Source organism: Odocoileus virginianus, chromosome 7, assembly GCF_023699985.2.
Source record: "Odocoileus virginianus isolate 20LAN1187 ecotype Illinois chromosome 7, Ovbor_1.2, whole genome shotgun sequence".
In the NCBI taxonomy this organism is placed as follows: Eukaryota; Metazoa; Chordata; class Mammalia; order Artiodactyla; family Cervidae; genus Odocoileus; species Odocoileus virginianus.
In genome coordinates, this window is record NC_069680.1 from 1,486,615 (window position 1) to 1,983,255 (window position 496,641).

Here is a 496,641-nt window from a genome sequence, read left to right on the forward strand (position 1 = left end):
TGAATACACCAACTTTAGAATTTTGCCCGTGATCGGCCTTTCTGATAGTTTTCAAAATTTAAGACGTTTGATTCCAAGTTTTTACTGGGTTTACGAATGCCGGCTGCTTTTCAATAACCTAATAAAATGCATGCTTCTCACCTTTGGAAACTTTAGGGCTCAGTGCCTTCACGGGCATCCGGGCATTTATTCTTAATACAGCTTCTTAAACAGGCTCCTCGGAGGAGCAGTTTCGACCTAGAAGTTCAGAGAAGCAGTTACACAGAACTTGCAACAGTTGGTGTCGGGCGATAGGCAGGTTGAAAATGATAAACAGGGTTGACTTAAGAAACAAAAAGCACCGGGAAGGGAAAAGCAGGGACAGCCGTGGCCTTGGGGGACGGCGCGAGGCTCGTGGGGCCGAGCTCCGGACGTGGGAAGCTACAGACGGCAGAGAAGCAAGCACCGCAAAGACGGTCGCGCGGCGCCGTGTGCGGGAAGGGCGCGCGCCCAAGCCGCCCCCGGGTCCACGTCGGGGCCACAGCGAGGTGAGGCCGGCCCTGCCCCCGCACCGCCCCCGGCGGGAGGCGCGACGCCCGGGCCGCGGGTGCGTGCGCGGCCCCGGGCGACGCGGCTGGGCGTGCGCGGGGCCGCGGCGGAGGCAGGGCCGGGCGGGCGGCAGAAGATGGCGAGGGTGTGTAGGCGGCAGCAATGCTCCGTTGAGAGACGCGGCTTTCGGCAAGAACTGGACTCGTGGCGCCACAAGCTCATTCACTGTGTAGGTGAGACCCTCTCCCGGCAGCCTTCGGCCTTTGGGCCGCCCCGCTGCCGGCCGCCCCGGAGGAGGGAGGGAGGGAGGGAGCCGGGACAGAGCAATTGCTGCTCCGGCCCGCCCGCCCTCTTTGGCTTGGGCGTCCCCCTCCCCCACCCCCCGGAGTGCGGGCGCGCGCGACCTCCGGGCGGGCTCTCCCGGCTCGGGCTCGAGCGCGCGCTCCGGCCCATCCCCTTCGCGCGCCCTTCGCGGGGCGGGCTCTCCGGCGGGAGCGCGTGCCCCTCCTGTCCTCTCTCTCCCTTCCTTCCTCCCTCCCAGCCCGGCGGCCCGGCGCCGCCGCCGGCTTATTGTGGAGACTCGCCCCGCGCCGCTGCCACTGGAGTGGGAGCGGCGCAGCCGCTGGTCCCGCAAAGCCGAGCGCGGGAGCCGTGGGCGTGCTGGGCCGCGGCTCGGCCTCCTGCTCCGCTCTGGCCGGCGCCTTCCGCGTCCCACGCAGCCCCTCCCCCACGCGCGGCAGCGGCGCGCGCCCCTGTCCCCGCGTGCACGGGCGGCGGGCGGGCGGGCGCCCGGCGCTCGGGCGTGTGCGAGGCGTGAGGTGGAGATGGGGGCGGAGGGAACCGGAGCTGTCACAGGCCCCGGGTCCGCCTGACCGAGCCAAGTGGGGTGTCATGGCCGCGGGGGGCAGCGGCTGCACTTCCTCTGCGGGCGGCGGCGGCGGCAGCGGCCGGGGAGTTAATCCTCGACGCTCGGGTCGGTGTGTGTGTGTATTTCTGTTCGGTGTGTGCGCGGCGGGTGGAAGGGGGGTGGGACCGGGTGCGACCGGGAAGCCGGAGCAGTGGTCTTGTCCGCTCCTGGGAGATTTTCCACAGCCGCCGCCTGGCCGAGCGCCTTGTCCGCCGCCCGCCTCCCGGACCTCGGGCCGCCCCGGGTGGCTTTTCCCCGCGGGCAGAGGGAGCGTGGACGGGGCCGCCCCGGGAGGGGCCGGGCGCGGAGCAGCGCCTCTCACACTGTGTGTTTTGTCTGTTTTTCTCTCCCAAGGTCCCGTTTCCCTCTGTGCGGCGGCCGGCGGGACCATAAGGGCTTAACTCATATATTTAACCCCCCTCCAAAAAGTAAGTGGCCCGTGTGGTGTCTCCGCTCCGCCCGCCGCCCCCTAGCCCCGGTGCGTCCAGTGTCTGACTCTCCTGTCCCCCAGCATTGTTATTTCCCCATCTTTGCTTCGGTGCTGCTGATGTGTGGGGAAATGCTGCCTCGTCGTTCTCCGTCCCCCACGCCCAGTCCTCGGGGAGACCCAGAATTCGAACCCCCACCCCTCCGTGGGGAATAATCTTGGTCTTCCCAACAGAATCTAGGAGATTCTATCCGTTCGCTTGGGCCCCTCATCCCCTCCTTCCCGACAGGGTTTCGTTGGAAGGAATTATGCAAATCCTGCTTTCTGGTGTCCATTCAGCGGCAATTTCATGCGGTGAGAAGTTCTCTTTGTTGTGCGAGGGGGAGAACAGACACTGATTTAATAGACATATCTGTTGGGGGGAAGGGTGGAGGGGGGTGTGGAGAAGCTCAGTTTGGAAGAATTACAGCACTTGGTTAGCTCAATGTCTTTGTGTTTGAGCTTTCTGGCTTGACAGGAGGGTATGCCCTTTACAACGTCCCACAAGGGGTATTTTCTGTAACAGATTGAAAAACAAAACTGAAACTTCAAACAAGTGAAAAATGAGCTAACTTTTAGTTAGAGAATATAAACCTTTCCATTTCTACGGCGTTTCATTATGAAAATGTATGTGAATTTTGTTTAGGATTTAGACTGTAATCAAAATTAATATAGGCAACAATGCTCTAAGGTATCTGGTATCACTTTGGTTGTCCACAGGTTAAAAGTGACATTTTAAAACATATACTTGTGTGAGTAGTAAAGGTATAAATCCATTTTTTGGCGTAATTTGTGTTGTGGCTATATTTAAAATTTTCGCTACTACTAATCCAAGCTCTGTTCTTCAGGAATCAGCCTTTTGGTTATCAGTTATCATTTACTCTGCTCTGTCTCTGCTGGTTTTATTCTTTGAAGTCTATCTTACATTTCCTAAAATGTAACATCAGCTTTAGCACTTTGAAAATTATGTATTATTTGTAACTGTCATATGAGAGACCTTATAAGGCATGTAGAGGTTTTGAGAAACATGAAATTAATGAGTTTTCAGAATTGTGAGTTAATACAGAATCCTGTTATTATTTTGAAGAATTTTTAGTTCTTTTATTTCTTTCACTTTAAAAATTTTTTTTTCAGAAGGACTTTTTAGTTTTTAAAAGATTATGAAATTGACAATTATAACACTAAGATTTCTTAAATTACCGTTGCTTTGGTTTAGATGGTTGTTTATCTTATTGTTTGCTTAGAGTTCTTCCTTCTTGCTTCAGCCCCCCCCCCTTTAAATCAGTCATTGCTTAGTGTTAACGGTGAGTTACTGCTGCTTGACAAAGTGTTTTTATTTTTTATTTTTCTCCCTAATAAAATCCTGTAAATACCTGAGTTGAATGTCAAATTTTAGATTCATTTTTTGAGGGAGGATTTTAATCTGGTTATCAGTTTTCCTTAAAAGCATTTTTTTAACTCTAAATCTCCACTTTCAAGGTAGTAAAGTTCAGGAGATTATAGAGTCCAGAGTGCAGATCAGTATTTTAATCTGAGGAGTAATACATAGTTGATAGTATCCCAATTAAAATCAGTTGGGTCTCATATTTTCTTTTTTATTGTATGTAATTTTGTTCTTTAAGAAAACAGTTCTATGTAAATTGTAGTGTTAACTTTCTATGAGTAAGAGAGGTGGCAGTGATCCTTATTTATATACAATCCCAAAGGCAACTCTGTCACTAGCAAATGTAATAATTCCTCTTTTATTTTAATGGGATTGGTTCTGAACAGTTAATCCTCTATTTGATTCTCTTGACTGGTTATCTTAATACTTTAGGGTCATTGGTTTCTAGATGATATTTAATTTATAGCAGTCTTTGGATTACAAGTGAATTCTCACTCATTTCCAAAGTTTAATACTCACCCTCCCCCCACTTTTTTTGGAAAGAGGTGAGGGTCATGACTGTGGAGGTGGAAGTGGAGGTGTTGGTGTTTCTGTTATTAAGTTTTAGTTGAATTGGAGTTAGCAGGTTCAGACAGTGATGATGATCAAGATGGATATTTGGTAGCCAGTTGATTATTGAGTCCTCAGGGACTAGAATGAGCTTCCATTCTGGGGAGATCGAGGTTCTCTCTGCTGCGTGATGTGATGTAACTTATTGTTTGGCTGCTCCTCATCCTTGGTATATTCTCAAAAAACTCTTCCCAATCTAGGCAAAGTTGTGATAATTTCAGCTTAGCTCTGGCTTGCTGGAAAAAGGATAGCTGGATGAGTCTCTGACTTAACAGAGTTATTTTAAATTGCTCTGATTCCCTCAAATATGCTTATAGCTGGAGCAGTTATAGGAAGCATCTGAATAATGCCATTTTTTTTAGCCTTATGGAGTTACACAGAATGGCATGGAATCTCTTCTAGAGTGAAAATTAGGTATTTAATGTCTGTGGGAACTTGCCTCTTTTGAGTATTTGCCTAATTGCTTCGCTGCTTGTACTAGTACTGTTTTTAGGAGCAGAAGGCAGTTAAGTTGAGTACAAACTTTATTTAAAAATTTATTAAGCGTATGTGTTGTATATCAGGCACTGTGAGAAAACAAAGATGTTGGGGAAGTTGCCTTAACCTTGAAGAACTATTTAGTCATTAGACAAAATATAGTGTATTCAGGGCAAGGCAAAATGTGCCATAGGATAGATGCAAGCAAGTTCTGGGGGCATTTAGAAGTGAAAAAAATTGCCTGGGATGATGAAGGAAGGCTTCATGAGGAAGGTGGTGGATTTTTGCTTCATTTTGATGAAAATGGAAAAGGTGTTCCTGTCATGTGAAACAAGCAGAAATATAAAAGGACTGGAATGAGTTATCTGTTTAAACTTCAGTCTGTGTTTCATGTAGGGGGTGTATAGGTTATAGGTTTGCAGATATAAATTGTTGGATTTTCTAGTGCAGGTTAAAAAGTGGTCTCTTTGTTAGGCTAGTTGGGGTGTGCAACTCACTTCTCTCCTTAGCTCAGGGGAAGATTGTTTCCTTTATTTAAGGATTCCATTGTAAAACTCTACAATAATATTAGTTGTTTTTTAACTCAGCTTGGCAGAGACAATATTGTCATTCACAGCAATGTGTCTTCTAAGTAAGCTCACTCATTTGGAAGCTGTACTTTTGCACAAAATTCATTTTTGGCTTTCCCTAAAATCAGTGGCATATTCATTCTTAAAGTACACTTAGTATTGGCAAATTTTCATCCTTTATAGGTTGTATTTGGTATTTGGAAACAGTAAAAGAATATTTTCTGTAGGAAATAAAGGTATATATAAAATAATGAGATTTTTTTTCCCCTCTGCTTTGCAGACTGGCTCAGAAAGCTCAGCAGAGAGGCTTTGGTGTGCTTCTGAACTTCTCTTTTGATTCTTATTTCCTTTGTGTCCACCCTTCTACTGAATGGAATCTGGATATTGGGTAGATGTGAATAAAGAAAGCTGTTACTTTTTGTAGTTTCAAGTTAAAGACTTATTAGTCACTACCCTCCAAATTATCTTTACTTCATTTGCAAATACTTTTAAAAATCTTTTTCATGTTTCTTACACTTGCACATTGCTTTTGGGATAATCCCAGTGTGAACCATTTGCTAACTTTATTGACTGTCTCTTGTTTGCAAGAAGTATCCCAAGTCCAGTGGTCCATACCCTGAATTTAATTTTTTTCTTTTTAAAATTGAGATATAGCTTATGTACTATGAAAATTCACTCAATGTATACAGTTCAGTGGTTTTTAGTTTTTTGAGAAGGTTGTGCACATATCACTAATTGTCTTAATACTTTCATATCCAAAAAAAGAAACTGAAACTCTAAACTAGTTAGAAGTCATTTCGCATTTCTACTATGACCCAGTCCTTGGCAATCTATTTACCTATTCTAGGCAATTCACATAAATGTAATATTATAATATGTGGCCTTTTTGTGTCTGGCTTCTTGTTTTCAGAATGCATCCGTGTTGTAGCATATATCAGCACTTCTTTTTTTTTTTATATCAGCACTTCTTTGCTTTTTACAGTTAAATATTATTGCATTGTATGGACATACTATATTTTGTATATCCATCAGTTGTGAAACAGTTGTTTCTACTTTTTGCCTCTTAAGAATAAGCTGCTGTGAACGTTAGCAACATTATTTGTGTGGACATTCGTTTTCACTTTTTTTTCAGTATGTACTTCAGAGTGAACTTGTTGGGTCATACATGTAACTGTTGTAACTTTGAGGAAGTGCCAGACTTTTCTTAAGCAACTGAAGTATTTTACATTCCCATCAGCAGTATAGGATGATTTCAGTTTCTCCATAATCTTGCCAACATTTGTTACTGTCTGTCTTTTTGGTTATAATCATCCTAGTGGGTAGGTATGCAGTGGTATCCATTTGTGGTTTTGATTTGCGTTTCTCTAATGACAGTTGATGTTGAATGTCTTTTCATGTGCTTGTTAGCCATTTGTTATTTTTTTTGGACAAATATCTGTTCAGATCCTTGTTTAGTTGCTCAGTTGTGTCTGGCTCTTTGCTATCACAGGGACTATAGCCCGCCAGGCTTCTCTGTCCATGGAGTTTTCCAGGCAAGAATACTGAAGTGGCTTGCCATTCCTCTCTCTTCAGGATCTTCCCAGCTCAGGGTTCAAACCCAGGTCTCTTGCATTGCAGGAGATTCTTTACCATTTTAGCCATCAGGGAAGCTTGCTACTATCTAATTTCATATAATTAAGTAGATTCAGTAATTAAGTAAACAGAAAATAAGCAAAAATTTAGCAGACTTCAGCAACACCATGAAACTGTTTGACTCCATCCACCCCAACTTCAGAATATACCTTCTTCTTAGGAGCACACGGAACATTTACTGAGACTAATCATACTCTGGGCCATAAAACAAGTCTCAGGAAATTTAAAGGGCTGAAATCATACAACATGTTCTCTGACTACTGTAGAATTAAGTTGGAAATCAACAACAGAAAGGTCTATAGAAAAGCTAATTTTTGAAAACAAAATAACATACTTCTAAATAACCCATGGTCAAAGAAATCAAAAGAGAATTTAGAAAACACTTTGAACTTAATCAAAGTGAAAATACAGTGTAATAATCTTTGTGGGAAAACCGCCACAACTATAAGATAATAAATTTCTGTTGTTTAAGCCACCTAGTCTTGTGGTATTTTATTATGGCAAACCTGGCAAACTAATAACAAGCCCCAAATTGGAAATAGCCTGAATGTCCATGCTGCGCCATGCTGCTCTCCAGGCAAGAATACTGGAGTGGGTTGTCAATTTCTGCTCCAGGGGATCTTCCCAGCCCAGGCATCAAACATGAGTCTCCTGCATTGGCAGGCGGATTCTTTTTACCACTGAGCCACCAAGTTGAGTTGTTTGTCTTTATATTGTTGAGTTGTAAGGGTGTATTCTGGATATGAGACGAACATCAGTATTGCAAACTTTTTTTTCTCATCGTACCCTCAGTTTGATAATAATTAGAAGATAATCTGTAGCATACCTTGTGAAGGAAATAATGGATATAGTAGCAGTGATCTGAGCGAACCAGAGTTTCTCAGGAAAGTCTTCCTTAAACATCCTCTCCTAGGAACTATTAAAATTGTTCTTTGATGTTTTATATAACGTAGATATAGTTTGCTATCGAGATCATCTATGTTTTTGCCTTTTTTAGTGAGTGTTCATATTTAAAGTTCAGATAATGTGGTAAACCATGTTATTTGAATCTCTCGTGTGCCTGAGTTTTGGATAGTACATAACCAAGCTTTGGGTGGAGAAGGATGTCTTTTCTCTATATAGACATTTTGTCTGACTCTGTTCTATGTCTAGTGTTCATAGTGTTACTGTCTTATAAAAATCTGCCTCTTATATTTTATTTTATTTTTTTTGGAAACCTACTTTATATTATTGTCTTAATTTAGAAACTTAAAGTGCTAAAGATGGGCATTAAAAACTTGGTCAGTTGGGAAACACTGAGTAATAACTTTGAAGTAATAACGGGGATTTCCCTAGGATAAATGCTTCCTTTTTATCCACAGAAATAATTTTATGATATTTTAATTTTTGAAGTAGTTACTAACTTCTCAGGTAAAAGTAAAACACAGAACTGAACTTTTTCATAGGCAGATTTTTTAACTTAATTTGCTTCAATTGCTGTATGAAATTATATAGTAGTTTTCTACCTCTGTTAATGGTGATACACATCATGACTGACTTTTTGGGTTAGAAGATGTGAACATCAGTATTACTTCCCATGAGAATTATTACTGGAAAGACTGCTGTATGATGAGCATTTTCAGTCTGAATATTAGATAGTCTGGACTATTGTTTGGTTTTATGATTAGTTTATTTTATCATTATTATTAAATGATTATTATTTATTTTTATTAGTTGACTTTTTAGAGATTTCCAGAGGGTACAGTCATGTTTTCCCTCTCCTAAACTCCCAATATAAAGGGGAAGAACAACTAATTTTAAAAGGGTCCACAGGTTGTGTTTTGCTTGGTAAAAGAAAATCCCACATCTGAAAATGTTAATTTACTGTAAAAAATGTTATTTTGTGTTACAATGTAATTCATCTAGGCTTAGAAGAGGACAGACAACAAAGGATATCCAGGTGATCCCCAGTCTTAAGGTCGGTGAACCTTCTGCATGGACCAGCTTAGTTTACAGGACAATTTGAAGTTTGTAACAAATACCTTATATTAACAGGATGTGGGTACCTGGTCTTGTCTTCTGTTAATATCCTTCCCACAGACCTCAGATGGGGACAGAGCGGTGAACAGGGTAAAGACAATTGAGGTCAAGATTCAGGGGTTTTAGATTTTGGTCAAATGCTTCTTCAGTTCTAACTTTTTGACTGTGGCTTAGACTTGGTACTTGGCAGTAAGTGTTTCAGAATGTGTGATGGCAGGGAAAGTTGCTGAGTAGCAGATAATTGCTGAGATGAGGAAGGAGCAGTTTGACAGGTTTTTAAATGTACACGATTTTTTTTTTTTTTAATTTATTTTTTTTTTTAATTTATTTTTATTAGTTGGAGGCTAATTACATCATTACAGTAGTTTTTGTTATACATTGAAATGAATTAGCCATGGATTTACATGTATTCCCCATCCCGATCCCCCCTCCTACCTCCCTCTCTACCCGCTCCCTCTGGGTCTTCCCAGTGCACCAGGCCCGAGCACTTGTCTCATGCACCCAACCTGGGCTGGTGATCTGTTTCACCCTAGATAATACACATATTTTGATGCTGTTCTTTCGAAACATCCCACCCTCGCCTTCTCCCACAGAGTCCAAAAGTCCGTTCTATACATCTGAGTCTCTTTTTCTGTTTTGCATGTAGGGTTATCATTACCATCTTTCTAAAGTCCATATATATGTGTTAGTATACTGTAATGGTCTTTATCTTTCTGGCTTACTTCGCTCTGTATAATGGGCTCCAGTTTCACCCATCTCATTAGAACTGATTCAAATGAATTCTTTTTAATGGCTGAGTAATATTCCATGGTGTATATGTACCACAGCTTCCTCATCCATTCATCTGCTGATGGGCATCTGGGTTGCTTCCATGTCCTGGCTATTATAAACAGTGCTGCGATGAACATTGGGGTGCACGTGTCTCTTTCAGATCTGATAAATGTACACGATTTTGGTAATTCATGTGTCACCTGTCTTAGACTAATACTATATCAATAGATATGACAAAGGTAAATGAGAGAAATTCCCATCAAACTAAACTGGGAAGTTCCTTGCCTTCACTAAGAATAAAAAGCAAGAGGAACGTAAATGTTTGTGAACATGTGCCCATGTTGAAATGTGGCTTTTTAATTGCATGATTAATGATACAAATACTAATCTCATCATTTGTGTTAAGTGAATTTTCATTCAGCTAGTAAGGAAGCTGACAAAGTTTATCTTGTATAAATAGGCATTGATTTAACTTATTTGATCACAGTAAAATGATACTTTGATTAGGGTGAGCTAAGAAGTCCATAAATCTTTGGGAATAGTTATTGAAAAAAACCTTTAAGCTGCTGATTTTTCCATGAGTGTTTAATGTAATTAATATATTTTTAAAAATGGTTTGGTTAATACATGCCCTGTGTTCAGTGATCAGTGTGTTAAAATTTTCCTTGTTGTTTACCTATTGGAAACCTTACATTTTTAGTGGTATTTTTATAATACCTAATATGTTAGATACCCTATCTAGATCATGTTTTTATTCTGGAAAGAGGATACATCAGGGTGAAAACAATGAGATAGTATGGATTAGTTTTCTAACAATTTTTTTAGAGGTACTGAAATTTTGCTGTATACCTTTTTCAAAAGAAAAGCAGGTATGATTAAAGTGGTAGGGCTGTGTTCCATGTCAGACTTGTACAATCAATATTTATGTGTATATACATATATTTTTTATGGATAGCTTTTTACTGTGCAGTATTTACTGAAATAGATTTTGGCATGTTAAAATAGAGATATATAGAAAGTCAGATCCATATAGCCTCTTGTTAGCCCTTTTAAGACCCATGGCTTATGGCTACCAGTGTACATACATTCTTATCTAAAAGATAACAGTTCCCTTTGACCCCTTTCTCCTTAGACAAAGAACTTCCGTTTAATTTTTATATAACATATACACATCAAAGATTGTTATATTTTATTGGTGATAGACAAGGGTGAATTCATAAATAAAGATAAGAGCACTAGAATTTTCCACATTAAATGAGAATAAGTAGGAATTATCAGAAGCTGTAAACTTGTGTGGGATTTAATTTTTCTAAAAATACTTAGCCCACGTAGATGACAGATCAGCTTGAACAAGTTGTTTTGGTCAAGATTGTTAAACTATTAAGAAGATTGAATTATCCGTAGATTTTGATCTTTTAAAAGCAAGAGAATGTAAATTAATGGAGAATTCTGATATAATAACACTGATATTGTGATATTGTGGCAGAGAAAAAGAACCAGAGATGTTCACGACCCAGACAATTTTTGCTTTTTTTTTCCTCCTCTTCTTGAGAACTTAAACTTTTATTTTGGAAAAAGTGAGAGGTTCATTTTTGTTAACTGATTAATAAATATGTATGTATTTATGAAAATACTTGATAGGACTTATTTCTTAAAACTATATGAAAATGTCTGGGGCTTCCCAGATGACTCAGTGGGTAAAGAATCTGCCTGCAGTGTAGGAGAGGCAGGAGATGTGGGTTCGATCCCTGAATCAGGAAGATCCCCTGGAGGAGGGCATGGCAACCCACTCCAGTATTCTTGCCTGAGAATCCCATGGACAGAGAGGCCTGGCGGGCTACAGTTAATAACATTGCAAAGAGTTGGACATGACTGGAGTGACAGAGCATGCATGCGTGCAAATAATATCTAACATTGTGTTAGATATTCTTTAGATATGAGAAATCTGTATACAGGTCAAGAAGCAACAGTGAGAACTGGACATGGAACAACAGACTGGTTCCAAATAGGTAAAGGAGTATGTCAAGACTGTATATTGTCACCCTGATTATTTAACTTACATGCAGAGTACATCATGTGAAATGCCAGGCTCGATGAAGCACAAGCTGGAATCAAGATTGCCGGGAGAAATATCAGTAACGTCAGATACACAGATGACACCACCACCCTTATGGTAGAAAGTGAAGAACTAAAGAGCCTCTTGATGAAAGTGAAAGAGGAGAGTGAGAAAGTTGGCTTAAAACTCAGCATTCAGAAAACTAGGATCATGGCATCCAGCCCCATCACTTCATGGCAAATAGATGGGGAAACAATGGAAACAGTGAGAGACTATTTTTTGGGGCTCCAAAATCACTACAGATGGTGACTGCAGCCATGAAATTAAAAGACTGTTGCTTCTTGGAAGAAAAGCTATGACCAACCTATACAGCATATTAAAAAACAGAGATATTACTTTACCAACAAAGGTCCGTCTAGTCCAAGTTATGGTTTTTCCAGTAGTCATGTATGGATGTGAGAGTTGGACTCTAAAGAAAGCTGAGCACCGAAGAATTGATGCTTTTGAACTGTGGTATTGGAGAAGACTCTGAGAGTCTCTTGGAATGCACGGAGTTCAACCAGTCCATCCTAAAGGAAATCAGTCCTGAATATTCATTGGAAGGACTGATGCTGAAGCTGAAACTCCAATACTTTGGCCACCTGATGCAAAGAATTGACTCTTCCAATATTGATTGGAAAAGACCCTGATGCTGGGAAAGACTGAAGGCGGGAGGAGAAGGGGACAACAGATTAGATGGTTGGATGGCATCACTGACTCGATGGACGTTTGAGTAGGCTTTGGGAGTTGGTGATGGACAGGGAAGCCTGGCATGCTGCAGTCCGTGGGGTCACGAAGAATCGGACACCGACTGAGCAACTGAAATGAACTGAGATACTTTTTACCTAGAGAAAATCAGCTGATTTGAAGAATATGAGTGTATATCCAGTTAGAAGCAGAAAAAGTAAAAAGTAAAGGCTATATGAAGAAACAGGAAGGATCTGTTGTTAAATCATGCTGCCACTAATGTCTGGTTTCTGTGACTTGAGAAATATAAGCAGTGATAGTAATGATATTGTTGCTGTTATATATAGTTGGATTATGAAATAAGCCGCACACTTTAAAACTTGATGTTAAATGGATATTTGCTCTCAGATGTCGGAATACTCAGGAATTTCGTGTGTTTGGTACAATAATGTAGCCTAGGATTCTGCCAAGAATGTTCTTTCAGTAGTAACTTGCTTTTGCATGATGTAGCTTTTCATTCATTTTTCTTCCCGACTCTATATATCTTCATTTTCTTATACACATTTTTTTCTTCTTGTGCACATAACATAAATCGATTTATGTTTGGAATACATCAAATTAGAAGTAAACTGAAATAATTTAAAAAATAAATATGTGTGTGTATTTTAGTCTCAGGAAACAGACGTCTTCAGAAGCCCATGGAGCTAAGAAGGACTTTAGAAGTAGAAAAATGTTGGTCATAGTTAAGGGAATGAAATTAACTAGACAGGTTAGTGATAAAATACATTCATTAAGCTTTTTTTTTCAGTGAATATCTTTGGTTCTGTTTGCATCATTGTTAAGTTCATAAAACAACTTTATTTAGAGGTACCTGCAGGGAAATAGTTTTGTGTCTTCTCTGGCTTTTATCTGTTTATGAATTTAAAAAAAACTTAAGGGTACAGCCTTTCTTGAAGTTAAGCAATCCTTCTCTTTTTTTGAAGGTAATTTTTTAGTTTTTTTTTAAGTCAAATGATTCTTTAAATTCTTCAGTGCTTTACAATTTTTAGAAGTTTCATGTACCTGATTTCATATAATCCCATAGTAGCCTTTTTTAATTCCCCTAGTCCTATATTATCTCTTGGCTCTCTCCACTGATAACTGCTAGTTTGTTCTCTTTATCTGTGAATCTGCTTCTTCCTTGTTTTATTCACTAGTTTGCTGTATTTTTAGAGTCCACATATAAGTGGTATCATATGGTATTTGTATTTCTCTGTCTGACTTAGTTCATTTAGCATAATGCACAAGTCCATCCATGTTACTGCAAATGACAACATTTCATTCTTTTTTATGGCTGAGTAATATTCTTTTGTAGATGAATACTATATCTTCTTTATCCATTTATCTTTTGATGGACTTTTTTTAATTTTTACACCAGGTTATATGAAGACTATTTGAACTTTTTAATAGATAAGACACATGATGTTAAAAAATAACTTTTGGCGTGAATTAAATGCATTTCAAATATTACCCATATCTAGCTAACCCTTTAAAGATTGTATCTTGATAGATGGAAGAGATAATTAAATGTGCTCTGCATTCAGAAGTTTAATTCCTCTCAGTTCTCCAACTGTTAACCACATTCACAGGCCCATTTCTAAATACATTTTGAAAATACTTGAAAATATAATAAGAATAACAGACCCATTTTGGAAACATATATTAAAGCCATACTAAAACATGGCTTTGAGTCAGAGTCAGGCAGACTTGGGTACAAATTTATCTTCACACTTTACCAGCTATGAGATGTAGAGAGAAATTTTAGTTTATTCCTATAGTAAATACTGTGTAGGAAGGTTGTGACGATTGAGAAGGACGCAGAGCTTTGTCTTTGCTTAATAAATAATAGATGGCCTTAAACTTTCTGATCCATAAAATTTGCTCTTTGGATATATTCTGAAAATAATACAATTAAATTTCTTCTAAATATTTTTTTTGTAATAGAAGTGATCTCTCTGGATTTTAAGTTGCACTGTGTTTGGTCTCTCCAAAACGTTTGCATATTCTCAATTTCTCTGTAATGGTAGTAACGTGTGTCATTAACATTATTACATCTGTTGGTATATCCTACAGGATAGAATAGCAAAAACATTCTCAATTTTTGGTTTTTGCCAACTAACAGAGCTTCTCCATGTTTTTTCTAAGTTAAAAAAAAAAAAATATTATATTAGGTTAAACAGTAGTTGCATCTTGGTCAGTGGAATGGAGTGGGTAAAACCTCATGGCAGGAGTACTGGGTTCTGGCATAAGTATGACTACTACTGTATGATTTTTAAGCAAAAACATCACTTAATCTGTCTGTATCTTGGTTTCCTTATTTGTAAAATGAGAAGGTCTTGAAGAGCCTAATTATAGTGTTTTAAGAAAAATTACTGTGTTGAATTTTACTGTTGAATAGTTTGGAAACAGTTGACATGAAATCCATTCTGCTGCTGCTGCTAAGTCGCTTCAGTTGGAGTGAGTTGCCATTTCCTTCTCCAATGCATGGAAGTGAAAAGTGAAAGTGAAGTCGCTCAGTCATGTCCGACACTTAAGTGACCCCCCTGGACTGCAGCCTACCAGGCTCCTCTGTCCCTGGGATTTTCCAGGCAAGAGTACTGGAGTAGGTTGCCATTGCCTTCTCCGCATGAAATGAATTAGGAAATAGAATATTCATATTGTGTATAGCAGGGTAAGAGAGCTAAGCTAAATTATGTACTTAAAGCTGTTTGTCTTATAAAATGCTCAATAACGTACTTAAGGATGTTTGTCTTTGTATCGTTTAAGTACAAAGCAAGGTGTGTAAGGAATGGGCAGTAGCTCCTCAAACTCATGCAAAATAACATTGCTAACTTTTCTCACTAAGAATATTAGCTAAACACAAGATGAGAGAAACTTGGCTTCATTTAGCTAATAATAGCTATAATCTGCATTTCATATATAATAGTGTAAATGAATTTTCTTTTGTTTATTCTGTTTATTTTTTTAAGACTTTGCCCATTTGTACCACCCACCACCCTACCCCCTACTCCACCCCTACTCTTCACAATCACCAGTCTTCTCTCTGTGAGCTTGGTCAGTTGTCTGTTTGCTTGTTTGTTTAATTATTTCAGATCTAACAGAGCTTGTAGGGTATTTTTCTTTCTCTAACTTACTTCATGTAGCATGATGCCATGAATCCATCCATGTTTTCACAAATGGCAAGATTTCATTTTTTAAAAAATTATTATAATTGACTTTTGGTTCCACTGAGTCTTCATTGCACATGGGCTTTCTCTAGCTGTGGAGAGCAGGGTCTCCTCTCTAGTTGAGGGGCATGGGCTTCTCATTGTGGTGGCTTCCCTTACTGCGGAGCACAGGCTCTAGGGCATGCAGGCTTCAGTAGTTGTGGCTCAAGGGTTCAATAGTTGCAGCTCATGGGCTCTAGAGCACAGGTCCAGTAGTTGTACACGGGTCTAGTTGCTCCACAGCACGTGGAATCTTCCTGAACCAGGGCTCAAACCTGTGTCGCCTGCATTGGCAGGTGAATTCTTATCTACTGTAGCCCAGGAAGTCCAAGATTTCATTCCTTTTTGTGACTGAACAATATTTGTGTATGCCTCTATGTGTGTATGTATACACACACAGTTTTTTTTTTTTAATTCATTCATATATCAGTGGACGCTTAGGCTCTTTTCCATATCTTGAGAATTGTAAATAATGCTGCAGTGAACTGGCGGTGCATATTATTTTTTTGCTTTTTTGTGTGGCTTGTGGGATCTTAGTTCCCTGACCAGGAATCAAACCTGGGTCCTCAGCAGTGAAAGCACAGAGTCCTACTCATTGGACTGCCAGGGAATTCCTGACATACATCTTTTTGAATTAGCATTTTTCTTTGGAAAATACCCAGAAGTGGAATTGCTGGATCATATGGTAATTTTTTTTAAATTTTTTGAGGAACATTCATACTGGTTTCCACAGTGGCTGCACCAGTTTACTTTCTTACCAGTGGTACAGAATGGTTCCTTTTTTTTTATACATCCTTACTGACGTCTGTTATTTCTTGTCTTTTTGCTAATAGCCCTTCTGACAGATGTGAGGTGCTATCTTATTGTGATTTTGATTTGCATTTCCCTGATGCTTAATGGTGTAGAACATCTTTTGATGTCCAGCTGGCCATCTGTAATGTCTCGTTTGGAAAGATGTCTAATTCATATCTTCTGCCCATTCTTTAATCAAATTGTGGTGATTTGTTGTTGGTTTTTTGCTCTTGAGTTGTATGAGTTCCTTATAAATTTTGCATATTAATATGCTCTTATCATACATATCATTTGCAAATATTTTCTCCCATGTGTTGATCTGTTTCTACTTTTATGCCAATACTGTACTGTTTTAATTGCTCTAGCTTTGTACTCTAATTAGAAATCAGGAAATGTGATGCCTCCGGCTTTGTTCTTCCTCAAGATTACTTTGGCTCTTCGGGGTCTTTTTTGATTCAAATTTAGGATTGTTTGTTTATGCCTATGAAAAATGCTATTGGAACTTTTAAAACGGATTGCATTGAATCTGTATATTGCTAATTTCTCTACCTTAGAGTTTATTATTAATGTATAGAAACAGCTGATTTTTGTGTATTGATTTTGTATTCTGCAACTTTACTGAATATTTTTATTCTAACAGTTGTTTGATAGGAGTCTTTAGGGTTTTCAGTATCATGTCATCTGCAAATGGTGACAGTTTTACTTCTTCCTCTGCCATTTAGATGCCTTTTATTGCTTTTTCTTGCTTAATTCCTCTAACTGGGATTTTCTGTGTTGAATAAAAGTGATGAGAATGGGCATCCTTGTCTTGTTCCCAATCTTAGAAGCTTTCACCTTTCCCGTGTTGAGTATGATGTTACTTTTGGGCTTGTTGTATGTGGCCTCTTTTATGTTGAAGTACATTTCATCTACACTTGGTTTTTTGGTTTTTTTTTGTTTTGTTTTTATCATAAATGGATGTTAGATTTTGTCAGATGATTTTTTCTGCATTTGTTGAGATGAGCAGTTCAGTCAGTTCAGTTCAGTTGCTCAGTCGTGTCCAAACTCTTTGCAACCCCATGGACTGCAGCATGTTGGACTTCCCTGTCCAACACCAACTCCCAGAGCTGGTGTTGGACAGTTGAGATGATCATATGATTTTTATCCTTCATTTTGTTGATACTGGTATATCACATTAACTGATTGGTAGATGATGAACCATCTTTGTATCTCTGGAATAAACCCCCACTTGATCATGGTGTGCATTCTTATATAGTTGTATTTTAGTGTATTGTTGAATTCATGCTGACATTTCATTGAGGATTTTTGCATCTTTGTTCATCAGAAATATTGGCCTATAATTTCTTTCCTTGTGGAGTTCTTGTTTGCTTTTGGTATCAGAATATACTAGTTTTACAAGAAGAGTTTGGCAGAGTTCCCTCCTCTTCTGTTTTTGACATTTCAGAAGGATTGTTACTTATTCTTTGAATATTTGGTAGAATTCAGTTGTGAAGGTGTCTGGGCCTGAACTTTTGTTTGTTGAAAGGTTGTTGTTTTTTTTTTTTAATTACTGATTCAGTTTCCCTGTAGTATCCAGTCTGTGCAGATTTTATTTTCCATCATGGTTTCAGTGTTGGTAAGTTACACTTTTCTTGGGATTTGTCTGTCTTTTATAGGTTGTCCAATTTGTTGGTATGTAGTTGTTCATAGCAGTCTCTTAGAATCCTTGTATTTCTGTAGTATTGGTTGTAATATCTCCTCTTTGATTTCTGGTTTTATTTATTTGAGTCTTCTCTTTTTCTTTTGGTGTGTCTAGCTAGAGGTTTGTCAATTTTGAAAGATTACCTTTTGATCCACCTGTTGGTTTCATTGATCTTTTTTGTTGTCTTTTTAGTCTGTATTTAACTTATTTCTGCTGTAATCTTTGTTATTTCCTTTCTTCTGCTTGCTTTGAGCTTTGATTGTTCTTTTTCTAGTTCCTTGCATGTCAAGTTGGATGTTGTGAGACTTTTGTTTTTTGATGTTGGCATTTATTGCTATGAACTTCCCTCTTGAAACTGCTTTTGTAGCCAATTATTGTAATCTTAGTTTTTTGTTTTTTTGTTTTTCAGCCTTCCTGATAGCTTTCTAAGTAATTAATCCACTACTATTTCTAATGTATATTAGGTTTATTCTTTCATGTGTGTTCTTATTACTAATTAGCAGTCTTTCTTTTCAGCTTAAAGAAGTCCCTTTAACATTTCTTGTAGGGCCAGCTTAGTGGTGATAAACAATTTAACTTTTGCTTGTCTGGAAAATTCTTTCTCTCGCCTTCACTCTGAATAATAACTTTTCTGGGTAGAGTATTATTAATTGGAAGTTTTTTTCTTTTAGCACTTTGAATATATTGTTCCACTCCCTTCTGGCCTGCAAAGTTTTTGCTGAAACATCTGCTGATAGGCTTATCAAGGTTTCCTTTATATGTAACAAGTTGTTCTTGTCTTGCTGCTTTTAATAGTCTGTCTCTTGGCATTTTAGTAATGTGTCTTGGTGTGGGTCTTTTTGGACTCCTTGCTCGGAAGTCTCTGGCCTTTCTAGATCTGGATATTTGTTTCCTTCCCTGTTAAGGATGTTTTCAGCCTTTATTTTTTCAGATAAGGCTTTTACCTATCTTTATTCTTTTCCTGGGAGCTGTATGATGTAAATATTAGTCGGTTTGATGCTGTCCCATAAATTCTTTAAGCTATTTTCACTTTTTCATTCTTTTCCCTTTTTGCTGCTCTGATTGGGTGAATTCTACTATCTTGTCTTTGAGTTAACTGATCTTTTATTCTTCTTAATTTAGTGTGCTTTTGAACTCTTTTAGTATATTTTTCACTTCTGATATTATGTTTTTCAGCTCCATGACTTCTGTTTGCTATGCTTATATTTTTCATTTCTTTGTTGAAGTTCTCCCTGTGTTCATATGTTCTTCTTCCCAGTTCAGTGAACATCTTTATGACCATTGCTTTTAACTTTTCGCCAGGTAAATTATTTATCTCTGATTCATTCAAGTTTTTTTTTTTTTTAAATACATATTTTAGCTTGTTTTTTCATATAATCAACTCTGGATTGTCTAGGCAGCTTGACTGAATTTGCTTCATGTCTGGGGATGAGCTGACTGATGTAAGTTGACATAAGTTAGAATGACAACAGTAACTAGACTGTTCACCTTTTTCAGTAGTCTTTAGCAGACCACTTTGGGTCTGTTGTGGCATGGCAGAAGTACACAAAGCAGGCAGAAATAATGAAGTAATTTTTAAAGCCTCTGGTTGTGTACTTTCTCCTGGAATATTCATGGACTAAAACAGGTCACATGATTGAGCCTAGGAAGATAGTGGGAGGAGAGAATTATAAACTTATATAGCATAAGGCCTAGATATATGAAGGGATGAATAATTGGGTCCATTTGGAATCTACCTTAGGAAACATCAGTTTCACTTCTTTATGTAAGTGTTCATGACAGTAGATATTCATCTAGCACACAGTATATACTTAACATGTTTCATGTTTCATTTAATCTGTACTGTCAACCTGCAAATAGTGATAGTTTTTTTTTTAACCATGAAGAACAGAGAATTAGAATGATTAAATAATAAATGTGATGGAACTGGTAATTTGAATCTGGGAGTGTCTGACTTCAGAGCCTATAGGATTTTAGATAATTGTAATCATGTAAATTAGATTTTTAGTCTTTTCCCCTAAGTTTTTTCTCCCTTATTTTGGTGAATAAGGGTGTATTTGTTTTATCAAGTATTCTGTATTGCATATCTTGTTTTTGTCCTGTCAGAATCTTTTCCTTTCTTTTTTGGCAACAGTAACTTGGCTTACCTTTAGGGAGCCACTTCTCCTAACATGTTTTTGAGTTCAGTGAGGTTTGGATGAATCTGATTCACTCAATTCTGTGACTTATGCCTGGCTGTTGGTCACAGTGGAGACCACCAGCCTTGAGTCTGGCTGGTGGCATACTTTGGAAAGATCTCTTTTTCTCTGGGGTAGCTAAGCTACTAGCCTGTGAGCAGGAAGGAGCTCCCATGAGGGGATATCCTGCCAACAAGTGAAGGTGGTGTGCTTCTGTGTGAGATAGACACAATGATGGGTGGGGAGAGAAATATATCTTTGCATTTGGATCCAACTGTTCATGAAGGGAGTTCTAAAAACCCTACTTGAGAGTCAATAACTATCCTTTTTTGCTCAGACCTATTTAATTTGGGTTTTTATCACTTACAGCCAGAAGTCCTTACTAAAGTAACACGTTTTTTTTTTTTTAAGTTCTAGAAACACTATATTTTTCTAAGAGGAACAGAACATTAGTAGCTTGCTATGGGTAAGCAGTGTAAAAGATTCTCTGGCCTTATGGAAATGGAAAAGGATGATTTGACTGGGAAGATACTGTACAGAAAGAAACATAACAAAATCTAGCATGGGGAGGATTTAGTAAGTTGAGAAAATAGACTCACCTACTATAAGGCATTCACTTCTTTCATTCTTTCTTCATGAGTTCTTCAGTAACCTTCTTGAGTACCAAGTACAGTGTTAATATAGAGTGCCCATCTGGGTGTAAAGAGTTCATTTTATTTTGCATTTTTGGCTATTTCTATTTTACATTTTTCACTAAGAAACAGCATTATAATTATTGGTTCATGATACCAGGTCAGCCCACAAACATGATTGAAGTAGACTGAAGGACTTAAGTAATATTTTCTTGAAATAAAAAGAACAGACATCTGTTTCCAACACCATCTCCTATACCTTATTATCTGAAAATTTTGAGATCTTGAATTCCAATATACCATAGTCCCTGCATGTTTTTGCATCTGTTATCACATGTAATTTAATCTTCATAATAAATTCAATAGGTGGGTATTATTTTAATTTTACAAGTGGAAAAACAACTGTGCAGATGGATGCTACTGCAGATTTATGCTGTCCAGCCTCAGCTGGACTCTTAGCACTGGGAAATCTTTTGTGTATATGGTCAGTTTCTGTAGTTTAATCACCATGGTTCTCTTTTAGCCCCTGTGCACTCTGATTTCTCACTCAGCTAATGATAATGTCACCTACAGAGCAATGAAGTTTGAGGCTATGAATGTGAATATTTCCCCAACATTCTCCTCACCCCTAGGACTACTTGGGAAACTTGAGACAGATACCTATCTAAAGCTTTGTTTCAAAATATTAACTTTGAATGAAATATCTATAAAATTTGAAAATTTGGGGTTCTGCCTCAGATTTGCTGAATCATAGTCGTCTTAGATGGGGCATAGGACTCTATTTTTAACAGGTGTCTCAAGTGAGTCTTCTTGTACTCCCTGGAGTTGAAAAACCACAGGCATTTAGAATAAAGTTACTGCAAGGAGCATGTAAGACCTTATTAATTATCCCAGTCTACTTAACCTTTCTCTGTATATACTGCCCAGTCCCTTCTCTCTGATTTCTCAAGTCCCCTGAACACAAAAATACAGGTCACTCTTTTTCTAGTGTGCAAACATTGTACTACTTTATTTACTTTCTTATCTTTCTTTCTCCAATTCTGTTTCTTCTAGCTTGCAAAACTCTTGAACTTAGCAACCATGTCACATTTTTCTTTGTATTTTAAGTACTTGGCAAGTGACTGGCACATAGTGGATGCCCAGTAAATATTTGTGGAAAGGTAGAAAACTGTACTTTGAATTAATACAATGAAATTGAGTAGGAGATAGTGTTCTATTTAAGTGACTCAAGTTATTTAAGGAAAAACAAAATTAGTGTGAGAAAGAAGGCGTGCAGACATTTTGAACACAATTTATGGTACCTTCAGTAGCTTTAACACAGTGATTTTTTTTTTTTTTTTTTTCTTTTTGGTCTTGCTTAATCTCACAAGACCTCCAAAAATTGTCTGGTGGTGTAAGGTTTCCTTTCTTGCTTCTACATGAGTTAGTCTGCACGGCAATGCCGGAGACTAAGCTCAAGTAGAAGCAAGAAGGGCGGCACAGATAACACAGTGATTTTTAAGGGTAGTTTTGTGGGTCAAGAACCACTTTGTTACTAGCTACTAGAGACTAATTTTCTGTGCATGTGAATTTTGTGGCAACACAAGTAAGACCCAACAGGTGAAACATCATTTCTGTATTTTGTCTTGTTTCACTTCAAAATGTAATCTTTTCCTTTGTATTCAGAATGTATGTATTACTTTGAGTTTTCTGAAGTATCAGCAAAAGGAATAGGAAAGGGCTGGGCGTTTTCCAGAGACAAATGGGTAAAAGTTGGAGGTGTGCAACAGGTAGAAAAGAGTATTTAGAGTAAAAAATACTTGTTTTTTCAAAAAGTCCAGAAACTTTTTTTTTTAAATAATATACTGTGTGTGTGACACATTTTGTTTGAGATCGAAACAAATGAATCATGAACAGTGATAGCCATATTAAAAGGCAGGACTATCATGAATGTTCTCGAAGTGGTGATATGGCAAGAAAAAAATATTTCAGTATGACTTTGTTCCACTCTAGCCACCATATAGTGATGGTGGACATGTGGAGTGTCTTTGGATAGGAAAAGATTTTGTGAATGCTTTAAATATTGATACTTAGGTTTTTATAACTGAGAGTTCCTTAATATTGTTTATATTTTGCTGTGAGGAGTTCACAGTCACACTTTAACAAACATGAATGAATTTGTTTATGACATTTAGATTTTAAAACCCTCATGGCAGATGGCGTGATGGACAGAGAATGGGCATGAATATAAGCTATTCTTTGTCTACTGGCTCTTCCAGTCTGTTTGACAAGTTTGAGAAAATGACTGAAAAAATGAGGCCTTGTTTTCAATTGTATGGCAGTATTTTGCCAGTATCTATCAGAGCTTGTTTCTGTTGCAAGTTCAGAAACCCAGCTAAAATTAATCAGTCAAAAAGGTCATTAAAAAAAAAAGTCATTTTGTAGGTTTGTAAACAGGACGTTAACAGAGTAGAGCTAAAGCTAGGTTCTGATCTGACTGGATCCAGAAGCCTTTCTTATTTAATCAGAAATATCTCCTTATCTCCATCTCTAAGCATTCCTTTCTTCTTTGGCTTCCTTTTGGGCAGGTATGATGGTAAAGATAATCAATGGCAAGTTTAGTGTTAAATAATTTTTAAAATCCACATTGTCTCTTTCTGTATAGCACTAGCCAAATTGGGAGGATGGAAGGATTCATGGCCAGGCTTGGGTTATGTGGCCTATCCCTGAACCAGTCACTGAGGCCCGTGGAGTATGATTCTCTGACCCAACCAGTGACAGATCCCTGACTTTGGAAAGAGGCTTTAATTTAGCCCTACCTTATGGCTTGAAGAAGGAGCAGATTGACTGTTCATAAGAAACTTGGATGCTATTACCTATGAAAGGGAAATGGATACTGGTTAAGCAAAATCTGTAAGTATTCCACACATGATTCTGAGTGGTGTACTTTTGAAGAAATTGACTTATTTGGACCGTGTTATGAGTTGAATTGTGTCTCCCAGAAAGATATATTGATAAGTCCTAACTCCTAATATCTGTGAATGTGCCTTTATTTGGAAATACAGTGTTTGCAGTTGTAATCAAGCTAAAATGAGATCATTCTAGGTTAGGGTGAGCCCTAATCCAGTAACTGGTATTCTTGTAAGTGAAGTGAAGTCGCTCAGTCACGTCCGACTCTTTGTGACCCCATGGACTGTAACCTACCAGGATCCTCAGTCCACGGGATTTTCTAGGCAAGAATACTGGAGTGGGTTGCCATTTCCTTCTCCAAGGGATCTTCCCAAACCAGGGATCGAACACGGGTCTCCCGCATTGTAGGCAGACGCTTTACCATCTAACCTACCAGGGAAGCCCTATTCTTGTAGGAAGAGGGAAATTTGGATACAGACAGGAAAGTTGGCCGTGTGAAGACAGAGGCACAGGTTGGAGTTATACTTTGACAAGCCAAGGAACACCATGGGATTGCTGGCAACCACTGGACTCTGCAGAGGCAAGGAAGGATTTGTCCTTAGAGCTTTTGGAGGGAACTTAGACCTGCCAACACCTTCTAGTCTCCAGAACTATGAGGGAGTACATTTCAGCTATTTTAAGCCACCTAGTTTGTGGTAATGTTACAGCAGCTCTTGGAAACTAATACAGACTGTATTTGCTACATATAAAATTTTTTATTTAGCTCATCCTCTTAAAATGCTGATCATAGTTTTCCAGTAAATGTCTTTTACATTAAAATGGACTTTATGGTGATTTGGGACATCCCTGGAATTTGTGGGCTTGGCATTTTAAAGTATATGTTAATATTATTATTGTGACATAATAGTTTGTGATTGATTGTATTTATTGAACTCTCCATTTTTCAGAGTCTAGTTATAATATGCTTGAAGCCATGATCCTTGTTGATGAAGAACTAAACGGTTATTTTGGTGCACTTGACTCCCAAATAACACAATGCCATGTGACAACCAGTAGCAAAAATAATTAAAGTGAAAAACCATGTTCTGTGTCCATATGTTCCAGTAGCCTAAATAAGAGAATATGTCTAGGGCAACTGGCTATTGAAGTGGTAACCTTAAGCAAACTTTTAAGGGTTATCTTTTGCAGTATTTCTGGGCTCTTGTTCATTTTTTGCAAACAGTACCTTCAGGGTTTGGTTAAACTTTGAAGAAAATATGGTCTTATGAATATTCTTCTATCTTCTAATATAAGAAAGTTGGATATTCTCTTTGGGTACTGTAGTTCTTACTCAATACCTTTGTGGTATGAAAATTCATTTTTAAGGAACTTAAAAGAATTGATTGGAAAAGTAGTTGGAGGAACCTGGGTAAGCACTTCTAAATATATATTCCTCCCTATATTCACTAAAATAAAATAGAAGTAATAAGTAAAGAAATTGTCATATCTTACATTATATATGATAAGCACAGTACAATTTTCATTATGACTGTTTTTGAAGTGTTATGTAAATTTTTCCCCCCGCCCCCCTGAAGTGTTATGTAAATTTTTAAGTTTAATAATTTCTCAATTTAAAACTCAAAAGTTTATTTTTAGAGTGTAACAATGAGAAGTCTTGCCTCCACTAATTTCCCATATATTCTAGTTTTACTTTTTTCCTGTACTCATTTTTATTATGATTCTTTAAGTGTTTTTGTGTAAAAATGAAAACAGATGTTAGTATTTTTCTTTTTTCCCCCTTTCTTACATGTAATGATACATACAGAATACCTTCTTTTGTACCTTGCTTTTTTCACTTAATGTGTCCTAGCTATCTTTCCATATCAGTATTTAAAGAGCACCCTCATTCTTTTTCACAGCTTGATTGTATTCCATTGTGTGGATGTGTACTGTAATATATTAAACTAAGGTGAAAGTGAAGTCACTCAGTCGTGTCTGACTGTTTGTGACCCCGTGGACTGTAGCCTACTAGACTCCTCCGTCTATGGGATTCTCTAGGCAAGAATACTGGAGTGAGTTGCCATTTTCTTCTCCAGGGGATCTTCCCAGCCCAGGGATCGAACCCGGGTCTCCTGCATTGCAGGCAGACGCTTTAACCTCTGAGCCACCAGGGAAGCCCATATTAAACTAGGCAGTTGTTAAATATTTGAATTTTCACTTTTCACTTATCACTAACTATGCTGCAGTGAATAATGTTGTATATGTACTGTCACTGTGGAACTATTCACGATGGTGAAGACATGGCTGGTGAATGGATAAAGAATATGTGGTACATATATACAACGGAATATTACTCAGCCATTAAAAAAAAAACTAGCATGTACCTAACAGAAGCAGAAGACATTAAGAAGAGGTGGCAAGAATACACAGAAGAAGTGTGTAGGATACACTCCAAGAAATGATATTAATTGAGTTAAAGGTAAAATGTATTTGTAATTTTGCTAGATATTGCCAACTTGCCCTCTACACAGGTGATATAATTTTGTATTCTGTCCATGATTGTAGGAGAGTGCTGTTAAGAGAATGTCTGTATCCCCACAGCCTTACCAATATGGTATTGTATTTGACTTGTGGATTTTTGCAAATCTGATAGATAAGAAATACTCTCAGTGTAGTTTTCATTAGCCTTCTCTTTGTCAGTGAAGTTGATCCTCTTATTTTTAAGGACATTTGCATTTACATTTCATCTTGAATCACCTTCATGCAGTGATGGTTGTGATACATTGCCATGGTGAAAGTAGCAATAATATTTTAGTAGGAGAGGAAAAGGAAGTGATGGTTGTGAAAAAAGACTTCTGGACCCTCTCCCTTCAAGTCGTGAATTTTTATATAATTCAGGATTGGTTCTGAAAGTTCAGATGCTTTGCTATTACCGCTTTAGGAGGCCTGCAGTGTGTGATTGGCACAGCAGAGCCATTCAGGTTTTTCTGAGCATTCCTCTTGTATGCTTTCAAGAAAACATAGATTGTTGTCATGCAGTCTCTTTAACCTGCTTCACAGGATTGTAGAAAATTGTTCAAATCTTGCCAGAGGTCTGGTCTTGTATTCACTCTAGGTGTTTGCAAAGTAGACTCTCACCTAGTTGGTATAAGTTGGTTTCTGTAAATGTTTTTGCTTTCATTTAGTGAGTTCTACAAAATGCTAGATGCCTTCTTTTATGGTGTTTGTCTCCAGCTTGCCTATTTTATCTGTTGCTTTTGGCACTTTCATTCTTTCAGAGTCAGTTAGCATTCTGTTTACTGAATGTTGGGAGAACAGCTTTGAGCGTTTTGGTGCTAATGTCACTGCTGCACTTTGAACTGAAACCCTTTCTCCTAAGCAGTTATGTTTCTGCAGCTATTAATGCCATTAAATACTGTTTTGGCATTAGTTTATGAATATGATATTTAATTTCTTAAAATCTGATATCTTACAAATTATAGGAGAAGTATATAATACAGCATACAACAGATTAAAGGTAATATGAATAAATTGCCCAGTTATGAAGGGAACAACAGGCAGAATAAGGGTAGAAACCAATGACTCACAGAACAATCCTGTATTCTGAGAACCAAGTTGATAAGAAAGTAGATATTCAGTGACTCATAGATACCGATTCAAAATGTTCTCTGTCAAATAAAGGTATATTGACTTATAATGGACTTCTCAAGTAAGGACAACCTCTTTGCTTTGGGAGCAGTCTTTGCTTAGATAGTTTGGTTGAATTGCATTTTTAATTTATTCATTGAGCTAAATGTTCTGTGAACATTTATGCTAACTACTAAGCACAATGCTAGATGGAGGGATACAGTGGTGTACATAGGAGACCGTTCTTATTCACATGTAACTTAGAGTCTATTGGGAGAAAGGGGGCTGTTAATCAATAAGAAACCTGTAACTAACTGCCCAGTAAGAGAAGAGCTCTGCAAGGAGATTGTTCTCACTGGATGTGTAATTGTGTTCATGGAGGGGGACAGATTGAAGAAATAGAAATTCAGAAGAATTTCCAAGAAATTTTATTTAAGAAGTGAAAAATGAATGAGTTAACTTATCTGGGGAAGGAAGAGGAGAAGATTAGTAGGTTGAGAGAATTCTTTCAGACAGGGTATCAGAGGTTGCTTTCTGAAGACAAAAAGAAAACAGACCATGGTTTCCGTGTTAGGATTCTGATTTATATAAACATATTTCCTTTCACCTCTTGGTGACACTGAAACATGCCTTGTGTGTATGTGTGCTTAGTCACTCAGTCATGTCTAACTCTGCAACTCTGTGGACTATAGCCCACCAGATCCCTTTGTTCATGGGATTCTCTAGGCAAGAATACTGGAGTGGGTTAGACATTCCCTTCTCCAGGACATCTTCCTGACTCAGGAATTGAACCCCAGCACCATGCATTAGCTAGACTCAGTTTTGGTTGTGGAGTATTCTTTGACTGTTGTTTTTTTTTTTTTAATCAGAGAAACTGGGGCTTTCCTTGGTGGTGCAGTGGTTAAGAATCCACTTGGAATGCAGGGGACACAGGTTCCGTGCCTTTTGGAGAACTAAGATTCCACATGCTGCAGGGTAACTAAGCCTGCACGCTGCTACTGCTGAGTCTGAACCGCAGCTCGAGAGCCTGTATGCTGCAATAATATCCCATAGGACGCAGTGAAGATCCTGTGTGTTGACCCACCCCCGTCAAATAAATAATAAATAAATAAAATTAGGGAAACTGATACATGTGAAAAGGAAGGGAGCCCTGGATGCGAGGAAGAAAATTTATTGTGTACTTAGGCACTGGTTATTTCTGTAAATGGACAGCTGTACAGTCACTTCCTTTAGAGAAGCTTGAAGGCATTACTTACTTGGCAAGTGTTCCTGTCTTACCATCTTCTCTTTCCAAGTTCAAGTAGGAGTGATTTTTTTAAACCACCATTTTAAATTGAGAGATAATTAAAATGCACAGTTCTTAAGTTTTGACAGTTGTCTATACCCTCTGTGACCTCCATCCAAAACAAGATAAAGAACTTCCTGAAAAGTTTGCTCCTGTTCTTTTCCGGCCAGTTGTTCACCACCATAATAACTGATTTCTATCACATTTATTAGTTTTGCCTACATCCTAGATTTCGTATAAAAGAATCATACAGTATGTGTTCTTTTGTGTCTGGCTTCTTTTGCTTAAGCAGATATTTGTGTGTGTTGTTATATTCATTCCTTTTTAAAGTGAATTTATTGAGCTATAACACATGTAGCAAATAATTCACCTGTTTGCTGTGTACAAGTCAATGATTTTTAGTATATTCATAGAGTTGTGTGATGATTACCACATTCAGTTTTTAGAACATTTTTGTCGCCACAATGGGTATCATTATATTCAGTTTACAGCATAGAACCCATACCCATTTAGCAGTCACTCCTTGTCTTATCCCCTATCTTTTTAATCCTCCAGCCATAGACAGTGTTACTTATTCACTGTGTGTCTGTAGATTTGTGTATTCTGGACATTATTAGTTCATTTTTTTATTGCTAAGTGGTATTCCATTATATAGACTTAGCAAAATTTATCTGTTTCATTACTGAGGGACATTTGGGTTTTGTTTCCAGTTTGCGGTTACTGTAAATAAAGCTACTCCATAAACACCTTTGTATAGGTCTTTTTGTTTCTGTTGAGTGAATCTCTAAGGGGATTGCCATGATAGTAGGTTCCTTGTTGAACTATGAAATCACTCACTGCAGGCATAGGCAGGGAAGAATAACTGCTTTTAGGAGATATAACCTTCAAAAACAACAGTAGCAGCAACCAAATTCAGTAACTTTCAAAAGTCACAATACCTGCCATTTCGTAGAGTTCAAGATAGAATCATGGCTCTCTCAAGTCACTTCCTCCCCAAGAAGTTTTGTCGCTTTTGGTAGTCTTTAAAGTGTCCAAGTAGTCTATGCCACACAGAATCAGACCTTCTCACCAGTAAGACACATGAAATAAGCACTGCCCCTAAACTTGCCCTGTCATTTGCCCTCCAAAAGTGGTCTCACAGTCTGTAGCTAACTCACATTCTGAGTCTGATAGTCCAGATAGCAGGAATTCAGTGTGAACTCTGTTGTTCGGACACATGTGGCTTACGTTGTAACTTCAGTGTCAGTAACAAGTTTTGCTGAGCCTGCAGAAATTTCAAAGAGAGTGGGACAGTGTACCATCAGCATCAGCAGCCATAATGTAGGTTTTGTTACGTCATGGAGTCTTTAGAAAACCAGCCTTTTGGTTGACTGGGAGACGTTTATGAGCTTTCATGAACCTCTCTTGCTTGTGGGAAAGACAACATGGGGCATTTCATGACCCTGAAGGAATTGTGTTGAAAATTTACTGAGTGTGAGTCTTTACTAAAACAGAAAACTTTACAGATAGTCTAGGAATATTTGTTGCTAAGCATATCTGTATCTCTCATGTGATAAAACTGTTAGGCATTTGGTCCCTTTTAGTAGAGATTAGTATGCTGACATCTCAAATCTTGCAAGAGGCTTGCAAATTTTCCTCACTTTATAAAAGTTTTTATCACTTCTGTATACTCCATCGTTGAAGATTCTTTAAGATTCTTGTGTCTCTGTATTGCATCCCATCTTTGACTCACACTGCCAATGTAATTTTTCTGAAACATGCCATTATCCTGTCAGAAATCCTTCAGTGGTTCCCCATCTTCTTCAAGATAAAATCCAGACTTTTATAGCATGGCTTTCCAGGGGCATTTTAGCCTACTGCTTACAATTTTACCTAATTTATCTCCATATCCCAATAATCAACATGGTAATAGCTAACATTTATATGGTACTTACTTTATATGCCAAGCACTGGCCTAGGCCATCATAATAAACTGTAATTCTACAAATAGATCATGTACTCCCACTTCATACCTTTTGCTCACTCTGTACCCTGGAGTACTATTTTCCAGTCTCTTCATCTGTTTAATAATGCCTGCTTGTTCTTTCAGATTCCATTCAGACATCACTTCTTAGAAGCTCAATTCCAAAATTCATTTTCTGCATCCCACCTCCTCTCCTCACCTCTTAGAATTGTTCTGAGATGTCAGGGCAGTGCATGTATAATATCTAGAATTGAGCAGAACACAGTTTTTCCTCCCCGTGCTACATCTTCTTTTTAGTGAATATGGTTCGGTAGGAGTGACTTGCCCTAGTTTAAGGGCAGAGAGAACAAGATTTATGGCTATTCATAATCAGCATCACCTTCTCAAACTCTGTGTTTGAAAACACTTGGGTCTGGAGACAAAATTCTTAGTCTGGTAATATAGTAAGATAGTCCTTGCCTTTGAAGATCCCAGATTCTAGTGGGATTAGACAGACTTACAAGCAGCTAATTATATCTAGCTAGATCAGAGATTTAAACATTAAAAGGAAAAAAGCCATAAAAGAATTGGAAGAAGCCTAGGCAACTTTTTTCTGTCATTGGATTTGAAAAGGCTGAAGGATCTAAGCTCTGAGCTATAAAGGAAATGATTGCTTTATTTTAAAATGAAGTATTTTACATGATAAAAAATTCCTTAAAATAAAGCATAGAAGAATAAGACTGTAGCTTTTATTAATACATAACCTCTCACCTCTGCCATATATTAAAATGAACTTGTAACATTCTGAAAGCAAAAAGAATTAACAACCCACTGGAAAAATGGATGAGAAAATGAATAGAGAAGAAAATGAAAATGATTTCACAGAGAAGTCAGAGACATCAGTAAACATGAAAGTTGTTCAAGACTCTGATTGAGGAATTGCAGATATATTTATTTTTGAAACAGTTTTATTTATTTATTTGCTTTTGGCTGTGCTGGGTCTCTGTTGCTGCACAGACTCTTCTCCAGTTGTGGCAAGCGGGAACCACTCTCGAGTTGGGGGCTTCTCATTGCTGTGGCCTCTCGTTGTGGAACACAGCAGTAGTTGCAACTCGGGGGCTCTTGATACAAGCTCTATACTTTGTGATGCATAAAATTTTAATTTCTCTGTGACATGTAGAATCTTTCTGGAACAGGGTTTGAACTGTGTCTCCTGCATTGGCAGGTGGATTCTTTACAACTGAGCCACCAGGGAAGCCCATGAACTGCAAATTAAAATCTTTTGACTATCATGTTGAAGTAAGTTGTGTCAAAAGTTCACAAAGCCATCTTAAAGGTGCTCATACTGGCCAAAGATGAAAAACTTGAATATAAGGAAAAGGTAAGGACTGCAATAGATTGAACTGTATTAAATAAGTAAGATTTCAGGAGTTCATAATGATATTCTTAAAATAAAAAAGGAAAAATAGCTATTGATCACGTTTGGATATTTCAAAGGTGTCAACTCATTATTATGAAAATTTATACATAGAAAGAAGCATGTATTTTGTTGCAAAGTGTATTTCAGAGTAACCAGAGTTAATAGCGCAAAGCTCTTGATCAAAGAAGTTCAGTTAATAAATGAGAAAGGTATGAAAATATTAGAAAAGTCACCATCTTGTGCCCATAATACAATAATAGGTCTAGACAGATTATTGATGTATGCTAAAAGTATTAGGTGAAAGTTGTTAGGTAACTAATGGTGGGTTCAAGTTAATGTTCTAAATTCACTGATCGATCTTAGCATGATTAAAAGTAGAAAAGACAGACGTTATGTCTCTTGATTGGATAATACTGGAAGGGCACAGGACTTCTTGTGAAGTATTCTACCCTAAAAAAGTTAACCTGAGTCTAATCATATAAAGTAACAGAGGACAGATCATGTAAGGTTTATTCAGTTGTTGTGAGGACTTTGGCTTTCTGGTGTGGGTGTGAGAGATGTTGCTAATAGCCGGTTTCCCCCATAGCTCACTTAGTACTTCGAGTAAAGTTCTGCTGCATTTTATGCAGTCAAACCTGATTTTATTTCCTTTATTTTTTACAGCAGTTTAAGGTTCACAGCGAAATAGAGGGGAAGATAGAACTTTGGCTTTTACTATTAATAGTAAAGTCAGGTGCATTCTAGGCTTTTGAGCAGAATGATCTGGCTTAGTTTTAACAAACTACTTGACTGTATGTCGAGAACAGGTCGGGAGAAGGGGGAGTAAGAGTATCAGCACAGATGCCAAGTTGGGAGATTTTGTTAGTCCAGATGAGATGTGAAGGTTGCTTCTACTGCATACTAGTAGAGGAAGGGAGAAGTGCTTAGAACTGTAAATATATTAAGTTGGCAGAAGATTGGTTAGGATTAGTAGGGACAATATGAGTTCTGATTTAATGAGGGGCATGAGAGAAAGGACATAAGGAGGACCATAAAGGTTTTGGTTCAAGCAGTTCAAAGTGCATTATTACCTTTAGAAGGGGATGACAGAGGATGAGATGGTTGGATGGCATCACTGACTCGATGGACATGAGGTTGAGCAAGCTCTGGGAGTTCGTGATAGACAGGGAAACCTGGTGTGCTGCAGTCCATGGGGTCGCAAAGAGTCAGACATGACTGAGTGACTGAACTGAACTGGACCTTTAACCAGGGTGGGAATGACTGTGAGTGAGCAGATTTGGAAGAGAAGGTAAAGAATTCAATTTTGAGTATCTTCCACTTAATAACTGTTCATTGTGAATATAGTACTGCTGAATATTAAGAACCAAGGATATGAGACAGTTGCCATGAGAAGGCCTTTCATTGTCAGTTTCACATTACTCCTTAACTGTGAGTTCTCACTCATGAGCGTGGCATTGTTTCTGTATCGTTTTGTTTTGTTTTTCCATGTAAGATTTATGCATGTAATACCTACTTTGTGCCAGGTACTATTCTTTCAAATTCCTCAAGTACTAATTTTGTTCTTTTTAATCCTCATAAAAACCTTGGGAGGTAACTGTATTGCCTGTTTTACAGATGAGGCACTGAGAAATTAAGGAACTTGCCAAAGGTCACACAGCTAGAAAAGGTAGAGTTATATCTCATACTCTGAAGTCCTAGGTTTGGTTCCAGAGTAAATGTGAGTCAAATAAAGTGAGCCTGTGAGGCTGCAAAACAAGCTTGTGTACTCAGTGGTGTCTGACTCTTCATGACCCCATGGACGTACCTGCCAGGGTCCTCTGTCCAGGCAAGAATGCTGCAGTGTGTTGCCATTTCCTTCTCCGGGGATTTTCCAGACTCAGGGATCAAACCTGCATTTCCTGCAGTGGCAGGCAGATTCTTTACCACAGTGCCACCTGGGAAGCCACTTGAGGCTGCAAATGCTGATACAAAAAGCCCTAGAAATTACGTCTTAAGGTGCTTTTAACTGAGGCAGGTTTTTACGTGAATCCTTTTAACGTGTAAAAGAAATTTATTTGGCTGCATCAGGTCTTAGTTGTGGCACTCAGGATTTTTGTTGTATTATGCAGGCTCTTTCATTGTGGCACATGGACTCTAGTTATGGCATGCAGGCTCAGTAGTTGTAGCATGAGAGCTTAGTTGCTTCATGACCTGTGGGGTCTCAATTCTTCAACCAGAGCTCAGATCTATGTCCCCTGCCCTGCAAGGTGGATTGTTCACCACTGGACCACCAGGGAAATTCCTATGTGAGACCTTCTTGAATGTAATAGTTATCTAAGTAGGAAGATATCAATACTGCATTCTTATCCATTCCTTAACATAATAAAGGCCGTATATGAAATTTCACAGCCAACATCATGTGAAGGAAAAGCTTGGAAGTGTTTCTTTTAGGATAAGAAACAAGACAGGGATGCTCACTCTTACCACTTTTATTACGTATGTATTGGAAGTCCTTGCCACAGCAATTAGATGAGAAAAGGAAAAGAATTTCAAATTGGAAAGAAGTAAACTGTCACTGTTTGCAGATGGTATGATACTATACATAGAAAATACTAAAGATGCCACCAAAGAGGCACTAGAGCTCATCTATGAATTTGGTGAAGTTGCAAGATACAAAATTAGCATACAGAAATGTGTGCATTCCTATGCAATAACTATGAAATACCAAAAAGAGAAATTAATGAAACAATCCTATTTACCAGTCACATCAAAAAGAATAAAATACCTAGGAATAAACCTCTACCTAAAGAGGTTAAAGACATGTGCTTGGAAAAAGTGACAGTGTTGAAAGAAATTGAAGATGAGACAAACAGATGAAAGGATATACCATATTAATGAATTGGAAGAATTAGAATTGTTAAAATGGCCATCCTAGCCAAGGCAATCTACAGTTTCAATGCAATCTCCGTCAAAATACCGAGGATATTTTTCACAGAACTAGAACAAATAATTTAAAAATTTGTATGGAAACAGAAAAGATTGCAAATAAAACAATCTTGAGAAAGAAGAGCAACACTGAAGGAATCATGCTGCCTGACTTCAGACTGTATTGCAAAGCTGCAGTAGTCATACAGTATGATACTGACGCAAAAACAGACACACAGACCTATGGAACAAAATAGAGAGCCCAGAAATAAATCCACGTACTTATGATCAGTTAATCTATTGACAATGGAGGCAAGAATATGCAAGGTAAAAAGTCTCTTCAATAAGTGGTGCTGGGAAAACTGGACAGCTCCATGTAAAAAGAATGAAATTAGAATATTCTCTAAACCATACGTAGACCCCAAATGGATTAAAGACCTAAATGTAAGGCTGGAAACCATGGAATTCCTAGAAGAAAACATAGGCAGAACATTCTTTGACATAATTCATAGCAGTGTGTGTGTAATTTTGATCTGTCTAAGTCAAGGAAACAAAAGCAAAAATAAAAAATTTCCCTGGTGGCTCAGATGGTAAAGAATCTGTCTGCACTGTTGGAGACCCAGTTTTGATTCCTGGGTTGAGAAGATCCTGCGTAGAAGGGCTTGGTAACCCATACCAGTATTCTTACCTGGAGAATTCCATGGGCAGAGAAGCGTGGCAGACTATACAGCCTATGGGGTCGCAGAGTTGGACACAACTAACACTTTCAAATGAGACCTAGTTAAACTTAAAAGCTTTTTTGCACAGCAAAGAAGACTGTTGACAAAACAAAAAGACAGCCTATTGAATGGGAGAAAATATTTGCAGATGATGAACCAATAAGGTTTATATCCAAAATAATATAAAAAGCTCATACAACTCAACATCAAAAAAATTTTGATTTAAAAATGGGGAGAAGACCAGAATAGACATTTTTCCCAAGAAGACATGCAGATATCCAAAAGACAATGAAAAGATGTTCAACATTGTTAATCATTAGAGAAATGTAAATTAAAGCCATGGTGAAATATTACCTCACAACTGTCAGAATGGCTGTCATCAAAAAGACCACAGATAAAAAATGTTGCTAAAGATTTGAAAAAAGAGAACCTTTGAACACTATTGGTGGGAAGACAAATTGGCGTAGCCACTATGGAAAACAACATGGAGGTTTCTCAAAAAACTAAGACTAGAACTACTTGTGACCAGGCAATTCCACTCCTGGGTGTATTAATCTGGAAAAGAAGAAAATGTTAATTCAAAAAGACACTCACTCTGATGTTCACAGTAGCATTATTTACAGTTGCCAAGATATGGAACCAACCTAAGTTGTGTTCATCAACAAATGAATGAATAAAAAAGATGTGTATGTGTGTGTATACACACAATGGAATACTAATCAGCCATTAAAAAACTGAAGTTTTACCATTTGCAACAATAAGGATGGACTCAAAGTATGCTAAGTGAAATGAGAGAAACACAAATACCATATGATGTCACTTATATGGGAACCTAATGAATTTCACAGAAAAGAAACACTCAAAGATAAAAAGAACTAACTAGTAGTTACAAGTGGGAAGAGAGAGGGGGGCAGGGGCAAGATAGGGGTAGGGAATTAAGAACCAACTACTATGTATAAAATAACGCTACAAGGAGGTATAGTACAGCACAAGGAATATAGCCAGAATTTTATAATAAATACAAATAGAATGTAACCTTTAAAAATTATGAATTACTGTTTTGTACACCTGAAACTTATATAATAGTATACATCAACTAACTATACCTCAGTTTTTAAAAAAGAAAAATTCACTGCATCTTTGTCGTTCCATTTACATGACATGTCTGGCATGTTGGAAGTATCGTTTTGGGATTTGTGTACTGATGTTATTCTGTGTGCTCCATATAGTCTCCTGTTTAATATTGCGTCAGTTGCTTGATTGATAAATGGTGAAAATCCTTAAGGAGTTGGCTGGCCTGTTTGCATTCAGTTATTGGTTTTACCCCTGTTTTCTTTTTTGGCTGCACCATGAGGCTTGCAGGATCTAAGTTCCCTGACCAGGGATTGAGCCTGGGCCCCTGAAGTGAAAGGACCAAGTCCTTACCACTGGACCACCGGGGAATTCCTTTGTTTACTCCTTTTGGCTCAAACCTTCATTGCCCCAAAAGGCAATGTAGCTTTTTAATTCAGATTTCTTTTTTAATAGTCACAGTGACCTTTACAGCTGTCAGTTTGAAATGATATAATTTTGCAAAGTGGTTTATATTATTTGTTTTTCCTTGAGGGTTAATCAGTTTCTACAAGGTGGTGATGATGGTTACTGGCCTTTTTAGGTTAATGTTCCTACAAGGATCACACAATAAATATAAAATAGTAATAATACCTGTTGCAGAATTGTTGGGTAGATTACATAAAATAATGAATGTCAGGTTTTAGGATACAGCCTTAATGTTAGCTGGCATTATAATTTTGTAATATGTGATATAAAATGATAAGGATGTTTATATATTGCATTTATGAGCATGGTATATAGCAAATATCAAGCCTGCTCCTCTTTTGGGAAGTGAAGCAATAGTAAATTAAGAATATTAGCCAGCATTTTTGGTATTTTGATATTTTATAGATTTTTATAGTGGGACTATCCTCTTAAAAACCATTAAGTCTGTTGCCTACTAAACTTTACCACATTTTGGTGTTTATAATTCAATATTTCTCAAGATATTTCTCTCTTTCGAGAGCACTAATTTAGTTATTTTTTATTTGATAATAGCTTCCTTTTAAGGGAGTTTTGATACCCTAGAAACTGTTCTCAAACCTTTTTGGTCTTGAGCCCCTTTAAAAATTATTGAGCTATTTGAAGAGCTATTGTGTTAATAATTTATTTGAAAATAACAATCATCAACCTATTATATGTTAACACTTAAGTGAAAATTGTAGTTTTCCAAAACAAAATAGTTAAATGGGAAGAGGGGCATTGTTTTTACATACTGCAAAATTCTTTGAAGTCTGTGTTAATAGAAGATAACTGGATCCTTATCTACCTTTTTCATTCAGTTACTGTGTTTGTTATTTTGATTGAAGTATTTGAAGAAAGTCTAGCCTCACACAGGAATATTATCAGAAAAGGGAGAAATATTTTAATAGTCTTTCAGATAGCTGGGTATTTTTCTTGGATACAGCACCAAAACTTCTTGAGTAATGTTTCTTTTTTTTTTCCTTTTAATTAATAAACTATTTTTTAGAGCAGTTTTAGGTTCACAGCAAACTGTTGATATATGCATAAACTCCCCACTGTCAACATATGGAATCACAGTGGTACATTTATCACAGTTGATGAGCCTGCATTGACCCATCGTTACTACCCAAAGTCCATAGTTTACATTAGTGTTCACTCTTGGTGTTGTACATTGTGTGAGTTTTGACGCATATATCCACCACTGCAGTATCATACAGAATAGTTTCACTGCCCTAAAAATTTCTTGTGTTCTGCATATTAATCCTCCCACTTCATCCCAGTCTTTGCAACCACTGAGTACTCACTTCCTGGCTTGTAGTGGCCTGCCTTCTCACTGTGGTCTTATATGGCCCTTTCTCTGTATTCAAGTGAAAGTGGGGAGCTCTCTCTGTTATCTGTTCTTTTTTTATTTTTATTTTCTTTTGATTGAAGTATAATTAACTTACAGTGTTTCAGGTATACAGCAAAGTGATTGATTATGTGTGTGTGTATATGTATATATATATTTTCAGATTCTTTTCCATTTGGGTATTACAAGATCTGTAATTTCCTGTGTTATATAATAGATGCTGGTTTATTTCTTTGGTTTATTTTTTTAGTTATCAAAGATTATAATTGCATAATATTGAGAAGTATAGAACAAAATACAATTATTGGAAGATAATTGCTCTACAATATTGTGTTGGCCTCTGCCACACATCAGCACAAATCAGCCACAGATATACATAGGTCCCCTCCCTCCTGAACTCCCCTCCCATCTCCCACCCCATCTCACCCCTCTAGGTTGTCACAGAACACTGGATTCAGCTCCCTGTATAGTAGTGTGTATCTGTTTTATTTGATTCATAGAAAACTTTTTAACTTTTAATGAAGTTTAGTATTTGAAAATTTTGTTGCTTGTGCTGCCAGTGTTTAAGAATCCATTGCTATGTCTAAAATCACATTTTACCCCCCCTTTTTTTTAACAGTTTGATTTTCTCCCTTATATTTAGATCTTTGATACATTTTGGGTTAATTTTTTATATGGTGTGAGGTCAGAAATCCACCTTAACCTTTTGTGTGTGGCTATTCAGTTGCCCCAGCATCATTTTTTTAAATTTATTTTTTAATTGAAGGATAATTGCTTTACAGAGTTTTGTTGCTTTCTGTCAAACAGCATCATTTGTTGAAAAGGCAGTTCTTCCCCACTGAGTAGTGTTGACATTCCTGATAAAAATCAGTTGACCATTGATGTATGGGTTGACTTCTGGATTCTCAGTTCTGTTGGTCTGTATGCCTATCCTTGTGTCAGTGCCACACTCTTTTTTAAAATTTATTTATATATCCATTTATTTTTACCTGCACTGGGTCTTTGTTGCTTTATGTAGGCTTCCTCTAGTTGCGCCCAGTGAAGGCTACTCTTTGTTGCGGTGCACGGGCTTCTCATTGTGGTGGCTTCTCCTGTTGTGGAGCACAAACTCTAGGGTGTGCAGACCTCAGTAGTTGCAGCACACAAGCTTCGTAATTTTCTGACCGTATGAAATTTTTCCAGACAGGGATTGTACCCATGTCCTCTGCATGAGCAGGCAGAGTCTTACCCCCTGTATCACCAGGGAAGTCTAGTACTACACTTTGATTATTGTAGCTTGTAATAATTTTTGAAATCAGGATATGGAACTCCTCCAGCTTTGTTCAACGGTCTTCAAAACATGATTGTTCTGGCTGTTTGGGCTCCCTTGCAATTCCATATGAATTTTAGGGTTAGTCTTTCTGCCAAAAAGAAATTTTGGTAGGGATTGCATTGAGTATGTACATCAATTTGGGTAGTGTTGACATCTTAACAATATTAAGTATTCTGATCTAGGAACATAAAATGTTTTTCCATTTATTTAGTTCTTTAATTTCTTTTGACATTGTTTTGCACTTTTTACTATGCAGGCCTGCCACCTTCTTAGTTAAATTTATTACTAAGTATTTTACTCACTCTGTTAACTATTGTAAATGGAATCGTTTCCTTCACTTCAGATTGTCCATTGCTAGTGTATAGATGTGCATTGCTAATGTACAGAAATAGAAACAGTTTTTGCATGGTTCTTGTATCTGGCAACCTTGATGAATTTATTAGGTCTAATAGTTTTTCTTCAGGATTTCCTATGTATAAGATCATGATATCTCTGAGGAGAGGTAATTATTCTTCTCCCTTTTCAATCTGGATGCCTTTTATTTCTTTTTCTCTTACCAGTTGCCTTGGCTAGAACTTCCAGACAGTGTCGAACAGAGTGAATATCCTTATCTTGTTCCTCTTCTTAGTGGGAAGCTTTAAATGTTTCACCACTGAGTATGTTAGTCCTGAATTTTTCATAGATGCTCGCAGTCAGGTTGTAGAAGCTTCTTTCTGTTCCTAGATTCTTGAGTGTTTTTACCATGAAAGGGTGTTGGAAGGGGTCAAATGCCTTTTTTGTGTCAGTTGAGATGATTGTATTACTTTTTCCCATTTCACTCTGTTAATATGTGTTTGATTTTTTTTCAATTGATTTGATGTTACATGTTGAACCACGCTTGTGTTTCTGGGGTAAATCCATGGTGCATAGTCCTCTTAATACACTGCTGAATTTGGTTTGCTAGTATTTTTTTTGGAGGATTCTTGCATCTATATTTGTAAGAATATTGGTCTGTAGTTCTCTTGATGTTTTTGTCTTTGGCAGGGTAGAACCAACCTCATGTAATGAGTCAGGGAAGTATTCATTCCTTTATTTTTTAGAAGAATTTAAGAAGAAGTGATGGTATTTTTATTTTTTCTTTAAACATCTGGCAGAACTCATCAGTGAAACCATGTGACCCTTGACTTTTCTTTGAAGTCAGAAGTTTTAAAAATTACTGTTTTTATATCTTTACTTTTGTTGTCTTTTTTTTTTTTTTGAGTACGTTTTAGTGGTTTAATTCTAAGAATTTGTCCGTTTCGTCTGTGTTACCTACTACTTGCATACTCTTGTTCGTTATATTTTTTGTAATACTTTCTATTTTTGTAAAGTCAGTAGTGATGCTTTCATTTCTGATTTTGGTAAATTGAGTCTTCTTTCTTTGGCTTCTTGGTCATTCTATCTAAAGGTTTGTCATTATCGTTAATCTTTTCAAAGAGGTTTTGGTTTCTCTGATTTTTCTCTATTTTTCTATTCTCTTGCTTCAAAAACTCTTTACCTACATCTTTATTATTTCCTTTCTTCTGCTTCATTATCATTTTGGTTCTTCTTTTTCTAGTTCCTTAAGAGTGGTAGGTTAGGTTATTGAGTACTGATAATTCTTTTTTTTAATGTAGGTGTTTACAGCTATAAAATTTCCTCTGAACACTGCTTTTGCTGCATCTTATATATTTTGGTATGTTGGGTTTTTTTTTTTAATTATTATTCTCAAAGTATTTTCTTTCTTTATTTTTATTTTGGCCACACTGCGTGACTTGCAGGATCTTAGTTCTTTGACCAGGGATCAAACCTATGCCCCCTGCAATGGAAGTGTGGAGTCCTAACCACTGGACCACCAGGGAATTCCTTATTGTTGTCTAACTTCTATCTCTTAGTTGTTTCATCTATTACTGAAAGTAGAGTGTTGAAGTCTACAACTATTACTGTTACTTTTCCTCCCTTCCATTGTCAGTTTTACTTCATATTTTTGGGGGCTCTATTGTTAGGTGCTTATACGTTTTTAATTGTTAAGTCTTTTTTTTTTTTTTTTGGTAAATAGTGGTATAGTTGATGTAGGAGCTTCCTAGGTAATGCAGTGGTAAAGAAACGCCCTCCCAATGTAGGAGACCATCCCGGAGTGGGAAATACAGGTTCAATCCCTGAGTCAGGAAGATCCCTGGGAGGAGGAAACGGCAGCCCACTCCAGTATTCTTGTTATGGAGTGATGTGTCCGATTCTTTGCAACCCCACGAACTGCAGCATGCCAGGCTTGCCTGTCCTTCACGATCTCCCGGAGTTTGCTCAGACTCACGTCCATTGTGTTGATGATGCCATCCGACCATATCATTGTCACCCCCTTCTCTTCCTGTCTTCAGTCTTTCCCAGCATCAGGGTCTTTCCCCATGAGTCAGCTCTTTGCACCTAGTGGCCAGAGTATTGGAACTTTGCACAGTATTCTTACCTGGAAAATTCCATGGACAGAGGAGCCTGGTGCGCTGTAGTCCATAGCATCACAAAAGAGTTGGACAGCTGAGTGACTAAGCATCCATGTAGTTGATATGTTTTATTATATAATAGAAGTTAAGGTGTACAACAGAGTAATTCATAATTTTTAAAAGTTATGTTTCATTTATAGTTACTGTTAAATCTTGGTAGATTGACTTACAATGTCCTTTGTCTATTGTAACAAGTTTTATCTTAACATCTATTTTGTCTAATGTTAGTATATTCAGCCCATTTTTCTTTCATTTGATGTTTTCATGGGCTTTTTCTTTCATTTTTAACCTATTCATGTCTTTGAATCATGTTGAGTTTCTTATACATAGCATGTAGTTGGATCATGGGTGTTTTTTTTTAATCTGTTCTATCTGCTTTTTATTGGAGTGTATAATCCATTTACATATAATGTAATTACTGATAAGGAAGGCTCTTTGCCATTTTGCTATTTGTTTTCTGCATATCCCATGTTACTGAACTGTTAAGTCTCTTTACTGCCTTTTATATAATAAATATTTTCTAGTGTACCATTTTGATTCCTTTTCCACTTTTACTATGCAATTTTTAGTTATTTTCTTAGTGTCTGTCTTGGGGGTATATAATTAACATCTTAATAATGACTTAGTTTCAATAGTATTACAAAATACGTGACTCATATGTAGCTGTGTCCCTCAACTTTAGATTGTCATTGTATTGTCACAAATTTCATCTTTACACATTGTATTGCTCATCAACATAAACTTATGATTATTTTTGTATGTAGCTGTCTTTTAATCACATAAGGGAAAAAAGGAATTACAAACCAAAATGCAACCCTTCTCCCTTCCTTCCTTTATCAAACATTTTGTATGTGCTAAGTTGCTTCCATCATGTCTGACTCTTTGCACCCCTGTGAACTGTAGCCCACCAGGCTCCTCTGTCCATGGTATTGTATTCTCCAGCCCACTGGAGTGGGTTGCTGTGTCCTTCTCCAGGGTGTTCCCGACCGAGGAATTGAACCCACATCTCTTACATCTGCTGCATTGGCAGGCGGGTTCTTTACCACTGGTGCCACCTGGGAAGTTCATTTAATGCTACAGTGCTTCTGTTATGCTTTCAGATACTATTCTAAATAGTTTACAGATATTATCTTAGTTTTTTGAGGTCAAAATAATTTTATAGCCCAGGAAGATGAGACATAAAGAAGACAACTTGCCCAAGGCCATAGAAACCTTATAACACGGTCAGAAATCTAAACCCAGGTAATCTGACTCCAGAATCCATGTTCTTAACTACCAGTCTCTTACTTCCTAGAGTACTAGTATTCCTTCTGTTACATTACAGCATGGAGTGTAAAATTCAGTTGTATACGTAAAACAAATGCATTCATGTTGAAAATTCAGGATAGATAAAGCAAAGGGTACTGGCAGTCAGTTGGGAGGAAAGATAACTTTTGACCTGTGTCATTGAGGACCAAGCAGGATCACGACTTGAAATTTGAGAGGACACTTTAGGCAAAGGAACAGGATGAGGCAAGGGACCAGACAAGCAAAAGCAAGGTGATTTTGGAAAACAGAATAATTTGAGTTGATTGTGCTTGAAGAACATTGGGAGAGTATATTGAAAAGGTCCACTTTAAGAAGAATTTAAAAGCTAGACTTCAGAGTTTGAAATTTACTCTACATGTGTTAGATAATCACTGAACACTCTTGAGCAGAGAGAAACTATTAAGAATTTACATGTAAGTATATACGCGAATCTGAAGGCTAGCTCAAAATTTAGTGTCATTTTAAAATTTCTAGAATATGGTGACGTTTATTTCCGTGGGGTCCAGATTAAAGTTTGATCTATTGTACTGCTGTATATTAAAGTGTGTTGGAGATGTGTTATAAAGTGATGATTTTTTAAATTTGCAAATTAGATATGTTTTAGTAAACGCGTTTCATTATGTCAAAAGGAAGATGCTTCCTTTCAAAATCATCTCTTGTATGAGAGGTGGGGTGGTGTAATGTGCATTTAATTACATGCTATATACAATAGTTCAAATCAGCAGTGTTTTTTGAGTCCTTCTGAAACCAGTGTGTTTGTCAAATACTGGAAGTATAACCATAAATAAGACTTAATCATATTTTTTCAGTCTCTTTTTCTTCCTAACTGGTAAACATTGGAATGCTCTAGTATTCAGTATTCTTCCTTCCTTTCCTTTTTCTTTTGTTCATATTCTTTACCATTATAGTTTATTATAAGATATTGAATATAGTTCCCTGTGCTGTACAGTGAGACCTTGTTTATTTTATATATAGTAGTTTGTATCTGCTGATCCCAGACTCCTGATTTATCTCTCCCTCACGCCCTTCCCCCTTTGGTAATCAAGAGTTTGTTTTCAATGTCTATGAGCCTATTTCTGTTCTGCAAATAAGTTCATTTGTTTTTTTTCTTTTAGATTTCACTTATAAGCAGTGTCATATGATACTTGTCTTTGTCTTACTTAATATGATAATCTCTAGGTCCAACCATGTTGCTGCAAGTTTCTCTTTTTTTCTTTAAAAGCAAATAGAAATCGGTATTATTTATTGTCTGCAGCATACAGGATTTTAGTTTGCTGACCAGGGATTGAACTATGCCCTCTGAAGTGGAAGTGTGAAGTCTTAACCACTTGACTACAAGAGAATTCCCCAAATTTCTTTTTTTTTATGGCTGAGTAGATCCGTCTAGTCAAAGCTATGGTTTTTCTAGTAGTGATGTATGGTTATGAGAGTTGGATTCTAAAGAAAGCTAACCGACAAAGAATTGATGTTTTTGAACTGTGGTGTTGGAAAAGACTCTTGAAAAAGTCCCTTGGACTGCAAGGAGATCCAACCAGTCCATCCTAAGGGAAATCAGTCCTAAATATTCATTGGAAGGACTGATGCTGAAGCTGAAACTCCAATATTTCGGCCACCTGATGCAAAGAGCTGCCTCATTGGAAAAGACCCTGATGCTGGGAAAGATTGAAGGCAGGAGGAGAAAAGGACGACAGAGGATGAGATGGTTGGATGGCATCACTGACTCAATGGAACTGAGTTTGAGTAAACTCCGGGAGTTGGTGATGGACAGGGAGGCCTGGCGTGCTGCAGTCCATGGGGTCGCAAAGAGTTGGACACGACTTGAGCAAATGAACTGAACTGATAGATAGATGTATATATATCTGATATGCGTATCTTCTTTGTTCATTCATCTTTTGATGAACATTTAGGTTGCTCCCATGTCTTGGCTGTTGTACATAGTGCTGCTATGAACATTGGGGTGTACATGTATCTTCTTGAATTAGAGTTTTATCCAAATGGATGTTTAGGAGTCAGATTGCTTGATCATGTGGCAACTCTAATTTTTTAAGAGTTTTTACAGTAATCTCCATACTGTTTTCCTATCATAGTGGCTGCATCAATATACCCTCCCATCAACTAATGTAGGAGGACACTCTTCTCCACACCCTCATCAGCGTTTATTACTTGTGAACTTTTTGATGATGGCCATTCTGATCAGGGTGAGGTGATGCTTCATTGTAGTTTTTATTTACATTTCTCTAATAAATAGTGCTGGTAAGCATCATTTCATGTGCTTATTGGCCATCTGTATGTCTTTTCTGGAGAAATGTCTGTTTATGTTTTCTGCCCAGTTTTGGTTGGGTTTCTTTTCCTTTTTAAATCCCCTCATTGAGTGGGTAAGCCCTCATTCATGTGTGCCAAGTTGTTTCTCTCATGTCTGACTCTTCACAACCCCATGGACTGCAGCCCACCAGGCTCCTCTGTCCATGGGATTCTTCAGGCAAGAATACTGGAGTGGGTTGCCATGCCCTCCTCCAGATCATTCCAATCCAGGGATCAAACCCATATCTCTTACATCTCCTTAACTGGCAGGTGGGTTCTTTACCACTTGCACCACCTGGGAAGCCCAGATAAGATCTCATGTATTTCTGAGGCTTTAAGTTCTGTCTATACTTAGATGATTTCCAGTTTTATATCCCTGACTCCAGTGTCTCCTATTTCAAACTCACCCATCCAGTTGGTTACTGCACGCACCCACTTTCATTTCCAAGAGAGAAGTCAGATTTAACGTGTCCAAAACTGAACTAAATTTCTGTTCCACTTGTTTCTCTTCCAGTCTTCTCTTAGAAAGTTACATTACCATTTACCTAGTTCTCAGACCAAATAAAGCCTAAGTGTTCTCTCCTTCATTCTGCTAGTGTATCATCAAAGCAAGTTGGTTTAATCCTCAGGTTTTACTCTGTATGCTTTCACCGATTTCTGCCTCCACCACTGCCACTCTGGTTTGTCACCATTATTTCTTGTGAAGGCTGTTTTAATTGTCTCATTATAATACTTTACTTATTATCAGTTATCTCTGCAGCCACCTGGTAAACTTAAGCAATATAAATCTGATTATGTTACTTCTGCCACTACCCAAATATAAAATTAGTGGATTTCTGTTAAATTCAGATCCCAATCATCTCACGTAGCCTCTTGTGATCTTGCCTCTAGATATCTGTCTCATCTCCTACTTTCTTACTTTGCTCAGACCACACCAGCTTTCTTGCTGTTTCTCAGATATACCATACTTCACACCCTTTACTGCTCCAGTACTGTTCCCTCTGTCTAGAACGTTCCTTTGTCTTGAATATCTACATGACTTGCCCACTCAATTCATTCAGTGCTCAAAAATTCAGCCTCTTAGAGTCTTTTGCTGACTTAAGAATTCTCCGCCCTACTCAGTTATTCTTCAGCATTTCTCAGTGTTACCAGTAATAGTTTTTCAGGGTTTAGTTATTGCCCACCCCCCACCACAGCCAGTCTGCTATTTTCTTTGACCAATTCTTCTTTTACTTATCGTTACCACATGTTATTCATTATCATTGTCATCATTATTTATATATTTTATTTCCTCTACCAGAGTTAGAGTTCCAGATATGAACTTTTGTCTGTGTTGTTCATAGCTGCATCAGTAATGACTGACTTATAATAGGTGCTCAATAAATATAAGTAAATAAATATCTATAGTCCACCAAGGACACGGGGCTCAAAAACAACAGAAGTTTAAAAAAAAAGAAATTACTGAACTTTCAAACAATATTTTTAGTGTCTTTGAGAAAATATGTAATACCAAGGCCATTATGAATTCAGTAGTGCTTTTTAAAGAAATAATGCATTTTGTTCACAGCAAAAAATGCATTTAGAAAAGTAGTGGCTGTATGTGCGAGCACATTTTTATTTAATTTGCAAACAGTGCTCATGTGGATGTACTGACCTTCTAATGACTGAGTTCCTCTAAGGAATTGTGGCCTACAGATTGTGAACTCCTGATGTAATTGACTCATTCCTAATCAACTTCAGATTTGCATTTAAATGGCTTCTTTTTAGCATAATTACTGTACCCAAGACAGTTTGATATAACAGAAAAAATGAACCAAAACTGCCCTTGAATTTCCAAAGAACTAAATCCAACTGACCTAGTTACTTTCTACCTTTGCAGTTTCGGCTACTTAACATCATGGAATCTCATTTATGGCATAATGTATGTAAATATAATTATATGAAATTATTTCGGTAATGTTCCAGCTACTCAGGATGTATTTTCCCTCCTTAATGTATTAATACCACTGTTTTTCAGGACTTCATCTCTCTCAATTTATTTCTGTCTTTGCTGTGATTACAGCTTTTCACACAAAAGTGTGTCCTGTCATCTCTGTTCATGGGCCGGCAAAGCCATTAATTATGTTCTGGTTTTAATTCATAGATACAGGAACCTTTTTCCATTAGATATCGGTTGCTCTTCTGTTTCATTTATTTCTATTTCTTTGGGTCTTCAACATGCTAGACTCACAAAATGAGTCATTTTAAAATCTTAAACCTGTGAGGTAAATAGAAGGGTATATTTTTATTTATCCAACTAACACTGCAGTTTGGGGACAGGCAGGCTGATGATAAGAAAAAGAAGAATGGGTTCCTGTTCTTTGCTCAAAAATCTAGTAGGTAAAATTCCCCCCTCCCGCCCCGTTTTTTTTTTTGTTTGTTTGTTTGTTTAAACTGAAGTATAGTTTTCTAGTAGTACAACTTCAGCACTGATGGGGATGTTCCTAACTTTGCCTGAGGTTTTGGACTGAGATAAAGGATGTCTTAGAATTAACTAGATTACGGGTTGCAGGGAAACATTCTGGGCAGAAGGCTTGCTGTGCTTAAAAGGCATGGAAGCATTGATATGTGTGTAATGACTGATAAATCATTCTGGCCAGAGCATAGAAAGAAAATGGCAGGACAGACAGAAAAGGTAGTTTGGAACTAGACAGACCGTCAGTGATCTTGCATACCGCCAGGAATTTGAAGTCTTCAGTATTGTCAGTGGAAAGCCATCAGAGATTTTTAAAACTGAGAAAAGATGGAAATTGATGGCCATGTGAAGGATGGTTTTTGGTAGGTTTGGTGATGTAGGGAATGTTTTAAGTAGTCAGATGAACTAAAAATTAAGAGATGTTGTTAGTAGATTGTGTGAAGGTTGTGTGAAGAACCTGGACTTCATAGAGTCACTGGCTTGGTTTTAAACTGAGGGTCTGTGTCTTTGTAGTTATATGAAAAAAAAAAATAGCTGCTTTGATTTTCTTTTTTCTTACATATATTAGGTAATAGCAATAATATCTGTTTTACAGTGTTCCCCTGAAGATATTATCATAATGGGAATGAAGTACCTGATACAGTACTTAGCTTGTTTGATACCTGCTAAGGGCTCAATTAATATCTATTATTATCAACATGAGTGACATGTGCTGTAATTACTAAGGTACAAAATGGTGAAGGCCTGAATTTAGGAGTGGAAAAGAGAATAGATTTGAATGGACCTTTTCTAATTCAAGTGAATAGGATCGACTGATCTAGGGAGAGAATGGAATCATGAACCGACTGAGATTTGTAACCCGAATTACTTGGGAAGGGATTAGTGATGCCGTTTTCCTGGTAAAGAGTACAAGAGTCATCTCTGGTTGAGGTGAGGGAAAAGGCATAGGATGATTCTGATTTGGATTTTTGGAGGTATTTGTATCTTGGTGATGATATGAAGCAGGCAATTAGAAATAAGGTCTGGAGCAAGAGATAAGAGATTGGAGTTGTCAGTATATGCATAGTACCAGGATTGTGTGTAAGTCTTAATGGCAGGGCATGTATTTTAAACATTTGCTCTGTATCCCCACACTGCTGAGTTCTATATAAAACACTTGATTGGTTCTTGTTATTAAGTGTGAGATTTAGGGTGACTTTGTATGTAGAAAAGATAATAACATATAGTTACTTTCAGTTCTAATTTAAGTGTTTATTTAAATTTATAAACTTAAAACCTTATTCTCTTAAAATACAGATCTTATTCCAAATATTTTAGTTAACTTAAAACATTTTTATCTATAAACTTAAAATTTTATATTTTCTTTTTAAATACTGATTTAACAAAACCTTCTTAGATACTTTCAGTGTTGTTATTCTTAAATTGTATATGTATTGTAACAAAGTATGTAAACTTAGTAAGATTTCAGCCTGCAATCAGACCTCAATCAGCTATTCGATTCTACATTTCAAATTAAAATTCTCAACACAGGCTAACAGGCCAAATTTTCTTAAAATATTGTAAATATTTACTAAATATGCATACTTATTTTAAAAGCTTCATTGACATATAGTTTATGTACCTTACAAGTCACTTGTTTTAAGCACTGATTTTTATTATATTTAGAGTTATGTAGCCATCACCAAATCTAATGTATTAAAATAAGTCCATCATCTCAAAAAGAAACATGTCTGTTTGCAGTTATTCCCGTTTTCACTCCCAGCCCTAGGAAAATCACTACTTTTAATCCCTACAAATTTATCTTTTTTGGACATTTCATAAAAATAGAACCATACAGTATGCGATCTGTTATTTTTGGCCTTTGTCACTTAGCATAATGTTTTGAAGTTTATTCATCCTTATTGTAAAATATTCCATGATATTAATGTATTGGCTTCCCAGGTGGCTCAGTGGTAAAGAATCCGCCTGCCAGTGCATAGACACAGGAGATGCAGGCTTGATCCCTGGGTTGGGAAGACCCCCTGGAGGAGGACATGACAATCCTCCATGTTCTTGCCTGGAGAATCCCGTGGACAGCAGAACCTGGTGGGCGGGCTACAGCCTATGGGCTTGCAAAAGAGTCAGACACGACTTAGCGACTAAGCAACAATAACAAAATGGATATACTGCATTTTATTTATCCTGGATTACTTCTTAATGTAAAATAGATAAGGTTTAATTCTCTTAAATCACTCCTATACTTTTTAAAGGGAAAATAAATGAACTAAGCTACTGTCCTAAGTTAGAAACTTAATAACAGCAGAATAAACCCACAGAAAAGAGAAAGATAATGAAACTTAGAGTAAAAATCAATGAACCAGAGAACAAAGAGAAGATCAAGAGAAGTCAAAAGTGAGTTTGGAGGGGGGACTAAGAAAACAAACCTGTTAAGATTGATCGAGGAAAGAAAAATAATATTGTGAAAATGAAGATTACAGATAAAGAAGACAGTTATAAGATAAGGGGTTTACAGCAACATTATTTTACAATAGCCGAAACATAGAAGTAACTGCAGTGTTCATTTATGTATGAATGGAGAAATGTGATCTGTGTATTAATGGAATATCATTCAGCCTTAAAAGGGACAAAAATCCTGTCACATGCTGCAGGATGGATGAACCATGAGGGTATTATGCCAGTAACTAAATGAAGTAAGCTAATTAACTGACAAATATGTACTCTATTATTCCACTTAAGAAGTGCTTGCAGTAGTTGCAGTTGTACAGACAAAGTAGAATGATAGTTGGCAAGACTGGGAGTAGAAGCAAATAGACATTTACTCTTCCACTATATAGTATATAGTTCCAGTTTTCTTCTTCAGCAAAATGAAAGAAGTACTGGAGATGGGCGATGGTGCCAACAATGTAAATTTTATGCAGTAGTAAATGTAAAAATGATTAAAATTATAAATTTTATATTATGTATATTTTGCTGCAGCTTTCAGAAAGATAAGGGAAAATACTATCAATCGTATTCCAGTAATTTTTAAATTAAAGAAAAATATAACTTCCCCAAAACTGACTCAAGAAATTAAAAGCTTGACTAGTTCTATAACTATTAAATAAACTTAATAGTTAAAACAAAGAGAATAACCTCAGAATGCTTTACATGTGAGGTTCTACGCAACTTTTTTTTTTTTACGCAACTTTTTTTAAGGAAGAAAGCTTCCCACTTTTCTGTCACCTCTTCCAGAAAGTAGGAAAAGAGGAAATATATCTCAGTTCTTTCTAGAAGGATATTTGTCAAACCAGACATATAAGAAAACCATAGATCAGCTTCACTCATGAAATAGATAAGCCCTTTAGTAATAGAAAAATTCTTCACTTGTTTGTTTTATGCTTTTTTTCTTTTTTAAATTCTTATTGAACTGTAGTTGATTTACAGTGTTGTTAGTTTCACGTGTACAGCAAAGTGAATCAGTTATACATATCCACATCCTCACTCTTTTTTTTTTTAATTATTTTTCCACATAGGCCATTACCGAGTATTGAGTAGAGTTCCCTGTTGTACAATAGGTTCTTACTAGTTATCTATGTTTTATACTTTTATCCTTGAATAATTCTTTTTCTGATTGTGATTGCCATCTTTATTGCTTTCTTTTCTTCTTATCTTTTTACATTTTTCTCATAGCTGTGCCTCTCTCTTTGGTTTAACATAGCTGTGTCACTTTGAGTCTGTTACGAATTGCATGTTACCGCGCCGTTTTTAGTCACCCAGTCGTGTCCCGCTCTTTAGCAGCCCCTTGGTTCACCCGGCTCCTCTGTCTATGGGATTTCCCAGGTAGGGATACCGGAGTGGCCTGCCATTCCCTTCTCCAGATCTTCCCAACCCAGGGATCGAACTTGTGTCTGCTGCATTGGAAGCCGAATTCTTTACCAGAGACAGGGAAGCTCATGCTGTGCCCTGTCACTTTTTTCTCTTTTGCTTAGTTAATTTAATTGATTAATATTTATTGTAACATTTACATGTTTGATATTTTTCCTGAAAAAAATTTTTTTTTCTTGTTTAGCGTGCGTACTTTTTGTTTAGTTTTAAATTTTACTTCCTTTTGTAGTTGTTCTTTGTTCTTTATTTCCTCTGGTGATTGGAAATGCTTCAGCTTTATCCATACATTCTAAAGCAAATTTATTTTAAACCTACATTTTCTTATCAACATCAAAGAGTAAGGACTATTATAAATTGTTCCCTCATCCTGCATGCACACTTGATCTAAGCATACTTTATTTATTCTTCTTCACCTAAGATTTTTTGTAATAGTTTGGGATGTTATTCCTAAATCATTAATTTAAAAAATTATATTGTGTTTATTTAAAGAATTCTTTATCTCTTGTATTAAACTGAATCTCCTCATATTAGTAAAAAGTGTATACTTAACTATTAGTTTTACTGGTTCATTGCTTGCCATTATTTTTTTTTTAACTTTTTATTTTGTATTGGGGTATAGCTGATTAACAATGTTGTGAGTTTCAGGTGATTTAACAATGTTGTGAGTTTCAGGTGACCAGCGAAGGAACTCAGCCATACACTGTTATTTTTTAAAGTGTTTGTCATTTTTAGGAGGTCTTTGTTCTGGATTTTTTATTTTAGCTCAACTGCTTTTAACTAACTTTTACTGGTACCCAGAGTAAATGGATGTCTTAACTCTTTAAATCAGAGCATATCTAGTATTTTTATTTTATCCATATCTGTGAATAATGGATTGGCTTTAAAAGTTTTTTTTTTAACCTTCAGAATTTTGTAAACATAGCTCCCTTGACTTTTAGCATTTACTTTTACTGATGAAATGACTGTCATTCTGAATCTCTTTCCTCTTATTTTGTGTAAATTAAGTAAAAATTTCCCCTTATTTTGGAGCTTTTGAACTTTTATTTTTGAAATTCAGATATTCTGCCAGGAGAGTTACATGTATCAATATGCTTTTTTTCCCCCTCAGTATTCTGCCCAGTACTTCTCAAAACTAACGAAGATGCAAAACAGTATTCAACATCAGGAAGTTTTCTTCTTGTTCTCTTTGTTCCCTTCACCCCACCCCCATTTCTTAAATTTAATTTTTGAAAATTTTTATTCTTTGCTCTTTCTTGTTCTGGAAATCCTCTTTCAGAGATACTGAATATCCTGGCCTCCTCCTCATCTCTAATCTTTTTCACATGATTTCTTTGTCTTCAGATTTACTATGCATTATGAGGACATTTCTTGAATTTAAAATCGCTGATTTGATGTATCTTTTTCTATTTAATACTTTTATTTGGTTATTTTGGCAGTTTGGGGTTTCTTTTTTTCTCCTCCCCAAACACATATTTTCCACTTCTTTTCTGGAGCAGCTTGTTTTTTGTTTTAAATGCTGTTCTTCCCTGGCTTCAATAGAAACACTATTTCTAATTTTTTTTCAACCTCTAGTATTCTTCATTAATTCTGTTTCACTTTGGGCTATTAGTTTTGAGTAGGTTATTGTTTGTCTTCAGTATGTCTGATCAGATTTTTTCATCAGTTTTTGTGCTGGGTGATTCTCAGCATGGTAAGTGAGCCAGCAAATGTGCTCCTCACAGAGTGTGGGTTGGGAGCAGATGCTCAGGGAGAGAGGAAGAAGTTTTAATGAGTGTAGTTGTCCAGCAGGGGCAGATTGCCTAGAGTAATTGCCTAGAGAAGACAAGCCTGGTTTTTGCTCATTACCTGTAGAAGTTCATCCAGACTGCTTTGGTTGTATGACAGACACCTTAAAGTAGCTGAAACATTGATTAAAAAGGGTTTAATTACCTCTATTCCTTTGGATTGAGTATAAAAATTGTGTAATCTGGTGCTTTTTAATTATTCATTTTGGTGCTTACTTTTAATGAAGGTAAGTGTGGTATTCCCAAGTTAAAACCCTGAGTTTTAAGCAAAAAACTCCAGATACTATCAGTCTGTCTTTTTGTATATTAAGATACTAGTTGCTGATTATTACCAGCAAGCACCTTTGAACTGATACTTTATAAAATAATGATACTATATTGAAGATTGAGCTTTTTTTTTTATACCAGGCACCAAGCTTTGTAAGATATCCAAGGGACCCTGATGTGAAAATTGTCTCTCGGACTGATAATCACTGTCCTGTTTTCTCAGGAAAGATTCCCAGGACGCGTGAACCATTTTTTCATTCCATCTATGATATTTTTCTTATTTCAGAAGTACAGGCTGTTGCTTACTTCAGTTGGCTGTGTATTTGATATTCCTCTCATTACTTTTCATAATCTGCTTTTCCCATTTTGGTTAGAAATAGAGACGAGACTGATTTAAATTGAAGAGGGTAATATGTGAGAAATTTTAATCTTTGTCTTTTGTTTTTGAGAGGTAGGTTATTAAAATCAAACTAAAAACCAGAGAGCCCTAGTATAAGAGGAACATTGTGGGAAACAGGAAGGTCTTCCTAGCCTTCTTGGCGTGTTTAAATCTCCTTGAGGACGTAAACATTTGGAAAGAAAAACAGAAGCTGGGTTTAGATAGCCTATGACAAATCTTATATTACATGATAGTTACATAGACAGTGCTTTGCATGTGATATTAATAGGAGAGAGGAAACATAGGGCAATTAACATTTACTTAAAAGAGAGGGAGTGGTAATGTGAATTCTGAGAATGAGGAAACTGGAAACCCAGTCTCCATGAGGGCGGGTACCATGTCTGTTCATCATTGCCTACCTATTCAGTACCTGTCACTGTCCCTGATAGGTGGCAGGCTTTTGGTTAATGTATGTTAGATAAGCAAATATCTATTTGTTGAATAAACAAGAATGCCTTGATGGAGATAATATATTTGGGCAGAAGTGAAATGAAAAGGCTTCAGAAAATATGAGGACATAGAGGTGATAGATGATTGATCACATTAGAATGCCAGTCTGATTGGAGCTGTGATAATGAGCGGGAAAGTTTTGAGAATAAGGCTGTCAGTGGTAGGTTAGGGTCAAATTATTCATTATAAATAGTTTTGATTGCTAGACTTAGGAATTCGGGATTTGTTTTTTAAACAAAGTGTGGTTTTGCTGAACAGATGGTCACATTGTTAAAGTAGTGTTTTAGGAAGACAGTCTGAAGACACAATGATTGTCTTCAGGTTGCAGTGAGAAGAGATTGGAGACCAGCTTTCATTCCAGTTGCAGTGTTGGATACGGATTCTTTGGCCAGTAGTCATGCTCAATAAAATTATTAATATTTCTTTACATGTAATATGTTACATACAGGTGAGTTTTAAGCCCTGGTGATTGAACATAATGACATAGCTGTCTTTTTCATTATGTATTTAATTTTCCTTGGCATTTTGTTGTTGATCTTCATGGCTTTTATATGAGATCATGGTATAAATTTTGAATACATTTATTCTTTTCTTATTTGCCTTTTGTTAATGTCAAGCATAGCACATGAGACATTCCTTGTTGCTATGCAACTGCTAAATTCAATATTTAATATTAATAAAATTGAGTGGCATTAAATTCAGTTAAGCACAGTAGGCAAAATATGACTTAACGGTGTCTGATCAATGTTTGTGTGGTTTAATGTATTGTTGCAGACATGAGCAAAAGAGTAGTGACTTGTTTACAGTTGCTGTTTTGATCAAAATTAGTTGTGGTTAAATCTTTGCTTTTATAACCAGATTTTTTTTCTTGCTTGATTATTTTTGGTCTTTCCCTTTTCCTGCTCTTTGATAATGTGATTCAATTTTTGTTAGTGTTTTTGTGTTATTGATGTTCTTACTATTCTTTCTAATTCTGTTATCTTTTGTAATTTTAAAAATTTTACCTCCCAAGGCTTTTATTTGATTTTTTTTCTTCCTTAGTATTATTTTTTGCTATATTTATGTTTTTCCCTTTCAAGCATTTATACTAAGCATACACATTTGGAATTTGTTATTATTTCGTATAAATCCAGGTGAAGGGATATTAGATTTGCTCTTCAGAGTGAGAGCCACCCATAATCCCCTTTAGTTATTTGCAGTGTGTACTTGGTACTTGCCAGATATTGAAACACTTTCATTAATATTTGTGAAGTTAGATACCCATTTTGGGAGTAAGAGGGCTCTAGAGGCAGGCTGCAGGATTTTTTTTTTTTTTTGCTTTGTAAGCTAGTGTTGGAAATACCTAGTTTGCAGACCCAAGATAGGCAGTACCTAGCAGTTCCTTCTCATTCCCTCACCACCACCTCCCCACGCTCAAAAACCTTAGCCCAACACTTTATCCTCCCTAGTGTAGAGAAAAGAGGACCTAGTAATTAAGTGAACAGTGTTTTAATTATAGTAGGCAAATAATAAACAGGGTAGATATTTCCCATTTGCTTGAATGGGTAGTTTGGTTTTGCTAATGTCCTTGGAATAATTTTGATGGGAAGAACAAAAGAGAGTTGAAAAACAATTGATTGTTAATAAATGAAAAACCTAGAATCTAGCATGAAAATAGTACAGGAAAGTCAAGTAACTACAGTGTAGACGTACAAACTCTAGGGTTTACCGTATTGAATATGATGACTTAATATTAAGGACAAAGGAATCCTTTACATTACAATGTTACTCTTATAAGGAGATAAGATACTGTTTCTCGGGACCATCTTTCCTACCCCCTTACTTTCCATACTTTTCCTGGTGATTGTATTTGTGGCTGGGAAACGTCCCTGTTTGTGGGCCTCGTGTGTCCACCAGGCTATAGGATTTTAAATTGATGTTTCCCTCACTTTTGAACATGGGGGTACTTTTTAACAATAAAAAAAAAATTGTAAACCCTTAGGTGGTAATCAGATTATGTGACAAAATGCATAGTGACCCAAACTACCAGTCATTCTGTAAAACTTACATATTTTCTTACAATAATATTTCTGTACATTTGAAAAGTTGTGTGTACATTGAATGCACAAGACCATTTCTTTCTTTCTTAAAGGACATGGATTTATAGACCTCTTGTTTTACTTAGTTGAGCTCCAAATGAAGTCATGATACATATAGTTTGGGAACTGCTGCACTAACCCATTGTTTGTTGTGTTGTATGAAGGTACAGTTTGCTTTTCTTTTGCATTTTCCTCCTTAACTCTTAATACCCATAGAAGACATTAAGGTGACAAAGATATTTTTTAACTTGTTTTTCATTGAGTTAATCAGTGGTATTTGAGGTAGTAAATTAGAAAAGTTTATTTTATTTTTTGTTATCATTTTCTACTTTATACTGATAGAAAGTGATAATAGTTTAAACATCTATGTATAGGTATCTTTGAATTCTCTTTTTCTCTCTTTTTGTATGTATAATCAATGGTTCATAAAGGAACCCAGTAGTTACTGTGACAGTGTGAACTAATGACAAAGGTCTTCTTCTTTTGTGATACAAATGTTGTTTTCAGTGAGGCTTTTCCTTCTTAAAAAACTGTTAGATTGAAGAATCTATTAACTCTCAATTCATATTCAGAAATATGCTGTTTAGATTAACCTAGAATACTGAAAATTTTGAAGCAGTTTGACTCTTTTTGGGAAAGGTACCTCTTAAAATGAAGTTTGAAAGTTTATGTAAAGAGGTATTTGAAATTTTGTAAGATGGTAAGAGACCTCATTAATTTGCATGCCTTCATTGGTTATTTCTACTGTTGTTTTGTATTGTCCTTGAATGGGTTGTGAATTTGTATTGAGTGTTAATCACTGACAAAAATGCAAATGCTCCTTTTAGATTGGTCATTGACACTCTCCTCAGCATCCTTTCAGTAATAATCTGGAGGTCCTTGAGAATGGAAAGAAAGCACCATCATTTTTTTCATGGAACTAGGTTAAAATAACTGTAGGGAATATTATTGTAATAATGAATTTTTTTCATCCTTTCAGGGTTTGAAAGTATTCTTGAAGGGCTGTTTGGACCTGCATTATTAAAAGATCTCAGTTTATTTAAAGGTATTCAAAATCTTTCTTTGGTATTTCAAATCCTTCCTGGTGACATAAATGATATCTTGGTGACTTAAGCCCCAGTCTCCTTCTCCTTTTTTTTCACACTTTTATGTGGGATGACGCTATGCCCATGGAAGCATCTTTTTGTATGTAGTTATCTGTGATAATGCAAATATATTTATGAATAAGGTATGTTAACTAGTGAGCAATTATTGCAGATAAGGAGCCTATAGTTAAACCAGATAAAATTTTTGAAATTAGTTCTCATTTGTTTCCTAAAAAACGCTCTTTTGTGACTATTAATTTGTTATTCCTACTATTTTTGCAGACTGTGAACCTGAAAGCATTTCTGATTGGACTTTTGATGAAAATTGTCTGTTCTGTTGCTTGAGAAGAGATAAAGTAAAGGTAACCAAGAAACTTGTGAAACTGGTCTAGCATGGTATTTTATAGATTTTATATTCCCAAAAACTTGGTTACTTTGTTGGAGGATTTGTACGAGTACAGATTCCATGTTCATTTATAAAGGATTTATAAATGCGATTTATAAATCGCATTTAGCGATTTAGATTGTTTCTAGTCTGTTGAGAAATCTGTATCCCAACATGCAATGCTGTATTTATGTAGTTCACTAGACAGAATAATTAACTAGGTCTCAAACTGTTGTGTTATTTTAAATATGCAATGTATGGTAATTTGTGTAATGGGAGTCATTTATACAGTAACAAGGACCTAGATCAAGTAGTTATTAATTCATGTAGACTTACGATGGACTATGGTTTATGCTGTTTTATGTTTCTTAATATTTGTGCATGGATGCTGTTTTTATTCAGGTGTAGAAACTGGCTGTACTTTAGGGTTTCTCTTGTTTTATTGCTTTGTGTTAAATGTAAAAAGAATTTTGGTTTAGACATTTCAGTTGTTGGAAATTATTTATAATGATTTACAGTCTTATGTTTCTTTTCATGGTATTTCTATTCCATGGAAATGTCTAAAACATTGGAAGCATTTTTAATTCCTTACTTTTCCTTGTACACTTCTGACTTCAAATCACTGACCAGGTTGTATCAGTTCTTATTGAATATCATTCTTTCTCTTTTCACAGTCATCACCGTAGTTCAGACCATTAGCATTTTTCTGGGCTACTGAAATAATGATTTCTCTCTCAGTTTTTGTCAGTGTGTGAAACACTAGTACATGGTTAGACCCTTCTCCCGACCTCCCCCTAACCCTCACCCTTCAAGTAGTATGGGAATGTTAACCTGCACTCAGCCTCTTGTGACTTTACAACTGTCTTTTGGAATTCATTAGCCTAATGCTCAGAGTCTCAGTACCCTCCCAGTTCGGTACACTTCTCTTACCAATACTACTAGTCTTCTACACAAAATTGGTCTGATCATTTACATTAAACAACATGCTTTTACCATTTGGACTAGGCCATTGCACTTGTTCTTTAAAGTTTGAAATTCTGCTTGCTCTTACTCTTACCTTAACTCCCCTTTCTTATAAATGGTATACCTCTGCTCTTACTGCTGGTTCAACACTTCACACTGTTGTAGTGAATATTACACCAATTATTTGTCAATTAATACTCTGCTTTCTGTTATTAATCCTTTTCTGTGTTTGAATCTTGTGTTCCTGACTACATTGTCAACTTCTGAAGACTATGGACCATGACTTACGGTTTTTTGTACCCTTGCGTATAGCCACTCTACCATTATTTACCATTGTTGGCAAGCTGCTTTAAAATAAAAGCTAATTTAAGAGCATTTTAATGTTCTTTTATGGCATCTTTTTCTTGCTTAAGTACATGAAAAAATTATTGCTGTGACTATCCATGATGGTCTGTTTTTATTCAGTTAATGAGTAAAGTGTTTTGCAATTTATTCTGGTTTGGAAAAGACCGGAAAATTAAGCAGCTACCAATGAAGTTTAAGTTCATCATTTTAACCTGTGTGTCTTTGTGTGTACATGCATATATGTTGTGACCAATTATTGAGCAAGTTATTTAATAGGCATTTTGGTAATACAGAAGGAGCCAATGATTGATTACCTTTTTTTTTCAGAAGAGGATTAGGAGGAAGGCTCCTCTGTGGTCAATAATAGAGTACAGTATATTCTTGTAATTTGATTGAGTTTCCCATTGCTATATGAGGATAAAATATTTCATGAATATTTTTAGAAGAAAATACAGAAATAGCAAGGCATGGAACCATGTAGCATTTAACCATGTAGCAGCTGTTCTTACTGTTTGTAGTTCTATAATTTTTAGTTAGTATTCCAGTTAGAAAGAATATTTGAAAGGCCAGCTAGATCTGGGAAAGCAGTTTTCTCCATTAGACATTTTACTACCTGTCTTTGGCATTTGTTTTTATCGAAGACAGCCATAATGTCTATGTATTTGAAAATAGAGCCTAGAAAACATAACTTGTCAAATACATAGCTTTATGTTGTGTTAGATTTAAAGTGATTGTGTTGAAACTCTTTCCAGACATTTGTGCATCTTATCTGAGAAGGAGTAGATCTGGAAGTTAATTGTACCTACGTTGGGTTGAGACTTGGCTGACTTTGGTGGTGGTGGTTTAGTTGCTGTCATGTCCAACTCTTGTGACCCTATGGACTGTAGCCTGCCAGGCTTCTCTGTCCCTGGAATTTTCCAGGCAAGAATACTGGAATGGATTGCCATTTCCTTCTCCAGGGGATTTTCCCAACCCAGGAATCGAACCCTGGTCTCTTGCATTGCAGGCAGATCCTTTACTGACTGAGCTATGAGGGAAGCCTGTAAGATTCCAAAAATAAAAGAAGTATGTGGAGAGAGTGGTTAACAGCCAAGAGGTGGCAGCATAGAGCACAATATTAGAATTTTGATTTGAGGTTGGCATGGTGAGATGTCAGGTAATGTTTGAAAAAGCTGTTAGAAATACTAGTCTGATATTTAAGAATGAGATGCAAATTATTCCTAATTGTTTTTAATTGGATTTTCATTGGATACTGACTATTAGAATGGATAAAATAAATACATTATTTACATTTACTCTCAAAAATACATGTACTTTCCTGGTGACTCAGTTGGTCAAAGAATCTGCCTGCAGTGCAGATTTGCAAACCTAGGGTTTGATCCCTAGGTCAGTCACGGAAATCCCCTGGTGAAGGGAAAGGCAACCCACTGTAGTGTTCTTGCCTGGAGAATTCCATGGACAGAGGAGCATGGTGGGCTACTGTCCATGAGGTTGCAAAGAGTTGGACACAACTGAGCAACTAACACTTTAAAAATATCTAGTGAAAAATATGAAGTTGCCTTTTTGGAAAATATAACAGGGACTTACCTAGAAAATAGTGAAATGATTGTTCATCTACTCTTCAGCAGTTAGAAAATATATTTTGTATGGGAAAGACAAGTAACTTTTTTTTGAGCACCTGCTATGTGCCAGTTACTTTTATTTGTTCCCATTTAATTCTCACAACAACATCTCTATAAAGTTAGTTATAAAGTTCGTTAAAATCATCCCAGTTTTACAAAGAAAGAAATGGCAAGGATCAGAGTCTAAGTTATGGGCAAAGTCACATAGCTGGGATTTGATCCATGTTTTTAGAGTACATGGATTTTAATTACAAAGCTAGAAACATGAATATGGAAAGTGGTAGAGTAAGAATTAAGTAGTATTTGAAATTACTTAGTTTGGAAGAGGAAGAGAATAAGAGTGTAAATGGGCATGAGTATATTTGAAATAGCCAGTCTCAGTTGTGCTAGGAGTCTGTTAATGAGTGACTGTCTACCTGACTTCCTTACTTGGTTTCTCCCTTCTTCCCTTCCTTTCTTGTTTGTTGGGCATGTAGTAGATACTCTAAAATATGTACTAAATGGGTAACTAAGAAGTCAGTAGACATAATAAAGTTGGAGAATTATAATATTATAGCTAACTGTTTTGAGTGCTTATATACGCCAAGTATATACACAAAAAGCTTTCTGTGTACTACACACTTATGAGGATTTTATACTTTTTCCTAGCTTCTTTTTGAAATAATTTTAGACATATAAAACACTTGCAAAAATAATAAATTCCTCTATACCTAGGTTTCCCAAATGATAATGTCTTATGTAACCACAATACAATGATAAAAATCAGGAGATAAACATTGATTAAGTACTATAATTTGAAAACCTTTCAGAATTCACCAGTTGCCCCAATAAAGTCATCTTTCTGGTCCAGGAGTCAATCTAGGCCCACACTTTGTTACATGGTTGTCATGTCTGCTTTGTCTCCTTTAGTCTAATAGTTCTGTTCTTCTTTGCCTTTCATGACGTTGACACTTTTGAAGAATGCTAGCAACTTGATTTGTCAGATGGTTCCTCAGTTTGTCTCGTGGTTCCTTGTGATTGAATTCAGATTATGCATGTTTGGCAAGAATTGCACAGAATTGACGTTGTGTCATCCTTAGTGCACCATATCAGGAAGCACATGGTGATGTTTACTGTGATCACTTGGTTAAGATGATTGTGTCTGCCAAGTTTTCTCTACTGTAGGGTTTCTGTTTTTTTCCCTTTTGTGCTTGATAGGTATCTTGTGGAGACATACTTTGAGATTTTGTAAATGTTTTTTTCCCAATCATAATTTTAGTGTCAATTGATTGATCTTTAGTGTGAAAAAAAATCCTATCATGGTGTTTACCAAATGATGCTTTCCTAGTTCTGTTACTTCTTCAAACTCTGTTTGTTGAAATCTTACTATAAGGAAGATGTGTCCCTTCTCTATTTATGTTTTTGTTGTTTTCCTGTCATTATTGACTCATGAATTCCTATTTTGTTTTTTGGATTATAATTTATTACAATCATTATTTATTTTGTAGTTTGAGTTGTTTTAGATTTGTCCGTTGAAAGCCCATTCTGGTTGGCTTTTCATCTTTTTTTTTTTTTTTTTAAGAATGTTTCTATCAGTTCTTTACTTTTAGGCCCCCAAAACTGTTCCACATTTGTCTTTGCTTTCTCTATCCCAGCCTTGGATTTCTCCAGGGAATCCTCATTTCTTTTTTATTCTTTTAAACACCAAAAGTATTTTGCACTGGGGTATAGCCAATTCACAGTGTTTTGACAGTTTCAGGTGAACAGTGAAGAGACTCAGCCGTAAATATACATGTATCCTGATGCTGGGAAAGATTAGGGGCAGGAGGAGAAGGGGCCGGCAGAGGATGAGATGGCTGGATGGCATCACCAACTCAATGGACATGAGTTTGGGTAGACTTTGGGAGTTGGTGATGGACAGGGAGGCCTGGCGTGATGTGGTCCATGGGGTCGCAAAGAGTTGGACACGACTGAGCAACTGAGCTGACCCATTCTTCCTTGATTCTTTTATTTGGAAAATAGTACTAGGTATACTCATTGGTACTAGAACATCATTGCTTCTAGACCTCCTTAGTTGTCTGAGCTAGAAAATATCTGTGTTAATACTTAAATATATGTAAACATACACCTGTATTTCTATATCAGAAGCTATCTTGTGATGCTTTTATTAGTTGTAGGATTGTGTTGATAGCATGAAGAACTGATCCAATAGTAGTGAGGGAATACTGGAGAGAGGGAAAGAATTAAAAATGACTTTCAGTATTTCATATCCCTAAAAATGGACTAATTTTAAGCAATGAATCAGTGTATGATAATGGCTGTTGTTGTACTTGGCTGAGATGGAGATAGCTATTGTAAAGAGTATGGATGTTTTAATAACTAAGGATAATGTGAGATGGGATGTCATATAAAAATATGAGTTGTTTATGCTCTTTAAGTTTATTATAAGGCTATTATTAGTAAGTTCAGTATTTGACAATCATGTTAGGAGAATGTTTTAAGAAGTTATGACCTGCGGTACATTTTTTAAGAATATATAGGTCTGGATAGGCATACACAGGAGGGGCAGAGAATTTATTTTTGTAAGTAACCAGCAAATGAGATTGGAGTAAGTCAGGAAGATCCCCTGGAGAAGGAAATGGCACCCACTCCAGTATTCTTCCCTGGAAAATCCTATTGATGGAGGAACTTGGCAGGCTACAGTCCATGGGGTCACAAAGAGGCGGACTAGACTGAGCGACTTCACTTTCACCTTTTTCTTTCAAGATTATATATCTCTTTCAGTGCCCATCTATTCTCAAGAATCATATAACTGGATACTTTTCATGTCTATTATTGGTCTGTCATGTTGTGTTTACTTTGAACATTTCATAATCTCTCTTTTGTGAGTATGCACTAATTAGAAGTTTTAGAGATATCCTTCTTACGAAATTTTAATTTTTGTTTCAATTTTAGCACATTGAAATTTATAATAAGAGCAGATGCTAACTCTAAGTTATTATTTTCTCATTGTATTCTACAGCATGTATTTATGTTGAATGTATCAGTTTGGGCATATTCAATGCTGCTGATAATGACTTGTCTGTCATCTTGTCCTAGAGAACCACAACTCAATAAGTATTCATAGTACCTATTATGTAAATGGAACTGTGGAAGAAAAATGTGTGAATATAGTGCCTGTCTGTTAGGACTGAGAAAGAAAAAACAAATCTGAGAAGTTTAAGAGTTATTTACTTAGGAGACAAATAAATACAGGATGAGTTGAATGAATACCACACATTAGTATGTGATTAATTACTTATGAAGTTAAGTGTACAAATCTAAATTGCAAGACCTAACCTTGTTCTATTTCCAGAGGCTTTTATATAGATTATTTTAAAAGATTAAGGAAAACCACTTGACACTGTGAATCAGTGCTCATCCAAGATTCAGTAACAAAGAGTTTTTTTCTGGCGGGGAGGAGGGTGATTTGTGTGTGTGTTGTGTTTTTTTAATATAAACTCCCAGTCCGTGGACTTTTTCCCCCTAAGACAAACATACAGATTCAGAGAAACCATTAATTAGAGATCAATTCTATCCAATATTATGTGGTTAGAATTAAGCAGATATACTATTTATTTGGCAAATTTGTTAAATATCTGATTCTGTGGTAAACCAGAGAGTATACCAGAGAAGTAAAAAATGGATCCCTCCTTGCATATGCAGTATTGGTGGCTAATGAAATTAAAGGAATTTAAATCCTCCAACCTGCTTTGTTGCTGTTGCTTAGTCACTTCAGTCGTGTCCGACTCTGTGCGACCCTATGGATTGTATCCCACCAGGCTCCTCTGTCCATAGGATTTTCCAGGCAAGAATACTGGAGTGGGTTGCCATTTCCTCCTCCAGGGGATGTTCCCAACCCAGGGATCAAACCCTGGTCTCCTGCATTGCAGGTGGATTCTTTACCACTGAGACACCAGGGAATACTGACAACCTGCTTGCCCAGAACCAAAGCTCTGTCATTGAGAGTAAAGTTCCCTGCTTCATTCTCATGTAATGTTTAAAAGGTAGTAGTTAGCAAAAGAAAATAGTTTTAAAAACTATACATGTCTAACAGAAGAAAAACTAATAGCAAGTGCTGATTATAGATACTGGTGAATTAAATAAAATAGTAGTAATAGTCATTTGCTACTACTTGCACTTTAGGCTTAATTTCCATGTACAGTAATAACAATTAGATATACCGATAAGAGTCATTTGTGGTATGTTTATTGAACATTCTTAATACTGTATTTAACTCTCTATATGTAGGCAGGCTTCAGACTTCGTCGTTTTCCTATTCTTTAACCTGTTGGTCTCTTAACAAAATTGAAAATAACTTTGAAAGTGAAAATCACTCAGTTGTGTCCAACTCTTTGTGGCTCCATGTTCTGTACAGTCCATGAAATTCTCCTGGCTAGAATACTGGAGTGGGTAGCCGCTCCCTTCTCCAGGGGGTCTTCCCAACCCAGGTTTTGAACCCAGGTCTCCCACATTGCAGGTGGACTCTTGAGCAGCTGAGCCACCAGAGAAGCCTGAAGATAACATTGACATACAGTTAACATTGTATTAAGTCCAGCAATTCATATTTAATTAATGTAAAAAGCAGTAATTTACACAAAATAAGGTTTCTTTTTAGATAACTGACCTTAAAAAATACAGGTATGTAAAATGGTGGAGTCATTTTCCCTAAGACTTGATGGCATTTAAAGTAACAGGACATAGAGTGGCATTTAAATCAATGAGTTGCATCTTGTCAGCTCTTTTAGCTTATTGCTTGAAATGTCAGTAAGCCATTGGTAGCGGACATGGCTATAGCTATAGACTCATGTTCTACTTGCATAGGTCTTTTTAAAATAATTATTACAAAACCTGCATGCATGCATATGCTTCTAATTCCTAGATTTACTATGTGGTAGGAATTTTTTTTTAATTACTATTTAAATTTGGAGAACCGCATTACAGCGTGGGAATGATCTTGAATTTTGACAGGAACAGCTCTAAAATGTCATCCCATCGGTTTTGTATCACACTTCTTAAGTCTAGGCCTTCTTAACCTTTCCCAAGTGAAACTTGTTATTTTTTCTTTCATTACTTTTCCTGAGATGTTATCTCTTGAAAATAAGCATCTATGTAAGCGACCTGCCCCATTCTTATTCCCCCCCCAGGCAAACTCAAAGGCGACAAACTTTAGGGTTACGAAAGAAACTTTAAGAAATGTTAAATCTTTATTTTTTGTTTAAAGTTTAACTTTATTAACTATTTATTGCCCTGACAACTACCATGCTGATACAATTTGTTGCTTCATTTATTCAGTAATAATGATAATTATTTCATTTTATATATATATATACATATATATATATATAAAATTCAATAATCTTGCTATTTCAGGGATCAGTAGAGCTACTTTTGTATAGTTCTTGGAGAACTTTAATAATTCTATCAAGGGTCAGAAAATCTAGCCCACAGTCTGTTTTTGTAATGCCTACAAGCTTAAAGAAGTAGTTTTGGAGGGGGAAGAACAAGATGTTACAGAGACTGTATGTGACTTGCAAAGCTTCAAGTGTTTACTGTCTGGCCCTTGACAGAACGTTTCATTCTGTTTTGAGTATCTTCCATCAGGTTGTTGGAATGCTGAAATTTATTAATTTCCATATCCTATTTACTGCTCTCTGTGTTTTTCTTCCTCTGTGTATCAGAGCAACAACACAAGCAAATATAATATAATGGCAAGAGAGCTAGGATTATAAAGAAGAGGGTAGGAGAGAAACAAGGAGGACTTGGCTTGTGAAAGGAAAGTAGGGTTCAACATTTGTCCACCTGACTTTTTAAAATTTTTAACTTTCAATAATTGCACATTTATAAAAAAGTTGAAAGAATGGCACAAAAATTTTCATGTACCCTTTACCTAGATTTGCCACTTGGTTTGCCATATTTGCCTTGTTAATTCATTATTCTTCTTTCTCTTTCACAAATATTGTATCACACACATTTGCATCTTCCTGAACCATATGAAAAAAAGTTATAGACATCATATCCCTCATACCTCTTTCCTCCTAAGTATTTTCATGTTTATTTCCTAAGACTAAGGATATCCACTTACTTAACTGCACAGTACAGTTACCAAAAGTCAGGAAAGTTAGCTTAGATATATTGTCTAATCTATGAATCTCATTTAATTTTTCCCAGTTGTCCCAGTGACTTAATAGTGTTTTACCCACTCCTTTAATCCAAAATCCAATTTAAGATTACTCATTGAATTTGAGATTCATAACTCTTTAGTCTCCTTTGATCTAGAATGGTTCCTCAGCATTTTATTTCTGTATTTTTAATGACATTTACATTTTTGAAGAGTGTAGGTCATTCGTTTTGTAGAACGTCTCTTAATTTAGGTTTTTGATAGTTTCTTCATTATTAAATTCGGGTCATGATCTTTTAGCAGGAATATCCAATGATAACCTTATCAGTCCATCACATCATGAAATGCACACAGTGTCAGTTTAGTAAGTGATTTTAACTTTGACAGTTTATGCCCATTGGGTTTCTCCACTGAAATGTTAACTGTTTTTCCCCTTATAATTAATAAGTAATTTGTACATAGATACTTTAAGTGACTGTAAATAGTTTTTCCTCACCAAACTTTCATCAGAAAGTTTTAGTATTGATGGTAGTTTCTTGCTGGATTAAGTTATTTTTTCAGTGGTTTGAAAACAGTGATCTTTCTGACTCCATTATTTCTTCTATTAATAAATTGTTTAATTGGCTTTAAAAGCTGGCTTAAAACTCAACATTCAAAAAACTAAGAGCATGGCATCAAGTCCCATAACCTCATGGCAAATAGATGGAAAAAAGTGGAAACAGTAACAAATATTATTTTCTTGGGCTCCAAAATCACTGCAGCCACGAAATTAAGATGCTTACTCTTTGGAAGAGAAGCTATGACAAACGTAGACAGTGTATTATAAAAGCAGAAATGTCGCTTTGCCAACAAAAGTTTATATAGACAAAACTATGGTTTTTCCAGTAGTCATGTACCAATGTGAGCGCCAAAAAATTGATGCTTGCAAACTGTGGTGCTGGAGAAGACTCTTGAGAGTCCCTTTGACTGCAAGATCAAACCAGTCAATCCTAAAGAAAATCAACCTTGAATATATTCATTGGAGGGATTGATGCTGAAGCAGAAACTCCAATACTTTGGCCACCTGATGCGAAGAGCTAACTCATTGGTAAAAACACTGATGCTGGAAAAGATTGAGGACAGAAGGAGAAGGGGGCAACAGAAGATAAATGGTTGGATGGCATCACCAACTCAACGAACGAGTTTGAGCAAACTCCAGCAGGAGACAGTGCAGGACAGGGAAGCCTGGTGTGCTGCATTTCAAGGTGTTGCAAAGAGTTGGACACTGCTTGGTGACTGAGCAACAACACTGTGAGAAAGAGTTTTCTCTTTCCCTCTGTCAGTTTGGAGTCAAGATTCTTTATCTCTTCAGTAGGTTATCATGTAATGTTCTAGATCTGGTTAGTCAGGGCCTCTTCAAGCTAACCTCCCGTGTCTTTTTGACACGTCCCTGTCATTTTTTGATCCCTTTTTTGTCTACTTTCTAGTACAGGATATTTGGTCTTTTCTGTGTTCCAAGACTGGTTTCTGTTTTTGTAGGGGGAATCTGGTTTCTTTGGTGAGGAATTGTTAATGCATATACCTCCTTTTTAGTCCAAATAATACAGCCTTATTGGCAAAGACCAAATGTTGTGCAGCAATCAGCCTAATCTTCATTTATATCTAAGGATATAGAAAAAAGTATCAAAATGCCACCAGTTCATGGTCACTGACACATCTAGTCAGAATACTATGCAAAGAAGTGAGTGGCAAGTAAAAGATACTGTTTTTTTTTTAACCTCCAAGTATGCTTGCTTGAAGAGAAAGATACATGAGTTTGTGGAAATGTGTCACATTTCTTTGTGACTCTGAAAATGTAAGTAAAGGTCATTTCTTTGATTTCAAGTGGTAGTTCAGAAGTCACAATTGAGTGATACATTCAGTATCTAGCATCTTTATTTTTTTTTTTTTCATTTTTATTAGTTGGAGGCTAATTACTTTACATCATTACAGTAGTTTTTGTCATACATTGAAATGAATTAGCCATGGATTTACATGTATTCCCCATCCCGGTCCCCCCTCCCACCTCCCTCTCCACCCGATCCCTCTGGGTCTTCCCAGTGCACCAGGCCCGAGCACTTGTCTCATGCACTCAACCTGGGCTGGTGATCTGTTTCACCCTAGATAATATACATGTTTCAATGCTGTTCTCTTGAAACATCCCACCCTCGGCTTCTCCCAGAGTCCACAAGTCTGTTCTATACATCTGAGTCTCTTTTTCTGTTTTGCATATAGGGTTATCGTTACCATCTTTCTAAATTCCGTATATATGTGTTAGTATACTGTAATGGTCTTTATCTTTCTGGCTTACTTCGCTCTGTATAATGGGCTCCAGTTTCATCCATCTCATTAGAACTGATTCAAATGAAATACCCTGAATCTATTTTGAATGATTTTTATTGAGGTAGTATTTATACATAATGAAATAAATTCATTTTAAAGTACAGATTAATGGATTTCGATATGTGTCTACAGTTGATAACTGCCATCACAGTCAAGGAACAAGACAGTTCACCTTAAAAATGTTTCCTCCTGCCCTTTTGTAATCAATCACTTTATTGGACCCCAGACCCAGGCAATCTTTATAATTTTATCTTTTCTAGAATTTTATGTTTTAGGAATTATAGGTATATAGTCTTTTATTTTTTACTTCTTTCACTTAGAATAACTTTTAAATATTTATTCCTGATTTTGTATATGACATTTCTTTTTATTGCTAAACAAGTCTCTGTGGGTGTGGATATGCTACTATTTATCCATTTTTTCTTTTTAAGTAGAATTTGAATTGTTTTCAGATGTTGGCCATTAGGCTTATTCACATGTAAGTCTTTGGGCATATATTTTCATTTCTCAGGGATATAATACCTAGAATTGGAATTGCTGGGTAATATTGTAATTGCACATTTAACCTTATAAAATACTGTTATATATTTCACCAGAGTGACTGAAACATTTAGTGTTTCTATCAGCAGTGTATGGGAATTCCACTGTTGCACATTTTGCCAACATATTTATATAATTGGCCTTTTAAACTTTACCTCTTCTGGTAGGTCTGTAGTAGTACCTCATTGTGATTTCCATTCTCATTTCCCTGGTGACTAGTGTGTTGAGCATCTTTCTTTGTACATATCTCTGTGAAACATAGTATAAATCTCTTGCTTTTTAAAAATACTTATTAAGCTGTAATAGTTCTTCATATATCCTATATAAAACCTCTCATCAGTTTTTTCCTCTTAAAACTCAGGATTTTATGTCCTTTTCAAGAAATGTTTGCCTAATCCAGTGTCAAGCACAAGAAAATTTCATATTTTCTTCTGAAAGTTTAGTGATGTTAACTCTTACATTTTGATATATTATCCATTTCTAGTTAATTTTTGTATATGTTGTATGAGGAAATATTGAGGTTTATTGTATTCTGTAAGATAATCCAGTTCCAGCATCATTTGTTGAAAAGACTTCCTCTCCTGCTCCAGATTGAACTATTTTGGCATCTTTAAGTCAGTTGATAATATACCATGTAGGTGTATTTCTGAACTTAGTCCTGTACCATTGAACTGTATATGTCTATCCTTACATTAATACTACAGTGTCTTTATTGCTATATCTTTATATCTTGAAATCAAGTAGTACAAATCCTGTTTGTTTTCTTTTTCAAACTTGCTCTAGATCCTATATGTTTTTTAATTAACTTATCAGTTCTTAAAAAAGACCTATTAAGATTTTATTAGGGTTGCATCACATCTGTGAATCAGTTCGGAGAGAATTGTCACAATAGCATTATTGAGCCTTCCAATTTATGGTTATGGTTTATCTCGTTTTTATGCACATCATGTCTTATTTCCCTTAGCAGTGTTTTGTAGTGTCAGTTTAGTCTGAAGAATTTTATTTAGCATTTCTAGTAGTACAGAAAGATAGTACTTTTTAGTTGTAGAGAAATGTTATAGAATAAACCTCTTTGGAAACATCTTTTAGATTTTTATTTCTTTGTCATTCCCCCAAACGTAATAAAGATAAAAATAAATCATATGGATTACATATTTTTAGATAACCAGAAGCTTAATACAGAATCTGCGGGCTTTTCTGTTGAGATCTCAACCCGTTCAGTGTATCTTTTTTTTCTGCTTTGGATGATGAGTCATTAGACCACAAAGTGTTGACAGCTTGCTGCAGCTCCCTTTCCCGATACCTCTCCCTACCACTCTCTCAGCTCCCTTAAAAGGAATTTCCTTAAAAGGATGTTGGAAAAGTGATATAAGCTGGTGAGGCTACCAGAGAACACAGCAACTGAAATTGATGCCATAGTTTTCCCTGAAAGCTGTATAGGGAAAGTTTTAAGTTTTACATGCACATACACACACATTGTTCATTTTGCCAACACTAGCACTTAGAAAATAAACATTTCATAATACTAAAATGTAAAATAATATATGGGAACTACGTGAGTAAACAACAGAATTTTCAGTTCAGTTCAGTTGCTCAGTTGTGTCTGTGACCCCATGGACTGCAGCACACCAGGCCTCCCTTTCCCTCGCCAGCTCCCAGAGCTTGCTCAAACTCATGTCCATCGAGTTGGTGATGCCATCCAACCATTTCATCCTCTGTCGTCCCCTTCTTCCACCTTCAGTCTTTCCCAGCGTCAGGGTCTTTTCCAAGGAGTCAGTTCTTTGCATCAGGTGACCAAAGGATTGGAGCTTCAGCTTCAACATAAGTCCTTCCAATGAATATTCAGGACTGATTTCCTTTAGGATTGACTGGTTTGATCTCCTTGTAGAATTTTGAGATCTGTTAAATTTTGAGATAAGTGTAAAGCAGTTCCTGAAAAAGATGACTGGACATCTTTAAGAATATTGCTTCTTCCTGAATTACTTTCTAAATATAGTGCTAATTAGACCAAAACCTGTCTTCTTTGGAGAACTGGTGGTGGTGGGAACAGAATTGACTGAGTGATTTTAAATGCAGTCTGAAGGAATAAAGGTTGAATAGCCAGGACACTTAGGAAAATATAAGTGACAAATGGAATTTGCCTTTCCAAATACAAAGACTTACTATAAATATGTAATAGTTTTTAAAGTATGAACTGATGATGCCTTTTTACAGTTCCTCATTAAGGAGAGCTTTTAAAAAACATAATGACTACTCCCTACCACCCAGAGTTAACAGAATCGAAAGCTCTGGGAGTGTGTTCTAGGCATGTATGCTTTTAAGAAGCTCATAGTAGATTCTGGTAGGACAGAATTACCTCTGACTGTGAACCAACCAGTCTGGGTAGACTAATTCTTGAATTCTGAAGGAAGCAACTCATAGGTGATATAAATTCCAGTTCTGATCTCAAGTTTTATTCCTGTTTAGTTCTGGTCCTAGAATTTGTTTGGTAAGGAATGATAATAAATGCAAAGAACAGTGGTTTTTTGTTTATAGAAGAGTGTGTCATATCATTTTGTTGTTTTTTGCCACACAATACATAATGTTTCCTTTTAGAATTCATGTATGAGGGAGGGGACATCACATGAATTAACTTCCTATCTTCTGACTATTGTATTAGCTTTTTCAGCTCTATGTCATAGAAACATTTTTGTTCTCGTTGGTTCATTTAACTTTGGTATACTTAGCTACAGTGAGGGAGGATCAGCTACATTTTGTTTATACATCATTGCTATAAATTTTTAACTTCATGGCCAGATGCACTTGAAGAAAATACATGATTTTGTGCTGTATTTTTCATCTTTGGTTGTAATATGGTTAGGATTGTTTTAATTAAAACAACTATTTGGTGAAAATTATTTTAAAAGAACATATAAACTTGGAAAATAGTTATCTTAAGGGCATAAAGCAAATGGAGAATCATTTGTTCAAAAAAAAAACTCTAATCTCTGTAAGAACAAGAGTCTGTGACATTTGAGCTATGACCCACTCCTCCTCACTTCCCTGAGCTCAATTTGAGAGGCGCTCTACTCTGAATAGAAGGGGAAGACTGTGGGCATCTTTTATACATTCGAGATTCTTGTTGCAGAAACTTTCATCCAGACAGATCAAGTAGAAGGGCCCAGGGCCCCCTTTCCTCACTCAGCCTTTATTGTGAGTGGAAGTCTACTGTAGACATAGCCGGCTAAGAATACTAGGCCCCAGTTGCTGGGCCAGGCCTCATCCACGAAGGGCAAGTCATCTGGCACCCCCACTCACAGAGCACAGATGTCACTCTGAGAGAAGTGAATCTATATCCCAGACCCCCGTTCCTCTGCAGAGTGTCAGAAAGGTTATTCCTAAGGGAGAGGCGGGCCTTAAGAATAGAGAACTCAGTAGCTGTCCTAAGGAGACTAACTTTATTTGAAATAGAGCTTGCGACAAGATGTTGAAAAATTATGATCTTTGTGGTGAACAGTTAAAAGGAGGCTGGTAGCTGCTTGTGCTAATAGCAACAAGTGAAATGGCAGACAAGTTAGAAGTTTAAAGAGAGAACCAGAAAAACAACAAAAAAGTGCCCTCCTGGGGTTGGAACAAGCCTCAAAGACTGGCAACACCCTGCCCCTGCAACGAGGCTCCACTTTTATTGGATCAGACTGAGGTGCAGTTATTCTCCAGGGTGTGGCAAAAAGAGTAGAACAATTAGTAGAGACTGTTATCTGGGTTTGGGATACCACACGGGCAGATCAACCAGAAGCTTATAAAGGAGAGATTCAAGAAAAAAACTGCCAAAGGGAACCAAGCTAAACCCATAGTTATTCCTGATGGACAGAGACTCTGCATGCTCAAGACAGCATTCTCTAAGAAGTGGTATCAGAGGCTACACACTGCTGGAGAATGAGAGATAAAGATGGACATTTTCAGAAAATGAGAAAAGGGTCAATCTATAACTATATTCTCTTCTAACAGTAGACCCCCAGAACGCATGAAACAAAATGCTACAGAATTGAAGGGAGAAATAGACAATTCAACAATAATAGATGGACATATCAGTAGCCCACTTTCAATAATGGATAGAGTATCTAGGCAGAAGATCAACAAACATGGAAGACTTGAACAACACTATGAATTAACTAAATTTAGTAAACATCTACAGAACACTCCACCAAACAAAAGCAAAATACTCATTCTTCTCAAGTGCCCATGAAACATTCTCTAGGAGAGACTATATGCTGGGTCATAAAATAAATTTTAAAGAATTGCAGTTACACAAAGTATGTTTTCCAGTCACAGTGGAATGAAATTGGAAATCAGTTACAGAGTAATGTGAGGAATTCACAAATCTGTGGAAATTAAAGCACTTCTAAGTAACCAGTGGATCACAGAAGAAATCACAAAGGAGTAGAAAATAGTTTGAGATAAATAAAAGCAAAACCAAAACATACCAAAACTTACGAGATATAGCTGTCAGTACTTAGAAGGTAATTTATACCTACAAATGCCTACGTTAAATGAAAAAGCTTTCAAATCATTATACTAACTGTCCACTTTGGGACTAGAAAAAGAAGAGCAAATTAAACCATAAGTAAGCAGAAATAAGGGCATGAGTAGAGCAGAAATAAATAGTAAAATAGAGAATATCGTCATAACTAAAAGTTGGTTCTGTGAAAATGTCAGTAGTTGAGAGAAACCCTTATTTAATGCCGATCAGAGTAAAAAAAAGAGTCAAATTACTAAATCACAAGCGATACAGGGGAAATCACCACTGACCTTATGGCAATAAAAAGGATTATAAGGGGAGTACAATTGATAATATGTATGCCAAAGATTAGATAATTTAGATAAAATAGGTACATGCTTACAAAGACACAGACTACTGAAACTGGCATGTGAAGAAATAGAAAATCTGATCAGACATATGTTGCAGATTGAATTGTGTCCCCCTTCCCCCCAAAAAGAAAATGTTGAAGTTCTAATCCCTGGTACCTGTGAGTGTTAGTCGCTCAGTCGTGTCCAACTCTTTGTGACCTCATGGACTGTATAGCCCGCCAGGCTCCTCTATCCATGAAATTCTTCAAGCAGGAATACTGGAGTGGGTAGCTATTCCCTTCTCCGAGGCATCTTCCTGACCCAGGGATTGAACCCAGGTTTCCTGCATTGCAGGCGGATTCTTTACTATCTGAGCAACCAGGGAAGCCTTAAGACATTTGGAAATGTGGTCTTTGCAGATGTAATGAAGTCAAGATGAAGTTTTACTGGATTCAGTTGGGCCATAAATCCAATGATTGATATCCTTATAAAGAGAGTTGGAAAGACAGACACACATAACACAGGGAAGAAGGCGATGTAAAGATGGAGGAATAAATTGTGGAGTTATGCTGTCACAAGCCAGGAAACACCAAGGATTGCTGGAAACTAACAGAAGCTAGAAAGAGGCAAGAAAGGGCTCTTTTCTTGAGCCTTCAGAAGGAGCAGGCCCTGGAGGCACCTTGATTTTAGACTTCTAGACTCCAGAGCTCTGAGACAAGTACCTTTCTGCTGTTTTTAAGCCACCCAGTTTGTGATAGTAGTTACATTAATAATGTGTATGCGTGTGTTAGTCGCTTGGTCGTGTTTGAATCTTGGCAACCCTGTGGACTATAGCTCTCTAGGCTCCTTTGTCCATGGGATTCTTCAGGCAAGAATACTGGAGTGGGTTGCCATTCCCTTCTCCAGGAGGTCTTCCCAACCCAAGGATTGAACACGGGATTCCCGCATTGCAGGCAGATTCTTTACCATCTGAGCTACCAGGGAAGCCTGTATTAATAGTAGCCCTAGGAAATTAATATGACTCAGAACAAGTAAAGATTGAATTAGTAATTTTAAAATATTCAGGGGAAAAAAAAGCATATGGCTAGTTCACTGATGATTTCTACCAGATATTTTTTTAAAAGAATTAATACTAATTCTTCACAAACTTGTCTGAGATGTAAAGAAGGAACATTTCTTTATTCTGTGAGGCCAGTATTATTTGAAAACCAAAACCAGGCAAAGACATCATACAAAAAGAAAACTGCAGACCAGTATCACTAGTGTATAAAACTACACACTAGTATAATCGCAAAAAATCCTTAACAAAATATTAGCAAACCAAATCTAACAATGTATAAAAACTGTTATATACCACCATTAAGTGAGATTTGTCTTAGGAATGCAAGGTTGGTGTAACACCGCAAAATCAATTAACTTGTAATACAGTGTATAAATCCAATACCTATTCATCTTAAAAATGCCCTGTAAACTGGAATAGCAGGGAAGTTCATCAGCCTGACCTCAGAAATGTACAGCTAATATATCTGTTGTTGTTTAGTCACCAGGTCATATCTGATTCTTTTGCAACCCTATGAACTGTAGCCTGCCAGGGTCCTCTATCCATGATTTCCCAGGCAAGAATACTGGAGTGGGTTGCCATTTCCTTTCTAAGGGAATCTTCCTGATCCAGGGATTGAACCCACATCTCCTTCATTGGCAGAAATATTCTTTACAACCGAGCCCCCAGGGAAGCACAGCTCACATCACACCTAATAGTAAAAGACTGAACAGCTTCCCCCTAAAATCAGGTAACCACCTCTCTGTTTGGTGTTTTACACCAGGTTCTAACTTTGGAAGTTAAGTGATAAAAAGAAATGAAAATTATCCAGATTATTAAAGAAGAAATAAAAGTGTGTTTGCAAATGACATGGTATTATATATATAGAAAATCCTAAGGAATCTATAAAACACTATTAGATTTAATGAGGATCAGCAGAGTTGCAGAGTACAGCATTAAAAAAAAATAGTTGAATTTCTATACATTATCAGTGAGCTATCTAAACGTGAAATTAGAAAATTCCATTTATAATAGCATTAAAAATATTAGAAATAAATTTAACAAAAAGTGTAAGACTCATATACTGTAAATGACAAAATATTGTTGAAAGAAATTAAAGAAGATGTAGATTAATGAAAAGATATATCATGTTCATGGTTAGGAAGTCTCAATATTGTGAAGATGGCATTTTGTCCCAGATGATCCACATGTTCCCTGTCAAGACCCTAGCTGGTTTCTTTGCAGGAATTGGCCAAGTTTATGATAAATTCATATGAAGATCCAAGGGACTCTTGAGTAGCCAAAACAATCTTAGGACAAATGGACAGGTCTTGCACTTCCCAGTTTCAAAGCTTACTACAAAACTGTAATGATCAACATAGTGTGTACTGGGATAATGACAGATTATATAGAGATTGATGGTATAGAATTGAGATGCAGAAGTAAACTTCATTGCTGGTGATTTTTCACAAAGGAAGTTGGACCTCTTCCTTACACCATGTAGAACAGTTTAGTCGAAATGGATTGTAGACCCAAAAGTAAGTCCTAAAATGGTAAAGTGACCCCATGGAGTAGCCCACCAGACCCCTCCATTCCATGGAGAACGTCCATGGAATTCTCCAGGCAAGAGTACTAGAGTGGGTAGCCATTCCCTTCTCCAGGGGATCTTCCCAGCCCAGGGAATGAACCATGTCTCCCGCGTTGCAGGCAGTTTATTTACTGTCTGAGCCACCAGGGAACCCCTTTTAGAAGAAAACAGGAGTAAATCTTCACAGCCTTGGGTTAACCGCTATTTTTTTTAGATAAAACAGCAAAAGCACAAGTGGCCAAAAAGAAAAAAGACAAATTGGGATTCATTAAAATTAAAAACCTTTTGTACTGCTAAAATAGTACCAGTGAAGTGTCAAGAAAGTTCATGAATGGGAGAAAATATTTGCAAATTATATATCTGATCGTGAACTTGTATCCAGAATATCAAGAATTCTTACAGCTCAGCAATAAAAAAAATGTGGTGGTGGTTTAGTTGCTAAGTTGTGTCCAACTCTTTGCAATCCCATGGACTGTAACCCTCCAGACTCCTCTGTCCATGGCATTTCCCAGGCAAGAATACTGGAGTAGGTTGCCATTTCCTTCTCCAGGAGATCTTCCTGACCCAAGGGTCAAACCCACAGAACTGTGTCTCCTACATTGCAGGCAGATTCTTTACCCCTGAGCCACCAGAGAAACCCCAAAAGATAAATAGCTCAGTTAAAAACCAAGCAAACTATATGAGTATGTATTTCTCTGAAGGAGACATTTGAATGGCCAATGGGCTTCCCTGGTGCCTCAGATAGTAAAGAGTCCACCTGCAGTTTAGGAGACCCAGGTTCAGTCCCCAGGTGGGCAACATCCCTCAGAGAGGGCGTGGCAATGCAGACAGAAACCTGGTGGGCTCCAGTCCAGGGAGTCACATAGAGTCGGACATGAGTGAGTGACTATCACTTTAATTTTCAAGCAAACAAAAAGATGCTTAGCACCAGTAGTCATTAGGAAAATGCAAGTCTAAATCATGAGATACCACTTGTTACATATTAGGATGGGTGTAATAAAAAAAATTACAAATATCCACGAATATGTGAAGTGGAAACCCTCATTACTGTTGGAAATGTCATGTGGTGCACAACTTCAGAACATGGCTTGACACTTCTTAAAATGGTAAGATAGTTAACCATGTGATCCAGAAATTCCACTCCTACCAAGAGAAATTAAAATATATATCCACACAAAATTTGTACACATATTAAAAGCAGCGTTATTCATAACACAGTAGGCAAAAAGTAGAAACAACATAAAAGTTCATCAGCTGATGAATGGTTAAAATGTTTATCCTTAGAATGGAATGTTATTTGGCAGTAAAAAGGAAATAGATATTGATACCTGCTACAACTTGAACGAACCTTGAAAACATTATTTTAGGAAAAAAAAGTCATCAGTCACCAAAAACCCAAATATTGTTTAATTGTGTGAAATTTCCAGAACAGATAAGTCTTATAGAGATAGAAAATAATAGAGTGGTTGACTAAGGTTGGGAAAATGGGGAGTGACTGTTACTGGATATAGGGTTTCCTTTTGGGGGTACAAAAATGTTCTATAGTTAGATTATGGTGAATTTCTATGGATATACTGAAACATTGAATTTTACATTAAATGAATGAATTGTATGGTGTGTGAATTATAAAATGAAACTATTTACAAAACAAAATGAATAGATATGGCTACAATTGTTATGAACTAAAAGTAAGCTATATATTTCAGAGCACAAATTGATAAAATTTGTAAATGTTTGATTCAAGAAGGACATGTAGCAGTTGCCTTACTGAATGCTGGATTAGTTGCTCTGTGTTGATTTAGGTTAGAAAATAGACTGAATGCTACATTAAAGATAAAGTGTAGATAATTCTGTTCAACTTCAACTATACTGACTAAATATAGGGCTCAGGACACTTAAATAGTTATGCCATGTAATGTCTGATTTTTAAAAATCAATAAGCAATGAATGGCATTGAAGTGTAACAATGCAAATAAGGATTTTATCAAACTCTCTAATATCTGTTCCTGATACGTTTTAAATGTTAAATTTGTATCAAAATTAGATTGTGATTCATTTTTAAAAGTTACTTTCTTAATAATTTCCTTCATCCATAGAAGAGAATGTTGGCAAAGAGAACTGTAATAAAGGTTTTTATAATGATTTGTAACACTTAAAATATTTTAAGAAATTTTAAACTAATGTGGCAAACATACAGTGTCTTACAGAAAATGTTAAGGAATCATTGTTTTAGTTTGAGTGTGCAAGAGAGTTCTTCATAGTGACCTATTTGTTTACGATGTATAATGTCCTTCCAAAAAACATTTTTGATTGCACTGTTGACACAGCTGAGTCATGGGGAAATCATGGAAAGTAGATGGCATATATCACTGAGTATATTTAAAATTTATGAGGAAATCACTTGTGAATTGTAATGTGCCTTGAACGTTTACTTCCTTTTCATTGTGCCAAGGTATGTCCCATTTTCTTTTAGTATTTAGAGCACTTTAAAGTTTTTCATGATACAAGTAAATGCGTGTGTTAATGCATTGCAGTGAAGTAAATTATAGACATTTGAACTCAAAATATGTACTTTGTTTTTCTTTATACTCTCTGTCATCATAATTTACTCTTTATTTATAAACTGCAAAGGTGGAAGTAAGTGCAGAGCATTGTCAGCCTAGACCAGTTCTTTGCCATCTGAGAGCATATTCTGAGAGTCATCTAGAATGGCATTTTGAAACTTTGATCAGGACCCACATTTTTATATTACAAACCTGTTCAATCATATATATACATATATATATATATATATATAATGTTGAAATGTTTACCCTTAAGATAGCGAAGTGTTTAACTCTTATAATACAATGCATTCTATTTTTCAATTTTTTTCTCCTAGTGCTAGTTTTGACCCATTAATTTCACAGCCCACTAAAGATTTGAAAGCTACCACTTGTAAAATAGTACTCTAGGGACAGAATTATGAAGTCAAGTACCTTATTTTTGAGTTTCTCTCCTAATGGCCCTTAAAAAAAATGTTTGTGTGTGGAGAAGACACATTATGCTGGTAGGGCAAACATGATTCTCAAATGAGATTTGGTGTTTAAGATGCCTTTTCATGTGAGTTGGGTTATCTGTAAACTGTTGCTATAATGTAACAAGAATCGATGTATTTGAATGCTCAAAAGAAATTTTCCCTTTGGTAATTATAGTTCAATTAGAGTTAACCTATAAATTTAAGCAAAATTCATAATCAAAAAACACCCCAAATAATTTTTTATATTCATTTTGCTTTATACTTTTGTGGCGATAAATACTGTCCTGACTTGAAGTTCTAAAATATTTTAATTGTATTAAACTGATTTATCTGTTATTAACATTTATATTTGATTTTGGATCTCTGCTTTTGATATTGAATGGGGAAGGATTTTTGTGCAAACATTTCATCAAATATTTTTGCAGGGACACTTAGTCGGTCTGGATGAGCCAGCTTCGGGAGCTGGGCAAGAAGCTCTGCTTAAACAAGAGCAAGCAAAAATCATTCGATTCGAGAGACAAGCAGAAGAGTTCCTCAATGCAGTCTTTTGTAGAAAAGGTTGGTTCCAGTGAAGAATGACAGTATCTGCTTGTCTTATCAATGTCAGTTTTTAAAAGAGTTAATTTTAAACACATTTTTTATTTATTGATAGTATACTTTATAATTTTCTATATTCCTTTGGTCAAGGTAAATTGGAATGGGTGATGCAACCCTCTCCCTCCTTTTTGCTATGCAGTGATGGTGCCATGTAAGATTTAGTTAAATAATTCTTAAAATTATTATGAATGTGTGAAAATTGTAAGGTCTCCGTAGTTCTGTATTTTGTTAGACAAATTTTCTTACCTAAATAGTCACTGTTGGGACTTCTTTGATAGTCTAGTGGTTAGGATTCCAGGCTTCCATTGCCATGGCCCAAGTTCATTCCCTCGTCAGAGAACTAAGAATCCCACAAGCTCATGATATGGTAAAAAAAAAAAAAAAAAAAAATGAGATCACTATTTTAGTCACTGATAACCATAAAACTGTATAGAATTTTAATAATTCCTCATTGAAATTTCATTTGGAGGAAAAAGTTTTGTCTTAAAATTAGATCTGCAAACCTTTTTTTCTCCTTGATACAGCCTTGTTTTACTAAAAATTTTAAGTATTAAAATTAAAGAAAGAAATTCTTTCTAAATGAATTTGTTTTCCTTATTTATGCCATCCCTGTAGTTCCACAATGGTGGTTACTATGATAGGCTCTAAAGAAGTTTTTTTAATTTAATCTTCAGCAGACTCAGTGATTCCACTTTCTTTAATATTTGTCCATATGTTGTAGTTTACACCTCTCATTCCTTTGAAAGTGGCCTTCTCTCTTCCAAAGTTTGAAGGGTAATGTTTGTCGATATACTAGTTACAAGTCTGATAAGTGCAGATTCCAACGGGTTGGTTACATACACTTGGAGACTAGCTGAGCTTCTGTTTAATGTGATCGATATTTTCAAAAGGGAATGTTAAGTAAAGTGACATGTGAAATTAAGGAGTACAGAAGGGTTTTGTGTTCAGAGGCACTTTTTTCCCTTCTTTTTCCATCAGATCTCCAGATAAGATTAAATCTTTTACTACATCCTCACTTCCTTTAATATCCTCTAGTACCCTCTGACAGAGAAGGCAATGGCACCCCACTCCAGTACTCTTGCCTGGAGAATCCCATGGATGGAGGGGCCTGGTGGGCTGCAGTCCATGGGGTCGCTAAGAGTTGGGACACGACTGAGTGACTTCACTTTCACTTTTCACTTTCATGCACTGGAGGAGGAAATGGCAACCCACTTCAGTGTTCTTGCCTGGAGAATCCCAGGGACAGGGAGCTTGGTGGGCTGCTGTCTATGGGGTCGCACAGAGTAAGACACAACTGAAGTGACTTAGCAGCAGCAGTACCCTCTGACCTCGAGCTCCCAACCAAGGCCTCCATGCTCACCATTTCATTTCCATAATACCCTGATTCCAAAGCTATGTTCAAAACGTCAGTTTTATGAACATTTGAGTGTTTTATTAAAGTAACTCACACTTAAAGTATAAATGACTGATAGGTCAGTCTTGAGTTTATTAACTAAATAAAATATCTTTCCAGCTTCTCTACTGTTCACTCCTTTAGGAAGTGTACTGGGTCATGGGTCTAATGCTGCAGGAAACATCATTAACTGAAAAGAGGAACTCTTCTTCCTAATTTACATGGAAGAACCACTTTTAATCCACTCTGCTTAGGGGGAGTTAGTGAGGTTAATCACAAGCAGATTCTTCAGGAGATTCTAGCTTGCTTCTCTACTAGTCCCATCCCTTTGTTGTATAGGAATAATGTAGTTTAAAGTTCTTGTAAGTGTTTTTACCTAGAAATTAAATTTAGGGGTACATACCCGTTAGGGGAGGAATTCTTACCTTAGAATAGGTCTTGAGAGATGAGAATCCTCTGAAATTGTAGAATTGTTTGTATATTTGTCTGTATACTGGCATATATGATTAGAAAAAGAAATACTGCTTTGCAGTTGGAAGTTTCCCCTTTATGTATTAATGTTGTTACTTTTAGATTTTTTATTAATTCTCTTGGGAATGTCTCAAAAATGGGCATTAGTAGGCTTCAAATTGATACCAAAAAATGTTCCAGAGATGTAACAGGCAATTTAATCTAAGGAGAATATTTTGTTTTTAATAAATAATTAAGATACTTGGATTTAATCGTTTGTTTCCAGAGTATTACAAATTGTTTAAATAATTGAGTATGAACAGGTTATCTGTAGCTAGGTAGAAACATTAGTTTCAAATAAAAGTAGGTTTTTGTGGTATGGACTCTATATAATAAATTCCAATTTAAGGACAGTACAGCTGTCAATCATTTCTTTTCATCTTGCTTTGTCACTTGTCTCAGAAAATTTGACACTTTCCTAAAAGTTAGATTTGTATTTTAAAAACATAACCGGTGGCTGTGATGTAGCATTCACGTGTTTTTCTGTAGTTTTAACTTTGACCTGATATGTTGTTTTTATTTGCTTCAGTTGTGCATGTTCCCTTGAGGATGGCTAGGTTTATAGATGTTGTGTTTTAAGTAAATTAAAGAATGAAATGCTTCAAGAAATTTTCAAGAGACATAGCAGGAAATGATCTTTGATCATAAACATGAACTGTTTCATGATTATAGTAGTTATTCAACAGAGAAGCAAAATATGCTGCAGACATTTAAAGATCAAAAGTAGCAACTTATGGTTTTTATCCTAAAATCTTTGACTCTTTGCAAGTCTATTTAATATTTATTAATCTAGTTAAACACAGAGATATCTCATAAATTCATTTTGCTTCCTGTTTGGAAGCTTTCTTCTTTATGTATTATTTTCCAGCTTTTCAGAGGATAAAAAGATATAGTGACATATTAAAATTTTAAATTATATACATTCAGAGGATTTTATGATACGGAAGGAAAAAAAGTTAAATGACTTTCTACTTAATAAGAAATCCTAATAAGAAAGCCCAGAGTAGAGAGATTGTAAAAAGCAATACATGGCTAAAATGGTCACTAAAACTTTTAAGGAACCACTCAGTGATTGTCGTAACTTCTGAACCTTCATTACCTAGTTGAATACATTTATTCTTTAACCATGTAGCATACCCATAGTCTCTTTTATAGAGAGGAAACTTAAGATTGAAAATACTTTATAGTAGAACAGAAATGTTATTATTGATAGAACAAACCTTATTAAACTCCAAAGAATTAAATATTCTGACTTTAGGATATGACTATCTTCCGATATTGAATATTGTCCTTCAGGAAAAAAACTTGTTCTTGGGAGTCCTGTTTGGTTTAATGATCTGTTTGGTTTTTAGATTTTAGTGATAAATTAATAACAATTAGTCAGTTTTTCTCAAGGTTCCTTATAGCTCCAAAATACTACGGGTAAAGTAACTGACCTTCTGTGGTTAATTTTTAAAAGAGTAAGGAAACTCAGGTTTTCTGAGACCCATCTTCTAAAGCCTAGGAAAGCTTTAGGCTTCCAGCCTAAAATATGGCTGGAACGTTTTAATCAAGGGTCTATCACTACCCATCTGCACAAAATTGAACAGACCATTTACCTTTAGATCACATTTATCGCATTTGTTGCTTTTGTTTTTTTAAGAACTGTTTGTTGACTGATTTGATATTGATCCATTTATTAGTCAACTAAATACAAATGCATACTTTACACCAAGATTAGGTATTGAGAGTACAAGAGTAAACAAACGTTATCTCTGCTTTTCTCAAACATTTAATCTCCCTGATAGTGTGTTAATGACAGAGATGTGATGATAATATATTTATGCAAAATGTTTTCCCTTTTATTTTACTTTCAGGGTCTCTTCCAGTCCTGAAGGTTTTATAAGTTAGTGAATTCATATGGTCTTTATTTTAAAATTAACATTGATTAGAAATTGATAGCTTAGATATTTATTACTTCCCTTTCTATTGTGTTCAGTGGTTGGTAGAGCATAAAGTAACTTGGTCTTAAAGTTTTGAGGTTTGACATTTAAACTCCTAGCCTAGAGATTCTAGAGGTATAGTCCCCAGACCAGCAGCATCTAGAAACTTGTTAGAAACACCAGTTCCTGAGCTTACTGTAGAACTGCTAAATCAGTAACTCTGGAGAAAGGACCCAGCAATCTCTTTTTACAAACCCTCAAAGTGGTTGTAATGGGTATTAAAATGTGACATCTGTTGCCCTGGCCTATCGTGAATCTTAAGTACTTCCTTTTATAATGTTGATATGCCTGCAGTCTTTTAGCAGAAAGTGTTCATTCTTCAGTAATATAGGAAGATAATGGTTGTAGGATCTAGGGGAAACCAGATGTGATCTATATAGGTGGTAAACAGGGGAGTAATCATTTCATTAAAAAGGGGTTTTGGGATTTCTGTATCAGGTAAGTGATTCTTACCCATATGATATACTATTTGTTATCCCTTCATATGACTTCATATTCGGGGGTGGGGGCGGTATGTAGAAATAATTTTATTAAATTTTTATTTTAAAAATCATTTCTATAAGCCTGCAGATTAAAAATATAACTCTTAAGAGGGAATACTATTTTTAGGATATTGCATTTTAAGAAAGAAAAATAAAATGAAATTTTGTTTGCTTGAAAGCTGTCTCTTTTTAGTACATTGTCCCACTTTAAAAGTAAATAAATCTTTGTTTACAGACAGTCCCTGGGTCTCCGACCCCAATATTCCCCTAGTGGCCCGTGAGATCATGCAGCGAATGATCCAACAATTTGCTGCTGAATATACCTCAAAAAATAGCTCTACTCAGGACCCCAGCCAGCCCAATAGCACAAAGAACCAAAGCCTGCCGAAAGCATCTCCAGTCACCACCTCTCCCACGGCTGCAACTGCTCAGAACCCTGTGCTCAGCAAACTTCTCATGGCTGACCAAGACTCACCTCTGGACCTTACTGTCAGAAAGTCTCAGTCAGAACCTAGCGAACAAGGTATGGTTTGATGTCAAAATCTCCTCTGTCCAATAGAATACTTTTAATTTGGGGAGAAAAAAAGGTATTGGCATGTAGGGCATCACTAATGTGATTTTTAAATTATTCTGGACTCTGATAGAGAAGAAGTATAAATTGGCTACCTTACCCATCAGTAGTTCACAGTCATGATTGATGTACCACCTGGGAAAGTCAGGTGGTTATATTGTTACTTGATATTTTTATAAGTATTGCATACGTTCCAAAGCATTGTCATACCCATTGTTTTTAAAATCCTATTGAAAAATTAACTTTCCCCCCTTTCCATCGATGTTTAGGATTAGCACCTACCTGAGGAATAAATACATCTTGTTAGGTAGGAGTTACACTCTGCACGTGAGATCATGAGGCAAAATATGTATTGCTTGCATTTTTAAACAAGAAACTCAGGGGATTAAAAATATTGAGAAGACAGTAGAAACACTTTGGATTGTTAAAATATATTCAGTATTTTATAAATACACATACATACACTGTATTATGAACTAGTTAGAATATTTTCAAAAGGTAGTCTGTTGGTGAGAGTGCTAATTAAGTGAAGAGACTGAGGGGTATCAGTTTTGCAGAGCAGCTATTTCTTGAGTCTTTGAAAAGGTACTCTTAAGTATATTATATCTTTGTTGCTTTGTGATCTCATTTTACCTTTAATTTCACAAAGATGAAGTAAGCATTTCAACTTGGCCACTGTTTGAACCACTACAAATTATAGATTAGTGATATCTGTATTCCTGAGATTTTATTGCCATAGAATAGAAGTCTCATAAAAGTGTGAATTTATTGGTGAGAAATACATTTATTTTGCAGAGTAAGTTTAATTCATGTAGGAATCTCTTTGAAAGAACTTTATTTTGCTCATTTTAAGCAGTTTATGAAGTAATGACATTTAATGGGCTGGCTTTAGTTGCTTCTTAAAGAATATTTTTTTGAATAGCTTTCCTTTGCCTTCTTTCTCTTTCTGTGAGTGAACAGCAGTCAAAATCTCTTAAGATTTCCTAGCAGGAGACCTTCTAGACCTCTTTTGGTTACCATGTTGTTTATAAAGTTCTTCTTTTCTGTTTTATAGAGAATTGTTTTCTTTATCACAGATTGGTAGTTCTCATTAACAGTCCATTTGCTCTAAATGTTGCATTTCAAACTTCAGGTTTACAATAGGAGAATGATGGCATAGAGGTTGTGTCTAAAGTATTAATAATGGAGATTAACATGCAAAGATACACATTAGTCTAATTTAACTTCTTATAGCAAGTGTTATACTTGAAAAGTATGTTGTATTGACAGCAAGAGAAATTTGAACTAGATAATAGGATTATAGTATATCAACTTCAAATGAAACATTTCTAAAATTATTTTTCCTAACGAATTTTAATGTGTTTTCAACTTAAATCACAAATTTTCAGTGGTAGATTTGAAGTATGTTGCCTATAATATGATTATACTATGAAAATACTACTGTGGTTGGAAATATTTTAAGCAGTGCGTTGTCTTGTTAGGAATCTAATTGGATTGAATCTCTAATGGAATACTTGGTTCTATAAGATTTCTAAAAGACAACCTGGTGTCCGTCCTTTGAATGAGTTGTGGGCTTTTTTTGGTTTATAAACTGAGTTGCATATTTATTTCTAACTGCCTGAAATAGGGAGTTACAATGTCCTCAGACACAAGTCTTTAATATAACCAGATAGCAGGCCTCTGCCTACCAACTGAAAATCAGAGGCATTGAGTATTCCAGTTTTGAACAGAACAGCGGCTTTAAAAGTTATCCAGACTATGAGTTTTCTTTTCTAGACATGTCTACAGGGGAAAAAAAAGGCTTTGGGTAGAGTTAAAGTCTTCTATTTTATGCTCTAATAACATGAATTTGTGATTTTATAGTAAAAGAAAGAAATGATTATTCCCCCAAGGCTCCCATCAGTATTAAGGCCATGTCATTCTTTCTTTTCTTAAACTTTGCCATCAATTTATAGTAGCTTATTAATTGAAAAATCTTGCCTTTGTAAATATAAGCAAGTAAAATTTGGATCTCTGCTGATTTTCCCCAAAAGCTTGAATCCAAATATACAGACTTTTGCAGATGTGTCCCAAATAGTAATTTGGATGTGAGCAAATTATAAACAGTTAATAACTGATTCATCTTGCATATTATCTTATACAGTATATATGTTTAATATAACCATATAAATTTGTTTTTAAAATGAGTTTTGCATTTCAATTTTTCTAAATCTAACTTTTATGTACCCCTGATATTTCAGGTGGCCTTAGCTCTTGAGAAATTTGGTTTTATAATTTGTATGACATTATCTCATTAATCTCATATACTTAAATCAAGGTAGTTTAAAAAATGACATCTCAAAAAGAAAAAAAATAACATCTCATAGTTCCGTCACAGAGCCTCATATGATGTAAACTGCTCTTTCTAATATCTCACTGTATCTTAACATCTTTAGTGTTACGCTTTAACTTTTATTTTGTCCTATTAATAAAATATTTAACCCTTGGAGATAGCAGATACAACAGACTTTGATAAACTTATGTCTCTTCAGGAGAAAAAATATCCTGATTCTATTAATGAATTGGTTTTGTAACTGAAAACATATGGCTAGTTTTATCTGTTTAGTTGACTAAGCCTACTGCTTTGACACTTTTAGCCTATTCGGTTCACATTGCTCCCAGTTTTTAATATCCTCAGGTGTTTCTTTGTGTCTCTGCAGACGGTGTACTTGATCTATCCACTAAGAAAAGTCCGTGTGCTGGCAGCACTTCCCTGAGCCATTCTCCAGGCTGCTCCAGTACTCAAGGGAACGGGTAAGGGACAATATTTGTGGCCTTCCACAGTTTTATAGGGGACAGTTTATCAAAGATTGATGCCAGTCTCCCTTGTATGTCTTAAAACAGGCCATTAGAGTAACACTTACGGTGGGTTACAGTCCATGGGGTCACAAAGAGTCGGACATGACTAAGCAACTAACACTTACAAGTGGACCTTTAGTAAAATTACTTTTAGTCTGTCAATCAAGTAAAGGCACAATCTGTGAAATCTAGAATTGACAAGTATAGTCAATTTTGCCCATTTAGTACAAATAGTAAATAATTAGGAATATGGCAAGAATGTCTTTGGATTTTTTGTTGTTGAGTGTTGAGGAATATGAACCCAACCTAAGTAATTCCAGAGTTCACATGTAAAGGTAGTGTTTTGTGTGCTGAAGTTGTTGAATGAAAATTGGGCTCCAGTCTTTAGCTTGGTATTGCTAACGGAGTATAGGGGCTGTTTGTTTTTTCCTTGCTTGTTTTGGTTTGGTTTGGTTTATTGATTTGAACTGCAATTTTAACTCTTGTGTGGCAGTTCAGAAAATAATTGTGTGTATTTTTTGTTTTTGATTAGATAAGACTGGTTGTCGGTGTTGATAGATAACCATCTTATGCTTCCAAGACATTATTACATGATCAGTTTTGAGAACTATTACCAGACTAAAGAGGATTTTCTAACCACCCAATTTTATAGTGTAAGAATTATCTAATTCTCTCTGTATGTGTACATAGTAGCCATTTTTAAAAGTCATATATTAATGAAGATGCTTAGATGCCGTATTGGGAAGGCATTTCATAAAACTGTGTTGTGACCAAAAATAAGCTTCATCTAGATATGAAACATAGTTAATTACTTAGGTTTATTTAACTCTTAGAATGTCAACATGGGGAAGATATTTAGATATCAAAGGAGTAAGTAGGCACTAAATGAACTAACCTTTTCCAACTTACTCTTAATTACCTTCAAATCAAAGGATTCCTTTACTGACTTTAAAATGAATGCTCCCTTTATTTTCTCTAAAATTCCATGATCTTCCTTTTTCTCTTCTCCTTTATTCATTCTAAAAGTAACATCCTAATTTAATTCATTTTGCATAGTTTACTAATCATTTTTTTCTTAAGCCCTCTTTTTCACTGTAGTTCATACTAGATATATATCTAAGTCATCATGGTCCCAAATCATTTGGTTCCATTTATATATCAAAAAACTTGAGTTGTGTAAAGAAGGACACGTGTAGAAGCCTAAGTGCTGTTTGCATAAATACATCCCTTGTATAAGATTTTCTTTAAACTTGGCCACCAGATCTGTGTACTGTATGGTTGAAATTGCTGTGTTTGTCCCTCTGAATGGAAAGTAAATGTACTCATTGTGGTAGAGTTTTCTGGAAGACGAAAGCACCAACAGTACTGCCCACCTTTTAGTTGAATTGTCATCCATATTATATTATTTACTGGTAACAGCAGAGTCCCTGTAGACTTTCGGAAAACATAGCTGATTTACCATTATTTCTGCAAAGTTCTGCTTTTGTGCCTAATTAATATAATTATTCCCCTTGGGCATGCTTTAGCAGTTACCAGTTTAATCATTGATAAATCCTTCTCTACTGTAAAAATGAAAACCGTATGAATTAACTTTGTGTCAGCAGTTGATTTTTTTAAAGCATTATTTGAAAGTTACCCACTTAAAATTTCAAGATTGATGTTTGGTATTTTAAGAAGGTTTCCTTCAACTAAAGAAAATGCTAAAAAATTGTTTCTATAATTCTGACAATAATTACTTTGACTAGAACGTAAGGAACAAAGTTTTTGGGAAAATAAAGGGCAGTTTCTTTAAAGCTTGGATTATTTCAAATGGAAAAATGAGTGGTACTCGTGTATCTGCAACAAAATAGTGTTTTAAATGAAGAAATGTGGTAAGTTATAATTCGATGGGTAAAAATTTCATTGTTTTGGTTTGGGGTTCCCCCCCCATGTGGCTGCTAGCCATATTTTTTTTCCCCAAGCAAAATAAGAAATGTCATTTGGAGTTGCCTGATTTTTTATAAGAACATCAACTTGTTTGTGGGAATAAATGAGCAGTTATCGTGGGTTCCACCAATGTAAATTGTTCAAGTTTTATAGCTGGTTGTCATGAATGTTGAATATGTTGCATTAAAATAAATAATTTGGCTTACTCTTTTATTACTGTACTTGTTTAGTGGTAACGTCACGTTGGTAACACAATTCTTTGTAGTATGGAGACTTGATGATTACTTTGTTATTAGTAATTAAGGTGCTATTTTCAGACAGTTGCGCGAAACTTTTTCTCCGAATATTTGTGAACCCAACCAGAGACTAGCTGACAGGTTTAATTTTTCTTTGCCCAAAAGCTCCTGGTTTTTTTTCTTTTTCTTTTTTTGTTTTTTGCTTTTGTTTTTGTTTTTTGTGAACAAGTTTAAAACTAACTGCTGAGACCATTTTTTTTTAAATTTTAGAGAAAATAAATAAATAACACAAAGTGATGTTACCCAAGCAAGGCGTTCTAATAAAGGAGTGGTCCCCTCACCCATCCCTCCCTACCTGTGCAAGTCCTGCTCACATCAGTTTCCTTCCATCCAATTAGGCGACCTGGGAGACCCAGCCAGTACCGCCCAGACGGACTTCGGAGTGGTGATGGGGTACCTCCAAGAAGCTTACAGGATGGAACCAGGGAAGGTTTTGGACACTCCACATCACTCAAAGTTCCACTGGCTCGATCCCTGCAGATTAGTGAAGAACTACTGAGCAGAAACCAATTGTCCACAGCTGCCAGCCTTGGGCCGTCTGGATTACAGAATCATGGACAGCACTTAATATTATCCAGGGAAGCCTCTTGGGCAAAACCACATTATGAGTTCAACCTCAGCCGAATGAAGTTCAGGGGAAATGGTGCACTCAACAACATCAGTGACCTTCCTTTTCTTGCAGAAAACTCTGCCTTTCCAAAAATGGCACTTCAAGCAAAACAAGATGGGAAAAAGGATGTGAGCCATTCATCTCCTGTAGATTTAAAGATACCACAAGTTCGAGGAATGGATCTTTCTTGGGAATCTCGCACTGGTGATCAGTACAGCTATAGCTCTTTGGTAATGGGTTCACAAACGGAGAGCGCGCTTAGTAAAAAATTAAGGGCTATTCTTCCAAAACAAAATAGAAAAAGCATGTTAGATGCTGGACCCGATTCTTGGGGCTCAGATGCTGAGCAGTCTACCTCTGGACAGCCATATCCCACATCGGATCAAGAAGGCGATCCTGGCTCCAAGCAGCCTCGGAAGAAAAGAGGGCGTTACAGACAGTACAACAGTGAGATACTGGAGGAAGCAATCTCAGTGGTTATGAGTGGAAAAATGAGTGTTTCCAAAGCTCAGAGTATTTATGGGATTCCCCACAGTACACTGGAGTACAAAGTAAAGGAGAGGCTGGGCACTTTGAAAAACCCTCCAAAGAAAAAGATGAAGTTAATGAGGTCGGAGGGGCCAGATGTTTCTGTAAAGATTGAATTAGATCCCCAGGGAGAGGCAGCACAAAGTGCAAATGAATCAAAAAATGAGTAGGAATACTGTAGAGTGCCAATTACTGTACAAACTGGGTGAGCACTACTGCATTGTTCAGCGGTCATTGCTGCACCTAACTTCATTTACTGTGACACTTGTTTCTTTGCAGACTTTGCATTGACCTGTGTGTACAGAGATGAAAGGTGCATTCTGAATGTTGCATATTTTAAATTTTTCATGTGCAGTATGGCTCGAGATATTGTTTGGCCTTTTTGCATGTTTCTCTACAAAAGAGAATTGAGTTACCTCACAGAGAACAGATACATGGAAGTGGACTCCTTGCCTGTAGAGCCTGCATGCTTTTCTTTCTTTTTTTTCCTTAAGTTATAATTGCCTTTATTTAAAAAGAAAAGAAAAAAGCCCCCTTTTAGAAACCACCTCTGTCGTTTGGGGAGCTTTATCACTGCAAATTGGAAAGCCATCTTATAAAATTATTCACATTTTTTTCTTCAGAGATTCAACTAATTTAAGGGTTAAACTAAAGAAACTAAGAAAAATGAACCTTTGAATTTAAGAAATTTGACTATTCAATGATTAAGAATTCTTTGGATCAATTAACATTTTTATGGTTTCCTTCTCACAGTTAAGTTTACTTAACAAATCAGCAATCTGTTTAGTGCTCACCCAGAGGGGAAGGAGGTGGAAAATGTGCACACACTACCTTCAGAAATGCTTCGGTTAATTATGTTGTAACACTACCTTTGCTGTAATTTCATTTGGGATTTTCTAAGGGTAGAATTTGGTCTCACCCAACAAGTGAGGATATAGCCTTATCTCATGGAGGACGAGCTCCGTTCTTACTCAGGAGCAGTCAGGGTACATTACATAAAACAATAGAGGATGCCTCATTTTAGCAAACTAAGTTTCTTTGTATTCTTAAATCTTTTTACAGATTTGATCATGTGCTAACTAACGACTGAATGTCAGTTGCAGCAACTATTTTAAAATTTTTAAGATCTGTTTGTTGGGGGGAATGGGAGAAATGGGGGGAAATGTGTGTGAGTAATTATAATAATGCGAAAGTGGTATCTAGGTTTTACAGCCTCAGTAATCTGCTCAAATATCCACACAAGTGAAGAATATGTGTTTATGGTGAGAGAAAAAAACACAACCCCAAGGTAACCTAATGTGATTTAGGTTGCATTTCAGTTCTAACAATAATTCAATCAGAAATCAAGCTCCTTAGCAATTCTTTTTTAACTAATTCAAATACTAGTACAAGGGGGGCAGGGATTTTTAGTTTTTAATTTAATTTGTTGTTTTGAACTTTTTTTTGGCATCCTACATACTATCCCTTTCTCAACTTTTCTGCTATTTAGCTGATTTTTATGGTTGTTTAGCACACCGTTAGCACAGGACCTTTCAGATTATGTTCTGTATAAGCACTCCTTAAAGAACATCTTTTTTTTTGAGATGGGCTTTTAAAATCACACTGATAAGGCTTGTAACATTTATTTTCTACAATTTCTTTTGCAAGAATAACAGGTAAAAAAAAGCCCATGAAATTTAATTTTGCATTGTGACCAAATTAAAATTACTCTTTCTTCAAAACAAAATCTACCATACATGACCCAATATTCTTACCTACTGAAAAAGGTGATCAGGCCCTTCTAAATGCTTAACCAAAAACAAACCTCCAAAAATCATTGGATTTTTTTGGGTGAAATAAAATCAAACTGGGAGCGTTAAGTTGAGGTTGATGATTTCTGGTGGATACTAACAGTTTGAGGAGTAGGTCCAGATATTCCCAAGGCATAAATTCTTGCCTGGAAACTTTGGAGCAGTTAATTAGGTTGACGATAGTTTTTCCTTGGCACCCTGTGTGTTCAAAGGTTAGGCACACCATTGCTGTTATTAAAATACACACATTCTTGGCATAGCCTGGACTTGGGTTCCTCTTTTGGTTTGGTTATTATGTGTAGCAGTTTGATCTGTGGATGACTGAGCTTGTTTCCTCTTAGTTTGCTAGTCGTCTCAGCAGAAAAAGCATTTGGGTTCAGAGCAGTGTATGACTCTGCAGTATTTTCTAGCCTAGCTGGAAGTTGCAATAAAAATACTTAATAAAATGTATGGTTTTCATCTGCAGTTGAAGGAAGTAGTAAAAATTTTGCTAAAAGCAAAAGACTAAGCTTATGAAGGAACACCTCCTTTGTTCCACACTCGATTTGTCACACACAATTAATTGTAACCATGGTGCCTTTTTGCATGATGTTTGGGGGCATTCTATAGCCCAGCATTGCTGCAAAAAGGTCCTTTGAGCAATTAATTTGTGCTTCTTTTTAATCCCCTCAGAAAGGCATCAATAAGGCCCATTAAAAAATCTGGCCCTAAAAGTTCAACTTTTGTAGAGTTTTACTGTTCAGAGAGGTTTTAATCCCATGTGGTAGTCTCTAAAGTGACGTATGAGTTGAGTTATGTAAATTTTGTCATTGTAGTGTAATGGAGTGATCATTTTACTAACATAAATATTTTCTATGTGTGTTTCAGTGGATGACAATCGAGCAGCAGAAGAATGGTGTGCCTACCCTTTAATGCTGCAGTTTAAATAAGAGAACTTGTATTGTGTCATTTCAGATTGTAGGCTGAGAGTTGTAAATAGTGAAAATTTGAGTACTTCTATTATTTGTTTTGGTTAGAAAGTGAATTTAAAAAACAAACCAAACTCTAAACTTTCTCAGATTAAAAGTCCTGAGACCTGAAGATTGTAATATTCATGTCTGTGAAGCTTTTAAACATTACACTTGAGATCAGTCATGACTTGATATTCAGGTAAATTTTCTTTTCCAAGAAGCTTTTGAATAAGCATATTTCCTCCAAAGGTCGGTTGGTCTCTCTCTCTTTTTCTTTTTGAGTGTAGATTATTTTAAAGCACTAATTGCATTACATTGGTAACTGCAATATAAAATAGCCATTATTGTTTTGTGAAGCATGGTTGAAATTAGATAGTGGTCCCTTTTAAATTTCATGAGCCTCTCAAAAAAAAAAAAAACTTTAAAAAAAATACAGAAAGCTGCTGAATATTTCAAAAGATATATATTTTACCTTATTGTAGGTTTTGTAAAGTTAGTTTGTAATATTCAGGTGCACTTTTAATGTTAAATTTTGTGTTCAGAGTTCCATTATACCATGTGTTCCTTGGATGTGGCTCATCACATGGCTGGCTATCAGTCTTGGTGCCGCAGTGATCCTGTAATATTTGATTTCCCTCTTGATTTGCCACTATTCTGTATTGGCACTTTCAGTGTAGATATTCTAGTTTGGGGACATCCTCATAAATGTGTAATAGCGATTGGTCCATTCGCATGCTTAATTTCTGCTAATCAGAGTTTTGCATGGCCCAAACAACAGTTGACCATTTTTATGGTATGGGAAAGTATAGTTCACAACTATCTTTGTCACAAAAGCCTTTTCTTCTTTCATTTTCCAGTAGGCAGATGATGACCTTACTTCAACTATTTATTACTCAAACTAATGTTAGAAAGAGAGAGTGTATTTAAAATCAATTCCTACATTTTTTATGAGAAAACATAGATATAGAGTAGATAAGCTATGGCACTATAAAGTCAAAAAACACTAATTCTGTGGAAGGATTTCTAGGTGGTATTTTTATCATTAGCATTCTCACTTCTGAAACAGTCATCAAGCTTGACAGTAATGTATTTATCACTTGTTCAGAAGGCTTACAAGTGACTGAACTGTGTTTGTGATGAGCTATACACTTTTTTCTGTTCCCCAAATACCATGAAGGACAAGGTCTCTCTTTCAGGAAAAATAATTTATATTTGTGTATAATACTTTTTAATGTTAAGTTTGTTGTTATTCTGAAGTTTAGATGTTGCTTGACAAACCTTTGCTGCAGCAGATCATGGATATGAGTAAGGCTTTGTGTGATAATAGGGGTCCTTATGTGAAGTTAATTACTGTTCAGTTCTGGTGAGCAAGCTCAACAAGTGTAAAGTGTATATTAGCTTTATTTGGTACACTTTTACTTTACAATATTGAAGTGCTTTTAGAACTCTGGTTATCTTATATAAACCATTACCTCAATCAATTGGCATTTCCATTCCCCAGCATTTTACCTGAGCTATTTATAAGATGAGCTATATGGGATCAGATAGTAAAATAGTAAGGCACAATGAGAAGTTTAGTTCCCAATTTTCTGGAGAGAACTCTAAATTAAACTAAAAATGACTACCTGCAAAGGCTCATACCATAACTACCTTTTGTCATTAGGCAGTACGTAGCAACCTTGGAGCTGCTAGTGAGCTGTGTGTTCTCCCCCTGCCCCAAGTAAGCACATGGTGCGAGGCTTGGCTAAGCCTTTGTGACTCTATATTTCATTGACCCATAATAGTGACGCTTGGATTCAGTCAGTTATTTTTATAAAACAAATTATTGAGTCAGCCCGGTGTCAGAACCTGAAATTATTTTGAGTAGTTACAGCCAATATGACAGCTCAGTATCATTTTCTAAAAGCTGTTATCCCTGTAGATTTAGTTTTGAAACTACACATCTTTCTTTTGTAATTATTCTTTCTTTAACTAAATGCCAGAGTTTGTTTTTATGTGAACCACCCTTTTCTATGTATTCAGGTTGCTGTCATTGGTGATGGAATATGGCAATAGACTGAATTGTTCTACTTAGTCTTTTATAGGAGACATTAAAAGTTATAGGTTAAATTTTGACCTTCATGAAGATAACAAAGATTGTTTTCCTTGTTACTTTCCATTATAATTAGGTCTTCATTAATACTATGGTCAGGCCAGTGTTATTAAACTTAATGGCTTTAACCAAACAGCCCATTTGGAAACTTGATTAAGCTATGTAAAGATTTTTTTAAAAATCTAATTGCTTTCAAGCACTACTGAAAAGGAAAAAAGTATAATCGTGGTACAAGGAATGCAGACCTCCAAAGTCTTGGTTTTTTTCTGATACATTCTGTCCTTGAGACTTGAGTAGGATTTGTGAACACGGTGACTGAAGGGAAAATAGAGGAAATTCTTTTCATATTCTCTATCTCTCATTCCCAAATAAACTCACAGTTGCTTTTTAAAGAAGCAGACATTGGCCCTGTAGCTGTGTGCCCTAAGTCTGTGAAGGAGATTGAAAGAGGGAGTTGGGAAGTAGGGTGGGGGAAAGTAAGTAAAATTGAGGGAAGGATTCCTACAACTAACTCCTCAGTCGCAGGATAGAGAACATAGTACAGTTTGGGCCACCTTCATATGATAGTCAGAAAAATCTTTTAGATTTTTTGAAAAGTGAGAATCAAGACAAATTATGTTGGCTTGACAGATAATAAAATATAAGTTAATTCTGCAACTATTGGGGGGGTAATTTTAAGGTTTCCAGTTCATGTAGAGCTATATCAAAAGCTGAAAAGCAAGCACTTTTAGTTAATTGTAGATTTATTGGATGTAGCAAATATAATCATAATATTTAATCTTTATTGTTTGAATATGAAAATAAACTCTTTACCCCATCCTGAACTGTCACTGAGCAGGTTCAAGATGGTGTTTTCAACACTGGAAATGACCCTACACACATACCAAAAAAATCTAAAGCAGTAAGACATATTTTAAGATCCATACCTCTTAGACTTTTTAGATTTGTCTTGGGAAAGAATTTATGAACCTGTAACCAGTATTAGTGCAGTCTTGGGTTCCTTGTTCTGCATAATTGCACCCTTTCTCAGGTATGTCCTGAAAACATAAATTTTAAAATAATCTCTTTAGAGATTAGATTCTCAGTGGATAGTGTGTAAGGGGACTGGGGGCGGGAGGAGGGTGGGTGGGACACCGGACACTGACACAGTAGAGCAGGGACTTTTAACATACAATAGCCAAATAGAATTTCAGTCTAGAATATTTTACCCCCTCAGAAGGAGTTGAATAACATCTGTTATTTGGTAACTACTCGGTGCTACACTCCTAAAAGTCTTTTCTTTCAATCCAGGTGACTTTTTTTCCCGCTTGGTGGAAGGGTATATAGTGAACTTTACTGTCACTTAGGAAAGCACTTCTCTGAAATGTTTAAAGTACTAGAAAAGGGATAATTCAGCACTTTTTCTGTTACAACACTAAAGTCTTAATTTATCTTCAGAGTCTTAGGTACTGTAAGTTTTAGGGTGATTATTTAAAAATATAAAACATATTACATACTATGGGATCAGATCACATTTATATAAATCTTGTCTTAATTTTTAAAAAGACAATAACATTTTGTACCTTTCAAGCAATTCCAAGTGATTGCCTCATTTTCCCCATTTCATTAAGCATTTCAGGCTGAGAATTTGGAATTTGAGAGGAGGTGAGGGGGAAATTCCCCAAAATGAAAAATTGTGTCAGACAGTTTTAGGAAAATAAATCACTAGGAAAATGGGTAGGGATTCTCTCTCCCTTTAAGTCTTCAGGGAATGAGCAGTATTTAGAATCTTTGGCTGAAATTCAAGCCTTTTTACTGTGTAAATTTTTAATATTAATTCACTGACATGCTTTTTACATCAGAGGACTGAAAATGGATCTTAATGTTTTTAAGTTGTGGAAGGGTATATTTCTAAAATGAGGGGGGGGGGGATAATTAACTAGGTTAGTATACCAGCATTAGTAAGTTTAAGGAATTTTAGTATGTAATAGCAAAGTGTTTGATTAAAAGTCTAATCCTATATTGCTAGTCGAAATTAGTTACATTCTGATCTAGGAAAGATATAGTCATTGGATATTGATATGCTGTGCTGTCAGAAAACCAGACTAAGATAGAAACCTTTATCTGACTCCCACATGTTGCTTGTTCTGATGGGATGTATACTTTACAGCAGCTTATTGCTGCTTTGAGAAGAAATGTATAAACTATACATTTGGAGTGTTTGCATATAATTCTTTGTAACCTCCACTTTAAACTGTCAGACATTGGTATTTTATCAGTCCACACTGTTAAATAAAGCTAATGTTCTTAGGAATCCAACCTGTACACACTGTTTAAAAACCCTCAGGGACAGTTTACACACTATTCTCACTCAATTCAGGTACTTTGATGCTATTCTTAAACCTAACAGTGACTTGTTTCTGTTTTGCTTTTATTTTGACGTGCTGGTAGCACATCCTTGATGAATGTCAACTTAAAAAACTCAGTTCAGGTATCCAGGTATAACTCAGCCAAACAGATTTTAAAGCTGCATATAACTCTCCAGCACACGGTGCCTCACACTCTTATAGTGGCATTCTATATATTCAGTTATTACTACTGAGCAGATAATATGGGGGTTCCTGTTAACAGTGTATTTAAAAAAACACAATGTGCATAAATGTATAGCCAGCACATGCAACACACATATACACAGTTAAACTATATATTTTTAAATGCCACTAATAGCCAGCACAATTAAATGACATTCCTTGCTGCTTCTGTAAAATATGACAGATGCAGTTCTTCCTCAATGTGGCTCTTGCTTCTTCACCATACTACTACTAAATTCAAGCACTGGTCCTTGGGTGTCTGACCTCTACATTCTAGTTTATGCAATGTCTTTAGAGAATTCTGTGCACTGGCCACTGTGATGGAACCATTGGGCCAGGAGTGCTCTGAGTTTATTAGTAGTGATTCTGCCAAAGTTGGTGTTGTAACATGAGTATGTAAATGTCAAAAAATTAGCAGAGGTCTAGGACTACATATCAGCAGACAGTTTTTGTCAGTATATTTTGTAGCCTAGAAGCCCTCAGTGACAAGTTTCTGATGTGAAGTTCTAATTCCAGTTTTAGCCCTTTGCATCTTTTAATGTTAAGACTTGTCTACTAGAGATCTTTATTCTTTAAAACTACTTTTGTTTTCTGCAGTACTATCTGTGGTTAACAAAACAGATTATTCCTCTGCTTTAATATTTGATATCTTACATCTAAAAGGCATTCTCCACATAGAAAACCTATAACCTTTGAAGATACAGAAAACGGCATCTTTCAGATTTCTAAAAGTTCAAGTGTCATGCAACAAAACAGGAACCCCCTTTACTCTTATGGACCTCATTTCAATATACTGTTTACAGTTTGACGGAATTGTATAATTTAATATTTCTCTTGTACTGTAGTTTATATTTATTTACAGATTTTTTGTACGGTGTGATTTGAACTTTTTGTTCCTTGCTATGATCAATGTTTATGTAGTAGAGCACTTACGATCACAAATTAAGTTCTTTGGTTTGATTGCACTACATTAAATTTTTTTAATGCAGTTCTGATTTTTGACTGGACTAAAATAAGCTGTGTCTTAATGTATGTGATGAGTACTTAAAATTTTAATCCATGTGGTTCCCCCCCCCCCTTTTTTTTTGCATTGTATGTCAGACGCGCTAGTTCTTTCATGCATGTGTAAGAGTTAATGGTTCCATTGTATTATTTGACCATGACATTTTGGAGAAACATTCCCAGCTGTAATGTTGTGTATGGTAGTTCTCACTGGATGCTAGACTTTTCAAAACCACTATTCTTCTAATAAATTTTGTTGTGAAAACTGTTTTAAAAGCTTGGTTTCTACTTCTTAAGGGCATAATACTTAAAAAATCCACAAAGGGGGTAAGATTTCGAGGTGCACTATAAATGCACATGGTAATCAAAGTTTGGTGTTTTTTTTTTTTTTTTTGGTGATAATTTATTTCCATGAAATCTCTTAGATAACCGGAAATTGCTGCTTCGGTATTTGGATTTGGTACTGCCTTGTAACTGTCTTTACTAATTTGATACTCCCCTACATCAGTTCTCGTCATTGGATTATTCACTTTATTTTCAGCTCAACAAGGTATATTGATCATTTTCATAATACGTGCTTGCTGAACTTAATTTTTCATAATTATCTTACAGTAAAACTCTAATCTGGGATTACTTGCCAAGAATAATGATTTACTTATTTTTATTTGCTCTTTTCTAGAGGCATAAGTATGAAAGCACTGTCTGTCAATTAAGGTTATTTTAGCAGTTCTGATTCTTGGGAGAATGCTGGTAATATTTCCTTTTATCAGCATGTATGTTGCTTACGTTGTGGTTTTAGAAACCAGGGATATAAAAAAGTTTTTTATAGCAGAATGATTTTCGTTGTCAGATGGTTAAAGAACAGCTGAATTATAGTGATAGAGATGATACACCAAGTGTTTTAGAAAGCTGCTTTTTCAAGCTTGTGGTATTCATGTAGTATAAGATGGTTGAAGTGATTTCCAGTCACTTCTAATGGCATTTTATATTTTTTAATAATGTTATTGTTGGTCTAGGTTATCTTTTAGTTAATATTTTTTGGTCTCATTTCTTTGGCGGCCTCACTAGCACTTTTCTGCCTTTTGGCTTGATGTTTATAAAATTGGAAATTTTGCTGGCACTACAGGCTTGTTCACTGGCTTCACTTCATCCTCTTACTCAGTTATGCCATGTGTCTATAGAATGTTTTTCTGGAAACCTAATTATTATTTCTTTGTACAAAACTGTAACTACATATTTCTTGTCATTATCCATTTTTAACTGGTGACCAGGTCAGTTGTGGTAGGATTTTAATTTGGCATCTCATCAATGAACTTATCCTAGTGATCCTATCTTCATGTTGATAGCCCTTCAATTATGACTTGATTTTTAAAAAGGACTTATTTCTTCTAACCCAAAATTTTCTCCTCTGATTTTGCTGATACTTTGGAATTAATTCAAGAACTCTTAGGAATCAGAAATCACATAAGGGAAATGGAGTGCAAAATGGTCTCTGCTTTCTGAGTTGTGGAGTTATTTTTTCCTCCAGGACTGTGAATTTCTCTCACCAGACACTTGTATTCAAATGTAAAAACATAACCCAAGTCATAAGATGTTAAATTTTGTAGCTGAAATGAGTGAAAATCCTTTTAGCAACGTATAAAGTCACATAAGAGATAGCTGTTCTTACACTCAATTATCACTTTGTCATTGTTTGTTTCTAAATGGTCAGCATTTAACACAGAATTTTATTCATCATATTCACCTTATGAGCTGGGTGTGTTGCTGATTAGGGAGCAGTGGTAATGTTGGTATCAAGCTGTACTTGTAACTAGAGTAGACAGACTTGTTTTCAGAGGTTAGTGGAAAAGCAGTGTTCTCAAAACAGTTTTTATTTTGTTTATTTTTTCCAAAAAATACTTTATTTATTTATTTACTGGGCACATGGCATGTGGAATCTTAGTTCCACAACCAGGGATCGAACCCTTTCCCCCTGCATTGGGAGCTCTGAGTTTTAACCACTGGACCACGAGGGAAGTCTCCTGGAAACATTTTAAAAGATAGATGAATATGTAATGAGTGGTTTAAGTCATAATTTGGTTAGAGTTCAGCCTGGAAAGGAAGCAAAAGTATATCAAAATCTATAGGTATGATATCTTTATAGGCATGTTGTTGACTGGTAGTTTTAAAATGTTAATTGTGCTGTTCTTGCCAGTTTCATTTGATCAGCAGTATGGAGTGATATGGAATTATTTGGTAATATAAATTCTTGCAACTTGGTATACTAGAAAGATCACTTGCTTTTTCATCTGTAAAGTGAGAATGCTGTCCTGAATGCCTTTTAGGCCCTATTTAAAACTCTGTGCCTATTAAAACTGCAATTTTCTATTGAATGTGAGGCAGATACACCAGTTGTATTTGTTCAAATACTGAGTAATACAGTAGCAACCCTTTATTGAATACTAGGGTCTTGTAAACCTTAGGTCTTATCTTTGCATTTGCAGCATTTTCAAAAAGAAAGAATAGGTCCGAATATCGTTTTAGATGCCTTTTATTTAAAGTAAGTCTGTTTTGTTAAATTTTCGTTATGAGCTGTGTGAATGTGATGATCTTTTTGCAAAAATTAACTTAAACAGTTACTTTTTATTCTGATTAATTTTAAAGTATTGATAGGGTTCATAATTTTTGTTTCTATTGTGTGCAAGCTAGTTCGGCTTTGAATGTTAGAGTTCAAAGAGTGCTAGGGCTCATTGGATATAATCTGTCTCAATCAAAATCAGTCTTTTAACAGTACAGATGCCTGCATCAGTTTATAAGAGTGAGACGAACATGTTATATATTTTCAAATTGTAACACAGAAGGTTTTTTGAGGGGAGGTGTTGCATTTTTTAAGTTCATTTGTTCAGCAAATCTTTTTTTTTTTCTAATTCTGTCCAAAGACATAAAATTAGTTTTAACCATTTTGAAGTGTATAATTTAGTAGTGTTGTGTATATTCACATTGCTGTGACCACAGGAGGTATTTTATTAACCCACTGATTAAACACTGTTGGTTCCACCCTAATCTTTTATTTTTAAAATGAAAAACATGGAACTTGGGGTCTTCTGGGGACTTGCCTGCTCTCCTAACATATAATGAGTTGCCCTTAATATGATTGCAAACCATTATACTTACCTTTATACCACTTTGGCACCCTTAACCTAGAATTAAAGTGAAGGATTTTACAATTTCCTTTTAGATTCACTTTTAACTAATTAAATCAGCTATTAATTTAGTTTCATTGTTGAATAAACTTACATTGCTTTTTAGGAAGAGAATTTAATCTGTATTATGAAATTGCCAGTAAAGAAATATGAGGTATTTAAAACTTCTTCGTTAAATAGAAATTAGCATTATTGACACTGTGATGGAAGAGGTGAATCTTGAAGAGTAGGTAGAGCATAGAAGAGTGGAGAATACCTCAAGTTTAAGAGAGAGAATTTGATGAGCCTGGCCCAAAATCTTTCTTAGTACATGGTCTTGAACAGTTATTAAATCTTTCTGAACCTGTTTTCACTTGAGTAATAGGGGTTTATACCACCCACCTCAGAGATTTGCTTTGAGGCTTAAATAAAATTCTGTATGTATACTTAGCACTATGCCAGGCTCTTTGCAAGTGCTCAATAAATGAGAGTTAGTAAAATCACCTGCTAGGAGTTAATTTAGTGTGAGGGGTAAAAAGAGTGAGAAAATCAGTTTGAAAATTCTGGAGAAAGTTGTTTATATTGATTAAAACTTTGAAAGTGAGGCAGGTAAGTTTGTATTAGACCAGGACATTGTTCAGCCAATCTTGTTTTAACTCTAACTTGTTTTAACTTTAGTCAGAGACATAGAAATGGTAGAACTATAGTTGAAACATGAAATACTGCTTTTCTGATTACTTCATCCTGTTTCAGAGGAATGTTATCAAACTACTAATAATTTTTTGTTTCTTTTCAAAGATTAAGTAGAATAAAAGTTGTTTGGAAAGTAGATGTTTAAAAAGTATAAAGTTATGTAGAATTTATCTTCCTTTCCATTATATATAGTTTTTTTATTTTCAAGGTTGAAATTTTACATGCTTTGAATTTGTAGATTTTTCTTTCTACGTGGTGGTAGTTTGAAAAACACAATGTAAGAGCTAGGTGGGATGGTGGAGATGTGTGTGTGCTAGTGTGTTTAATCATCAGACCTTTAGTTTTCCTGTAAAAGAATTTGAGGACTACACTGCCTTTTTGATGAGATTTTAATTACACGCTTACTGAATGGGAGTTCTGTGCGTTTCAAACAGATCATAGCTACCACAGTTTAGAAGTGTTCATTTCAGTGTCTATTAAAATGACTTGAGACGTTTTCCCCAGAAAAATCTAGTAGTGTAATTTTAGCTAGATAGAAATGGACTAAGAAGAAAATAATCAGGATAGCAGACTCTTGTTAGGTGCTAGGAATTGGTGAGTCTGTGTAGACCAACTTTTCAAACTTTAATCAACTGGTTATAGCTTACTAGTAAATTATAAGATCAGGGAGTTCTAAACATTTTAAAAAGAAATTAAAAAGAAAAAAAAAGCCAATCAGAGAACATAGCATAATACAGATAAATACTGTTCTGTTGAATTTTAGGTGTTACCAAACACATCCAAACTAGAACGTGTGTATTGAGTCATTTATTTCTTGTTCTTGGCTTCAGTCAGAAAGTCTTAATTCTTCTGAAAGCCATTATGTAAACCATACCTTTGCATCCTTTTTTTTTTTTTTTTTTTTCTTTTGGTACTAGCAATCTCCTATGTGCTTACAGGTAGGAGCCTATCCTCTTACTGTCTGGCATTCAAAATTCCCTTCCATTCCCTGCCTCGTCAATTAGATTTGAACTTATTTTCTTTGAAAACTTTTTCTTTTCCTTTCTGATTATGTGTCAGAATGTTTCCACTTCCCTTTTTAGTTCCCTTGAAAAGGTCTTAGGAAAACTATTTCATTACATAGTAATTTATTCAGTTAGTTTATTCATCACTTACGCCTGAGATGAGCTAAGCCCCTGTTTGTAGTCTGTGAAACCACCATGTTAAAAAGGCCAAAGTCCTGGATCTGTAGAAAGATCTACAGGCTACTGGAGGATGTAGCCATGTCAGCTGTTACCATGCTACATAAATGCTGTTTATGAAAGAGACAGACTCTGAGAGAAGAGTCAGAAATAACACAGCCCACAGGGAGAAGGTGCTAAAGGAGAATGGACCGTGAGCAGTGGGAAGGTGACGGAAATTTTATGCAGAAAAAGTGACAGGATCAGATTTGGGCTTTAAGAAGATAGCAGTTCTGGGTGATGTACAGCAAACTCTAAAATGAGGAGAATTAGTTGCAGGGAACTTACAATGTAGATCTTTCCAAAGGCAGTCGAATCAGTATAGGTGAAAGAGAAGTGACAGAACTAGGGATAAACATTGAGGTAGTGTTAAGTACCTAAGTTGAGTATACATGTGTGCATATGTATATATGTTTGCTTATATTTTGTCTCCCAACCTTCCTAAATAAAACCTTGAATATACAGATGATTCTGCATAGCTCCCCTCACTCCAGTGTATCTCCGACAGTAGCCTTGAGTGTTTCGGAGAAACATGGGGTAAGGGATGGTTATAAAGCACTATTTATTCCAAGAGCATACCCCAGAGAATGGTAGCTGAAAATAGTTTTCTTATTATACTTTAAATTCTAAAATATATATACCTCCTCTAACAGTCATGAAGTGAACAAGTAAGAAATAACAGTAAAGTTTGTATATGGTACCTTAGGAATCCTTTTAAATCCTTTTACATTTTGCAGAGCTGTCTAGGTCCTTTACATAATGGGTTAATACTTAGGAGTGTCATCATTGTGTCAGTTTTAAGCAGTTTATTATATGATACCACTTTTAAGGATTATACCACAGATTTATATGGTTTCAGGAGTGGAGACTTAAGAACTGCAAGAGAACATGAGACAAGATACAGAAGACTCCATAAAAATCACAAAAATACTAGATAACTGCTTATTTGGACATTTATGTAATCTGCTACTTCCTCTCTTCCTTTCACCCCCCAAAAAACTAGGAACATATGTTAAAAACCTGCCACTTCATTTCTTGAGAGGGAAGAACCTTTGTGTTGCAGGACTCTGTCATCACTGTGCTTTTCGTGCATCAGCTCCCCATGCCTCCTCTAGTTCTCCCTCTGCACACACGCTGCCCTGCAGAGCGATCATTTGGGGATTTGTTAGAGGTTATTGGTATTAAAAAGAAATACCTTCCAATAGTACTGGAAATCTTGTCCAGGCGGACTCCTCTCAGTTCCACTGCAGGGAAACTACACGGTTCTCGGTCATTGTTGGATCTTGACAGATGTTTCTTTCCCCTCACCCTCCTTGAACAGAGCATCGTGACGGTGCCTTTGCTCTCACTTGGGGACTGAGCATCTCTGTATTCTGCCGAAACAATGGTATTTTTTTAGTCTGTTATCCTAGTCATTTTAAGGGAGTTGAGCAATTTCCCCCAAAGAACAACAGATTTTAATCCCCTACCTGACAGAAACAAAGACCAAACAGAAGAAATAGGCCAGACTTGCTGACTTGTCATAAGGTCTTACGTATCCTGACCTAAAATGTCAGGCATGCCTTTCAGATCAGATCTCTCTTTAATCTGGTTTCAGTAATTCCGTGAGTCTAGGGACAGACACTTTTTCAGTTCAAATCAGCCCTGGGCAGAGATCTGTCTTCTTTGTAATTGCTGTATTATTTTCTGAAGTCTGTTTTAAAGTGTCTTCTAAGAATTTGTAGTTATAATACTCATTAATAAGTTAGGTTTGTGTTCTCATGAGTATTTAGGTATATCATTTAGGGATATTTCTTCCCCTATGGGGTCGCACAGAGTCTGACACGACTGAAGTGACTTAGCAGCAGCTTCCCCTGTGTCCAGAAGCTATCATTTTTAAAATATATGCCATCTAGTCCAAAGTCCCCTGTCTTTCACTGCCACTGAACCCTCCCTTCTTTTGTTTATATTAACAGAAGTAATGAATTTAGTAATACATTTAGTTTTGCATGCAGAGCCTTACCTAGGATTACAGAAACAAAAATCAGTATGGTGGAGTGGGGGTGGCAGATAAAAATTTTTCAGAAGTAAAAAGTTTGGCAGAAGTGTTTATTTTGTGAGCCCTTACATTCCTAGAGAGGAGATGGAGGCACTGGACTATTGCGGCTAATGACAACTTGTTCTGACTTCTAACTCACCAATGTAACTTTCTGATTATATTTTGGCTTCCCAGGTATGTTTGCGTCTAGGGTGAAATACGTTAAAGAGTGAACATGAGAATCTCCTTGATAATTGTATTTTTTATTGTAATTTAATAAAGTTGACAATCTAGCTGAATTTACAGGACATAAAAGATACAATATATAAGCCTTAAACTGCTCCTATTAATATCATATATGTACTCCAAATAATAGCCTTTTATTAACCCTGAGATACAGAAAAACTAGCAAACTATCCAGTAACCACTCTCTGAATCACTTTTCCCCAGTTTACAGTATTCATAATGTTTTGAGCCTTTGTTCTGCCTTGTTTTTAGCAAACTTGGTTAAGAACACAGTAAACTTAGCTATTAGAAAGGGATTGCATGTCGTTTGTTTTAAATCAGTAGTTCTTAACTATTCGTCCACTCCACACCTGAGCAAGATGCCACATGCCATCAAGAGTGGCTCTCTGAGTACTTCTGCAGGGTGAAGAGACACAGATACATCTTGGATTTGACCCTCACCCAACACACACACCATCTCCCACCATTCTGATCTCTCCTTAACGCCAGTTCTGAAATCATTTTCTGTCTAAATCCATCTAAATTCTAAGTCCAAGTTTAGATAATTAGGATTTCAGTTCAGTTCAGTCGCTCAGTCGTGTCTGACTCTGCAGCACACGAGGCCTTCCTGTCTATCACCAACTCCCGGAGTCCACTCAAACTCATGTCCATTAAGTCAGTGATGCCATTCAACCATCTCATCCTCTGTCGTCCCCTTCTCTTCCCGCCTTCAATCTTTCCCAGCATCAGGGTCTTTTCAAGTGAGTCAGCTCTTCGCATCAGGTGGCTAAAGTTTTGAAATTTCAGCATCAACATGAGTCCTTCCAATGAATATTCAGGACTGATTTCCTTTAGGATGGACTGGTTGGATCTCCTTGCAGTCCAAGGGACTCTCAAGAGTCTTCTCCAACACCACAGTTCAAAACCATCAATTCTTCGGTGCTCAGCTTTCTTTGTAGTCCAACTCTCACATCCATACATGATTACTGGAAAAACCATAGCCTTGACTAGACGGACCTTTGCTGGCTAAGTAATGTCTCTGCTTTTTAATATGCTGTCTAGGCTGGTCATAACTTTCCTTCCAAGGAGTAAGTGTCTTTTAATTTCATAGGATTTCACCCACCTGGAAATCAGGTATTAAGCTGCCTGATTTTAAGAGGCCACTTTCTGTGATCTTAAGAACTTTATTTCTCATGTACCACTTTTACTGTTTCTTGCTTCAGTTCGGTCGCTCAGTCATGTCCGACTGTTTGCAACCCCAAGGACTGCAGCACACCAGGCTTATTACACTTTTACTTTTTCTCCTAGTTCAGTTCTGGGAAAGAAAACTTGATTGTTCAGTGGTTTACACATAAAACTGTACATAGCCTTTTAAATAGTGAAGATCTCTATACCCCATGCTTATCTTCGCTACACACAGAAGCCCACACAATTTTGTCATAAACCTTAGTGTACTCCTGTATCCAGGTATGGAAGATACACAAGTGTGAAATAGCCAGAGGTAGATGCACTTCCCAGTGAAGGATGAGTACTTGTCAGCAGACTTATCCAGGCCCTTGAACATACTTACATTTTCAGTGCTTAAAGGACTAGAAGTAAGGAATTAGGAAACATAATCTCAGACTATGGTCTGGCAAAAACTACAACTCTTTAAGCAGGGCTAACAGTGCATTTTGGTGTTTTCTTATATTTAAAGAGAAAAATCAAGCCAGCTTAATTTACAGCTCTTTACTATTTGGTCACTCTGTCTAAACTGTTGTCTCAAGCTTTCTTTCCCCTTCTGGTTTCCTGGGATTATCTTTTTCTCCTTCTAAGATTAGTTCTCATCCAGACATCATTCACTCTCCTTCTTGGTCTTTTTTCAGTCAAAAAGAACATATTTTGGTCATCAATGATGTTGCGTTTGCCATCGGTAGTTCTAGAGCAGATACTGAGAGACTACTTGCATCCCTCAGTTCCACATTCTAGACTCTTTAAAATTGTCATTTCAGCTCTCTGCCACGTCTTGTCTTTATTTGACCTTTTACCCTAAGAGAACCTAGGCCTGGACCATCCACCATTTATATTAACCGCTGGAATGCTATCCTTTGTAAATATAAGTGTGGTGGTATTGACAAAGTAGGCAAATTCAGCTCTGTCTAATCTCTGATCTAGAAAAATATCATTGAGTAAATCATTAAAGTTAGGATTGTGAAACAACACATCATTCTTAAACTGTGCCTTTCAAAGTTTTTATGAATATTATCTTATCCTGCCACACCCTTAAGAATTAGGCATTGAATTGGGCGTAGAAAGACAAAGTGTTCAAGGTCACACAGGCCATTTCTCAGCAAGTAGAGAAACTCAGCACTAATCTCAGTAGTTGTCCTCTTCTCCTATAGCCCTTCTTTCCATTTACCAGTCCCTAGGATCTCAATGCTCTTTCGTGGTAGTAGTGAAGTATTTCTGACTGATGAAAAATTAACTATTAGAGAGTGTCCTGTTGTTGAACAGAAGAAACGTGAAGTCAAGCAAGTGATTTCAAAATCTATGATGACTTATTGTTATTTTAAAACTCTAATATAGTCAGATATGATGAGCATACTATGATGCCAACTATAATCACTGAACTAATAAAACATAGTGCTTCTGCTTAGGTTGGGTTTGCATGAGTAGTCTGTAGGACAGAAACTCAGCCCTCTCTGGTTTCCTTATTTACTCTTTAAAAAGTAAATGGAAATGCTGTATTTAGGCTCTATTGAAGGCCTGAGACCTTGGGAAGAACTGAATAGAAGCAAAGGTAGAAACCAGCTGTTTAAAACTCAGGCAAAGCTGGCCAGCATCCATTTCTTTAAAACATGAAAAAAGAATAATAGAATTAAACTTCAGAAAGTTGATGTTAATTTTTAAAATGAAGTAGTTGAATGGTATAAAAAGAAAATTCATCTAAACATAGGTTTGACTGAAGCAGTTTCCAGAGAAAGTCAAATAAGGTAGGAAGCTGGGTAATTTTGAAGCACAGTCAAAAGTAATTTTATTACTATAGTTGTAAAGTTAGGTATTATAACAGGGCCCATTTAATGACACTTGGACAAAGGTTGGTATTAATGTGAAGGTTCTCAGATTCAGGTGAAGCTCCTGGTGTGTCCCTGGTTGCCTACCAGACAGATTCAGAATCTTAGAAACATTTCAACTCAGTGCGTACAGAACAGAACTCTTCAGACACATAAACCCCTACGGTCAGCAGTTGCCAGCTTTATTGTTTGTGTTCCTGTCTCAGTAAACAGTGCTGCCCACGATGAAAACCCAGGAAGCATCTTTGATGCTCCCTTTACCTCCCCTTCTTTTTTTGCTAAGAGGAAACAGAAAAACATGAAATGTGACCCCTGCCTACCCTCAAGTAGTTTACATCTTCTTGGAAAGCTAAGACAAAGACAAGACAAATTAAGTCAGTAACAGATACAAATTGCAGGGTAAATGTACAAGACCCCTATCATTGCCAAAGAATTTTACAAACCACTGTAGCTTTGAATTTCAGGAAAGGATACAGTTACTCTAGGATGATAGTTTCGAGGTGGCCAAGGATCCCTCCTGCTTACTCTGGTGACCTGTGGTTTACCAGTACATCGTCCCTGATCCTTTTTACCAGGAATGTACACACAGAACGACCCTTTGTTGATGTCTCTTTATCATAACCTAGGTTTCCATTTACAATTTTAATATTTGCATCATCTTCTGAGCGTCCCCAAACCACTGTTGTAAATGCCTTTTAAGATTGAGATGGTCTCTGTCCACCTCGCTGATGCTGTTTTTCAGCCTCCACATGCTGTGCTGCATTGTTCCAGGTTAGAGTTAAGTGGGTACTAACCATGTGTCTCCAGTATGCCTTAGTTGTGAAGACACAATGTCCACCAGCCATAATGCTGAGAAACAGCTAACACCTACAGGCGGCTGGTTGTCTGCTTTGTCCTTGGGAGCTCGCCACATTGCCATGGTCATTGCTTCAGAGCTGATTGTATGACCCTTTGGAAGATCTTACATTAGTCAGGGGTAAATAAAATATTAAATCACTATTAAATTATTGAGAGATGTGGGATAGCAGGAGACCCAAGTTTCACAACCATAAAGGAAGTTTAGTATCATCTGTAGATAAATCATTATTCAGTTTTTTATTCTCTCTGAGCATCGCTTTAGAAGAAAGTGGCTCCTCTTTTTCTCGAGAGCACTCTGTAGTTTTACTGGGCACACACTCCTTGATTTCAAGAATCTCAAGGCATGTTGTTAACTCCGAACACCAAATCCTGCTTCCAGAGCACTGCCGCAGGCATGAAGCAGTTCCAGAAGATTTTCACAGACTTTACCATTTATCTCTTCATTCTTTTCTACAATAAGATGCCAAGATATTTCTTAATCCTTCTCATAGATCTTTGTCAACCTTTTCCCCCCTTTCTTGTGTTGCTAAAATGTACTTAGGATATCTTCTTTGATGCATTGAAAAGGCAGTTAATAGCCCACTTATTTGTACCTATCTCAGAAACATCAGGAACACAGCCAAGAGCCAAAAACAGAAATAAAGGGCTCTGAGCAGTTGAAGTTGTCAAGAAATCTATGTGGTTTACTTACAAAACTCTTCCTCTAGCCTTCATTCAGAGTGTGTTTGTTTTCACTTAAGGTACCAGTCTAGCACTTAAGATTTGGATTCTCAGCTAATGAGCAGAAGTACTCAACTGAAGGTGAAAATGAGACTCTCAAACACAGGTGCTCTTTGGAAGCCAGTCGGAAGAAAGATTTTTAATAAAATACAGACTGCCACTGTGACTTTTTTGTATTTAGGCAGTAGATTTACCTACTTGAGTGGCTCCCAAAGCTATCAATATATTTCAGTTCAGCATAATAAAAATAATAGCCAAACTTCAGTATTAGTGTACATGGTAATGACCCTTGAGTCATGAAGAAAGAATAAATTATGTTCAGAGGAAGAGACCATTTTTTAAAGACTTCCACCAAAAATACTTAAAATTTTTAATGTTTGTTGCTTGAAGGATAAACTTTTATTATCTCGAAAATCCACTTTGTGAGGTTATAAGAAAGTATTAATATACATTTCTGTTCTGAGTTATTTTCACTGAAGCATGTTTAATGTGACTGACTGACAATAATGGTAACTGGTATTTGTGTAAACTTTGTAGGTTTTCTTTGGCAACTATCTTAAGTGGTCGATGGGGGAGGTGCTCTGCTAAGATCTAAAATGGTTCAGTGTTTTGGCCAAAGTCACACAACTAGCAAAGCGTAGACTACTCTCCAGTGTCTCCCAGTACTATATCCTATAACACATAGTAACAGCAGTTAGTAACACCAGGTGCCTCCTAGGGAGAGTCCTTCAGCTGGGACCTCCTGACTTCCCCCTGAGCTGCAAAGTCTGCAGCTTGCAGGAGGAGTTTGTTAAGTCCCCATATATATCTCATTGAGTTCGAGAGTTGAAAATGATTTTGCAGTCACTTGCCCAAGGGTGACACAGGTGTCTCCCCTGCTCTAAAGGAAGGGAGGAGCTTCTTCCTGCTGACCTTCAAGATGGTTCCTCTCTTAAACCTTTTACTGAAGGACAGTATACAGAGAGAAAAATACACATATCATAAGTATCCTGTTCAGTAAGGTTATTTTCCAGTTGCTCTTGGTCTTTCCTTCTCTTTTGTTAGATTTTGGCCCTATGGCCAGCATGTACATATTCACCAACCCTATGCATCTGTTGTAATACTTCTATAATCTTTTTTCCCTGTTTATCCACAATTCAGTAATGAGTTTCACATTGAGGTAGGCATTTTCTAAGACATTTCTGGTTTTTCTAATTTGTAGTCTAATGCAGGCCTTTTCAGATACCCATGGTACCTCTGAAGAGAGCTTCTCTCTTACTAGTTATGACAATAAAAACACAGTATAACCCTTTTTTCTTGCAAAACAGTTTAAACCACAGATTTGATTAGTAGTTTCTTGGTGCTGTTTTGTTTTGTACTTGGGTGTGTTTCAGCTTTATTCACCACTTGGCCTTAAAAATCTCCATGAGTCGGAACAGAGAAAGTAAAATTGAGCACCTGCTTTTTTGTGCTTTGTGCTTTATATATGTTATCTAATATCTCACAACAATCCTTTGAAATACCGATACTTCAGTTCCAGCTTACAGATGAGGAAACCAGGGTACAGAGAGGTTAAGTAATTTGCCTAAGATCCTATAGCTAGTAAATGTCAGAGCCCGAAGTAGAATATCGGTTTTTCACATTCCACAATCTTTGCTCTTTCCACTAAAACAACACGGCTTCAGAGGCCACAAGAAGGTGAGGAAGTAGGAGACTGATGCAGACTGTCCAGGGCACACCTTTGTTTAAAGGCACCTCATGACAGCGAGATAAATTCAAAGATGGAAGAAAAAATAGCTGGAAGATACTATCAAACCCACTCCAGTATTCTTGTCTGGAGAATCCCACGAACAGAGGAGCCTGGTGGGCTACAGTCCACAGGGTCACAAAAAGTCAGACACGACTGAAGCGACTTAGTACACAAGATACTATCAAACAACATCTGCTCAGCACACATTTATTAAGCTGCCCTTCATACTTTGCTATGTTACGTAAAGAGTCAGATAATAGTCCCCTAAGGAATTAGGAGAGGAAAGAGAGAGGTTGGAAAGTTGTATAAAGCTCCAGAAAACTGCAACACATCAACTGCATGGGCCTAGTAAAAATTCCAACATCCAGAAACAGAAAGCAGCTCTTGAAAACCCTTGGCTATCTAAGTGGAAATTGCCTTTAACCTGTCCTCAACCTAGTATCATCCTTTCCTGCCCACAATGTCCTGTTTAAACCCTAAGAGTTATCCTAGATGATTTACAGAAATGGTTCAAAAGGGTTCTTGAATGTAGGATTGGCTTCCTGTGGATTATTCTAAAATGTTTATTAAAGGTCTAGGTAAATGTAACAGGTTATACTTGATGCACCATAATACTACTACGTTGCATTGACAGCTTTATGGTTTACAATGTGAGTTCGTATCTGTGTCCTCATTTAGAGGCTAGGAGTAAGAAATTGCTTGTCATTCATCTTTCAGTATATCTGAAGTGTAAAATTATTGATCTCTATTCCTCCATGACCTATAGGGTCAGAAGGATTCCTGCATCACTGTTTGCAGAATTCTAAAGTCCAGCCAATTGGTCAAGCTGAGAAACCCATGTTAAAACTATTATTTCTCTAAGTATTTCTAAACCAAGACTTGAAATACAGTGTATCTGAATTTTTGTCTATGATATGGACTTATGAACCAGTGATTATTTAACAGGAATGCCCAGGCCTAAAACAAAAATATATGTTGGCCAATTGGAGTTAATAATGTGGCCAAAATTTTAATTTTTGAAGAAAAACTTCTTTTCAATGATATTTCTTTTTTATAAGATAGAAATTATTTGTGAATAATCACTTTAAAAATTGTCACTAAAAATTGAAAATATTATAGGGTTGGCCTTATGTTTTCATTGAGTAGATGCTCCTAATCTATTGAATAAATAGCATATGGGCCCTGAGAAGCAGTTTTGGACAGAGAATAAAACATAAGTAACACTGATGAATTTCATAATGTAAAAATGGTTCTTTGGAGAATGACCATACTGATTTCTTCTTTCTCTTTGTCTGTCTAGTGAGAACTCAGCAGAGGCAATAGCAGTACATTCTAACCATCAGTCGAAGTCCCCACTGGAGAAGTTTATGGTCAAACTGTGCACACATCATCAGAAGCAGTTCATTCGTGTTCTGAACGATCTGTACACTGAGTCTCAGCCCGGCTCCGAGGACCTGCAGTCTTCTGATTCTGGAGCCATGGACGCCTCTACCTGCGATGCTGGCTGTGCCCAGCTCAGCTCCAGACATACAGAAAAGGATGCTCTGTCTCTCAACATGAAGTCTTCTACTTCTGTAGACTTGCCCATAGACTCTGCAGGCTCCCACAGCCCTCCACATTTGACAGAGCAGGCCCTAAAGGAGCCTCCGCCTGAGACAAACTCTGTAGATGGAACAGAGAAGACTCTGACTGTTGTCCAAAAAGATTCCTCTGAACTTCCAACCACTAAACCTAATTCAATGGATAATTCCACTCTGGGATACCTCACTGCACCGAATTCTTCCTCATTAAACTTCCACCGCATCTCTAAGAACCTGGAGGGGCAGACCACTGAACAGGAGCAAGACACAGATGTGAAAATATGTGAAGATGGTAAAGACCATGTGCAGAGCGCAGCTTTAGTAGAAAATCTAATTGCAGTAAAAGCGGCAGCTGAAAATAATGAGGAGAGCAACAGCTGTATTGTTTCTCAAAGAAATTCATTCAAAGCTTTATCAGAAGAGGCTTGGGACTCAGGGTTTATGGGGAATTCACCTAGAACTGCTGACAAAGAGAATGCTTTACAATGTAGCTCAAAAACACCTTTACGCCAGGACTTAGAGGCATGTGAACAAGATTCAAGGCCAAAGCAAGAGAACCATCTTCACTCCCTAGGAAGAAATAAAATGGGTTACCATTTACAGCCCAGTGATAAGGGCCAGTTTGATCATTCCAAAGATGGTTGGTTAGCCCCCAGCCCCATGCCACCTGTACACAAAACATCAAATGGACACTCACGAACCAAGATGATATCCACCTCCATTAAGACAGCTCGGAAAAGTAAAAGGGCATCAGGGTTGAGGATAAACGATTATGATAACCAGTGTGATGTCGTTTATATCAGCCAGCCAATAACAGAATGCCACTTTGAGAATCAAAGATCGATATTATCTTCTCGGAAAACAGCCAGGAAGAGTACTCGAGGATACTTTTTCAATGGCGATTGCTGTGAGCTGCCAACCGTTCGCACGCTGGCCAAGAATTTACACTCCCAAGAAAAAGCGAGCTGCTCAACCGTGGCATCAGAGGCAGTGGTCACTCCCAAGCAGACCCTTGTCACGTCAGCACCTCAACCTACAGTAGAAGTAGAGCATCCCGGAGAAGACAAGCCTGAAGAACCTAGTGAAGAAACAGCCCCTCTGACGGAAGGAGACAGAGATGCATCACCTGGAAAGGCATCTCAAGAGCCAGAGGTTTGCCCCGTGACGAATAATGCAAACCCGAGTGGCTCCCCCACATCAAAGGAAACAGCAGCCTCCAGCCCAGAGCGGCCCCTCCCTGCTCATCTTCCTGAAGAGGACCCACCAGAAGGCAGCTCCATGGTCTCAGCTCCCACAGGAAGTGAGATGTCTTCCCCTGGACAAGAGCAGCAGCCAGTTGAACTGCTGAGTACAGAGGAGATGAGTGTACCCCGAGACTGTCCCCTGCTTCCCGCCACAGAGAGCATTTCTGAGGGAGGCAGTGACGATGTTGCTCCCAGGCCTGGTTCCCCTCCTGAAACAGCAGAGAGAGAAGAAAGCCCTCTGTGTTCAGAAAATCAAAGTCCCTCTGCGGGCTTGGATCCTCCCACGAGCCCAGGAAAGGCCGAGGAAGAGCCAAGTGTCGCTACTGAGGCCGAGACCGAAGCCACTCAGAAGCTGGACACTGACCCACTCTCGAAGGAAAGCAGCACTTTGACAAGTGAAAACCCCAGTGAGATTGAGGAAAGTGAGGCAGCAGGCGGTACAGGAAAATTAGAGGCAGAGGATGGTGATGTCAAACATCCTTCAGAAAAAGATGCATGCCGTCAAAACTCTGAGTCACCTGAAGAGAATCTGGACAAGAAGAAAAAAGGTAGAAAATTACCTGAGGCCTCTGATAGGTGTCTCAGAAGTCAACTTGCAGACTCTTCCTCTGCCGAGAGGTGCCTAAAAAATCAAAGTTCAGATTCTTCCTCTCCTAGTGCTGACGTCAAGGTTTCTAAAAGTTCTGGTGCAAAACGCTCTAAAAAAGAAGGGCACCCTGTTGGGACAACACCCGAGAGCCTCCTTACTGAAGGCTTCCATACAAAAGCTCCGGAAGACACTGAAAACCCAATTGTCAACGAAAACACCCCTGAGAAAGAAAACACCCCTGAGAAAGACACCGAGCAGGAGGTTGAAGGGGGTGGGGTGATCACCAGGCAGACTTTTAAAAACATGCTGGTGAAAGAAGTCAAGGGGGAAGAAGGAAGTATTCTCCCCAGCAGTGATCCCTTAGCCACAGTTGGCCAGCCCCTGCCTGGAGAGAAACTGGAAATCTATGTTCAGTCTAAATTAGGTGAGAACAGCACTCAAGAGCCCTCTGAAAGCATACCTTGTACTTTCCCAGAACAATCACAGGGGAAGCCAGGACCTGTTCCTGCACAGGAGACGGAGGAGGCCGTGAATGAAATAGACAGTGCCGACAGTCAGCATAAAGATGGCGATAGTGATGACGTGCCGTCTAGCATGCTGGGATCATCAAGTAGTGGAAATGATGACACTGCAGTGCCCCAAAAATGGGCCCCAAGGCTTACAAGACTGACCTCCTCCACCTACAACCTAAGACACACTCATTCTCTGGACTCCTTGGATACTATAAAAGTGACTTCCGAAAAGGAAGCAGCACAAGGAAACCCAATCACAAAGGAAAATGCAGCTTCCGAGAGTGGAGATCCCGTCGATGAGGGTGATGTGGACACCGTGGTGGACGAGCAGCCGAAGTTTGTGGAATGGTGTGCTGAGGAGGAGAACCAAGAGCTCATTGCCAACTTCAATGCCCAGTACATGAAAGTTCAGAAGGGCTGGATCCAGCTGGAGAAAGAAGCCCAGCCAACACCAAGGGCAAGGAACAAGTCTGATAAGCTGAAGGAGATTTGGAAAAGCAAGAAAAGGTCACGGAAATGTCGGGGTTCACTGGAGGTTCAGAAGTTTTCTCCTGTTCAGATGTTGTTTATGACAAACTTTAAATTATCTAATATTTGTAAGTGGTTCTTAGAGACAACTGAAACCCGGTCTCTGGTCATTGTGAAGAAGCTCAATACTCGTCTTCCAGGTGACATCCCACCCGTCAAGCACTCTCTTCAGAAGTACCCTCCTTCCAGCCTGTACCCCAGTTCACTACAGGCCGAACGCTTGAAAAAACACTTGAAGAAATTTCCTGGAGCTACTCCTGCCAAGAACAATTGGAAAACACAGAAGCTCTGGGCTAAATTTCGAGAGAATCCCGACCAAGTGGAGCCAGAGGATGGCAGTGACATGAGCCTCAGCCCCAGTCCTGAAGAGAGTGTAGAGGAGGTCAAGGAAGGTAGAAGTAGCCATCCTCCCACCAACTCACCGACCCCAGCCAGTACCCGCATCCTTAGAAAATACTCCAACATTCGAGGAAAGCTCAGAGCCCAGCAGCGTCTGATCAAGAACGAGAAAGTCGAAAGCCCATTTGGTCCGGCTGTGGAAAGCAAACAGAGTTGCAAGAGTGTGTGCATCAACCCTCTGATGTCCCCCAAGCTCGCCCTGCAAGTCGGTGCGGATGGGTTTCCCATTAAGCCCAAGAGCACGGATGGAACGAAGGCAAGGAAAGGGAAGCAGGTGCCTGAGGCCTTGCCAAAAGCAGAGGTTCAGAATAAACGCAAGAGGACAGAAGGCGGCAGCACTCAGGACAGGAAGGACAAGGGGCCTGCGATGAAGGCCAGCAAAGAAAGGCATGTTGATGGGTCCACCAGAATCTCCGCTGCCAAGAAGCCAGCCGCAAGGGACAGAAGCAGCCAGCTGCCCAAAAAGACAGCTTCAAGAGAGAATAAAGTGAAGATCCCTAAAAAGTTAGCTGGGAAGAGCTACCCGCCCTCCAGGAAAGAAAAAGAGAATGCAAACAAAAGACCTACCCAGCCCTCTGCCTCAGATCCGGTGACAAAATCTGCAAAGCAAAAAGGGGCAGGTGAGTCCTCTTCCAGGCCACAGAAAGCCACAAATAGAAAGCAGAGCAGTGGAAAGACTCGGGCCAGACCCTCGACAAAAACCCCAGAGAACAGTGCGGCCCAGAGAAAGCGAAAGCTGAAGGCAAAGCTGGACTCTTCCCACAGCAAAAGAAGGCGGTTGGATGCAAAGTGATTCGCAGGGCGGTAGCCCAGAGTTAAAACTGTTCTATAGAAGTAACCCTTTATTTTGCATTAACTAAATCTGCTTTTATAAGCTTATCAAGCCTTTCAAATCTGCAGTTAATGGAGAACACCACAATTTAAGATGTCAGAAAGTGCGTCTCAGATGGAGAAGGGAACTTGCAGAGTCTTTCTCTGAGGCTGAGTAAGGGAAGTTATATATTATATTCTGGTTGTTCCTTGGGTTTTAAACTTGGAACCAAGCAGTTTTAGTTTTTAAAAGTACAGTGCCTTATTTATCCTTTTTGTTTTTAAATTTACAAAAGCTAAAAAGCTGATCTATGTGATTAAAGGCTTGTATTTTATACTTGATGCACAAGCACTTGTACTGTAGCCAAGAAGACCACCATCATGCACATAAAAGTAGCTTTTCAGCAGCCGCCCTGCAGTGTCAGTACACAAACAGATGCTCCTCTTTGCAGACCCCGGCAGTGAACTTCCCTCTGTCTTGTTTGTTTCAACGATATTTGAAAGCTAAACCAAATCATTTTTACAGTATGTGGAGAATGCAGAGGGAATTTATAGTTATTATAAAAGATTAATACTTCTGTTACCCCTTTTTAAAAATTCATATTCGTTGTTGGTCACTCATCTCTGATCTTTTGTCATTTGAGGAAATATATTCTAAATTATGTGCCCGTGGGACAAAAGGTGTGTCACAAGGTGTTAATACTGATATATGAGCTCTGAAAATTATTCACACCCCCCAAACTATTTGCATTACTGATTCTTCCCATCCTTTTCATTTTTGATCTTGCATGCTTGCTAGCACACTAATGAGGTTTTCATCATACTTTGGGAGAAAAAAAAAAAAGCTAATATCTTTTTGCCATAATTTGACAATTGGGATAAGAGTGACCATTCTAATTATTTTTCTTGTCTTGAGTACTTATGTATTCAAAGAAAGCCAAAATGTTATTTTCAGTAATAGGAAAGTTTAAAAGAGTGTGTGTGTATTAGGGGGTATTTGCATGTGGTTATAAAGCCACAAATGTCTCCCTTTTCCCCAGTTCTACAGTAAAATTCTTTCTTCTCCATGCAGTGTGATAGGGTGTTCATGAGCTGAGTAATTAGCATAGGCCAGATGGCTTAAATATAGCCTAGGGTCTCCATGAGCATTCCCCAAATCACTATGGCACCAGACTCAGAGTTATAAAAAGGTCAGAGCAGCCTTTCAGTTGGAGAAAGTAGCACCAACATCTCATTGTGTGCCCACACACATCCCAGTACCAGGAGCTGATGCTCAGCTGGTATTCCAGTGTGAAATGTACATGTTTAGAGTAGATGCCCTTTCTGATGGATTAACATCATACACTGTAGTTAATGCTTATAGAATCACAATGGCCTCTATCACGTCGGGCTCTGTTCCATGGCTCAAAAGCGAGAGCTGCAATATTTGTAACTGATGTTGTTTGAGACCTGAGATGAGTGTATTGGCTTTACCTTGGTGCCTGTAACATTGCTCTATTATAACACAGTGTGTACTCGGCATCTCCATTGGGCCACTCTGCCAATAAGTCTTGCTCGCTAAAGCTTCAGCCAGCTTCTCTGACATGCTCTGTCCCCAAAATAGGCTCGTATGGACAGCTGCTACTCCGTCCTTTTTATTAAAAGATTTTCCATCCCTATTGCTTGAAATCTGTTTGGATAAACCCCCATGTACCTGTTTTCATGCATTAGTTCATTCAGATCATGATAAAACAAGTTTTCTACCCATTCTGTTAAAGTTTTGCTGTATATAATGAAAACTTCTGCAGATTGGATAGGATTAGAAAAAAGTGTTTGATTCATGGGAAACTGAGCATGGTGTTGAATTTTGCAGATAGTGAAGCTTACTATCTTCAAAGAAGCCTTTTTGTTCCCCCCCTAGTGTCTCCTCTATCCCATGAGTCTTTTTTTTCTTTTTTTGTATCTTTGACCTTGGCCATTCCAGAGCTACCTATATTAATGAAACTGCTGAGTGTGTGTGTTGGCAACCTTCCTCAGCATTAAGTTGCACAGAAGCATTAACGTGTTTTAAGTAGGTTCATTTAATCTATGTAAGTGGTTTTAAAGTTTTTTTGAAAAATCTTTTCATAGAGTCGTCACTGGATATTGTTTTTGTGGTGACTTTACCAGTGGAGGTCTGCCCACATCAGGTCCCTGTATATACGTTCCAGGTGCCCCGTAGCTGCACACAGACTACCTTGTCAGGGTGCTTGGGTTAGGTTAGGGAGAGATGCCAGGCTGGAGGTAGGTGGCACTTTTCCAGTTGCAGGTTATAATTCATTCCATTCCTTTTCTTATTTCTTTTTCATTTTTAAAAGCTATCACTTCAAGATCATAGCCGCCTCTCCCATTCTAGACAGCATTGGAGAAAAGATATCAATGTGCATCTATTTATTTTATACACCTACCAATGCAATGGACCACCTTTAAAATCAACTTACACTTTATAACAGACTACATTTAAATAGACTGGGATTCTACATAAGTAAGACACTTAAAAGTTTAGAATTATATTTGTTGAATCTCACTTTTGCTGATTCAGTTAACTTTACTAATAGAAAAAGGAAAAAAGCAGACTTGAGGTCCAACTCTAGAAGGCACGTTTACACTTACAGCAGATGCTGGCAAGCCTGTCTCTCAGACACCTCCAAGCCTAGACTTGGTTCTGACTCAAGACTCCCCTTGATCTCCCCCTCCTTCCTGTAGCCGTCGTCGCAGTGTGGCTTGCACTGGACGTAAAGGCAGTCTGTCCCACCTTCTGGATTCCAAATTTAAAAGGACTTCAGCTCCTGGGCCTGTACTGAGAGAAGTGACTTTTGGAGCTGACATTGATGACCAGAGAACATCAGTATTCCCTCTGAGCTTCTGGGGGAGCTGGAAGACTCCTGGAAAGCAGTCACTGAAGCTCCACCATAGCTCCCCAGAGCTGGGCCCTCTTTAGGAGGTCCTTTTCCACCTCCCATTTTCTACCCTCTGAGGCTCCCCGGGTTTGGAGGAACCACCTGGAGTCTGCACCCTTGGTCAGGGTCCAGAGCCTCGCCCCTGGCACTGGCACAGACATTTTAACAGTCTTGCAGCACAGCAGGAAGGCTATGAACCTTTGTTCTGCTTGTGAGGCTACGTATGTACAAATGTTAGTCATGTCTGTTACCCTGAAGTTGCTAGTCCCTTGGCTCCCTGTGGTAGGCCAGTTCTGTTGTATCTGCACTTCATTAAAGACTTCTACACAAGCCTTATTTTAAAAATAATCTTAGGCCATGGGTTTCATGCCTCCTTGTTCCTGTGTAGTATAGATGGAAGAGGTGTAATTAGTCATCACCTCATAAACGTGGTTCTTCTAATGGGGTCCTCTGTGCATCATGAGACTGTGCAGGTGAATTCCTCACAGTTCAGATAGGTCATCAATAAACACATCACTTCATGACAGTCGTTTTGAATTGAAGTTTGGACTCTTCTCCTTTGGGATGAATTCTGTAGTGAAGACTGAAGCTGTCACTGTCATTTGTGGGCAGCTTGCCTATTGAGCCCTGGGCCTAAGAGCCAAGAAAGAAAGGCCAACGTGCCATGTGAGGCAAGCTGGAGATGCCGTAGTGAGTGCCACCATCGGCGAGTCTGGTATCTGGTCACTTTCCCTGGGACAGAACTGGAATTTCCCCAGGTGCTGGCCAAGGGTACCCCAACCGCCTGCTCCTTATGGTTTCAGATCAGCCCATGCAGGCTCTCATTTGGCCTACAGATGATCCTTCACTGTTCTGCAAACTGTGGGCTGGTCATGCTTTTGTAAATAAAAATGTATTGGAACACAGCCATACCCATTCATTTAGGTATTATCAGTGGCTGTATGTATTTGCGGCAGAGTTGAGTATCTGTAGCAGAGACCACGTGGCCCACAAAGCCTAGAATACTTAACTACTTGGACCTTTGAAAAAAAGTGTGTTGACCCATGCCTGAGAGAAGAATCTTTTTTCAGGGGGAAAAAAAAAAAAAACCTTGCTGGTTTATCTTCTCCTTTCTTCTGCCTCTTCTCTCTATCCTCTTCTTCTTCCTCCTCATCTTACCTCAGTTTTGTTCTTTTTTTCGTCTTTATTTTTTCATGCTACGAAAGAGACATGTTGCCACAGCACATCAAATACCATCTCCTGAAACCTGAACTGCCTTAGCCTCACATCCTGTTAGAATCACCCATCACCTTTAGCCTCTAGTCAGAATCCATGAGCAAATAGGCATTTGGAGTTCTAAAAGTATGTGGCCTGGGCCTCTCCTTTCATTCAGTTTTTATCATAGACTTGACTCTAGCTTCACTTCTTGTTTATTACTAATCAAGTAAGCCAAGATTTTATTTCTTTCAAAGTTAGTTGAGACTTCGTTAGGTGGCTCTTCAGTTTTCTTAACCTTACATTTAGATATGAAAAGCCTTTTCACAGAGGGAAAAAAAGTCCAATCACAAACCCAAATTGTTGTTTATTATAGTTCTGGCCAGCTTCTAGGAAAATGTATTGACACTATTTTTTTCAGTCACACACTCTTCTTTCAAAATAATTATATTAAAAGCAAGCCAACAACTGAAAAATAGAAGCTTGAAGTGCTTTAGAAAGAATAATAGAAAATTGGAGCATATTATAACCTGAATGTGACAGAATTTATGGATGGTATCTTTAGATTAAATCCAGTTAACTTCCAAGGTTTGTCTTCTCCCTCCCCAAAACTCAAGGATCCGTTTCTATGTTTTTTATCAAAATGAAGGATTGATAAAATTTTGTCAGTGGCTCTAGAACAATGACTGTTTCGTATGTTTTGAAACAGATAATTATCATTTGAATTGTTTACTATGAGTTTTTACCTTCTTATGGCTTGATAGCCACTGAAATACTGAAATTTTTCCAAGTATGAAGTCATGTCTGTGTCAGGCATCCACAAGGCAGTCCTCACATCCCAGCATTGTGTACTTTGCCCCAGGCTTGCTCCCAAGTCCTTTTCAGGGAAAAAAAGAGCAAAAAGATTACTGTAGTTAAAACTAGCAGAATCTGGGGAAGCCTGTTGAGACAGCCTTTGATATAGCTCATCCCTTGAAACATGAGAGCCGATTGCTGTCATCTCCAGTGGATGGGCTGGAGGACACAAAGGTCTGACTCCCTTCCCTTAAAGACATCCAGCCATGCTGAGGCAGAGCCCCAGAGTGCTCCGACACTGCTCCCGGCTCAGGGCTCATCATGCTGTACTGAGGACCCAGGCAATCGCCTGGGGCACTCTGCAGGCATCCTTGTTCTTGCTTTTTTGCCTCTGGTTTGAGCCAGTGCTGGCTATTTTCTTGCAATACCTTCCCTTTGATCCTTTCCCCAGAACCCTGGTGGTTTACATCAGTGCTCAGAAGGGCCGGTGAGCATGGTGACAGAGGCTCTTTCACCTGCATGGGACCATTCCATTTAACACAAAGTGCTCAGTAGGCAAGCCACATGGAAGTAGATTGCTCATTTAAAAAGATCCAACTTGCCCATAGTTGTATAATCCGCCAGAGATTGGAGGAATGCATTAAACAAGGTATAATGGGTTATGTTTTAAAGAAAAAAAGACCCCATGTGGCCCACATAGCCTAAAATAGAAACTATTTAATACCTGACCCTTTTCAGAAAAGGTTTACTGATCCTTGCCCAATCCTTACAATATGCCATTCAAGATCGAATTGTGTGGTAACTTAGGCACAAATGTATTTTTTTCATGTAGTCCAGCACTGCAACATTTCTTTCGTTTTAGATTTTACCATTTCTTGCCTGTTCATCTTAGCACACAGCTGCTATCCCACATTATTCCTAAATAATGTTCGTGTATTAAAGAACACATATCCCTTTGTGGATTGAATATTTGTTGAATTGTGGACATTCAAGCTGATCTACCAGAATACCAAGTTAAAGTGAAAAGTACAAAGTCTTTTAAACTAAAAGTACTACGATTGTCTTCATGTTTATGGGTTAAGGTGAACTTGACTCTCATGGAACAACATTCCTCGACAGCAGTGCTCAACATAAATGGATTTACTCATGAACTCAAAAGCCTAGAATACAGCCCCTCCCAGCAGGTACAGGGCGTGTTGGTTTCACCCCCAGAAACCATACAGTGTATTTGTGTACAGTATGTTTGCAAGTTTATCACTTCCCAAGCTTTGATCATTACTTGTGAACATACATGGCTGGTCTTTGCCTGTTTGAACCTCATTCCAGATCCCCCATTCTCGACTCTTAAAAATACCAGCATGTCAATGGCACCTTGTCAGCACACCAGCAGCTTTAGACTGAAGTTCAGGGTTCTCCAGCCTGGCCAGCGAAACCCACTCCTGCCTGGTTGGGCCTAGATCACCTCATTTTAAGGGCCCACCTTTGGCACCTTGCCTCTTCTCTCTTCTTCTGCCCCCAGGCCCCTTCCAGAAGACACCTTCTCTGGGAAGCCACCTACCTTTTGAGTGCATCGCTGAACATGTGTATGTCATATTACAAGCATTTCATGACTCTTTCTTATATTTAGCCATTGGGTCCAAATGCTATTCAGCTTTATCAGCTTTCTCACTCAAATTGTTTTCTGTTATCTACACTTCATGTCATCTTATAGCTAACACTGTAGAATTTGGGAGCTAGTTTGTGGAAGAGATGCTGTACAAACAAGATTTTCATAATTTTGTATATTTATACCACAGGTAGGGATGAGTTTTAGAGCCCTATAGCTTAAGGTTGTTAGTTTCACCAGTGATTTCGTCATTCTTAATAGCTCTAGGAGAGTGTGTGACTGTGATTTCAAATACATATATATAATACATATTTATACACACCACTGTGAAATTTATTTCACTGTGTAAATAGTGGTATTTTCCTGTTCAAATGCTTCTATAGAAAGTATTTATTTTAACAAACAAAAACGGTCAAAAGGGCTTTCCAAAAAAGTGTTCTTTCTAGAAAACCCATCCTCCCCAGCTCCCATGCTCAGCCACTGAACCCCCAAACTACATCATGAAGGCAGAAGGGTGAAACCTTGAAGCCCTCACTGTATTGGGGCAGACACAACTGCATTGGGAAGCTGAGCACATTCCCCACTGTCACCCCATCCCAAAACAAAGTGGGTCTCCCACGATGGGGTCAGCTGTGCCAGCCAGGGCATCGGGACTTGTCTCAAGCCACCCACTCCTTATATATGCAGTTGGCCCATTCTACTGTACATTTCAACAGCCTGTGCAGGGAGACAAGCCCTTGTTGTAACCCCAAGGAAATCCAAACCTATACCTGTGGGATATGGAGAAACCACTGGTTGCCTAAAGAAAGCATTAAGATGTATTTTAGTCTTTCTCACCTTCAGGAAAGACACCTGTTCCCGCTCTCTTAAACCAGGGGAGATAAGCTTGTTTCCTCCCTCACCTCGACAGTGCTGAGCACCTTAGCTCACAGCCGTCGCCGCCTCCTCCCCCACCCCCTATCTGTCTCACAAGCCTCCGCACAGATGTGGGTCAACCCCACCTATAACCGATGGTACAGAATGAGGCCGTCTGCTCTAAGGTGTATGCAGCGTTACTTCTCAGGAGTCCTGATCTGCAGTTCAGTCCCCGTAGATGAAACGGAACCGATGCTTTCCCATCGTGTTCCTCTTCCCTGTGCTCCATTCCTGGGCACCCCTGTCTGAGCCACAGCTTTGCTGTCCAGCTGGCTGGCTGGCCTGAGAACTGTAGCTCCAGGCCTGCGGAGAGCTTGGGACTGGACACGCAGGGATTCGTGTCATCCATTTGAACCATAATTTGCCTATTTACTTATGGCCTCCCTTTGTCTTTTCTAAATAAATGAGGAAGACACTTGAACAGTAATGCTGGAGAATGTTTTTTCTAAGATACTGTTTGTAAGCAAATCTGATTTTAAGATGAAATGTGAATGGGTAACTAGGTGCCAGGGAATTTAGCACTGAACTAGACAGTTGAAACTTTTTTAACCTTTGCAGGAAAAAATACTTTGCTCTCATCTAAATGTTCACAAGAAATAATGTTGTAAATAGTTTTTAAAAAAATATTTATTACATGTGCTGTATACAGATTCATGTTCCGAGTGATGTTGGTTTGCATTGTAGTATTGTAGAAGAATGTATTTTGAGCAGTGGACTTCCTTTCATAACACAGTACACACATGGAGAAAGAACAAAAATGAGCAGGTTGAGAGCTGTTTGGGGCATTTGATCTGTAATGTTACATCAAGTCCAAGCTTTAATTGCCCCCTCTTCTCATCTGGTTATGGTATATATTATATATATATATATGTATATGTATATATATATACACACACACACATGTATGTATGATAAACTGGTCAGTGGTCAGTCCCCAGAGCAGATTTCCAGGTGTTCTTTCTGATGTGTTGCCCGTAAGCAATAAGATTCTAGGTAATAACATTTATTCCGGGCTCTGCGTTAGCCCTTGTCTCAGTGGATAGGGTGGGGGGTAGAACAGCTCTTGCTAAGACCTCTTGCCTTTGCTGGAGAGGTTGCTGTACTTGAATTTTTTGCTTCTGTTTGTCTGCACGCTCCTTCACATTATACAATGCTAGCAATGGATGAGAAATCTGCCAGGACCAGACACCTCAAAAATTGGACATAGAGACTGAAAAATTACCAATTTTCCATGAATTTTTAGGGTTTACAGAATCTAGTTGAGGCAAAGCTCATTTGGTTATAGCATAAATGTAAGAACTTTTTGCATTAAAAATGTAAATGGTCAATACAAAGTCCCTTGACTATATATATGACCTACCTTTAAGAGCTAGCCCATTTCCTATATTCCTCTGTGCCTGGGTTTGAAATGTCCAAAGCCCCAGTGCGTGTCTGGGGTTAAACCCATTTAGGTTCATGCAAAGAGGGCAGTTGCTCCTCCAAGTATCCCAGCGTGTCCAGTCCAACAGGTTTCTAAGCTGTTTAGCAACCTCTCCTTGTGACCGTCCTGAACTTTATGAAAAATACCCCACACCCAGATAACCATGAATAGAATAATGTAGTTTTTTAGGCTTTTTGGAATATGTCTTCTCTTTTGTATTTATGATGGTGTTTGGAATTTTTCACTAGTGTTTTTTTAGATCGAAGTGGGTGCATTAGGATAAAACTTTCCATTGCTGCGCCTGAAAGCAAGCAAGAGGAAAGAAATGGACCTATGTGTGTCATTGGGAAGGTGACTACTTCTTGTGGTAGGGGGAGGGAGGGAGGGAGCGTGGTAGATTATGTGGGGGTAAAATAGAATTCCGGCCTGAGGCTCCCTGAGTCTTATTACCTTGTAATAAATAATCCCTTTATTAGCCTCACTTAATCTCAATAGAAGCCTGCTGTTTACCCTCAGGGAACAAGTAGTTTTCAAAATTGAGCTCCTCCAAGGTCATTGGCCAATGCCTGCGTGCAGGCATGGGTCGTCTTTGTGAACTCATGGCATTATTTTCCCATATGCATTATGATAGTATGAAATTCAACCCCAACCTGTATGAAAAGCACAGCCCAGGGTCCTCCTTTCAGGCTAGAGTTAATGCCTTTGAGAGGCCAGAGCGTCCTAGGAGGCCCATGCAATTTAACTGAAGCTCAGGTGCCGTGTTGGGTTTTTTATTCTTTTTAGGCCACAACCTTCAGAATGAGTTTAGGGCAGGGCTGCTGATCCAGCTGTGGATCCAGGGAGCTCTAAGATGAATCTCTACCGTTCCTGTAAAGGTCTTTCTGGTTCTTCCCAGTGTTGTCCTTGCTGAGGTCGGTCTCGTAGTTGTTCAGGTGTGCTCCTCTTTTGCTGTCTTGTGAGTTGTAGCCAGCGATCCAGATGCCCAAGGACAGTCTCCAGAGGGCCTCGCTCCTTCCCGGTACCATGTGTGTGCTCCTGACCTGTGTGAAGATGGTCTTGTCAAAAGTAGTGACATGAGAAATCCTGCAAATGGTAATCCGGTGATCAGCATGTTTCCCTTGGGCCTGGATTTCCACTATGTTAGTGAGTGTAGGAAAATACTGTGTCTGTTATGGATGAAAATTCAATGTATGCTGTGAATTTGTTGGTTTGAAACATTGAAAAATTTTCATTAGACAATGTTTACATACCTCACCTGAAGAACCTTTGAGAGTGTATATATGAAATTTAAAATATATTAAGTTGCTTTAAAAACAATATGTATAGCTATAAAAGTTGGAGTTATTTTAACTTTGAATATGTACCAAGTCTCAAATATTGAAATCTTGTGGACTCTGTGCTTCTGTGTTTTGCTTTCCTATTAGACTGTGTAGGAAACTGTGTTCTTGTTACTGGTAAAGGGGCCCTCAATGAAATCCAAGCTTGGAAGAATTTCCTAGGTTGTTTCAGATTTTCTTGTTTGGTTTTGAGGGGTGGGGTGTGGAGCTGGAGGCTGTGTGGGAGGGATTTCTCTAACATTGACATCTATTCCATGAGCTTTTCCTAGGCGCTTATTTTATTGCAGTGTATTAAACTTCTTTGATATTAAAGTGTGTTTGTGTAGTTACTGGAGAGGGTGCAGAACACGTGGAAACCTAGCATTCAACTTGTAGTCTGTGGCAAATTTGCTAAGTTGCCAGAGGGAACCAAAAAGCAATACTTCCTGCGACATCCCTCATGGTCCAGTGGTTAAGACTTCTGCCTTCCAGTGCAGGGAGTGCAGATTTGATCCCTGGTGGGGAAGCCCAGATCCCACATGCCTCACAAGCAAGAAAGCAAAACATAGAAACAATATTGTAACAAGTTCAATAAGACTTTAAAAATGATCCACATTAAAAAAATCTTAAAACAAACAACTCCAGAATACTTAATATGACTTTGGCCTAGGCCACCGATACTGGGACTTAAATCTGTTTGCTAGATCTATGGCCATTTTGTGAGTTATGCCTAACTTCAAAGAATAGGAAACCCAATGAATGGTCCTTGGGAATTCCCATGGCAGAACTGGGAAGACACTAGTGCTTCATCTTGAGGTTCAGGGAGCACCTGAATCCATGCTCCTGACCTCATTGCTAAATCTAGGGGGTGAAGTGCACAGCATCCCAGCTCCCTAGCCCATGCTGGATTGTGGCAGAAAGGTGGCAGGAATCCTTCCATCTACTTGCCTCATGACCTGTTCCATTATAGTCTTTCAACTCTCCTGTGTGTGTGCTAAGTTGCTTCAGTCGTGTTCATCTCTCTGTGACCCTATGAACCATGGCCTGCCAGGTTCCTATGTCCATGCGATTCTCCAGGCAAGAACACTGGAGTAGGTTGCAATGGCATCCTCCAGGGGATCTTCCCAACCCAGGGATTGAACCCACATCTCTTATCGTCTCCTGCACTGGCAAGTGGGTTATTTACCACTAGTGACACCTGGGAAGTCCTTCAATTCTCCTGGAGATGGGCATGTTGATGGATCCAGTAGGCCAGTGATTCATGGAATCAACCGTGATTTCTTTAACAGGTTCATCTGACATTGGCCATTGATACGCAGAACCCAATGGAAATAATCCGGCGGCTGGCAGTCAGCCTGGACACTTACCTTGGAGAATTACCTTGTTCAAGATTAGGACTTTTTGTTGTTAAAATAGTCCTCTTTTCCTCCAGTATTCATCCTGTGGTAGAAGAACTGAAGTCTGACCTGAGAGGTGCAGACTGGCTTGGGATGAGGGGTCATCTCTAACTCTGAGGGCTCAGGACATAGGGAGATTCATTATCGCCTATGATAATGAACAGGGAAACTCGGCAACTCTGGGACTTCCTTAGTGGCTCAGATGGTAAAGAATCTGCCTGCAGTGCAGGAGACCCAGGTTCAATTCCTGGGTTGGGAAGATCCCCTGGAGAAAGGAATGGCAACCCACTCCAGTATCCTTGCCTGGTGAATTCCATGGACAGAGGAGCCTGGTGGGCTACTGTCCATGGGGTAGCAGAGTCAGACACAACTGAGCAGCTAACCCACTTTGGCAACTCTAGTTGAAAGCCTGGACATTCCTTTGACTGCCTCCACCCTCCAACCAAGCACTGCTGTGCCCATTCCTCTAGCTGGGCATTTCCTTAAAACTGTGAAATCTGCCACTGGAACTCAGAGGTTGCGGACTGGTGACTGACAGCTGTGTTTAATTTAGCCCAGTATTTAAAAAACATCTAAAAACTAAGTGTTTACATAAAAATTGATTCCTGGCTTCTCTTTTTTTAAAAAAAAGATCATGAAGACCTGACAATTAGCACATGGCAGGATCCGCTGAAGCTGGGTAGGTTGGAAAGCATGCCTTTCAGGTCATTACAATCTCCATCAGTTATTGTTTGTCCCTTGCTCTTTATAGGAGGGAACCAGGTCCCTGTGCTGACTGCTGTAGCAGGAGTGGCAGTACAGTTGATGGGCAGGGGGCTCACTTAGGCAACCTGCTGGCCTCTGCAAACTCGAGCTGGCAACGCTATTTGAACACACTTTATCCCCTGAAACTGGTTCGTGACATTTCCTCCCAAATCCTTGATTACTTTGAAGGCGCTGCAGCTACCATCACCGTCCACTTCCAGGGTGACAGTGTGCTGTTTCCGTGTGCTTTATATGAACATCACCACGAATGGGAGATTGGTTTATGCATCAGGGGAGGGCCAGCCGGGTCCCCTTAGTGTCAGGGGCCTTGTCCAGACTGACTGCCTGACTCAGCAGGCCCAATTGCCAGGGCCTGTCTTCCCCTAGACACGCAGGTGACACATCCTACATAGTGCAATTCTGTGGTCTGAAATCCTAGTAGAACCACTGTAGAGGAACATTTGCCTCCTTTATCCACCGATGCCTAAGAACCACTGTTCTGGCGCCTGGCAGGTCAACCTTATGGGACAGTTTGAGAGGTCACACTGCTCGAATCTGTTGCCCGGATGCTCTGAAACCTTCAGGGCCAGGTTAAATATGGGTGTGGCTGGGTACACAAACTTAACACAATGTGGGTGTGACACCTGAAGAGAAGGTAGGATGGACAGTGTCCCCAGATTCATGTGTGCTGTGTCCTGTTGGGCCCTGTTCTCAAACTGCCACCTCCAGGGAGCTATGACCAGGTCACCCCCCAGACCTCCCCTTCTTCCTGACGAACAGACCTTCTCTGCTACTTCAGGCAGACTAGAGAGTTACAAGGGCAGATGCCCCACGTGTGCTGGCTCTGGGCTCCATCCCTTGATTGTGGCTGGTTGATGGACAGCCCAGAAACTCTTGCCTGTGTGAGAGTGCGTGTCAGCAGCCCCGGCCTCACCCGTGATGCAGAAAAAGACATCAACAAGGCAGAACCCGAGTGAATCCATGTCATGTTCACATGAAGACAACAGACAATATCCAACATGTTCTAAAACAGCTTCTCAGGAAAGGGCAGGTGTGGCTCCCCACAGGCTTGTTCTAAACCAGTCTCTTTAAAGGAGTGATCCAAACAAAACTACAGAAACCCCCCCACCCCGAAACAGAACATCACAACTACGTAGCATCTGAAAATCAAAAACAAGACACTGGATGTTGACTTTAACATATAAAAATACTATAACAAAATGAAATACAAATATATATTAGAATCTGTTAAGTATTCTGTATAAAGAGATACTTTCATGGTTAGGCTAACAGCAGGCAAAGAGGAGATAAAGTCCAGCCTTTTCCATTTCCAACACCTGCAGGGGGAGCCCAGGCCACTGCCGCCTACATCGCTGGCCAAAAGCAGCAGCACCCACGGGACTGGCCCTGTTTGTCTCTTCAGTGGAATCAGCCGATGGCAACATCAGCGTGAATTGGAGGTCTTTACCAAAGGGGTGACAAGGCTTGGAAAGGATTTCTCAGGTGATTTCGTGGGAGCTTTCTCCCTGGACTCAGTGGGCCCAAATTCAAATAGGCAAGATGCGTGGTGGTCCAGCTCCTTAGCAACTTTTGGGTTGGTGCTTCAGTTGATGGAAAGTTGATCCTGGGGCACACAGGTCTCTTGGGCCCCCTTGCTGTACGCGCTCTGTGATGGATCCCAATCTTCCAGCTCGACAGAGGATGAGTGTGGAGCTGGGGTGGGGTGTGGTGGAGGGTTGGATGGGGACAGCGGCCAGCTCACAGAGTGCTCCCTAACACTCCAAAAACTTCATCCTCTGCCCTCCCAACCCCAGGACTGCAGGACTCCTGGCAGCCAGCACCTATCTGCAGAGTGAAGAGGCCCTGCCAATCAGTGCCCCTCAAGGCCAGGGAGTGGCTTCTGCAAGTCAGCAGGCAATGGTGGTGGCTAGGGGAAGGTATGTGTCTCAAGGTTGGTGGGTTCCAGAACCATCTCTTCCATGGAAAGGGACAAGTTAGCTACACTTGAGCTTTCATGCCAACCCAGCTTGGTGCTGGCTGCTTTCCAGGGTCCCGCAGTGGCCCAGAAAGTCTAGGTAAGACAGGGATACTGTGCAATCTTAGGAGAGGCCCAGGCTGCTGCCCATGGGTGTGAGGGGTGCTGTGGCCTTGCTCAGAGTTTTGAGAAAATAGAACCTGGCCCCTTTTGAGGGGCAGATCCAGCCACAAGAACACCTCCTCAAGTAGGCAGGGCAGGGTTCTTTTCCCATTGCAGGGCTCCCAGGACACAAACTCACTGGCCTGAGTCCCAGGGGAGTGGAATGTGCCAAGTTTAGTCAGTTGTAGAAGGCCCTAGAATACCCAATATCAAGGACTTTGCCCACTGCCCACAGGCACAAGGCCCACCTCAACACAGCCCCCTAACCCTGCCTTCTGTTTACAGATAGAAGGACCCAGGAAAGGGACATGCTCACCCTCCTTGCCCATCAGGGGCCCCCAGGAGAACACGCTCTTGGGGAGATACTGGGACAGGAGAGCATGACCTATCCTCCTTCCAGCCAGCTTGCTGTTGAGGTGAAAAGATCATCTTTCCACGTCTTCATTATGCATGGAAAAGAAACCCTTGTAGTCACATGGCCATTTATTTGATGGCTCTTCAGATACTGAGTCCTTCCTTGAAAACACCTAGAGTGAGCAGCTCTGGCCGGGCCCGGGGTCTGTGGGTTGGAGCCCTCACTCAGCTCAGCTCTCTTCCCAGGCATCCTGGTCACTCCTATGATGCTCAGTTCACGTCCATCTGTGAGAGCAGAACACCCACGGTTCCCAGCCCCGGTTAGGCACGTAAATACTTGCTGATGTGATTAATGAAAATAGATCTTCCGACTCCTCCAGCTTCTCTCCTGGAGCCACAGTGGAAGGGTCTACCTTGTCGCGCAGTCATCCCACCTCCCCATCAGCTGAGCAGACTGAGGCCCATGGGAAAGAAGTTTGCCTGGAGTGACAGAGCCAGCAGAGGTTTCCTGATGTCTGAGCCACTGCTCCCAACAGGTCTGCAGTACAAGGAGCTCTGAGCCCAATTTACACCGGACGAAACCTCTCCCTGGACCTCCAGCCTGGCCCAATCCCCCTACAGCCCCAAAGACCTCTGCCAAGGGCTAGCCAGCAGGTGATGGCTGGCTGGCTCGTGGCTGGTGAAGCCCAGGACCAATGCCTCCTTGGTGGCTAATGTCAGGAGGTGGTGATGTTTATTCTGCTGGAAGCAAGAACCCCTCTGTCCTCTTTGGTGGGGTCCCCACCCTAAGCAATCCCAGCGGTCATTTTTCTCCACACGAGCACCCTCCTTGAAATTGTTAAGTCATCCCATGACTTTAGGATTCAGAGGTCTGGTCCTAAGATCTACTGCCACCCCCAGGCCCATTCCCAAGCAAGGAGTGGCTTCCATTCAGCCCCCCGGGGTGGGGGGTCGAGGGGCAGGGGTTGGTCCCGTCCTGGCCAGCAGGAGGGCGCCCTTCCCCTCCGCAGCCCGGCCTACCACGGGCAGCAAAAGCCAAGAGCCAGGCCGGCTGCCCCAGGGGAGGTTGGGAGTACTTCAAGGTTATCTGCAGGGGGCAAGGGAGCAAGGGGGCCTGCCTGGGCCACAGGGGAGAGGGGACGTCTGGTTTGGGAAGGGGCAGTCCCTTCCTGAGACCCAGGAAGCAGGCAAAGAGGAGGTGTCACCATTCTGCACTTCTTGGCCTGACCTCACGCACACATTCATTCAACAAATATTTATTAAGCGCCTATTTGTGCAAGGCACTTCCGGAGAGGGCGGACTGCAGCCCGGGCCACGCCCACCCGCCCCGCCCCGCCCCGCCAGTTGCGGCGCCCTCGGCTTTAGAAAGGTGGTTCTGGCCCGACCCGCCACCAGAGGCGGGGTGCCTAGGCGACTCCGTGGTGATGGCCCGCACCCCGGCCCAGATGCCGGCCACTCGGTCTCTGCTGCGGCCGCGCCCCCTCTCCCGCCCTCTCCCCTCCCCGTGCACTCCAGGCGCTACGCGCAGAGGGCACAGCCACACTTCGTGGGCTTCTCCACCTCCTCAGCAAAAGAGGTCCCGTCGCTGCACTCAAAGGTGAACTTCCTCCGCTTCAGCCGCAGGCCCTGGCAGCAGCCCTGGCCCGGACATGAGCCCCGGCACTCCACCCACGACAGCGGGCGCGTGGTCCGGCAGATGGCATAGCCCCTCTGGACCTGGTGAAAGTCCCGGACAGGGTCCCCCCGGCATTCGGACTCTGGATGGGACAGACACCAAGAGAAAGCCTCAGGGCACACCCGAGGGCCAGCACTGCCCTGGGGAGGCAGGAGGAAGAGGAGGAGGAAAAACGAGCAGGAGTCGGGGACAGCAGCCTTAGACCCGGCCCTCTGTGCTCTCAAACCCCACCTCCATCCCCGCATCCTCCCTACCAGGCATGCACATGCACACGCCTCCTCCTGGACCCACAGTGAGGGCAGAGGAAAGGAAGAATTTTCTAGCAGCCAAGGACCTCCAGGACAGATTGGGCTGCGCCAGTAAGGTGGGCTCAAGAAGTGGCTGGAAGCCTGGGAGGCAATGATGTCAGAGACGGAATTGGACCCAGAGGGTCTGGCCTAGGGGACTGGAAGGTGCCTGAGTTCTGGATTTCTCAGGTTCCTCCCTACCCCCTTCAGTGGAAAACCCTTGACCATCTTGGTCATGTGGGCCAGAAAAGGGCCTGGGAAGGAGTCCCCAACTCTCAGACCTCCTGCTGCTCTCCAGGTCCCAAGATGATGGGCTAAGATGCTATTACCCTGGTCGTCTCTTCTATGATGAGAGACCCCAGCCAGAAGGGGCACTGAGCCCAGAAAAAGGGGTTGCAAAGCAAGCTGGGCCAGGGAGAGATAGAGCATTGGTCTGAGGGTGGGGCTCGGAGCCCAGAAGATTGCGAGCACTACTGCCCCCAAGGAGGGGAGAGGGGCACAGAGGGGCCGCTGAGGTTGGGGAAAAGAAAAGTCAAGTCGCTAAAGCCAGCTGTGGGGAGGGACCCTGCAGAGGGCATGTCAGGAGGGGGGCCCCTGACCTTGCTCACACAGCTCGCCCGAAAAGCCGGGGTCACACACACAGTGTGCCCCCTTGGTGGCTGAGGCCTGGCAGTGGCCATGCAGGCACCGCAGGCCCCCACAGGGGTCTGCAGGTGCCCCGGCCTGGTTGCACAGGGCCCCCGAGTACCCATCCTGGCACTGGCAGCTGTAGGAAAGAGCATCCAGAGGCACGCACTTCCCGTGGACACACCTGGAGGGACAGAGAAGAGTCACTGTGAGGACAGGCCAGAGCCAGTCCAAGCCCACCCGAGGGGAGCCCTCCCCAGCCCCCACCAGCCCTGCAGCCCTGGGCTTCACGGGCTGTTATTCAGTTCCCAAAACTGAAACAAAGGGAGCAAAATGTCCTTCTGTGTTTGTCCCTAGGGTCCTTTGCCTGTTAATAAAAACTGAAAACCAAGAAAAATTAATAAAAACCCTGTGTTAGGCTACATGGTCCAATCTGGTGGTTAAATGTATAGTCTTTCCTTACCATGGGGGCTTGCCTGGTGGCTCAGACAGTAAAGAATCTGCCTGCAATGCAGGAGACCCGGGTTCGGTCCCTGGGGTCAGGAAGATCCCCTGGAGAAGGGAATGGCAACCCACTCCAGTGTTCTTGCCTGAAGAATTCCATGGACAGAGGAGCCTGGCGGGCCCCAATCCATGGGGTCGCAAAGAGTCGGACACAAGTGAGTAACTAACACTTCCTCACCATGGGGAAGTGGAACTTTCGGGGGAGGGAAGGGAACCCACAGGTGGGCAGGGCTCACTTGTGGCCATGGCAGGGGCCGTCGGCTGGCTGGTCACAGTGCAGGCCCCCCCAGCCGGCCTCACAGTGGCACACGGGCCCTGGGGTGGCATTGGGCTGACAGATGCCATGCAGGCAGTAGAGTTTCCGGCAGGGCTCGCAGCCGGGCACCACGCCTGGCTTCATCCGTGTCTTGGTGAAGTCCTGCAACTCGTTGTTGATGTACAGGTTTCGGATGCAGCCATGGAAGCTGGTTCCATTGAGGATCTGCCACAGGCGGAAGGCAGCTGAATTCACATCCACCGGCATCCCTGGGATGGAGGGGGGAGGGGTCAGAGCTGGGCTGAGCTGGGCTCAGACCATGCCCAGCACCCCACTCTGAGGTCTGCTTGGCATATCTACAGTGTTCCCTAGTACCCTCAGCATCTGTCCCCCAGTCTCTGCAACCCAGAGCCAATGTTTCTTTTGCCACCTTAGAGGGGCCAGACTTCCTTCCCAGGAGAAATGGAAAAGCTCTTTTCCTTGTGATCAGCTGACAAGAGACGCTCTGGGTGCCTAAGCCTGGCCACCCTCATCCAAGGCTCCTGCCCAGAAGCTCAGCGTTTACCTCCCAGCAGCGAAGGACTTGGGCCCTGAACTCGTGTGTACAGCACTTTGTCACTCACTTTCGTGGTCATCACTTCACAGCAACCCTCTGACTTTAGAGCTGCTGAAACCCCTTTGATTTCCGTGCTCAAAGAAATTGCATGACCAGTAAACAGCAGAGCTGGGTTTAACATCCAAGACCCCATCCCTCATACCTGTCCAGAGTCTCAGCAAAGCCCTCCACGGCACTGAGATGGCCCTGCTGCAGCTAGAAACCTGTCCAATCGGGACCTAGAAACGTTCTCAGGTGCTGGGTGGGGTCATCTACCCGCAGAAGCCTGTAAGCCCCGTTGGGAGGTCCCCAGCTGATGCAAGGAGTCTATGCGTGGGACTCCCAAGGGCCCCAAGAATGGACCCTGGACGACCGACAAGCCCCCTTCTGGCCTAAAGCCAAGAGGAAAGGTGGCTACCATGCAAAAGGTGGCTGGGAAAGGCCAAGCCCCCTCCCAGGCCAGGCTGCAGGTCCAACCCACATTTCCATCCTTCTTGTCAGTCTGGGGTGGGCAGCGAGGAGCGTGGGCTCCAGGCAAGGAGGACAATCCACCAGCAGCTTGGCCATTTACTAGGACCTCCCCACCCTCACTGCCACCTTGGAATGTCCCCCACAGGACAGTCCTGATCCCGGCAAGCCTCAGGCCAGAGGGCTAGAGAGGCCCCACCTGGAATAACCACCACACAATGGAAAGGCCCGGGGAGGGCTGGCTACAGCTCCACCCAGGCCAGGTCCTCACCTCCCACATAGAGGGGGGCGTCGCTGTTTAGTGTGTAGTGTTTGCCGAAGTTGTCCATGGTCATGGGGCTGCCGCCATCGATGGAGAGATTCACCATCTGGTCAAAGGTGACCAGCTCGACTGTGTGGAACTGCCCATCGTTGATCGTCTCAGTGCTGAAAGAAGATGAGGTGCCCCCACCCCAGAGAATGGCCTTCAGTTTGACCCATCCCTGCCCGGGCACTTCCCCAGAAAGGCCTCTGGTCCAGCACCCGCTTCCCAAGAAACCAAATCTCCGAGAGAAAGGACTGTGGGAACTCGGTGGCCTCTGACCTGGCCCCTCCTGTTCCCCTTCGGGGGACTCTCTTGGGAAAGCTAAGGAGTTTGAGGCAGGGGTTTCCAACTAATCAGCCTCCCCTCCTCACCATGGAGCCCCCGGTGAGGCGGTGGTGGGATGGGGAAGCTTGGGACCACAGCTCAGGCCCCAGATCCTCAGACCCAGTGTGGGACTGGACTCGGCGGTTTGAATGCCATTTCCACTTGGGCAGCCCGGGTCTCTGGGAGTCCTGATAACCACCTGCTCTTGGCCCAGAAGACCTCTCTGTGGCAGCAACCACCCCGCCCCCCCAGCCCTTGAAGGCAGCTGGTGGGCAGGAGGAAGCACTACCTGTAGATGGCGGAGCTGGGGTAGCTGCCCGGGTCATAACTGACACGCACGTGGCCCTGGTAGAGCTCCACTGCAATGTGATCGTTGTCCCCATTGTACAGCAGGATCCCATTGTCTTCTGCCGTGGAGACCTATGGCAATGGCACTTTCTCTCCCACCCCACCCCACGCAGCAGCAGCACAGGCTGGCGGGTGGGGCAGAAGGAGGACCCACCATTAAAAGAGAAATGCGTACAGAACTGTCCTCCCCTGCCTGTGTGAGAGACATAGCCTTCAGTGGGTCCTCTCTCCCACTCCCTCTTCCCCCAACCCCAGTAGAATCCCATCCACTGCCAGTCCGGCCATGGCCAGGGGAGGACAGGTGGGCCAGCTGGGGCCTGGAAACTCTGTGCTGGGGGTATATAAGAGCTTGGGACCATCTGCCCAGAGAGAACAGTTAGGGTAGCTGTGGGCTATCCTGTTCTGTGTGCCTCAGGAAGCTGCCTTGGGACCAGGATGGAACCTCCAGAGAGGGCAAATTCAGAAAGACTCTCAAATAGCTAGAACAACCGTGGAAGCAAGCACTTGTCACTGGAGCCAAGCAAGCAAAAGCTGGAGTTGTGCCTCGGGAGAGAGATTCTGCTGTGATGATGCTGTGGGAGCCATGATGGTTTTTTCCTGCTCTGTCCCTCTTCTGGGAAAGATGCTGACCCCCTGGTCTGTAGAGCTGATACGTGGGCCAGTCTGGGCCAATCATAGTACCCTGTCCCCCCTGGACTCAGTGATTGGTCCAGGGATGGGCAAGTAGCCTGAGACAGGCCAATTAGTGATCTTCCCTGAGGCTGCTGACTGTGGTCCAACTAGAGTTGGCAGGGAGAGCCAGCAGTGGGAGAGCAGGCTAAACCGAGCCTCTCCAAGGATGTGCCCGAGGCAATGGCTGGGCAGGGTTTCCATGAGCTTTATTTTGTTGAACAGTTAAATTAGCTGTGGTCTTGCATGTGGACAATGTGAGTGGACAGGATTTTGGAGAGGTGATCAGGTGATGGAGAGCAGAGTGAGCATGTTTGATAGGCTAAAAGGTTCTGAGAAAAAGGAAAGAGAAGAAGACAAATAAAAGAGAGAAGAAAGATGTGGAGGTTGGGATGTGTGTGTATGTTTAGTCGCTCAGTCGTATCCGACTTTGCGACACCATGGACTGTAGCATGGCAGTAGGGACAGGGAATGGAATTTGGGGGAAAGAGATGACTAAAGAAGGGTTTAATTTTTTTTATCATGTGATATGCAATACTCTCCCTCCCCCAAGAAATGTTTAGCAAACAATGCTGTGGAAGTGGGACTTGCTTTTCTTTCCCTCAACATAATGATGTTCTCAGTGGAATTTAAGACATGGAATGGCAAAGTAAGGGAACACAGGGCTAGCTGTGGCCGTATTCCAGCCACATGGAGAAAGCCTGTCTGCAGCGTTGGAGGCTGAAGCTGAGGAGTCATTGAGACAAGAGATGGTGGGAGGAGCTCCTGGTAAGTTTGATTTTCTGGATCCAGTCACCCATGAGACCACCTCCACCCCTGCCCTTCTCTGAGACTGGTTTTGTGACCCAATAACCTTCCCAACTGTGCTTAAACTAGTTCAAGCTGAGATCTTGATACCCACATCCAAACTCAGAGTCCTCCCCACTGTCCTGATGGTGCTCTGACCTGAGACCAGGGTCCCCTGTTGCTCTCTGACCGGGTGCCCCGGGCACGCACCTGCAGCGTGATGTTGGCCCGCGGCCAGTTCTGCAGGTCCGTGAACTGCAGGTAGGTGTCCCGATCCACGAAGTTAACACTGAGCAGCTTCTCACATTCAGGGCCGCCAAAGCCGGGGAGGCACTGGCACACGGGCCCATCGCCCTGGTCCACACAGTTGGCCCCATTCTGGCACTCAGTCCCTTCACAGGGGCTCCTGGGGGCAGGTGGTCTGGGAGGGGTCTCACAGAGCTGACCGCTGGGAGGAAAAGGACTCGGGTCAGAGAGGGCAGGAGCAAGGCGGGCGTCTTCCTTTCCCACAGTGCTGGAGAGAAACTCACTGAACATCTTGGGACACTTTAAAGCCATGGGAGATGCTCCCGATGAACACTCCCTCTGAGAACTAAGAGCCAGAGGATGCTGAGAAATCAGGTGAGAAACAAGTGCGGTCCCTGGACCAGCAGCATCAACATCACCTGAGCACTTGTCAGAGATGGAAAGTCTATTGAATCTGGCTTTTAACAAGAGCCCAGGTGACTTGTGTGCACATCAGCTTTAAGAAGCACTCAGTGCTCATATGAGCAAACTTTCGCAGCAGGTTTTACTAGACCCACTTTGCAGAAAAGAAAACTGAAACTTAAAGACAAAACAAAAGAGAAGACTCTGTAGCATCCAATATGCACAATAGCAAAAAAATAAAAGTAGAAACAACTCAAATGTCTATCAACAATGAATGGACAAACAAATGTGGTATAGCCATACAGTGGAATATTATTCAGCCATTAAAAGGAATGACTTTCTAATACATGCTTCCACATGGAGAACCTCTAAAACATGATGCTAAGTGAAAGCCAATCACAAAGGACCACAGGTTGTTGATTCCATTTATATGAAATAGTCAGAATAAGCAAATCTATAGACATAGACATTAGTAGGTTGGTGGTTGCCTAAAGTTGAGATGGAGGAGGGTTATGGTAACAGATAAGTATGGAGTTTCTTTGGGGTAATGAAAATCTTCTAAAATTGATTGTGGCAATGGATGCCTAACTCGGAGATTATACAAAAAAGCCACTGAATTCTACACTTTAACTGGGTGAATTATATGGTATATAAGTCATATCTCAATAAAACTGTTTTTTAAAAGAAGATACAAGCAGAACATGGGAGGTGGGTGACCAGAAGGAAGGCAGGTCCCCTGCCCTCCCAACCTCCCAGAGGTGGTTTTGCACCTGGCTGAGGTGCAAAAGTAAGTGACCTTTAATGCAGGGCATGTCTTCAGGGAGCCACTGGGCAGGTAAGTGAATGGAGCGCTGCCTGGTCATCTATGCCCACCTCCTGCTCCCTCCGTCAATCAGGGCAGGCACCCTCTGCCTGTGCCCCGAGCCACTGAGGAACTCTCTCCAGGCGAGACGGTGACTGGCATAGTGACAACTAATGCTCCCAGGCTCTGCCCTCACTCACTCTGGTTAGTCATGCCTGGGGGCTCCTGCCAGCCGCCGAGCTGACAGCTCGGGGGGGCCAGTCACCCTTGGTGCCTCCAAAGGCCGCTCACCTGTAGCCCTGAGTACAGAGGCAGGAGTAGCCTTTGGCTTCGTCCACACACTGGGCCCCATTCTGGCAGCGGTGGTCCCTGCAGTCATCCTGGTTCTCGCTGCAGTTGTCACCTGCGTATCCTGGCGCACACTCACACCTGGGGCGGGCACAGGTGACTGACATCAGCCTCACACACAGCCCAGACCTCAGCCCGGAGCCTGCAGCACCCTGGGGCTGTACATATGTCAGAGAACCCCATGGTCCTGTGGGTCTCTGGGGTCCCCCAGGAAGTCACACAGAGCCCTAGATGTCAAGATGCCACCATCCGTCATGGGACCCTTTACTAGTACAGGACGAGAGCTTGTAGGGGCTGCAGGCAGGATGGGGGTGCTCTGGGCTGAGAGAGTGGATACCCCATGGCTGGAGGAGACAAATGCTTGTGGAGGACCCACCCTCAGCACCAACAGCACATCCAAGGTCAACCTTCAGCCCCTTCTCAACCTGCCCAGCGGCCCCCCGCCCCCCAGTGCACAGCTTTGAGTCACATACAGCTCATCCATCCCCCTTCGCCAGCTCCCAGCTGCACCGGCCCAGCCTCCTGGGCCTCAGTCAGGCTACTGCTCTCCTCCCCGTGACCTTCTGGCTCCAGGCCAGTTCCCAGCTTCCCAGCTCACACCATGGCTCACTGCTCTCCTGAGTCAGTCCACATGTGCCAACTATTTGCCTATCAAATAGAGAGCATGCCCTCCACCCTGTTCAGTCACGACCTTGCCCGATGCTCCCCGTCCTGCTCCCCCCATAACAAGCCACTCTGTGGTCAGACCTGTCTCCACGGGCAGCAATCCATACCCTGCTACACTTCTCTGCTTTTACGCCTGTTGATTCTGGTACACCCTCCTCTCTCCCTGCCTCGATCCAGCCAGGCCAATAGCTCACCTTCTCCAGGAAGCTGCCGGTAAGCAACCCTTGCCAGAAACCCTTCCAAACTAGACTCCACAGCTCAACTACACAACCTGGCAAGTAAGTGCACCTGTGTGATTTTTTAAAAACTCATTTCCAGTGTTTTTCAAGCAGTAAGAAATACCTTTCACCCAGTAAACATACACACAGTCCTCTGAAACCAGTTTTATGCCACAATACAATCCTTACTATAAAAAAGGGTATGATGATCTCTGATATTTTCTTTTTTTTTTTTGTTTTAGGTTAATCTTGGTCCACCCAACTGATCACAGTCTATTACAAGGTGGGTCTTGAGCTGCAGTCTGAAAAGTGTAACAGTAGCTATGCACCCAACCAACTCATTCATTTACGTTTCACTTATCCATTCATTCAATGAATGAATGCATACTGAACACTTGCTAGGTTCCAGGTACAATGCCAGGCACAACTGAGTGTTTGGCAGTTCCCACCTTCCTCCAAGACACTGAGTAAATATGCACTATATACTCACTGGGTGCTCCGTCTCTGTGTTGTGAAGGACTGTCTCAGCAGTATCTGGCTGACAATGCCCAGTCCTGCTTCAGTCCAGCCTCCAAGGTCCAGTCCCTCTGAGGAGCAGGCATGCCACTTGCTCTGCCACTGCTTTTTGGTCTGCTCTGCCAAGCCCACATGGTGGCTCAGCCAGGAGTGCAGCACTTGTCCACTATCTGGATGGCGGCTCCTGTGCAGCCCCTTGATCTAAGCTCTGGGCCTCAGTGTCCCCCAGCTCCTGCTTCCTGCCCATGAGGTTCTGGCAGCTCCTACTTGGCTAAGTCCCATCCTCTGCCTTGGCCTGAGTGGCTGGGGTTGCGTCCCTCAGCCACAGACCTAGAGAAGCCCTACCACTGTGCTGCCCTGACAGGTGGAACAGGGTCCCAGAATTGAGACCTGCTTGCAAAACTGCAGGTGGGAGCAACATCTTGAAAACAGTCTGCCGGTGACAAGTACTTCTACATAGGCCAGTAATAATGATGGTGACAACAGTCAAGGACCCCTTATCCAACCCTCCTGAGGCCAGACAGGTTTTGAAATTCGGGACTTTTTGGATTTGGGAATGGTAATACAATGTCTCATTAGTGTTAGTCACTCAGTCATGTCTGACTCTTTGCGACTCCATGGACTGTAGCCCACCAGGCTCCTCTGTCCGTGGAATTCTCCAGGCAAGAACCCCAGAGTGGGTTACCATTCCCTTCTCCAGGGGATTTTCCCAACCCAGGAATTGAACTCGGGTCTCCTGCATTGCAGACAGATTTTTTTTTTTTTTTTCTTTCTACCATCTGAGCCACCAGGGAAGCCCCAATACAATGTCTCTAACTGTGTATTATGAAACATGCCAGCTGAATCTGGGATCTCCCCTTAATTAAACATCCTCACATTCTACTGCAAACTCTATGCATATTCCCTCTACATGGGATGAATGGTGACTCTAAGCAGCCTCCTATCAGTGCAGGTCAGTTTTTAATACCAAATACATTGATTGGATCAAATTTTGCTATCAAACAGTCATTTGGTTTTCAGAGTTTTGTGTATTTTGCAATTGGCAATGAGAAATTGTGGACCTTGACTAGTTTTTTATTGAGTACTTTTCAAATGTCAGACATGGAGGGCAGTGCTTTCCACTGCATTGGCTTATCTAATCCTTCCAACCACCCCAGGAGGAAGCTACTGGTGCACCCAGTTTGCAGATGAGAAAACCGAGACTCCGAGTGGTCAAGCCACCCATTCCAGGTCATGATGTAAACTCAGGTCTGTTGGACCATGAATACCACCACCCTGCCCCTGGCTCTGACTGTACAGCCGAAACCAACACACCTGACAGGTAAGGAAACAGAGGGGAGGTGACGTGGTGCCCCATGCCCTTCCCTGGCCCCAGAAGTGGGCAACACTGACCTGGGCCCATCGGGGGTGCCCACACACTGGGCCTCATGCTGACACGGGTTCAAATCTGGAGCGCAGAAGTCCACGAGCAGCTCACAGGCCCTTCCTGGGGAAAAGATGGGGGAGCAGGAGAGAAGCCGCCCCCTGTGCTCCACCAGGTGGCCAGCCCAGCAGAAACCTCCTGCAGGCACCGCGACAGGGCCCCAGCCTTCTGCCCACAGGACCAGGCCTCGGGGCACTGGTCCTCAGCTCCCCACAGACCCTTGAGCCCCGCCACACTTACCTGAGTATTGCAAGGGGCATTGGCAAGTATAGTTGCCCACGCCGTCCACGCAGGTGCCCCCATTGGCACAGGAGTGCTCCACACAGTCGTCTGTGTCTACCCCGCAGGTCGGTCCTTCAAAGCCAGTGGGGCAGGAGCACCTGTGGGGAGCAAGGAGAGGTGGGTGGGCCCACAGCCAGGGTGGCAGCCTTCCTGAGGCACTGGTGTAAGCCTGTGGCCAGTAGTCAAGAGCATCAGCCCAGAGTTTCGGTCCCTGCTCTGGATCAAGCCCTTGTTAGGTGCTGAGGGTTAGAGGTGACCAAGACCAGCCTTGTGAAGGTTTTCAGAGCATCCGGGCAACAGATCACTCGTCTAGTGGGGGTGAAAACAGGGAGACTGGCGACCAAAGGAGAGACTGAGGACCAGGATGGTGCGAAACTGAAGCTGGAAAAGGTGGGCAAAGGGGCAGAGGTCACCTAGCTCCTCCCTGGGGGGAGTGGCCAGGGCGGGCTTCCTGGAGGAGGTGGTGAGTTAGCTAAGGACTCTGACAGGGGAGAACAGAAAGGAGAGGGAAAGCAGTGGGGGTAAAAGCCTGGGGGAGAGAGCCTTACAGTATACCCTACAGTTTCCTCTATATAGTTCAGGATTTGAGGAGCACATATTTCAGGGATGGGGTGAGAAGAGGGCTGGGGGGTAAGCAGGAGTCAGGTCCTGGATATCAGTCATCTTCAAACTGGGATACACTCCCTCCTGGGGCAATCTGTGGTTTTCTAAAGGGTGTGCAGGTCACAGAGGGCTGAGCAATTAATTTCCACATCTTCAAGTTCTGCACGAACTCCTCCCTTAACTGACCGCCCCAGAGCTCCAGAAACGTGCACAAGTACCTTTCCAAGCCTGAAGTCAAGGTGGGCCATGCCTGGGGCCTAAGATCCTCTGGTGCCAAATAAAGGGACAATTAGAAATAGTGATGTTTTCAAAATGAAGGAACAAATGCTTTTGCAAGTCAAGAGGTTTCCAATCCTGTGCATTAAAAAGTAATTGAAGGAAGACCTCATGGAACTATCAGCTGATAGAGCATTAAAAATAATTTTTGATGACTGATCACTCTGGGTTTTTGACATATTAATTTGGAAGGGTTTCAAGTAACTGAGAGACATGGCGATAATAAAACTCCTAATCCCACTGGTTTATTTATGTGAACAAACATTCTAAGCATTTAGAGCTATATATATATATACATACATATATATATATAGAGAGAGAGGGCTATATATATTTTTTAAAAAGGAATAGATTGGCTGCTAAGCCCTCTGATATTCCATAATATTCATGTCTGGACATAGGAACCAATTAGGAGAAGAAAAGGAAGCACACCCACACACAAAAGCTCCGTCTATCTCATTAAGAGATATAGTCTAATAAAATGTTACTTTTATGTGTAATAATTATCAATCAAAATTTGAAAAACAGTTATGTTGTTCTAATCAACTGTATATTATTGATCATTGTAATGATAATGCAAAAGAAACTTTCGTCAGAGATTTATGGGGACAAGAAAGAAATGAAAAAAACTTTCCATTTAAACTTATATACCCAGGTTGGGGCAGAAAGGTATGACAGGGTGCTCAAGAAAAGCCTCTCTAACATGAAAACAGATTACAGTAGAAGAAAAAGTCAGGGAGGGTGGCAGTGAGGGGAATAAAATAGAAATACTAGTTTGAGAAGAAACACAAATGACATGAGACGTTGCAGCTTGTTCAAGAGGAGCTCCTTCATGTGATTTTAAAATGATTTTTTGCTGAAGAATGAGAAAAGAGTGATTTAAAGAATGATAGCTTTATTTTTAAGTGTTAGTAATATGTGCAATATCCTGGAAATGACCTTCTTTGCAATGAAAAATTAAATTTACCATGAAAAATTTTAGCTGTCACTTAAGAATGCATGAAGTAGTTGATAATTTAAAAAAAAATCTATTTGGGGGAGCAGGTATGTGAACAAAAAGGTGTGAAGCCTGTTGCAGGGTGTGTCCTGGAATTTCATTCCCCCCTGCGAGATTGCAGGGTACACCAGAGAGGTCTGAAGCAGGTTAAGGGGATCTTGGCTAAGTCCCCTCTGGTAGGGCTGGGGGTGGATAACAGAGGAGACCCTTGTAAGTCTCAGGGTTGGGAGGTAACTCAGGGAGGCACCCCTTTCTACCAAAAGAACCTTTCCAACAACTCCCCCCAGTCTGTAGGAATACCAAGTGTGAGGGGCTACCCCAGCTGCACCCCCTCCTCCACAGACCCGCCCCCCAGTAGCCTAGCCAATGAGGTGGGGGCTTTGATGGAGCTGCTACCAAGCCCAGAGGAGGTCAGAGCCCATTGTAAGGATGATGTTTCCAAGGCGACACCTGCCATGAGGTCATTTAGTGGTTTTTTTTTACATCTGGTAATTTGGGTTTGCAGAGACAGGTTGACCATTTCTGCCAGTAGACTTGACATCATTTTCCGAAGAGTCAGTTTGCTCAGCTGGCAATTTATTTTCAGCATCTAAATTCTGTGTGCTCCTCAGAAAAGCTCTGGGTATAGGAGAACTCTGGGAAGATGAGGGGCTCGAGAGGCTCTGGGGGAGCAGGGTGAGTGGGGGGCTCGCGTGGCGATGTCAGCACTGGGAGGACTTGCAGGATGAGCTGTGGAAGATCTCGGTGAGGTCCAGCCCTTCACTAAGCAGTGGGGAACCCGTGCCCATGGTGCGACCAGAGTGACCCACGAGCTGGTGGGGGAGACCCCGGAGGGCGGGACCAGGACTTGCTCCCACCTGTGGGCAGGCTTCCCCAGCCCTTCCCAGGGGCTCAGGTGGAGGTTTGATCCTGAGGAGCTGGCTCAGGGCCCTCCCTCAGACAACATTGGCCCAACAAGCAGGTGTTTGGCTTCAACTGGAGGTTAATAGAAACGATAGGCGTTTACAACGTCCCCCACTGCCTCTTGGCACTGTCACTGCATACGCCCTAGGCGACAGTTCCCAGTGCCTTTGGAGGACTCTCCTGGAACCTGGCAAGAGCAGGGAGAAGCCTGGAGCAGGAGCTCTAAGCCCAATCCCGACCCAGCCTACTGGGTGACCTGAGCATCCCCCAGAGTCTCTGTGCTTCCACTGTCTGTGGGCATCGGGGGCTTGGCCAGTGGGGGCGAGGGGATAGTGTGTGGAGAAGCCTCTGGCTGTGAGCTGGAGTGAATGACTGCTCCCCCTGAGCTTGTCCCCCCATCTTCCAGAGCACAAGGGCCCTGGGCCATCCCATTCAGAGGAAGCAGGCACGGAGGTCGGACCCATCAACACCCTGCCCACCAGGGTCCAGTTCTGGACCCCAAGCAACTCACGTGAAGCCAGCATCCTCGCCCTCATGTGAGCGGCAGGTCCCACCATTTCCACAGGGGCTGCTGGAACAGCTGTCCAGGGACACCTCACAGTCTCGGCCCTGAGGAGGAAGTCAGTGATTGGGGGGGGGGGACCCCAGGGAGACCCAGGGCCAGTGAGTCAGCAGGGCCAGCCAGCCCCCCCAGCGACTCAGCCTGCCTGTCCCGGGAGTTACTTGTCTACTCAGCCACGTGTCAGGCCGTGGATGACACACTCGCGGGGGCTCCTGCTCTGAGTGGCCAACAGGACAGCCCCAAGCCTGCCATACTGCGCCCTCGAGTAGGTCCCCCACCTCCTACCTCAGCCCCCACTCACCTTGTAGCCGCTGGGGCAGGCACACCTGTATACCTCAAGGGCGTCGTTGTGGCAGGTGCCCTGGTTCTGGCACGGGCTGGACAAGCAGGGATCACACTTGGCCTGGACAGCCAGGGTGGGGGGACCTAAGGCAAGGGGGAACATTAGTGCAGCGGGGAGGCGGGGGTACAGGGCTGGGCAGAACCCCACGCCCCCACCCCGGCATCCTGGCGTGCAGGGACGTGTGGTGGAAGCCCTCTCCCCAAGGTTCTTGCCCCTCCCTGTATTTCCTCTGGATCACGCTCACCCTCATTTCATATCCACCTCTCCAGCCTCCAGACTCTCCTCTGTAAAAACAGAGTTAAAAACAGCCCCTGCCTCATGGGGCTGGAAGGACGAAATGAGATAATCCCAAAAAAGTGTTTTGCAGGCGGGTGTTGGATAGTACGGAGCTCCCATGTGGCAGGCAGAGCAGGAGCATCGGTGTGAGAATGTCATGGTCACTATCACAGAAATCAGCTGAGGTTTTCTCCATCCCCTCATACCCTCCCACAGCAACCACCTCAGCCCGGTCACTTGCTGGCCTGGACAGCAAAGGTGGCCACTCCAGCAGAGAAGAGATCCGGCTCTGAGAGGAAGCCATGCTTAGGAGAAAAAAATGTCCATTGCCTAGAACTTGTTTCTCTCCAAGGCTGAACAGAGAAAGACCCTTTCCTGTCTCCTCTCTGGCCACAGGCATGACCTTCTCCAGCCCCTTCAGGACCCACTGGTGGCCCTTCCTTGAACTTGAATGTGGGTGAGGAGCCAGCAGCCAGACTGCCTGGGGCGGCCGGCCCCCTATGAGAAGCATGAGGACCTCACAAGAATAAATAGTAAGACCAGCCAGTTAAGTTAGGTTTCCACTTCAGAGGGACTTCCCTCATAGCTCAGTTGGTAAAGAATCTGCCTGCAGTGCAGGAGACCCTGGTTCAATTCCTGGGGTGGGAAGATCCCCTGGAGAAGGGATAGGCTACCCACTCCAGTATTCTTGGGCTTCCCTTGTGGCTCAGCTGGTAAAGAATCTGCCCGCAATGCGGGAGACCTGGGTTCGATCCCTGGGTTGGGAAGATCCCCTGGAGAAGGGAAAAACTACCCACCCCAGTATTCTGGCCTGGAGAATTCCTTGGGCTGTATAGTCAATGGGGTTGCAAAGAGTCGGACACAACTAAGCAACTTTCACTCACTCACTCACTCCACTTCAGACTCTTTCTAGAAGTAGAGAAACATCAGTTCCACTGAAAATGCATGAGTTTGACTAGAAGGAGAAACACTTTCTAGTAATAACTGCAGGGGAATCCTCATGGGTTACAGGTGGAGCTCTGTTTCTTGATCCGGGTGCTGGATACCTCAGTCAGTCAGTTTAGTCGCTCAGTCGTGTCCGACTCTTTGCGACCCCATGGACTGCAGCACACCAGGCTTCCCTGTCAATCATCAACTCCCAGAGCCTACTCAAACTCATGTCTACCATGTCAGTGATGCCATTCAACCATCTTATCCTCTGTTGTCCCCTTCTCCTCCTGCCTTCAATCTTTCCCAGAATCACGGTCTTTTCCAACGACTCAGTTCTTTGCATCAGGTGGCCAAAGGATTGGAGATTCAGCTTCAGCATCAGTCCTTCCAATGAATATTCAGGACTGATTTCCTTTAGGATGGACTGGTTGGATCTCCTTGCAGTCCAAGGGACTTTCAAGAATCTTCTCCAATACCACAGTTCAAAAGCATCAATTCTTTGGCACTCAGCTTTCTTTAGAGTCCAACTCTCACATCCATACATAGCTACTGGAAAAACCATAGCTTTGACTATACGGACCTTTGTTGGTAAAGTAATGCCTCTGCTTTTTAATATACTGTCTAGATTGGTCATAGTTTTTCTTCCAAGGAGCAAGCATCTTTTAATTTCATGGCTGCAGTCACCACCTGTGGTGGTTCTGGAGCCCAAAAAATAAAGTCTGTCACTGTTTCCATTGTTTCCCCCTCTATTTGCCATGAAGTGATGGGACTGGATGCCATGATCTTAGTTTTCTGAATGTTGAGTTTTAAGCCAACTTTTTCACTCTCCTCTTTCACTTTCATCAAGAGGCTCTTTAGTTCTTCGCTTTCTGCCCTAAGGGTGGTATCATCTGCATATCCAAGGTTATTGATATTTCTCCTGGCAATCTTGATTCCAGCTTGTGCTTCATCCAGCCCGGCATTTCACATGATGTACTCTGCATATAAGTTAAATAAGCAGGGTGACAATATACAGCCTTGACATACTCCTTTCCCTGTTTGGAACCAGTCTATTGTTCCATGTCCAGTTCTAACTCTTCTTGACCTGGATGGGTTCAATGTGTAAAAATTCACTGAGCCTTTCATTAACTATCTGTGTAATTTTCTGTTATGAATGCTGTATTCCAATAAAAAATTTTTTTTAAGGAGCTTTCTTTCTATATATTATTTACTCTTGGCTCTGTTTTGTCTTAATTGCTACATGGGTTTTTCTTTTGTTGCGGCAAGTGGCAGCTAGCTACTCTTCCTCGCAGTGTTCAGGCTTCTCACTGCAGTGGCTTCTCTTGCTGTGGAGCAGGGCTGTAGGGCCTGCAGGCTTCAGTAGTCGCGGCACGTGGGCTCAGCAATTGAGGTGTACGGGCTTGGCTGCTTTGCGGCATGTGGGATCTTCCCAGATCAAGGATCAAATCTGTGTCTCCTATATTTGCAGGTGGATTCTTTACCACTGAGTCACCAGGGAAGCCCCCAGTTAAATTTAAACACACACACACACACACACACACCCCACACACACAAACCTCTCATCAGTACCAGTCCCACCCCATTAAATAAACACCGAGCAAATATTTCAACATAAACTGGCCTGCTCCCAACAGCTGCCAGCCAAGCCACAGACTGGACCCTTCTGAAGTGTTGCTCCTGTGATAGCATCCTGCACACAGGGTGGCCCGGGGCTCCCTCATTAACCTCCGGCTGTCAGTTTCACTTCCGCTGGTGGTCTGTGAGCTTGTGGAGGGCAGGAGCCGTGTCCCACAGCCTCCAGTGCCCTTCTGCAGCTGTGCCCCTGCACACAAGCCAAGCCCAGGGCAGCCCCTCGGCCGCTGCCTTCTGCCCGGCAGGGTTCCCTTGGCCTTCAGTCAATCAGTCAATCAGTCCCCGGCCCGTGTTTACAAAGGCCCAGGGTGAGGCGCCTCCAATCACACCAGGCCCTGGATTTCTAGAGATGTCCGGAGGGTAGCAGCTGGGTCCAGTGGCTCAGGGGTTTAAGCTAATTGCTGAGCACAATTCCTACCAAAGGGAGGCCTGAGTGCCTGTGCTGCTGGGAGGCTTGGAGCTTCCAGAAACACTGCTGCTATTTTTATTTTCCTTACATAACCCCAGGGAGGGATTAGGGCCCTTACAGCCTGAGATTTTCCGCCTGGCTTTTTTAAATTTTTTTTGCTTGCGGTATGTCAGGACGAGAAGGCAGTCATGCTAACAAGCAGCAAAGGCCTCATTCCTGCCACCTGTCCCCCACCCAGCCAGTCACCCCAGGGACACAGAAGTGTCTGGAAGTGCCCTGCCAGGGTTGATGGGGGAAGCAGGAAGTGGGGGGATGCAACCCGGTACCCGCCATCCCCTCTCGCGCTCCTGAACTCACCTTGGCATTCAAACTTCTTGGCAGGTGTGGTGAGGAGCAGTTTGCCTTCCATGTCTGGGGGCCCAGCGCAGCGGGCAATGCCTGGTTCCTTGTAGCCTGTCTTCACCCAGCCGGACAACCAGCGCAGGTTGCAGTCACAGAACAGGGGGTTGGCACCAATGGCCCTGGGTCAGACAGCAGAGAGGAGCAGACATTACACCTTCATGGAGTTCCTCACCCACTGGGTGCCGGGTATCAGGCATTATGCCCGGAGCTGGCAAAACCCTAACAATCCCCATTCAGTGAGCACTAACCGTGTAGCCAGGACAGATTTAAGTACTTTATACCTGTGATCTCGCTCAGTCCTCATCACACCCTACTAACCCCGTTTTACATGTTGAAACTGAAACTCGAAAGGTGAAGACACTTGCCCAAGATGCACAGAGAAAGTGGGGAGGTAGGATTTGCACTCAGGCTGTTGAGGCCAGAGCCTCTGTCGGCACCACCTCCAGGGTGTACCAGGGAGAGACGAACTAACATTCACTGCTGTGATGAACCAGCTTCTCCCATGTTAGTGCGTCTAATCCTCTCATCAGCCTCACAGTATAAGCTTTTTCTTCTCCATCTCAAAGATGTGGGAACTGAGCCTCACGTGGAATAAGTCATTTTCCTGGGGTCACACAATCAGTGAAGCACAGCCCCCTGATCCAGACCTAGAGCTGTCTGACTCGAAAGCCTATGTTCTTTTTTAAAAAATTAATTAATTAATTATTTGACTGCACCAGGTCTTAGTTGCAGCACATGGGATCTAGATCCCTGACTAGGGATGGAACCCCAGCCCCCGGCATGGGGAGCAGAGTGTTAGTCACTGGACCACCAGGGAACTCCCCTCTTTTTTTTTGTAAGCCTATACTCTTTAATTTTTCTCTTCATTTTCAATTAAACAAGAAGCACATAAGCACATTCTCACTGTAAATCATTTTCAGACATGGCACACAACAGTCTCACTTTAAACAACATTGTGAATGTCCTCAATACTACTAAATTGTATTCATTAAAATGGTTAATTTTATATTCCTTGAATTTCACCTTGATTTTTTAAAAAGGCACATTCCTATGTTACTGATGGGAATGCAAGATGGCAGAACTCCAACGGAGGGGGATTGCCTGATATCTATCTAGTCAGCAATGCAGTTGCCTTTTGACTCAGTAACTCTGTTTCTGGCACATCTCACAGATCTGTGCCTGCACAAGTGTGTAAAGGCATCTGTGCAATGGTACTGATCTCAGCATTATTTGTGATAGAAAGACCGGAAGCCTCCTGTGTTCATCAGTGGGGGAGTGGTTAAGGAAACTACAATACATCCACATTACAAAAAAGTCCACTGTCCCTGCCAACCACAGAACCCATGGTCACATGGTCATCATACTCCATATGTAGCCTTCCAATCCTTTCCCATATTTACACATATGATTGGTTCTTCATGAGAAAGAGATCATATCCATCCAGCACACATAGTTACTGAGCAGCCTGCTTCTTATCACTAAACAGCATGCCTTGGAGACCTCTCCAGGTCAGCTATATGGATCCACCTCATTTTATCAAACTGCTTCAGAGCATCCCAAAGAATGGACACTTCATAGCTTTCACTGCTAGACACTCCAGTTGTTTCCAGCGGCAGTGAACACTTTGTCCATGCCTCTCTGCAAGGAGAGAGCATTTCTCTAGAACAGATGCCTAGAAGGAGGATTCATTTTGCAGAGGAAGTGCACGTAAAATGTTCACAGTGAAGTGAAAGTGAAAGTCGCTCAGTCCTGTCCAACTCTTTGGGACCCCATGGACTATACAGTCCATGGAATTCTCCAGGCCAGAATACTGGAGTGGGTAGCTTTTCCCTTCTCCAGGGGATCTTCCCAACCCAGGGATCAAATCCAGGTCTCCTGCATTGCAGGCAGATTTTTTTTTTACCAGCTGAGCCACAAGGGAAGCCCAAGAATACTGGAGTGGGTAGCCTATCCCTTCTCCAGGGGATCTTCCCACCCCAGGAATTGAACCAGGGTCTCCTGCATTGCAGGCGGATTCTTTACCAACTGAGCTAACAGGGAAGCCCAAAATGTTCACAGCCAGCTTCCAAAAAAGGTTGTAACGACTTACACTTGCCGGCAGGGTGAGGGTGTGCCTGCTCCCTCGCATCCCCACCCTGACACTGACACTGTGCACTGCCAACCTCTTAGGCTTTGACCAGGCTGGTGGGTGGGTAAGCTCATAACCTTCTCACTAAACCACAGTGAGAGATTCAGAGATGAACAAGACATGGATTTGGGGAAACAAAGGTTGCCAGTGGTCTTTGAGCCAGCAAATAGAAAAACCAGAGCCTTGTATCTGAAGTTCATTTGTATCAACATCATTGTGAAAACATAAGGCTATATAATGTTCATGAGAATGAGCACATTTATTAAGTACCAAATGGATGCATTGTCATTTTCCACCTGTGTCTGGGCAACACAGAGGAAGCAGTTCCCCTGGAGATATGTTGGATCTGATAAAAGCAGCAGCGACTCTGAGCAGGAATTCCCCCAAATACACAGCTGATGACGGCCCATCTTATAAAGCAGGCTCAACAGTCTTGGACTCCGGCCCCTGGCGCAGCTGCTCACTGCCCGGGTGACCTTGAGCGGCTCACTTAACATCTCTGGGGCTCACTTTATGATTCGATAAAGAGCCTGCAATCTGGAAGGGGGAGAAAGACAAGCACATCGAGCCTGAAATGGGCGCCAAGGGAATAATGTAGCTTGGAAAATGAAAGCCAGTTCAGCCTCGACGTGTATTTCATCTTTTCTGTCCTGATTTGCTGACAGCATCCATCCTGGCTAATGGGACAGGGCAACACCTTCCTCTTTTCCCTGAACACAGCCAGGGCTTCTCAGAGGTAGAGGAAGTTCAGACGCTTCGATTTTTTGAAGCTCCATTGTGTTAAAAAAGAAACTAAAGGGTGAAGTAAGCCAGAAAGATAAACACCAATACAGTATACTAATGCATATATATGGAATTTTAAAAGATGGTAACGATAACCCTACATGCAGGACAGAAAAAGAGACACAGATGTATAGAACAGAATTTTGGACTCTGTGGGAGAAGGCGAGGGTGGGATGATCTGAGAGAATAGCACTGAAACATGTATATCATCAAGTGTGAAACAGATCGTCAGCCCAGGTTGGATGCATGAGACAAGTCCTCAGGGCTGGTGCACTGGGAAGACCCAGAGGGATGGGATGGGGAGGGCGATGGGAGGGGGGATCAGGAAGGGGAACACTTGTAAATCCATGGCTGATTCATGTCAATGTATGGCAAAAGTCACTACAATATTGTAAGGTAATTAGCCTCCAACTAATAAAAAATAAATGAAAAAAAAGAAAAGAAAAGAAAGACTTAGAAAAATAACAGGAATACCAAACAGTGGTATATTTAAAACACCTATATTCACCAGACTGATATTTTTAACATAGTATGAGGTAATGTAATTATGTTATTCAAAAGATAAGTATAGAATTTATTGAAAGTATTTTTGTAGCACACTGCAGGAGTGTGTTCTGCTAATGAGCCATGAGTAGAGAATTTATTCTGAAGGGCTTCTTCTCTGTCTTATAACTCATTTAGAGAAAAAGTCCAGAAGACTAAATCTAAAGCTGTTGTGAATGTGGAGGCCCTTGACACATCTTATGATGTCACAATTCCCAATTCCTGAATAAATCCTCCCCATAAATGGCAACAAAGTCACGCTCTTTCCAATTCTTCATATATATATATATATATATATATAATTCTCTATTTTTTATTCTCTATTTTTATATATATTATTCTCTATTATATATATACAATATGGAGATAATAAAAGCTACCAAAGTCACATACAAAGCTATTGAAAATTAGGCATTCTGGCTTGACCAATACGTTTTACTTGTCGGTATACAGAGCAGATGGTGAGCAACTCCTGATTTCAACATTTCAAGCTTTTGTTTCTCCAAACCCTACTTTTTTTCTGACTACTTTATTAGTTCGAGTAGTTCACTTTCACCTGGAGTCCATTTTTCCCGATAAAATGACTGAACTCCCAGGGCATGGACAGTCACAGGCTCTGCTGAGACCAGTGGTGGGGACAGCCAGGCCACTCATCAATCCAAAAGGGCTGTGGAGTCAGGTTCATCCCCCGACAAAAGTATAAATAACCCTGTGTTGTTGATCTTTGGTATAACTTGGAAATAGTTGAAACAGTAGCTATTTCATCTGTTTCTGCCAAGGCCCGCTGGGCTTCTTCTATTAACATAACCAAGACAGAAATAGACCTCCTATGACAGTGGTGCCAACTATAGAGTTTAGCATATACTAAAACTTCAAAATATCTTCACCTGAGCTATTCCTCCTCCCAGGCAATTTATTCATGTGCATCCCTGCCTCCTTCTACTGGAATGGAGCTCCCTGAGAGAAAGTGTCACTAATCCCACATGGTGCCTGAACCAGCAGAACCCCCCATTTGCCAAATGAACCCCTGCCTACAAGCAGGAGAAATGCACAAACCTCAGTATGAAAGCAAAATAAACTAAAAAATAAAGGAATCATCTACCACTCCATAAATGTAACTAATTTAATTTTCATCTATTCCTTTCTAGCTCTTGTGCTCATGTGTGTGTATATATGTATATATATACATCACTGAAATCAGAGTATATCATCCTCTTTATTCTGCATTTTTATCAAATAATAAAGTACAGTGTCATAAATATTATAACTAACTACTTGTTATTTTGTCATATGGGCATCCCATGATTTACCTAATCATTTCATATTCACTTTTCACAATGAATTTTTAATGAACTCAGAAGTCTAGTGTTTCCGCAGGCAGCAGATTAGGGACAACAAAATGCCAGATTATAGACATGAAGGATGACACTGGGGAGCCTTGCCAGAGGATTTGGCACATAGCAAATATTGGCTGATGGAAGGATGGATGGATAGAGAAATGGAGGAAAGATGAGTTAACTGTAAAATCCAAGTGGACAGCAGCAGAGATGTGTAGGCGGTGAGGAGCACTCGTAATCACGATGGCCTGATTATGGCATGTGGTTAGAACTCTGGTGGATATGAGAAATAACCTGCGTACAGGCAAGGAAAGAACCCAGAGCTGAATGAATCATCTGAGGTTCCGCTGCAAGTTGACGGCAAGACAGAGACCTGATGCCACATCCTGATTCCTACTCTAAAGTTCAAGGGGTTTAAATATGGTGGACCTCACTCCCCCACACACACACCCTCAGCCCACCCACCCACCCTGCATATTGCCAGTGAAGAGGAGAGGACCAGGTCAGAGTCACACTAAGAACAGAGGTCACCTCTGAGAGCCAGGAACACCGGACACTAACTCTTGGGCAACCCCTGACTTGGGACAGAGCCATGGGCCTCTCCTTCCCTTCAGACTGCCTGTGGCCTTCATGAAGCCCAGAAAGAATGCAGTGAGTCTGTACTATCCTTTTCTCATTCCTTGACCCCTTGTACTTGCTCACAGACTCCTCAAGAAATAGTTGCATCTTCTCATGCAGAATAAATAATAGCTACATGTGTGTACATGCACATATATTCCATTGGGCACACACCTGAATACAAACATATGTACACTTCTCAGGCTGCTGCCTAGTTCCATTGGAAACCCTGGGTATAAAGGGAAGAATGTATTCACAAGGTTGCTTCATAATAATGGGAGATTTCTTCCACATAGATGCTATTTTAGGGGGAAACAGGGCAACTAACAAACATATCTAATTGGTAGTGCTAATGCCCTGTTCTGCAATTACCACTTCCACTGAGCTCTACCAATTACCACTGAGCTCTACTTACTGGGGTTTTTTTGTTGTTTTGTTTTTTCTGACAAGTTAGATCTGGATCTGGCTTCTAGCCTGATATCACTGTTCTCCTAAAGTCTGAATTTATAGACAGGCATGGGCTCAAAATCTGGCTTTGCAGCTTCAGGTTTTTGTTCACACAAAGCATGTGTTGTCTTCCTCTTGAAGCCCCCTTCCACCTCCCTCCTCACCCCATCCCTCCAGGTTGTCACAAAGCACTGGCATTGGGTGTCTTGCATCATACATCAAACTCCCCCTGGCTATCTATTTTACACATGGTCATGTGTATGTATTAAAAGGAAGAGACATTACTTTGCCGACAAAGGCCCATCTAGTCAAGGCTATGGTTTTTCCAGAGGTCATGTATGGATGTTAGAGTTGGACGCTAAAGAAAGCTGAGCGCCGAAGAATTGATGCTTTGAACTGTGGTGTTGTAGAAGGCTCTTGAGAGTCCCTTGGACTGCAAGGAGATCCAACCAGTCCATCCTAAAGGAGATCAGTCCTGGGTATTCATTGGAAGGACTGATGTTGAAGCTGAAACTCCAGTACTTTGGCCACCTGATGCAAAGAACCGAGTCATCTGAAAAGACCCTGATGCTGGGAAAGATTGAAGGTGGGAGGAGGAGGGGATGACAAAGGATGAGATGGTTGGATGGCATCACCGATTCAATGGACATGAGTTTGGGTGAACTCCGGGAGTCAATGATGGACAGGGAGGCCTGGTGTGCTGCAGTCCATGGGGTCGCAAAGAGTTGGACATGACCGAGTGACTGAACTGAACTGAACTGGTGTTTCAACGCTATTCTATCAAAGATTATTTGAATCAGTAAATTTCAGTTGAAAATGGAATTGAAAGTTAGATATATCATTTCAAAATACACATTTTGTTCTTTCTCTACCCATAAATATGTTACAATGTCTGAATGTTCTTTTTCAACAGGAGAGGACATATGTACACCTATGGCCGATTCGTGTTGATGAATTTAAAAACCATCACAGTACTGAAAAGTAATTACCCTCCAATTAAAATAGATAAATTTTAAAGAGGAAAAAAAATGTTGTTTATTTCCCTTTTGAAAAGCAAAGTGTCTAGATTTTGAGCTGAGGGCAAGATCAGAACATCCTTGGGCACTATTCAGTTTTTACAGGGAAGGAGAGGTAAAGCCCAAGCAAAAGAGATGGACTTCCCTGGTGGTGCTAGCAGTAAAGAACCAGCCTGCCAAAGCAGGAGACATAAGAGATGCAGGTTTGATCCCTGGGTCTGAAGATCCCTTGGAGGACAGCATGGCAACCCACTCCACTATTCTTGCCTGGAAAATCCCATGGACAGAGGAGCCTGGCAGGTTACAGTCCATAGAGTCACACAGAGTTGGACTTGACTGAAGTGACTTAGCACACACGCATGCAAACGGACAAAACACACGATGGAGGAAGAGGTGGGCCAGATGCTTGAAAAGGCCTTTCCTGGCAAGGGGGAGAGCTGGAGCAGAAGGTCAGCACAGCCCAGGGGTAAGCAAGGGAGAGGAGAGCAGTGTGGGCCCAGAGCAGCAGCAGACCTGGCCCATCAAACACACACATGTGAACTCTCTAGAGAGAAGCATGACCAATTTAGGTCCTCAGAATTCCTAACATCAGCAAACAATGAGCTCACAACCAAAAATTACTAAACATAGATAGAATCAAGACCCTGTGAATGGCAGTCATCAAGAACAGTGGACAACACGACCCCTGCCTGGTCTTGGTCCAGAGCCACCGTCTCCAGCCAGGCTGCCTCCTGACTCTTCCCATCCCATCCAGCTTCCGTGTGTCACCATGGCTTTCCAGGAGTTTTCACAACTTAATTCTTCCTTGATTCCCTTCTATCTACAAAACAAAACTCAAACTCCTCAGCAGAGAGGCCTTTCACAACAGAAAGGCAGCGTCCGTTTCTACACTCTTGTCTTCCTACCCCAAATTTCTTACCTAACCCAACTCCCTATATCCACATATTACACACACAGTAAGCGTGTGTGTGTGCTCATTCAATCATGTCTGATTCTTTGTGATTCTATGGACTGTAGCCCACCAGGCTCCTCTGTCCATGGGATTCTCCAGGTAAGAATACTAGAGTGGGTTGCCATGCCCTCCTCAAGGGGATCTTCCCAACCCAATAACTGAACCTGCATCTCCTACATTGCAGGTGGATTCTCTACCCCCACTGAGCCAGCTGGGAAACACGCTGGACAGTGTAGCCTCCCTGAATACATCACTCACTTTCTTGCCTCCGTGCCTTTGCATAAGCTATTCCCTCTTCCTGGAATGTCCTTCCCTATCTTCTCCAAATGGCAAATTCCTAGTGCCTTTCCCAAGGCAGTAAAGGTGGCACCTCCTCTCTGAAGGTCATCTGACTTCCCCAGAGTTAGTCACTGCTTTCTTTGAATTTGTTTTGTAATATCCCAGATGGTCACAGAAGGCAGCAACTTTGTGTTAGTAAATTCTTCAGCATTTGACTCACTGTGGCTCCTCAGGACATATTTATTGAGGCAATAAAGAATAAATAAAGAGCTTTGGAATCAGACACACCTATGTTCAAATCCTGTCTCTGTCATTTCCTAGCTTTATGACCTAGGGAATCTGTTTGACTGAACCTGGGACTATAAAATGTATATAATAAACCCTGCCACAGAGGACAAAACCCATTACCCCTTCCACTCCCGTGGCAGACATCACTAATCATTGCACTCTGCCCACCAAGTCTTAGAATCTTCAGTGTGGATTCAAGGCAGCCCCTGTCTTATTTATGAAGCTGGCTAATGGCACAAAAGCTACTTCCCATCTGAAAGTAAAGTCCTTGTCCCAAGCTAACTCACAATGAGTGGCACTTATTACTATTTTATTTCCTCAAGTCTAAGATTGTTAGATGCCTGCTATGGGAAAGGTAGGGAAATGTTTCCATATTAAGTACCCACAGATCATCTCTAAGATATACTCTGATCTCAGAGATTACAATGTGGAAATGATGAGTCTTATTAGAGCTGAGAAAATCTATGGAGGTTGTTGAGTGAATGAACTTCAAGCAGAGATGCTGGGGACCCTAAAAGGCTCTCTGATCTGGATTTGCCTGCCTACTTAGGCCCTGGCCATGTGGCTGTGAGGCAGAGAGCATGAGGACACGGTAATGCCCAGGGTCCCGACTGCATCCATCTGGCCTGAACACGACCTCGGCCTATAGCTGAAACGATATGAAAGGACATATTTGCTCTGTACCCGGCCCCACCTTCAGAATTAGGATGACTCTAATTAATCCTAATTCATGGCCCCCTGCTTTTATACTCCCTCATTTTTAAATTATGGTAAAATACCAATCACATAAAATTTTCCATTTTGACCATTTTAAGTGTACATCTCAGTGGCATCAATTACACACACAATATTGTGTAACCATCACCACCATCTGGAGAAGAAAATGGCAACCCACTCCAGTATTTCATGGGCAGGGGGATTTCATGGATAGGGAGGATTTCATGGACAGAGGGATTTCATGGACAGGGGAGCCTGGTGGGATCGCAAAGAGTCGGACACGACTGAGTACACAGCACCACTATCTGGTTCCAAAACTTTTTTATCACCTTGAACAGAAACTCTTTACCCATTAAACACAAATTCCCTTTTCCTCCTCTTCTTAGCTCCTGGCAACCACCATTCTTCATTCTGTAGCTACAGATTTGACTAGTCTGGGTCCCTCATTTCAGTGGAATCATACAATATTTGTCCTTTTATGTCTGGGCTCTTTCACTTAGCTATTTCACATATTTTAAAGGTCTGCTCATGTGTCAGAACTTCATTCCTTTTTATGGCGGAATACTGTACCTTACTGTACTGTATTTTTTTGTCCATTCATCAGTCCGTGGATACCTGGGTTGTTTCTGCTGTATAGTTATTGTGTGAATAATGCTTCTATAAACAGGGTGTACAGGTATCTGTTTGAGTCTTTGCTTTCACTTCTTTGGGATTCATGCTTAGGAGTGGAATTGCTGACTTATATGGTACTACATTCAGCTTTTTGAGGAATTGAGCATACTGCTTTTTAAGAATGCTCTTGGTGTTGCCAGCTAAATGGTTTTGGAAGCCCTTCTGCATCCAATGAAAGTGAAAGTTGCTCAGTTGGATCTGCCTGCAATGCGGGAGACCTGGGTTTGATCCCTGAGTTGGGAAGATCCCTGGAGAAGCGAACAGCTACCCACTCCAGTATTTTGGCCTGGAGAATTCCATGGGCTGTATAGTCAAATGGGGTCACAAAGAGTCAGATATGATTGAGTGACTTTCACTTTCATTTACATTTCATTTCAGCATCCAGTTATACCAATTATACTCCTTGGGAGTACTATATTTCCAGAGCTTATCATCTACCATGTGAAGTCAGAGGCACAATACTGTCATCGTGCTTCAGAGAACAGGCTTTGAGACTTAAGACTCAGCCCCTATTGTTGCCCTATGCAACTTTGGGTGAGTGTGTCAAATTTCTGGACCTGCATCCTCATGTGGAAGATGGGAATAATGGTAGCTATGTTGAAGGAGTGCTAAGAGGCTGCATTAGCTGATGGAGGTGCAGTGCTCGGCAGTCAATACAAGGTCATGACTACTTTTATTATTGCTCGTGAGGAACTGTTCTCAATCCCTTTTTTACAACTGATGGTGCACTGAATGTGTAAGAGTCTGAAACAGGAAGCATTTGAAGCTCACAAGCTAAATTAAAAGTAATAATCTCAAGAGGCGACATCTTTCTTGGAATCCAAGTTCCATTTAAATCCAAAGAGGTGCTGAGGACTGGGTCAGAGTTACTTACAGGTGAGACAGGGAAGTCACGTCTGCAAAGATGCCCTCTTGGAGGGTGGAGATGTCATTGCCATGCAGGGACCTGAAGAGAGAAGAGGCCGTCAGGACTCAGCCTGAGACGGAGACTCAGGAACTGATGCAGAGACGCCCTCTGCTGAGAAGGGCATGTTTGAGGGAGAGGGTCCCTGAGTGAGAGATCCTGCTAGGATGGCCACTGGCAAGGAGAGGCTAGCACAGGCTCTGTGACTGTCACAGCCACGCTGACCCTCAGCCCCGCCGGAGGCCCCCGCTTATGCTGTCATGACTAACACACGTACCATGTCTGTTCACAGGACAAACGGACATGCGCCCTCCCTAACTCAGCCAGGGAGCCTGAGGGGGACAGGCTTCTTCCCGAAAGGGAAGCTACTAGTGAGACCCTGGCTGAGGGTGAAGAATGCGCTGCCAGAGGACTTGGGGCAAGGATATTCCAGAGGCCGTGCTGTGAGCACAGGGCTGTGAGCCACAGGCCACACCTTGCAGTGGGAATTCTTGAGAGCAAGTTCAACATTCACCATTTGACTCACATGCCAGCGAGGGGCTACCTTACCTTGAATGCCTAGGAACTTGCCCCCGTACACATACGGCAAACAACTTGGGGCCGACAGCAGCCCCTGGTTGCTGGATTCTCTGAGACAGAAGACTTAAGCCCCTTCTGTCTATGCAACTTTGGGTGAGCGTTCCCCAAAGTCTCCCATGTATTCCTGGGCCTCCGTTAGGAGCCCAAATGAGAGTGGACTGGCCTTCCACTTTGGACACAGTTGGCCCTGCTGGGACCCTGGACACGGGGACACTCCTGCCCAGCAGCGGGGTGAGGAGGGACGCGGGGACATTCCTGTCCACCGGTGGATGAGGAGGCCCCTCGTGCGGCAGATTTCCCCAGAGGAGTGGAGAATGGGGATACTCACAGCAGGCGCAGGGAGCGAAGCCCCTGGAAGGCCAGAGGAGGGATACACTGCAGGGCGTTGTAGCTGAGGATCCTGGGGGAAGGAGGAGCGAGGGAGGGTGGGGGGAAGGGAGGGAGGAAGGGGGAAGAGTTATTAAGGGGTGCCGCCTCTGGTGCTGATGCAGATGGTCACCATCTTGACCATGGTGATGATTCCGTGGGCATGAACATAAATCAAAATGTGTCAACTTTTACACTTTAAGGATATACTATTAGATACTAATTATACTTCACTAGAGCTATTTTTAAAATAATAACAAGAGAAATGAGACATTTTTATCACAGCAAAGGTCTGTTCCTCCTTACAGCTGCCAGGATCGCCTAGCCCAGGATTTCTCAGCCTCAGCACTGTTGACAATTCCTTGTTGGGGGTGGAGGGGGGCTGCCCTGTGTGTGCTGTAGGGGTGCTGAGCAGCATCTCTGGCCTCTGAAAATGAAATGCCAGGGGTTCCCCCTGCCCTCCGCCAGCTATGACAGCCAAAAATCCTCAACTATTCCTGAGTGCTCCCTGGGGGGCAGAGCCACCCCTGGTTACCAATGCCACAGGCCATGGCAGCTTCACACATAGGTTCATAAAGAAAAAAAATTGCCTGCCAATCCAGTTCCACAAGGATCAAGCCATTATTGACAGTGCACCCTGAGGGGAATTCAGAAAAGAGAAAGACAGAAAACATTCTGTGCTTTGAATATACTGGCCTTTAGAGAGTTCACATGCAAATCTAAGGAAAAAAATTCAAATGACCCCAGACTCTTGCATCCTCCCATAGGTAGAAAAGCACTAAAGTCATTCACTTGAGATATGTTTTTTGTGATTAGCAGTAACCTTTTGATGTGTGACTACATGTTTTTCTCAGGAAAAAAGTTCCTCTGTATCCTGGCTCCTCCCTTACCTCTTCAGAGCAGTTCCTCAGACCTATCTGAGAGGCCATCTATGGGCTTAACTCAACTTTTATGTTATGTATTTTTCTTTCAGTCAATAGGCTCATGAAGACTTTGAAGTGGGAACCCAGGGCAGGAAAATGCAGCAGACCCAGGGCAGGAAAGTGCAGCGTTTCATGGCCTCAGGCCCACATTTTGTGCCTGGGGTCCTGCCTGGGTCAGGAACCTGTCTTTTGGGATACTGGCTCTGCTATTTGACCACAGTAGGGCCTAAGGGAAAGTTCTTAAGTTCTTGGCACATCATCTTAAAATGAGGTGTTGGGAAGGTGAACAAAATACCTTCTTAAGCAGGCAAATATAAGCAATGCTTGTTACTACTTTCCAACCAATTGCTTGGAATGTAAGTAAAGCAATCATTAAAATATCTTAGAACATAGGCACAAAAATGTTCAGAGTCACCATTCGCAATAGTCCAAACTGGAAACAATCCAAATATTCATCAACAGTAGAATGGATGAGGAAAGTGTGGCATATTCCTACAAAGGAATACTATATAGCAATGAAAATGAAGAGACCACAGTTTCACACAGACACAATAGTAAATAAAAGAAGACAGACATAAAAGACTATATCCTATATGATTCAATTTATATAAGGCTCAAAAATGGGCAAAATTAAACTTCATTGTGTAGAAATACGTGTGTAGATGGCACTATAAAGACCAAAGAGATCATTGTAGAAGTCTGAGTAGGGACGGCCTCAGGTGCAGGGAGAGAAAAGAAGAAGAATCAGGAAGGGACAGGGGACTCTTGGGGTGCTAGCTGTGTTCTAAGTTTTGCCTTAGGTATTTATACATGTGCTAGTTTTATGACTATTTGTTAAATTGTATGTTTATGTTCTTTGCACTTTTCCATATATATGCTATATTTCACAATAAAAAAAAAATGTTTCTGAAAAGTCTTTTTGGCCAGCAGGCCCTGGCACCCTCCCTGGAGGCTGAGGGAGGCTACGTGGGGACACCTGCTGATGACCGAGGCTTGGGGAGAGACCTGGTAACCATGAGCCCTCCCTCCTCCTCCCCCCATGGGACTCACAGAGTGGTCAGCTGACTCATGTTGGTGAAGGAGGAATTGCTTAAGGAACTGATCTTGTTGTTACTCAGGTCCCTGGAAAAGAAAAAAAAAAGTATCATCATTTAGAAAGAAAAGACTCCTTTCCCACTCTGGCCACAGCCATCTCCCAGCCAGGGGGGCAAGTGGCTCTGACCGCTGGCAGGTGGGAGCTGATGGAAGAGGCATTTGGTTCACAACCAGCTACAGCTCCCCAGCTCTGATCCCTGAACTCCCGCTCTGCCCCCAGGGTTCCGGGTCTCCATTTCTTCATCCCGCACCCTGGCGCCACCCCTGCCCACCATGGAAATACTCCCACCAAGGGCATCCGGGTCTCTCAACTGCCAGGTGGGAGGGGCTCTCTTCCTTTCTCTCTCACTAGCACCTTACGTGGGTTCGTTCACTCCCCCTCCCTATAATCCTATGGAAGAGGTAGTAAAGAAGGGGCAGGGTCTCGGGGTGATGAGGTGACCCACCCAGGGCCACACAGCCGGGAGGAGGTTCGGCCAGAGTCAAACCCTCGTCCATCGGCCCCTAAGGCCCTGGTCACTAAATGTGCTCTCAGAGTGACCCTGCAGTGCTGACCCTATTGACCACCCTCTTCTCAAGCCTCTCCTCCGCCTCCAGTCTCCACGCACTCCCCCTTGCCGCTCAGCTGCACTTCTCCTCAGCCACCCCTGACGGACGGTCGTCACTAAGCCCTGGTCTTGCTTCCTCTTCCTGTAGTCCTTCCGCCCTCCCGGGTGCTCCAGGATTCCCTCCGCGTCGGGCACAGACGGTGTCCTCCACGGTCCCAGCCGGACCTCTCTTTCCCCGTGATAAAGGAGGTGCTGGTATTTCAGACCCGACAGGCAGCTTCATAGTACCAACTGCCTTGACTTCAGTCCCCTCTCCCTCCCTTCCTCTTCAAGTATATCCACATCACTAGTGAAGCTGCCTCAAATTAGACCAAAAAGTGCTGTCTCTCTCTCTGTCAGCTACAAAGCACTCTAACTACCATCTTCACCTCACCATTGGAACAGTCACTCAAAACACAATGGCTAGGTCATCAGCAAAGACAGAAAAACGAAAGTGTCAACATTCTGTTAAGTCAGTACTACTCAACGTGAACTTGAACTGAATGTCCCCAAACAAGGGACCTGTGCCAAAATGCAATCACCTATGGGCTTCCCTGGTGACTCAGGTGGTAAAGAATTGGCCTGCAATGTGGGAGACCTGTGTTCGATACCCGGGTTGGGAAGATTCCCTGGAAGAGGGCATGGCAATCCACTCCAGTATTTTTGCCTGGAGAATCCCCAAGGACAGAGGAGCCTGGCAGGCCACAGTTCATGGGGTTGTAAAGAGTCGGACACGACTAAGCACAACATGATACTAAACACATAACTTAGTTTAGCTAACATTTTTTCCATAGCAATACTTTCCCAATGAAGGAAGAAACTGTGTTGATAAAAATTCTGATGCAAGTTCTTTATCTAATTGCAGGCACTTTACAAAGAGTTCTCAAACTGCCATTGACCCACAGACCACACTTTGAGTAGCAGTGCTCCAAGGCACTTAAGATGAAATATTCTCTGGGCTTCTTTTTGACAGAATCTGGACAATGGGCAGACAAAGACAATTGAAGTCAGCTGTTGATTAAACTGGAAGGCTAAGAGGAGCTAAACTTATTATGAGGCTTACTTTGTACATTTTCATGAAGTAGAAAGGTCAAAGGTGGAAATAACAGAATAGTAGATGTTAGCCTACAGAAAAAGTTAATTACAGATGCGTATTTGAGGCTGCCACATCTCATATTTGGTTTGGAAGCCAACGTTGGATCAAGAAGTTTTCCATAACTCTCTACTTCTGCTCTGGCTCCTACCTTTGCAAGGATAACCCTCATTAATAGTAATTATCAGCTTCCAGGGACACTTCAGGGATGGTGCGGGCAGAAGCAATCCCAGTCCAACCCCAGAGCCAGGAACAATGCAATTCCTAAGAATGGCCACTAGGTGGCAAAACAGTTCTATGCACAGATGTTCCCAACAGGATGCAGTGAAATTAAAGAACAGATCAGTACCAGACAGGGAACATAGCCAATATTTATAATAACTATAAATAGAGTATATTCCTTAAAAATTGTGAATCACTGTATTGTACACCTGTAACATATACTATTGTACATAAACTATGTGAAGTGAAGTGAAAGTCACTCAGTCGTGTTTGATTGTGACTCCATGGCCTATACAGTCCAAGGAATTCTCCAGGCCAGAATACTGGAGTGGGTAGCCTTTCCCTTCTCCAAGCGATCTTCCCAACCCAGGGATCGAACCTAGGTCTCCTGCATTGCAGGCGGATTCTTTACCAGCTGAGCCATAAGGGAAGCCCAAGAATACATAAACTATACTTCAATTAAAAAAAAAACAAAATGAATAAACCAGAGTGGGGTCTGTAGGGAATTCCAGGAAAGCTGGAGCAATAACAGCTCGATCCCTACGGCCCTCCTGTCCTCTGAGACGGGCCAGGATACTCACACAAGCTGCAGGTACTTGAAGGTGGACAGCTGTGCTGGAACCAGCGTGAACTGGTTCCCGTCCAGGTAGCTGCAGGAGAGAACCGCAGTTAGTGCAGCCACCTCAGCCTCAAGCAGAGTCCAGCACTGCAAGAACCTTCCCCTGCAGCCAGGGCCTTCTCACCCATGTCCTTTCCTACCGATGGACTACACATTTGGCCCTGAATCATTAACTGGAGGAGAAAATACAGACATTTCTTAGGCCATCTGGGAAGGTGCCACCAAAAAACTTGGTAGAAGCCACGGACACATGAAGCCTCCTATGGCTTTCTTCCTGAGCCCCTGCCTGGCCCCCTCAGCATCCTCCCTGTCAGCGGACACCACAGGCTCAGTCCAGGGGCCTCTGCCCTCCGCTCTTTCCTCTCCAATCTTTCCGGCCACACAGGTCTGATTGGCCTGTTACTACCCACCTGCCAGCCCTCAGCAGCTTGCAGGTCCTTCTCTCTGTCTGCTGGTGAGGTGCCTGAGGCTGGTCCCCGACCCCAACACTCCCAGACCTGAGTTCTGTGTTTTCACACCCACATGGGCTTCCCCTGGCTCCATCAGCACCACACTGCCTGTTCCTAAACCAGCCAGGCGCAGGACCCTGAGAGGAATCTCCACCTCCCTCTGCAGCCTGTTCCATGACTGACTTAGCGTCTCCCACCCACTGGTCTCTAATCATTCACTTTTGTTCCGTTCTCATATCCCCCCCTCCCTGATGGCACCAGCCCCCAGGCCTGGGCTCCTGCAGCAGCTTTCTTCTGTTCTCCCCACCGGGGCCTCCATTCTGCTTCTTACTACATAACCACCACCCAATCACTGTCCTTAAAGCCCAGCCGCTGAACTCCCTGTCAAGTTTCCCAGGGCTCCCCTTGTCTACAGGGCAGAGCTTGGGATTCGAGATGCTGTGACCTGCCCTCCCAGCCCCACGACCACAGCCATCAAAAAGCCAACCTGAGCTCCTGGAGCTGCAGCCCCACCAAGAGCAGCCCTTAGGATGCCTTGTCCACCCTCCAGAGGTCCTGGTCACCCTCTCCTCCTGCCAGCAGGCGGGGGCTACTCACAGCTCTGTGACATTCTTGGGGATGCCCTTGGGCAGGTTCTGGAGGTGCTTGTTGCTGCATCGAACCACGGTGTCCAGGCAGGCGCACTCCTGGGGGCACTGCGGGCGAGGCAGGCAGCCCCCCTCCTCCTGGCCTGGGGAGGAAGGTGAGAAGCCACGTCAGTGAGGGGACAGGCCTCCTCAGGGCCTCATGCAGCCAGGGCCCCGCTTCAGGGCACCTCGGAACAGAGGCGTCTTGCTGACACCACGCTGTATGCCAGTCAGTCCTCTCGGCTGCAGCCCTCCTCCACCATGGCCAAAGCCCTTTGGATCTGTTTTGAGGTTAGAATCGGTCTTGGGTTCACCTCTTCCACCTCAGGCCTGGGATGGACCTGGGCACAGCAGCGAAGGAGGATGGCAGCCCCACCATTTCTTGAGCACCTACTGTGTGCCGGACACTGTACCAAATGCAATTTCTTTAATGATGCGGTAAACGGGGACCACCATTGCTCCTAGAATGTGAGCGTCATGGGGACGGAGACCTGTGTCCCTTTCTTCTCTGTTCACTGAAGGGGCCCAGGACTGAGAGCAGGGCCTGGCCCATATCAGCCTCCAAACAGGTCAGTTGAATGAAGGAATGAAGGACTTTCTATCTTACTGAGATTTGGAGAGGCTAAATAGCTTGCTCAGGTCAGGAGGTTGATCAGAGGCAACATGGAATCTGTACCCAGATCTGGCTGGCCCAGAATCTGAGCCCCTTCTTTCCCAACATCCTTCACAGATTCATTCATGTATTCAATGAATAGTTCTGAGCACCCTCTGTGTTCCTCTTTTCCTTCTGCTTGAGTGTAGGAGGGACGATAAGGACGTCAGGGTCCCAGGAAGCAGACGGGAAAGAGGATAGGAGGTGCTGAAAAAGGTGGGGAGAAGCCAGGAGGCTGAAGCTGAAGGCAGGTGGAGAAATTCCCAGTGCCGGGGCTCCTGAACACAGACACCTGGGCCAAGACAGGACCTTGCTCTGTCACTTCCAACAGGTGCCTATGTGTGTGATGCTCTGGAGGGGGAGGCGGGGGATGGAGGGATGGGCTAGATTCTGTGAGTGTGGGTAAAGAAGGACGTGACTCCAGGAGAGAGATCGAGGATTCAGGGAAAAGAGAACACTGACACAAGAAGTGACCCAAGTATGGAGGATGGGGGCCCCCAAGAGAGTCCCGGGGGGTACTGCAGACAAGCTGAATCCATGGTCTGGAGCCCTTAGCAACAGCTAGGAGGTAGGTCTCTGGGTTAAACATAAAGAAATTACACTAAGATGTTAACTATGATTTTCTCTGAGTGAGGAGCTAATAGGTAACATTTATGCCCTTCCTTTGTCTGTATTTCCCCATTTTTTAAAACAGTAAGCCCACTATTGTTCTTATAATCACACCGGAGACCCCACCAGGCTGAGGCAGGCGCAGAACTGAGTGGGTGTTCGTGCTCCTCGCCCCTCCCCAGGGGACCCCCCCTCTCTGGGGCACGACCACGCCCCATCCCCCCACCACCCAGGGGGGTGCCCACGCATTACCTTCTTCACATCTGAAGTCGGGGGCGGCCACATCCTGCAGGGGAATCTGCCGCAAGAAGTCTGGGTTCTGGCACCGCGGGTTCCCCGTCACGATCTTCCTCTTGCGCAGCCAGTCGCCCAGCCACGCCAGCTGGCAGTTGCAGTTGAAAGGGTTGGCCAGAAGGTTTCTGGAAGAGGCGGGAGGTGTGACCACGAAAACCCCCCCGGCCAGACTCAGTTGTCCCAGCAAAGCCGGCTCCCGCCCGCCACTTGCTGGCCACACGGTCGCCCACCACTCCCGGACCACCAGCAGCTACTAGGAGGTAGCATGTGAACGCGTAAGGACCCAAACACCTGAGTCCTTCACAGTCACCACGGAAGACCCGCCGCGTCCTGCAGTGGGGGACGAGCGGGCGGGGCTCCAGGGTTCAGCCCCGCCGGCGCCAGCCCTGCACCCTCGGAGCCGCACTCACACCGTGGAGAGGGCCTGGAGCGTGTCGAAAGCCCCCGGGGAGATGGTGGCGATCTGGTTGTCATAGAGCGAGAGGAGGCGCACGTTGCGCAGGCCCGTGAAGCTGTCGTTGTGGATGCAGCTGATGCGGTTGTTCCTCAGCATCCTAGGGCCGGGAGAGGAGGGGGAGCCGTGCTGTGCCCACCGCCATCCGCCTGACCTGTGCTCTGGCCACCAGCGGCCAGTTCACAAGTTCTCCTCCAGGGATGCTGGGCCACAGCGCGGGGAGCCCGGCGCCACACCAGTGCCTCTCTCCTGGCCTTCCTGCCCCTGAGATGCCTGCCTCTCCATCCTGCCCACACCGGTCCCCATGCTGAGGACCATCACCTTCATCCCGGGGTGCCCACAGCCTCCCCAACCTCCAGCCCACGCACCACGGTCAACACCTGAGACTTGCCTAACACTTAAACCTGGCCATGTCACTCTCCAGTCTAAAGACCACAGCAACCTCTAAACTGTGCACAGAATCCTGTTTAAACTCTTTACTACCCAGCCCCAGACCAGCACCTGCCCGCCTCCCCAAGGATGGTCACACTCTCCACCTCTCTGTCCTTCAGGCTTGCTGGCCAGACCAGCATCCCCACACCTTTCCCCAGCTATGAGCTCCTTCCAGAATGCCCTTCTTCCTCATTTATAGCTACAAAAGTCTCTGCTCCTCCTTGAACACCTGACCCTATTCTTTCCCACACAAAAACTAAAATCAAGCCTGACATAGGATAGGCAATTCACAAAAGAAGTTAAATGGTTTAAATTAAAATGGATGTACTAGGTGAGGGAGATTAAAAGGCACAAAATTCTGCTGTAAAATAAATGAGTCATGAGCATGAATGTACAGAAATAAATAGTTTATGAACATTCATTGAAAAATGTTCAAACTTACTAGTAATCAAGGACATTTAACTGACATTGCATCTTTGCCTGCCAAATTACAAAATCATTAAAAACATAATAATAATAACAATAAGTCCCAGAGTTGGCAAGAGGGTAGAAGGATGGGCACCTTCATGACAGCTGGCAGAACTACTGGGGACCTCCTGTAAGTGTGCCTGGTGAGATGTACCAGGAACCCTAACTGGGACCTGTGTGCTTTCACCCAGCAGGTCTGCCTTTAGAGATTTATCTTTAAGGTAATAATTCCTGATTGGCATAGAATTTCATGATAAAGACATTAATCACAGCATTGCTTGTAATAAAATTAGAATTAGCCTTAATCTCTAATAATTATGTAGCTCCTTTGTCCATGGGGATTCTCCAGGAAAGAATACTGGAGTGGGTTGCCATGCCTTTCTCCAGGGGATCTTCCAGACCCAGGGATCAAACCCAGGTCTCCCTCATTGCAAGCAGATTCTTTACCATCTGAGCCACCAGGGAAGCCCTATGTACTATGTATAATCATTCAAAGGAAATCATAAAGATGCTCACATTATGTTTAAGGAAGAAAAAAGATTACAAAATAAAATGTATTCAAGGATTTCATTAAGATATATCTATCTGTATGTTTGCATGCATGTATGTGGGTGTATGTGTGTATGCATGTAGGTACACGTGTGTGTGTGTGTTAATAATTAAGCGTGACCAATGCAGGGGTTATGGGCACTCCTTTTCCTGTGCCTGCACCACTCCTGCAGGATCTGTCCCAGCACCAGCCCTTCCTCTCTCTTCTGTCTACTCCGAGCCTTCCTTGGAAAGAACTCAAGTGACTGGTTGAATGCCCATGGCACCCTCTCTCAAGGAATACTGTGTGCGTGTTCAGTTGTTCAGTCATGTCCAACTCTGCGACCCCATGGACTGTAGCCCACCAGGCACCTCTGTCCACAGGATTTCCCAGGCAAGAATACTGGAGTGGTTGCCATTTCCTACTCCAGGGGATATTCCTGACCCATGTACTGAACCTGTGTTTCCTGTAATGCAGGCAGATTCTTCACCACTGAGCCATGTGGGTCCTTCAAGAATTTGTAGGCACGTATAAAAAAGAACGAGGCAGCCCTCTATGAAGGACCTGCCACACCAGTGGGAAAAAAAAAATCTGCAAAATACAGTGCAGAATTAAACCTTTTGTAAAACAGACAAATAAAAATCCACAGGGAGTCCTCTCATGCATTTGTTTACCTGATATAAACTCCATGACACGTGCTCAGAAAACAAATCTATAGCCTTACGGCCATCTGAGATTTAAATCCAGGGAGGTGGCTTCTAGAAGTGTTGTCCACATGGTAGACACTACCCACATGCGGCCATTTAAATTACTTAAAATGAAATGAAATTCAAAAGTCAGTGCCTCCATAGCCATGTTCACACGTCAAGTGCTCCCCAGACACATATGGCTATCAGACTGGACAGCGCAGATATAGCATGTGTCTGTCCCTGTGGCAAGTCTGACAAGACAGAACTGTCTCTTGGATGCTCTAAAGGTCTACACCATCACCTGAAGAGCTGGTGCTGCCTGGACAGAGAGAGGAGCTCCCTGCAGATTCACAGAGGAGTGACTGATTCCCGACGTCTGGAGAGCTCTGCCTGGGCTCTGAGTCATGGGGTCCCAGACTCCCACCTACACCGACTTGAGTCACCTCTGTGCCATGTCCCTGCCACTGTAGCACTGGTCACTCCTGAACTAAACACATGTGCTGTGATATCGCAGCCTGACCGCAGGTTAATGACAGGAGACCTCAAGAAGGGCCCACGTCCCCATTCCCTCACCTGCCATGAACCCCACACCCCAGGGAACAAGAAGACAGGTCTCATGCCACAGTGACCAGCATCTGATGACTTGGTATGCTTCAGCCAGGGTCCTCAGCCACAGCCCTTCAACTGCTGCAAGCTGGGGCCAGGGTAGAGACACCCCCTCACTCTTCCCTGCCCTTTAATGCAGGTGCCAGCGCTGTGACTCGGCTTCTGCCCCTGCCCCTCTGCTCTCTGGCCGCACACTCACAGCGTCCTCAGGCCATCCAGGCCCCGGAACATGCCACTCCGGATGGACTCCAGTTGGTTGGCGGTCAGGTGCAGCTCGCTCACTGAGGCTGCGCCCTCAAAGGCCCCGTCTTCAATCTCCGACACCTTGTTGTTGCTCAGATTGCTGGAAGAGGATTGCGGAGTTCAGGACCACCTTCCCTGCACCCAGCCCCCATGCACGGAGCCCTGACCCCCACGAGATTTAAGGATTTCCCTTCCCCATCCTGCCCAGCCTCCTGACTGCACCTTCCCGCCAATGGGTAACTCACATTTTCTTCAGATGGGTGAGTTTTTTAAACATCCCGGTGGCCTCCAGGATGGAAATCTCATTGTTGTTTAATCGTCTGTAAGAGACAATGAAGGGAACTTATACATCCATAAAGGACAGACATTAAGGTATCTTCCAAACTGAGATTATTTGGGACTCAAAAAAGGGGACCCCTGGAAGGATTTCTCTGGCTGGGCGAATTGATCCTATTTCAAAGGAAGGTTGGACCAAGTGCTGGGGGGTAAACGGGGGAAATTTTAACATGAAAAATGCCATGAAATGTACACATATAAATAACAGGCATGTGTAGGTGTCCACACACATGCATATACATGTGCACAAATCTTTCATTTTAGAGAAAGAACAATAAAAGAATGGCTTAGGCTACAACTTGAGCTAATGGAATCAGGTTCCCACAAAGAAAGCAAAAGCGTGATTGAGAGAGGCTGCCCTGGTTCAGGCTGGTGACCTGCTCTGGGGGCCAGAGACTGCCCTGGGGCGGAGGGGAAGTGTGTAGAACTGGGAGTCAGGGCACAGGGGCCACTCCCTGCCGGAGCCAGCAGCTGGCATGCTCCTGGGGTGGGGTCTCCAGTGGTCCCCAAATAAAGCTGCAGCAGAGGAAAAGCCAGAGAAGACCCAGGAGGGTCAGTGGGAGCTGGGGGGCAGGTGAGGGTGTGGGGCAGCTGGAGACCCTCACAGCTCGGCCGTGGTCTGGGGTATGCGCTCAGGGATCTTGGTGAGCTTCAGGCTGGAGCACTCCACCATGCTGGCCTCGCAGCGGCACTTGTGGGGACAGACCACGTCGCTATTGCACTCGCTATTCAGCCGGTAATCCTCTGTGCCTGGAGTAAGAGGGCGGAGGCCGAGGGCAGAGGGGCTGCCAGCAGCCCTGGCCTGCCTGCCCCAGCCCCCTGCCCACCCACTGGCACCTTCCCACCCAGGCTGGCCTTGGTGCCCCCTCCTACCTGGAATGAAGTACTGCTCTTTGGCTGGAGAGAGAAGGAGAAACACTACGATGCTGGGGTCATCCAGGACATGCAGGAAAGCCCAGATCCCCACCCTGCTGCCCAGCAGAAGCCACCCCAGGAACCAGGCTAGGGTTGCCAATCAAGGCCCTGGACCCCACCCACCCAGCTCCTGTGTGCAGGTCTTACTGCTGAGCACTGATGTTCCTTGCCCAGACCAATGGGAGTGGGGATGGTACCTCCCCCAAGTAAACCTCTCCCAGGGGGCACCAAAACCATGGTAATGTTCACAGGTGTGGATGGGCTCAGAGGCTGACCCCTTGCCACCTCATCTCTCTGAGGGGGGTTCCCAGGCCTCCTGGGTGTCTTCTAAGTCTTGAAAGAGCACCGTCCTGGGAGTGGAGCAACCTAGGTTCTTGCCGATCCTCCCTGGGGGATCTGCAGCCAGCTCCACCTCCTCCCCAGGCCTCAAAAGACAAGGACTGGGAACCAGTAGATCCAAGTCTACAATGTGGGTCCTACACCCTCCAGCATGGGTCCAGAGAGGTCCAGTCACCCTTGTTGGAACCACCCAGGAAACACCTCAGGGGCCCTGAGCAGCCTGAAGGCGGGTGGGCGGCTACCTGAGCACCGGAACTTCTTGCTTTTGATCTGGCCGATGCGCTTGTTGGCGAGGCGTCGGGGGCTGGCACAGCGGGCACCACTGGTCTCGATGGGGTTGGAGCGCAGGAAGTCTGCCAGCCACTTGAGGTTACAGTCACAGATGAAGGGGTTCTGGGCCAGATGCCTGTCCAGAGGGGGCAGGTTGGGGATGAAAGACAAAGCTGCTCACTTGTGCGGGTGGACCCCTGATGGGGCCTTGCTGGCTCGTGGTGGGGCCCAACTGGCCCCGACGGAGAAGTGCGCCTCCTGGGGACACCGCCTGGGGGCGCCCACCCTCTGCCAGAGCCTCACAGTGGGGACAGACCTCCATCCCCCTGGACCTTCCAGCTGTCCCTTCAAGCCTTACTCTGTCCCCTCTCCTTCTACTCACGTGTCCCTCCCTCTGTCCTGTGACAGACAGGAGTGGAAGCAGGAGTAACCTAGAGACCAGCCAAGGTACCCCTGTCCTTCCAAGAGCGAGATGATGGAATGGACATCGGAACCCAAGACGGTGAACATCCAGGGGCCTTTGGACCCCCAGTGCTATGCGTCCTGGACTGTCCCCTCCCTGTGGCCCCAGGCAGCAGCAGCGTCTCCCCCACAGCCTCGGTCAGGAGGGGGTGGTGGCCGGGGTGGCAAGGCTGCGGGCTGGGAGGTCTCTAAGTGCCTGCTGCAGGTCCCTCAGCTTTCAGTGGAATCTCCATTCCCACCCCAGGCCATGGGGCTGCCTCCCCTCGACTGTTTTACAGGACGTCTCTTGACACAGGAAACTCAGAAAGCATTGCTGAGTAGCTGCTTACTGGGGAGCCACTCATATCTTCTCACTGGCTCCCTGTGTTACCAGCAGGATACATGTGGGGAGGGGGCAGCTGACAGGTGACACCAGCTAAGGGCACACGGGTCACTGTAAGTGGCCACAGGGGGTCCTTTCCCATTGGCCCTAACCACTCTGCAGGGCTTCCCTGATGGTTCAGAGGGTAAAGAATCCACCTGCAATGCGGGAGACCTGTGTTTGATCCCTGTGTGGGAAGATCCCCTGGAGGAGGACATGGCAACCCACTTCAGTATTTTTGCCTGGAGAATCCCCATGGACAGAGGAGCCTGGCTGGCCGTAGCCCATGGTGTTACAAAGAGTCGGACATGACTGAGCGACAAAGCACGCATCCTGCGGGCTCAGATCAGCCACTTGTGAACCTCCCAGCAGCCAGTTTGCCCACCTGTGTCGGGGCCAGTGCAGCAGTGCATGCCCTGCTATCTACACCGAGACAGCCAGGGGGAAAGAATCCAGCACCTGTCCTGGCTGCTGTACGCAAGAGCCAATGCTTCTGCAGTGACCAGCCCAGAGGATGTGCCATGCCACGGCCACTCTCCCTCCACGTAATGCCATCAGTTCCAATCATCTACATATTGGTCCCTTCTGGGGTGCAGAGCTCTCCAAGCAGAGAGACGAGCCCTTGCCTAGAGTATGCACCCAGCTCAGCTCGGACCTTGGCCACTCTCTATCCATCCATCCCTTCCTGGACTCTACCTTCTGGTCACTGGTCAGGATGCCTAGTGACAGCCTTCCCTGCCAGGCTGTCCCTCCACTCCTGTTTGCAGTGCCCACCCCCCTTTCCTGCCTGAGTCTCAGCTCCTGTCAACTGCACCAGATGCGCCAGACCCCTCCCGCCCCTTCTGCCGTCTGCTGGATAAGTTTGTTTCCCGATTTGAATTGCCAGTTTACGCAGGGATGATGTGTTTGCTGACTCCCCAGGGCAGAATTTGTAGTTAATCTGAAATACACTAGGATTTGGGGGTTATTCTGGGATTGTTCCTGCTGCCCGTCACATCTGTCTGTGCCTTAGTACTCAGCCTCTACCCGAAAGAATTGCTTGCCTCTATCACAATCTTGGCAGAAAACGCTGTTTAAAATCAACTCAAAAAAAAAAACAAAAAACAAAAACAAAAAAATCGACTCAATTATGTTATTCAGGCATGTGTTAAAAATGTCCAAGGGGTGCAGAGTAGAATACATACATTTTTAAAGACAGGCTATTTGTGTCAAAAGCAGCCTATAAAAATGCAAACACCCACCAAGGCAAGTGTCTTCTGTATAAAGCTAAGTATTTGACATAAAGTTGAATTTTTAGTAGGTGTAAAGAGAGGGCAACTGGGGAAAGAAAATGCTCAAGAGGATAAAAGTATGTTTGGGAAAAAACAGTCTTGTTAAAGGCACACCCAGGAATAGGTTGCACAAGCTGCCCAACAGTTCTTTTCATGGACATTTCTGAAAGTAGAAGATAGAGGGGAAAACTGATTCCTGGTCTCTTTCTTGGATTATGCATTAAGATGTCACAACTAAAAATCTCTGGGGCAGACACTCAATATCATTAGTCAAATTAAACCCACAATGAACTACCATTTCACACCTACTTGGACGGCTATAATCATAAAGAAAATCAATACCAAGTGTGGGCAAGGATGTAGAGAAATGGGAACCTTCATAACATTGCTGGTGGAAATGTAAAATATGTATAGCCACTTTGGAAAACAGTGGCAGTTTCTTCAAAAGTTAAAAATACATTTCCCACATCATCCAGAAATTCCAAGAGAAATGAAACCCTCTGTCCTCACAAAGATGTGTGAGCAAATATTCACAGCAGCATTATTCATAACAGCCCCAAAGTGGAAATGATCCAGATGTCCATCAACTGGGAAGGAAAAATAGAATGTGCATAAATGGAAAATTATTTGGCAATAAAAAGGAACAAGTATTGATACATGCTTAGAATATGAAGGAACCTCAAAAACATTATGCTAAGCAAAGAAATTCAATCACAAAAGGTGATATATCATATGAGTCCATTTTTGTGAACTATCCAGAAAAGGCAAATCTATGAGACAGAAATTAGATTAGTGGTTGCCTGGGGATGGGCTGGAAATAGGAATTGATTGCAAATGGACACAAGGGATTTTGGGGGGTAATGGAAATGTTCTAAAATCAAATTGTAGTGATAGTTGAACAGCTGAAAATTTACTAAAAAATCATTGGATTGTACACCCAGAACAGGTGAATTTTATGGCATGTAAGTTATACCTCATCCAACCTTTAAAAAAAATTTTTTTTTTAATCTCTTGGGGCAAGTAAAACTACAAAATCAATACTGTGACATAGGGCCCTCAGCCACAGATATCAGAGCTATCGACAAATCAAGCAAGATTTGTTTAAATCTGCTTGGTTCTGACATAAGACTCAGCCAAGGGTTTAACTATCCAAGGCTGTAATAAGACTATCTGATTGTAGCTTGGGTTTGCATTTCTTTCACTCTTGTTCTGAACTGTACTTAAGTTTTTAATATGTAATAGTTGTTCATGGAAGTTCAGTTTTGTTTTACAGCCTTTAATAATGAGACGGTAAAGAATCTGCTTGCAATGCAGGGGATGCGGGTTCGATCCCTGGGTTGGGAAGATCCTCTGGAGGACAGAATGGCTACCCGCTCCAGTATTCTTGCCTAGAGAATTCCATGGACAGAGGAGCCTGGGGGGCTACAGTCCTTGGGGTCACAAAGAGTCAGACATGATGGAGAGACTAACACACACATTCTTAGGGAAAAAGCACAATTTGGGGGCAAGCTACCTAATTTCTCAGTGCTGGTGAAGAAATACCCAAAGACAAATGCCTGCTCTGCTAGATGTTAGGTGACCTCAGGTCGGTCTATCTCTGCCTCAGTTTCTTAGAAGTAAGGCAGGGAGGACAGTACCTACTCCATAGGTTATTGTGTTAAGATAATACACACAAAGAATAGTGGCCGGGGGTGATTAATAAACAGTGACTAATTATCAGTAATGCTATCAATATTAATACTATTACCACCTCTACCTATGGGAAACTTCTTCTTCTAACACCCTGCTCCAACACTGTGCCCTACTATCGCCTTCATGGCAGTGGCCAAGATCTCAGGTACGGTGCCTAGGAGGGCAGAAGCGCTCTTGAAATCCAGCTGGGTAAATGGACACAAACAGAATCCACCCCCCATGAGCACAATCTATTTGATGAAAGCCTTCCACCTTGAAAGCGAGGCAGCACTTCACAGGAGATCCTCAGCCCCATTCCCCATCTGCAAGCCTTTCCTGCGTGTGTGTCCCCAGCCCTGAAATCTCCTACTGCGTTGGTCTCAGATGTTCTGCCAGCTTTGTAAAATAACCCATCTTGCCCATGTCTCTCCGTGACCTCTAATTTCACTTGCTTGGCAAGATTTCCTCATGGTGTTCCTTCCCTCTCTCCCTGGCTCTACATAAGTTAATTAGCAGGAATGGGCTGCAGGCGGGTGCCTGGGCTCTAATGAGTTTGTCTTCGTGGCTGACATCCCTGCTGACATGCAGGGTCCCCAGGGAGCAGGAGCTGTGCCTTCTACTTGATCTATTTCCCAGCCCCCACGCAGATCTTAGCTGATGGAGAGCACTGCCCAGTGGGTAAACAGTGGTGGGGGTGACAATGACAACAATGGCCCTGGTAATATTAATAAATGCCTATCAGGCACACATCAAGGAGCCATGGGTCAGCATGTCAAGTCAAGCTGCAGGCTCACAACTAAAGATGTGGAATGTAGTGCTTGAATCTAACCAAATAGTAGAAGTTTCCCTGTACAGAAGCATTCCACCTAAAAGATAAGGACTTCTTATAAAGGCATAACTGCACCAGCATTATCAAATGGAGAAGGAATGTTAAAATTATCATATCACCACTTCAGGACCCCTAATAAAGGAGTGGGTCTAGGCACTGAAATCAGTGGCGGTGTTTACTAAAAAAGAAAGAAAATCAGATATTGTGAGCCTCCTGATGAAAGTACACAATACTATGAGGTCATCTTGCCAGAAAAAGAAAAAATACCTGAGCCTGATGCAAGTTCCTAGAAGAAAATTTCTATTTACAGGACATAGAACAGAGGAACATGTGAAACTATACCACAGGGGATGAAGTCAGCAAATCCAGACTGTGGGGAACTCTACAAATCCAGAAAAGCAGTGTCTTCAAAAAATAAAGTGCAAGGGAAAAGGAGATGGAGAGGATACCTATAGGTTAAAAACAATTTAAGTGGTACACCAACAAATATCAGTCAATTATATCACATAGACCTTATTTATTTATTTATTTATGAGGGAGAGGACTTTAAAATGCTCTTTATTTAAAATTTTATTTTTATACAGTTCTTAAATGTTACTTTCCATGTACAGTTACTACAAAGTATTGGCTATATTCCCTGTGTTGGCATCCTTAGTTTGGCATCCCTCTCCCCTTCCCCCGTGCTTCCCCCACTGGTAACCATTAGTTTGATCTCTGTGTCTATGAGCCTGCTTCTTGTTCATTATAACCACTAATTTGCCATATTCTTTAGTTTCCACATGTAAGTGATATACAATATTTGTCTTCCTCTGTCTGACTTATTTCACTTAGCATAATGCCCTTTAAGTCCACCTGTGTGGCTGCAAAGGGTAAAATTTCATTCCTTTTTGTGGCTGAGTAGTATTCCACTGTATGTTTAGATCATGTCTTCTTTAGCCATTCATGTATTCTTGGACACTTAGGTTGCTCCATATCTTGGCTATTATAAATAGTGCTGCTATGAACATTGGGGTGTAATGTATTGCATTAGTGTTTTTGGTTCTTTTGGATATATACCCAGAGTCGAACTGCTGAGTTATATGGTAGTTCTATTTTTAGCTTTTTGAGACACCTCCATACTGTTCTCCACCACGAACATACCAATTTACCTTTCTACCAACGGGGCATGCATAGGCCTTATTTACATCCTGACTCAAACAAATTATTTTTAAAATTGTATGATATGTAGGAGACATTTGGAAATTTGAACATTAATTAGATAGTTGATGATTTTAAAGAACTGTTGTATTTTTAGATATAACAAGAGTGTTGTGTGTTTTTAGAGTTCTTGCTTTTTATAAATATGTATGAATTCTGTGTTGATGATAAATGATGTCTGGGAGGCATGAAAGGAGGGACATAGAGATGAAGCAAGACTGACTGGCTATGAGTTAAAGCTGGCAGACAAGCACTGGGAGGTCTGCTGTGCTACTTTTAAATGCTTTTAATTTTCTATAATAAAAGACTAAAGCAAACTCCTAGAATTACTGCTCTCTAATTTTAATTTATAATTATCACTGCTGCCACTGTCTTTCACTTAAGACATGATCAACTGCAAGATGCACTAATATTAATATTTTACATATCATCAAGAAAGAACAAAATGCTGCCAATTAAATAAGCCATCAAGTATAACATGCAATCCAATTCCATAGTGTTACTGTGGAGACAATGCATGTCTTAGAATCAACGGGTAGTAATAATAATAAAAATTGTAGCCAGCATTTAAGAAGCATTTGCAGTAAGCTAAGCTCCATACAAACATCTCTTTTAATCTCATAACAACCCTGTGAAGATGAAGTTCTCATTCTTTGAATGAGTAAACTGAGCCCCAGAGAAGCTAACTAATTTGCTTAGGGCCACACAGCCAAGAGCCATAGTTGGAATTTGAATCCAGGGTTGTCTAAGCCAGAATCTGACCTTCACTAGACACCTGCCTATACCTAGAGGCTCTTATCTCCCCGAGGTCCACCTGCTGGGGTGTGGGAGGGGCAAGAGGGCACTCACAGGGTCTGGATGGCCCGCAGAGAGGTGAAGGTGCCCTTAGCGAGACTCTGGATCTTGTTGTCATACAGCGAGAGCAGTGAGAGGTTCTGCAGATCCTGGAAGGCGTCGAGCCGGATGCAGTTGATCTTGTTGGCATTCAGGAGCCTGTGGGCAGAGCCAGGCAGGTGGTGAGAGAAGTGGACGCATCATGTCTCGGGCTCCTTCCTAGGCACCGACCATGTGTTACGTCAGGAAGGAGTCCACGGGAGCAGGCACAGGGGATCTGCCCTCTGGATGTCCGCTCCATGCAGAGGAGCTGAGAACTCCGGCTGCCTTCTCTATGCACAGGGACCATTTAGCCCCCATGGGTCTCTCTTTCAAGGGACTGCTAGAGGTGCCTGCCCCATGGGATTCCGGGACAGCCATGAGCACAGTGGCCAGGCCACCTCCCAAAGGCATTTGGGGGATCCTCTGTTTCCCCTTCTGCTGGGTTTCCCAGGCAGCTGAGAGGAAGTGTCTGACTTGTGTGCTTCTCAGGTCCTGGGAGAGAACCTTGCCTGAACGCTCATGGTTCAAAGAGCCTGGCCTGGGCCTGGGTGTCCCCCGCAGGAGACAACTCCATCCCCAGCCACAGTGAGCATTCAGGAGCAAAGGCTGCATCTCATGGACCTCTCCACTCAGGCATCCTGCGATCAGCTCTGAATCCACCTCTCTGGCCCCTCACAGCCCTGCCAGGTCTGCTGTCTCCCAAGCTCCTTGCCTCCAGTGAGTCCCACACCCCAAAGAGGCTGAAGGGCCAGGCTGAGAGGCCGGAGGAATACTGCCCCCCTCTATGGGTCCCACCCAAGGTCACTGGCATTCAGGTCCTTACAGGAGCTGTAGGGTGAACAGGCCTCCAAACACGCCCCGGGGGAGGTCTGTGATCTTGTTCCCATATAGGACCCTGGAAAGAAGGCAGTGGAAAGGGAGAGTTAGAGGACTGCCCTGCACAGCTCTCCAAGCCCTGCCCTAAGCCTTTCACACTGCTGGTCCCACTGGTGTAGGCTTGTTCTAACAGTGGCCAGTAGATGGCAGTAAAGTGCACCGGGAAGGGGTCATGGTCCCTAATCAGTGCAAAGGTGACCTATAGGCTAGAGGCAGCCATGACCCCCACCACTTCAAGAGCACCCACTCACTCACTCTCTGCCCTCAAGCACGGATCCCATGGAAGCCTGCAAAAGGGCCCTCCTGGGGAAGCTCATGGGAAATTAACCTGCTTAGGGATCCGAAGGGAGATTGTTCAGAGAAGAAAATCCCAAGGGCAGGAAAAATCATCTTTTCAGAGAATTACAGGCAAAAACTGGGATCCCAGACAGCACATATGGTATAAGCTCCAGCACGTCAAGCGACACTTTCCAGCACCGATAAAACATTATCACAAGAAGGAAACAGACCAAAGTGTCAGCTGGACTTTGATCTGGTGGCAGGATTGCAAGTGGGTTGTTTTATGCTTTAGAATTTACAAAATTTCCTTCATGGAACATGAAATATACATATAATCAGAAAAAAATGAAAATGTTCAAAAAAGACATGCAGGCAGGAATGGGGTCAGACAGACGTTGGAAGTGTCATGGAGATCTGGAGTGGGGGGGTGTGTTTCACTCCAATTTCACAAGCTGCACCCCCCCACCCCCACCCCTCCAGCCACTCCTGGAAACACTCCATCTGAGTAAAAACAGTGTGCTCTCTCTTTGAGATCTCTCTTGGGGGAGGGCACAGTGGGAGCTAAGTAGGTTCCAGGCTGGCCCGAGCAGACAGCTTCACTACGGTTTGGGTGCAGGAAACAAAGTGGACAGTAGCTTGAATCTCAGCCAGCCAGCACCAGGAGGACTCTGAGACATGATCTGATTTGGAAAGATCCCTCCAACTGCTGTGTGGGGAGTGGAATGGGTGGGAGTTGAGGCAGGGAGACCAGGTCAGGGCCTGCAAGGTAGACATTATCAAAGGGGTCTTTTTGCATGACCTCAGCATGAAAGTTCCTATATGGTGAGGAGGCGTGACAGGAACCCACTTGGATGGGTTAGATGTCATGTTCCAATTTAGGAGATTTATTCACTTTTCTGAAAAAGACTCTGCATTTTAGCGGCCATCTTCAGGATCTGATCTCCTCAGCCAGTGATAGTGACCCATCACTAGGCTGTCAAGTACAGCTGTGCAGGTTGCACACTGCACAACTTTCTGCGACTTCACAATGGCCCCACCCACTACCTTGGATTCTTTCCCAAGAGAAGAGGGTGCACGTGGAAGGCACTGAGCTGACAGCCTCCTGTAGTACCCTGGAGGGAGTTCCATTCTGTTCCACTTCCCAGGCCCCAAATCAATGCCAAGCATGTGTCCAGTGCTGCCAAGGAACTAATCCCCACTCATTTCCAAGAGTGATGAATAGCCCCCATCAACAGGAGCTTGCTTCACTATAGGGCACCCTGAGTTCACTCGCTGGAGACAATGCACCATGGGACCTCAGAGAGTGAGAGGCTTGGTGAACCTGGGAGTGCAAGAAAGAGTTCTTGGAAAAAGAGAGATGAAGCAACATCTCCTAGACTAATTTTTGATGCCACACAGTGTTTTGTAGATTGATGGGTCCCCAATAAACTGTTGAGGGAAGGGAAATACTGGACAGGGTTAGGGAGCAGGTAGGCAGGAAACATGGTCTTCACCATCACCCACCACAGCCTAAGATCAGAGCATGTCTGGGACAAAAGTTATAAGCTGTGACAGATTTCACAACTAGAGCTGGTGGTTGCTGCCATTCCCTAACCCAGGGAATGCTTAGGAGAACAGAGTACTGGGCCTCTGTGTGGAGGCAGGGCCAACATGAAGGCTGGACTGAGCCAGATGACTGCCACAAAGAATGCTGGGAAAATCCTCGTTGCTAAAGCAAGAGCGTCACTGTTGCCAGGGGCAACAGCTCTGCCTAGCTTTTCCATGCACTCAGCCCTTGATTCCCTCCTCCCCCTCCCAGCTGCAGAGGGTCCACAAAGAGGAAGGGAAAGCTGAGCACAACAACCCTGGACACTGCAGCCAGAGCGAGACCCACTGAGGCTGGGTGGGTGGCGACACGTTCCTTCTCTCACACCCACCAGAGGTGCCCTGGGGCGATGCCATGGACCACTGCAGAGCCTTGGCACTGCTACTCACAGTGAGTTCAGGGACCGGAGGCCCTGGAAGGCATCAGGCGCAATCTCCGAGATCTGGTTGTTGCTCAAGTCTCTGCAAGGTGAGCAGAGGAGAGAGAGTGGCTGAATCCCTCAATGGCCACTGAGCCCTGCCTGCCCCCTGCCTCCCAGATACCATAGGAGGGCAGAGGTTTCTTTGAAATTAGGAAAGAGAAGGGCCAGTTCTCCTATCCATCCAAGGACCATGCACAGGAGGGCAACCCAGCTATCCCCTACACACACTCCTCACAGCCTCAGTTGCTCCTATTGGTGCCCAAGCTGAAATGGGAGGATGACAGTCAGTTCTGGTCATGTGCCAGACTCGGACTCAGCATCCTCTTTAGGCCTCGTGACAACCCTTCAAGGAGGTGGCCCCACCACCATCCCCACATCACAGATGAGCCTGGGAGGAAAGCCAGGTGATGGCTTGGCCCTAGGCACAGCCATGGGAGGCAGAGTCAGCACCTGTCCCGGGGCACTGGCATGCCTGGTCTGGGCTCTGCCCCATGCTGACCCCCAGGAAACAGCAGAAGGCACTCACATTCTCCGCAGCTTTCTGTAGGGAGAGAAGGCCCCTGGGGGGATGGACTTGATCCCGTTGAGCTCCAGGCGGCTGCAGAAAGAAAACACAGAAGAAGGTCAAGGGCAGGTCACTTCACCCAAATTGTCAATGAAACCAGGCCCTTTACCCATCAGTCCTTGCTCCCATCCTCGTCTGGAGTAGGAGGGCTGTCACAGGCAGAGAAAAGGAACTGGTTTTGAGTGCCACTATCCCAAGCTGGCATGACTGAACGGGGCTCATGTAAGATGTTAATACCAAGAAACCAATTCTAGCAGACTGGCCCAGCCGGGCTGGACAGATGGACCACAGAGGGACACCCCTCCCCAACCTTCCAGAGTGCCAGCCGTGGGCAGAGAGCTCAGCCCAACTGAGGCAAAGTGTAGAGGGGCCTTGGGGTAGGGCCCGCTCTGGCTCCTCCCTGGACCACCAGAGCCTGGCCGGCCCTGCCTGTACTCACATCTCTGTCATGGTCTCGGGCAGGTTGGCAGGGATGGCGGTCAGGCCTTTGCCACGACAGTCCACAATGCCGTTGCTGCAGGCGCACATGGCTGGACAGGAGCCGGAGGAGAGGGTGCAGGAGGGCACGCGCCCCGCCTCCCCCTGGCCTGCGGAAACAGCATCCGGTGTTTGCTGAACTTGAATCTGAACCTAACTGTGCTGCACGAAAATGTGAATTGCACACTAAGAAATCCTGGCCTCGGTTCTGAAGCTCTGGGTTCTAGTCCAAGTCACTGGACACTTCTGGCTTGAATATAAGAAGGGCATATTTATCCCGTGTATACGCTGTGCCACATGTTGTGATAAGGGCTGTGCATGTAACATCTCATTGACTCCTACTGCAGAACCCTGCAAAGAGCATGATATCATTGTGGCCACTTTCCAGGTGAGAGAATGGAGTCCTCGATATTAACCTGTGGAAGTGACACCGCTAATGAGAGGTGCATTCAGGGTGAAGCCCAGTGTCTGATGAAGGGCCCATGTCTTTTAATACTGATGTATCACTTATACCGAGTGTACCGTCTTAAGTGTAGAGTTGATCCAATTCCCACATATGGATACAGTCACAGGATCACCCCCTCATCATGGAATATTTCTATCACTTAAGAATTTTCCCTCATGCTCCTTCCCCGAGGTAGCCAGTGTTCTGAGATCTCTCACCAAAGATTTGTTCTGCTTGTCTGTGGACCTGAGTGAAACCAGACCATAGGCTCTCTTACCTCTGGTTTCTTTTCACTCAAGGTAAAATTTTTGAGATTCGCCCATTGTACTGTATGAGTACACAGTTTTTTCTTTTTCGTTGCTGAGTCATAGTCTACTGTATGGCTCTGTCATCACTGGCTAATTCAATCTCATGCTGGTGGACATGCGGGTGATCTCCAACTTTGGGATATCATGACGGAAACTGCTTGGCTATTCTCAGCCCTGTGTTTTGCCTAACACACGCACACCCCCAGCCCAGAGCTGCAGGGTCGTGTCTCACACACACGGCAGCCCTGAGCACAGGGGCACCGGCGCTGAGGAGGAGGAGACAGCCACCCCACCCCATCCCCAGCATCCTCATGCTGAGGAGAGGAAGCCAACCTCTGTGTGACTGGTGGGCTTGGGTCCACAGGCTCGGGAGAAATGGGCAGCATCTGATCCTCTGCCATGAATCTGTGAGCTGGTCACTTACTCAGCGAACATTCCCTGAGCATCTATCTCTGTGTCAAGTGTGAGCAAAGTGCTAAGAAATGGCCAGAGAATATGGCACATGTGCCCATGTGCTCATTGACCTTGCAACCAGTCCATGGGAAGTCCCATCTGGGGCTCTGCAGGGTGAGGACCAGGCGGGGGCGGCAAGGCGGGGACGGTATACCCAGCAGGGGAACAGCCTTCCAGAAGGCCAAGTGGGAGGCACCTGCTCCCGGGAAGGGCAGAGATGAGCCCACTGGGACGGAAGAGTGAGGAAGCCACTAGGTAGCGGAGGCAGAGGTGACCCGGCCCAGCCTTGACGAGCTGGAGGCCAGCTTGGACTCTACCAGGAGCACCGGGAGGCCAGGTGAGGACGAAGCAACAGCAACCAGTCCAGATTTGTCAGTCCCTCTAGATTTTTCTGGCTGCAGTGTGGAGATTGGAAGGACCAGACAGGAGGTAGGGTGACCGGAAAGGAGGCCCTCACAGGGTCCCAGGTGGAAGATGGAGGTACAGGCTCTGGAGTCTGTCTTGCCTCGAACCAAGGCTGCTGCTGCTGCTGCTAAGTCGCTTCAGTCATGTACGACTCTGTGCGACCCCATAGACGGCAGCCCACCAGGCTCCACCGTCCCTGGGATTCTCCAGGCAAGAACACTGGAGTGGGTTGCCATTTCCTTCTCCAATTCATGAAAGTGACAACTGAAAGTGAAGTCACTCAATCATGTCCTACTCTTAGCGACCCCATGGACTGCAGCCCACCAGGCGCCTCCGTCCATGGGATTTTCCAGGCAAGAGTACTGGAGTGGGGTGCCATTGCTTTCTCCGGAACCAAGGCTAGAAGGCCCAATTCAATGACTTTTCAAGGTAGCACAATGAGGGAAGGGAGAGGTGGGAATAGGAGGGGGCAAGGAGTGGAGGAAGTGAGGGGTAGGAGTTGAGGGGCTAGAGGGAAGGGGAGGGAGGAATGGGCTGGCAGCATTAGGTAGAAGCAAAAGGGTGGCACTGAGTAGAAGGGATGGGACAGAGGGACAATGGGTAGGCAACAGGAAAGAACTGAGGGTACGGGACTGGAGGGGAAATGCAGTGGAGGCAAGAGGTGATGTGTAGAGACAAAGGCAATGGGTGAGAGCAGGAGGTAATGGCTGAGGCAGGAGACAGAGGTGATTGAGGACAGGAGGCAATGAGTCTGGACAGCAGAGAGTGGGTGAGCGTAGGAGATGGTGTGTGGTCCAAGAGGCATCCACGGATGAGGACAGGGGTCTTGGTGGCCCAGATGTGAATGCATGGTGACAGGAGGCCATGAGTGGGAACAGGATGTGGGCAGAATGGGCAGGCGATGGGGATCCGAGAGCCCCAGCAGGGCCGGCACCCACCTGAGCAGCTGAACTCACTCTTCTGGACCTCGGCCACGTTGAGCCCACGCAGGCCAGCAGGGCCCGAGCACTGGGTGAAGAGCCCGATGGTTGGCCGTTGCCTCAGCCACTGGGAGAGCCAGGCCAGGTGGCAGTCACAGAACAGGTGGTTGGAGTGCAGGCGGCTGCAGGGGATGGGCGGGGACAGGGAGGCTCACAACCCACCTGGGTCCCCAGCCCCTGGAAACATTGGGGCGGAGCCCCTCCGCTCAGCAGGGGTAGGGGGTCGAGCCCCGGCACTCCAGTCAGTCACACGCTCACTGAGCTCACAGACACCCTCCCCTCGAATCACTTAACTCACCTTCAAACACAAAAACAAATTATCTGCCGTCCAAGGGAAACATCAAACATAAAAGGCATTCAACGTCCTTCCCTTTTAGATCACTCCCCCTTCTCCAGCCCCACTCAGCCCCCGCCCTGGGGTGACCTCTGGGGTCGCAGAGGAGGCCAAGTTCTCCCCACCCCCACCCCGAGCCCCAACACCTTCCCAACTGGGCGCTGTGCTCTCGGGCGCCTCGGGCTGACTCACAAGGTCCGCAGCTTGGGCATGTGGTTGAAGCTGGACACCGGGATGGTGGTGATGTTATTGTTGTTCAGGGTCCTGAGTGGGGGGGAACCAAGGTCACTTAGCATCGGTCCAGCAGGAAGCTGCACGGGAAGCGGGGGGACCTGGCTTCTCTCTCACAGGGCACCCACAGTCCACCCGAGAGGGCCCAGCTGGGCTGGACCCGGGGGCTATGCCAGAAAGCCAACCTCAGGGGGGAACCCTGAGCTGGGACAATGACGAAGAGACAACTGTGCCATAGACTCTGAGGCTGGTAGGACAGGGGACGGGGAGCCAGGAGGGGAGGCTGGGTGCAGGCTCTGGCTGGCTTGGAAAGCGTGGGGCTCACGCAGACAGAGCGAGGAAGAGGGGGCATTCCAGCCTCGTGTGTTAGAAACTCTGGAGAGACAAAGCCACTCACGCTAGGGCTTCATCACAAGCAGTTTAAGCCCGGGTCACACGGCCACAGGCAGGATCCCAGGAGCACGAGCCCTTCTGTCCTCGGGCAGCAAGTCCTGGACCTAGAGCCCACCTCCCGGTACCCTCGCCTTTCGTGCAGCTGCTGGGCCCCTGAGGCCTGGGTCAGCTTGGCTCTCCTGCCTTCGCCTCCCTTCCTAGGCTTTACTTACAGCACCTCCAACCCCCGCAGAGCCCGGAAAGCTCCTTCCTCAATGCACCCAATCTGGTTCTTATCCAGCTGTCTGTGAAGCAAAGGAACATGGTAGAGAGGGTGGCACGTTACCTATAGCAGGGATGACCCAGCATTCCACCCAGCACTCCACTAGTTCCAAACACAGAGGCCTGACCCCAATCATTTGTCCAGTAAACACACAGTGATCCGATTGGTAACCGTTAATAAAAAGCTTAAAGTCTTTCTTATTTTTAAAACAGTAAGTATAAGCAAGTTATATTATATTCCTCTACCCAACCTTGCACATCTCCTGGGGAGCAGGTACCCCTCCACTTTAGAGACCACCTAGAGGGTGCTGGAAGCTGTAAAATGAGAGTCTACCATAGGGGCCGTCGCAGCCAGAGCTGCCAAACAGATTTCAGCCTGAGGGCCAAGTGAGACCGACTTGAGGAAGCTACCTGGAGTGCTGCTTCCAGGATACACTGAAGCTGTGATTGGGCTCCTTGTGGAAGAATGCAGTGACCGATTACCAATGTCTACTACAGGAACGGGGACTAGGAGGAAGGTGATAAGCATGCCAGGCATTTGCCATCACTACGGCAGTCAGACCTGGGGTGGGCTGGAGTATAAGCTTGGACTAGAATAAATACGAATAATAGAAATAAGCCATTACATTTACACAGCATTCAACAGTGTATTCATTTCCAGATCTCATTTCAAACTCAGAGCAAGCTTGTGACATAAATAATGATGCCCCCGTTTTGCAGAACAACATATAGAGGCTTGGTGAAATTAACTGACTTGCAACAGCTTATACAATTTGGACCTGCCAAGAAAAAGGAAACAGTCAAACCCAGCTCTCCCCACCCACTGAAGGGCAAGGGCACGGAGACTGTTCATTTCAATGGAACAAGAATCCCACCATTGATGACACTCCTTTCAACTGGGTCCCCCAAGGCTGCTGAAATGCTTTCTCCCACCCTAGATTGTTCCATAAGACCATGCTGGCAAGAGCCATCTCAGAGCCCAGACCGGCTCCCTGGTTGCCTGGACCACAGGGCTCAGGAAGACCCATCAGGATGCTGCCAGGGGTGGCCCTGCAGCTCCAAAGCCCCCTTCCCTCTCAGGCCTATACTCACAAATTTTTGAGATCTGTAGCTCCACGGAAAGCCTTTCTGGGGATGGCCTGGATGGTGTTCTCACTTAGGTCCCTGTGAGGACAAAGCCAGAGGGAGAAAAAAATAATCAGAAACATTTCTCCAGAGCAGTCTGAAGAGCCAGGGAGGTCAAGCGAGCCAGACGGTACCCGGACCAGATGGAGCTGTGTCCTGGCACCTGGGACAGTGCTCAGCACACAAAGATCACTGGCAAACATTTGTCAAATGAATGAATGAACGAGTCGGAGCTCAGGACCCCACCACTGCCCCTTCTCTGGGCAGAGGATTTGCAGCTGGAGGGTGCAGCCTGGGGCAGTGGTCAGAGATCCGCTCCACCAGCCCCCAACCCTTTACGTCAGATCCGTGGGGGTCAGCTTGGCCCCGAGGCCTCCTCCAGGGCTGCAAAGGAAAGAGCAGGGGCCTCTTGACAGAGCCCCTGGCCGCCCCAGATCTGTAGCGAGTCTTCTCATAGCTCACTGTGTGTTTTGCTGAGCAGGAACTGAGGTACCAGAAGAAGGCACAGCTGGATCCCAGATAACCCAGCAGTAGGGAGCCCACCTTGATCATGAACTCCAGGCTGGAGCTGACTCCAGGTGCTGTGGTCTCGCGGTCGGCGAGGACCAGGGCTGCTACTAAGCCTGGGCCCACCCTGGGGACTAAGCATGCCCACCTAGGGAACACAGGACTGCATCCTAGCCCTGAGGTGTGGAGGGCAGGGACCACCCAGGACTTCATCACCTCCCCCTTATTAACATCCTGAAGTGAGGGAGGAGGCACAGCGGGGACTTAGCAAACCAGCTTCCCCTCCCTGGCAGGACTCGGCCTCGGGTTCCTGTCCACTTGCCTCTCCTCCCTCTCCCAGTCCTCACTGCAGACTTTTATAAATGTCCCTTTGCTTCCCACAGTGGGGATAACAACTGCCCCCAACCCCTGCCCCGCCCAGCACATTACAGTGTGGGGCAAATACTATCACCATCCCCATTGCAGTAAGTGGGAAAGGGAGGCTCAGAGAAGTTATGCAGCTTCTTTAAGGGACAAAAACTGGGGGTGGGGGTAGGGGGAGTGCTCCAGAAGCTGAACCTAGCAGTCAGGTCCCAGAGCCTCCCCATGCGCTGCAGCCGATCTCTGACAATCTCTGGTGGCCTGGGCTGCTGGTCCCAACTCAGGACCCTATGTCAGACAGTTCGGCAGACCTCGGACCCTCCTCCTGGGCTAGACCCATGGGGCTTTGACCACTTCCTTCCTTTTAGCCATTCACCCCATGAGCCTCAGGGTTTACCTTGAGCCCCGAGAACACAGCCCACAGGGCTCCCCATTGGGAATTCCCTAAGCTGTGGGAACCACTCCCCTTAGCCTGAGTTTTTCTGGCTGAGACAATGAAACAGAAGCGCCAAAGCAGAGTGCACGGGGCCCTGACCTCGAAAGACTGGTTCGAATCCCATCTCCCCACTTCCTGGCTTTGCGTCTGTGGGTCTACCCTTTTTCCTCCTGAGCCCTAGTTTCCTTGTGTGCAAAGTTGGGGAACAGCTGCCCCTAAAACTCTGCCCCCAGACAGGGTGTGAGCCGACATCTCTGAGCTCGCTTCTCCCCAAACCCCGGCCCCTCCTGTCCCCCAGCCGCCTAACCCACCCCAAGCACCTGTGGTCTCAAAGGGCTTTGTCACCATCACACCCCATGTCCCTGCTCACTCTCTCCTTGAAAGAAGGCGTCTCAAGCCTGTAACACAGACTCTCCTCTTTCTCCTCCATAACTACATCTCAGCTGTGTCCGGCTTCATCTAAGCTGCCTGTCTCTGTCCCAGCTAGCAATTCACCCTTCAGCCAAGCCTGGCAGGGGACTCTGGGCTGAACTCCCCACCATTATTCCATTTAATCCTCACTACAGCCCTGCAAGGAAGGTTTTTTTATTTGTATTGATCAGTGTATTGATTTAGGCCAACCTTGTTCCAGAAAGGCTTGCAGGTGGCTTATAGGGATTTATAAAACAGCAAGAGTGCAGAAGTAAAAAGTAGGGCAAAGAGAAGACAAATCAATGCACCGAGCATGCAACATCACATGACCCATATAGCTGCTGGGTCGGGACTGAGGGTGGGTGTGAAGCTTTCTGAGAGCCCATGTGTAAAGGGAAAACTGGTCGGTTAATTGCATCCTCGATACATGTATAAACTCAAAAGAACCTATTTCTCAGGAGTAATAGCTGTTTGGGGCACTAAGATGCGACAACAATTTCTCCAGGGGTTTTTGTAAAAAATGACTGAGTGTCCTAATCAATAATGTTAGATCCATATAATAAATGGGTTTCATGTGTGTTTCTTAGAGTAGCATTGCATCAAAGTATGACTCGGGCAGAGCAATTCTGTAAGGATGCACACCAGGAGCTAAGTGGGGACGGGAGGGACAGGAACGGTCTGTCAAAGGCAGGAGGCATGAGCCTGGCTCGATCTGGGAACAGCTGGGAGCAGGAGCGGGTATGTGGAGGGTGTTGAAAGGAAAAAGCCTTGCCAAACAGAGGAGGTGACAGTTGCACCAGAGAGGGGTGTGATCCGATGGCCTTTTAGACATGGCTCTGGGGCACCAAAGCTTATAGAGAAAAGATGCTGCCCCCAATGGTTATCAGGTGCCACTGAATGAGGTGAAAGTCCAGGGGTGGATGTGGGTATGGTGCTCATGCTATTAAAAAGAGTAAAGGAAACTGAATTTGAGACCCTGGAAGAGTCTAGGGTCTAGACCACAGGGAAACAGCCGAGGCTTGGAGAGTTGAGGACACGCAGGGTGCTGACAGCAGAGACCCCAAACTCTACCATGGAAGGATCTAAATGCAGCTCCTGCTTCTGCCTGAGGGCCCCGGAAGCTACACAGCTGAGAGCTTCAGTTACCCTATTTGTAGTATGAGAGTTAAACTATCTACCCCACAGGGCTTTGAAGAAGAGAGTTCATGTATTTCTTCTGTTGGAGTCCCTCCATTTGGCAGTTTTTAAGAAATGCTGGCTTTGTCCCAACTGAAGCACGGCCCCCCAATCTCTTTGCTAAGGTTCTGTTGTTTCCAATTTTCTCACTAGTCACTAGGGGGCGCCAGAAGCCATCCCTGGACTTGGATGCCTGCTCAGCCATTTGGCAAACCCAAAACTCTTTACTTTTTAGACCCAGCGGACCCCCTATCTGGTCAACAACTATCTTGTCTTTCCCAAGCCTCTGTGAAATAAAGTTCCTCATCTCCATTTTCACCACGTTGGCACGCAAACTCCAAAGGTCCCACCTACGACTTTCCTCATCGTATTTCCCCAGGTCCAGAGCCCCCTTGTTCTCCCTGAAACTTGGTCGTTGTTGCTCCCATTCTCCTCTCTCGGTGCCCTCATCAGAGCCCCTGAAGTGAGGTGCACGCATGGCCCCGGGTGTGTCGGGGCAGGATGCGGTATACTGAGGGGGGCCATCCTGGAAGAGGGGGTGCTCTGCAGCTGGGAGGAGAAACCAAAACCCGGAGCGGCTGGTGGCCCGATCCTGGCCACAGGAGGCCCAGGGCACACAGCCACAGGGCAGACAGCGGCTCAGAAGGCGGCCTCAGGCCAGACAGCAAGAATCAGATGCAGAGCAAGGACGCAGCAAGCAGACCAGGGACCGGTCTACAGGTAAGAATGGGGTCCTAGACCTCTGACAAGCTCCCAGGAAGCACACACTGAGAGGCCAAGGTTCTCATCTGCAAAATGGGGGTAAGACGTGGCACCTACCTTGTAGGATCTGATGTGACAGGCACTGGGTGCTCTGACAGAGGCTGCCGTCCCCTCAGATCGCTTCTGCCACAGGACCTCTGCCCTTCCTTTCCCTCTGCCAAAACTATTCTCCCTCCACTCTCCCCCTGGTAACTCCTATTCACCCTTCATATCTCAGTCTACAGACACCTCCCTTCATAGCTCCCTCTGCTACAGGTTCCCAAGGCCCCTGTGATTTTCCTTTTCAGCACAAATCCAGGCTTATAATGAAATATTTGTGTAATGAGTGTAATAAAATATTGATTTTTTTTTTTTTTTTTATTTAGCCTCCAATCTCTGGCTCCAGACCGTGTATCCCTCCCTAGACGTAGTGCACTGCCGGTGCTCAGTAACATTTAGCTGAACAAAGTGGTGCCCTCCGTGAGTCTCTTGCAGCAATCCCTCTGCATTTTCCTGACTAAACAAGGAGTTAGGACAGGCCTTGGGGCTGAGAGGGGAAAGCAGGGACCTGGGGCAGGATGGCTGGCTCTGTGTCAACCTTGTGGGACCAAACCTCTTCCCGGATACAGGGTATGGTTGTCCCTTCTCTGCCTGGCACCCAGCTACGGAGAGGTCTGAAGTGGGGGTGGCGGAGTTGCGCTGGAGAAGCACCTGTGGCCGCTGGGGTTAGAATCAACCTGCCCTGTCCCACATCTGTGGTGACAGAACTCTGGTCACCACCCTCCGTGGCTCTGAGGTGATCCCAGCTGCATAAGCAGAGGGGTTGAGGAATCTCTGAGGAAGGTGACTGAGTGACTCTTGTGGGACCCAGAGGAGGAGGGGGAGCTGGATCCCTGGAGTCCATGGTGGGGGTGGGTCTCGAACTCAGGGTGCAAGCATCCCCTGCTTGAACCCCACCCCCCAAGATGAGGGGCCCAGAGAGGCAGGCTGCGGCTAATAGCACCCTCCTGGAGTCTGGGACACCCCAGTGAGCCCAGCTGGGTCCCTTCTCTTCAGGGAGGCCCACACCATGGCTCAGGCACCCCAGGGAGCCGGGCTGGGCCCCTCCCCTGAAGAGAAGGGGGCAGCAGACCCGCACCCTGGCTCAGGTACCCTCCCAGAAGCCCTCGCTCCTGCCGCTCTCCTCCTGCCAATCCCTCCAGCCTCCGCCAGGGCTGGGGAGGCGGGGGCTGGGAAGCCAAGGTTGAGACCCCATGTTCTCACTGCTAATCCCCCTTCACGCTCTAACTAGATTGGGTCCTGCCGGCAGCCTGGCCTCTGAGGAAATCAAAGCCAGACTTGGCCTGGGTTCCTGCCCGTCCCCTGACGGCCCCACTGCAGAGCTCGAGGCCTGCTCGGTCTGCCTGTCAAGATGCGTGGAGTCTCTGGGCAAACTGGCCTGTCCTCTCGTCTGACTGGTTACCCTGAGCTCACCCAATATGGAGCCTGGAGGAAACCAGGGCAGCCTGACTACTCCAAGCCACCTAGCACAGGGCTCCTTTATCAGATTCAGGACCTAAGCCTTGGAGCAGACGAAGGTGGCGGAGCACCTACCCACTAAGAGACCTCACGCCAGCGTCCTAACCCCTGGAGTCTCTGTCTCCTCCTCCATAAAGTGGGAATAATCACGGGGCCATGGGGCTTAACTGAGGCTGTGTGTGTGTGGTACTCTTGATTGAGGCTGGCAGTCGACTGGCACTGCTAATTGTCTTTACAGGCCTTGGGGCTGGAGGTGTGAGGAGAGTCAGGGCTGAAAATTCTAGGACTTGAAATCGGGGAGCAGGGGTGAGGCTGAAGGCTGGCTCTGCCACCAGCCTGCCGCGTGACCTAGGGCACGACCTGCGGTTAGTTCCCAGCACCTTGGTCTCCACTTTCAAAAGTATCAGCCTCCCCGAGGGGTCGGGAGGACGGAATGACACACGGGTGGGCCCAGCTCGGGGCAGCTTCCCTCACGCTGCTGCTGCTGCAAGGGGCCACCCGAGGCCCCTCGGCGGGTGACAGCGCCCACGGCTCAGGCACCTGGACCAGCAGCAGTGGACAGGGGCTGATCTCCCACCTGGGAGACTCAGAAAGACGGACCATCTGCATGTTAGCCAGACCCCCAGTGATTCACATGAATATGAAAGTTTGAAATGTGCTGCCTCTGACAGGGGAAGTTTAAAGCTGTCCCTATACTGTGCGTGCATGCTCAATCGTGTCCAACTCTGTGTGACCCCAGAGCCTGCCAGGCTCCTCTGTCCATGGAATTTTCCAGGTGAGAATACTGGAGTGGGTAGCTGTGCCCTTCTCCAGGGGATCTTCCCAACCCAGGGATTGAACCCAGGTCTCCTGCATTGCAGGCAGATTCTTTATTGTCTGAGCCACCAGAGGTTCCTATCCTAGCTGGGGCTAAAGGCTAGGGGTCATAGCCCCTCTGCCTGCCAGCATTTCATAGCCAGGAACAGAGGTGACAATTCCTATTTTTTGGGGTGCCGGGTTGGGGGAGGCTTGGACACAAACACCCCCACTGGGTAGAGAGAGGGACGAGCAGCCTCTGACCTGTCACCTATGGCATGCCACTGCCCACCTTCACAGGGAACAGAGGAGGCGCTCACCAGCGGTAGGGTAGTGATAGCCACGACATTGGTACCACTGTCCTCCCTGCATCCCTGCTGAGGTCGGGGCAGGGCGACACTTGCTAAGAGGGCATTGGCGTAGAGGAAGTAATTCACTCCTTTGAGAAGGTCAAGAGCCACTGCTCCGGGTCAGGGCTCAGGCAAGGGGCTGGAGACAGAGTCCCAGGGGTCTGCTCAGCACCCCAGGTCCCTGCTACAGGAGGATTCCAGAGGAAAGGTTCATGGTGCCCCTGTGGGATGCAGGTGCATAACCACATCTAAGGTGCACCTGGGACCTAGCCGGTCCCTCCTTTGTCTCTGCCTGTCCTTCAAGTCTCCCCTCAAATCCTACCCTTCTTACCCAGGAGGGAAATTAATTCTGCAATTATCCCTCCCTGTCCAGTCTCCCCAGCCTAAGGACAACATTCAGGTGCCCCAGAGTTACCCTTGGTGGGTATGTGGTATGTGTGCACACCTGTCTCCAGGTGACATTGAAAGCAGGTTCTTGAGAGACATTTGCTGATAAAGACAGGTAGACAGACACTTGCCTGACTCCAGCCTCAAGGCAGGGACTGGAACTTTGTCACTCATAAATCTCAGTTGCTCCTAGAAGGAGCAAACTGAAAGCTTATTGGGGCTGATTCTCAACATGGATGAATTTGTTTTGTCTCCAGAAGTCAAGTTTGGGTTGAGGGAAGGGGGGAGAATGCAGAAGAGACCAGGGAGTAGGATCAAAGGGCACGCTGCTGCTGCTGGTAGGATGAAGGTGGAACTGGCCCTGCCATCCACAGTCTAGTTTCCTTTGATCTTGGGCCCCACCGCCTCTGCTGTTGTCAAAACAAAGGAAGACACCCCACCCCACCTGGGAGCTACCTGGGCCTCCTCCTAAGGGTCCCGGCTGCACTAAGTGGCCAGTTCCCCTAATCTGTGTGCTCCCCAGATCCCCTCTCCTCTGCTTCCCTGAGGGCCTGAGTCAGGCCAGCTGGAATAAATTGCTGGGCCACTAGCTAAACTCGTATGCCCCAAAAAAGCCTCACTGAGAGGAGGATGAAGTGCTGGCCAGGCAGTAGCTGGTCTGGGGGGAAAATCAGGCAAACTGGATTCAAAAGCAAGCTCAGAATCAACTGACTGCCCCTTTGCACCTATTTCCTGGTCTGTAACATAAGCTTATACGATAAATAGACAAAGGCATATGAACATATCCTGAAGACTATCTGGCACACAGTAGGTGACAACTGTGTTGCCACTAAGGCTTCAAAACAACCCCTACTAATTGCTGGGTGGTCCAGCTCTGACCCCTTCTCATTCTCCACCCCTCCTCCTCAGATGCTGATAACATTCATGGAATTAAAGCTCACACATGCTCTGCGAAGCCTTAAGATTTGTTAAAGCATCGAGCACCCAATATTTTCCCAGGGAACTCCTGATGTCCAAACTCCTGTAGGTGATTGTGGAGGCTGACACCATGGATGGTGGGGCTGGGCCACTCCAGAAGAAATGGGCAGCTCTGAGTGACCAATGCCAGGCACTGTTGACAGGAGAGAGACTTTCCCTCTCATGCCCACCGTACCACCCCGAAGTCACACATCCTCCTGTGGCCAGCTCCTCCCTCCCTCCAGCCCCGCTGAGTTAACGTTGCAGAAAACTCATTAAGAGGAGACATTAAACAGCCCTGGATCATGGTGCTGTAAAACCAGCCTGGGTAACACTTCTGTGAACTGGGCTGTTTGTTATGCAGCTACCAAGCATCATTGCAATCAATTCCCACAACAGAGATATCAGAGGAGAGGCACCCCCCCCACCAAAGCAACCACAGAGCCCTGCCAAGGAAAACTGCTCAGAGGTTAGAGTCCCATTCAGGAGTGAGTGGCTCCAGGACAAGCAGGAAACAGACCAGCAGGCATAGGTCCCAGCTGCCACGGCAAGGACACAGTAATGGCAATCAGGCAAATGAAGATGGCCAGCACAACGTGAGCCCTCCTTAATTCTTCCCCGTACTCAACCACTACGCACCAAGCCCCCAGGAAGCCCCAGGCATGTTGCTGAGTCCTAAGCAGGGATGCACTGGGGGAGATAAGGCTCTTGTTCCAGACATCTTTGAGTAGTTAGTTCCAATGACTTCACAGATTCCCAGTCCAGGCACAGGGGACAGTGAGGCGGGAGGAGGAAAAAGACAGGCTGGGGCTTCAGCAGGAGAAAGATTTGAGACACAGGGGGAAGAACATGAACTTTGGAGCCAGATTCCAAAGCTGGGTTTGATCCCAAGTTTCACCATTTACTATCTGTGTGACCTTTGGGAAGTTACTCAACCTCTCTGAATCTGGTTGTTTGTGTGTAAAGGGGAGTTTAGCACAGCTCCCTCTTGCCGGGTTATAGTGAGGATTAGATACCACATGTGCCTTTCATATAAAGTGAAAAAATAGGCAAAATGAGTCTATGCTGTGGGGAGCAGGATCATGGTTACCCCATGCGGGGGGATTAATGACTGGAAAGAGGTGCAAGAGGCTTCTGGGTGCTCATGATGTTTTCCTTCTTGATCTGTTTGCTGTTGGTTATGTGAGTGTGTTCAATTTGTGGGAACTCAGGAGCAAGTAAGCTTGTGCACCACAACTGTTGAGCCTGCACCCTAGAGCCCAGGAGCTGCAACTACTGAAACCTGTGTGCCCGAGAGCCTGTGCCCCACAGCAAGAGAAGCCACCACAATGGACGCCCATGCACAACTAAAGAGTAACCCCCGCTCTCCACAACTAGAGAAAAACCTGTGCAGCGATGAAGACCCAGTGCAGCCAAAAATATAAAGAAAATTATTTTTAAAAATGAGTAAACTTGTCAAATGACAGGGAGAAACACATCATACACAAGCCTTCGCGTGTGTTATACACAGGCCTGGACTTTCTCCAGCCTCGGAGGACATGAAGATCGCTACGCATACAGTTTGCCAAGTCCAGAGATGAAAGCAAGCTTGGAAGATGTGTGGCCTTTTCTGGTTCTAAAATCAAGCACAAAGGCCTCGTACCGGCCCCATAAAGAAGCAGCCAAATATTAAAAAATCGGGACACTTACCAGCATCCCCAAAGGAGGCTCGAGGACATTAAGTTGCCCCCTCTGAGTCACTTGCCTAGAAGCCAAGTCACAGATCAGCCAGTTCTCCAAAGGGCAGTTTGCTAAATTTCTTTGTTTCCTTTACCAATTTCATTTTAGTTGGATTGTTCCCCATTTGTCTTCACAAAGGCCTTTCAGGGGCTATTGGTTTTCCCTGCCCTGGCTCCCTGCAGTCAAAGGAAGAGACTCAGGAGGCACTCACCATAGTTCAAACACCTGGAGTGTGGCCAGGGACAAATGGATCAGTCCTTAAAGTACCATCATAAATGCAAAACGCAAACCAGTCAACTCACACCAAGTAGTTAAAGAAAGTAAGTCATTTTGATGAATTGGTCATTTGACAAATTGGCCATTCAGTGAATTGGCTTTGGGCAAATTGGCTTTTAGCAAAATGACATTTGGTAAATTGGTCTGCTTCTGACACAGCAATGTGTTTCACAGGGCAATTAGTTATAGGCTGCCAGTCCAGGCTCACAGCCTAAAACCAGACCTCAGAAGTCATTCTGCAGATAGGTCAGCCCCACATCATGCACTGCCCTCCACTGGCCTGCCTTGAGCCAGAGTGGGTTTTAGAATATTTTGAAGGATGCATGAGTGTAGGCCATCCTTCATTCATATCATTTTTCTCAGTTAAGTTTACCTAGACTCTGAGGGCATATTCTTTGGTTTGTTCCCTCATAAGGACCTGGGAAAGGTATAGGCAGGACTCAGTGTGGTTTGGGGAAAGAGAACCAAGAACAGGGACCACAGAACTGGGCAAGCAGAATCTAAGCTGTGCTCGAGGAGGGGCCTCCACTCAGGACAAGTGATCGATTTGCTAGTCTAAGCTTCCCCAGGGAGAAATTGAGGGCCCAGCCAATGCAGCAGGATAGCTAATGCCAGAACAGATGCTTGATTGATGCCCATGGCAGCAGTGGTCCACCAAGGAGGCCAACAGGGTATCACTGAGGCCCTGGGACATTCCCAGTCTTCTCTCCCCTGGTCCATAGGGGAAAATGGGGCCCATTTCTTTTACCCAAGACCTCACCCACTATCTCTCTATCCCCTTCACAGCAGCCCAGGCTCTGTCTGAGTCTTGGCCTTAGGAGTTTCTCAGAAGAAAAGGGGAGCTTGGGGGACTGGAATGGCACAAGCTCAGCCTCCCCAGAATATTTGCAGCCCCTCACTTCCCCTCCACATACATTCCACATACACGTCTCCTGCCCCAAGGGCAGGAGACCCTTAATTACCTCCCAGACAGGCAAAAAGATGGAGCTTTGCCATGTTACAGGCAAGGAAGAGGTCTAATTGGCTCAGTGTGTTCTGCAAGTGGCAAGAGTGAGAAAGCCCAGACAAGCCAGGATCTGCGGCTGATTGGGGAGCTGTCCATGGTGCTGAACCCTCTCAGCGGCCATTCCTTTGATCAAAACTAAAGACATACCTTGGTTTCTAGGCACCTTCTACCTAGCCCACACACGAAACCTTGTATAGTAAAGTTTTTTTTTCATAAGTCCACAGAGAGTCTGGTTCATAGCACACACATAGAGGGTCGGGAGAGAACTGTTATGAGGATCAAGGGATCCATTCTTAGACTCAGGAGAGGCATGTGCTGAGCACAGTCCACATCACTAAGCTACTTCAAGACAGAAGTAAAGCTTCTACCCCACTTCTCCAGAAGTGGAGATCCTGCCCCACTTCTGCGGCAGTAAGACCTCTCACTTCCTGGACATAGAGAAGGGCTGAGAAATTGTCTGGCCATGCTGCAAATAACTTCCCCCAGATCCTTGCACAAGAGCCACTCATTTTAATCCCTAGAACCCTAGTGATCATCACTGGTTCTTGTGGTTAATACACATTTACTATTATCAATGATGATAACTACATATACTGAGCATTAAGCCTGGCACTGCATTTGGTATTTTATATGTTTTATATATATTATTATCTCACTTAGTCCTTAAAACAGCTTTCTGAAATCAATACTCCCACCACTCTAGTGTTGATATGGATGGTGGGAAAGGTTAGGGCATGGGATAAGGGAAGGTGGGTAGAGACGATATGCGAACACTCCATGCTTTCTACTCAATTTTTATCTGGACCTAAAATTGCTCTAAAATATAAAGTCTATTTAAAAAACAACAACAACCTCTCACCATATCTGTTTTCCAGGTAGCATAATTGAGGTGTTGTAACTTCCCAGGCTGTCTGACTGCAAAGCCCACAAGCTAACCCACTATGCTACACTGGCTCAGCACATTAGAATCATCAAAGTGACAGACAGGTGGGTGGGAAAGCATCTAGGAACACACACATGTCAGCAGTGACATTTGATACATGAACTTGGAGCGAAGAGGTGAAAGCCTAGAAAGCAGAGTATGATAATGAACATTCATAATGTTGACAATGAGCCATCAAGAAAAGGTTAAATTCTGTTCAGGACCCTCTGTTTTAGAACTTTGATAATCATATAATAAATTTCAGATACAAGTCATCAGAAATGACATGAGGTTAGCATATCTTCCCAGAGAAGCCAGGCCCTGGGGAGAGCAGGATGCCAGCCCCTGCTGGGATGAGCATTGCCCAGGGACCTCTTCTTGTACCCGGATTCCTACAAGTATCCCAGAATCCGTCATTTCTTTCAAACCCCTGTAGGCTTGAAACAAAGAGGCGAGCTTAGGAATCCTGTGGTGAGGGGCTTCAATCACAAGTCAGTACAGACAGGCAGCATTCCCTGGGCCTCTGAGAAGGAAAGATATCTGGAGCAGGGAAGCCTGGAGGGAGGATCCAAGGCCACCAGCCACTGGCTTCTCACAGAGTCTCTGGCACACTCCCTGGGCCACCACCCAAGAGCTCCTGGCAGAATAAATGATGACCAGGGCTCCTGCCCTCCCCCATCTTCACCTAGGTGTAGCAATGAGGTTAACTGCAAAACCTGGAGCTCAGAGGGCATCAAGACCTTCTGATGCAGTGGCTGTGGCTGGCTTCCAGGAGAAACAGACAAAGGGTGGCGGGCTCTGACCACCAGTGTGAACACTAGAAACTGACATCTAGGCTCAGAAACTATCCTCTCAGCATCCCAGTTTACCCAATTCCCCATTCTCTAGGAGGGATGTAAATACCCTCCAACTTTTAGGAGGCTCCTGCAGTCCTGCCCTCCCCCAGGAAATGGCTGGGGTGGCCAGGTACCCTGCTGTCCTGCCTCATCCGCTCCACATCCCAGACAGGAGTCCCCACCTGTGGGGTTACAGAGACTCAAGGGCCCTACAGTTGTTGCAGCATCAGGGCACCCTCACTTACCCCAGCACCACCTACAGACTGAAAGAGAGTTACATAGGACCCTGGCTCCACCTCTCTGAGCCTTATTTTCCACAACTGTAAAATAGAGACAGTGAGAGTCCTTATTTCAGAGAAGGGCCATGAGGATTTGGTAGGTCAGTTTGCAGCTTAAAACCCAATAAATGGGAGCTATTGTTATTGTTCTTCTTATGTCTCTCATATAGGTTGTGATAAATAAGATAGATATTCAATTAAAAGAACTGATGTATTCATAAGATCCTCTTCAAAGACATGATGTGTTTTCTCAGTCACCTCATAACTGTATCCATGTTTTTCTTCTTAGCACTTAGCATAGTTTTAATCAATTGATTGTTCATAGTATTATTTAATGTTTATCTCCTCAATTAAATTATGCATTCCATGACGCAAGGGCCATGTCTGTTTACTGCCTGTCTAGCAGAAAGGTGGGATTCAGCAAATATTTGGTGATGATTGTGGCTATTCAAAAGATCAGACTAGCATTTGAGAGGTCCATGACATTGTGACATTAAAAACAGGTCCCCTCCAGGATGAGGTGTGAGGTCTGCCGCTGTGATCCCACACATGGCTATTGTTCCTTTGTGGAGCCTGTTGTCCAGCAAAGGGCAAAGGCTCTGAGATGGATTCACACCTTCTTTGTGACAGTTTCAGGTGGGAAGGGCCACAGGCCCTAGGGAGAGAAGCTGAACAGCCTCTCCAGCCCCCACTCTGACCATGGTCCACTCTCTCTCCTGGTCCACCTCACCGTTCCACCATCCCCCACCACCTACCCACTCCTCCATATCTCAAAACACCCTCTGCTCTCTCCATCACTGCACTTGTCACATTGCATGTCTGCGAGTCTCTTGCCTCCTGATAATAATAATGACAGCACAGATGTCAAGAAGGATACATCTGCCCTCTGCCTGCCTCCTGGAGGAAGGCTCACCAAGGCGAGGGGACAGGCTATCACCTGGCTCACATCAACAAGGGGGCACAACCCCACCACGACAGAGCAGGCACACAGACACACCCCACCTCCTCACTCCCCAACACCTGCCTAAGTTCACCTTTCATTGCTTTCCCCTCCTGCACCAAGCGCGCATCCCAGGTCTGATTTCAGCTTGGGGAGCCCAGGGCCTCTGGTCTAACTTTGTACTCCGACTCAAGATGACCAGAGCTCTGTACGGAGGTGCGGGTGGGGAGTCAACCTGGCCAATATTTCCCATGTTTCATCTTTTATTGTTTCAGAACAAAGCCAGTTTGGAGAAAGAGCAGTGGAAACTAGAGCCTTGCTTTTCAAAGTGGGATCAGAGAGGTGTAGGATTGGTATTGATAGAAAGACAGAATCTCAGGTCCCACACCAGACCTGCAGAAAAAGATCCTACATTTAACAAGGTGATTTATTCGCACATTCAAACTGCACAGCACTGGATAGAGCCATGGTTCTCAAATTTGGCTGCCTACTGGAACCATCTGGGGAGGTTTAAAAAACCGTACTACCTGGGCCCCACCCCCAGAGATTCTGACTTCATTAGTTGTGGGTGGAGCCTGGGCACTACGATATTCCAAAGCTCCCCAGGAGAGTATTACATGCAGCCAGTTGCAGAATCCTTTCTACTCAAGTGGCCTTTAACACTGTCATCTACCCCTCAAGCCCCTCAACTGGCCTCCCCCACCCAGGACACCCCTCCCTTACAATGCCACTTCTTTCTCCAATCCTTTCTTTCCCAGTATTTCCAATCCCACTGAATGACTGGTGCTAACTGATACAGAGGAAAGTGAGCCTGAAAGAGCAGTTCATACTAGATGGTAATGACAGACAGCCTCTATCCACAAAGTATGCGCATTTTAAAAAGAAGATTCCTGACTCAGCCTTCATCAGTGGTGACATCCTATGGGTTTGAGGAACATAAAGGAAACACGTTGAACAAAGACAACCTTCCTGGTCACCTAAAATTAGCCTTTTCTATTCAGCCAAACTTACTACTCAGGAAAAGAGCTATTTATAGCATGGGTGAAAGTTTGCTATTAAATTCAGCTGGTTGAGCAAAGTTACCTGTGTATGTATTTATCTGTGTGTATGTATCCAACTTTCTATCTCCTGATGCTGGGCTGTTCAGGACATTTTTGGTTGGAAGGAGAAAGAGGAAAAGGGGAAAAGAGGGTTATGGAGAGAAGAGAGTTGAGCAGTGTGGGACTGACATGTACGTTGCTATATTTTAAATGAATAACCAACAAGGATCTACTGTATAGCACAGGGAACTCTGCTCAATATTCTGTAATAACCTACATGAGAAAAGAATCTAAAAAAGAATAGATATGTATAACTGAATCACTTTGCTATACACCTGAAGCTATACATTGCTAATCAATTGTACTCTGATATAAAATAAACATTTTTTTTTTTAAAGGGAGAGAGGAAGAGGGCATCTCAGAAGCCAGGAGCAGGTGCTGGGGGCAACCCTGGGGGTGGCAGCATCCAAAGGTGACCACCTCCATGAAAGGAAAGAAGTGTCACATCTCACACTTCAAGGTGGCTCTAGTATCTGTCCCTGCACAAATACACTCCCCTCATCTCATGAGAGGCCACAGGAAGGGTTTAGACACCAAGGGAGGGAGGGGCTGCACCAAGCTTATTTATCTGGGAGAAGCCAGACCAGGAGCTGGAATCCCACAGGCTCCCAGCCTGCCAGTGCACCTTGGGCTGTACCCTGGGGGGAGAAAGTGCAGGAAAGCAACGGGTGGTGACCCTGGGAGAGCAGCAACCAACTCCCAGGCTCAGGTTCCGTGCAGAGCCATCTATGGAAAAGCAAGGGTACCAGAGACAGAGAGAAAGAGACGAGAGTTTAATAAAGAAAAATGGGCAAGAAGTGAAAGAAGCTAGATGAGAGAAAAAGACAAGGAAAGAGAGAGGCCAAGACGCCCAGACTGGGGACGAGGCTCTGAGGTGGAGACGGAGCCAGGGCTCGGCTTTGCAGAACAGCGAGAAGTGGCGTTGAGTCTGCGTTGCGCCTGACAACCAGCTTAGGCGCAAATGAAAAGAGCTCAGCATGAGAGCCTGCTGGGGCTCCTCAAGAGCGCAGGGCTCTGCCGCCTGGCCTCTCGCAGGCAGACCTGCGGCCCAGGGATAATTTGCCCAGGGCTGGAGGTGTCAGGCTTGGATGATGAGTGTGAAGCCTGCAGGTGACCTGCCCATGGGGACACGTCCTGTGTGACTAATCACCAGGCAGAGGTGGGAATGGAGTCCTGGCCACTGCAGCCCCTTCCTGGCAGAATCAGATCTTGAGTGGAGGGCTGAAGGGAAGGGCTGTCGTCACTCATGGCTGGGAAGGGAAGGGTTTTGGAGCAAGAAGGACCTGCAACTTGGATGGCTGCAGGCTAGGGGACAAGACACTGTAGGCATAGGCTGCCATCACGGAGGGACAGGGTCACGGGGAACGGTGGGGTACAGGGTGCATAGTTCGTGTTCTCTCGTGCACACCACAAATCCAGCAAACTCCACATGTAAGTTAAGAGTAGAAACTGCAGCCAGACTGTTTGGCTTTGAAACCTGGCTCTGCCTCTTACTAACTGGGTGACTCTGAGCTTGCTACCCAGCCTCTCTATGACTCACTTTCTTCTGTAGAGTGAGAATCATAAATAACTGTTCTATGTAGCTCATGGGCTGTCGTGAAGGCTCAATGAGTAAATATGTGTAGAGAGTTCTGATCAGTCCCTCTGGAACGTGGTTAAGTGCTGGGTATGTGAGCCGGAACGTGGTTAAGTGCTGGGTATGTGAGCCAGTATCACCCTTGCCGCTGATGTTCAGGCAGCTGCTGCGGATGCTGGGCTCTGGGCTGGGGGCTCAGGCCACAGTGACTGAGACAAAAGAAGTTCAAAAAAAGCTTCTATGGGTTTCCAACCTGCTGGGGGGAGAGAGAAAATATGTAGTACAACCCCAAACCCACCAAGCGGATTTCAGAGTCGGAAGAGTGCTTTTAAGGGAACAGAACAAGGTCCCACACTGGTGAGTGACTGGGAAAGAAGGAGGAGTCTGTGGTCAGGGTGGTCCGAGACGGGGCGGGGGGCTGCCCTGTCTGTCCAAGGAGAAGTCAAATGGTGAGTAGGAGGGAGCCAGGCAGAGTGTTGGGGAAGAGCACCCCAGGCAGAGGAAGCAGCAGAGGAAAGAGCGTGAGGTGGGAAGGAGTGTGAAATGTCCAGGAACAGAAGGAAGGGCAGCGCGGCCAGCATGTCAAGCAGGAGCAAGGAGACGTGGCTGGGAACGCAGGCAGGGACCAGCGGTGAGGGCTTTGAGGGCATGGCCGGGGGATGGGCTGGCTCTCCATGAGGTAGAGAGTGTCAGACAGGAGAGGGGCAAGACCTGATTAGCATTTTTCAAAGAGAGCTAGCTGCCAGGTGACTGAATTATGGAGGAGCTGGGTAGAGGCAGTGAAAGCAAGCATTGGGCCCTCTTGACAACTGGGAAGTAGATTCTTCATGGTGAGGAAACTGAGGTTCAAACAGCTGCTGCAAGGTGAAAGGGGTACAAAGAGGGACCAGAGGTGACCTTTTATTGAGTACTTACATCTGGCAGGCTCTGTGCCCAGGTACTCGCCCTGGTGCCATTTACAGAAGAGGTTCATTTGGGAATCTGAGACCATGCAAATGGTATTGGAACATGGCTAGGCCCTCAGGTCAGGCTGACTCCAAAGCCTATGCCCTTGACCCCTGAAGTTGCCCTCTGCTATTGCTGGGGGGGCGGGGCGGGGGAGACCCTCGAGGGGGCCTCAGGTTCTGAACACATCCTCAGGGCTCTGTCCTGCTTCAACCCTAGGATGCCTGTCTACTTCACAGATGGAAACTCCCCACTGTGATGAGAGGAGGGTCATTCAATGTCAGAGGTGGGGCTGGAGGCAGAAAACCTTTATAGTGTGTTTAGATCATTTACCTCAGTCGAAAAGATATCTACCAAATTGTGCTCCTATCAAAAGTTCACTCTGGCTTGATACAATTCTACCATGTAGCCCCAGAACTCAGAATCTGTCTCTTGCAGAAGGCGAGAACTATAGATTTTGATTTTTTTTTTTTTTCTTTACCTAACATTAACTTTGCAGCTGCGTGAGAAAACCCATCACTGTAGGCCTGTTCAGACATGTTCCCTGAATCATTTCCACTGTCTTCTCCCTGGAAGGGAGCCTTTCCTGATGTCTCTCCATGAAGTTGGCTAGGTCCCCCAGAGACTTTACCTCGGTTTGTGTCATTACTACTGATTAGGGCCTATGCGCTGTGAAGCAACTCCGGAACCTGTGGATTTTCATGTGGTAGAGTAGCAAATTACTGCTGTCTGGTAGAAAAGATAACGTCAAGGGTTAGTTACTGCCTGTAAGATGTTAGTCAGTTTTCTATCTAACTTTGTCATTTTACTTCAATGCTCTCTGTCTTTCACTGATTATAAGCTCTCAGCGCCTTAAATACTCCTTGGAACAACTTTACCGTCCTGCTGGCTTTCTCATTAATGAGTTAAATAATCACAATCACTTTCTATTTGTATGAGAGGCAGGTTTCTAACTTTTTTACAGTTGTGCTTTGGCAGCAGTTTTATCTTCATCTTGCAGATGAGACCCCTGGGGCTGAGAGGAGCCAGTGAACGAGCTCAGTGCAGGGAGCCAGCAGGTGTGGAGGCAGGATTTGAATGCCCCTCGGTCTGATGCCAAAGCTCCTGCAGGTCTCATAGTGCATCTGAGCTGACAAGTGCCTTAGAATGATCTGATAAAACCCCTGTATTTTACAGGAGACCCTGAGGCCAAGGGGAGAGAGAAGGCTTGCTCACAATCAGGCACTGCTAAGGAGAAGGGGCACCTTCAGCTGAAAAGATGTTTCTCCTGCTGCCTCATCTTCTTTCGTGTGCTCCGTCCTGGCCACCCACGGGGAGCAAGAAAGTGCCTGCCCCACAATGGACTCACCTGGCTGCAGGACCACAGAGGCATTTCCAGCACAGAGTCAGTCCTCAGAGTGTCAGGCAGGGCTCTGACCCAAGTCCATAAAGGCCCTGAGGACCAGAGAGGGGCTGCCAAGGTCTGTGCAACCCTGGAATTGAGAGCAAGTTTCGCCTATGTGCACAGTGCATCAGATTCTCGAAGGGATAGGGCTCCGAACAGATTATAAATCCTGCTTTAAGACTATCTGTAGAAAGTCCCTGTTAGAAGCAACAGAGCTCCCCAAAGGAAAACACATTAGCATCTATGCATGTGTATAGTTAGCCTGCTGAAATGGACCTGGTGGCCATAAGAACAATGCAATTCAAAAGTTACTTTTGAATTGGGGCATTTCATAGGTCAAGCACCTGAAAGGCTCAGAATCTCTATGATTGCATGTGAGAGTCTCAGGCCTAGAGACACATGGATGCCACTCTGGTGGCTCAAGAGCAGCCAAGGCCCAGAGGGTCCCACCCAGCACAACGGGACATCAGCCCCCTGAGGTGGGGATTCTGGTCTGTTTGTCGATCAGTGATCCTGGCGTCTAGAAGAGAGCTGGTATATTGTCAGCAAATTCAATACATATTTGAACAGACCTAGCACAAGGCCCCAAAATAACAAGATTAAGCCAGGCCAAGTGTAAGACCCCAAAAGAGCAAGATTAAGAGCAACTAACACTTAGTGAGCCCTTTGCTATCTGCCAGGCTTTACCTACCCCCTCTCATTCCCAGAATGACTCTCCAAGGTCACTGTTCTATGGGGAGCTCTATTTCACACATGAGGAAAGTGAGGTTTGAAGAGGTGTGGTGATTTGCCCAAGGTCACGTAGTTGGGGAGCCCAACCCACAACCTGGATCAGATATGTCTTAATTCAGATCTTAACCAACACACAAACACCACTGCCCTTCCTGGATTCATGGGAGAACTGGCAGAGGAAAGAACCAAAGCAGAGAAAGAAAACCATTAATTGGGAGGCTTCCCTGGGGTGGTCCAGTGGCTAAGACTCTGAGATTCTAATGCAGGGGGTCTAGGTTCGATCCCTAGCCAGGGAACTGTATACTGCAACTAAAGATCCCACATGCCACAACTAAGACCCAAAGCAGCCAAATAAATAAAATAAATACTTTTGAAAAGCAATATGAACCATAGGATCCCAATTTAAAAAAGAAAACTGTTAAGTAAAGTGAGGAGAGAGCAGTGCAGCGGTCGGAAGACATGATCTGTTTTGCAAAGCTCCGCTGGGACACAGTTTATAAGACCCTGGAAGGGTAGTAGTAGAAAGGGAAAGGGGGAATAGCAGCAAGATGTGGCAGAGGCTGCTGTGGTCCTCAGCCAAAATCCACTCTCCCCCTTTTCCTTCTGTTAAAACTGATTTTTTTTTTTTGGCATCAATATGCCAAGAAAAAAACATACATTTCCTTCTTCCCCTGCAAGCAGGGATGGCCAAGAAGAGGTAAGCAGAAGTTGTTTAATGAAAAAGCTTCCAGAAAATCTCTATAAAGAAGGCTGACTCAGTTGGTAAAGGTGCCTTTGTATCCTTCCTTCCCCTCTTTTTTCCTTTTCCCTGCCTAGAACCCATATGAGATGACTGAAGCTTCAGCAGCTATATTGAACAATGAGGTGACCTTAAGGATGGAGGACAAAGCCCAAGAATGTTGGAGCAAAAGATAGAAGGATCCTTGGACCTTGACTGCTAGCTGACTCTGTGCTGTCATACTTTTATGTGAGAAACCCCTATATCTAATTTAATCCATTTTTTCTTTTCTTTTTTAAAAAATGTTTTCTGTTCTGATAAGCCAAATCCAATCCTTCCGATTGGTACAGAAATCCACTTTGAGGAGGTCAGGAGAGGTGTGAAGCACTCAGCATTACATCTGCAGAAAACATCAGATGGAGAGTCTGCAGAGCTGACCACAGCAAAGAAGCCAAGTCCTGAGATGAGGGGGACACGCCTCCTTCCCACCCCAGACTCTCCCAGGGCAGGAAACATGGGAGGGTGGGAATACACAGACAAAAGGTGATGTTGAAGCAAGAGTGAATGCCAGAGACTTCAAAGACGAAGATTTTGAGAAGGTGACAAAAACCACCTGGGGGTAGATTGTTCCAATACTGAGACAGTCAGTCACTTCCCTCTGCAAAAGTGGCAGCTGGGTGGGGTGCAATGCCCCAGAGGGTCCTCTTCTTTCTAGCTGAAAGAGAGGCCAAGGCTCCGAGGCACGTTGACCTGTGGGACTATTTCTAGGCAGCAAAGTTCTAGGGCTAGTGCTGGAGTCAGAATCTCCAGGACTACAGCCAGGCCAGAATTAGAAAAAGATGCCCCTTCTTCAAGACACTTCCATTTACTTGGAAATTGTCAAGATAAATATACTAATTTACATCTAAGATGTGAATGTGTCCCTTAGAGATGGCACCCTTGAACAGTGTACAACCTGTACAACTGTACACAATGAACTTACATAGGCATCTATCTGGTCCCACTACACCCGTATTGACCTCCTGAATGTTATGCTCCTAAGGGTGTCCCAAGCTCATTGAGTGATGATTTTGCATGAGACCACGCGGACTCTGGTTAAGAAAGCAGGAGAGATTTCCACCCTAAAAAAAAGGCATAATGCCAAATTCAGGTGCCTTTGTTAAATGTCATTCATAAGGAAAACACAGCTGTGTGGAGCTGGTAACAGCTACACTAAGAACCAGAAATCATCATATTTCTTGTCCATGACTATGATAAAGACCAAGCACAGGCCCTAGGCAGAAATCACAGTCTAATAAGAATCTGTGGACTCTGTCAATATATAACAAAATAAACGGGGTTGTGACTACCTCAGAATTTTATTATAATTAATTAAAGCTACTTTGTGTCATTTTATTGGCTTATTTTCTCCCATGGAGGGAAGGAAGAACTGTTACAATTTATGGAACTATTGTAAATAAACAAATAAATGCAAATAAATATATTTCCATAAATAAATTATTCAAACCTTAATTCCCTGCCCCCACTGCCAAAAAACAAAACTCCAAATTAAACTGCAACTGGGCTTTCCAGCCAGGGTCCAGCTTACTACACTTTAACACTGTTCTCACGCCAACTACTACTCCCCACAGAAGGTCCCTCTGCTCGAGTCCCCTTGCTCTCCACACCCCGTTTCCCCTTGAGTCATCTCACACCTTCAGATGCCAACTCTGGGACCAGAGAGGAGAGGTTAGCATGTCTGGGATGGAGGAGAGGCGGGACTGAATCAAGGGCCACTGAGATTCGTAACAAGTAGCAGCTGCCCCCAGGCAGAATTAAGTGGCTCCTGACAGCAGCACCCAGGACAGAGGCAAGGCACCGTCCCATGGCAGGAAGAGAAGCCACGGCAGTCCTTGTCGAACTGGCGCTTGTTCCAGGCACGATACTGGACATGAAGCTGAAATGGCCCTGATTCGGAGGCCTTTGTTAATCAGAGACCGCATTAGCTGTGTGAGCTGGGGTGAGTCCCTCTGCCACTCTGGGTCTCAGTGTCCCCACCGGCAAAATGAGGGTCCTGACTAACATCTGTGGGTAGTGCTTCTCTGGCCACAATGTACACACAGTTCCCTGGGGTCTTGTTCACAGGCAGCCCCCGTGGGCCTGGGGTGGGCATGAGAGTCTGCATTGCTGACAAGCTCAAACATCTCTTCTGGACCTGGCCTGGAGCCTCTGCCTCATTCCTGGGGGCCAAGCCCAGAAAGAACCCCTCACCCTGAGTGAAGCTGGCTGCTGACCCCTCTCTGGTCACTACCCCGGTGCCCATTAGATTTCAGCCAGCAGACAAAACAGCCAGCTGTGGACAGAACCCAGAGACCCAGACAACTGCCTTCTACTTCTCCTTTTCCAAACAAAATTTGATCTGTCAGTGTTTTTTAAAGTCACAGAACAGAGAAGAAAGAAAAGAAGTATTTCCTTCATATCTGTCTCTGCTTCCCACCCCCACTCACCACTTGCCAGAAACTAGCCTTGAAGTCTTCCTGTCCTCTTCTCCCAGCCCCCGCACCTGTCACCCGAGGCTGACAGGGTCCCTCCAGCTCCCCCTGCCCTCCCCACTGCTCTCCAGCTCACCTCTGGCGGAGCCAGCTTGCCTGGCTTATTTTTAACAGCTCTGATTGAAGCTGGGATCCCGCTGACATTTACACTCCCTCATCATTATCAGCTCCAAGCTCCCAGCAGCCAAGCTAAAAAGGCTTCGCGGAGCGTGGAGTGGGAGGGGCTGGGAATGAAATGCCAGCAGCTCTGCACTGGCACCACAACCTCTTGGTGAGCTGTCCCCCACCTGCCCGCTGCACGGCCCACTCTCCCCAGTTTGACCATGATGGGCGGGGGAGGGGGTGGGGGAGAAGAGACGGAGAGTCTCTGCCCCACGCCAGCCCAGCGCAAGGCACCAGAGCCCTCTTGTTCTAGTGACCACATTTTCTCTCCCAAGAATCAGGCCACGTGGTGTGACTTAGAAATGCACAGAGGTGAAAAGATGCACAGAGGCAGAAAAATTAAATCCCATTTAGTTGTGTGCTTAATGAGAGCCACCAACAAGCTGGGTGGTTTTATCCTCATTCAGACAAAAGCTGAACTTACAGCCTCTCTGCTTCTCTCTTGAGTCCTGGAATACTCGGAACTCTGTTTTCTCATCTCTAAAAGGGGATAATCCTTCCCGCTCATAGGGCTCCTGGGAGGATTAAATGAGAACAGGCAGTGGTGGCCACAGCCAGGCTCCACCCCAGCATCCCACCTCCCACAGCCAGACCTCTCCCTGAGGAGTCACCCTCATCCTACGTATCAGACATCAAACACTATAACCACACCTCATCCTTCAAGCTACTGAACTGTTGAGTCTCAGAAAGAAGAGATGTGAGAGCGTGGAGTGCCTTGATACTCCCTTGTCTCTGAAGAAATTCATGGTTGTGTTTTATGTCTGCTCAGCAAGGTCAGAGTTCATGGAAACATGTCTGACTCACCACTAAATAATTTACTCCTGGGTCATAGCGGCAATAATTTTTACAGAGAAAGCATTTCCAACTCAATGCACTAAAATGCCAGTTGATTAAGGTGGTGGGGGTGGGGAGGGGTTAGGAGGTGAGAACTAGGATCATGCCGATGCTTTTGTTGGGAGGAGAAATTAACTGTTAAAAGCACTGGAAGGACACACACCACTTGGTTTTCTTTTCAGCTAGTTTGTTTGTCAACAATGTCTTGCCCCTATGGATAATAATAAAAAAGCAAACCTGGAAGATTTTGATACTGGATATCTTAAAATACAAAAAAATTTCTGTTCATCTCAAGAAGCTGCCTCCAGGAAGTCTTCCTGGATTTACCCCACTCTGACCATTCAAGATAACTTTGCAACCTTGAAGTACTTTGCTATATGTATGATCTGGTCTGCAATCCACTGCCCCTCAAGCCAAGCATTAAACTTATTGTTTCTAGCATTCAAGGAGGGCCTTTGCCAGATACTGTCCATGGGCAGCCATTGGCCTTGTCCCTCTCTGTCATTCCCTTGAAGAGAGCTGGCAGGCTGTACTTGGCTTGTTCAAAGCACTGCCTTCCATCCACTTCCAGACACACAGCTGTGATCACCAGCCTAACAATTTTGTTAAATTGTCATTTTAATATTACCATTTCAAGTGAATCAGGCAGCCCAGTTTATAGTTCAATTTGCAAAATTCTGTTCACACTGCCAGCTATCAAGTCTCTGGCAAAGCCAAGAGTTCTTAACTGTCATACATAGAACAACTATTTCCGGAGTGCCTTCCACATGAAAACAGTGATGTTCCCAATACCTAGGAATGCCGGCTCACTCCCTAGGTGCCATACATCATCATGTTGCATCCTCAGGAGAGCCCTACAGTTAATGCAATGCCAGGACTGTACCACAGAGCTGGTGTGTGATGAGGAGCAAGCCTGGTACCCAGGGGCCCTCTTGAACGCCAGTGTGAGGAAGGTGGACTCGAGCCAAAAGCAACGAGGAAAGCTGGGGAGTTCTGAAAATGACTGGATGGGAATGATGCCTTTGGAAGGTGATGCCTTGAAAGGATGGCTGTGGGTAGCAGACGGCCCAAGGGAGAGGGACCACTTGGGAAGCCACAGTAGTCCTTAAAGCACGAGGCTGGGGATCCCAGCTTGGAGGACCTGATTTCTCCTGGATGTGAAAACTATCTGGGAGACAGATCAACACAGCCATGAGCTCTGGAACTGGCTTCACTGAGTGGCCCTGGGCCAGCAGTTCATGTCCCCAGTTTCCTGAGCACTGAGACAGGGCTCACGCTACAGCCCCATGAAGGGGCTGCCAAGGGGCTGAATGAGCACCTGTGTGGGCAGCACTGAGCCCAGTGCCTAGCTCGCAGCACCCCTGGCTCACTGCATGTTACCAGAAACAGGCTGACAGGTGGCCCTGGTGGCACAGGGACTGCCCCTCCACCAGGCAGCAGGGTATGTGAGACAGGGCTAAGGAGAGGAGTCTGGGTGAGCAGTCTTGATTTGGAGGTGACTGGGGGAAAGGAAAGGCAAATGTCAAGGGAGGCTATGAGATCTCCCAACAGGACTCACGGAGGGAAGCAGAATGCGGGCATCACCACATAAGTTAGGTATTTCGGGCGGGTGCTTCAGCCTTGTCTTTAACTTCTCCTTTTCAAGCCAATTTTAACAGTCCTTGGGCTACCGCCCTGACCCCGGAGTGGGGAAGGCAAGCTCAGAAGGCGAGGGGAACTCTGGCAATCCCTTGCCTGAAGAAAGCAAGACCTTGGGCGGTGCCCCTGCAGCCTCTGGTTGCCAGGAAAATCAGGAGAGGAGCAGCCCCAGGCACCCCAGTCACAGCTCTGACAGAACTGACAGCTAATTTGAAAGCTCTATTGGAGTCTTACATTGAAAAGCTATTTAATAATTAAATGTCTTACCTGTATTTAAATTTTTCTGACAATGTATACTTAGAGTATGGCCAGAGAACCAATTTTCTCACTTCCATCATCCTACAAGACACAATATTTGAATCCAGGCATCTCCCCCATTGACGATAAGTGAGATTATGTCACTCGATTTATATTGGGAGTGTTCCAGCATTAGGGGGACTCTTCATCCAGGTTCTTGGATTGGATGCATCATAGAGACCCTGACTCAAAAATAAGGTGATGTGAACACGGCCCTTCACAAGTCACTGAGCTGGGGCAGGACGGGCAGGGAGTGGGGGGAGGAAGCCCTCAGCCTAGTGGGGTGGTCTGGGGAGGGGCTGTGGGAGCTGCTCCCCTGAATGGAGCCAGAAGGTGTACAAGGTCTGCAGAGCAAGAATAAAATTCTATAAATAATAAAGTATGTGTTTAAATAATAATAAGAGAAAGTGAAGTGAAAGTTCTCAGTCATGACCGACTCTTTGCGACCCAATGGGTTACACAGTCCATGGAATTCTCCAGGCCAAAATACTGGAGTGGGTAGCCTTTCCCTTCTCCAGGGAATCTCCCCAAACCAGGGATCAAACTCAGGTCTCCCACATGGCAGGCAGATTCTTTACCAGCTGAGCTGAAACCCAAGAATACTGGAGTGGGTAGCTTATACCTTCTCCAGCAGATCTTCCCAACCCAGGAATCAACCTGGGGTCTCAGGCAGATTCTTTACCAACTGAGCTATCAGGGAAGCCCAATAATAAGAGAAATCATAATGAAAGATGGTCTGCTTTTCATTTCTGCAATGCACAGGCAGTTCTAAAGAATGTCAGTAATAATAGACCTCTCCCCACTAAGGAAGCTCCTGCCGCTACCCTCTCGGCACGCGCTGACTTGGCCTTGGGGACCATGAGCACACGTGGCCTGGAAGCCACAGGGCTCCCGGGCTGCTCAGGGAGGGGAGAGGGGACCACCAGTTTTGAAGAAAGAAAGGAACTATGCTGCTGCATGTTTAGAGGATGGACAGACACGGGCCGGGTTTGGCCCTGTGAGTGTGTTCTGCCCACCCTGCAGGAGCAGGGGACTGTAAAGGAGGTGACCTCAGGACTCCCCTGGTGGCTCAGATGATAAAGACAGCCCCCAACACTCTTTCCCCAGCAGCAGCTTCCCAGGAGGTCCCACCAGGTAACCAAAAAAGGAAGACACCATGGGTCTCCTTAGGAACCACTTCCAAGGCCCCCCAGTAATCATTCTAACAAGCTTCCAACTCTCCCCTGCAAACTGCTTCATTTTTACAACAATCATGCTCTTCTTTTCTCCTCTAAACCTTCACCTTAGTGCATCTGACCAGAATAGTGTGATCTCCAAACCAAGTCAGACAGCGATTTCCTCACAAAGTGCAACCAACACCTTCAATTAATGAACCCTCTGGGAATGAAGTTCCTCCTAACAAAGACACCATTAAAAACAAAGCTGAAAAAAAAAATCTCACACGGCCCCTAAGTGTTTCTCACCCACTCATAACCAGTGAGGGGGTGTGCACAATGGGAGTGACATGGGCATCTCAGAGAGGGGCAGGCTCTAGCCACTGCTGGCTGCTGAAGGAAGGAAAGGAGCAAGCTGTGGGTGAATCTGGAAGCGTAAGTATTCTAGGCAGAGGGAACGGCTGGTGCAAGGGCCCTGAGGCAGGAGCACCCTTGCTGTTCAAGGGAAAGCAAGGAGGTGAGTGTGGCAGAAGTGGGAAAGAGGGAGGGTGGTTGGAGGGTAAAGACTTTGGCTATCAGGCTAAAGGAAGTAGGAAGCCCTCAGAGGATTCTGGACCAAAGAGCAACTTTGATTTAGAAGGTGATGCACTTAAGGTGCTAACAGCACCTTGCACAGAGTTCAGTAAACATCACCCTCTAAATTTCTACCTGGTCACCCAACATCTACAAACATATATACCACTTAAAGCCCTTCGGTGTCACCCCTCTAGCTACTGATATGTCCCAGATCCTCCTGTCTGGGACTCCAGTCTTCAATAAGACCCAGGGCACATACCATCCACCACCCCAACACACCTGCCCAGCTGCAAACTCACTCCCCCTAAACCTGCACATCTTTCTTCTTTGTTTTCACCTTTCTATGCCATTTCCTTCCTCCAGGAGCCTCTCTCCTCTCAGCATCTCCTAACTCCCTTCCCAATGTCACATCCATCTCAAAGGACACCTCCTCCATGAAGGCTTCCCAGATGAATGTCATGTCCCCAGCATCAGTCAAGCACACCATGCCACTCATGGACCGTCTCATCTTTGGTTCTGGTCTCATCCTCCCACCGAACCCCACCTCCATCCCCTGCCACCACCCATGAGAAAGTTACCTATTAAGCTCTCTGAAGGGCTCAACCAAGGCACTGAATATGCCATTACAGAAGTCAGCAGGTAATACAACAAAAGCCCAGCCCATTTGTCCTCCTCCTCCTGAGAGAGACGTGTCCAAAGCTCAGCTGGGCTGTGCAGGGAGCATAGCTGGGCTCTCCTGGCCTGTCCAAGGGGCTCGTGTAATTTCAAGTGGAAATGGAGCAGGTGGGGGCATTCCCCTTTCTTAACACACAAATGCTCAATAGACAAAATAAATCTAACAACTGCTCAGTTCTGTTCACCAGTCAAGCCCGAAGGCTTTGGCCCCTCTGTGACCACAGATGCAGGTATTTCACAAGATAAAAACAGCCACGGTAAAGAGGAGGAGATCAAACTCCCTGCCCAACACCGCACACATACAAAAGTCGAGCGTGGCTACATGGCCACATTCAAGTTCTTGTGTCTGGAGAAAGGGCCTCCTTCACATTCAGGGGTCGAGATGCAGGTCAGAACCCACTGCTGTCCTTGCAAGGTCAGCAGTGGGAGCCCTTTGGCCACCCAGCAGAGGCCTCCAGTGACTGAGGGGTGTGAAGGCGGGGGACATGGCTTGCCGCCCCCCATCTTTATCAAAGACTTACTAAAGAGCCTTGAAGTCCCACATGGTTTGCTGAAGCAGGTAGGAGAGATGCCAGACTAAACAGGGGTCAGAGTCTTCTAGTTCACTGCTTGCCCAAAGGCAGATAAATCACAGGCCATAGAGTAGCCTCCAGAGGGTCTGAATTAAGGAACTCAAGGTGAAAACGGGGTCAGGACTCCTGAACTACTGTCCCCCCAGGCCTCTCTGGGAGGCTCCCACCCCTCTCTCTCTAGCCATTTCACCAGCTTAGTTCCTGCGGGGGGCCAAGACCACAACAGACAACCAGCCAGGGAGGCAAGGAGCACCCAGAATCTGATCCAAGACAAGGACATGCTCAGATGGCTCCCAGGTCCCATAATTGGCACCTATAATGGACACCCAATGGGTTTTCTTCTGCTCTGGCTTTGTCCACAGCATCAGCTAACCCTGCTTCCCAATGATAACCACAATTTTTTTATCTGGGGATCCACCTTTCATGGTCAGTCAGAGATGAACCCACTCCCAACTCCAGGGTTGCCCCGTCATTGCTCTATCCAAGGTGGCTAGTTTGAGATGATTTATAGAACCCTTCACAGCCAATATGATAGATTATATGAGACTTCTGGGACACAGACTATCATTCTTTCTTGGTGGATCTGCAACTAAAGACAGGAGCTTCTGCAGCCATCTTGGAATATGAATGGAGAAAGTGCTGAGAATGGGGTTAATGTGAAAGAGATTAGGGGAGGGAGGGAGAAAGACAAAGAGTGAATGAAGGGATGAATGAAAGAATGGACTTGGGCCCCTGATTCAAACTTAAGTCTTTTGACTCCAAAGGAGGGAAAGAAGTTAAAATGTATTGAGTGGGACTTTCCTGGGGGTCCAGTTGTTAAGAATCTGCCTGCTAATGCAGGGTTCGATCCTTAGTCCAGGAAGATTCAACATACCAAGGGGCAACTAGGCCTGTGCGCTACAACTACTGAAACCTGGGTGCTCTAGGGTTTGTGCTCCACAACAAAAGAAGCTACTACAATGAGAAGCCCATGCACCGCAACTAGAGAGTAGATCCCACTCGTCACAATTAGAGAAGCAACAAAGATCCAGAGCAGTCAAATAAATAAAAAAATTTTTTAAAAGAAAACTTATCACTTAAAAAAAAAGGCATTGAGTGTTTATTGCTGGGCACAGTGCAAATTTTATTGCATTTAATATTCATAATAACTCTGTGAGGTAAGCTTTATTTCCCTCTTTATTTGTAAACAAGTAAACTTGTAAAGAGGTTTTAAACTGGCCAAGGTCAGCCAATTCACAAGAAGCAAAACCAGAGGGCACCCCTCAAGCTTTGGGCTTTGGGCTCCACCTCAGGGCAAACAGGCCAGAGCTCAGAAGTGGCTGCAGTCCCTCGGGAGTTCACATTTTGATAACGGGTCTGGAATAAAGCTGCCAGTGAAATGTCTGCTCCAGGGGCTAACAACAGGCAGACAAACGCTCCAGGAGAGAAATGCCAGGTCTGCTGGGATACGTCTCAGAAAGATCTCTCAGGGCTGTGGAAACCTGCAGAAGAGCAGCTGATAAATGTCAGCGTGCGCACCTATCCTGGGGAACCGTGCAGAGCGGCAAGAATCTAAACTTTCCAAGCAGCAGCGACTCTGAGCCATCAGTTATCATGCAAGGGGGAGCCCTGAGAGTCCTCCAGAGTGACTGCCAAGGACACAGGCCTAAAGCCAGAAAAGGCTCAAAGCAGTGACACCACCGGTAAGGTGTCAGAAACAAAAGCCACAGCATGTTACGAAGGGGAGAAAGCATCCCCCTGCTCCAGGGGTATGTGTACCTTACCCCGGCTGGCACTGAGCTCTGAGGCTGAACTAGGTCCAGCAAGAACAATGTGTCCTAGAACAGGAAGCCATGGCTGCGTGTTAACTCCATGCCTACTTTGTGAAGACTCGCTCTCCTTTGTTACATGAAGTCCTGGGCTTTCCCCAGGGAGGGCGGGGGAGATTGTCAAGGATGCCAGCTCCACTCCCTGGCCCTCTTCTTTTGGGCACCTGTATCCTGACTGTACCACGCATGCCCCCAAAGGTCTGCTGATTGCTCCAGACTGTTTGGCCATGAACCAGCTCCTGTCCTCCAAGACGTCACTCTTTACCGCCCAAAGAGGAATATCTGAAGAGGGCAGGAAGTACTAAAGAAGAAATTTGTTTTCTTCTTTGGAAATAACCAGGAAACACACCAAGGTCTGGTTAGAAAAGCTCAGTACCCCCGCCACCTTGCTGAGGCGCTGCCAAAGGCTGCAAGACCCTGCCCCGCCCCAGGGGCAGACATCCCAGCTAAGAGCAGGGTGAGATGGTAGAGGTCACAGGGCCCACTGGGGGCAGGGAGGTGCCAGCACACTGCAGAGGGGGCCTGTGCCCTAACGCAGCCCATTTCACCCAGGAAAGAGGAGGAGGGTCACTAGCATGAGGGGAGGGCCAGAGGCCACGGCGTGAAGAGAGATCAAAGAGTGAGACTGCAGTCTGGGGAAAACAGAAGTCCTTACTGAGGTATACACACATGTACCTGGGTCCTTCCAGGCTGGGGCACTGCTATCCCCTCATCTGCCCAGGAGACTCCTCCTTCAGGAAGTCCTCATGACTCCTCCCCTCCTCCTCTCTCCACCTACTGTGCCGCTTCACAGACTGGCCTGGGCACATCCTCCCCTGGGACTACTCGGTACCTTGTAGGTACCCGTGTGAAGCACTTTCTGGAAGATAAAAAGTGGAGGAAGTGAAGTTAAGAGGGTGGGTCTCCATAGCTATGTAAACCCATAGCTGCCTGGGTTTACATCCTGGCTCCGGCAGTTTGTCACTTTAACCAAGTCACTTAGCCTCCCTGTACCTCCATTTCCTCATTTGTAAAATGGGAAGAAAATTACTGTTGAGGGTTAAATAATTCTTGGAAAGCATCTGGCCTGGCCAGCACATTGCTTGTGCAAAAATATGAATTTTCATATCTCTAACTTGTCCTTTTTGTCCACAGAATCAAAAGCTTCTCAGGGCCCCAGGCTCTGTTCACCCCTGTTTGTGTCCCCAGCATCTCCTCCGTGGCAGCAGGAACAGCCACTCCTCGGGGTCATCACCAAGGGTCTGAAATGGAGTGAGGGATGCAGGTGAAGGCTGACAGCTGTGCTCTGGAGCCAGCAGTCCTGGGTTCAAGTGTGGGGCCAGGGTCAGGGTGCAGTGACAAGGGATTAGTTCAGTTCAGTCGCTCAGTCGTGTCCGACTCTTTGCAACCCCATGGACTGCAGCACGCCAGGCTTCCCTGTCCATCACCAACTCCCGGAGCTTGCTCCAACTCATGTCCATGGAGCCAGTGATGCCATACAACCATCTCATCCTCCGTCATTCAAAGGATAGGCCACTTAACTTATCTGAGCCTCTGTTTCCCCATCTGTAAATCCAAGATACAAATGACTCCTTATTATAAACAGGAAATGAGAAGGTATATTTAAGGAGCTTAGCACAGTCCCTGGCCCACGATAAGCCTTAATAAATGTAATGGTTCTATTGTTTTTCATAATAATAGTGCTGGCCTATCAACAGTGCACAGTGGGTACCCTGAGGCTGTTTACAGCCACGCCGCTCTCTGAAGAGATGCTTCAAGGAAGAAAGCAGAACAGAAGGACTGCTTCTGAGATGCTGGGGGAGGAGAAGTGCCTTCCCATTCATAGGTCTGATCAGAAGAAGGTTCTGGAAACCTCTGGCCAGGGACCCTTCCCAGTGAGAAGCTGCACCCCCGCTGCTCTCCGTGTCTCTCCCCTCTCTCCAGCTCTGCTGGTTCCCTCCTCACTCAGCCGAGTCACACAGAGAGAGGACAGCATGAAAGGATGGAGTCTACAAATTAACATTTCAAAGTCAGTATTGGACGAGGGCCGCCCTGAGCTTCCTGAGTGGTCGTGCTGGAGACCCCCCACCCGGCCCCACCCTGCACGGAGGAGGGCGGGCAGCGGTCGGGGGCTGTGATCCCCGCCTGATTAGTCTTCTTGAATTCTCCTTCTGCGGCACATGAGGGAGAAACAACGGCAACCAACCTGCCCCAGCCACACCGAGCCTGCGCTCAAACACAGCCCTGCATTCTCTGCTCTGGCAGAAAGAGCCATTTGCCTCCCCTCCTCCATCAGACCCCATCAGGCTGGGCGTCCGAGATTCAGAAAGAGCATGCTGGACTCAGCCCGGTTGACTCAGACACCCATTTAAGCAGTGATTAGGCCAGACAGCTACTCACTTCCCACAGAAAGGCACAGAAAGGCACCAGTCACTTATCATCGATCCACCATCCATCCAACAACCGCTGCAATTAGAGTTTACCTGTGAAGGGTTTTCTGGCTCCTTCTCTGCCTGTCAGGGACTCACGCCTGGGGGTGGGGGAGGAGGGTGGACACAGAGACAGCCTCACGGCCCAGAAACACAAAAAGGTACCTGCAGCCCCTCGTGCCACGGGGACAGGGATTATCCCAAGAGCCTCCAGAATGACACCAGGGAAAGCAGCACCACCGTTCTGTAAAACAATTTGCTAACTGTTTTACACACGAGCGCACATATGTCAATCCCAAACTCCCAGTTCATCCCACCGCTTGAGGGATGGGATGGGGAGGGAGCGGATATATGTATACACATAAGCTGATTTGATTTGTTGTACACCAGAAACTAACACAACATTGTAAAGCAACTACGCCCCAACAAAAACAACAGTTTGCCAAGAGCCAGTAAAGCTGACAACGCAAATGTCCATGACCTAGCCATCGTAGCCCCTAAGAATTCACCTACAAAACACTCCCAAATGGGGAGTTTGCATAAGGGTGTTCTCAGCAGAACTATCTGCAGCTGAAAAATCTAAAAAAAACCAAAATCCAAAACAAGAAAATGGAGACATTGTGGGAATTCCACACAATAGTGAAAATGCATGAGCCACAGCCACCCACATCGTCATGGACAAATTTCAGAATCATAATGCTGAGTTTAAAAAATTTTTTACAGAAGGATATATATATATATAGTTTGGTTCCTTTTATAAAAAGTTAAAGAATAAGCAAAACTTTACTGCTTATATACACATACATATGTAGCAATACAACGAGAAAATCAAGGAAATTAACAACAAAAAGCAGCACAGTGGCTTCCCTTGGGGCTGGGGGCTGGGGGTGTGGAAGCAGGGGGACTTCCGATAGCACTGCAAGGCTTTTGGCTTAAATTAAAACTAGTGACTCCATGGATACTCCTTTTATTATTTTGCTTTGCCACTAACATATACATTATTCATAATGCATTGTAAATAAGCTTTCGTATTGTCAAAAATTCACTTTAAAATATTTTCGAAAAGAGTACTGACAAAAACATTGGTAGGGATATCTGAAGGCAAATAGTGGCTGGAACTCTGAGGAATGCTGAAGTTGAACCAGACAACCACCAACGTACTGACTGCTATGAACTGGGGTTATTAAAAACCACAGAGACAAATGAAGAATAATAAAAGCTGCTTTGACTGGGTGCCCATCGTGCCATCAGCACATGCAAGACTCTAGACATAGATTATCCTAAATCTCATCTGTGCAAGATGGGGGTCACAATGGCCACAGTAAGCGCGGCTCTGAGTGGGGAAGGGACAAGGCCAGGGTCGCCTCACGAGTCCTGCTGCTGAGTGCAAAAACAAATGCAGCCTGTCTGTCCGCGCCTGCAGAGACTGCATCTTTCCACGATGCCAAGCAGCCTCTCAAATATTTATAGACATAAATGGTGAATGAACCAAAGCGCAATTCAATCCAACACATATTTATAAATATTTATAACCAAATGTTTTGCTTTGATAAGGCCTATTCTCTGAAGTGCCTGGCGTCAGACAAACAGGGCTTTTTCCTTGGGAGCAGTCTGCAGCTCACCTGGGAACATTCGCTTGTTTCCATGAACACACACTTCCGTCTGTGCTCACATCCGCACCCAGATGGCCCACCGTCCCATTACTCATTGTCATCAATTTAACACACCGTGAAAATAAGCCTCGGTGCTCAGGGACCACAGGGTGCTATGTTTGTGAGGGAATTTGTGCCTTTCCGATGCCCAAAATCTGCCAGAGGCTCCCCACTGCTTTCGGGATGAAATCCAAACCTCTCGGCAGAATGGCACGTCCTGGTTGAACCCTCCCAGCTCACATCTGCCCCCTCACGGCTCACACCCACACCCTGACCGGCAGGCTGGGCCCAGGGCCGGTTCTCAGAGGCATCATGCTCCCGTGGCTGCCTGCCCTGCACAGGCTCACAGACTCTCCCCCTCTTCACCTCCCTCCTGGCCTGGTTAATGCCCACTGGCCACTCAGATCCCAGGGCTGCTGCCGCCTCCTCCAGGGAGATGGGCTGAGTCTCCCTACTAGTTCTCACCACTCCCGCACAAACCATCCCCAACACCCACCTCTGCACCAGCACTCTGTCACTTTTCTGGTCTGTCCTCCCCAGGACCCTGAGCTCCTCTTTCTGCATCTCTAGCCTATAGGCTGGGGAGACACAAATTCAGAGCTCATGCTACATAAATGCATGTTGTCACCTGCATTTCCTGTCCCAGGCTCGCATAAAACAACAGTGGGTGGCAAGGGACAGATAGATGGTCCACGTTGATGTGCATGTGTCAGTTTTGCTGAGTCTTACCCAATTGAATCCTCATAACCACACCATGAGGCACTCCTATACCCATTTCACAGATGAGGAAACTGAGCTTTAGAAAAGCCCAGTGACCAGAACAAAATCACGCAGCCAGTCACCTGCACCTATCAGACCCCATAGCCTATGATCTTTAATTTTTTGAATAAGCAATTGAATGCCCTCAGAATCTAAAAATCAGAAGACAGTAAGCCTGAAAAGCATCTTGGGAAGCAGTAACAACTTTTAGTAGTCGTTTCTCTGCCCCTGAGAGATTTTTAATCATCTGCAAAGATGCATTAGTGACAACACCTTAGATTTTTGTACTGCACATTATAATGTCAGAGGATTTTCCATGAATCAGCTTTTCTGAAATTTTCCTTTGAGGACTTTAAAGGTGGGTTTAATGGGTGGTCCCATTTATATCATCATGACCTGATATAAAGACCCTACCAGCAGGGAGGCCCTTAGCACTGCCATCTCTCACTGGGACCTTCTTGGCAAGGTACCAGGTGAAGATGAGTGACCCCCAAAGGAACACCATCTGCCCGGTTCCTGACCACTTCCCCACATGGCAGCAGCATTCTAAGCCAGGGGACCCATGGCACAGGCAAGAACAATTTACTCCAACCCTCAGAGCTAAGATGCGGGCAACCAAGAGGCCTCAAGTCCCCCACAGAATGAATGGGACAGGGCACAGAGTGCATTAGGGCCAAGGAGGTGATGGCGTATTCTGGGATCTGCCCAAGGGGGGCCACCCAGTCTAAAGGGGGGCCCAAGTGAGCAGAAAGAGAGTCACAATGTACACTCTGAATTCTTTCCAATGAGGATGTAGAAGGCCCTCAGAGTACTATTCCTGGATTCCAGGGATAAGGCTGCAGCTCAGTCAGAGGCCAGGAGGTTCATCTCCCCAGCCTCCTCCGAGCCCTCATCAGCTATGGGTTTTACATCAACCCCTGGTTGCTCTGAGCCTCAGTTTTTTCCTCTATAAAATGGAGATGCTTATAATTTCAACCTCACAAGGCTACTGAGAGGATTAAACAAGACAAAGCACACAAACCCTTCAGCACATAGGAGGCATTTTTTGGACATATACATCTCTTGCCATTCAATGTGCAATACTCAGCCCAGTGTTACACGGCAACAGGGTCCGTGTCTATCTTGTCACCATCAGAGCCCAGTCACAAAGCAGGTGCTCAGCCAAAACAGCAGCTTGCTGAGTGAACCATGAACCATCCAGGCATCAGAGGCCATTCTGGCTGGGCAGAAAGAGAAGGACGACAGAGTGTGAGGGCTGCCCAGCTCAGGAGCCCCTTTCCACCTTCCCTTCCCACCCAGGCTCTGCGTGAACACGCCCAGGGCCAGAGCACTCACCACTGCTGGAGGCCAGCATCAGCTCCCAGGCTGCCCTTCTTCAGAAGGGACCTAAGCCCGCCTGGCCACACTGACCCTACTCCTGGAGACCCACTCCTGCACACGCTCTCAGCGGCTCTGGCCACACCATCGCCTCAGCCTTCTCGTCACTGACTGAAGCCTCTCCAGTTCCTTCACTGACCCTCACAAGTCGATGCTGGGTACTTATGGGTTTGGCAAACTCGCTGTCAACGTGAAGAGTGCGGAACCTGGCACCACATTCCAGGGAAGGTTTCTGCAGCAGCCCTCAGCCCCTGCTGGCCCCCTGAACTCCCAGTCACAGGCCGGGAAGACCCTGGGATCCTGACCCCAGAGTCTCCCCCATCCTTCTGTGAGGTGGAGGTCATTGCTGAGGCAAGGGTCAATAAACAAGCCTGGGCGTGATGTGCTTCTCCCCTAGAAATCCAGTCCCTACCACTCAGGGCACTATAAAAACAGCATTTCTCTGCCCTTCCTAAGGAACCGAGGCTCAGAAAGTAGCCTGTGTCGGATTCCAAGTCTTCTGAAAACTAAGAAAACATATATTCCTCCTACAAGGACTGGGGAAAAGGGTGCTTTCCCACAAGGTCAGAGGTCTCTGTCCTTGTCAGGCAGAGTACAGGAGGCATTGACTGAGTCAACTCGCCTGCTGTGTGACCTTGGGGAAATTGCCTGACCTCTCTGAGCTTTAATGTGAAAGGAGAATCAATAAGACATACCTCACAGGGCTGTCACAAGAATACAATGAAATAATGTATGGAGAATCACTGGCTGGCCTGGGTCAAGGCAGGTATTGAATAACAAGTCTTCAGTGATGATGCTGAGGATGAACTAAAAGGATTGGGAGAAGAGAAGAAATACCAATTCATCACCACCCCACCCCACCTCTTCCTCCCCTCCCCCACCAGAGAAGGGGACCGTTTCCTGAACTGTTGTAAACCCACTGCAAGCTTCCTGGTTCCTCCCGCCTGTGAGGGGTCCTGAGGCCTGGGGTCAACAACCCTGTCCTACTTTACAGACCCGGGGAGAGCGGAAACCATTAACACTGGGGCACCCCCAGCCCAGGGGACCGGCCTGGCCTCCTCACCCTCCCCAGCGCTGGCAACCAGGAGCCTGTCCTGGCTCCCTTATGCACGTGGGAGCAATGAAGTCTCTCTCACTGGCCCAGCTCATTTCTGGAGACAGTGGGGCTGGGGGGTGGTTGCCTGCTCAATTAACACTCTCAAGAATGCCGGCAGAGCAGCTGCAGTGGCAGCCAGCCTCCCCAGGGAGAGGGGCCCAGGTGTTCCTGCCTCCCCTTTGGTGCAGGCTTGGGGAGGGGGGAAGCCCAGGAGCTGCAAAGAGTCGGGGAGGCAGGTGCCTGCCTGCCAAGGGCCTGCCACCAGGCCCAAGCCCCGCCCCACAGCATCTGGGCTTTCTCTGTAGCAGAGGGGCAGGGGGAAGCAGCTGGCAGCCCATGGCCGCTCTGTGACCTCTGCCAAGAGGATGGTGGCCTCTGGAACCAGAGATCCGGGGCTCACTGGTCACCCCTAGCTTATTACCTGTCTGGAAAATGACAACACACTCTGCCCTGCACTGTTGCAAGATAACATGACAGCATGTGGCTGGAACTTAGGTCCACAGTCGGAACCCAATAACATGCTGGTTTTCTCTCTTGCCCTTCCACCCTATTTAGAGTGGGTAGCAAAAAACAGGCCAATACCTTGCTTTACAAACAGAGAAGATGGAATCAGAAACACACACATAAAAGCAATTTTATCTGCGTGCTTCTGAGAGACAAACTTGAAAGAAAGATGCCTGATGCGAAAAAAAATTTTTAAAGGCTCCAACACTGAGGAACTGTACCCTGGTGATCTGAGAATAAAACACATGAATGATGTGTACAAAAAATTAAGTAGATAAAAGAACCAAATATTGGGAATAAAGAACTTAGGGATAGTATCTACTTAAAAATCATAAGGAAAGACAGCTTCTTGCCTCTAATAATTTAGTTGCTTATAAAATTTGCTCCAAACATATTATTCCCTTAAATTTTGATTGATGTTTGCTTGCATTTAGCTAGTTTAATAAAGCTATTTATCTTGGTGCTTTTTTTTAAAAAAGAAAGGATGTGACTATTCAAGGTGTAAGTCCATGAAGCTGTGGATTTCTAGTAACTTAACCTTTAAGGGTCCATGACACCCTCCTGCCACTTCATTATAGGGTACTTAAATTGGAGGGATTGATTGGTATATACATCTCTTTGGTTGCTGAAAAGGGCCACGCATCTTTGGCCATATCACCCACATGCAGTTTACTCCTCAGTTACCAGCCACTACTTTTAAAACTCAGAGAACAGAGATCCCTTCTCAGTCCTTCTTGAAGGCAGTTCATTTCCAAGTTGCAACCTAACCTTTCCCTTCTCTTTAAAATGAAAGTAGGGAGCCTAAAAGTGCTCTGAAGTCACTGCTGACGCTGACATTTGAAAGTTCTATGAATGCATTTCAAAACCTCCAGCGTGTCTGTCAACGTGCAGATTTCTGATTCCAGCCTCAGATTCTAAATAGAGTTCTGGGGAAGGGCTCTGAAATCCACATTAAAAAAAATTAATTTATATTTTGGCTGAGCAGCATGTGGGATCTTAGTTCCTCAACTAGGGATGGAATCTGCACCCCTAGCAGTGGAAGCATGGAGTCTTAACCAGTGGATCAACAGCGGAGTTCGAAAACCACATTTTGAACAGATTTCCATCTCTAGTTTGAGAATGGCTATCTCAAGTCCTTGCATGTAATATTTAAGATGTTGCTTTATTACATCTAGAAGTTTTGAGGTGTCTGGGCCCATGTGGTACCCTAACATTAACTGAAGACCTGAATATCACGTAATACCCAAGGCAGCTTCACAAGGTCCCCATGGTGCAAGAAGGTTTAAGGCCCATTTTGCTGATGGGGAAATGAAGGCTCAAAGAGGTGACACAAACAGCCCCAGATCACAGGATGTGTGAGATGGGTCTGACCCTTCAGTTTTGCAATGTCCATCAGCATCTCAAAGACTCTGGAGCCTTCCTAACTCTAAGCAATGGTGCTCTCAAGGGCTTTCTTCAGCCTTGTGGGACACACTTCAAACTCCAGCTCAAGCAACAGAAGATCAGCATCCGTGGCATCCATCAAGGTGCTCCTCTAGCTCCAAGGTGGTCATTGTGGGTTCTGACAGTCAACCAAGAAAGGCAAGGTGTAACCACAACCTGTGCTCATCTTGTCTGCCCAGAAGACACATTTCTTAAGGAGAAAGAAAAGCTGGCTAGTCTTTCCTACAACTTTAATAAACAAGAAGCAATGTGTTTAATGATTCAAACCCCAACTCTGTCACACACCTGCTGTGTGTAACCCTGACAAACTACTTACCCTCTCTGAGCCAAGTTCCTCACCTGAATAATGGGGATTAAAAAAATTCTTACCGCATAGGGTTGCTGTGAGGATCTGTTGTTATTTAGTCGCTCAGTCGTGTCTAACTCTTTGCGACCCCATGGACTGCAGCCCCTTGGGCTCCTCTGCCCATGGAATTTTCCAGGCAAGAATACTGGAGTGGGTTGCCATGTCCTACTCCAGGGGATCTTCCCGACCCAGGGATTGAACCTGAGTCTCCTGCTTGGCAGGTGGATACTTAACCACTGAGTTACCTGGGAAGGCCAAATGAAATAATACATATAAGATGTTACCATGGTGACTGGGATATAGTAAGTCCTCAGTAAATGATAGTTTAGAAAAAGGTATTTGCACACACTGACATCATATGACTTAGAGAGAAAGAAAAATAACTCTCTTCTCTGACCTGCCTGTTTCACACTGACAGACACAGGCCTACCCAGAGGCCGGAGGGATACACAGGCAATAGTGGCACTCATCAAGGACTGTTGAGGCGGGCGCTGCGCTAGACCCCACCTGCTGTCCTAGAGGGCCAAGTGTTTCTGGCTGAGTTAAAATTAAAAAGAGTTTCCCTTCCTCACTGCCTCTCCCACCTTGTTGTAAACCTGTAGGAAACTTCTCCAGGGAACCCCACTTTCAATGTGAAGGTGAGGGTGTCAGCTCATCACCTTCTTTATTACTACACAGACGGCAGGCAAATCCCGTTTCCGTGATCCTTGGAGGCAGGGGACGGGGGTGTCTGTTTATCTTTTAATGGAAAGGGGAGAAGGAAAGTGAGCCTTTCTGGCCAGCCTAACCACTGCTGCTGTGTTCTTCAATTACTGGTACAAAATGATTTGATGAGAGGAACCAAGCCGACATCTGGGTTTCAGTTAGCATCTGACATGGGGCCTCGCTAATTAATGTGGAAACATGAATTGACAAAGGCTCAGATCCGCGCGCAGTCAGGGAGAAAGCTGGCTGACGGGCCGTGAACAGAAGGTGGTGCGTGGCGGGCAGCACCGAGGTCACCGGGAGTGTCCAGGAGGACTCGGAGACGGCGCCTTGTGTTCACCCCTCCTTCCCGGCTTTGTCATCTGACCCCCAGAGGACAGCCAGGAGGTGGCCCAGTGGCAGCTGGGAGGGGCACAGCTGACGCCATCTCTGTGCTGGCAGCCAACTAGAAAGACAAAGGGACCCAAACGTTTCAGCCCCAGCAGCCAGAGCAGTCATGTGCTCCCCCTGCCCAGAACTAGCACACTGTTACAGCTTCTCAGCTTCAAACCTTCCCCATACAGTCTTAAGAGTAAAAAACAAACAAACGACATATATATATACACGCTCATACATGTATACATATATAAATGTATATATGTATATATAGAACACATAGAAATACATACACACTTAACAATCATTTATCAACTGATCACATACTAGGCACCATGCATGAAGCTAAGAGCTTTACACATTATGACATTTAGTCCCTATACCAAACTGGTAAAGCTTCATCTCCACTTTACAGTTGAGCCGAATGAGGCCCAGAGAAGTTAAGCTAGTTGCCCAGGATTGCACAGCAAGCAAGTACAAAGCCAGACTCCAGCCTAGGTTTGGGCAGAGGAGGACCGTGTGCCAGGCCCCCTGTTAGCACAGATAGCTCTCCACACCCTCCTCTTTCCCCTCCCCGTCCCTACAATTGTCAATGCGACTTTTTTGCAGGGAGGGAGTGCTGGAGACACAGAATCTCTGAAAATTAAGGTTGAGGAAGCCCCCAGATCATTGGTCGAGGTCCATGTGTATCCACATGGCTTTGGAGGTAGGCCTGAGCCCAAGAGGGGCGGTGAGCAAGTAGACGGGACCCCCACCCTCCCCACAAGATCTTTTTTGTACCACAGAGTTTTCTGTGAGATTTGGCTTTAATTTTTTAAAAATCTGTCACCTGTAAATTTTGTGGCCTGCTGATTCAAATCCACCACCTACACTCTATAGTTAAAGCAACAAAAACCCAGGCAGGTATTGTGACTGGAGCCAAAACGCAGGTTTCCAGACCCCAACATTTCCTGCTTCACACTGTGTCCAGTGGGCAGCTCTGAATGGAGGTACAGTCCCTTCCCGTCACTGTGCTTTCTTAGGCTCTGCATCCTGCCAAGAGCACGGGAAAGTGCCTCCTACCTGGGGTGTTTGCGATTGGAAAGCAACAGCACCTAGACAGTGCTTGGCACACAGCAAGTGCTCCATCAACGTGAACTATTATCACCGTTTTGCTCCACTGCTCCATGATGCTCAGATAAAGGTTCCCATCAGCCTCTGGATGCTGGTCCTCCCTCCCCTCCTCCCATCCCCCTCCCCGTGGGGGCAGTTGCACATCTGAAATGAGAGCTGACTCAGACAAAATGCTTCCTTCATACAGTCCCTGGCTTGTAGAAGAACTCCATCAAGGTTGGTTAGTATTGTGGCGACCATTATTGTATTACCTATAACTCTTCTCCCTCCCCTCCTTCCCTCCATGACTTATGAGACGTCAAGACCCGTTTCACTGGCCTGAAAGTGCCAGCATCTCACACCTTTCTCCCGGCTGACAGTTGGCACTATTCTGCATTCTCTCCTTCTGTAGACCTATTCATCGCTCCCCTGTTTCCTTTGGCTTTTGAAAATTAATTATCAGTGATTTGTTAAGTTCATTAGCTCTGCCTCTCAACAGCATGGAAGGCCTGCCATCTGGACCCGCATTTTCATTTTTTATGCGAGTTGTTCCATAATTACACAATAAGCGGTGTCACCCTGCGAAGCCATGCTGAACGCACTCAGCTTACCCCTCCTCTCTCCAGACTTACACAGTCTCTCCCCAGGACAAGCAGATCTGCCCACTCTGCTCTTGGGGCCGCGCTCCCTTCAAACGCAGGGCCCCCTCCATCTTCCTCTTCTTAAACATTTACTGAGCCCACATGAGGCCCAGATCTAGTGGAGGTGCTATTGGAGGTTGCCATCATTAACCCATTAGCAGATGAGGAAACAGAGGCTCAGACAGATGAAGCAACTTGCTCACAATAAAGCATAATTTTCAAGTAGTTGAGCCAAGACCTGAACCCAAGTCCTAAATAAACACCAGAAAAACCATGACTGTAGCATGATCCTGCAAGCTCATCCCCTGCCCTTTGCCAAATCCAGTTTCCCTCCTGCTTTCCACTACAGGACCTCTCTAATGTGTAGCCTTTCCTGACTTCCATTTCATCCACCCATTATTGCCTGATCAGCTATGGTCCAGTTCAGTTCCACTGCTTTATAGATGCCAGATTCTTGACAGGGTAGATGCCCATGAAACCACATGAAGAATGGATTCTATTTATTGAGCACTCACTACATGAAAATATTAAATGCCTGGATTATCTCATTTAACCCACCCAAGAATGTTACAGGCAAATAACTAAAGGAGTTATCATACCCATCTTACAGAAGATAGACTTAGATCTAGAGAGATAAAGCCAGTGCACTTGGTTGCCCAGTTAATAATCTGCAGAACCAAGATGTGAACCAAGGCACTCTGACTTCAGAGTCTATTACACCAATCTCCCTCACAAGGAAAGAGTCAATTACATGTCTGAGAGGCTGCTACACACAGAAGGATGCTGACCATAATGAAGACAGATGTAGCATGTCATAGGCGAGTGCAGGTGACTCCCACAACTCCATTTTAAGCTAATTAAAGCCCATTGTCATGTAAACAATCAGTAGAGAAGATGATTCTTAGAACACTCATTCAACATTTACTAAACACCCACTAGACAGCAAGGGCCACGTCAGGTGTTGGGGACGCTGAGAACACCAAAAATGTGTACCCCGTCCTCCCAAGCTCCTGCACAGATCATTACAACATCCAAGGGCCAGATACATGTCACAAAGAGGTAAAGTCAAGGGCATCAAGGGAGCATGTGACAGAGGAACCCCATCCAGTCCACAAGGTGATGAGGGAAGGCTTTGCCAGGGAAGCAGTATCCCAGCTGAGACCCAGAGGATGGCAGAAATTGTCCCAATGATGTGTACATGAGCACAAGTGTGAGTATGCCTGTACACATGTGTATACATGTTCACACACCTCTCCAGGGAGGGGCATGTTCCAGGTAAAGAGGACAGAATATGTGCAAGTCCAGAGCCAAGCATGAGGATGGCACATCTGAGGAATGCACAGAGGCTGGTACCACCTGGAAAGCAGCAGGTGATGCATTCCTTCCACAAACGTTTACTGCCCGCCAGCCATGCTCCCTGGGATTCCCTTGTCTGGCAGTTGCTTTGCCAGCAAACTTGGTCCAGCTTTGGAAGTCAGCCCTCTAAAACGAGCTGCCTTGTTTTCTCAGTTTCTTGAACAGTCTTTTAGCCTGTGTTTCACCAACTCTCCTGAAAATCTCCCTAAAGTCAAGCAGGTTCTCCCTAAAAACCTGGCATCTTTTATCAGCATGCCACATTTCAGCAAAATAAACTGATTCCTTCAAAAGTTCCATGGACTATAAGAGAGTGAGCCAGCGTGAACCACCAGCAGAAGGGAAGGGGAATGATTGCCTTTCACTTGGCAAAGAATGTAACCCAGGGAGAGGCTGGACAATTAGATTTCTCAGGAACATCTGGACTGTCCCCGGACAGTCCAGAAAAGGCACCCACCATGTGCCAGGCCCAGTGGCAGGCATGTGTGGAGACAGAACAGAAATCCAGTGCAGGTCCCTGGATTGAACCAGGTCACGAGGAGTGAATAGCTAGCATCGGAAATGTAAGGCACACAAGTGCCAAAGCAAAGCCCTAAAGCTGGGTTCTCAGCCAGAGCCTTGCCTACCTTTGGGCAGCACAGGGTGTATTTTTCCCAGGAGTCCTGAGAATCCACCATCAGATACTGTCACCTGAATAAACAGTATGTCTCTCACATGTCTATAGACTCAGGGGGATGAGTGAAAAACAAATGCTCTTAAAAGCAGGACTGCAGTGGAAGCCTCAGGACTGAGGCCACACGTGATTTCACTTTCTATGCAATACGGTTCCAGGATATTTGAAACTGTATAACAAATATGCATAACCTTTATAAAACTAAAATAATCTAAGTAAAAATAGCACTGCATTCATGATAGCTATGTCCCTGTATATTTTCTGAAATGATACCTGTTCCAAAGTCCAGTAATGACCTGGCAGGGCAGTGGAGGGAGGCTAGGGCGTCTTCTGACATTCAGAAGCAACCACTGGCCGTGGGAAGGTGAGGCCCCATGGGTAGGGGCCTTTCAGCCCTGAGCTCCCCTCACATGGTGCTGCCCTCCCTCGAGCCCTGCTATTCCAAGGCTGAGGCCATTTCATGCCTTATCAATAATTCACGGGTACAAACAATAGTGCCAGCTGGGAAGCTTCGGTGGGTGGAGGAGGGGCCTCTGAGGAAGCTGGTGGGATAAAGCTCTAACCCTCTAGAAGCAAACAGCTTTGGAAACACTCTCAAAGCCCCCCACCCCAACATTCTTCTCAAAGTCAGTGGGATTCCCAGGAATACCCAGCATGATGCCCATTCACCCCCCTAGGAACACTAGGCATGGCCAGTCCCGCCCTTAGGCAGGGAGGCAGCATGGGCACTAGAAGGACCATTGGACCAGGAATCAGAAGGGTAGATTCTAGTCCTAGCTCTCCTATGTGTCTGCTGTGTGACCTAAGGTAAGTGGCTTAACCTCTCTGAGCTTCAACATGCTCCTAAACAAAACAGAGATGGAATAGAAAAACGGGCAAAGGACTCTAACAGGTGGTTTAACAACAACAACAACAACAAAAAGGAACACAAACAACCTTTATACTTGTTCAAAAACAAATAAACTCAAAGCAAAAGAGGTCAATTTGTGTACCAGAATCAAGCGGTAGGGGAGTGGGAGGGGGACCTGGATGAAGGTAGACAATCACTTCATGGCAAATAGAAGGGGAAAAAGTGGAAACAGTGAGATTTTACTTTCTTGGGTTTCACTGTGGACAGTGACTGCAGCCATGAAATTAAAAGATGCTTGCTCCTTGGAAGGAAAACTATGACAAACCTAGACAGCATATTAAGAAGCAGAGACATCACTTTGCCCACAAAGGTTCATACTGTCAAAGCTATAGTATTTCCAATAGTCATGTATGGATATGAGAGTTGGACCACAAAGAAGTCTGAGTACCGAGGAATTGATGCTTTTGAAGTGTGGTGTTGGAGAAGACTCTTGAGAGTCCCTTGGACAGCAAGGAGATAAAGCCAGCCAATCCTAAAGGAAATCAACCCTGAACATTCACTAGAAGGACTGATGCTGAAGCTCCAATACTTTAGCCACCTTATGCAAAGAGACAACTCATAGGAAAAGACCCCGATGCTGGGGAAGATTGAAGGCAGGAGGAGAAGAGGGCAGCAAAAGATGAGAGGGTTAGATAGCATCACTGACTCAATGAACATGAATTTGAGCAAACTCTGAGAGATAGTGGATGACATGTGAGCCTGGCATGCTGCAGTTCATGGGGTTGCAGAGTCAGACATGACTTAGCAACTGAACAACAACAAAACAAAAGGTACAAACTTCTGGTTAAATAAATACTAAGGATGTAATGATAATGTATTTGTTGTCGTTCAGTCATTCAGTCACGTCCAAGTCTTTGCGACCCCATGGACTGCAGCATGCCAGGCTTTCCTATCCTGCTTTCTGCAATTAGAGAAAAGCCCACGCAGCAACGAAGACCCAGAACAGCCAAAAATAAATAAAATTATTTTAAACAACTAAAATGGAAAAAGAAGAAAAATGAATTTGAAAGAAGTAAAAAAAAAGTTAAAACCAGATGCTTTTTTTACCCCATTAAATTGGCAAAAATTAAAAACATTATAACATTGCCCAATACTGAAAAAGGTGTTGAAACAGATTTTCATATATTGTAAAGAGGGTATAAACTTTCTGAACAACAATTTGGCAAAAGCTATCAGAAGAGACAAGTCATCTAGACTCAGCATTTCCAGTTCTAGAAGTATCTCCTATAGGCCTAAGTGCTGAAACAGAGAGTATACACCTGCAATTTACATGCAGAAAATATTCCTGTAAGTCTGGATCACATGAAACTGTGTCAGTAGCTACATCTGGCAAGGAGGCCAGGAGACCTGGAATGGGACATAGATTTCTTTTCACTTTATATGCTTTTGTCCTAATTTTTCAAATAAGGTATTAAATTTTAAATAACTTTAAGACACCAGGGTTTTGTTTTGCTTTGATGGAGAATATCAGCATTTTGTAAACTGTAGAAGATCACACATGTGCAAATTTCTATTAGTTTGCACACATGTACAAATTCCCACAGGCAACGTGGGCATTTCTTAAAAAAGTAAACCACTTTTAGGTCTAGAGGAGCAATGAATTGGGACGGAGTGCTCACTGCTTACTTGGGGTCCCATCACATTCATCCCCAGTAGTGTTTGCCAAGCCATTAAAAAGGACAGGGTCCGAAATGGCCTTTACCTAGGAGGTTCAGGGTAGGATGGGGGTGAGGACAAACACCTCTTCGTGGGCCTATTTCATCTGATGAACCCACTTCAAGGCCAGAGGCTGGCTCTCAAAGACCAGGGCTAAGGGATGCCTGAGGGCTTCGTCTTGTTGTATAGTCACTCAGTTGTATCCGACTTTTTGCAACCCTATGGACGGTAGAGAGCCAGATTCCTCTGTCCATGGGATTTATTTTCCAGACAAGAATATTAGAGTGGATTTCCATTTCCTTCTCCAGGGGATCTTTCTGACTCAGGGATCAAACTCATGTCTCCTACATTGGCAGACAGATTCTTTATCACTGAACCAGCCACCAGGGAAGCCCATGAGGGCTTCATTTTACCATTTGACAGATGCTGACACCAGGCTGCCTGTGAGTGCCACCGGACAGCTGGAACAGGCCTGATACCCAATCTCCCCAACAGCTCGTTTGGTGCCAGGCTCTCAGGACCCACTCTGAGAACATGTGTGGAGTGGGGTGGATGAATGCGCATCCATGAATAGGCAACCTTCTAGGAGCTCACAGACTGTTGGACCTGGAAGGACTTTCTGGAAGCCTACGAACCCCCCTCCCACACAGATGGAACTTGCCCAAAACCCACAGCGAGGAGAGACATGGGTAGACTCAAATCCAAGACCTGTGAGCTCACTTGGCACTTCCTGCCCTGCCCTGAGTGTGCATGGAAGCCACACCACTCTGGGCCCAACAGGCTGCCAAATACTCCTTCCACTGGCACCACGTTCAGGCTTTAAAGGTTTTTTAAGTTGGTCTACAGTCCGACAGTTTCGTAAAGTATTCAGACCAGAGCCATCAAGTCAGCCATATAATTCAAAATAGGAAAGGAAATGCCTGTGCCTACCACGTACTGTGCAGTCTATGCTGTCCCTACAAGATGCCAGGAGGGTGCAACTCACTGCCCCCTTAGAAGAGGGACTCAAGGTCTCTCCCCAGTGGGGTCAGAGCATTTCAGATGTACAGAAGAAACTCCGCAAGGGCCTCCTCAGCAACCATGTCCTCTGGGTACAAAGACGAGCTTCACGGACTCTACCGGCTCCCTCATCTGTATTCGAGCTCCACTCCACACAGAACCATGCACCGCAGGGGGACCTGTCACCAAAGGGGGACCTGCTCCCCTCTGCCCCCCCACCCCCCCGCTGGGCAGGGAACTCCTCCCACCTCTCTAGGCCTCAGTTTCCTCATTGGTAAAGTCAGGAAGTGCTTTAGCCCCTCTCTCAGCTTCTTTCCAGTTCTTTTGAGGCTAAAGCAATGATTCCTCGGGGATGAGAGGTGGAAAGACCCCAAAGACAATGATTTTCAGTGAACTGACAAGCCACAGCCCTGGACTGACCAGCATCCACACCAGCCTCCTAGACAAGCTGAACAAAGACGCCCTGGGAAGCCACCACACCGTGGCAGAAAGAGCTGTGCGCTCTGGACCCCCTGCCCCTCTGCTCCACCACCTCACTCGAGAAAAGCCAGCCTCAGCTTCCACTGTTCTTTCAATCCTCAGGCCGCGCTGCCATCTCAGATCTCTACAGTCTCGGGACTCCATTCTTTCCCTTCCACGCAAAGCCTGAGCCAGAGTCCCCATGGGCTCTTCACTGCGTTTGAGGTGCAAACCTTTTGAACAAACATGTGTAATCGCAAAGATGAGCCCAGCAAGATAAGCAAGAGTGTTCATCTCTCACCTGGCACAATGCCTGCCTCAGGCAGCCCGGGCCCACTGTGACTACACACACACACACACACACACACACACACACACACACACTCCCCAATCCTGCTCCCCTTCAGCAGCTCACCTCACCTAAAGCTCTTCCCTCAGAACTCCCCAGAGCTGGCCCTCCCTCCTTCCCCTGACTCGGGGGAGCCAGGGAGCCAGGAGCCGGGGGAGCCGGAGGTTAACACAACCCCTCCTCCCCAAAGCCCACAACCTGCATTGTGTGTGTAGGAGCCACAGAAAGTATTGCAGCAAAGAAAGGCATGCCTGGAGCCTGGAGCCTAGAGCCTGGGGCTGATGGCGGTTGCTAAGAGACAGAGGATGCCCAGCTGGAATCGTGACTGAGGTTTCTTGTTTATGCGAGAGCAACATGAAGAGGAAAGGAGAGGACTTGTTTGCTGTGATGAATTTCAGCCTCTATCAGATCCTGCCAGACGGAAAAAAGATCTCACTTAGGATTATACCCAATGACATTCTGTCTCTTCAGGCTTCTGGCAGCAGAAAATGCTATAAGCCCCATTCCTTAAATATATGCCCTCAAAAACTAAGCCTACACACACACACACACACACACACACACACACACATCCTAGGAGAGGGTAAAAGTGAGGCATTGTATTTTGTAAGAGGCGGTGCTGAAAAAGAGTAGTTCAGCCTCAATCTGCAGACTCAGTCAATCTCCATTCAATCCTGGCTTCCCTGCTGTGTGTCTTTGGACAAATCGCTTAACCCATCTGTGCCTCAGTTTTCACAAAGGTAGAATGGAGTTAATATAAGTCCCTCATAATGTATTGTGAGGACTAACTCCAGGAACCCATGTAAAGTCCATGGCACAGTTCCTGTTCTCAGGCCCCAAAGATGTTCATAGTTTACTAAACGTGGATTGCCAGAGCAAGATAGATCATCCATGGCTCCTTATTCAAGTTGAGGAATTTGAGGTGCAGAATGGTCAAACCAGGAGTCCGGTGACTGCCTCAAATCCATGAGGGAAGAGAGGGTCATTTCCCTGCCACTCCACCATCCCTTTCTTTCCTCCCCTGAGAAAGGCAGCAGCCCATCCCCCCCAGTCTCCCAAGAAGGTGACCCTGAGCCCCGGTCACCAGAGCCCACTCCTCACAGCCCACTCCTCTGTCTTCATTCCTTCATTCAACACACAGGTCCTGAGCGCCTCCACCTGCAGAACACAGTCAGGCCCTGAGTATCACCTGAAGGAACATGACACACCCTGCTCCCCAACAGATGTGGAGTCAGCCCCTTCCAGGCCCCACTCCGGGCCCCTGACTAGGACTAAGGCCCCTCTCCCCTCAAAACCCCAGAACCTCTTCTCCTTACCTGTGGCAGATCCCCATGCCTTGCCTGGCCCTGGCATGGCCTCTATATCCCAAAGAGGGTGAGGGCAAAAAGAGGGAAGGCAAACTCTCCCAAAAGGGCAGGAGGCAGGTCCAGGGAAAGGGGACTTGGGGAAAAAAAGAGAGGTTTTGGAAAGCACCCCCAGAGGGTAGATGAGCAAAGTTGCTAAATCCTAAGCCAGGTGTGTGCTCTGATGCATAAATTAAAATTTGTGTAAAACTATGACGTTTCCTCGAAAAAAAAAAAATTAAACACAGAATTACCATTTGATCCGACAACCCCAAGTGTGGATATGTTCTAAGCAGCTTTCTTCACAATGGCCAAAAGGGAGAAACAACCCAGATGTCCACTGACAGATGAATGGGTAAACAAAATGTGCCATATCCATGCAATGAAATATTATTCAGTCTTAAAAAGGAAGGAAATCCCATTGCGTTCTACAACACAGAAACTTGAGGACATTACGCTAAGTGAAATAAGTCAAATACAAAAAGATAAACACTGTATCATTCCCTTTATATGAGGGGGTAAACTCTTGGAGACAGACAAGAGACTGGTGATTGCCAGAAGCTAGGGGTCTGGGGAAATAGGGAGTTGTTCTTTAATGGGTACAGAATTTCTATTTGGAAAAAAGAAAAAGTTCTGGTGATGGATGGTGGTGACAGTTGTACAACACTGTGAATGCATTTAATGCACCAAACATACACTTAAATGATTAAAACGGTAAGTTTTATATTATATGTATTTACCTCATACACACACATGCACAGGTGTCTGACATAATCACATTTAGTTGCACACTTAGCACAGTGTGTGTGTGTGTGTGTGTGTGTGTGCTAAGTCACTTCAGTCTGGTCTGACTATGTGCAACCCTACTGACTGTAGCCCACCAGGCTCCTATGTCCAGGGAATTCTCCAGGCAAGAATACTGGAGTGGGTTGCCATTTCCTCCTCCAGGGTATCTTCTAGATCCAGGGGTCAAACCCGAGTCTCTTGCGTCTCCTGCATTGGCAGGCGGGTTCTTTGCCACTAGCGCTGTCTAGGAAGCTCACTTAGCGCAGACCCTCCTTGAAAAAAACTGAAATAACAGGACATTTGGGAGCAACACAGAAAATCTGAGGGTGAGTTGTCACCTGTGAGATGGAAACTTCCAGAAAACAGCATTTTATAAAGCTCACAGAGCGCCAGTCCCAAGACCCACATCCCCCAGAGCAGCTGAGTCCAGGGAACCTGCAACCTTGGCTATTGGTGAGTGTGAGATGTGGAAGCAGGGGGACATCACAAATCACTCACTAGGCGATCAGCATGGGCGCCAGGGCACAGATGCCACCATTAGGTCTAATGCAGACGGGGCTCCAAATGCCCTGTAGAAGGAGTCGGTACTGAGGTTCAACTCCCACCCGGCCGGTGACCTCACACATCAGCTACCCTGTGAGTTCAGTGCTCTCATTAGAAAAACTCAGGCCAATGCTCTCAACTCTGCAGGAATACTAAGAAGATTAAAGAAATAAGGAGAGAAAACACAGTGTAATGGAGAAGAGCATGAACTCTGGAGCCAGACTGCCTGGGTTCAAATCCTGGCTCTTTTAGTTTCTAGCTGTATGACCTTTGGGCAAGTCACTTAACATCTCTGTGCGACAGTTTCCCCACTTATGAAATAAGTGTAACTGCACTGACTTTGGATGGTGCTTGGGAGGATTAAATGAGTTGACATAAGTCAGGTGTCTCAGACAGTAAAGAATTTGCCTGCAGTGTGGGAGATCCCACTCCGATCCCTGGGTCGTGAAGATTCCCTGGAGAAGGGAACAGCAACCCACTCCAGTATCCTTGCCTGGAGAATCCCATGGACAGAGGAGCCTGGCGGGCTAAGTCCATGGGGTTGAAAAGAGTTGGACACGACTGAGCAACTAACACTTTGACTCATTTTCACGCACTTGGAACAACGCGCAGCACGTGGAAACAACACTTCGGCACTGCTGCTACAACTGGCGGTGATGGCGCTGTGGGGGCCATTCTGTCCTGAGTTGAGGTGTCTGTCTTCCTTTCCTCTTACTCAGATTTGATCCAGAAACACACCCTGTAGTCTGGACACCCAAGAAGCCCAAGTTCCCTGAGTGGGTGGGACCTGGGCCACGTGGACAAACCTTGTGCTCAAATCATGGGTGGCTGGGACGTTGAGCAGAGTCTGTGAGGCCCAGACAGACCTGAGGAGTGAGGATGGCAGCATGCAGCAGGCTCAGCAAGGCATGGTGGACGATCGTGACCTTCGCCATCAGTCAGCACCCACACCGGGCACTTCCTCCTGCCCGAGGGACACCCAGCCAGAAACAGCCTTTCAGCCTCTGTGCAGCTGTCCATCCAGGGCCCAGGAGGAGCCTCCAAATGCCCTTTTCAGATCCTGCCAACCTCCCTCACCACACACGCTCTTGTCACAAACAGACCCACTCAAGCAGCTAATTCAAACAAATACCGCCTGGGCGCTGGCTGCACGCAAGGCCTCCTTTTCGGGCCGCGCCCACCAGCCCTAGGCCGGCTGGAAAGATGGGTGGTGGCTCCGGGCACACAGAACCAGGCCAGCCTGCCAGCCATGGGCCAATGACACCATCACCACATTCCTGACTACCCCAAGAGGTGCCAGACCCTGGAGAACCCCGCCAACAACAGAGGCCAGTCCTGAGCTCTGGCGTGCCATGTCCTAAAGGGTTCCACCGAAGTGCCCTAAGAGCAGAGTGCAGCTGCCATATACTGAACTTCTTGGAGGTCTCCTGTTTTATCTGAACCCAGTTTTGGTTTGACCAACACTCATGATGATGGCCACTATGTTCAGAACTGCCTTGTTTCAGGCACTGTTCCAAGCTCTTTATATTTACTGCTTCATTTGTTATAACAGGCCTCTGAAGCATCAATAGGTCCAATTAGTACCTAAACTGGGGTAAGAAGAGGTCAAGCAACGTTCCCAAGGTTACACATCCTATAAATGCAGGACTGAGATCAGAAATCCCGCCTGGGTCCCGGCTGCTGTCCGCTAACACTATCTAAATGCAATGTGCAAAACTGTTTTCAAACACTTAACTTTTCGTTTCCCCCAAAACTTCAAGCGAATCTGTAGCTCCAGGACAACTGCCCCATTTAGCCCTGTGACTGTAGGCCCAGACTGGCTCACTGACTTGGCCCCTGAGGCAACCAAACTCTTCAAAGTTCAGGTTCCAGGTGCTGAAAACTGAAGTCCCCCTCTACCAGCCACATCCGCTGCCCCTGGCTCCCCGGACACCTCCCTCTACAGGCTCAGGTGATCCCAGTTCCCAGACTAAGCTGACTTGAGATGCCCCTGCAGTCTCAGCCCCCTCTTCCTCCTCACGGTGAAAGAATTTACAATGACAGCATGCCTGGTTTGCTGCCCTCTTAGGAGTCCCAGAGTTGAACCCTACATTTCTCAGCCCAGACCAGACCCCTGGGAGTTCCCGTGGTTCCCTGAGTCTCAGGACATATAATAGGCACCTGTGCCGCAGATCCATAGCCGAAAACTTGGACCCAAATTCTGTCCATCTGAACTCCAGGTTCGGCCTTCTTTGTGGCTCAGCTGGTGAAGAATCCGCCTGCAATGTGGGAGACCTGGGTTCGATCCCTGGGTTGGGAAGATCCCCTGAGGAAGAGAAAGGCTACTCCACCTTGGCTCCCACCCCAGGCTACAAACCTTAGGCTACAAACCCAGGCCATAACTCCTCTTCCCTGTCCCAGTTCCGGGTACGATCTTTAAACTCCAAACTACAACTGGACAGAACCTAAAATGACAAATGCCCACTCATTGTATTTCCAAGGGCCACACACCCACACCCCAACTTTTCACTGTGCACTCCCCTACTTAAGGGGAGTCCAGCTACCACTGGGTTCTCCAGAACCCACCAGAATGTGCTGGAGAGGCCCGTGCCTCTGAGATGCTGTACCTTGTCAACCCAACTACATCCCTGGCATTGACTGGACCAGTACTCCCAGCTCCCAGCCTACCCCTTCCCTGCCCGAATCAAGATCTTCCTTGTGCGGGAGAATGGCCATGTTGTTAAGCAGCAGGAAAGATGAGCAACCACAATGGGTATGAAATAAATCACTGACAGTCCCATTTCCGGAAGGCCTTGAGCGTTTGGATGAGGAGCAAGAAAAACAGTCACCAGTTGATGTCTGCAGGTCATACAGGAAATTGGAATGGGGAGAGGCATGTTCATAGCAGCATTACTCACAATAGTCAAAAGGTGGAAGCAACCCATCGAGGGATGAATGGATAAACAAAAGGTGGTACAGACACACAATAGGATATTATTCTGCTTAAGAGGGGAGGAAATTCTGACACAAGTTACAACATGGATGAACCTTGAGGACATTCTACTAAATGAAATAAGCCAGTCACAAAAGAACAAATATTGCACGCTTCCACTTATAGGTACCTAGGATAGTCAACTTAATAAGGATAGACAATAGAGCAGTAGTTGCCAGGCAGTGGGGCAGAAGAGACTGGGGAGGTTCTTAAGGGGTACAGGGTTTCCATTTTGTGAAATGAAAAAATCCTGTAGACGGGCTGCAAAATAATGTGACTATACTTAATATTAGTGACCTGTTCACTTAAAAATAGTTCAGATGGTAAGTTGCGTCATATATATTGTATCACAATTAAAAATCTAAAAAATATGATAAGCTGAAAGTGAGGGAGGACTATTTTGAAGTAAATTACACACAATCTATTTCACCTCTATTCAATAAATTGTGTTTATGAGAAGCTGTGCTTCAAGGTTTGGGGAAGGAAAGATCTGGATACATCATGAACCTGCTATACTATGACCCCCCAACTCTGTCCTCAAGTTTCCTGGCTGTTGGGTCCCCTGGGTCACTCTGACTTGCCATCACTTTGGACAGCCTTGTGTCCTTGCTGTGCTCAATGTGGACAGCCTCTTTGCTCTGACCGTGCCCTCGGGCTGTCTGGGCTGGAAGCAGATGTCCCTCCAAGTTTGTTGAGCACTTCCTGGAACGTCAATAGCTCCATCAAGCCTTGGGGGGGCGGGCCCCAGCTCCCAGCAGGCAGCCCTGAACCTTGGTCAGGCCTATCACAGGCCTTCTGACGTCCCCAAGAGGCTGTGGCAGCCTCACTTCCTCTCCCAAAGGGGTGTGTTGGCTCTGCTCTGGTGGGGCAACCATCAGCCGGCCCCATCGAATGCCCCTTGCCCCGTCCTGTCCACCCACCTCCTCCCTCCAAGACCCCGCATCTCCACTGTCATTGGGAGCCACAGTTGCGTGACAAACGACTGAGGAGGTCCTAGGGCTGCCATTTCATTCTGCAGGCGTCATTGTGCCTGACCTAAACCCGAATACCCAGGCCCCAGTTTCCCGGGTGACACCTGAAGGCTTCAGTTTCCTGGCAACCAGGAACAATGGCCCCTGGGAAAAGCACACACAGTTTGGGAAAGGGGAGCCTTTCTTCTCTGCGCCCCTGGGTGTGATGGGGAACTCTCCTCCACCACGGGCAGCGTCTGGAGGGAAATTCAAGCCATGAGGGTGTCGGGGGCCTCCTGTGCCCAGCTCCCAGCCCTACCCTAAGCTGCAGGAAGTCTCCCAGAGCCTGGAGTTCCCCCACCTGGGGCTTTATGAGCCGCTTCTTAATAGAACAAAGAACCCTTTAAGCAGACCCGCTGCCCCGCTTCCCCTCGGCAGCCCTTCACTCTGCGTCCCCTATGCTAGCTTCGGGCTTTCAGACTTCTGTTCTGATGGACCCCAGGGTCACCTTTGCCTGAAGCAGTGACATTCGCTTTCCTCTTTGAGCACCCTCGAAGGGCACTGGGAGGATTAGCTAGAGCTCATGTGAGGTACACAGCAGGTGCTCAATACACAGCAGATGTGATCAAGGCCACGCTCTAGAGTGCAGAGTGTCATCTATTTCCCAATGGAAGCAGAGAAGCACAGGGATCAGAAAGAGCCTACACAGGTCCCTGGGCTGATCTGTGCCCTCACCAAACACCCTGAAACCACAGACATTCAGGAGGCCTGAACGTCCTGGGTGCAGAACCACAGCCTCTGGTTCCCACAGATACAGTGGGCTCTCAGGAGGATCTCAGAAACCTCTCAAAACCAGGAACTCTACAGTGAATTCTCCTGTCGTAAGGTTCCTTCTTTTTTTTTTTTTGTAAGGTTGCTTCTGTGAGATAACTCTTGCCTACATGTTAGGGAAAGGGGATCACCCTTTCATAATTCACTCAGGTCCTGCTCATCTAATAAATTCCTTCTGGCTAAAACCACAAGGCAGCTCCTGCAACATCAAGCAAGTGGATTTTGAAGAAAGGTGAAGAAATGGCTCTTCTTCTCCAGCCTCTTTGCTTTAGCTCTGGGGACTCTGTGTTGTCTCCCATCCCCAGGAGGAGAGGAAGGGAGGAAACAAGTGACTCTGATTTGAAAGATGGGATACTGGAGTCAGGAGAGTCAAGTTCACAGCATCACCAAAGGGTAACGCCTCCACTGGGACCCAGAGGCAGCCAGGAACACAGAGCTCAACCATCATGTTGCCCACCATGTCCCAGGAGCAGAGGCAGGAGCCCAGAGCACAGGTTAGGGGGGCAGAGGGCGCCCGGTCCAGAGAAGCGAGCCCCTCTCCAAATCACAGACACAGGCAGAAGGGAGCAACAGAAATGCTCTGGGCTGAAGCTTCCACAACCAAGACTGTCGTGGAGCAGGAGGGTTTTGGGCTACCTGCGGTGCTGGTGAAGGTGGACAAGACCTCATGTGTCACAGATGTGACCTTCTGAGCCTGGACGGGCCCCGAGTCAGGCAGAGCCACTCTGGCCAGCCAGAGGGCAGAGAGCTGGGCTCCTGCATCCCGGCGTTGGTGGCCTCCTGACCTTCCCTCCAGCCTTGCCCCACTGGGCGCCAGGGCCTGTGCTGGAGCTCCCGGAGCCGCGTCCTTTCCTTCCTGGTCTGACTGCCCTTCATGACACAGGGCAATGCACCGTCGGTGCCTGAAGTTTTGAATAAAACTCTAACTCGTGATGACTCCCACCCTCAACCATGACCTACCAGCAATGCAAGTTGAGACCATATCATTTTCTTCTCACCCACAAACTGAACTGAGGAAGGCAAGGAAATTTGGTGCTAGTGTTAAGTCGCTTCAGTCATATCTGACTCTTTGTGACCCTATGGACTGTAGCCCGCCAGGCTCCTCTGTTCATGGGATTTCCCAGGCAAGAATACTGGAGTGGGCTGCCATTTCCTATGTCAGGGGATCTTCCCGACGCAGGGATCGAACTCAGGTCTCTTTTGTCTCCTGCATCGGCAGACAGGTTCTTTACCACTAGTGCCACCTGGGAAGCCCAGGCTGAAACATAGGATTCCCTTAGGAGGTGGAGACAGAGAAGCTGAGAACCCATGGCAACCTGGAATCAGCAAGGTGGTGGGGTGAGGTTTATGCCCCAGGAACTGGAGCAACAGTGAGGATGCCCAGGTGGCAGTGGTTTCTTGCTGGGCAGCAGTAAGGCCTTGGGAGGCAGAGGCCGCAAACCTGACACCTGAGGACGAGTGGGATGCGATCAGTGCCTTAGCTCAGAAGGGCCTCCAGCCTCTTGGCAGCTCTCATTGGAGGCTGTGCTCCAGGTCTCACACTGACAGGCTCTCCCTCCAGCTGCTCGTCCAAGCAGAGGGAAGACCGCAGAAGGTGTTTAAACACCACTGATGTGCCCTGCCTCCTGTTTCCAAAAAATGGCAGTGGGTGTGGGGACCATTATTTCAGCCCAAAATGTTTCCCTTAGGCATTATAAGATACAATCCTGTTTTGCCCACCCTTAAGAAAAACAACCAGGAGCTGACATGCCACGCCCTGGAAGAGGCAAGAAGTGACGGTGGCTGGTGAGGCCCCTCCAGACCCGAGTAAGCTCCTGAATTTCTGGGGTTCTTTGGGTGACTATGGAGTTTAATATTGGACTGCAATGCTAGGGCTGGCTAGCCTGACGGGTCAGCTTCTGCACTTGGCAATGGTGGTAAAGAATGTAGACACACCAATAAAACCATATTTTGAATAAACAACCCTTCTTGTTAAATGAAAATGAGAACCATTTCTGCCAGGCTTTTTACAGAGTGCTGGCGGGCATGATAATGCTCACCCTGAAGGGCTGCTAAAGCTTCAAAAAGAGCAGAAAGAAAGAAGTGATGCTCCCATGTGAATGAAGCCCTAATTTGAGAGCTTGGAAGATCTGGGGACCCCATTCTTGGTGTGTAAGAGCCAATACGACCTCCTCAGGGCATGGTGTGACATGCCTGCGGGCAGCAGCTACATCACAGGGAGGCATCTCATCCCCCTCCTTTCTGGGTGTGAGCTGATACCCATAATGGGGAATGGGAACAGACTGAACAGAGCCAAGTCCTCTCTGCTAGAGTCAAAACAGATGACTATCAGTGCCTACACCTCAACAAAGCCGGATGCTCTCAAAGTTAAATGAACTGTGAAGGCCAGCATCCTTCTAACCTGAACCAAGTGAATGTCCAGCAAAGTCAAATAAAAGACAAAGGAATCTTTCTACCGATTTATCTCTAGCCCCTTGGTCAGCACTAAAAAAAAAAAAAAAAAATGGCATTTTTATTTCTTGAAAAATAATGTTTTCCTTTTCCCTGAATAATCAAGGAAATTCTCCACAGAGCCCGTCCGTCAGAAAACAGTAGGTGTTAATGAATGCACTTTGGAAACAGGCATCATCTTCACGACTCGTTTCTTTCTTGCTGGAGACAAAATTTCCAGAATCTAGACATAATTTTCAGAATCTCAACCAATTATCATTGTTCAAAACAAACAAACAAAAAAAACTACAAATCATCAAAAACACCTTTGGAAAATTTTGCTCTCATATATTCTAAGCAGAGAATGAGGATGAGATGCTGGTAAACAGTAATAGAAATGTAGCTCTTTTCTTGTGTCCTCTTCATTTCCTACTGTTAGGAAGAGTAGGATTTAGCTATCAAGAAAAACACAGGCTTAACATTTCTTGCTGATTTACCACATGCAGAATGTGGGCTGGAATCCCAGGCCCTGTCACTGGCATCACTTTATTTTATCCCTGCTCAACAGTCTTGGCTAGGTCTTTATTATGTTCTTTTTCCAGATGAGAAAATAGTATAAGCAGTTGAAGCAATTTGCCTGGGTCAACCATGTAATAAGCAGCAGAGCTGTTGAATTCCTGAGTCCAAACTCTTAACTTCAGTGTTATGCCTAATCCTCAACTCTGGTTATTTTGGCAGCACCAAGGTATATGTAGAAAGTTCAAACGGAAAGTGCCCCATGGCTTCCCCAAGTCAGGGTCTCTGGGACACCCGCATCTGCTTGTACCTCCACCACCAACAGATGGCGCTTGTCAGCAAGGGACACACTCCCGCTGGGAGCCCAGGGAACAGACCCATTTGCAGTCTGCGGTCAATGTTTAAATGACCAGTTGTCCACAGCCTTCCCTTAGGGACAAGTGAGGTCTCATGCCATCTCCAGCTGGCTGTGAAAGATGCTATTAAACATCATTGTTAAATGCGTTCCAGCTTTTGCTCACACAGTTTACTGTAAGGACCTGTCAAAAGTGATTTCTAGTCCTCTCTTTCCTACCAGTGGAGCTGACGACTTATAGGAAACAGCTTTTTTTTTTTTTCCCAGTTGTCTTTAGAAGAATAAGATATTTGGATGCCCAGGTGTGGCAACCACATTTCAATATATCTGACACAGAAGCATGGAAGTTAATTGTTTGAACACTGTAATTGACACACGTGTGTTTATCCCTGTGAAATTTTTTTTTTCATTTCACTGTCAGAGGAAAAGCCACGCTACCCACCATCCATCAAATTCTTTTGGCTTATACCCACCACCTACTTATAAAATCAGTGACCACAAGACCACCAGTCAACACTCCTGCCAAGCCCTAGACCATAATCTGATTCATCTGATATTCCCCACACCCCAAATCATGACAGGCTTGTAATAAGTTGGTTGGGTGAATGAATCTATCCATCCATTCACCCAGAGGGGGAAGCCAAGCCCAAGCTGGGAAAGTGAAAGTTGCTCAGTCGTGTCTGACTCTTTGCAACCCCATGGACTATACAGTCCATGGAATTCTCCAGGCCAGAACACTGGAGTGGGTTGCTTTTCCCTTCTCCAGGGGATCTTCCCAACCCAGGGATCGAACCCAGGTCTCCTGCATTGCAGGTGGATTCTTTACCAACTGAGCTATCAGGGAAGCTGGGAAAGAGGGCTGCCTATCAGCCAGGCAGCAAGGCGAGGGGCCATCTCCAGAATCATCATGTCCTTCAGGAGAGACACGCACAGGAGTGAGGACACACGCACAGGAGCGCATGTCCTGCAAGTCCTCAGGAGCCTGAGACCAGCCGCTGCTTTCCAAACATTGACCAGGAATCACACTAAGGATTCTCACCCACAGCCTGGGTGCAGAGCCTCTCACAGGTGAGGGCCCCAGGGTACCAACTGCGGAGACGCTCCCAATGTGTCCCCACCTGACGAGGCGCCCTTTAGTAACACTCCAGACCTGCCACTGCGGACAGATGTGCCCCCTTCCTCTTCTTCCCTAAATGGTCCCTAAAGATTATGAAGAGGAGAGCTGGCCATACACACACAGATAAAAAGTCACTTTGCTGTTCTGTTTTCTAAGGCAAGAGTACTGACATGCTCATAAACAGTTGGTCTGTGACAGAAAACTAAAATCTCTACCCACAAACCACTGTTCTGGACTCCAGGGTACCCCTGGTTGTTTGGGGGAACCTTGCGGAAGTCATGAAAGTCCAAATACCAACTGCTAAGTGGCTTCCTCCAAAAGACTTCAGGTGATAAACACTGTCTCCTTTGAGAGCTGACATGTTCAAGGATTCTCTGAGAAAAGCTGGGCAGAGTTCCCATTGGAATGGTGAGTCGGTATCTGTGTACTTATAGGGCGTGAAGCCTTTGGCTCCACTGGTCAGCTGAGGACTCCTGGGAATCAGCCTGAGTGCCAAGTATCTCAGAGGTGAGGGCCCCAGGGTACCAACCCTGGGTCTCAGCGCCCTCCACCATGCAGCAGTGATGGGAACCTTCTCTACCCTCATTCCTGGCACTCAGCCTCAGGCTCTGGCTTCTGCAGAAATGCTCTCCTCTTCCTCTCCACCCTTTCCGGGGCCCTGCAGGGCAACGGAACCCCAGCGTGGCTTTTACCCTTCCAGCCATCCCTCACCCCGGCCTCATTTCTTGAGAGTGGGAACATCTCTGGCACTGGCTTTGGGGAGGTGATGGAGTGGCCACTGTCCCCCTGCCAAGGGGAATGTCACACCACCAGAATTTATGTGCCAGCTTTCCTTGTACCAGCTTTTCCCAGGTTACCTCCCCACCCATTACTACCCCATTAGTTGCCATGTGTTTTCCCCTAACTGTCACCAGTCCACACTGCCTCTTTGTTACCCCGCAGCTCTGAGGCCAGCCCCTTCCCAAGCAAGGGGCTGAGCTTAAACTCCACATTATGAAAGAGTTCCTCCCTCTCTCCTGTCCCCCCTCGCTGGCCTCCCCTGGGCCCCAGAGCCTTTAGTAAAACAAACCCGCCAAAAGGCATTCTCCACTCTGTTTGCACAGCACGAGTGGGCCTCTGAGTTGCCTGGCGCCCCGCATCTTCCACGAACACACTTCCCCTCCTTATTGGTATTCAGTCAATACTTTCCTTTCCTGACCCGTCCCTGCTTGGCCTCTGAAATCTGCCGACAGAAGGGCCTTTGTTGAAGAAGCAGAGGGTTCCAGAGACGCCATGTGGACTCCAAAGGGGAAATGACTCGTTTCTCAGGGGGTCGGGGGGGCACCCAGGATAGTGGGTCCTCTGAGCATCTCCAGAAGCAGACTCTTCCTGAGGACAAACCTTTCGTGTCTTCTTACAGACCCGACACCATCTCCAGAGCTAACTCATTGATTTTTATTGTTCCAAATTTGATTCCAAAACGTGGGCCAGAATCTGGGGTCTGGTAAATATTTCGTTACACAATTCGCTGGAAGCACTTAGCTGTAAAGCGTGGCTTCCAACACTGAGGTTCAGGCGAGGGGCCTCTCAGGCTCCCAGCATCTGCCAATTCCATGCACCTGCAAGCAAACGCCATTAGAACCAGGCCTCTCTCCTGCTCACGAGTCCTTCATGTGTCCCTGGTTAGACTGCTCTGCATCTAAAAGCACCCCAAGGCCTTCACAGCCAGGCTCCCCAGAGTCTCAGGCATGGATTCAGCCCTTTCTGGAACTCTCAGGGAATGAGGCAACAGGCCAAGCAGCCCACCCCTTGGCAGCCCGCTCTTTAGGAAGACTGCCTGATACAGAACAAAACCCACTTCTTCATACTAGGTGTCCACTTGTGAAAGTCATGCTTCTGGAACAAATTGGTCCCTTGTCCTCATGACAGTCTGTCACGTAGATTTTTAAATGACTCTCAGGGTTCATCTATATTTGTTTTCATCACACCAAACAGCCCCGGTCTCTTGACTATCTCACATGAAACAGTTTCCAGATGACCCTTGATGTCAGCCCCCCTCCTCCAGAATATATCTCATGTTCTCCCTGCAGCCTCCTACAATAAAACACAAATAAATGAATAAATACACAATTTTACATGAGAAAATCCAAATCTTAGTACTGAACACTGTCCTCTTGACGTGCTCAAATCAGCATAGATTAAAACAGGCCTATCCCCTCCCCTGAAGAGGATGTTTTGCCTCTATTAGTTCAACCTAAGACTGCATTCACTCTTTTAGCCACCTTACCGCACTCCCATCCTCAGCTTGAAATCACAGCCCCTTTTCATTACAAAGGCTGCTTAGTCAGGTCCCCTCACTACCCCTCTTCAATGCTTTAACAGTCATCTTCATATTTATCAGCATTTCATTTCACCTCATTGACTCCCACCTAGTTCATGGAGCTCTTTTTCAGTCTTATTTCTATCATCTTGGGTATAATGGCCATCCCTTGCAGCTCTGAGCCACTTGTGAATCTGTTGAGCATCCTTTTTGTATGCTCACCAATCTATTAATAAGAATGATAGAGCAGGACCCAGAGATACTAATGACTTGTCTAAGGTGTCAGAGCCAGATAAGGACAGGACAGACCAGAGACAGATCTAGAACACAAGCCTCCTGGCTCCCAGTTCTGTGCTCATTTCTATCACACTCTGCCAAAAAGTCCCCAGCTGAGACCCCTCACAGCTCTCACCCTGACTATCCACCATACCTACATCCTCACTGGTCCATCCCGATTATAGACAGGAAAGTCTGGTAAAGGCTGGGTTCCTAGAAAGAAGATGGGAAACTGCCCCCTGGCTGAAGGATCCTACTTAGTTAAACCATGCGGCTTCCTGCAGGAAGCCTCAGGAATAGACTCCCCTCTCCCCCACCAACAGACCTGAAAAGGCAAGGAGCTCTCAGGGAACTCTTTCACAAAGATGCCCACAAATGAAACAGCACAAGGGAGACCACAGAGTTTCTGGGGATAGTTCTGAACTTTGGAAAGAATCTGTACCGTGACAGTCACTTACAGAAAGCTTCAGCCCTCTTACAAACAATTCTCATTGATCTGTCCTCGAAACATGAAGGTTCCCTTGAAAAATCTGCCAAAGATAACGGCCAATTAAAGAGCTGACCCTTGGCTTGCATTCTTGCTCTGAGTATAACTCTAGAGAGCACAGAAAGATCACTGGGCAAACATGCCAGGAAAGCAGGTCAAGGTGAGTACAAGGATTCCTAATGACTCACCAAGACTAGCTGTCTTGTGAAATAGAGCACTTCCCTTCACCAATGTGTTTAAGTAAAGGCTAGAGTAGATTACTTTTATCCTACCTGGATCCAAAGATCGAAGCTCCCATTCCCTCACTTCTACTGTGACAGGTTCCTTGTAATTCCAAGTAAAAAGCCATCACTGGGCCCAAATAGCCAAAACAATTTAGAAAAAGAAGAGCAAAGTTGGAGGACTCACATGCCTTGATTTCAAAACATATTTAAAAGATACAGTAACCACTTCCAGTGATCAAGAGTCCAGTGAGTACACTGGAGTCCAGTGATCAAGACACCATCCTTTCACTGCAGGGGATGTGGGTTCAATCCCTGGTTGGGGAACTAGGGGAACACATGGTGCAAGGCACATTCAAAAAATAGAAAAAAAAAAAAAAAAGAAAAGATACATTAATCAAAAGAGGTGGTACTAAGATAAAGACAGACAAAAGGACCAATAGAATAGAACAGAAAGGTCAAGAATAAACCCTTACTTATGTGGTCAAATGATCTTTGACAAAGGTGCCAAGACCATCCAGTGTTATTAATAAAAGGACAGTCTCTTCAACAACTGAGGTCCAGAACATGGGATATCCACATGCAAAAGAATGATTTTGAACCCTCATCTCAAACCATATTTTAAAATTAGCTCAAAATAGATCAAAGACCTAACATAAGACTCAAAACTATAAAAGTCCTGGAAGAAAACATATGGAGAAAGCTTCATGAAATTGGGCTTGGCAATGATTTCTTGGGTATGACATAGGCAAGAAAAGCAAAAATAGACAAATGGGACTACACCAAACTTTTAAATTTCTGAGCATCAAAAGACATAACCAGGGACTTCCTTGGTGGTCCAGTGGTTAAGACTCCACACTTCCACTGCAGGGGGCATGGGTTTGATCTCTGATTGGGGAACTAAGATCCTGCATGCCAGAGTAAGGAAGCAAAAAAAAAAAAAAAAAGACACAGTCAATGGAATGAAAAGGCAAACTGTGGAATGGGAGAAAATATTCAAAAAAATATACCTGATAAAGAGTTAATACTTGGAATGTTTAAAGAACTCCTACAATTCAATGACAACAACCACCAAAAAACTCCCCCAAAAAACTAATTTAAAAATGGACAAAAGGAATTGCCCAAAAGCTTTGGGCATTTTTCCAAAGATGATGCATAAATGGCCAAAAAGCACATGAAAAGATGCCTGACATCACTAATCATCAGAAAAAGCAATCAAAATCACAATGACATGTCACCTCACACCCATTACAAAGGCTGTCATCAAAAACAACAGAGAATAGCAAGAGTTGGTGAAATGGTGCACCCACTGTGGAAAAGAGTAGGCTGATTCCTCAAAAATTTAAAACTAGAACTACTATATGATCCAACAATCCCACTTCTGGCCATATAGCCTAAAGAACTGAAAGCAGACTCTTAAGGAGATATTTGCACACCCACATTCATAGCGACACTATTCACAATAGCCAAGAGGTAGAAGCAACCCAAATGTCTTTCAATGTCTGAGTGGATAAACAAAACTGTAGTGTATATACATACAATGGCTTATTATTCAGTCTTAAAAAGGAAAGAAATTCTTACACATGCTATAACATAGATGAATCTTGAGGACATTATGCTAAGTGAACTAAGCCAGTCACAAAAAGACAAATACTGTATGATTTCACTTACAAGGCACCTAGAGTGGTCAAACTCATAGAAACAGAAAGTGGAACAGTGGTTACCAGGGACTGAGGGGAGGGGACCCAGATAATCATGATGGTGTGATCACTCACCTAGAGCCAGACACCCTGGAATGTGAAGTCAAGTGGGCCTTAGGAAGCATCACTACGAACAAAGCTAGTGGAGGTGATGGAATTCCAGTTGAGCTATTTCAAATCCTGAAAGATGATGCTGTGAAAGTGCTACACTCAATATGTCAGCAAATATGGAAAATTCAGCAGTGGCCACAGGACTGGAAAAGGTCAGTTTTCATTCCAATCCCAAAGAAAGGCAATGCCAAAGAATGCTCAAACTACTGCACAATTGCACTCATCTCACACACTAGTAAAATGGTGCTTAAAATTCTCCAAGCCAGGCTCCAAACCAATCTGGAAGTAGATGGTCAAGCTGGTTTTAGAAAAGGCAGAGGAACCAGAGATCAAATTGCCAACATCTGCTGGATCATTGAAAAAGCAAGAGAGTTCCAGAAAAACATCTATTTCTGCTTTACTGACTATGCCAAAGCCTTTGACTGTGTGGATCACAATAAACTGTGGAAAATTCTGAAAGAGGTGGGAATACCAGACCACCTGACCTGCCTCTTCAGAAACCTGTATGCAGGTCAGGAAGCAACAGTTAGAACTGGACATGGAACAACAGACTGGTTCCAAATAGGAAAAGTAGTACGTCAAGGCTGTATATTGTCACCCTGCTTATTTAACTTAAATGCAGAGTACATCATGAGAAACGCTGGGCTGGATGAAGCACAAGCTGGAATCAAGATTGCCAGGATAAATTTCAATAACCTCAGATATGCAGATGACACCACCCTTATGGCAGAAAGTGAAGAAGAACTAAAGAACCTCTTGATGAAAGTGAGAGGAGAGTGAAAAAATGGCTTAAAGCTCAACATTCAGAAAACTAAGATCATGGCATCCGGTCCCATCACTTCATGGCAAATAGATGGGGAAACAGTGGAAACAGTGGCTGACTTTATTTTTCTGGGCTCCAAAATCACTGCAGATGGTGACTGCAGCCATGAAATTAAAAGATGCTTACTCCTTGGAAGGAAAGTTATGACCAACCTAGGCAGCATATTAAAAAGCAGAGATATTACTTTGCCAACAAAGGTCTGTCTAGTCAAGGCTATGGTTTTTCCAGTGGTCATGTATGGATGTGAGAGTTGGACTATAAAGAAAGCTGAACGCTGAAAAATTGATGCTCTTGAACTGTGGTGTTGCAGAAGACTCTTGACCTTGGACTGCAAGGAGATCCAACCAGTCCATCCTAAAGGAGATCAGTCCTGGGTGTTCATTGGAAGGACTGATGCTGAAGCTGAAACTCCAATACTTCAGCCACCTGATGCGAAGAGCTAACTCATTTGAAAAGACCCTGATGCTGGGAAAGATTGAAGGCAGGAGGAGAAAGGGACGACAGAGGATGAAAAAGTTGGATGGCATCACCAACTCAATGGACATGAGTTTGAGTAGACTCTGGGAGTTGGTGATGGACAGGGAGGTCTGAAATGCTGCTGTTCATGGGGTCACAAAGAGTTGGACACAATTGAGGGACTGAACTGAAGTGAAATAAGCCAGTCACAATGGCAAATTATGCATGATTCCACTTCAGTTCAGTTCAGTCCCTCAGTCATGTCCAACTCTTTGCGACCCCATGATCCGCAGCACGCCAGGCCTCCCTGTCCATCACCAACTCCCAGAGTTGACTCAAACTCATGTCCATTGAGTTGGTGATGCCATCCAACTTTCTCATCCTCTGTCGTCCCTTTCTCCTCCTGCCTTCAATCATTCCCAGCATCAGGGTCTTTTCAAATGAATCAGTTCTTCCCATCAGGTGGCCAAAGGATTGGAGTTTCAGCTTCAGCATCAGTCCTTCCAATGAATATTCAGGACTGATCTCCTTTAGGATGGACTGGCTGGATCTCCTTGCAGTCCAAGGGACTCTCAGGAGTCTTCTCCAACAGCACAGTTCAAAAGCATCAATTCTTTGGTGCTCAGCTTTCTTTATAGTCCAACTCTCACATTCATACATGACTACTGGAAAAACCAAAGCTTTAACTAGATGGATCTTTTTTGGCAAAGTAATATCTTCACTTACATGAGGCAAATTAGAACAGGCAAATTTATAGAGACAGAAGGTAGACTAGAGGTTACCAGGACTAGGGGGAGAGGGAGAAAAGGAGAGCCACTATTTAATAGGTACAGAGTTTCTATTGGGAATGGTGAGAACTTTTGGGTATAGATAGTGGTGATAGTTACCCGACATTGTGAATGTGGTTAGTGTCAGTAAATTGTACACTTGCAAATGGCTAAAATGGTAAGTACTGTATGTGTGCATGTGTGTGCTCAATCGTCCAATTCTCTGCAGCCCTGTGGACTGTAGCCTGCCAGGTTCCTCTACCCGTGGGATTTCCCAGGCAAGAATACTGGAGTGGATTGACATTTCCTTCTCCAAGGGATCTTCCCATCTCAGGGATTGAACCCGAGTCTCTTAGGTCTGGTGCGTTAACAGGCAGATTCTTTACCGCTGGCACCACCTGGGAAGTACCAAAATGGTAAGTATTAAGTTGTATATATTTTACTGCAAAAAACCAAAAGTGTTACAAAGGGAAAAAAAGAGGGCATAAAGAGGCAACAGTCAGTTTTGCCTGGGGAGGGAAGAACTGTGACAGGGAGATAGCATTTCAGACAAACTAAGGGAGAAATGTGGGCCCATCTGTCCCTCGTGCTCAGGTGTAGACAGTAGAGGAGGAGAGGAGAATCTCTATGGTCCTCTGGCCATCACTCATTCCAGACTCCTCATTCTAAAAGACATAGCCCATCTACAACCTCCTCCCAGGCTGACATCCACAAAACACTCTGCAATTGCGGGGCCCCTGCTAGTGGGGCAACTGCACCCCCTCCACCACCTATGTCTCCCCCACCCTTCAATACCTGACTTTAAACCTACTTCCCCATAAGACTACTGAGTGTTTCTATTTTCTAAAATTCCCTATTACAAAAGGCAATACAGCATGGTGGGTAACAACTAGTTATGTGACCAATTTACTTAAGCCAACCATGCCTCAATTCTCAACTGTAAAATGGGGATAATCATTGCTTAGGACTGCAACAATTAAAAAGAGAAAATGCACAAAAATTATTTGGCACATAAGTGCTTAACCAATGGTATTCAACTCTCTTTTTAAAAAATATTGGAACGATGGCTCAAGCATTTTTAAATGCCTTAACTGGAAAAAAAAAAATAAATCTTACCTCTTATCTTTCTTAGCTTTTCTCTATTTTCCAAATGATCATGATCACAGCAGAACTATTTATATAATGTTTGAGATGGTTTTTTTAAAAATCCCCACACCCCTAGAAGTTATTCACAATAGCCCCCTCCTGTGTGCACTCCCCTCTGTTCCGAATCTTCTTGGTGCTTATGAATTGTTTATTCCTTACGGATTTTATCAAGCTGTAGGAGAGAACTGACCGCTTTTCATTCCTTTGAGCCCCTCTGAAAGGTCCCCAGCAGGACATAATCCCTAAGGATGACCTATCCACAGCTCTTGCCTCCAGCTCTGCCCCAGGCCCTGCGTTCCCTCACTATCCATATTTGTGAAGGCTCACAACAGTATGGCTGTGAGGCAGTTGGGGGTAGGGGGTGGGTGAGGCGATGAGGGGAGTTGGGGTCGAAGGCTGAGGCTGTGCTGAGGACATCCTTCCATGCTGGGCCATGACAGACACTCTGGCATTCTGGTTGCCAATCTTTTGCTGGCCGCCCTCTTCGATAGAGGCTCCGGGGCCAGCCCAGTGGGACGTGTACATTTTCACTTGAGCCTTGACAGCAGGCAGAGATTTAATGATTGGAAAGCACTTTGAGAGCCCAGAGTGCTCCATAATTGCCAACTCATAATCCCCAAATCGCTCTCTGCATAGCAGCAAGAGGTGAAGCGTCTGCCCTTGGGAGGGTCTTTGTTCATGGGCCTCTCATTCCAGAACCAAGCCATGCAGAGGCAGACAGGGGCTCTGCCCAAAAAGGGGTCTCCACCTAAGACTCATCAAGCATGCTGGGGAATAAGGCTTCTCAAAGTGTGGGCCAAACCAGACTTCCTAATAATGCAGATCCTTGGGTCCTTCCACACCCATTAACTTGGGGTCTTTGATGACAGTGCTGATTCCCACACTAATTTGCCGATGGTTTAGAGATAAGAATGTGGATCTGGGATCAGGGGGACCTGTTTTCAAATCTCAGCTCTCTCTTTTACAATTCTGGTTTTCTCAGGGTATATGCCCAGTAGTGGGTTGCTGGATCATATGGTAGTTTTATTCCTAGTTTTTAAAGTAATCTCCATACTGTTCTCCATCGTGGCTGCATCAATTTACATTCCCACCAACAGTGTAAGAGGTTTCCCTTTTCTCCACACCCTCTTCAGCATTTATTGTTTGTAGATTTTTTGATAATGGTATGAGGTGATATCTCATTGTACGTCAATGTTCATTGTAGCACTGTTTACAATAGCGAGGACATGGAAGCAACCTGGATGTCCACACACAGATGGATGAATGAAGCTGTGGTACATACAATGGAATACTACTCAGCCATAAAAAGGAGCACATTTGAGTCAGTTCTAGTGAGGTGGATGAACCTAGAGCCTGTTATACAGAATGAAGTAAATCAGAAAGAGGAAAACAAAAATCATATATTAACATACATATATATATATGGAATCTAGAAAAATGATACTGATGAACCTATTTGCAGGGCAGGAATGGAGACGCAGACCTAGAGAACAAATTTTGGATACAGCAGGGAAAGGAGAAGAGGGAGATGAATTGAGAGAGTATCACTGAAACATAAACATTACCATATGTAAAACAGATAGCTATTGGGAAGCTGCCGTATAACACAGGAAGTTCAACTGAGGTGCTCTGTGACAGCCGGGTGGCGGGGGGTGGGAGTTGAAGGGAGGTTCAAGACGGAGCGGACATGTACACTCATGGCTGATTCACACTGTTGGAGGGAAGAAGCCAACACAATATTGTACAACAATTATCCTCCAATTAAAAATTTTTAAAAAAAATCTCAGCTCTGATCCTTACTGTGCGCTTAGCAAGTTACCTGACACTAGACTCACAGATCCAGGCTTTCCCTAAAAATAAAACTTTCAAGAGTTTTGCAATCAGATCAGTTCAGCAACACCCTACATGTCCCCTACAAGTGGATTAAAGGGACTGAAAGTAATTCCCAGAGAACCTTATTTGACCCCAAACTTCCCCAAACATTTTCGATGATCCAACAGATGTTGGCAATTTGATCTCTGGTTTCTCTGCCTTTTCTAAATCCAGATTGAACACCTGGAAGTTCACGGTTCACATACTGTTGAAGCCTGGCTTGGAGAATTTTGAGCATTACTTTGCTAGCGTGTGAGACAAGTGCAATTGTGTGGTAGTTTGAGCATTCTTTGGCATTGCCTTTCTTTGGGATTGGAATGAAAATTGACCTTTTCCAGTCCTTTGGCCACTGCTGAGTTTTCCAAATTTGCTGGCATATTGAGTGCAGCACTTTCAACAAAGGTCTGTCTAGTCAAAGCTATGGTTTTTCCAGTAGTCATGTATGGATGTGAGAGTTGGACTATAAAGAAAGCTGAGCACTGAAGAATTGATGCTTTTGAACTGTGCTGTTGGAGAAGACTCCTGAGAGACCCTTGGACTGCAAGGAGATCCAGCCAGTCCATCCTAAAGGAGATCAGTCCTGAATATTCATTGGAAGGACTGATGCTGAAGCTGAAACTCCAATCCTTTGGCCACCTGATGCAAAGAACTGACTCATTTGAAAAGACCCTGATGCTAGGAATGATCGAAGGAAGGAGGAAAAGGAGACAACAGAGGATGAGAAGGTTGGATGGCATCACCAACTCAATGGACATGAGTTTGAGTCAACTCTGGGAGTTGGTAATGGACAGGAAGGCCTGGCGTGGGGTCGCAAAGAGTCGGACATGACTGAGCGACTGAACTGAACTGAACTTCCCCAAACCTTCCAACCTGTGCCAGAAACACCTCACTGACTTACACCTCACAGACAAAGCTCATGAAATTCCTTTCTGGGAAAGGGAAAGTCTAGGGGTGAAGGATGGTGTGTTAAGGCAGCTCTGACAGGAGGAAGCCCTGTTCCTCACGCCTGGGCTCCAAGGCCGGTTCAGTCCCGCAGATCTGCTGCCTGGAGTGGGCGTGTCGCAAAAGGGAGGTCACCTTCCTGCTTCGGGTAATTTCCCTCGGAGGCAAGACAGATCCATTTTTAACAGTTCTTCATTTCAGCAGAGAATGCCCCCTGCCTCTTATGGGGGCTGGCGACTAGGACAGGAAGGGAGGCTTTGTTCTTCTGACCAGTGCTGACAGTTTAATTAAACCCAGCTCGAGACAGGGTCAGCCGGGTCAGGCATTCTTCAACAGGGCTCCGGCAGGACATCACAGAGGCGCCTCACCAGCCACCACGGCCCTGGTAATGAGTTATCCTGGCCCTCACGGCGGGGATATAAATAAGGGGGAATAAATACCCCAGGCTGCCCTTAATCACCCACCCTCACCCCCTCCAGGCCCAGCAGAGACACAAAAGGTCGATCTTGTCAAGGCTAAAAAGAAACCCAGAGGAGCTGGGTTTCCAGAAGCGGCCTCTGAATGAGGATAGGGATGAAACCTGCAAGAGGAAAGATGGCAAGGCAGCAGGAGCAACTCCTCTCCAAATCCCAAATCTGGGAGTTCACAGGCAGTTGACACACACAGTGCTCCCCAGCCAAAGTGGGTGAAGACTCGGTTTGTTGTTCAGTCACGCAGTCCTGTCCGACTCTTTGCAACCCCATGGACTGTAGCCCACCAGGCTCCTCTGTCTATGAGATTTCCCAGGCAAGAATACTGGGGTGGGTTGCCATCTCCTTCTCCAGGGGATCTTCCTGACCCAGGAATCGAACCTGAGTCTCCTGTATTGGCAGGTAGATCCTTTACCACTGAGACAACAAGGAAGCCTCATAAGAGAAGGAGGAAGGTTCAAATCTCTCTCTCTATCCCTAACCTTAACCCCTGTGTGCATCTGTGAAACAATATGTCCACACACTCGCATGGAGGCTGTCAGGTGAGGAAGCTGATCTTAAATCTAGGTAACCTGCCACCAGGGTGTAACCACTTCCGGCAGGAGACACGGGTCCGGTCAGTTAAGCATCTGCTCCCTCCACCCTACACTGACACAGCACACTGCTGTCAGGTCAGAGGATGCGGACCGCTTTCAAAGAGCACTAGTGAGAAATCCTCACCTCTGGGAGACACAGGGCCTCCCCGCTCCCAGCTGTCTCACATAGCCGGCAAGTGTTCTCAGCACTCACAGTGCCTGGCCCATAGGAGGTCCTCTGTAAATGTTGGGTGAGTGGGTCGGTGGGTGGATGGGCCAGTAGATGGAAGGTGAGAGGGAAGTTGGATGTGGTGAGGGGAAGAGAAGGGAGGGTGGGTGAAGCATGGAGAGAATAGATGGGTGTGTGGTAGGTCTATGGTTATGTTGGTAAATGGGTAAGTGCAGAGTGAATGGGTGGGCTTAGTGGGTAAATGAGTGAAAGACTGGATGGGCAGGCAGATGGATATGTGAGTGGGAGGGTCTTAGATGTGAGGACCATTGGAAGGAGATACAGGATGGAGAGATGGTCGAATTGATGATGGGTTGGTAGATGGGTAAATGGGAGCACAGAGAGAAGGCTGGAAGGGTTGTGGTGGATGATTAGATGAGAGGTGGGTGGGGGATCAGTAGGTAGATGGGTGGGTGAGTAGGTGGGTGAGTAGGTGGGTGAGTAGGTGGGTGAGTAGGTAGGTGAGTGTAGCAGGCGGTAGAGAGGGTGTAGGTGGATAATGAGAAAAGATGAGCTTCAGCATCAGACAGAGCAGGGTTCAAATTCGACTCAACCCCTTGAATAAGTCATAAACCCTCTGAGCTTGCACTGCTTCATCTGTAAATGGGAAATTCACTGATTTTCTGAGCACTTACAATGTGCTACAAGCTTACACCTGATATGAGAGGAAGTTTACACCTTTCTTTAATCCCCACAACAGCCTGTGTCTGTCTGTGAGGCAGACATTATCTTTATCTGGTAGAAGAACCTCAGACACAACGGGGTTCAGGGAAGTGTCCCAACATTCTTTATTTAGTGTTGACTTTAATTCAGAGAACAGAGGTTTTCCACTGCATATAAAGATGGGAAAATCTCCTACCATAAAAATATTGTACTCTGGGACTTCCCTGGGCATCCAGTGGCTAGGACTCTGTGCTCATGATGCAGGGAGCCAGATTCCATTCCTGGTCAGGGAACTGCCTCGACTAAAGGATACCATACACCACAGCTAGGACCCAGTGCAGTCAAATAAATAAATATTTTTTAAAATATATACTCTTTTTATTGAACACCTGGGAAATATAAATAAGAGAAAGTCACCCAGAGATAACCCCTGTTGGCATTTTGTAGTCATTTTCCTGTGCACCCTTTAGAGTGATTTATTTAGTGATCTTAGTCAAAACAAGTTTGCATCCTGGCTTTGGTATCACAAACATTTATCTGCATCACTCTACATCTTTCATAAAGGCCATTTCTGACGAGGATATAAATATTCCACCAAGTAGATATACCAAAGTTTACTTAATCACTTCCCCAAGGTTGGACTTTTTGGTTATTATATTCTTTTCAATATTCTATATTTCAACGTTCTATATTATGCTGCAGTGAACATGTTTGTAATCATATTTTATTGACCTTAGGGTCAATCCCCAAATGTTAGATTTCTACATCAACGTTTAAGCCCATTTTCAGACTTTTCATGGTCCCTTCAAGGCCTGATGTCTATTTCCAACTCGATTACCAAACTGCTCTTGGTCCAAACCAATCTCTCTCATCCTGAACACGGAAAGAAATGGGCTGACTAAGCCACCAACTGGAGAAACGTTAGTGAGAAATAACCAGCCACAGGATTTTAACTGCTGGAAGCTTCACAGACAAAATCAGTTGAAACGTGGGCCACACACCACCTGACAGGCTTTGTGACTGCACATCTGGTCTCTCATTTTTATGCTGATATAGCATAATGGCCCCTAGTGGAAAAAAAAAAAAAATCCATGACTGGTTCCAGTTGAAAAGGATTAGTAACGGATCCCTCAAAGGAGAAGGAACGTCACCAGATGAGAGACCAGAAACACCAAGCCCTGCCTCCCCTCTTACCCTCCTCCTAAGGGGGGCCCAGAGTGTGACTGGTCCAGACAGTCCCACTGCCCCCAACATGTCCCCTTGGCCCTTGCGTGAATGCCTGACCGAAGATGTGCCAATCAGATTCCTTCCCTAGAAATCCGGGCTGGGACCACAGACACAAGGGGATCTGAGCTCCAAGGTCACAGGAAGCAGGAGAGCAGGGAACATGGTGGTCAACCAAAGTCACAGTGGAACTGAGATGTTGCTGGTAAACCCGGGACACTGGTTTGCCGGGAGAAGTGGGACAATAAAGTAGACAGTTGGAAAGAACTAGAAATACCCCTCACATCTCTGGTCCCCACTGTGCCTCACTTCCTGTCAAGAGGAGCCCAGGAGTCTGCTGCTGATGCCCTTAAAATACCCCAGCCCACCCCACTCCCACCTCACCAGACTGCAGGTCCTGTTTCTGGAAGCAGGAATGCCCAAGTGCTCCTCAGCCAGACCACTGGGAGACTAAACAGAGATGTTTGGAATGCCAGATGCTCAGGTCAGTGGATTGGGGATGAGAAGGATGGAAAAGAATATTAGCAAGTAAGTCTTTAGGCACTTGCTCTTGTATCCTTCCCTATAACCATCACCAGGGGAAAAAATACAGGGTCCAGACACCAGGGACAAACATCCAGATCAATAACGTTTTGTTTAATCATTTCCCCTTTGCATGTACCCTTTTTGAGATGACCTGAGCCGGCGAGGCATCAGGAAGTACTGTCCCTGGTCATGAGTTCAAGCTCTAGGCTGATCTACATGGGGAGTGTTGCACCACAGTCCTCTCCAAAGTCCCATCAGCCTGCACACCTGTACTTAACAGGTGGGCTTAAGAAATATCAAGAGAAAGAAAAAAAAGAAATATCAAGAGGAAACAAAATTACAGCCAACAGACTGGGAGAAAATACTTGCAAATGATGCTACTGAAAGAGATTAATTTCCAAGGTATAGAAACAGTTCATCCAGCTTAATATTAAAAAAAAAATCTAATCAAAAAATGAGCAGAAGCCCTCAATAGACTTTTTTCCAAAGAAGATATCCAGATGGCCAACAGGCACATGAAAAGATGTTCAATATTGCTAATTATCAGAGAAATGCAAATCAAAACTACAAGGAGGTATCACTGCACACAGTTAGAGTGGCCATCATTAAGAGTCTATAAATAATAAACGCTGGATAGAATGTGGAGAAAAAGGAACCCTCCTCCTATCCTGTTGGTGGGAATATAAATTGGTATGGTCACTATGGAGAAGAGTATGGAGGTTCCTTAAAAAAATACTAAAAATAGTGTTACCATATGATCCAGCAATCCCTGAACATATATCCAGAGCAAACTCTAATTCAAAAAGATACATGTACCCCATTGTTCATAGCAGCAGTATATTCAATTGCCAAAACATGGAAGCAACCTAAAATGCCCATCAGTAGATGAATGGATAAAGATGTGTATATATAGTCAGCTAGTGTTTGTCACTCGGTCTGACTCTTTGCGACCCCATGGACTGTAGGGGCTTCTCTGTCCATGGGATTTTCTAGGCAAGAACACTAGAGTGGGTTGCCATTTCCTTTTCCAGGGAATCTTCCCGACCCAGAGGTAGAACTCAGGTCTCCTGCATTGCAGGCAGAATCTTTACTATCTGAGCTACCAGGATATACAACAGAATACTACTCACTCATTGAAAAAAGAAATGAAATAATGCCTTTTGCAGCAACATGGATGGACCTAGAGATTATCATATTAGGTGAACTAAGTCAGAAAGAGAAAGACAAACATGCTATGATATCATTTATATGTGAAATCCAAAAAAAATTATATAAATGAACTTATTTACAAAACAGACTCACAGACATGGAAAACAAACTTATGGTTAATTACTAAAGAGGATAGCAAGTGGTGGGAGGAGATATAAATTAGGAGTTTGGAATTAACATATACACACTACTATATAAAAATAAACAACAAGGACCTTCTATATTAAATATCCTATGATAAACCATAATGAAAAAGAAATGTGTGTATATATATATATATATATATATATATATATACGGGTATAACTGAATCACTTGGCTATACAGTAGAAAGTAACATTGTAAATTGACTATACTTCAATTTTGCAATGGTTAAAAAAAAGAGGAGAGCTAGAGAAAACAGTTTCCCTTCATCCAGGCCAGCTATGCTCCTGGATAAGGACTGGCTTAGTTAGGGACCAGATAGATAGATAGATAGATAGATAGATAGATCGACATACACAGCATCCAAACACACAGTAGAATATAATTCAGCCATGAGAAAGAAGGAAATCCTGCCATTTGTGACAGCATGTGTAGACCCCAAGGGATTATGCTAAGTAAGTGAAATAAGCCAAAGACAAATACTGCATGGTATCACTTATGTGTGCGTGTGTAAGTTGCTCAGTCGTGTCTAACTCTTTGCGACCCCACAGACTGTACCTCACCAGGCTTCTATGTTCATGGGATTTCCCAGGCAAGGATATTGGAGTGGGTTGCCACTTCCTTCTCCAGGGGATCTTCCTGACCTAGGAATTGAACTTGGGTCTCCTAGGCAGATTCTCTGTCGTCTGAGCTACCAGGGAAGCCTGGTATCACTTACGTGAGGAATCTTTAAAAAATGTCAAATTCATAGAAGTAGAGTAGAAAAGTAGTTGCCAGAGGCTGTGGGATGGACAAATAAAGAGAGGTTGGTAACAGAGTACAATCTAATGTATGACATGATCACTATTGTTGATAACACAGTCCTAACATAATTGGAATTTACTGAAAAAGTAAAACTTGAATGCCCTCAATAAAAAGATAAATATGTGAGATAACAGATATGTTGAAGAACTGGATGGAAGCAAGGGACCCTTTCATCATGTTTGTGTGTATCAAATTATCACAGTACACACTTTAAGTAATTTCAATTTTGTTTGTTAATTATACCTTAGCAAAGCTGAAATTTAAAAATAAATTTTAAAGTTTTTAAAAATAAAATAAATGATGGAGAATCAAAGCAGTGTCTAGAACTTAACAGCAACAGGAGACCTGCTCCAAATCCTAGATGGTGAAGGGCATCCATGTGACCGAAGGGAAGAAAGTCAAAGCAGGTGAATAACGCTGGGAGAGCAGGGGCCAATGTGCAAAGGGCTAAGAGGGCTTGAGAGCAGGGAAAAGAAAAGCACAGAAGGGGACCAGGAGAAAAGATGTTCAGGATGAATATTTGCAATGTTAAAGTTGTGATAACTCCCGTAAGACAGCTCGGAGAAAGGACAGAACAAGACTAAACAAGAGCTGCTAGGACTCAGTCAGGACAAGGCCAGCTGCCCACCAGGGACCAGTAGCAGCATGGACCCCAGGATAAGGGGCTGCCCAGGCTGCTAGGAAGGATCTTGTGCCTTCAGCCATCAAGGAAAGAAAAGTCAAGCCACCCTGAATGGGCCTGGCACCAAAGGGCCTGCCTACCAGTTATAGGGGGGCTGACAGAGAAGGCCCAGCTCGAGCCCAAGGGTGGCAAAGGCCAGCAGAAGAGATCCTCACTGAGAGACATCTCCATCTCTGTGGAGAGACCTCCAGGTCAGAAGAAGGAAACAGGAAGTGACCAGAGAGACCAACCAGACAGAACTGAAAGTTAGAGCTCCACCCTAAAACAAAACCTGGAAAGCAGGATCCATGAGAAATTCTGCGGCTGCCTTCAGACCACTGGGCTTACCAAGAAGTGGCAATCAGGACAGAGGCAGAAAGAACCAGCTGTATTTAATCAGAGGAGAGAGATCAAGCGCCAGGCTCCACAGGAACACCTCTCAGCACCCTGCAGCCCCACGGTCCCAAGCCCCACCCAGCCCCTACCCCTTGGTCTTACCCATTGCATCTCCAGACTTAGCTGCACCGCCACCATACGGGGCCCTGTAAGCTTCTTTAGGGAAGAACCGGCAGCCCAGTACCTCACACAGCACTCTGCTCGGCCCACAGAAGGCCCAAACCAATGGTTTTTCAGGTTTGTTAATGATAACTAAACCTCCCAACTCAAAATTAAAAAACCTGAAAACCCCTCAAAATTGAACAAAAGTACTGTACTTGATTATTCTAGGTACTTACAGAAAGCAAAGCTAGAAAAATCAAAAATTATTAAAAACCTGATTTAGGGCTCAAAGTTAAGAAAATGTTTCTGATATGCAGATGTGTCCAACAATGGAACTGGCTGCCCAAGGAGGTGATGAACTCCCCACTGGAAGTAGCCAAGCAAAGACTAAAAGACTACACATACACTAAGAGGCTGAAGAAGAGATTCCTTAGGTAACCCCCTAACATCCCATCCAACGCGAGGTCCCAGAAAATGAAAGGCACAGGAGAACAATTACAGACATATCTGGTAAATCATGAAGCCACAGAATTGGCCACTACAGTTTAAACCTGAAAGAAGCACATCTACAACAAATAAAAGCATGACTTCATGCCATGGTTAACAAGCTAACAGACCTCATTACTCTGAGTTGAAAATAGATCCAAGAAGGGCTTATTTGAATGAATAACATTCCACCCAAGGCAGGTTATCAAAGGCAGCAAGAGATGCATGAGAACGGGCGTCCCTGTAAAGTCTGGCATCACGACTGGCAAGCGTGCCCACCCCAATAACATCACCACACCACACTGTCAGGGGCAGCACACAGAACTGGACAGACTACAAATTCTATCAAGTGCTTGCCATGGAGAAATGTCCTGAAAAGCACTGCAGAAAGATGGCCTTAGATCACCTGGACGATGCCTGCCAGGTGAGGAGTGTGGGGGTCACGGTCATGGGAAGGTCCAGGCTCCACTGACCACACTGCTCCCCCACCCCGACAGGGCATGGGATAAGACCACAGATTTCATCTGTGGAGCATCCATGGAGCATCACTCACAGCCTCGACAGAGCCTGGTTATTCTGGAACAGCAGCTCTGGTAACGTGTGCAGCAGGTTCCGGTTGAGTCGTCTAAAAAAGAGAAGAGAGGAGAGGTTGGAAATGGCCAAACTGTCCAGGAAACCCAAAAGACTTTTCAAAAAGCACAGGATTCAGAGTCAGAGGTCCCAGCATTCAAATCCTAACGTGTCACTGTGTAACACCAGGGAGTCACCTTCTCTGAACGTCAGTTTCTTTATCTGTAAAGTGAGAAATCCACCATCCAACTTTGGGGAAGATAAGAATAGAACATCTGAAAGCCCCTCAATGGAGGACCTGACATGTCTTGGGCAGTCAGTAAAAAGAGCATCTTTCTTTCCATTATTCCTTCCATGCCCACCATTATCTTCACTTTAGATTTTCAAGTCCCTGTATAATGTATCAGGCACTGATTCAAATGTTATCTGTTTGTGAACTGGATATCTGACTACTCTTGAAATGTGAGATATACCCTAATGGGATAGGACTGACCACGGGGTTCTGATTCTTTATTGCTTTCATCCACATTTGGCTCAAGGGTGATTCAACAGTTTTATTGCTTTAGGTCTTTTTTTCAAATTGAAAATATCATTATAGATTTTTTAAATTATTTATGAAAATGCATGCTTAATATTTTTTTAAAAGCCCCAAATAATAGAAGAGAAAGCATTAAACCACCTGAATTTTTCTCACTCAACAATTTGTGGATGTCTTTCCATGCCAGACCGGCTTCCCTGGTGGCTCAGACTGTAAAGAATCTGCCTGCAAAACAGGAGACCCGGGTTCCATTCCTTGTTCGGGAAGATCCCTTGGAGAATGAAATGGCTACCCACTCAAGTATTCCTAGAGAATTCTATGGACAGAGGAGCCTGGCTGGCTATAGTCCACGGAGTCTCAAAGAGTTAGACACAACTGAGTGACTAACACTTTCACAGTTTCGCTTTCTTTTCCATGCCAGACAATAGAGAATGACAAATATATTTTTAATTATGTTACTTTTAGTATGTCCATCATTTCTAATTCTTCTATAGCTGGAAGATTATTTAGTACTATAGACATAGGCAGGAGTAAGAAGTCTGGTTCTGGAATGTGGCCTTACAAGACAATGCAGAAAAAATTCAAACTTGTCTGAGGAAGGCAGTGAAGTTTAACCTGACTCATCTTGACACCTTCGGTAACCAGTTCTCTGACACTGGAGTGCAGGATTCCTGCCCAACAGCAGTGGCTATGAGAGGTGGGGGGAGTGACACCTATAAAGTATGAAGCTCTGGCACTCACACAGTGTCCGTGGACCACCTGCAGGAGCATCACCTAGGAAGCTGGTGAGAGAGGCACATCCCAGGCTACCCCAGACCTGTTGACTGGGGCTCTGCATCTCAACCAGATCCCCAAGTGACCTGAGTGCACATCAGGGTTGAGAAGCACTGATGTCAAATGCAGCCCCCTTCCTCTAGTCTACTGTGTGTGGGTGCTCAGTCACATTTGACTCTTTTCAATTCCACCGACTGTAGCCCACCAGGCTCCTCTGTCCATGGGATTTTCCAGGCAAGAATACTGGAATGGGTTGCCATTCCCTCTTCCAGGGGATCTTCCTGACCCAGGGATCAAACCCGAGTCTCCTGCATCTCCTGCATTGGCAGGTAGATTCTTTAGCACTGAGCCACCAGGGAGCCCCTAGTCTATCATATATTTTGAATTTCCCACAACCATCTCCTTTAATAGCTCGAGAGGATGATAAACCAACTGGGCAAAAGCTTTCTTCTCCTGGAGGGAGGAAGAAATATAATTTGACGAGCTCCATCTCATTGGTCTGTGGTTACCTTCTAGGAGGTCACCTTTTCATCTGACGTGTGAGAAAGGTACCATTTTCCAACACAGGACAGTTAGAGTTACTATTTTAGACCAGCTGGAAGAAGTTTACTCTAAAGGGCAGGCTCCTAGGGAAACACATCATTGCCTTGGGGGGAATAAAGGACCACCAATGTAATCCTTAAAGCAACAGGAGTAGATATCAGATCGCTCCAATTTCCTTAACCTCATCCAATAAATTAATCCTATATTTACACTGCATGGTAATCACTCGGTTTTGTTTTGTTTTGTTTTCCCCCAAGACTTTCTCACTTTCCTGGCTTCGGTTTCTGAAAAACACTTAAAAGGAAAAGACATTCAACTGCTAAAGTGGAAAATCAAAGGACAACAAAGGAGGGACCTAGCATGTGGAGTAACCTACAGAAAGCTGAGAAAAATGACAGTGGTAGTAAGGCCCTGACCGGCCTCATTTTGTGCCAGGCACTGGGATAAATGCATTGTAGGCACTACCTCAGCATCGGAGGGAGGCAGAAGGAAAAGATGACTTTCTCTCTTTTGAGTACAAAGCGCACACGTAACCTCCCATCTCCTCCCTGAAATGACTCCAGAGAAGATTTGACCATCGCCATCTCACCACGTGGCTGGGCTCTCAGGTTCTGAGAATATGTTTGTAGTCCTGGCTGAGCTCTCTTTGATAGCTGAGGGAAGTGGGATGTCCAGAAGTGAATGACTCCCCCAAGTCACCACCGAATGGGAGAAGTGGGTTCTGAAGCCCACCCTTCCGTGGCTCCCACCCCACGTTACACATGCTCCTCCCCCTCAGCCCACTCAGAGTGACTGAGTGCTCTGCCCCCTTCAGCATCAAACAACCAAACCCTGTGACCCACCCATCCTCACGGCCGGCAGCACCACCCGCGTCTGCTTCTGCTGCGCTCAAATCTGTAACTACTTACAAGAACCAATCATGTCTGTTCCCAAACCTGCTTATGCCAGAGGTACTTATAATTATATAAATGAGTGATGATTACATAGATGAATGAAATACTAGTATGAAAAGAGAGTCATCTCTAGAAAAGCTGGTTGGCTGCCTTGGAAAGAATCACTATAACTAAAGATGCTAATTAAAGAGCTGTTGGGTAAAAGACTGGGAGGGTGGCAGGGGGAGGTCATAAAAGAAATTCACAATTTTCCAGCCAGATTGCTTCCAAGGGCCCTCTAAAAATCTCTCTCTGCCTTAAAGAAACTAAAAAGTAAGACACTGGCAAAAATTGGAAAAAAAAAAAAAAACACGGAGCCAGGTCAGTAAATGCACATTTATAAGTTTTCACATCAAATGGATAGTTTCTATGACTCCCTACTTTATCCAACTTTTATGATTAACTGATCCACCACTGGTCTCCAACAAGTCAGAGGATAGGGTGTGGGCCATCTACAGCCGGCACTGGACTTCCCAGGGACAGAGCTGTCACACACCACAGGAACAGCCTGCCACGCAGCTGCTGGTGACTCACCCAGGAAGAAAGAATCAGAAAAGGAGAGAAGGGACAAAAGTCTCCAGCTACACGTCATGACTCAAAAAAGAGGATCCTGCCCACCCTTGGGTGTCAGCAGCAGGTGTGGCATGGGCCACCAGTCCTGACTAGATTCCCGCCCACCTCTTCTCCTCCCGTAGGGCGTGGCAGCCCCCGGAGCCAGAGCTGAAATGAGTAAGGACCAAATCACCCCGCACAGAGAGGTCATGGGCATGTCTTTGCTCTGAGCCTTGGAAAGAAAAAAAAACATGGGACGAAATATCTGTTGTAGCTCTGGGCTCCTTATGGCTCAGTTTTAGACCTGGATAAGAAAAAGTTCAGCTTGGTTTTTCTCCAGGCTACAGGAAAGCAATGAGACAATCATCTTCTTTCCATTTACTTAATACCTCATTTTCTTTGAAGTAAAAGAGGAAAGTGAGGTGTTAGATTACAGCCATTAAGAGCTCAGGCTTTGGCGGCAAAATGATCTGGATTCTAATCCCCTCTTCTGCATTTAATCACTTAATAATCATTTAATAAGGCAAGTGCCTTAACTTTTGTGCACCTCCGTTCTCATCTGAATGACACCGCTGACCACAGTGTTGTTTTAAGGATTAAATGAGATATTGGAGGACAAAGTATTTATCTTGGTGCCTGGCATAGCGTAAGGCAATCGATAAAAGCTATAATTATCATCATAAACTCATTGGGGAAAAAAAATCCACAAAAAAGGAAAGCACAAAGAATAAAATTAAAGTGAGCTGTTATCCCACCACTCAGACTAATGAGAGTTAACAATCTCAATTATTTTCTTCCTCTTGTATTCTGCACACATACAAGTTGATTTCATTCAAACAAAAGTTACTTCCTCCCTTTCCCACTTAACATTATATTAAGTGTGGACACATTCCTATGGCCTTAACAGTTCTTAAAAAATGCGGTTTTATACCTTACATCTCCACCAGAACTTCTGTTTCCAACTTTTATTATACTTGAATACTGTGCAGTGAATACCCCAATATACATATTTTTAGTCATGTTTCTGATTATTTCCTTAAAATAAAATGGACTTTCTGATTCAAAAGGCATGAACTCTTGACACTTGCAGCCAAACCAAAGCAGAAAAATGAGGCCAGTGGCCAACCCCACCTCACCCATACCACATTCTTTTTTTTTTCCTCATTATTGCCAATCTGAAATGCAAAAATTATCAAGAACTATTTTCAAACTCAAAAGCCCCCAAAGGAACAAAGGATGTAAATCAGAATATACCACCTTCAATTCTGTGCTGTGGGCCCAAGCACCCCAGACACTGCTCCTGGGGTGTCCCTGCGGTTGGTCCCCTGGGCACACCAGTGCTTCCTTTAAAGCCACACAAATCAGTGACTGGTTACATCTGGGGTATAAGATTATAGGAAGGAATTTCGCTTCCTCTGTACTGTGTGGATTTTTTGCTTTGATGTATTTTCAGGGAACAACAGCAGAGATCGCTGTGTTTAGAATTTGGGGTGAGGACCTCTCCAGCTGTCTTTGCCATCATCTCACGATGACGCTGTGACCCCTTCCATGCTGCCCCTGGCCCCCATCTGCAGGCAGGAGGCAGGCTGGGTGTGCAGCACTGGCTCCTCCCACCAGGCTCAACCTGCTTCAGTCCCCTCTGCCAGCCCCCACCGCCCTCCTGAGCCAGCACCCACGGATACTCACAGCCGCTCCAGCTCCTTCATGTCATCAAAAGCCCCCCGTTCCACCACTCCAATCTGGTTCTCCATCAGCTGCCTGGGGAAGCAAAGAGACAAGGACAGCTCCAGGATGGTGGACAAGGACGCCTAGAAATCGCTGGCACGAGGGAGGGAAATAGGAGCAGTGCCCGAGACCACACATTCCCGAGCACTGGCCTGAGTCAACACTTCTTCCCAGCTTCGTAAATTTCCAACACGGGCTCCTCAGCACACTCAGCCCTGACAGCAATTTGTGCTTCCCGCCCTCCCCAGTACTGACCCTCTGAAGCTGTTAGCAGGGCAGAAGGCCATGGGGCACCAGAGCACTAGGCCATTGCTCCAAAGGTAAGCTCGGGGAAGCTGGTGCCCAGGCAGCAGGGGCTGGCCCAGAGGACACCCGTCCACGGGGCAGAGCAGGGGGAACTGACCAGTCGCGGGGGGACGGGAGCTCGTGCCAACTGAGCACAGCCCACACATGCAGCAAACACTCCGCAGTTGGCAGACGACACCCACTCGGCCAGCACCCCCACTCCGCCTGGCCGCATCTGCTGCCAGCTGAACCACCTGGCTCGGGGGACTCTGCCCCTCCTCACTGCCAACGCAGCCTGAAACCCAGGGCATCTGGCTGACAGGGCAGCATTTTTCACCAGCAGATCACTTGCTGCACGGTAATTTCTGAGCTCATCAAGTATGTCTTTCTCCCATGTTTTCCCCTCCCTCCCCTCAAGCAGGTGGCTTATGGGGTCCCACAAGGGCCTCGGATGAGGTTTGGGGCAGGGCAGGGGGCAGAAACTGCTACTAGACACTTCTCTTCCTCTGCTTTGTTTCCAAACAACTGGGCTGGTGAGGAGGTTATGCTGGAGGCTAGGGGCAGGGTGGGGGTGTGGGGTAACACCAAGATGGAAAGGGGGCTTCACCAGACTCAGAAGAGGTTCCTGGAGCCTGGGAAGGGGTCAGAGTCAGGGGTCCTGGAGAATCAGAAACCCCCTCCCCAGTGATGGACAGCTATGATCCCACAGAGGATCAACCACAGGCTCACCAGCTCCTCCAAAGATCTTCCAAGCCACAAAGTCAATCGTTCTGAAAGAACTAGGCCCCAGGACCCCTGCATTACCCCAGGAGTAGGGAATGAAGGACCCTATGCCCATAATGAATTTCCTGCCAGCCAGATGGGATGCTGAAACTGGCTCAAAGTCGAAGCTGAGTTGAAGCAGAGAAAATAAACAACTGCTGTTCTTCCCTGACACCTGAGTTTGCAGGCTGAGACATTCAGAGGAGGAAAGGTGAAGGGATTCACCCCTTCCTCTCACTCCTCACCCCTGCCCAGCCCGACAAGGCAGGTGCCATGGATAACTCCTTTGCTGGCTGGTGGCCAAGCCCAACAAAGCCATACCTGCCACCTCCAATGTCTGCCACTGCCAGGCACCTGAAGGGGTCACCTCTGTCCTCAACTGCCCCCAGTAACTTCCTCCTCAAATCAAGGGGTCTGTGGCCTCGCTAGGAAGTCTTTCTGCGCCACAAGTTCAAAAGAGCTAGGAAGTCTTTCTGCGGCACAAGTTCAAAAGAGCTGTGGAGACTGTTACAGACTGCCATCGGGCCATTCTCCTCCCCAGAATTCATACACAGAAGTTCTTGGGATTCTGTTTAGAGGTAAGGCCTTCAGGTACAGAATTAAGGCTAAATGAGGTCTTAAGGGTGGGGCCCTAGTCTGACAGGACTGGTGCCTTCATAAGAAGAAGAGACACAGAGATGTCTCTGTGCACATACACAGGAAAGCCCACTTGAGGACACAGCAAAAAGGTGGCCAGGAGCAGAGGCCTCCCCAAACCAATCATGATGGCATCCTGGCCTTAGATTTTTAGCCCCCAGAACTGTGAGAAAATTAATTTCTGTTGTTTAATCACCCAGTCTGTGGCCTTCTGCTATGGCAGCTTGAGCAGACCTGGTCTTCCCTCACCCCAGAAGCCAGCCAATGGACAAGGCAGACCCATCTGCCCAGGTCCTGCCAGGCAGTGACCACTGGTACCCACTCCACATCCAGTTTTCTCAGTCTTGTGTGAGGCAGTGGCCACTCCAGGTCAGGACTTAGCAGCACCTCAACCCACTGCTCACGTCACCCCAAGACTGACTATGCAGGGAAGGGGCCCTGCTGGCCTACGGCCCTACGACCCACAGCCAGGGCTCTGCCATGAGACCACTGCTGAGCGGGGAGAGCAGGAGAAAGGTTACAGGGGGCAGCATCCCATACTCACAGCACCCGCAGCTGCTTGAGTCCTGTGAAGTCGTTCTTGTGGATCCGAGTGATGTTATTGCCATTGAGTTCCCTGGTGGAGGAGAGGAGAGAAGGAGGTGGTGAGCTGCCCACGGTGGGCCTCAGGCCGGCGCTCAGCTCCAGGCTGCCTCTCCACGTGGCTCAAGTCAGTCCTCTCACCAGTGAGACTGGGTGCTTTCCAGCCAAGCTCCAGGACCCCGAGTCTATGTTGTCCTAGCAAGCTGGGGGACTTCCCTGGTGGTCTAGTGGTTTGGAGTCTGCATTTCCACTACTGGGGGCATGGGCTCCATCCCTGGCCAGGGAACTAAGGTCCCTCATGCTGAGTAGTGCAGCCAAAAAAAACAAAAAATAAAAAAATAAAATAAAATAAGACCTCTTTGCAGCAGATGTTCAACCAACAGGAACACTCAGGGCCCAGGCTCACTACTGGGAGTGCTCCAGAACCCCAAAACATGGCTTTTGCCTTGAAACAGCTCAGTCTCATTGAAAAGACAAGACATTCTCACAGTAAAGAACTTGGAAATTATCTAGTTAGAGAGGCTCTTCAGGCAGAATCGCCATTGAGCCTCAGTTTCCTCATCTGTAAACTGGGGGTAATAACTGTTTGCCTCACAGGATTAAAATAAGGCATAAACAAGTGAAGAGCACGGCCCACACACGGAAAGGACCCCTTTGGGGATACCACTACCATCACCTGGATCCCACGAGTTATCCATATTCAGAGCAGGAGACAGCAGAGAGCGCCATGACATTAACAGAGCTGAGAAAGTGGGACTCAAGCTGAGGCCCCAAAGACAAGGCAAGAGGGATGGAGTGAACATTCCAGGGAAGAAGAAAATACAGAATGTGTGGGTATCAGGGGAGGAGGCAGGCTGAGGGTTGGGCTCCATGGGAAGCAGGATTGGGGGAAAGTAGGCTCTGATTGAAGAGGGCCTGAGAAAGCAAGCAGGGGACAGACAGGGAGCCAGTGTGGCTCCGGACAGGAGCTGCCTTGAGACCAGTCCTGCAGAGGGGACAGGAGGACAAGGCCCAGGCAGGGAGCCCCGATCCCACGACCATAGTGGCTCCTCCCCTCACACCATCCAGCCCTCCAGTTCTTCCTCCCTCCCAAGGCCATGCTCCTCCCTCAGCCCTCCCAGTCATGCCCTGGGCACCCTGGACATGCACCCCACCTCAGAGGCCGACTGGCCTCACCTCCTTCCCCCTTTCACCCAGCCTCCCAGGAAAGCTCACTCGGCCCCTGCAGGCCGTTCCTCTTCACGGGAACCCAGTCCAGCCTCGGAAAGGGAGGCCACTCCAGGGGTCAGGCACTCCACTCCTAACAGAGTTCATTCACAGAGCCACACACAGCAGACTCTCACTCAGGGCCAGCTCCAAACCCAGCTGTCACCTTCACACCTAACCTGTCTTCCTGTGCAGCCCCGTGCTCCCAGTCACACGGCCTCCTCCTCTTTCTCACCATCATCATGGTCCCCAACACACTTAACAACCTAAGAGCACCCATCCCAACACATGCACACGCAGATGCACACACACACACACACACACACACACACACTTACCTGCAGCCCAGTCTCCTCATTTACCAACTTTGGTCAAAGGTTCCAGCTGTAGCCACTGTCCCAACCCAAGTCCAAGCTATTTTGAAAAACACCAAGTTCCCTCTCCTAAAAGTGTTTTGGAAGTGTGATGTTCTAGGGTTGCTTCCACCAAAAACAAGGTGATGTTGGTTTCCACACACTTCGGGAGATGGGCTTTGTGTGCACCCTCACAAGATGCTGGAAGGCAGTTACTGTGTCTTACAGATGAGAAGAGAGTCTCAGGTGCGGCACCTTCACGAGGTCACACCTGGTGATGACAGAGCAGGGATCCCAACCCGTAGTCATCTGATCCTAGAGCCCAGGCTTCTTCCTCCCGCCAGGCCAGGGTCTCTCCCCACGTTGACAAGCCGGTAATTCATTCAACCCATCACTGTCTCTGCCCTTCCCCTGAGCCTGGCTCCTGATCCTTCAGAGCAGCTGGAAAAACTTGTTCCCTGCTCCTTACCTCTTTTCTAACAAGATCTCTCTGAGGGGCTTGTCCAAGGTAACGGAGCCCTTCCCGTTCTAAATGCTGGGGATGCCTTCCCCACTCAAGACAGGTTCTTTTGAAAGGAAAGGACTCTTTTTTTGAACTAAACATGTTCCCCTGAAACAGCCACCTCTGAGCCTCTCTTTGCTGCTCCTTCTGTAACATGACCCTGCTTCAAACAATGAGAATGTCTTCTTGAAGTCCTGAAACCTGGTCCCCTACTTTGGGCTGTCCTGTTGAAACTTTCACCCCTGAACCCCAAGCCTCAAGGTTTTTGATTATAAGCACAAAAATATGAAATTTAAATGGACAGCGACAGAGCAGCACTTCATTAAGCTTCAGTGCCCTGTGAAACTGAATGCCATGCACCCACTGAAAATGGTAGAGATTCCTTTGTGTTGACCAGGGAAGACTCCTTGATGCAGCACTTGGGAAAAGGGTTTTAATACAGCTTGCATGCCCTGAGCTCCCTTATGTAAAAACTCACAGGCTCTAAGTACAGGTCTATGCACAGAATGAGTTTGCTGGGGATGATTTGCCACATTCCTTTTTTCTACATTGTTTGAATTTTTAAGAGTTCTATATTTTTTAAGCCAACAAAATAGGCAAGTTATGGTGCTGAAAAATAAGAGCAATATGTGTACATTATTGAATTTTTTCAATTTCCTGAAGAATAAAGAAAAAAATTCAAATCATACATAAGCTCATCACCCAGAAAGAACCCCGTTAATATTCTGGAATATTTTCTCTCAAGCCTTTGGATATAAGTTTTATATTGTGGAGATAATTTGACAAATATTTTTTGAACACTTGCTATTCACAAAGCATTTTGCAAGGTTCTAAAGATACAACAGTGAGTGAGACATAAATGGTATACACAACTTCTACAATGTCATTCCCTGCTCAATCTCTACTTATGATTTTGATCGAAATGAAGGATCCCCTTCATTGAATATATCAAGTAAAGGGGCATGTCCTGATTTCTTGTTACTGGAACACATGGGCTGTTTTGATATTGTTCAATAATAAATAATATCACATAAAGTTCAGTGGGCATTTGGGAGGAATACGTTCCTGGAAACGGAATTACTCAGCCAAAGGTCATGAGAAATCTTGAATTTTACAATCATTCACTCATTCCTTCTCATGGCAACCATAGTTCATCAGGCAATTGACTACAATAATTATTCAATTCACAGACAGCAAAATGAAGCAAAGACAGATGTTAAGACGTGTCTGAACAAGGCAGAGCCCAAGTGGAGCTCCAAATCCCTGAGGATGGAATCCCCATATGCAGGCAGACTGGGGAGGATCGCAGGGACTGGTGGTGATGCTGTCTTAAATCTGCCTCTCTCCTGGTCTTTGCCACCAGGCTCCACCGAGCAGACTCTGGGGCGCATTCCTCAGCCATCAATGGCCTCCAACCTCTCCTCCTCACTTCCTGCGCCCCCTCTCCACTCCCAGTCCAGAGAAGACCTGGGACAGGCAGACAGAGGAGGACAATGGTGCAGACATCAGAGCAAACACAGCCCTTCTCTCTGGAGGCCCTGCTGGTGCTTCCAGGCAAGAATGTCGACAGAGGTCGGCCCACTCCCTCCCAAGCTCCCCCATCAGCCTTGCTCTCTAACCCAGAGTTAAACTGAGTGCCTCCTCTCAAGGGAGAGCCCTCAATAAGACAGCCTGTGAGGCAGGCAGAGCTCTCATTGGGCTCCGAGGTCCAGGGCTGCAGCTTAAGAAGTCATTATGGCCACTTGGCCTGACAGACTGGCCTCCACTGTCCCCATTCTCTCCCCTCACCCAGGCAGCCCACCAGGATCGAGCTTCCAACCTGGCCCGGCCACTTCCCCTGGAACCCTCCGCACAGGCTGCTGGAATGAGGCAAGGGGGTCATTTTTCGCCAGTGCCTGATTCCTGCAACAGGTGGTCCTTAAATGTTGCCATGGAGACCCCTCCCCAGCAAGCCGCCTGGGAAAAACGGAGAAGCTACTGTGACCTTCAGACCTTTGCAGCCAGAGCGGCCAAATGGGGAGGGCCCTCTGGGGGCAATTCCCAGCCTCGCTTCTCAGGAAGAAGTTAGGATGCAGAGCTACCCTGGGCTCCCCAAGGTTCCTGCCACCAGAGCCCACACCCAGCACTTCTCTCTACTGGGCACCTCTGCATGCAGGCTCTGAGCCAACTCTAAGCATACTTCCTTTCATCTCACCACACACAGTAGCCTACGAGATGAAGCATGTTTTCTCCATCTTGCTGATGAGGAAACTGAGGCAGAAATTGGTGACAAAATTTTCCCCCGTGCCATGCAGCTCATAAGCAGTGGGGCTGGGACCAAACCATGCCCAGGCCACTGCATGTCCAGCTCTTTCCCCTTCATCACGAGATCTTGCGCTGCAGAATTCTGTCTATCCCTCCCCTCACCTTGAGCAACCGGGCCTTGGACGGGGCTGAGAACAACTTAGATAGGACATCCTGGGGCCCTGTGGTAAGACCATGGACTCTATCCAAGCAACACTGTCAGGTGGCTAAGAGCTCGGTCTTTAAAGCCAGATTATCCGGCTTCAAATTCCTGCTCTACCGTCGCCAGCTGTTTGACCCTGGGCACAAAGTCCAACTTCTCTGTGCCTCAGGTTCCCCATTTGTAAAATGAAGACAATGATGACACCCACCTCTTAGAGATGTGGTGAGGTTTAAATGAATGACTTGACTACTACTAAAGCACCAAGACCAGTGCCTGGCACATATAAATGCTCTCTACATCAATATTGCCTGACGTGATTACTCTTACTCCTCCTGTTGTTGTTTTGTTTCCCACAAGGACCATAGCCCCACTAGAAGGCTGGTGCTGGCCTAGCTGGACCACGCTGAGCAGGGAAGAGCCAGCTGCTCCTGCCCTGCAGAGCCCCAGATGCCACAGATGCCCTGAGATGATCCTCCCTCTTCCAAAAGTAATGAGTCTGCATCCATCCTTCTCCCTGATCCTTCTTACCAGGAGGAAAGACCCTCCAGTGGCAAATGGCCCTGATTCCCATCTGTTCCTGTGTGGTCTCAACCTGAAAGGAAAACCTCGGTGGTAAAAGATTTTGGAGAAAATCCTCTAAAGCAAAATTACCGAGGAAAAAACAAAAACACACCAGGATTTCTTGAATCCTCTCAGGAAACAAGAATCTGATCCCTAGCGTCTGGGTGTTTGTGATAAACCAAAAGAAACCCTTGGATTTCCTAAAGCTGCAGGAATAAACACCCTGGGCCCCTCTTGGGGTGTTCTGGGGGCTCCTCGAACTTCACAAGCATTTCTCACGGCGCCAGGGATGGGGGGTGAGGGTGGGGACAGCCACTCCTGGCACTGGTTCCCCCACCAAGGGCCAAAATCTACAGTGGTGATGGGGAGGCTCAGCGCCCTCTAAGTTCCCTTCCTGCCAGGTCTCCAAACACTGAACACACGCACTCTGTGAATGAGACAAGCCTTGAGGCTGGGGGACTGTATTCCTTAGTTCCTTTGAAATCCTACCCTGGCCAAATCCACAGACCTGAGTGTCCGTATAGTCAAGTGGGAGAACCCAGGGAAGGAAGAACTTCCCTGCCCAGCTGCTGCCCCCACAGCAGCAGAGGGGCCCCCACCCCCACCTGCAGGCGGATGGGCTGCATGGAGCGCCCAGAGTCACAAAAGCAAGCTCCCCTCATTCCCTCTGGCTCCCTTCCAATCTGTTCTCCAGGCCACAGCCAGAGTGATCTTTTCAAGATGCAAATCTGATCATGTCACTCCCCACTTAAGCCCTTCAATGAACCCCCATCACTCTTGGAATCAAGACAAAATCTCCTTAACACGGACTTCCAGCTCCCATGTGGCCGCCCCCACGTTCCCTGCTCCGATTGGTGCCCTCAGATGGCAGGGCCTTTGAATTTGCCGTTCCCTCTGCCTACACACTCCCTCCTTCCTCTTTGACTGACTAATTCCTCCCAACTGGTCCAGCCTCCCCACACATGCCCACAGGGCACTCCCTCTGCTCCGCAGCCCCCATCAGGGTGGCAATTTTATATGGATTTGGGGGGTTCCTTGACTGATGTCTCTACCCTCCCATGAGGGTATAAGCTCCCTGTGGACACAGACGGTCAGTTTTTCCTCATAATTGTATCTCCAGGGCCTAACACAGTACATGCACCTGATACCTGAGAGATGTCTCAGTAGGTATTTCTTGAATGCAAGAATAAATTTGAATTAAAACTGACATATTCCAAATAGCATTGGGTTGGGTGGGTTTTCCATGTTTCTCAGCTCCTTGACTCAAAAAAAAGAAAGAAAGAAAGAAACCTGACACTAATTATGAAATACTCTCCCCAAATGGGCATCCACCAAGGAAAGCTCTACACACAGAGAACACTGCTGTTTCACCAACAACTGTTCCATAGCCCGCAGGTTGAAGGGCTGATTTTTCTTCAGTCCACTTGTTAGAAAAATACCAGCCCCTGGCTTCAGCCACTCTGCTCCTCCACTTTCAACAACCAGCCCTTCTGTCTCAGGGCCTTTGCTCTCCTCCTCCGCACGAAACCCCACAGCTAGCTCAGCCCTCATGTCCCACAGGCCTCAATTCAAATGTCCCTTCCTCTCCACCACCTCCTCGGAGACACTCACTTAGCTCCTCCTCCAGATCTAGACGCGTGTTTAGTGCAAGGTCCTTTGGTAAAGGCCAGCCTCCCCTGCCAGGCTATGAGAGGCAGAGGCCACATCTGTAAGATATCACCTGTGAGGGTGCCTGGCACACAGTAGGTGTTCACTAAGTAGAAGCCGGAAGAACAATCCTGCCCAAGGAGCCTGGCTGCTGCCCGCACATCACAGCTGAGGCCTGGCACGTACTCCCATCAGCTCCCAGCCTTCCCCATAGTCCTCAAGCCTCAGTGGATCATGACCCAGAGGCTCCCCCCGCTCAGTGGAGCCCATGGGCCTGGCACTAACTCAAGGACTGGGCCGCCCTCCACCGAGTGACGAATCAAGAAACCCCAAAGATGAGAAGTCAGGGGCCCGGCACCGGAGCTGGTCTGCTACACAAGCTGGTCGGCCCAGACTCTTGTTTCCCTGGCTTGAGGACTAGTGATATCTATGCTATCACAAGCAAGGGCTCATTTAAGCCTCATAAAAGCACCTGGCTGTGACATAAAGCATTTAAGTAATGGCTCAAGATCAGCCAGCTGGTAGGTAGGTTGAGAACGTTAAGAATTTGAACCCTAGCATGTCTGACTCCAGGGCCCAGGTTTTGTTTTGTTTTTTAACTTTAATTGCTATAAAAAACATATAACAAGATTGTCATTTAACCATTTTTAAGTGCACAGTTCAGTAATGTTAAGTACACTTGCACTGTTGTACGACAGACCTCCAAAACTTTTTCGTTCAGTGAAACTGAAACTCGATACCTGGTAAACACAAACTCCCCATTCCTCCCTCCCCCAGCTCCTGACAACCACTTTTGTCTGAGAATTTGACTACTCTGGGTATCTCAGATAAGGAGACCTGGCTTATTTCACAACGTCCTCAGGGTTCATCCATGGCATAGCATATGTCAGAATTTCCTTCCTTTTTAAGGCTGAATAATATTCCATTGCATGTCTACAGGTTTTGTTTATCTATTCATCCATCAGTGGACACTTGGGTTGCTTCCACTCTATTCTGAATAATCCAGCTATGAACATGGGTGTACAAATATCTTTGAGACCCTGCTCTCAATTCTTTTGGGTATATACCCAGACACGAACTTGCTGGATTATATGGTAATTTTATGATTAACTTCTTGAGGAATCATCACACTGTTATCCACAGCAATTGCCCTGTTTTAAATTCCCAGAAACAACTCAAAAGTGTTCCAATTTCCCCACAGCCTCACTGCCACTAGTCATTTCCTGGTTTTTTATAGTAGCTGCCCTAATGGGTGAGAGGTGATCAGGGCTCAGCAATAAATCCCAACTCCATGGTGTATTCTGTTCTGAGGCCCAAAGTGCACCCCAATTCCTTCACTATTGAGGTCCAGTTTTCTTCTTGCCAATGCCATTCTGCCCCGAAACCACATTGAGAAGCCCACACACCACAACGAAGAGCAACCCCCACTGGCCACAGCTAGAGAAAGCCTGCGCACAGCAATGAAGACCCAATACAACCAAAAAAAAGAAATAAAGTTCAAAAAAAGTTAAAAACAAACGTATCTCAGAGCCTCGCGTCTCAGAGCACCACTTACCAGCTGGCTGTTTTACCCAGGACAGATGGCTCCACCTCTCTGAACCTTCTCCTCATCTACAAAGCAGTGGTTAAGTACAGCTGGCTTTCATCCCCCTTTTCTGGGGGTTCCATCTCCACAAATTCAACCAACCGCGAATCAAAAGTATTTTTTTTTAATTCCAGAAATTTCCAAAAAGCAACATCATTTGCATTGTATTTACAACTATTTGTATAGTATTCATCTCATATTAGGTGTGATAAGTAATCTAGAGATGATTTAAAGTACAGGAGAAGATGTGAGTAGGTGATACGCAGAGAGTACACCATTTTATACAAGGGACTTGAGGGTGGGGGATTTTGGTACCTTGGTGGTGGTGGGTGAGTGTATGTACTGGAACCAGTCCCTCGGGATATTGAGGGAAGATTGTAATGTCTTCCTTCCAGGACGGTTATGAGGAGTGAAAGTGGACGTGAGTAAAGCATCTGGGTCGGAGCCGGCACACACAGGGCTGTGGGTGGTGACCACCAACACCGTCACAACTCCCTCCTTGACGCTCTCCATCTCTGCTCTTTGACCTGGCAAAGGTCCATCCCGCCGCCTCTCCCCAGGACTCTGCCTCCCTTCCACAGTCGCCTCCCGCTCCCTCTCCCCCCAGGGACTCCAATCCACCAGCCTCTCTGCAAACATCTCTGAGCGGCTTCCCGCGGAGCTCCTGCACTGTTCTCTCCTCCCGCAGACTTCCTCACCACCTACTCGCTCACCACCATCTGCTTCCGCCTTCCACTTCTCCCGGGAAACCGTTCTGCCCAGCTTTGCCAGTGACCCCCAATCGCAGCCCCAGAGCGTTCGTTGGCCCTCATCCTCAGACAGACTGGCTGCTCTCCACACAGTGAATGCTCTCCCCCACCCCATCTCCAAACGCCTTCTTCAGTTTTGGCAGTAACTGCGCCGCCCAGGTGGGAATCACAGACGTTGAGTCAGGACCCCTGCATTAAATCCAGGATGAAAGTTCTTGTTCCTGCCCAGCTCCTCCCTGGCGGCTCTCCCCTTCCCAGCTGCCCTTTGGGCAGTCCTCCTGCCTTCAATGGATGCACTTTCTTCACCAGGAAACCCCAGCACCAGTGAGTGTTTCACAGCTCCTCCCACAGCCGAATCACCAAGACCTGCTGACTCAACAACTCTGGGACGGGCCTGGGAATCTGCATTGACACCAGCTTCCCAGGAGATTCTTTTTTCCACTGACGTCTCTGTCCCACTGCCCTCATGGATTCCACCACTTCCCCAAGAGACCCTCCCAACTGTCTCTCCAGTCTGAACACTCAACAGAGTCACCTTCCCCTATTTCTACCTCTAGGGTTATTTTTTTCACATAGTTTTTATTGGCAATTCAAACAAAAGAGGAGAAGCCAATTTCACGGCTTCTCTCCAAGGATCAGTCACCCTCCCCAACTTTACTCTGCAAGATCATTCTTCCAGGCTTGGCCATGGGGTCACTCGTGATGGTCCCATTTGCTCTTTCTGCACTCTCAGCCTCAGTCCAGGCCCGCCTCCTCTCATGCCCTGGCCTCTACTGTACCCTCTAAACCCTTTGAGGACTATAGTAGATGCCAGCTGCTGCTATAACAAATTACCACTTAAACACAGGACAAATGTATCATCTTATAGTTCTGGGGATTAGAAGTCCAAAATCAATCTCGCTGGGTTAAAGTCAAGATGCTCCCAGGGCTGCAATCCTTTCTGGAGGCTTTAGGGGGGAATCCACCCCCTTTCCTTTTTCATCTAGAGGCCGCCTGTATTCTTAGGCTCATGGTCCCTTCACAACAGTCCAATCGCTTGCTTCCATCGTCACATTTCTCCCACTACTGACTCTGACCCTCCGGCCTCTCTTTAGGAACACTTGTGATTTTGCTCTATGTGTGCTCAGCTGCTCATTCATGTCTGATCCTTTGTGACCCTGTGTACTGTAGCCCTCCAGGCTCCTCTGTCCATAGGATTCTCCAAGCAAGAATACTGGAGTGGGTTGCCATTTCCTCTTCCATGGGATCTTCCCAACCCAGGGATCAAGTGCACATCTCTTTTGTCTCCAGCATGGGCAGGCAGATTCTTAACCACTGTGCCACCTGGGAAGTCCATGATTTTGTTGAGCCCTCCCAAATAATCTAAAATCATCTCTTATCTCAAGATCTTCAACTTAATCACATCTGCCCAGTTCTTTTGGGCCAGTAAGGTAACATATTCATAGGTTCCAGTGATTAGAATGTGGACCTCTTAGAGGATCATTATTCAGCCTACCACAATGACCATATTTCCTAAAGCAAAGATCAGGATCATGAAATATCCTATCACCAGGTTTTTAAAAAAAATCATTAAACACATTTTTTTGAACAACTACAATGCACCAGGAGATGGAAATACAAAGATACAGGAGACACAGTCCCTGCCCTCAGGAAACTCAAAACCCAAGGCACCCATCAAGAAAACTGCCTTCTTGAAAAGAAATAAGATTATTCTTCCCTACAGAAGAATTACAATTAATAAATGTAGAAGGAATAAGGGAAATAGAAAAGCAAAATTGGATAGTAATGGTTGCAGGCAACATCCATTAATGGATGCTAAAATTAGTAGGTGAGAATTTGAGGACAAAAAGGATATTACATACTCTCAAAGTATCTTCTTCCAAGTATTTAATAATTGCAAATGTAAAAATAACTTTATAGTGGTTAAACCTGGCAGACACAATCTTAACCAAGAGATCAAGATTAACATCACCAGCAATGAGACAGATCGATGTCACCCACCTCTGATAGGATGCTCTGGGAAAAATACATCACCTTGGTAGCATTCTTGACAAAACAGAAAATACCAAACGCAAACTGAAGAGCAGTCTACAAAATAAATAACTAGTTATTTTTATAAATGTCAAGATCATAAAGAACAATGAAAGACTTAGAATTATCACAGATTGAAGGAGACTAAGGAGAAATGACAATTAAATGCAATGTGGGATCCTGAATTGATCCTGTAATAGAAAAAGACATTGGTGGGAAAACTAACAGAATGCAAATAAAGTCTATATCTGAGCTAACTCTAGTGTACCAATGTTAATTTCTTGGTTTTGATCAGGGAATTATGATTAAGAAAGATGTTAACATTAGGGGAAGCTGGATAAAAGGGTGTATGGGAATTCTCTCTACTATTTTTGCAAATTTTCTAAAAGTCTAAAATTGCTTTGTTTTCTTCTTTTGTTTTGCTTTATTTTATTATTTGGATGTGCCAGGTCTTAGCTGTGGCAGGCAGGCTCTTTAGTTGCAGCACTTGGGTCTAGTTCCCTGACCAGGGATCGAACCCAGGCTCCCTGCATTAAGAGCACAGAATCTTAAGCACTGGACCACAAGAAAAGTCCCTAAGATTGTTTTAAAAATAAAAGTGTTTTTTAAAAGAATAAAAACACAGCAGTGATAGAAAATCCACTGTCAGAAATCACAGCCACCATAACCAACTGGTGGGCTGCCGTCTGTGGGGTTGCACAGAGTCGGACACGACTGAAGCGACTTAGCAGCAGCTGAACATCAAAATAATGTACTAACATTATTACAAATTATAACCCAATGAATAAAATGATAATCTGCAGTCCATACTATTACAAATAAATAACAAACAGATGGAGAAGCTGAAGTTCTTCCTTACAGGAGAATGCCAGGTAATACATACAGAAAAAATGATGGAGTCAGAAATTTCTCATCAGTGGTACTAAAACTAGTGAATGAAAGTTTGATGAGGAGGATATTTATATGACCCCAAAGTATCTGCTGGCCAATTAATTATTAATAACAAGAGAGAAATAGTAACTTTTGAGCAGAGACGCCAAGAAGACACCAAATTACCAAGTAATCAAAGCTAAACTCACCAATATTGGGACAAATTGACATCATGTGTCTTCTGACATCACCCACTGAGAAGAGCACAACATTGCTTGTTTAGCATTCCTGGCAAAAATGTGTAACCTGAATGCGATCATGAGAAAAGAGCAGATGAAGCCAAACTGAGGGGCATTCTACAAAATAACTGCCCAGTATTCTTCCAAAATTTCAAGGTCGAAAAAAAGAAAGGCTAAGGAACTGGTCCAAATTAAAAGAGACTAAAGAACCATGACAAGCAGATGCCCTGTGTGATCCTGGACAGGATTCTGAACCTAGACAAAAAAAAAAAAGAAACAACTACAAAAGACAATATTGGTACAATTGATGAAATTCTAACATGAACCATGGGGTAGATTATAATATTGTACCAATGTTAAATTTTCTGATTTTCATAGCCTTACTGTCCTTAGAAAAATACACACTGAAATATTTAGCGGAAAAAACTTATGCCTCCAATCTACTCTTAAATGGTTCAGGGAAAACAAAGTGTGTGTGTGTGTGTGTGTGTGTGTGTGTGTGTGTGTGTGTAACATATGATAAAGCAAAGTGGGCAAAATACACACAACTGAGTCTGGATAAGGGATATTCTTTGGTTGCAACTCTTTGGTGTTTGAAATTATAACAAAATGAACCAAGGAATCTTTTTGAGTGATGGAAATATTTTAAAATTGGGCCATGGTGATGTTTGCACAACTCTGTAGATTTACTGAACATCACTGAATAGTAAAATAATAATAATATAAAATTTTATGCACACACAACCTCTGATGGCTCCCCATTCCCGTGGCCTGTGCCCACCTGTTACTTCAGTCTCCCCTCTCAGAACTCACCTACACAAGCGTTCACCCCATCACCTGAGTCTGCTCCTCACTCTCCTTCCCAATCGTACGGCACTCACCTCTGGATGCCCCAGACTCCCTTGCCCTGGCTTCACCACTCGCCCACTTAATTCCTGCCCAACCTTCAAGGCCCAGTTCTAATCCCACGTCCCGCAGGGCTCCATCTCCTCCTCTATGTCTCACTCCCATCTCCTTATCTCTAACATCCATGGAGTACTTTCTACATGCCAACATTATTCTAACTATCTTACATGCACTTTCATCTGAAGTCACGGCCCTACAAGGTAAGTGCTCCCATTTTACAGGTAAGGAAACTGAGTCACTCATGAGCCGGCCGAGTTTTCTCAAGTGGTAGCTGACAAAGCCAGGATTCAAACCAGACCAATCGCACGCCCAAGGCTGCCCTGGCCGCCCACTGCGCTCTGAGTCCTGCATCCCTGTGAGCATCCTTACACATCTGTTCGTTCACAGACAGACCTTCCTCCAGCCTCCAGGCTGCAAGCTCCCGGAGGAGCGGGTCTGTACCCTGGACTTCTGCAGACACTCTGCACACGGCAGGTGCCCAACAGCTGTTTGTCCGCCGCAGGCTGGGATCCAGAAAGAAGAGGAGGGCGTCTCGAGCTCAAAAAGAGGAGCCAATTCTCCACCCCGAGCACATCCCAGCTCCCTGGCTACTGCCCAAGGCCCGGCCGTCATCTGCTCTGGGTAATAAGTATTTGTATGGCGATAATTACAGCATTTGGGAAGAAAATCCCATTAAGCAAGAGCCCTGCCGAGCTGCTAATGCCGGCACAGAACTGGAGGCGGCAACTCCGCCAAGCTCCCGTCTGCTCCCAATAATGTGGGGGCTGCCTGTCCCCGCCTGCCGCCCGTCAGCCAGCCCCCAAAGAGCACGGCCACCCCCGCTGGCAGCCTTGGGCAGCCTGGGCCACCACAGCCAGCCTCCTGCCTCAGAGAGGGGGCACCACAGAAGGAGCAGCCCGGCCTCCATGTCCATCAGTGTTCCCTGGGGATCCAGAGCCCCCCGAGGGTGCCTGATGAGAGAGTAGGGCTGTGCTGGGATCCAGCATTGAGTGGTGCCCAAGTTCCTTTCACGGCCCTGCAATTCTCTGTCACCTTAATAACAATAATACTACTACTGTTTATTGGGCACTAGCTGTCCGCCAGACCCACTGCAAAGTGCTTCTCCCAGCATCACCACATTCAATCCTCAGGACCACCCTCTGGAGCAGGTCCTGTCATCACCCCCATCTTACGGGCGAGGAAATGGAAGTCTCAGAAGTCACACTTATCCCAGTTTGCAATTACGTTATTCTTCTCATATTGTGTCATTCATTTCCATCTCCCCTGCTGGACTAAATTCGGAGAGAGAGGGGTGGTTTCAATTTCCAGCCGGGACTATTCATTCAGCACCATGCAGACACTCAAGAGACAGCTATCTGTTGAGTGAGTGAATTAAACCCCATAACCTGCCCACGGTCCCCACAGCTGCTGAATGGCAGACAGGGGCTAAACAGCTAAGAAATCTGGCCTCAGAGCTGTCCACCCTGCAGAGAGGCCCTGCAGGACACTGACCTGCACCCCAAATCCTAAGGGACATGGGGTGGCCCAGGGAAGGAGCACCCTGAGAGTCAGAATCCAGCGTGTGGCCTGGCTAACACTCAAATGTTTGTCTCCTCCTACACTCTCTCCTGCCCCACCTGAACCCTCAAGCCTTCAGCCTGAGCTTCTCCAGTAATAAAAATAACAATCACCTCGCCTAATGTTTGAATCACAAGGCATTTTCACACACGTAGAGTAAGCGAAGTCTGGTAAAAGCCCGGAGGTAGCAGGTGTCACTCTCCCAGAGGCAGAAGGGTGCTAGGACACCCCCCATGTGCCAAGTGAGCCTTCAGGTCCTCTATAGGCATGCTCTCACTTAATCCTCACCATCAACCCACAGCGGTCACCCCCTTTTACAGATGGGGAAACCAAGTCTCAGGTCCAATGGAGTGGCAGCACCCAGGCAGCACCACCAGTCACTCGGAGCCCAGCAACAAGCCCAGCACACCTGCTACTAGAGACACGAGCCTCACCAGATGCCAACTTCTGCACACGTGGCTCTCCAGTGCAGGAGACCAGAGTCCTGCCCAGACAGCCCAGGCCCCAGAGGCAGCCAGGGCTCCTATCTGGCCCTCTGAGCCCCCTCACTGCAGCCACCACCCAATCACTATTTGGAATTCCAAACAGGCTCCCAGACAATCAGCCTGAAGGTGCCCCTGGGCAGTCTTCCTTGGTCACAACCACCCACCTCCATTGAAGGAGGCTCCAGACACAGGCGGCTAAACTGGGAGAAGGCAAGGGCCTCCCAGGCCTTGGCAAGTGGCAGGGAGCTAGGGCAGTGGATGGACTGGCTAGGAGGCAAGGGAACTTATCGAGGAAGGCAGGAACGTAGACCCCCAGGGCCCAAAGAGCAGGGAAAAATGCTCGACCTGGAGGAAAACAGAAGTCAGCAGGCCTTCCCAGGGCCCTCTCTCCATCCTCAAGCCTCTCTCCTCTCTGCGTCCTACACCCACAAGGAGCATCAGTGGCAAGCCTGGAATACAAGTGTCCAGGGTCAAAGGGAGAAGTGGGGTCCACGCACACTGCACACTCTCTGAAACACTCTAGTCCAAAAGAATTTTTTTAATAAAATTAAAAAAAAAAACCCAACTGAAAGCCAAGGTCCTTGAGTGGAAGAAAAAACAATAGTGGCCATGACAGGGTCCCTCTGAGTCTGGGTCCTACAAAGAGACAAGCTCCCAGGCCTCCTTCACCATACCTCCAACATTGCCCTGGATTTCAGTTGTTCCTCCTCAGTGAATTATTCAGCATCCCTTCCCCACCAGCCCAACCGGCCCACAGACCCTCTGGCTGAACCCATTTCCTCAACAGCTCTGGAGCCTGCTCAGCCTCTTCCCAGAAGTCCCTGCAGCAAATCAGTTTCTTCCCACATGAGGAGACGGGCTGGACCCCGAGGTATGGAATACATGATCATAAAGTTGCTGGGCTGCACAGGCTGCTGGAGAAACTGCCCGGAGGACAAAAGACAAACGAGTGCACAGCTGCGGTCTATAAAAATTTCACAGCCTCGGAAGAAGCCGCTGTTTCGGGCTCTGATACTGCACGACGCCCATATTGATTAGACAGAGCATTTGCCAGTTATTTTGAGTCTGCCCAAGGCCTCTTTTCAGGATGTGCTTTTCCTCTTCAAATGGCTCTTTTGCGGCCTATCTGTTGAAAATGCAGACTCCCTCGGCTTTCACAGCCTTTCCCACTCTGAGAAGTCATGCACATAGCAAGGTTCAGACCTGACAACTCAGTCCTGGGTCCCAACTCTGAAGTCTCTAAAGGAAAAATCCAGATAGAGATAGGCCTTCCTGACCCTTCCCAACCTCAAATCCCATCACATCTCCCTGGACGCGGCATGTTTCAGCCCCGGATCAAAGCTGGTCCATTTGCCCAGCAGACCGGGCACACTCACATTTGTAGGCCTTTTGCTCATGCATTCCCTGTCCAGGCCACCTACCCCTCCCCTTGGCAAAATCTGACCCAATCACTGTGGGTTCCAAGGTACTCTCATAAAACAGTCTCTCCTCTGAGAACCTCCTTCACCTGAGAAAAGGCCTTCTAATCCCAAAGCTTCCCCCATGACCCTACTCTGCTGCCAGAGTTTACAGTTCCGTGTCCCCTTCCCCATCCTCTCAACAGTACATCCCTTGAGAGCAGGGGCTTGCTCACTCCCAGCTGGAGCCTCAACACCCAGGGCAGCTACTGGCTCCCTAAATGTTTGCTGACTTCAGTAACAAGACTCTTCTCCTGATCCTATCATAATGAAGATGGCTCTCATTTAGCAGGCCTCACAATGTACCAAGCACTTCCGACACATTATCTTCAGTCCTCACAAGAACCAGAGACCTTATGTATCAACAGCCTCCTTTTCCTGATAGAAAACAACAAAGGGTCAGAGAAGTTAAGTAATTTGCCCAAGGTCACACAGCAAATGACTGACTTTACACCAGGAAATTTCACTTACATCTCATTCTGATTTGCAAGAATTCAAGAGTTCATAAAAGTTAAAACAGACCTTGTCCTCAAAACTAAAGGAGAGAGAGCAAGAAAGGAGATGACTTCAAGATTCAGACCCAAAAGCAAAGGAGAGGGGCTAAAATTCTCAGACCTAGGCTGCTTCCAGGGTAACAGCTACAGGAGAAATGCCCCAAGGACAAGGCAAAGGAACAGAGAGGAAGTCCAGAGGGAACAGGTGTGGAGGGTGACCCTGCAGCCTTGGGAATCCTCTAGACAGATTTCTGACCTTCTGTTCCTCTCCAGGACCACATAGGATCCCCAAGGAATTTCAGTTTGTTTTAGCCTCTCCTGAAGCAGCATCTTTCCCCAGCATCACAACACACACACACACACACACACACACACACACACACACACACACACACACACACACACTCTTGCATCGATTCCCATCTAGATTGCATCTAGATTGCAAATTCTCCTGAACCCTCCACGGGAATTTTTCAGTCTCAGCCAATGTGCTCATTGCTGACCTTGGTACAGAGTTTGATCCAGGAGACCGTTCTCCCCAGGGTCAAATTTCTGCCTCTGACCAGCTGGGAGTCATGAAAATACCCTCAAAAGTTCTCAAGAGCCACTGCAGGGGCCCAGGAGTGTGAGAAGGAGAAGGGAGGTTTCAAAGGGGCTGGCAGCCTCCTCCCAAGTCCAGTTCAAAAATCTCCCAAGGCAGCCACCTCTACAAGCAGCACAAAGGCCCCGCATGAGACCAAAAATCTACACACACAGCCCATGGACATGGAGATTCTCCCAGCTTTGTGAGAATGACTGAGGTGACCCCACAGATCCCAGGAATTCACACACACACACATTCTGCAAGAGAATTGGGGAAAACAAATTATATAGGTCTATAAACACACATGCAAGCTAACCACATACACACATGCTAACCACTCACACACTAGAAAGGGCTGAGTTTTCTCAAGAATTTACAAGTGGGAGACAACAGGCTAAGAGAAATGATTTTTTTTATGACTTGTCATGGTCAACGTCTTTAACCTCGTGTCTCCCACTCCTAGTTCCTGACCTCTCAGCATTATTCACGGACTCCTGGTCCAGGTCACATCTACCCCTCTCTGGGTGCTGAATATAACATATCCCAAGCCTCAAACCCCAATTCCTCAAGTCCATTGTCTGGGTTGGGGATGGCTGGATGTGTGGTGGGGGACCATGCCTTCCACCTGCAAGGGAAAAATTCTAAAGGCTCTGGGGCAAACAATGGGGATCCACACGGGGAGGGGGGCGGGTGGTGGAGGACTAGAAACTTCAACTCCATCCCCTCCTGCTGCCCATCAGCAACCTGCAAGCCCTCAGAAGCCAAAGGCACACCTTCCACTCAGAACACAGACCGAGCCCCATGTGCCCAGAAGGAGCCACGGTGCCTGGTGAGCAGGAGGCACGTCCCTCCTGGGGCCAGCAAGGCTTTCTGGCACCAATTCATAGGCACCCTGGAGACACCAAGTGCTGGCGCAGTGGGAAGGCCTGTGATACTGAAGGCAGGGTGCAGGTGTGAGGATGGGAGCCGACAGCCCCACAAGGGCCCTTCGAATCCCAAGAAAGGGAAACAGCAGCGCTCCTGGCTCCTGGCCCCTGGCCTCTGGCAGGCACTGACTCCTTTATTCGCTGCAGAGCCAGGCCCCGACGGTCTTGCCCCCATCTTTGGCCCTGAATAGCGTCGGGGTGGGAAGGCAACCTCCGGGCTCCCCGAGGGCTAAGGATGGGGGCCATACTCACAGGCGCTCCGTGTTCCGCGGGATGTTCTTGGGGACGGCCCGCAGCCCGGTGCCGTGGCAATCCACCGTGGTGCCAGCGCAGGTGCAGAGGGCGGGGCACCCCGTGGCACCCAGGCGCCACGCGGCGGCCCACAGCAGCAGCCAGAGCGCGGGCCGGACGAGCAACGCCGAGGGCCCCCTCGGGGGTGTCAGCGCCATGGTGCCCTCACCGCGTCCCGCTTCCGTGCCAGACGGCGGCAGCCGTTCACCATCCCCGTCCGGGGTGGCCTCCAGGTGCAGTCCCGGGGCAGAGCCACCGAGGAGACCGTGAGCTTGTACGCTGCGCCCTTGCGGGCTGGGTGGCACCTTGCTCCTCCAAGCGCCGGCGCCTGTGCGCGGACGGAGGGAGCGCGCCTTGGGCGGAGGGCGCTCGGCTCCTCTCGGTTTCTCGCTGGCTGCGTCTCCCTCCCTCCCTCCAGCTCCCAACTGACTGCTGCGAGGAGGAAAATGGGCAGGCCCCGCGCGCGCACGCACCCCGCGCACACACACACACACACACACACTCACACCCGCACGCTCGCTCCCACCCGGCAGTCATCCATCAATCGAAAAGCACACAACCAGAGCCAGACTCCTCCCCGCCCTCCCCCCACGCCCCCTCCCCGCCCCCGCCTCCCGACGACCACTCGCCGGCCGCTGCGAGCGGGCTCACAGTTTCAAAGGTGGAACATCCGAGAGCCGGCAGGGGCTGCGGGGGAGTGGGGGGGGGGGGGCGGGCCACAGTTCGACCTGTCACGTCCCGACCTTCGCCAGCTCTACACACACACACACACACACACACACACACACACACACACACAGCGAGGATGCACACACTTGGATGCAGGCACCCGGCACCCGCAGCCGCAGCTGCTGGTCCGAGTGGGGGGAGGGGACCTTCTTTTGCAGCCTGGACCCCCTTCCCCAGGCGAAAGCCAAGCTTTCCCCGACGGCAGAAACGGCTCTAGGGCCTCACCAGACTTGCTTTTTCAGTTCTTGGTGAAAGGACGCTCCCGAGCACCTGGTGACCTCGCTGAGTCACCTACATCACTTAGCCTGGGACCTTAGGATGGAACAGGAGCACCAGGCTGTGTGTGTGGGGATGGGGGGGGTTCTGTGGCGGGGGTGGGGGGGGGGGTTGGCAGTGCACAGACGCCAAAGGCCAGGCAAGTTTCCTCCCCTCCCTCAACACATTCTCTGAAAAGATGGCAGCAACCCCACTTCTCCAAGGGGAGTGCAGAAGTTAACCCCTCCCAGAACGAGAGTGACCCTGATTTGGACAGTGGCACTGCTGGGAGATGTTATTTTTGCCCATTAGGCAATGCTGGCTTCCCAGAATATCAATGGGGGCTTGGAAATCCTGCAAATACCTTACACCAGGTTCCTCCATTGTGAAGACAGTTGAAAATGATCCTGTCATGGAAGGATCACTGTAAGACCAGTGTGAATCCAGGTGTGAACAGGAAATCCAAGTGGAGAGAGAATTCACCTCAACTCAGAAAAGATAAGGACCTCCCTCAAATCAAGGAGAGCTGTTGGTACCCCCTAGAGAACCTAGAAGTTGTTTGTCTATGAGCTGGGGGCCCTGATTCAAGGTTGACTAGAGCCCAAGAAGAAGCAGTTGAACAGGTCAAGAATCACCTCCCTTCATTGGAGTTGGCTACCCATGTCTGCTTGAGAGAAACCAGAAAGAAAAGGTGACTGATCCAGGAGATGCCAGGGGTAGGTACAGAAGGGTACAGTTTATCAGAGTATATTGATAGACTCCACAAGATTAAACTGCATCACTCACTGTGTACCAAGGCTCAGGGGTTTTCTTTTTCTTTTCTGTCTTGATGAAAAATGTGCAATATCTCTACTGTCACAGACAGAACTGGGACCGTGTGTCACAACTACTGTGACTGATTTTATGGGCTGTTGATGGTTCTTTTGAGTTTTCACACAGTCCTGCCCATGACCTCTAACTAGGGCTGTGGGTCCTGGATCACCAATTAGGTGACAGTTCAGGGGGAAGGAATTTTTTCAGGGTCCCTGTGTGGTGTGATCTTAGAGAAAGTAGTGAAAGTGAAAGGGTTAGCTGTTTAGTTGTGTCCGACTCTTTGTGACCCCATGGGCTGTAGCCCACCAGGCTCCTCTGTACATGGAATTCTCTAGGCAAGAATACTGGAGTGTGTTGCCATTGCTTTCTCCAGGGGATCGTCCCAATCCAGGGATCGAGCCTGTGTCTCCTGCGTTACAGGCAGATTCTTTACCTTCTGAGCCACCAGGAAAGCCCTCTTTCTTGAGGGTCCCTGTGTGGTGTGATCTTAGAGAACCTTCCCACAAGTCAGGCCAGAGCTTACTGTCTGCAATGGCCTTTTCTCCCTTCTCTTTCACAAATTCCTTCTCCTTCTCGACAGGCCCTCAGCCCCTTTCCTCTCCTCCGACCGCCCCCACTGCCTCAGGCAGAGAGAAATCCTCATTCCTCCGTTTTATCCCCTCAGCTGGATCTCTGTTTACACATGTGGCTCCTTCTCTGACACTCCTCATGGGACCTAGTCGCCCCCCTCTTCCCCCACCCCCCTGCAGCTTCCTCATTTCCTGGCTTTGGCACTTAACCCAGCACCCGGCACTTAGTAGGCCTGTCACAGACGTCTGCTCTCCAACCTTCTGCTCCAGAGGTGCCTCCCTAGGCCCCTGACTTCAGAAGCCAGGACCCCTGTGGGGAGGATGAGAGTGTTGATTAACATGCAACATGCCCTGGGGGCTTCAGAGTAGCTGGGTGGACAAGCAGGCAGAGGGGTGGGAGCAGGCTGGAGGCTGCAGTATTAGCCCTGCCAGTGGCTCCTGAGAGTCAGCCACAGCCTTAGAAGCTTTCAGACCAGCCTGGACAGTGAATCCCCAGCAGGCCTTAAGCCAAAGTGTCACTGCCTGGCAAGGCCTGGCCTTTTCTTTAAAGGGGAGAAGGAAAGAGGGCCCCTCAGACCCAGGACAAAGACTCCTCCTGCCAGCCCATCATGGGAGGCCCTGCCCCAGTGGCAAGGCAGCTCCCCAACTTGGCTCCCATCCCCAGTTCCTCCACCCCAGAACCTGGCTGGCTCCCCAATTCTGGAAGCAGCTCACCATGAATGAACGCGGCTCATTAATGTTCCCGGCACATTTACTCGTTAAACAACCGCCTGGCCAGCCGCATGCCCCCTACCCCACCCGTTTGCTTTTTCAGCTTCCTCTCCCATGCCCCTCCCTCTGTTGGATCTCCCTACCCCCTCCCTACCCCCTCCCTACAGTCAGGCCACCTGCTCCCTCTGCATGGCTGGGGAGGAGGCAGGCCTGTCACATTGCTGCTGCCAGGAAGGCTCCTCCAAGACCCTCTCTGCCCAATAGCCACCAGCAGGGCAAGCCCCCAGGGGATGCTTGGGGCTGGGTCTTCATAGTCCAGCGGTGTGAGCCTCCTGGGCATCCCCTCAGCTTCACATGCTCTGGACTTGAGGGCCACCTCCTGCCTGTGACTCCAGGAGAAAGTGCCTCCTTCTGGCTTTCTGCACCACCAGCCCCTCTGAAGCACAAGAAGGTGGGGAATCTGGATGAGGCTCACTGTGGTTTGGATTTCCAAACTACAAAAGGCAAGAATGAGACAGAAAGCCTGCTACTTAGGCATTGATTAGACACCATTTATTGACTATGTGTGTACTATGTGCATTGTACTGGAAGTCAGCAATTCAACAAGGAATACAAATGGCCCTTGCCCCCAGGGACCTGATGGTCCAGCAGGAGAATAGAAAGAAAAACCTACTCAGTGTGATGGGTGGCATACCCAGGGAAAGTGGAATTGCAGAGAAGCTAGAGTGTGGGACCTGGGGTAAGGCTGGAAGACTTCCTGGAAGAGGAGGCAGTTGAGCCGAATCTTGAAGGATAAATAGGCATTAACTAATATGGATCTTAAGCACTGTTGTACTGTGCTTAGTCCCTCAGTCATGTCCAACTCTGCAACCCCATGGACCGTAGCCCACCAGGCTCCTCTGTCCACGGGATTCTCCAGGCAAGCATGCTTGCCATCTCCATCTCCAGGGCATCTTCCCAACCTAGGGATCGAACCCAGATCTCCCACATTGCAGGCAGATTCTTTACCACCTGAGCCACCAGGGAAGCCCAAGAATACTGGAGTGGGGAGCCTATCCCTTCTCCAGGGGAACTTCCCGACCCAGGAATCGAGAAAGGGTCTCCTTCCTTGCAGGCAGATTCTTTACCAGCTGAGCTACATTGGTGAACAGCAGAAGAGGAAGGAAGACTTTCTGGCCAAAGAGAACTAACTGCATGAGGTAAGGCACACAGACAGCAACAGCATCCTCAGTGGCTGAGCTGTGGCAAGTTCCATGGGGCTGGTACCTGGCAAGGGGATCAGGTAGGCAGTACTGGCAGAGGTCTGGTGCAGCCATTCTCTCTGGTTTATTGGGCTTTCAGAATCTCATGGTCTGTCCCTGTGCCCAAGACATGCCTATATGAGTGTATGCTTGGAATGTCCCCTGAACCAGTGACAGTGGCCTCCAGGGAGGGGACTCAGTGGTGGCGGGGGCAGCTTGAACACGTGTTGCTGTCGTTTTCCACTGTTTGGATTTGTTTACCTGTGTAGTATGACATCATCCTCTATTACCACCTAAACATTTTTTTTTTTTTAACCCCCAGGGATGCTTATTACAAACGCTTACCCCTAGGACCCACCCAAGACCTTAATCAGAACCTTCACTGTTAGTAAACTGGAGCATGAAGAAGTGCAATTCTGACGCAGGTGGTTCCAGAGACAGTGATCTAAGAATCAAGGCCGAGTGTGCTGAGTTATTGAGTTTGAACTTGGCCCTGAAAACTCTGGGGAGTCATTGAAGGAAGGCGGCCTGGCAGGAACAAAGGGTCTGAGGCCTGCTTGCCTCCCTCCTCTCCAGTTTGCACACGCTTTTAGCCGGGATGAGACACATCAAAGAGAAAGATAGTCACAGGGGAGTAGAAGGGGAGGGGAGGGGCAGGAACCTTGTGACACTGGTCAGAGTAGCTTGATCCCAAGATATCAGAGCTGGAAAGGGATTCATAAGTGATCAGATCCAAACAGCACTGACCCGTTGGCAGCCCAGAGAAGAGTTGCAGAGGTGAGCCATGGACGACGCCGCATCTTGCTTCACTAGACCCACACCTGGGTAGAACCCAGCACCAATACTCCATCCCAGACTCTCCTCCTGACCCTGTCACCCCCACAGGAACTGAGGAAGAAGGAGTCCCTGGAAGGTTGTGGAGGCACAACCCAGGATATTTTAGCTTTAATCTCTAACCCCCTCGGTTCACTCAAGTTTGAAGGAGGCTGGACCATTTGAGGCTGTCAGTGACAAAGCCTGGAGCACACTCCTAAGATTACTGGCCTTTATAGAAGCCACCATTGCATGCAGAACAACTCTGACAGATGAAGCTGGTGTGAACACCAACTCTTCCCAACTCTGTGGGTGCTTCAGTGATGATTCTGCACTGGCGGTGGGATGAGGCACCACAGGGGGGAACTATTTGGAAATCCCTGGCCACTCTCTCTGTGGGCAGCAATTTCCTCTCCTCTCTCCCCTGAGACCACTAGCCCCTCTAGCCCCCCAAACTCTCACCTTTGACTCTGAAACTCAGCTTCACACCAGATTCCGCCTGGGTGCCCCTTTTGCTCTGTGGCCTGGAAACTCTCCGGGCTACAAGCTGGAGGCGATTACAGTTCTCACCACCCTTGTTTTCCCTCTTAAAGCAATCATCGTTCTGTATGACCAGTTGTTCAATGTCCAAAAACGATTGTTTCATATCTTTTTTTTTTCTGGCTTTTTAGTTGTTTAAGGCAGGATGGTAAATTTGGCCCATTGCTCCCTCTTGGCCAGAAACAGAAGTTTGTGAGAGATTTTTTAGCAATCCTCTGTACCCTAAAAACACTCCCAATGTGCTGCAGAGAGAGAAGCAAACAGACAATTACATGATTCTGACAAGTATCCCGAACTTGCCAGAGAGGAAGTGCCTCAGCCTTGCTGGGGGCAGCGGGGTCCGGGGTGGGGGGGAAGTTGGGGGGCGCTGGACGGCCCACTTCTCTCAGTTGAAGAAGCTCCTCTCACTCTCTGTGCGTGACATTCCCCACGCCAGATCCCCTTCCATCATCCTCATCCTAAACAACATCTTCTCAGGGCAGCCTTCTCTGACCTGCTTAGGGGTTATGTCAGCCCCCTGACCTGTCGTGTGATCTCCTGGCTCACCATGCCTCCCCCAGAGCATGAAATCGTCATTTGCAATTACTTGTTTATCCATCTCTCTTCCCCTCTAAGCTGAAGCGACAGGTTTGCAGCTATCTCGTTCCCTATTGCCTGTTCAGGGCAAGATGCAGGGGAATAAGTATATTTTACTGAATTGTAGGGAGGTCATTCTGGAGAGAAGGAATCTTGAGAATAAAGGCGCAAAAAAGGCAGGCCTCCAGTCAGAGTGGAAGCAATGAAGAGGCACATTTGGCTAGAGAGAGAATTCCTTGGGGGAACAATGAGATTGAATCAGGGTGTGAGAGAGCAAGCTGCTGAGGGACTGGAGGGCATGCTGAAACCCTCTATGGGAGCCAGGCTGCAGGCCTCCAAGTCCAGGAAAATGACAAAAACTGGCATCTGGGAGCTCGTTAATTCCCTTGTATCTTGAAGTTTTCATCTGTAAAGAATAATCCTGACAGCTAACACTTTCATTGTGCTTGTAAATTCTAAGGGCTTATACTATTTCAAGAGTTTTGCACAAATCATTTAATTCTCCCAGTAAGCTTATGAGGTGGGTGCTATTTTTACAAATGAGAATGTTGAAAGCACACAGAGGTTTAGTAACTTCCCCAAGGTCACACAGCACAGAGGTGGCAAAGGTGTGGTATAAAATGGGGATAAGATCAACCTCCTTAAGAGGGTATGAGATTGAATGGAAAGTACATATGAAAGTGCCTTATGCATGTGGAAAATGTGTTCATTTCAAAAACACCCAAAACCGGTAAGAGTTTTAGGTTAGGGGAAAGGTCTGTCTAGAGATAATTTCTTCTGACAAACACTATATAATTAATTTCGCAGCACTTTCTTCTCTCCTTGTTCTTCAGCTCCTTCTGCAAATGACGCTTTCTGCATCTGCCTAGCAATGTAACTGACACAGAGTCAAGATATTCTTCAAGCTTTCCTTGTCTTCATGGACCATACCCTGGGACTTCCAACCTCAAAGGTAGTAATCATTCTCAAACTGAACAAAAACCTAAGTTCAGCAGCTCATAGCCTAAAAACATTGAATGTATTTCATTGTAAATCTAGTTTATTTTTTAAAAAGCATCAAAGTGGTAACATCATTGAAATTATAGGTGATTTTTAGCCTCTTATTTTATACTCTCCTCTATTTCCCATATTTTCTATAGTAAACAGGCTATAACCAAAAATTTAAACATTATTATAGAAATAAAAATGTAGTTACTAAATCTATAATTATTGCCTGAATACAATTACTATTAAATTTAATATACCAAATCTAATGATTTTATGAGCAAATAAATGTGCTAAATAACACATTTTACATTCCTGCACTGTCAGAGCTGCTATAGATCTGCAGAGGGGGCTTTAAAAAAGTGATGACTTGTATGAAAAATCTAGAATATACAAATTCATAGAAACAGAGAGCAGACTAGAGGTTATCGGGGGCCAGAGGGAGAGGGGAGGCAAAGTTACTACCTACTGGACGAAGTTTCCATTTGGATGATAGAAGTTGTGGAAATAGGGGTGACAGTTGTGTAACACTGTGAATATTTAATGCCACTGAATCACATGTTTTAAACAATGGTTAAGGGACTTTGCTGGTAGTCCAGTGGTTAAGACACCACACTTCCACTACAAGGGGCATAGGTTTGATCCCTGGTCAGAGAACTAAGATCCCACATGCCACTTGGTATGGCAAAAAAAGAAAAAAATAATTATAAAATAAAATTTAAAATGGTTTGAATGGCATTTTTAAAATATATGTATAACTGAAAGTGAAAGTTGCTCAGTAGTGTCCGACTCTGCGACCCCATGGAATTCTCCAGACCAAAATACTGGAGTGGGTATCCTTTTCCTTCTCCAGGGGATCTTCCCAACCCAGGGACTGAACACAGGTCTCCTGCATTGCAGGCAGATTCTTTACCAGCTGAGCCACAAGAGAAGCCCATATGTATAATTACCACAACAAAAAATAAGTGATGGCTCAGTTAAGGGAGTAGATATGGCTTAGAAAACCTTCTACTCCCAAAGGTCCCTGTCTCCTCCTGCCAAGGAAGGGCTTGATCAACGATGAAAACAATAGTGATCACTAACGAGGACTGCCTGGAGAATAACTTGCTCACCATGAACCACCAACAGGGACAGGGGACTTGGACGTGAATGCACGCAGTCTGACTCTAGATGTCACAGCTATAACCACTTCACTGCACGCCACCGTGACAGCGCTGTTGCTATAGATTTCCTACAAGACATGAACCATCTGCAGATAACCCGCAGGGAGGTGCTGTTATCCCTAGGCACAGACAGAATCCAAGAATGAGCTGCCTGCCGGTGTATCCAGCCAGGTGTGGAATCCAGGAAAGCTTTATTCTCAGACCCAGGCTGAAAGGTGGGCTGGTGTCTGCAAAGCCCAGACAACGATAGCGATTGGAAACAATCTGCACAGTATTGAAATTGAGTCAAAGGACCAGGGGAGGAGTTTTCAGGGAGGGCAGAAAGAACTTTTTCAAAGTACTTGTTAGGCTGCTTTGGGCTTCTGCCAAGCCAGTTTGATTCCTTGGAGGGTCTCTCAGCATCTTCAGTGAACATTCATCAACTGGCCTGGACTAGCTGGGGCAACGGCCTGGAACCTAGCATCCTGGGATAGTTCACAGACACTTGCTCCCTTCTGACTTCCCCTTGACTGGTCGAGATGGGGCACCTGGGGGGTTCCCAGGACAGAGAGCAGGGCAAGGGTGCCCGAAGGGCAGGGTGGGACCATCTGACTCGCCGTCTGCATCAGCTAAGAGGGGCTCAGAGTTTTTGTTGGATCCTCAGAACAATGTCTGTGGACCAGTAGGGGTGAGGGCCGGCGGGACAGAGCCCCTTTGGGAGGATTCAGGCACCATCTGCATGGGGCCGAGGGCAGATTTGCACCCAGACAAGCAGGTCCAGCTCTGTGAATAAGTCTAGAAGCCCAGCTACTCTGTCTTCAGCTTCCTTCGGTGAGGACAGATACATAGTGCCCCAGCAAAGCACAGTGTAAGGCTTTTGCTTCTCCGGACACAAGCAATGCAATGCCCACATTTTACAGATAAGGAAATAGAGCCCCTAGGGGAGAAGTAAGACACCCAGGGTCAGGAGCCGATGGGGACAGAGCAGAATGCCCTCTGTTTACCTCATCACCATGACTTGTACGTTGAGACTATGTGTCTGCCTGCCTGCCTGTCACATCTGCTTCCACACCATTCGTGTTTACAGGCTAACACTCACTCCAGTACCTGGAACTTAGTAAATACTCAATAAATGTTTGTGAAACAGAGATGAACTGGGATAGGAAACCCAGGTCCTTTGAGGAAAGACAAAATTAGAAATCCAGGAATAGTAAACTGTTCCCCACCAGAGTGGCTAGAGTGTGGATAAACAGAGCCAACCCAGCCATCTGGGGAGGGGCACCCAGGCAGCTCTGCTCCTTTCTGCAGTCAAAGTCGGTTCTGCGGATCCCCTGGAGAAGGTGATGGCAACCCACTCCAGTGTTCTTGCCTGGAAAATCCCATGGACAGAGGAGCCTGGCGGGCTATAGTCCATGGGGTCGCAAAGAGTCAGACACAACTAAGCATGCACACACACATTCAGTCCATAACAGTACCAAGCAGAACAAGAATATTTATAGCAGCCTCATTCATAATAGCCCAAGTTTGGAAATGACTCAAACGTTCAGCAACAAAAATGGATAAATACATTGTGGTGGATCATTATAACGGAATAATGAGCAAGAACAAACCACAAGCAACATGAATGAATCCCACAGGCATTACGCTGAGTGAATGAAGCTAGATATGAAAATACATAATGTTTAATTCAATTTACATGAAGTAAAACATAAGCAAAAGTAATCTACGGTAATAGAAATCAAAATAATGGTTGCATTTGAGAGAATAGTGATGAAAAGGAACATAATGGAGACCCTGGGCTTCCAGAAATATTCTGTATTTTTATCTAGGTGATAGTTATGTGTGTGTGTGTGTGTGTGTGTGTGTGTGTGTAAAATACACCTAGTTGTACACTCAAAATTGTGATCTTTATGAAGGTTAGATCCTAATGAAAAAAGAAAAAGAAATTTTTATGTGGGATGACACGTATGTGGTAGGCTTGCTACCAAGGTCCCTCCCTTGCCCATTAACTGCCCATTAATATTAATTAACCACCATACTGCTTTTTGTTGAGTTCAGCATCAGAACCATTCTCAATTCAGCACTCCAGCCAGTCTGCTTTGAGAAGAAAACAATTGATGTTCCTTCATGTATACACAAGTATCTTAATTAAGAGAGAAAGTATGATGCTATCATCTTCAATTTGTTTTTCCATGCTTTGGGAAAGCCTGGTGGCAGGCTCCCTGAATATTGTGTTCATTTCCCAGGAGAAAGTGCCTTGGGAAGAGTGTACTTGGAAGCTGGAGAATGAGGGCATGAGGGGCACACACTGGGAGGGAGCCCCCTGACCAAGGGCTGGGGGAGTAACCCAGTATCACAGATAATGGTGTGTCCTCAGTCGTTCAGTTGTGTCTGACTCTTGTGACCCCATGGACTGTAGCCTGCCAGGCTCCTCCATCCATGGGATTTCACAGGCACGAATACTGGAGTTGGTTGCCATTCCCTCCTCCAGGGTATCTTCCCCACCCAGGGACTGAACCCGCATCTCCCGCATTGGCAGGCAGATTCTTTACCACTGAGCCACTTACGAAGCCCCACAGATAACAGTGAGGCCCAGCATAGGCTAGATTTGACAGTACCACGTAAAGCAAACTGATCTTTCTCTACTAGCAGGAAGGAAGAGGAGGGAGGGAAAGGCTGGACTGCAGGAAATGACACCTCTTGATTTGCCCAAGGTCCTCTGGCAGCTGGAAACACAGCTGCTCACACACCCTGTGAGCAGTCACCCCATCTTCTGGTGTATTATCAGGGGTGCTAACTCTTCCTGTTCATCCTTCACAACTTACAAAACCTTCTAATGAATACCTTCTCTCTCATACAGCCGCTTGATCTGAACAAAGTGGAAATACCTTTCCTCCATTTGAAATTTTAAAACTGAGGTTTAAAATGCTAGAAAAGGTGTGGAGAAAAGGGAAGCCTCTTACACTGTTGGTGGGAATGTAAATTGGTCCAGCCACTATGGAGAACAGTGTGGAAGTTCTTGAAAAACTACACAATGCCTGTCATGCACAGCACATGTGTGGGGCACCTGGATTCTTAGACAACCTGCTTCTGGGTCCAGGTTTCATACACAGCAGAACAGTTCCCTCACTAGGATCTATTGAAAGTCAGCCCTTGACCCAAGGGTTTGTAAAATTTTTTAAAATGAGGGAGGGGGATTTTTTTTAAACTAAAAAATAGAGTTAGGATCCAGCAATCTCACTTTTGTACATACATTAAGAGGAAAACTGTAACTCGAAAAGACATAGGCACCCCAATGTTCATAGCAGCACTATTTACAATAGCCAAGACATGGAAACAACTTAAATGTCTGTCAACAGATAAATGGAGAAAGAAGATGTGGTATACTTGTACAGTGGGATATTACTCAGCCATAAAAAAGAATGAAATAAAGCCATTTGCCACAATAAGGATATACCTAGAGATTATCAAATGAAGTGAAGTAAGTCAGAAAGAGAAAGGTAAATGTCCTATGATATTCCTTATGTGTGGAATAAAATATTTATGAAAATTCTAATATTTATGTAACAGAAACACTTAGAGACATAGAAAACAAACTTATAGTTACCAAAGAGGATGGGTAGGGGGAGGGATAAATTAGGAGTTTGATAAATTCGCAGATACAAACTACTGTATATAAAATAGATAAACAACAAAATCCTACAGTACAGCACAGGGAACTATATTCAATATCCTGTAATCATAATGGAAAAGAAAATACAATATTATATATATAGATATATATACACATATATCCAAATCACTTTGCTGTACCCCAGAAGCTAACACAACATTGTAAACCAACTATGCTTCAATTTTTAAAAATTAATTAATTAATTAACTAAAAGAACAATGGTAAAGACCAAAAAAAATAAAAAACCCTAAACTTAGAGATATCATGTAATTCATACATAGCTTTGTTAACCAAGTTGACAATTCAAGATTCAAACCCAGGCCTGCTTTACTCCCAACACAGGCTCCTTCTCTGTCTTTTCCTTTAGTTTGAGTTTTTATTTTTACATCAAAGCTATACATGCAGAAAAATGGCCAAATCATTCTATAAGATTTGTTATAAAAATAACAGGGCCCCCAACCCCCAGCCCATTTGCTTTCCTAGGAGTCAACAGCTTTGACCTCTTTAAACTGATTAATTTATAATTGATCTCCACCATATATAGAAAATAGACCCAAACCAAGTTGAATCACTGTGGGGTTTCAGCATACTAAGAGCACAAAGAAGATGCTACAAGCTTCCAGAAAGAGTAGAAATAATGTCACCTACAAAGAGTTGGAAATTCCAATGGCCTTGATCCTCTCAACAGCAACACTGGAACACAGAAAGCAGTGAAATAATACCTTCAAAATTCTCAGTGAAAATGATCCTCAACTTAGAATTCTATACACAGCCAAAATATCAATCAAATGTGAGGGTAAAATAAAGACATTTTCAGATATTCAAAGTCTCCAAATATTGACTTCTCCCATCCCTTTCCCCAAGAAGTTCGTAGAGGATGCTCAATCCTTTCCAACTCACCAAATATTTTGTTACCATCAGCCCTTTTCTGTCATCCCTATTCTTGCAGGTCTTACATCTTTTAAAAAAAATCCTTTTTCTGTCAGTTTAATAGAACTCTAAGGGAGAAAAAGCAGACCAACTCAATCAGTTATCACTACCGAGAAGTTATCTGTTTCTATTCATTTTCATAAGCCATGGACACTTTCTTCAAACAAAATCTTATACAAAAGACAAATATCGAAGACACACGAAGGTCATATATATTGCACTGCTTGTAGCATAGTTTCTCCCCATTGGCCAACAGTTAAGAAAGTTGCTGCAGTTATTTAATGGGAAAGGAATGATCAAATTAGAACAACACCATTTTGTACCCATAAATTAATTAATGGATCTAGGCACTGAGTATCAGCTACTGTTAACACCCCCTACAGCACACACACAAAGTGAGAATGGGACATTGTATGTACTTTTTGATGAGAGAACATGCCACCACCTAGAGTTGCCAAAGAATCAAAACCTGAAATGTCTGGATCCAGCTATCAATTTACTGGAATGACAGAAGGACAGAAGGACATGCCAAACTGCATTATCAGTGCACAGTCTGCAAAACCCAGACTGTGCAAGGTCAACTGTTCCTCCACATATAAATTAAAAGAGGAGGAAAGAGGAATAGAGGGAGAATCTTCAGATTGAAAGAGATTTAAAAGATACATCAAATCAGAAAGAGGGTAAATGCACACCCATGTTCATAGCAGCACTATTCACCAAAAGCCAAGAGGTGGCAACCACTCAAATGTCCATTGAGGGATGAATGGATAAATAAAATGTGGTATAAAAGTACAATAGAATGTTATTCAGCCTTAAAAAGGAAGGAAATTCTAATACATGCTACAACATGGATGAACCTTGAGGACTTCATGCTACATAAAATAGGACAGTCACAAAAGGACAAACACTGTATGGTTCCTCTTTTATGAGCTATTCAGGATAGTCAAATTCAGAGAATTCAGAGAATGGAGGTTACCAAGGGAAAGTGGAATAGGAGCTTGTTGTCTAGTGGGTACAGAGTTTCAGTTTTGCAAGATGAAAAATTCTAGACTTGTTGCTGAACAATGTGACTACACTTAACACAAGTGAACTATACACCTAAAGACAGTTAAGATAGTGAATTTTATGTTATGCTTTTTACTATAGTTAAATTTTTTAATTTAACTTTCAAAAGTGGGTAAGACTAAATGGCAGATTGAAGAAGGTGCCCATGGTTGATCACATCATATAAAAATGGAGGAAAATGATCTTCATAAAGGTTGGGATGGAATGAGGGAGGTGATCATCATAAAGGTTTGGATGGAGCCGTTGGAAGAGAGGAAAGGAGTGGCATATTGGGACGGGCATGAAGAGGCTCCTGGAGCTCCTGACCTCGGTGCTAACTGACCAAAGTGGTCACCCAGTAATAATCATCATGGTATGTATAACATGTGTTTCCTGCAGTTTTCTGTATCTGATTTGAATGCAATTAAAAAGCAAGACAAAAATACTGGGGAAAAAAAAAAGAAAAGAAAGAAAGTTGCTGCCATCCTGTTAGCATATTCTGGCCAAATAACTCTTTCATCTGAAAGAGGAGAGTTTGGGAGCGAGGTGACTGGAAACCGGGTCTACCTCACCTCCCCACCGCTGAGGACTTTTGCAAAGCCCTGTGGCTGCCCTGTGTCCCCCCGCTGCCTTCGAAGCCCAGGTCCTGCACACACACAGCCCCCATCCACCCACAAGGGACATTCTCACAGAGTTACAACAGCTGAGCTCTGCCTGGGGTCACAGAGGGAAACAGGACTGTGCAGCGTGACAAGCCAGGGTTTCACCCACATGAATGCAGAAAATAAGACTCGGACGCTTTTGTTGTCAGCTGTCAAATTTCATTTTCTGGTTCCCAAATTCTCTAATGTGAATTCTGCTGAAATCCTTGTGCCACCATAATGTGCCGTCACAGGGTCACGACTGCACCAGCTTTCTGTCAGTCTACACCATGAGTGTCCCAGCATGGAGTCCTTGACTGTTACACAGCCTGCAGCATGCACGGGATGCTGCTGGGGGTTGTAGCTGAGACTACAGCTCTGGCTCAGGCTGCCCAGCTTTAAATCTGGGCTTAGGTGACAGCTGCTTATGATCTCAGGGCCTTTGTCTCCCCATACATTAAGTGGGGCTTGTAAGTATTTCATAAGGTTTTTATGGGGCCTCAATAAGCTAAAATACATCAAGTCTTCAAAGAGAGAGCCTGGCTCAGGGTAAGGAATTGGTACTTAGTAATAGAGGTAGTAGTTATTGTTTCATTTAAAGGATGCAACCGTACAGAAGACCTAAATAGACATTTCTCCAAAGAAGACACAAATGGCCAATAGGCACATGAGAAGATCTCCTTATCGCTAATTATTAGAGAAATACAAATCAAAACTATAATAAGGGACTTCCCTGGTGGTCCAGTAGTTAAGAATCTGCCTTGCAATGCAGGGGACACAGGTTCAATCCTTGGTCGGGGAACTAAGATCCCACATGCCATGGGGCAACTAAGCCCACACACCACAACCACTGAGCTCACGGGTCACAACTAGAGGGGAACTGCATTCAATACTGTGTGATAAACTATAATGGAAAAGAACGTTTATGTATATATAACTGAGTCACTTTGCTGAATAGCAGAAATTGACAACATTATAAATCAACTTCAGTTCAGTTCAGTCTCTCAGTCATGTCTGACTCTTTGCAACCCCATGGGCTGCAGCACGCCAGGCTTCCCTGTCCATCACCAACTCCCAGAGCTTGTTCAAATTCATGCCCATCAAGTCGGTGATGCCATCCAACCATCTCATCTTCTGTTGTCCCCTTCTCCTGCAGCGTTCAATCTTCCCCAGCATCAGGGTCTTTTCAAATGAGTCAGTTCTTCGCATCAGGTGGCCAAAGTATTGGAGATTCAGCTTCAGCATCAGTCAATGAATATTCATGAATATTCATTCATTCCAATGAATATTCAGGAGTGATTTCCTTTAGGATTGACTGGTTTGATCTCCTTACAGTCCAAGGGACTCTCAAGAGTCTTCTCCAACACCACAGTTCAACTATACATCAATAAAATTTTTTCTTAATTAATAATAATAATGCTGCCAGGTACATGGGGTGTATTTATCTTTTTAAGTTAGTGTTTTCATTTCCTCCAGAAAAATTTTCAGAATCATACAGTAGTTTTATTTTAATTTTTTTGAGGAAACTCCATACTGTTTTACACTGTTGAAGCTGACTCTGGACGAGTCTTCTGTTACATTAAAAGCCACCTAAAAGACGAGGCAGGCAGCTGACACTTGCAAGCAAATGCTGATAACAGGCACCAAATCACAAACCTTAAATCTCTTTCAGTACCACCACTTTCACCCTAAGATTTGGGAATGATTGTGCTCATTTTACAGTGGAGGGAGCTGAGAGCCATAGATGGAAAGGAACTTGCTCTGTCACCCGCTAAGAGCCTGGTAGACTTAGAACTGAAACCCAAGTCTTTAGCCCTCTTTCTACTACACCTACAGTGTGGAAGAGTCTGGCCATCATGTTCATGGGAGCTATCCATCACAAGAACAGGAGACGTGAGCAGGGCCAGCCTCAACTTCAGACAGCATGTATTGGTTCTCTTCTCTCTTTTCTTTGCTTCTCTGTGACATCTTGCCCTCAGACCAGCTGCCCCTCTAGGCTAGACTCACCAGCAGCCTTAGTCTCACATCCCAATAGCCAAAGGCCAAAGAGGACAAAGGTCTCATTTTCCCCAGCCTGAGTTTTATTGGCCAAACTTGGGCCACAATTCACCCTTGGGTTGCTCATTGTATGAGTCTGAATCCTGGTTCCGTGGCTTGGGTAACCCAACCTCTCTATGCCTCAGTTTGCCCATTCTGAAATGAAGAAAATAATTGTACTTACTTCACTAGGCTGCTGTGAGACTGATTCATCCATTAAAAACAAAAAGCAAAAACATTCCAACTACATGCTAGGCAATGTTTAGGTGCTGGAGCCACTGTAAAGGACACAGACCCCTCTCTGCCCTCATGGGGTGTATGGTCTAGCAGTAAAGACAGACATAAAATAGACAAATGCATAAGCAAATATCTCTATTTCAAGTCTTGTACAGGACAAGAATAGAGCTCTGTGGGAGAGAAAGAAAGGGGACCTAGCTCCGATTAAACAAGCCTGACTCTGGGTGTGGTGTGGAATAAACAGTCTATGGTAGCTGTTACATAGGTTCTTGTTCGGCATCTTCCCAAGCATCTGGCCTCCCCACAGCGACTTCCCACAAGGAGAAGAGCCGGTGATTTGGCTGCCCTGCTCTCCATCTCTACAACCAATTACGAGTCTCCTAGGGAATGGAGAGAAAGTGTGACGCTTGTGCTGGGACAGGAGAAGTGTGGCGGGTCCCAGGCGGCCGTTCCTGGTGGGTGGCGCTCACCCACCTCATCCGCAGCAGCCCCTTCCGGCTCCAGCGGAGGCCCCGACCGACCGACCGACCGGGAGGCCTGCAAAGGCCCTGGTGGCTTCTCAGGCTCCAGGGTCTCCCCAGCTCCCTCCCCTGGCCCCGAGTCAAGCCCTAAATGAAGGCGTGCTGGAGAGAGATTTTCTGCGTAACAAGCCAACTTTCCACACATCAGTGCCAAGCCTGCTGTCACTGCAGCTCCTGGCCGGAGGGACAAGGGCCCTGCCTGGCCCCAAGCCGTGGGGCTGTCTCATTGTTTCCTGGTGACTGCCTCTGGAGGGACCATTTGCAAAACTCTTCATGATCCAAGATGTGTCTGTGGACATGCTGTGCCCCCACCAGGCTCCTCTGGGGCTGTCTTCCCGATCCCTCTTGTGCAGACATGCTTTTTCTTCAGGGAAGAAGGGCCAAGATTCGCTGGGTTGGGTTAATTGTCTCAGACTCTTGACTCTGACTCTGTTCCCGCTCCACTGTCACCACTGCCCTGATCTCCGCTCAAGGCCCCAGGACCCTAATCAGGACCCCAGAGGCAGCCCATCCAGTCTGGCCTCCTCTTCTTGTCCACCACAGATGGCCAAAGAGGCTGCCTGGAGCACAGATCACTCCTTTATTTGCCACGCTTTGATGGTGTCTGGATCCGAATAATCTGAACCAGTCCCCTTGATGGAGCCAGCAGGGAGTTCTCAGCAAGTCGAGTGTATCATGCAGGGTTTGCCTAGAACGTCATACACTCTTTTCATCCAAGATTTTCCCAAAATGTGCCCTCCCTGTGCATTAACTTATCCATCGTGCATTAATTTATCCATTAAATAATGAAAGCCTCTACACGCAGGCTCCTTTGCTGGGCCCAGGGATGTGATGGTGAGCCACACAGCCACTCCCCAGGAGCTCACGGTCCAGTGAGGGAGGCAGACATCACTGGAAAATCAAGAACCACCAGGTTATGATAATCACCCAGAGTAGTGAGAGCTGAAGGAACCATGTGGATCCTGAGAGATTAACAGAAAAGCATGACTCTGCTGGGAGTCAGAAACGAAGCTCACCCTGATATGGAATAAAGTGTATGCACCATCGGAGGGAGGAATAGGGGGAGGAGGCAAGCTTCCAGACAAAAGCCCTGAGGCCAGAGGCCACCTGCAGCCTCTGGGGTCTGAGAACCTGGGTGGCAGGTGGGCAGAAAGCGCAGTGGTAGGCTGGAGAAGGAAGTGGTTACAAACAGATAGGTATGTCAGCAGATTGCTCTTGATCCAGAGGGCCCGGGGAGCCCCGAGAGCTAAGAGGAGCTCAAATAAGGCTTGAGCCCTCCTGAGCAGGAGGGGTAAGAATGAAAACAAAAAAGTTTGGTGAGATAACGACACAGGCTGGACTGATATTGCCACAACACAAATGCTGGTTCAAAAAGGACTTTATTTTTTAACTTTGTATTATGGAAAAAAATTTAAATATATCAATGTAGATATAACAGTATAATGAACCACCCTGAAGCCCTCATCCAGCCGCTTCAGCAATAATCAACCCAAGCTTGCTTCAGCTACATCCCCCACATATCCCTCATCCCCACTGGATTGTATTGAAGCAAATCCCAGATGCCATATATTTCACCATAAATATTTCAGTATGTACCTCTAAAACAAAGGACATTTTTAGGGGGAGATCTTTTTTTTTAGTTGAGGCATGAGGGATCTTTATTGTCACGCTGCTTATTTAACTTATATGCAGAGTACCTCATGTGAAATGCTGATGAAGCACAAGCTGGAATCAAGATTGCCAGGATAAATATCAATCACCTCAGATATACAGACGACACCACCCTTATGGCAGAAATCAAAGAGGAACTAAAGAGCCTTTTGATGAAAGTGAAAGAGCAGAGTGAAAATGTTGGCTTAAAACTCAACATTCAAAAAAGTCAGATCATGGCATCTGGTCCCATCACTTCATGGCAAATAGATGGGGAAACAATGGAAACAGTGAGAGACTTTATTTTCTTGGGCTCCAAAAACACTGCAGATGGTGATTGCAGCCATGAAATTAAAAGATACTTGCTCCTTGGAAGAAAAGCTATGACCAACCTAGACAGCATAATAAAAAGCACAGACATTACTTTGCCAACAAATGTCCATCTAATCAAAACTATGGTTTTTCCAGTAGTCATGTATGGATGTGAGCATTGGACTATAAAGAAAGCTGAGCACTGAAGAACTGATGCTTTTAAACTGTGGTGTTGGAGAAGACTCTTGAGAGTCCCTTGGACAGCAAGGAGATCCAACCAGTCCATCCTAAAGGAAATCAGTCTTGAATATTCATTGGAAGGACTGATGCTGAAGCCGAAGCTCTGTGCTCGCTTCGGCAGCACATATACTGAAGCCGAAGCTCCAATCCTTTGGCCAATCCTGATGCAAAGAACTGAGTCATTGGAAAAGACCCTGATGCTGGGAAAGATTGAAGGCGGGAGAAGGGGATGACAGAGGATGAGATGGTTGGATGGCATCACCAACTCGATGGGCACGAGTTTGAGCAAGTTCTGGGAGCTGGTGATGGACAAGGAAGCCTGGCATGCTGCAGTCCATGGGGTTGCAAAGAGTCAGACACAACTGAGGGACTGAACTGAGGGATCTTTAGTTGCAGCATGTATACTCTTAGCTTCGGCATATGGGATCTAGTTCCCTCACTAGGATCAAACTTGGGTTCCCAGCATTGGGAGCTCAGATTCTTACCCACCAGAGCACTAATGAAGTTCCATCTAAAAACAATTAATAAAAATACAAAGGGAAATTTTTAAGGCTTGATGTAGTGATGGTTTAGTTGCTCAGTTGTATCCAACTCTTGCGACCTGTAGCCTGCCAGGCTCCTCTGTCCGTGGGATTCTCCAGGCAAGAATACTGGAGTGGGTTTCCCTTTCCTTCTTCAGGGAATCTTCCCGACCTAGGGATCAAACTTGGGTCTCTACTTTGCAGGCAAATTCTTTACTAACTGAGCTGCACATATGCCCTACTTATAGTCAAACGACCACTCAGAAAAAGTCATCCCTCTCACTACTTCCTTGCACCGATGCCAGCACTTTCTTGGAAAAAAGAGATTTCCACCAGTGTCTTTTCCTAAAACATTAAAGAGAGCTAAACCTTAAATCCAGGTTCATTTCATGGAAGGAGGCAGCTACACTACCAAGTCTGTGGCAGTCTAATGGACACCCCCAGGTGACACTGTGTGCTCAGCAAGCAGGGTGCTCAGGACAGGAGGAGGTGGGCCCTGCACTCCCCACTGCTTCCCGGGCAGGCCCTGGGTCAATGGGACAGATGGAGAAGGGGCTTCCAGAGAAGGGAGAGGCTCCAGAGACAACCCAAAGGAAACCGAGAGGGAAGGATGGTCAGGTGCTTCCTTCCCTGGTCCGGTCTACCCACCAACACCTCCACCCTTAGGCCTGCAAGTGTTTCCTGTTTGAGCTAAAATCTGGGGACTCCCTGTCTTGTCCGTCCTCCTGCCTCACAGTGAATCATTGGCCTCACATTCACACAAATATACAACCTGTGCCCATGGGTTTCCAGGTTCAGAGAGCGGTTCCCGTCTTCTGCAGTGAGAGGTCAGCATCCACAGTTCCAGAATCCTCTAGTTCCCCGAGCAGTGTGAGCCCTGGCATTACCTAGTTAGGACGGACCTCCTAAAACAGCCGTCTATTCTCAGCCCTTGAAAGAGGCAGCTTCCCTTCTTCCACACCCTCCATCATTTACAGAGCCTACTGTGCTCCATGCATTACTCCAAGCCGGGAGACACAAAGGTGAATTAGACTCGGGCCCTTCGCAGAAGGAACTCACCATCTCCGAGAGAAACAGGCATATGAACACGGTGCAGTTGGACCAGAGAGAGAGAGAGAATGCAGTCAAGAAGCTGCAGGAATTCAGCCCGTGGAACAAAGAGCTCTGCCTGTGAGAGGAAGGCGTCTTGGGGGACATATCTTTTGAGCTGGGTCTTTTTTGGGGAGGGGGGGATCCACACCTCACAGCATGTGAGACCTTAGTTCCCCTACTAGGGATGGAACCCATACCCCCTTCATTGGAAGGTGAAGTCTTGACCACTGGACCACCAGGGAAGTCCCTGAGCTGGGTCTTGAATGACGCTGGGGAAAGTCAGGGAGGGGGACTTGCCCCATGGATCCAAAGTGAATCCTTGCTCTTTGGACAGGAGCAGCAGAACTAAATTACACAAAATACATTGTGTTTCTTTGGTCCTGCAATTCCACCTCTACAATTTATCTGATAGATTTACTCACTCATATGTGGAATGACATATGTTCAAGGAAACTTACTACAGCAGGATTTATAAAGCAAAAGATGAGAAATAATCTGAATATCCATCAGTGTGAAGATTGGCTTCCCGTAGCTGCTGTAACAAAAACTACAAACTTGGTGACTTACCTCAACAGAAATGGATTCTCCCATGGCTCTGGAGGCCAGAGGTCTGAAACTAGTATTGCTGGGCTGAGATCAACACAGTGATAGGATTGTGATCCCTCCAGAGGCTCTAAGAATTCTTTCCTCCCTCTTGCAGTTTTTGGTGGGGTGGCTGCTGGTATTCCTTGGCTTGTGGCCATATCACTCTGATCTCTGCCTCGGTGATCAGGCTGCTTTCTCCTCTTCTCTGTGTCAAGTCTTCGACCTCTCCATTAACAAGGACACATGTGATTGTATTTAGGGCCCACACAGATAATCCAGGACAATCCCCCCATCTCAAGAGCCTTAATTTAATCACATCTGCAAAGTCCTTTTTTTCCATAAAGGTAACATTCACAGGTTCCAGGGATTAGATGTGGCTATCTTCTCAGAAACCATTATTCAGCCAACCACAGGATGCATCCTCACAGGGGAATATTGTGCAGACATTAAAAAGAATGAGGTATCTCTCTGTGTACTGATATGAAATGGACCCCAAGGTATATTAAAAACTTTAACATTTCTATAAATTTAAATAATTTTTTAAATTAAGTGAGAAAAGCAATGAATTCAAAGGATTGTGAGTAGCTCATAGAATGGGAAAAAGAAAAGCAAATAAAGAAACAGTTCGTATCTTGTGCTTACCAACCTATGTAAAAACTATACTATATATGTGTGTGTGTGTTTATGTGTCATCTCCAGAAATACACACAAAAAATTGATAATAATGGATACCGCTGGGGAAGGAAATGTGGAAGTGGGGGACCAAGAAACAGCTTTGTTGAAATATAATTTACATACCATACATGACACCCATTCAAAGAGTACAATTCTATGGCTTTTAGTGTATTTGCAGAATTGTGCAACCATAAGCACAGTCAATTTCAGAATATTTTCATCAGCCCCAAAGAAACCTTCAGGCCAACTGGTAACATAACCAAAATGTCAATAAACCATCCCATAGTTCTATCAGGCCAACTGCTTCCAGGTTATATGACAAGTGCGGAGACTAGTGAATTCCTAAGAGAACAGATCTGTTCCTGCACTCACATTGCTCTGAAATGAGTTCCCTGGCCAGAAGCAATATTATGTAGAAAGAATCCCGGGACAGTAAATGAGGTTTTCTGTGAGCGCACAGACGGTTGGGCTGGCAAAAGAATTTCTGGAAGGGAGAGCAAATTCATATCCAGAATAAGTATCTATTCCAATGAGGACCAAATCAATGATGGAAAAGGTCCAGTGTAATCAATGTGCCCCTAGACAGCCGACTGACTGGTCCCCCCACCTCCAGCAATGTAAGCTTCTAAACTCTCTGGAGGGCACTTATTTTCTTCTGTTCTTCATTCACTAAACAATTTTCTGAGGCCCCCTGGGCCCAGCCTTTATGTGGCATTGCAGGGGCTGGGCTCTCAGCCACTGTGTCTAGATCAGGGCTTTTATACACAGGGACATGAGAAACAGTATGGCTGCAACTGCCACCATGTCTCAAACAGAGTGGCATGCTGAAAAGAGCAGTGAACTGTGAGTCCAGAGCATCTGATTCCTAGTTCTAGGTTGGCCATCAACACCCATGGGATGCAAATGGAAGCAAGTTTCCTAACCAGGCCCCATGCTTGAAACAGAATGGAAGCCCCAGGATCGCAAGTACCACTGGTGGACCAAGGGTGGATGCCCAAGGGAGTCAGTTGTCCATGGAGGATTTTTATAAATAATCAACTAATAGTTGATCTGCTTTTTATTATCACCATATACCTTCATTTCTAAAGAATGTCAATGAGAGAATATGCCTCACCAAAAAAGTCTTTTAAGTTCTAAACAATTGCTACTATTGCTATTGTTTTACTAACATAAGTAAGCTTTAAATTGACATGCTTTTACTACTTATCCTTTAATAAACATTAAATTTTATATGGATATTAACTTGAAGAACTCCCAGTTATTCAATTGGCCCCAGACACACATGAACCCAGCTACACGTGTTTACTTCTAGAGTAGTTTATCCTGGAATCTTTTAAGCTTGCATGCATGCTAAGTCACTTCAGCCATGTCCAACTCTTTGTGGCCCCCATGAACTGTAACCCTCCATGCTCCTCTGTCCGTGAGATTCTCCAGACAAGAATACTGGAGTGGATTGCCACGCCCTCCTCCAGAGGACCTTCCAGACCCAAGGATTGAATCTGCGTCTCCTGCGCAGGCAGATTCTTTACCGCTGAACCACCAGGAAAGCCCTCTTCTAAGCTTGAGTGAGTGAGTGATAGTAGCCCAGTCGTATCCGTCTCTGCAACCCCATGGACTGGAGCCCACCAGGCTCCTCTGTCCATGGAATTCTCCAGGCAAGAATACTGGAGTTGGTTGCCATTTCCTTCTCCATCTTCTAAGCTTACTTCTGGATAAATTTAAAGAGAGATTGAAGAGAGGTCCCCATCCACCCAATCGCTAACTCCTAATGCTGAAGTAGCGGGTGGGGGGTAGGTCGCCTACGCCATCTAGTGGCCGAGATGGCGATTACCGGCACTTGTACCTGGACATTCTCATCCCGGAAGGCCGCTCAATGGAATACGGTAGTGAGATGTGGAGGCTATTGAGTTCTTGAAATGTGGTTTATATGAATTGAGATGTGCTGTAGGTGTAAATTACATACTGGATCTTGAAGTCTTAATGCAAAAAAAGAGAAAGTAAAAGAACTTCCCTAGGGGTCCAGTGGTTAAGACTCTGCACTTCTACTGCAGGGGGCATAGGTTCCACCCCTGGTCCCGGAGCTAAGATCCCAGATGACCTGCAGCAAGGCCAAAAAAAAGGTAAAATATTTCACAATTGTTCATAATGATTAAATATTGGTTTTATACTGATTCCATGTTGAAATGGTAATACTGGAGCAGGGGGAGCAGCAAAGGAGCTTAATTAGACAAAGGCAGCTCCAGGGCTGATGGCCTCCCCTGTCTGTCTAGACAGCAGTGTGCACATATGTTCCTGCACTTCTCAGGGCCTTAGTTTCATCCTTCTTAAAATGGATTAATGATACCACTCTCATGGGATTTTGATGATTAAATGTGATAAGGCATATAAAAAACTCCTCAGACAGAGTGGGTGTTCAGTGGAATCTGGTCTCCTTCCTCTCAGAGCCGATAAAAATGCCAGGAAAACTCTAGAGGAGGTGGCCTCCCCCAGGCACCATCAGAGGCACTCGATTTACTTCTCTTCTCCCACAGTATTGCTAAGTTGCAAGTGCCTTAACTGAGTCAGCGGGTTCCCTCATTGTGGAGGATCAGCTCCAGCTGTGGCCCTCCTGGGTTCCCCCCACCCCCCGGCCATCGGCACCAACTGTGCACCCAGCACCAGGCACCAGCTCGCTCTGCACCCTGCCAGGCAAGACTGAATCTGCCGTTCTCCCTGGGTGTCTCCCAGTCCACACACCTGCTCCTCCCCTTGCACAGTGAGCTACGCCTCCCCCTGCAGCGCCTGCATCCGTACCCACGACTGGGCACACACTGCACCCCCACTGCCACCTCTACATCAGCAGTTCTCAGTGCTGCCCCCAGTCCAGCAACAGCAGCATCGCCTGGGAACTTGTTAGAAATGCAAACTCCTGGGTCTCCGACCACCGGAATCAGAAACCCCCTGGGGCAGAGATCCACAATGCTGCAGCACGTCCCCCAGGGGATTCTAATGGTCAAGTCAGAGCCACGGCTCCGCAAAACCTCACTCAGCCACCAGGCCAGTTCTTCTCAGCTGCTACGGCCAGGTCTCACCTTCTCCCCGCCACCTCCTCTGTCCTGTGACCCCTGGTACCTGACACCATCCTGTTCCCTCCCCCTTGCCCACATTGCCCACAGTGATGCTGACCACACCTCACTCATAGCAAACCTCTCTATTTTCTGTCACACAGGCCAGCCACTTTTCTATTTCTTACTCAACAGTTTTAAGTCTGACACTAGTTCAAATATGCATGTTAGCTTGGCCCTAAAGAACCTATAAATTCAGATAATATACAAGTTATATTTTTCCGTTGCACATTAAAATAAACCCTATTAAAATGTGGAGTTCATCCAAAGCACCACCTAAAAGTCATTTGGGGGAAACAGGGCCTTAAGTGTGATCTGGCTCTCCCAGAACACACTCCACCCCCTGCCCATCCCCCAAAGCCTCAATTTCTCCTTTGTCTCTCATCTCACTTCATGCTTCAATCAGCGCACCCTTCCTGGACCACTGAGTTAACTACCCTTTCATTCACCTGCCCGTGACTCTGATATCCCTGAGGACTCACCATGAAATGTCACCAGCCCAATAAGTACATATGGGATGACTGAACTCTGGGCCACAAAATGTGGCTACAAAACCCCAGACCCCCTCCTTACACCCTCTGCTCTCTGCAGTATCTCCAGAATGTTTCCCTGGGCCTCCCCACCCCTGTCTTTGCACCTTCTCTCCAAGAGCTAAACCCTTAAATCATTAGTACCCAGGCAAAAATAATCTCCTTCATGCACCTCAAAATCTAGTCCAGGCTGATGTAGACTAGACACACACATACACACAGACTTTCTGTTGGGGTATAGTATACACTGAGAAAAGTACACATGTAAGTTCTCGGTTCAGTGAATTTTCAAACACTGAACACACCTCTTTAACCAGCACCTCAGAACTTCCTCTTGCTCACTTGCCATTAATTACTGCCCACTGTCCATCCCTACCCGAGAGTAAGCACTCTATTTTCTAAGAGCAAAGATTCATTTTGCCCATTTTTGTACTTGAATGAGATCAAACGGTATGCAGTTTTATGTCTGATTTTCAGCCATATTCTTACATGCAATTATAGATCACATGTTCTCATGGCTTTGTACTATTCAAAATTCCAGTGTATTGCTTTCCTATTCCTGCTGTGACAAATTACCACAAATTTAGTGGCTTAAAAGAACAGCTTATTATCTTACAGTTCTGGTGATCAGAGGTCAGAAATAGATCTCCTTGGGCTAAAATCAAGGTGTTGTCAAGGCTACATTTTTTTCTGAAGGCTCAAGGGAAGAATCTACTTCCTTGTCTTCTCCCATTTCTAGAGGCCACCCATACTCCTTGGCTCATGGCCCCCTCCATCCTCAAAGCCAGCAATGGATGGTTGACTTTCATGTCACATACTCCAACTCTGACTCTTCTGCCTCCCTCTTCCACACTTACAGAACCTTATGACATTTGCCCACCCTGGTACCCAATATAATCTCTTTAAGATGATTAAACTCTTAATCCATCTGCAACCTTATTCCACCTTGCTATATAAGATAACATACTCACACGATGTGAACCTCTGAGTGTTTGCCTTATTCTGCCTACCACACCTACAACATATCTGTCTGCTGCACTGCTGATGAGCCTTTAGGTTGTTCCAGTACAAGAGTGTTGTGAGCATATTTCTAGTGGCTCAGACGGTAAAGCGTCTGCCCGCAATGCAGGAGACCCGGGTTCGATCCCCGGGTTGGGAAGATCCCCTGGAGAAGGAAATGACAACCCACTCCAGTACTCTTGCCTAGAAAAAACTCCATGGATGGAGGAGGCTGGTGGGCTAGAGTCCATGGGGTCGCAAAGAGTCGGACACGACTGAGGAACTTCACTTTCACTATAGACACATCAGGGGACTCCTCAGGTGGCTCAGTGGTAAAGAATCCACCTGCCAATGCAGGAGATGTAGGTTCGATCCTTGGGTTGGGAAGATCCTCTGGAGAAGGAAATGGCAACCCACTCCATTATTCTTGCTTGGGAAGTCCCATGGACAGGAGGCTGGCAGGCTACAGTCCATGGGGTTGCAAAAGATTTAGACACAACTTGGCAAACCACTGCAGTATCCTTGCCTGGAATATCCCATGGACAGAGGAGCCTGGCGGGCCACACTCCATGGTGTCACACGAGTCAGACATGACAGCACTAAACCACGACACCAGCCACATATAAGCTCCCCTTGTGCTCCGTGTTGCAACACTTAGAATTTTCCGTGGCTTTCACGGACACCAGATGCTTCCTTGCCCCTCTGCCTCTCTTCATGTCTGCAGGGCCCAAAATGTTTTCCCCAGCCATCCACTCATTTCCATTGCTGTTCCCAAGCAGCAAAACATAGGTGGACAAAATCAGGCCATTTTCTAACCCAAATCACGAATCTGTGTGGCTACCTGAGGGCACTTTCAGTTCAGTTCAGTTCAGTCGCTCAGTCGTGTCTGACTCTTTGCGACCCCATGGACTGCAGCATGCCAAGCCTCCCTGTCCATCACCAACTCCCGGAGTTCACTCAAACTCATGCCCATTGAGTCAGTGATGCCATTCAACCATCTCATCCTCTGTTGTCACCTTCTCCTCCCGCCTTCAAGTTTTCCCAGCATCAGGGCATTTTCCAATGACTCAGTTCTTCTTCCCATCAGGTGGCCAAAGGATTGGAGTTTCTGCTTCAGCGTCAGTCCTTCCAATGAACACCCAGGACTGATCTCCTTTAGGATGGACTGGTTGGATCTCCTTGCTGTCCAAGGGACTCTCAAGAGTCTTCTCCAATATCACAGTTCAAAAACATCAACTCTTTGGCACTCAGCTTTCTTTATAGTCCAACTCTCACATCCATACATGACTACTGGAAAAACCAGAGCTTTGACTAGACGGACTTTTGTTGGCAAAGTAATGTCTCTGCTTTTTAATATGCTGTCTAGGTTGGCCATAACTTTTCTTCCAAGGAGCAAGCGTCTTTTAATTTCATGGCTGCAGTCACCATCTGCAGTGATTTTGGAGCCCAAAAAGATAGTCTGTCACTGCTTCCACTGTTTCCCCATCTATTTGCCATGAAGTGATGGGACCAGATGCCATGATCTTAGTTTTCTGAATGTTGAGCTGTAAGCCAACTTTTTCACTCTCCTCTTTCACTTTCATCAAGAGGCTCTTTAGTTTTTCTTCGCTTTCTGCCATAAGGGTGGTGTCATCTGCGTATCAACAAACCTATTACTTATAGAATCTTATGATAACAGCAACTTCAGGGGCCACATAAACTCCCTCCTCCCACTCAGTGCCATTAAGTCACATGCACCACGGTTGATCTAGCATGTGCCCTCCAGAAAAGCTTCCCCAGATCTCTCAGTTAGACTCTGTGCCCCCGTCTCTGCTTCGATAGCACTCAGCTCTACCTGGCCACTTCCCGGGTCATATTAGGATCCACTGTCTCTCCCACTGCACTGCATCACAGGGGGCAGAACCACGATGGCTGGATATAGCTCCAGCCCTAGCGTCTATTGCTCAGTGCAGGAAAGCCCACGTCCTCCTGTGTTCCTCAGTGACAGGCACCAGCACCCTCAGCACATTTCTATCCAGGAAGGAACCAGCTTCCCCGACAAGATGATCCTTCTATTACTGGACAGGTCTGACCCAGTTCAGTACATTTACTAAGAGCCTTCTCTGTGCCAGGCACTATATGAAGCATCGTGGGAACAGAATATGAAGAACAGCTCCTGCCTTCAAGGAACTCAGGTCTCCAAAAGCCCAGAATCAGTCCTCTCCTTTCCTGCCATGGGTCCCAGAAATATAGAAACAAGGGTCCTCCTTCCTACACCTCGAAACAGGTACAGCCAGCCAGGGAGTGAAAGCAGACATTGTCAACACACTCACTACAAATTAGGAGATGGGATTCATGACAAAAATAATCTCCAGTGACAGAAATGTTATGGCAGCCTGGGGCAGGCATGTGGGGGATTGACTCTTAAGTGGTAGGAGAGAACTTTCTGGAGTGATGGGGATGTCATACATCTTAATTGGGGTGTGAGCTTCAGGGGTGTAGAAATCTGTCAAAACCTATCAAACGGTACATTTGTTAGAGCTGATTTGAGGAGAGACACAAACCCAAGTGTCCGCACTGCCTCTCACTTGCGGGCTCATCTCAGCCCCAAGTCACCATTTTTTCAAATCTCTGTTTCTGCTAGTAAGAGTAAAAATCTTACCTTAAGCCAGAGACAGGGGAGCTCCCTGGCTGAAGCAGGCGTAGGAAAGCTGGTGTCCTCAGACCCCCTCCCCTGTTCACAAGGACCCCAAGGTGCCACCACTTCTGCTGAGTCCCAAACAGCTCTGACTGGCTCTGATTCTATATCAATCTCTACTTCAGACTAAATATATCCCCCCTTTCCTCCAAACCAGATGGTTTCTAGACTCGTCTGGAAAGAGGAGGTTTGGGAAAGTGAAGCAGAGACCAGGAGGAGGGCCATGTCTCTCCTCTTTGCGTTAGTTCATTCAATGCAGCACACACAGTGAGTGTTCAAGGCTGCCATACAAGACCCCTCATCAATGGTCAATTTCAGCTATATTCAAGTGCTTAATAAAGCCTGGGTTACTGGGGCATGAGGTTTCCACTAAGTCCCAGGGGCTTTTCACCAGCAAGAGGCAGAAGGCCCTGGCCCTAGACTTCCAAGCTGTACAGTATGCCTAATGGGTCCTTCTGCCCAGGACAATGGGGATGGGGGAGGGAGGTTACATTGTTAATGCTTCCTCTCCTCTGACCAGCACAGCTTCCATCTCTGCTTTCAGTAGTTGCCTGCATCTAGGAATAGGAAGAGCCTTCTTAATACACACACGTTTCAGTCTCTACAGTTTATAGCAACATTTTTATCCACATGGAAAATACAGGACACATGCTACCTACTGTGAATTCATTAACTTAAAAATATCTTGATGGATCACAACATGGACAAACCCTAGAGGGCAGCGCCCCCTCTGGGAGAGAGAGGCAGTGCTTGACACACACCCTGAGCAAAGTCCTCTTGAAGGAACCTCACCGCCCCAGGGCTGCAGCCCACAGGTACTCACCAGAGAGCTGGACCCTGAGGATTCCCAGAGCCAGCCATGAATGGCAGAAACCAAGCCCAGAGAAGCCAAAGGATAAACCTGTCACTGCTTTTTTCTGCCCTCCTCTCCACTCCCCATGGTGGTCTCAGGACTAAAAAAGAAAAGAGGCGCTACAACCACAGGAACTGATGGGGTTGAGGAATAGGTTCTAGGGAAGAAAGAATAGCCTTGGACTAGAGCCCCAGGAGTTGTGAGGAAAAAAAGCAACGTAAGTCATATATGTAATTTAATATTTTCTAGTAATCACGTTAAAAAGATAAAAAGCAACAGGTAAGATTAATTTTAATGATATAATTAATCCAATATACTAAAATATCAAGGAATGAATATAAAATTAGACATTTTTATATCCTTTTTATTATTAAGTCTTTGAATTCTGGGGTGTATTTCACACTTAGAGAACATCTCAATTTAGACTAGCCCCATTTCAAGTGCTCAGTATCCACATGTGGCCAGAGGCTACCATATGGGGCAATGCATGCAAGAGAGCAACAAATGAGGATAGACTTTCCCTAAACCCAGCAGTCAGGGGTGGGGGTATGGTGTGTTTCAGTGGGCACCAACCCTCCTGGGTCTGAACACGGTTCCTGGAGGGCACACCATGCTATCATCCCAGAGCCAGCATCAGGCATCACTGGAGAAAGTCCTATGCAGACCTGGGTCCCAGCTAGGAGCAGCGCAGCATCGTGCACAAGATGCCACATGGGGCTTGAGGGCCAAAGCCAGACTATAGAGGACTTATGTTTGGCTCCCATGGTTTGTTGGGGTTTTTTTTAAGTGTCATTGTATTTTTATTTTCCTTTATACTTGGCCCTGTTCTTCCCATTTCACCCCTCCCCTAGTTTTGCAGACTTATTAGGAGTTTTTCCATCATGTGATATCTCCCCTTTATTCTCATCTGTTTGGCTGTTCATTTGAAGATACCCAGTAGGAGGAACTTGTATTACAATTTTGTTTTTGGTTTTCTTTAATATTACTTTATTTGATTACAGGTCTTAGTTGAAGCATACAGGGTCTTCAATATTTGTTGCAACATGCTGGATCTTTAATTGCAGCATGTAGGATCTAGTTTCCTGACCAGGGATTGAATCCAGGCCCCCTGCATTGGGAGCTCAGAGTCTGCTACTAAACCACCAGGGAAGTTCCTTCCATGGTGTTTTTAAATCTCTCAAAGTAGTTGTTGTTTTCATGACTTTACACTTCCTTCCTGGCTCCTATAGACATTGGGGTGTGTGACCCTGCTTAAGACCACAGTTCTTAAAGTCCTGGATGTTAACCTCAACTCTACCACTTTTTAGTTGACAAATGGATACATTAAACTCTTCATATGTGTCTTTTACTATAAAATTGGAGTTAAGACTACTTCACAGAGATGTATGACTTTAACGAGAAAAGGAATTAATTGGCCAGCACAAAGCTTAGTACATAAACACTCGAAAAATTGTGGTATTGATTTTTCATTCAGATGTGAATTCCTTAGAGCCCCTACTATATTCCTCTTCCAGTATTGGAAAACTGGCAAGTACATGGGCAGGAGAAGCTCTTAAAAGCATCCCCTACTTTGGTGCCGAGGAATGGCTTCCGCACTTAAAAGTTTTAAGACAGTCTGTTTCCCTTCTTTGTTGCCCACGGATATGGCTCTACTGAATGAAGCATTCCTTGGGACCAAGGCATTGAAAATTTTAAAAGACTGACTTTCAATAATAAAAGGAGAAAGCTAACAATGACACCAAGGGCCCCTGCTACTAATCTGCATACTGGTTCCAAGGTCGAAGACTAGGGATCTGGGCACTAGATGCTTCCAATGAAGGATAAGATATTAATGATCAACTAGGATCAAGACCTGGCCACCGCTCAACCCCAATTTTTGTTTTTGATTTTATAGGGAATTTAAGAGGCTAGGATATAAAAGAAGCACCTAACAAACCTGATGGTCCCACCACAGCCCTCTAGCCTAGGTCTCAGGCTTCACCATTCCCACTTTCTGTGCTTCTAATTCAGGAATCTAGCGGGGGCAAAAACGGGCCACCTGCCATGGGGCACAAAGGCCCTGGAGTGGGAGAGAGTCGGAGACTCCTCCCAGGTCTCTCTCTCCCCACCTCCTCTTCCCGCTGCTTAATGCGTCTGCATCTTCATTCCATTCTGCGACTCAGTGATTAACGGTTATGTGCTCAGCACTGGACTAGACATTTTGATCCTCTTCCTATTTTTCAGAATAACTCCTGTCCTTCTACCCCTTTTCCTTTTGCATTACTGAGTTTCCCATGTGCTGTTAAGAGTCCCTCCACACTTTAAAGGAACAGAACTAACTCCTTTTTCTACTGCAAATAATATGAACTGGTCCTTGGGGGATGAGGAGAGAGTGACAGACGGCCTGAGCGGCACCTTAGGGAGCTAACACGGCTCAAGAGGAACACACAGGCAGGTAACGGAGCAAAAACAGAGGAGTTTTTTATTTCTATTCTGGATGTAACTCTTTTGTTATCAAAAATAACCATGTCAGCATCAGTAAGCAGCTAATTATAAAATGTGCCCTTGGCAGAGACAGAGAAAGTTAACATTTAATGAATACCTGCCATCTGCCAGGCACTATGTGAGGCTAGCAGTGCTCAGTATTTAGTGGTCAAGGACTCCTCTGGGATTCTTATGGAGGCTCTGAAATCTCTCCCTTAGAAAAATTCAAACATACACAAACTTTTACATAGAATTACAGGAGCAAAAGATTCCTGAAATCACAAACTCCAGATTAAAACCTTTGTGCTAAGCCCTTAAATGTGCCTCTTGAGCATGGCATCATTGAGATGGTATCGTTCCCCACTCCCTTACAGAGTGGGGAACATGCCCAAGCCCACATACGTAAGTGACAGAAACAACATCTCAACCAGAGTTGTCTAAACACTACAGCTTGCTGGCCGAGATGAAAATGTCACTTGGTTTTTACTGTTACTATAACCATCCCTCCTTATTTTTAAATGAGGAAATAAAGATTATGTGAGAAACTGAAATCTGGGCAAAGCATTCTAGACTCAGCCAAGTGAAATCAGGAAACTCAAAATTCCCAGAGGTTCCAATCCCATGTCCTATCAGCCAAAAAAGCCCTACTCCCCCTGAGCCCACCCACCCAGCCGGAGAGCAAGCCAAAGACACACCGTTCTTAGGTGTCACAGTCTTCAGAACAAGAGGCCACCTCCGTCATAGCAGCTCAAACTTGAAACAAACAGTTTTTTTTAAGAGGCAACCTCTCTTTAAAATAATCCATCAGTCAAATGTAAATGAAGAGACTGGTCAAAGCCTATAGATATGAAACAAAAGAAATTTAATTTCCGAATATTACATGAATATAAAAGGAAAACAATACATGTTTATTTACAGTACATATATATATATAGGATATAGTTGAATAAGAATGAAAAAATAAAAAATGGTTAAACAGTTAAGAAACCTTGCTTCCCTTGTTGAGCGAGCTTAAGGGTAGGGAAAAGGCAAGCCTTGCTGTGAAGAAAGGAGCCTGGGGCAGGAGTGTTTTTCCCAACCAGTTCTGCTGGTCCCCAAACATGTCTGGGGGGAGTGCTCAATGGCTCTTTAGCATCTGCTGTGGCCTCGCACACTCCAGTTTCCATGGTAACCCAAGCACTCAGGCTATTAAGTCTTAACTCCACCTCCTCGCCAGCCCTCCCATCCACTCTCCACCTGTGGAAACAGCTCAGCATGACCTGCAGAGGAAAGCCAGCTCTCCCACAGTGAGTTTTAAATCGGATTAATTACCACTGGTCTGAAAAGCTTGCGCATCTTAGAAACCCGAATCTTCCCCAATTCCTACAGCAGTCCTGCCAACTGCTGGTATCCAGCTTTGGATCCAGGTCCTGTCTTCGGTACCAAGGCTTCCAGATGGATGCAGCTCTCTCCTGGGGAAAGGAATTCTACTCAGAAAAGACTTCAGAATGAGAGCCAGTTTCAAGCATCTGTGTGAGGCTCTGCAAGAAGTAAGAAAGCAGATGAAATAGAGAGACCACTCCGCAACCACAGGATCTCCTGGAAGGTGGTGTTTTAAACCGTATCCTAGCAGAGGTTTCGATGAGGAAAGCTGAACAGAAACACTGCTGTTCCAGAGGAGAGAATGGCTCTGCTCTGACACTCTGGAACCACTGGCTTTCTTACAAGCCAATAAAACAGCCACCGCTGGAACACCCAGTGATCACCACAATTAACCCCAAACTGCTGTTTCCCAAGGTAGCCCATTGTCATTCCTGACTACGGAAGAATCATTCGGGGGTAATGAGCTAGTGGAGGGTCAACTACAGTTTCAGTTACAATTCACGAGGTACCACCTCCTTGACTGTGTTTTGGCACTCAGGTACAATCAGTATCATCTAATCCTCTTTCACTGCTGCAATGGAGTCTTTCAAAGCAGGTACACTGCACTGCTGTACCAAGTTAGAAAGTGAGAAAGTCCAGTGCTCAAGGTTTTCACTGATTCAACCAGGATAGCTCACCCAGTGCCAACTGATCTGAATTAAGGAAGTGGTCTGCAGTTTTTATGCTTGAGCGCACACAAAATATACTGCCCCACATTAATATTACATCAAAATCCACTGCTACTGACCCCAGAAAGAAAGGAAATTTTAAAAGCAACAAGAGGCATTTCCAAAGAAATTGTTTCAATGTGAAAAACAAACATAAAACAGATTTTTTAAATATTACATATTTTTTAAATTGTTAAATACTGGCTCAAAAATGCCTGCCCACCAAGTCAGAAAGGAAACACGACCCTCCTGTAGCAAATGATAGAGGGTCTTTGTTTTTGCATTCTCCGTATGATTCCACAGGATTAGAACAGTTACATATTATAAGGCAGAAGGTTATGCTGTTTATTTCTCAAATTTGGATTCCAACTAGATCACAGCTTCTGTTAAAAAACAAATAAGAAAAGACCTATCATACCCTTACAGCAAGGGAAATCATATTTAATAAATACTTTAATGAAACACACATACCCAAATACCCACATAAACTGCCCAAAGGGGCAAGCTATATAGAAGCACATGACAGAAATCTCTCACCACCCCAGCCCCAGAACACCAGCCTGGATTACTAACTGCAGTCAACCAACTAAATCTCAAATAGAACCTCCCTCCAATAGAACCACAGAACCAACTCGATGACAAGGAGGTATGAGGTCACTGCTCTGCTCCCTCCACCTGTGCCAGACCACGTTTAGCAGACCACAGCACTCCAAACACGCCGCTTAGACAAACTAAAAAAGCAAGTACTGAGTTAAGGGAAGACACCGCCTGGTCATACCACAAGGGGTCTCTGTTTGAGCTCACTGACAGCTGGTGCAGGAAATTTTACAAGGAAAAAAGTCAAATAGAACCCTATATGTATGAACTTGCGAATAAGTATTTTTTAAGAATGACATAAAACTACTGTAGAGAAAGGGACTTTAGAGCAGCTTTATACTCCTAACCATCTATTATTTACAATCTATCAAGTTGGATGGCCAAATTTTCCATTTTTCTCCACTACTGTTGTTACGGCAGCAGAAGAAACAGAAAATACAACAGACAAGACTGACTTCCAGATACAAGAGCAAACGGTGCTCCCCAGAATCATCTTTTGTTTCAGCAATAACACACCATTTCAACAGTTTAAAAATAGGGCAGAAGTCATAGTGTGCTGGGCAACTGCCTTTCCCCTGAGGCCCGACTCAGCTCCAGCACGTGGGGTAAGAACGGTTACGCATCTAACAGAGCAGGCATATAACAACACTCCCTCCTGCCCCTGCTGCTCTCTGGACAGTGACATCTCACACTGGATCAGAGCTGTGCCACTCTCCTCAAAACACACGTGAACATCCCCAACCCAGTCAAAGCTCCAGCCCACCTCCAAACTACTCCTGGTGCCCACTGTGACAAGCAAAGGGGCAGGCCAGCAGCTGCCCTTGAACACAGGTGATAAACCACAACTGCTTCCAAACAAGAACATTCTTTCCTCTAAATCTCTCAGTCCCGCAGAGACAGATGCGCAGTTCCTTCCTCTGACTCCAGCTTGCTCTCAGGAGACGATCCAGCCTGCACACCTGATCCCTTAGAAGGATGAAGTATAATCTCATCCATCAGGAGTCATCCTGGCCATAAAGCCAGCCCCAGCCTAATCCTACTCCAGAGCTTCCACTACATACAGGTACTTCAGCAAGCCTCAAGTAAGCTGTTGGTGATATGCCTTGAGTCACAGTGACTGGGCACAGAAGGCACCACATTGGCACCAGACATGTTTTAGGTGAGAGGAATCTGAATAAATGCAGGAGTTCAGCAACCATACGACTATTCTGACATCACTGAGGAAAGAGGAAGACAGGGAGGGAGACAGAAAGGAAAGAGGGAAGAAAGGACACAGTTTAACATCATTTGCTAAGATACTGCATCATTCAGAATTAGTCAATACTGCAGGCCAAATACCTATAATCTCAGGCCCAAGAAATCATAAAATAAAATAAAAAAAATTCCCAGGAAAGCGATAAATTCTTTGGACACAAATAGGTACTGAGGAGTACAGCCTCATAAGACAAAGAGCTTAAGGTGAAAAAGAGAAAAGACATCTGGCTTAGAGCCCATTTCAATTACCTATCCAAAATATGGCTTTTAAAAACATAAGAAAAAACAAATAAAACAATACCCAACATATCCCCCAATACTATCAAAACAGAGAAAAGTCCAAACTATCAGTTAAAAATAACATCAATCCACTAGGATTAACTGCACTTTTTAAAAAAATCACTGCAGTTGAGCACAGACTTCAAATTTTCAAAACACAGAACCTGCCTAAAGAAACACATGGAACAGGCAGGGGAGCCTGCCGAGTTCTGCTCATTGATGTGCTGTGTGTAAGCTGGTTTGGCGGTTTAGTGGTTCCCCAGAACATTGTTTTTAAAGAGAGAGAGAGAGAGAGAGAGAGTCGCTAGCACCGGTTCAGTAGGCAGAATCTGCAGACATCTCCGCTGAGTGAGGTTAGAGGTATCAGTTGAGTCACAGGATTAGTTGGCTTTCACAATTCAACACGCAGCAAGCAAGCTGCAAGTCCCAGCTTTTCTGCGGGTGGTCACGGCCCCTGGCCCACAGAAGAAAGAATTCTGGGTGGACAACAGGAAAACTCTGGATCCTTCAGAAGAACCCTAAGCTGAAAGAGAAAAAGGAACATTAAACACATTTGTAAATATTTCTTTCTGCAAATATCCCACCTAAAAGCTAGAGAAATGTATACTTAGTATTTTCTACAACCTGAGGGTTAGAGATCAATCTTTTGGATCATCTAAAAAGCAACAGAAACAGAGAAAAACATCTACTTCTGTTTTACTGAGTATGCCAAAGCCTTTGACTGTGTGGATCACAACACAGTTTGTGGAAAATTAAAGAGATGGGAATACAAGACCACCTGACCTGCCTCTTGAGAAATCTGTATGCAGGTCAGGAAGCAACAGTTACAACTGGACATGGAACAACAGGCTGGTTCCAAATAGGGAAAGGAGTACGTCAAGGCTGTATATTGTCACCCTGCTTATTTAACTTCTATGCAGAGTCCATCACGAGAAACACTGGGCTGGATGAAGCATAGGCTGGAATCAAGATTGCCAGGAGAAATGATCAATAACCTCAGACATGCAGATGACACCACCCTTATGGCAGAACCTGAAGAAGAACTAAAGAGCCTCTTGATGAAAGTGAAAGAGGAGAGTGAAAAAGTTGGCTTAAAACTCAACATTCAGAAAACTAAGACCATGGCATCTGGTCCCATCACTTCATGTGATGGATACCAATGTATCCTTCAAAAATAACTTATGCTTGGGGAATAGATGGGGAAACAGTGACAGACTTTATTTTGGGGGGCTCCAAAATCACTGCAGATGGTGACTGCAGCCATGAAATTAAAAGACGCTTAGTCCTTGGCAGGAAAGTTACGAACAACCTAGACAGCATATTAAAAAGCAGAGACATTACTTTGCCAACAAAGGTCCATCTAGTCAAAGCTCTGGTTTTTCCAGTAGTCATGTATGGATGTGAGAGTTGGACTAGTTGAAAAATTGATGCTTTTGAACTGTGGTATTGGAGAAGACTCTTGAGAGTCCCTTGGACAGCAAGGAGATCCAACCAGTCAATCCTAAAGGAAATCAGTCCTGAATATTCACTGGGAAGACTGATGCTGAAGCTGAAACTCCAATCCTTTGGCCACCTGATGTGAAGAACTGAGTCATTTGAAAAGACCCTGATGCTGGGAAAGATTGAAGGTGGGAGGAGAAGGGGATGACAGAAGATGAGATGGTTGGATGGCATCACTGATTCAGTGGACGTGAGTTTGAGTGAACTCCGGGAGTTGGTGATGGACAGGGAGGCCTGGTGTGCTGCAGTCCACGAGATCGAAAATTGTCGAACACGACTGCACAACTGAACTGAACTGAACTGCAGGTTAGAGAGTCTAATTGAGAATTGTTTACTCTCTACCAAGTAAGCATCCTTTTGTTCTCTTGCCCTAATCTCACTTTATTAAATCATCTAAATGGCAATAACACTACCTTTACTGAGTGCATATTTTGTGCCAGGTGTTGCTGAATTCTTTATGTACACTGTCTCATTCACTCTCACAAAAAACTGTGCATGAAGTAATGTTCTTGCCATTTTATAAGTAAAGAATCTGAAGTCTACACAAATGAACTTGCCCTAAGATATATAGCTATTAAGGCTGTGGACTAAAACCAAGTCTAACTGAACTCAAAGCTCATATTCTTACCACCACTACACCTCTCACCAGCAAATGTTTACTAAATGCCTACTGGATGCAAGGCAGTTATTACTGTGCAGAAGAGAAGGGGCGGGGGGGTCACAAATATATTAAGTTTGGCCTTTGTCTTCCAGAAGAGAAACTAGCTAAAGGGCTGAGGGTATCATTGCGAAAGGATGGTGTGCAAAAAATGTGAAAAGAAACTTGGTACTGTTATCACTCCAGATACATGGAAAGATGGTACAAGGAATACAACAGAAAGTGGTGGAAGAAAGCTGAACGAAAATAAGGCTTTGACCTCAAAAAAAGCAAGATTTGATCCATATGGAAAGAATAAGTTCTCCACTTGCAGAATTTGTAAAAGCTCTGTACACCAACTGGGTTCTCATTATTGCCAGGGCTGTGCCTACAAAAAGGGCATCTGCGCTATGTGTGGAAAAAAGGTTTTGGATACCAAAAACTACAAGCAAACGTCTGTTTAGGTGTATTGAAGTTTCTGATTTTCTGTATGATCTTACTTTTTGCTTTGAATCTTCAAGGCACAACTTAGATGTTCAAGTTACAAAATAACATGTCTTAAGACAATTAAACCAGGGAAGTAGACTGGTATTCTTTCTTTTGCTGTCAAGAAGGTCAGCAGCAATGTAACTAGTTTTCTGCTGTAAGCTTTATTTTCCCTACAAACATCTTATTTAACTGGAGTAAGTAACAAATCTAACAAAAATATTTTCCTAGTTCTGTATGCACTTTTTAATTTATCATTACTCATATAATTTTAATTCTTTTTCCCTCTACATTATAGATATTGCAAAAGAAGGAAGCTATTGATACACGGCTTTGAATTTGGCATTCAGACTTGTAATCCTTCCCTCATTCCCTGTTGGTTGTGTAGCTTCAGAATCAGCCGTTCCTTAATTAATTGCAGCATCATAGGGCATTTAAATATCTGAGCCCATTGTTGTTTAATAGTTCCTTAAATAAATTATCCCAGACCCAAATTAAAAAAAAAAAAAAGAAACTAGCTAAAGAAGTAAGACAAAACATATGAAGTAAATAACTAAGATAAATCACATTAAATGTCAACATCTTCACAATGTCAATAAGAGCTCAAAGGAAAAAGTACATCTGTCTTAGTTAGCCAAAGAAGATTTCACAGAGGAGGTAAGGTTTAGGCTGGGCTTTGAACAATGGCTAGGATTCTGACTGCTGAAAATAATGCCCATTAATACATAGGTGCTAAGTCAGCAGTTCTCAACAGGGAGTGTTTCTGCCCCCTCCCCTGAAGGGGATATTTGGCAATGTCAGGAGGCAGACACTGGTTGTTACAACTGGAGGAAGGGTACTGGCATCCAGTGGGCAGGGGCCAGGAATGCAACGAACTCTCACACAACACACAGAACAGCTCCCCACAACAAAGAATCATCTGACTTAAAATGTCAATAGTGCCACCTGAGAAACTCCAGGCTAAATACATGTCTTTGGGAATACACTATTGATGATGATAATAAAATTGCATTCTCTTCTTCAAAAAAATATTTGTTCCTTTAATAAAGTGAAAGTGAAAGTCACTCAGTTGTGTCCGACTCTTTGTGACCCCGTGGACTGTAGCGTACCAGGCTCCTCTGTCCATGGGATTCTCCAGGCAAGAGTACTGGAGTGGGTTGCCATTTCCTTCTCCAGAGGATCTTCCCAACCCAGGGATCGAACCCAGGTCTCCAGCATTGCAGACAGACGCTTTACCATTTGAGCCACCAGGGAAGTCCTCCTTTAATAAAATCAACATCAGAAAAAAAAAAAAATCTAGTACTGTGATCATTGTGTAAAAGAAAGAGATGGCAGGCACTTGGATCTGTGGAAATGGAGACTAGACAGAGCTCAGATCTGGAGCTGCAGGCTGGGGAAAGGGAATCAGAGAACAGAGCTGAGCTGCACAAGCAGACCAAACACTAAGGGGACAGGCTGGAGGGGAGGGCAGGGACAGGCAGAGCCTTAAGACGGAGCACTGAAAAAACATGAAGAGAGGGAGGGGGAGGCAGACGACAGTAAAGCACTGCAGAGATGAAAAAATCAAAGAGGAAGGAGGAGAAGGAGAATAGTGTGAAGTCATGACACCCACAGGTGTTCCCAGACAGAGGAAGTGAACAGGGAGAAGGTAAAGTAAAAATACCACTGACTAATCCAGTGGGAGGTCATTCATTATCTGTGGGCCTCCATTTTTCTGAATCACTAACATTTTTGAGACTCTTATAAAAACTATACATTCTCTCTTCCAGAAAGATGTTCAAATGCACCTACACATAAAACTCCATCAATAATACCAGGAACTTTATTAGAGCCCTTAGGAAGTCCACAGTAAACAGGAAGAAACCCTGCTCTAAAACTTCTTGGTAAAATACTTAACTAGCTTGTTTTCTTAATGCATTTCTTTCTTCCAAAAAGAAATCTAATTTCCTAGAAAAGAATAAAGATTCATCTGTAAGGACTGGGCTTTTGTTCTCATTCTATTGTTTATGCCTCAAACAGTAAGTATGCTTGTATCTCAATGGTAAAATGAGCATATCAAACCAGAAATTACTTCATCTGCCATGCAAGCCTTATAGAACCAGACCAAGTCTTGCCCAGTTTTCCTTAGTAACAATTACTGCTGCCTGTTAATGCTTTAACAATCACAATGTGCTTTCAAAACATTGTTTTAATTGAGACTCATTAGAAAACTAAGAAGTAGATACAACTATTAATATTATCTCCATTTTCGAAGGAGAAAGTGGGCTGAGAGGGAGTGGTTGGTCCTAACCACAGATCCCCCGGCCTTTCCAGTGAGCCATGTGGCTTCCTCAGAGAAGAGCGCAGCAGTTGGTGCCCTCCATCAGCTGAGACTTGGGCAGTCAGCAGTCTCAGCACTAAATTATCCTTTTTACCCTAAATATCCTTAAAAACATGTTGTATGATCTGATTTCCAGAGTCCTTTAGCATGAGCTCTTTATTTGAAAAGCCTAATTGAATAAACAAAGCTAAAGTCTACACAGAAAAAGAACGCAATTGTTCCATGTTTGCTAAGCACCTTCTCAGCTCTCCTGTACTTGGTTTCACAAGTTAGTTTACACTTGCTTTTAATTTGCTTAACACGTACTCTTAAAATATCTTTCCCATGTGTCCTGTCTGTCTGAGGATTCAGGGACCCTGTGGGTCTGTGTTCACAGCTCTGCCCTCAGCACCTGGGACAGTTCTGAGTAGATGTTCAGTAACCATCTGCTATGTAAACTCCAGGGTAAGGACCCAGCCTTCTAATTTTTACATCACTTCCAACTACCACCATACCACATTGGGAATTCAAAACCTGCTACTGACTGACTAGATGCAGAAAGGAACTACATTCACTAAGACATACAGAGTAAGTACAATTAGTACCTTTTTTCCCCTCTTTTTTCCCCTCAGGCCATTTCAGTCTTGTTGGTGTCATCATGACAGCTGGAGAGCCAGAAAATAACTGTAACAAGAAAATTTTAGAATGGTTTAAATGTCATTCCTATAAACAGATTTTGCTAACAGAGGAATTATTTACTTGTTCAATTTCAACATGAAGAGTTTCACCAACATAGTCATATCTCATTAACCTTCACTGTTTTACTGCTGGCTTAATGAAGTAACCATTCCTGGAAGGACGATCCCATGGCTGATGCAGTGTCAAGCAGGCCTGGCTCAAGTGTAACGCACCCTATGGGCTCTCCCAATACGAACTGCTCCCTCCAGTACTTTGCGTGTGGAGCTATTTCACTGCATTGGTCATTTCTGCCTGTAACTGGCTATGTCCTCCCTGAACCTGGAATGTGTTTGTTGAATGAATCAATGAAAGCCTACAGAAAAAAGACAATTAGCATAAATGAAAAGATTGAGAAAAAAGGCTGAATGGCCCAAAGAAACACAGTAAAACAAATGAGGGCATATTAATTTTCTTCTTTTCTACAGATGAACACATACAGAGAAAAAGTACAAAGAACAGTATCTTACTAAGTTCATATTTTCTTTGCTGGCTCTCTTCAATTCACCAATGGCTACAGAATCCGGAGTAGGGTACTTGTTTTTCTTTTCTGACACCATCTGATTTCCCAGGACCTTCCGCTGATTTAGGAAAAGAAAATATTTGATTTATAAACAGCTACTTTATCTGTATTATATATATATCTATACTGGCCTTCAAAACTACAGTTTCTTAAGTTAAAAAAAAAAATCTCAGCTCTCTGATAAAGTCCCACAGGCATCTTACACGAGAGGTCAAAGCACGTTACTAAAAAACCTAAGATCACTGCCTTTCTTTAGGTGATCACTATTCCTCTTTAAACTATCTAAAGGACTGAAATGTTAAAAGAAACTTTATAGTTGATTTCAACCAACTAATATGGGCCAATTACAATGCTTCTGAGGCCATAAAAGAAATGCCAGTTACCTACCAGTATAATTTTTTCCCTAAAGACATGTCTCTAGCAGCTTTTTAAGAGTCCCTCCTCCCCTCCCTACTAAGAGACACTTAACACAGGGTCCACTCTAAGATTTTGCTTCTGTGTCATGTCTCCCTCACACAGGATTGGAAAATTTGGAAAAATTCTCTAAGAGCTCCTATTATAACCACAAGAGGATACAGGCCTTCTTAAAAGGGTCATGTGACCATACTGACATTCAATGCAAGACTAAAAGCCCTTTCATCTCTGAACAGCTTAGAAGCTGATGTAACCTACTGTAATAGCTGACAGTGACAATTCTACCATCTTCGAAGAAATCCTCTCTTTATTCTCCTTAGAGAATAAATTTGAATTCCAAAAAAAGAACATATCAAAACTAGAACATTAAACTTTACAATATAAACATCAGTAGGAATATTCTGATGCAATAAATCATTTACATAATAGTAATTTTGGAGGAAATAAGTCTAGCCAAAAAAAGTATCAAAGCAGGAAAGAAATCAAATAGCTAAAACACAGAAATGCTGGAAAAATAAGGCCAGTCCATCTTCCTTTCAGAAGTCAGATATCACCTCATAGTAAGCTGAATAGGAGATGCCAGGAGCCACAGGACTAGCTATAAAGCTTCCACTGAATTTTTTAACAGACCTTTCACTATTCCTTTGCTGTCAAGCAGAAACCTACATCTATTATTAGCTTGAAAGTCTCCTCATTTACAACGAAAACACTTAACCCTTCTGTCCTGTGAAACTTATTAACACTGTTTAAATTATTGTTCTGATGTTTTCTCCTGATAGAATTATAAGCTCTTTTATAATTTTAAAGTTTTAAATTCTCTCTCAGTAAAGAAGAGGGCAGATGCCAAGAGAATATTATATTCTTACCTTTCAAGCAACAATTAGCAATATTTCTAGAACCAACAGCAGAAGAGCTCACTATGAAGAAAAAACTATACCCATCTAACTTCAGTTAAGGAACATTTGTTTGACTAACACAGAGAAACATTTATTTAACTATTACTTTTCTTATTATCAATCATCTCTATGACCAAGAAGAATGACAGACTTTCCTTGGTTTCTTTATGCCTGGAAATTTGAACCCCCATAATCAGCTATCTACTGCCACCTGCTGGCAATATCCCTTAGTTACACGTTCAGATCATCCATGAAGACTGGAGTAAACTGAATATACAAACAGTGATGGCAGCAACAGCACAGAAGTATATATTGCATTTGTTTCAAAAACAAGATTTTTAATGAAGTTTTAGACGAAGAAAAGAAAACAACTGATCAAAATTTGGGGTTTACCTAAAAGTCACTAGGCTATTAGAAAATCTATTTCTAGTGCCTGTCAACTTTCTCACTTCATAACTTCAGCAACCTGCACAGTAAATCAGAAATGAGGACTCTGTCCTTAGCCCCAGAAGACAGCAAAGGACCTTTATTCCTCTTATCCCTTACTTCTCCAATCACAGAGTCCCTTCTCTGATTTGAAACACAGCAGAATGCTATGAAAATTAAAAGCATTTCCAAATTCTATCCTTTTCTCTTTATAAGTGAACCCTTTATAGAATCCCAAAGAATGGAACAAAAATGCCTAAGAAGAGCCAGATTGTTAAATTTTCTCACGATCAATATTGAAAATGACAGCACAGCATGCCTACCTTAATGAGGCCACTGAAGGACCGTGAGCGAGCCCTTTTCTGCACCAGGGGAGTAGAAGGCTCGCGTCCCGGTGTCTGGGTCCCAGACTGCTTATTAAACTAGAAGCAAACATAGAGAACATTTTGTTACAGTCTCCCATCAAGAGACAGCATTCTGTGACAATTAATAGCTAAATGTAAATATTCAGAGACATCCAGGAATAAGTGAATGTGTATATACATGGATTAGTAGGTTGGCAAGCAAATCACAAAGGCAGAAATTATGCCACCAAGAAGTCAAATTTTATTAAATTAGCCTGAGGGTAAGTTAAATACTACATACCCCAAAGCAATCAAATTGGAATCAGATCAAGCTTCTACAATTAGATCTAACTACCAGTTTACAGCAAATACAGAGGACTAAGGAACATCTTAAATAATACCACAGGAATGCAATCAGCAAAATCCTGACTGTGGGAGACAATATGCCTTCTTTCACAAATGAAGTGCAAAGAGAGCGGGAGGATGTGTGTATGTGTGTTTAAATGCAATGTGGTATCTGGACTGGCCCCTAGAACAGAAAAAGGATATTAGTGTTACAACTAGTAAAATCCGAATAAAGTCTGCAATGTTAACAGTAATGTACTAATGTTAACGTCTCAGTTTTGACAACTAAGGAAGAACATTAGTTAGTATTAGAAGGAACTAGGTGAAAGGTATGTGGGAATTCTGTACTATCTTTGCAATTTTTCTCCAAATCTAAATTATTTCAAATTTAAAAGTTTAGTCAAACAAACGAGCTTCAGCAATTTTTAGGGAGAAAAAAAACAGGAAGGGGAGAGAAGGGACCTATGTATTAAAAGGAACCTACAACATAGTTTTGGAAGTTTTGGCCACAGCAATCAGGGCAGAAAAAGAAGTAAAAGGAATCCAGATAGGAAAAGAAGAAGTGAAACTCTCTCTGTTTGCAGATGACATGATCCTCTACATAGAAAACCCTAAAGACTCTACCAGAAAATTACTAGAGCTAATCAATGAATACAGTAAAGTTGCAGGATATAAAATTAACACACAGAAATCTCTTGCATTCCTATACACTAACAATGAGAAAACAGAAAGAGAAATTAAGGAAACAATACCATTCACCATTGCAACAAAAAGAATAAAATACTTAGGAGTATATCTACCTAAAGACCTATACATAGAAAAACTATAAAACACTGATGAAAGAAATCAAAGAGGACACAAACAGATGGAGAAATATACCGTGTTCATGGATTGGAAGAATCAATATTGTCAAAATGGCTATACTACCCAAAGCAATCTATAGATTCAATGCAATCCCTATCAAACTACCAACAGTATTTTTCACAGAACTAGAACAAATAATTTCACAATTTGTATGGAAATACAAAAAACCTCGAATAGCCAAAGTAATCCTGAGAAAGAAGAATGGAACTGGAGGAATCAATCTGCCTGACTTCAGACTCTACTACAAAGCCACAGTCATCAAGACAGTATGGTACTGGCACAAAGACAGAAATATAGATCAATGGAACAGAATAGAAAGCCCAGAGATAAATCCATGAACCTATGGTCACCTTATCTTCGACAAAGGAGGCAAGGATATACAATGGAAAAAAGATAACCTCTTTAACAAGTGGTGCTGGGAAAACTGGTCAACCACCTGTAAAAGAATGAAACTAGAACACTTTCTAACACCATACACAAAAATAAACTCAAAATGGATTAAAGATTTAAATGTAAGACCAGAAACTATCAAACTCCTAGAGGAGAACATAGGCAAAACACTCTCCGACATAAATCACAGCAGGATCCTCTATGACCCACATCCCAGAATTTCAGAAATAAAAGCAAAAATAAACAAATGGGACCTAATGAAACTTAAAAGCTTTTGCATAACAAAGGAAACTATAAGCAAGGTGAAAAAATAATAGCAAACGAAGCAACAGACAAAGGATTAATCTCAAAAATATACAAGCAACTCCTCCAGCTCAACTCCAGAAAAATAAATGACCCAATCAAAAAATGGGCCAAAGAACTAAACAGACATTTCTCCAAGGAAGACATACAGATGGCTAACAAACACATGAAAAGATGCTCAACATCACTCATTATCAGAGAAATGCAAATCAAAACCACAATGAGGTACCATTATACGCCAGTCAGGATGGCTGCTATCCAAAAGTCTACAAGCAATAAATGCTGAAGAGGGTGTGGAGAAAAGGGAACCCTCTTACACTGTTGGTGGGAATGCAAATTAGTACAGCCACTATGGAAAACAGTGTGGAGATATCTTAAAAAGCTGGAAATAGAACTGCCATATGACCCAGCAATCCCACTTCTGGGCATACACACCAAGGAAACCAGATCTGAAAGAGACACGTGCACTCCAATGTTCATCACAGAACTGTTTATAATAGCCAGGACATGGAAGCAACCCAGATGCCCATCAGCAGACGAATGGATGAGGAAGCTGTGGTACATATACACCATGGGATATTACTCAGCCATTAAAAAGAATTCATTTGAATCAGTTCTAATGAGATGGATGAAACTGGAGCCCATTATACAGAGCGAAGTAAGCCAGAAAGATAAAGACCATTACAGTATACTAACACATATATATGGACTTTAGAAAGATGGTAACGATAACCCTATATGCAAAACAGAAAAAGAGACTCAGATGTATAGAACAGACTTGTGGACTCTGGGAGAAGGCGAGGGTGGGATGTTTCAAGAGAACAGCATTGAAACATGTATATTATCTAGGGTGAAACAGATCACCAGCCCGGGTTGGGTACATGAGACAAGTGCTCGGGCCTGGTGCACTGGGAAGACCCAGAGGGATCGGGTGGAGAGGGAGGTGGGAGGGGGGACTGGGATGGGGAATACATGTAAATCCATGGCTAATTCATTTCAATGTATAACAAAAACTACTGTAATGATGTAAAGTAATTAGCCTCCAACTAATAAAAATAAATGGAAAAAAATAAAAAATAAAAAAATAAAAGGAACCTAGCAGCTGTATCAGCTTCCCCCAGAGAATGCATGCCCTTTGGTCATGCCACTTCTACGAAATAATCTGCAAAGAGAATACTTGTGAACAAAAATGTATAAAGTAAAAAAATGCCTAATTTCCCCAATATGTCCAGCAGAGGACAAACTATATACATCAGGTTATATACAATGAAATACACAAGCATTAAAAATGCTTATAGACTTTTAATGACATGGAAAATGTCCTGATGTAATGTTATATGAAAAGGGTAGGGTATTTTTAAAATGGAATATATATTTTTACCTCAACTAAGCAAAAATAATATGAAATATATATTCATGGAAAGAAATACAAGAAGGAAATACTCCAAAATGTGACCAGTAGATTATAGATGATTTTTAACTTGTTCTTGACACTCTTCTGGAGACTTCAATGTTTCTGCAGTGAGTATTCATTATTTTTATAATGATGGAGAATAGTAAAATTATAGTTTTTTTCAAAAATAAATGGCAATATTTTAAATGTAGGCCAGGAGTTTACAAGCATGCATGAGAAAACACTTATGCTGTAATGGTTAATGAAAAAGGGGAAAATCAAAGTATATGGTACGATCGTAACTATGTCAAAATATATCATAGGAAACAGACTGAAAGAATATCCAATATGTAAACACTGGTAGGATGAGTGATTTATTTTCTTTTAATCCTTCTCTATAATTTTCCAGTTTTCTAAGAAAAGCAAAACTAATGCTAGTTTTTTCCTTTGTATTATCTTTGACCTCAGTCTTCTTGATGAGAGAAGTCATTTACACTTGTCCTACCTGAATTACTGGCTTAGTTTCTACCAAGAATTAAACCACAAAACTGCTTTAAATCTGTAGTATTACTCAGCCATAAAATTCCAGTCACAGCACAATTTGCTAGATCTCAAAGTAACTTCAAAGAGAGTGACAGAAAAATTTCTCTTAAAGGACTTTGTCAACTGTTAAGAACAGCTCAGTTCAACATTTTTGGAGCACTTGTTTTTGTCTGGCCCCATGCTTGAGATAAACTATAAAAAATAAAAATAAAAACACAGACTCATCCCTCAAGAAGGTCCCAGTTGAATAAGAAGTCAGGAGGCTGACCTTCCTTGCCTATTTAGCTAAAATTCAACAAGGGTTGAGACAAAATAAATTTCCTGAGAAAGAAACTAACCATGTCATCAGTATTTACACTGTGAGTCTAAAGATGGCAAATAAGAGACCTAATTTTGCTCCCACAGCTCCAAAATAAACAAACTTAGCCACTAGAATTTCTATTTTTAGTAGCAGACAAGGCTCATGATTTTGTGTTCTCTAACTGCAAACAACTCACTGGTGAGGCTACCACTTCTGTCCTGCTAGGCCAGCCACTTTACATAGATTCTCTCTAATCTTTATAACCATGGAACATAGGCATTACAATTACCAATAAGAAGACTGAAATTCAGAAAGAATGGGTTATTTGCCAGGCTTAAACGTCGTACATGACCAAGTTAGAAAAACTAACCACACTGGATCCTTCTGTTTACTCAAGAAATCCAAGAGCCTCCACCTCTTTCCCTAGTGGGCAGCAGACAGAGATCACCACTGAGGTTCCATAGACAAGTCTGTTTTCCTGACTAAACCAAAGCTTGGGCCAGTAAAAGACAAAAATTAAATGAAATTGTTCAAACTATTCTCTAGTGATTCTACAAGCAAAAATCACATCCCTAAAGCCCCGTCACTATCTCCCTGCCTTCGGCACCTGTCTGATGAGCTGTTTCTTCTTTGCCGACTCTGGCATATTGTGAACATGTTGGAACAATTCTCTTAGTGCCTCTTCCGTACGCTGCTGGGTTTCCTCCTGATGAGAGCAGGAATCTACCCGGTTCCATTTTTGAGATCTTGCCAGTTGGAAGGACCTGGTATGACATGAAGCTATCAGATCAAGATCATCCTATGGAAAATTTAAAAGAACAGTGAGTTAATATATCTTGCCAGCTTTGTTTCCAGATTCCCACAACCCTGGAAGGAAAAAAAAAGGGAGGGTGAGATGTGGGGTACATCTTAGATGTAGGAACAAGAAAACCTAAATACTATCATCAGATAAAGAGAAACCTACAATTAAAGACTGTATCAATAGCCTACTCCCATGACCTGCCCAGAAAACCTAAATTCATTTAGAATACTGCCATCAAAAAATATATTTATATAATAATCCACTATTCAGAGCATCTTTTAATCTCATATTTCTAACTGTTATCCTAGGGGTTAAGCAGGAAAAGTATCATTATTTACCATTTCACTGAAGTAAAAACTGAAGTTAAGTTGTAAGCTTAAAGTCATCTAGATACTAAAGTGACAGAGCCATCTTGGGAGACAAGATTCACTGGTTCTTGGCTGGTGCTCTTTCCCACACATGACAATATGTGATAACTACACTGCAGTAGTAGAGAAATAAAAACAACTTTCTAAGAAAAACCACACTCCAGTTAAACTAGTTAGAATAAAATACTGTTTTCCTGGTCACACCAGATATTTGCTCAATGAGAGGTAGAAACCAACGGGAGCAGGAAAAAAAGCATAAGATGATAGCTTAAAGTTTCTAGTCAAGACAGACTAAACAGAAATCCTCAAAAAGTGCTTGTGACATTTTTTTAACTTCTCACTTTTAAAGCTCAATAATCATATGTAATCTTGTTAATAAGCATCACACATTTGCTTTCTAAGCTCATACAGTCTTAAGTCTTTTAGACATTTCAGTGTTACCTTACCAATGAACTTGAAAGAATGTCTTATATAAAAATGTACTTTCATAGCTAAAAATATTTAAGACATTCGCTATTTACAGACTTTTCTCATACACTTTATCTTCCTATGTCTTCATGTTGACTCTGCTTTGTTGTAAATCCCCACTGATCTTAGTTAGCTCTCTCCTCGTTTGGGCCAAGAGCAATTTTCTATTCTTACCTTTGATGCTTGAGTTCTGGAACCCACATAGTGCAACCTGGCACAGTCCCGAATGTAAGCAGGAGCCTGGGCAGGATAAAAGAAAATCAAGAACAATCGGTTAGCAGTATCTAAAATTCTTGCAGATCATAAGGACAGTGGTTCTTAAAATGATTTGACTGGCAGATTACTCTAGAAAAACGAAAGATCCTCAAAATGCCCTATTTCATAGTTTCACTTCTCTTGCCACCAAAAATATAGCTCAAGAAATCTAACAGGAACATTGTGAGAAGACACGACCATAGTTTTAAAAAAATCATATATGGCACCTATGTGTGTGTATATATAATTTTTTTCAAATGAACCAAAACAGACATCTGTAGTAATGTTTATACTTACAAAAACTACCCCCAAATCCTTACAAATTTCAAGTGGTCCCTAAATCACATTTTAGAAACACTGTATAGAAAATATCATTTAGAATTACTGTAGAGTAACAACAGAAAAGGAATAATTTAGCTTACTGATACACTACTCAGAATCCTCTGGTAAGTACCCTGAAACAGTTCTAGTAGAAGAATAAATAATATAACCACTACGGAAGAGAATCTGGCAATATCTAAAAAAATTACGTTTTCATTCATCCTTTAAACCAGAAATTTCACTTCTGAAAACCTATCCTGAAGATATAACTCCAAAAATACAAAACATACTTGGATAAAATTAATAGATACAGCCAGATGTCTATTAATAGGAAGTTGATTGAATAAGCTTTTATTAATACAATCCATATAATGAAGTGCTATGCAGTAGTTAAAAAGGAGCGAAGGGAGGGAGGGAAGAAATACTTTATGAACTGATACGAGTCTTTCCAGGACCTGCTGTTGAGTGAAAAAGTTACACAGCAGTGTATAAAGTACTTGAGTGAGAAAGAAGAGGAAACAAGAGTATACACACATATATACCATAGTCAGACACCACTGAGCAACTGAACTGAACTGATACAGTAATATGCTTTTACAAAAAGAAACACTAAGAAAATAAACCAGCAAATAATGAAAATGGTTAGGAAAAGAACTCAAATTTCTCTAAGCATACTTTTCTAAGAAGTTTTGACTTTTGAACCATGTAAACATACCACAGTTTCAAAAAACAAATCCAAAAGGAAAAAAAAAACAAACCCTAAACTGAGTAACAACAACAAATCAAACTGACAACATAAGCACAGAGAAAGGAATTATTCCACCAACTTTTAAAAACTGCATTTTGACTATACAGTATACAGCCTAATGAGATATACTCAAGGGAAAAGGAACTGTAAGGAAATCTTAAACTTCCATCAGCAGATATACAGAAGTTTATTATTAGTAGTAAGAGTTGCATTATTTTGAAACTAATTTGTTATGTTGCAGGATAAAACAAGTAACAAATATAAATGCTATTAAAATCTGGAATTTGCAATGTAAAAATTTATATAAGTATAAAGTAAAAGAAGTCAAGAAAAAGAAAGCCCTGTAGTGTTAAATCTGAATTGGAAATACTACTATGAACTAATGATTTCCTTTTTAAAAATTTTTGATCTACTTCCTTGCCTTCAAAAGAGCCTAGAAGCAATGACACCCAAGAAATAATAAGTAGGTACACCCAGTGTCAGTGGAATAATCTAGGACTCACTAAAGAAAACAACTGATTCCAGGCCCAGGGCAGAGCAAGTACAAAGTAAGCTGAGGACATTTATACCAGAATGGAAACACTCCAAGACTAATGGAGACCTGTCAAAAAGACACAGCAGGAAACAGCTTGCAAGGGCTATTACAGGCCAAATTTAGTACAATTTGAATATCAAAATTAACAACTGAAATTGACTAACACTTTGAATAACTAAAAATCCATGAGTCTACAGAGACTTATAAAAAAAGAAAATAAGAGGGGACTTGCCTGGAGGTCCAGTGGTTAAGACTCTGCGCTTCCAGTGCAGGGGACACAGGTTCAATCCTCGGTTGGGGAACTAAGACCCCACATGCCACATGCCACATGCTGTGGCCAAAAAATAAAATGTATTTTTTTTTAATAAGAGAGAGAGAAGAAAAGCTCTTGTCCAAAGACAAAAGTCAGCTAATCAAGATTAAATAATAGAATTAGAAAATCACTATTTTGTAATAGTGTTACAATATAGTTACAGATGCCAGCAGGATTATCAGTGGATGCTAAAACCATTACACTCGGTGATCACCCTGCAAGTGACTTGCTAACTGTCAAGGGGAAAATGCACCTTGATAATTGAGAGATGTGGCAGCAATCAGCAAAACTAGCATCACTAAGGCAATCTGACATTCTGTGCTTCCTAATGTGATGCAATATGATGCAATACGTTGTACACAAATATCACCTATGAATCTTTGCCAAAAATGCTTAATCTGAATCTAATCAAGCCTCTAGACCCAACTTGTGGTTTATAGGAGCCACGGAGAAAGGGATAAAGGATAAAGGAACAAGCTAAACAACCCTGAGAAAACAATAAGACAAATTTAGAATATGGCATATTCGGCAACACAATAGGCCTGAATACTTCAACAAATCAATGACATAAAGAAAAAGGGCAGTGATTATTCTAAATTAAAAGTGATATAATAAGGCAAAACATAAGCCTTGATCAGTTTATGTTCTTAAAAAAGGAACTATGAAAATACATTCTTAGGACAGCTGGTGAAATTTGAATATGATTTGAATATTAGCTGATATGAAATTGTTATAAAAATCCTTAGGATTATATAACAATAATGTATCCTGCCTGAGGACAGTCTCTGGCTAATTCTGTTATCTTAAAACATAAATTATGGGAGTAGGTCTGGTCTTTACAAGGATGTATCCTGCCTGAGGACAATCTTTGGATTAAACCTTCTAGCCAACTCTGTTATCTTAAAATGTAAATATGGGAGTGGGTCTGGTGAGGTCTTTGCAACCTCCAGACATTCTTTGGATTTATTGGAGAGTATATAACTCCATTGCTAACACTAGCAAAAGGGGGTGCTCTTTTGCCCCCTTCTGATGCCTATGTCAGAAGCTTTCTCTATCTCCTTTATACTTTAATAAAACTGTATTACACACACACAAAAAAAAGAAATTGTTATAAATTCTCTTAGATGTGATGATGATATCGTGAATAATAGGAGAATATTTGTATTCTTAGAAGATGCATGCGTTTTCTTAATTGGTACTTCTATATTACTATTTGAATTCTGTTTTTTTTATTTTTTGAATTATGAAAAAAATGATAATACATTTATATACTGGGAAAACAGAACAAAGTTACATATAGTTCCACTGTATATCACCATTATTGGGGGGTTAGATAAATTAAGATTCCCAGTTGGAGTTTCAATATCCAATGCTCAAAAATTAATACAATGGGAGTACATGTAAATCCATGGCTAATTCATATCAATGTATAACAAAAACTACTGTAATGATGTAAAGTAATTAGCCTCCAACTAATAAAAATTTAAAAAAAAATAAAAATAAAAAAAAAAATTAATACAATGAATAGAAGAGTAGAGGGATATAGTCATGCTTAAGTTTTAAAGGACAAAATACCCTGTCTGTGGTTCAGCCAAAAAATAAAATAAAAAGCATGAACACAGAGAGATAAAGCAAATATGCCAAATGGTGACATTCATTGAATCTGAGAGTTTTATTTCAATCTTTCAACTTTTCTCTAAATTTGAAAAACTTCATAATGAAGTTTTCAAAAAAAGAGTCTCATGACAAAGACATTACATTATCTAAAGTTTAATTTTTCCCTTGGTAAACGACAGAAGAGCGCCAAAGGAAATTTCCTCCAAACAAGAATATGACAGCCCACATCACCTATTTTATAACTTCATTTAAAAAGAAAAACAGAACTTCCCTGATGGCCTGGTGGTTAAGAATCCAACTGCCAATGCAGGGGACAGGGGTTTGACTGCTACCCCAGGAAGATTCTGCGTGCCACGGAACAAGTAAGCCTGGGTGCCACAACTGCTGAACCTGCGGCTGGGGCCTGGCAGCTGCAACTGCTGAGGCTGTGTGCCAGCACTACTGAAGCCCGAGCGCCCTGATCCCGTGCTCTGCAACGAGAGGCGGCATCAAATGAGAAGCCAGTGTACCTCAACGAAGAGCAGTCCCTGCATACCACGACCAGAGAAAAACCCACGCAAAGCAACAAATATCCAGCGCAGCCAAAAATAAACAGACAACTTAAAAATTTTAAGAAACATAAAAACCATTGCCCCAAAAAGATACTATGAGCTGAAGAGATACTCAGAAAGGGAATCAAAAGGAATCAAAAGTAGATGGGTTTAAATGAAAATCTGAGGGTTTGAGGTATTTTCCAGTTCACAGGAAAACAACAAAAGGCCAATTCACATAAAATGGGGATTGGCCTTAACTCTGTGTGTGTGTGTGTGTGTGTGTGTGTGTGTGTGTGTGTATACATATATGTATATATACATCATAATTTCTGAGAAAAGATGTGGTGACTCCTACTGAGAAGAGAGAAAACCAGACTGGGTCAGATGGACTTATAATAGTAGAAGACAAAACTTTAAGTAGTTAGGAAGAATTTTAGGGGAAAAAATACAAAGTACACAGAATGAAACAACATAAAATCTGAGGATTAAGAGATAAACGGTCCACCCAAGGAACCTGAGAACAAAAAGACAAACAATCTGGGGTAGAGCAGGGCCTCTCAGAATATGGAGCCCACAGAACAATCAACCGTTTTTCATCCAGGGAAAAGCTCAGGGAAGAATCTACTGAGCCAAGAGGTGAAGCCGCTGCCCACAAGGACAACAGTTCTGACTCAAATCCAAAGATAAAAGTTCTAGGAACAAAACAAACCACAAAAAAAAAAAAAAAACAAAAAAAGAAAACACAGCCTTTGTCTCCTTTAGAGATCAACAGAGGCTCAAAGAGTGCTCACACTAGCCTGGAAACAAAGATAAATAGCAAATAAGAATCAAAATCCCAAGGATGAGGAGCTAAACAAGGGATCTACAGAAAGGAAGAGCAAAACTAGACAATGTTGGAAAGAATGGAATAATTAGAACTTGTACCAAGTCAAAGAGTCCGAAATGCAGTACTTGGATGCAACCTCAAAAACGACAGAATGATCTCTGTTTGTTTCTAAGGCAAACCATTCAATAATATCACGGTAATCCAAGTCTATGCACCGACCAGTAACACTGAAGAAGCTGAAGTTGAACGGTTCTATGAAGACCTACAAGACCTTTCAGAACTAACACCCAAAAAAGATGTCCTTTCCATTATAGGGGATGGGAATGCAAAGGGAGGAAGCCAAGAAACACCTGAAGTAACAGGCAAATTTGGCTTTGGAATACAGAACGAAGCAGGGCAAAGGCTAACAGAGTTTTGCCAAGAGAACACACTGGTCATAGCAAACACCCTCTTCCAACAACACAAGGGAAGACACTACACACGGACATCACCAGATGGTCAACACTGAAATGAAACTGACTATATTCTTTGCAGCCAAAGATGGAGAAGCTCTATAACAGTCAGCAAAAACAAGACCAGGAGCTGACTGTGGCTCAGATCATGAACTCCTTATTGCCAAATTCAGACTTAAATTGAAGAAAGTAGGGAAAACCACTAGACCATTCAGGTATGACCTAATCAAATCCCTTATGACTATATGGTGGAAGTGAGAAATAGATATAAGGGACTAGATCTGATAGACAGAGTACCTGATGAACTATGGATGGAGGTTTGTGACACTGTACAGGAGACAGGGAGCAAGACCATCCCCCCAAAAAAGAAATGCAAAAAAGAAAAATGGCTGTCTGAGGAGGCCTTACAAATAGCTGTGAAAAGAAGAGAAGTGAAAAGCAAAGGAGAAAAGGAAAGATATACCCATTTGAATGCAAAGTTCCAAAGAATAGCAAGGAGAGATAAGAAAGCCTTTCTCAGTGATCAGTGCAAAGAAATAGAGGAAAACAATAGAATGGGAAAGACTAGAGATCTCTTCAAGAAAATCAGAGATACCAAGGGAATATTTCATGCAAAGATGGGCTCAATAAAGGACACAAATGGTATGGACCTAACAAAGGCAGAAGAAATTAAGAAGAGGTGGCAAGAATACACAGAAGAACTATACAAAAAAGATCTTCATGATCCAGATAATCACGATGGTGTGAGTGATCACCTAGAGCCAGACATCCTGGAATGTGAAGTCAAGTGGGCCTTAGGAAGCATCACTACAAACAAAGCTAGTGGAGGTGATGGATTTCCAGTTGAGCTATTTCAAATCCTAAAAGAAGATGCTGTGAAACTGCTGCACTCAAGATACCAGCAAATTTGGAGAACTCAGCAGTGGCCACAGGACTGGAAAAGGTCAGTTTTCATTCCAATCCCAAAGAAAGGCAATGCCAAAGAATGTTCAAACTACCGCACAATTGCACTCATCTCACATGCTAGCCAAGTAATGCTCAATATTCTCCAAGCCAGGCTTCAACAATATGTGAACCATGAACTTCCAGATGTTCAAGCTGGTTTTAGAAAAGGGAGAGGAACCAGAGATCAAATTGCCAATATCCACTGGATCATCAAAAAAGCAAAAGAGTTCCAGAAAAACATCTATTTCTGCTTTATTGACTATGCCAAAGCCTTTGACCGTGTGGATCACAACAAACTGTGGAAAATTTTGAAAGAGATGGGAATCAGACCACCTGACCCGCGTCTTAAGAAACCTGTATGCACATCAGGAAGCAACAGTTAGAACTGGACATGGAACAACAGACTGGTTCCAAATAGGGAAAGGAGTACGTCAAGGCTGTATATTGTCACCCTGATTATTTAACTTCTATGCAGAGTACATCATAAGAAATGCTGGGCTCGAAGAAGCACAAGCTGGAATCAAGATTGCCGGGAGAAATATCAATAACCTCAGATACACAGATGACACCACCCTTATGGCAGAAAGTGAAGAAGAACTAAAGAGCCTCTTGATGAAAGTGAAAGAGGAGAGTGAAAAAAGTTGGCTTAAAGCTCAACATTCAGAAAACTAAGATCATGGCATCTGGTCCCATCACTTCATGGCAAATAGATGGGGAAACAGTGGAAACAGTGGCTGACTTTATTTTTCTGGGCTCCAAAATCACTGCAGATGGTGACTGCAGCCATGAAATTAAAAGACGCTTAGTCCTTGGCAGGAAAGTTATGACCAACCTTGACAGCATATTAAAAAGCAGAGATATTACTTTGCCACCAAAGGTCTGTCCAGTCAAGGCTATGGTTTCTCCAGTAGTCATGTATGGATGTGAGAGTTGGACTATAAAGAAAGCTGAGCACCGAAAAAATGATGTTTTTGAACTGTGGTGTTGGAGAACATTCTTGAGAGTCCCATGGACTGCAAGGAGATCCAACCAGTCCATCCTAAAGGAAATGAGTCCTGAATATTCATTGGAAGGACTGATGCTGAAGCTGAAACTCCAATCCTTTGGCCACCTGATGCGAAGAACTGACTCATTTGAAAAGACCCTGATGCTGGTAAAGATTGAAGGTGGGAGGAGGAGGGGACTGCAGAGGATGAGATGGTTGGATGGCATCCACCGACTCAATGGACATGAGTTTGACTAAACTCTGGGAGCTGGTGATACACAGGGAAGCCTGGCATGCTGCAGTCCATAGGGTCGCAAAGAGTCAGACATGACTGAGCGACTGAACGGGACTGAACCAAGCCAAATACATCTAGGAGACTGTACTCATGTTTTATCTCTAAGGTTTGTATAATCTCTATTCTTACTCTTATGATCCTCCACAGTGATACGTTACCTGACACAGTAAAGTAAAAGAGATTTTGCTGGTGTGATTAAGTTAAAGACCTTGCAATGGGAGAGTATCCCAGGTTATCCAGGCAGGTTCACTATAATCATAATCACATAGTAGAAGGATCAGAGACACACAACATTGCTAGCCTTGAAGATGGAAAAAGGGGACTACAAGCCAAGGGATATGGGCAATCTCTAGGAGCTAGAAAAGACAAGTAAACAGATTCTCTGCTAGAACATCCAGAAAGGAATGCATCCCTGCCAGCACCTTAGTTTTAGCCCAGTGACATTCCTGCCAGACTTCTGACCTATAGAAATGTAAGATAACAAATCTGTGTTGTTTTAATTCACTTTAAAAAAATCCTTCACAGTGAAGTACAACTTCACCGTATATTTGAATTATGTATGCTGGACCATGGGCAAGAGAATGAGCTCCACAGATAACAGATCAGAAGGTAGGAAAGCTAAACTGTGAGATGCAGTGAGATCTCTGTGATCCCATGTCTCTTTCAACTTATGAGTGGTAGGCCACAAAAAGTCAACCCCATGGCAATGGCAGCAAGAGAACTCAACAGAACGAGAGTTCTATTAGGAAGTGCACCTAGAAATTCCCCATTTTGATTCACGACTACTGCCTTACTCTTCATATTCACAACTCCTCTCAACTTATTCCCATAAAATCATGCTTTGGAACTAAATAAGGAGTATAACTGATTTGAGAGACCTTTGCTCATCATTAAAAACTATTCTTTCTCCAGTTATCCTGTGACTACTGCTCTAATTTACTTATCTAGATCTTGACTTCTAATTGATCATAATCTTTGACTTGGGCACCTAAGACTCCAATACAGCCCTGACCCTTTGTTTTCCATGCTACTAAGCCAAAGATTCTGACCTGTGTTTTCTAAACGTCGAACTTTGGATCACACCATCCTGAGTGGGTAAATTCTAGGGTGGCCTCCATGTCCACATTCTGCATAACTCCCTCTTCCTAAAGGTGAATGGACTTGTGACTTGTTGCTAACCAACAGAATATTGGTGACTGAGTGTTATTCCGGTGATGATTAGGTTACATGATATAGCTAAACATTTGTGATTAAATTATGAGATTATATTTATAATACATGATATATGTAACATATTTTATATATAAGATATGTATAAATACATCTTAATCTCCATCTTGTTAGCACATACTAGAGAGACTCTCCTGTTGGCCTTGTAGACTATAAAGTAAGAAGAGAGACAAACTGAAGGAAAACCGGTTAAATAAAAAGGAACTAAAACTAGCCAGAGCAACTAGGCAAGAAAAAGAAATAAAAAAACAGCCAAATTTGAAAGGAGTAAAATTATCTCTATTCATGGATGATATGATTTCATATGTAGAAAACCCTAAATATTTCATAGAAAAATTGTTAGAACTGATAAATTCAGCAAAGTAGCAGGATACAAAGTCAACACAAAAAAATCAGTTGTACTTCCATACACTAACAATGAACAATCCACAAAGGAAATTAAGAAGACAATTCCATTTACATATAACATCAAAAAGAATAAAGTACTTAGGAATTAACCAAGGAGGTAAAAGATTGGTACAATAAAAACTACAAAAATTTGCTGAAAAAAATTAAAGTAAACATAAATAAATGGAAAGACATCCCAGATTCTTGGATTGGAAGACTTATTACTGTTAAAATGTCAATACTACCCAAAATAATCTACTGCACTCCCTATCAAGATTACAATGATAGTTTTTGTAGAAATAGAAAAATCCATCCTAAAATTCATTTGGAGTCTCAAGGGACCCCAAATAGCTAAAACAATATTGAAAAAGGACAATGCTAGAGGACTCACATTTCCTTATTTCAAAACTTACTACAAAGCTACAGTAATCAAAACTGTATGATATTGGCATAAAGACAAACATACAGACCAACTGAATAGAAGAAGTTCCAGAAATAAACCCTCATATGTATGGATTTTCAATAAGAGTGACAAACAAGACTATTCAATGGGGAAAGGCAGTTTTTTTAACAAATGATGCTGAGAAAACTGGATATCCACATGCAAAAGGATGAAACTGGACCACTACCTAATACCATATACAAAAATTACCTAAAATAGATAAACATAAGACATAAAACAATAAAACTATTAAAGCATAGGGCAAAAGCTTCACAGCATTGGATCTGGCAATGATTTCCTGCATATGCCACTAAAGGTATAGGCAACAAGAGAAAAAATAAGACAAATGAGACTTCATAAAATTTTTTTAAATTTTGTGCAGCAAGACACTTTAAAGTAAAAGCAATTCACAGAGTGGGAAGTAATATTTTCACATCATATGTCTGATAAGTGATTAATGTCTAGAATATATAAAGAATACCTACAACTCAGTAACAAAAAATAACAACCAATTCAAAAATGGGCAGGAATTCTCTGGTAGTCCAATGGTCAGGACTTGATGCTTTCACTCCTGTGGCATGGGTTCAATTCCTGGTCAGGGTACTAAGATCCCACAAACCATGCAGCACAGCCAAAAAAGAAAAAAAGAAATGGACAAAGGACTTGAATAGACATTTCTCCAAAGAAGATGTGCAAATAAGCAATAAAGACATGACAAGATGTTCAGCATCACTAATCATTAGGGAAATGTAAATTGAAACTACAATGAGTTGCCATTTCACACCCAATAACACAGTTACAATAAAAAAAAATCCCCAAAACAAAATAACAAGAGTTGCTGAGGAAGCAAAGAAATGGGAATTCTTATGTACTATTGGTAAGAAGGTAAAATGGTGCATCAACTATGGAAAACAGTACAGCAGTTCTGTTAGACGATATGATCCAGCAATTTCATTTCTGGGTATGGAGTCGTACCTCAGAATCCAAAGAGTATTGGTTCTAGGATTTCCCCATAGATCCCAAAATCCATAGATACTCAAGTCTCTTATATAAAATGGTGTATTAACAGTATTTGCATATAAGCTACATAATCTTCCTATATACTTTAAATCATCTGTAGATTACTTATAATACCTAATACAATATAAATGCTATACAGTTGTAAATACCATGTAAATGATACGCCCAGGTTCAGAGAAGCATTATTCACAAGAGTTAAACGTGAAGGCAACCCAAGTGTCCTCGACAGATAAGCAAAACGTGGTATATGCAATGAATGAAATGTCAGCCTTAAAAAGGAAAGAAGTTCTGACAAATGTTACAACATAGGTAAGCCCTGAAGACATGTCAAAGGAAGTAAGCCAGTCACTAAAAGACAAATATTGTATGATTGATTCCACTTTTATGACGTACTTAAAGTGGTCAAAATCACAGAGACAGAAAGCAGAATGGTGGCTTCCAGGGCCAAGAGGAAGGGGTGAACGGGGGAGTTATGGTTTAATGAGTTTTAGTTTTTTAACTAACTTTATTGTTTAATGGCATTTTAGTTTAGGAAAATGAAAGGAGTTCAAGAGGTGGATGGTGATGGTTTGCACAACAGTATGAATGTAATGAATACCACTGGCATGTACACATATAGTAAATGTTGTCATATGTATTTTACCACTTTTTTTTTTTTTTAAGAAAGGCAAAAAAAGGAACCAGAACTGAGTGGTCTTAAAAATTCTCAGCTTTTCCAGATGGCAAAAGACACTAAAATTAAGAAATTCACCATCAGGAAAGTACACTCTAAAGAAAAGACCAAGGATGTGACTATAGAACCTTTTGCTAAAATCTTGGAAACATCAAAAGGTCAAAAATATTCAGTTACACAAAGAGCCCTTTCAAAAGGGTAAAGGCGTGCCTCACAAAGCCTCTCAACAGAACCAGAGGGCCTCTAGGAAGCTGAAAGGTATTGTCCCTCAGCCTTCTCAGCAGGAGTCCATGGAAGAAAAGGGTTTATCTTCAGATTTATCTTCTGAGTGAATCTCACTAAAATCCACAGAGACCCACAAAGTTATTGAGAAAATTACATTGGCAGAAACACTGCTAGTTTGTACTAAAAATGACTATGAATACAAGAAGAAAGGAGGCTGTCAAATTTCAACTGGCAGGAAGCAGGAAGGATAAAACTACTACTATGCTTCCAACTGTTTTTCATGAAAAAGGAAGGATGACTCAGAGGGTAGAGTGAACAGTCTAGGAGGTGGAGCCCTGCTCAGCTCTCAGGTACCTTCATATTCCTTCCCAGCTAGATCGTTCCCCCTCAGTTTTACCAATTTGGTTTCCAGTTCCAGTCAGGGCCTTTCTTATTTAGCCGTCTTTACAGCCCTCTCAGGATCCCACCTTGCTCCATCTCTTTATCTTCTCACCATCCAAATCCCATTTATTACCTACCTTAAAAAGTTTCTGAGAGTGTTTAATCATAAAAGCCATCCCATCATTTAATTTTGTGATATTCTCTTGAAGGTCATTTGCAGTGGCCTATTCAGAGCAAAAGAAACCAAAAAAGAGAGATGAAGAGCTGGGAAGTGGAGGGCAGATACTCCCATTTACTTATTGAGAAGCTAATTCTTTCAAATGTATGATAGCGTCTATTGCCAAGTTGACTTTAATACAGTGTTTAATTCTGGAAAGACTTTCTGGTTCAGCAGGTTTCCACTTAAAATGACATGGTTCTAGGAAGAACCATGTGTCCTTGAAGTGACCAGGAAATCCAAGAGAACCGATTTTCCTTTTCTAATTCTGCCTGAGAATTAGACATGTATGCAGAAGATCATCTTTCCCGGGAAAAGGGACAAGAACAGAATCCATACCAGTCACCAAGAACACTGCTCTCCAGAGAAACTAGGTTCTCCAAAGACAAAAGAGAGCTGTCACTATGAATTGATGTTAAAGGTGACATCCGTTTCTTAAAAACAGTCAAATGGTCACTGACTCCCGTCTCCTGTTTCCCCTGCCTCTTTTTTAAGCACTTCAGTGTCTCTACTATCCAAAGCCCGCATTCTCAACATGTATCTTTTTTACTTAATGTTTGCTCGTTCTAAGACCTCTTAACTTTATAGTCATAGATCACTTGTTTATTTTCAGTCTCATTGAGCTGGTTCTAAATCTCTTTTAGTTATGTGGTTTTATCCCCTTAACATGGACAAATCTTGGTATGTCTTTTTCCTCTCGTATCCCTCCCCACACCAACCCTCCTCTGGGCAGAAGCTCTGTTTTATGAATGGACAGGAATATGAAGCTATGGGCTTCCAGGTCAGAAACTACCACAACATTGTTAATTGGCGATACCTCAATACAAACTAAAAAATTTAAAGTTGAAAAAAAAAAAAAGAAGGATATTCAGCTTTATCTAAAGAGAGTACATCTACAGGATATAGAAGTTAGGACAAGGCAGCATTGCTCTATCTAAAAGCTCTTATCTAAAAGCTCAGTGACACTATCCTATAAGATCATACAGCTCTGGTTTAGATTCATACCATTTAATCTTCAGAAATCAATTTGATTTCCCAAGAAGGCTTTCATGTTAAGGAGTTTACATTGACCATCCAACATGAGTATTCTGGTATATTTCATAGCTATAATCTTCCACTAAGAGTTTCCACTAAAATTGTCATTCAGGCTTATCAGATTGATTTATAAGCAAAATAACAGGAATTTGTGGTTTGATAACTCTTAAATGATCTAACAAAGTAAGTTCCTAACCTTATAAAGTTGAAGATCAGAACTTGGGCCCTTGATAACCTCACCAAGTATAGCTATAGGATGAGGCCCAGCTCAAGAAAACCAAGCAGTCTTTCTGTTCTCCCCACACTTACATTTTTTGGCCATAAGACATGGGGCGCAAACATAAGGGCTAGGTTATAGGCGGACATCTTATTCTTGTCTTGTTTCTTTGCTGTCTGGTACAGGAGATCAAGCAGTAACTTCAGTAAGTTACGGTTGGGTGGAGGGAGAATGAGGAAGAGCAACTGAAGGGCCTCGATTTGCCGTTCCTTATCTGGCACATTGGTCTTGTTTCCTTTATCATCAAACTGCATCAAATCTTGACAATAAAAGAGATGATTGTAAAGGATGGGAAAAATACAAATCAATGTTCCTACTATGTATCATCCTCCAATAAGAGAAAGGAAAAAAAGAATCAAGTATAAACAGATTATAGCAAAATACAATAAGAAATTCATATCAATATAATAATAAAAAGACAAAAACCCAGTTAAAAATAGCCAAAAGACTTAAACATTCCTTCAAATAAGATATACAAGTGGCTAATAAGCACTGGTATACTTGGTATCATTAGCTATCAGGGAAATGTAAATGTAAATCAAACCCCAATAAGATACTACATCATAATCAGCGGTGTGGCTATAGTCAAAAAGACTGACAATAACAAGCGCTGGCAAGAATGCTGAGAAAATTAAACTCTTCTATAGGGACTTCCCTGGCAGTCCAGTGGTTAAGACTCTGCGCTTTCACTGTAGGGGGTGCAAGTTTGATCACTGGTTGGGGAACTAAGATTCCACATGCCATATAGTGGAGCCAAAAAAAAAACCCACCACTCTCCTACAGTGCTGGTGGGAATGTAAAAAATGGTGTGACCTCTGTGGAAAACAGCTTGGCAGTTCCTCAAAAAGTGAAACATAGAGTTATCACATGACTTAGCAATTCCATTCCCAGTTATATACTCAAGAGAAATGAAAACAGTCCACACATATCTCTGATAATGCCACCCCCTTCACACTTCCTCACCAAGATATTTTACTGCTAAAAAACTATGAGAGTGAATCATGACCTGATGCCAGGATGATCCAGGCAGCTCCTTACAGAGTCAGAATCATGGCTTCTTCTCTCACAGGTTATACAGGTTTATCAATAAAAAGTGTCCCCTAGATCATCAGAATTTCAAGACACTGAAAACCATTTGAGTATAATTCATACAGACCTGAAAATGATTACAGTGTGTTATTGAAGCTGTTTAACTTCAATTATAATTCCATGTTTAGGAAAGGCAAATAATATTTCTAGAAACTGTCTCCTGTTAATACGAAATTGAAAACAAAAATCCCTCCCTGTTATTAGCAAGCCATATCAAATGCTCCACCTGTGCCACACCTCAGTGTGATCTCAAAGACCAGTGAATCATGGGGTGGTAGAGAGGAAGTTTCAGATACTGTACTAAATTAACTCAAAAGGAAAGCAAACAGAACAGGCATTCTTCAAGTTAACCCTTATAAAAAGAACTTATCAATATTTTCCATATCTTTTTCAAAGATCCAAAAACTTTTATTTCTCCCCCAAAAAACTGTGATGATGTTGAGTGTTAGTTGCTCAGTTTCGCCCAACTCTTTGCAACCCCATGGACTGCAGCCCACCAGGCTCCTCTGTCCATGGGATTTTCCAGGCAAGAATCCTGGAATGGGTTGCCATTTCCTTCTCCAGGGGATCTTCCCAACCCAGGGATCGAATCCAGATCTCCTGCACTCAGGCAGATTCTTTACCAACTGAGCTACGAGGGAAGCCAAAAAAACTATAAAGCTGTATAATATTCTAGTAATGTTTTCTCATTTGTATCATCTAAATTGTTCCTGGAAGTGCTAACAAAATCAAATCTTACTTTAGAAATTCAAAACCTATTTTTTCTAAGTGGTAAAAATTATTCTATAGAAAAAAAATCTTCTATTTATTTTCCTTAAGATTAGAAGCAAGAGGGAAAGGCTCAAGGGTAGAAAACTAAATAAATACAATATGGATGTTGATGCTGTGTGCACTTAGAGCCTATAGCAGCATAACTGCTGTGTAATTCAAGAATGAATTCTTTACCACACAGGCATAAAAGGAAAAGAGGAAACTATTTATGAGCTGAAAATGGAACATTCTCCAAGAAACATTAAATAAAAAAAGCAAACCACAGAACCATGTGTATAACACCCTACCATTACATAAAAAGAGAGAAAAGAAATATATGCAGGTGTTTGTAAATGTGTAAAATATCTCTGTAACAACACATTAGAAATCAATAGTACTGGTTCTCTCTTGGAGAAAAACTGAGTGCCAGGGAACAGAGATAGAAAAGAGGTTTTTCACTGGATACTCTTGGAACCTTTTGAATTTTAATTCATAAGAATGTATTGCCTATTTAGAAAACAAGCAAAATTATTTTTTAAAGAGCAAATTTCCAACAGTAGAAATTATCTCAACTGAGGCATATTAATACCTAGCAAAAGTTCCAAACCAAGGCAAATACATCAAAACTGTGACCATTGACTTGGGTGTGTCAATCAATCCAGTGAAAAGCACACATTAATTAAACAACTAAAATGTTCAAAGCACAATGTTAGGATCCATCCGGAACACAAAAATGAATGAAACCCAGACTGTATCTTCAAAGAAGTTTATTCCACAAAAAAATTTGACTAAATCAAACATAACTAGCCAATGCTTATGTAGAGAGCCCAGAAATATCATGAAGTCTTAACCAACATTAGCAGAAGTTACAAACAATAGAATATTCTGTGGGTTACAAGCAACAGAATATTCTGTGGGTTACAAACAACAGAATATTCCAGATGACTTTACTAAATTGAAATAAATGTACCTACAGCCCCTTCTCACCTCCAATACTCACCAGCAATTTTGAGGTGTGCGTGAAAATGTTTATGTGTCAGCAAGGGCTCAGGTAACTCTCCTAGAAACATCTTCAGCAATGTAGCAACATCATTTGAGTGAAACTCCCCTGATTCCAAGTCAATATCAGTTCCATTATTGAGAGCATCTCTTAAAATCTGCTGTCGGACACTATTCCCTGGTACTCTAAACAAACCCTCTACTCGTAAGTCTGTTCGGCATGGAAGAGGAACAGAGGACATGAAAAAAGAAACAGAGAATTACAATTAAAACAAGTCATCTAAAAGACCACTTTATACTGGAAAGACCGTTACAAAGACCCTGAAGGAGGTTTTTGCCTTTTTTCTCAGAGGAGTTGAGACCTACTGGTCCCTGGGGAAACTTATCTGAGCATCTCTGAGCACCTAGAGATCTCCCAGGCTGAGAGATGGTCCGCCCAGGAGTCACTGAACCTCCTGAGGCACATCTGGAGACTGAATTTTATCCGGTCTTTTTTTTAACTCCTATTAAAATAGTTGATTTTAAATGTTACGTTAGCTTCAGGTATACAGCAAAGTGAGATATATATATATATATGTGGACGCTGCTCAGTCATGTCTGACTCTTTGCAACCTCATGGACTACACAGTCCAAGGAATTCTCCAGGCCAGAATACTGGAATGGGTAGCCTTTCCCGTATCCCAGGGATCTTCCCAACCCAGGGATGGAACCCAGGTCTCCCACATTGCAGGCAGATTCTTTACCAGCTGAGCCACAAGGGAAACCCATATATATATGTATTAGATTATTTTGCATTATAGGTTATTACAAAATATTAAGTATAGTTCCCTGTGCTATGCAGTAGGTCCTTGTTGGCTATCTATTTTATATATAATAGAGCTTGAAAAATAAGCTGGAAGGAAAGCTACATCTTCCTGAAGTCCCCTCCCCATGAACCATCCCAGACTTTGTTAAGAGTTCATCTGTGGTTCCTTGAGTTCATCATACAGGTTCATTGCTCCCGTAAACAGTTTCCAGCCTAAAATGAATCAAGGGTCTCTGCACTGCCCCAGGAATTAGAACTCTAACCTGTCAGATCACCTTTCCATCTAAGAGACTGCCAGAAGCTCAGAGTCATTCCAACTAAACGATTCTTCCCCTCAACCTGGATTCTAAGCTAATCTAAGGGTTAAAAAAGATGAGACACATTGTTTAGTTTGATATGGTAGAAGCATGAGAGTTTCGTGTTTTCAGCTTAGGTATTATTTCTTTGAATAGCTCCCTAATTCAAGTTTCCAAGTTGAAATGCCTACCAGCCAGGCTGGCAACAGTAAATGAATGAAGAGGAACCCTAACAAACTGGTGAGCACCTACCTGTGCTCCAGATGACTGTGTCCAAGAGGCCACAGGGCTCAAGGATGCTAGATCTTCCTGTTATCCAAAGAAAGCTGAAAACCTGGACTTTTCCCATTTGAAAAGACTGGAGACTAATTTTAACTTAATCCTTTGCCAAACAAAATATGAAAATAGATAGCTTAAGCCCTTAGGCTGTCAGTTTGTAACCTCTGCTCTAGCTCCCAGCACAATGTCCCAGGTAGAGCAAGCCAAAAATAACCATTAGTGTTGAATTCATCATTGCATCACATAAAGCCACATATTTCATATACACTCAGCTGTGCCAAGTACTTAAAGCAATGACATAACCAGTATGACTACTAAAAAAGTGAAAAGGGAATTAAGTTGAGTGTATTTTAATCAGAGAAGTCTAGAGATGAAAGGTATCTTTGGCAATAAATTATTATCCCTGGAATAAATGTTGAGACTCTTTAGAAGCAATGTATTTTTTCCAGAAGAAACGCCTCTTTCAACCAAGGTCGAAATGCGATTTTGTAGACACTATCTAATGTGTGTGTGTATTTGTGTGTATGTGTGTGTGTGTGTATTTGAGAGTATAAAGGAAATCAATACATGAGATGAAATTTATAAGGAAGTATATTTAGAAATATGCCACCTGAAATTATCATTGATTAGTGTCTTTGTTAATGGTTAACTGACACTTACTAACTCAAGGATATTAAGCTCCCAACAGAAAACTGACAACTGTTCATTAACAAAGAATGAAAAAATTTCAAGTAGTCTTACTCTTGTGTAGATATTCAATCAGTTGGTATATCTGGGCAATGCCTTCCTCTGTCAGTGGGGATCCAAATACAACTCCTTTTTCTGAAAAAAGCCATACAATAGAACAAGGCTATATTTTCCACAAACAGTACAAAATCAGCATACCCCTCAAGCAGCCTATGTTACAGTTGAGCAAGTATGTTCACATGGTCAGTACAAAAAAACTTAAGAGTTGGAAATGCATCAGAAAATGCAATCAGAACACCTTTCAATCAACTCTCTGAAAGTTTAATCTTAGATAGTAGGTTCCCTGAAGGCAAAAACCATCTTCTTCTTTAATTAACAATACTTGGAATATTGATATTTAATTTAAAAACAAACAAAAAAATAGAACTTAGACCCATGATTATTATAACATGATAGATTATCCGCTAGAGTTGGTATAGGGTCTAATCTGTTATGTTTAAACATTTTCGCTGCCCTCGGGATTTCCTTATATTTAATAAAACAAAATAGAACCTCTTTCACATCTTATCAAAAACAGTGTTAATAATCACAATTTATAGTATATAAAACTAATAACTTACTTCTGAGAAGGCTTTTTGAGTGATTCATAAGTATGAATATTTGCCTTATCAAAGCATTCTATGGAATGAAAACATTAGAGAACTACTGCAATAAAAAAATGGTCAAATTTTGTTTACTGTACTCACCAGCTGTATAACTTTGTTCTTTTAATATTATTTTAGTATAGTATTAATAGAGCATGAAAATCAAGGTAACTCCTGGTAACTATGTAAACTAATCATGCTATTTTCTGGAGACTGATATATATACTTTAATTAATCTAGGTTAATTTTTATAATTTTTATCAATATTAAAGTTTTACTATTCATGTAATGGAAAAAATGACTAAAAAAATGCTTTACAATAATAGTAACTCCTCCACGAATGTGCAAATGTTCAGAGTAGAGAGCTCAGGAAGTAACTAAGACCTGCCCCCTTCACAGACACAGTTCCTACCCTTTCGCTTGAGAGACATTAGAGACCGGAAGAATCCTGACGCCGGGCCCGCCCCACCAGGCAACTTAAGATCCACTTCTCCCATCAGCTGAGCCAACTCAGTTCCAGGTAGATCAATAAGTCTTGTAATATTGCTGACCACCAACTCAGTGAACACCTCAGGTTTCTCATGTCGGAGTTTCTCCACAAAAAAGTCAGGATTGAAGATAATGGGTTGACTTTGAAGGGAAGAGTCATTGCAGATAATAAAATTGCAGATAGCATCACTGAAAACAATGAAACAGAAGAATCTTTGAAGGGATCATTTTTGTATGTGTTTTTCATTCCCTCTCAACAACACAATTATTCATTCTTTCTATGGCCTCATCTACATATACCAGTCTTTTGAAAACCTAATACTTAATCTGTTGACTGCACAAAAGAAGACAATCTGGACTTGCTGCTGTTTAGGTTATACCCACATAGATACTCTGAAATTTAGTTTAAAGAAAAGACCTGAATTTGCCTCTTAATTTCATACATTCAGTCTACAAGAAGATAAGACCCTTACAGCCTCCTGAGTCTAACAGTATTTTAGAATTGGCAGCCACACAGACCACATTTCCTTATTAAAAGTTAAACCCTAAACCATCATCATTGTTAAATACTTTCAAAACATCAGCCCTGCAACTGTTCCCCTAACATGGCAATATGCAATCATTAAACTAAGGCCTTCTTGGGTGTACATGCTCAGTCACTTCAGTCATGTCTGACTCTGTGTGACCCTGTGAACTGTAGCCCACCAGGCTCCTCTCTCCATGGGATTCTCCAGGCAAGAATACTGAAGTGGGTTGCCAAGCCCTCCTCCAGATCTTCCCAAACCAAGGATTGAAACTGTGTCTCCTGGGCCTCCTGCATTGCAGGCAGATTCTTTACCACTGAGCCACCGGGGAAGCCCCCTCTTGGGAGTACGGCCAGTGCTATATGGTATTTCCCATCCAGTGATCAACTGCTAATAGTACCACAGTCAGGCTACTTGCAAAGGCCACAGAAACCACGTGACAGTGAGCATGCGACTACTGCAGAGATAAAACTATATCTAGTATAATAGACATTTTGAAGATATTTACTCTACCCTTAGGGTTTTTTGGTTCCTAGGTCCCTACACAGACAGGTGTTTCCTTAAAATCAGTTGAGCCAACTATCCGTGGATTCTGTTCCTCATAACCAAAAAGCCTTCACTAGAATGGCAGGCATTTACAGGTACATAAAAGAGATATTAATTCAGCCTTGCCCAGGTTCAGAAATAGGTTTTATTTTAAATCCTTCATTCTGGATGTCTCTGGCCCATCGTCTAAGTCTGAACTTGGCTCAAGATCCTTCCTCTCTAAGGCACTTGAAAAAAAATTTATATTTTGCTTCTTCTATCTCTTCTATCACTGAGTAGTAATACTCAGCAGATATGCTCTGTTGGCCCCTGATCTTAGCTGGTTTTCCACTCCTACATTATCTGAGCTATACTCTGAAAAAGCTCCTTTCACTCTCAGAAATACTTTCTTCCTTATTGTTTTCTAATACGTAATTACTAAATTCTTTTTACTTTTAACATGTCACATATAAGAACTGTATTATTCCATCTCTTGTAACAGACATATCACCGCCTGTTTGTATCTATTACCAATTATCTCTAATGGCTTGCTCCAATTCTTATTATACAAACAGTCATCTATTATACAACCTGTGAGTAGATGTAACACAAGCCAGAAAGAAACAACTGATCACATCTGTCAGGCAGAGCTGAAATTTACCTGACTCAATCAAACATTCCCACAATAAAACAATCACAACTTTCAAGTTTCCACAACACCCTAGGTATCAAACCTCTGTTCCAGGAAAAATGATACCTCTACACATTAAATATAACTAATCTCTACCACACTTTACCAATACTACCTGGATCTTTTTTTTTTTTTACCCACAGCATGTGGGATCCTAGTTTCCCTGCAGTGGAAGAAGAGAGTCTTAACCACTGGACAGCTAGGGAAGTTTTACAAAGATCATTTTTAATTTGGTATAATGAAAACAAGGTGTGGGTAAACTTCAGAGTTCATCTCTACTTCCTTGAGAAGTTATTACCTAATTTTAATCAACAGCCCAAGTCTTCAGTTGGTGACTACTATATTTCTTTCTTTTCTCTAAAATGATAATATAAGAATTCACGTAAAACTTAAAAATTATAAATATGTGTTCTCAAGCCAAAGTCTTAAGAAAGAGAACTAAAAATGTTCTTTCCTCAACCTTTTTACATACTAAGGCTAAAGATGCCAATGACTTAAAGATGCCAATGATTATGATACAAGCCAATTAAAATCAAAAGAATCTTCATCCTAAGTCATTGACAAAGCCTCTTTTTATTTTAAATGTTGGCTTATTTCAGTCAAGATATGAGTCAATAGACTATTATTTATAATCATTGCCAATGAGAAATTACTACTCTACTGAGAGAGCCAGAAAATCATGAAATGGATTAGCACCAAAAGAGTCTTATAATTTATCAAATCTAAGCTTTTGTGGCTGTCACATCTCTTTTAATTCTGAAAAGCAATTCAGATCAAATTAATTCTAACATATAAATGTACATGAACAGCATCCATTATATTCCTAAAGTAGAAATACATACATACATATAACCTCCAGATCTTCAGTTTATTAATATCCAGAGTAAGACTCAGTTGAGATTCCAAAACTTACATCAGAGTTGACTTCAGGCACTAAACTGAGTCAAATACAGAGAAAGGAGCTGGAAGCACAAAACCCTACCTACATTGTTTCTCAACAGAATCCTTTTTGACTTGCAGTCTGTTCCCTCATAAATAGTTAGAATAGTGAGGAGAATAAGTAAGTTCAAGGCTGCCCCTACCTAATCACAAGGAATACAAGAAAAAGATACCTAAGGAGTCCTAATACAGGAGTAACAAATAAGCAAACTCAGTTTCTTTTCCCCTTCCGCTAATTCTCCCTTTCGTTCCCATAATCATTCACTTTTGTTTTGTCTCACTTTAATTTCTTTAACCTAATTCATTTTTGTCCTCTTCCTTGCTTTTTCTGAGTGGAGCATGTGGTAAGACAAAAATGGAGAGAAATGGTTAAAAAAGAAGTAAAACGGAAGATAAGAGAAGGAAAAGACAGATACAGTAGGTTATGCTTTTAAATTATCCCCATATCACAAAGTCCAATAATCTCTTCCCATGGAATACACAGTGCCACAATGTAAAGCTAAGAATATCAAGGAACACGGTCAAGAACTTAAGAGAAAGGCTAAAGAAAAAAATAAATAAATAAATACTATTATTAAGCAAAAACCACCTTCCTCCCTCTACAGTAATTTTAAAATGAACTGTAAGTTTGTTCAAGTTTAAGAAAAAAATTAATTTCTTACATAAGTGCTGAAAGCTTCTGATGAGGCATTGGTAAATCGAAGAGACAGGAAAAGAACTTTCTCCTTGTTTGTTGTAACAAAGAAACCCTCCTTTCCCTGCCCCATCACAGCCTACACAAATTCCAGATATGTTAGAGGACACAAGGCACATTATGTGGCCTGAAAGGCAGTACTTATTAGGACTCTTAAGCATTCATCTGCAAGTAGGAACAAAACAGAAATTTAAAACTGGACCAGTTAATTATATTTGCCAACACATAGACGAAGCTCAACAACAGTCTCCCATCACATTGAACACTGTATTAAACAAAACAATCACACAATATAAGAGTATGCTGCTGCTGCTGCTAAATCACTTTAGTCGTGTCCAACTCTGTGCGACCCCATAGATGGCATCCCACCAGGCTCCACCGTCCCTGGGATTCTCCAGGCAAGAACACTGGAGTGGGTTGCCATTTCCTTCTCCAATGCATGAAAGTGAAAAGTGAAAGTGAAGTCGCTCAGTTGTGTCCGACTCAGAGCGACTCCATGGACTGCATCCTACCAGGCTCCGTCCAGGGATTTTCCAGGCAAGAGTACTGGAGTGGGTTGTCATTGCCTTCTCCATATAACAGTATAAGGACAAGCATATAAAGGGAAGAGAGATCCCTACCTCACATCATACACAAAAAATAAATTCCAGACAGAATAAAGATCTAAATATAAAAAGTGAAACTTGGAAAAAAATAAATTAATGAGGCACAGGAAAGCTTTCTTAAACACAACATAAAATGTACAATCCACAAAGAAAAGACTGAAAGATTTAACTACATCAAAATTTTAAATGTCTGTTCAACAAATGACATTATAAACAAAGTTCTTAAAAAAATGAAGTCACAGTACCTCTGGAGAGGGGAACTGGATGAAAGAACAGGAGTGGGAGAGAAACTTTTCACTGTATGTGTTTTGTATTTTCTGGATTTTTGATTCAAGTGAACATATTAGCACTACTCATTCATAATAAATAAATAAATTTAAATTTTTTAAGTATTAATAAAAGATAAGCCATAAGCTGAAAAAAAAAACTTTTATTCACACAAAAGGATTAGTATTCAGAATTGATCAATATGACTAAAATTTGTAAGACAAACACTCAAAGAAAGTTAGTCAAAAGATATGACCAATTCATAGAAGAGAGGTCTAAATGACTAATAAATATGAAAATAATCTTTAACTTTAGAAGTTAAAAAGGTAAAGCAAATTGAAAAATGGTATCTTCCTCCATCTATCATTTTGGCATAAACTATCAGATTCAGTGAAAGTGAAAGTCACTCAGTCGTGTCTGACTCTTTGCAACCCCCTGGACTGTACGGTCCATGGAATTCTCCAGGCCAGAATACTGCAGTGGTTAGCCGTTCCCCTCTCCAAGAGATCTTCCCAACCCAGGTCTCTCACTTTACAGGCAGATTCTTTACCAGCTGAGCCACCAGGGAAGCCCATCAGATTCAGGTGATATCAGATTCAGGTGATATCTTCTTACTCTTAGTCTGCTAAGTGTTATTTATTATCACGAGCCGGTGCTTCAGTTCAGTCTCTCAGTCATGTTCAACTCTTTGCGACCCCATGGACTGCAGCACATCAGGCTTTCCTATCCATCACCAACTCCCCTCCGGAGCTTACTTAAACTCATGTCCATAAACTCAGTGATGCCACCCAAGCATCTCATCCTCTGTCGTCCCCTTCTCCTCCTGCCTTCAATCTTTCCCAGCATCAGGGTCTTTTCTAGTGAGTCTGTTCTTCGCATCAGGTGGCCAAAGGACTGGGGTTGTAGCTTCAGCATCAGTCCTTCCAATGAATATTCAGGACTGATTTCCTTTAGGGTGGACTGGCTGGATATCCTTGCAGTCCAAGGGACTCTCAAGAGTCTTCTCCAACACCACAGTTCAAAAGCATCAATTTTTCGGTGCTCAGCTTTCTTTATATTCCAACTCTCACATCCATACATTACTGGAAAAACCATAGCCTTGACTAGATGGATCTTTGTTGACAAAGTAATATCTCTGCTTTTTAACATGCTATCTAGGTTGGTCATAGCTTTCCTGCCAAGGAGTAAGCGTCTTTTAATTTCATGGCTGCAGTCACCATCTGCAGTGATTTTGGAGCCCAGAAAAATAAAGTCTAACACTGTTTCCATTGTTTCCCCATCTATTTGCCATGAAGTGATGGGACTAGATGCCATGATCTTGGTTTTCTGAATGTTGAGCTTTAAGCCAACTTTTTCACTCTCCTCTTTCACTTTCATCAAGAGGCTCTTTAGTTCTTCACTTTCTGCCATAATGGTGGTGTCATCTGCATATCTGAGGTTATTGATATTTCTCCCCGCAATCTTGATTTCAGTTTGTGCTTCATCCAGCCCAGCATTTCGCATGAGTATGTGCTTAGTATTATCAAATTTGATAATCACATAATTTTTCTCCTTTGTTTATGAAGTGAATGGCACTGATTAATGTTAAACCAACTGGGTATTTCTAGAATAAACCCAATATTGTAATGATGTTTTATCATTTTTATATACTGCTGAGTTTGGTTTGCCAATTATTTGTTTAGGTTTCTCCATATACGTTCCAAGTGAGATTATCATGGAATTGTCCTTTCTTATATTTTTCTTCATTAGGTTTTATATCAAGGTTGTGCTGGCCTGTCAAAGTGAGTTGGGGAGTGTGTCGTATTTTTCTATTTTCTGAAAAAGTTTAAGTGCTATTGTCATTTCTTCCTTAAGTGATGGAATTGGCTGATCAAGTCATCTGGACCTAGAGTTTTCTTTGTAAGGTTTTTAATTATATTATATATATTCAATTTGTGTTACAGAACTATTCAAATTTTCCATTTCTTCTTGTATTAATTTTGATAAGTTGTATATTTCTAGGGATTTGTCTATTCCACATAAATTTTCAAACTTGACTGGCATAAACTTGTTTGTAATATCCTCTGAGGAACTTGTCCAGGTTCGTGTCCAGGTTCCACAGTGATCTGCTCGTCCTTGTTCCTCATACTGGTAATTTTTTTTTTAATTTATGGACCTTATTAGAGATTTATCAATTTTTATTAACATTATCAAGGTTCCAGTTTTGGGGTTTGCTGAATTCCTCTATTACATGTTTGGTATTTATTTCACTAACTTTTGTTCTGATCTTTATTACTTCCTTTCTTCTTTGCTGGACTCAGGATAAGGTGCTACAAATCAATGGGGAACGAATGACCTTTTCACTGAATGGTGCTGAGACATGTGGACAACTATAGGGGGAAAAAGTGAAAATTGACACCTACATCACTATACACAAGGTCAACTTCAGGTGAATTATTGATCTAAAGGTGAAAAACAAAACAGTAAGCCTACAGAGGGTTAATATAGAAGAATATATTATTGAACTTAGACTGGGGAAATAATTTTTAAATTACACATTAAAAAATAGCAACCACAAAGAAAAGGCTCAATATATTTGAGTTCATTAAAATAAGAACTATGCTAGCAAAAGATACCATTAAGAAAGTGAAAAATATATCTACAATATATATAGTGGGAAAATATATCTACAATATATATGGTCAGAAAAGGCTCATACCCTGAATATATACAGACTTTGCACAATCAATATGAAAAAATAAATAAATAACCAACAGAAAAACAAGCATGAGATTTCAAGAAACTCTCATTTTAAAAACTACTCAATACCACTAGACATCAAAGAACTGCAAATTAAAAATCAATGACATACTATCATCCAAAAGAATGGCTAAAATTGACAATACCAAGGATTAGAGAAAATAATTCTAACTATAAAGTAACTCTTTTATACAGATAGTGGGGCTATAACTGTTTCATCTTATCTACAATATTAATGAACAAGTATACCCTATGAGCAGCAATTCTTAAAACATGCCTAGCATATGCATGCAGCAACATGGGCACCAAAAATCCCAAGCCAAGAATGTTCACTGATACATTAATTTCTAAGCAGCCAAAACTGGAAGCAAAATGTCGAGGAAAATGGTTTTTAAAATGTGGCATATATAATAGCAATTTTTAAAATTTTATTTATGGATTGATTTATTTTTGGCTGTACTGGGTCTTCCGTGCTACATGTGGGCTTTTCTCTAGTTGTGGCGAGCAGGGGCTACTCTTCATTGCATTGCACAGGCTTCTCATTGTGGCTTCTTTTGTTCCGGAGCACAGGCTCAGCGGCTTCAGCAGTTGCAGCGCGAGGGCTCAGCAGTGGCCGCTCCCGGACTCTAGAGCACAGGTTCAATAGTTGTGGCCCATGAGCTTAGTTACTCCGCAGCATGTGAAATTTCCCTGGATCGGGGATCAAACCTGTGTCTCCTGCACTGGCAGGCAAATTCTTTAATAATGGCAGATTTTATAGCAATGAGAAAGGACAAAGTCCAGTTACATACACAATCATGAATGAATCTCACAGATAACTGAGCAAAAGATGTCCTTCTCTCTCTCTCTCATACACACATACACACACACAGACACACAAACTACTTACTATATAATACTATTCATATCAAATTTTAAAAACAGACAAAAAATATAGTGTTTAGAGATAAGTCTCCAATTTACAATGGTTCAACTTACAATTGTTCAACTCTATAATGGTGTGAAAGCAATATGCATTCACTAGAAATTCTACTTCAAATTTTTGAATTTTGATCTTTTCCTGGGCTAGCAATATGTAGTACAATACTCTTTCATGATGCTGGGCAGCAGTAACGAGCCGCAGCTCCCAGGTAGCCACAAGGTCATGAGGGTAAACCGAAACATTTACAACCATTCTGTTTTTTGACTTTCAATACAGTATTCAATATAGTACATGAGATATTCAATACTTTATTATAAGATAGGCTTTGTGTTAAATGATTCTGACCAACTACAGGCTAATGTGAGTGGTCTGAGCATGTTTAAGTTAGGCTAGGCTAAGCTATCATGTTCAATAGGTTGGGTATATTAAATGAATTTTCACCTCTACTGTAAAGCAAGGAAGAATTGTACTTGTCTAAGTAGCAAATTGTAGAGAGAAGCAAAGATGTATTTACCGTTCCAGATAATGGTTACCTTTGGGGGTTACTGATTATGAGAAGACAAGAGGGCATAAGAGGAGTTTCTAGGGTGCTAGCACTGTTTTGGGAAAAAGTATTAGGCTGTGGGGAAACAGGAGTGATTCATTTGAAGTAAATATGAAAATGCTGAGATTTGTTGAAGCTGGGTATTAGAAAGAGTATTGATTATATTATTACTTGTATGTATAACCAGTATCTTTCATGACAACTTTTTTAAGAAACCAAGCATAGATTTGACCTAAATCTTGCTACAATTTGATATAAATATCATAGAAAATCAAAATACAGTATATACTAAAGGTTAACTTCCTCATCATAAAAGTTTTTGCACAGATGGCTAGTATCAGAATTAGTAGTTAGGTATAAAGGCAAACAGAGATAGCAAAGACTTCAGTATTTAAAAGCATACACCAGGGCACTCAAAGCCAGTGCTCTGGGACAACCCAGAGGAATGGGGTGGAGAGGAAGGCGGAGGGAGGTCCAGCATGGGAGTACACATGTACACCTGCGGCTGGTCCATGTCGATGTACGGCAAAAACCACCACAGTATTGCAAAGTAATTAGCCTCCAATTAAAATAAGTAAACCTTTTAAAAATGAAAATAAAGGACTATAAAAATAGAAGGAAAAAAAAAGCATATACTAAGCAACTATCCCAAAGAGTAACAGAGGCAAGACTTATCCCTTAAAAAGGGTATTTTTTAATACTAATAGTCTGCAGTGATTACTTTTACCACTAGATGGAACTCTACATGTAAGGTGATATGCTTAGTGAAGGACTGGAAAGAAAATTCACAGCTGAAAAATCAATTACCTAAAAATTAAACACAAGTGCTTTTGAGGCATTTTGAACCCATGAATCTGTAAAATTCAAGGCAGTGGGGTGGGGGGGGGGGGGAACCCTGTATCCTACAGATGTATCTTTTGGCTGACTACTACCAAAACTGCATACCCACAAAACTAAATGTTTCCTCCCTAGTGAATTGCTTAACTTAATTTGTTCTCCAAGAACCACAATCTTGGCAACATCTTGCAAAATATGAGCTATATTTAAAGATGTCTAAACCTGACTTACCACCCTGAGAGAAGTATGCACTCTCTTGCTATGTTTTCAACCTTAGCTGTGAAACATGGTCACTTTAATTTAAATGTGTCACTTTACTGAAGAGCTGTTAGATATGAATACATACAAGTACTAAACAAGAGGCTATATCTCTCCCTTTTTCTACCTGCCAAAGTTAAACTGGTATGAAAGTTGTACATAAACAAAAAGGATAAAGCGGGCTCCAGGTGTTCAAGCTGGCAGGTTTTTTATAACACAGGTTAAGGTTAATAAGTATTACCACAGTTTTTCAGGAAATAACATTCAATTCCTTAAACAAAAATTTTGAAATGCTTACATCCCAAGATCTGCCCTCAAGAGTAGCTGTCCAAGGTTTAGTAATATGAACCTCTTATCACCAGTTTAGACATCAGTAGTCTACAAAAATATATTTGGCCCCTTTATTTGATCCCAACTTGAACTAATTTCAGACTACTAGAGCAACTTTATCTGAATTAAAGTGGCAGATGAAGGAATTCCTGATCATTTACCCTTTTAACCTAAACATTCTGCAAATGTGATCAAACTTTAACACTAAGAAATGACAATGAAAAGTTCTCAGTCTAAAAGACTAATCTGTCCTCCTCTGAGTAGAGGATGAAGCAGGGCAAAGGTTAATAGAGTTCTGCCAAGAGAACGCACTGGTCATAGCAAACACCCTCTTCCAACAACACAAGAGAAGACCCTACACATGGACATCACCAGATGGTCGACACTGAAATCAGATTGATTTTATTCTTTGCAGTCAAAGATAGAGAAGCTCTATACAGTCAGCAAAAACAAGACCGGGAGCTCAGATCATGAACTCCTTGTTGCAGAATTCAGACTGAAATTGAAGAAAGTGGAGAAAACCACTAGACCATTCAGCTATGACTTAAATCAAATCCCTTATGACTATACAGTGGAAGTGAGAAATAGATTTAAGGGACTAGATCTAATAGACAGAGTGCCTGATGAACTATGGACAGAGGTTCCTGACACTGTACAGGAGACAGGAATCAAGACCATCCCCAAGAAAAAGAAACGCAAAAATGCAAAATGGCTGCCTGAGAAAGCCTTACAAACAGCTGTGAAAAGACAGGAAGTGAAAAGCAAAGGAGAAAAGGAAAGATATACCCATTTAAATGCAGAGTTCCAAAGAATAGCAAAGAGAGATAAGAAAGCCTTCCTAGCGATCAATGCAAAGAAATAGAGGAAAACAACAGAATGGGAAAGACTAGAGATCTCTTCAAGAAAATGAGAGCTAGCAAGGGAACATTTCATGCAAAGATGGGCTCAATAAAGGACAGAAATGGCATGAACCTAACAGAAGCAGATAACATTAAGAAGAGGTGGCAAGAATACACAAAAAAACTGGACAAAAAAGATCTTCCTGACCCAGATAATCAAGATGGGGTGATCACTCACCTAGAGCCAGACATCCTGGAATGTGAAGTCAAGTGGGCCTTAGGAAACATCACTACGAACAAAGCTAGTGGAGGTGATGGAATTCCAGTTGAGCTATTTCAAATCCTGAAAGATGATACAGTGAAAGTGCTGCACTCAATATGCCAGCAAATATGGAAACCTAAGCAGTGGCCACAGGACTAGAAAAGGTCAGTTTTCATTCCAATCCCTAAGAAAGGCAATGCCAAAGAATGCTCAAACTACCGCACAATTGCACTCATCTCACGCTAGCCAAGTAATGCTCAAAATTCTCCAAGCCAGGATTCAGCAATAGGTGAACCATGACCTTCCCGATGTTCAAGCTGGTTTTAGAAAAGGCAGAGGAACCAGAGATCAAATAGCCAACATCCGCTGGGTCATCAAAAAAGCAAGAGAGCTCCAGAAAAACATCTATTTCTGCTTTATTGACTATGCCAAAGCCTCTGACTGTGTGGATCACAATAAACTGTAAAAGAGTTTGGGCATACCAGACCACCTGACCTGCCTCTTGAGAAACCTGTATGCAGGTCAGGAAGCAACAGTTAGAACTGGACATGGAACAACAGACTGATTCCAAATAAGAAAAGGAGTATGTCAAGGCTGTATATTGTCACCCTGCTTATTTAACTTCTGTGCAGAGTACATCATAAGAAATACTGGGCTCGAAGAAGCACAAGCTGGAATCAAGATTGCCGGGAGAAATATCAATAACCTCAGATACACAGATGACACCACCCTTATAGCAGAAAGCAAAGAATTAAAGAGCCTCTTGATGAAAGTGAAAGAGGAGAGTGAAAAAGTTGGCTTAAAGCTCAACGTTCAGAAAACAAAGATCATGGCATCCGGTCCCATCACTTCATGGCAGATAGATGGGAAAGCAGTAGAAACAGCAGCTGACTTTATTTTTCTGGGCTCCAAAATTACTGCAGATGGTGATGGCAGCCATGAAATTAAAAGACGCTTACTCCTTGGAAGGAAAGTTATGACCAACCTAGACAGCATATTAAAAAGCAGAGACATTACTTTGCCAACAAAAGTCTGTCTCGTCAAGGCTATGGTTTTTCCAGTGGTCATGTATGGATGTGAGAGTTGGACTGTGAAGAAAGCTGAGCGCCGAAAAATTGATGCTTTTGAACTGTGGTGTTGGAGAAGACTCTTGAGAGTCCCTTGGACTGCAAGGAGATCCAACCAGTCCATCCTAAAGGAGATCAGTCCTGGGTGTTCACTGGAAGGACTGATGCTGAAGCTACAACTCCAATCCTTTGGCCACCTGATGGGAAGAGCTGACTCACTGTTAAAGACCCTGATGCTGGGAAACATTGAGGGCATGAGGAGAAGGGGATGACAGAGGATGAGATGGCTGGATGGCATCATCGACTCAATGGACACAGGTTTGGGTGGACTCTGGGAGCTGGCGATGGACAGGGAGGACTGGCATGCTGCGGTTCATGGGGTCGCAAAGAGTCGGACACGACTGAGCGACTGAATTGAACTGAACTAAGTACCAATAATGCAAGTTAATTAACATATATTTAATTTGTCAATTTTTATCCCTTTGGGTGTCACAAGAATTGGCATTAATTCTGTTGTTGCCACTTTCCTTACTTTTTCCTCACCAAGGCTGGTGAACAATTGGAACAAAGTTTACTTGTATTGGAAAAGTAACATGAAAATTCCCTATTTATTTGGAGAGAGTTCTATAGGATGCTTCACTGACAAAAAAGTGTCTCTCTTATCATTATACAAAAGCTGTTTACCCCTCAAAAAAGTACAGTCAAAGCTTCAGGAGACTCTTTTCCTATAGAGTTTAAATGCCATGAGTCTCAGGCAATTAAAACCAAAGGATTTCTACCTATGATCAGATTACCTTTCAAAAGACTACTTCTAAATCCACTTGTTCCAAAGTCCAGAATGATACTATACAAGAAACTGCTAATGCTTTTGCTTTGGCACACTGTTCATATCTATACAACTTCACATATTGAAAATTCTTAAGAGTTTTAATCTCTTAGTCAGTACTCAACAAACCTAATAGTAAGTCTCATCAGCTAGCTTAAGAAAGTGAGTTGCTTCTCTGAGGCACATGTTAGCAAACAAGAAATCACAGTTACTCATGTGTCATTTAAATTCAAACTAATTGTGATCTACCTAGTGCTTTATATTTATAATTTTAAGAAGCTGTAAGGTACAGGAACAAACTAAACAAACTAAACTAAGTCTGTGGTGCCCAAAAGTTTAAATTTCACTGAATACTATAAGATGCTATTTTGTTTTCCACTACCTCTATTTTCAAAAATATAAATGGTCAGCTATCAGTGCAATTTAGCACATAGGCACCCAGAAGGCCCTATGAGAGGTCTTTGAAAATTAGGTTACAAATAATTTTTCTTTTACTGCATTTGCACATACATGCTAGTCTTTTAAGTGTTATTATTTTAAAGAGATCTTTGGGTATTTGCTAAAACTCCTTTGAAATTGGAAGTAATTATGAGGTTTTCCACTGTGGTTAATCTTAAGCAACCACCACTTTGGGGAAACATCATACACTTTCTCACTCAACACTTTCTGAATGACACCAACTTTTGAGACATGCGATATTGAAAAGATGGATTCTAATATATGAAATTTTATGGTGCATGAAATTTTTTTAATTTAAATATCCCACTTTCTTTTCAACACTTTTAAAAAATTATTTTATTTTTTTTGGCCATATGTCAGTGCTTATGAGATCTTAGTTCCCCAACCAGGGAATGAACCTGGGACCTTGGCAGTGAAAGCACAGAGACCTAACTGCTGGACCACTTTTTTTTTTTTTTTTTGGACCACTTTTTATTTCTTAACTCCTAAAAAGAAACTATTGTGTCAGTTACAATAGTTATGCTTTGAAAAATTTAGGCTTTATCCTCTGTACCCACCTTAATTATACACACACTCTCAATTTAAATTTTAATGAAAATTTAACACAATGACATAAGTGTATGCTTCATACTGATATACTTATTTTTAATATTTATTTTTATTTTTAATATTTAAAATATTTAAAAGCCATATTTACTTGATGAAAAATCCAGATTGAAAAGTGACTGATCTCTTGCTTAGGGTCATCCTAACAAAAGCAGCAGACTGAATAGCAGATTTAATTAAGGAGAGCTTGGTCATAAGGACAGATACTACAAAATGACTTGATCAAAAGAAAAAAAATAAAGTAGACCTTGCTATTTGAGTGGGAAAAAAAACTATTATTGCAACCAATGAGAGACTGTAGGGATTCCAAAATTTAGAAAACTTTAAAATGATAAACAGACTTAACCATACAAAAGCTAGTCAGATTTAAAAAGAAAAAAAAAAGCTAGTCAGATTTCGAAGGGCTTATTATAGTGCATGTAGCCTTCTCTGATTAAAGTTTTACTTTCTTAGAGAGCAGAAAGTATTTGAAGATAATGTCAAGAATGTTACTAAATACTATTGCTGTACACTTTCTTGGTTTCTCATCTTCTCCTAATTGTTAGTTTCCTGTTATTTGGTGAGTTATTTGGTGAGTTTTTCTTTAATTTCATTGTTTTTAACATTCTTGGTTTTATCCTTGTAATTGTGTTCAGCATAAAAATAAAACAAGTGAAGAACTTCTACATTGTATAATCCCAATGTCATTCTTTATAGTTCCTAAATTAATGAGGTTCACCCCTTCCCAAATGTATTGATATAATTAATACACATACAGCAACAGTTCAATCTCATAGTTCAGCTTGACAAATTGCCTGTATTTAATTTCATAACTGATATTGTTATATCTGATTATCTTAGAGGCTATGGCTTGATACAGTTTTATAGTTTGATACTAACACATTTCCCATTATAAAATGTACTGTCATTAACTCACTCCATACTTTTAAAATTATTTATTAAGTAGATCACAAAACTTGTGAACTTCTGACAAAATTGTTCCTTTTTTATCCATCACTGTATTTTAAAATTACAGAAAAGAACAAGTTTTCCTATAGTAGGCACTAAAGACTGTAACACAAAAGACAGTAACAAGATCATTAACTGCCAAATGCATGGTACAGACAATGAAAGCTCTAAGAATTCAGAGGTAGGAGAGAATCTTTCACTCTCATACACGGAGAGTTGAGATTTGCGGTAGGTCTTAAAGATGAGGAGGGTTTGACAGAGTTTGACAGTACTCATCTTGAGCACTCTGACTCCCAACCTCCTCCTTCGGACAGTTTCCGTTCTCCAAGACCCCGTCCTACAGGGCTCATCAGCGCTGACTCCAAAGCCTGCCCCTGTGGCTATGGCTGGCAGCCTCTACAGTAAGTCACCCTCTTGTCCCCATATTTTCATTTTTTCATTTTCATCTAGTCTCTTGCACTGCTCCCTTCCATACCATCTTTCCAGTGCTTCCTAGTTTTTCACAAGCCACAACTATTGAGCCTGTGCTCTAGAGCCCATTTGCTGCAACTACTGAAGCCTGTGCACCCTACAGTCCATGCTCTGCAACAAGAGAAGCCACCACAATGAGACGCCCATGCACCACGACTAGAAAGTAACTCGCCCCTCGCCAAAACTAAAGGAAAGCCCATGAAGCAACAGAGACTCAGCACGGCCATAAGCTCAGCAGTAAAGAATCTGCCTGCGATACAGAAGCCGCAGGAGATGTGGGTTTGATCCCTGGGTTGGGAAGATTCCCTGGCGGAGGAAATGGCAACCCATTCCAGTATTTCTGTCTGGAGAATCCCAGACAGAGAAGCCTAACAGGCTATGGTCTACGGGGTCACAGAGAGTTAGACATAACTGAAGAGACTTGGCATGCACGCATACTCACTGTGCATGGGCTTAAATAAATAAAGAAAATTATTTTTTAAATTATACATATTTCAGATCATTATAAACATCAGTTTTTAAAACCTCATATAACTATATACCAGTAACTCCAAACAAAAAGACAAGAAATGCTAAAGTAGCTTGCTCAAAGACACATACTGTTTTAACTGAGGGAAAAGTTATCAGTAAACAACGTATCTGGCTGGGATCTTCCCAAGCTTGAAACTGCAAAGATCCATGCTGTTGTTGCTGTTCTGTCAATATATCGTGTACGACTCTTGGCGACCCCATGGACCACAGCACATCAAGCTTCCCTGTTCTTCACTATCTCCCAGAGTTTGCTCAACCTCATGTACATGGAACAGTAATGCTACCTAACTATCTCATCCTCTGCCACCCCCTTCTCCTCCTGCCTTCAATCTTTCCCACCATCAGGGTCTTTTCCAAAGAGTGAGCTCTATATCAAGTGGCCAAAGTATTGAGGCTTCAGCATCAATCCTTCCGATGAATATTCAGGACTGATTTCCTCTAGGATTGACTGGTTGGATCTCCTTGCAATCCAAGGGACTCTCAAGAGTCTTCTCCAACACCACAGTTCAAAAGCATCAATTCTTCAGTGCTCAACTTTCTTTATAGTCGAACTCTCACATCCATACATGACTACTGGAAAAACCATAGCTTTGACTAGACAGACCTTTGTTGGCAAAGTAATGTCTCTACTTTTTAATATGCTGTCTAGGTTGGTCATGGCTTTTCTTCCAAGGAGTGTCTTTTAATTTCAAGGCTGCAGTCACCATCTGCAGTGATTTTGGGAGCCCAAAAAAATAGTCTCTCACTGTTTCCATTGTTTTCCCATATATTTGGGAATAGACTATATATATTATATAGATTTTATATATTTATATTATATAACTATATTTATAACTATATTTATTATAATATAATTATATGTTATATATTTAAATATTATATATTATATAACATATATTGTATAAAATATTGTGTATCTTTTATATTATAAATATGTAGATTATATAGATCAAGGACTTCGCTGGTGGCTCAGACAATAAAGCGTCTGCCTACAATGCGGGAGACCTGGGTTCGATCCCTGAGTCGGGAAGATCCCCTGAAGAAGGAAATGGCAACCCACTCCACTATTCTTGCCTGGAAAATCCCATGGACAGAGGAGCCTGGTAGGCTACAATCCATGGGGTCGCAGAGAGTTGGATATGACTGACGGATTTCACTCGCTATTATATAGATTTCCCATCTATTCCCAAGCTATGAAGTGATGGGACCAGATGCCATGATCTTAGCTTTCTGAATGTTGAGCTTTAAGCCAACTTTTTCACTCTCCTCTTTCACTTTCATCAAGAGGCTCTTCAGTACTTCTTCACTTTTGGCCATAAAAGTGGTGTCATCGGTATATCTGAGGTTATTGATATTTCTCCTGGCAACCTTCATTCCAGCTTGTGCTTCATTCAGCCCAGCATTTCTTATGATGTACTCTGCATAGAAGTTAAATAAGCAGGGTGACAATATACAGCCCTGACATACTCCTTTCTGGATTTGGAAACAGTCTGTTGTCCCATGTCCAGTTCTAACTGTTGCTTCTTGACCTGCATACAGATTTCTCAGGAGGTAGGTAAGGTGGTCCGGTATTCCCATCTCTTTCAGAATTTTCCACAGTTTGTTGTGATCTACATAGTCAAAGGCTTTGGCATAGTCAATAAAGCAGAAGTTTTTCTGGAACTCTTGCTTTTGCAATGATCCAACAGATATTGGCAATTTGATCTCTGGTTCCTCTGCCTTTTCTAAATACAGCTTGAACATCCAGAAGTTCACAGTTCACGGTTCACATACTGTTGAAGCCTGGCTTGGAGAATTTTGAGCATTACTTTACTAGCCTGTGAGATGACTACAATTGTGCGGTAGTTTGAACATTCTTTGGCATTGCCTTTCTTTGGGATTGGAATGAAAACTGACCTTCTCCAGTCCTGTGGCCACTGCTGAGTTTTCCAAATTTGCTGGCATATTGAGTGCAGCACTTTCACAGCATCATCTTTCAGGATTTGAAATAGCTCAACTGGAATTCCATCACCTCCACTAGCTTTGTTTGTAGTGATGCTTCCTAAGGCCCACTTGACTTCACATTCCAGGATGTCTGGCTCTAGGTGAGTGAGCACACCATTGTGATTATCTGGGTCATTAAGATCTTTTCTGTACAGTTCTTCTGTGTATTCTTGAACCTCTTCTTCTGCTTCTGTTAGGTCCATACCATTTCTGTCCTTTATCGAGCCCATCTTTGCATGAAATGTTCCCTTGCTAGCTCTAATTTTCTTGAAGAGATCTCTAGTCTTTCCCATTCTATTGTTTTCCTCTATTTTTTGCACTGATCACTGAGGAAGGCTTTCTTATCTCTCCTTACTATTCTTTGGAACTCTGCATTTAAATGGGTATATCTTTCCTTTTCTCCTTTGCTTTTAGCTTCTCTTCTTTTCTCAGCTATTTGTAAGGCCTCCTCAGACAACCATTGATTTTGCCTTTCTTTTTCTTGAGGATGGTCTTGATCATTGCCTCCTATACAATGTCATGAACCTCCGTCCATAGTTCTTCAGGCACTCTGTCTCTCAGATCTAATCCCTTGTATCTGTTTGTCACTTCCACTGTATAATGTAAGAGATTTGATTTAGGTCATACCTGAATGATCTAGTGGTTTTCCCTACTTTCTTCAATTTAAGTCTGAATTCTGCAACAAGGAGTTTATGATCTGAGCCACAGTCAGCTCCCGGTCTTGTTTTTGCTGACTGTATAGAGCTTCTCCATCTTTGACTGCAAACCATATAATGAATCTGATAGCGGTACTGACCACCTGGTGACGTCCATGTGTGGTCTTCTCTTGTGTTGTTGGAAGAGTGTATTTGCTATCACCAGTGTGTTCTCTTGGCAAAACTCTATTAGCCTTTGCCCTGCTTCAGTTTGTACTCCAAGGCCAAATTTGCCTCTTACTCCAGGTATCTCTTGACTTCCTCCTTTTGCCTTCTAGTCCCCTATAAAAAAAAAAAGGACATCTTTTTTGGCTGTTAGTTCTAGAAGGTTTTGTAGGTCTTCATAGAACCATTCAACTTCAGCTTCCTCAGCATTACTGGTAGGGGCAAAGATTTGGATTACCGTGATATTGAATGGTTTGCCTTGGAAACGAACAGAGATCATTCTGTCATGTTTCAAATTGCATCCAAGTACTGCATTTCGGACTCTCTTGTTTACTATGATGGCTACTCCATTTCTTCTAAGGGATTCTTGCCCACAGTAGTAGATATAATGGTCATCTGAGTAAAATTCATCCATTCCTGTCCATTTTAGTTCACTGATTCCTAAAATGTCAATGTTCACTCTTGCCATCTCCTGTTTGACCACTTCCAATTTGCCTTGATTCATGGATCTAACATTCCAGGTTCCTATGCAATATTGCTCTTTACAGCATAGGACTTACTTCCATCACCAGTCACATCCACAACTGGGTGTTGTTTTTGCTTTGGCTCCATCTCTTCATTCTTTCTGGAGTTATTTCTCCACTTTCTCCAGTACATACTGGGCACCTACCAACCTGGGGAATTCATCTTTCAGTGTCCTATCTTTTTGCCTTTTCACACTGTTCACGGGGTTCTCAAGGCAAGAATACTAAAGTGGTTTGCCATTCCCTTCTCTAGTGGACCACATTTTGTCAGAACTCTCCAGCACGACCCATCCATCTTGGGTGGCCCTACATGGAATAGCTCATAGTCTCACTGAGTTAGACAAGGGTGTGGTCCATGTGATCAGTTTGATTAGTTTTCTGTGATTGTGGTTTTCATTCCATCTGCCCTCTGATGGATAAGGATAAGAGGTTTATGGAAGCTTCCACCTCATACTTCTCTATAGAATAGACCTAGGTAGTGTTGTAATAAGGGAAACCAGCAACTTGGAGATAAGATGATTTTCCATGTGCCAGTCATCAACTTATTGCCTCTCATCCATCACTGCCTACTCTGCAAAAATGGAGCCAGAGCCTCTAAGTGTACTTCCTTTTCTAGCTGGTCCGATGTTCAGCATTACCGATAAAGAACACTGCAGAGACAGACCAGGAGGCAGCGCCTTTCCCTTTAGGGTTTCAGGCTGCTCCTCCAGGCAAGCTCCTGCAGCATGCACAGCCTCTCCACTGCCAGGCTTCAGGTTATAGCAGTCAGCAGCACCCATAAGCCAGCTGTTTGCCACCACCCTCCCACCTCCCAACCCCTGAGACATCGCCCTATGAACATCTTTCCCAAGTATCCTAAAGGACTGGGTTTCGAGAAAGTTCCTGAAGGTGAATTTCCAACAAGTTCTACCACATTATTTCTCTGCCATTCTGTGGCTCCAATGTGAGATCTCTGCCCTAGGATATCCATCTCTTCTTAGCACATTCTATCTCAGACCTACAAATTATAGTGGATTCTTTTTATCCAGTTTTATCAAGGTATAATTAGCAGACAAAATGATAAGAAACAGTATTTATAAAGTGTACACCATGATGACTTGATATACATATTCAGTGCATAGTTGATTCTGGTTTCTATCTGTAATTCTTCAGAGATCTCTTTATTTATTAGCCAATCCCTTGTTACTCCAATTCCCTGTTAGAATCAATAACTCTTTATACTAAATTTTCTTTGTTCAAATTACTGTATAGTTTCTGTGTCCTAGTTGAACCCTGACTGATATATCAGGTAAAACTAGCAAAACATCAGCACAAAATAGATGGACTCTGGCATTTCTAGAAACATGGTTAATAAAATGTAATTAATAGGGAACAATTAGAACTGGACATGGAACAACAGGCTGGTTCCAAATAGGAAAAGGAGTACATCAAGGTTGTATATTGTCACCCTGCTTATTTAACTTATATGCAGAGTACATCATGAGAAACGCTGGGCTGGAGGAAGCACAAGCTGGAATCAAGATTTCCAGGAGAAATATCAATAACCTCAGATATGGAGATGACACCACCCTTATGGCAGAAAGTGAAAAGGAACTAAAAAGCCTCTTGATGAAAGTAAAAGAGGAGAGTGAAAAGGTTGGCTTAAAGCTCAACATTCAGAAAACAAAGATCATGGCATCTGGTCCCATCACTTCATGGGAAATAGACGGGGAAACAGTGGAAACAGTGTTAGACTTTATTTTTCTGGGCTCCAAAATCACTGCAGATGGTGAGTGCAGTCATGAAATGAAAAGACGCTTACTCCTTGGAAGGAAAGTTATGACCAACCTAGATAGCATATAAAAAGCAGAGACATTACTTTGCCAACAAAGGTCTGTCTAGTCAAAGCTATGGTTTTTCCAGTGGTCACATATGGATGTGAAAGTTGGACTGTGAAGAAAGCTGAGCACCGAAAAATTGATGCTTTTGAACTGTGGTGTTGGAGAAGACTCTTGAGAGTCCCGTGGACTGCAAGGAGATCCAGCCAGTCCATCCTAAAGGAAATGAGTCCTGAATATTCACTGGAAGGACTGATGTTGAAGCTGAAACTCCAATACTTTGGCTACCTCATGCGAAGAGTTGACTAATTGGAAAAGACCCTGGTGCTGGGAGGGATTGGGGGCAGGAGGAGAAGGGGATGACAGAGGATAAGATGGCTGAATGGCATCACCAACTCGATGGACGTGAGTTTGAGTAAACTCTGGGAGTTGGTGATGGACAGGGAGGCCTGGCATGCTGTGATTCATGGGGTTACAAAGAGTCGGACACGACTGAGTAACTGAACTGAACTGACTCAAGGTAGCCAGAAGGTATCTTCAGGAAGAAAGTTCTGGTAAGTGCTGATTAAAAAACAAAAGAAAGCAATGATCTAATCAATCAACTGTAGTAAGTCTCTTTCAAAGATAAAATGGACCTGACATACAGATCAGGTATATTCTTTTTTTCTTTTTTATTGAAGCATAGTTGATTTACAAAGTTTCAGACAAAGTGATTCAGTTATATATGTGTGTATGCGTATTCTTTTTTCAGATTCTTTTCCACTACAGATTATTAGAAGATATTGACGATAGTTCCCTGTGCTATTGATGGATAGGTCCTTGTTGTTTATTTTAGATATAGTATGTGTCTATTGACCCCAAGTTCTTTAATTTATCCCATCCCTCCCCACCACCACCTTTCTTTCTCCTTTGGTAAACATAAGCTTGTTTTCTATGTCTATGAATCTACTTCTGATTTGTAAATAAGTTCATTTATATACTTTATGCAAATTACCTAAATTGCCTTATCAATTGGCTTATGAACCTGAATGGAATCAATCCTTAAATCCATTTAACAGATAAAACAGTTTTTTGAACTTGCAGTAACAAAAAGACTCCTGCTTTCTGAGGACCTTCCACACAACCACCCAGAAACCTCCTTCTTCAACACTGTTTAACCTTACAAACTCTACAGCTAAAGGTTAGAGGCAAAGAAAGGTAGGCCACTGACCAGTTTATAAAGATTAACTTTAAAATTCTGTTTTCTTCTTCCCCTCTCCTTCCACCAAGATTGCCCTTGCCTGTAAATATAATGGTCAAACTCTCTAAGCCAGATAAACTGATAAAAATGCAAAATAAAAAGATTCTGATTCAAGAAAGACCCCTAAAGAATCTATTCCTCATTTCGGTTCACAGAATTTGACAGTACAAATAAAAAATTAGATTCAGGGAGTTTTCTGGTGGTCAAGTGGTTAGGACTCAGTGCTCTTGCTGCCATGAGCCCAGGTTCAATCCCTGGTCAGGAAACTAAGATCCCGAACGCCTCACAGTTTAGCAGCCAAAAAAACTGGATTCAGACATTTAAACCATGTTTTCTACTTTTACAAGTGAAAACAGAAAATTCTTCCTAAGATCAACAGGTTCGATCTATCACTTTTCTTGAAGGGCCACACTGTTGTCTTCTAAGAGAAAAGAACAATGTAATTTTAAAAAGGGACTTTACAAAGTCTACAGTGTAGTGATTCAGCAGGATATAGGACACTTTCCCCATCTTCAGGCACCTTCCTTCCTCCAAAAACATTTCCAAACTGGGATGTAACTATCCCAAAGTCTGTTCCAAAGCTTCCTGCTGTTCCTAAGTCCCATGGGCAGGGCTCCAAAACTTAGACACTGCTGGTATATTAACTGTCTCCAACTTTTCACAAATGCTATCGCTTCCATGACTTGCTCTGCCTCCCTCCACTCCTATATGTTCTTATTTGCTTTTTCTGGTTCACAGTGGGTTTCTTTTCTTCAGGGAATATTGAAGTTAAAAAGCTTGTGACTCTTTGTTATCAATGTCCCCTCTTCATCTAATAATAGTTAGGACTTTCTTTTTATGCCTCTTTTCAACTAAAAAAATACTGAGCCATATTTCCCTACTGCCAATTATGTGGGTAGGTGGCTATAATTCTTTTCCTGCATTTGCTTTTTCTCTCTTTGGCCCTTGAGAGTCTCTACTTTTTTTTTCTATTATTTTTATACTACTACTGGTAGAGTGGATAGCTTCAATTTGTGGATTTCCCTTATTAGATGCAGGCTTAAAATAATAATGAAGAAAAAGAACTAGAAAACTAAACAGTTCTAAACAGATGATCAGATGGTCTCCATTCAACACACAAATATATATTGATTTGTGCAAATCAGACAATTCTTTCCTCTTCTTTATGGACTACAAGGGACCATACCACCAACAGAAGATTAGAAAGGTTAATATCTGCAGAGCATAAAGTAATTTGTATGGTATTTATCACAAGGTAATATTTTTGTCTTAAAAATACCAAAAACTATTATTCATTCACTACTGACCACCTCGTTATTGTTGTTCAGTCAGTAAGTCGTGTCTGATTCTGTGAACCCATGGACTACAAGACACCAGGCATCCCTGTCCCTCACTATCTCCTGTAGTTTGCTCAAGTTCATATCCACTGAGTTGGTGATGCTATCCAACCATCTCATCCTCTGCCGCCCTCCTTTCCTTTTGCCTTCAATCTTTCAAAACCATCAGGGTCTTTTCCAATGAGTCAGCTGTTTGCATCAAGCGGCCAAAGTATTGGCCAGTAAACTGTAGACCACCTACACAAACCTAATTGTTGGGAATACATAATAAAAATATACATGACCTGCCCTCAAAAAGCCCTTAGAAAACTCAACTTCTCTATGAACTATTTCAGGTTCAGATAACAGTCTGTGAATATCGACTGATTTTGTAACTAATACTATTGCTCCAAATTTAAATTCAAATAGTAATATCCTTTAAAGAAATTCAAACTATTCCTGCTGTCGAATGGTATTTTGTCTTCAGATTTTCATCACAATTCAAGATTTTAAAGCAGGCTAAAAGACAATCTAATCAAACTCATCAATTCCATCTACGGTTTCGGTGGGGGTGGGGGGGCGGGTGGAATACCCAATCATTTATAGGCAGCTCCAAGAGGGGAAAATTCTTCCCTATAAAATATGAAATAACATACAACCACTCCCATCTCTGCTAAGTAAGGAGTCCAGGTCCTACCCACAAACCCAGCTCTCCGGGATGTGGATTCTCCTATTCAGTACAAATAGCACCAACAGATACCAACCAAAGGTTTTACTCATTTACACTGGGGCAATGTATACAACACAGGCCTGGTAGGCTGAAGCCCACGGGATTGCAAAAAAGTCAAACTCCCACATGTAAAATAGATAGCCAACAGGAACTTGCTGTGTGGCTCAGGAAACTCAAACAAGGACTCTATATCAACCTAGAGGGGTGGGATGGGGAGGGAGATGGGAGGGAGGTTCAGAACGGATATATGTATACCTATGGCTGATTCATGTTGAGGTTTGACAGAAAACAACAAAACTTTGTAAAGCAATTATCCTTCGATAAAAATTTTTTTTTAAAAAAGAGTCAGACGACTTAGAGACTCAACAAACTACACTATAAATAAGCTCACTCTACTGAATTAAGACTTCCCTGGAGGCTCAGATGGTAAAGCGTCTGTCTATAAAATGCGGGAGACCCAGGTTCGATCCCCAGGTTGGGAAGATCCTCTAGAGAAGGAAATGACAACCCACTCCAGTACTCAGAATATCCCATGGATGGAGGGATGTGGTAGTCTACAGTCCATGGGGTCGCAAAGAGTCAAACATGTCTCCGCGACCTTTCTTTTTCTTTCACTGAATTCCAGTATGCATTTTTCCCAATTAAGATGACTAAGTTCTTAAAGCTGGGGTGAAACCATCTAGAAATTCTTCCTAGGAAAAGCTAGATTTCAGTATGCCAACTTGGGAGGAAACATTCTGTAGAAATAAAGTGATGATTTCCTAAATTGATTCCTCTGATTTGTTCTTTAGTTCTATGAGAAGAACAAAAAACTATTAAGTATGGAGTGGTTATTAACTACTAAGATCAGCACTGACAGCTTTAAAAGGATTGTCTGGTTTAATCCTGACATTCTCTGAAGTAGACATCATTACGTCCATTTACAAATGAAGAAACTGAAGCTGAGAGAAGTTTAAAAATTGGCCCCCAAGTATTTTATTCTTTTTAGTGCTCCTATAATTATGATTCTTTTCCTAATGTCCTTTTCAGATAGTTCATTCTTAGTGTATAGAATCATAACTGATTTCTGTATGTTGATTTTGTATCCTGCAACTTGAACTTGTTTATAAATTCTAATAGTTTTTTTGTTAGCATCTTAAGGATTTCCCATATATAAAATCATGTCTGCAAAGAGGGATAACTTTACTTCTTCCTTTTCTAATTTCGATCCCTCCTTGTTTCTTTTTCTTGCCTAACTGCTCTGGCTAGGACTGCTAATACTATGTTGAGCAGAAGTGGCAAGAGTGGGCATCCTTGCCTTGTTCCTCACCACAGTGGGTATCATCTCACATCTGTCAGGATGGCTATGATTTAAAAAAAAAAAAAGTGTTGGTGAGGACCTGGAGAATCTGGAACCTTTGTATACTGTTGGTAGGAAAACAAAATAGGGCAGTGCATAGCTCAGTGGTAAAGAATCCACCTATCAATGCAGGAGACACCAGTTTGATCCCTAGGTCGGGAAGATCTCCTGGCAACCCCCTCCAGTATCCCTGCTTGGGAAATCCCATTGACAGAGGGGCCTGGCAGGCTATAGTCCACAGGGTTGCAAAAGAGTCAGACACAACTTAGAGACTAAACAACAGCAGAGAGTAGCCTAGAAGTTCACCAAAAAAATTTAAAATAGAACTACCCTAGGACCCAGCAATCTCCTTCTTTGTATTTATCCAAAAGTATGAAATCAGGATCTCTAAGAATTATTAGCAGTCTCATGTTCACTGAGGCACAATTAACAATAGCCAAGATGTGGAAGTAACCTAAATGTACATGGACATATGAATAGATACAGGCAAAACATGGTACATACATAGAGAGGAACATTACTCGCCTTTAAAAAAGAAAATTCTGCAGTATGTGACAGTATGAATGAAACTTGAGGACATTATGCTAACTGAAATAAGCCAGTTACAGAAAGACAAATGATTCCACTTATATGAGGTATCCACTTACACGAGGTGTCTAAAATACTCAAAGTCACAAATAAAGAATGGAATGGGGCTTGCTAGCAGCTGCAAGAAGAGCAATGGGAAGTTACTAGTTACTTACAGTTTCAGTTATGCAAAATGAATAAGCTCTTGAGATTTGCTGCACAACACTACCTACAGTCGACAGCACTCACCGTACTCTTAAAATTTTACCAACAGGGTAGATCTCATGCTAAGTGTTTTCACTACTATAAAATTTTTCAAATGTGTTTAACTGGTCCAAGGACTCAAATCCATATCTAAACGACACTCAAATCTGTGCTCCGACTTAACCATATAAACTGCCTTGGAAGAGATTAAAAAGTACTGACAGCGTTCTCTCCCAGCGCTGTGCGACGTTGGGGAATTCGCTTAACAGCTCTGGGCTTGTTTCCTCACCATCAAGATGAGTCTCAGCCCAAAGGCACACAACGTTGCCACCACAAACAGGTCGGTTTGCAGCCAACCCCGCTAGTGGACCTCCCAGTAGCATCAGCTGGACCAAGCAGGGTCCTGGCTGTGCCCAGCGCCGGCGCCGGACCACCGAGCCTCAGTCCCCGCAGGCGCAAAGATGAGAAACGCCGCAGAAAAAAGGAACAAAGCCTGGCCCCCTGGGTCACCGTGACCCAAGAGAAAGGCGTCAGTGCGACCAGCCCACGGCCTCGTTTCCTAGGCAGCTGGACCAAGAACTGGGCTCACCTCCGGCCAGATTCCCGGGCTGGCACCTCCCCTTCGCTCTGCGCCTCAGCCGCCATCTTAGTCAGCAAACTTCTTTCACCGCCCCCAACCCTGGCCCCGCCCTAATGCCTTTGGATTGGCTAAAGTGTTACCCCCTTTTTTATACGATTGGATAACTTGCCCGCCCCCGCCTCAGCCGGAATAGCTTCATGATATTATTGGTCTATTCAAATAACTAACCGTCATTAGTGGCCCCCTGTCTTGGCGGAAAAGAAAGGGGTGAGGGGCCAAAGAGGGGGCGGTGGGAGATCCAGCCCCGTGGCCTGCGGGGAGTTGTAGTTTCTTATTTTGATTAACCCTTCGGATTCCATCGACTCTTAGGTTCAAGTCAGAAATATACAGCCTACGCTCAAATTTTGTCCTGATGCGTTAAGTCTCAGAATTACAGAATTGTAGAACTTGAAAGTGACTTCAAGAGTCACTCTCTGAAATGGCAAGATTACTTTTCTGTCCTGATACAGAGGTACAGAGTGGCAGCCAAGAAGTACTTACTAAATTTGTTACACAGCCTGCTTTCTTCAGACAGCATACCAGTGGGTCACTTCTTCATTCCACCCGCTCCCTTCTGGCTTCCCAGGGAAGCCACAGTTTGCCTCTCTGATCTGAATCATGGAGCCAAAACCTGCATAATTTTGTCCCTGGCTGAGCTTTAATCCTCAGAGAGAAAGAACCATAATTATGCTTTCCCTCCCTGCCTCACAGGCTTCTGGTGAGGATTAACTGAGGCAATAGATGCTAGAACATTGTAAACTTAAAGCATTAACTTCTTTCTCGGTGTTATTTTCCTCTGCTGGGTTTTTCTATGGATATTTGTTCTGACAGCCTTTCACCCGAGGACTCTCCTTTTCTTTCATTAAGTTCTATCCACATTTCAGTTTCTCAAAAGCCTTTGCTCTGTTGCTTTTCCTGGGTGGCCTGCCTTATTATTTTTCACATCTCAGTTTAAAAGTCACTGGTTCAGGGAATTTCCTGGCAGTCTAGTGGTTAGGACTCTGCATATCCACTGTGGGGGGCCTGGTTTGATCTCTGGTTAGGGAACTAAGATCCCCACAAGCTATGTGGTGCAGCCAAAATAAACAAATAAGTCACTGATTCAGATGCCTTCCATGGCCCCCACTGAATAAATCAGTTCCCCTACTAAATTTTCACATAGCACTTGAACTCTTCCTTCATAGCTTTCACCACAACTTATATAGTTTATGTGACCATTCATTTCACGTGAGAGTCCCCAACTAGACTTCCCGCCACACATGAGTAGAGGCTACATCTATTTTGCTCCCCGTGGCATCTGGCACATAGTGGCCTTTTGGTAAACATTTTTTGGACAAATGCATAAGCAAACCCTCAGACTCTGTTATCCAAACCAAAAATTGAATCATGTGTTCTAACAGATTATTTCAATTGATGAATTTGTAAGATGGGTAAAAGTGTCTAAATAAAATTGCATTTAGTTTTATGTTGAACAAATTGTCCTTATTGTGCAAATGCATGAAAAGAAAGGCAAAATTCAACAAACCGTGAAACTTTTCACTGAACCCCAGACAGCCTTGAAAAATCCAGGTTGTATAATTTCTGCCTATACAAAGAAGGGAATCCAAGGCTCAAATCTGCCATTTCCTTGAAGTGTGAACAAGTTTTTTAGGTTTTTTTCTGGTACCATGACACCCACGACATCAATTAATTGACTGAATTAAATTGATGCTTTCACACAAATGAAATGTTCAAAACTTTAAACTATTACCACTACAACTAGAAGACCATACAACTGTATTTCTGGTTCATCTGTTTTGATGATTTTTTTTTACACAATGTCCGTAATATTTGGGGAACTACAGCACTATAATTTAGAATTAGGCTGTAAAGTTAGTGAGCCTAGTTTCAATTTTTGGCGCCATCACGTCGCGCTGTGTGACCCCAGACAAGTTACTTGATCTTCTGATTCTGTTTCCTTCTCTGTAAAGTGAGGACAATAATAATTCTCAGAGGGGTATTTTGAAGATTAAATGAGATCATCTCTGAAGAGCTGCTTCACAGCAGAGGGCCTAGCACACACTAGGTCTAGATAAATGTTCAAGGTGAGACGGTAAGTATTAAGAATGCTAAACTCCAGGGGAATTTCCTGGTGCTCCAGTAGTTAAGATTCTACCCTTTCACTTCAGGGGGCGTGGGTTCAACTCCTGGTCAGGGAACTAAGATCCGGCATGCTGCATCATATGGCAAAAAAAAAAAAAAAATAGCTAAACTCCCTTCTCAGATAGCCTTTCTATCTTCATTACTGTGTGATAAGGACCATACATTGCACTTGTAGTTACAGTTTAATCGGTTACCCTGAAAAAGGGAGGGTTCCTCCTCAAAACCAACTGTTATTCTGTGACTTCTGATTAAAAGCAAGTATCATTGCTGACTGAGTGCTGTAAAAGTAGCCCGCAGCTAACAAGCCTGCACACCCTGTTTCTGCAAGGATGTCACGGCTCCCCTGAAATCATCCTTACCCTGTTGAGTTATTGATTGTCAGCGTGATGATAAGCACAGCTGTACACCATGCATTCGTGAAAGTTCAGAAAGTCATCTTGTTTCTAACTGCTTGGCTGAACAAAAGGTCACAGAAAAGTAGCCCCAGCCCTCAAGGAGATTACAGTAAACTCAGGGAGACAAATGAACACAGGAGTCACATACAACAGAACACAGTTTAGAATTATGAAGGTCTAAATATCCAAGTAGAGAACAGATTGGCAGGAATTCAGAAATGTGGAGAAAGGAAGAAGGCCAGGGATCTCAAGGATGGTTGAAGAGCAGAGGCGTGGACTTGAGTTCACCGCAAATGTGATTGTAAATCCATCTACCTATCCAACAGATGTGGAGTTTGAAGGCAGAGGGGGTATTTGAATCATCTTTGTGTTTCCAGGCCCTCGCCCCAAAGGAAGGGGGAGAAAAAGGAGGAGGAAATACAGGAGGGAAGTAAAAGAAGGAACAAGGTGGAAGAGAAAGAAGAGGAGGATCTGCCCATGACAGCAGTTCCAACATTGTCCTTTCCACTCCCACCCTCCAACAAAGCAACTGACTTGGAATTCCCAGATGCAACTGTTTTCCACTTTTGCTCCTGCTGTTCATTCTCCTTGAATTAAAGCAGGACATTTTGATGCCTAGGTCAAAATATAAAAATACCATGTGTACAATAAGCTTTTCTGAGTCTTGCATCAATATTGAGCCTGGTTAGGGATGGGATGAGGCTGCTTATTGAACATTTGAAACAAAAAAAAAAGGAAAAAGGTCTAAAAAATGTAATGATTAGTTCTCTTGTCAAACAGGCCAGCAACTTCACCAAAATATCATGTACTCATCTGGAATACCCATTCTCTCCTCCTTTCCTTGCCAAGTAACTTGTATTTGTTATGATAAAGTCTTTGAAATCAACATTTTAATGGCTTTTTAATCACCTGTTCATATTTAGTTCTTTTATTTTTATATTGTTTAATAATACAAGTAATACATGAAGACATATTCCTTGTTTAAAAAATCAAATAATTCTTGTCCTTCTTTAAGAAACCCCTATTTTTTGTTTGATGTGTGTTCATTCAGATCTTTTTCTATGCAATATGTTTATTCAACAAATATTTATTGAGTGCCTACAATGTGCCAGCCACTGTTCTAGGCCTGAAAATACAGGATAACAAAACAACATCACTCTCATGATTTCTCATTCTACTGGTAACACATACATACACAGAGAAATACATAATTTTAAGTTTTAGATAAATGGTGAAATGCTGTACATATTGTACTTAGACTTGCATCTTAGAGATTTTTCCATGTCAGAACACCAAGATCTGCCATAATATTGTCGCACCTCGAAGCTTGTGGGATCCTAGTTCCTGGACCAGGAATCAAACCCATACCCTCTAAAGTAAAAGCCTGGAGTCCTAACCTCTGGACCAGGGAATTCCCTGCCATTAATCTTTTGAACTGCTATGTAGTACTCCATCTTTTAGATGTTCCCTGGTTTATTTAAACCATCCCCTGCAGATGTACATTCAGATTTATGTCAATCTGGATTGCAAGCTCTGGAAACTAACTTTGGCTAACATAACAGAAACTGTATTCACTGGAATGAAACTAGGTTGAAGCTGCAAGAAGGAAGGGGGCTAAGGAACAGGAAACCCAGCTAAGGTCAGTCCATTTAGTGTCACTTGACTCTCAGCAGTCACCCCTCTGCTGATTTCTCACCTGTCCATGGGTCTCCAAGTCACCCCCCGGGAGAGGCAGAGTCATCAGAAGAACATCCAGTTGACTTAGCCAAGGTCATTTGCCTCTACCCTTCTTCCCTGGGGGAGAGCTCTGTCTCCGAACAAAGCTCATCCAGTGGGGGATCACTGGCAAAAACAGGGAAAAATTAAAGGACAAATGTGTGTTACAAATCATTCCCAATAGTTTACTTCCTGGGGCACATAGTTACTCTGGGCTGGAGCAAAGCTTCACCCTTCAGTCTCCTTCAGACACACTAAAGACTAACATCTGCATATTTCACAGGTTGGAAAAAAAAAAAAAAAACCTGTCCAGTTTTGCTATGGAATCCTCTTCAAAACTGGCCACAGGGCCAGAAATCCAGGGAGGGAACTCAGTGAGGGGAAGGAGAGGAACCAGTTCTATGCAGCTAAAAACAAACAAGTTCGGGGCTGGAACCCCAGAGTGAGAGTTCTGAGGGTCATTTTCCCCAGCCAGGACCACAAGGTCAGAGGCAAGAGGCTGGCAGAGAGGAGGACTGGAAGCTCACAGTCCTGAAGCATTACTCACTGGGAGTCACCATCTGGTGCTACAGTGTTGAATAAGCCATGGATCCTACACTCCAAAAGCTCAGACTGTAGCTGGAAGGCAAGGAGGCCAGGCTGTCTGGGCCACAGCAGAGGCAAAGACCAAAGTCTCTGAAAGCCTGAAAGCACCACAAGCAGCCAGGCTTGGCGTGGTGCGGAGTTGAGGGATGTGGCAGTGGTCCTCAGTCTTACAGGGTGAGTTGGAAGACCTACAAACGGAGTGAATCATTTTGAATTGGAATCTCTCCGGTGTGCTAATCAAAAACACCCCAGACCTCACGTAAGGAGGCCCCAGGTGCTGATGGTAAGTTTCAAAGGAGTAACATATATGTGATGTTCAGAAATGGGCCGGTACATTATGATCTCTCCGTGCTGGGTGTTATCTCCACCGTCATGTGAGGGATCCTTTTTTCCTGCCATTATAACCCATTCTTGCGCAGGGTGTTTTGGTACACAGATAAATTTTGCACATGAAGCTTCTATAGCTACTAAGAAGGGTGAAGGTCAGCAAAGGTCTTATGACTTCCACACCTCTCTTGTCCTCTAGACAGGAGCCTTCAGAGCTAGCTTCCAAGTGTCCCCTAGTCAAAATCAGAAAGTGAAGGAAACTTCCTTTAGCCCCTTAAGCCTTTGCATTCATCCTCAACCACAGAATCTATCTTCTTTCAAGGATTTAGGAAGACAGGGCTCCCTTGCTCATTCACACTTCAGTGTGAATTAAATCCAAGAGTACCTCTTCTGGAACATGTAAATTTAAAGGACCAATTTAATTGTGAAATAAAAGGCTCATCACTCAGTTAAAATAATTTACAGGATCCTGTGAATTAGAAAACCTGAAAACCTTCTCAGGATTCAATCACTCTGTCTCGGGTTACCGTTCTGCAGCATTTCTAGGTTTGTTTTCATTATTGATTAGTTTTGGCTTCTCCCACTAGACTGTAAGTTCTATGGGTTAAGGACTATATTTGGGTTTTGCTTATGTAACTATTTTTGAATGAATAAAGGAACACGTGAACCAAATATATCAAAGAGGTATTAAGTAAAATAGTGAGGTTACACAGGTCTTAAGGAAAAGCCTACCTATACTTGGAAATAGGTCTTTGTTTCAATGCACCCAGCATCTCTTTAGGGGTTCTCTGCTCCCCTATCCTCTGTGTGTTTTGGGTGGCACGGATGCTGTCTCTGTCTAAAGGAGTGGGCAAATTACTCTGGTCCGGCAATCAAAGGACTCTCTGGATTTTACAGTCCGGACCAACCCAAGTTAATATGGAAAGTATGTAGTAAGAGCTCCACTGGGTGAGCTGAATGCGGTGGGAAGGCAGAGGGCAGGAGGACCCACTCCCTGTTGGAGGAGGTTTGTAGCTGGACCAAGCAAGATTGAGATGGATAGAGATTTGGGCGAATGGTACTCTCTGCAGAAAGAATAGGACCAAACATGGGGAGACAGGATCATGTTAGATACATGTGGAAGCTGCCAAGGGTCCAGTGTGATAGGAGCAAAGGGCTTCTGTGAGGTCAAGAGAAGGTTGGAAGAGTGGACCAGGACCAGCCCTTTGAGTTCTGGATACTATGTTAAGAAGCTAAGGGTTTTATTGAGGAGGTACTGTGGACCTATTCAGAGTGGGGATGGTGGACCTGAGCAAGACGGTGCATTAGGAAGTTGATGTGCCAGAAGAGTGGATTAAAGCAAAAGAGGGGAAAAAAAAATAAAGGGAAAGAGGGTAGGGCCCAGAAGCAACTTGCAGGAACCCAGGCAAGGAAACATGAAGGGTATGGCCAGTGGGACCAGAAATAGGACATGACAATTGGCAGAGGCCCTGAGGGCAAGAAACAGACCTTAGGGAGTAAGAACCAGGCAGAGTTAGAAGAACAGATTACAGAACCTGGGTAATGGTTTGAGAAGGGCACCTTTTGGCATCAACCAAAACCAAGTTTGAATCCTGGCTTTGGCATTGGCAGTTTGTGTCATCTTGCACAAGTTTTTCTTAACTCTGGGCCTTGGTTTTCTTGTCCATGAAAGAGAATAATACTAAATGAAGAAGTTATTGGAAGACTAAAGAAAATAATCTCTTTAAAGTGCTCTTGAGACTTCCCTGGTGGCCCAGTGGCTAAGACTCCAAGCTCCCAATGCAGGGCACCCAGGGTCGATCCCTGGTCAGAGAACTTGATCCCACATGCTGCAGCCACAAGTAAGACCCAGCTCAACCAAATAAATAAATGAATATTTTTTAAAATAAAAATTAAAAATTAAAATGTTTAGCTAATGGGTACAAAGTTTCTTTTTAGAATGCAGCAAATATTCTAAAATTAGGTTTTGGTGCTGGTTGCACAACTGTTAAAAATACTAAAAACCACTGAATTGTACATTTTAAAAGTGTGAATTTTGATATCTAAATAAAACTGATAAAAATATAATCAATATGTGGTAGTTACTATTACCTATCACAGTTCCTGATCTGAGTACATCTCCTGGGCCTTGCCTGACTGGCATTGCCCTCCAAACCACCCTTGCAGATTTTATTTGAATTTTATTTATTTATATTTGGCTGTGCTGGGTCTTCATTGTTGGGCAGGCTTTTCCCTAGTTGTGGTGAGCCGGGGCTACTCTTCGTTGCAGTGCACGGGCTTCTCTCTGCACTGGCTTCTCTTGTTGTGGGCACGTGGGCTCCGGCACTTGCTGTATGCAGGCTCTAGAGCACAGACTTAGCAGTTGTGGTGTACGGACTTAGCTGCTCCACCACATGTGGAATCCTCCCAGACCAGGAATTGAACCCTTCATTGGCAGGCAGTTTCTTAACCACTGGCCCAGGAGAGAAGTCCTCCGGTCTTTTTTTGAAATACTGACCTATGCCACCCGGTGTCTCCTGATTTTCAATGTTGTTGACACCCAGGCAGCCAGACACACACACAAAGCCTCTGCAGGTCTGAGACTGCCTTCCTCTGACACCTGCAGCCAGTCATTCTGTGAGTTCGAGCATCTGCTTTTCTATTCTCACTGCCATGGTTTGGCAAGGGCAGTACTGCCCTTTCTGCAGTCCCAGAAACAGGAGCACTAACTGCATCAGCCTATATAGGATCACCCTAACAGTCCCTATAGAGATGTGTTCCTACATGGCCACTTTTTACCTATGATCAAAATACAATGAGAGTGTAATGGCTCCTTGTCTTTTCATCTCTTCATTCTTTTTATTTTTTTATATTTTTAAAATTTATTTAGATTGCACAACTCATGGCATGTAGGATCTTAGCTCCCTGATGAGGGATCAAACCCGTGCACCCTGCATTAGAAGTACAGAGTTTCAACCACTGGACTGCCAGAGAAGTGCCCCCCCTCCAGACTTTTTTTTTTAACTGTCCCCTCACAGCAGCCCTATTCTTAGGACAGCCCTCCTAAACTACTGAGGAGATTGCTGTGTATCCTGACAGACTCCCCTGTTAAAACTGAGCACAGGGACGTTAAGAAAGCATAGACCAGGACCACATCTCTTCATTCTTTATTCCTATTCTGATGGTAGATCTGACTGGGCCTAGCATAACTCAAAATCCATCAGAGACACTCATAGTCCTTCCGTTTTTTCCACTGAGTCTCAGAACTACCCCCAGGAATCTTCAGTAAATTTCTCCATAGCTTACACATTCTAAACCATTCCTCGAAACTATTTGCACTAGTTTCCTAGGGCTGTTGTGATAAATTATCACAAACTTGGTGACTTAAGACAACAGAAACTTGTCTTCTCACAGGTTTGGAGGCCAAAAGTCTGATATAAATAAGGTGTCAGTTGGCAGGGTCAGTTCCTTCTTGGGGACTCGGGGAGAAGCTACTCCATGCTCTCTCTTGGCTTCTGGTAGTTGCTGGCAGTCCTTGGTGTTTCTTGGCTTGTGGTAGCATCACTCTAATCTCTGCCTCTGTCCATACATGGCAACCTCCTGTGTGTCTCTGGGTCCAAATTTCCCTCTTTTTAAAATGTTTACTTATTTATTTTTGGTTGTGCTTGGTCTTCATTGCTGCGGGAAGGCTTTCTCTAGTTGCAGTGAGCGGGGGCTACTCTCTAGTTGCAGTGTTGGGGTTTCTCATTGCTATGCTTCTCTTGTTGTGGACGGAGCATAGGCTCTAGGTGCTCGGGTTTCAGCAGCTGCAGCTCACTGGCTCTAGAGCAACAGCTCGATAGTTATGGTGTATGGGCTTAGTTGCTCCGCAGCATGTGGAATCTTCCCAGACCAGGGATCGAACCCATGTCCCCTGCATTGGCAGGCGGATTCCTAGCCACCGTACCACCAAGGAAGTCCCCAAACTTCCCTTTTTTAAAAGGACACCAGTCACTAGATGAGGGCTGACCCTAATCCAATTTGATCTCATCTTAAATTGATTACATCTTCAAGGACCCTGTTTCCAAATAAAGTCACATTTACAGATTGTCAATGGACATAAATTTGGTGGTGGCTGTTGTTTAGCCGCTAAGTCATGTCCTACTCTTTTTCGCTCCCCATCAACTCTACCCATTAGACTCTGTTCATGGAATTTTCCAGGCAAGAATACTGGAGTGGGTTGCCATTTGCTCTAGGGGATCTTCCTGACCCAGGTCAAACTCACATCTTTTGTGTCTCCTGCATTGGCAGGACACTGCACCACCTGGGAAGCCCCATGAATTTGAAGGGGATCCTATTCAACTCAGTACACTACTCAAGTCTCCACCTCTCGGGCCGCATCCCTCAAAACCTTTCCAATCTTGAGTCCTTTCTACTTTTATAAATGGCAAAATATTCCACATTACTGAATCACTGTTGGCCCAATCCTTTAATTCATTTTAACTACTGAGTTACAGGCCTGACTGTTCCTAGCACCCTGTTTGACCTATGGGCAGTTATCTTTCCCACCCTATAAACAGCCTCTAAGACATTGTCAAATTTTGCCTTCCCTGGTGTTTCCAGCTTTCTCAGCTGCTACTCTACAGAGAGGTGTTTAATAACTCGTTAGCACCTTTTTGCATCTCAATGTGAATCCCCTAAATCTCTTAAATTTTCTCTGTAAAATTCCTCCTCCCTGACCAACCCAGCTTCTAGAGCCTCAGGTCTGGGAGGCAATGAAAGGAGGGATATAGAAGTAAGCCTGTGTCTGCTTTCCTGTTTCCGAGGCCCATTGCTCAAGGATGCTGCTGACCTCTAAAACAGAGGCAAGTCTTATTCTTGCCATATAGTTTGAAATCCTCCACAGTGGGCAAGAATTTAGTCAACCCGCAGCAGGCTGTCTACATCTTTTTAACACTGGATTGTGAATCTACACCATTGTCCTGTCAGGCATTAAGCAACATGCCAGCAGGGTGTAGACTTCCTCCTGCCTTCCAACAGTCAGCCCAGACCCCCTGTGCCCTGGCCAATTCTAAAAGAAGTCACAAAAGTAGCTGCTCCCTTTCTGTGGCTTATTTTTTTTTCCTCTAAGATTTTACTCTAAAACATTCCAAACTCTCAATAAATTGGAAGGAATTTAATAGTGAACAACCCTATTACTCAGCACCTAGATTCTACCATTAACATTTCTTAGCATTTAAAAAATTGAGCTATACTTCACAAAACAGAAAATTCACTTTAAGCTGGCTTTTGAAGTGTACACTTTGGGGAATTCTCTGGTAGTCCAGTGGTTAGGACTTCCACTGCAAGGTCTGAGGTTCAGTCCCTGGTTGAGAAACTAAGATCCCACAGTTGCACAGCAAAATAAATAAATAAAACCAAGTGTAAACTTTTGAAGTGTGCACTTTAGTGGTTTTAAGTGTATTCACTATGTAGTATAACCATCACCACTAATTCCAGAACATTTTTGTCACCTCAAAAGAAATCTAGGGAGGGGGGATCGGGATGGGGAATACATGTAAGTCCATGGTTGATTCATGTCAATGTATGGCAAAAACCACTACAATATTGTAAAGTAATTAGCCTCCAACTAATAAAAATAAATGGGAAAAAAGAAATCTAATGCCCATCATCAATTAGTCTTAATTCCCATCTCTTCCCAACCTCTGACTAATTCACTTTCTGTCTGTACAGATTTGTTTATTCTGGAAATTTCATATAAATGGAATCATACAATAGGTGGCCTTTTGTGTCTAGTTTCTTTCACTTTTGTCTTCAAGGTTCACCCATCAGTCAGTTCAGTTGCTCAGTCATGTCCAACTCTTTCACCCATACTGTATACAGGTTCACCACACTATAGCATATAACAGTATTTCATACCTTGTATGATAAATTATATTCCACTGTATGAATAGATAACATTTTATTCATCCATTCATTAGCTACTGAATATTTAGGTTATTCTACTTTGAGGTTATTATGAATAATGCTGCTGAAACACTTGGGTACAAATTTTTGAATGACTATGTTTTCAAATTTCCCACATATATACCTAGGACTGGAATTGCTCGATTATACAGTGACATTAGCATGTCACTATACATGCTTTATCATATACCTACCTGTCCTAACCATCCTTCTATCTATGTATCAATCCATCTCAAGGTTTTGGGCACTTGAGAATAAACAGCAAACATCAGTATACCTCACCCAGTGTGTCTATTAACTAGAAATCAATATTTGTGAACAGTTTTTTCTTTTCACGTAAAATTTACATACAATGAATTCTAAGTGTAGGATTCAATGAGTTTCCTGGGAAACCTGGAATCAAGATATCAAGATACAGAACATTCCCACCATGCCCTGAATCTCCTTCAGGGCTCTTCCAAGTCAGTCCCTGCTACTGCCCCAACCTCTCCAAAGGCAATCAGTTTTCATAAATTAATTTTACTTGTTCTGGAACTTCATATAAGGAGGATTAAGCCATATATGCTCTTTTTTGTCTGGCTTCTTTCAGTTAGCATACTGTTTTTGTTTTTTAAACCTTTATTTATTTGGCTGCACTGGATCCTGGTTGTGGCACTCGGGATCTTCAATCTTCATTGTGGCTTGCAGAATCTTGAGTTGTGGTATGTGGAATCTAGTTCCCTAACCAAAGATCAAACCCAGGACCCCCTGCATTGGGAGCATGGCACCTTAGCCACTGGACCACCAGGGAAGTCCAATTACCATACTGTTTTTGAGGTTCATTCATGTTACTGCCTGTAGCGATACTCCAGCCCTTTTTGTTGCTGAAGAGTATTTTGTCACCATCATCATGTGAATGTGCTATACTTTATCCATTTACCTGTTGATAAATCACTTATACACTTTCCAATTTATGGCTTTTATGAATAAAGCTGCTATATTCATCTGCCTATAGGCCTTGACATGGACCTATGATTTCATTTCTCTTAGGTAAATATCTAGCTTTGGAGTTATATCATAGGGCAGGTGTATGTTTAGTTTTGTAAGAAACTGCCAGACCTTTTCCCAAAGTGGTTTTACCATTTTCACATACACAATGATGCATGAGACTTACAATATTTTGAACCAAAAAAATCAAAACAAAAATCCTAAACTGCTGCTAATTATTTTCATTTTAAAATTTTAATTAAGTTCAGAATATTCTAGCTAATAACTGGCTGCGCTGACCACTCTCAAATGACTAATGATTATAAATGAGGGAATGTCTTCAATTTACATAAGGTATATGTCAATTATAACTCAAGTAAAGATAAAGAGAAATGATGCATTCATAATAAAAAATGCTCAACAAATGAGAAAAAGAAGGGAACATCTCCAACCTAAGAAAGGCCATTTATGAAAACCCAGAGCCAACATCATACTTAATAGTAAAAGACTGAATACTTTCCCTTAAGATCAGGAACAAGACAAGGATGTCTGCCCTCACCACTCCTCTTCAACCTTGTTCTAGAGGTTTCAGCCAGAGACTTAGGCAGGAAAAACAAAAGCCATCCAGATTAGAAAGAAAGAAGTAAACCTTCATCTGTCTGCAGATGATATGATCTTGTATACAGAAAATCCTAAGAAATCCACTAAAATATGGTGATGATTTTTAAGACATCCTGTAGAAGTCCAGAATTCCAAGATTTAAAAATTCATTTGCTTTCTTCATACTGCCTCTTCCTTTATTCTCACATTCTTGCCTCCAAACTTGACAAAAATAAGCCCAACTCTTTTTTAACAGCTTCCCACCTCTTCCCTCCATCCCACTCCTCCCTAAAGGTTTGCTCCTGTTATTATCATCTTGGAACTGCCCACCAAGACCCTTGTTTCTACTTACCTGGATCCCCAGGCTCCAGTCTCTTTCCAAATAATGCTAGTCTCCTGCTCCATATTTTGAAGTAGTTCTCTACTGCCTGGCTTCTGTGTTTGTATGTGTATACTTTGTGGCTAATTGTTAAAACAGCTTTATAGACATGTAATTTACATGCACAAAACTCTTTCACTTAAATGAGTTTTTACCCTCAGAATGGGAGAAAATAATAGCAAAGGAAACAATTGACAAAGGATTAATCTCCAAAATATACAAGCATCTCATGCAACTCAATGCCAGAAAAACAAAGAACCTAATCAAAAAGTGGGCAGAAGACCTAAACAGACACTTCTCCAAAGACACACAGATGGCTAATAAACACATGAAAAGATGCTCAGCATCACTCATTATTAGAGAAATGCAAATCAAAACTACAATGTGGTATCACCTCACACTGGTCAGAATGGCCATCATTTGAAAGTCTACAAACAATAAAAGCTGGAGAGGGTGTGGAGAAAAGGGAAACCTCTTGCACTGTTGGTGGGAATGCAAATTGATACAGCCACTAATAGAACAGTATGGAGATTCCTTAAAAAAAAAACTAGGAATAAAACTACCATATGACCCAGCAATCCCATTACTGGGCATATACCCTGAGGAAATACCATAACTGAAAAACACCATGTACCCCAGTGTTCATTGCAGCACTATTTACAATAGCTAGGACATAGAAGCAACATAGAAGCAATCCAGATGTCCAATGACAGATGAATGAATAAAGAAGTTGTGGAACATACACACAATGGAATATTACTCACCTATAAAAAGGAATGCATTTGAGTCCATTCTAATGAGGTGGACGAACCTATCGCCTATTGTAAAAAGTGAAGTAAGTCAGAAAGAGAAAAATAAATATTGTATATTAACACATACATATGGAATCTAGAAAAATGGCACTGATGAATCTACTTGTAGGGCAGCAATGGAAACACATACATAGAGAACAGACTTTGGACACATGGGGGAAGGAGAGAGTGGGACGAATGGAGAGAGTGGCATGAAAACATATACATTACCATATATAAAACAGCCATTGGGAATTTGCTGTAGGACTCAGGGAGCTCAAATCACTCTGTGACAATCTAGAGCAGTGAGACGGGGTGGAAAGTGGGAGGGAGGCTCAAGAGGGAGGGGACATATGTATACCTATGGATGACTTATGTTGATGTATGGTAGAAACCAACACAGTATTGTAAAGCTATTTTTCTTCTATGAGAAATTGTTCAGTCGCTAGGTTATGTCCAACTCGTCACAACCCCAAGAACTCCAGAACACCAGGCTTCCCTGTCCTTCGCTATCTCCTGGAATTTGCTCAAACTCAGGTCCATTGAGTCAAAGATTAAATTAAAAATAAATTTTTTTAAATAAATGATTTTTAGAAAATTTACCGAGTTGTGCAACCATTACCATAACCCAGTTTTGGAATATTTCAATCATCCTGTCACTATCCCTCCCCCATAAATGTTGGTCCACCAGAAATCTACCTACAAGGGTAATTAGTGTTCGGAAGTTAGGCCTGAGGGGTTTGGGATTTTGAATACAGGTTTTAAGACTCCAAACAATATGGTGATAAAGGATCGTTTTCTATCTCTCTTTCTTTTAAAAACTGAAGTCTTGGTTAGTCATTAAGCCAACCACGTTATCTTGGAGGGTTACCTTGGCCGTGTCTCCATTTCCATCCAAATAGCTGACCATTTTCCTCTCCTGCTACCCCCCTCAGAAAGGATACTCCCCTACTGGTTTGAGGCATTCTTCTTAAAAGAACTTTCTAGCTCTCCGCCCCTCCCAAGACGAGCAACCTCCCCTCCAGTCCCTGTCCAGGTCCCCACATACCCACGCTCCAGATCAAAAAACACATTCATCAGTGGCTTTTCTTTGCCAATTTCCAATCCGCCACCCCCATCGCACCACAGGGTCCCCTTCTTCCTTTTCATCTGTCAGCCTCGTTTCCCTAATCTCCAGACAGATCCCTAGCCTGACGCCTTCTCTCCATCACTCGCCTCACTCACGCTGCCATCACTTCCCAAATGCCGGCATCCCTAACCTCAAAGGCGTAAATGCCAAAACCAGACAAGTTGACGCGCCTAGAGAAGTGTGTGGGTGTGTGGGTGGAAGTGTCTGTGCTTGTGTGTGGAAGAAACCAACAGAGGCCACGCCGGTGTCCATCTTCTGGAAATGTCAATCATGCCAGGCTCAGAGAGCGAGGATCGGCTCCCCAGTCCCTCCCGCAGACAGCATTCAGGGTTATAAAGCTCAAAGGCAGCAAGGCTTCACCCAGGACCCTTGCCCAGAGGCTGCCCCGGCCCCCAAAGGTACGGAGCACCCCTCCCCGGCGCGGTGGTAGGGCCCGGCGGCGACGTCACCCATTGTTTACAAATCAACCCGAGCCGGTAGGATTCCGGCTCCCGCGGCTGCAGGCGCGCGGCGCGAGTGCCTGGCGGGCTCCGGCTTCCGCGTCCGCCCGGGCTCCGGCTTCGGCCTCGGCACCGCGCCCGGCTCCGCCGCGGCCCACCGAGCCCCCGGGAGAGCCGAGCCGCCAACGACTCCCGCACAGCTCCGGGTACCGGCGCGGGGGGCCATGCCGTGCCGGAGGGAGGAGGAAGAGGAAGCCGGCGAGGAAGAGGAGGAGGAGGAGGACAGCTTCCTACTGCTGGAACAGTCGGTGACTGTGGGCGGCTCGGTTGAGGTGGACCGGCTGGTGGCCCAGATCGGCGAGACGCTGCAGCTGGACGCGGCGCGGGACCGCCCTGCCTCCGCGTGCGCGCCCCCGGGGCCGCCACTGCAGCCCCCGCGGCCCCCGGCGGCGGTGCGAGCGGACAAGGCCCGGTCCCCAGCGCAGCCGCTGCTTCTACCGGCCGCGTCGGTCGAGGCTGGGGGTCCAGCGCCCCCGGGGTCCTGGCGCTGTGCCCTCGGGGACCGCGGCCGCGTGCGGGGCCGCGCTGCGCCCTACTTTGTGGCCGAGCTTGCCGCAGGCCCCAGCGCACTGTCCCCATTGCCCCCTCAGCCCAGCCTTGATGGGCCTTTGGGAGCAGACAAGCGGGGCTCCCCGCAGCCGCTGTCGGGCCCTTGTCGGCGAGGTTGGCTGCGGGACGCCGCCGCTTCCCGCCGCCTCCAGCACCGACGCGGGCTACAGCCTCCAGCCCGCAACGGCGACGACGACCCGCACCGGCTTCTGCAGCAGTTGGTGCTCTCGGGGAACCTCATCAAGGAGGCCGTGCGGAGGCTTCATTCGCGACGGCTGCAATTGCACGCAAAGCTCCCCCAGCGCCAGCTCCTGGGCCCTCTGTCGGCCCCAGTGCATGAGCCCCCTTCGCCCCGCAGCCCTCGCGCGGCCTGCAGCGACCCCGGCGCGTCCGGGAGGAGGGCGCAGCTCAGAACAGGCGACAGCGTTCTAGTCCCCGGCAGCTAACACCTCGAGAGTGGCCACTGAGCCAGCCTCTGCCTGAAGGGCAAGGGGTTCCCCTGAGGGCTATGTCTCTACTCAAACTGGTGAAGTCGCACTTCTGGAGGCGGGAAAATACCTTATGTGAAGATGAGGAATCGAAAAATTGAGAATGTGTTCGCGAGAACTGAGGTCGAGGGCCCCAACGTGGTTGGGTTCGTTGGTCCCACTGAAGGCAGATTACAGAGTGCACCCTAAGCTCGCAGTCACGAGGACTCCTCATTGGTGTGACCAGCCCCGGTGGCGCAGCGTGCGGTTCCACGCAGCCTCTGGGGTCCTCCAGCCCGGCAACCATGTGGCCAGAGCCCATGCTTCTCAGGATCGCGGAGCGCCCAAAGGACAAGGATGATCCCAGTTACTTGCTTTACCTTTCCAAGGCTGGTTCCTGATTCACTTTAGGAGAGGGGAACATTTGTAGATCATTTAAGGGAGTACCTCAAACTGCCCGACTTGAAATTTTACGACACTTAAAAAAAAACACCACCTATCTCGTGTGTTTTGAGGTGCTTGTTCTTGGTATAAAACACGCGGCACCGTGAAAGGACCTTTTGGAGAGCTGAATAGAAGTAACCTTTTCTCTGCACACCCCCACCCCCACCCGCTTTGCTACCGTCGGCGTTTCTCAGAGCGGCGGGGGCAGGCGGAGCACCTGGGATGCTAATTGGACGTGGGGGTGAGAGGTCCTGGGGAAAGGTGAGGACGCGGCGCTGAGAGAACCCGCCGTCCTCTTGAATGTGTGTTTTCAGTCTGTCCGCCCCTCCTCGGGTTCAAGGTCACCATTTCCTGGGCGCAAACGAGATTGCGGGGCTCTAGCAGGACAGAGTCGCCCGGTTCTGCCTGTACTCGGAGTAGTGCGCGGTGTTTTGCAAGTGCTGGAGTCTCCTGAGGACACGGGCACCGCTGCCACCGCGGGTTGAGGGAGGTGGCGACGTGCTAGGCGCCGGTGCCTCCTGCGGGCGGCCGCGCCCCGGGCTTTCACGGAAACTGCCCGGAGAAGTGGCCTCGAGTCCCTCCTCTTCCCCTCCGCCCTGCTGTCCAACTCTAGCTGGTGGCGCTGCCGCTCCTGGGGGCCCAGGCTGGGGGCTGGGAGACACCACGTGATGGGGCACTCCAGGGACACACCGCCTAGCGCAGCAGCTTATAATGGGCTCTCCGGGGCCATTTGCAATAACAGCTGCAATTCCCTGGATAGATGGAGTTGATTTCCTCCCTCTGCCCCTCCCCCCAGCCGTGCCAGCTTGCCTTTGTAAGTGAAGGAAACCGAGTAAAAAAATGTGACCATCCGAATGGAGAAGCTGCAGGATTTGCCATTGTGAACCTGGTGAAGTGCTCGTAACACAACGTTAACGCAGTCTAAAGGCTCTAAGACGGTATTGTTGATGTTTTAGTTTTATAAGATTCAATGGCATGTTCGTCATCCAGATGTGGCTATTGACATACCTACACTTCGCACCGGAGTGTTTGGAATTGTGGCTATCCTGATTATAGGATGTTAACTTAACTGAAATATCTGTTTTTAATAAATGTGTTGGGTTTTTTGTTTGGTTTTATTTTATACTTGTCGGTGGGAAAGATGCACAGAACACATTTCTCTGATCTCCATAAACATGAAACACTTGAAATCCTTGTCAGGCCTGGCTTGTGGATGGTAATTAGAGTGCCTTTGTGTCTGAGCAGCTCCCTAGTTAGGGTCTGCGCTGGCTGGGTGTGTATTGGTGCTGGCATGAAATTAAATGAAAGTGAGGTCAGGTTTTGGACCAGTCCCATTCACTAAAACCTTAGAGCTTCTGGATTACTAGTCAGTGCTGGAGAAGCTGCCCCTGACTGTATTAGCAAAGGACATCAAATCAGTCAGTCACTGCAGATTGGGAAGCTCATCGCCTTTTTCTTTCTACTGTGGTCATTAAGTGGACTTGTTCCACAAGGTGGCCCTTTTAAGAGCTGGGGTCAGCTCTTCGTTAGGGGCTACTCAGGGTGCAAACCTGTAGTGGGAAACCTGCCTGGGGGGAGGGGGGAGGTATGAAGGGACTCCTCCCTTTCCCCTTGGCACATTTACTCCCAGTTTCTCCCCAACAGCCCATCTCTATCCCTCCCGTTCTCAGTTACTTCAATCCGTTTCCTCCAGGAAAAAGCCATGCTGGACAACAGGGCATCCAGAGTTCAAGTCCCTTTATTAAATGGGGACCTTGGACAAGTTGCTTAACCTCTATGGGCTTCAGTTGCCCCATTTGTATAACAGATGAGAAATGAGATGATAAGAAAATGAGTTCCTTGTGACTGGCACATCCTGGAGATAAAATAGGCTAGTCCCTACCCCTTCCTTCCCAGGACTGTCCCTTGGTAGCCAATCGACTGGGTCCTTGGTTTAATGCACACACAGACCCTAATGGTAACTACAGAGTACACCAAGGCAGCCATCTCCCTCAACCTCCCCAGGAAGGGTTGTGGGGGAGTCAGTCCTGTGCTACCCAGCAAGGGAATGGTGACTCTGGTGGCTCTAATACAAACAAGAGGGGTGGGGGGCGGGCTCCAATAATGCAGTGGGCTCTCACCCGCAGGCACTGAGCAGGAGGAAACTGATCAGGTGTCAACTTCCCCTGGCATTGGAGGAGCCCTAACATCCTTGCTTCTTAACATGGGGTGGTATTCCTGGAGGTCAAAGAGTTAGAAGCAATCCAGGGCCAAGTTGGCTGAACCATGCCACTGCCCGAACCATGCCACTGCCCGAACCATGCTGGCTTCTTGTAAAGATGGTTAAGGCTAGATTCAACTATAGGGTTCACATAGTACAGCCCCCTTCTTCAAAAAGGAAAACTGGAGAAAACTAGTGCCTACCATGAGGTCCTTTAACTGCACTGTGCTTAGTGGCTCAGTCTATCCGTCTCTTTGTGACCCCATGGGCTGTAGCCTGCCTGGCTCCTCTGTCCATGGGGATTCTCTAGGCAAGAATACTGGAGTGGGTTGCGATACCCCCTCCAGGGGATCTTCCCAGCCTAGGGATTGAACCCAGGTCTCCTGCATTGCAGGCAGATGCTTTACTGTCTGAGGCACCAGAGAAACCCAAGGATACAGGAGAGGGTAGCCCTATCCCTTCTCCAGGGGATCTTCCCAACCCAGGAATTGAACTGGGGTCTCTTACTTTGTAGGCGGATTCCTTACCAGCTGAGCTATGGGGAAGCCTTAACTGCACTACAACCCTATAACCGTCACTGTCCATTTTTTAAAATGCTGCAAGGTCTTACTAGTCACCCCCAAGACCTTTTTTGGGATAAGTCAGGGTTTACATAATAATTTTTAAAAATTAGACCATTTTATAGGTAGAAAAGGGCTTCCCCAGGTGGCACAGTGGTAAAGAATCTGCCTGTCAAAACAGGAGACACAAGAGACTTGGGTTCAATCTCTGGGTCAGGAAGATCCGCTGGAGAAGGAAATTGGCAACTCACTCCAGTATTCTTGCCTAGGAAATCCCATGGACAGAGTAGCCTGGCAGCTTATAGTCCATGAGGTCACGAAGAGTCAGACATGACTGAGTGACATAGGTGGAAAAATAGTTGGAAGGGGGCAGGGCAGAAAGTCATTTACAAAGTCAAATATCTGACAGAATCCAGAAACCAGGTCTTTGGGTTCTCAGTCCAGTCCTCTTTCCAGTAGCCTGATGCCATCATACACAGTCCGATATTGTTCACTGCACAGCTCCTCACATATACTATAATGTGACTGACACCCCTGCAGCTATCCAATGTGATGATCCTGCCATTGGAACCATGGAAAACCATGCCCCAGATACCTAGGCTGAGCCAGGTATGCTGTAACCATTTTCTCACGTCCAGCATCCTATGAAGACAGCTGTGCACAGAAAATGGCCTGGGTAAGATAAAAGACCAAAGCTCAATGAAAAAAAAAAAAAAACTATATAAACTAAAACACAGAAATTGACAAATAAGTGATTTGGAGAAAAGAAAGCCATACTTCACAAATAACTCCAAAGTCTGCCACCCCAAGATTTCATTCTAAATTAGGCATACATGCTACAATATTTGAATTCAATTTTACCATTTTTTTGCTCTTTCCTTTTCCAGCTCAGAAGCAGAAACATGGAGAGTACATCAGACACCACTTTCCTATCCAGCAAAGTCTGTGTCAAACCCTGTGATCCCTTCCTTCCAATCAGGAAAGAGTTACCCTGGCAACCAAATTACTAACTCACTCAATTAGCTCCCCCCACACACACCCTTCCACAATGCTCAGTAATCACAGAATGTCAGCCCCGGGAGAGCTCAGCCTTCAGTGGTCTAGTGCTACCGCCTCATTTAGAGATTCTACTGGGAGGTGCCCTCCATTTGAACACCGAGGACGCTGGTACAGGCAAAGCAGCAAAACTCTCCCATGCAGCGCTTCCTCCTGGTTTTCCAACCATAACTGAAGGGAGAACAAATGACCTGCCCATAACAGTGTTTCCCAGGAGGTGTAATAGATAAGAGCGTGGGCTGTGCAGGCAGCTCTGCATTGCTAGTGTGGGATTTCAGACAGGATCCTTAACCTCAATCATCTCCACGAACTCATCTGCAAAATGGGGTAAGAGCACCTACCCTGAGATGTCCCTGATGGTCCAGTGGCTAAGACTCCACACTCCCAATGCAGGGAGCCTGGGTTCGATCCCTGGTCAAGGAACTAGATCCCACGTGCTGCAACTAAAAGATCCTGTGTGCTGCAACTAAGACCAAGTGCAGCCAAATAAATAAAAGTTAAAAAAAAAAAATAGCACCTGCCTTGAAGAACTGAGTGAAGCTGAAATTAGATCTCTAATTTCACTCTAACAGTAGACATCATTCCTGGAAGCTACTCCATTAAGGTTACTACTCTAAGTCTTTTGTGGAAAACTCTTGCCTCTTAGTGACTTCTTCGATCTGTTTCTTCAAAGGCATTAATCTGTTTGCTCCGAGGATAAGACGTTCCTTAAACCTGCACTCCTGTTGTATAACGTGCTAAGGGACGTGTAAGTAGGTAGGTAAGTGGGTAGGTGTAGTCACTCAATTGTGTCTGACTCTGCATCCCTGCGGACAGTAGCCTGCCAAGCTCCTCTGTCCATAGGATTTCCCAGGCAAGAAGACTGGAGTGGGTTGCCATTTCTTTTTCCAGGGGATCTTCCCAATCCAGGGATTGAAACCGGGGCCGGGTAGAGGAAGGGAATACTTGTCTAGAAGAGATTTAATCAGAAAAGGGTGGAGGTCTTCAAATGGAAGCTTGAAAACAGCTCAGCACTGAGACTTGTACAATAGGGGCAGGAGGGAACGTTAACCAAGGAAAGGGTTTGTGGGACAGCATCTGGAGTACACAGCTCTTAAATTCCCATCAGTGAAAGTGTTAGTTGCTCAGCCATGTTCAAATCTTTGCAACCCCATGGACGGTAGCCTGCCAGGCTCCTCTCTTCATGGGACTCTCCAGGCAAGACTACTGGAGTGGATAGCCCTTCCCTTCTCCAGAGGATCTTCCCAACCATTACCATCAGAAACCCTTCTAATTCAAATTCAGCGCTAAGCTGAAGGTCTTCGTGCCTGCCCTGTCCACTCCCATCTATAATTTGTACTGAGAAAACTGCAGTGTCTTCAAAGGAGGTGATCTTCAAGTTCATCTCGTTCTCACTCTTCGTTTTATTTACTGTCATTAGAGGGTTATCTCAAGGGTTCATATGTGAATGTCTTCTTTTTCCAAAGAGATTATTTTATTCTTTGACAGCAGGAGTGACAAGTTTCAGGCAGATTATCAGGCAACACAGTGTGGTGGATGGACTGGGGTGGAGAGGGAGCCTTTATGGTCGGTTGGATGGCTATATAGCATCCAGGCATCAAGAGATAAGGGTCTGGGCACAGAGAGAAAGGAAAAGACAAGAAGGGACACATTTCGGAAAGAGAACGCATAGCCTTCAGCACAGTAGCAGGTAGCTGTTAAAATGAAGTCTCTGCCTGGGTCACAATCCTAGTTTTTTTTTTTTTTTAAAGCTCCTTCTTGTGACCGTGGACAGATTACTTCAACTCTCTCACCTCCAAGTCTGATAATTAATAAAGTCCCTGCCTCATCGGGTTGGGAGAATTCATTGAGTTAATGGTAGTAAAAATGTTTAGGCCACTGCCTGAAACATAGCTGCATTTAGTAACAACACCTGGGTATTGGCATTTAGTAAATATTTGCAAAGCAAACAAATGGGCAATTTCAACAGACTTGTGGAGGCTAAGAGAGTGCTTGGGGCACAGACGATGAATTGTGGTGTCTGGAGTTTGGAGAGGATGAAGTAAGAGAGACAGCAACTAAAAAGGGAAATGAGAATCAAGAGGTTTGCTCAAGCAGGAGAGACCTGCGCTCGACCACCTGCAGCTAGAGGACATGGAAAGGAAGAAACTAAAGGGAAGACACTATAAAGGATGAGGCTCCTAAAGGAGATAGGAAGGGATGGGGTGCTCAGTCTGCATAGGTTTGAAGAGCAGGGCTCAGAGGGACCTTAGAGGTGGATGTCCCCTGTGATAGCACTCTAAGTCACACACTATCCTACCACAGAGAGGCTGGGGACCAGTTGGCTGTTGAAACAACTTTGTATAACCTTTCATGCCTGAGATGACTGGATATGTTTTGTGTGAACGAGTCTTTCTTCTCTGTACCATACTCTACAGCAGAATGAAATCGAAATCTGATATCAAGGAGCTTATTAACTATTCCCCCTCCTCAATTAATTGACTCACAGGAGGTAAAATTCACCACTCCCCATTGATAGGCTGTTCAGGGAGTTTGTTTGACTTATTGATTTGGGTGGGTTAAAAAAGTATCACAAGCTGGTTATCACCTTGTTACCTTTGCCCTACCTTTTGCCCATTTCTGTTTTACTGTCTGAATTAGATTCGGTTTCCTAGGTTTTCCTGAAAATCTTCCCCAGACACCAGAGACATCACCACCTTTCTCCAAATTCACCATAAATAGGACTTCTCTGCAGCGGGGTTAAGCAGGGCAAGGATTCAGTGCAGATGTTCAAACCACACTGCCTACAGGTGCTGATCAAGTGGAATAACTTCAGGATTAAAGAAAGATAGCGAAGGTCACTGAGCAAGCTGATTCCATACACCCTGGACCTGACCACGGAGGGTATATAGAGATCACGTACCTATAGCTCTGCATGTGTTTGTATGTGTGCACCTGTGCATGTGTAGAGATCACATGCACCCAACCATCCCTTACAGTTCACCCTTTAGCCTCCTTGGCTTCTGGGTTCTACTCTTGGTCTTTGTCAAGTGCTGTGTATACTGGTCAGTGTTCTTCCTTCCCAACTGACAGCGTGTCCCAGGCTCCATCCACCCATCTTAGCACTAGGCACCCAGTCTTTATCTTCAGCCCTGATCGCTCTTCCAACTCCTAAGCATCGATGAGGCGGCAGGCTGCTGTCACTGTAACTTCCCACGTGAAACACCTAATCAACCCCAACCCCCCACCACACACTCACACAACCAGCTGCTTACAACTTCCCTATTGCCCTTGTCCTTCTGGACTCAAGACTTGCAGAATGTTACTGGGGAAACCTAGGCCTCGGCTCCTTCAGCAGATAAGAGTTGTCTCAGCTCTGCCCATGCCCATGTCCTTAGTTCTATGCCCATCTATTCCAAGGGACTGGGAATATGCCAGCCACAATCACCCTGGGCCAAGTACTAGGAATGGGCTAGCCCAAGCTGCAACACGTGAAACGGCCATTGCCTCCTTTGCACCGAGACCCTTTCCCAGGCCCAGGCCCAGGACTCAGCTCTCTACAGCCTTTGCAAATGGTTGATCAGTAGCTGGGGCTGAGGTTCAGGAGGAAAAGTGTGGGTAGGCTCAGAAAGGAGGTTAGAGATTCTACTTAAGAGCCATGAGTTCAGATTCTGTTCTACCACCCACAATTCCTACCTCTCCCCTGTGTCAACAGTGAAGGGCCATTCTTGTTAAAGGTGCCTGGCAGAGTTCTGCATGAATGGGGCTGTTTCCTTCTCTACCTTGCTTCATCAGGACCTGTAGATCTTCAGGTCCCTTGGTTCAGTCATCATTCTAATTTCATTCCTGGCCATGCTGCAGATGCAGAAGACAGTTGCCTTGGATGAGACCTCACCATCTTGGCCTTATGCCCTCACCTTACAGAAGACACAAGGTTTTAAAAAGAGCAGCCATTTACCATTGGTTATATGTGCCTCTCAACGCAATTCCTATTAACTTATGTGAAGGTCTCAGCCCCAAACCTGCTTGCAGATTCTTCCAGGATGTCTGAAACCTTGGCTCATCCCAGATCCCCAGTGCCTTGCATGTATGTGGCTGGCCTGCAAGAAAATTTTGTGAGAATGGTGATGCTACAGGGTTGAGGTATTTAGTGGGTCAAGGTTTTTGTGGAATGCTCTTAAGAATTTAATAAATCCAACATGGGAGAAAATGCTGTCAAAAGCATCTTGTGTAGATAGTACACAGCATGACTGGAAGCTCTGGTTAAGGACAGCAGGAGAACCTAGAGCCAGAGTGCCTAGGTTCAAACCCTAGCTCCTTAACTTAAAAGGTAGTGACTTCAGCAAATCACTTAATCTCCTGGACCTCAGTGTTTTCATTTATAAAATGGAGAAAATTTTGCCTACATCATAACAAATAGTAAAGCCATGACATAATGAGATGATTTAAATACCCAGAACAGTACCTGGCATGTGTCAAGTGCCAACCCTCATAATGATAACAGCAGAGACAGACCATCTGGAAGGTGGGTGGAGATGGCCTTCTGGAAGGCGTTCAGGAAAAGGGACTTATAGAATACGGAAGCAAAAGAGGTGGCAATGACTGTGATCACAGTGGAGATCAAGGGGTGTCTTAAGTGTTAAGACACGTGGAGCACACTGAAGAGACAGATGGGCCTGCTGAAGGACGAAAGGGCAGTGGTGATTCCAACAATCAACAGTTATCATTTTTTTCAGCCCTTAAGTGTCCCAGACATCTCAGGTCCTCATTACACTTAGCAGTACTGTTTTATAAATGAGAGGAGAAAAATGCAGAGCTGTGACTTGCCTGGTATGACACACATGGTGAGCAGCAGGGCTGAGTCAAACTGAGTCACTGCGCACTAGCCTTCCCCTGCAGCTCATGTGGAAAGGTGCTGGGCAGGACAGGTGCCCCTGGGGCTAGTTAGCAGAGCTGGGCTGTACCAAGTAAGGCTTTCTTGGGGGAAGGGGGCCCATGCCAGGGGAAGATGGGATGGAGAGCAGAGGATCCAGGAGGGCCACTTTCATGAATTGAACTATGCCTACTCAAACCACACCAACTACCAAGTACATTGCTATAAAACCCTATTGTCCTTTCTCTAGGCCACAGCTCAAGACTGGGTCAAGTCTCAAATGTGAAAATAGGGAGGCTCTGTCTATACCCTCCCCATTCTTCAAACACAAAAAATTCAGAAAACTCACCTTCCTCCACCCTCTTCCAGATACAGCAAATCACTTGGCCTGTCCTCCCTCCAGCCTAGAAAATTTCTAGACTATGTTTTTATTCCACAAAAGGAGTTGAAAGCCCACCTAGCATGTTTTCTAAAACCTGGACTGAATTTTTGTATCTTGTGGAACATCGACCCAGAAGCACTCTTGGACCGCAGCTCCACCAGTCTCCACCTCCCACCTCGACTCCCTCAAGGGCCCTCTCCATTATAACTTCATTATGAAAGCTGTCACCTATGTGCTTTTCTTTCCCCCACCTTCCACCAAACAGCCAAACCATGCTCCAAAACAAAAACCCAATTTATTCAGCAGACATTTTAATTAAGAAATCCTAGAAACAGGACCACCACAATTTCAGACACTCCGGTGCGAAGTGTATGTCAACAGCTACATCTGAGGGATGAGCAAGCCATTGAATCTTTTTTTAAAAAGTTAGTTTAACTCCCTTAAAATTTGGGGGTGGCACCTTATTTAAAGCGCCCTCAAGTTTCATAAGTTTCATACGGGTAAAGCCAGCAGTTTCTCCTCTTGGAGAATCACATTTAAAACACGGTTTCTGTCACTCACAAAGAGCTGGTGCCTAGAGGCAACAGAGAGGTGAGGACCCTCAAGAGACTCAGGCTCATGGCTCCACGGAGGGCCAAGATAGAGCAGACAAACAGCCAGGGTCTCATCCATGCAGTGCAGACATCAGAAAGAGTGGAATAAGAAAGGCCAGGCAAGAGGACAGGAGAGACTCAAGGGATTGTTTATGACTGTTTCTGAGAAAGCTTAGGGCATGGCCAAGAGTGGCCTCACCGGAGGAGTTCTGGATAGAAAGAAAGCACAGAATAAACAAGTAATTCTCCTTACATCTGTATGTCCGCTCCAAGAGGTAGCAAAGCATAAACAGGACTCTTCTTGGAACAAGAGAAAAGACAGACACAGGGGTGAGTTAGCTTTTCTAGGAACCCCACAGCCATCCACCTACAGCACACCATGACCTTGAATCACAGGTGGCAAGGTCAAGGCATTTAAAAGTCCACATCCAAGTCGACCCACCTTCAAAATTCTCCACCTCCCTGCCCCAGACCACTGGAGTTCCCATCTCCCACCTCGATCAGTCATCGGATGAGGTGGGAGAGTAAGGGGGCTGGCATCCCAGCCCACCCACCACCAAGCTTTTACATTCTTCTTCTCTCTGGAATTTCTTTGCACAGCGATTGTAGCACCATTTTCACTAAGCTCCTCCACCGGAAAATAAAGAAAATGTATTCGAGTCATCAGTTTTCAAGTATTGTTATAAAGCCCTCGCGATTCTCGCCCCTTGAAGCCAATCTTTAAACAATCCTAGCACACGACATCCCCAAGTGTTAAGTCAGGTACAAGTTGATGCAAATAGCTGCCATAGTTCTCCCAGTTTTGTCCCAGGTCCCTGGGGCCCGGGTTAATTCTCACGCGACACGAACGCAACCAGGCCCGCGTATTTCTCCACGCTCAAGTTTTCTCCGACAGCCTCACCGGGGCCAGTAACTTCTCGGCTTGAGGTCTCTCCCCACGCGCCTCCTTCCAGTCTAGGCGGTCGCTCCAAGAACGGCAACGGCGGCTTCAGCTCAAGGTTGGGGTAAGTAGGACGCCGTAGGGTCCGCGCAGCGGCTTCTTTTTCTTCCTCCAGGGGCCCTGCGTCAGTGCAAAGCGCCGGAGGGTTGAAGGGAGACAGGGTCCGGTCGGCCGCGGCTGGCCCCCGGTCCGGGGGGACCCGCGGGGCCTGTGGCTGCCACCGCGGCGACTGCTCGCTGGAGCCTCCGCACGGCCTCCTTGATGAGGTTCCCCGAGAGCACCAACTGCTGCAGAAGCCGGTGCGGGTCGTCGTCGTTGGCGCGCGCCCCAGCTGGGGACCATCGTCGCTGTTGCAAGCGGCGGGAGGTGACAGCGCCCCGCAGCCATCCTCGCCGGCACGGCCCGGGTAACGCGCTGGCTCCAGCGGCGAGCTCAGCCACAAAGTAGGGCGCAGCGCGGCCCCGCACGCGGCCGCGGTCCCCGAGGGCACAGCGCAAGGCCCCCGGGGACGCCGGGCCCCCAGCATCGACCGACGCGGCCGGTAGAAGCAGCGGCTGCGCTGGGGACCGGGCCTTGTCCGCTCGCACCGCCGCCGGGGGCCGCGGGGGCTGCAGTGGCGGCCCCGGGGGCGCGCACGCGGAGGCAGGGCGGTCCCGCGCCGCGTCCAGCTGCAGCGTCTCGCCGATCTGGGCCACCAGCCGGTCCACCTCAACCGAGCCGCCCACAGTCACCGACTGTTCCAGCAGTAGGAAGCTGTCCTCCTCCTCCTCCTCCTCTTCCTCGCCGGCTTCCTCTTCCTCCTCCCTCCGGCACGGCATGGCCCCCCGCGCTGGCACCCGGAGTTGTGCGGGAGTCGTTGGCAGCTACGCTGTCCCGGGGGCTTGGTGGGCCGCGGCGAAGCCGGGCGTGGTGCTGAAGCCAAAGCCGAGGCCGAGGAGGTAACCGGAGCCCGCCAGGCACTCGCGCCGCGCGCCTGCAGCCGCGGGAGCCGAAATCCTACTGGCTCAGGTTGATTTGTAAACAATGGGTGACGTCGCTGCCGGGCCCTACCACCGCGCCGGGGAGGGGGGGACACACGAGGAGGCGGCGCGGCGCAGGCAGTCGCGGGTAGCGCAGGGCCGTAGCCGGAACATTCTTGTTTCTGCGCTCGGTGTCTGCCTAGGAGGGGATTCCGGGAGTGGGGAGAACTTCGTACTTCCCCGGCCCGATCAGCAGCACAAGAAAATGAAGACTCTTGAGGAGACCTAGATTGGATTCTCCCACTCACGGACACACCCACCCACACACCCAAGCCCTCCTCCTCGGACGCTTCCTCCCTCCCCACGTGTCAGCACGCCTAGGGCCGGCCCGGCTCCACCCCCCGCGCCCGCAGTCACCCGAACCCGGAGTGGCGGGGGAGGGGCGGGCCCTGCGTCCGGCAGGCTCGGAAAGGGTGGGCCTGGGGAAATTGGGGCTGGGGAGGGCGACGTCGCAATGGCGGGGCTGATCGACCTGAGGTGGGGTCTGTGAGTTTACCCCCTCCGCCCAGGCTTCCGGCCCTCGGGCCCAGCGCGAGAGAAAGACGCGCCACCGTTTGGCTAAAGAAGAGCTGACTTTGTTCATTAAAAAAAAAAAAAAAAAGATTTAAGTAGAAATATAGGGCAATGGAAAAAAAAACTCTAATCATAGAACTCAAACATGCTTTCCATATTAGAATTTTTCTTTTCCAGCCTTTTTCTATTAAAAGTGTTACGCAAACAGCCATTCGTATACAACGTTATTCACTTTCCCACTAGCATTACACCATAAACGGTGTTCGTGTTATTGCTTGCGCTTTGAGAACATTTAATGATTACGTAAGTTTCCATTAAATGACTGTGCCATGAATTATTGAACAACTCTTTTAACGTTTGCAGTTTACCTTCTTTCACAGCTGTAAATAAGTATGTGATTAACATTTTTGTGCGCAGAACTTTTCCGTGTTGATTCTTTCCTAAGAAAATATTGCTAGGAATGGAAATTAAGGTCAAAGGATATGGATATTTTAAGGTTTCTAATAAATGTACCAAATTGCTTTCCTTCCAACAGTTGGGTAGATTTATTCTCCCACCATTCATGTGTAAGCATATGGTATTCACTGTGCCTTCACTAGTACTTGAGTATTATAGTTATTTTTTTTTTCTGTTTTGTAAGTGATATGGATAACTCATTTCCATGTTTATTTGATCGTACTTAGGTAGAGGAGTTTATAAATGTTTATTAACCAATGTACTTCTTTTTGGGGGGAGTAGTTGTCTCATAAGTTTTTCCTATTAAGGTTTTTTTTTTTGTATTTGCATAACTCCTCTACATACCAGAAACTAAGTCTTCTCTTTCATATTTTGCTGTGACTCTTTCTTCGGTTTTTGTTGGCCCTGTGCAGTTTTTTATTTTTCACTAAAACTTAAACTTTTAATATAGTCATATCTATGTAAAATCCCTTCCTTTGAAACTTTTAATACAATACTAAATTTAGAGTCTGGCCTCCAGAAAGTTATTAAATATTCAGTTCTATTTTCCTGAGATTTTCCTAGTGTCTTGATTTTTTTCAAATCCATCTGGATTAATTTTGGTCACTAGTGCAGGGAGATAATATGATGCCACACCCTCCCACCCGCCACACACTGCACCCACCCAGAACCCAGCAGCTGGGCACAGCGGAATGCAAACAGGGCTGTATTTCTTCACTGGGCCAGAGGTGTTTGGGTACTATGGACCCAAGCTCTTCCCCGATGAGCTCCCAGCTCCTGGATTAGCCGAAGGCTGTGAGGTCTGGGTGTGACTGGGAATATTTTGATCAATTGAAAAAAAGACCTGAACAGGTTGTACAAAGATTCACGTCTCATTCCTGCCAAATCTGGGTGTGTGGCTTCTGGCAAATCAGTTTACAAGTGAAAACAGTTGTAAAATGGAAAAAAATAATCCTGGCCCTGCCTCCCCCTGAGGATTGCTTTCAGGATCAAATGAGATAATGGGAACAGGCTTTGTCAGGCATTACACAAAGTAATGTGGGATTAGGTCCAGTGGTTTACTAACAGAGGTCTGGCTTAACTCCAGCGATTCCCTCAGGGTAACAGCTAATACATTCACGTTACATTTCCCCCCTTGCAGCCCACTAAGTAAAATGTACCCCCAAGGCATTACTTCCTTGAACCTGACTGGTCCCTGAATTCTGCCTCCTACTTATGGGACCTGGGATTGTTTGAAGTCAGTCCAAAGCCTCCCAGATCCCAAGGTGTGACCCCACAACTAGTTCTGCAGGTTTTGGTGACGGATCCTTTCCCAACAAGCAGACTTCTGCATCTCTGTGGAGGGCTTTTCACATACTTTATGGATGCGAACTGAAAGCCGTTGCCCCCAGAGAGAGAGGATTCTCATTTTCATTCTGATACTTACTAGAGAATTTCAAGGGGAATGAAAATTAGGGGAGGTCTTATGGATTTCAGCAGAGTTAAATGGTAATTTTTTTTCCCTTCTCTCTGTAAGATGATGCCTGCCTGTAAGTAGAGAAAAGCAGTTTTATGCTCCATTGACTTTAAACATTAATGGGGTTGGTGTAGCTATTGTCTCTAACCCAGCATCCCTGGAAGTCGTTTTTTGTCTTCTTGTCAGGGTAATTCCCACAGTGCTCTTAGTACTATAGGAAATGGAGCTGAGATGGCATTCTTTTAAAAATCTTCCCTTTGCAATGTTGCTTTTGTGTGGAGATTGCTATGTAAATATGCCGGGACTCGGATATTATCCTATTCATTATAGAGAGGAATTCATTACTGGAGACCAACTCCATTTTCCTGGGGGCACTTCTCTGGAGAGCTCTGAGAGAGGAAAGTGCAGTGCTGGACCAGTGGGAGGCAGAGAAATGCCCTGGATTAGGAATCAAAATACAAGATGCTAGAGAGACTCAGATGCAATTAAAAGTAATGAGAGGGTATCAGAAAGGGCAACGATGAGAGCTGTGTGCCTGGCATGCTGGCCGTCTGCCTGGAAAGAGACATGAAGGGTATTCAGCATCACCCGTGGAAGGACACAGAATTCAAGGATTTTCTGCATTTGTTTAGACTGCATTGAAATTCTTCGCAAGGAGTTTGCTTTCCACATGGACTTTGTTTTCAGTCATCTGCACTCAGAGACGTCAGCAGGGATGAAGAGAGACTGCAGGCTTGGAATCCCACCTGCATCCAGCCACTTCATCCTTCTGTGCCTCAGATTCTGAATCTGTAAAACAGAGGGTGATTCCTTCTTTACAAAACTGTTATATTACATAAGAACATGTATGGGAAAACTCATCTCATGACCCTGGGAGTGATATTGGAATGAAGCTCTGAGAAGCAGAAATAGTCTTAGCGATGTTTAAGCCTAAAAAAAGGCAAGTTCTGTGCTGTGGTCCATTAATGGATGGCTAGATTAACAGTGTAGCCACACAATGGAATATTACTCAGCCATAAGAAGAAAGGAAGTGATGATGTGCTACAACATTAGGCTCAAAAACATTACGCGAAGTGAGAAAAGCCAGAAACACAAGTTCATGTTTTGGGATTCCACTTACAGGAAATATCCAGAAGAAGTAAACCCACAGAGGCAGAAAGCAGGTTGGTGGTTGCTTAGGCCTGGGGAGCGAGAATGGTGGGGGTGGGGGAAGAGTGCTAAAGGGTGCGAGGTTTCCTTTTGGAGTGTTGAAGAGATTTTGGAACTTGATAGTAGTGGTTACACAACTCTGTGGATGTATTCAAAGTCACTGAATTGTACACTTCGAAAAGGCTAATTTTATGTTATGTGCATATCACCTCAATAAGACAAATTCTATGTTGTATCTGGTATTTGATCTAGTTCTTTCTCTGTAATTGTAACTGCAACCTACTAGTGGATGTGAAGTCATCACATCTTCACCATCTTTCCAGGGCAGGTCACAGATCTTTTTCAACTTTGAAGTCCATTGAAAATGCCATATCTGCTGATTCCCTCACTCCTGCTGTGTGATTTTCTGACTGAGGTAAACTGGGTCATTGTCTTCCTTTGGCAAGCAAGCAAAAACTAGTCCAGTGGCAGCCAGGGGACGCCGGTGGTCCTGATGAAGTTCTTCAGTCATCTTTTCCATCCTCTCTTCTTTATGCTAAGGGCGTAGGTTGGCATAGGTTGCAATTATTTTTAATAAAATGTCTACCTAGGTAATCATGATTAGAAATTGCCTTGGACAAAACCATAGGATCAGATAGCAGATCAGTGATTGCCAAAGGTTAAGTTGGTAGTGGGAAGGCTGTGACTACAAAAGGGAACACAGGGGAATTTTGGGGGCCGATGGAACTGCTCAATGTCCTAATTGCAGTAATGGTTACACACATCTACACAGATCTTAAAACTTAGAACTGTATACCAAAACAGCAAAACAAACTGTAAACGCACATACCATATATTAATTATGGTGGTGGTTGCATGGGTATATATATATTTGTCAAAATTCAATAGACAGGGACTTCCCTGGTGGTCCAGTTATTAAGACTCTGAGTTTCCACTGCAGGGGCCACGGGTTCAATCCTGGTAAGGGAACTAAGATTCCCACATGCCGTGGTGTGGGGGAAAAAGAGAAACCCAGTGGACTTTTTAAATGAGTGAATTAATTATATTACAGGGCTTCCCTGATGGCTCAGCAGTAAAGAATCCACCTACAACGCAGGAGACACAGGCGGCCAAGGTTTGATCCCTAGGTTGGGAAAATCCCCTGGAGAAGGAAACGGTAACCCATTCCAGTATTCTTTGCCTGGAAAATCCCACGGACAGAGGAGCCTGGCTGGATACAGTCCTTAGGGTTACAAAGAGTTGGACACAACTGAGCAGCTGAGCACGTATGCACACACAATTATATTATACCACAATAAAATTGATTTTCAAAAATTTGCCTTGGGACATGAAAGACATGCCCTATACATTCTTTATAAATCGCATCATATGGGAAAGTAGGAAAGATGACGGTTGGGCTGCTGGTTGTGTGACAGACCAGCAGGGAGTGGGGTGAGGGAGATCCTGGAAGGGTCACCACAGCCTGGAGCTCAGCTTGAGGGGCTGTGACTTCCCCTCATTCCATCACCCAATACATCAAAGGGTACCTGCATAGTGTCCTTACAGAGCCTAACAGTCTGTGGTGGGAAAAATAATGGCCCTTCAAAAATGTCCACAGTCTGAGCTCTGGAGCCTGTGAATATGTTATCTTATATGGCAAAAGGGATTCTGCAGATGGGATTAAGGGACTCTTGAATTGGGCAGTTTATCCTGATTGTCCAGGTGGACCCAATGTAATCACAAGAAGGAGACAGGACTTCCCTGGTGGTCCAGTGGTTGGACCAAGAATCTGCCTGCCAATGCAGGGGACATGGATTTGATCCCTGGTAGAATTAGAGGTAGAATGCTGTGATTGCTTTGAAGATGGAAGGGGCCATGGGCCAAGGAATGTAAGCAGCCCCTAGAAGCTGGAAAAGGAGAGGTGACAGTTCCTCCCCCGACAACCTCCAGAAAGGAACACACCCTTGCTGACACCTTGACTTTAACCCAATAAGACCCACTTCAGGCTCCTGACCTCTAGACAGTAAGACAATAAGTGTGTGTTGTTTTAAGCTTCTAAATTTATGGTAATTTGTTAAGAAACAATAGGAAACTAATGCACGGTCTAATGCAGAAAAATGTATAAATAAACAATTATTGTACCCTACCTTAAACTTGGGTCATAAAAGGATTGAGTACCAAGTGTGATGGTTTAATCAAGGAGCCACTCAATGAGTTAGGAATTACTTTCTACAAAAGTGACCCAGACTGATGCCTCAAGGATGGTGTTGCAACATGTTCACAAAAACCCATTCCTTCTTCCCTGGGAATACAGACTCGCTTGCAGCTAACTGTGGCCATGTGGCTGAGTTCTAGTCAGTGAAACCTGAGCGGAAATGATTCGTGCTGATCCATAAAAACCTCCTCATGTGCTCATCCAACGCTCTTTCCCACTGTACTCACAGCTGTGTCAATGCCCAGGGCAATCTTGGAAGCCACACATGGAAAATGGCAACCCCGCCCCCAACCCTATCACCCAACATCTAGGAACACCAGTTAAGCTTTTCATGAGAATTTGAAAACCACTTTTTGTGTTAATTGCTGATAAGTTTGAGATTTGTGACAGCATTCAGCATAACACTAAGTAACAGGGATGGGGAAAGGTTAACAGGGAAGAGAGAGGTGAAGAGAGTAGCACCTCTAAGCAACTTGAAAAAGCTCAAATATGGCTGGACCAGTGTCTAGAGGAGGCACAAAAGGGGGTCTGTGAAAGATGGGGTGCAGGTTGAGCTGCACAGGTAAGCACTGGGTGGGTTGTGAGCACAGGTGAGCCACGAGACCTGATTTGCATTTTAAAAAGAGCAATCTGGTAAATTCCCTGGTAGTTCAGAGGTTAGGACTTGGGCGCTTTCACTGCTGAGGCCCTGGTGGTGGAACCATGCCATGCAGCATAACCAAAATAAATAAATGCATACGTGTATACTAAAAATAAAAGGAGCAATCTGCCTATAGGTGCCAGGGCCCAGAGGAAGTAAACCCCAAAGAAGTAAATATAAAGGCCAGATGCCAGTTTGGGATGATGGTGAAATGGAGGCCTCCCTGCTCAAGGAAGCACTCTGTGGTCTGATCGTGCGCAGCCCAGATGAGCTTCCCATGAGCCACAACCAGGTTGGGTTCCCATCCCTGTCCTGCAGGCCAGGCCAAGCATTTCACCATCTTACAGAGTTTGTCTTATAGAGGGAGATTCACTTCTAGTAGGCCATTCTGGATTTTCCTGCCGGAGTAGCTTTGCTTCTAATATCTTAAGGGGAGGAGAGAGACTGGTGAGTTCAGCACCTGGACTCACCTGTAGACCTTGACACACAGGTGCACTGAGGCCTTCTCTTTCCTGTTTCAGACTCCTGCAGGCAGACAGTAGACCGCCTCAGAGTCGGTGCACACAACTTCACGTGGGAAAACAAGCCCATTTGGAAATGTAGACTTGAGGACGTTGCCTATATTCATTCTTGCCCATTGCAGGCCTGTGTCCCTAGGTCTAGTGAGCTGTCCAGGGACCACAGTCTATCTGGTCCTGACCAACGTAAGAGAGGACACCTCACTGGGAGTGGGGTGACTTGGGTTCTTCTCCAGTAGCTGGATGCTGGGGGCAGCAGTTCCAGCTCTGGGCCTCATGGTTCCATTTGTAAAGCCAGGGGGTAATTCCCTTGTGGTCCAGTGGCTAAGACTCTGTGCTCCTGATACAGGGGGGCTGGGTTCGATCCCTGGCTAGGGAACTAGATCCCACATGCCACAGTTAAGACTCTATGCAGCCAAATAAATAAAAATAAATGTTAAAAAAATAAAAATAAAAATAAACTCCATTTGTAAAGCCAGGGGTTGGACTCAACTCCTAAAGGCTCCCTTGATTCTGGAATACTGGGCAAGCAGCTGGGCTGTGATATCCAAGCTTGTAATTTCTAACTCTTCCTCGTGGTCCTCTAGCAAAATTAGAATGGCTAGCAGCTAGTGCTGGAAAAGCTGACAAGGGCGTTGGGAGACTTTGTGCTTTTGACTCTGTTTCCAATTGTGTAAAATGAACATAATAAAATCATCTAATTTAGGAGCTACTCTAAACAGGGAAGGATGAGCCATCTGCACCCAGTGCTCAGCTTGCCAGCCCCAAGTAAACCATGGCCCCACCCTCTTAATCCAGGCCCCAGGAATGCACACTTTAAGAAATCTCTTGGTCTTGATTTGAAGGGGCTCATTCTTTTCTTCTACTGTGTGGTTTTAATATTTTCTTTTCTAGCAGTCTCGCCGTATCTTTGGCTTTTATTATATAAATTTGTGAATGTAAATGGACTCTACATTTAAACAAATAAAAATTGCTCCCCAAAACAACAAACAAACCTTACAAGATTAAATTAGATAAGAATTTAGGAGTGGAAGGGAGGCTTCAGAGGGAGGGTATATATGTGTACAAATAGCTGATTCACATTGTTGTATAGCAGAAACAAACACAATGTTGTAAAGCAATTATGCTCCAATTAAAAATAAAGCTATTGGATCTTTCAGCAGCAAAAAAAAAAAAAAAGAATTTAGGTAATAATTCCTAACATGTATTTGTAGCTATTACTGTCCCATATACTGGGCTTAATGCTTTATGCATAGATTTTCTTTTATCCTCACAACAAATATGTGAGTTAGATATGATTATCTCTGAGAATATTATCTCTAGGGAAACAGGCTAGAAAAGTAAAGCAACCAGCCCAGGGTTGCACAACAAGGAAGTGGGGGACTAGCCTTTGGGTGAACCACCATCCCAGTTTGCCTGGGACTCTGTTTTAGCACTGAAAATCTGCTGTCCTAGGAAACCACCCTCCTCTCGGGCCAACCAGGACAGTTGGTTATGGTAACTCAGTGGTCCTCATGGGGGGCAACATTGCTCCTCAAAGACAGTCTGCAGTGGTTGTTATATTAATGGCAGTTATCATTATTTGTATCACTATTACTACCATATATAATTTTTTAACTTCTCACTCTCCCTCTCCTTTCAATATCCTGACAAAAGTACAATATCATCCACTCCACCAAACCCCTTCCCATACTTAGAGAAAGAGGAAGGCATTGATTGGGAGTACCCAAGGTAAAACACACCTGCTTTTTTTTTTTAACATAGGATATAAACGCTTTATTAACAGCAGATCATCCTGGTGGGCCACGGCGTCAACCTAGACATCCAGCACCCAGTCACAAGTTCACCGCAGCCTCCGAGCCTCTCTCTCTGACTCCAACAGGGTGAGCACATCGCTCTCGCGCATGGGGCCTTTCACGTTTCGGATGATGGAGCGGCTCGTGTCGTCCATGAATTCTACGCGCACCTGCGTGCACTGTCCCTGCGAACCGGTCCTGCCCAACACCTTGGTGACCCTGGGAGGCTTGATGGGCTGCACACGGCTCATGTCCATGATGGCGGCACGGCGGCGGTCTGGCGGAGAGCACACACCTACTTTTATTTTTTTTTTATTTTTTATTTTTTTACTGTATAATTCTGTTTATAGAAACTTCCAGAATAAGCAAATCCAAACAGACAGGAAATAGACTAATGGGTGTGAAGGGCTGGCTGCTAATGGACGTGGGGTCTCTTTCAGGAGTGATTCACAACACCGTGAATGTACGCAATACCCCCGTGTGATGTACTTTCACATGATCACAATGGTGAATTTCACTGTAAGTGAATTTTAGCTCGATCAAAAAAAGTTTTTAGACAAAACACACATCGGGTGCTCCAAGTGTCATGAAAGAAAGAGGCAAGAAACAACAGCGCCAGGGCAGGGGCTGAGCAGGTCTGATCCCATCTTAGGAGCGGGGAGCCGGGCACTCTGAGTCCTGGGGACCAGAGGAGGGGACCGCAGGGAGCCGGGGCCACACTGCAGCCACGTCATCGGATCGTGTACTTGTCCCACTTCTTCTCGGGGTCGTAGGGCTCCCAGCGGCTGGCGGCGAAGATGTGCTTGTTTTTCTCGTACCAGCTACGCAGCACCACCTTGCCCGCGTGCGACTCATCCTTCTCCACAGTGGCGTCACTGAGCAGCCGCACATCTTCATGAACGTCAAAACTGAAGAGGGGCCCACTTTTTCCTCGAGCCTTGGTGACGATGAAGTCGTAGAAGCTGTGGTGGTGAGGTATGATTAAGTCCTCCTTGATGTACATGAGCTGCTCCACGCCTGCCGATCTGAGTTCGCTGAAGTCTTTGCGCAGGATCTCAAGTGCCTTCTGCAGGAACTGCTGCATCGTGTTGCCCTTCTTCATCTTGACTGAGCGCCGGTGCCCAGAGCCATCCCAGTAGCTGAAGGTGATCTCAATCTCCTCACTCTTCATCTTCTCTTGCTTGGCTTCCCACTCTTGCCGTAGCTCCTCTCGGAGCCGATTCTCCTCCTCCTCCTGGTCTCGGTCAGGCAAGAAACTTGTGTCCACATCTGGGTTCTTCCCCATTTTCCTCTTCTTTGTGGTGATCTCTTCCCTTTCCAGCTCCTCCTCGCCCACAGCGACCTCCTCCTCCTCGCCTGCCTCCTCTTCTTCCTCCAGGGTGAAGGACAAGCTGGAGATCTTCCGCTTGGCCTCCTTCTTGCGCTCCTTTTCTCGCAGCTTCTCCAGCTTCAGCTGCAGCTCCTTCGACTGCTCCTTCTTGGCGAGTTGCCTCTCCCGCTCCTTCACCAGCGCCTCCTGCTTAGCCTTCATGTCGTTCAGGGTCACAAGACCCACAGTGCTGGACTTGAGCTCGGCCTCCACGGCGTCGTAGTGCGCAGAGAACTTCTTGTCAATGTTGGACTTCATTATGTTCTCCTCAGCAATCCTCTGCTTTATCTGCTCCATCTGCTCGCGCTGCTTCTCCCGCTTCTTCATGAGGTTCATGGCGCGGCCCGCCTCGCTGGCGGCACCCTTGTACTGAGCCATGGCGGTGGCGGCAGCGGCGGCGATGATGGACTCAACACACCTACTTTTAATTTTTTTTTTTTTTTACAGCTTTTAACCAGAGCCTATTTTTCTGGCTCATCCAGAATTTGGATGAGAGTTCTGAGCCTGCCCCTTCCCATGCAGCCTTCGATCAGGAGAAAAAGCTTGGCTGAAGAGAAGAGCAAAGTCAGCTGAATGCGTCCGTCAGTAACCACGCCCATTTTTGTTCGGTGCGTCCCTCCATTAATCCTTATGAATCTTTAAAGGGGACGTTCTTATTTTCTTTTCTGAACAATGAAAGTACATTGTAAATAAAATCGTCTCAAAACACGACTGAGTCGTGGTTTCCACACAAAGGGAAAACCCTCTAAAAGGGAAACAGCCCAACCAAACGTAAGGTAGGAACTTAAAAGGCCATGGGTCCTTAAGTGGTGGCCCCTGTCCTATAGAAGTGGCTCTAAGCCTCAAAAAGTTAAACGGAAATACCGTATGATCCAGCAGTTCCATTTCTGGGTATATACCCCAAATTGAAAGAATTGAAAGCACCACATTCATAGCAGCAGTATTCTCAACAGCCAAAAAATGGAAGCAACCGAAATGTCCATCCAGATTTATGAATAGATAAACAAAGGTGATATAGCTATACAATGGGCTATCATTCCTCCTTAAAAAGGAAAGGAATTTTGACACATCCGACAGTGTGGATGAAACTTGAGGACATTACGCTAAGTGAAACAAACAAGCCACAAAAGAATAAATATTTCATGATTCCAGTCATATGAACGATCTAAAGTAGCCAAATTCATAGGGACAAAAGTACAATGGTGGCTTCCAGAGAGTGGGGGGAGAATGGAAATGGGAGTTAACAGGTATGGAGTTCCAGATTGGGATGATGAAAAATTTCTGGAGATGAATGGTGTTGATAAATGCTGTATAACAATGTGAATGTACCTTATGCTACTGAACTATACACTTAAAATTGCTAAAATGATAAATTTTAAGCTATGTAATTATTTTATCACACTGAAAAAAGAAGTACCAGTTGCCTGTAAAAAGGAAAAAAGATGTTAACAAGTGTTGCTAAAGATATGGAGAAATTGGAGCCCCTATGCATTGTTGATGGGAATGTGAAAGTGCAACATTTTGGCAGTTCCTCAAAAAGTTAAACATGGGCTTAGCATGAAAAAAGTGAAACTGTTAGTTGCTCAGTTGTGTCCCACTCTTTGTGACCCTGTGAACTGTAGCCTGCCAGGCTTCTCTGTCCATAGAATTCTCCAGGCAAAAATACTGGAGTGGGTAGCCATTCCCTTCTCCAGAGGATCTTCCATACCCATTCTGGTCTCCTACATTGAAGGCAGATTCTTTACCATCTGAACCACCAGGGAAGCCTAAGATCCAACAGTTTCACTCCTGGGTGTATACCTGAGAGATCTAAAAGCATATGTCCATACAAACACTTTGTACACAAATATTCATAGCAACATTATTCACAGTAGCCAAAAAGTAGAAACAACCCAAATGTCCATCAACTAATGGATGAATAAATGAAATATGGTATACCGACTCAATGGACATGAATCTGAGCAAACTCCGGGAGACAGTGAAGAACAGAGACGCCTGGAGTGCTGCAGTCCATGGGGTCAAAAAGAGTCGGACGCGACTTAGTGACTGAACAACAACCACATCTATACACGGGGTGTTATTTAGCCTTAATAAGGAATAAAGTGGCTTGGCTTCCCCAGGAGTTTCTGGTAAAGAATCCGCCTTCGAAGCAGGAGGCTTGCAGGAGACGTGGGTTTGATTTTTGTGTCAGGAAGATCCCCTTGAGGAGGAAATGGCTACCTACTCTGGTATTCTTGGCCGGGAAATCCCATGGACAGAAGAGCATGGCGGCCTGCAGTCCGTGGGATTGCAAAGAGTCAGACACAACTGGGTCACTAAACAACAACAAACAAAAGGAGTGAAGTACTAATACATGCTAAACATGGATAAAACTTGAAAACGTTACATTCACTGGAAGAAACCAGATGCAAAACGCCACATGTTACATGATTCCATTTATATAAAATGTCCAAATAGGCAAATCCATAAAGACAGAAAGTAGACTTCCAGGGAGCTGGGGAAAGGAAGTAAGGCATGAGGAATGACCACTTAACAGGTGTAGATTTTCTTTTTAGAATGGTGGAAATGTTCTGGAATTAGTGGTGATAGTTGTAAAACATTGAGTTAGGTGCTTTGAAAGGGTGAGTTTTGGGAATTCCCTGGTGGTCCAGTAGTTAGGACTCCGTGCTCTCAATGCTGAGGGCCCCGGTTCAATCCCTGGTCGGGGAAATAAGACCCTGGGGCAAGCTACCAGGCGAGGCCAAAAAGAAAAAAGAAAGAAAGAAGTCTGGCGGTTCCTTAAGAGGTTAAATATAAACTTAGCATATGACCCAGGAATTCCACTCCTAAGACTCAATCAAGAGAAACGGAAACACATCCATTAAAAGGCTTGGACGAGAATGTTCTAGCTGCTTTCATCATAATCACCCACAGGTGGAAACATTCCAAATGTCCATCAACTGGTGAATGGATAAGCACAATGGGTGCCCATACATTAGAATATTATTGAGCAATAGAAAGAAATGTACTGAATTATGCTAAAACATGGAGGAACCTCAAAAACACCAACTACATTAAGTTAAAAAAGCCAGAGGCAAAACCCTACATATTACTTGATTCCATTTATATGAAATTCCAGAAAAGGCAAATGTACAGAAAGAAGTAAAGCAGCCTGGGGCTGTGGATGGGAGTAGAGAGTGTCAACAAAGAGGCACAAGGGAAATTTTGTGGTTGATGGCAATGTTCTAAAACTGGAGGTTGGTGGTGGTTACACAACTTTTGTTCTATTAAAAAGCCTAGAACTGTACATTTACAGTGGGTGAATTTAATGGTATATAAATTATATATCAATAAAGCAGTTAAGGGCTTCCCAGGTGGTGCTAGTGGTAAAGAACCCGCCTGCCAGTGCAGGAGACATGAGACATGGGTTCAACCCGTGGGTTGGGAAGATCCCCTGGAGGAGGGCATGACTGCCCACTCCAGTATTCTTGCTTGGAGAGTCCCATGGACAGAGGAGTGTGGCAGGCTACAGTTCATAGGGTCACAAAGAGTTGGACACGACAGAAGCAACTTTAGCAAGCATGCACGCACAAAGCAGTTAAACCTTGCTCTAAGGATATATACTGATTCAATAAAGGAAAATTCTAGAGTTCTTTGATGGTCCCCAGCTACAAGACTATTCAGTGCTTGAAATATACCTAGTCTGAGTTGAGATGTGCTGTTTAGTGTAATACACACTAGATTTCACGGACTTAGCATGAATAACAGAATGTAAGCTAGTCATTAGTAATTATTTACATTATTACATGTTAATATGTAACATAATTATTACGTATGTTAAATGATAGTATTTGGATATACTAAGTTAAATAAAATATATTACTAAAATGAATTTCACCTTTTTCTTTTTTTGGCAGTGCTATGTGGCTTATAGGATTTTAGTTCCCCAACCAGGCATCACGGAGAAGGCAATGGCAACCCACTCCAGTGGTCTTGCCTGGAGAATCCCAGGGATGGGGGAGTCTGGTGGGCTGCCATCTATGGGGTCGCACAGAGTCGGACACAACTGAAGTGACTTAACAGCAGCAGCAGCAGCAACCAGGCATCAAACTGGGGCCCCCTGCACTGAGAGCATAGAGTGTTAACCACTGGAGCACCAGGGAAGACTTCTTACTTTTTAAATGTGGCCACTAGAAAATTTTCACAGGTGACTTGCATTATATTTCTATTGGTCAATGCTGCTCTAGAAGCAGGTCTAGCTACAGCTGAACCTTGATCTAGCAGCTTCACAATGTCACTTAAGACCTGATTTCTTTCTAGTTTGATCTTCCACAGCATTGATTTCAACCTGGAGTTATGCTGCAGCCAGCAGCTCTTAGAGGGACATGCTTCTCTATTCAAGAGTAGAAAGTTTGTATATCAGCATTCTCTTCCAGACAGGCTGGGACTCACCCACTGGACTGTCTTAGTTCACATGCTAACCCCTGAGTCAATCCTGTGGACAGGAAAAGAGATTCCATGGATAGTTCATATGCCCGACTCCTACAGCTGGTGAGAGGGTCGACCTCTCCAGTATCACATTATAATCAGAACTGAAATCAAGAGTGTAGGGAAGGGAAAAGAATGGAATAATTGATGGGGAAGAAACAAGGAAATATCCCCACTGAGAAAGAAAGATAAATAATAACAACACAGTGTGAGGGGTGAAGTCACAGAGGTATAAAAAGATTGCCTGTGGTCTGGTCTTGCTGTTGTTTCTGCTTTCTCTTACTCATATTTTTCTCCTTGTATGCCGGGTTATTGTTGATAGAATCCTGGACATTGCATTTGAAAAATTGTTTGTACAATATAAATAATTTGGGAGCTAAGATGTTGTCATCTGCTGTGTAAGATTTTTGTTTCATTCTATCAAATTCATGAGGACACTAGCAGTCTGAAACCACCTTACTCCAAGTCCTAGCCTCAAGATTCCTTGAGCCACCCAGACTACTTGATGGAAATTTTCAAGTGTATGTGATACACCTTAGATTTACCCTTACTCCAAGATTGTAATCCATTAAGGTCCCAGCTGAAGATGTGTGTGTTATTTATTCGGATCTCCATTCTTAGTTATTCCTGAACTCAAACTTTTGTCCCCTTAACCTCACAAGACCCCTAAAAGTGCATTTCAGCCACACAGTTTGTATCCCACTCACCCACTCACGCAAAAGGTTGCCTTTTGCTGGACTCTCTGAGTCCTATTTGCTCCTGAGGCTCGGTCAGGTAATTCCTTGCTATGACGTTAGCGCTTTGTTGTTTTTAAAAAGTTGTTAGTCTTTTTAAAGGGTTCGTCCTACTTCCTTTTTTTATTTTTAGCAATAAAGTACTTTAAAGTATAGACATGGTTTTTTTTTTTAACTTAAAAAGATTCATTTATTTATTTGGCTGTGCCAGATCTTAGTTGTATCACACAGGATCTTTGATCTTCATTTCGGCATGCAGAATCTTTAGCTGTAGCATGAGAACTCTTAGTTGTGGCATCGGTTCAATTCAGTTCAGTTCACTCAGTTGTGTCCGACTCTTTGCAACCCCATGGACCACAGCACGCCAGGCCTCCCTGTCCATCACCAACTCCCGGAGTTTATTCAAACTTATGTCCATTGAGTTGGCGATGCCATCCAACCATCTCATCCTCTGTTGTCCCCTTCTCCTCCCGCTTTCAATCTTTCCCAGCATCGGGGTCTTTTCAAATGAGTCAGTTCTTCTCATCAGGTGGCCAAAGTGCTGGAGTTTCAGCTTCAGGATCAGTCCTTCCAATGAATATAAAGGACTGATATCCTTTAGGATGGACTGATTGGATCTCCTTGCAGTCCAGTGGACTCTCAAGAGTCTTCTCCAACACCACAGTTCAAAAGCATCAATTCTTCTGCACTCAGCTTTCTTTATAGTCCAACTCTCACATCCATACATGACCACTGGAAAAACCATAGCTTTGACTAGACAGACCTTTGTTGGCAAAGTAATATCTCTGCTTTTTAATATGCTGTCTAGGTTGGTCATAATTCTTCTTCCAAGTTGCGGCATGTGGGATCTAATTCCCTGATCAGGGATTGAACTTGGGTCCCCTGCATTGGAAGAATGGAGTCTTAACCACTGGACCACCAAGGAAATCCCTCAACATTGGTGTTTTTTTAGATATAATAGTAATGCACACTTAGCGTAAATATAGCATAACATAAACACAACTCTTATGCGTGTGGAAACCAAAATATTCATGTTACTCCCCTGCCACCCTGTTTGGTTTTTGGCCCCACCCACAGTTTGTGGGATCTTAGTTCCCTGACCAGGGATTGAACCTGGACCCTCAGCATTGAGAGTGTGGAGTCCCAACCTCTGGACTGACAGGGAATTCCCCTTGTGTTACCCCCTTTATTGTAATAGTATTGCTTTATTGTGGTGGTCTGGAATCAAACTTGCAATATCTCCAAAGTGTGCCTATAATGTCCTTGACAGATTTTGAAGTCAGAGTCATGCTAGCCTCATAAAATGGGTAGGCATGTTCCCTTTTATCTACTGTATGAAGGAATGTGTGCAAGATTGATGCAGTTTTATTCTTAAACATGTGCTGGTGAAGTTATCTGGACCAGGAATTTTTTTTTTTTTTAATTCAACTTTTAAATAGTTATAGGGATACTCAGAATTTTTTTTTACAATTCAAAAATTTTATATATGATACTCCATTTAAAGTTATAAAATATTAACTATGTTCCCTGTGCTGCACATGATGTCCTTGTAGCTCATTCTTTTTTTTTTTTTTTAAGTGAATATACAATTTATTTAACATTCAAACTTCATTAAGACATGTGCAATATGGCAATTTTACTGGGGGTTTAACCCTACCTAGGATGATTGCTTGCTGGGGCTTAGCAACAGGGTTCAGTTCACACTTAGCACTAATTAAATACTTTATTGAATAAATATAATACCAAACAAAATGCATTCAAATGCTAAAAAAAAAAATCAATTTTAAAGGCCTTTCTATTCAGGCTAATGACAAACACAATAAAGGCAGATACGCTAGTTTAACATAATTGGCTGATTTTATACAGCACTTATATCTTTTAGTCCACAAGTATATTATTAAATGATAGAGAACATCTAATACAACCATTTCTACAGAACTAGGAAATAAATTTCTAAGAAAGAAAGATTTTACAGACCCCATCTTTTATACCCACCCCAACAGTCTAACTCTAAAGAGGATAAAGCCAATGACTTTCCTCACAAGAGCTCACGACTAATGTCGCTTTGCTATCAAAATCTGTATTTCTGATCCGTTATGAGCATTGAGACAAATTCAAATATTCCCAAAGAAAGAAGCACAATGCATGTTGTGATTGCCTATTCAGCAACAGCGAGCACTGCATTCAAAACTATCTCATCCCAGGAATTAAATAAGGTCGGCCACATTCATTGGCATTTCCTCCACTGTAGTATTGTAGAAAGTCTCAATGTCACGAAGAATCCTCTTGTCTTCTTCAGTAACAAAGTTTATAGCCACACCTTTCCTCCCAAATCGACCCCCTCTGCCAATTCTGTGAATATAGTTTTCACAATTGGTAGGTAGATCATAGTTTATAACCAATGACACTTGTTGCACATCAATTCCACAAGCCAACAAGTCAGTAGTGATCAAAACACGGCTTGACCCTGATTGAAATTCCCTCATAATAACATCTCTTTCTTTCTGGTCCATGTCACCATGCAGGGCAGAAACTGTGAAGTCCCTGGCATGCATTTTCTCTGTGAGCCAGTCCACCTTGCGCCTTGTATTGAGAAAAATGACAGCCTGTGTAACTGTCAGTGTCTCGTACAAGTCACAAAGTGTATCCAACTTCCATTCCTCTCTTTCAACATTAATATAAAACTGTTTGATTCCTTCAAGGGTCAATTCTTCCTTTTTCACCAAAATTCGAATTGGATCTCTCATGAATTTTTTGGTCACTTCCAACACATCTGTTGGCATTGTGGCAGAAAGCAACACCACCTGAATACTAGTATTTAATTTTTGGAAAATCTCATAGATTTGATCCTTAAACCCTCGGCTCAGCATTTCATCTGCTTCATCCAAAACGAACATTTTGATCCATTTTGGAGAGAGATATCTTCTGTTTAACATATCAAACACTCTCCCTGGTGTTCCAACAACAATATGTGGTGCTTCAGCCTGCAGTTTTTGCATTTCATTTCGAACATTTGTTCCACCAATGCAGGCATGACAAGTTGCTCCCATATAATCTCCAAGTGCCAGAACTACCTTTTGGATCTGTTGAGCCAGTTCTCTGGTGGGGGCCAATACTAGTGCTTGGGTCTCCTTGAACTCAATCTCCAACTGTTGCAGGATGGAAATAGCAAATGTGGCTGTCTTGCCAGTACCTGACTGAGCTTGAGCAATCACATCATACCCTTTAATACATGGAATAATAGCTCTCTGCTGAATAGCTGATGGCTTCTCAAAACCATAAGCATAGATGCCCCGAAGAAGAGACTCCTTTAAGTTCATATCATCAAAGTTATCAACAATCTCATTCCAGTTGCTCTCGATGACACCATCGGGGTCCATTCCCTCTGGGCCGCCATGTTCTCTGCTGTTATAATCCGCGGAGCCACCAGACATGATCCGAAGAACCACTCAGTGCCGGACTGAAAAAGCTCTTTTTTTTTTTTTTTTAATGTTGGATGTTTCTGAACATTTCTTTTAAGTATTTTGTTTTTTTAAGTTTTTTTTTTTAAATTTTTGGCTGTGTTGGATCTTTGTTGCTACACTCGGGCTTTCTCTAGTTGTGGCAAGCTGGGGCTGCTTTTCGCTGTGGTGCACAGGCTTCTTATTGCAGCGGCTTCTTTTGTTGTGGGCCACGACTCTGGAGTGCATGGCCTTCAATAGTTGTGGCACACAGGCTTAGTTGCCCCAGGGCATGTGCCGTCTTCCCAGCCCAGGGATCAAACTTGTGTCCCCTGTGTTGGTAGGCAGATTCTTAACCACTGGACCACCAGGGATACCCTAGCTCTTTCATTTTACAATGCATTCTAACTTTTTTTTTTTTAGCTGAACGCCAGATAATTTGGGGCTGAATTGCCACAGAACTCCTCACCAATGACCTTCATGTTACTAAATTCGATAATCCTCGGCTTACTTGAACTTCAAGCAGATTTGATGCAGCGGATAACCTCTATTTTCTTGAAATATTATCTTTACTTAGTTTCCAGGATACCATGTTCTCCTGTTTTGTGTTTTATCAATATTTTGTTGGTTTTTTTTCTACCTCACAGGCTGTTCTTATCTGCCCTTAAGGTTGGAGTGTCCCAAGCTCAGTCTTGGATGTGTTTTCTCTATCTACACTCACATACTTGTTGATATCCCAGTCTATTTACTTGAAACACACACACATAGGCTCCCGAATAAATACACCTACCCTGGAAGCTCTCCTCTGAGTTCCAGATTCATGGATCCACTTGCTCTAGGGGCTCAGTCTTCATTTGGATGTCTAATGGCCATCTAGAACTCAATATGTCTAAAACCGAACTCCAGACTCTCCAGATCCCAAATGCTTCATCTGCAGGCTTTTCCCATCTCAGCTGGTAGTCACTTTGCATCAGGTGACCCCTAGATTCACAATCTTCCAATGCCCCTCCCCCTTTCCACTGGGAGGAAAAAGTCGAAGTCCTTACGGTGGCCTACAAGACCCTATGCCAGCTCATCTCCCTCTTACTTTCTCAGCTCCAGCTACTTTTCTTTGACTAACCTGAGCACATGCCCACCCCAGGGTCTTTGCACTTGCTGTTTCCTCCAGCTTCAGGAGTTATCTAAGGGCTCATTTCTTCAAATCTTTAGCCAATTTAAAGTTGAAACCACCCCTCCCTCCCATCCAGTGATCCCTGTCCCCTTTTCTGCTTTACAATTCTCTGTAACACTTGTTTGCTGATGTATTGAATTCCATATTTATTTTGTTTGATTACCCCACGAAGGCTGGGTGTTTTGTTTGTTTTGTTCTTGATGTATCCCTAGTGCCTAGGGCAGTGCTAGTCATGCAGGGAGCAATGATAAAAAAAATCCTATCTAGCCTTCATAGTCCAAAAACCAAGGGCCCCAGCTTCTCTCTACTGAAGCTAAAGATCCCTCCATGAACAGCACTAGATTTCAAGTTGCAGTTTCCAAACCACTTCCAGCCACTTCTTACCATCTTACCATACCACTGAAACTACCGCTTCCCACCCCAGCCTAATGTACCATTACACTCTTCTCTGGATTGTTAAGAGCAGGTTCCCAGCAGGTCTGCTCATTTCCTCTTGCCTGTTCTAATCTATGACTCACACAACAGCCAGTAATCCTTTTTTTTTTTTAATGCAAGTTAAATCAAGTCGCCCCTGTGTATCCTCCACCCACACTCTATTTTTGTTGGGCTAATCCAAGGCCCTGTAAAACACCCCCATCCAGCAGCTTCTCGAGTCTTCAGCTGCCCCACTCTCCATGTTGCCCCCCTGGCCCAGCAACCTTGGCCTCTTGTCCATTCTTTGAAGGGGCCATGTGTGCATGTGTGAGTGCTTGCTAAGTTGCTTCACTCATGTCAGACTCTTTGACATCCCATGGATTGTAGCCCATCAGGTTCCTCTGTCCATGGGGATTCTCCAGGCGAGAATACTGGAGTGGGTTGCCATGACCTTCTGCAGAGGAGCTTCCCAACCCAGGGATCGAATCCATGCCTCTTAGGTCTTCTGTATTGGCAAGCAGGTTCTTTATCACTAGCAGCACCTGGGAAGCCTGAAGAAGCCATGCTCCTTCTGATTCCAGGGCCTCTGCATGGCCCTTAGTTTGGAGCATGGCCCAAAAGTGGGTGACAGGGGCTTTAGCAGCTCTGCCCCCAAACCCAAACTACACAAGCACACACAAACATATAACCTAAGCAAAAAAAAGGCCTCGTCTACAACAGAGCTTCATGATAGAACCCAGAGACCAGAATATGTTGGCGCTTTTGTTGTTTAGGCAAACAATCTAACCTAAAACCTGCTCCACCCCAGGTCTTAGATAAACATTGTTCTCTTTGAGGGGCGTCCCCCACCAAATCAAGTCCAACTCCCCAACTTGTCCAAATCACATCCCTTCATGGTCACACTTAGACTTCATGGCTAGTCCAATCATGTCTTTATTGATTTATTTTTAATTTATTTTGTCTCTCTGCACCTCAAAAATTTCATGAAGGCAAAGTTCCTGTCTGCTTTGCATACTGCTAAATCTCCCATGCCTCCCAAAATCTTTTTGTGGAAGGAAGTCCTTTTTTTCAGAATAAATGCACAATGCCAGTGTGTGAAGAAAATGTTGTAAAAAGAAGACTTGCCGGCCAACTTCATCCCTCTCCTTGAAAGGGTAGGAGGAAGAAGAAAGAATACACCCCCCCTACCCCACCCCTCCTGGCCCTCCCATTCCTCAAGAAAGTCAGTCCTGGTCCAGCTCCACCTTCTCTCACCAAGTACAGAAACCTATTCTGTAATTAGTTTTAGTCTGAGTCGCGAGGCTTTGGGAGTGAAGAGCCTTCAAGATGATGAACAGGAACAGACTCTGATGAGACTCTAGTGTCCCAGCCACACATGGCATTTTGAAATTCATAGCCAAGCCTCTTTGCTACACCGTGTTCCCCCAGGAGGTAAGTTACTTCTGTGGCAGGCAGCGTGGGCTAGAACTCTGGAGGCCTGGGTGGTCCCTAATGCCACATGCTTAAGTCGCCTGTGGGGTCTCAGCTATAAAGTGGGATGATCATGAAAGTGAAAGTTGCTGAGTCGTGTCTGACTCTTTGCGACCCCTGGACTATACAGTCCACGGAATTCGCCAGACCAGAATACTGGAGTGGGTAGCCGTTCCCTTCTCCAGGGGATCTTCCCAAACCAGGGATCGAACCCAGGTCTCCTGCGCTTCAGGCGGATTCTTTACCAGCTGAGCCACTAAGGATGATCATGAAGGTGAACATCTTACCACAGTGAGGCTCTGTACAGCTCGAGTTATAGTTACCTCTGTCACCTGTGCAGGTAACTGTGGATCAGGTGTGACTGTGCCCCGTGTGGCGTCCTAAGGGAAGGGATTCATATAACCCCTGTGATGACCCTCCTGTGGGCAGGGAAGGGTTTTCTGCAGAATAAATACTAGATGTCAGCTTTGCTAGCTGATTATTATTTGTCTTGGAGGTATACTCTACCTACTCGGAAGGAGTTGAACTACCTGCCAGAATGATTAAGGAGGGCCATTTTCAGATAAATATTTTCACGCAGCAACCCAATCAATACACGCATACAGGCAGCCGTGTAAAAATCTGCTGGGGTAACACTGTGCCTCGTCATTTTTATGGTGTTTTATAACAGAGGGTTATTGGCCATGGATGTACTTCAGGTTCAATTGCCTCAAATCTGAGATCTAAGGCAGAGCAACCATTCCAGGGCAAAGCAAGACTTCAAGATCTTGCAAGACCTACAGAGGAGCCACTGGACCGTATGAGCTGTTTCTAGCATGGTTCACAAATCCATCTGCCTATAAACAGTGCCTCAGACCCTCTCTGAATGTCTGGATAAAAATTGTGTCAGCTCTGTAATTGGAACCTGCGAGTCTGCAGGGTGACATTCCTGAAATCTGGAAAACAGGCTGCCCTCTAGAATTCAAACCCTTCAGTCTGCACTGAAGTGAAGGCAGGAGCCAAATTAAATCTCAGAAAAGCTTCTGGACAGAAGGAGGGTGGGTCCAAAGAGCCTAGAAGATACCAGAGAGGAAGGATTGGGCCTGTTGTGCAGCAGTACACAGAACTGAGAGGCACCCAGTGGGCAGTACTTATATCCCATACACCAAGGACAGTGGTCCGACAGCATTGACCTTAGTAACATATCACTCACATGATTCCCTTTGCCTGTTTCATGCTCACTGAAGCCTCCGATTTTGACTCCTTTTTCAGGGGACAGTATGTCCAGAGCGGTCACCATGACACCAAGTCCCCGGCCCTGTAGTAGTTATCGTTCCCCTTATGAGTTAATAAATGGCAATTCCAACCAAGAGTCTTGTGAGTCTGTTTTTACTTCACTGAACCTATCAACTCCGATTTTACTTCCTTTATTTTTTTGTTTTGATCAACACTGATTTTAAATGTATTTATTTTTATAAATAAACATTCGGATCTTCCCTCGTGGTTCAGTTGGTAGAGAATCCGCCTGCAATACAAGAGACTGCCTGCCAATGCAGGAGACGTGGTTTCAATCCCTGGATCAGGAAGATCCCCTGGAGAAGGAAATGGCAACCCATTTCCAGTATTCTTGCCTGGGAAAGCCCATGGACAGAGGAGCCTGGTGGGCTGCAGTCCATGGAGTCACCAAGAGTCGGACACAACTTAGTGACTAAGCCGCTGCGCTGGGTCTTTGTTGCTGTGTGTGGGCTTTCTCAGGTGTTGGCGAGCGGGGGGCGCCTCTTCTCACTGCAGTGGCTTCCCTTGTAGAGCACAGGCTCCGGGGCTCTCGGGCTTCAGCAGTTGTGATTCCAGGGCTGTAAGGCACAGGCTCAGCAGTCACGGCACATGGAAGTGGCTCCGCAGCATGTGGGATCTTCCCAGAGCAAAGATCTAACTAGTGCGCCCTGAATACGCAGGCAGATTCCCAACCGCTGGACCACCAGGGAAGCCCCAAGGCTGATTTGAGATTGCAAAGCTGATATCCAGAACTCAGCGGGGATGAACATGCAGCCTGCATATGCAGTGGCAAGCCACTATACCTTCACCCACTTTCTTAATCAGTATTTACTCCTTACTGACAACAGCCATAAATGGGATAAAACCTTCCAGCACTGCTGGACCTGGATGACTCGGCCAGGCTCTAACACCCTGGTGAATATTTCTTATGGCAGCAGTGACACTAAGCATGATTTCAGGAAATGGCACATTGCTCCAAATCTGGGTAATTTTCTGGAGCACAGTCATCTATCCATTCTTAATAATGTCTAGCAAAAAATAGAACAAGAAGCCGTCATCGTGTCATTTTCTAAATATTGCTTCGCACATGATCCAGCATCTAGTGATGGCATTATGCTGTGTGCTTACTTGCTCAGTCGTGTCCAACTCTTTGTGACCCCGTGGGCTGTAGGCGCTCAGGCTCCTCTGTCCATGGGGTTTCTCTAGGCAAGAATACTGAGTGGTTTGCCATGCCCTTCCCCAGGGGGTCTTCCCAAGCCAGGGATTGAACTCAGGTCTCCAACATTGCAGTTGGATTCTTTACCATCTCAGCCACCAGAGAAGCCCAAGAACACTGGAGTGGGCAGCCTATCCCTTCTCCAGGGGAACTTCCCAACCCAGGAATCGAACTGGGGTCTCCTACATTGCAAGCAGACTCTACCAGCTGAGCTACCCAGGAAGCCCAGTGAGGGCATCAAGGAACAACATACTTATGGACTCAAAGACCATTTCTAAGTAAACTGAGCTACATCTACCAGGCAGTTATTTAAGCCAGGACACTGAAAACATGCTTATGAAATGTTTATACATCAGTAGGGTAAAAATTCTGTGATAGCCAAGTGCAAGCTTAGACTATAAACTTATAATTTAAAATTCTATTTTTGTCAAAAAAGCCCTGTGTATAGAAACAAATGAAATATACTAGGATTAACAGTGAGAATTTGGTGGAAGGATTCTAGCCCATTTTTCACCTTTCTGTTTTTTTCCATACTGTTTTTCATAACTTCTGTGACTCTTTACTTTTTTTTTTTTGGCCAAGCTGTAAAACTTGTAGGATCTTTGTTCCTCCACTATGAGCCCTCAACAGTGAAAGTGAGGCGTCCTAACCACTGGACTGCTGGGGAATTCCCAAATCTTTGTTATTAATACTTTTAAGTGAAATATAGAATACATTCCAATTTTCTAAGTTACCTTTTGAAGAAACATATGCAACGAAGATGAATGAAAACAGGGACTACTTTAATTTCTTAAGTAATTTTCTCACTTGTAAACAACTGAGAAAACACAGGATCAAGCATGTGGACAGATGTAGGCTTGCAAAATCGCCAAAGACCTAATAAGATAGCCTATGCCAGGGATGAACTATGGGGACAGCCACTGCCACACCTGCTGAGGCCATCTTGAGATACATCATCTCCCAAGAAGGGGGAGGGTCGCTTTAACCTGACCCACTTGTGTCCAGAGCGTTGTGTTGATAGCCCAGAATGATGCCAAATTCAAGGCTAGCACAAGTGTTGCTGTTTTGGTGCAGTCAGGGTGGGTATGTTTTGTCTTCCATTTCTGTTTTATTTTTTTATGTTTCATCATACCATAAATTGGAGTATAATTGCTTCAAAATGTTGTGATAGTTTCTTCTGTACAACAAAGTGAATGAGCTACATGTGTACATGTATCTCCTCAGTCTTGAGCTTCCCTCCCAACCCCCCGATTCCCATTCTACCCCTCCAGGTCATCACAGAGCACAGAGTTGAGCTCCCTGTGGTAAACAGAAGCTTGCTGCTATCTATCTATTTAACTCACGGTAGTGTATATGTATCAATGTCACACTCCCAATTTGTCCCACCCTCCCCTTCCCCCACTATGTCCACATGTCTGTTCTCTATATCTGCTTTTCTATTCTTGCCCTGCAAATAGGTTCATCTGTACCATTTTTCTAGATTCCATATATAGGCATAAATATACAGTATTTGGGCTTCCCAGGTGGCACTAGTGGTAAAGAATTTGCCTGCCATCACAGGAGACAAAAGAGATGCAGGTTCGACCCCTAGGTCAGGAAGATCCCCTGGATAAGGGCATGGTATCCCACTCCAGTATTCTTGCCTGGAGAATCCCATGGATAGAGGAGCCTGGTGGGCTACAGTCCACAGGATCACAAACAGATGGACATGACTGAATCAACTTAACATGCATACCTTATTTATTCTTCTGATTTACTTCACTCTGTATGACAGACTCTAGGTCCATCTACATCACTGCAAATGAGCTAATCTTGTTTAAGGCTGAATAAGATTCCATTGTATTTACATGTATCACAGCTTTATCCATTCATCTGTCAGTAGACATGTAGGTAGGTTGCTTCCATGTCCTGGTCAGTGCTGCAGTGAACACTGGGGTACATGTGTCTCTTTGAATTATGGTTTTCTCAGAGTATATGCCCAGTAGTGGGATTGCTGGGCCATATGGGAGTTCTATTTTTATTTTTTCAGGAACCTCCATACTGTTCTCCATTGTGGCTGTATCAAATTACATTTCCACCAACAGAGCAAGAGGGTTCCCTTTTCTTCACAGTCTCTCCAGCACTGTTGTTTGTAGATTTTTTTTTAACTTTTTATGTTGAGGTATAGCTGATTTGTTTGTAGATTTTTTGATGATGGCCATTCTGACTGGTGTGCAGTGATGCTTCATTGTAGTTTTGATTTGCATTTCTGTAATAATTAATGATGTTGAACATCTTTTCATGTGTTGAGCATCTTTTCATCTGTTATGTCTTCTTTGGATAAATGTCTACTTAGATCTTCCACCCATTTTTTTGATTGGATTGCATGAGCTGAACTGCATGAGCTGCTTGTATAGAGATTAATCCTTTGTCAGCTACTTTGCTTGCAAATATCCTCTCCCATTCCAAGGGCTGTCTTTTTTTAAAAATTTTTTTTCATTTATTTTTATTAGTTGGAGGCTAATTACTTTACAATATTGTAGTGGTTTTTGCCATACATTGACATGAATCAGCCGTGGATTTACATGTGTTCCCCATCCTGATCCCCCCTCCCGACTCCCTCCCCATCCGATCCCTCTGGGTCTTCCCAGCGCACCAGCCCTGAACACTTGTTTCATGCATCCAACCTGGGCTGGTGATGTGTTTCACCCTTGATAGTATACTTGGTTCAATGCTATTCTCTCAGAACATCCCACCCTCGCCTTCTCGCACAGAGTCCAAATGTCAGTTCTGTACATCTGTGTCTCTTTTTCTGTTTTGCATATAGGGTTATCATTACCATCTTTTTAAATTCCATATATGCATTAGTATACAGTGTTGGTCTTTATCTTTCTGGCTTACTTCACTCTGTATATGGGCTCCAGTTTCATCCATCTCATTAGAACTGATTCAAATTAATTCTTTTTAATGGCTGAGTAATATTCCATAGTGTATATGTACCACAGCTTTCTTATCCATTCATCTGTTGATGGGTATCTAGGTTGCTTCCATGTCCTGGCAATTGTAAACAGTGCTGTGATAAACATTGGGGTACACGTGTCTCTTTCAGATCTAGTTTCCTTGGTGTGTATGCCCAGGAGTGGGATTGCTGGGTCATATGGCAGTTCTATTTCCAGTTTTTTAAGGAATCTCCACACTGTTCTCCATAGTGGCTGTACTAGTTTGCATTCCCACCAACAGTGTAAGAGGGTTCCCTTTTCTCCACACCCTCTCCAGCATTGCTTGTAGACTTTTGGATAGCAGCCATCCTGACTGGTGTGTAATGGTACCTCATTATGGTTTTGATTTGCATTTCTCTGATAATGAGTGATGTTGAGCATCTTTTCATGTGTTTGTTAGCCATCTGCATGTCTTCTTTGGAGAAATGTCTGTTTAGTTCTTTGGCCCATTTGTCTTTTCATTTTATGGTTTCCTTTGCTGTGCCAAAGCTTTTAAGTTACTAGGTCTCATTTATTTTTATTACTCTAGGAGGTGGGTCAAAAAGGGTCTTGCTGCGATTTATGTCGGAATATTCTGCCTGTTTTCTTCTAAGAGTTTTAGAGCGACTGGCCTTATATTTAGTTCTTTAATCCATTTTATTTTTGTGTATGCTGTTAGGGAATGTTCTAATTTCATTCTCTTACATGTAGCTGTCCAGTTTTTCCAGCACCACTTACTGAAGAGGCTGTCTTTTCTCCACTGTGCATTCTTGCCTCCCTTGCCAAAGACACAGTGACTATGGGTGTGTGGGTTTATCTCTGGGCTTTCTATCTTGTTCCATTAGTCTATATTTGTTTTTGTGCCAGTAGCATACTGTCTTAATTACTGTAGCTTTGTAGTATAGTCTGAAGTCAGAGTTGTCTTCCATTTCTGAGGATGGACCCCAGAAAATAAAGCCCAAAGTCTCAGATTCTGACATTGCCAAAAGCAGAACAAAATTAACATAGTAAATCTGAATTTTGGGGGTGGGCCTCCACTGTTCTAGTTGCCCTGAAATCAAATGAACCTTGCACTGATGAATATGCCCAATTCTCCTTCTCCCCACTGTAGACACACAAAAGGGCACTGACTTTCCTAACAGATGTTTCAAGCACCTGAAGTTTTTGGAGCAAGATTAATTCTTGCCTCTGCATCAAGCTAACTTGCATTTGAAGCCTACTTCCCAAAGGATATGGAGTTTAACATATCACGAACACATACCTTTCTAGGTCACCTGTTCTTTCCACTTTTGAAAGAAACAAAGCTCCTAGGAAAATACACCATGATAAGCAAGTTGCTTCAAACTTTGAGGACATCAATCCTGGGCAGTTGGGCAATTCTACCCATACTTATTTCACGTGACACTTTCTACTGTCTGTGCTTGCATTCCTGAGAATGGAAACAGGAAAGGGCTGGGCCGGCTTAATTTGACCCACCTTGTGTCCAGAAGCGTAACAAAGGGTGTCATGGTTAGACCACCTTTTCAAACCTAATAGCCACCTCTTTTGACCTTTCTTCCTTGCTCTCCAATTCCAGACTTTCTGTGAATAAGACATGTCAACAGCGCCACCTCTGGGCAGCATGTGATTCCTCTCAGCTTCCTAGCCCCAAATCAGAAGAAATGCCCTAATTTGGGGGCAATGGATCAAGTTGACATTGAGTTCCCTGAGAGGGTGAGAGGAATGGTGCACAGGGTCTCTTGGGAGCCATTTCCAATGTGGAGATTTTGAGATAAGAAAAATTGTCAATCCAATGCCAGGGGACAAGCACAGTTCCTTAAACCTGGGGGTGGGAAAGAGCGTGTGGTTCTTTGCATCTTGATTCCTACTGGGAAAGCACAAGGAGTATCCTGGGCTGACGAGATAAACGATCTTAGGAGCAATGGGAGCTCTGCACCACTCCCTTCTCTGCTCCAGACCAACAAAGGCTGGACAGTGGGAAACACAGTGCTTTTCATACCATAGCTTGATCCATTTGTCTGGAGATAAAGAATGGGAGGATGAGGAAGGTAGGTGATCAGGCTGTGGAGAAGGCTCAGTAAACACCCTACTGAATCAATGAACAAAGCTGCTGGGAGAAACCTGTACCCTGGGGCAGGCTGGGGCAGCCAGTGCTGCAATTCCCCTTTAGTCTGAGTCCTTGGTGCTCAACCACAGCTCTGCAGACCAAGTTCAGAGCATTCACTGCCACTCTGGATGCTCCAAATGTCACCTTCTAACTGGGATGTTAGTTGGAAGTTGGGAAGACCTCTCAAACATGTGGGTCAAGATCAAAAGCCTGACCCAGGGCTATCATGCTATGCCCCAGACTGGATACCGGAACTGGTAGGGAAGCAGTCAAGCCACTGGTGCCAATGACTAGGCACTGTTCTTATACCTGAGGGAGGCAGGAGATGAAACATGGCGTTTCTAGGGACAACACATGGTGTTGCATCTTTATTCTATGTCTGGTCACAGCAAATCTCACACACTCAGAACTGCAGCCAGGCTGAGTGCCACGGGGCTACAAGCAGGTGGAGGAAAGGAAGACCGTCTATCTACTCTGTTGTTTGCAAACACTCTGGATGGAAAGCACAGATGCCCCTCTAGGCACTCGGAGGTGACGAAGCCACATTCCCATCTCCAGACCCGAGAGGCATCTCTGAAGGGAGACAGATTCTCACTTGGAGCTTCCAAAATCCAGGGCACCTCTGGAACCCAAGCCTGGTTCCAACAAGTCACTCTGAGTCCAGGCTCCACTGCTGACGGGAGCATCTGGAGCTGATGTCAAGGCAGCCTGGGGGCTGAAAAGGGCCTCAGGCTGGACCACAGAGCAGCCCGCGGAGGAAAGGGGCCCTGGGGCTCAGGGCCGACGATCCTTCCTGCGGAGCTTGTGTCCCACCTGGGAGCCCCGCTGAGCAGCTCTCACCAGGCCCTTGAACTGCCCCTGTAGCTTCATCTTCTTCCTGCAAGAACAAGGAATAGGAGGGTCACGTCTCCCTGAGACCAGGCAGTCCCCCTTCCCTTAATGTCAGAAGATAGCCCCCGACCCCGACACCAGCTTGAACAGGGAGAAGGGGCGCTGCCAGGAGGTGGGCAGCATGTGATCAGCACAGAGCATGCCCTTTGTGTTTAACAGAGCAGTTCAAGTCTATAATACTTGAAGGTGCACGTGAACAAGTAAAAACAGAAAACTGCAAGAGACTTGAGCAGTCAAGTGGACAGTGTAATGAGTGCGTGCCACCCCAGCCTGCACACACCGTACCTGCGGTTGAGCTTGGTTCTGTTGAGGGGGATGTAGGCGTAGGGGTCGAGCCGACCCTTCTTCTTCACGTCACCCTTTGCTTTCTGCTCACCCAGAGAAATAAGAGTCAGTTGGGAGTGTGGGTTTCCCTTTCCACCCTTGCCCCTGTTGTGACAAGCCGTGTCCTCCCTTCCCGCCATTCTCTGCCTCAGGTGGCACCCAAGAGCTCCTGCACCCCCAGATGGCCACCCAACAGAGGCCTGGACCACAAGATGTCTGTGTGCCCCTCGGTGTGGCCTCAGGCTGGCTCCACAAAAGGTGCCTCTTGGGGTGGTGATGGGCATTCGTCCCCAGAGCCCCTACCAGGGGAGCCCTTCCCCTGCCCCCAGCTCTTACCTTTGCCTTGTACTCAGCCCCAGGGATAGTCTTCTTGGCCACTGGGCGATGGATGCCAGAGCCTCCCGCTAAAGGGGGAACACAGAGGCCATAAGTCAGGCAAGGCCAGGGTACCTCCTCCTGGGAGAAGGCGACAGGCACCTTCTCAGAACGCTGCTGGGGAGATGAGTCACTGCCAGGACCAGATGACTGTCCCCTAGTAACAAAGGACGAAGACCCTCTTCGAGAAAGGACTGGCCAGTAACTTGACAATCAGACCACTGGGCTCCTCAGACTGATTCAAATCCACAAAAACCTACCAGTGACCTCTGGGAAATATATATATTCTTGACTAACATAAAATAGCACACAGTCTCCAAACTGGACCTTCTCCATTTGCTCTAGAAGAAAGATCACAGGCTTTGAAATCAGGCAGACTGGGCTTCAACTCCAGGAAAGACTCTTAACTTCCTGGAGCCTCTTAGGCTTATTTGTCAAATGAGGCACTAAGGCTGGATCTCAATTCAGCTTCACAGTAACACCGTGAGATAGAAAGGCAGCTCTCATCCCATCGTACAGACATGAAAACTGAGGCTTCAAGACTGACGTGCTTCCAAAGTCGGTGTCATTTCCAGTCTGGGCTTCCACAGAGTCATGGATGGAATCCCACAGTGCTGACTGAGGACAGCTCTCTGAGATGACCCAGATGATCCTCCTTTACAGGTAAGAAGCCAGAAGCTCAAAGAGGTAGCGTAACCAGGCCAAGGTCACACAGCTGAGAGCAGCTGGGCAAGCAGTCCTGAACCGAGGCTCCTGCTGCGTTGTATGCTACTACCACTTCTTCACCACACCTTCTTAGAGCAGAGGAGGTGAGCTGGGATGCGGCCTGTGGGGCCAAGAAGTGGAAGGAGCCATGGCATTCTTCTACTGGTTGATGCCATGGGGCTGTGAACAAACACTTGCTACTGGGATCGGGGACTTCCTACACGAGCCCCTAGAACTCCAGATGCAGAGCAAGGGCCTGGGAGCAGGGCCCTGCAGGGGCTGCCTGGGGGGATGGAGGCAGAGATGAGACCTCCCCTGGCTTTAGGCAGCCACCTTGGTACCTCTAGCAGCTACTCCAGGAGCTCAGGAACAACTGCACAGGGGGACTCCCTGGGCAGGCCTCTCAACTGCCACCCCCAGCACAGGACTAATCTGACCTGACCCAAGGTTGTATGAGACACCCCCCAGAAGGGTGGGCTGCAAGTCTCAGAAAATCTTGGGTGGGTGGGCCTAGAGGCTTCCCAGAGGGGCTGGAGGATCTATACACAGATCTAACCCCCAGGTCCCCTGGTCCTCAGCCCAGTCTTAGGTGACGTATCAGGCAAACTTTGCTGGTGTCACCTGAGTGCAACCAGGCCTTGCAATCTCTTGGCTCTCCCTGCAACACACTCAGCCTAGTGCAGATGACAGGGTACCTGCTCCAACAGAGAAGACAGGAAGCCTCACCTTGGTACTGAGGGGGCATCTCCAGCTCTTCGTCGTCAGCCTCTTTCTGCTTAAGCTTCTGGTGCTTTTTCTATAAAGAAGCAACAAGCAAAGTTCATGAACAAGGGGACGTGAACATACTCGCTAATGGCAGCAGTAAAAGCAGGCATTGCCTGCATTAGCAGAAAAGGCTCCCTGCCAAGCACTTGATCCCCCACTTACAGATGATGACACTGAAGCTCAGAGAGGGCAAGTAACCAGGCAAGGTCATACAGCTAGGCAGCACAGATGTGGGGTTATACTTTTAACAACCCCTGTGACCTTGGGCAGGCTGCTTACCTACTGTAGCCCCCTCTGGAAACAGGAATGATATAGTCCCCACCTCCTGGGAGGATCAGTGAGGCGACACATGGGGCTCCTGGCACTCCCCAGTGGTAGGTACCCAACCCCACATGGAGCCGGCCCGTGGCAGCACGGAGGCCAGCTACTGCCCCTGCTGCCTGCATAGCATATGCCCTCGGGGGAAAGACAAGGGACCGTCTCTCCCTTCCTGGTGACAGCGCAGCCAACAACGAAGGAAGCACCGGGTGCTTCGGGGGACCCAAGCCCCCACCATGCCCTGCAAAGGGGGTGGCCGTGACATCACAAGCTCCAGACTGCCTGCTATGTGCACTCCCAAGGCTCCACTGAGAAGTCAGGGAGCAGGGCAGGTGACTCTGCGGAGCAGGGAGGTGGCGAGAAGCTAGAGGCCCAAGGCTTAGGTCTGAGGGCCCCGGCCCTCTGGCAGCAGGAATCACTACTCACATTCTTGACGCCTACGTCTTCCGTCAGGTCAGCCAGCTCCTCATCCTCCCCTGGAGCCAGAAAGAGAGAGGTCTGTGATCACGCAGGGACCTCCCCACTCCGTCTTCCCGAAGCCCACAAATTTCAACCTGCCTCCTCCCGGCTCGTCAGGCTCCACTGGTCCTGTGGAGAACGAGATCCTGACTCCTGACCCTTCCTCCTCCCAATCCTGGGCGCCCTGGACAAAAGTCCCTCCAGGAAGTGGTGACCCGACTTCTAAAGTAAATACAGCTTTTTCTTTGGATACTCTAAGAAAGTGCCAGGTTTCCTGGGGAGCCAGGCACTCCTGCATACACTCCACTTCTTTAGGAAGACCGCCAGTTCCCCTACTTGAGAATCTTTCCCCTCCCCATGTGTGGGGACATAAAGAAGCATGAACTAACAAAAAGCACAGGCAACAAAAATAAAGATAAATAAATTAAACTCCATTAAAAATGTTAAACTTGTGTGTGTCAAAGATGAAGGTCCCAGGATGAAAAGGCAGCCTGGAGGATACGAAAGTATTTACAAATCATACATCTGATAAACGGTTACTCTCCAAGATAGTAAAAGATTGTGAAAAGAAGAGAAGCGAAAAGCAAAGGAGAAAAGGAAAGATATACCCATTTGAATGCAGAGTTCCAAAGAACAGCAAAGAGAGATAAGAAAGCCTTCCTCAGCAATCAATGCAAAGAAATAGAGGAAAACAATAGAATAGGAAAGACTAGAGATCTCTTCAAGAAAATTAGAGATACCAAGGGAACATTTCATACAAAGATGGGCTCAATAAAGGACAGAAATGGTATGGACCTAACAGAAGTAGAAGATATTAAGAAGAGGTGGCAAGAATACACAGAAGAACTATACAAAAAAGATCTTCACGACCCAGATAATCACGATGGTGTGATCACTCACCTAGAGCCAGACATCCTGCAATGTGAAGTCAAGTGGGCCTTAAAAAGCATCACTACAAATAAAGTTAGTGGAGGTGATGGAATTCCAGCTGAACTATTTCAAATCCTAAAAGATGATGCTGTGCAAGCTCTGCACTCAATATGTCAGCAAATTTAGAAAACTCAGCAGTGGCCACAGGACTGGAAAAGGTCAGTTTTCATTCCAATCCCAAAGAAAGGCAACGCCAAAGAATGCTCAAACTACTGCACAATTGCACTCATCTCACACGCTAGTAAAGTAATACTCAAAATTCTCCAAGCCAGGCTTCAACAATACGTGAACCGTGAACTTCCAGATGTTCAAGCTGTATTTAGAAAAGGCAGAGGAACCAGAGATCAAATTGCCAACATCCGCTGGATCATCAAAAAAGCAAGAGAGTTCCAGAAAACATCTATTTCTGCTTTATTGACTATGCCAAAGCCTTTGACTGAAGCAAGAGTTAGAACTGGACATGGAAAAACAGACTGGTTCAAAATAGGAAAGGAAGTATGTGAAGGCTGTATATTGTCAACCTGCTTATTCAACTTATATGCAGAGTACATCGTGAGAAATGCTGGGCTGGATGAAGCACAAGCTGGAATCAAAATTGCCAGGAGAAATCTCAATAACATCAGATATGTGGATGACACCACCATTATGGCAGAAAGGGAAGAACTATAGAGCCTCTTGATGAAAGGGAAAGAGGAGAGTGAAAAAGTTGGCTTAAAACTCAACATTCAGAAAACTAAGATCATGGCATCCAGTCCCATCACTTCATGGCAAATAGATGGGGAAACAGTGGAAACAGTGGCTGACTTTTTTGGGTTCCAAAATCACTGCAGATGGTGATTGCAGCCATGAAATTAAAAGATGCTTACTCCTTGGAAGGAAAGTTATGACCAACCTAGGCAGCATACTAAAAAGCAGAGACATTACTTTGTCAACAAAGGTCTGTCTAGTCAACGCTATGGTTTTTCCAGTAGTCATGTATGGATGTGAGAGTTGGACTATAAAGAAAACTGAGCGCAGAAGAATTGATGCTTTTGAATGTGGTGTTGGAGAAGACTCCTGAGAGTCCATTGGACTGCAAGGAGATCCAACCAGTCCATCCTAAAGGAAATCAGTTCTAGGTGTTCATTGGAAGGACTGATGTTGAAGCTGAAACTCCAATATTTTGGCCACCTGATTCAAAGAGCTGACTCATTTGAAAAGACTCTGATGTTGGGAAAGATTGAAGGCAGGAGGATAAGGGGGCAACAGAGGATGAGATGGTTGGATGGCATCACCAACTCAATGGACATGAGTTTGGGTAAACTCCGGGAGTTAGTGATATACAGGAAGGCCTGGCGTGCTGCGGTCCATGGGGTCGCAAAGAGTCGGACACGACTGAGAGACTAAACTGAACTGAACTGAACTCCACGATAGAGAAAGAACTTCTATAGCTAAATAGGAAACAAACAACCCAATTCAAAAATGCACAAAGGACTTGAGTAGACATTTCTCCGAAAAGACAAATGGACAACAAACATGAAAAGATGCCAAATATCACTAATCATTAAGGAAATACAAATCAAAACTACCATGAGAAACCACTTCAAACACTCTAAGATGTATACTATCAACAAAATACAAAACAGCAAGTGTTGGTGAGGATGTAAAGAAATTAAAACGCACTGTTAGCAGGAATGTAAAACGGCACAGTTGTTGAAAAAAACAGTATGGCAGTTCCTCAAAAAATTAAAGACAGAACTACCACATGACCCACTTGTGGGCATATACCCAAGAGAATTGAAAGCAGGATCCTGAAGGGATATTTGTACATTTATGATCATAGCAGCACTATTTACAATAGTCAGAAAGTGGAAGCAATGCTTATGTTGCACTATGTCCACTATTGGATGATGAACAAACAAAATGTGGTCTAGATGTACAACAGAACAAGGTCAGCCTTAAAAAAGAAGGAAATTCTGACATGAGCTATGACATGGACGAACCTTGAGGACATTATGCTAAGTGAAATAAGCCAGTCACAAAAGCACAAACATTGAATGATTCCACTTATATGAGGTACCTCAACTCATATTCAAATTCACATTAATACAGACAAAAACCAGAACGGTGGCTGTCAGGGGCTGGGGGAGAGGGAAGCGGGGAATTGCCATTTCATGTGAACAACAGTTTTAGTTTTGCGAGATGAAGAGTTCTGGAGATGGGCTGTACAACAATGTGAGTGAACAGTACACTTAAAAAATAGTTAGGGAATTCCCTGGTGGTCCAGTGGTTAGAACTCTATGCTTCCACCACAAGGGGCATGGGTTCCATCTCTGGTTGGGGAACTCAGATCCTGCATGCCACATGGTACAGCAGGAAGGAAAAAAAAAAAGAAAAACACAAGAGAGAGAACTTTGAAATTGATCGGCTGGAGGGAAGACAAAGTGAACTGAACCCAATGTCACAGGAAGTGTGTGACCAAGTACGGAACCTGGGTGGTTCCTGGGCTTGTGGGGAGTTCTGAGGGAACACAGCTAAGGTCAAGGGACTGTGGGGAGGCCACATTAAGGACTTGCACTGGATCTTAGAGTGGAGAGGGTCTGGGAAGATGGAGGGGGGGCCAGGGCGGGGCACATTCAGTGTCAGGAATCCATGCAAGAAGGGAGCAAGGAGATGGGATACACTGAGATGAGAAGGGGGCAGTGAGAGGCCAGATCAGGAGAGAATTAGTGTCGCCACATCCACCCCCAGCAAGTCTACCATTTCATCTTTACAACCACCCTCTGAGGTCAGTGCTGGTATTACACCCACTGTGGGGTGAGGAAACTGAGGCACAGGGAGGTTAAGAGACTGTCCACCGTCACACAGCTGGTCAGCCTAGCGGCAGGGGCAGCAATGACAGCGCTAGTTGAGAAGCTGCAGTATGCCGGCGGTGAGAACCAAAATAAAGAGGAAGACGCAAATTTTAGAAGACCTAGGCTAGATCTTACACGATACGGAGAGAGAAATGTGCAGAGAGGGAACAGGAAAGACCAAACAGGACTTGGAGGTGTTACACCTGGGCAGCCCTGGACAACAGGAGACAGTGACTCAGGAAGTTGGGAGGGGCTGGCTCTTTTCAAGCTCTAAATGAGCTTCTAGACCTCAGCCAAGTTTACACTTGGAATTAAAAAAAAAAAATTTTTTTAAAGGAGGATAAGCAAATAGAACAGAACAGAAGAGAGATCAAGAGAGTGTACGACACAGGCTAAGAGGAAGTACTGCCTTTTGAAAGTTTTGTTTGAATTATGGAAGTATTCAATAAGTAGCTGAGTTACAACATAAAAAGATTTCTTAATGTGGTTAGCAAAGTTTGAGAAACTCAAAAAACTTGAGAAACTCAAAAAAAAGTTGCTTGAGATACAAGCTCCTTATATCTGTTTTCACCTGCTTCCCCAAAGACAGTCACTGACTGAATGATGAGTGAATGGACACATAAGCAAATGCATGCAGCCTTGGCCCCTCCCGCGGGGGCACCCACCTTTGGCGCCTTCCTCTTCCTCCATCTTGGCATTGGCATCCTCCTCCTCTCGGATGATCAGCCGGCCGTCGGCGCTCACCTTGAAGCCGTGGTCCTTCTTCTTGCCCCGGCCCGGTCCAGGCTGCGTGGCTGGTGGGGCAGAGTCAAGCTGTGAGGAGGTGGCAGGCCAGTCCTAACCTGCTCACGCCCTCATCATAACCCTCAAGGCCAGGTCTGCGCCTTGGATGGGAACCCGCAGCACAACCGTGTGTGTATGTGAGAGGTGAGGGTGCCCGCTGGCCTCCTTAGAGGCCATCCTACTTCCAAACTTAGCCCGAGGCAAGCCTGTCCTCTGCGCCCATGGGCCAGCCACTTCTTGCTCACCCAGGACTCGCTGGGCCACCCTGGGGTCCAGGAAGTTGAGGGGCTCGTCCCCGCCCCCCTCCTTCAGCCACGCCCGGCTCCTCTGGCGGGCCAGTCTCCGCTGCTCCTTGCCCCGACTCCGCTCCTCCTCCTCATCTTCCTCATCCTCAGAGTCGGCCAAAATCTCCTCGATGCTAGGGACAGAGAAGCCCCAAGTCAGGGAGCTCCAGGAGAGGCAGGGTGGCTGGGCACGGCCTGGGCAGGCTTCACGTGGGAGGAGACCAGGTCCCCAGGACCTGGCCACGGGGCTCACCTGTCGCCTTTGCCCTGGACAGGTTCCTCCTCCTCCTCTTCTTCCTCTTCCACGGCGGCCTGGTTGAGGGCCCGGTGTTTCTTGGCCCGGGACTCTGCTTTCCGGATGTTTACCAGGACTTTGTGGTACTCCTCCGGCAGGAGTTTCTTCACCAGCTCGAACCTGGGGGGTGAGGGGGACACACAGGTGAGCAGTGAGGTGCCGGGGACAGACAGTGTGGTCCAGAGTGAGGGGTCCAGTCGGAGCCCTTCCAGTGCCCCGGCCCAGCGCCTTCTTGGCAGTGGTCCTGGTGGGACCGGAAGCCCCTCCACTCCTTCCCTGCTCCCTCCCGGTCAGGGCACAGACCCGAACTTGCGGATGAACTTGGTGAACAGGTTCCGAAGCTTCATGCGGAAGTGCCGCCGCATGTCGTCCGAGAGCTTTCCGATGGCGCCCATCTGCGGGGCAGAGCGCAGGCTTGAGGGGAGAAGGCACCCTGCCCCGTCTGTCCCCCACCCCACGGGCTTCCCCTGGTTCCATGCGTCCTGACTCCAGCCTTCCTGAGCTCTGGACTGAGAACCATGTGGCCAGCAGGTGTCATCTGTGGTGTTCCTCCATGGGGCTCCTCTGAAGGTGTATATTGATCCCCGTCACTCACAGACGAGTCACCGCCTAGGCCGTTCTGCCGATCCATGGCCCCAGTTAGGTGGCAGGCTTTATCGGGAGGGGGTAGGCTGTCCTGCCTCTCATCTGCCCCTTCTTGCCTTGACCCAACCAAGGCCATATGCAAAGGCAATTGAGAGCCCTGATGTGACTCAACCCAGCTGCAAGTGGGAAACTGAGGTGGCAGGCGCAGGGGACAGTGGGCTCAGAAGATAGTCCCAGCTTGCTGCATCCCTTGTGCCCAGCAGAAGGGGGCCAGGGACCCAGCACCAGAGGGCTCTTCAGGGACCCGATACCAGCAGAGGCATCCAAAGGAGTCTTCTCAAACCCAGAAGATCACAATGAAGAGGGAAAATGAAAAGGGAGCTTTGGGGGCTGCCCGAGGAAAGCCCAGGCTGCGGCTCTGTTCCCAGGACTACTCTCACGTGCGCTGCGGACAGGGGAAATCTGGCCTTGGTTGGCCATCTAAGACAAGGGGTGGCCCTACCCACTGGCCCTGCCCTGCAGAGCCCCTGCTGCGATGGAAGGGCCGTGGAGGGATGACAAGGGGCGGCCTGGGCGCTGTGCCCCTTTACCTCCACCACCAGCCCCTCGGGGGCTCCTGCACGACCTTCTGCTGCACGAGACAGCATGTGGCTAAGAAAGTGTCTGAAGCCGCCTGTCCTCAAGACCCCACTGAGTCTTTGCCGGCAGCCCTCGGGCCATGTTGCCACCGACCGAGGGGAAGGGGACACTCACCACCAGCTGCACGTGCTTGGCCAGGTGCACCACGTCCATGACGACCACTGCCACCTTGATGAAGCCCAGTGCTGACTTCACCACGTCGCGGGTACGCGAGGCCAGGAGCAGACACACGTTCTCCAGCAGCTGCTCCACTGTGCTGGTCCCCATTAGACCTATGGTGGCCAGAGGGCCACTGTCAGGGACACCGGGAACCCCACCCAGACCCCAGGCCCCAGCTGGGCCAGAAGAGTGGGAGCTGACCCGAGGGGCTTCTGTGTGCCCAGCAAAGGACTAGACCCTGTCCACGAATATCTCCTCTAGTCCCTCGGCCACCCTATGAACAGGTGCTATGCTTTTCCCGTTTTAGAGGTAAGAGAGTAAGGTTCCAGGAGAATTCTGAGTTTGTTCAGGGTTTCACAAGGCTGAGAAGAAGCAGAACCTTAACTAAGATCTGGGCAAGGGATCTAACCACCCCACCCCTACCCTCCGGGACTCTGACAGAATACTGGCAGCTGCGAAAGGAGGAAGGCCGAGCTAGGCAGCGGAGAAGGTGGGAGGCAGCTGGGCTTGGGTCCTGCTCTTCATCCTCCCTCCCAGGACCACTCTCCATTCTGGTAGCCACCCTGTCCTGACTTCCTGGGTATTGTCCTACCCCGAGGGCTTCCCAGGCCTTCAAGGAAATAGCGTTTACCTTTAAACTCGAAGAGGAGGTGGGTCAGGGCCAGGATGCTGCAGCTGACCATGGTCACTGCGCCCACGAGGCCGGGGTAAATGAGGACGAGGTAGCGCTGCAGGGCCTCTGGGGGGCAGAGAGCAGGAGGAGTTGCCGGGGCAGAGCCCCCCATGTGTGCAGCATCGTGGGCCCACCAGGAAGGGGGAATTCCAGCCAGAGAGGAGCAGCCTGCCTGGGGCCAGGGCCAGACAGCTCACACTACCTCATCTCTCTGACTAGTGGCTGAGGGGTGCCTCCTCCCCCAGGCTGGAAGCAGAGCATCCATCCCAGCCCCAGGTCACCCAGGCCTCACCTTCCTGGTTTGGGCCAAACCGAAGGAAAGCGTGGCCCATCTCCACCAGCAGCGCGAAAGCATTCTTCCGAGCTCCCACCGAGACCTCCTTGGTACAGAGGATCACCTGCCAGGACAGCCCCATTAGCATGGGCTCCCCAAGCTGGCCACCCCAGGGCTGGCAGCCTGAGGCAGAGGGGCCAGGTAAGGGCGCTCACGCTCCCCGGCCACCCCCACTCCCATATCTGCCCTCCCAGATCCAAGCAGATCTTCAGGAGCCACATTCACACACGCACCCCATCTCCCCTACCCCTGCACCCCTCACCTCCGGGACAAGGGCACTGATGAACTCCTCGTGCTCGGCCGAGAGCTTCTTCACAATGTGTATGAGGCACTTCAAACGGGGCTGCGGGACAGGGCGATAACAGTCAGGGCCCTCAATGCCACCTTCGCCCCGGAAGCCCCCTAAAGTGTCTCCAGGCAGGTCCTCCCCCAGTGTTGCCCGTCCACCCTCGGGCGGAGTGGGGCCCCTGGAGTCCTCACCCTCTTGGCGGGCGAGGAGGTGCTCCGCAGCGAGTCCAGCAGGGTCTTCTTCAGGTCGTCCAGGTGGCTCTGCACGAAGCGGGCCCCGGGGCCCTGGGGGCTGGCGCACACCTCCTCCAGCACACGGTAGGCCTTCTTCTGTACCCCGTGGGCCTTGCTCTGGGAAGGTGTGTGATGGACAGGGTGAGAAAGGAGGCTGGGGCGGCCTCCCATCCGTCCACCCGCCTCAACCGTCACTCAGCCCAGTAACACCCACAGAGCAGCCACATGAGCTGTGACCGGCCCTGGAGGGGACCGAGCGAAGCAAGCCCTCTGGAGCTGGTGACACCCCACTAGAGGGGAGGGAGACCAGAGATGGTGAGAGGTTGACTCTGGGCCAGGCAGGGGACGCCAGGGGGAGTGAAGCCCCCCTCCCTCCCTTCTGCTCTTCCAGGGACACCTCTCTGGAGGTGGGGTGGCCCTGGCCTAGACTTGTGTGTCCGCCTGCACGTTCCACCCAGGGCACTGCTCACACTGCTGGATAACTGCTTATTACACGTGCAGTGGTGACAGTTTTCAGAAGGTCACGCTGGCCTGACTCTTGCCTGGTGGTTAGCTGCAGCAGGCAGGGGACGGGCTAAGGCCCACAAGGGCTGCTGTGTCTGGAACTCTTAAAGCCACCTAATGAGGCATGAGTGGCAGCAGGGGGATGAGGTTGGGTGGAGTGAAGGGTAGGCCAGGCGGGGATAGGCCCAGTGAGTGAGTTAGGTCTCAGCTCTGCAAGGGGCATCTTTGAGCAGCTGAGGCCTCAACATGGCATCCACATGACAAGAGTCTAGGACTAGATAAGTACAGAGGGCAGCCATGCCACAAGAAACTAGATGAAGACCCAGTCTTGGGTGGCAGCAAGGCATAGAGACATCCCCCTACACACACACCCCACAAGGAGCCTCCACTCTCCCCAGGTGTGGTCGTGCGGGGCTCCTGGCCTCCGTGGCTCACCTCTAGGTAGGGCCGGATGGTGGAGTATAGCTTGCTGATGGCGGCTTCATCAGCATGGGGCGCCAAGGCCACAACCAGATCCAGGACAGACAACCTGCTCGGCGACAGGAGACCAAGGAGGGGCTTAGCGGAGGCTGGGGAAGGGCATGGGCGTGGACTATCTGTGTCCTCGTGTCTACTGGGGACGGAGGAGGTAGGAAAGGTCAGGGGGAGGAGGACAAGCGGCCTCGAAGGAGCCCATGAATAATCACTGCCTGTACCTAATTCAGCACTCATAAGATATCAGCTACTGTTCCTGACACTTGACATGTGTCAACACCTTCGATCCTCATAGCAACTCTATTTGCAGGTACTATCATTATGCCCATTTTACAGATGAGGGCTCAGAGTAGATAACTAACTTGTCCAGGGTCACAGCTCATAAGTGGCAGAGCTGGGATTTGAACCTGCGCAGCACGTCTCCATGGTCCTGGCCCATCCCTAGCAGACTACAATGCTGCTCTGGGAAGGAGGAGCCGGTCAGGCCTCTTGGAGGAGCTGGGTCATTCAATACCTCAAGACACTCCTAAATAATTCCAGAGAGAAACACAGGGCTTCTGCTAGCATACCCTCTAGCTCCCTGGGTTGCCCCAGCTCAAGTGGGGTACTCACCTGGTGAAGTCAGAGCTAGAAGGGTCCAGTACCTTCTCACTGGCTTTTTCCAGGAAACCGTTCACCAGCTGGCAGCCCAAAGGGGTAAGGAGATGGTTGTTCAGGAGAAAATACAAAACACACACATAAGAGAAAATTCAAAGCGCAGCAGGTCACAGAACTATCCCCTCGTCTCTGTTCCCTCCTCTCCTCCCTATCTGGGCCCCAAGCCCAGTGCACTGCTGCCATGCGGTCCCCTGTTCTTCTGGGGGCAGAGGTCCAAGTGAGCCATGGTGGGTGGAGTCTCGACTTTTCCAACACCCCCAACCACCCCTCACCTACCGGAGACCGTTCCTCCCGCTCTTCCACCAGCTCACCTGAGGCTCAGTAATGGTGAGGTAAGTTTTGATGGTTTCCAGCACGGCCCGCCGAGGAGCAGGGGTATCTCCGGCTGCAACAGGCTGCCCATACAGGTTGAACAGGATGGGCAGAAAGTTCTTGGCAAAGCGGCTCACTTCAGCACGATCAGCCTCTGGCAGAAAGATCAAAGTTTGCACAAAAGGGGCAGAACATGACCCCACCTCAACGGCCACTGGGGCTACAGCCCAGACGCCTTCTTTTGGGGCACCTGTTATGGGACCAGAGGTCTGGGGTCCTCTGGGACAGGAGAGGCTGAGGCCAGAGGACAGAGAATGGGGCCACCCCAGTCTATGGGGCCAGCGAAGGACCAGCCCCACATAAAGGCTGGACAACTGCCAGCATGTTGAGAGTAAAGAGAGAAAGGGGGCAGTTTTCAGCGTCCCATCAACTCCTCGGGTCCCCAGCAGACACTCAGACCCTTGCAGAGGATGAGTGATAGCTCAGGCAACAAGCAGGCCAGACGGGGTCAGGGAACTCATGCCACAGCAGCCATCCTCCACCAGGCCTGACCCCACACGTACCTGCCTCACAGCCCTTGGTGATAAGGGTGCGCAGGGCCTGGCACACAGTGACCCTCAGGTCTGGGCGCTCGCTGATGGCCGTGCCCAGAGTCCGTGCCAGCCCTTTGAAGGCAGCAGCCACGTCTGTGGGCCTCGTGCAGAACCCAGGCAGGAGGGTCCAAATCTGGAGAGGGAGAGGATGACAGAGGAAGGTGACGCGCGGCAACCCTGTGCCCACCTGTCCTCCCCACATCCCCAAGCGGACCCCTTACCTGCCACTGTAGCGTGTCATAGATCTTGGACTCCACTGTGCTGCCTGCCTGGGCCAGGTCCATTGCTAGAGTGACACAGGACACAGTCTGACCCTGGGCACACTCCTGGCCAAGAGGCCTCATCTTTACCCACACCAAAAGCCCACTGATGCAGAAGGAATTTGGGTGATTCCTCCACTCAGATGAAACACTTATTAAACAAATACCTGTTTGTTTGGAAAAACTAAAAAGACCTGTGTAAAATAGAAAGCGATGTCTGCCCACAGTCTTTCCCCGCCAATCTTCCTCCTTGCTTCTATTTTTGTCACATTTCTCCAAACACATGCACACTTTTAAAAACATAAAGTGTGCTGTACTATACACATACTGTTCTGAAACCTTGTTTCACTGGACAATAAAAGTGGCAACATTTGTTGAATAACTTCTACAAGGCAGGCTGAGTACCATGCACTTTCGTGATTATTCATTTAATCCTCACACCATCGCGATTACTGTCCTCATTTCACAGATGAAGCGCAGACCTAAGTTGGGGGGGATAAACCTGCTTGATGTCACCAAACTGTGGAGTGGCTGAGCTGAGATCTGAATATAATCTGTTCAGCTCACCATGGACTACACAGGTCCATTCCCACATCAGGTCTGTCTTTCTTTACAGTGAGCACTGTGTGTCCCATGGGGGTCTTTACCATGACTGCCTTCACTGGAGCCCCCCTGAGGGATGTGGGGCTGTCAGGATGTGTACTGGGAACAGCTCTGCATGTGTATATCGGTGTGTACCTGTCTCCTGTGGTGGGAGATGAGGCCCCTGTTTGCCTGTCTCAGGGCAGGGTCCTGTAATGGGGACCTGGCCATGCCTCGGGCCCCACTGATGATGGTGCTCTAGCACTGGCCAAGCACCCACTTGGCCGGGGGAGGCTGCCGCACATCCTAATGCTGAGGTGCTGAAGCAGGAGCCCTTCCCAACCCCTCCAGGACTGCAGTGGGCCCACGGTACCTTTCCTCTTCAGGGTGGTGGCCAGAGGCAGGAAGTAAGCGGTAAAGAAACCAAGTCGCGTTTCCCGGACATGGTCTCGGATGACAGGCAGCAGCCAGCTCCGGGGGAAATCCAGAGTCTCTCTGGGAGGAGGGAGGGAACGCCCGGTGAGAGAGAGGTGACGGCCTGGAGCCGTCCTCCACGAGGCGAGGAGCAGCACAGGCCGTTCCGTCCTCTCCTGCTGACCAGCGCGCAGGGCGTGGACGCCCTCCCAGGGAACCAGCTGCGTGGCTCTCCTGATACTAGGATGGAAGCCAGGCAGGGCAGCACTTACTCCGAGCCGTCGATTTCCAAAGGCACAGCCTCTAAAACCACCTCGGGGCCCATGCTGGCCACCGCAGCCCCCACCGCGCGGTCCAGAGCTGCCGTGTGGGGGAAGTGGGGGGAGAGGCGCAGGTCACACAGCGACTGCAGGCACTAGAGCACGGAGACAAGGACCAGGCGTGAGACGGGCGTGCAGGGCAGGCACCACGGCTGAGTCTAGGCCAGAGGCTCCAAGAGGATGAGGTCAGGAGCGCGGGCCCAGCTTATGCTCCCTGGGAAGTCAAGGACCAATGACCAAAGTTAACCTGTCCTTGACCCCTCCTCAATGCCTCAGGATTTTGTAAAAAAAAAATTCTGTATTTGTTAGTAACATGTAAAAATCAGGAGATTTTACATACAAATGTAGAGCTCCAGTTTATCTAGAAAAATGGGAAAGTCTGGGTAGCGCAAACCCACACGTACTATTAGTAAATTAATAGGTGCTGTGGAGTGGCTGCCCCCCGAGACAGAGCTGCACCCTCTGGCTCTCCATAGTCCCCCAGAGCCCTACTGTGAGCCTCACTCTTTGGGGACCTCTCCTAGGGGTCTGATTTGCCAGCCTAATCTGGTAGCACCCAGACCAGGCCTCTCAAGGCAGCCCCCACCCTCCCAAGGTGGCTCCTTTCATCCCACCAGCATCAGGGGGAGGTAGTGAGGGGGGCCCACGAGGCCTGGAGCTGCTCCACTGCTGGAGAGAGGTCTGCAGCCTGTCCCTGGGCCCCCACCTGCTCCTGGAGCTAAGGAGGACCTCTGGGTGATCCCTGAGCCTTACATGGCTTCCTCTGGGCCCTAGTAACCTCCCCAGGACCTAAGGCTGCTTAACATGCTATTCTCACTTGTTATAGGAAATTTGAAGAATTAAAACAAAACAGACAGAGGTGAGGAAGAATCATACTAGTTCCCTGTGAGTTTTAAAACCATCACCTCCAGGCAAGACGAGCAAGCAGGCATTAGGGGGTGGGGGTGGGGGGTTGGTTCTGTCCCTCTTCTCGTTCCTTCTATGTTGGCCCAGTCACCTTCCTGGGGACACAGTACTGAGCACCTGCTGTGGGCCCTTGGTGTGGATGAAGGTGGGTAGGGAGTGTGGATGAAGTGCAGACGTAACAGAGACACATGCCCCTCCAAGAGGTCATGGTCTAACAGCCCCAGCGCCACCTCCTGCCCTGGCCCAGCCGCTCCCCCACTCACCTTTTTCATCACAGGATGGGCCTGCCTCCCACAGGCTTCGAAGAAGACACACAGCAGCTGCAGCACAGAGCTCCATGCTGCATGGAATCTGTACGTCAGGCCCTCCTCCACCGCCCTGCCAAGGGAGTGGGCAGTCAGGGTCACGCAAGTGTATGGCTGGCACCAGGAACTACTGACCACAGCGAGGGTAGGGCTCCAGGGAAGGCCAAGGGGGGAGAACTAGTATTTATCAAGTGCCCTCTATGCTAAGAATCTCATTTATATAATCCTCACACTTCCAGAAAAGGCTGTAAGGTTATTTGTTCCATCCTCAGATGCTGGGAAAGATTGAGAGCAGGAGAAGGGGTTGACAGAGGATGAGATGGTTGGATGGCCTCATTGACCTGAGTTTGAGCAAACTCCGGGAGATAGTGAAGGACAGGGAAGCCTGGCATGCTACAGCCCATGGGGTCACAAAGAGTCAGACACGACTTAGTGACTGAACAACAACAGATGGGGAAACTGAGGCTCAGAGAGACTAAATAACCTTCACTGAGCCTCCAGAGCCCATGCTTTCTCAGTCTGACCAGAGGTAGGAAGCTGGGGTAGGAACAGGTGATCTGGTAAGAGGGAGGGAAGCCGCAGCAGTGGAGGTGGGCAGGGCACCAGCCCTTTCTGTCCTATGCACACTGGGGTCAGTTCATCTCTCAAGGCTGAGCTTCAGAGGCTTCAGGCAAGAATGGCTAACAGGGGTCAGTGTGGGGAAAGAGGGGAGTTGGGGGGTGGGGTGGGGGTAGAACAGCTCTACTCAGTTTTCCAGAAACTTCACTCCAGGTCTTCGCAAGGAACAGAGCCCAGAGCACACCCCAGAGCTGAGCAGACAGACCCAGAGGGGATACCAGGCATCCGGGCCCCCTGGTGCTCCGAGGCTCCTCGCTGGCAGCGGGGAGGGTGAGGTGGCCGCCTCTGTGAACGGCCCCTCTCACAGTGGTGTCGAGGGCAGCCCAGCACGTAAGAGCAGACTCTGCAGTCAGGCTGCCACTTAGCAGCTCAGCCTTCCCAAACTGTAAAATGGGGCCAGCACCTATCTCCTAGAACCACAGAACTACCAGTAGTTTCTATTTATTGGGGCTTGACTACACGGCGGGCACTATTCTGTGGACTTTACTTTTAAGACCTCATCAGTCCTCACCTCCGTCAGCCTGATGAGGACCCTGAGGTACTGAGAGGCAGAGGACAGGCCCCCAAGCCCACACTCACAAGCACAGTGACACTACAGCACCTGGAATGTGACCAGCGCGCAGATGACAGCCGCTGCTCTGGCAGTGTGCGCAAGGCCCGCCATGCTGACAAGAGGAACCCTTGTCACCATGAGGAGCTCTCGACAGGCACACCCTACTCCCTCCTCACGCAGAGGCTGCATCCTCACCTGAACATCTTGGCGATGTACTGGGAAGGGCCTGAGGCCGAGGAGGTCACGGAGCCAATGTCGGCCATGTGGGGAGCAACACACTCTTTCAGGATCTCCTGCAAAAGAGAGGCCATGGCCATTTGGGCCTAAGCTAGCCCCCCAGCGCCACTCCGCCTTCCCAGGTGACTGCTCCCTGAAGCTTCCAGGAAGTCTGCCTCCACTCCGAGAACCTCTTCCCCAGGACAGGGCCAGAGACCATGGGCGAGCTCTGGGGGGGGAGATGGGGCAGCAGGAGCCCCCCTCAGGCTCTCTGTTCCCCTCACTAAGACTGGGGCTGGGGGTAGCAGTACCTGGAGGCACTGGGCGGCAGCTGTTACCACCGGCAAGTGGGGGGAGAGGAGGCAGGTCGTCGCAGTTCCAAAAAAGCGAGGGAGGTGGCCCAGCCCCAGATCCCGGTGCAGCCTGTCAAGACAAAAGGCTTCTGTGGTGCCCGGTTTGAGGCCTAGGGGACTCAGATGGCCCAGGTGTGAAAGCAGCCACAGATCCAAGGGGCACCAAAAGGCCCTTCTGGTGGGCAACTATACAGAGTGCTGTCAGGCAGGTAACAGCTACACATGGTAAAAGGTTCAAACAGGTCTCCAGGGTACAAAACCAAGAGCATGCCTACCTCCCCACACTGTCTCCCAGACTGACTCTCAGATGCACTTCCCTGGGGAAAATCAAGGCTAAGTTTCTCAAATACTCTTCCAGAAGATTTTATGCATATACAAACACACAAAATAATAACTGCCAACGCTTATGGAACAATTATCACATGCCAAGTTCTGGTGTAACAACAAACATTAATTCACTTAAACTTTGTAAAAAATAAAAACAACAATTGAGATTAAACCCTATCACAATTCCCATTTCAGAGATGAGGAAACTGAGGCACAGAGAAGTCAAATAACTTGTCCAAGGCCATCTAGCTGGTGAGGGGGTGGGATGGTCTGGATTCACACCCTGGTAGTTTGGCTCAAGAATGCACAATTACACACCTTGCTTTTTCCTCAGTAGGTCTTGGAGATCTCCCCATATCAGCATGCACCCATCTACCTCAGTTATTTCTAACAGCTGCCTAGTATCCCACTGTTCACACCTAACCAGTACCCACTGAAGGAGTCTTTTGGGCCTAGAAAAGAGAGCAACAATCTCAAAGGCCCCTTGCTGAATCATCTAACTAAAACAAAGCATAACTTTAGTTCCATCCTGATGCTCCGCCAGTTACATCTATCTGGGACTTATCACCCCCTGTCCAGAAACCTACCACCCCCTACACCCGCCCAGAAGACTTATCACCCCGCTGCCCAACTACAAGTGTCATCTCAACAAAAGAATACTCAAAATATCCCACCTGATTGATGTTTCCCTTATCGCTTCCACAAACCTCCCTATAAGTATGAAGCCTCCCTGATCCCTTTCGGCGCTCAGCCTGGTCGTTAGGCCGACTGTCGCCCCTCCTTGCCTAAATAAAGGTAACCTACTTCTGTTGAGGTCGTCTTTCCTTTTCTGCCTCGCCGGAACTATGCCTTACACCCACCCTGGGACACATCCAGGTTGCTCCTAGGTGTTTCTGCCATAGGGTCACAAAGAGTTGGACATGACCAAAGTGACTTAGCACATACGTATAAAAAGCATCCTACAATTACGGGAGACCTCCTGCAGGATAAACCCTGAAAAGTGGAGAACAAAATGATCTGGCCATTTTCTGGCACCTCCAGGTAAAGAGCAGTTTGGTGCAGGAAAAGAACATGAGTCTGGCAGACCCGGCACTGCTCCCTCGCAGCTGCATGACTAGCTCACACACAATGCTTCAGTTTCTAGTTTATGAAATGGGCTGAGACCTTCCTCGTGGGGTGGTATGATCAGTGAGATGGAACATGGAAGCAGAGTACGCAGCACAGTCTTCTGGGGGCCAACCAGAAGCCTTCAGGGGACAGAGGATGACATAGAGGTCAAGCCGTCTGGGACTCGACCCTGGCTCCAGGCAAAATGAAATCACCAACTGACACTCTGTTTTATTCTCAATCTTATTTGGGATAAGTGGAGCTATCCAGTGGCTACTATAAGAGGGAGTGTTTTGTGTGCATGCTTTAGTCATATTCAACTCTTTGCAACCTTATGGGCCAGGCTCATGGAATTCTCCAGGCAAGAATACTGGAGGGGGTTGCCATGCCCACCTCCAGGGGCTCTTTCCAACCCAGGGATCAAACTCACGTCTCCTGCATTGGCAGGCAGGTTCTTTACCACCAGCACCACTTGGGAAACCCCATGTTATGACAGAGACACAAAACAGAAACTGGGTTCGAAGGACTAAGAATCCCAGAGACGGGGACCATTAACCCAGGTGGGAAGTAGGGTCGAGCTGCAGAAAGCAGATGATACCCTCTAAGAAGCAGACGACTGCACAGGGTGATAGCTGGGGGTGACAGCCAGGGGCCCTTGGCCCCCACCCTTCAGTGGGGAAGATGCTCTCAGAAGACCTTGTTGCTCCTCACAGCTGGTTGGTAATCGCTCCGGCAGGAGAGGCAGCAGCCCTGGCTAACTCAGGCTGTGCTCCCCAGCCCTGCCTTCATGAACTCAAGAGCTGGTCTGCACACACTCAACACAGAACCGCCACCACCCCCAGAAAAAGCTGAACGCCCTCCAATTTCTGGCTCACAGCCCTCCTGTCTGCAGTGCAGGGTGGGGAGCCTGGCTGGTGGCTGCAGGACCGCCCTCTACCATGACCTTACCTGACCAGGTTGATATGGGCTTTCTCCATGACCTTCAGCCAGGCCAGCAGGGGCTGTAAATCATTCTCACTGGGAACGTAGTCGTACAAGGCCTAGGCGAGGGACCAGGAACAAGCAGGTGACTGAGCAAAGTGTTTCAGCAGCAGCCCAGTGACAACACCCCTTCCTATCACTGCATGACAGCCTGCACATGGGGCCCTAGAACTCACAGCCCCCTTGGCCCTCCTTTCCCTGATCCATGAAGCCCTTCTGCTTCAGCTTCTAGGGGAGAAACGTCTTTAGGAGCAGTCGAGAATAACTTGGGTTATACAACCCTTTGTGAACCTGAGAAAGACCAGAACGCTTCTCTGGAAAAATGCATGTGAGCACATACACATATTTTTACAAACAATTTTTTTTTTTTGGTGGGGGGAGGGTTGTGCCCCCTTCCCCAAATCCACCTTGAGATCCCTGTTGGAGGTACCTGCTACCATGAGGCCATGCTGAATGGTTTACTGTGTTAACTACCACAAAGTCAAGAGTCAGGGCCCCACCTGTGGACGCTAATGTGGCCTTGGTGGACTGTCTCCTGGCTATCTACCCGCCTCCTATTCTGTGACAGCCCAGCCTGGCCTATCCAACCTCGCTCTGTAGCCAGGTAACAGGGCTGCCCCCTGGCACAGCCATGTCCCCCGTTTCCCCATCCCTCCGTTAGGTCTCACTGTGATGATCTGGGCGTTGAGCTCTGCCGGCAGGGTACTCGCACTGGGCTTGGCATGGAAAAGGCTGTGAAAGGCCTGCATGGCACAGGCTGTCACCAGCTGGAAAGGACATGGAGGTTAGTGGGGAACCCACTGAGGCGGTCACTGCAGCCCTGAGCTCCTCCACATCCCACTCCATCTGGTGGGTTGTGGGGGAGACCTGGGCCCTTTGAACCTCAAACATGCCCCTGACGCCTGGATACTCAGACACAGTTGTTGCTTTAGGAAGTCTTGGCAGCCACTGGGAAATTTTTTTAATGATTTAAACAACATCAGAGAAATGTGAACAAAATGTTTTTAACATTATGGGCTAAAAAAACAGGCTACAAATGGTTGGCATACTATAATTAAAACTGTATTTTTATGTGTTTGCTTATCTAAAAAGAAACTGTCTAAAAGGATACACAGCAAGCTGCCTGTACTATTTCTTAGGAAATGAGACTTGGCGGGAAAAATAGACCTCTATTTTTTACTTTATATACTTTGGAGTTTTTTTTTTTTTTTCAGAGCAACAATCATGTTATTTATATAATGAATATTTTAAAATATGTATGTGAACAAACACTGTAAGAGAACATATAAAGATTAACAAAATTGTGCTAGGATAGCAGAAATGCAAGGCATCACTTCTATGTGTCTTTAGAGTGTCATATTGAACTTACTAAGTAAGCAAAAGAAGGCGAGAGAGAGAAAAATATAACCATAAGCATGGGTGGGGCAGAGCTTAGGCAGGGGAGGACTGCTGCTTCACCAGTCCCACCCAATTCCACCCCCTCCCTGAGCTCATCTCCCAGCTGAGGCTGCCCCGTCTGCCCCACACCAGGGATGAGATGGGTCCTCGAGTGTAGCCAAGAGCAGGGTCGGGGCCAGGAGACCCCAACTCCCACTTTTGGCCTGAACAGTGAGCCTCCCGAGTGCCAGCACACAGGCCTGGGGTCTGAAGCTCTGCCCTCCCTCCTCCTCATGCACTGGGGCATGAGCTCACCACATGGTTCAAGGTCATGACCCGCAGGAGAGTCTCGCTGCAGCTCTTCACCAGGCCTTCTGGGAAGCAGGGCAGTACGTCCTTCAGCAGGGTCAGCATGTGCAGCATGGTGGTGGCCTCCTTGGAGCCTGGCAGACAGAGGGCAGCTGAGACTCCAGCCCACTGTCTGCAGCTGGCCCCAGCCCCGCCCCACCCACTCCCACCGCTCTGCCCCACCTCCGGACTTCTCGATCTCCTGGATGCAGAACTTGGCGGTAGAAATGGCAGCAGGGTGATGGGCAGGGGCCTTTTCACCAAACATGAACTCGCTGCCCTTGAGGATGGAGCACACCCCATGCTGGGCAGCCTTTCGGATCTGAGGGGCAAGAAAAGGGGACAGGGCCGGGTCAGCACTCAACCAGCAACATGGGTGGTTGTCACGACCACCAGCAATGAGCAACAATTGCACACCCGTGCTGGGTGTGCATGGACTCCCGGGCTGATAAGTAAGACAAACCTGGGTTTCAATTTCTGCTCTTCTACTAACTCACCAACAAACCTTGAGCAAACCAAACTACTTAGTCTCTACGCTTCAGGGTCTCATCTTTACAACACGGATTCCTCTGTTCACGCCATCATCCAACAACAGAGTGCTCACCAGTTCAGCAGTGAACCAGCAACTCATCGGGAGATAGAAGTAAAGAAATGCATGCCAGAACACAAAAGTACTTTGCAGACAATAAAACAGGGGTTGTTTCTTTTTTATGCAGTGATCAGGTAAGTGTCACCTCAGTGATGTGACGTTTCAGCAGAGACCTGAAGCAAGTGAAGGGACCGCCATGGGGATTTGCAGGAAAGAAGGCATAGGCCTGCCTGGGATCAGCGTGCTCAGCACCAGGAGTGACTTTTAGGACTGTTATGACTGATACACGCCCCCCAGTTCTAAAGTTCAGAAGGAAGCAGCGTGGCCGAGAATCACTTACTAGGCACTGGCTATAAGCCGGGGCCTGTACCAGGTCTGAAGAAATCACCCGAATGTCACCATGATCTTGCAGCAAAGTTGATTTATTATCCCTATTTACAGCTTAAAAAACCAAGACTCAGAGAGATTAGGTAACTTGTCCACGGTCCCAGCACAGTGAGTCAAATATTCAGCTCAGTTCTGTGTGACTCCAAAGCCCCCTCCAGCACCCTCTCCTTCCACTGTAACTAAATACATCACTGACCAGTGAGGCAGCAGAGACTCAAACAGGCCTGACTATGACCATCCCTCCTGCAGAAGGAGTGAGCAGACAGGACTTCAGGCAGGAGCAGAAACTCCAGATAGGAGTCCAGCACTCAGGGTGACCTCCCTGGGCCACTCAGCAGGCCAGCAGCAGCCAGCTTACTGGGATGGGAGTGGCCGCCCCCTCCCACCCCGGGGTCCCACAGCCTCACCTTAGGCTTGGTGTGCACGGTGAAGCTCAGCAGCCCGTGGTGCACCTGCAGGGTCACAGGGAAGCTCCAGGCCTCCAGGTCCTGCTTCCGCAGAAGGGTGGCCAGACAGGAGAGGACCTGAGAGGAGAGGCAGAGACCCTCAGCTCTACCCGCTTCTGCCAGGTGGGAGATAGCCCGGGTTCTCAGGGACTCCGGAAAATGCCAAAGGGCTTTCTGAGGGTCCACAGAGTGCCTATATCCCTCCCAGGAAGCGTGCAAGCTTTAGCCAAATCAGGTGAGCTCTGGAAGACGGCAGGGGGACACCCAGACCCAGACACTGACCCATCGGAGGGCAGAGGTGGAGCCACTGATGGCCTGGGCTGACATGATATCCATGAAGGCTTTGGAGGTATCGGAGAACTTCTTAATGAGCACAGGACTGGGCACGCTGAAGGGGAGAGAACAGAGACGGTGAGAAGCCCAGAGGGGTCTCCGAGAGCTGCTGGTCTGGAGAAGCTGGACAGAGCAGGGCAGTGCGGGCCCATCACTCAGCTGGCTCCCCTGTCGTGACACCCAATTCAGTGAGTTTCGATGGCCCTTGAGCTCCCCGTCTCCCTCATATTCTCCACCACTACTGACCCAATGGGCCCTTGGAGGCTCCCCCCAATCCTCTCCCCACGTGTCCCCTGGCTGCAGGTCCCCAGACAAGCGGGCCCCACATCCCACCTCATCCCTCCTGCCCAGCCACCCCAGTCACATTCTGTCCTGTTAACATCCCAGGCCTCCCGGAGCCTGAGCCGGGAGACTGCCACTGGATACTTAGCATCTCTTTGTTCTTTTTAATAATTCCTGTGTTACTCCCTCCCCTCCAGCCCCGCTCCCTTCTTCCCTCACAAGGAGCCAGGACTCACCGCTTGAGGACAAGGTTCAGCAGGTAAGCGACAGCAGCCAGAGACTCCGTGGACTCCACTGCTTCCATGGTTGTCATCTGACCAGGCCATGGGGTGGGAATGTGGGAAGCACGTCATGCGGGGCAAATGGGATACTGGGGCCCCGTGTACCCATGGGGATGGTTAGGACCAAGAACCCTGGTGTCAGAAGCTGAAATCCCAGCTCTGTCACTGTGACTCTGTACTAGCAACTTAACTTTTCTGTGACTCGGGTTTCCTCACTTGTAAAACAGGGATAATTAAGTTGTGAGGTTTAACTGAATTAGTACACATCACACTTAGAACACTGCCTGACATGTGATGAAAACCATTATACTGCTATTCAATTTACTTCATTATTCTAGAACAGAGGTTAAAAAGCATTTTCTGCAAAGAGCAGCCAGATAATAAATATTTCAGGCTTTGCAGGCCACATGTGGTCTCTGCTGCATATTCTTCTTTGTGTGTTTTAACCATCTTATAAAAATGTAAAATCCATCCTTAGCCCTCAGGCTATACAAAAACAGGCCATGGGTCAGATGATGCCCATAGGTTATAGTTTGCCCCTTCTCCACAATAGTGGTTCTCACACTTTTAAACCCTTAAAAATTATTGAGGATTTCCCCATAGATTTTGTTTATGAAAATTATATCTACTGATATTTATCATATTAAAAATTAAAATGGAGAATTTTTTTAAAAAACATAAGAATATGCAAGCACAATTCCATGAGCTGTTAAAATGTCATTAGACATTACATAACTTCTGGAAAACTCTAAGGTACACTCACAACACAGAAAAAGGTAAATGATGGTCTAGTAGTACTATGGAAATAATTTTGACCTAGCCAAGCCCCCAAAGGGCTTCCCCAGTGGCTCTGAGGTAAAGAATCTGCCTGTGATGCAGGAGATGTGGGTTCAATCCCTGAGTTGGGAAGATCCCCTGGAGATGGGAATAGCAACCCACTCCAGTATTCTTGCCTGGAGAATCCCATGGACAGAGGAGCCTGGCGGGCTACAGTCCATGGGGTCACAAAAGAATCGGACATGACCTAGAGACTAAACAACAGCAAATCCCCTGAAAGCGTGTTGGGAACCCCCAGACTACACTCTAAAAACAGTTTTACTAGAGAATCCCCTGGGTGTAACCCAGTTTTATCAACTAGGGAAAGAAATAAATAAAAGAGAGGACTGGATTTTGTTTCACAAGAATCATATAGGAAATCCCGCCAGCCTTACCAAGTCATCTGAGAATAACTGAAGCCCTTTCACCTTTTCAAGGCTGTCTTTCTCCACCCCTGCATGCAGGGGTCCCTGTCTTCTCTCTACAGCCTGAAGAACCTGCTACTCCCAATGCCCACCCGAAAGTCGCCTTCACTCACCAGTGCGGCAAAGTACTCAGTCTCGGTTTCCTTCCCACCCTGGGAGCGAATCACCTCTGTGACAGCAGCCAAGACAGCACAGATCTGCACATAAGGGAGAAGCCATCTGTCACATCTATTTCCAATCAAATCCCACCCCAGGGTAGCCTCTTCTCCTTCCTCCGTCACAAATTAATCTCCTGACAAAGCCCAGAGCAGACAAGATGAACTGCACCCTGAGCCAGGGGAACATATCACGGGGCCCAGCAAACTGGAAGACATACACATTTGCCCCAAAACCCATCTCCAGGGCTCTACCCCTTATAGAAATATCCGCACAAATGTGCAAACATTTGTGTACAAGTGTGTTCACTGCAGCAACCAACTGGAACAATGACGCAGCCTTCAGCAGGGGATTAATAATGTAGTGTCACATACTAATGACAAATTTGAATACGATGTAACCGCTGAAAAGAATGGTGACCACCTACATAGATGAATTTAGAAACACTGATCAGTGGGGAAAAAGTTGTAGAATAGTGTATATAAAATATAATGGTGCTTCAGTAAACCTAGAAAAAATCTGGGTAAAAAAGTCTAGAACAGCATTAATAACTTGATAAAAGGTTATTGAGAACTTGAGATCTGGCTAGTATGACTGAGGAACTGCATCTTTAAACATCTTAATTATTTATATTTAAAAACAAATACTTATTGGGAAACAGATTTAGAACTACTTGGGTATAAGAATCTACTTTTGCAATTGTAAGTTTCATGAACTTTAAATACTAATCAAGTACTGCCAATGAAAATTTAGCATCCAAATGGAGGTGTCAGACTAGATTCTGAAAACTCAGTACAATAAATATAATGCAAAAATACCTCACTTTAAAAAATATTGATTATAAGTTGAAATGACAATATTTGGAGTATACCAGGTTACATGTGAGATACATAATTAAGGTTACTTTCACCTGCATCTTTTTTTTACTTTTATTTAACATAGCTACTAAAAAACTTAAAATCCTTTGTGTGGCTCACATTACATTTCTGTTGGACAGCACTGGTCTAGAAAAGTACACAGTGACTTGTTAACAGTAACTACCACAAAGAAGTTAAGCTGGGAGGCGAACTTTCATATTTTATTCTACTCATCTCACTTTGTTATCATTTATAGTTTTGATACTTCTCATTTAAACAATGAAAAAATATAAATATATACAATTTAAAATTATAAACAAAAAAGTAACATTTAGGTCCTATTAGATAAAACATTTCCTAGCCACTGTTATTCAGTGTTAATTTATTTAATAAATGTTTTCTGAAAACAGTCTATATAAAAAGGCCTGTGTAAGGTATAGTTGAAGAGATAAACGTTTGCAAAATATTTTTTGGACATTTGGAAATTGTCTGGAAAATACACTGAGTGACTTTACACTTGAAATGAGAAGATACTCAGAAAAAGCAGAGTGGAACCTACCCTAGGAGATGCAATAGGTCAGGGACACAGAGGGTAGGAAGGGTGACACAACACCCAGAAATTCCACCTGTTGTCACCAGACAGCAGTCAATTGTCCCCCGCCTCCAGCTAGCCTCAGGCTGAGCTTCCCCCTACCTCCTTGTGGGCAGCCGAGTTGGACTCCCAGAAGCGCTGCACTTTGCTGAAGGTGACGTTTGTGCAGTCAGACAGGCCGCTCAGGAAGGTGCCAGAAGACTTCTCGGTGAAAGCTGGCGTCACCTCCTCTTCTTCCATGGCCGTCTCGGGAGCTTCGCTTTTGCCCAGGCGCAGGGACCCTGACTGCAGCTCATTATGCAACTTCACTGCATCAACCGTCAAGTCGCTCTTTCCTGAGAACCAGCGATAAACAGTAAGGTCCCCACTTCTACTCGAAACTCCTTGGCCAAGAGAACAAGAATCATCCCTAGGAAACAAACCGACAGTCTGGGCTCCTAATCTGAGAGACTAAATTCTGAACGCAGTCCGCCTCAGCAGCCCACGGTACGCCTAGAATCAGACCCAGAAAGGGAACCCTCCAGCAAACGGTTTCGCTTGTGTGAGTCGGCTGGGGGCTGCAGTAAGGGGCCTGGGAAAGAGAAGAGGGTGAAAGCGCTCTGTGAAGAGCCAAGATTAATCACAGGCATAATTACAGACGCAGATACTCGTGGTACCCAAGCCAAGTTATCTCCCTCCTGTGAACTCACTTTCTGCATCTGTTAAATGGGGAGAGTGGGCCCTTACAGCAGATTCGAGATTGGACATTTTAAGAGACGAAGCGTCTGGTGCCTGGGCCCCAGAGCGGCTTAGATCCGTCGAGGCTCAGGCCGGCCCAAAACCCCGCCGCCCGGCTGCGCCTTGATCGCGACCCTGCTACCTGAAGGCCGGCTGAAGAAGCGGCTGCGGGCGGCCTGGCGGTGGCGGCAGATGACCGGGTTGCTGTCGCTGCTGTGGCCTTTCTTCCAGCGTTTCAACTTGGCCGAGACCCCGGAGGGCAACTTCCCCGAGCGACCCATGCCTAGTATGCAGGGAGTGAGTTTAAAGGACTGGGTTCGGGGAACTAAAATACACGCAGGACCCACGTGGGTTCGCAGCCGCTCCACTTCCTCTTCCTCTGGCGTAACTTCCTTATTCGCGGCCGTTTCCATGGCAAAAGAATCAACATCCGTCTCACGTAGTCTCCAGGCTGTAGCCTCGGTTGAAGGAGAGAGGCTGGAGGGAGATCCATTTCTAGGAAGGAAGCTCTGGTGGTAGAGTGTAGCTGGGGTTCTTACCCCTAGGCTACTGCTTCTTGGCCACAGGAGTGAGCCTTGTTAAACTGGAATTCCTTTGCAGGTTAAAACACAAACGTAGATTTATACTTTTTAAAATCTAATTTCAGGGATTAAAATCTAATTTCAGGGATTAAAATCTAATTCCCTGGTGGTCCAGTGGCTAAGACGCTGCACTCTCTATACAGGGGGCCTGAGTTCGATCCCTGGTCAGGGAACTAGATTCCACGTGCCACAACTAAGACCCTATGCAGCCAAATAAGTAAAAATAAATTTTAAAAAAAAAATCTACTTTCAAAAGGTAAGCATAGAAACCAGGTGGCGCTAGTGGTAAAGAATCTGCCTGCCAATGCTGAAGACACAGCAGACAAGGGTTCAATCCCTGGGTTGGGAAGATCCCCTGGAGAAGGAAATGGCAACCCACTCCAGTATTCTTCCTGGGGGAATCCCATGAGCAGAGGAGCCTGCAGTCCATGGGGTTGCATGCAAAGAGTCTGTCACGACTGAGCACACACACACACACAGAGTCCTGTATAGCAGAAAGAACTATATCCAGTCTCCTGAGATAAGCCACAATGGAAACATGGAAAAGAATACATATATAAACCAGAATCTGTATGTGTGTATAACTGAGTCACTGCTGTAAGCGGAGATTTGCATAGCATTGTAAATCAACTGTACTTCAATTGAGGGAAAAAAGCAGAGAGTTAAAACCTGGCCAGATCTGAGTGAAAACCAGTTCAGGCTAGGAAAAGAGAAAAGCAGCCAGTGATGCTCTAAACCCGCTCAGCTATTTTCGTTTATTACTGGGGATATGCACTTGCTAAACCACTCTTGCCTCATTGTTATTGCTATTCAGCTGCTAAGTCTTGTCTGACTCTTTTTGACCCCATGAACTGCAACATGCCAGGCTTCCCTGTCCTTCACTATCTCTGAGTTTGCTCAGACTCATGGCCATTGAATCAGTGATGCCATCCAGCCATCTCATCCTCTTACCTCATGATAGCACTCAATTCCCGCCTACTTAATCTCGTCTTCTAATTTCATTTCAGAACCAGAATGCAATCCAGAACTGATTCCCACTCCCCTGAGCCCCTCCCCAGAATCCTTTAGCCAGAACCCTAGTTTACAAAAGAGCTTCCCTTCCCTCTCTTGCAAAGCAACATTCAAAGATTCCTCCAGAATTCTCTTCCTCAGTTCAAATCAATAAATCTGATTTTGTCAGAATAAAGCTTGATCTGGGGTTTTAGGCTGATTAGGCTTTAAACATTCATTTTTAAAACTTCTGTTTTTTGGCTTCCACTAAAGTAAGACCCTTCAATGAGTCAATCTTAATGTACCAGAACTTGACAACCATTTTGCATCCTGCTTCCTTCACTTGATACAATGTGAATTTCCCCCATGTGTTACAAACTGTGTCCTCTGCCCATATTCAAATGTTAAAAATCCTAATTCCCATAGCTGATGGTATTAGGAGAGGGGGTTTTTAGGTGGTGTTTAACTCGTTAAGGATGGACCCTCATGAAAGGAACTGGCAGAGCTTCCCAACCTTTTCCCACCATGTTTCCACAAAGCGAGAAGGGCCCTCACCAACCACACAGCCCCCCCCACCCCCACAAACTTTAAAACCAGACATAAACTAATCTACAGTATTAGAAGTCAGGATAGCAGTGTTCATGGTGGCAGTAGCTGAGAGTGGGCACAAAGGGAATAGTAACATTCTAATTATTTTTGAGTAAGGAGTTTACATAAATGTTATCACTGTGTGCTAACTCACTGAACTGTACACTTACAATTTGTGCACTTTTCTGTGCATATATTACACTTCATTGTTTGACTAAAAATCAGAAGTCATCCTTGGACACAGGGCAGAGAGAGCATGAAGACTGTTGACATGAGAAAGCACCACTGCAGTGAAGGCGGTGAAGGCAGCTGAGCGCTGCCCGAGCTTCCAGCCACAGGAATCACCGCCAACTCCTCTGGTCAGGCCCACTTCTGGAACAGAGGCTGAGTTTTAGGTCTGAGAAAAAGGAACTAGTGGCCTGAGGAGGAAAAGGGAGACAAACCTGGAAACTGCTATAAGCAAGGCAGTGCTCATGACCAGTGGAGAAGGAAATAGCAACCCACTCCAGTACTCTTGCCTGGCTGCAGTCCATGGGCTCACGAAGAGTCGGACACGACTGAGCGACTTTGCTTTCACTTTTCACTTTCTTGCATTGGAGAAGGAAATGGCAACCCACTCCAGTTTTCTTGCCTGGAGAGTCCCAGGGATGGGGGAGCCTGGTGGGCTGCTGTCTCTGGGGTCGCACAGAGTCGGACACGACTGGAGTGACTTAGCAGCAGCAGCAGCTCATGACCAGAAATCATGATGTAGGGACAGTCACTTGAGAGAAGGCAGAGAAAGTGTTGGGTTCAAGTCTGGACTTACTTTCTTCATCACACAGAGCAAGAATTTAACCTCTTTGAGTCGGCGTCTCACAAGGTGGTAAAAATAATGCTGAACCCACTGGTCTGCTCTGAGGATTGTGTCAGAATGATTACAACACGGTTTAAGTGTTGTTAGTGGTACCTTGTGAAGGGTGCTATGGTGCCCTTTTACCACCAGAGGGAGCACTGCAAACAAACTGTTAAAGCCAAAACCCTACAGAGACGGCAACAACCACTAAGCAACCTGGGGTTTTGCAAATCAGATGGGGAGATGAAGAGACCCAGGGTAGTGGCAGCCTTCAGATCCTTTTCCTAGAGAGCAGGCACTGTGGGCCGGCAAACTGAGTCTGCACCATGACTGGATATAGCCAGCCCCTGGGTGCTCAGTCTGGAGCAAGCATTGGAGGGGCCCCAGGCTCCCTGATGGCCCTCCATCCTGAGGCATCCGCTCAGAGTCTCCTCCAGAAGGCATGTGGTGCCAGGAGAGGGGAGAGAGGCATCCAGATGGCCTGAGCACACTCTAGCACACTCTTCCCCATCCTGCACCCCAGGGCTCACCTTTTTGCTGAAGGACTAACCTCCTCCACCCAGAATTCCAACACCTTCCACCCAGAGGCATTAACTGTCTCCATGACTAGCCATGTATATATGGCTCGTAAAGATGACTCTGCATCAGATGGCCAAAGTACTGGAGCTTCAGCTTCAGCATCAGAAGAGCTGACTCATCGGAAAAGACTCTGATGCTAGGAAAGATGAGTTTGAGCAAACTTCAGGAGGTAGGGAAGGACAGGGAAGCTTGGCGTGCTGCAGTCCATGGGGTCGCGAAGAATCGGACCTGACTGAGTGACTGAACAACAACAAAGGACCACTCACGTTTGTGGGATGGATCCTGTAGTCAAACCCTCAGGGTTAGAATTCAAGTACCACCACTTGCTGTCTGACCTTGAGCAAGTCGCCTTACTCTCTGAGCCTCAGTTTCTTTCATCTGTAAAATGGAGATAAGAATGCCCACCCACAGCATTTTTGAGAACCAAATAAGACAACACATTTAAAAGTGCTTAACACTATCTGGCACATAATGAGAAGGCAATAACTGTGAGCTGACTCATTGGAAAAGACCCTGATGCTGGGGAAAATTGAGGGCAGGAGAAGGGGTGACAGAGGGTGAGATGGTTGGATGGCATCACTGACTCCATGGGTATGAGTTGATGGATATCTCCATCACTAACTCCAGGATATAGTGAGGGACAGAGAATCCTGGTGTGCTGCAGTCTATGGGGTCGCAAAGAGTTGGCCATGACTTAGCAACTTAACAACATTATTATTATCCAAAAAAAAAAAAATCTTCTTGAGTTACAAAGCACCTTCTCTATCTAAGTGAGGAGGAAAAAGAGAGCACATGTCCTTATTTCACAGATGGGTAGATATGGTTCCAAGGAGTTGAGTGACACCACTAAGGTCATACAGTTGGTCAATGGGCAAAAGCCGGGAGATCCAACTCTTGGCTGAGGAGCCCCCTCTGTAGTCACTGCTCTTAAAACTCTCTTTAAGGCTCACATGGAAGGCAAAGGGCGGCTGCGTCCAAAGCACTGAGCCCAGGGCCACAGGAAGGCCCCAGGCCTTTTTTAGATCTGTGGTGTTGTAATCTCTTATGATGATAGGCAAGAGGAAAGGGAAGTTGAGGTTTAGCCTCTTGCCCTAAACAAAGAGGAACCAATGGTTTGGATGTTTGAAATGGGGCTCAAGCCCTGAGGGCAGGAGAAGGGCTTTGTCACCCTGGGCAGCCCATTATGATCAAACAGTGGAGCTGCAACTCCAGAGTGTTTTCCTAACTGCTGGAGTTGTGTTAACAACCAGACTTTGGGCTTAGGCAAGCTTGCATTTGGAGCCACATCCTAGGTATGACCAGGGACAGGTGGTTGGACTTTATAAGTCACAGTTTGCTCATCTGAAAATGGAGCTGCTCTTTGGAGGCAGAAATGAGATAACACGTGCCACATGCTTAGCACCGCACTTGGCACATCACTGTTGCAGAAGGCGAGTGCACTGGCTTCTGGGGCAGTGACATTCATCTGGCAAAGAAGAGCTTTTAGGGAGAAGAGCTTACTTCCTAGAGTAAGGCTGGGGGGTAAGTGAATGGCCTGGTGTACTAAAAATTACAGAGAGGACCAGTATCTGGGCATGGCAGGTGTGATCTTGCTCAAAAGAAGACCTGTCTTCCAAGGTGGGACCCACCCTTTCCTCCCACCTGACAATAGGTGTCCATGGCTAGCAGAAGGGAGTCTGGGTAAGGAGAGAGCGTGATTGCCACTATAACCTGGCGTCCTGATTCCCCCCAAATCAGTCTTACTCCAAAATGAAATCTTTGCCACTTACTACTTTGAATCCCACTCCCCCCCCCCTTTTTTTTTTGCCACGAAGCATACAGATCTTAGTTCCCTGACCAGGGATCAAACCCATGTACCCTGCAGTGGAAGCACAGTATCCTAGCCTCTAAATGGCCAAAGAAGTTCCATGAGGTGGCTTTTCGAAAGTGAAACTGGCAAAGTAGATTGGGAGCATATCCTAACGGACTTTGAGGGCCAGGCTAAGGGGTCTGGATTCTAATAGGAAGTTTCGAAAGCACATTGCACTCACGCTCCTACTGAGTTCTCACAGTGTCATTATCATCAGCCAAGGAACAACAAGCACTCACACACACAGAAGGCTGCAAATAAGAAAAGAGTTTATTTTGTTCTTAAGAATTGTAATTCTGGAGAATCAAATTTGAGTGAAAACTAAAGAGTGTTCCAGAGAAGAGTCAGAGGGTTATAAAGACAAAAGCCACCAGAATACATTCTAGAGCAAGAAAGGAAATGTTTGCCCTTAAGGGACAAGCTGTGACAGTGTTTTAAGGTAGCAGTCTGATAAATATCTTGAGTTTCTGGAACATTGGGCAGATACTCTGGATGTCTTCATTAAGGCAATAAGTGCTCAAAAGGTCAGATTTCCATCCAGGCCGAGACCCACATAAGTCACACTTCCTTAAAGACCTCCCAGCTCCATTTAATTTTTTATTTGTATTTTAAAACCTTTTATTTTTATTTATCTATTTGGCTGCACTGGGTCTTAGTTGCAGCAGGTGGGATCTAGTTTTTTGACCAGGGCTCTAACCTGGGCTCCCTGCACTGGGAGCATAGACTTAGCCACTGAACCACCAGGGAAATCTTTCCCAGCTTCATTTTAGAGCATTCTCTTAGCAATACTGACTCCATTTTTTATTTTCCTTTCACATCATTATCCATATTATACATATGGAGAAACCAAAGCTGAAGAAAGTTGAGTACTTGCTTAGGTTCCCAATAGCACTAAATGACAGAGTTGGCATTTTAAACTTACTTTTCTCTCAAGTCCTTTCTTCATGATCAGCTGATTACAACGAGATGAAAGTGGCCTAGTTCTCATGTACAGTGTTCACAGGCTGCCTGGGGTGGCGGTGAAGAAACCTGGTGGTGATGATATGATCCGTGCCATCATCCAGGCATGCCTAGGAGTCAGGGAGCCTCAAGCCTGGCAGGGTATGGTCGGGTCTAGGAGGCATATTCAGTGTCAGGTGAGGGTTGCTTTATGATCCATAGACTGCTGGGGCTGTGTCCCCACATGGCAAAAAGGGCAAGAGAACTCTGTGAGCTCTCTCTCTCTCTCTTTTTTTTTTGGTAAATGTGTTTATTTCTTTTCTTTTTTCTTCAATTTGGCTGCACTTGGTATTAGTTAGACACACAGTATCTTCGATCTTGATTGAAGTATGCAGGATCTTTGACTGTGGCATGTGGGATCCAGCTCCCTGACCAGGAATTGAGCCCCAGCCAGCTGCATTGGAAGCGTGGAGTCTTAGCCACTGGACCATCAGGGATGTCCTTGGGCATTCTTTTATAAGATACTAATCCCGTGAGCCCTCATGGCCTAAGCACCTCCTGTAGTCTGCACCTCCTAATACCATCACATCAAGGTTATAATCTTTTTTTGCATTTTTGAAACATTTATTTATTTTTAATTGAGGGATAATTGCTTTACAGTATTGTGTTGGTTTCTGTCATCCATCAACATGAATCAGCCGTAGGTACACATATGTCCCCTCCCTCTTGAACTTCCTTCTCACCTCCCATGTCCCACCCCTCTAGGTTGTTACAGAACCCTGGTTTGAGTTCCCTGACTCATACAGAAAATTCCCATTGGCTATCTGCCGGGGTCCAGCCTCGGCAGGATCCAGGGGGTACCCTCAGGATGAACGGAGTCAGCGAGAGAGAGAGAAGACACGTGAGACCAGCCTTGATAGGGCCAAGTCTGCGAGGGAGAGAGAGAGAAAGAGAGAGAGAGAGAGTGACCAGACGGGGGGGTGGGGGGGGGGGGCGGGGGGGGGGGCGGGGGGGGGGGGCGGGGTGCAGCTGGCAGAGTCTGGCAATGCTTTATTTTTTACCATAGCTTTTATACCCTAAGTTAGTACATTTTTAAGGGGAAGATGGTTTAACATTATGTCAGCTTGTCCTTCACAAAACCAGGGTGTTTTCTGCATACTTCTTTGTTTATGAAGGTCTTGTACATTATCTTCTGGCCTTGGGGCCTATTAACATTTTATGCAGGTCAGGTGAATGTAAACCTATTTTCTGTTTCTATGGTGACCTTAACTGAAAGGTTGCAGTCTCATAGGGTGGAAGTACAGAGTGGAAGTATAACCTTGTTAACACAAAAATTAATCCTTCTGCAGAAGTTGTCAGTTGCATTTATCTAAGAAGTTTACCCCACACAGACTCTGCAGCTTCGGTGAGGCAGCTTCTGCCTAGCACTCCTGGCTGACAATTAATAACCATCTCATTGTTACCACACTAGGGCTAAGTCCTTATTTCTCTAGATCTTTAACTATATTAACAATGGTTTCTATAACACTACCTTAGCACATTAAAAGCAAAACACAGCAAGCAAATCTCAACCCAATAACCACCTATAGAATAATTTTTCTTATGTTTTCTAATAGGACTTCTTTACCCTTTAAAAAGGCTCTATTTCCATTAGGGCTTTTATTTAACCAGGTTCTTTATGCTATTTTATGATTAGGATATTATAAGCAATCATGCATATTAGTACCAAGGGCATAAATGCATTTGGCTAACAAACTACCAGCAAAGGAGTTTAAATTAAAACACTCCTTTCACCTTGGATAATCTCATAAAATACCACCACCTGGGAAACTTATTGATTAAAGTTCTAAATTGATTCTTATTTGGGAAGAGATCGGGGAAGGCCTTCCTGCCTGTGTCAGAGAAATTAGGGAGTAGTCTATTGAAGCAGGCATCAGAAAGACAGATATCATCTTTAACGTGAGTGCCGGGGGCAGCTTTTCGAAATCCCTGAAAACCTGATCTGCCTTGCCTGTCAGGCTTTCTCCTCATGACCTTGTCATGGGTGGGATCTCGTGAGCTGGCCTTTTTGAAACCCCTGAAAACCTGATCTGCCTTGCCCGTCAGGTTTTCTCCCTTATGGCCTTGTCATGGGTAGGGTCTCATGTGTTGGCTCCCGGCAGCTATCTATTTTACATATGGTAGTGCGTATGTTTTCATACTACTCTCTCCATTCATCCCACCCTCTCCTTCCTCCCTGCCCCCACCACCCACCTGTGCCCAGATGTCTGTTCTTTTATCACTGAGTCTCCATTGCTGCCCTGCAAATATGTTCATCAGTACCATCTTTCTAGATTCCATATATGTGCATTAATAGATGATATTTATTATTTTCTTTCTGACTTACTTCACTCTGTATAACAGGCTCTAGGTTCATCCGGTTATGATTTCTCTTGTATTTTTCATTTTGAAGGTTAAGATTTCAACATATGAGTTTGGGGACATAAACCTTCAGTCCACTGCAGTGACACTCAAGCTGCATGGTGAACTGAAGCTGACCAAAAGGAAAGGTGGAGGTGTGGGCCAGGCCTAGGGAACAGCAGCTGCAAAGACACAGAGGCTAGAGGTAACATAACATGTTTGCTCTAGAGGCGGGATGCTAGTTAAAGACTGCTGCACCGGTACAGGCAAGAAACAATGAGGTCTGACACCAATGCTGTGGCAGTGGGAGCAAAAAGGAGAAGATAGATGGAAAAATGTATTTAGGAGGTGGAATGGGCAGCACTCACTGACTGACCAGTTATGAGGAATGAGCTAGATTACAATGTGCAGTTATGTAGACTGTGGACTGCTCAATTTCCCAGCTGAGGGATCTGAACTCCCATCCTCATTGGAACTGGTCTTTTTCTAAGTAACCAAGGCACCATAGAGACTAGTAATAGCCCTAGAGGGAGATGAAATTACTCCCAGAGAGGCAAGCGGCTCCAGACTAGATGTGGAGGGTGTCTATGGAAGACACCACCTCGCAATAGCGGAAACAGAAAGCTGAATCTCTGATTTACTTTGGGAGTACACAGCACCGCCTGTGGGGCAGTCTCTGAGTGGAGCAGGGAAGTGATCGTCCATGAGGTGCTGGGAGGTGTGAAGATCAGCGATGGGCACCCTTACAGGCGGGACCATTTAGGGACTGGCTGGTGACTGTTTCTGAGTGACTGACCTACGGAAGTGTGGTCACCAAGGCAAACTGTTATTGTTCCATTAACGGGAGATGAGTTGTCATTGTTGATATGGTTTAAAACCCTTTGGGGTTGTTAACTTGTTGCCTTGGCAGCAGGACAGTCTTTGGGGTATGAAAACTTTTTTTCTTCATGAGACAACTAGCTTAAACCGTTTACCTCCCTACCCTCAGGAGCATTTTACTTTAACAGTGGACCATGTTTCTCAAAGCGTTAAATCTCCAGAGGGATTTAGGACCTGTTGGGGGCTTAGACACCTGCCTGGTCCAGGCAGTGGCAATAAGATCCAGTTTCTGTCCTTTCCTTCCAAATCCTGGACCTGGGATGGTCCTAAAACAGGGATCATGGAAATTAGTTGCACAGTAGGGGAAGGTCCTGGCCCGGGGGGTGGGAGTCATGTATCAAGTCAAAACTAGGACCTAGGAGTGAATCAAAGTTTTATCTGGGGACCTTACTGAGAGCTACAGCTGGGAGGACAGCCTCTCAGATAGCTCTGAGGAGCTGCCCTGGAAACGTAAGGGAGAAGCCAGGATACATAGTCGTGTTTGCCGCAAAGACAAAAACAACAGCAAAAAGCAGCAGGAATATAAAACAAACAAACAAAAAAAACCATACAGTCAAACATCAAAAAATTACTGCTAACCACAAAAAAACCCAGACATCTCAAATTAATGGGTTATATACATATATGTGTGTATATATAATACTTAGAATTGAATCAAAAAAATATAGACTAGGAGAACAATCCAATGTGAAGGAGAACAGAGGGTCCTGTCTGAGCATTTTCATCGTCATAGTCCTCACATGTAGGGCCTAGAAACAAATGACCTGGGGCATCCCTTGTGGTTCCTTTTCAGAGACTGAAAGAGTTCCATAACCCAAGAAAAGGAGTTTATACTATGGCCAGACTGGACACTCAAGTCCAAAGCTGGGTTTTGAGGTTGGAGAAGAAAGGGTTTCATCAGGGGAGCAGTAGAAAGCCAGTTCCAGCTCTGTATCTTCAGATGATGACTGTAGAAGGCTGTAGAGTGTGCCTTTCACCGTTCATCGAAGCACTGCTTCCTCTCCCGGAAGCTCAGTCTTGAGACTTTAGCCACAATCATTTGGCTCAGGCATCAGCTGAGCTGGGGAGATCTGAGCCTTCTGCGATGGGTTTGCTTGATGTTCCACACATAAAGACTTAAAATGTCATGATGGGGAGTCCTGTGAACTTGATGGCAGTCGCTCCTACCTGCCTTCCACCCAGCAGAAAATGTGGTTCTCCTTGCTGGGATTCTAAATCGGGCTTTGCTGAATGTTTGCTACTTGATAAGGGAGTTATCTTTCTGCAGAAAAAAAAATACTTGGGAAGGGAAGGCTGAGAGAGGCCTTTATTATTTTAAGGGACAAGGGCAATAGGAATGTGATCACTGATATGCTTATCTGAGCTTTTGTAGCAGCTCAACCAACAAGTTGGTGAGTCCTGTGAATTT

General features: G+C 44.2%; 8 protein-coding genes, 2 non-coding genes and 2 pseudogenes across 21 annotated transcripts; 3 read left to right on the forward strand and 9 right to left on the reverse strand.

Moving 5' to 3' along the window:
• Positions 1-667: 667 nt before the first annotated feature.
• On the forward strand, positions 668-130,976 carry LCOR (ligand dependent nuclear receptor corepressor). 10 transcript variants are annotated; one of them, XM_070469959.1, is made up of 9 exons: positions 668-757; positions 1,790-1,863; positions 2,152-2,216; positions 58,071-58,136; positions 58,459-58,538; positions 81,430-81,562; positions 86,204-86,491; positions 89,239-89,332; positions 116,118-130,976. In XM_070469959.1, exons 3-9 carry the CDS (start codon positions 2,171-2,173, stop codon positions 120,460-120,462), a joined length of 5,052 nt encoding a protein of 1,683 aa, XP_070326060.1. In that variant the 5' UTR covers positions 668-757; positions 1,790-1,863; positions 2,152-2,170; the 3' UTR covers positions 120,463-130,976. The 10 variants fall into 10 exon arrangements, with proteins under 10 accessions (XP_070326060.1, XP_070326059.1, XP_020763208.2 ...); XM_070469958.1 differs by having other exon boundaries at positions 673-761; XM_070469960.1 differs by lacking the exon at positions 668-757 and adding an exon at positions 1,422-1,501.
• Positions 25,642-25,713, reverse strand: TRNAC-GCA (transfer RNA cysteine (anticodon GCA)). The gene has a single exon. It is a non-coding gene; the product is annotated as a tRNA-Cys (tRNA).
• Positions 130,977-133,753: 2,777 nt separating the features above from the next.
• SLIT1 (slit guidance ligand 1) lies at positions 133,754-301,137 on the reverse strand. The gene is made up of 37 exons (XM_070469966.1): positions 300,531-301,137; positions 281,644-281,715; positions 279,378-279,449; positions 274,336-274,407; positions 194,206-194,277; positions 193,065-193,136; positions 192,421-192,492; positions 191,853-192,016; positions 189,266-189,413; positions 188,788-188,859; positions 188,230-188,301; positions 185,924-185,995; positions 185,074-185,217; positions 178,406-178,569; positions 177,783-177,806; positions 177,515-177,659; positions 176,819-176,893; positions 176,530-176,673; positions 173,563-173,706; positions 173,111-173,277; positions 171,569-171,701; positions 170,485-170,553; positions 167,957-168,028; positions 165,946-166,017; positions 165,009-165,080; positions 154,310-154,473; positions 150,664-150,788; positions 150,312-150,409; positions 146,980-147,119; positions 146,709-146,802; positions 143,860-143,997; positions 142,329-142,566; positions 140,605-140,735; positions 139,959-140,113; positions 138,605-138,893; positions 137,837-138,048; positions 133,754-137,032 (listed from the first exon to the last, which is right to left on the reverse strand). The coding sequence occupies exons 1-37, from the start codon at positions 300,725-300,727 to the stop codon at positions 136,794-136,796; spliced, it is 4,605 nt and encodes a 1,534-aa protein (XP_070326067.1). The 5' UTR covers positions 300,728-301,137; the 3' UTR covers positions 133,754-136,793.
• A 33,430-nt stretch (positions 301,138-334,567) lies between these two features.
• Positions 334,568-413,616, reverse strand: ARHGAP19 (Rho GTPase activating protein 19). 3 transcript variants are annotated; one of them, XM_020878808.2, is made up of 12 exons: positions 411,804-413,616; positions 371,636-371,901; positions 370,634-370,714; positions 368,514-368,723; positions 365,707-365,933; positions 364,283-364,369; positions 352,137-352,202; positions 350,932-351,123; positions 346,165-346,263; positions 344,053-344,163; positions 343,453-343,531; positions 334,568-338,448 (listed from the first exon to the last, which is right to left on the reverse strand). In XM_020878808.2, the coding sequence occupies exons 1-12, from the start codon at positions 411,854-411,856 to the stop codon at positions 338,444-338,446; spliced, it is 1,476 nt and encodes a 491-aa protein (XP_020734467.2). In that variant the 5' UTR covers positions 411,857-413,616; the 3' UTR covers positions 334,568-338,443. The 3 variants fall into 3 exon arrangements, with proteins under 3 accessions (XP_020734467.2, XP_020734469.2, XP_020734466.2); XM_020878810.2 differs by lacking the exon at positions 411,804-413,616 and adding an exon at positions 403,029-403,052; XM_020878807.2 differs by lacking the exon at positions 411,804-413,616 and adding an exon at positions 398,766-398,844.
• On the forward strand, positions 340,203-341,062 carry LOC139035951 (cysteine-rich PDZ-binding protein pseudogene; annotated as a pseudogene).
• Positions 406,963-407,092, reverse strand: LOC139036128 (small Cajal body-specific RNA 11). Its single transcript, XR_011488866.1, has one exon. It is a non-coding gene; the product is annotated as a small Cajal body-specific RNA 11 (non-coding RNA).
• Positions 413,617-414,217: 601 nt separating the features above from the next.
• On the forward strand, positions 414,218-416,816 carry FRAT1 (FRAT regulator of WNT signaling pathway 1). The gene has a single exon (XM_020878813.2). It carries the CDS (start codon positions 414,415-414,417, stop codon positions 415,243-415,245), a length of 831 nt encoding a protein of 276 aa, XP_020734472.2. The 5' UTR covers positions 414,218-414,414; the 3' UTR covers positions 415,246-416,816.
• An 8,220-nt stretch (positions 416,817-425,036) lies between these two features.
• FRAT2 (FRAT regulator of WNT signaling pathway 2) lies at positions 425,037-427,646 on the reverse strand. Its single transcript, XM_020878821.2, has one exon. The coding sequence runs from the start codon at positions 427,109-427,111 to the stop codon at positions 426,419-426,421; it is 693 nt and encodes a 230-aa protein (XP_020734480.1). The 5' UTR covers positions 427,112-427,646; the 3' UTR covers positions 425,037-426,418.
• An 8,338-nt stretch (positions 427,647-435,984) lies between these two features.
• On the reverse strand, positions 435,985-436,503 carry LOC110128166 (small ribosomal subunit protein eS28-like). Its single transcript, XM_070469967.1, has one exon. It carries the CDS (start codon positions 436,289-436,291, stop codon positions 436,082-436,084), a length of 210 nt encoding a protein of 69 aa, XP_070326068.1. The 5' UTR covers positions 436,292-436,503; the 3' UTR covers positions 435,985-436,081.
• A 43-nt stretch (positions 436,504-436,546) lies between these two features.
• On the reverse strand, positions 436,547-438,001 carry LOC110128165 (protein FAM50A pseudogene; annotated as a pseudogene).
• Positions 438,002-444,161: 6,160 nt separating this feature from the next.
• On the reverse strand, positions 444,162-446,065 carry LOC139029670 (eukaryotic initiation factor 4A-II-like). Its single transcript, XM_070469968.1, has one exon. It carries the CDS (start codon positions 446,036-446,038, stop codon positions 444,812-444,814), a length of 1,227 nt encoding a protein of 408 aa, XP_070326069.1. The 5' UTR covers positions 446,039-446,065; the 3' UTR covers positions 444,162-444,811.
• A 10,906-nt stretch (positions 446,066-456,971) lies between these two features.
• Positions 456,972-485,981, reverse strand: RRP12 (ribosomal RNA processing 12 homolog). The gene is made up of 34 exons (XM_020883496.2): positions 485,739-485,981; positions 484,982-485,214; positions 483,388-483,471; positions 481,989-482,065; positions 481,420-481,525; positions 481,099-481,215; positions 479,899-480,037; positions 479,683-479,810; positions 478,659-478,757; positions 477,958-478,049; positions 475,534-475,645; positions 475,202-475,299; positions 473,794-473,908; positions 472,577-472,719; positions 472,264-472,385; positions 471,270-471,334; positions 471,019-471,181; positions 470,455-470,609; positions 470,099-470,166; positions 469,448-469,541; positions 468,467-468,625; positions 468,249-468,329; positions 467,945-468,050; positions 467,611-467,718; positions 466,935-467,092; positions 465,900-465,991; positions 465,555-465,716; positions 465,263-465,435; positions 464,900-465,028; positions 460,438-460,487; positions 459,655-459,724; positions 458,185-458,252; positions 457,810-457,892; positions 456,972-457,510 (listed from the first exon to the last, which is right to left on the reverse strand). Exons 1-34 carry the CDS (start codon positions 485,875-485,877, stop codon positions 457,408-457,410), a joined length of 3,891 nt encoding a protein of 1,296 aa, XP_020739155.1. The 5' UTR covers positions 485,878-485,981; the 3' UTR covers positions 456,972-457,407.
• Positions 485,982-496,641: the final 10,660 nt, after the last annotated feature.

Bases quoted from the DNA above. Each gene is read 5' to 3' on its own strand.
- LCOR (XM_070469956.1), top strand. From the start codon at position 1,420: ATGGCCGCGGGGGGCAGCGGCTGCACTTCCTCTGCGGGCGGCGGCGGC. The intron at 1,864-58,070 runs GTAAGTGGCCCG...TCATCCTTTCAG, and splicing joins ATTTAACCCCCCTCCAAAAA to GGTTTGAAAGTATTCTTGAA. The intron at 86,492-89,238 runs GTATGGTTTGAT...GTGTCTCTGCAG, and splicing joins GTCAGAACCTAGCGAACAAG to ACGGTGTACTTGATCTATCC.
- SLIT1 (XM_070469966.1), bottom strand. From the start codon at position 300,727: ATGGCGCTGACACCCCCGAGGGGGCCCTCGGCGTTGCTCGTCCGGCCC. The intron at 192,017-192,420 runs GTGAGTCAGCCC...CATCCCCTGCAG, and splicing joins ATGCCCAAGCTGCGGACCTT to CCGCCTGCACTCCAACCACC. The intron at 189,414-191,852 runs GTGGGTGCCGGC...CTGTTTCCGCAG, and splicing joins GAGTGAGTTCAGCTGCTCAG to GCCAGGGGGAGGCGGGGCGC.
- ARHGAP19 (XM_020878807.2), bottom strand. From the start codon at position 398,821: ATGGCGGCTGAGGCGCAGAGCGAAGGGGAGGTGCCAGCCCGGGAATCT. The intron at 371,902-398,765 runs GTGAGCCCAGTT...CATTGTTTTCAG, and splicing joins GCCCGGGAATCTGGCCGGAG to TGATGCTATCTGCAATTTTA. The intron at 351,124-352,136 runs GTAAGAATAGAA...AATTTTCCATAG, and splicing joins CCAGAACTCAAGCATCAAAG to GATGATCTTGATCTGATAGC.
- FRAT1 (XM_020878813.2), top strand. From the start codon at position 414,415: ATGCCGTGCCGGAGGGAGGAGGAAGAGGAAGCCGGCGAGGAAGAGGAG.
- FRAT2 (XM_020878821.2), bottom strand. From the start codon at position 427,111: ATGCCGTGCCGGAGGGAGGAGGAAGAGGAAGCCGGCGAGGAAGAGGAG.
- LOC110128166 (XM_070469967.1), bottom strand. From the start codon at position 436,291: ATGGACATGAGCCGTGTGCAGCCCATCAAGCCTCCCAGGGTCACCAAG.
- LOC139029670 (XM_070469968.1), bottom strand. From the start codon at position 446,038: ATGTCTGGTGGCTCCGCGGATTATAACAGCAGAGAACATGGCGGCCCA.
- RRP12 (XM_020883496.2), bottom strand. From the start codon at position 485,877: ATGGGTCGCTCGGGGAAGTTGCCCTCCGGGGTCTCGGCCAAGTTGAAA. The intron at 475,300-475,533 runs GTACTGCTACCC...TCTCTTTTGCAG, and splicing joins CTGCCGCCCAGTGCCTCCAG to GAGATCCTGAAAGAGTGTGT. The intron at 459,725-460,437 runs GTGAGTAGTGAT...GCTTCTTTATAG, and splicing joins AAGACGTAGGCGTCAAGAAT to AAAAAGCACCAGAAGCTTAA.